General features: G+C 51.0%; 5 protein-coding genes and 3 long non-coding RNA genes across 13 annotated transcripts; 6 read left to right on the top strand and 2 right to left on the bottom strand.

The window, feature by feature from the left end:
• The first annotated feature begins 725 nt into the window (after positions 1-725).
• Positions 726-121726, top strand: ACAP2 (ArfGAP with coiled-coil, ankyrin repeat and PH domains 2). 4 transcript variants are annotated; one of them, XM_077826192.1, is made up of 24 exons: positions 727-941; positions 30768-30825; positions 32675-32794; positions 35543-35596; positions 38324-38382; positions 39855-40038; positions 42293-42337; positions 43893-43988; positions 51513-51587; positions 72958-73070; positions 77301-77321; positions 81006-81057; positions 83050-83150; positions 84388-84493; positions 94662-94873; positions 95119-95188; positions 97200-97294; positions 99826-100007; positions 100799-100891; positions 106151-106338; positions 106649-106758; positions 111522-111632; positions 111901-111962; positions 116944-121726. In XM_077826192.1, the coding sequence occupies exons 1-24, from the start codon at positions 889-891 to the stop codon at positions 117045-117047; spliced, it is 2364 nt and encodes a 787-aa protein (XP_077682318.1). In that variant the 5' UTR covers positions 727-888; the 3' UTR covers positions 117048-121726. The 4 variants fall into 4 exon arrangements, with proteins under 4 accessions (XP_077682321.1, XP_077682318.1, XP_077682320.1 ...); XM_077826194.1 differs by lacking the exon at positions 100799-100891; XM_077826193.1 differs by lacking the exon at positions 77301-77321.
• A 2756-nt stretch (positions 121727-124482) lies between these two features.
• Positions 124483-228377, top strand: XXYLT1 (xyloside xylosyltransferase 1). Of its 3 annotated transcripts, none has more exons than XM_077826198.1 (4): positions 124483-124593; positions 154189-154336; positions 189051-189183; positions 226912-228377. In XM_077826198.1, exons 2-4 carry the CDS (start codon positions 154246-154248, stop codon positions 227306-227308), a joined length of 621 nt encoding a protein of 206 aa, XP_077682324.1. In that variant the 5' UTR covers positions 124483-124593; positions 154189-154245; the 3' UTR covers positions 227309-228377. The 3 variants fall into 3 exon arrangements, with proteins under 3 accessions (XP_077682324.1, XP_077682322.1, XP_077682323.1); XM_077826196.1 differs by lacking the exon at positions 124483-124593 and adding an exon at positions 125275-125661; XM_077826197.1 differs by lacking the exon at positions 124483-124593 and adding an exon at positions 147186-147212.
• Positions 228378-437270: 208893 nt separating this feature from the next.
• Positions 437271-439942, bottom strand: FAM43A (family with sequence similarity 43 member A). Its single transcript, XM_077826249.1, has one exon. It carries the CDS (start codon positions 439874-439876, stop codon positions 438776-438778), a length of 1101 nt encoding a protein of 366 aa, XP_077682375.1. The 5' UTR covers positions 439877-439942; the 3' UTR covers positions 437271-438775.
• A 28842-nt stretch (positions 439943-468784) lies between these two features.
• Positions 468785-472055, top strand: LOC144270691 (uncharacterized). Its single transcript, XR_013347199.1, has 3 exons — positions 468785-468918; positions 469324-469593; positions 471840-472055. It is a non-coding gene; the product is annotated as an uncharacterized LOC144270691 (long non-coding RNA).
• Positions 472056-478262: 6207 nt separating this feature from the next.
• LSG1 (large 60S subunit nuclear export GTPase 1) lies at positions 478263-501170 on the top strand. Its single transcript, XM_077826411.1, has 14 exons — positions 478263-478532; positions 479447-479573; positions 482478-482598; positions 484798-484884; positions 485837-485923; positions 489782-489842; positions 490422-490598; positions 491639-492049; positions 492341-492442; positions 493218-493361; positions 493732-493855; positions 497030-497109; positions 497761-497931; positions 500480-501170. Exons 1-14 carry the CDS (start codon positions 478329-478331, stop codon positions 500657-500659), a joined length of 2076 nt encoding a protein of 691 aa, XP_077682537.1. The 5' UTR covers positions 478263-478328; the 3' UTR covers positions 500660-501170.
• Positions 501171-507272: 6102 nt separating this feature from the next.
• On the top strand, positions 507273-508246 carry LOC144270153 (uncharacterized). Its single transcript, XR_013347114.1, has 2 exons — positions 507273-507433; positions 507673-508246. It is a non-coding gene; the product is annotated as an uncharacterized LOC144270153 (long non-coding RNA).
• A 4561-nt stretch (positions 508247-512807) lies between these two features.
• Positions 512808-541203, top strand: TMEM44 (transmembrane protein 44). The gene is made up of 10 exons (XM_077826879.1): positions 512808-512926; positions 516124-516250; positions 527397-527490; positions 528239-528408; positions 528630-528716; positions 529861-530031; positions 530342-530485; positions 531094-531198; positions 531564-531722; positions 540245-541203. The coding sequence occupies exons 1-10, from the start codon at positions 512808-512810 to the stop codon at positions 540422-540424; spliced, it is 1356 nt and encodes a 451-aa protein (XP_077683005.1). The 3' UTR covers positions 540425-541203.
• A 24368-nt stretch (positions 541204-565571) lies between these two features.
• LOC144270689 (uncharacterized) lies at positions 565572-569479 on the bottom strand. The gene is made up of 2 exons (XR_013347198.1): positions 569268-569479; positions 565572-566882 (listed from the first exon to the last, which is right to left on the bottom strand). It is a non-coding gene; the product is annotated as an uncharacterized LOC144270689 (long non-coding RNA).
• Between the last annotated feature and the right edge of the window lie 3643 nt (positions 569480-573122).

Here is a 573122-nt window from a genome sequence, read left to right on the forward strand (position 1 = left end):
CCGCGCTGCCCCCGGGCGGGTCCCTGCGGGGCAGGGGCAGGGGCAGGCCTAGGCCGGCACAGCAGCGGCCCCGCAGCGGGGTCCTGGCCGCCTGCGGACCTACGCCGGCAGGGCCTGCCCCGGGCTTCCCACCTCTCGCCGGGCGGGCTCCGGGGCCTTGCGGCGGGGAGTTCCGCAGGCCCCGTGGCCGGCGCAGGCGCCCTACCGCTCAAGCGGGGAGGCGGAGCCACGGGCCGGGCGGGCGCGTCACCTCCGCCCCGTCCACGTCGACGCAATCGGCGCAGAGTCGCCGCCCCCTGACGAGCAGTCCCGCTCCAGCCCCTCGTCCTTCCTCGGTGGCTGCAAAGCCCCGCCTACTGCTTTTCCCCTCTGAGGTTGATCGACCTAACTGTCAGTCAGCAGTAGAAGACGTTACTTTTTCTATCTCCATTGGCTTGCGTGGTTGTCATTCACTGAGAAAGGGCGGTATAAGGAAGTAGCTCTCTGTCGCGTTCCGTGATTGGCTCTCTCTTCCTGCGTGCCACTGCTGTAGGCGGGGCGTAGAAACATCGCCCCATGCTGGGTTTGGTGATTGGCCAGGCCTGGCTCAGCTTCTGATCTGGTTGGATAATCTGGTTGTCACTCACGCTAGTAGGCAGCGCAGCAGGAAGCCCGCCTCTATCCCCCCAGAATTGGCCAAGCCTGTGTAGTTCGCTTTCCGATTGGCTGGCTGGGTTGTCAGTCCCTTCAGCAGGACAGGAGGAGCGCGAGCGGGGACGTCTCTCGGTCCCGTGTAGGCGTAGTAGCAACGGCTACGGCCGCCCCGCGCCGCCATGAGCCCCGCCCCGCGCGCCTAGCCCCGCCCCGCCCCGCTCTGGCCGGCCCGGGGTCGCTGCCCGTCGCCCCGCGATGAAGGTGGCCGTGGACTTCGAGGAGTGTCTGAAGGACTCGCCGCGCTTCAGGTGGGGGCTGGGTCCCGGGGGGTTCCCCTGAGCCCGCGCAGCGCCGAGCCCGCGGGAGGAACCGCGTTGCGCTGGGCTCGGGGGCGGCGGCGGAGTCCCACCGCGCCCCCGCGGCCGCGGTCCTCCCTCCAGCCGTGCCTCCATGGCCTCGCGGGGGCGTCCCGTGGCTTGCGGCAGCGACGCGGGGGGCCCGCGGCAGCGACGCAGGGGGCCCCCGCCTGCGCCCCTTCCCCCCCCCCCGGAACCCCGCGCTGCGACGGCCGCGGGCGCGTTGCGAGCGGACTTTCTCGCCCTTCTTTTCTGCGGCTGGCCCGGCCTGGCCCCCCGCGAGGAGCCCCGCACGGCCCGGGGCGGCGGCGGGGTTCGCACGGCCCGGGGCGGCGGCGGCGCCTCTCTGGCCTCTCAGCGCCGCTGCGAAGCGCCCGGGGAGCGGGTGCGTCTGTCCGCGCTGAGCGCGAGCTCCCGGCGGGCTTGAGGGGGATCGTGGAGCTGTTCTGCGGCGGGGAGTTGCGAGGCGTGGTGCGGGATCGTTAGGGCTTGCCAAGCGCTCTGCGAGCCTACACACGAGGAGGTGCGGTAGAGTTGGAAAGTTTTACTTTTTATATTCGTTTCTGGAGACCCCAAGAGCTGTTGGGAGATGGGGGTCTCGTGAGACCTTTCTGCGCCCCCTCTTAAAACGCAAAGCTAACAAGGAAATGGGGACACAGCTCTCTTGATACGTTTAAATACCTTGCACCCAATGAAGAAGCTGCCCTGCGGAGGGACCCTGGGGCAGGGCGTGTCTTGTGAGAACTGAATTGGGACAAGGAGCTTTATAGGGGGTAGCAAAGACTAATTGGATAAAAGTCTTGATTTATTTTTTAAGTGCAAGTATTATTAAGATCCTGTGTGTGTACTCTGCAAAAATTAAAAACACAAACCGTATTTAAACAGTGACAAATAAGTCAGACGTTGGTTGAACAGATTCTGTTGATGTGACTCATTTTCTCTGTTTATAACTGGGGGATAACTTCCTTTCTAATATGTGAAACAAATACAGGGCAACAGAACCAAAGTCTTAGTTTGAGTTTTAAAAAGAAGCAGCAAATTTAAAATACATGGAAATATATCTGCTGTGGGTGACAGTTGCCAATCTTAGTAAATAGTCAAATGAAAAATGTACTCTGCTGATCCAGTTTTATGTAACTGAAGCAGCCTTTCAGAAAATTTGGTTAAAATACCGGACTGAAACAATGTACAAATGAGCCCATGAAAAGCAGGTAACGGGTCCTTATATATACTGCAGAATTGCTAGCCCAATAGGATATTTTAGCTAATATCACATGGATGAACATTTCTCACATTAGTCACTTCGGGAAAGGAATATGTTCTAGCCCTGCAGACTCGGGGACTAAAAGTTATTTTATCTTTAGCTAAGAATGTTAACCAGCAAACATTTTAATTGTACAATTTTTCTTACCCCTAACATCTGTACTGTAGTTCAGTAAACTAGAAAAACTAGACAGTACCCATGGTATTCTATTCAAAACTGCCAGAGACTAGAACTGACAACAGCAGTTTCAGTCAAGCACTAAACCTGACCTGTGATGAATGAGTATAGCTCAAAGACATCTAAGTGATTTGCATATTTATAATGTATTAGGTAAGACTTGTAAAACAAAAATACCACCCACGCCCTAGTTGGCTGATGGAGAAAGTGGCTTGCATGAAGGATTGTCAATTTGAATTTACCACTTTTTAGAAGGAAAAGCCTCTATAGTCATTGGAATAATTAATGCACTGTAATGTGAGCTCACAAAAAACACTTTATTATTTTTATAGATTGAATTCACCTAGAATATTACATAACTATTGTTCAAGAAAGAAAAGGAGTACTTGTGGCACCTTAAGAAACTAACCAATTTATTTGAGCATAAGCTTTCGTGAGTTACAGCTCACTTCATGGGATGCATACTGTGGAAAGTGTAGAAGATCTTTTTATACACACAAAGCATGAAAAAATACCTCCTCCCCACCCCACTCTCCTGCTGGTAATAGCTTATCTAAAGTGATCACTCTCCAGTGATCACTTTAGATAAGCTAGTACCAGCAGGAGAGTGGGGTGGGGGGAGAGAAAACCTTTTGTAGTGGTAAACACCCATTTTTTTCATGCTTTGTGTGTATAAAAAGATCTTGTGTACTTTCCACAGTATATATCCGATGAAGTGAGCTGTAGCTCACGAAAGCTTATGCTCAAATAAATTGGTTAGTCTCTAAGGTGCCACAAGTACTCCTTTTCTTTTTGCGAATACAGATTAACACGGCTGTTACTCTGAAACCTGTTCAAGAGCTTTTGTAAATGTGTCATGTATTACAAATTTTACAAATTCAGACTCAAGGAAGGAAAGTGGGACTGGAAAAATCTTCAAATACTGTGAGCAATCATGAAACTGACAAAAACAATGAAGTTTCACCCTGCTGCTTAGGAAACTGATAAATTGCTGCAGAAGAGCCTAAAAGAGCAAAATCAACCAAGGAGTGCTTGTGGCACTTTAGAGACTAATTGTTAGTACTCCTCGGTTTTTTTGCTGATACAGGCTAGCATGGCTACCACTCTAAAATAGAGCAGTGGGTTAGATTAGAAGAAACTCCCTCCAGCTTCCTCAAAGCAGACCATAGACACTGGGACTGGGAAGTGGGGCAAACAATGAAAGCTTTCTCTCCTCTTTTAAAGCCTGAGAAGGTAGTAGGTTTTTAATTAATCTGATATCTGCTAGTCAGAGTCTGATAAAAAGGTGGAGCAACTTGTCAGGGTCTGAGGACAGCAGGCTGGTAAGAATCCCAGCTGTCTGTGGGTAGGTACTTGAGTGTTTTAGGAGGGTAGTGCTCATGGATCTTGCTGCTGCTGGTAATTGTCTGAAGTGGTGTTAGTAACACAGGTAATTTATTTTAGCTCTTCTCTTTAAACACAAAGATGAGCAGCTATATGAATTGGTAATTGTCATATGCAGAACATCTTTTCTAACTAGGAGCAAGTTGGAATGTGCAATTGACTAATTTACCTTTAGAGTTAGGAAATCTTTTAAAAATATCTAATGGTAACAAAAATCAGTTCTGCTAAAATCCATTGCATTTATTTTCTAGGAAGTTATCCCTCCCTCTCTCCTTTTTTAAAAAAATACAAACAAACAAAACGCTTGTTTTGGCTTATTGTTGCTATCTAGTAACCCACAGTTTTCCTAATTTTTTTCTTGAGCCTTTATAGAGGCAACACTAAATATTTGAAAATATTATTATAATGTAAAAGAGTAACCAATATTCCTTTACAGATAACTTTAAAAGAAAATAAAAACCAAATCTGAGTCCTTATGAGTATTCTTATCCTTTGTATCATTTTTTTCCAGCAGCGTGCTTACATACTGCTATTATCATAACAAAAATCCATACCATTCAAGCTCAGTTGTATACTAGTTTTTCTCTCCCATATTGAGTTTTATCAAATGTATTTTATTTCTGGATTTATAAAATGTGCCTATCACACACACAGTGTGCTCTTAATAAATTGTGAATTTTTTAAACTACTGTCAAAGTAAACATATGCCAACCCCAAAATAGATCCCTGTTTCCTGAAAACACCTGACTAAATGATGATGGTGATTTGCAATTCTAAGCATGAAATGTGAGATTTCCAAAGCACTTAGAAAAGGTGAGTAAATATCACTTATTCCCATTTTACAGGTGAGATGACTGGGGTGCAGAGAGAAAATATAATTTGACCAGAATCACATGATGATCATTGGCAGTTAGGAACAGAACCCAGACTGTCTCATTCCCAGCAGTGCTAACTGCACTAGACCTTGCAAGTTCACGGACTCTGTCTACCAGCATAATGGAGCGAGGAAATTCCAGAGTTGAGGGCCCTCCATTGATGATGCCTGGCTTCCAGTTCCCTAGTGTTCAGATTCAGGGACTGTGACCTAAAGTGTGACCCACTTCATCTGTCATGATATCACATAGATTGTGAGGCAGTGTTTCCAGTAGTGAAGAACAAACCACACTGAGCTTTATGCATCAAAATAAACTGCTTGAATGGCCACAAGCAGCAAGGAAGGAGCCAGTGCAGTCTTGGAGAACTGGTCTCATGCTATTTGTGGTTCTCCATAGAATACTGGCCCAAGTTCAAGATCCTAATTCTAATCTTCACACCTCTCCATGGGCTGGGATCAAGCTGTCTGAAGCACCACCCAGCTGTCTATAACCAAACCTTCCATGACAACCGCATTTCTCAGGAACAGCGTAGTGGTCTAGAACAAGAATAAGACTGAGAGCTGGAGACAAAGCTTGTTTAGTGGTTGGTCCCACAATTGTAGAACTCCCTTGGTCACATCAGGATGTTTACGTATCTCTGTCTTCAGACTCATTTTATAACATCCTTACTTTCCCTGAGAAATTAAATAAACCCCAATAACACCAGTTATTCCTCACTATCATGGAACAAGAAGAGAGAAAGACTGCTGCTCCATTTTATTGGAACCATTAAGGTTTGTGCATGCTTCGTTGAGTAAGTGTTACCTTTTCTCATACCTTCTCTTTTTGTCTTTTAATGACACTTGATGTGTCATGTTAAATATAGACTGTAAGCTCTTTGGGGCAAAGATGTCCCTTTACTCTTTTTCTGTGAGGATCTGAAAAACAATACCCTATATAAAGCATGAACATAGGCCAGAGCCTTCCTTCAGTAGCATTTGCAGTAATTTACTGCGTCGTAATGGTTAGGTGCTCACACATTTTTCATTCTGCTTGGTTCATAGGCAATGTCTAATTTAATCAGTTGCAGAATGCTGTTTGAACTTTGCAATTAAACAGTGCAACAACTTACTGGCTTTCAGGTTCCAAGCTCTGTGCTCCATCAGGAACTATGAATTTTCTCAAATCCTCTCCCGAAAAGATGGGAATAATATTTACAGCTTTTTTTGTTGCGGCATAATATTTTGTTGATGGTGACTTGATTAGTCCTGCCACCATATTAAAAACCAGTAGTTGTGTTAATTGTAATGTTGTTGTTTGAGAAATATGAATGCATGATTAGATATCTTTTTCTGTCCCCTAAATTTATTTTTGTCTTAATTAGAGCATGAAATAGTCATTTACCCTTTTGCCATTGCAGGACTAGATTACTGCACTTCTTTTTTTAACAGGCTTGCTTGAAAACACCTTGCATAAATGGGATAGTCTTGCCTGTTACTCTAGAACTTCTTTTGGCAAATATTCTGGGGACTTCAGAATTTTTTCTCAGTGCTCTGAAACCAAAGTTTAGTTGATAACTCCTCTGACCAAAATAACTGTCAATTTGAAATCCAGGTAATTGTAAGAAAGCAAGCTGAACTGTGCTGAACTGGGGTTTTTTATGTTGTTGCCTTGATTGATTACATGAGTTGTACAGGTGCCATTAAAGTGGACAGTTCAATCCCTTGCATATGTTCTAAGTGTGTAATATAAAATTCTTGATTCAGAAAGTGTGTTTATGAAGAGAAAATGAGAATGTCAGAAGAATCCTCTGATTGGAATACAATGCTGTTAACATTAAATGACAAAATACAGTACAGAAATGAACAAGTATTTCTTAAAATTCTCTTGCATTTTTATGTCAGTTGTGTGAGAAGCAGATGTTTGGATATGGATTACTGTGGTAGTAATACAAGAGGAAACTGATGTGTTATACATCCTTGTGCTCAGCTTACTCAAATAACTGGTTTGCATAAGTGAATATTTAAATGTTGGTCTTAATCTACCAATGACAAATATAAGCAACTTACATGGACAATATTAAACTTAAAGAATTGTATCTTTTAACAGCATACCTGGGAGTAAATAGGAAAAATTCTATGAGCTGAACTTACTTTTCTGAAACTGTTCTGTCATGTAATGGGTGGGGTTGGGTATTTTTGGTTACTCATTCAGAGTAAAACTGAGCTGGAGTGCCCCTCCTCCTCTTCTTCCCCAGGCATTCAGGCCAGGCTGTTGGTCCTGGGGCGGTGGGGCTTCAGCTGTGAACCTCGCGTGGGAATGACAGCCAGCGGGTATTGTAAGTAACGCAGTGTTTACACGGACACTGCATTGCCCTAATTACATCGACCTAAGCATGACATCTCTCACAGACATGGAGTTCATAGGTCGGTGTAGTGGGTGACTTACATCAGCAGAAGCAACATTGCAATGTAGACACAGAATTAGGTCGATGTAAACTGCCTTATGTCAGTCTAACTAGTGTAGACCGGGTTATAGTAATTCTTAACTTTGGTTCTTCTTCGAGTGCTTGCTCATGTCTATTCCATTCTAGGTGTTGGAGACTTTTGCCTAAGCGGTATCTGTAGGGTGGGATTCAGCATCCCTTTGAGTGCCGCGCTAATGTGTCGGTATATTAGGTGCCGCGGACTCAACACCCTCTCTGTTCCTTCTTCCTGTCTGTTGATGGTTGGTTGGAGTACCTTGTCTTGCAGATGGTAAGAGCATTAGTGATTTTTACAGCTTTTCTTATCTTCTTTGTATATAGTTTATCTTCTTTTGTATATTTTAGTTAGCTGTTAAGTGTTAGATTAGTTGGCAGTTAGAGTCCCAGCTGGGATTTCATCCCGGAGCAGGGCATGCTCCACTCTCCTAACTTCAAACCGTGCTGGTTGTGCAGCAGGCCAATGCATATCGGTGTCCCCCACAACAGCTGTTTGAAGAGTTTGGGGGAAACTCATAGAAAGGAAAAGTGTCAAATCTGTAAAAACATTTGACCTTGAACCCAAAAGGAATGGGATATCCACTTGAAGGCCCTCCTCATAGAGGCTGCATTTTGTACTGCATCAGAGCCCTCCCACTCGGCCCCATGCTGAGTACTTTGGCTTCGGTGTGGAGTGCTCCGCCCGGCACCGATCCCCCTCACCAGTGCCTAAGTGGCAAAAGAAGAGCCTCCTGACACTGGAAGGGAAGGGGGCTTTGAGCAAAGGACCGATGTCAGGCCACGTGACTGCCTTGGGGCTTCGCTGGTGTACTGTAGAGGTCGGACCTCCCCAGCCCAACCAGGGATCCGCCTCCGGGGAGTGGCAGGAGACCCTGGTCTCTCCCAGGACCCTCATAGTCTGAAGTGGCCCTGGCGGCTAAAGAATAAGTAGGTTGACTGGCACCACAGGCACTGCATCAGGCGGAAGACTTGGCTAAGACCCTGACATCTAAGGGCCAGCTGATCATGGGACTGCTTCATAGGGCAGTGGAGCACCTTGGTCACCGGGCTGCAGGCGCAGATCTCCATCTCTGCGGCCGTGGACCCCAGCACCGTATCCTAGGTCTCCGACCAGAAGGCCGAGGTCTTTGACGCACTCCCCACCTACAAGACGTGGGACGCCAGACTCTCGGTGCCGGTCCCCATACCACTGGTATCAGCAAGCTTCCCATCAGATCGCTGTGGTCCAGGTCACCTTTGCCTAGATAGTTTCCCAGTCATTGGTCCCCGCCCAGGCAGGGCTGCTCCTGGTCACGGCACCAGTCCCCTTTCCCTGGTACCGTTTGAGCAGGAGTTGTCCCCGGACGAAGCGGTGGTAGATCCCTCCCAAACAGGCAGTCCTCTGACGGCTTCAGTGTGCACCAGACCCTCTTCAAAAGGGTGGTTGCTAACTTGAACCTACAGTCTGAGGAGGTTGCGGAGGAGTCTAATTACCTATTTAACCTTATAACCTCATCTACCCCAGCCCGGGTCACGTTGTCTGTTCACCCAGGCGTCCTTAAAATTGTCAAATCACTGTGACAAACCCCCTCTTCCGTTCTGTCAACTTCTAAGAAGGTGGCAAAGAAATATTACGTCCCTACGAAAGGGTTCAAATACCTCTACATGCACCCTCCGGCAACGTCACTGGTCGTGTACGCTGTGAACAAATAGGACAGGTAGGGCCACATTAGTGACACACCCAAGAACAAAGATGCCAAGAGACCTGATTTATTTGGCAGGAAGATTTATTCAACAGTCAGCCTACAAATCCGGGTGTCTAATCACCAGGCACTGATAGTCAGGTACAGTTTTAACCTATGGGATTCCCTTAACAAATTCAAAGAGGCCATCCCACAGGATTGAGCCCAGGAGTTTGTCACTTTGGTGGACGAGGGTACTGCAGTGGCAAATGGCCTTGGACGCTGCTGACTCAGAGGCCAGGATGGTTGCCTCTGCGGTGGCCATGAGGTGCAGCTCCTGGTTGCAGTCCTCCAGGTTGTCCCAGGAGATGCAGACCACTATTCAGGACCTCCCGTTTGAGAGGGTGGTGCTCTTTTCCAAGCTCAGGGCCTTAAAGACTGCCGCTCCACCCTCTGCTCCTTGGGCATTCACACTCCTCAGCAGGCCAGGAAGCCATTCTGTCCTCTGCCCCCGCAGTCTAGGTCCTGGGGAACTCCCCGATCGGGTTCCTACAGGAGAAAGGACAGAGACAAGGGTCTAAATGGCAATACCATCATCTTCCCACCTGTCTGCTCAGCCTGACCCTCCCAGAAACCAGGGACGCCAGAAGCAGTCATTTTGAGGGTGTGCTCAAGGATTACACCCCAGTCACTTCACTTGATCTACCCTCCCTCTCTTTCCTTGATCGCCTCCGCCCCTTCCAGTTGGCCTGGTCTTGGCTAACCTCAGACCGTTGGGTGCTGGAAGTAATATCCTCAGGTTACACCCTACAGTTCATAGACAACCCTCTCTTCTACCCCCCTTCCCCATCCCTTTCAGGGACTCTTCTTACAAGCAGATGCTTGTCTAGGAGGTCGAAAATCTCCTGCGCCTGGGGGCAGTGGAGGAAGTACCTCAGAACATGAAGGGAAAGGGATTATATTCCCACTACTTACTAATCATAGAATATCCTAGAATATCAGGGTTGGAAGGGACCTCAGGAGGTCATCTAGTCCGACCCCCTGCTCAAAGCAGGACCGATCCCCAATTAAATCATCCCAGCCAGGGCTTTGTCAAGCCTGACCTTAAAAACTTCTAAGGAAGGAGATTCCACCACCTCCCGAGGTAACCCATGCTAGTGTTTCACCACCCTCGTAGTGAAAAAGTTTTTCCTAATATCCAACCTAAATCTCCCCCACTGCAACTTGAGACCATTATTCCTTGTCCAGTCATCTGCTACCACGGAGAACAGTCTAGAGCCATCCTCTTTGGAACCCCCTTTCAGGTAGTTGAAAGCAGCTATCAAATCCCCCCTCGTTCTTCTCTTCCATAGACTAAACATCCCTGGTTCCCTTAGCCTCTCCTCATAAGTCATGTGTTCCAGTCCCCTAATCATTTTTGTTGCCCTCCGCTGGACTCTTTCCAATTTTTCCACATCCGTCTTGTAGTGTGGGGCCCAAAAGTGGACACAGTACTCCAGATGAGGCCTCACCAGTGTCGAATGGAGGGGAACGATCACGTCCCTCGATCTGCTGGCAATGCCCCTACTTATACACCCCAAAATGCCATTGGCCTCCTTAGAAACAAGGGCACACTGCTGACTCATATCCAGCTTCTCATCCACTGTCACCCCTAGGTTCTTTTCTGCAGAACTGCTGCCGAGCCATTCGGTCCCTAGTCTGTAGCAGTGCACTGGATTCTTCCGTCCTAAGTGCAGGACTCTGCACTTGTCCTTGTTGAACCTCATCAGATTTCTTTTGGCCCAATCCTCCAGTTTGTCTAGGTCCCTCTGTATCCTATCCCTACCCTCCAGCGTATCTACCTCTCCTCCCAGTTTAGTGTCCTCTGCAAACTTGCTGAGGGTGCAATCCACACCATCCTCCAGATCGTTAATGAAGATATTGAACAAAACCGGCCCCAGGACCGACCCTTGGGGCACTCCGCTTGATACTGGCTGCCAACTAGACATGGAGCCATTGATCACTACCCGTTGAGCCCGACAATCTAGCCAGCTTTCTGTCCACCTTATAGTCCATTCATCCAGCCCATACTTCTTTAACTTGCTGGCAAGAATGCTGTGGGAGACCGTGTCAAAAGCTTCGCTAAAGTCAAGGAACAACACGTCCACTGGTTTCCTTTCATCCACAGAACCAGTTATCTCCTCATAGAAGGCAATTAGATTAGTCAGGCATGACTTGTCCTTGGTGAATCCATGCTGACTGTTCCTGATCACTTTCCTCTCCTCTAAGTGCTTCAGAATTGATTCCTTGAGGACCTGCTCCATGATTTTTCCAGGGACTGAGGTGAGGCTGACTGGCCTGTAGTTCCCAGGATCCTCCTTCTTCCCTTTTTTAAAGATGGGCACTACATTAGCCTTTTTCCAGTTGTCCAGGACTTCCCCCGATCTCCATGAGTTTTCAAAGATAATGGCCAATGGCTCTGCAATCACATCCGCCAAGTCCTTTAGCACTCTCGGGTGCAACGCATCCGGCCCCATGGACTTGTGCACGTCCAGCTTTTCTAAATAGTCCCGAATCACTTCTTTCTCCACAGAGGGCTGGTCACCTCCTCCCCATGCTGTGCTGCCCAGTGCAGTAGTCTGGGAGTTGACCTTGTTTGTGAAGACAGAGGCAAAAAAAGCATTGAGTACATCCTCTGTCACTAGGTTGCCTCCCTCATTCAGTAAGGGGCCCACACTTTCCTTGACTTCCTTCTTGTTGCTAACATAGCTGAAGAAACCCTTCTTGTTAGTCTTGCTAGCTGCAGCTCCAAGTGCGATTTGGCCCTCCTGATTTCATTCCTACATGCCCGAGCAATATTTTTGTACTCTTCCCTGGTCATTTGTCCAATCTTCCACTTCTTCTTGTAAGCTTCTCTTTTGTGTTTAAGATCAGCAAGGATTTCACTGTGAAGCCAAGCTGGTCGCCTGCCATATTTACTGTTTTTTCTACACATCGGGATGGTTTGTCTCTGTAACCTCAATAAGGATTCTTTAAAATACAGCCAGCTCTCCTGGACTCCTTTCCCCCTCATGTTCTTCTCCCAGGGGATCTTGCCCATCAATTCCCTGCGGGAGTCAGTCTGCTTTTCTGAAGTCCAGGATCCGTATTCTGCTGCTTTCCCTTCTTGCTTGTGTCAGGATCCTGAACTCGACCATCTCATGGTCACTGCGTCCCAGGTTCCCATCCACTTTTGCTTCCCTACTGATTCTTCCCGGTTTGTGAGCAGCAAGTCAAGAAGAGCTCTGCCCCTAGTTGGTTCCTCCAGCACTTGCACCAGGAAATTGTCCCCTACGTTTTCCAGAAACTTCCTGGATTGCCTGTGCACCGCTGTATTGCTCTCCCAGCAGATATCAGGGTGATTGAAGTCTCCCATGAGAACCAGGGCGTGCGATCTAGTAACTTCTGTGAGTTGCCGGAAGAAAGCCTCATCCACCTCATTCCCCTGGTCCAGTGGTCTATAGTAGACTCCCACCACGACATCACCCTTGTTGCTCACACTTCTAAACTTAATCCAGAGACACTCAGGTTTTTCTGCAGTTTCATACTTGAGCTCTGAGCCGTCATACTGCTCCCTTACATACAGTGCAACTCCCCCACCTTTTCTGCCCTGCCTGTCCTTTCTGAACAGCTTATATCCATCCATGACAGTACTCCAGTCATGTGAGTTATCTCACCAAGTCTGTTGTTCCAATCGCATCATAATTCCTTGACTGTGCCAGGACTTCCAGTTCTCCCTGCTTGTTCCCCAGGCTTCGTGTAAATCCTGAAAGCAAAAGGGGGCCTCAGACCCATCTTGGACCTGTCTCGTCTCAGCAGGTCTCTCAAGAAGTTGAAATTTCTCATGGTCTCCCTGGTTTCCGTTATCCCCTCCCTGGATCCAGGAGACTGGTATGCCGCCCTTGACTAAAACATGTATTTCCATTTTCCCGGGGCACAGGCACTTCCTTAATTTTATGCTGGGCCAGCGCCATTTCCAATTCACAGCAATGCCCTTTGTCTCTCATCATCCCTGAGAGTGTGCACAGAGTGCATAGCGCCAGTGGCTACTTACCTCCGGCATTGGGGTGTTCAAAGTTATCTGTACCTTGATGACTGGTTGATAAAGGGCCGGTCCCAGGATCAGGTGCAGTGGCGGCATCTCAGTCTGGTTTGTTCCACCTGCTGTGACCTGGGGCTGTTAATAAATGAGAGAGTCAATCGTATCCCCAGTGCAGTGCATAGAATTAATTGGAGCAGTCCTCGACTCCACTCAGACCGGAGCCTTCCGCCCTGAGGCTTGGTTCCAAGCCATGGGAGACCTCATCTTGTGCATGCAAGCCCACCCTCTCACCTCTGCTCACACATGCGTGCTATTGTTGGGACACATGGCGGCCTGCACCTACATGGTTCGGCACATGCGGCTCTGCCTTAGGCCCCTGCATGCATAGTTGGTGTCAGTCTACATCCCCAAGAGGCACAGAATGGGCTGGGTGGTCAGGGTTCCGGACCATGTACTGTTGTCATTCACCTGGTGGCAGAATTCTACATCGGTAATTGAAGGAGTCCCCTTTGTGGCTCCATCCTGTCAGTGACCCCCGTCTCCGATGCATCGGACCTGAGGTGGGGAGTCCACCTAGGCAATCTTAGCATGTGAAGTCATTGGTCCAGTCATGATTGCTCTCTACATGTCAATGTCAGAGAGCTCAGAGGTTTGCCTGGCCTGCCAAGCCTTTCTACCTCATAAAGAAAGCAAGGTGGTCCAGGTCCTAACAGACAATATAGTGACTATGTTCTATATCAACAAGCAAGGCGGAGCTAGATCGTCTGCCCTTTGTCAGGAAACCCTCGGGCTCTGGGACTCCTGTCTGTAGCATAACATCCATCTCGTAGCAGCTCACTTCTCCAGGGCCAAGAACCTTGGGGAATGTTACGTCCACTCTTCTAAGAATTCTGAGGTGCCTCCTCGCTGGCCCTGACACTGTCAGTTTTCTCTCTTGAGTTGCTGCCCAGGTGTGACCCTGATGTTCTTTTTTTCACTTATTCTTTCCCCTAAAAGTTTATTTCTGTTTGCAGAATATCCACCCTCCTTTTGTCAATGAGGAATTCAGGGAGCTACTGCTGCTAATGTCCTTTTAATAATAATTTACAGTTGCCAGCTCTTGAAAACTAAATGACTACTTAAGATAACTACTCTTTTTTGTGTGTCCTTGTTTCTCATCTTGAGCACCAGGAATAATTTACTCCTACTGACTTCTGGTTACCTATCATATTTTGTATATGCCAATTATTTTGATTTCACTTTCTGAATATATATTTTTTCATAATTTTCTTTTTCTGACACAGGAATCTTAACTTTCCTGGGACAACCATTATTTCTTTTAGTGTGTTAAGTAGTCTTTCCCAAGCATTTTTCATAGCCCAAGATAGGAAGATAATGTTTGTTTCACTGTTTGCTTCCTCTCCATGCAACCATCTGATTATTTATACAGCTTCTTTCTTTATCTATACTTAATATTCTCTCCTGTGTCTCTCCTTTTCTGCTTACTAGTTTATATTCATCCCAGCAGATGTATCTACCCAGTCAGCCGATTTGTTGTTGCACCTTTTTGTGTGCATGTAATCATCACGCTTCTGTCTGCCCATTTGCCTTTTTTTATTGTTTATATATTGCCATTGGGGTGGTGTGTGTGTGTGTGTGTGTGTGTGTGTAGTGCTTCAGATGAACACAAGTTCTTGGTCCAAGGACCTTACTATGTAAACAACCCAAACTTATGAAAGATAACATCAAGCCATATGGGGAGAGGAGAGGGACATTACATAAAACAAAACAAAGGGAAAAGAGGCACAAACTTGAAAACAGACTATATTTGCAGCTATATTCTTAGTACACTTGGTTCCTCATGTACCTGGGCATAGATATGTCCAAGAAAATGATCATTTAGGGGGGTGCTGTTCTCTAGTTTACTTGTTATAATTCCTGACACCTAGTTTTCGTGACCTTTTGTCTACAGTTGTTTGTCACTGATGAGAATATGGACCAAAACTGTTTTCTCTTCAGTTTCAGCCTGATTCTAGTCCACTTGTCCTATGATATCTCCTACACTGCCAAAAATCATGAGACTTGGTCATCACTCAGGCGATCTGTTTCGGAACCTGGCTCAACCATAGACTCTGTGTGTGTCCATGAGCAAGTCACTTAGTCTCTGTTCCTCAGTTTGCCATTTATAAAATTCAGATAGTAATATTTCCCTATCTCACAGGGTTGTTTTGAGGACAAATTAATGTTTGTGATATATAATTTAGCTGAAGGGATCCATATAAGCCCTTAGATTGACACATACAGATGATAATGAGTGTGATAGATTAATATGCAAAGAAGAGTTGTGGAATACATTTAATATGTTCTTTTAATGTACTTTTTTAACAACCATTTTAAGCTGAGTATTCTGAATATAGTAAGGACTTATTGGTCAGGTGATTCTGAAAGAAAAGTACAAGAGGCAAGCTAAGTTAAGTGTATGAGATCATTGCAATTTGGCAAATTAATTCTGAAATTTTACAGAAAACTAACATAATTCCTCAGAAAACAAAATCCCAATGTTTAGTAAGATACTGCAAACATTGTACAGCATTTTTGAGTTGTTAGCAGTATTAGCTCACTGTTGCCCTAACTTTCAAAGATGCCCACAGTTGTCTCAAGATTTGAAACATGATAAATGTAAGCAAATGCTCAAAAATTACTCATCTACCTTTAGTAATCCCAAATTTTGGGAGCCATCCCTCACCTACTTGAAACTTGGATTTCTTGCTAGGATCTACCAAATAGGAATGTGAGGAACAAGGGCTAAATTACAGCTGGAATATCCAGGGAAGAGATGGTCTTCTATAGTGGTTGACGACCACTATAGGTTAAATATAAATTTAAATTGCGTAAATAAATTTAGTCTCGATAAATATAGTTTGGAGACAAAGATTTTTTCAGTTGCTAGGTTTGCCATTACTTTGTTTAGTAGTGATGCCTTTAAAAAAGTTAGTATGAATACTCAATTTGTACAGAAATGTGTTAGAATTTGAGGAATCGCCTGCTTTGCAAGTTTGTATTTGCAATTTAAGAATGCGTGTGGAGAATCTTTGACTCTGTCCTTTCTTGTCTTGAGGTAAATTTTCAGATTGGTGTGACATAGTATTTAGTGCAGAGGAATGGGAAGTAGGATGAGGAAGCAGTTGGGGTCATGCTGTTTTGCAGTGTAAATTTAGCTCTGGACTTGTTGGTTTGGACACATAATTGAGGACAGGATTTTGTCAAGTAACCTTAAATGATGGGCATTTTGTCCACAGTAACACATACACTGGCTCTGGATTTGAAGCTACTAACTAAAATGGTAAATCCCTCTTACCTAGGCCACCTAAAACCCAAATCTACTTGACCGAGTTAGAGAGCTCTGTTAGCTTGTATTGCTCAGATTTCCTAATCTCCTTAAATGTTAAAGTGAGGAAGTAAGAACAGTGGGAAAAGGACAAAAGGGCGTTCACCACAAAACCGTTCACTTGTTAGCTGTCCCTCATTAAATGGAGCATGGCAATGGTGCTTTATTTACTTTTGTTACTCTAGAGCCAGCCTTTGAAGTTGAATGCAGCTACACTGTAGTAAATGAAAAAGTGATTGCGGTAACTTCACCATAAAATTAGACATCTGAAGAAAACTGGAATTCACTAGAAAATCTATAGCTAATTTTGCTTATTCATTTTATGCTATTGAATTGGTGTGGATATTCGTCTGAAGGAGACAGCTGCTAGTCCAAGTCATGCATCGGGGGTACATGCAGGAAACTTGACTCTTCCCAGATTTTGAAAATGTCACTTAACTAACATTGTGTTTTTACAGTACAACTTAGCATTGATAAAACTTCAAACAATGAAAACCTATTGTCCCCATCTCAGAAATAGAAAATGTACAGGCTGGTGGCTAGGGGTATCTCCACAGATAGCACTTAATTTTGTACTCTTGTATACTGGCCAGCTGCCAGTAAAAGTATAGTCTTCTGAGCCTTTCACTTAATTGAAATAAATCTGAAGAAATTATGGTAGCATTTGGCTAGCTCTGCTTTCCTTGTGTACCGAGGTTCTATCTCTTCTTTCTAAGGAAATTATCTCCTAAATTTGAGATGCGTTATTCCTGTAAAATTATGACTCAACGTTATATGTTGAGTATCACCTTGAGGCCTCAGACAGGTGGCACCCATTGTGTTAGGCGCTGTACAAACATGCAGTGACTGACAGCTCCCGCCTCCCAAACCCTATAGTCTAAAACAAGACATAACACCTGAGTGAGGCAAGGAGATTGGAGTAACAAATTGGCCAGCCTTCCTGCATCAACTAGAGGGTGAGGTAACTATCGTCACTTTCATTTTGTTCTTTCAAAAAAAAAAAGACAATTAAGCCAGACCTTAAGTTTTTTTTCCCATCATCTCCCCTACTGCTCCTGCCATCCGTCTGAGGCCATTCAGGGAGATTGACTCTAACCACACTGCACCACACTCGGTGGGTGGCTGCAGAGGAGAGAGTGATGTTCTTGAGTCTGCATTACAGAGTGAACATAAGATTGGCCAGACTGGGTCAGACCAAAGGTCCATCCAGCACAGTGTCCTGTCTACCAACAGTGGCCAATGCCAGGTGCACCAGAGGGAGTGAACAGAACAGGTAATGATCAGGTGATCTCTCTCTCTCGCCATCCATCTCCACCCTCTGACAAACAGAGGCTAGGGACACCATTCCTTACCCATCTTGGCCAATAGCCATTAATGGACTTAACCTCCATGAATTTATCCAGTTCTCTTTTAAACCCTGTTATAGTCTTAGCCCTCACAACGTCCTCAGGCAAGGAGTTCCACAGGTTGACTGTGTGCTGAGTGAAGAAGAGCTTCCTTTTATTTGTTTTAAACCTGCTACCCATTAATTTCATTTGGTGGCTCCTAGTTCTTATATTATGGGAACAAGTAAATAACTTTTCCTTTTTCACTTTCTCCACACCATTCATGATTTTACATACCTGTATCATATCCCCCCTTAGTCTCCTCTTTTCCAAACTGAAAAGTCCTCGTCTCTCTAATCTCTCCTCATATGGGGGCTGTTCCAAACCCCTAATCATTTTAGTTGCCCTTCTCTGAACCTTTCCTAATGCCAGTATATCTCTTTTGAGATGAGGGGACCACATCTGTATGCAGTATTCAAGATGTGGGCGTACCATGGATTTATATAAGGGAAATAAGATATTCTCCATTGTCAAAGTCAGTTTCATTACTCTCAAAATTAGTCAGACCACTCTGCTTATTAGCAAAGCGCTTTGCAATGCACTCAGATATGTGAGCCTCCTGCAAAAGCTCAAGCTAACTTATTTAAACCGATAAGGGAAAGCCAATTTAACATAAGAGACAAGAGGAAGCAGAAACTGACAAATATACATACATATCTTATTTGCATACTAACGTTTACCAATCTCCTAGCTCAGTAGGAGCTCTAAGTTAATTAGTTTGAAGACCCATTGTCTCACACTCCTTAATGTTTCTCTTCCTGACAACTATATTTCAACAAACCCTTCAAGGAGCATTTCTTTAATAAATTATAATTTCAATATAATTCTTTCTATTTTCACAGTCCCTTCTTTTGGTCAAGCTACACAATGGCCAACAATTACTGGGTTCCACATATCAATCGTTCTTTCTCTTTGTTCATCTGTGATACTTAAAATCATCACATTAGCACTCTGGTTTGGGGCAGCTATCAGAATCATAGAATATCAGAGTTGGAAGGGACCTCTAGAGGTCATCTAGTCCAACCTCCTGCCCAGAGCAGGACCAATCCCCAACTAAATCATCCCAGCCAGGGCTTTGTCAAGCCTGACCTTAAAAACTTCTAAGGAAGGAGATTCCACCACTTCCCTAGGTAACACATTCCAGTGTTTCATCACCCTCGTAGTGAAAAACTTTTTCCTAATATCCAACCTAAATCTCCCCCACTGCAACTTGAGACCATTACTCCTTGTCCTGTCATCTGCTATCGCTGAGAATAGTCTAGATCCATCCTCTTTGGATCCACCTTTCAGGTAGTTAAAAGCAGCTATCAAATCCCCCCTCGTTCTTCTTTTCCGTAGACTAAACAATCCCAGTTCCCTCAGCCTCTCCTCATAAGTCATGTGTTCCAGACCCCTAATAATTTTTGTTGCCCTTCGCTGGACTCTCTCCAATTTCTCCACATCCTTCTTGTAGTGTGGGGCTCAAAAGTGGACACAGTACTCCAGATGAGGCCTCACCAATGTCGAATAGAGGGGAGCGATCACGTCCCTCGACCTGCTGGCAATGCCCCTACTTATACACCCCAAAATGCCATTGGCCTTCTTGGCAACAAGGGCACACTGTGTAGCATACCTGACACAATTTTGGATACAAAAGGAAAGTAACTGAAAACATACAAAAATTATTAGGATTCCAAACAGGAGAGTTAGGGCTCCCTGAAACAACCAGTTTCCTATGTCAGAGAAATTGAAAAGGTTACTTAGCCACTTCCATAAAGAACTTGGCTCTTCGTGGGGAAGATATGCGATTTGTTCTAAGTGGCTAGCATGAGCTATTACCTCATTGGTGTTGTCTGGTATATACACACAGCAGTCTTTTCCAATGAGAGCACAAGTTCCTCCTTTTGCCGCCAGCACTATGTCCAATGCCTGACGGTTTTGGAGGGCCATTTTGCCCCTGTTTCTTTGGCCAGGGCTCTTAAACTTTCTCTGGTTTCATTTGCCATTATTTCAACTACTGCTTGTAACCTTAAGAGCCTTTTTGCATGGTGTATTACTCCCCCTAATGGTATGAAGGAACCGCCAATGGCCTCTTCCCAGGTTAAGGGGCTTATGTTATTTACACACCACTGGGCATCTGTTAAGTCCCTTTTTCGCCTGAAATTGCAGAGGTGTTCTCAAGGGAAGGTTCCTAGTACTCGGAATTGTGGGAAGAGACGGGTGGGATAACAGATTCCTGACCAATTAGCTGGTAGTGCGGTATAAGCTCTGGTCCCACACACCCAGTGATAGCCTATTAAGGCTGAGAAGGGTTGGTTGCACCCATTTGTCATATAGATGTTTGCAAAGGAGGAGTAATATCCCCCAAAGGGTACAGGGTAATTCTCCTTACGAGGAGTGGTGTTATTTGCATGACATTGAAAGATTGTATTGTTTTCACTAAGGTTACTGTAGGGGGAATATGAGATTGATTTCTCTGTTTGATTCCAGGTTGAGAAAAAATTCATATCTCCGTACTCGGCCCGCCACTTTTTAGTTTTGTTTGAATAATCCCATACACCATTGGCCACAATATGCTGAAGGCAATGACTTTTCCCCAGATCCAGCCCTGTCCTATTACACACCCGACACCACACCCGACACCAATGACCTTTTCCCTCCACCACACTTATCCATTTAGATGCATTTATTCCCACCGCTTCCCAAGTGTTATTGCTGTTCCATATTTTGTTAAATGGACGAGGCCCTCCAGTGAGGTCTGGGGACTTGAGTGGGATAGCCAGGACAGGAACACCAGTTTGAGAGTGGACTGGGATGTGGCTGCACAGACCCAGCAATTAGAAATATTAAGGGTCTGAGTTATCCACACCTGCTGCTGGATAAAAGAATTGTCATCATGGTCTCCCCAGACCGTAAGGCACCAGCAGCCAAGGAACAGGCAGAGGCGCACGTTGGAGGCAAGGCTCTTCTGGTTCTGACAATCTCAACTGAGGAAACCGCAGTCATGGTTTTACGCCCACCAGGCAGTAGGCGCTAGGCTCGCAACTGCTTTTTTTTGTTCATCGTCTGCTTCTGGCAACCCTTACGAGAGCGTAGATTGTAAGGTATTGCAGACTGTTTCTCTGCGTCGTCTTCTGGAGTCAAAATTGACTCTGCGTTGTCCTGAGGTGATGAGTGGTTCTCTGGGGATGGTGCCTTCTTACAGTGTGAAGCATGTATCCACGCTGCGATGCCAGATAGTTTGACTGCTGTCTGTGTAGTAAGCAGTACCTGATGAGGACCCTTCCACCGGGGCTCCAAGGCGTGCTTTTGATGATGGCGCCGTACGTAGACCCAATCGCCTGGCTCGAGGTTGTGGCAAGCGTTGGAGGTGGGTTATGTGGGCCAGGCGGCTCGAACCTGTGAATGGAAGTGACTTACAGCTTGCATTAGTCCATTGCAATACTGAAGGAGCGCACTGTGAGTCAAGTTAAAATCTGGAACAGGAGTAATGGTAGTCATAGCTCACATAGGGCGTCCCATAATAATTTCAAAGGGACTTAATTTATGCCTTTGGGATGGAGTGGATCTCATGTCCATAGGGGCTAATTGTAAGGCTACCGGCCAGCTTAATCCTGTAGTCAGAAATTTTAGCAAGCTTATTCTTAAGTACACTAGTTCGTCTTTCAACTGCACCTGCACTCTGTGGGTGGTAGGGACAGTGCCACAGGTGTTTGATATGCAGTATACAGTCCAGGTGTTGAACAAGTTGTCCAGTAAAATGTGTACCCCAATCACTGGACAGAGTAGCAGGAATTCCCTTGGCAGGCATACTATGATTTAACAAACATTTGGCAACAGACAGTGAGTCAGCTTGGCGACGAGGAAAGGCTTCAATCCAGCTAGAGAATAAACATACCATAACCAATATAAATTCATATTGTTGACACTTAGGCATTTGTACAAAATCAAGTTGCCAATGCAAGAATGGTGCTTGAGGCAGGCCCCGGAACCCATGGGCCACTTTTACAGGTTTACCAATATTATGGCTTTGGCAAATGGTACAGGCTGCACAGTGGCGGGCTGCAAAAGAGCTAAAATGGGGGGCCCACCATCCTGTCTTAGTTACAGCAGAGACCATCCCCTCCTTTCCGACATACAAAACACCGTGTAGCAGGGTGGCGAGAGACAGGTAGAATGAAAAGGGGGCTACAAAGGCACCAGTAGGCAAGTGCCAAAGAGAATCGAGATGTAGAGAGCAACCTTGGGCAACCCAGGATTCTTTGTCGGTTTCTGGGGCACAGTCTTGGAGCACGATGAGGTCAGTGAGGGACGGCGGCAGTATAGAAACAGAAAGGGAACCTAGAAATGCATCTGGGGACGGTTCTGTGGCAGCAGCATGTTTAGCAGAGGTGTCAGCAAATGCGTTACCCTTAGCAACATCAGTATCCGCCATTGAGTGGCCAGGGCACTTAACAATAGCTAGGGCAGACGGAAGAAAAACTACATACAGAAGGGCAGCGATGTAGGGCTCATTTTTAATAGGGGTACTGGCAGAGGTAAGGAAACCCTGAGTTTGCCAGAGGGTACCAAAGTCATGTACAACCCCAAAAGCGTAGCGGGAGTCAGTGTAAATGGTGGCGGAGCATCCCTCCGCCGAAAAGCAGGCACGGTTAAGAGCAACTAATTCAGCGACTTGTGCTGAGGTTACAGAAGGTAAAGGCTCAGCTTCCTGGGTTTCAGAGAATGAAACTACAGCGTATCCTGCAAGGAGACAACCTTGGCCTTCTCGAAAACAGGAACCATCAGTAAATAAAACAAGGTCAGAGTTAGGGAGAGGGACATCAGAAAGGTCAGAGTGCGGGATGGTAACAGCAGAGACAGTTGCAAGGCAATCATGGGGATCACCGTCATTAGACAAAGGAAGGAGAGTGGCAGAGTTTAACTGAGAACAACGCTTTATGGTGATATATGAAGCTGATAGTAGTAAAAGTTCGTACCTGGTTAGGCGGGCAGAGGAGAGGTGGCCTGTGTTATGTTGTAGCAGGAGAGTTTCTACAGAGTGAGGGACCAGGAGGGTAAGAGGAGAGCGGAGAACAAGGGAATCAGACATTTCAACTAGGCGCGCTGCGGCAGCCACAGCACGCAGGCGGGGGGGGGTAAGCCTTGGGCAACAGGGTCTCAAGTGTCAGAGAAATAAGCCACTGGGCGGTTCTTTTCCCCGTGCGTCTGAGTGAGAACTCCAAGTGCACACCCAGATTGTTCGTGGCAGAAAAGGGTAAAAGGCTTAGAATAGTCAGGCAGCCCTAAGGCGGGGGCAGAAACCAAACCCTGTTTGAGGGAAACAAAGGCAGAATTGGCTTCAGGGGGCCACGGCATGGGGTCAGGCACAGAGAATCGAGTGAGTTCCTGGAGAGGTTTTGCAAGGGAGGCATATTGGAATCCACTGTCTGCAAAATCCAGCCATGCCTAAAAACTTCTGGACCTGGCGTGCGGAGCGGGGTCGGGGAAAGCTAAGGATAGCTTGGATGCGGGTGGGAGAAAGTTCATGGGAACCCTGGGAGAGGAGAAAACCAAGGTATGTGACAGAAGCTTGACAGAGTTGTAGTTTAGAGCGAGAAGCTTTGTGACTCTTATTTGCTAGGGCAGTAAGGAGCACTAAATAGTCAGTTTCAGAGGCAGACAGTGAAGGGGAACAGAGGAGTAGATCATCTACATATTGGACTAGTGTGGACCTGGATGGGAAAACAAGGTCAGCAAGGTCTCGGGCTAATGCTTGGGAAAAATATGACGGGCTTTCAGTATACCCCTGGGGCAGTGTGGTCCACGTGTACTGTTGCTCCTTGTAAGAAAAGGCAAACAGGAACTGGGAGTCGGTGAACCGGGACAGAAAAGAAAGCAGAGCACAAATCAACAACAGTAAAATGAGTTGCATCTGGTGGGATAGAAGCCAGAATCGTCGCTGGGTTAGGGACAATGGGAAAGGCAGGTATGACAATGCGGTTAATGGCCCGAAGATCCTGAACAAACCGCACGATTTACCATCAGCTTTTCAAACTGGGAGGATAGGGGCTAGAGCAGGGGATGATAATGCCTTGTTCCCGCAGGGCGGTCAAGACTGGAGCAATTCCAGCCTATGCTTCGGGGTTTAAAGGGTATTGAGACAGGCGAGGCAGAGGTTTGGAGGAATCAACAATAATGCAGACGGGGTCAGTATGTAAACGGCCCACTTCAGATGGGTGGGTTGGCCACAGAGGATGGGACCTGTGAAATTAGGTGTTCAAGGGATGGGACCAATGGGTAGCAGGGGACCGCAGTGGAAAGGGGAGTTTCAGACAATAGGGAGACTACAGAATCACTCAGAGAGGACTGGGGGATTTGTAAGTAGACACCATCCGGGGAACAGTAGATGGTACAGCCAAGTTTACATAACAGGTCCCGACCCGAAAGGTTCACCGGAGTGGAATCCGAGAGGAGGAATGCATGGTCCGCGGAAAGGGGACCAACCTGGACTGGTAGAGGTTTTGAAAGGGGATAAGGGGTTGGGACTCCCATAATGCCCACAGCGGATATGGTTTTTTCGGAGCGGGGAACCTCGGGCAAGTCGACAGTACGAACTGCAGAGAGCGAAACTCCCGTATCAACAAGGAAAGGGAGAGAAAGATCATTAATAGTCAAAACACATTCACCCGTGGGAGTGAGAGGTAGTAAAGGAGCTAAAATTTCCTGAGGTTCCCTGGTGTTCTGTCATTGCTGTGGGACACAGTAAGTCTGGGGACTGTCGGGCTGTGCCGACGGGGGGTCTAGCTGGTTGTTTACAGAGCTATTAGGCCGGCACGGACACTCGTTTTTCCAATGTCCGGGTTGTTTACAGTAATTACAAACACCCCCAAAACCCGAAAATCCAGTTCCGCGGCCCCTCCCGTGACCATGTCCACCCCCCCCCCGGTACTGTTTACCTTGCCCTGAATAATGCTGTATTTGCAGGGCCATTAACTTTTGGGCAGATTGTTCCTCCTTTCCCTTTAGAGTGCGATGGCAGTGTTCTGCCACTGATTGCAATCTATCCATGGTTTCAGTTTCCTACCCAACACTTACTTGCTTCAGCATACTGCCAGTAGCAGGTAGGAGGCCATTAACAAACGCATGAGCCAGGGCGCACTTCCCATTTTCACTCGGTTGCTGTATACCAGAATGTTGCAGAAAAACATCAGTCCGTTGGGTGCGACAGTCACCCGGACTTTCTCCCTGTCGCTGTTTACAGTAATGTATGGCTGTCCAGTTTGTTTTTGGAGTCCATACTCGAGGGATGGCCTCATGTAGGTTTTTAGCTCGGTCTTTACACTTTTTCCGGTGTTCAGCGTCAGGACCGGTGTCTGGTAAAGTTGAATGGCGCTCACTGATGGGCCAGTTGGCTGCTGTGAGCCATTTTTCGTGCTCGCTAGGGGTTACAAGTAGCTTGCACAGCTGCAGGAGGTCTGCCTCAGATGGTTCATAGGTGTCGCACGCTAATAAAAATTCCTCTGCAAATGTGGTAGGATTTTCCAGGGGCTTTGGAAAGCCTTTTATAATTGAAAGGAGCTCTGTACGAGTCCAGGGTTCATAGCTCCAAGTGGAACCCTCTTGTTGGCCCCCAGTATGCAGGATTCGGAGGGGAGCCTGGATAGGTTTAGAGCCAGAGCATAAGCGTTGGGCCCAATCAGTGTCCAAGCTGTCTTCGTATGTATGGGGGAAAAATAGAGGAGTCAGGCAGACTGGAGGATTTCAGGGGAACGGGGGGTTTTTCTTTACGGGTCTGAGTGGTACCGGAGGAATGGGCCTGAACAGTATTGGACGATCTGGACTGGTCTGAACTGGAGACCCCTGGGAGTTGTTGTGACCGCCTATTGATCCGATGCAAGGATGCCAGGCCAATTAATGCATCTTCCTCATCGTCATCCCCAGAATTTAACAAGGGGTTTTCTTCGTCCTTTCCCACAATGAGATGGGAGTATGAAGGGGGATGGGATCGATCCTGGTTTTCTCAGAGAACTGGATAAAGGGGAGCACTCGGTCTGGCAGCGAGAGGGGAGGCTTCTAATAAAGCTTTTAACTTATCATTTGAATCTTTGAGAGAGGCAAGTTTTGATTCTGTCCACCTATAATTTGCCTTTTCCCACCACTGCATGAAAATCAACCTCTCCTTTTGCCAATTTAGTTTGGCCGAGTTTGTTGTTTAAGATGTCTACTCGGTCTTTGTCCCAAGATCCTAACAGTGGCCACTGAATTTTGGGATTCTCCTGAGTTAGCCTAGACCATTTTTCCAGTAATTTACAGGAGTCCGGACCCTTCCTAAAATACATAAAATGAGCCGGTGTTCCTTTAGGGAACTGTCCCGACTTAGACGTCTGGTAACCCATACAGGAGGACTTTACACACCAATCACACAAGAAGGAAAGTCGGGTTCGTCAGAGCGATGCCTGGTGCAACGCACAAAAGGAGCCCACAGGCTACTGCCTCAGTCGCCCTTGCTTTCACACCGAGGGTTTTACCCAAGGTGTGGTGCGGCTGCGATTGTGCAGATTTCACTCACTCAGACCGTGGGGACAGAAACCCTTTGGTCAGCCGATCACCAGATGGAGATGGTGCCCAGACTCAAACACACCACAGGGAGGACAGATAGACACAGAGACAAGACAGTCCTCAGTCCGGACAAAACACAGAAATAATTACCTGACCAGATTCCTGATGTCAGATCCCAGGATCCCTACCAGAACAGAGTGGGAACCAACAGGTTCGATGGTGTAGACTTCACTGTGGTCATGCACCCTTTCGTTCTGGTGGAGGACCGCTTGGGCCAGGTGCCGGCTTGCCACGGCCGTCCTAAGAATGGTCAGGAGTCACACGGCCCCAGTGAAGATGGTTGCCATCTCGGTGGAACCTCCAAATTGTCAAAGTCAGATTCAAGACTCTCAAAATTAGTCAGACCACTTTGTTTATTAGCAAAGCGCTTTGCCAATGCACCTAGATATGTGAGCCTCCTGCAAAAGCTCAAGCTAACTTATTTAAACAGATAAGGGAAAGCCAATTTAACATAAGAGACAAGAGGAAGCAGAAACTGACAAATATACATACATATCTTATTTGCATACTAACGTTTACCAATCTCCTAGCTCAGTAGGAGCTCTAAGTTAATTAGTTTGAAGACCCATTGTCTCACACTCCTTAATGTTTCTCTTCCTGACAACTATATTTCAACTTTCACACCATCTTATTCTCTATCCCTTTTTTTAATGATTCCTAACATCCCGTTTGCTTTTTTGACTGCTGCTGCATGCTGCTTGGACGTCTTCAGAGAACTATCCACGATGACTCCAAGATCTCTTTCCTGATTAGTTGTAGCTAAATAAGCCCCCATCATGTTGTATGTACAATTGGGGTTATTTTTTCCAATGTACATTACTTTACGTTTATCCACATTAAATTTCATTTGCCATTTTGTTGCCCCAATCACTTAGTTTTGTGAGATCTTTTTGAAGTTCTTCACAGTCTGCTTTGGTCTTAACTATCTTGAGCAGTGCAAGAGAAGAGGTAACTCATTTGCACCAGACATCATGCTCTCTTCAACTGCTGCTCTGGTTTTGTTTTGCCTGCTTGGGTTTGACTAGCTCAGGAGGGTATAAAAGTTTCATGTTGCATGAGTGAGAATCAAGGCAGTAGAGTTGTTCCCTTAGTCCTCGTGGCAAACCAGTCTGTTAGAGACTACAGTGGCTCAAAGCCCTAACCCCACATCCTGCTTCTTCCTGGAAATTCACTCACTAATGGACAAGCATTCCTGGTACTCAACTTTTGGTCTTGTTTTATGACTACTTCCCGTGTTAGAGTTTTGACTAAGTATGGGGTTTAGGTCTGAATTAGTTTTTATGAGGTTTAAATGATCCCTGCCCCAGATGCCTTATAGTGTAGAAAATGTGCGTGCTTTAGTTTGCATCGCCTCCCTTCTGGCAACTAAAAAGAGAAAACAAATTTTTTTGTTAGTATAACAGTCTGAGATGAGCTGTTCTCAGTGTGTTCTCCGATATGGCAATAATTCATTCTTTTCAAGTAGCTTGAAAATTCATTGATACACTGCTACTACTACATTCCTTGTGCAGGAAGGACAGCCCATTCATTGTCTGTCCTAATATTAACGCGTTGTGGGTCTGATCTTGCAAAACACACATGCATGAATGTAATTTCACTCAGATAAGTAATGTTAGGAGTGTGTTTTCAGGATGGCACCCTCACCTGGCAAATGTACTGAAGAATTAATTCATTCTTTTTTTTTTTTTTAATTTGCTATCTAAACATCTAAGTACCTATTCAGTTCTTCCTTTCTGTTTGACCCTAATCCCAGCTCTCCTTTGAAAAACAAGTACCTACTGTAGAGACCAGATGAAAATGAATCCCTTATGAGCAGGAGGTGGAAGGGAGTGATCAATGACTCTGTCATACCTGAAATCCTGCATGTTCTGGTGCTGGAGAACACATTTTTTAGATTTAGAGAGAGTAGTGCTATAGATGTACCACATCCTGTGATGTGTTGAGAGCCTCCCATTGAAGCCACTGAGGGTAATCAGCAACACCTTACAGAACTGGACTCTAATAAACTTGCCAGGGTTTAGGATTTCTAGCTCTGTATTTCTTGGTCTCTGTGAACAAATGTGAATTGGAGGAAGAGCTACCAAAATTTGTAAGGAAAATGGAAAATTCCAGTCTACTAAAACGGAGCAAAAGGCTGGATCTTTAGGTGTTAAGTGAAATCATAGAACGCTGTGTAAATGTAGGTGAAGAGGGGGTGAGACCAGGATGGTAGATTGTTGTGTAGCTTGAGAGCTATATTGCCATAAGACAAGCACTGGTGCCTGACTTTGTCATAGATGAATAACTGAACAAAAACATTTGACTTTATCTTGCTGAGGATTACAGCAGAAAATGGTGCAGTGTAGGCTTATCGTTCTGAGAAGAGCAAGATTGAGAGAAGGAAGATGCTGGGTTTATACCAGAGAAAGTAAATGAGCAGATTTTCATGATGCAGCATTTATTGCTAGAAGTGGAAGGATTCAAAGTCCCAAGCATTAGACTGAGCAATTCTAATATGGTAATAAACTTTTTGCAAACCTCCCTTAATCTATAAAGCAGTTCTCAGTGCTGCATGTTTCAAGTACCAGTGATCTTTTTCTAAATTAAATTTTAAACCTCTCAAAGGGGAGGTGGGACCACCACATAAGCCACTCTGGTCATAAAGTAGGTTTTAGAAATGCCTTCTCCAAGCAGCTTGTGTTAGCTCACATAAATATGAAAGAAAAACAGAATCTGACTAGACTTGACACAAGACCTAAAAGTGTGTCATCTGGTATTTTACTACAAAGACAGATACATTATTGTGTACATTGGAGGAGATGGTATGATGGGATATCATGGTTTTGGTAATTAAATATTCATGGTAAATAGGCCCAATGGCCTGTGATGGGATATTAGATGGGGTGGGATCTGAGTTACCCAGGAAAGAATTTTCTGTAATATCTGGCTGGTGAATCTTGCCCATATGCTCAGGGTTTAGTTGATCGCCATATTTGGGGTCGGGAAGGAATTTTCCTCCAGGGCAGATTAGAAGAGGCCCTGGAGGTTTTTCACCTTCCTCTGTAGCACGGGGTACGGGTCACTTGCTGGAGGATCCTCTACTCCTTGAAGTCTTTAAACCACGATTTGAGGACTTCAGTAGCTCAGACATAGGTGAGAGGTTTTTTGTAGGAGTGGTGGGTGAAATTCTGTGGCCTGCGTTGTGCAGGAGGTCCGACTAGGTGGTCATATTGGTCCCTTCTGACCTAAATATCTATGAATCTATGAATTATGTGTGATTTTTTTCTGATTTTTCAGTCTAAATTTCACCTTTTTAAAAGCTCATCCTCTAATTGTTTGTTGAATGATGATACAGGGTGATTGGCACTGTCTGAGATGCATAATATAGACAGTCCCTGCCCCCCCAAAGAATTTAAGCTTCAATGTGTCACATGATTCCTCTCATCCTTTGGTGCTATCATCTTCAAATGTTTGTAGGCAGTTGTCATGTGTTCCCTTAGTCTAGTGGTTCCCACACTTTAACAACCTGTGAACCCCTTTCACTAAAATGTCGTCTCGTGAACCCCCTCCTGAAAATGAATATTTCCAGGGATTTTCTCCTTTACCTGAGTATAAATTATAAAAGCAGTGATTTTGGAAATATAAAATGTTGCTTTTATGACATGCTTATTACACACTACTATGATTACAGTATTTTTATTACATTATGAAAATAGCAGCACTCTTCCAAGATCTCACTTTCGTAGCTTGTATCACTTTAAATAAGCCTGTTATAAGACAAGGCTCCTATGTTTCATCAGTGGGTATCAGATGTGGAACAGCATGAAGGTATTTAAGAAGCCAACTCAGAGTTCCTCCTACACAAGCATTCAGGTCTTGAGCAGTCCAGGCAAACAATGCATGTTACACCCAAAGCTTAAACTTGTTCTTCATAATAATTTTAAAAACAATACCAGCTGCCTATTTATTTAATTTTAAAAACATCAAAAAAATATCCACCTCCCTTTCCATTTCTTATAAGTAGTCTTGAAGTTTAAATCTCCTCAGTGTGATAGATATGCTTGCTTTGATCTGCTTAGCTCTTGGAAGTCCAGGGGCTCCGGGCTGCTGGCCCCGTGCTACCTGGGGTTCCTAGGGACAGCTCTGTCCGCCATTAGAGAATTTTTTCCTGGGAAACCCCTGTAACATTTCGCAAACCTCCCAGGGGTTCATGAACCCCAATCTGGGAACCACTGCCTTAGTCATTGCTTAGCCAAGCTTATACATATGTAATATTTCTCATAAATCAATTCCACCAGCCCTTCTTCCCCAAACCAGCCAACTTGTCACTATTTTTCTGGTAATGTGGTGCACATTCAATTAGCAAGGGATTAAGCATGTCGCCTCCTTTGTGCTCCATTATAACCCATGCTAGTCTAAACTGTGTTCTTAAGCATTCAAGTCTGCATGAAACTGTGGACTCATGAAAGCTGTTAATATGAGCAACTGAGACCTCATGCTAAATCAAGAGAATTTTTAAAATAAAAGATGAAGTGTATTTTCTGTGTAAAGTCTTACTTTCCAATATATTGTTTTTAACTTTGCAGGGCTGCGTTAGAGGAAGTGGAAGGAGATGTGGCAGAATTAGAACTGAAACTTGAAAAGGTAAGATGCTTAAGTTGATTGTGTACACTTTGAAAACTTAAAAAAATTCAGATGAACAGGATCAAATAAACCTATTATTCTGCTTCTGATTCTCTGTGGCAACTGTTGCAGTGCTGATGTTCTGTTGCAATTAATGTTACGTTAGGATGTACCTGATACATTCAGCAGCACAGTCCTTCATTTTCTATGACCTGCTTTTTGTGTTAGGCACAGTCAAGGGGTTAAGTACTAAACCAGATTTGGGATAGTAGTCACAGCTATAGATAAGCAAAATTGTAAATTTTGCATATAATAAATGATTTCAGAAGCAATAGAACTAAGGTTAAAAGTATCAGATTGTTGCTAAATCTATTTAATAGACAAAAGGTGGGTTGTTGCTGGAAACAAGAGGAACTTTCTACAAGGTCACTCAGCACTACTGTATCTCTGCTGTTGTCTTGAAGTGCAAGTTACCCATTTGAATTCCGGTGCTCGTCGTCACTAAGCATTTTGCAATTACATGTATTTTAAAAATAAATTGACTCCTCTTGGCCATCATGTCACCTTTAACTGATTCTACTTTTACTGAGTTTTTGTGCTATTTTAATGTGAACCTTGCAAACAAGTACATTTTTCTTTGCATTATTTTACTCTGTAACTTTTTTTTAAAATGCTCCCAGTACTTCCCCTTTCCACCTGACCAGGATGTTTCCATTCACTGCTTCTCTTGATCTTCCAGTTCTTTCATACAGTAATAGGATAGTGTTTATAAAAGTATAATAGGAGAAATTCTTTCCTCTTGCATGCATGGTGGGTAATATGCTCCTCTTTAAATCAGTTTCATATTGCTTCCTTCTGGTTTGTTACAAGTCTGAGATTCACACATAGTTGTAGATTAAACACAACTGGCTCTAATAATGATACTGCAAAAGTAAACTTTCTCTTTTTTTTAACCTTTATTGGAACTGTAGAAGTTCCAGCTGCAGTCAAATCAGAGAGAGCAAAAATCAATCAAGGTGATCTGAAAGCAACAACTAGGCATGAGGTGTAGAACTTTTGAGTTAATGGGACAGGAGAAAAATAATACTGTGTCCTTTTCATAGTTAAGAAACAGTCAAGGTGCATTACACAGTAATGAGTAAGTTACTGATATTTCACTGACTCTGTAAGTAAATGGAGCAGCCATTTTCCACAAAGCACAAGCTTACGTTCCACCTTGAAAATCAGAATGTTTCATTTAGAGTGCATACATGAATTAAGATGCTGGAGTTTTCACTATCAGAAACAGCATGATAGTGCAGTACTTCGATAAGACAATATTGGTAATAACCCAGCAATAAAATAGAATGACTAAATCCAAACTCCTTTGAGGAAGTGAAAGTGCTACCGCTGAACCATACTGATGGTGATGACTTGGAGTTGCCTTCTGTTTTTGAAGAAAGTGTGTGTGATCTCTGTTAACTGTAAGGGAATTTGTGCTTACTGATGGTGAGAAGAATAAACCTCTTAATGTCACAAGCACTCTAAACAGTCTCTTGGAATGCTGGTGAGATCAGTCTATAACAGCTTGCGGTTAAATATTTTCATACAGCTTAGGACAAAATTAAGCAACAATTTCTGAAATACTGAAGTCAAATCATTGGTTTCTAAAGTATTTGTTTTAGTTCAGGCTCTCTCCTATGCCTGGACTAAATCTGCTACAACAACTTGGCTTATCTAATGGGTCAAAATAACTACTGCACCTGTGTGTGATCGCTTGCTATGTACCTATAAAGGTTGTCTTTCACAGGAAATAACTTTGAAATTCTGTGTAACAAAGTAACTGAAATTTTTTTTATTTACTATGATCATTTTCCCCTCCTCCCTTTAGCTAGTAAAGCTTTGCATTGCGATGATCGATACTGGTAAAGCTTTTTGTGCTGCCAACAAGCACTTCATGAATGGAATTCGAGACCTTGCACAGTATTCCAATAAGGACGTAATAGTTGAGGTAAGTGTTTGAGGGTTAAATATTTAAAAGGTGGAAACATATAATAATTTAAGTGGGAGCAAGTGTTGGAGAAATCTTTCATTTACAGTATTACTCATTCTTGCTACTTCTATACAAACTTACTTAACCATCACTAGCACACCTGTCTTGATGAAGAGGCTTCATTCCAGGCCATGGCACAATCTCCTATTCAGTTTTGGGTTCTGACCTGCACTGGAGATTGGGTTGTGCCACACCCCTACAAAAAATATTCTGGGACAGGGTTCTCAAGTTGGGGGGTGCTGAACAGGCATGACGGTCACAATCACTGTGCCCCTTCCTATGTAGGGGGTTGGGTACTGGTATGGAAAAGCTAGAGAACCACTGGTCTAGGTTTGACTACAATAAACCACAAAATAGGTAGCATCAGTTTAGATCATGGGTCTGAGATAAAGCACTTTTTGTAAATAAAATACTCTCCTGGCCTACCTTTGCACTGCACTGGGCCCATTTCAGCAGAGGCATAACTTCAAATTCAAATGTTGTCTGGTACAGCTAAGTTCTTTAGTCTGGTAAACTGGTATAACTTGTCCTAGAAAATATACAAATTTTGTTCTATGGAATTCTGCATAAAATTCCTTTTAAGTGTGATTTTTCTCCCTTCGCCCCCTGAAATTTTGACTTGCTATTTCAACGAAGAGCTTGTCTACACATACAGCACGGCAGCGACACCATTGCAGCTCTGCTGCCGTAGCACTGCAGCGAAGGTGCTACTCTACCGATGGGAGAGCTTCTCTGGTTGGTCTGGTTAATCCACCTCCCCGAGAGGCAGTAGCTATGTTGGCCGGAGAAACTCTCCCTTCAACGTAGCATAAGAACATAAGAATGGCCATGCTGGGTCAGACCAAAGGCCCATCCAGCCCAGTACCCCATCTGCCGACAGTGGCCAATGACAGGTGCACCAGAGGGAGTGAACAGAACAGGTAATGATCAGGTGATCTCTCTCTCGCCATCCATCTCCACCCTCTGACAAACAGAGGCTAGGGACACCATTCCTTACCCATCCTGGCTAATAGCCATTGATGGACTTAACCTCCATGAATTTATCCAGTTCTCTTTTAAACCCTGTTATAGTCATAGCCTTTACAACCTCCTCAGGCAAGGAGTTCCACAGGTTGACTGTGCGCTGAGTGAAGAAGAGCTTCCTTTTATTTGTTTTAAACCTGCTACCCATTAATTTCATTTGGTGGCTCCTAGTTCTTATATTATGGGAACAAGTAAATAACTTTTCCTTATTCACTTTCTCCACACCACTCATGATTTTACATACCTGTATCATATCCCCCCTTAGTCTCCTCTTTTCCAAACTGAAAAGTCCTCGTCTCTCTAATCTCTCCTCATATGGGGGCTGTTCCAAACCCCTAATCATTTTAGTTGCCCTTCTCTGAACCTTTTCTAATGCCAGTATATCTTTTTTGAGATGAGACCACATCTGTATGCAGTATTCAAGATGTGGGTGTACCATGGATTTATATAAGGGCAGTAAGATATTCTCCGTCTTATTCTCTCTCCCTTTTTTAATGATTCCTAACATCCCGTTTGCTTTTTTTGACTGCCGCTGCACACTGCATGGACGTCTTCAGAGAACTATCCACGATGACTCCAAGAGATCTTTCTCCTGATTAGTTGTAGCTAAATTAGCCCCCATGTTGTGTGTATAGTTGGGGATTTTTTTTCCAATGTGCATTACTTTACATTTATCCACATTAAATTTCATTTGCCATTTTGTTGCCCAGTCACTTAGTTTTGTGAGATCTCTTTGAAGTTCTTCACAGTCTGCTTTGGTCTTAACTATCTTGAGCCGTTCAGTGTCGTCTTTGCCACCTCGCTGTTTACCGCTTTCTCCAGATCATTTATGAATAAGTTGAATAGGACTGGTCTAGGACTGACCCCTGGGGACACCACCAGTAGCGCTGTCTACACTGCAGGTTAGGACGGTATAACTCAGGAGTGTGGATTTTTTCACAGTCCTGAGCAACACAGTTATACTGACGTAAGTTTGTAGTGTAGACCTGGCCTACGTATTTTTCATTGAAAACTTGTGAAGATGTCGTGTGTGTGTATGTTTTCAATATGAAGTTTACATCTAACTGAAAAATTCTCATTTTTTGTTTGAAAATGATTTTACTGAAAAATGCACATAAAACAGCAAAGTTTTTTCCATGGAAAATCTGGATCATTTGTAATTAATGAAATTTGAAAATGTCTGAATTCCAAGTAGCTTTTTGTTTGCTAACCTCTGGATACAGTTGCTTGAAAAGGCCAAGGACCACTGCTTTATAACACTTTTCATGGAGACATTGTAAAGGATACAGAAGTTCACTTGAGATGTTGCTCTGTTGAACTATGCTGATTTGCAGCAGCTGGGGAATCATTCTTTTTTTGTTTGACAATAGTTGACCCCTTTCACACAGCAAGCCTCTGAGTGTGGACCTCCCCCCACTTATAAATTAAAAACACTTTTTATATATTTAACACCATTATAAATGTTGGAGGCAAAGCGGGGTTTGGGGTGGAGGTTGACAGCTCGTGACCCCTCACGTAATAACCTTGCGACCCCCGAGGGGTCCCGACCCCCAGTTTGAGAACCCTTGCTATACACTTTATGTTCTCAGTATAATGGAAAATCTATAGCCTTTTGAAGGTTTACTTTTTGTGTTCCATATCTGATGGGATTTACCTTTACCTATTTGTTTTCTTTCTTTACAGACGAGCTTGACAAAGTTTTCTGACAGCCTACAGGAAATGATCAATTATCACACAGTAAGTGTGGGTAATTGGAGGATGATTGTGACCACTTCACCTAAACAAACAGATTTTGCTAGCTAATGGTATATTATAATATTTATGGCCCTTAATTCTTAATGGATTTGAAATGTGTATGCCTTGATTGTGCTGATATTGCTGGAACTCAACTTTGCACCCTTTGATGCAGATCTGGAAACTGTGGGTTACTCCTCCCTTCTTAGCAGACTAATGGCAACAGAACCAATTTGTAGCCAGAGTTCTTTGCCAGACTGAGTCTTGCTTTCCCTCTCCATTGTTTGCTCAATGTTTCTGGCACAACAGAGATGATACAGCAGATGCAGTGTCTCTGTTCTTTGTGCAGCTTCCTTCTTTGGAGCTGTGACAGATCAGTCCAGAACAGAAAACAGAGAAAATGCCAAGTTTGAACACAGCAGTAGTTTGTACCATTGTGGACTCCATCTGGAAGCTCAAGTACAAGTAGAGAGGTTATTTTTTTCTATATTTGGCATGGTTACAACTGCTGCTGGAATATAGTGTCCAGTTCTTGTGTTCACAATTCATGAAGGATGTTAATAAATTAGAGAGAGCTCAGAGAAGAGCCACAAGAACGCTTGAAGGATTAGAAAATATGCTTTATAGTGATCTATTCAAGAGCTCAATCTGTTTAGTTTAACAAAGAGAAAGTTAAAGGGTGACCTGAACTCTATAAAAAACCCTACATGGGGAACAAATATTTAATGGGCATGTCAGTCTAGCACAGACAGGTATAATAGAATCTAGTGGCCGCAAGTTGAAGGTAGACAAATTCAGATTGGAAATAAGGCATACATTTTAACTATGAGGGTAATTAACCATTGGAACAACTTGCCAAGGGTTGTGGAGAATTCTCCATCATTAGTAGTTTCAAAATCAAGATTGGATCTTTTTTCTAAAAGATCTACCCTAAGAATTATTTTGGGGAAGTTCTATGGCCTGTGTTTGACAGGAGGTCAGACTAGATTACAGCATTTCTCAAATGCGGCCACTGTGCCCTCTTGTGGCCACAGCCTCCTGGGCTGTGACTGGAGGGTGAGGGGGGAAGCAGTGGCTCCTCCCTGGTGCTCCTGGATACACTGCCTTGGTGTTGATTGCTGGGGCCACTTGAGCCCTGTCCCCATCTGGAGACGCTTGGGGCACAATGGTGGAGGAGCAGGCAGCCATGGGTTCCCCACCTTCCCAGGGGCTGTGGGACTCAGGCTTTGGGGTTCAGCCCTGGGGTGGCGGGGCGGCAGGATCTGGCTCCGGCTTTGGGCTCTGTCCTCTGGCCACGAGGCTTTGGACCCAGCCCCCTGCTGTCTCACTGGCCCCAGCTGCCTCCCCTGATCACCCATCCAGGGCTTAATTTGTCCCCAGACTTGCCAGGGCTGAGTAAGTCTGCTGTGAATGTTAGTTAATATCACTTTTCACAACAGACTTACTAGCTAGCAATAAATAAATTTCGAGTTGGACATGTATGTGTGCATGTTTGTTTGTTCCTAATGCTAATTAAGTATTTTAGGAAAAGTGTGAGAGCAGCCACCAGCGAGGGTTGGTGGCTGCACTTTGTGGCCACCAAATTAGTTGTTCTGAGAGCCTTAGGACTAGATAGCACCCACCTCCTATCATACAGATTACTACTTCTCAGTCACCAAGAGAGGAGTGTACTTGGACAAGCACTCAAAGAAGAAATGGTTACCTTAGGGAAACTGTGGTTCTTAGAGATGTTGTCCATACATATTCTGCGACCTTTCCCCGCTGCTGCAGAGATTACTATCTGAATTGTGTACTGGCAAAGGAACTGAGATATTTGTGGTCACCCCACCTTTTATGCTTTTGGGTGAGGTGCCCCAACAACACTGTGCTGGCCAAATGGATTCAATCTTGAGTGCATGGGGCGCATGTGCACCAAGAATGAAATACATAGGGACAAGATGTCAAAGAGTCACAGTTGAGCTAAGTAATGGTTTGTCTAATTCACTATTTTTCGTTAACCTCTTGGAATGAGGTGTAATCATGCGGGCACATGAATGTTAGGTAGAATACTCCACTGAATGTGTGTTCTTATAGGTGCTCCACTACCTGCCCTCTTTTCCTCCCTGCTTCAAAGTTCCCTTGGTGGACTTCGTGGTAGAGAAGGAACTGAGGAAGGTTCGCCTGCTAAATCCTGTATAGTCTTGGTGCAGGGCATGAGGATGAATAGGGTGCATGCATGGGCCGAGCGGAGATTGATAGTGAAAATCTCCGATCAAAGGCACTTGGGGCATATGTGCACCTGAAATGGAGCTCCCATGGGGGACACATCTCAAAGAACTACAGTAACTTCACAAGGTGGGTAACTTCCTTCCCCAGCTTTATGCTTTAAACTTTCTCATATGCACATCATTGGGAACAAGTACAAGAGCAGCAGCCAGAGTTCGTCACTAGAGTAGCTTTAGCTTTTCTTTTATCTTGCTGCATAGTGGTATGCTGCGAAGACTTTTCAGGTGAAAGATGTTTTTAATTTTGAAATATGTCTAATTTTTTAAAAACAATTAGAATAATGAGAAATGCAGTTTAAATGCAAAATCTACTGTTAGACCTGGAGACTTCAGAGAGATGGCCTAAAGAGATCCAGGTCTTCGGCAGAATTAAAGGCTTTAGATGTTTTTTGGCCTAAAATTAAAGGACTCCAATATTTCCAAATCCTTTATTGAACGAAGTTTTTATGTTTTTTTCCTCTTTCAGACCCTATTTGACCAAACCCAAAGATCAATTAAAACACAGCTTCAGATGTTCGTTAAAGAGTAAGTTAATTTTCATTTCAAATAAATTCACCTTAATAAACTGCAAGGAAAAATATCTCCACTAAGACCAACTAGGAAGTGAAATCAGCTTCTAAGAGAGGTTGAAGATATTTGGAAATCGTCAAGCCATAGCTTGCATAGCACCTCTTAAACTTGCCAAAAATAACCCAACAGCCCAATAGGGGTTGGACTGGCATGGAGACATTTTCAGTCATTGTATTTTTTTAAATCATTGCTTTAAGTCATGCATTGAGTGTTTGTCAAACTAATCTGAAAATCTGTACTATTGCAACTTTAAAATACCATTTATAATGAATTCAATTATGGATGTTTTTTTAATGTCACTACTGGGATGGTATCTTATTTTAATTTTACGAAACTATAATGGGCAAAAAACAAAAGATTGAAAATAATGGCCCTGATCATGCAAACACTGAAACAGATATGTAACTTTACTCACCTGAGTAGTCCCATTGACTTCAGTGGAACTATCAATATGTTTAAAGTTAAGCATGAGCTGAAGTGTTTTCCATATGAGGAGCTTTTGTATTAAAATTTTCTCTTGTAGGCCCTCATCCTGCAAACAGTTAAGCAGCTCCTTAACTCTGCCCTGGAAGTAGTCTCAGTGACTTTGGTGGGACTGTGCTCACAGTGCATAAAATTAGTATGTGCATACGTTTTTGAAGGATTGGGGCCTTAGTGTCATAAAATCTTTCACTTTAAAACAGTACTTCAGAACTAACAGCAAAGATTCATATTTAAGCACCTAAGGTTGGGATGTCAAAAGCACCTAAGCCACTTAGAAGCACAAGTCCCGTTAACTTCAGACTGCAAACTGTAAAGGAATAGTATGACCTGGTTGAAGCATTTCAGCTTTCTTGACATTTTGAAGTTCAATACATCAGAAGGTAGTGCTGGTTTCAAACGTAGCATGGCCTGTTTCCTTACCAATTTTGTGTTTGAGTTTGTGGTGGTATCACAGTAGAGATGTTGAATGAGATCATGGATTGTCTTTTTCAGGGTAGATGAACATTTAATGTGAATCTCAGCAGAAAAAAACTGTTAAATCTGAAATTCTAGTAACAATTAGGAAACTATTTAAAGAAAATACAAAGCAACCCACCTTTTTTGTTTTAAATCAGATTTTTTTTAATCATGGTTATCATCTGCCCTGGGTTGGACTAGAGGAATATACCAGTGTCTACAAGATGTATTCTTTCAAATTATACTCCCTCACTTGTTCAGAAGAACAGAGCAGCCAGGACAGTCACACTTCCATCATTCTTGTGCTGTAACTTGCACCTGATCCAGATATTTAAGGTTGAAAAGGGAAATAATAAAAAGATCAAATATGATACCTGTAAATGGAACCATGTTAGAAAAGGTTTAAAATTTGGTATATTTTTAAATATTTCATGATCAACAAAATGAGCCTTCCAAGGATATTGCAATTCATCTCCCCTTTTGTTTAGAGATATTAGAAAATTTAAAGATGCAAAGAAGCAGTTTGAAAAAGTCAGTGAAGAAAAAGAAAATGCACTAGCAAAAAATGCTCAAGTTCAAAGAAATAAACAACATGAAGTAGAGGAGGCCACCAACATTCTCACTGCAACACGAAAATGCTTTCGGCACATAGCTCTGGATTATGTTCTTCAGGTAAGTGTAGTTTTTCAAGAACAATGTGTTACTCCTGGGGGTGTTCTGCACCAAAAACTAAAAATTCTGCACACAATATTTTAAAATCTACAAATTTTATTGTCAAAATAACACTGCATAATCACACCAGTTTAAATTATTTTGGTAATTTATGTCAAAATACCTGTCAGCAAGTGTGTGTGTGTAACAATACAGACACACACACACACAATCTCCCCCCCCCCTTCCCCCCCCCACCCCGGGAGTAGGGAGTTAAAGAAACCCCTATGACAACTCAGTTCCTGTTTCTCTCTAATGCCGTGACAGGTCTGTATCGATCCATGGATGGATACAGACCCTGTGGTCATCAGCAGGGATTGAATCTGAAACCTTCAGCACCAAGGATTAAATTAATTCCTGTCCAGAGGCCCTGCACAAGATCTATGATCTCTGGACCACTTTACAATTAGAACTGAGGCTGCACCTGCAGGCTAGACACTGTACAGGTGCAATAAAAACATTCCCTGTCCCGAAGAACTAGTATAAGAGAAAAAATAAAGGTTTATTCGGTAAATGAGAAGTGTAACATAACAAAGAACAGCACAAGCCGTACTCACAGCATTCCAGCTGCCTAATCATTATCAAGGCTTTTTTTGTTGGCATTATGTCAGAGGAGAGGTTTCAGAAGATGCTTAAGTGAACATAAGTGGTTCATAAGGGTCAATATAGGGGTGAATTTAGTTCCTACCATGTGAGATAAAGGAGTACAGTAGAGTTACAAACACCAGGGTTATGAACTGACCAGTCAACCACATACCTCATTTGGAACCTGGAAGGATGCAGTCAGGCATCAAAGACCCACCCCTGTCCCCCCACCAAAATAAAGCAAGGCAAGGAAACTGTGCTTGTTTCCTTTAAGATGGTTAAAAGCAGAATTTTTCTTCATAGTAAAGTTTCAAAGCTGTATTAAGTAAATGTCCAGTTGTAAACTTTGAAAGAACAACCATAACATTTTGTTTAGAATTACCAACATTTGAGTTATGAACACGTCCATTCCTGAGGTGTTCGTAACTGTGAGGTTCTACTGTAACTTAGCTGTCCGTAGCAGGCTCTTACTATTTTGGTACAGGCTTAGGAGAAATGATCACATGCATTCAGCCATTTTTGCACATTCTATATTGGAATTCATGTGCCTTTTGGAGTTCGTCTATTCTTGTGTACACTACAGTCCACTTAATAAAACTGCATTTATGGTGAAGGAAACTCCCAAATTTTCCATGTAATCCGCCATGCAAACAATTCAAGTTATAGATGGACCTTTCTGCTTACAATGAAGCTTTCTTCTTGAGGAAAAAATGACTTCACTATGAAAGGACTCTACTGGAGTGTCTCTGTGGTCATATTTACTTGGATTTAATTTGTATTTCAATATTTCTCTGAGTTCCCTTTTATTTTTTTATCCAGGAAAGTCTTTTCTGAGTGTGTGTGTGTGTGTGTGTTGCAGAATGCTTTCCAAAGCATTGGATGTGTAGCTTTAAAATACCATGTTTTTGTTTACAAGTTCTGTAAAAATATTGTACTTATTAGCATTAAACAGACATACTAAGGAAGTGAATTCCACAATAATGTATGTGTCCGTTAAGTGAGGGTTTTTTGAGAAAATCTTATATTGTGGCAGGTAATTAAAGCCACTGACGAGAAAGCAAGAAGAGGACTAGATACATGTGAAAAATCAGATATTGCACATAAAATAAGACAAGGGGCATGAATGTTACTTTCTTGGATAACCAATGAACACAAGTGGTTAGTGATGTCAACTAACTTAATAGCATGATTGAGGTGGCAAAGATAAAATGTAATTAGCTTAATAGAATTCTTGCGAAGACTTTTAGACTCCGCTCCCAGAGGTGGGGACCCAGTCATCTTAAGTGACTTTAAAGTGTCTGACATGTTTTGGCATTACATGAATAGATTTTAAGAACATAACCCATGAGGTTTGTAAAATACTTTTTTCAACTAATATTGAAACTTTGTGAGCATCTTTTGGGAATTCTAGCATTGCAAGTTTTTTCTCTTAACTGTAAATGGCGATGGTAAATACAATTAGTTGCAGTCTTCTCTGTAATATTAAAAAAATTTCTATGAAGTCAGATTTTTGAATTCTGTTTTCCCCATATTTTAAGGTTACTTTATTTATTAACAGTTACACATAACCTGGATTATTGCAGTTTGCGTGGGGACTGGTGAATAAAGCAAGATGTTTATTTTTTCCTAGATTAATGTTCTTCAATCTAAGAGAAGATCAGAGATCTTAAAATCGGTAAGATCTTTACATTTTATGTGTAAAATGTCTGATTAAATCTGAAATATAAAAAATAAACATTTGAGACTACAAGTTGCTACCCTCTGATCAGCGACCTATGTAACATGAATTTGTCTGTTTGTCTCCATGTCGCACAGCCACCATCACAACTGGCACGCTGGCTGGTGGTAGCAAGAGAGGCTAAGACTGGGTGGGCATGTGAACTACACTCTATCACTGTGCCTGCACTGCAGTCGGAGGTGGGATTGCAGCTCATGTAGGCGCACCCATGCTAACTTTAATTTAGCAAGTGCAGCTAAAAATAGCAGTGAAGAGACGATGGCTTGGGCTTCAGCGCAGACTGTACAAATCTTCCCAGAAACCTGGATGTGTGTGTGTTGTGCTAGCTGCCCCAAGATCCACGCCACCACATCGTCACTGCTATTTCTAGCTGTGGTAGCTAGCTTAAAGTTTGTCCCGGTGTGCCCACCTGAGCTGCACTTGCAGCTCTGACTGCAGCGTAGACATACACCTAATGGTGATCCTTTCACATCAGGGTGGAGGAAATCACTAAGGTTTTATGGCTATTGTGTATGCTGTACATGTTTTGTAGCGAAACTTGAATAGTTTGGCCTCCAAGGCTTTCAATAAGGCACCCTTTGGGAAAGCTGCATTCACTTAAAATTAGTACTTCTCCAAATCTGTTTTCAAGGTTGTCTCTCGTTTCCTTAAAATGGCACATTTTTACATGAAGAAAATAGATTGGGACCATTTGAGGCTAATGTACATTTTTGCTTCCAATCTCATCTCTTTTGAGTGCCAGATACATAACTGGAGACCGTGTCCTTGACTTTGTCCCTTTCAAATTCCACTTTCCATTCCTTCACATGTTTTTTTCATGAGATTAAATGAATTATACAAACTGTGACAGGTTGGGTCATTATTACAAACCAATCTTTTTCTCTGTGCCTTTGGAATCCTGGATATCTTCCCTTCTTTTTTTCTCACAATGTATGCAGACTGCTTGATGGTTTCGTCTCTTGTTTTTGGTGAGTCGTCTTGGAAATCCCAGGGAAGCAGATTGTGAGCTATTTCAGCTGTAACTGTAGAAGTTATGGATCTTTAACAAGCAGATTCTGTGCCTTCCAGCTGGTTTCTTAGGTGTTTGAGTGGCATATTTTTTTAACAAGTTTTAAATAATCGGACTAAAACATGATCTCACCTGTCAATCAGGTTTTATAGGATAATTTTATTAGCCCGTTTATGAAAGATTTAACTTGGTGGGATGATTCATTTCTGTCTTGACCCTCGTATAGTCATTTAGACCTGTGCAAAGTGACCACAGAGTGGGTGTAGAGCACTACCAAGGCAGAATGGTAGTATTTTGCATGCACCTTGCACTCACTTTGTACTCATGTGTATCTCCACGAAGTGCAGAGCAGTGGAGAATTAAGCCCTGCACTTCAAGCTTGTTTGTGAGAGTTCATTCAGTGTGAGTTATGTATGCAAGATCTGATAACGCTCTATTTAAAACTCCTTTCTAACATATACTTGTATTCTTTCTTCCTTCTAGATGTTATCCTTTATGTATGCTCATCTGACCTTCTTTCATCAAGGCTATGATCTATTTAGCGAGCTTAGGCCATACATGAATGATCTTGGAGCACAGGTAATGTTACAATACAACTCCTGAATTAAAATGCACATACTAATTTGTGCTTGGGAAAACCGTTGGGGAGAACTATGTATGTACCAGAGCCACTGTACGTTTATGCAATAAAAGTGGAAACTTTGGGAGATAGCCAAGATGAAGGCATAGTGTCACCATAAAAATTATACATTTAAAAATGTGTTACTAATTAAATGCAAAAAAAAAAGTTAATACAACATTAAGGCTGCACATAAAAATAAATTTTATTTCCTTGCATTTTTCAGATTTCCCACAGCAAAATTTCCTTTTCCTTAATTTTCTTAATTAAGTTCCACATATATAGTAAAATCTGTCCCTGTTTTGTTAAGTATGTTCATGTTGTTCAGTATATACTGTAAAATGTACAAGTTTATTCAATGCGTCAGTTAATTTTTCCCCCCTCTGTACTTTCTTCTTTCTATTACCTTATATACTTGTTCATAAGCCGAATATTTTTGGTAAAAAAGTGATGCATCAAAGAGCAGGGGTCGGCTTATAAACGGGTCAGCACCAAAATTTGATTTTAAACTCTATGAAATCATTGAATTGAATATCTAATACATTGTCGTTTTGTTTACCTGGAGCGTTGGCAGGAACGGAGCCCCTCAGCTCCCTGTGACTGCGGTTCGCTGTTCACAGCCATTGGGAGCTGTGGGAAGTGGCTTACCCTGATGGGCTGGGAGGCAAAGTTTGCCAACCCCGGAAATATAGGGTTGGCTTACGAAAGGGTCATACAGTTTTTACTATTTTTACCTATCCATCTTGGAGGGGTCAGCTTATAAACGAACAGGCTAATGAACAAGTGTATACGGTATGTTAAGATCATGTCTATTTTTTGTTGTGAAGAATTGTGCTTGTTGAGTTTAATAGAATATCAGGGTTGGAAGGGACCTCAGGAGGTCATCTAGTCCCACCCCCTGCTCAAAGCAGGACCAACCCCAACTAAATCATCCCAGCCAGGGCTTTGTCAAGCCTGACCTTTTAAAAACCTCTAAGGAAGGAGATTCTACCACCTCTCTAGGTAACGCATTCCAGTGCTTCACCACCCTCGTAGTGAAAAAGTTTTTCCTAATATCCAACCTAAACCTCCCCCACTGCAACTTGAGACCATTACTCCTCGTTCTGTCATCTGCCACCACTGAGAACAGTCTAGATCCATCCTCTTTGGAACCCCCTTTCAGGTAGTTGAAAGCAGCTATCAAATACCCCCTCATTCTTCACTTCGGCAGACTAAACAATCCCAGTTCCCTCAGCCTCTCCTCATAAGTCATGTGTTCCAGTCCCCTAATCATTTTTGTTGCCTTCCACTGGACGTTTTCCAATTTTTCCACATCCTTCTTGTAGTGTGGGGTCCAAAAGTGGACACAGTACTCCAGATGAGGCCTCACCAATGTTGAATAGAGGGGAACGATCACATCCGTCGATCTGCTGGCAGTGCCCCTACTTATACATCCCAAAATGCCATTGACCTTCTTGGCAACAACAGCACACTGTTGACTCATATCCAGCTCTCGTTCACTGTAACCCCTAGGTCCTTTTCTGCAGAACTGCTGCCGAGCCATTCGGTCCCTAGTCTGTAGCAGTGCACTGGATTCTTCCGTCCTAAGTGCAGGACTCTGCACTTGTCCTTAGAATCATAGAATCATAGAATATCAGGGTTGGAAGGGACCCCTGAAGGTCATCTAGTCCAACCCCCTGCTCGAAGCAGGACCAATTCCCAGTTAAATCATCCCAGCCAGGGCTTTGTCAAGCCTGACCTTAAAAACTTCCAAGGAAGGAGATTCCACCACCTCCCTAGGCAACGCATTCCAGTGTTTCACCACCCTCTTAGTGAAAAAGTTTTTCCTAATATCCAATCTAAACCTCCCCCACTGCAACTTGAAGCCATTACTCCTCGTTCTGTCATCTGCTACCATTGAGAACAGTCTAGAGCCATCCTCTTTGGAACCCCCTTTCAGGTAGTTGAAAGCAGCTATCAAATCCCCCCTCATTCTTCTCTTCTGCAGGCTAAACAATCCCAGCTCCCTCAGCCTCTCCTCAGAAGTCATGTGTTCTAGACCCCTAATCATTTTTGTTGCCCTTCGCTGGACTCTCTCCAATTTATCCACATCCTTCTTGTAGTGTGGGGCCCAAAACTGGACACAGTACTCCAGATGAGGCCTCACCAATGTCGAATAGAGGGGGACGATCACGTCCCTCGATCTGCTCGCTATGCCCCTACGTATACATCCCAAAATGCCATTGGCCTTCTTGGCAACAAGGGCACACTGCTGACTCATATCCAGCTTCTCGTCCACTGTCACCCCTAGGTCCTTTTCCGCAGAACTGCTGCCTAGCCATTCGGTCCCTAGTCTGTAGCGGTGCATTGGATTCTTCCGTCCTAAGTGCAGGACCCTGCACTTATCCTTATTGAACCTCATCAGATTTCTTTTGGCCCAATCCTCCAATTTGTCTAGGTCCTTCTGTATCCTATCCCTCCCCTCCAGCGTATCTACCACTCCTCCCAGTTTAGTATCGTCCGCAAATTTGCTGAGAGTGCAATCCACACCATCCTCCAGATCATTTATGAAGATATTGAACAAAACCGGCCCCAGGACCGACCCCTGGGGCACTCCACTTGACACCGGCTGCCAACTAGACATGGAGCCATTGATCACTACCCGTTGAGCCCGACAATCTAGCCAGCTTTCTACCCACCCTATAGTGCATTCATCCAGCCCATACTTCCTTAACTTGCTGACAAGAATACTGTGGGAGACCGTGTCAAAAGCTTTGCTAAAGTCAAGAAACAATACATCCACTGCTTTCCCTTCATCCACAGAACCAGTAATCTCATGATAAAAGGCGATTAGATTAGTCAGGCATGACCTTCCCTTGGTGAATCCATGCTGGCTGTTCCTGATCACTTTCCTTTCATGCAAGTACTTCAAGATTGATTCTTTGAGGACCTGCTCCATGATTTTTCCAGGGACTGAGGTGAGGCTGACTGGCCTGTAGTTCCCAGGATCCTCCTTCTTCCCTTTTTTAAAGATTGGCACTACATTAGCCTTTTTCCAGTCATCCGGGACTTCCCGGGTTCGCCACGAGTTTTCAAAGATAATGGCCAATGGCTCTGCAATCACAGCCGCCAATTCCTTCAGCACTCTCGGATGCAACTCGTCCGGCCCCATGGACTTGTGCACGTCCAGCTTTTCTAAATAGTCCCTAACCACCTCTATCTCCACAGAGGGCTGGCCATCTCTTCCCCATTTTGTGATGCCCAGCGTAGCAGTCTGGGAGCGCTGTCCTTGTTAGTGAAAACAGAGGCAAAAAAAGCATTGTTGAACCTCATCAGATTTCTTTTGGCCCAATCCTCTAATTTGTCTAGGGCCCTCTGTATCCTATCCTCCAGCGTATCTAGCTCTCCTCCCAGTTTAGTGTCATCTGCAAACTTGCTGAGGGTGCAGTTTCCATGAGAGAGTTACAATTGTTATATAATTTGTACTGGTAGCAGCCCCTATATTTGACAGGTTAGAAAGAAGGTATATTGTGTCATCCCAGAATGGGAGGGGATTCATTAGACTCTACAGAAAACTTTAGCAGATACCTACTGATCATGCTCATAAGTGAATTTTCAGTTGCTTGTAACCAGTCTGGTTGTGGATGTATTTTAAAATGGCTACTATTTACACGTTGACTTTTGAAGTTCAGTTGATTTTAGCTCTCTCTACAGAAGAAGCATGGCATTAATTTTTTTCAATGAGAGAACCATATTCCTTTCATAATTCAAATGTATGACATGATTTTTCTTAAGCTTTCAGCAATAGCATCACCCTTCAGTTGAAAGCAGGGATGGGAAATGTCAGTCCAGAGAGCGTAGTTCAGAGTTTTAGTGGGAGACCTTAACCAGTGTGTGCTGCCTGGGGCTCTGTGTGTACCTCCATTCCCTCTTCTGCCACATGCCAGGGTCCCCCAGTTTCCCTCTGCCAGGGAATCTGTGTGCACTCCATTTGCCTCTAGCTCCCATATCAGGGTTCCCCATTCTTCTCCCATACTACTGGCTTTGTGTGTGCCCCTTCCCTCCTCCCCCATGTCATGGTCCCCTAATACCCAGAACTCCTGGTGAGGGGGAATCCCCTATTCCTCTTTCACTGTTCCAGAGTGCCTCACCAAGGCAGGGGCTGTGTGCGCAGACCATTGCTCCTTTCCCTTGCATGCCAGGGACTCTGTCTGCTTCCCATTTCCTCTGCATCTCACAGCAGGTTTTCCCATTATCATGTCAGGAGCTCAGTGTCTCTTCTTTTCCTTCCCCAAAGTACACCCCACCTCCCAGGGGAGTAGGCAGGGGGCTAGGAGGAGGGAAAGAATGAAGCCGCCTCCTCTCTCCTATCCCTCTGGCTGCCTCTGCTGACTGACATCTGTCCCATGGCTCCCAGCAGGGAGAGCAGCTGTTTCTTCTCTCTCTCTCGGGATGTAAGTCATTCAGGGTGTCAACATGTTCCATTCTGCTGGGAGGATGAGCAGGGATAGTGTTATGCTGGAAGATGTGAATAGGTGTCATCATCTAGTTGGATATATAGACTATTTCAGAGGTGCTTAGAGCTGTGGCTTTGCTAATCAGGTGGCAGGGGCTCCTTGTGCCCCCCCCCCCTTTTCCCTTTTGGTTTTTGGAATTCCCCCCAAATCAATAGGGTTTTACCCTTTGAGGCCTGAACACTCCCTGAAATTTTGAAATTGATCAGAAATGGTGTTCAGATGTCATCGTGTTATAGACCAACAGAAATGCTGTCAAGTTGAGCATAAGGCCTTTGCAAAATCAGCCAGTGATGTGAAAGGATTCAGCTGAAAAAAATCAGCTTAGAAAATTATTTTGTGCCTTTTTTGAACAAATGCATGTGATTGATTCCCCCCGGGGTGCCATCTGGAGCTGGGGTACCACTGAGCACTCTGACCCACCAGCCTGGGCTCCCTTTCACACTGTGCTGCTGTGACTAGTTGCAAAGGCCTCCAAGCTTGCACTTTCACCAGCATTCACACAGGTAGGGACACGCCCAGCTGCAGTCACATGCATGCTTTCTAACCATCAGCTTCCTAGCCTAGGACCCCGGAGCGGTACTGTCCTGTCACGGTCAAATCTGGCCAGTATATGGGTTTAACACCTTGTACGCCTCTCCCTCAATGTGAAGAGGACCATACATGCTTGTGGTGACCAAGCTGAGATTTTCCCCAGAGACCTTAGTTAAACGCACACTGATTTGGATTAAAACATAAAATAAGTTTAACTACAAAAGGATAGATTTTTAAGTGATAAGTGGTAGCAAACAGATCAAAGCAGATTACCTAGTAAATAAACAAAACCGCAAACTGAGCTTAACATACTAGATAGGTAGGATATGAATTAGTAAATTCTCACCCTGAGTGGTAAAGAGGCTGGCAGATTCTTAAGGCACAAGCTACCTTGGCTTTGCAGCTTGGGTTTCCCAGGTTTTCATACACAGGCTAGAAATCCCTTTAGCCTGGGACCATCACTTCCCCCCATTCAGTCTTTGTTCCTCAGGTGTTTCCAGGTGTTGTAGGGAGAGTGAGGTACCATCATGATGTCATTTCCTCCATTTTATATCTTCTCACTTTCTGGAAAGCTCTTTTGCTATGCCCTGGGTCAAACAGTTCCCACTGTGTAGTGCTATCTCTACACAGAGAGAGGTTTCTATTGTACACAGTTGCTGGGGTAATCCTGGTGCTTTTGTGCATTTCCTCAATAAGCTATTAACATTGTCTGGCCTTTTTACTGTTGGACCTGAAAGACTGCTTGTGGGTGTGTTCAACGTCAGAACATGTTTCAGTAATACATACCTAGCCAAACTTCATAACTTCACATACAACGATAGCACATACAATCCAATGACATATTAATGTCGAGCAGAGCAAGACTTCTAGAATGATGCGGGGATTTAGTACTGCAGTCATCTTCCACCCTGTGCAGCGGGGTGGGGGGAGTGCTGGCAAGAAGCCAAGTACGGCTTCCAGATTCTGAGGTCAGTTTTGTGCCAGGCCTGGCCCTATGAAGTTTAGAGCAGTCGAAGGCCTGTTCTAAACATGGCCAGATAGTAATGGAACCCCAAGGATAGCTGGAGTAAAGCATGCTCTGGACACCCGCTGTACTAGAGGGTAGAGGGGCGATAGCAGAGGAACCAGCTACAGAGCATCTATTCCTCCTGAGGAAATGGCAAACAGAGATGCGGCCAGTCTCCATCCCTTTTGCATTGCCGTAATGGTAGAAATGAGAAGGGCTGGGCAGACTTCCTCACCCATAGTTAGTTTTACACGATGAGTTTCTCTACTAGGGATTCTGTTGGTCAGATACTGTGCCCTTCTCCACGACTGACTTGTGGTGGTGAAGTGCAGTTGCTCTCTGATACATACAACTTTGCTACCCCAGTGCTGAGGTAGGGCAAAGGCTGCACAAAATCACATATGCAAAATTGCTGGTCATCACTCTGTTTAGTGCCAACTCTTAGTCCTCCAGCCGTAACTTCTTTATCTGCATTAATGTTCAGTGATCTTGTAACACTGATTGGGGCTGAGGGAAGTATAATATTCTGGTTTGGGGTAAAAGGACCAAATTACCGTACTTAATTTTTATAGGATGTTGAAAGACTAAAGTCTACAAGAGTATACAAAATATTATACCACGCTGTATCGTACCAAAGGATCTGTCAACGAGCTTCTATCTCCACCACATCAGAATACCTTTTAACCAGTCATATATTCATAGATCTCTCTCAAGTAATTCTGGGCAAAAGCACTGACATCAGTAACGGTATTATCATAGTTCTACTGATATTTTATTACAAGACAGGTTTTAAATAGTGATATTTTTTATCTTAAGACATTTAAATGTGGTTTTTTTTTAGAAATATCTCCTGTATGCCATGTTTTCTGCAATAATCACTATTTTTACAACATCTGGGAAGCCGCAAACCACCTGAATAGCTATAGAACCTTGCCCCATTTAATGCTGTCTCAGGGAGCACATGGGAGCTGTCAATTTTAAAAAAGCTCAGCTGGGGACATCACCACCTTCTCTTTGGAGGGGAAAGTCCCCAACCTCCCCTTCTGTCTGGCTTTCTCTGCTAATGCCACTGCTGCTGAACGGACCAGTCAGCCAGCAAGAGCAGCTAAAGCATGAGTCATTCCTTTCTTCAGAGGCTGAACATGTCATCAATGCAGTGTACCAGTCGCATATCCCTGGCACCATACTATTCTTGGAAACGTTTTCCTTAGAGCCTAAAGGAAATGTACACCTATCAAAGAGGTTTTGTGTCAGGAAAATTTGTCCTGTTAATTCAGAATGGTAGTAAAATGCTTTAAACAGGACTTTAGTTGATATTAAAGGTAAATGTCTGTGATCAAGGAAGTGACCTTCCTGTGTATAAGGCAAGTCATGCAATGTCTAGACATAATATATTTTTTCTAACATGCATTATAAAGTCTAAAGAGCCAAATTTCTTTTTCTCTTTACAGCTGGATCAGTTGGGTGTAGATGCTGCAAAGGAGAAGAGAGATATGGAGCAAAAGCACTCCACTATTCAACAAAAGGTACTTGAAGGAATGTAAAATAGAAACTGTACACACATTTTGTACATCTGTTTGGTATGTCTCAGCAACAGAGCATAACTGCATTAGAACTGCTAGAAATAGTGTCCTTGCAGTGCAGTGAAATAGAATTACAGGTAATTAAACGGAGAGATGGTTTGCAGACGTTCGGATTGTGTTACCAAACAAGGTCACAATATTTCTGTGCGCTAGCTAAAATATCAATTTCACTGTTCTACTGAATGACTATATTCAAATGCTGAGAAATATAACCCATTTATTAGAAACCTGACTCTGAATATGGTATCTTGGAGTCTTCTTTGCCATAAAGTTAACTTTTTGCTTGCTGTAATTGTTATAGAAAGGGCATCCTCCATGTGGCCTTGTAGATGTACGTTCTTTTTACTTTCTTCCTGAATTGGGGCGAAATATAGTGTTTTGAAGTTGAGAGTATCTGCCACTCTTGTAGACAAACAGTTAAAGAAAACCCAAGGGGAAGCTTGGCTTGTATTTCTTATTTAAATGTATATGAATGTGAAAGCTAAACACTAACTGAAAGTTAATTATTGGCAAATTTGGATATGTACTAACTGGTGCTATTGCATGTTGGGAAAATTGCAGCCAGTTAAAGTGGAACAAAGCATCTTCAGTCGCATGAATAGTTATAAAGATCTGGGTCAATATTCATTTTCTTATTGTAATGCTAGAATTTAATAAGAAAATTCAGTAGCAAAATGAAGTTGGGAATAGGATGGAAGTTCTTTTTTGGGGAAAAGCTATAGCTGGAAAGTAATAGCTTCTGTTAGAGAGCAGCAGCACCTGGCACAGGATTAAGACCTCTCTTGGTACATACTATCAATTGACCATTGAAGGAATAAGTTACGTGATTAGTTACCATGAGCTATAATAATTGCTGTAGGCCCATTATCCTTACTTGTTTTGTTTTTTTCCTTAAATGCTGCATAAGGCTGCATTACAGGTAAACTATTTCTAATAAGCTGAGTGGTTACTATGGAGCTTTGATAAAGAAATCCAGTACTTATGGAAACCTGATCAGTTAGAACTTCAAAAACACGAATTGGATCTTACTTCTTGTTGCCGTTCAACTACTGCACTTGAGTTAGGTTAGCAAACTATATGAAAATAATTCATCAAGTCATCTGTAATTATTTTAGTTTCTTAATAATGTTACACCGTTTACAAAGACTCCCAGTGCGTTTACAGATGCTATTCATGCTGGTTTTGCTCTAAAAAGCCCTAGGGTTTAGGCCTTGTTTCTGTTGGACATATGCTCCTCATCTCATAAGTCAGGATCACCTCATTTGCTGTGATGATAGTCCCTAAATTCATCATTCTGGGGCTTGAAGGAAGACAGAGTTTTTGGTGGAAAGCGCTTAACTTGAACAGCAGCTTCTTAAATTGCTTTCCTTGTCTCTCTATCCTCTTCAGATCCTTCCACTTGCCTATGTACCAGGTTTAAGCTTCTTGCCTCGCAGGGCCTTCACAGCTCTCAGCTGGCCTAAAGCCTAGCTCTGGTTTCTTGTGTCATCTCATTTCCCTGTCACTCGATCTAGAGTGCCAGCCCTTGCTGTCCCATTTCTTTCCTTCTCCCCCTCCCATTCCCATCATTGTACCTTCTTCCATACTGCCCATAGGCATGAACCCTCACAATGTTGGCAAGCCAAGCACTTCCCTCCTCCTACCAGTATTCACATCCCTCCTAAAGGTTCACTTATTCCCACAAACATTAACCTTCAATAAAAAGTGCGTGTGTGTGTATGTGTGTATATATAATTCATAGTTTTAACTTGACACCTTATCTAGGTTTTACGGTGTGTGTATTCTTCTTTGAGTACTTGCTCATGTCCATTCCATGTTGTGCGCATGCCATGTGCACTGTTGCCGGAGATTTTTCCCTCAGTGGTATCCGTTGGGCCGGCTCCAGCACCCTCTGGTGCTGCGCGCTTATGCATCGGTATAAGGGGCCCCACGGACCCCACTCCCTCTGAGTTCCTTCTTACCACCTGTGATGGCTACTGGAACAACTCCTCTTGCTTTGGCAAGGTGTCTTTCAGTGGTTTCGTCTGTTTCCTAGTTTTTTAATCTTAGTATAATTGTAGCATAAATATTATAAATAAGACTAGCGTAGATAGTTAGAACCCCTCCTGTGGCATGACCCACATTCCAGTTGTCTGAAGTGTCTGGGAGTGGCTCACGTATGAGAGCGCTGTCAAATTTGTTGAGAATTTAAGCCTCGTATGAAGAAAGACAGAGGCTAGATCGAGGTCTATCCTAATAGAAGCCGCTCTTAGACTGGCTTTGGAGCCAAGCTGCTTGCATTTGGCACAGAGCACTTGGGCCTCAGTGCAAAACACTCCTCCAGGACTGCATGTATCCCGATACCATTCTCTATCTCTGGTGCTGAGGAAGAAACATAAAAAGCAATAATCAGAGAGGGCGCTTGCTGGTGCCAAAGAGAGAAAGGCAAGCAAGGGGAAGGTAGTAGAGTGCAACCCATGTTGGACCACTCCGCCCCCTTCCTTCCCTTCTGCACCGTTGACTCCGCCCAGAATGTTGATTCTGTTGCGGGACCCTCTGCTGATGCCGAGAAGTCATTGTGGCACCAGTGGAATCATGGTGCCTTCAACCCCAGAGGCCTTTGCAGCAGCCAAGGACTTATTACTCCTGGTACCACCGACTCCAATGGTACAACCACCAGCTCCGATGAGCATGAGCAGGAGAGAACATGGTGTTCCGAGCTCCTTCCCAGCACCGTGACCTTTGATACCTTCCAGGGGCAAACTGACCCTACTTTCTTCTATGAGGTCAACCCCAGTCCAGCACTTGTTGCCAGACTCTCAACACTGATTCGTGGAAGTGAGGGTTACCGCTCCCCTGTGGTCACCTCAGGACTCCTCCTACACCCAGTCCAAGAACTGCTACCGGTACCCATCTTATGTGCTGCCGGACCCTGGTGAGGTTCTCTTTGCTGGTACCTGCCAGGTGGTCAGGGCTTATGCAGTGGCCATTCTGGAACCCATGAGGGTTTTCCCTGGTATCGGGTCCATCTCCTCACCGGTTCTACTCGGTTGCTTCTGAGAGGAGAGCTCCTGCACCACTCCATTCGGCACTGAACCCAGTACTGACACAGGACATGGACCCCATTGAGGTAGTTGAGACTGAAGAAGAGGAAGTAGTCCCCCCCGGTACAGGCCTCTTCCTCCCATCTCTGGACCAAGCGGCTCACTGCTGCAAGATGACTTTATATCCTATCAAGCAGAAGGACACACAGAAACCCAATCTGTTTGGGAGAAACATTTATTCGCCAGGCAGACTACAGCCATGAATCTCGAACCAAGAAGCCCTGCTTGGGAGATGCAAAATTACAACTTGTGGGACTCCTCAAATGTAAAGACTCTGTGCCTCAGGACTCAAGGCAGGAATCCTCTGCCCTCTTAGAGGAGGGAAAGAACGTTGCCAGAACCTCTCTCCAGGCAGACCTGGACGCAGCCAACACGGTGGCCAGGCCAGTGGCCTTTGCAGTGGCTATGAGGCAGTGTTCTTGGCTGGAGTCTTCAGGGCTACCTCAGGAGGTCCAATAATTGATTCAGGACCTCCCTTTCAAAGGCTTATTGTTGTTTTTTGAAGCAAACGGACATAAAGCTCCAAGGCCTGAAGAACTCAAAGCCTACCCTCGGGTCCCTGGGCTTCTATGCTCCAGCCCCTTCAAGGAAACACTTGGAGCCTCAGTAGCCAACCCGTTTTTTCGGCTCTGCCACCAAGACAGGACTTGTTCAAAAGAAGAAGCGGAGGTTACAAGCGCATTCACTGCTTCCATCTGCCTCCGCCTCAATGCAGGGGTCGTATAGGTACTTTGGGCGGGCCCAAGCAGGCCTTTTGAAGGTGCACCTGAGGGCACTATGCCAGTTCCTGCTTTGGATCCTTTCCCGCCTTTGTTTTTGGACCAACTTTCCCACTTCAGCCTGGCGTGGTCCCACAACATGTCAGACCACTGGGTGCTAAATACAGTGGTGGGCAGTTATATCCTTCAGTTTTTGTCCACCCTTGCCTGCCACCACCCATCCCCGTTCCTCTTCAGGGACCCTTATCATGAACAACTCTTAGCCCTACAGGTGATGACTGTGGAAGAGGTACCTCAAAAATTGAGAGGGAAAGGGTTTTACTCCCAAAATTTCTTAATCCCAAAGGCCAAGTGGGCCCTTGGTCCCATTCTGGACCTGTGTCACCACAACAATTATCTCAAGAAACTGACGTTCCACATTGTCTCCCTAGCCTCCATCATCCCATCCTTGGATCCAGGGGACTGGTACACTGCCCTCGACTTGAAGGTTGCTTACTTTTACATTTCCATCTTCTGTGGCCACAGAAGATTCCTCAGATTTATGGTAAACCAGACTCATTATTAATTCACTGCTCTTCCTTTTGGCCTGTCCATGGCCCCCGGGTTCTTACAAAATGCATGGTGATGGTAGTGGCTTTCCTCAGAAGGCGAGGCATTCTAGTCTACCCGTACCTTGATGGCTGGCTGATCAAAGTCCAAGCAAAGAACAGCATCAGCATGGGCGAAGCCACCTTCTGAGTACTGAGCCTGTTGATAAAGGAACAGAAGCTGACTCTCATTCCAGTACAGAGAATAGAGTTTACTGGGGCAGTGTTCGACTTGACCAGGACAGAACCTTTCTTCCAGAGGCTCAATTCCAGACAATGTTGGACCTGATACCCAAGGTCATGGCCCATCCAATCACAGCAGTCCGATTTTGCCTCAAGCTCCTGGGACACATGACCACGTGCACTACGTGGTACGGCACATAAGGCTGTGCCTCAGGGCCTGCACGTGTGGTTAGGTTCAGTGTACTCGCCAAACAGACACCACCTGGACTCGGTGCTCACTGTTCCAGCCCTGGTCCCTGCCTCCCTCGACTGGTGTAAGAGCCCCCCTTCTGTGATGGCGGGTGTCCCCGTTGTCGCCCCTCAGCCGTCACTGTCTGGAGCGTCAGATGCTTTAGACCTGGGTTGGAGAGCACACCTCGATCCGCCGCATAGCCGGGGGGAGGGAATGGGGGAGCGATCCGAAAAAACCAACGCCACCCGCTGTGGCGCTTTGACTCACCCAGCGGCGCTCTGGCGGTCGCCCTCGCTCGCTCCGGGTGTCTGCCACCGAAGCCCCGGCGTGCGTGACGGTCCTGCCGCGGTGCCGCCAAAGCCCCGGGGCGCTGCCGGGTGAGTAAAAGCCCTGCAGCGGGTGGCGCCTTTTTTTTTTTTTTTTTTTGGATCACTCCCCCCGTTCCCTCAACAGGGGAAAATTTAAAAGGCACCAAGACATTGAGAAGGTGCCACTTGCGCTCAGTGGGGGAGCGGGCGCTGCCCCGCTCCCCCCTAGCTACGCTACTGACCTTGATCACCTCAGGACACAGGCCCTGCGGTCCCAGGACGGACTCTCCCAGCATGTAAATGTTAGGGAGCTCCAAGCGGTCTACTTAGTTTGCCAAGTGTTTCTTCCCCAAATCACAGGCAGACACCTCAGTCATCTTCTACAAGCAGAGAGGAGCACGTTCCTCCGCCCTGAGTCAAGAGGCCACACCTCTATGGGACTTCTGTGTAAAGCACTCAATTCACCTCGAGGCATCCAATCTTTCAAGAGGCAAGAGTGCCCTGGAAGATAATCTCAGCAGATCTTTTTCCCCTCACCACGAGTGGTCCCTTCACCCAGAGGTCATGAAGTGCATGCCCCAAAGGTGGGGATCTCCCCAGGTAGACCTGTTCGTGACCAAGCAGAACAGGAAAGCCCATCAGTTTTGTTCGCTGAACAGGAACAGCCCTGGCTCCCTTTCAGACGCTTCCTGTTTCCAGGAACAGAGCTTCTGTTCTATGCATTTCCTCAGTTTCTCTGGTACACAAGGTCCTTCTAAAAATCAAGTGGGGCAAGGCAAGAGCTATTCTTATAGCCCTAGTGCAGTCATGCCAACACTGGTTCGGCATGCTGTTAGACTTATCCATAGCGCTACTGCTTCCACTCCGCCTAGACGGATGGCCAGGATCCCCTGGGGGACTAACTTGAAGGGGAAAGGAGTCCAGGAGAGCTGGCTGTATTTCAAGGAATCCCTGTTGAGGTTACAGGGACAAACCATCCCAATGAGTCGAAAGAATAGTAAATATGGCAGGCGACCAGCTTGGCTTAACGGTGAAATCCTAGCGGATCTTAAACATAAAAAAGAAGCTTACCAGAAGTGGAAGGTTGGACATATGACCAGGGAAGAGTATAAAAATATTGCTCGGGCATGTAGGAATGAAATCAGGAGGGCCAAATCGCACTTGGAGCTGCAGCTAGCAAGAGATGTCGAGAGTAACAAGAAGGGTTTCTTCAGGTATGTTGGCAACAAGAAGAAAGCCAAAGAAAGTGTGGGCCCCTTAATGAATGAGGGAGGCAACCTAGTGACAGAGGATGTGGAAAAAGCTAATGTACTCAATGCTTTTTTTGCCTCTGTCTTCACTAACAAGGTCAGCTCCCAGATTGCTGCGCTGGGCATCACAACATGGGGAATAGATGGCCAGCCCTCTGTGGAGAAAGAGGTGGTTAGGGACTATTTAGAAAAGCTGGACGTGCACAAGTCCACGGGGCCGGACGAGTTGAATCCGAGAGTGCTAAAGGAATTGGCGGCTGTGATTGCAGAGCCATTGGCCATTATCTTTGAAAACTCGTGGCGAACGGGGGAAGTCCCAGATGACTGGAAAAAGGCTAATGTAGTGCCAATCTTTAAAAAAGGGAAGGAGGAGGATCCTGGGAACTACAGGCCAGTCAGCCTCACCTCAGTCCCTGGAAAAATCATGGAGCAGGTCCTCAAAGAATCAATCCTGAAGCACTTACATGAGAGGAAAGTGATCCAGGAACAGTCAGCATGGATTCACCAAGGGAAGGTCATGCCTGACTAATCTAATTGCCTTCTATGATGAGGTTACTGGTTCTGTGGATGAAGGGAAAGCAGTGGATGTATTGTTTCTTGACTTTAGCAAAGCTTTTGACACGGTCTCCCACAGTGTTCTTGTCAGCAAGTTAAAGTAGTATGGGCTGGATGAATGCACTATAAGGTGGGTAGAAAGTTGGCTAGATTGTCGGGCTCAACGGGTAGTGATCAATGGCTCCATGTCTAGTTGGCAGCCGGTGTCAAGTGGAGTGCCCCAGGGGTCGGTCCTGGGGCCGGTTTTGTTCAATATCTTCATAAATGATCTGGAGGATGGTGTAGATTGCACTCTCAGCAAATTTGCGGATGATACTAAACTGGGAGGAGTGGTAGATACGCTGGAGGGGAGGGATAGGATACAGAGGGACCTAGACAAATTTGGAGGATTGGGCCAAAAGAAATCTGATGAGGTTCAATAAGGATAAGTGCAGGGTCCTGCACTTAGGATGGAAGAATCCAATGCACAGCTACAGACTAGGGACCGAATGGCTAGGCAGCAGTTCTGCGGAAAAGGACCTAGGGGTGACAGTGGATGAGAAGCTGGATATGAGTCAGCAGTGTGCCCTTGTTGCCAAGAAGGCCAATGGCATTTTGGAATGTATAAGTAGGGGCATAGCGAGCAGATGGAGGGACGTGATCGTTCCCCTCTATTCAACATTGGTGAGGCCTCATCTGGAGTACTGTGTCCAGTTTTGGGCCCCACACTACAAGAAGGATGTGGATAAATTGGAGAGAGTCCAGCGAAGGGCAACAAAAATGATTAGGGGTCTAGAACACATGACTTATGAGGAGAGGCTGAGGGAGCTGGGATTGTTTAGCCTGCAGAAGAGAAGAATGAGGGGGGATTTGATAGCTGCTTTCAACTACCTGAAAGGGGGTTCCAAAGAGGATGGCTCTAGACTGTTCTCAATGGTAGCGGATGACAGAACGAGGAGTAATGGTCTCAAGTTGCAGTGGGGGAGGTTTAGATTGGATATTAGGAAAAACTTTTTCACTAAGAGGGTGGTGAAACACTGGAATGCATTACCTAGGGAGATGGTAGAATCTCCTTCCTTAGAGGTTTTTAAGGTCAGGCTTGAGAAAGCCCTGGCTGGGATGATTTAACTGGGAATTGGTCCTGCTTCGAGCAGGGGGTTGGACTAGATGACCTTCAGGGGTCCCTTCCAACCCTGATATTCTATGATTCTATGATTAGACCTGACCCTGGCTACGCGGCTGTAAGACAATGGCTGTTTACTCCACCTGAACCTCGTGTCCCTTTACCTGACTGCATGGAAGCTCCATGACTGAACCTGGAGGAGCAAACCTGTTTGGAACAAGTTTGACAGGTCTTGCTGGGTAGTAGGAAGCTGTCCACTAGAGCAACCTACCTCGCTAAGTGGAAGCATTTTTTTGATATGGTTGTCCCGACGAGGCCTTTCTGACTCAGTCTTCTCTTCAATCCATTTTGGACTGCTTGCTCCACCTTAAACAAGGAGGTCTGGCATTCACATCTGTCACACCTAGCAGCAGTCTCAGCCTTCCATCTGTCAGTGGGGGGAAGGTCATTTTTCTTTCACGGGATGACAATCCACTTTAAGGGGTTAGAGAGACTTTACTGTCAGGTTTGTGAACTGATTCCCATGTGGGATTTGAACTTGGTCCTTTTGAGCGGCTAGTATCATGTCCTCTGCTGTTTCTCTCCTGGAAGGTCGCCTTCCTGATAGCGATGACCTCAGCCAGAAAGGTCTCTGAAATCAGGGCCCTTATGTCAGAACCACTGTACGTGGTGTTCTTGAAGGGCAAGGTTCAACTGGGCCCCCCCCATATGGCCCTCCTGCCAAAGGTGGTCTCGCAGTTCCAAGGCAACCAAGCCATTTTCCCGCCAGTCGTCTTCCCAAAGCTGCACAAGAATTCAGAAGAGCGACAACTTCACTCATGGAATGTTAGTCGTGCCCTTGCTTTCTACATCGAGAGGGCTAAATTGTTTCGCAGATCCATACAACTCTTTGTGGCAACAGCAGAGAGGATGAAAGGACAACCAGTTTCAGTCAAGAGAATCTCATCCTGGATAATCTCCTGCATTTGGGTATGCTATGAGCAGGCGAATGTTCCGCCGCCTGCCATCTTGACCATTCATTCCATAAGAGCTCAGGCTTCTTCAGCAGCGTTTCTGGCCCATGTTCCAATCCAAGACGTCTGCAGTGCTGCAATCTGGTCATCGGTGCATACTTTCTCATCCCCCTACGCCATCACCCAGCAGGCTTGAGATGACGCCAGGTTCGGGAGAGCAGTGTTGAAGTACGCATGTCCATGAACTCAGAGCCCACCTTCTTGGGTACTGCTTGTGAGTCACCTAATGTGGAATGGACATGAGAAAGCACTCGAAGAAAAAATGACAGGTTTCAGAGTAACAGCCGTGTTAGTCTGTATTTGCAAAAAGAAATGGAGTACTTGTGGCACCTTAGAGACTAACCAATTTATTTGAGCATGAGCTTTCGTGAGCTACAGCTCACTTCATCAGATGCATACTGTGGAAACTGCAGCAGACTTTATATATACACAGAGAATATGAAACAATACCTCCTCCCACCCCACTGTCCTGCTGGTAAAAATAAAAGAAAAAATGGTTACTGACCTTTTGTTCTTAGATATGCATTGCTCATGTCCATTCCCCAACCCACGCTTTTACCCCTCTGGTCACTGAGGGAAAAATCTCCAGCAGTGGTGCACATAACGTGCACACACCTAACGTGGAATGGACAAGAGCATCATATCTCAAAGAACAGCAGTTATGGAAGGTCAATAACCGGATTTTGTGTAGATGGCAAGCTTTTCAGGGACAGGACTTGTGTATATAGTAATCCTAATTAATAACTCATTTCTCAAGTTGATGTTCAGTGTGCTGAAAAGTGTATTTTTTAATTTTCTCTTTTCCTGAGAGGTTGGTGTAAAAGTGGTGGGGCTGGTTTAGATGTGCTGGGTAGTCTGGTTTTTCTGTAGGTAAGATGGCCTCCATTTGTTATGGTTTAATTTATGTCTGTCAGGTTCATGCACATACTGCAAGGATGCTAGAAGCAATCCATATGTATAAAAATAGAATAAACTTTTATCTCATATTTGCTCAGGTACATGGTGGTTGGTGGAATAAGATGGCAACACCAGGTGAATTCTAGGACCCTTTTTGCTATAAATTTACAGACGGAAAAACAAGTATTTTAGCTGCCAAAAGAGGATAGGCAGCCTTCAGCGAATAGTATTGTCAGTCTAATGTGAGACTGCCAGATTTCTTGTTTTCTTAGTCTGATGCAGCCGTGTGTTGCAGGAACAACTGTTGTGTAATTAAATAACTTTGGACTCACTACATTAATCCCTTTCTCTCAAGGCTATAATGACTTTTTGTTTTGTAACATAGCTTATATGATGCTGTGAACACAGCAATAATACGGTAAAATATGTTTTTACTGTATTCAAAGTATGTTTTTCATTGTATTCAAACACTATTCTTTCATGTAAAAAGCAACTTAGAGTAATGGTTAGGAGGGAGCTGGAGTTAGGGGAGGTGGATGAGCAAAGTATCATAGCACAGGCTGTGTCTACGCTACAAAATTAGGTCGAATTTATAGAGGTTGTTTTTTTAGAAATTGATTTTATACAGTCGATTGTGTGTCCCCACTTAAGACCGTTTAAGTCGGCGGAGTGCTTCCACAGTACCGAGGCTAGCGTCGACTTCTGGAGCATTGCACTGTGGGTAGCTATCCCACAGTTCCTGCAGTCTCCGCTGCCCATTGGAATTCTGTGTTGAGGTCCCAATGCCTGATGGGGCAAAAAAACATTGTCATGGGTGGTTCTGGGTACATGTTGTCAGCCCCCCCCACCCCCCCTCCCCAGTTAAAGCAATGGCAGACAATTGTTTTGTGCCTTCTTTCCTGGGTTACCCATGCAGATGCCATGCTACGGCGAGCATGGAGCCTGCTCAGCTCACCGTCACCGTACATCTCCTGGGTGTTGGTAGACCCAGGACTGCATTGCTACACAGCAGCAGCAGCAGCTCATTGCCTTGTGGCAGTGGATGGTGCATTACGACTGGTAGCCATCCTTGTCGTCTCCTGGGTGCTCTTGGCCGGCCTCGGTGAGGGCGGTTGGGGTGCTTGGGCAGACATGGGTGCTCCTGGCAGACCTCAGTGAGATCTGTCAGGGGCGCCTGGACATAAATGGGAGTGACTCAGGTCATTCTCCAAGTTTTGTCTAATGGAGATTCAGTCCTGCCTGGAATATTGGCAGAGGGATAGCTCAGTGGTTTGAGCATTGGCCTTCTAAACTCAGGGTTGTGAGTTCAATCCCTGAGTGGGCCATTCTGCCTCAGGCTGCTCTCCCGGCCAGCAGCACTGCGAGTACCCAGGAGACGATGACAGCTAGCAGTTGTACTGCACTGTCTGCTGGCAAGCACCCAGGAGACGACGATGGTGGTAATGGGGCAGGTTCATGCCGTGGAACGCCAATTCTCGGCCCGGGAAAGAAGCACAGACTGGTGGGACCGCATAGTGTTGCAGGTGTGGGACAATTCCCAATGGCTGCGAAACTTTCGCATCCATAAGGGAACTTTCAGGGAACTGACTTGCTTTCCCCTGCCCTGAAGTGCCAGAATACCAAGATGAGAGCAGCCCTCACAGTTCACAAATGAGTGGTGATAGCCCTGTGGAAGCTTGCAATGCCAGACAGCTACCCGTTAGTTGGGAATCAATTTGGAGTGGGCAAACCTTCTGTGGGGGCTGCTGTGATTCAAGTAGCCAACACAATCACTGAGCTGCTGCTGCCAAGGGTAGTGACTCTGGGAAATGTGCAGGTCATAGTGGATGGCTTTGCTGCAATGGGATTCCCTAACTGTGGTGGGGCGATAGATGGAACCCGTATCCCTATCTTGGCACCGGAGCACCAAGGCAGCGAGTACGTAAACCGCAAGGGGTACTTTTCAATGGTGCTTCAAGCACTGGTGGATCACAAGGGACGTTTCACCAACGTCAATGTGGGATGGCCGGGAAAGGTACATGACGCTCACATCTTCAGGAATCTGGTCTGTTTCAACAGCTGCAGCAAGGACTTTCTTCCCAGACCAGAAAATAACTGTTGGGGATGTTGAAATGCCTGAAGTGAGCTGTAGCTCACGAAAACTTATGCTCAAACAAATTTGTTAGTCTCTAAGGTGCCACAGGTACTCCTTTCCTTACCACAGTGTAACTCTCCCCCCAGAAATAAGTAACAAATGCATTCTTAGTGCTTAGTTATCCTTGGGGACCCACCCTACCCTTTAATGCCATGGCTCATGAAGCCGTACACAGGCAGCCTGGACAGCAGTCAGGAGCTGTTCAACTACAGGCTGAGCAAGTGCAGAATGGTGGTAGAATGTGCATTTGGACGTTTAAAAGCACGCTGGCGCAGTTTACTGACTAGGTTAGACCTCAGCGAAACCAGTATTCCCACTGTTATTACTGCTTGCTGTGTGCTCCACAATATCTGTGAGAGTAAGGGGGAGACGTTTATGGTGGGGTGGGAGGTTGAGGCAAATCGCCTGGCTGCTGATTACGCGCAGCCAGACACCAGGGCGGTTAGAAGAGTACAGGAGGGTGCGGTGCGCATCAGAGAAGCTTTGAAAACCAGTTTCATGACTGGCCAGGCTACGGTGTGAAAGTTCTTTGTTTCTCCTTGATGAAAACCTTCTTCCCTGTAAGCTAACCACCCTCTCCTTCCCCCTTGAATCACCACTTGCAGAGGCAGTAAAGTCATTGTTGCTTCAAATTCATGCATTCTTTATTTATTTATTCACACAAATAGGGGGATAACTGCTAAGGTAGCCCAGGAGGGATGGGGCAGGAGGGAAGGACAAGGCCAAGCTGCACTTCAAAACTTACTGAATGCCAGCTTTCTGTTGCTTGGGCAGTCCTCTGGGGTGTAGTGGTTGGGTGACCGGAGGGCCCCCCCCACGGCATTCTTGGGTGTCTGGGTGAGGAGGCTATGGAACTTGGGGAGAAGGCGGTTGGTTACAAAGGAGCTGTAGCGGCGCTCTGTGCTGATGCTGCCTTTCCTGCACCTCAACCATACGCCGGAGCATATCAGTTTGATCCTCCAGTAACCTCAGCATTGGCTCCTGCCTTCTGTCAGCAAGCTGACGCCACCTATCATCTTCAACCTGCCACCTGTCCTTGTGTTCATATTGTGCTCTCCTGGACTCTAATATTGTCTGCCTCCATGCATTCTGCTGGGCTCTTTTAGTGCAGGAGGACTGCATGAGCTCAGAGAACATTTCATCACAAGTGCGTTTTTTTTCGCCTTCTAATCTTCGCTAGTCTCTGGGAAGGAGATGATGTTGTGAGTGTTGAAACATTTGCAGCTGCAGAAGGAAAAAAGGGAGAGTAGTAGTTAGACACATTTTAGAGAATAATGGGTAGACTCTTTCAGGGTGAACTTTGCTGTTAATATTATATAGCACATGTGCATTTGCTACAAGATCGCATTTTGCCTCTTATATTGAGGGTCTGCCGGTTTGGTGTGAGAGATCACACACGCAGGGCTGGTGGGCAACAGAATTGGGCTTGCAGGCAGCCATGGTAAGCCACGGTCTTTTGGCTTCTTTAACCTTCATAACGTGGCAATGGTTTCAAACAGCAGCGCCCGCATTTCCCATACCAAACAGCCATTGGGTTGGCTATTTAAAATGAGTTGGCAATTTAAAACGAGGGGCCAACTAATGGTTTCTCTGCTTGCTTGCTGTGCACTATCTTCAGCCGCCGCCTCCTCCTCATCTTCCTCGTCCCCAAAATGCGCATCCCTGTTGCGTGATAATCCATTGACGGAGTGAAAGCACGGGTTGGGTAGTGGTGGCTGCACTCCCTAGAATGGCATGCAAGCTCATCACAGAAGTGGCATGTCTGGGGCTCTGACCCTGAGTGGCTGTTTGCCTCTCTTTTTTGGTAGGCTTGCCTGAGCTCAAGTTTCACATGGCACTGCTGCGGGTCCCTGTTATAGCCTCTGTCCTTCATGTTCTTGGAGATTTTTTTCAAATGCTTGGGCATTTCGTCTTTTGGAACGGAGTTCTGATAGCACAAATTCGTCTCCCCATACAGCGATCAGATCCAGTACCTCCCATTCGGTCCATGCTGGAGCTCTTTTGCGATTCTGAGACTGCGTGGTCACCTGTGCTGATGAGATCTGCACTCACCCGCAGCTCACTATGCTGGCCAAACAGGAAATAAGATTCAAAAGTTCGCAGGCCTTTTCCTGTCTACCTGGCCAGTGCATCTGAGTTGAGAGCGCTGTCCAGAGCGGTCACAATCAACACTCTGGGATAGCTTCCGGAGGCCAATAACGTCGAATTGTGACCACACTACCCCAATTTCAACCCGGCAAGGTCGATTTCAGCGCTAATCCCCTCGTCGGGAGAGGAGTACAGAAATCTGTTTTAAGAGCCCTTTAAGTTGACGTAAATGCTTCGTTATGTGGACGGGTGCAGGGTTAAATCGATTGAACGCTGCTAAATTCGACTTAAACTCATAGTGTAGACCAGGGCAGTCTCCTTCAGCCAAGATGAGGAGCCAGATGCTGCCATGTCTATAAATCAGGAGTGGATTCCTTCACTGCTGTTGCTGAAGCACGTGCACATTTTGGCCCTTTGCTCCTGAAGGGAGAATGATCCCTCTCGTCCACCTAAAACAGAACTGCTGTTGGAAAAATAAGAGTTACTTCCTGGCCCTAAAATAGGGATGAAACAACCTTGTGTTTTCCCAGCTTCTGCTAACTACTCAAACTATTTCAGGTTTTGCTAAAATATCTCAAGTTTGTTGGCTTTTTTTTTTTTTCTCGTGGTGATTCAGTTTCAAAACCAAAGATACCTTTCTGTGATGCTGGCACTGTGTGAGGGGAATAGATGATTCCCCTCTCAAAAGCTGGATTTGCACAGTGGATATCCTAAATACTGGGTATGCTGTACTTATTTTTCATTAAGATTTCCTCTCCAGTCATCTCTGTGTTTGTCGCGCTGTTTGTATTTGATGTTCATTCAACCTGCCCCATTTTCCACCCTATTTTTCATTGAATTTTTTTCTCTGCTCCTTTTTTGACAGTATCACTTAAGCAAAATACAAACCCAACATTTGAACATTGAGTGCCTTCAGAGTCTGGCAAAATGAGTTTAACCATCTTTTCTATAGACTTTAATGAAGAACTTATAACCAATCACTAATTTTGGCTATTGCAAGGCTCTAGAACTGCAGTTGCTAAAGAATAGGATTATATGCAATAGCCGCAAGAAAATTATCTTATGATAAAAGTGGAAAAAATACATGTCGCATAGCAAGTTTTAAAATCCAATATGTCCAGAATATTGGTGGTGTTTTTCAAGCATTTCTGAGACATTATGGCTCTTATGTAACACTGTCAGATTTAGTAAGACGTACTGCGATGTTGCATAGGCGCTGACTTTTTAAAATTTTTTCCTGGGGGTGCTCTGCTCCACCCCTTCCCCTGAGGCCCTGCCCTTGCACAGCCTCTTCCCACCCCTGCTCCGCCATCACTCCGCCTCTTCTTGCCTCTGCTCCAAACCCTCCCCCGAGACCCCCACTGCTCGTTTTTCTCTGCATGCCCTCAAGCACTGCCTCCAGCCACCCAACAGCTGATCGGCTGCCCCCAGCCGTCCAACAGCCGATGCTGGTGGTGCTGAGCACCCACATTTTTTTTCTGTGGGTGCTTGAGCCCAGAGCACCCACAAAGTCAGCAATTAGGCGTGTGACTTACTAAATTAGTGTTGGTTGCACATGTTAAAGTTGCCTTGGGGTAGCTTTACTAAAGGGGGATCCCTGCTTTCAAAGATATGAAAAAGTAGAAGACCATACTATACATTTCAATTGTTTGTCTGGCTCATTTCCTCTACGTGACCCTCCCCCAGTAAATGGCAAATCTTGAGAAATGAATGAATACCAAAATAGAAAATATAGTTTGAATTAGAAATCTAATGTTGTAGCACTTCAGTTTTGTCTATGCTGGCTAGTGGAAACATAATTTCTGTTTTTAAATGTAAATAAATTTGCAAATTCAGTCTTTAGCAAATATTTTTATGCTTAAGGAATATAAAATTCTAAATCATGTGAAATGAGTGGGTTTATTTCCTATAGAGCTCTCTGGAAAGAGCTGGAAGTATTTTTTTTTTTTTTTTTTTCCCCCTCTGATTATTTTTGTGATTCATTAAACTTTTTTCCATTTGCCAGGATAAAAATACATTACAATAATATGACTGCTTTGCCCCTCTTGTTTATATTATGAAATACAAAGACGCTAAAGATGATACTCTGTTTGCCAGTTTCTTTTTCAACAACTACTCTGTTGCTGTTATAGAAAATCCCCCCCCCCCAAAAAAAAAAAAAAAAAAGAAAAAGAAAACCTCCACCAGTAAACTACCATGGATAGAGCATTGGAGGCCTTTAATTGGTTTTGGCTTTCTCTTGCAGTTTGATCTTTGACTCATATGTAAATGACCTGCTGTGAAGTACAAATATTAAAAATACTTAGTCAGTTGTAAAAAGGTGCCACAAGTACTCCTTTTTTTTTTTGAAATTAGTCAGTTGTGTACTGCATGTAGTTAGGAAAGTATGAAACTACTGTCTGCACCTACTCTCAAGTCTTAATGTACCATGTAAGGTTGCAAGTCAGTTGAGCTAACATCAGCAGTATTGTCCAGGCCTTAAGAGAAAGTCATGGTTTCAGTCAATGTGAATTGAAGCAGGAGCTGCATAATGAGAGAGCACTTGGATCATTCACGCAAGGCTACAAAGAAAGCAACTAATGGATCACGTTTCTTTTTACAAAACAATTGCAATGTCAAACAACTTTGCGAACCTAGAGGAGAATGTGATGACTGCATGGCACTCTTGGTTGGGCAGAAAGAATCCAGGAAATCTACCTTTTTTCCTCAGACGACAAATCACAGAAATCATTAAGGACAGTAAGATGCAAATCTTTAGCAGGTTCCATTATGTTTGGGAGTTGGTAAGTTTGAGCGAAATTAAAACATTTATTAACTTAATTACATTTTGTAAGAAGAACGTTAACTCAGCAAATTTTAGCCCTTTTGAAAAGGTTACAGTATGGAAAAAGAAACCCTGAAAATACTTTGTAAAACACTTATATTTTAAAATGTTTGTATGTTATACATGAATTCTTACATTATACTAAAATGGTACTATAATATTTATACTGAGTGTGCATTTTTATATGAAATCTTTTTAATATTTAGCATCTTCTGAATTGGGGACCAGGTATCAGAGTATTAAGGTTTATGAAGTGTTGAGGACTAAAGAAAAGTATGCATGTCTGAATTCTGGGTTTTATGAGCATCGGGTTATAACTGCTTTGTTTGTGTTGTTTTTAACATATATGCCCATACAATAGCTCGTTACTGCTAAAATTCAAAGAGTAGTTTTCACTTTTATAGGGAGTGCCTACTATCAGATTCTGAATTATTAGCCAATATTCTGATCATGATATAGTTACCTATTAAAATAAATCGGGAATAGCTGAGAATATTCTGTGTGTAAGCTCTTCGGCCATTTTATTGAATAATATACTGTCCTGGGCCCAGGCACCTGCTGTCTTTATTGCCTGCATCCATTCATAAAAGGCCTAAATTAACAGTTGTAACCGTGCCCTTCTGGGTTACCACTTTCTTCCAATCACAGGGGCAGAGCAGTGTTCCCTTTGGGATCTTTTTAGAATCCTATTAGTAGGGTATGAGGCTCATCAGTGGGAGCAGATTATGCTGTCTTTGCTGCTGCCTCCTTTTCCTTCTACCCTAGGTCTGTTCATGACACAGTTTTTGTGTCCATTCAACTATTTCAGTTAAGGGCAAGAACCCACCCCACCCCTGTGCATGTGTGCGCGCACCCCCCCCCCCCCCAAAATAGCTAAATCAGTACAACCCGTAGTGAGGACACAGGTATACCAGTATAAAGATGCCTTATGGAAGTAAAGCTTCTTCCTCCACATTTCCATGAATAAGCTATGCTTCAACAAGCATCTTTATACCGATATGACTGTCTCCATACTAGGAGGTTGTACTGCTCTAACGACACTCATATCTGATATAGTTATAAGCAATACAGAAAGTGTTGGTAGATGAGCCCCTATGGAGCAAAGCTCAAATCAGAGAATTAAATGGACGTCCCTCATTAACTTAGCTACTGCTAAAAATTAGTATAGTCTGGCCACCTTGCTCTTTGTGAAAAGTCTCTGTGCAAGTTTGTCATTCTCACCCTCAGCAATGAACTGCCCCCAATGTGATGAAGGACTGGTTAAACTTAGGGTTTGTCTACATAGCCCTGCTCTATAGGGTAGATTCAAATCCCAGCTTGCCATGAGCTAAATGTTATAGTAGAAAAGCCCTCAGTTTATTTCAATTCGTTTACAACGTGAATTAAGATAATACTGAATTCAGGTCACTTTAAATCTGAATAAGCATGACCACGCAGTGGTTTCATGCAGTTTAAACTACTCTGAAAGTGAATTCAGTTTGTTTCCTGAGTTTGCCCAAGTGTAACCAAGTTCTAAATGTATTTCTTGTCCTTTGGGCCATGGCGTAAGGTTTCACAGTGTATATATGTATATAATGTCACTCTGTGTGCATGTAAATCCATGGCAGACTTCAGCCTGTTACATGCAATGAAGATCTAGAATTTCTTAGGAAGATTTGAACTCTCCACCCAAGAACAGGTCTGTGCACCTCCAGGAATATGAAAACCAGCAACAATGACGATGTATTCTACTTATAGATCAGCACCTCCTTCATAGAAGTAAATCTGTCAGCCTCCCTGAAGAATGTACTAGCTGACCCAGTCCTGAAAAAAGCCAATATAAGATGGAGACAATCTTTCTATCGTCCTGTCTCTAGCATCATTCTGCAGTAAAATCATTGAGAAAATAGTGACAGCCAAGCTCCAGCCTTGTATGATCTCTGCAGCCATGCTGGATGCTTTGCAATCAGGCCCCAGACAAGGACACAGCATAAAGCAAGGGTGGCCAGACTTATTGTTCCTCTGAGCCACATACAGTAATCTTCAGAAATTTGAGAGCCCCAAGATATATGCAACCTGCCCTGTGGGGCGGAGCCTATTGGGACTTCATCCCGGTGGGGCGGCGCATGCCGTAGCTTTGGGCTTCCACCCCGTTGTGTGGTGCCTGCTGGGGGGCACACCTGGCTAAAGACCTGACCCACACCATTTCCCTCCCGTCCCTGCAGGGCAGAAGTCCCTAGCCTCACCACCTTGATGCAGGGCAGAGGCCCCAAGCTCCCTCCCCTAGACTGGTAGCTGGAGAATGGTGGGGGAGTGCAGAGGGCTCTGCGAGCCATGCTTTAACTGTAAAAGAGCTGTATGTGGCTCATGAGCTGCGGTTTGGCCACACCTGGCATACAGCCAGCACTAATGGCGTTAAGAGAGCCTTCTTATGGCAATGGATGGAGACTACATCTCAGTGTTTCCACACTTAACCTCTCCTCTGACTTTTGACACAGCTGCCCTGTTTAGATGTGTCAGGAGACGGTGGTGTAGATATACAATGGCTTCAATCGTTTCTCTCCAACCAGATGCAGAGAGAATGGACAACTGCTTCTCTTCCTTTCCCACATCCCCTAACCCTCACCTAAGGACCTATCCTAGTCTCCCTCTTTAGTAACCATGCAAGACCATTTAGAGAGTGGTGAGGCCAATAAAAGGTTGATGAAACTCAGCTATCTTTCCTTTTCCAAAAAGTCAACTAACGTCTGCATAAGGTTGCTGCAGGTCTACAGGTGACTAACTCCTGGAAGAAGAGCAGCTACCTCATATCAAAGCAAGCAAGACTCAAGGGAGGCTGGTCAGAAGAGGGGGAAAATCTTTGAAGGGGTGGTTGGGTATTGTGTTCCCTTTCAAATGAAGGTGCATTTTGTCATTGCAGAAATTGTTTTGGGATCGTGCTTATTATTCCAAAATCCATTGGCTGTATCTTTATTGACAGCAGTGCCCATGTTTTTTTCGGTGGACCCTGTGATGTATTTATTTTATGCTCTGGATGTTCAACTTCCATTAGGTTTGTGTTTGTCGGCAAGGTTGAGGAGAAGTCCTATCAGACTTTTAGCCAGATATGGTCTTCCTTTGCTCACTGTTTTCTCCACCTCATACATTTATTGAATAATGTCTGTTGATACATAGTTGTGAGTTCAGTCATGATTCCAAAGGGCAGTTTAGGATATGAATTTCACAGCCATCTACTGTATTTGGATGCCTATTTACTATTCATTTGATTGGGAATAGTGTTCATATCCCTTAGACATCTTTGAAAATCTCACCCTATTAATAAAATATCAGATGTAAAATTCAGATGTAATCAAAGCAGAGAGATAATAAAAGAAATAGGATCATGGGATGGGGGACTCTGTACAAAACACAAATATACAGTGTTGAGCGTAGGGTGACCAGACGTCCCGATAAAATCGGGACTGTCCCGATTTTTAGTTCTTTGTCCCGCCTCCCGACTGATGCATGGTCGGGACACCATTTGTCCCGATATTGCGGCTTTGGCCGTTCTGGTGGTTGGTTTGGGGTTCTTTTTTTTTTTTTGCTTCGGCAACTCCGGCCGCTTTTTTAACGTTACTTTTGTTTTTTTGTTTCCCCCGTGTGTCCCAATATTTTGTCCGTTTCATCTGGTCACCCTAGTTGAGTGTGTTGCTGTGAAATATAATGTTCCAGTAAAGACATGGTGATTACCACAATTTCTGCTTAATTGCAACTTTCTGAAAATATACTCTTAGTTCAGGTATTGTTACTCAGTCACTCTTTTGTATCTAGACAGTTGGATGCTCTGCTTTTAATGAAATTACAGAAGTTTTCATATTTCCTTTCAGTTTGATTTCAGTTTCTTGGCTTTTCTGCCGCTTGCCCACTGCTGATGTGCAGTTTACTGAGCTGTAGAATGCTGCTCTTTTTCGCAAGTATCTGTAAATATGGCTGGTAAAACTCCCCATGTCTTGTTATGTAATGCAATTATGACAGGTATAGATTTTGTGAAATAAAATTGACTCTAGTGCCTTAATCTTCCCTGAAAATTCACCTTCTTAATGTTCGCAAAAAGAAAAGGAGTACTTGTGGCACCTTAGAGACTAACCAATTTATTTGAGCATTATTAGTCTCTAAGGTGCCACAAGTACTCCTTTTCTTTTTGCGAATACAGACTAACACGGATGCTACTCTGAAACCTTCTTAATGTTGTGTGTGGGCCTAATAGCTGCAGAGTAATCACTAGGTATTGCAGGCATGATGCTATTGCCAAATATCTGCACAGTTTAAAATTAATGTTTTTGAGCTGCATTTGAAATTTTTTTTTTTTTTAAATACCAGGATTTCTCCAGTGATGATACTAAGCTAGAATACAATGTAGATGCAGCCAATGGCATTGTTATGGAAGGGTATCTCTTTAAGCGAGCCAGCAATGCCTTCAAGACTTGGAACAGGTAAGACTTCAAAAACTCTCCTTGTTATGGTTTGTAACCATGCTGATTATTAGGCTAAATTCTGGGCTGATTTATAACCCTGGAAAACCCATTAATTCCACAAAGTTGCCTGAGGCATAAATTGGTGCACCATTTGGCCAGTTATATTTACTGCAGTGACTGTACAGAATTCAAGGAAATTTCTTCTTTTGTTTTGTTTTCTTGCTTGTTTGAAAGCACAAGGCCAGATCTTTGCAAGTTCTCTTCTCAGAGCTTCTGTTGAAATCCACTGATGCCACAGGTGCTGGCTTCTAATTTTCCCCGGAGGTGCTCAAACCCTGCTCCACCCCTGGCCCCACTTCCACTCCACCCCTCCCCCACTGCCCCATCCCTGCTCCTCCCCCTCCCTGCTAACACCTCCTGCACACTGTTCCCTGGCCTGCAGGAGGTGCTGGGAGGGAGGGGGAGGAGTTGATTGGTAGGGCTGCCGGTGGGCAGGACTGGGGGGAGAAGGAGGGGAGCTTGGCTGCCAGTGGGTGCTAAGCACCTGCTAATTTTTCTCCATTGGTGCGCCCGCTGGCTTGCTGGATTGGGCCCATGGGTTGTGACTTCACACAAACTTTGCCTTGCTCTTTGGGTGGAGCATGAAACTCGTGATTGTGTGCACAATGTCATTTGGTCACAGCGTTGCACTAGAACAAATGTTCAGTTGATTATCAGAGTCACTGTTTCACAAGCTAGAATGCCCCATCCTGTAAGTATGGCCTACATTCCTTGTTCCTAGATGCATATATTTACAATTAGTCATATTAAAATGCATATTGTTTGCTTGCTCCCAGCTTACCAAATTATCCAGATAGCTGTGTATCAGTGACCTGTCCTCTGCATTATTTACCACTCCCCTAATTTTTGTCATCTACAAACTTTAGCAGTGCTGGTTTGGTCTTCCAAGTCATTAATAAAAATGTTAAATAGCATTCAACCAATAACAAATCTCTGCGGATCCCACTGGAAACACACCTGTTCAATGATGATTCTGTGTTTATAACTACATTTTAAGACTTGTCAGTTATTAAATGGATTTAAAATTGGCTGTGGGCCATGTTAATTTTATATCTTCTAGTTTTTTAATCAAAATGTTGTGGAGTACTAAGTCAAATGCCTCCCACAAGTCTAAGTATATTACGTCAACGCTATTACCTTTAACAACCAAACTTGTAATGCCATCTTTAAAAACATCAGGTTAGTGTGACAGGATCTATTTTCCAAAAAGTCATGCTGGCTGGCATTAATTCTATTGCCCTACTTTAATTCTTGATTAATCATGTCCTATATCAGCCATGCTGTCATTTTGCCTGCTATCAATTGTCAGACAGGCAGGCTTATAATTTCTTGGGTCATTCTGTTAACTCTTTAAATATTGGCACCACATTAGCTTTCTTCTGGAACTTTCCCAGTGCTCCAAGACTTATTGATGGTCCAGCAAGCACCTCAGCGAGCTCCTTTAAAATGATTGGATGCAGGTTATCCAGTCTTCCTGATTTTAAAAATGTCTAACTTTAGCTGCTATTTAACATGTTCCTGAGCTGCTAGTGGAATGGAAAGTGTTTTATCATATGATATGATTACATCAAATGTTTTTCCCCAAATACAGAACAGAAATATTTATAGAATGCTTCTGCATTTTGTGCATTATTATTGATAATTGTACCATTGGCACCTAGAAATGGACCAGTACGCTTATTCGGATTCTTTGTTCCTAATATATACTTTAACATCTCCTTTACTGTCCTTAGCACCACTGACTGGATTTTTTCTTGTGTCCCTCAGCTTTCCTTATCAGTTTTCTGTAATTCCTAACTTTGGATTTGTATTCATTATTATCAACTTCCCCTTTCTTCCATTTGTTGTAAATATATTTTTCTTTATTTTTATTTACAAGTACATTTCTAACTTTAGTTTGTTGCATTCTTAGGCATAAATGCAGTAACTTCCTATCTGTTTCTGAAGCCTAAAATAAGAGGTGATCAAATGCATTGTTTACATATAGAAACTGGACATCTCACTGAAATGTAATTAGAAATATGAAAGGTAAAGGTGACATAAGAACCAGTTTTACACACTTATTACAGTGACATCACACTTTATCACAATGAGATGCATTCTGTCAAGAAAAAAAGATAACATTTTTCTCTTGCTCTCCTATTTTCTGGTGTGTGGTTACTTCAATTCCCAAACTGGCCAGCTTCTCTCCATGTATTGTGCAATCCTCTGGGCAAAAGATTTGCTTTTGGTTTGTGTTCATATTCCTGAGATTCCAGAAATAGCCAGGAATCAGATGCTATAGTCCAGAGCACTCTCTTATTGGCTATACAATTAACATTATTGCCAGGAGTTCAGACTGGTTTTCAGTGTGGCGCTTTTTTTTAAGATTAGTATTGATGCTGCAGTGCAATTCTTTATTTATTTTTCTCTTTTTAAAAAAAAAAATAATTTTTTTTACTACAGAAGCAGAGACTTTAGTGTTAATTTAATTAAAAAGGTCTGTCTGGTGTTATGACAGTAATGCCAGTAAGTGGTGAAGATGTTAGAAACTTCTGTGGATTCTGATGGCTGAGGCTCATAGTTAAGATTTAAAGTTTACAGTGTATTAAAGGAAAACTGCATTAGAATGTCTCCAGTCACTTGACCGCATATAACACGACTATAGTGCTGTTTATTTCTTTAAAATGTCCTGTATATAAAAATGTAAAATGAAGCAGAAAGCATTTAGGAATTCTGATGCCTTTATACATCTGAAAAAGTTGAGAGCTGCAAGACCCAGGGAAGCGCAGGAAACTTCCACAGTGGTTTTTTTTTAAAAAAAGATATTTCTGCACACGTGAAATGGGGGGAAAAACAACAAAAAGCCTTAGGAAAAAATATAGAATTTGCCTAGAAAGTGCTGTTGAAATGTACTTTCCTGAGTCTCCTTCTACAGTGCTGATCTTCTTTCTTGCTAAGTGCAGGCTGCATTTCCAGTTGTAATTATTTTAAAAAGGGTAACTGCCAGTTCCACCCAGTTTCTGTCAATTAGCACTTTGACATCTCTTCAGTATTTTAAAATAGTTCTTTGTAACTCATTTTCTAAAAATACATTGTAGTAAAAATCATGGCACGTTTTACAAAAACATTTTGCTCTTAACTTTCCAAGATGTTTTACGTTAGACTGCCTTTTTAAAACTGCCATTGTGTTTCCTTAACTATCAAATGTATGCTGCCCTAATTAAATAAGTTTATATTACCTTTGATGAAGACATCATATGGAAATGTAAGAAAAAGGAAGTTGACAGCTTTTGGGATTCTTTGGGGGAAATTATCTGTTTACAGGCAACCCCGCCCCTTTTCCCAATAAAAATACTATTGTAAGTTTTCATTGGGTGTGGAACAGATCAGTGCAGTGCTAGCTGACAAATACTGTTGATGGTGCATGTCTTGGTATATAAGATTCATAAATAAACTTGTGGACGGATTACTAGGCAAATATGGAAACTCTACACAGTGTGACATTGTTGTGATGTAACTTATCAGTCAAGACAAAACAATTGGGTGATATTCTCTGAACATTATTTGTGATATTGAGTGTTCTTCCCTTTATTTTCATTTTGTGTAATTGTATGCTCTGCAAGTGTGTGTGTGTTTGAGGGGGATGAGGGTGGTACCCAGTGCTCCTTCTTTTTAAAGTATTAGGAGCTAAACATTTTGAAATCTTGTATACTACTTACTGTGAGTATTCATATACGTGATGATGGACATCAGTGGCGATGGGAGCTGAAATGTAGTAATTGGACAATGGAAAGCTTGCAAAGAGGGGTATGCAGATTTCTGCTGGAGTTATCGATATATGTACTAAAAGATACACACATATGTCACCTCAGTGGTTCAGGAAGTGAAACCACACTCTGTTCTTAGTGTGATGCACTCTATGGAAAATTACTTGGGTTCCTGGAAATTCAGTATTTTACAAAAATTCCTTCACTCTATCAGTGGTGTGAATGTGGTGGGTGGAAACAAACCCCTTAGGAAATACAGTAGTACTCTCTGTGTATTCTGTGCAGTTTGTCAGGTTGTGGGCACTGTAAGCCTTACCTTTGATTTGTGCTGGGTTTTCATATCATGCTAATTCTTCATTTATTTTGCTCATTTTGCATTTTCATTCCTTTCCCTCCTTTCCCTTATGTTTTAATCCTACCCAATTTTTTCACATGACAGGAAAAAGCCAGATCACATCAGGTACCAACCAGCTTTTTATACTTTCCCAATGTTCTTTGGCACGTAAAAGCTCATCATTAACCCTGCATTTCATTTTGATTACTTGCAATGGATATAAAGTGTCTGTTTATGAAAACAGAAGGATTTTGCATGGATTGACAGCACATATGCTGTTCAACACCTTTTAAGTTGATAAGAAGGTTTGATGCATTTATAGTCAGAGGAGCTTAAAACACCCCTGCTTCCCCAACTTAGTCTCCACTGTCAGACTTTTCCAGAATATATGTTAAAAGTGCTGTCTTGCTCCCATTTAAAAGTCAATAGGCATTTTGCTACTGACTTCAGTGGGAGCAGGATTGGGTCTTCAAGTGTTTCTCTTTTGATCATTCTATTTAATTCTCTGAGCCTAGATGATTCGGTCAGCTGCATGCCTGTCAAACAATAAACAAAATGACTCCCTCTTGAAAGTTGTTAAAGCTGATTTAAGTTTTATGTAAAGACACAAATGTCATTTTTAAAATTTTCTTTTCTCATTGCTCTTTTTTCTCTCTTGTATTTTCAGACATCTTAAGAACTACTCTCCACTGATTTTTGTTCTTTTCTAACTGACAAGTGTTGATTTTATTTTTCCTTTCTTTTGGATAAAGAAGTGAAATTAGCCATTTTATTTAACGGCAACTTTGAATGATATAGAAGAATTTAATGTCAAAATATCTGCCTTGTGGAGCAGCATCGTTTTAGTTATGTGCTACTAGCGAGCCAGCAGGAACAAAACTAATTTTTTTTAGGCCCCCACAAACTGTCTCTTCCCCCCGTGTTTTGAGGTAATAGAGTGATGTATTTAAAACACATGGTTGATAAAGCTCAGCACTTACAACACAGCTAGTCTCCAAATCATTTACAATCAATCCCAGGAACGCACTAAGGACGTTGCATCCAAATAATGTAGGAACAGAGGCACAAGGTGCGAGTCTGATTTGTCTTTGGACCATGCCCTTCTGTGTGGATTAGAAACCAGAGAACTTCCCTCATCGGATCTAACCCTTTTAAGATAGACTAAAATTTGGGCCTAAAAAAATCTCGATTATCTTTAATAATGAAATCACTGTGGTGCTACTAGTGACCTTAATGCACTGTATTTTGTAGTTGTCACTTTTCAGAAAATGCTATAATGCTAATGCGCAGTCACTCACCCATTTGGCATAGACCTGTGGCTAAAGTAAAGCCAGAAACTAACGAGTATTCATTATGGCATATACTGTACCAAATAAAGGGTTACATTTTCAGTGAAATTTTTTCCCCATCTCTAAAAATTTAAATCATTGGGCTTCTTTACCTTGACTTTTTGTAAAAGGTAGATAGAGCAGTGTGAAAACCTCCAAGAGAAGATCTCAGAAGTGTTGTCATACTGTACATTTATACTGTCAGATATACCATGGTTGCCAGATTGGAGTTTATTCACTGTGGAGATTCACTAAATGTTAACTGTACAAGTGGAGTGTGTTGCATTCATAAAACTCACCACACTTAACAGTATTATTAGAGATTTGCTCCATTGCATGTTATCTCTTGTGGCAGGGCTGCACTTTTCTTTGCTTTGTAGGGGTTGCTTTTCATGTATCTAACTGGTTGTCTGTACAAAAGCAAAGAATAAGTGGGAGTTTATCTTCCTTTTTCAGCCTGCTTTGTAGCTGAATTATCCATTTCTTTACTTAAAAATCTACATAATGATTGGGTTACATCCTCGATTAATACATTCCTTTTAGATGGTAAAGGTGATACCTTTTAAATTTCAGTGACTGAAATATACTGTAGTTAATAACTTGAAAAAATCCTTTCCATATTTCATCTAAGTATTTCAGTCATTTAGAATTAACCTTTATAATTTTCTAAATGGAGATCTTGCTTTTTGAAACTAAATATATTCCTACAACATTTGGAAATATAATTGTTAAAAGGTAGAAATCTCAGCTTTCTACAGGCTAAGTACTAACTGTTTTACAATAACAAATTCCTGGCATGAGTCTAATTCTTTTTATACCTTATTTCCTGCTTTGTTCTTCCTTAAGTATTTTTTGTGCTTGTGGTGGTTGAATGAATAGGGGTGTTTTGTTACTATTTGTAGTGAAGTAGAGTTCAGTATTAAACAATTTCATGGATATGTGACTAAATGTTTTGATGGGTACTTTACATAACATTGTTCTTCGTCTTAACAGGCAGCCAAAAATAAGTGACATACTGTATGAGTGTGTTTGTGATAGCCACTTTGATAAAGGTTTATTTTAATACAAGCCTGTGTTTTATATCTTATATTAAACAAATATGCCCAACTTTGACTGTAGTGCTGAATTGCTTTTGTTTTGTTTTTTAGTTTTTTCTGTACTCTTTAGCCAGTTACAGTGATTCCAATTTTGTGATTGCATCCCAAGGAAATAGAGTGGCAGTTAATCAGTTATATTTGTCATGTTTCGTGTATGGTAGCCTGATCTGATGATGAATCAGATGTTCTGGACCAGGGTCCTATATGCAGTGTCTTTTCCAGAGTAGTAGCAGTATTTCCAACCCCAAGCATTCAAAAACCATGAGTCAGGGCCCCAAAAATAAGATTGGCAGTTTTGGGAGTCTTTTTATTTGCCTTCTGGTATTTGAGCCTGCAGGGTGAATTTGCTTCATGTTTTCAAGCTTCTCTCTCCAAAAGCAGGGGCTAGGAACTAGCTTAAAAAAAAAAAAAAAAGGTTGATTCTCATGCAGTCTCTTAGAATCATAGAATATCAGGGTTGGAAGGGACCTCAGGAGGTCATCTAGTCCCACCCCCTGCTCAAAGCAGGACCAATCCCCAGTTTTTGCCCCAGATCCCTAAATGGCCCCCTCAAGGATTGAACTCACAACCCTGGGTTTAGCAGGCCAAAGCTCAAACTATTGAGCTATCCCTCCGCCTTGATTCTAGCATCTAGGGCTTTAAGAAACACCAAATACTAGAAAACTTGCAATAAATCGCAAGAGGTGGCAACACTGCAATAGTTTCAGCAACTTCATAAGTTATTTCTAAAACCTCTCTCTCTCAAAAAATATTTGAGTGAGGAATTCATATATTCTAAGGCTGGAAGTGACTGCGGTGATCACCTAGTCCAACCTCCTGCATAACAGTTCATGGAACTTCCCCGAAATAATTCCCTGTTTGAACTAAAGCAGTTATTAAAATCACATCAAATCTTGATTTTAAATTTGCCAATAATGGAAAGTCCATCACAACCCTTGGTATATTGTTCAGTGCTTAATTACCTCACTGCCTTGATTTCAGTCTGAATGTCTAACCTCTCAGCTTCCAGCCACTCCATAGTTTAAGTGTTATTGGTAAACAAGCTAAAATAGATTGATAAATAACAATTTAAAACATTTCGCTTGTCATAAAAATATAGATGTGACCATACATTGGAATATGTAACTTTTGGAATGAATAGCTTCACTAACATAGTGATAATGTGCATGCACTTGTGTATGATTTAACTAACGTGAATCTTGCTTAATTTCTTTTCTTTTGTCTTGATGAAAAAGCCCATCCTTGTGCAAATTTGTCAACACTTACTGAGACATAACTTTTGTGAACTATTTTATTCAGTGTGATTCCATAGATATGTTTGTCTGTTACAACCAGTAAGCACTGTGAAATCAGTTAAATGTTTGGATGTCTTCTTATTTATATAGACGCTGGTTTTCGATACAGAATAATCAGCTTGTTTACCAGAAAAAATTTAAGGTAGGTACTGTACTTCCAATACCCAAGAATGTTGTTAATGGGAATTAGGGTGGTCTGTTGATTAGAGCAGAGGGATGAAAGTTGAGAGATGCTGCCACTCATTTGCAACATGACCTTGAGCAACCCACTTAATTTCTCTGTCTCAATTTTCTCGCCTATAAAATGGGGCAATATCAACTTTGTAAATCTCTGAGATCCCTGAATGATAGGTGATTTGTAAGTGCTCATTGTTACATTGGGGTTCCTGATAATGATTCCACAGGTTGGGCTGCATTCCAAAATGAGCATAAACTCCTGTTTTTCTCTCAAAGTAGGCTGCTGGTTGCTGTTAAATTTCATATAGTATTAGTTTTTATGCCCTTTGAATTTTCTGTGCAGTTTTTGTCTCGCTTTCATTCAGAAATTTGTAATAGGAAGACTTTTAATTTGGGCTTTAGTTAAAACTGCCAGTGACAAATTTAGCTTTTCATTGTTGGCTGATGCCACTTTTAAAAACATTGTCTGTTTTCATAGAACTTGGGAGAGCTGTGGTACATGGGCAAATCTGGTGCAATAGGTAGCTTGTTTTTTAAGTAATATTCTTCCTATAATTGAAAATTTTTGTGTGCACACACAAACCTGATTGGGGCCAGGAACGTGCAGTCCTGTTTGATTGATTGGGAGGTGCAGGTGGGCAGATCCACATAAAAATTTCTCTGTTAAGAGTTACACTTTTGTCAGATTTTATCCTACAAGAGAAGGTATGTGGAGCTGCTGCTGGACACAGTATTCTATGATGCTTCAACACCAGCTATATTTCTACCCCTACTGGTCTGCTCCCTGCCTACTTATCCACCTCCCACCCCTAATTAAAAAACTTATAGGAAATGAATACATGGAAAGCTTTGTTGTGAAGCACTTGGGGGTTGCTACACACAAGATGCCTGACCCAACCCACAAAAGCAAGGCTATGAAAAATTAAGCTACTTTATATACATATTCTCTTTTCTTCTACCCACAAGCGCACACCTTACATTATCACAGCTACCAAATACCACAGATCGCTCAGAGCATCCCTAACTCTGCCCCACCTGCAGCCCAGGGAGGCCAACCTTCTTCATTCCCTTCAGCAAATATGCCTGTACCAAATTATCCGTTTCCCCATACAACTAACTTCTGCACCAAACGCCCACAGTTACTAGTGTTGGGGGAGAAGAGTCTAATAAAGGATTGTGTGCAGAAGGGCAGAAGTGGGGTGGGGGTGGCAGAGTTAGTTAGAAATTGCCATAGTGGATCAAAACTGAGGTCCATATAGTCCAGTGTCTTGTGGCCAGCAGCTGGGTGTGGTGTGTGGTCTGTTGTGTAAGGTGGCTCTGGTAATGGTTGGATTACCTGTGGGTGGACTGGAAGAATGAATGTACTGATTAGGTGGTTTAACTTTTTTTTTTCTTTTTTCCATTTGGGGGTTTGTCAGGTCTGGGAGTGTGTGGCAATCCTAACAGCTTCGTGGTAATGTTTTGTGAGCAGTATTATTATTATTCTACCATGATCACACTGTAGACACCATAACAAATATTATACTTCAACAAAATCCTTAAACTAGCATCAGTTTTTGTTTTTTTTTATGGACCCAATTTTTAAAGCACCTTCAACTTAGCGTCTGATTTTGCACTTGCAGTGAAATGTGGGCACATTTAATTGTGACCCCTCTGTCTGATTTGCAAGCTAATTATTTTCTTCTCAGAAAGAACAGTGGTACTCAGTTGAGCCACTGTGCTGTTTAAATATCAGCTGTCAATCACACCGTCAATTTTTATAGGAAAGGGGGGGGGTTCTCCCAAGTCTGTATTACATTTTCATACACATTAATGTTTAACTTCTACTATGGATATTACATGCAGTCTGTTTTGATGAAATGGAAAAATTGGAAAGCAGTTGGGACTAGCAGTGGCTTCAGTAAGTTTCTCCCCTCACCATAAACTTGACTTGTTTTGTTCATTTTACCTTTTCTAGGATAATCCCACAGTAGTCGTTGAAGACTTGCGGCTTTGCACAGTTAAGCATTGCGAAGACATAGAAAGACGTTTCTGCTTCGAGGTGGTCTCTCCAACAAAGTAAGGGGTAATTTTTTTTAAAGTTCATATATAACACAAGTTTTACATACCCATTTCAGACTTGGAATTTAAGAAGGCCATGTAGGGTTCTGGACTAGAGGACCTCTTGAAGTCTCTTCCAATCCTATGATTCTGTGTTTTGGGAGTGGTCACAATGGGAAAAGAATCTCAACCACTTTGTTTTCTAAATTCTGGGACCTGGAGCATGTGATATTCTGGGCAGCCGTAGTGACTATTCAGTCTGCTTTTTGCACTTGTAATAAATATGCATTCTGGTGCTCGTTATACAGTAGTACAGTTGGTAGGCAGATTGCTGCTATATGGATCAGTTGCAGGCAGTACTGTCAGGCTGCTTCTTAATAGTACAAAAAATGGCTTCCAATCACGTCTGATAATTTCTAAATTCAGTAATAAAGCACAACATAATAAAAGGAAAATATTGAATTTTTAAAAAGTAAATATTAGCCCAAGCAGCACCAGATAGTATAAAATACTGCCTAGTGTGTTTAGAGAGAAAAGGCAGCTCTGCATGTGCAAAAACTGGACATTCATGTCACGTTAGTGTCCTGTGGTATAAGGCCAGCTGCTCTTGCAGGGCTCTGTGTGTGCGTGTGTGTTCTCTTCATCTTATTATTTGTCTGTTTCCTGCTCTTTCTCCCTCTACCCTGTAGCCGAAGTCTACCTCTATTTGGCTTTTGCCTATCTACGCTTTCTCAACCCTTCAGTTTGACACTTGATTACTTGTTTTCTCTGAATGTTAGTGGGGGCAGCGGTTTTTCCTCTTTAAATCCCTGAAGTCTCCTGCCTTTGAATTCAGTCCCATATGTTAGACATCAGAACTTTGTGCCTTCTCTAGGACTGATGTCCATGTCCTATTTAGTCAGTCATGCAGGTGAATGGGAGTTGAGGATGCAAAGCAGAAACTTCAGGATAACCACATGGAAATTTAAACAGCAAATTAAACCATCCTTTGGATTTCTTAGTGTCCTACCAAGGTATCCATCATTTAGATTTGAGTATTTTGAGGCAGGGAACGTCTTCATTCTGTGTTTATGAAGGCTCAAGCACATGCCAGCTGTTAACAATAATAGTAACTGTGTGGTATAGTATGTATACAAGGATGTGCTGAAGTTTCTAACATAAAACTTGCTTAAGAGTCTGGGTTTTAATGAGTGAGTCTCTTCTTTGAGCCAATTGGTCGGTTTGCTTGAATCTCAGTCTGTCTTATTTCTCATAGAAGCTGCATGCTCCAAGCTGATTCTGAAAAGCTGCGGCAGGCATGGATTAAGGCTGTTCAAACCAGTATAGCTACGGCATACAGAGAGAAGGGGGATGAATCCGAGGCAAGTACATTTACCTTTCAGGATCCAGTAATACAGTAAACCATTTCTGATCCTTTTTTCTTCAAGTGAGAATTGTAGACGAAATTTAATTATTTTTGTGAGGTCTCTGATCTGTCTCTACTCAGCTTTTCATCTGGTAAGGTTATTTTGACCGTTATGTTTTGAATCAATAACTTCTTTGAGTGATTATCTACACAGATTTCACTGTTGGAGTGCGTGCACCCCAGGTGCACAGATTGGGTTATTTTGAATGACAGTGTCTGTTGAGGGCTCCAGGGGCACAGGTGTGGTTCTGCTCCCACTGTAGATGAGAGAATAAGCGGCAAGGTGGCCTCAACCACCTTGCAGAGCACCAGCATGTGTCCCAGCGCCCAGGGTAAACCATACCAAAAACTACAGAGATCTTGGTCCTCCTTCAGATACCAGTCCTAGCAACAATTCCAACAGCGTCTCTCAGAACTACTGAGGAAATGTCAGTGGTTCCACTCGCAGTGCTCATCAGTCTCACCCTCCATAGCCCTCCGGCAGGGACAAACACCAAGGAAGCAGTTTGCAAGGGACACTTGAGAACTCAGCTAAATCATCTGTGGATCCACCCCCTTGGTTTTTGTTTGGCCTCTATTGTTTCAAAGAAGTCTGAGTTAGGATGACCTTGGACTGGTGGGTCCCAGAGGTTGTGAAGAAAGGTTCTCACCCAGTTTCAAACTATTCACCTCGCCCATACCCACCCTCCACCTCTTGTCCCTCTTCAGGAACTCTTCTAATGAGGCACTTCTACAACTAGAAGTCAGCTCCCTACTACAACTGGGAGCTGTAGAGGAAGTTCCTCAAGCATTGAGAGGAAAATGCTTCTACTCCCACTACTTCTTGATCCCAAAGAGGAATGGTGGGTGGAGACCCATCCTAGTTCTGTGATGTCTGAATTCCTTCATTGATGTTTCAAGTTCTGGATGGTCACCTTAACCTCCATCAACCCCCATTGGATCCTATGGACTGGTTTGCAGCTCGTGACCTATAGGATACTTATTTCCACATCTAAATAGTCCTGGAACATAAACAATTCCTGCTGTTCATGGTATGAACATCCTGCTCTCAGTACAGAGCCCTACCCTTTGGTCTGGACAGCCTGAGCCACATTAAAAAAGTCATTCCCCAATAATATTTGGATTGGGTTATGGGGAACAGCAGCAACTGTTAATTCAGCTTGCAAATTCTCAATTTCCATGTGCACTTTAGCCAAAGGCTCAAGGATTTTGTGACACCCCCCCCCCCCCACTAACAAAATCTCTGCCATCTGTCCTGGCAGTATGTCTTCCTCCTGAACAAGATCTCTCCTGACCACAGAAATTTCTGTGCCAGTATCCTTCCACCCAAGAAGTTCTTTGCCATTTACTCTGACAGCCTTTGTGCTTCCCGCCAGGTTGTGCAGTTGCTATTTTTACAAACCCTGTGTGATAAGTGGCAATTGCCTGAGGTGCCTCTGTGCTCTGGGTAGCAGCATTTCCATGAGCTGCTTGCTGCCTGTTCCCACTCAGCACTGGTCATTTATTCCTCAGGTGCTCAGTGGAATTACAATGATAGCACCTTCTGGGCTCTTCTGTTTTTCAGGAGAGTTGGGACGAGGACTGGAGGAATTACTTGGGGAGCTGAGAGCCTACCCTCCCATTCACCCTCCTTCTTCCCAGGGGTAAAATGGGGAGCCTGCTTCCCACCAAACTTAAACCCCTCTGCCTGTGATTTATTTCTAATAGATGCTTGGGATTCAAATTCCTCCGCAAAAGTAGCAAGCTCTTCAACAGTTTTTTCACCTTTTTTATCCCATAGACACTGTTTCACCTCATCATTAGACATATTCAGGAACTGTTCCTAGGCAACCAGATCACACATTTCAAGCTTCGAAGAAATACCTTTTCCCCTTACACACTTATCCAGTAAATGTCTCATTTGGTTACATATGCCACATTACTCATTCCAGCCCCTCTCTTAAGGTTTCTAAATTTTACTGTAAGTTTCAGGTGTAATCTGAAACTTAGTTTTTAAAACCAATTCCTTAAATTTACCATAATTTGAAGCATTACTAATTGGCATCTTACTGAATATATCCAGAGCTCTCCCAGACAACTTTGGAACTAAAGTGGTCATCTTTTGATCATCAGCAATCTCATGGAGCACTCAGCCTTTCAAAGGTGATGAAATATTCAGCAATGTCCCCAGTCTCGCTATATGCAGAACACAACCACTCCCATTTGTGGATTTTTGGAGAGGTGGGGCCCCCTGGTATGGGGTTCTGATTCCACTTCTCTAGCAAGGCCAGTTCATGCTGTCTCACTTTTTCTCTCTCCTCCATGTCTTTGGCTTGCAGTTCCAGTGCAGCTTTTTGCCTAGCTGCTTCTGCCTCCATCTGCAGACTCTGTAATTCCATACGTTTTCTGTGTTCTTTTTCGTTTTCTGCTGCCTGCGATCTGCAGAGCTCCAATTTTGCAACTGTTTCACTATCACTCATTTTCCTGCTTTTTCTGCCCCTACTTCCCTTGCCCGAAATAAGCAAACAGAAAATAACAAACTGGTAACCACTTTCTGTTCTCTAGCCAACACGCTTAAAACTCCCTTAAAATCACCACCAGTGTGTCAGAGCAATAAGCTGTGCACATTACCCTGCTCTCTGCGCCACTGTGACGGGTTGACCCCGATTTTCCGGGGTGCCACCTCATGTGCTGGGATATCACTGAGCCCCCCTGTTCCACCAGCCTGTACTCCTTCACCCTGTCCTGCTGTGCCAGGCCCTCAAGCCTCTTCTAGCACACACAGACAGGTAGGGACACACCCGGTTGCAGAAGGACATAGACACTGGAAATCAGCTCTGCGTGGAAAGACTCAGCTTGAGAATTGCCCTTTCTGGAGTGTAAACCCAAAAAGTTTATTAACTACGAAGGATAGATTTTTAAGTGATTATAAGGGTTAACAAACAGATCAAAGCGCAGATTACTGAGCAAATAAAGCAAATGCAAACTAAGCTCAATACACTAAAGAAACTGGCACCTAAATATTGTTTTAGGCATTTCTTTCACAGGCCAGACGACTTTTTCTGGCCCAGGCTCAACTCTTCTTCTCTCTTCCCTGCCCTCCCCCCAAGTCCTTGTTTCTGAGATCTTCTCAGCAGTCATCCTGTGGGAGGATTCAGTGAAGAAGAAGCCCTGATTAACTTTCTTCCCTGCCTTAAATAGGATTTACATATGGCGGGAATCCTTTATTTCCCAGTTTGGTCTTTACCCCTTCTGTGGAAAAATACTAGCAGGCCAAGATGGAGTCCAGTACCAGGTGACAGGATCACATGACCCTACAATGTCAAAGCAGCATCCCAGGAAGCTTCTCAGGAAGGTGGGAGATTAGCATCTTCAAAGTCCTATTGCCCTCCCTAGTGGCTCATTGACTAACCAGCCAGTCTTGTGGGCATTCCCCAGGTGCAAACACTTTTGTAGTTGATACATAATCTGTATTCCTAACTTCAGATACAGAAATGACACATGCCTACAAATAGGATAATCATATTCAGTAAATCATAACCTTTCCAATCGCTTACATGACTCATCTTGCATAAAACCTGTCCTAGTTATGCCATATTCATATCATAAGCATATGGGGCATAGTGTCACAACATCCACACCGACTTTGATGTAATATACAGAATTCATAGGAACAGTGATAGATTCCTAGTTGGCAAAAGGATACCTTCCACAGCACCCAGACATCAGTGACAGACATACGACAATTTTATGTGCACCCAGTAACGCAAGTGAAAATCTGCCTGAAGCTACTGGGGCTCATGTCGTGTATGACCTGCAGCTTGCTAAACCTCAAAGGGTGGTTAAGATCTGTGTATTAACCCAAGAGAGACTGTAAGGACATGTGGATACCTCTCCACAGAGAGCCTTTCTTCATTAGACTAGTGGATACACCCAGACCAGGAGTGCACAGGAGCTCCGTTGTCTGCCTCCCTCCCTTAGAATAATCTGATCACGAGTACCTCCACCTATAGGTGGGGAGCACACTTGGACCAACTCTAGATTCAGGGGAAGTGGTTGGCTCTCATGTCATTCCTTCATATCAGTGTGTTGGAACTCCAAATAATTCGATTGGCATGCAGAGTATTCTTACCTCTCCTTTAGGGTCTCCCTGTGCAAGTGCTTATATACAATACCATAGTGATGCACTACATCAACAGGCAAGGAAGGGCCCTATCCTCCCCCTGGTGCCAAGAAGCTATGAGTCTGTGGATATGGAGTATTCGGCACCAGGTCACCCAGTAGCTTTCCATCTCCCAGGCCTTAGGAACATCTTGGTGGGCCAGCTCAGCAGAGATTCTCCAAGAGCCACAAGTGGCCCCTCAAGCCCTTGGCCCTCCAGACAGTCTTTTGCAGATGCGGCTACCCAACAATAGGCTTGTTTGTGTTATGCCACAGCGACAAATGCTAGAGGCTCTGCTCCAGAGGAGGCGGAGTCTGGGATTCCTCACAGGTGCTTTCCTCATCCCTTGGTCTCCAGACCTCATATATGCTTTTCTCCAGGGTCCTGTGAAAGTTCAAGCAGGATTCAGGGACAGTCATCCTGATAGCATCCGCTTGGGCCAGACAGTTCTGGTACCATACCTGATGAGACTGTCAGTTCAGAGGCCAGTCACCTCACTGAGTCTGCCTCGCCTGCTCTCTCAGAATAACAGTCAAGTCCTGCACCTGAACCCAGAGTAACTGAACATGACTGCCTGAACATGACTGAACTAGATGCTGGCTGGCTGATGTTCCCCAGGAGGAGTTGTTTGCTGGTAGTCCTTGACATCTTGCTGCAGAGCAGGAAACTGTCCACAAGACAAACTTACCAATGTAAATGAAGCAAGATGGATTGATTAAGTCACTTATTTAAATCACTGATTTTTAATAATTTAGATCAGCAAGCAGGAGACTTTGTCATCAATTTTAATTTTGTTTTGCATTTGTATTTTTCTACAGAAAGATTGATTCTCATTGATTTGATAACTATTAAAATATGTTGATTTGTAACTACATATAGTCTTTACCCAGTTTTTCTGACTAGGAGGATACACTATCATCTACACACATTTATTTAAGCCGTTATATAGCTTAACTTACATTTATTCAGAATATTAATTTTTACATTTTTATGTTAGAAAGTGGTGAATGATGCATTTCTTATTTAGTAAAATTATTAGTTTTTTAACTTGTGATTTGTGTCAAGCTGTATTTGGATGGAAATTCAAACAAATTAAAATGCACAAGCATTTCAAATTGTTTATTAGTTAAATAAAATGACCTTAAATGAGCTGTATGCATAAGGGAAAAATGGTTATAAAAACATGTCTTGCATTTAAAACTAACTGATTTATTAAACAAAAGTATTATCTGTTAGTGAATTGAACTAATTTTTTCTGGTCACCATGTCCTTCAAGATTTTAGAACTAGTAGCTTTCATCCTCGAACACCCAATTGTTGTTCTGTAGAGTGGGAGAGGATAACAACAAGCTTTCCTGCTGTTTCAGCTTTCAGATGTTTTCTTACTTTGAATGAACTAGTTTTTTAACTGAACTAGTTTAATAAACTGAAATTAAGAAATTATTCTCTCTGTACCTGTAAAAAAGACTACTGCTATCAAAGCTGATTTAGCACTTCAGCAAACTCTGGGTGCAGATACTTAGCCAGTGACTTCCACAAGTTCAGTGATTTGACTTTCTTTGAAACTTGGCGACAAGCATGTACTGCTTACTATTGTTTAATGTATCTGATTTTAATAGATTATACTAAGGTTAGTCCTTAACATAGGTTGTCAAAGTTTCAAATTTAAATGATTTAGTTTTTTAAAAATCAACCCATATTTAAATAAAAAATCCTATTTTTAAAAATAAAATTTCAAATACTGATTTTTTTTTCCTCCGCCTTACTGTAGGGGGATTAACCATGTTTGTCCCTATGTATATTCCACATGTGACATGCACGTGCATCAAGTGCTTGAGACTCAAAAACCTTTCAAGTAGTGTCTGTTGGTCCATGCCTGTGCCCTGGTCCATGCCTGTGTCCAGGGTATAAGGGGAGGTACGAACCAACTGCCTCTGCAGTTCCTGCTTACCATCATGTGGCCAGATTTGGAATCTCTTGTGTCTGAAGATAACTTTGCACTCTTTCTTATCTATAAATATAATTGCATCCAGGTCTTAGTCTAGTGTATTTGGTAGTCTCTTTATAGTTAGTGTAGATCAGCTTTTCCCTGCACCAGGGACCCTCTCCATTTCCCCTCTTGGGAGGAGAACTATGCCCAGGGTTCAAGAACTCTCTTGTCCTTGCTGCTACTTGGTCAGCAACGACCACCAGTGCTATCTTTACTGCCTTAGAGAGGCATGTTTCTCTGCCCTTTCCTCCCTGGACCCGAGGGATGAGAGCTTCGACTGAGGAAATACCTCATGGATAAAGTGGTGAGACCTCAGTTGGATCCAGGCTGGGGTGAGTTCCCCGTTCGTTGGCCTCAGCACTCGAGTAACACCCCTCCGAGCATAAGCTCTGGAGCGGAGGCCAGATCTGATAAAGCTAAAAACTTTGTGTCAGGCTTCTCATGAGAGTTGAGGACACCAGTCACAGAAACAAGAAAAAATGCCCTTCCGGGTCTGTTCCCAAGAGAGAGGATCCCTCTTCGACTCCTTCCAAATCGGGTGAGCTCTCGCGTTCAGGTCCTAAAGACTTAGTCCCACTTAAGCCTCCCAACCATGAGGGTAAGGTGCACAGGAGCAAGTGTGACATTTTGGAGATCACCAAGATCAGTAAGTGTTTCTCTCACCATCTGCCCTATAACCTCAGGTGCCTTCATGCTCTTCTGCTGTAGCTCGCATCCCTGATGCTGGACCAGCTGCTGGTCTCCTCCCTGAGTAGCTTCGCTGCTAGGCAACCAGTGAGCCCAGCTGCAGTGCCTTTGAACTGACAGAGTAACCACAGCCCCTGATTGGCTGCTGATATACCAGCCATGCTTATAAGCCTGGCCTGATAGTAGATGAGCGGATGCTCAGTGCGTACCAGTCCTGCAGCTATGCTTGCCCTTGTTCCAGCCCTGCTCCAGCCTGCGTCCAAGGCTTGCCCCTGCTCTGCACCAGCCCTGTTCCCTTCTGGCTCCACTGCTCCACTTCTGCTCCACTTCTTCCCTACGACTCTGGTTGACCCTCTGGCTCTGGCATTCAGCTTCTGTCCCTCCAGTACTGACCCTTGGCCCGTTCCTGAACTCTGTCTACCCTGGACCTAGCTCTAATCTCTCATTTCACTAGGCTCGACTGTCCACAGCTCAGTGGCAACACCTACCTACAAGTCCAGGGTCTCACCCTGGCTTCCACTAGCCCAGTTACTACTTGTAGGGTAACCCCAATAGCGCTTCTAGTCCTAAGTCTGCCCAAGTCCATCCTTTCCGAGTTCTTAGGTACCTTATGCTCAGACTGTTCCCCTCCATCAGCCCCTTGGCCATCCACTCACTTTGGCATCCACATGCCACACAGTTTGCAAATAGAGGGCTGCTTGGGGTGGAAAAGTAAACAAAAGATTTACTTAATAGAAAAACCGATTCAAAGCTGAAATAGCGAGGGAAAGCAAACAGGTTACACATAAAATAAACATGAATGCAACATCAGGCTTTGTTCTTCTGTATTAGATAAAATCCCTTTTCTAATGAGTTACCTATTGCCTTTGGACAGTTTCCCATGTATCCCCCTAGCTTGGGGATCAAGGGTTCACAGACAGCTTCCGACTTAAAGACTGCTCCTCAGTTTCTGGAGGCCAACCCTAAGACACATGCCTGCTTTTACAAAGCTTCTCACCCCTCCCTCCCCCCCCAATACATGGTGACTCATGGTCATACAGACTGTGGAGATCCCCTCTTGATTCGAGAGCCGGGATGTCTTTCCATTACGTTCAGTGGTCCACCATTGTCCTTTCCTGGGCTGGAAAATGGATGTGTACTTGAAGTTGTTCTAGTGTCAATGACTGGCTGGGAGGTGCCTTTCCCTGTCTGATTGCTCACTGTACTACTGTAAGGTGGAGCTGAAGTTTTATAGACTGAGGCTTATAATTCCCTGGAGGACATCTTCGCCCTCCCATACCCATAATCGCCTGGGCTTCAGGCTCAGTCCTTCTGAGGGAAGTATCCACACCAGAAAAGGAATCAACTTCAAGGAGAAAGAGCTACTCCACTGACCCTGAGTGGGAGATACACAATTCAGTGCTAAACAAAATCTTCATTCAGTGGGGAACTCCATCGTGGGACCTATTCATCTCTGATATACAAGGAGTTCAACATATACTGCACTAGAGCAGCACTGGGTTGGGACTCCAAGGCGATGCCTTTCTACAATCCTGGAAAGACCACTTGAGCTTTTCCCCCTGTTTTGCTGCTGCTGTAGGTTCTGTGGGAGGTTCATCATGACAAAGTGCAAGTCATTGTTATTGCATTCAACTGGCCCAGGCTATTCTGATTTCCAGACCTCCTGTGAATGTCTACCCATCCACCATCCAACCCTTCCTGCATCTATCACTAGAGAATGGCAGGACTAGACATCCCAGCCCATACGGTTTCCACCTCACGGCCTGGTGTCTGGAAGGGGATCATACCTAGAGCGTTCATGTTCGGAGGCTGTTCATCAAACTATTCTTAATCACTGCAGACAAGACTCCACCAGAAATGCTATCTTGCTAAATGAAGGCACTTCTCTACCTGGGCACAACAAAATCATTTATCTCCAGAGACAGCAGGTATTCCTGTTTGTTCTAGAATACCTCCTCACTCTTGAGAAGTTGGGCCTTCCTATTCACTTGCTGTCGGTCCACCTAGCAGCAATCAGTGCCTTGCATCTTTGAGTAGAGGTCTAGTCTATTTTGACTCACCCCATAACACTCAGATTCCTGAAGGGTCTCACTAGGGCCTTCCCACCAGAATTGAAGCCAACAGCTAACTGGGACCTCTGTCTTGTACTCTCAATACTTACTAAGCTGCCCTTTCAACCGCTGGCCATGTGCTTGATGTCCCACCTATTCGCAAAGGTTGCCTTCCTTGTCACCATCACATCAGCCAGGATGGTGAGTGAGCATGATTGAATGCAATCATGGCCAACCTACCACAGGGAACTTGTCAAAAAGAAAAGGTATCCCTTTGCCTCAACCCAAAATTCATCCCTAAGGTAAGTTCTGGGTTCCACATAAATCAAGTCCGTTAACTTACCGGTATTCTTTTCAAAGGTTTATAACTCCAGTAAGGAGAGGAGGCCTGACTCTCAGATGAGCTTTGGCATTCTGCCTACAAAGAATGAAACCAATTAGAAAAATGCCTTGACTATTTGTTGCTATAGCAGAGTGAGCACAGGGACAAGTAATATCTGTTCAGAGACTGTTTACATGGATTTCTATCCTCCTTTACTGTCAGTGCATCTCCCTCTCCAGGACGGTGTAAGGGCCCATTCTACTGGAGCACAAGCAACCTCAGAAGCATCTCTTTGATACTCATCTATGGTGGACCTTTGTAAGGTGGCAGCCTGGGGTTCCAGCCACACTTTCGTGAAGCATTACACTTTAGTCTAAGCCTCTTCTGCAGATGCAGGTTTGGAACATGTTATGGGCATCTGTACCACCTGCATCCTTGTGGCCCCCCCCCCCCCGCCCCTGCTATTTGACTCTTGCTTACCAGTCACCCATGTGTGGAATACAGAAGGATCAGCACTCAAAGAAGAAATGGAGGTTGGTTAGTTTTAACTGGTGGTTTTTTGAGATACGTGATCCCTATCTGTATTCTACCACCTGCCCACTTTCCCTTCTGCTTTGGATTGGATTCACGGTAGTGAAGGAACTGGAGAGGCAGGTGGTCCACAGCTCCCTTTATAATGCTTGCTGCTGAGCACAAGGAGCTCCAGGGCACAGGTGCAGACCAGTAGATGCTGCTTGCAAGATTTTCTGATCTCAGGTTCCTGGTGCGTGTGCATATTGGATGTTTTTGTAGTTACATATCTTTCCTTTCAGTTGTTGTTTAGCAATTAAAGAGTTATAGATAAGTGTGGAAGCTTCCTCCAGGGCCATAGCAATGTTAACTGCTGTGTCTCTAGTTCTTCTTCTTTTTTTTTTTTTTGGTTGTCTCTTTGTAGAAACTAGAGAAGAAATCGTCATCCCCTTCTACAGGAAGCCTAGAATCTGGCAGTGAGTCAAAAGAGAAGTTGTTAAAAGGAGAAAGTGCACTACAGCGGGTTCAATGTATTGGTGGTAACATCACCTGTTGTGATTGTGGCCTGGCAGATCCTCGTTGGGCCAGTATCAACCTAGGAATCACATTGTGTATTGAGTGTTCTGGGATACACAGGTAGGTAAACCCTTCACACATGCCTCATTTCATGCAGCATGGCCAAAGCATTACTTCATTATGAGGTGTTTTTTCCATATTGTAACGTGTTTGGAGGCAAGATTAGAGACCCCTGCATGCAGATAGAATTAAGATAACAGCTTGATCTGCAAGAGGGACTAGTAAGCCTGCTTAACATAAGACAGTATGTTAGCATACAGTAGTTATGTATTAATGTGAGGTGTTTTTTTTTCTCCCCTGTTTAGGAGTCTAGGAGTTCACTTTTCAAAAGTTAGATCCTTAACACTAGATACATGGGAGCCTGAACTTCTAAAGGTATGGTAATCCTTTATGAGAAGAGAGTTTCTAAAAATGATAGTAATAGTTCGTAGCAGGAATTGAATTTTTTTGTCTAATTGTTGGTCTAGAGCTTGTGCTTGGAAATGTCTGTTGGCACGGAACAATTAGTAGTGGGCCAAGTAGCCTTGGAAAGTGAGAGAGGATTATCATATTTTTTATTCACAGCATTTTCAACCTGATTTAAGCACAATAGCTAATGAAATCTGAGTTACAAATCAAAGCCCAACACCATTTGAAAAAAGGGATTCCAAGGCTTCGCTTGGTATAGAATATTGATGTTCAAGACATTACTACAGTTGCTTCAGATTTCTTGTGTGTGCGCATTGTGAGGGGAGGAGAGAGTTATGTGTATGTACTGTGACGGGGCAAGGGCAGATGGCTTTAGTAATGTAGTGGGAGATGGATATATTAGCCGCAGGCTAGCCAAATCCCTGTTACCAGGATAAGCAAATGGCAGCTGCTCCAGGTCAATTAAAACACCTAGGGCCAATTAAGATCCTTCCAGAAAGCAGGGAAGACAGCTAGGTTGATTGGAATACCTGAAGCCAATCAAGGTCTGGCTGAAACTAGTTAAAAGCCTCCCAGTTAAAAGCCTCCCAGTTAGTCAGGTGGGCATGTGTGTCAGGAGCTGTAGGAGGAAGCCGTGCTGCTGGAGATACTAAACAGTACAAATCATATCAGGCATAAGGAAGGAGGCCCTGAGCTAAGGGTGAAGTAGATATTGAGGAAGTGAGGGCTGCTGTGGGGACGTGGCCCAGGGAATTGTACGTGTCCTGTTTCCAAAAAGTCCGCTACCATAGCTGATACTATAAGGGTCCCTGGGCTGGAGCCTAGAGTAGAGGGTGGGCCTGGCCTCCCCCCTCCATTCCCCGATGAATCACTGAGACTAGGAGACGACAGAGACTGTGCAAGGGAGGGTAGCTTCTCCTCGCCTCCCTTGCTGTCTTATGTTGAAAATGACACAGTAGACTGTGACCCGTGCCTCTAGAGAGAGAAGGGCTGTGGGGAGGGTCACAGTGAGCCTCTGAGGCTAGCATAATCCGCCAGGAAGCGCGGGACCCACTGAGACAAGATCGGAGCTTTGTCACAGTACGTATTTATCAGAATGGTGTGATTATTAAGATCCAGTGTCACCTGATGAATAGAAAAAATGCTTTATACATTTGTGCAGTTGGATAGCTGGTCCAAAGCATTTGTTTCTAGCTAGGATGGTTCACAAGTTATTGGGCCTTACTGCTTTTCTAATCCTAAAGAATAACCCTGTAAAAATGGCAGCAGGGATAAGGGTGCGGATTTCATCTTACTTGTGTTGTGGATTTCCACCTCAAATGTGTTAATTTTACAATTAAGCACTCCCCGCCCCTTTAAAAGTCAGGTTAGCAATCTCTATCTGGGTCTGAGAGTCAAGCTGCATTCTTTCCTTCTGACACACCACTCCTAATAACAGTTCTGCAAGGGAAATTCTGCTTGCAGTGACACCTGTGCAGCCCCTGTACCGTTGAGGGTTTTGTACAGATGTAAGTGATTGGAGCTGATTCTGTTGATGCATGAGATGGACTAGAACTCAGTGTATTGCCTCTTATGTGTGCAGGCTCTGCAGGACTAAGAGGAGTATATTCAGTAAAAGGGGCAGGTATGGCTGAGTGAATAAAAGAACTGTTGAGCACGAGGGTGGTGCAATTTTTACATAATCACTTTTCAGACTAGAATCACACTTTAACCTGCTGCTAGTCCCTTGACAGAGTAGTTCTTTTTTGGTACTTGCCATTTACCAGCCCAAACTGTTTTTTCATCACCTCATTTGGAAGTCTGTTTTCTTTTATTCACCACTCTTGTTTCATTACCCCTACTCTGACAAGGTTTGTTAAACTATTGTAAATGAAAGAGATCTCAAGAGGCCCAAACACTGTGGTGATGGGCGAGGTATGAATATCACTCGGAGAGATAATGCCTTTTATAGTTGTGCTGATATTTTCTTGTCTTGTAGCTGATGTGTGAATTGGGGAATGATGTCATCAATAGAATATATGAAGCAAAAGTTGAAAGAATGGGAGTTAAGAAGCCACAACCTGGAAGCCAAAGGTAGTGATTTAGTTTGGTTTTACTGATCTTCTTGTAACTAGTGCTATAAATGTTCTCCCTTTAAACTCTCTGCATTGTCACTTAGCACAAATATCTTAATTTTGTCTTTGTGTTGCTAATTTGTGCCCATTTTGCACCATTGCTCCTTCGGGTCAAATGCCTAATGGTTACAGGTTCTCTTTCATCACTATTGCTTTAATCCTCTGTGGAACAGTGTATTTCTCTCTGCTTCCATTCAGCAGCCCAGCATTTACTGGGGCGAGGAAGTAAAGTCTGCTTTTCTCTGACATGCTTTTGCCAGGAAATTCTCAAAACTAATTTGGTTCATAGACGCTGCTTATGGTGGAGACTAAAGCTTTTGTGTTCTCCTCAGCACTGCACCATATTCTCCCTCTTGGCCTTCTGCTTAGCTCCCTTCACCCTTTCCCCAGTCTCTTCCTCCCACAATCCTGTAATTTTCTGTCTCTTCCAGCCTTAGGCTATATCTACACTACAGACCTTACAGTGACACAGCTGTACCACTCAACTGTGCTGCTGTAAGGTCTCTCGTGCAGCTGCTCTCTGCTGGTGAGAAAGCTCTTCCACTTGCATAATTAACGAGTGGCGGTAGCTATTTGAGGGGGAGAATGTGTCCCACTACCATAGCACTGTCCACACCGGTGCTTTTGTCAGTGAAACTTATGTCAGTCAGGGGTGCGTTTTTTTTCACACCCCTTACCGACAAAAGTTTTGCCGATGAAAGTACTAGTGTAGCCAGAGCCTTACTTTAGCCTTCTCTGCGTGTGTAAAGTCTTCCTCTACCTGTTCAGCTGCTTCTGTTCCACCTTATTTTCATCTCCCACCAGTTCTCGTGTACATTAATTTCTCCCTCAGCTCCTTCTCTGCCACCATCTCTTTGCTGCTGGCAGCGTTTGTTATGACCCTAGCTCTCCTGGCATCCCTGTTATCTCCCACCAGCCTTATTCCACCTGCTGCTCCCTCCCAGCATTCCTTCCCTTGTTCTCTTCCTTCTGAAGCTGTCACTCAATCTCCAGCAAAGCTACCCTATCTCATACCGTCTCCTCCTGCCCTTGTGAACATGTGACTGGTCCCTGGGACGCAGTTTGCACAGATCCCTCTGAGTGCCCTTTCTTTCCCCTTCCCCCCCGGACACTGTTGCCTTCTGTTGGCCCTTTCAGCTTTTCTTTAGCTCTCTGCCCTGTCCAAATCCTCGCCTTTCTCCTCCAGGAGGCCATCATTGGCCATCCTTATCCTGTGCTGATGCTGATTCCCTAGTTTTTCCCTTTTCTCAGTCCCCATCCCTTAACCTGAGTGACTTCAACTTTTATGCTGATGACAGTCTGACTCCAGGGCTACTCAATTCCTCGCAGTCAGCCTGCAGCAATGAAATACACCTCTACCAACTATCTCTGCCACTCCATGACTAACCTCTTCACAAAACAGTGCTCTTTTGAGTCCTTCGCATCAGGGTTCCCTCTCTCATCGCCACCTTATTGCATTTAATTCTTATATTATGTTCTCAACAACCTTCAAGTAGGTATTTCTGATCTTGCCACTCTGTCTCCTCTCATTCCTTCCTATGCTTCATGGTCAAGCTGTGCCCAATCATGCATAACAATAGGTCTCTAAACTTTCATTCTGTGGGTCACTTTATAAGAGAGCTCTTTGTAGAACACTTCCATACCCAAATTCCCAGATCCCTCCTGTATGTTCTTACACAGCTTCATGCTCTGGACTACCACGCTTTGCAGATCACTCATGGTGCATGGACACTAGAAAACCACTGTTGCAGGATGCTTGATGACATTCCCACGAGTGTCTTAGCTATTCTTCAGTAACTCCAGTGATGGTGGTTTCATCAACCCTTTCGTTAATTTATTCCTGTACTTGATTGCTCTTTCTTAGCTTGCACCTGAAAGGTGGCTGAAAAATAAAATCACCTGTTTGTCTCTGCCACACATTTTGTGTGTACCTGGTGATGGCACCCTGAGGTGAGGAAGAAAGCGCATTTCAGTGCAGATTATGCTGCAGCTGCCTACTTTGCACCTAGCATCATTCATCACTCATGTGTCCAGCCCTTATAATCTTAACTTTCCCAGGCATAACATTAATATTTACATAAAAATCTAAATGGACAATATTTTATTAGGTTGCTGTTACATATATAAAGATACGGTATACAGATGTTTCTAAAGTATGACACACTATCATGGGAGTGTAAGCTATTCTAAATATGGAGTTTGGTTTTCTTATAAACTTGTGTTCATTCACTTAGCATTCTCAAAAACTCTTCTCTTGGGCTGAAACAGATGCAGGCTTACTTCCAAAGTGAACTTTAAGTCTGTTCAAGAATTTTGCATTTTAGAGAGCTGGAAAATACTGTTTTCAGCTTTCTTAAAAAAAAGATTTTACATGCAAATAACTCAGAGGCTGAACTGCATTACTTTAATAATGGCTTTCATATGAATGTGTGCACTACTTACTGTGTTCAGTAAAGTTAATATAACTTCATTGATGTTTGTCTATGCCAGGCAGGAGAAAGAGGATTATATCAGAGCAAAATACGTGGAAAAAAAATTTGTGGAGAGACAGCCTGCATCAGTGTCTCCTGAGCATGGAACAAAAGTTCTGCCTCAAAGTCAGGAGGAAAAGAGGCACAACATCCCTGAAAAATCCCCTTTGGCTGGTGAACAAGTCACAGCTTCTCCAACAGGTATTTACACCCCCCTATCTTTGTATCTATTAGCATGTTCTTTTAAAACGTGTCACTGATATTTTATTTACTGAATTGCTATCTCAGTAAAGAGAAGGCAGAGCTGGGTCTCAGTTGTTCAAAGTCTGTTTCAGAGGCTCAGGGGAAATATAATACTTGCCCTGGAGTGTGTTTGATTTTAAGGGGGAGGAGCATCTTAAATTCAGACATGTACTAATCACAGTCTTTCCTCCCTATTTTTATCATCCTAAACTTTCCCAATAACTTCTTCCTGCCCTTTCCCCTCCTTGCTGCCTGCTTTGTGCTTTGCTAACTTGCATGTCCCCAGCGGTTGCTGTAAGTAGCGACGAGGTGAGGCGGGAGTCTCTGTTCTGTCCTGATGAGCTAGATTCACTCTTCTCCTACTTTGATACCTCTTCAAAACTGCGTAGTAGTAAGTACTACTCTCATGACGGGTTCAGCATCTGCATTGTGGTCCATTGTGTGGCGTGGTCATCTCTCTACCTATAGTCCATTGTCTCCAAGCTATTGCATTGCTTCGTGTTTCCGTGAAATGATTTTAAGCTTTTGACTTATCCTGACCTCTTTCCTTTTTATAAAATGGTTGCAGCTTGAACCACTGTAAGTGTCTGGATCAAAAGTGCAGTTTCAGATTATTTCTTTGAATACATTAGAAATATTGAATCGTTACCACTGTTCCCTTAAAAATAACTGGTAATGAATTCAGGACTAAGTGTAAGAGATGGGCACCTTAGTAGCGTGAACTCTAATACGTTTTTTCCTAAAACCAGTAAGAAGCAGTGACAGTGGGACCCAGCACAGTGCCAATGACCGTAGAGAACACCTCGCTTCCACCATCTCCACAAACAGTTTGTATGAGCCAGGTCCGTTTGATCTTGCACTTAAAGATGGGACTTAAGTGATTTCTTTTTCTGATTAAAAACATGCTAGCAAAAAGCAGACTGCGACTTGCTGGTCCCAGTAAATACTGGTGGTATTACTAAGATTTCCCCTTTTCCCCCTCCTGTTCCGAGTGTCGTTTTAATATAGCTGCTAATTCCTGCGAGCGAGCAGCAGTATTGTCTTTCACCCGTTCTCCCTCTCATGTGTGGTAGCAGGAAGGTAGCTGAATCCTTCTACATCCCACTGGAAGATGTTTTTCTGCCTCAGATAATACCAAACTGGAATTTATTTTTACATCTTTTAGAGCAGTGCTGTTTTGACTGTCCTCTGAAGGAAGGCTTCTGGCATTAAAGACTTACATCCCTAGTTAGCCACCATTCATAAAAATTGCAAATAGGTGTCCAGAGGAACATATATAAATGGTTGAATATATATTGCATCCTGGTAGCTGGAATTCTGACTCACTCAGAAAGAGTGGGAACTTAATGAATGTACAATTCTTGTTGGAGTCTGAAAGCAGAGCAATGAAACAGTCAGAGTTGGGAGTTCCTTTAAAAGTTGCTCTTATTTCCCCAAGATACCTTCATTAGCCCAGCTAGTAAAAACTGAAGTGTTTTCGGTCTTGTCATAGGGTGGTCTGGGCCTGAAGAGCTCTCCTGCCGCGTGCTGCAGCATGACTGGCACACCTGCCTGATTTCCCCCCTGCAGACTCTGTAGAAATAGTCAAAAGTCTTTCTGAGGACAAATAGCCCTTCTGAGGTTCATTTATTGCAGAAGTCCCATGCACATAAATCATAACAATTCATGTCCCATGCTATAGAATTTCCCCAGCATCATCCAAATGGTACATGCAACACACAGCTCTGGTGCCCCCACAAGGCCTCAGCCCTCCAGCGCAGCCCCGGCACTCTTCACCATGCCCCAGCCCACACTTCCATACGGAGTGCAACTCTGTTCTTCCCAGCGGGTACCTGGCAGCATCAGTCACTCCCTATAGCCCTCTCACTGTTCCCCTGGGTCCAGCTCTCCAGCATGGAGACATTAGCCAGTAAGCCTCTCCCCTGCTCTCAAGCTCTGGCTCTCCGGCTTGGGACATAGACTAGCAAACCTCTCTTGCTGCTCTCTTTGCCTTCAGCCTTCCCCCAGGAACGACCTTCTGCTTCCTTCTGGGACCATCCAACAGCCCTGATCCTTGGCAGCTCTCACCTGTCCCTGATTCCCACTCAGGCAGTTCTGATTCACCAGGTCTCTCTCTTTGTGTATCTCCCTAGTCTGTTTTAGCTCCAGGTGCTGCCCTAGCCTCTTAATTGGCTAAATGGGAGTGTTGCCCTTAGGGAAGAATGCCTTCCTAATACCAGAAAGTGGTGATCTGGTCAGAGGTGCTTCAGTTTCGAAACACAATTCACAATATACCTGTAGGGCAGAGAGAGCAGGGCAGCAGCTGCAGCAGGAAGGCTGCTGCATGGTTGTGGGGGAGGGAGAAGAGCCATTCAGCTCCACCCCCACCCCCACAACAGCCTGCTAAATAGATGGCACCAGGAGGCAGAGAAGCCTTTTCCTCTTCCTCTGTCCCCTCAGCTCCCCCATACAGTTTCCACATCTGCTCTGGGCTGTGTGTGTGTGTGTTTGGGAGTGCGCCAGGGGATGGTGCTATTACAGAGTATCCAAGTTACCTCTTCCTGCCACTGTTCACCTGGAGCCCAGAGGATACTTGCTCTTGCCAGTCTGGTCTGATCAAATGTTCCCCTGCTGAAATGGGCAGCGGGGGCAATCCCAGGTTCCAGGCCATCTTTTTTAGCACAGTTCTATAGCTTTTTGCAGCAGTTCTGACTGGGATCTTTTTCTCCGCTAGAGCTGTGTCAGTAAACCCTTTGCACCAGAAGGGAGCAGACTCAGGCTATGTCTACACTGCACTTCCATTGGTAAAACTTTTGTCTGTCAGAGGTGTGAGGAAAAACTCATCCCTGACCAACAAAAGTTTTACCGATGAAAAGTGCCGGTGTGGACAGTGCTTTGTGGGCGGGAATGCATCTCCCACCTGTCGTTGGGAGTGGTTTTATTTTGTTGGCAGGAGAGCTCTCTCCTGCCAACAAAAGGCAGCTTACGCTGCATGCCTTTCAGTGCAAGGCTTTAGCAGCACAGCTATGCCACTATAAGGTGTGCAGTGTAGACATAGCCTTAGAAATCTTCCCGTGTTGCCAGCATTGCTGAAACATATCAGGCATCTTTTTGGCAACATGCATGCTTCTCTTACTTTTGTTTACTTGATCACCAAAGCTACAAGTCGTAATTGCTCCCTGCCTGATGGATCTGTGTGTCTGACATTCAGACAGCTCAGATTTCTGAATGTCCTATGTGTCTGAAGACAGGCTGCCCCTTGCTGCGACTGTGAATGATACAGCAACCAGCCACTGCTTCGCCACGGCCTCCCCTTCTCAGCCCTTGGATGGAATTGGAAGTTCCCTTCAATGCTTGATGCTGACTTGCCCTTTGCTTGCAGATCTCAGATGACTTGTTTCCTGTTTCTCTGTAATTCTTTTGTCAGTTAATCGCTGACTTGGGGCATGTCTACACTTGCCATTTAAAGTGGAAAAAGTCCCTTTTTTGCACAAAAACCCATGGGAGCGTCTACCCTTGCCCAATGGCTTTTTGCGGTGAAACTCTGAAGTTTTACTGCAAAAAGAAAACCACCTCCACAAGAGCCATACAGCTCTTACTGGTGATGCTTTTGCGGTGATGTGCAAGTGAAGACACGCTCTTCCTGTTTACAGAGCTTTTAGCCTCCGTAGGATCTCCCACAGAGCCTAAAGTGACCACTCTAGCCAGCAGTTCTGCAGCTCTGATGCCAGGTAAACAGACATCCACCCCTCCCCTGTAGAGCCCCGGGAACTTTGAAACGCCCCTTCCTGTTTTCTTGGCAAGTGCTCGCCTATCATCTGGCCAGCTGACAATGGCTGCTCCGCGGAGCAAAGGATCTCCTGCTTGGAGCAATGCTGAGCTACTGGAGCTGATCAGTGTTTGTGGAGAGGAGGCTGTGCAGGGACCCAGGATGCCCCACGATATCCCCCCTCCTCCCCCAAAAATGGAGAGAGCTGCACTGTGGGATAGCTGCCCTCAGTGTGCTGCTCTCATCGGGGATGGAAGTGCTGCTCATGTAAACACTCTGAAGCCTGAGGAATGAAGTGAGGAGACAAACCAGCGCTGTTCTTTCCCCGGTTCCCTATCACCGGTGAAACTTACAGCGCAAGAACTCTGCAAGTGTAGACGTACCCTTAGTTTTCTTTTATTTACAAGCCTGACTGCTAGAGTGAGGCCAGGCTTAGCCAGTGTGGTGAGACTTTGATGTGCTGTGTGTCTGTGATGCATCTTTTTTGCTGATTTGTTGGGGCTTTTTTAGATTAAGTTTCAGTTCTGATGGTTGGTTTGTTACGCTTGGGGAATGACCCCAGCAGTTGAGCGGTGTCACCCAGGTACAGTCATAGCCTTCAGTGCCTGTATTGGATTGGCATGTAGGATCACCTCTTGCAGTCAGATCCTGGAGTGAATGCCGTTTTGTGACAAGTCGCCCCAATGCATCCCATAAGTTAACACCATCATGGTACACAGCCTTAGGGAAGGAGCCCTTAAGCCGTGTTTAGCTCTCACTGGTACCGAGAGTCTGGGTTGAAAAGTGGTGCTTCAGAGCAGAGCTGTCCTGATAGGCCCAGAAGCACTTTTCAACATTTTTGTAGCTATTTGTTGTTCCATAGGTCAGAGCTGAAGGGCTGTGTCCAGGTATTAGCTCTGAGTTTTGACGTTTCATGCCCTGAAGCCTGCCTCAAGATGTACATCAAGGCTGCTTCTTCCCATCATGTACCTCTCTTGTCTTTGCTGGAAATACAACTGAACTTCCCAGACAGGCCTTTTATTCACTCTAGTCTGCTTGGGGAATTGTGCCTGAGGTTCTCTGGCCTGTGCTATGCAGGAGGTCAGACTGGATGATCGCAGTGTTCCCATCTGGCCCTGGAATCGGTGCATCTCGGTGCAGTTCCGAGGGGTCAGGCTGGTGGATCCGTGGCAGCATAGCCACATCACTAGTATAATTGCACCAAGGTATCTGGAATCTCTTGCATCCAGTCTTTCCTTTTCTTTAATTGGTCACAAATATCCTTATTCATGCCATGCCGAAGAGCTGTCTGACATCATTTTTCACTGTTATTCCCAATTAGGCTTCAGCTTGAAAGCTGTGTTAAGGCACATTCGGACAGAGGGCAAGTCTGCAACAGTTGCTAGATTAGCTCCTGTGCAATGGAGTTGCAGGGCAGCCACATGCAGTTCTCATGTGTGTACAAAGCATTATTGCATAGACTCACTATCATGGCACCAATCCTGGTTTGTGCCATCTGCTCAGCAACCATTTTCTGGGTTGAGTACCCAAACTCTGCTTCCATATACTTTTTTTTTTTCATATTCAGAGCAATCTTGCCTCTCTATTTAAAACTTTGCATTACTGTTTGTTTATGCATTGTATTGACACTAGGTGGTTCCTTTGACCCCTATTTCTACTAGGTTAGCTTAATAGCAAGTTTCTATACATTGCTAAAAGAAAAGGAGGACTTGTGGCACCTTAGAAACTAACCAATTTATTTGAGCATAAGCTTTCGTGAGCTACAGCTACATACTGTGGAAACTGCAGAAGACAGTATGCATCCGATGAAGTGAGCTGTAGCTCACGAAAGCTCATGCTCAGATAAATTGGTTAGTCTCTAAGGTGCCACAAGTCCTCCTTTTCTTTTTGCGAATACAGACTAACACGGATGCTACTCTGAAACATATAGGTTGCTAGTTAAGGTGCTTTTTATGGATGCATCCCTGGAGCTCTCTAGTTTCCTTTACAAGCTGTACCTTGGGAGAAAAGAAAATTTCTTGGCTGTAATTCTTGTTCTCTGAAGTCAGATACAACAGCTAGATTAATGAGTGACCTTCCACAATTACTAATAACTTGGTGGTTATTAATAGTTTTGAATGGAACCACAAAGTGACTTTTATTGGCTAGTGACTTTTATTGAACTTAGCCATGGCCATCTATGTCCCCCAATGGCAAGATGGTTCAGTGGCTCAGAACACTGTTCTGCAAAGTCTGACCTGCCATGTGCCAGAGGCATGGATTTGCAGTGTGGAGTGATCTATTTCTATACTCTAAGTGTATTCAGCACCTTCTGAGAGCAAGAATTACAAGTAATTAATCTTCTTTCTTTCAGAAGGAGAAAAGCGAGATTCTTGTTTGTTTCATGATTCAAAACAGCTTCATCCAGGACTGCAGCTTTATCGAGCTGCCTATGAGAAGAACCTTCCTGATATGGCAGAGGCATTGGCCCATGGAGCTGACGTAAACTGGGTCAATACAGAAGAAAACAAAGCAACACCACTGATTCAGGCAGTCTTAGGGGTATGTGACTTACTGCATCTTGATTCATGGGGGGAACTAGTAGAAATATCACTGGATAGGTGATAACAGCTAATTATTTGCCTTGCTATCTAATGATGGCATTTGATTTGTGGTACCAAAGTTGACTATCAATTTACCTTCCTTTCTCATAAAGTGATCTCTGAACATTTCTCTGTTACTGACCTGGTTGAGACCATATACACTGCCAATACTGAAATGTGATATCTGAGGCCAAATCCACTGAAGGCAGGATTTGGTCTTGGTTCTAAAGGGTTAAGCATTGAATTGGTCTTTTGTCTTCATTCCTTAGGGCTCATTGGTTACATGTGAGTTTTTGCTGCAGAATGGTGCCAATGTCAACCATAGGGATGTGAAAGGAAGAGGACCACTACACCATGGCACAGTCTTGGGGCACACTGGGTAACACGCTGCTGCAGGACTTGTTGAACACCCATTCTTCCCTGTATTCATTGATTTGCAAATATACTTCTTACGTTTTCAGCATTTCCTGGCATTTTAATATATGTTGAAAAACTGAAGTTATTCTTAAGGACATTCTGACTTTTTATGCACAGCCCCTTTTCAAACTAGCATTTTCATTCATTAACAAGCAGAGTATTGGACTGTAAAGGGCTAGACTGAAAAGTCCAGTGTCCTTTTGATAATAATATGTATTAAATGATAGTTAGAAGAACTTGGGACGTATTTCAATTACCAATTGCTGCTAACTCCTGAGGGGCACTGCACTTCTTACGAAAGTGACAAACAGATAGAACTGGTGTAGAGGGGGCCAGAACAGTCCCTGATTTCTTCCTGTCAACACACACTGCTCTGCCAGTGCGCCTCACGTGTGTTCAAACATCGCCAAGCGCAGTGGGGCACAGATCTATGACTGAGGCCCCTACATGCTACTGCAATAAAAATAAGTAGTAGAAAATAATAGTCTGACCTGCAGTGTCCCTGCTATACACCTGCTTGAACTTCTCTTGACGAGATACTGCCAGGCTTGCCAGAATTTCACTTCGTCCTGGGGGAGTTTTGAGGAAGGGAGGAAAAGCTTAGTGCCTTCCCTGGTGTGGGTGAAGGGCCCCCAGTGCCGGGCAACTGAACAGGGTTTCAGACAGTCTCTCTCCACTGCTACAAGCAGGTGCCTGAATCTGAAGACTCTTCAGCATGTACATTCTATCTTGTTTGTGCTGCTCAGTGGTGGTTCTCTTGCAACACACTGGAGGTGGGCGGCCAGATTTCTGGCATGTCACATTAAAAAGATTGTAAAGGAGATTTTAAACTAAGGGCTGGGGGAAACAGACAGGTGCGGAGGGAGCACCTTCTTCCAACAGAGACATCCCTTAGGGGAGGATTTATTAAAGAGGATCTTCTATATCCTAGTAAAGAGGAGAGGATAGAAGTTGATAAAATACAGGCAGAAAATGAAAAGAAACAGACAAAAAGTGGCCCATTCAATTACATCAGGTGAAGGCAGACAACCAAATACTGACCAGTTTTGCAAGTGTTTGTATACAAAAGCAATAAGTCTAAATACTAAGATGGGTGAATTTGAGTGTCTGGGATTAAATGAGGTTGTTGATATAATCAGCATCACAGAAGCTTAGTGGAATAATGATGATATAAAATATACAGTAGAACCTGAGCTATGAACACCTCTGGAATGGAGGTGGTTCATAATTCTGAACAAAAGTTTACAACTGAACACTGATTTTATACAGCTTTGAAACTTTAATGTGCAGAAGAAAAAGGCTGCTTTTAACCGTCTTAATTTAAATGAAACAAGCACAGAAACAGTTTCCTTTCCGTGTCAAATCTTTTTTTAAATTTTCCTTTTATTTTTTAGTAGTTTACGTTTAACACAGCACTGTACTGTTTGCTTTTTTTCGTCTCTGCTGCTGCCTGATTGTGTACTTTTGGTTCCAAATGAAGGGTGTGGTGGACCGGTCACTTTGTAACTCTGGGTTTTGTAAATCTGAGGTTCTACTGTATAGGAATGATGGAGTAGGTTGCATTGATGGGGAGTGGCACTATATGTGAAAGAAAGCTGAATCAAATATAGTAAAAAATCTTAAATGAATCAAACTGTACCATAGAATCTCTTGGAATTTCTATCCATAGCTTGAATAATAAGAGTATAGCAGTAGGAATATACCACGGACCACCTGACCAGTGATTGTGAAATGCTCAGGGAGATTAGAGAGAATACAAAAAACCCAAAACACCCCAATAATAATGGGGGATTTCAACTATCCCCATATTGTCAAGGAGCATGTCCCCTCAGGGCAGCATGCAGAGATAAAATGTCTAGACACCATTAATGACAGCTTCTTGGAGCAGCTAGTCCTGGAACCCACCAGAGGAGAGGCCATTCTTGATTTAGTCCTAAGTGGTGCACAGGATCTGGTCCAGGAGGGGAATACAGCTGAACCGCTCAGTAATAGCAACCATCATGTAATTAAATGTAACATCGTTGTAGGGGAGAAAATGCCAAAGAAACCCACCACCATAGCATTTACCATCAAAAAAGGGAACAACACAAAAAAGAGGAGGCTAGATAAACGGAAGTTAGGGGGTCACAGGAGCGAAATGCCTGCAAGCTGCATGGAGTTTTTTTTTTAAAAAAACCTCAGAGTAGAGGTGCAAACTGTACCTGGAAAAACAACAAAAAAACCCAAGAGGATCCCCTCCAAAAAGCCACCATGGCTAAACAGAGTAAAAGAGGCAGTTAGAGACAAAGAGGTATCCTTTAAAATTGAAAGTAAAATCCTACTGAGGAAAGTAAAGGAACATAAACGCTAATGATTCAAGCGTAAACATATAATCAGGCAGGCTAAAAAAGGATTTGAAGAGCAACTAGCAAAAGACAAAAATTATCGGCAAAAGTTTGTTTTAAGTAGATTAGGAGTAGGAAGCCCGTCAAACAATCGGTAGGACTTCTGGATGATTAAGATGGTAAAGGAGCACTCAAGGAAGACAAGGCCATTGCGGAGAAGCTAAAAAAATTCTTTGCATTGGTCTTCACTGAAGAGAATGTGAGGGAGATTCCCACACCTGAGACCTTTTTTTAGGTAACTGATCTGGAGAGCTGTCCCAGATTGAGGTGTCAGTAGAGGACATTTTGGAATAAATTGATAAATTAAACAATAGTAAGTCACCAGGAATAGATGCTGTTCACCCAAGAGTTCTGAAGGAACTCAAACCTGAAATTACAGAACTACTAACTCTGGTGTGTAACCTATCACTTAAATCAACCTCTGTACCAGATGACTGGCAGACAGCTAATGTAACATCAATTTTTTTAAAAGGCTCCAGAGTTGATCCTGGTAATTTCAGGCCATTGAGTCTAACTTTAGTACCAGGAAAATTTCTTGAAAGTATAGTAAATAAAATAATTATCAGAGATACAGATGAACATGATATGATGGAAGTCAATGCCACTTCAGTAAAGGAAAATTATTTCTCATCGATCTCTTAAAATTCTCTGAGCGGGTCAGCAAATGTGGCCAAGGGTGATCCAGTGGCTATAGAGTACTTGGACTTTCAGAAAGCCTTTGACAAGGTTCCTTCCTCAACAAATGCTCATTAAGCAAACTAGGCAGTCATGGGATAAGGGGGAAGGTTCTCTGTTGGATCACTAACTGGTTAAAAGATAGGAAACAAAGGGTAGGAACAAATGGCCAGTTTTCACAGTGGGGAGAGGTAAAAAATGGGGGTCCCCCAAGGATCTGTACTGGTACCAGTGCTCTTCAACATATTCATAAATGACTGGGAAAAGGTGGTGAATAATGAAGTGGCAAAGTTTGCATTTGATACTAAATTACTCAAGATAGTTAAATCCAAAGCTGACTGCAGAGATGGGATCCCATTAAACTGGGTGATAGGGCAACAAAATGTCAGATGAAATTCAATGCTGATAAATGCATCGTAATGCAAATTGGAAAATAGAATCCCAGGTTTGCATACAAAATGTTGGGGTCTAAATTAGTTCTTACCACTGAAGAAAGAGATCTTGTAGTCATTGTGGAGAGTTCTCTGAAAACATTTGCTCAATGTGCAGCAGCAGTCAAAAAGCTACCAGAATGTTAGGAAAGGGATAGATAATAAGACAGAAGATGCCACTATATAAATCCATGGTACTCCTATATCTTGAATATTGCATGCAGTTCTGGTTGCCCCATCTCAAAAAAGATATATTAGAATTGGAAAAGGTACAGGGAAGGGCAGCACATGATTAGGGGTATGGAAGAGCTTCCCTATGAAGAAAGATTAAAAAGACTGGGACTCTTCAGTTTAGAAGAGTGAGGATGGCAGATTTGATAGAGGTCTATAAAATCATGAGTGGTATGAAGAGTGAATAAAGAAGTGTTGTTTACCCTTTCTCATAACGGAAGAACCAGGGTCACCCAATTAAATTAACAGGCAGAAGGTTTAAAACAAAAGGAGGTACTACTTCACACAATGCACAGTCAACCTGTGGAACTCATTGCCAGGGGATGTTGTGAAGGCCAAATCTACAAGAGGGTTCAAAAAAACTAGATAACTTCATGGAGGATAGGTCCATCAATGGCTATTAGCCAGGTTGGGCAGGGATGTAGCCCCAGGCCCCTAAGCCTCTGACTGCTAGGAACTGGAAGTGGATGACAGGGGATGGATCACTTGATGGTTGCCTGTTCTGTTCATTCCCTCTGAAGCGTCTGGCAGTAGCCACTGTCAGAAGACCGGATTCCTTGGCTAGATGGACCATTGTCCTAGTATTGCCCATATGATCATTCTTACGTTCTTATGAGGTCTTAAAGCCTTTGGTCCTACTGAGTGTGATCTCCAAAGGGAGGAGGGGCCCATTGTAACAGTCTCCATTCCCTTAACCTGATCTGCAAGGTGCACCTGTGATATTTATCAAAAACTATTCCACAGCTCCAGCTTAGTTTTGATTAAATTAAGAAATGACTTTCTGCACTATTGAAATCTTGGCATCATTTCAGATTAATTGAGCTGATGGATTGAAGCTGTGTTGCTAGGGTTTGTGTAAAATGTACTTGGACGAGATTTGAGATGTTCAGATTATTTTAGTTGGTTTAAACTAAACTGGATTGAATCCTGCTTGTTCGTCTGTAAAAATGTTTTCTTTTGTTTTTTCTAGTGGAAATTATGCAATAATGCAATTTCTTTAATAGGCAAGTGTGTTTATTCCTAAAACGAGGAGCAAATCAGCATGCCACTGATGAAGAAGGGAAAGACCCTTTGAGTATAGCTGTAGAAGCTGCAAATGCAGATATCGTAACTCTGTAAGTGTGTTCGATTAGGCTGAATTTCAGATTTTTTCCTGTATTGCTATACTCTGAGTCCTGTAAGCATATAAGAAATACTTGATTGGATTTATACCAGAATGGACAAACTCAAGACAATCCAGAGAGGGGGGGCACAGTGTTCACTGGATGAACTGAAAGAAGCCCTGTGTATCTTTCACTGATGAAACTCAGAAATGCATTATAGTTTGTACTATGTTGTTTTCAATGTAGTCAAAATGACGTTCTTGTCTTTTCCAAACCATAGGTTACGTTTGGCAAGAATGAATGAAGAAATGAGGGAATCAGAAGGACTTTATGGACAGCCAGGTCAATACTCTACTAATAACCATACTGAGATGCAGTATAAGAAATGCATTCAGGAATTTATTAGTTTACAGCTAGATTCATAGTTTTTGAGCAAAAGAAAATTAAAGTAGCTTCATACCACAGTGTGTTCATAAGCAACATATACATGTATGATGTTAGATTGAAGTGGACAGTTGTATACTCTAAACGGTCATGTGTTCACAAGTGGAGGAGGGAGGGTGTTTGAAATTCACAATTGTAGTGGTACATGTTAGCACTGTTGTATGCAACTCTTTTTGCTGCTGGCCCTCCACACCATCCGCTGTGCAGCTTTCTAGTAATGTGCTGCTGAGACCCAGGCAATGGTCAGCTGCTGCCTTCTATCTGGATGGTTCAGCGGCAGTCAAGCGTTAATCTTACTACGGGATGTCTGTCTTCTCCGTTATAACCCCGTTGTGTCTGTCGTCTTCATTATAACCCCATCTCCATTATAACCCTACACCAAACTTTCCTACAGAATCACTGTGGGCAGAAACATAAAAAGAAGGGCTTTTTTTGCACTAATTTTTTAAAATGTTTTAGACCAAACATTCATTTTTAAAGACCCGTTTTTGTACTATACAACTAAACCAGTACATCAGAAAAAATTGGCAGGCATTTGGTCCAATTGGTATTAAAAAGCAAAAAAATCTCACTTAGCATATATGTACAAATAACTCACAGGCAAACAATACCATTTACACTTAAATGTCTAAACTTGTATTTATACAAACCACTTTTATTATAGAGGACTTATTTAAACTAATGCTAAAGGAAACCAATAATAGAAATGAAGCTGGTTGACAAGTTCTAGTACTAGGTATTGTTAAATCTGACTTAAATGGGCACCAGCCAGGCAATTTAGTTAAAGCAAAACCATCCTGCTTAAAGGGCTCGTTCCTGCAACGTGCTAATCACTGTGGTGTTGATCCAACAAAGCACTTAAGCTTGTGCCATTCACTTCAAAGTAAAAAGAAAAGGAGTACTTGTGGCACCTTAGAGACTAACCAATTTATTTGAGCATGAGCTTTCGTGAGCTACAGCTCACTTCATCGGATGCATACCGTGGAAACTTGGCAACCGTGGCAGTTTCCATGGTATGCATCCGATGAAGTGAGCTGTAGCTCACGAAAGCTCATGCTCAAATAAATTGGTTAGTCTCTAAGGTGCCACAAGTACTCCTTTTTCTTTTTGCGAATACAGACTAACACAGCTGTTACTCTGAAACCTGTCACTTCAAAGTGACACTGCAAAAGTGCTTTACCAGCAGATCAAACCATATACCAATAGCCCATAAATATGCACATAAATCCTGCAGCATAATCCAGTATTCAGCAACCTAGGATTATGCATTTCATAACAGACCTTAAGGACGGATTTTCAACCATAACTCTGAATTTTCTTGGAGTTGTTAATATTAAAGGTTTTTGACATTAAACTTGGAAGAAACCACCAGTCAAAAATGATGCAGGCTCTTCTGCTGAGTAAAGGAAAGTCCATCGCCTTTTTGACTGTCCAACATTTAGCCAGTGACATTAACAGCTAACAAGATGTGTGCTGTTTGATTGACAGGCTACAGGTAACAGGGAACCTCCTAACTATTTAGTTCTCAATTTCATTTTAAAGTTAAAAAAAGAAATGACCATCTAATTTCAAGGGTGGAATGCATTTGCTTTGCAGCAAAATGCTTGAATTTGGTAGCTCCAAAGTAAAATCTTTTATATAAATTTTGGGTAAATTAACTGGTGTGCCACAGATGTGAAAGTGTTAGAAATCAAAATTTGTATTTGTATAGTGTATAGAAAAGGTTTTTGTTACTGAACATTCCAGGGCTTGCGCTGGCTTTCATTCATAACGAATACAGGCAAATTTTATTTACATAAAGTGCATCGAATGTCTAACCTTTAACTTGAGGTGACTGAAAATGTCTTCCCTAGCGTTGTGTTCAAAGGATTTTTAGACAAAATTTTTTCAACCATCTGGAGAACTCGGAAAACGTAGAGAATTTGTTTCATCAAAGACAATTTGAGGATTATCTATTATCTGTGTTACAGCAGTATCTCCAAGCCCCAGCTGAAATTGGAGACCCCATTGTGCTGGGCATGGTACAGTGAGAATCAGTCCCTGCCCAATCTAAATCAGCAAGACTGACAAAGGGAAAATAGAAGTGCAGAGGGGGGAAGTGACTTGCGTCAAGTTATGCAGGAGGCGATTGGCAGAGCCAGTGGTAGAACATGGGTCTCCTGACTCGTGGTCCAGCACCTCAATCACCGGATCATGCCACCTCCCTGGGCACTTTGTGACCAGCAGTATTTGATTGACTCAGAACATTTACAAATTATAACAAATGATCTGAATGTTTTCAATGTTAGTATATGTTAGCCTGGCAAATTGTCCTGTGAACTTACCAGCCTGAGAGCAAAATATGTTCACCCTGCCTTTACGGTGACAATAAAGGCAACAGCTTTGCAAGAGAGATGTATCTTAAAGTGTCCTTACCACCCTTACTCTAATACTGCTCTTCAGAGGTGGTTCTGAAAAAGATGATGGTATAATTACAGATTCTTTGATAATTTTCCTGGGATTGGGAGTTGGATGAGGGTAAGTGTGGTGTAAGAGAGTCCTGATATAAGCATGGAGTGATGCGAAGTAGATACTTCTCTACTTTAAGGTATGTCTACACTGCAGTCAGAGCTCAGGTAGGCATACCTGTGGAAGCTTTAATGAGACTGTGTGGCTAAAAATAACAGTGAAGGTGTGGTAACACTGGCTTTAACATAGATTGTACAAACCCACCTGGAACCTGGGTTACATACTTGTGTTGCTGGACTGCAGCAAAGATCTGTGTTGCCAGGTTTTCACTGCTATTTTTAGCTGCATTAGCTAGATTAAGTTAGTGCAGGTATGCCTACCTGAGCTGCAGTCACCCCTCCGATTGCAGTATCCACTTACCCATGCTATGAAGTAAGTGAAACCAATGATTAGTTTAGCTAGGTAGCATCAGCATTTCTGGTGTAAAAACATGTGATTGGTTTGACCCGTTGATGGAACATATACATGATTTTGCATGGTACAGTGGGTCTTCCAAAATATACTTTATGTAATGGGTATTAGCTGATTTAAACAGCTCATTCTACAAAATAGGCATTGCTGCTGGTAGAAGCCATATACTCCATGGGTACCGTTCCTTGCATAATACTCGAGAATGCTTACCTTTTGGTGCTGCAGAACATCTGTTACTATGTGTCTGCTACCCCTTTTCCTGTCTTTTCTTAAATGTTCAATGTGTGCCTTTGAAGTTATTTTGCTGTTGAATGGTTAATCAGTGATATAGTATTTTTGTATTAAAAATCTGCACTTTAGCTACATTTTGCTTGGAAAGGGGCTTTCCAGAATTCAATTTTAAACACTTAAAAATAATATTTACAAGGTTTACAGTATTAAGTATGTTCATGCAGTGTGCAAACTTAAGGGATATTTTATTTTACTCGTCTATTTTTGTACGTGATACTTTTTTGTTATTAGCCAAAAATAGAGCCAAAAATATATCTTGCAAAAACAAAAAAGCATACATCTAATGAAGTGAGCTGTAGCTCACAAAAGCTTATGCTCAGATAAATTGGTTAGTCTCTAAGGTGCCACAAGTACTCCTTTTCTTTTTGCGAATACAGACTAACACGACTGTTACTCTGAAACCTTACATTTTTATGTAAGCCCTGCCACTATTCTAATTTTGTTCTGGCCAACTGTCATTTCTGAGAATCTGTTTTCAAATGAACACAATGCTAACCACAAATACACAGGAATGAGACAGGTTTGGCACTGGAAATGCACATATAAAATGGCGGAAAGACATAATGGCAATGTAACCTTCTACTCCCTGTCCCTTAAAGACTCTGTAAAGTCATTTAAAACCACGTGGAAATGGATGAAGGGGGACTGTCTGCTTCCCTTCGCCAACCGGACAAAGGGAAGGGAGGTGTGTGTTGCACACCACTGTAGTTGGTGAGAGAGGTAAACTTTTGGTTCCCCTCTTCTCTTATGATGTGCAACATATAATGGAGTTGTCAGACAGGGAACAGCAGTGTTTGGCCCCCGCATACTCCTTTCCCGACTTGGAAGGGGCAGGTTTTGGATGGCAGCATATTACCTGCTTCTGCAAGGCGTTCAGCACATGAATAAATTCCATGGAAATCAATGGCTGAAAATTGCTTAGCTGCTAGTGTAGACAAGACAGGAAGAGAGACCTGGAACAAATCTCCTTTCCATGCTCCACTGTCTATCAGCAAAATCATTTTCAGTACCCATTGAAGGGGGCTGGGTGACACTGCTGAAGAAACATTGTCAGCAATGGGTCATTGTCTTAGTGTAGAGAGACTCCCATTGCATTTAAAAATAAAACAAAATGCCGTTTTACCTATTAAAATACTAAAGCACCAGCACTTGCAAACTTTAATTTCCTCAGTAATGTGGGAATGTGCTCTGCTCTTATACTGTTGCTTGCTAATAATTGTTATAGTATGGACTAGCTGGTTATGACATTTTTTCTTCATCCCTTATTTCTGCCATAGATCTACTTTCAAGAGAGCCTCTGACTTTTTCGTTTTTAAAATAATGATTTTATTCTGTATATATTAAACATGTTTTTCTTTTACATTGTTGTAAAATACTTGCATCTCTCCTTTCTAACTCTGAACTTTCCTCTGTGTGGCTGCCTTTGAGGTGCTATTTTCAGGTATAATTTGGCTTTGTTTAATTTGCTTTTACAGAGTCTGCATGTAGTTAACCAGTCTGTCACCTTTCATGTCACCCATTTGATACCATATATGAAAAATCTGTTATACAAACATATAAATGTTATGCAGTAAGGACTAAGAGATTTGTGAGATGATGCATGGTGTTAGCCATCATGGTAAATATTTTAGAAATATTTTCCTAATTTTTTTTTTTTTCTTCTACCCAGGAGATGAAACTTACCAGGACATTTTTCGTGATTTTTCTCAAATGGCGTCCAATAATCCAGAGAAGCTAAACCGTTTTCAGCAATCAGATTCACAGAAGTCTTGAGTGTCTAAGAAGAAAAAGAACTAAACCTGGTTCTTTTCTAATGCTTCTAGAGCAGCAGTCTTTATTTTTTTAAACTGCTTTCATTATGTGTTTTTTGTGATATATTTGGTAGTCTGGATTGAGTGAGCACTCTAGTGTAGCCTTAGGCTGGGTGGGAGGTGTAATTTGCTGCATGTGATTCAGGGTGAATACTGCAGCAGCTGGAGATGAGCTGTTTTAGCAAGGGATACTGCCTCTGATTGGAGAGTTTTTTGTTTTGCCATGTGGAGGCAGGATTAGGTTGAGTCACACTCAAGGCTGGCGGAAGCTGGGAGCGTTGCAGAACTCCTCCTCTGTCAGTGGTGTGGGATGACCAGATCCTCACTGCTCATGGGCAGTTGCTAGCAGCACAATTTCCCCATGCCTCCCGTTCTGCCTAGCTGTAACCCTACAGCTCCTATCTCTTCAGGCAAGGACCAGCTTGCCTTTTCCCTCTCCAGTCTGTTTGGATGGGAAAGCTGGTGATCACCTGCCTGAACTCCCCTTCTGTACATCTGCCCATGACACACACACACACGATCGTCCATCTCCTCTGCCCGGTGTGCTACTAACACAGGAAATGATGATGACGTTGCAGGCTCTTCCACAGCTGACTCCTTCTAACCAGTGCAGGCCATGAGGCCAGTGACTGCTGTCCTGTCGCTGTACGTATGTATTCTGGAGGACCACATGTCAGAAAAGCAGCAACTTCCCTATTTTACTATAAGACTTGTTGTGAACAAAGTTGCTTGTTTGATTGATTCTCTGTGGAACTTTCCCTTTGGAGTAAATTTGATCCCCTAATGCCATCAAGTTTTGTTTTTAATGCGTTTGACTGACATCAAAATGCATCTCAAAAGCTGGAATTAGGGAGTAGAAAATAAATAGTGAGCCAAGCAGAACATTAACATAGGACAGGCATACAAATGAAAGGTTGCCTCTCCTGCCAAGCTGTTGTCAGGATTGTTCCCAATAAAGAAATATTAAAACACTCACAAGTTATGCAGCCGTCCTACACGCGGAGCAATCAATCCTTTTTGCCAGAGCCTGCCATAATATAATCTGTGTACTGGCTCTCTAAAATAGGGCATGTAGTAGAAAACCTGGAAGTCTTACTGTACGGCTGCTCTAAAAAAAGAATATAATCAGAAGTGGTATTCTGTTGGCAGCAACCAGAACTTTTCAGTGGGCTCCACCCTGTGTTCTGCTGATGTGCGCATGCACATGATGTATAAAAGTAAAGATTTATCTGTGTATTTATAGTAGATAGCACATAGATAGATAATATACATCTGAGCCCCAGAAGCATCACAGACTTTTAGTTATTGGTCCTCCATTTGCTGGCACTTTCAACAGTGTAAGAAGGATTTCTAGGTAGGCCTTCCAAACTACTGCAGGTTTCCTGTAATCTTCGTCAACTATTCAGAACAATATACTATACTGCTGCTAAAATTTACTTTGGAAATAAGTGAGATTTAAAAACATTAGCTTGTTACAATGCAGATACAGAAGGGGCTTTCTAAATTTATGTAAATGTGTGATAAAATTAAGCTTTTCCAGGCATGTTACATTTCAGAGAGTTTTTATTTATCCTTGTGCATTCAATAGCTAATCAAAAATAAAATATATGAAAAATTTTTGATACCAGAATAAGATCTTCATGCTATAGAAAGTGTCCAATAGGTTATTGTGGTAAATGGGTGAATTTTACAGTCTCATCATTGCTTTATTTGTAGCCTAATTACTTGAAGCAAAGTAAATTGTGCCCATTTTAACTGCATTGATTTTTGGAGAGTAATACATTTGCAGTTACTGCTTACAAATGAGTTTCATAAGCTTTTTTAATAGGAATTGGTTCCTGGAGAACGATTGGGTGCTCTCTGATCTGTCTCCTTAAATAGCATTCTATCTTGAGTAAGTTAGAGCTTAGAGAGTAGAAGCTTCCACACGTAGAGTTGGGACGCTGTGTAAAATACGCCCATTATAGAATACTCATTTCAGATACACAGTTTTGTCTAGATGCCTTGTCCTCTTACGTTACAAATAATGCTTGGTGTACAGTGAGAGTGACTGTACAGAAAAGCTGCCTGAAGCTTCAGGGCACAATCACTGTCTTTATTCCGTAGTGCTGAAAGATATTGGAAGTCTCTCCTCTGAGATGCCCCATGCCATATCTCCACCTTTGTGACCATTGCAGCATTTCCTTCCCAGTCACTCAGGTCTGCTGCTTAAACTTGCAAAAGGGTTCCCTATAAAGCACAGCTCTTTCTCTGTAGCTGTGTGGAGCCCCTGCTGCGTTCCCAGCTCTCGCCAGTCAGGGGAGTGAGTGACCCAGCTTTTGATACTGTGTTTATGCTAAATTGTAGAATCTGCTTGGATTGTTTGTCAGTGCGTGATTGTATCCGAGTGCTCTGACAGAAGACCTAGAGTTTGTAAAAACTTGAACTCGTTTTGGCAGCCCAGGCTAGGAGGGGTAGTTCCTTGGCCTGGTATGTGCGCTGAGATGTGCAGTGTAATGTGCGTTCACCAGAAGAGCATTGTTGTGATCATCGACACACTGACAAAAATGGACATGCCGTGAAGCTATCTGGTGTGTAGCAAGATCAAGTGTTCAGTTTGCAGGATGAAGTATAGTTGACCCCCCTGGCTTTAGAGATGGTGCTTGATGGGCAAATCTGTAACTCATGTGTTGCTGTTTTGCTTAGTAGTATTAGGAAATTCCCACTCCTGCTGTGAGGTAAATCTGAATATAACTTGAATAGTGTGCATGAAGTAAGACTCCGTTGGGCTTTAGTATCTGCTGAGCCATGTGCCAAGTACTGGGAAAGTTTAGTTCCAGTTCATATTTTCACCTATGTGTAGAATACAACTGGCCTTAACTTGTGGAGAAGGCAGCAGTATTTTCTTAACACAGTTTAAAATAAATTGATCATTTATTTTAGGCTTTTATTATCTTTATCCTAGCCAGGGCCAGATGTGCAGAAAGACTTTTGGAATGAGTAAATATGGAAAAGCACATAATACATTTTAGCATACTTTTGGACATGATTTATGTAGGTTACCTGCTGGTTAAAATTTTGGCTATAATGTTTCATTACAATCTGTACTTGTTTTTAAGGCTTCCTGTTTTCTGTTACTTTGGGTACAATGCTTATATATTCAGATATTTCTGTACTCTGCTGAATTTTATACTATTTGACATATTGAAATTGTTATCCTTTTCCTTAAGTTTGAGGGAATCCAGTAGGTGGTAGAAGTCTTGCTTTGCTTTCACTCATGTTGCAGTTGGAACACGCACATCAGTTCATTAATACAGGGTAGAATTTAGTTTCCTCACCTGCGCAATTGGGACCTAATCTCAACCTCATCGAAATCAGCGGGAGCCTTCCCATTGACTTCACTGAACTCAGATTATGCTCTTAATGATTTATAATGTTCATGGTATGTTGGAAGATAACTGTCTGTCTGTATCTTTCACTTGTAGGGATTCATTTTCACTTGCTTTACATGTAGACAGGGCTGACATGTAAACAAACCCCCTCCAAGTGCTGTTGATTTATCAGTAAATTCTCCATGTAAAACGGAGTGTCTTTCTCTCATTCTGAATCATGACTTGTACCCACAGCATGTTGTTTGATGTATAGCAATTATATGTAAGCACTGGTGCAAGGGATACATGAGAACTAGAAGAAGTGTAACATTTGCTATAATGTTTTCAGTGTGTAGACTGCTGGTGGGAAGCAGGGAAATCCTGTTTTTTTAACAAACGTGCATGTGACGTATGCATTTTAATAATCTCTGAATGGCACAGAGAACATAAAAGGACCATTTCATGGAATTCCAAATGTACAAATGCCTTGAGTCCAAGGCACGAGTATTTGTATATCAGAAGGATTAGAACTGATGATTAAGATACTGAAAGCATTTTAAAAGCCAATTCTGAAAATATCCACTATCCATCCACTTACAGATAGGTAAAGAATGTTTTCCCCAGTTTAATACAATGCCATGGTTGATGCTCCTTTGCACAGAGTTCTGCCTGACACACACGTGTCTCGGTATAGGTATCTGTTTGTACAAATGGGCACTTTTTTAAAACAGTCAGCCAACTATGTACAGACACGATGGGGGGAGGAGATGAATGTACTTTTTTATTTGCATTTTCCCCCTTCACCATTCTTTCTTTACCTTTCTGCGTACTGTATTTCTTCTCTCTTTTCCCATGGAAGGAGATGGTAAAGAAGGAAAATTCCCACTTGATTTTTATCCTCAGATCAGAATTTTTCCCATGTTATGATAGTAATTACTGAGGAATCAAACCATGTTTCCTCAAACTGGAAGGTTATTCTGTTTGGAGTGATAAATGACTTTCTGTACCTATCCCTAAGTACATCTTTACTAGACAGTGGTTTTGAACCAGTCCAGTAGTAAATTGTTATTTTTTTTTTTTGGTTTTCCTAAATGCATAATTGGAAAGAATGTATAACCAGTCCTACTTCGCATTTAATAAGTCTATAGACTTTGTATCAGAAACTTGAATGTAGTTTTATTGTAGTTTCATTGTAAATGAAGAAAAATACATTATCTTAATAGTTACTCTATGTACATTATGTAAGAATTGTAAATACTATACTTGAATAAAGACTTTGTATGCTGCAAAATCCTGGTGAAATGTGTACAGCTGTCAAGGCTTTGCCACACTCTTAGAACTAAAAGTTAATACAGCTTAAAGCAAGTAGCCTTCAACTGCTAGTTTGGTTGTGAGCTACACCTACCCTTGGCATACTGCATTTGTGAGTAAAAGTTCAGCAATGGCAGGTGCCTTGGCAGAGTAACGCTTCCAATCACTGCGTTGGGAAGGAGCCTCTCCTGCAGAGCTTTGGAATTTTGCAGAAGGAAAATTCAAATTCTTAACTGCTCAAATCATCCCAGTTTGCAGTTTTTCTAAAGTTTCAATTTAAAGAGCAGATTATTTCTGATGGATTTTGAAAGAAGTAGCCCAGACTGATGCAGAGGTGGAACAAGTGTTGCAGCCAATCTGAAACAAAACTGGGAAGAATCCTCCCAGGCACACTATAGGTGGGGCTGGTAGCGCTGCCTATTATTCAAGTTGCCTAACACTTCCCATTATAAGACCCTCTTCTCTGTTTAAAATTTTACCAAAATGTAACTTGGCTGAAATTTTCCATGCCAGGTGTGACACGTTCGGTCACAGAGACCCCCTTGGGACTGTCACCTGATGTGCTGAGAATACCTCTGAGCCCGTTTTCCCTGGCAGCTTGGGACTCCAGAACCCTGTCTTGTTGAGCCAGACACACAAGCCTGATGCAACACAGACCCAGGGTCTGAACCACATGCCCCAAAGCTGTAGACTTAACTGCAAACAGCTTAGCAACTGCTGCTGTCTCTAGCACCCAGCTCCCAATGGGATCCAAACCCCAAATAAATCTGTTTTACTCTGTATAAAGCTTATACAAGGTAAACTCATAAATTGTCCACCCTCTATAATGCTGATAGAGATGCACAGCTGTTTGCTCCCCCAGGTATTAATTACTTATTCTGGGTGAATTAATAAATAAAAGTGATTTTATTAAGTATAAAAAGTAGGATTTAAGTGGTTTCAAGAAATAACAGACAGAACAAAGTAAGTTACCAAGCAAAGTAAAACAAAACACACAAGTCTAAGCCTAATACAGTAGGAAACTGAATACAGGTAAATCTCACCCTCAGATGTTTCAGTAAGCTTCTTTCACAGACTAGACTCCTTCCTAGTCTGGGCCCAGTCCTTTTCAGTCCAACGTCGCTTATGGCCTGGGTCCAGGAATCTCTTACTCCCGTAGTTACAGACCTTTGTTCCAGTTTCTTTCAGGCATCTCTTTGGGGTGTGGAGAGGCCATCTCTTGAGCCAGCTGAAGACAAAATGCAGAGGCTTCCAGGGCCTTATATTCTCTCTTGTGGGCGGAAACCCCTTTGTTCGTCTGTGGAAAATAACTGCAACAAGATGGAGTTTGTAGCCACCTGGGCAAGTCATGTCCATGAATGATTCAGCTTTTTGCAGGCCAATGCCATTATTTACATGTTAGTTTGAACGTTCCCAGGAAAGCTCAGGTGTGGATTGGCATCTCCCAAAGTCCATTGTCAGTTAAGTGTTTCTTGACTGGGCACTTACTGAGAATAGTCCTTTCTCAAGAAGCTGACCAAATGCTTCACTGAGGCTACTTAGAATCAAACACATTGCGATACAAGTACATAGTCAATATTCATAACTTCAAATACAAAAATGATACAGCATAATCATAACCAGCAAATTACCTTAGTCTACCTCCTTTGTACAAGATTTGGGGCAACTATAGGACCTCGGTTGCACCAATGATCTATACGGTCACAGTTCATGTCAATAACGTCACACCAGGTATCTGCCTCAGGATGATTTCTTTTTTTAAATTCAGTCCATACAGTTGGGTTGTTTCTGAGAAAAAAGCTAGAGGAAAACATTGTTTTGCCAATATTACAAAATTCTTGATCTTTTCTTTGAAATGCTCCCGCACCCTGATGCTTTGGATTAGGGAGCTGAAATTTGACAGTGGAGGGGGTCTTTGTGTGAGGGATGTGCCTTTTGTCTTCCCCACGAAAATCTGCCCAAATTGGGCCAAGTTATAAGGCTCTGAAAAATGGCAGGTGTCACGTACTCAGCAGACTTCTTTGATCTTTTGATAGCAGAAACCTCTGAAGATTGTGCCCTTGCTGAGCCTGCTGGAGTATCTCACAGCTCCTAGTGCTGACCAGTGTGCATGCTCCACGGTCAGAGAGGCCCTGAATATGCTCCTGTAGGGTAGATTTGATTTAAATCCTGATTTAAATCACTAGTCAGGAAGACTATTTAATTATGGATTTCTACATAAAAGCACATTCTTGTTGGTTGTTTTAACCTTAATGCATATTCTTCACAACTCAGATGTAGGTTTCATTTTCAGAAGGCACATGCTATACAATTTTAAAGTGATTTATTCTGAGAACTTTTCAGATGAGTTTTACAGCTATATCACAAAACGTATGATTGTTTGGTTAGTTCATTTACCAAAGGTATTTGAAGCAGATATTTATGAAGTCACTGGGAGGTGAACTATCTCCACTTCAACAGGTTAATCATTAATATTTGGAGGATTTTCTTTCCAGGCTGTATTAGGAGGAGAACCTCACCAGACAAACATTTCAATTGTTGTTTTTTAACTACAGCAACATTATGTATTCTGGATTTTTTTCTTCAAGAGCAAACGCTATTTTAACAGAACAAGCCTATGAATTTTTGAATTTAGTTAAACATTCGGGTTTTTTAAAACCCGTTTGTATGGGGAAGTGGGGCGGCCGCGGATGGCCACTAGGACTGGGCGTTCAAAGGGGCAAGGCTGGGCCTGGCTGGGGCAGGAGACCGGCGCCGCGGGTCCAGGCCGGCAGGTTGGGTCTGGCTCAGCAAGGCAGGGCGCGTTTCCCGTCTTGACTCTCCCAGCCCTCGCCCGCCCAGGGCCAGGTGGGTTCACCCTTCCCCTGGTCGCTCCTGAGCTGATTGCGCGGGGGCTGCAGGCTCCTTGGGTCCGTTTAAAAGGCCCCTTCCCTCGCAACGAGCTCCTCTCGCAACCCTGCGCTTTCCGGCCCCAGCTGCGCCAGGGGGAGATCGGGCTCGGCAGAACTGGAGGCTGCCGGATTCCTCGCGCTTTGCTTTAGCCCCCGGGAGCCGGAGGCCGGGCGCTGCAGCCCGGGGCTGGCTGACGGAGGACGGGGCGTTTCCGACCCGCGCCCTGCCGGGCGCCGCCCTGGGGCGAGGGGATGGTGCCCGCCGCGGGCCCGGGGCAGGTCGGTTCCTGCAGCCGGGGCGGAGCCGGGGGGCGGCTGCTTTCCGAGGGACAGCCCCGAGCCTGGGGCTTTTTCCCTAGAGGCTCCTGTTGCCCCCACCCCGCCCGGTCCCGGTCCCGGTCCCGAGCCGCCCCGGCCGCGACCGGGCAGAGCCCGCCGGGGCCCCAGGCTCGCCCCGCGCCCTGCCCCGTGTCTGGCGAGCTCCGGCCGGGCTCTCCCGCCACCCGCCCCGCGGGCCGGGACCCCCCGAGCTCCGCCCGGCCCCACGTGGCTCGGAGGCGGGGCCGCTCCCCGCGCAGCCCGGCGGCCTCTGGAGCGCCCGGCCCGGCCCGGCCCGACCCGGCCCGTGCGCGCCGCCATGGCCCGGCTGGGCGCCCTGCGCCCCCCGCCCTGCGCGCTGCCGCCGCTGCTGCTGCTGGGCGCCGCGCTGGGCGTCTGCGCCTTCTTCGGCCTGGGCGCGGGGCGCGGGCCCTTCTCCGGCGCCCCCCCGGGCCCGCGCCGGGCCCCGGCCCCCGCCCCGGCCCCGGCCGCCGCCCGCCTCCACCTGCTGCTGATGTTCACCAAGGCGGCGCGCGGCTCGGCGCTGCAGGCCCGCGCCCAGGCTGCGCTGCGCTCCCTGCTGCGCCGCGCGCGCCTCCCGCCGGGCCAGGCGCTGCACCTGCACTTCGTCAGCGAGCCGCGCAGCCGGCAGGTCGCCCGCGGCCTGCTGCGCCCGCTGCTGCCCGGCCTCCGCTTCCGCTGCCAGGTAGCGCGGGGCGCCGCGGGGGGACGGGGGGGACTGGGGGCTCCGGGCACTGAGGCTCTGCCGGGCGGGGGGCGCTGCGGGGGGGGGATGGGATGGCACCGGGCACGGGGCACTGGGGCGGGGGGGGGGATGGTACCGGGCGGGGGGCGCTGCGGGGAGGATGGGATGGCACCGGGCACGGGGCACTGGGGTGTGACGTCTGTGCCGGGCACAGGGCACTGGGGTGGCACCGGGCACCGAGGCGGGATGGCTGTGCCGGGCACAGGGCGCTGGGGTGGCACCGGGCACTGGGGTGTGACGTCTGTGCCGGGCACAGGGCGCTGGGGTGGCACTGGGCACTGAGGCGGGATGGCTGTGCCAGGCACAGGGCGCTGGGGTGGCACCGGGCGCTGGGGTTTGACGTCTGTGCCGGGCACAGGGCGCTGGGGTGGCACCGGGCACTGGGGTGTGACGTCTGTGCCGGGCATCGGGCGCTGGGGTGGCACTGGGCACCGAGGCGGGATGGCTGTGCCGGGCACGGGGCACTGGGGCAGGGGGGCAGCAGCACTGGGCGCTGGGGGCACCGGGCACTGAGGCGGGATGGCTGTGCTGAGTGCAGGGCGCTGGGGTGGCACCGGGCACTGGGGTGTGACGTCTGTGCCGGGCACAGGGCGCTGGGGTGGCACTGGGCACCGAGGCGGGATGGCTGTGCCGGGCACGGGGCACTGGGGCAGGGGGGCAGCAGCACTGGGCGCTGGGGGCACCGGGCACTGAGGCGGGATGGCTGTGCTGAGTGCAGGGCGCTGGGGTGGCACCGGGCACTGGGGTGTGACGTCTGTGCCGGGCACAGGGCGCTGGGGTGTGACGTCTGTGCCGGGCACCGGGCGCTGGGGTGGCACCGGGCGCTGGGGTTTGACGTCTGTGCCGGGCACAGGGCGCTGGGGTGGCTCTGGGCACTGAGGCGGGATGGCTGTGCCGGGCACAGGGCACTGGGGTGGCACCGGGCGCTGGGGTGTGACGTCTGTGCCGGGCACAGGGCGCTGGGGTGGCACTGGGCACTGAGGCGGGATGGCTGTGCCGGGCACAGGGCACTGGGGTGGCACCGGGCGCTGGGGTGTGACGTCTGTGCCGGGCACAGGGCGCTGGGGTGGCACTGGGCACTGAGGCAGGATGGCTGTGCCGGGCACAGGGCGCTGGGGTGGCACCGGGCGCTGGGGTGTGACGTCTGTGCCGGGCACCGGGCGCTGGGGTGGCACCGGGCGCTGGGGTTTTACGTCTGTGCCGGGCACAGGGTGCTGGGGTGGCACCGGGCACCGAGGCGGGATGGCTGTGCCGGGCACAGGGCGCTGGGGTGGCCTGGGCCAGCCCTGCCCGGGCACCCGAGGGCTGGTACCCGCAGTTCCGTTCCATGGGACTGTGCACCCCTCTTGGCAGATCCCCAGGAGCCAGTGCCCTGCCACTCTCCCACCCCAGGGCTTAGTCCCAGGTTCTTTGTCAGAGGGGCTGTCCGAAAGGGACAGGTGCCAGCTGCACGAGGGGATGGTGCTGCACACCCAATAACGAGCGACTATGCAGAGACCTTGTCTATAGAGAAGTCTTCTCCCGAGTCCCAGCCAGGGAGTGGGTGGGTCAGGCAGAGCAGGAGGGCTACTATCCCTTGGCTTTTTATTCATAGGTTTCAGAGTAACAGCCGTGTTAGTCTGTATTCGCAAAAAGAAAAGGAGTACTTGTGGCACCTTAGAGACTAACCAATTTATTTGAGCATGAGCTTTCGTGAGCTACAGCTCACTTCATCAGATGTATACCGTGGAAACTGCAGCAGACTTTATATATACACAGAGAATATGAAACAATACCTCCTCCCACCCCACTGTCCTGCTGGTAATAGCTTATCTAAAGTAATCGTCAGGTTAGGCCATTTCCAGCACAAATCCAGGTTTTCTCACCCTCCACCCCCCCACACAAATTCACTCTCCTGCTGGTGATAGCCCATCCAAAGTGACAACTCTTTACACAATGTGCATGATAATGAAGTTAGGCCATTTCCTGCACAAATCCAGGTTCTCTCACTCCCTCACCCCCCTCCAAAAACCACCCCCATACACACACAGACTCACTCTCCTGCTGGTAATAGCTCATCCAAACTGACCACTCTCCAAGTTTAAATCCAAGTTAAACCAGAACATCTGGGGGGAGGAGGGGGTAGGAAAAAACAAGAGGAAATAGGCTACCTTGCATAATGACTTAGCCACTCCCAGTCTCTATTTAAGCCTAAATTAATAGTATCCAATTTGCAAATGAATTCCAATTCAGCAGTTTCTTGCTGGAGTCTGGATTTGAAGTTTTTTTGTTTTAAGATAGCGACCTTCATGTCTGTGATTGCGTGACCAGAGAGATTGAAGTGTTCTCCGACTGGTTTATGAATGTTATAATTCTTGACATCTGATTTGTGTCCATTTATTCTTTTACGTAGAGACTGTCCAGTTTGACCAATGTACATGGCAGAGGGGCATTGCTGGCACATGATGGCATAAATCACATTGGTGGATGTGCAGGTGAACGAGCCTCTGATAGTGTGGCTGATGTTATTAGGCCCTGTGATGGTGTCCCCTGAATAGATATGTGGGCACAATTGGCAACGGGCTTTGTTGCAAGGATAAGTTCCTGGGTTAGTGGTTCTGTTGTGTGGTATGTGGTTGTTGGTGAGTATTTGCTTCAGGTTGCGGGGCTGTCTGTAGGCAAGGACTGGCCTGTCTCCCAAGATTTGTGAGAGTGTTGGGTCATCCTTTAGGATAGGTTGTAGATCCTTAATAATGCGTTGGAGGGGTTTTAGTTGGGGGCTGAAGGTGATGGCTAGTGGCGTTCTGTTATTTTCTTTGTTAGGCCTGTCCTGTAGTAGGTAACTTCTGGGAACTCTTCTGGCCCTATCAATCTGTTTCTTTACTTCCGCAGGTGGGTATTGTAGTTGTAAGAAAGCTTGACAGAGATCTTGTAGGTGTTTGTCTCTGTCTGAGGGGTTGGAGCAAATGCGGTTGTATCGCAGAGCTTGGCTGTAGACGATGGATCGTGTGGTGTGGTCAGGGTGAAAGCTGGAGGCATGCAGGTAGGAATAGCGGTCAGTAGGTTTCCGGTATAGGGTGGTGTTTATGTGACCATTGTTTATTAGCACTGTAGTGTCCAGGAAGTGGATCTCTTGTGTGGACTGGACCAGGCTGAGGTTGATGGTGGGATGGAAATTGTTGAAATCATGGTGGAATTCCTCAAGGGCTTCTTTTCCATGGGTCCAGATGATGAAGATGTCATCAATATAGCGCAAGTAGAGTAGGGGCTTTAGGGGATGAGAGCTGAGGAAGCGTTGTTCTAAATCAGCCATAAAAATGTTGGCATATTGTGGGGCCATGCGGGTACCCATAGCAGTGCCGCTGATCTGAAGGTATACATTGTCCCCAAATGTGAAATAGTTATGGGTAAGGACAAAGTCACAAAGTTCAGCCACCAGGTTAGCCGTGACATTATCGGGGATAGTGTTCCTGACGGCTTGTAGTCCATCTTTGTGTGGAATGTTGGTGTAGAGGGCTTCTACATCCATAGTGGCCAGGATGGTGTTATCAGGAAGATCACCGATGGATTGAAGTTTCCTCAGGAAGTCAGTGGTGTCTCGAAGGTAGCTGGGAGTGCTGGTAGCGTAGGGCCTGAGGAGGGAGTCTACATAGCCAGACAATCCTGCTATCAGGGTGCCAATGCCTGAAATGATGGGGCGCCCAGGAGTTCCAGGTTTATGGATCTTGGGTAGCAGATAGAATACCCCAGGTCGGGGTTCCAGGGGTGTGTCTGTGTGGATTTGATCTTGTGCTTTTTCAGGAAGTTTCTTGAGCAAATGCTGTAGTTGCTTTTGGTAACTCTCAGTGGGATCATAGGGTAATGGCTTGTAGAAACTCGTGTTGGAGAGCTGCCGAGCAGCCTCTTGTTCATATTCCGACCTATTCATGATGACAACAGCACCTCCTTTGTCAGCCTTTTTGATTATGATGTCAGAGTTGTTTCTGAGGCTGTGGATGGCATTGCGTTCCGCATGGCTGAGGTTATGGGGCAAGTGATGCTGCTTTTCCACAATCATCACAGGGCCTAATAACATCAGCCACACTATCAGAGGCTCGTTCACCTGCACATCCACCAATGTGATTTATGCCATCATGTGCCAGCAATGCCCCTCTGCCATGTACATTGGTCAAACTGGACAGTCTCTACGTAAAAGAATAAATGGACACAAATCAGATGTCAAGAATTATAACATTCATAAACCAGTCGGAGAACACTTCAATCTCTCTGGTCACGCAATCACAGACATGAAGGTCGCTATCTTAAAACAAAAAAACTTCAAATCCAGACTCCAGCGAGAAACTGCTGAATTGGAATTCATTTGCAAATTGGATACTATTAATTTAGGCTTAAATAGAGACTGGGAGTGGCTAAGTCATTATGCAAGGTAGCCTATTTCCTCTTGTTTTTTCCTACCCCCTCCTCCCCCCAGATGTTCTGGTTTAACTTGGATTTAAACTTGGAGAGTGGTCAGTTTGGATGAGCTATTACCAGCAGGAGAGTGAGTCTGTGTGTGTATGGGGGTGGTTTTTGGAGGGGGGTGAGGGAGTGAGAGAACCTGGATTTGTGCAGGAAATGGCCTAACTTCATTATCATGCACATTGTGTAAAGAGTTGTCACTTTGGATGGGCTATCACCAGCAGGAGAGTGAATTTGTGTGGGGGGGTGGAGGGTGAGAAAACCTGGATTTGTGCTGGAAATGGCCTAACCTGACGATTACTTTAGATAAGCTATTACCAGCAGGACAGTGGGGTGGGAGGAGGTATTGTTTCATATTCTCTGTGTATATATAAAGTCTGCTGCAGTTTCCACGGTATACATCTGATGAAGTGAGCTGTAGCTCACGAAAGCTCATGCTCAAATAAATTGGTTAGTCTCTAAGGTGCCACAAGTACTCCTTTTCTTTTTATTCATGTAACTCTGGAGTTTTATGTTATCCTTCTAAATGTTGAATCCCCCTTTTAAATCTTTTAGCGCTCTGGTCTCATGTGGCAGTGAGTCCCACAAGTTAATTCTGTGCCACAGAAAACATTGGATTTGAGTTTTAAATATGTTGTCTTTTAGTTTCTTTGGGTGGCCTGTGAGGGGCTGTTCCCCTTATTGAAATGCTGGCAACTGGGGAACCTCTCTGCCAGTTTCAGGCCCCTCCTGGATTGCTTCTAATGCCTGGCCCTCTCCTGCAGTGATCGGAAGGACTCCTGGGGCTGCTAGAACTGCCTGGCTGCCTAGCCTGAGGCTTCCTCACGCTGTGGTTGCTGGGCCCTGTCTGATGGCGACGCACCTTGTGTCCACGCTCAAATGTGCTCCCCGCAGCACATGGGATCGCCCCAGCATGTAGGCCGGACTCTCTCTGAGCAGGCCTAGCCACTGGGCAGGCTCCTTTCTGCCTGATACAGTGCCAGTGAGCCTGGCTGCGGGGGACACATCCCCAGCCGTGCAAACGTTCCTCTTCCTGCCATCTCACATGCCCCAGCACCTGGGCTCTGCTTCCCGTGCCTGGACGCACAGGCCTCACGCTGACCGGAAGCCCCTGAGAGAGGACTCATCTCTTCTGAGACCTGTCTGATTCCTCCGCTGGGGGGCTGCTGCCTGCTCTCCCATCGTTTGGGTTCGTTGGAGCTGTGACCGGCAGCGCTGGGGCCGGCTCTGGCCTGCCTAAGGAGGGTGCCGTGCCTACAGCAGGACACGGAAGAGGCAAGCTAGGAGGACTCGACATAGGAATGCACACGTGTGGATGGGGACTCGGGTCTCCCCCTCGTGTTCCGTCACTGCTGCTCCTAGCCCAGGTCTCTGGCAGCTTGGCCTCTCCAGCGGCGGCCTGGACCCACAGCAGAGTGTGGCCCCCTGAAAATCACTGCGACGGGGGCACGAAGACCCCATGGCAAGAAGACCCCTGTGCCCTGCTGCTTGGGGTTCTGTCCCTGACCATCTTGGCTAATAGCCATTGATGGCCCTGTCCTCCATGAACTCAGCTAATTGTTTTATTAACCCACTGATAGTCTTGGCCTTCACAACATCCCCTGGCAACGAGTTTCACAGACTGACCATGTACTGTGTGCAGAAATACTTCTTTTTCTTTGTTTTAAACCAGCTGCCTGTTAATTTCATTGGGTGGCCCCTGGTTCTTGTGTTGTTAGAGGGGGTAAGTAACATTTTCCTATTCGCTTTCTCTACAGCAGTCATGGTTTTTTGACCTCAGTCACATCCCCCGTAGTCGTCCCTTTTATAAGATGATCAGTCCCAGTCTTTTTAATCTCTCCGCCCAGGGAAGCTGTTCCACATCCCCTCATCGTTTGTGTTGCCCTTCTCTGTATCTTTACCAGTTTTAATATATGTTTTATGAGATGGGGCAACAAGAACTACATGCAGTATTCAAGGTGTGGAAATGTCATGGGTTTCTATCGTGGCATTATGATATTTTCTGTCTTATTGTCTATCCCATTCCTGATGGTTCTTAAATTTCTGTTCCCTTTTTTGACTGCCGCTGCCCATTGCATGGATGTTTTCAGAGAACTATCCACAATGACTCCAAGATCTCTTTCTTGAGTGGTAATAGCTAATTTAGACCCCGTCATTTGATATGTGTAATTGGGATTATTTTTTTCCAACTTGCATTATTTTGCATTTATCAATGTTGAATTTCATCTGCCGTTTTGTTGCCCAGTCACTCCGTTTTATGAGATCCCTTTGTAACTCCTCATAGTCTATTTAGGATAGGTAAGTCTAAAGGAATTTAGTATCTTCAAACTTTACAGCTTTACTGTTCACCCCCTTTTCCAGATCATTTATGAATATGGTGAACAGCACTGGTCCCAGTACAGATCCTTGAGGGACCCCACTATTTACTTCTCTCCATTGTGAAAATTAACCATTTATTCCTACCCGTTGTTTCCTATCTTTTAACCAGTTACTGATCCATGAGACTTCTTGTCCCATGACTGCTTACATTGCTTAAGAGCCTTTGTTGAGGGACCTTGTCAAAGGCTTTTTGAAAGTCCAGGTATCCTATATCCACTGGATCATCCTTGTTCACGTTTGTTGACCCCCTCAGAGAATTCTAATAGATTGGTCAGCACGATTTCCCTTTACAAAAGCCATGTTGACTCTTTCACAACATATTGTGTTTATCTATGTGTCTGATAATTCTGTTCTTTACTGTAGTTTCAACCAATTTGCCTGGTACTGAAGTTAGGCTGACCGGCCTCTAATTGGAGTCTTTTTTAAAAAGCAGTCACATTAGTTACCCTCCAGTCATCTGGCACAGAGGCCGATTTAAGCGATAGGTTACATACCAGTTAGTAGTTCTTCAATTTTATATTTGAGTTCCTTTAGAACTCTTGGGTGAATACCATCTCGTCCTACTTGTTGCTGTTTAATTTGTCATTTTGTTCCGAAACCTCCTCTATTGATACCTCAATCTGGGACAGTTTTTCAGACTTGTCTCCTAAAGTGAAAGGCTCAGGTGTGGGAATCTCCCTCTCATCCTCTGCAGCGAATACAGATGTAAAGAATTCATTTAGCTTTTCTGCAATGGCCTCAAGAGACTTGTGCTCTGTCAAGATGCCAAGTGCTCCTCATAATGCAATCACAGCTCTGACAAGCTGGTCCAACTAATTCCTCCACCGGTCAGTACAGCTACCCAGCCCAGGGCATGCAGCTGGAGAGCATGCAGTTTATTCGCAGTGAGTGCTGCCCGCTCCCGGGGCAGAGTCAGTGCCCTGGCATGTTCTGTAACTCTGTACTTCCTGGGTTTCAGAAGTGTGAGTTAATGCAGCGTTAAGGGTGCCCCATGGCCTTTTGTGCTCTTCCACAACGTCGACAAGTGCGGTTGACTGTCAGAGAATGGGCGCTCAGCGCTTCCTAGGAATCGGGCCCCTTCTGGTGCCTCCGGCTGATGGGTGAATACGCGGCTCGAGGGGAGAGGGGCAAAGCACAGCCTCGTCAAATGTAAATGAGAACCGGCCTGAGTTTCCTGTTTCATTCACTGGAGGATGAATGTGCTGGCTGACTTTGGGACACGATCAGTGCGTCAGTGCGTAAGGATCTTCCGGGGAGAAAACACCTGCTACTGAAGGGCTCTTTGATCTGGCGGAGAAAGGCAGAACTAGAACCAAGGGCTGGAAGCTGAAGCCAGACCAATGGAAATGAGTAATCCGGCACAGTGAGGGTGATTAGCCATTGGAACAAACTCCCCTGGGAAGTGGTGGATTCTCCAACTGTCTGTGACTTCAGACCCAGACTGGAGCCTTTCTGGAAGATGTTTTAGCCAAACCCAAGTTACTGGGCTCAGAGCAGGGGTGGCTGGGGGACATGCAGGGGCCTGTGCTCCACAGGAGGTCAGACTAAGGTCCGTTCTGGCCGCACGCTCTGAGTCGGAACGTGGCTAGCTGTGGAATGGGCACAGAGCAGAAGCATGAACGTAAGTGCTCAGAGGTTCCAGGAAGCTGCTGTCGCAGTAGAGAGACTTTCTCTCTGTCCGTCACTTTAAATGGAATGTTTCAAATGTATTTGAACAGTGTGGAATGCGCCTTCTTCTAATGAAATTAGAACAGAGCTGGTGAGATGTCATTCGCTCCTCTGATATTCCGAAAGCAAGATCCTCTTCTTTACAGACGCTTTTGGCTGAATAATTAATCATTGAGTAACCTGTGATCAAAGAATGCTGTTAGGAAATGACTACAGTTTGTTAAATCATTTTCCGTCTTGTTGGCTGGGGGCCCTGGGAACTGTAGATAGCTTTCAGCCCGCTCTGGCTGCTGAAAACACTGTGAAGAGGATAGTGGGGGATGCTGCATGCAGAGCCACCCGTCTGGACTCTGCTGACCTGGCTGGGTTCATGGGTATGGAAAACATAGAGCAAGAGAGAGAGACTGCCGGGGAGTTTGACTTGCTCCTTGCGTGCGTCCAGCACATGTTCCAGCTCCTTGACTGACATCTTAGCTAGGGCAGGGCCTTCCCTAAAGGATGAGTTGGGGGATGGTCATGCTGAGACTGAATCCCTGGGCTTTTGCACCTGATACTTGGGAATCCTGCATTCCTCAGCTACAGACGCACTTGCTTCTCAAAGCGCTGTAGTGCAAAAGGCAGCCGACTCCCCTGTGGCTGTGGGCAAGCTGCCTGCACAGAGCTGCAGCCCCTGCTCCTTTGACATAGGGGTGAGTTCCCCTCCTCCCAGGCCTGGGTGCTGAGGTCCTTATCGGTTCACAGATGGCAAGGCCAGCAGGGACCATTGTCATCATCTGACCTCCTGTACAGCACAGGTCAGAGAACTGCCCCACAAGAATGCCTAGAGCAGAGCATTCAGAAAAAAAATCCAGTCATCATTTCATAAAAATCATAGACTTGTAGGATTGGAAGAGACCTCGAGAGGACATCTAGTCCAGTCCCCTGCACTCAAGGCAGAACTGAATATTATCTTTTAGACCACCCTTGACAGGTTTTTGTCTAACCTGCTCTTAAAAATCTCCAATGATGGAGACTCCACAACCTCCCTAGGCAATTTATTCCCGTGCTTAACCACCCTGACAGTTAGGAAGTTTTTCCTAATGTCCAGCCTAAACCGCCCTTGCTGCAAGTTAAGCCCACTGCTTCTTGTCCTATCCTCAGAGGTTAAGAAAAACAATTTTTCTTCCTCCTCTTTGTAACAACTTTTTATGTACTTGAAAACTGTTATCCTGTCCCCCCTCAGGCTTCTCTTTTCCAGACTAAACAAACCCAGTTTTTTCAATCTTCCCTCATTGGTCATGTTTTCTAGACCTTTAATCATTTTTGTTGCTCTTCTCTGGACTTTCTCCAACTTGTCCACATCTTTCCTGAAATGTGGCACCCAGAACTGGACACAGTACTCCAGTTGAGGCCTAATCAGTGCGGAGTACAGCGGAAGAATTACTTCTCGTGTCTTGCTTACAACACTCTAGCTCTCAGAATGATGGGGGGGGGTGTTGTTTTTTTTTTGCAGCAGTGTTACACTGTTGACTCATATTTAGCTTGTGATTCACTATGACCCCCAGATCCCTTTCTGCAGTACTCCTACCTAGGCAGTCATTTCCCATTTTGTGTGTGTGCAACTGATTGTTCCTGCCTAAGTGGAGTACTTTGCATTTGTCCCTATTGAATTTCATCCTATTTACTTCAGACCATTTCTCCAGTTTATCCAGATCATTTTGAATTTTAATCCTATCCTCCAAAACACTTGCAACCCCTCCCAGCTTGGTATCGTCCACTAACTTTATAAGTGTACTCTCTATGCCATTATCTAAATCATTGCTGAAGATATTGAACAGAACCGGACCCAGAACTGATCCCTGCGGGACCTCACTCATTATGCCCTTCCCGCATGACTGTGAACCACTGATAACTACTCTCTGGGAACCGTTTTCCAACCAGTGTTGCACCCACCTTATAGTAGCTCCATCTAGGTTACATTCCCTAGTTTGGTTGTGAGACGGTCATGCGAGACAGTATGAGGTACTAAAATCAAGATACACCACGTCTACCGCTTCCCCCCATCCACAAGGCTTGTTACCCTGTCAAAGAAAGCACTCAGGTTGGTTTGACAGGATTTGTTCTTGACAAATCCATGCTGACTGTTACTTATTACCTTATTATCTTCTAGATGTTTGTAAATTGATTGCTTAATTATTTCCTCCATTATCTTTCCAAGCAGTAAAGTTAAGTTGACTGGTCTATAATTCCCCAGGTTGTCTTTGATTTCCCTTTTTGTAGATTGGCACTATATTTGCCCTTTTCTAGTCTTCTGGAATCTCTCCCACCTTCCATGACTTTTCAAAGATAATTGCTTATGGTTCAGATATCTCCTCAGTCAACTCCTTGAGTATTCTAGGACGCATTTCATCAGGCCCTGGTGACTTGAAGACATCTAACTTGTCTAAGTAATTTTTAACTTGTCCTTTCCCTATTTTAGCTTCTGATCCTACCTCATTTCCACTGCCGTTTGCTATGTTAGACGTCCAGTCACCACCAACCTTCTTGGTGAAAACTGAAACAAAAAGAGCATTTAGGACTTCCATCATTTCCACATTTTTTGTTATTGTCGTCCCCACCTCCTTGAGTAAACATCATCAGTGATGGAGGATCCACCATGACCGCTGGTAAATTGTTCCAGTGGTTAATTACCGTCACTTTTAGAAATTTACTTTATATTTCCAATCTGAATTTGTCTAGCTTCAACTTCCAGCCGTTGGAACGTGTTAGACCTTTCTCTGCTAGATTGAAGAGCCTGTCATCAAATATTAGTTCCCCATGTAGATACTTTAAGTCACCCCTTCATCTTCTCTTTGTTAAGCTAAATAGATTGAGCTCCTTGAGTCTGTCACTGGCAGTATGTGTTCTAATCCTCTGATCTCTGTTATGGCTCTTCTGTGAGCATAAACGCTGGCAAATGAAGTGTAAAAATATAATTAGGAAGGCCAAAAAAGAATTTGAAAAACAGCTAGACAAAGACTCAAAAATTAATAGAAACATTTTTTGTAAGTACATCAGAAGCAGGAAGCCTGCTAAACAACCAGTGGGGCCACTGGATGATTGAGATGCTAAAGGAGCACTCTGGAGAAACTAAATGAATTCTTTGCATCAGTCTTAATGGCTGAGGACCTGAGGGAGATTCCCAAACCTGAGCCATTCTTTTTAGCTGACAAATCTGAGGAACTGTCCCAGATTGAGGTATCATTAGAGGAGGTTTTGGAACAAATTGATAAACTAAACAGTAATAAGTCACCGGGACCAGATGGTCTTCCCCCCAAGAGTTCTGAAGGAACTCAAATGTGAAATTGCGGACTACTAACTGTAGTCTGTAACCCATCATTTAAATCAGCTTCTGTACCAAATGACTGGAGGATAGCTAATGTGATGCCAATTTTTAAAAAGGGCTCCAGAGGTGATCCCGGCAATTAGAGGCTGGTAAACCCGACTTCAGCATCAGGCAGACTGGTTGAAGCTACAGTAAAGAACAAAATTGTCAGACACATAGATGAACATAATTTGTTGGGGAAGAGTCAACATGGTTTTTGTAGAGGGAAATCATGCCTCACCAATCTCCTAGAATTCTTTGAGGGGATCAACAAGCATGTGGACAAGGGGGATCCAGTGGATATAGTGTACTTAGATTTTCAGAAAGCCTTTGACAAGGTCCATCACCAAAGGCTCTTAAGCAAAGTAAGCTGTCATGGGATAAGAGGGAAGGTTCTCTCATGGACTGGTGACTGGTTAAAAAATTGGAAACGAAGGGTAGGAATAAATGGTCAGTTTTCAGAATGGAGAGCAGTAAATAGTGGTGTCTCCCAGGGGTCTGTACTGGGCCCAGTCCTATTTAATAGAGTCATAAAAAGGGGTAAATAGTGAGGTGGCAACATTTGCAGATGATACAAAACAACTCAAGATAGTTAAGTCCCAGGCAGACTGCGAAGAGCTACAAAAGGATCTCTCAAAACTGGGTGACTGAGCAACAAAATGGCAGATGAAATTCGATGTTGATAAATGCAAAGGAATGCACACTGGAAAACATAATCCCAACTATACATATAAAATGATGGGGTCTAGATTAGCTGTTACCACTCAAGAAAGAGATCTTGACGTCATTGTGAATAGTTCTCTGAAAACATCCACTCAATGTGCAGCGGCAGTCAAAAAAGTGAACAGAACGTTGGGAATCATTAAGAAAGGGATAGAAAATAAGACAGAAAATATCATGTTGCCTCTGTAGAAATCCATGGTACGCCCACATCTTGAATACAGATGTGGTCGCCCCATCTCAAAAAAGATATATTGGAATTGGAAAAGGTTCAGAAAAGGGCAACAGAAATGATTAGGGGTGTGGAGTGGCTGCCATATGAGGAGAGATTAATAAGACTGGGACTTTTCAGCTTGGAAAAGAGACGACTAAGGGGGATATGATAGAGGTCTATAAAATCATGACTGGTGTGGAGAAAGTAAATAAGGAAGTGTTATTTACTCCTTCTCAAAACACATGAACTAGGGGTTGCCAAATGAAATTAACAGGCAGCAGGTTTGAAACAAACAAAAGGAAGTATTTTTTCCACACAACGCACAGTCAACCTGTGGAACTCTTTGCCAGAGGATGATGTGAAGGTCAAGACAAAACAGGGTTCAAAAAAGAACTAGATAAATTCACAGAGGATGGCTATTAGCCAGGATGGGCAGGGGTGGTGTCCCTAGCCTCTGTTTGCCAGAAGCTGGGAATGGGAAACAGGGGATGAATCACTTGGTAATTACCTGCTCTGTTCCTTCCCACTGAGGCACCTGGCATTGGCCACTGTCGGAAGACAGGATACTGGGCGAGATGGACCTTTGGTCTGACCCCAGTATGGCCATTCTTATGTTCTTAATCCTCTTTAGTTTATGAACATCCTTCCTGAATTGTGGACACCAGAACTGGACATAATATTCTAGCAAGGTTCACACCAGTACCAAATACAGAGGTAAAGTAACTTCTCTACTCCTACTCCAGATTCCCTTGTTTACGCATCCAAGGATCTCATTAGCTCTTTTGGTCACACTGGGAATTCATGTTCAGCCGATTTAAAACTCCCCTTCCCCCCAAGTCTTTGTAAGAGTCAGCTTCCCAGGATAGAGCACCCCATCCAGTAAGCATGGTCTACATTCATTATTCCTAGATGTGTACATTTAGAGTAGCCATATTAAAGACCATATTGTTTGCTTGTGTCCGGCTTACCAAGCAATGCCGATCGCTCTGACTCAGTGACCCGTCCTCTGCATTATTTACCACTCCCCTGATCTTTGTGTCATCTGCAAACTTTATCAGTGACGATTTTATGTTTTCTTCTAGGTCATTGATCAAAATTTTAAATCATTTAAATCATTTCAAATCAGGCAGTGATCCCTGGGGGACCCTGCTAGAAACACGCCCACACCCCAGAGCTTTGATAGGCACCCACGTTGCAGGCTGTTGAACAGCACGGGCCCTGGGGTCACTCACGTTGCACTGGATGTTCTTATTGCTTCCACGCTTAATTCAGCTGATCCAGCTCATGTGCTGTGCTCGCCGCCTATGAGGCTGGCTCCAGGTAGCATCATCTGTCACTTGGTCCAGCCTTAGGGAGTGAAAATGTGGCAGTTGCATGAGAAATGCCAGTGCAAAGGCAGCTGAACCTGAAAGAAGCTGAGCTCAGTGGAGAGGAATTTGAAACGCAGCTAGAGAAACCTTAAGAAAGCCAGGTTAATCTAAAGGCATAGCAAACCAGGAAGGATCACAGAGAACTCGGAGGGGAACCAGGCAGGGACAGTAGTTACTCCTGGGGGCATTCTGTGCCAAAAAAATAAAAATTCTGCGCACAATATTTTAAAATTCTGCAAATTTTATTTGTAAAAATAAATCACACCAGGTCCAATTATTTTGGTAATTTATTTCAAAATACCTGTCAGCAAATATGTCTGGCAATACAGACACACACAAAAATTTCCCCAGGAGTAGAGAGTTAAAGAAACCCCTATGACAACCCAGTTCCTGTTTGTCTTCCCTTCCCCACCAGCCCAGACACTCACACCCCTGCCCCTCCAGAGCCCAGCTGCTGCCCCCCCAGCCCAGACACTCTCACACTCTACCCTCCAGAGGCAAGATGCGGCGGGCCCCCCCTTCCACCCAATCCTCCTAGAGCCTAGGGATCCAGAGGGAATCATAGAATATCAGGATTGGAAGGGACCTCAGGAGGTCATCTAGTCCAACCCCCTGCTCAAAAGCAGGACCCATACCCAATTAAATCATCCCAGCCAGGGCTTTGTCAAGCCTGACCTTAAAAACTTCTAAGGAAGGAGATTCCACCACCTCCCTAGGCAACGCATTCCAGTGTTTCACCACCTTCCTAGTGAAAAAGTTTTTCTAATATCCAACCTAAACCTCCCCCCCTGCAACTTGAGACCATTACTCCTTGTCCTGTCCTCTTCCACCACTGAGAATAGTCTAGAACCATCCTCTCTGGAACCACCTCTCAGGTAGTTGAAAGCAGCTATCAAATCCCCCCTCATTCTTCTCTTCCGCAGACTAAACAATCCCAGTTCCCTCAGCCTCTCCTCATAAGTCATGTGTTCCAGACCCCTAATCATTTTTGTTGCCCTTCGCTGGACTCTCTCCAGTTTATCCACATCCTTCTTGTAGTGTGGGGCCCAAAACTGGACACAGTACTCCAGATGAGGCCTCACCAATGTCGAATAGAGGGGGACGGTCACGTCCCTCGATCTGCTCGCTATGCCCCTACTTATACATCCCAAAATGCCATTGGCCTTCTTGGCAACCAAGGGCACACTGCTGACTCATATCCAGCTTCTCGTCCACTGTCACCCCTAGGTCCTTTTCCGCAGAACTGCTGCCTAGCCATTCGGTCCCTAGTCTGTAGCTGTGCATTGGGTTCGTCCGTCCTAAGTGCAGGACCCTGCACTTATCCTTATTGAACCTCATCAGATTTCTTTTGGCCCAATCCTCCAATTTGTCTAGGTCCCTCTGTATCCTATCCCTGCCCTCCAGCATATCTACCACTCCTCCCAGTTTAGTATCATCCGCAAATTTGCTGTGAGTGCAATCCACACCATCCTCCAGATCATTTATGAAGATATTGAACAAAACCAGCCCCAGGACCGACCCCTGGGGCACTCCATTTGACACCGGCTGCCAACTAGACATGGAGCCATTGATCACTACCCGTTGAGCCCGACAATCTAGCCAACTTTCTACCCACCTTATAGTGCATTCATCCAGCCCGTACTTCTTTAACTTGCTGACAAGAATACTGTGGGAGACCGTGTCAAAAGCTTTGCTAAAGTCAAGATACAATACATCCACTGCTTTCCCTTCATCCACAGAACCAGTAATCTCATCATAGAAGGCGATTAGATTAGTCAGGCATGACCTTCCCTTGGTGAATCCATGCTGACTGTTCCTGATCACTTTCCTCTCATGTAAGTGCTTCAGGATTGATTCTTTGAGGACCTGCTCCATGATTTTTCCGGGGACTGAAGTGAGGCTTACTGGCCTGTAGTTCCCAGGATCCTCCTTCTTCCCTTTTTTAAAGATTGGCACTACATTAGCCTTTTTCCAGTCATCCGGGACTTCCCCCGTTCGCCACGAGTTTTCAAAGATAATGGCCAATGGCTCTGCAATCACAGCCGCCAATTCCTTTAGCACTCTCAGATGCAACTCATCCGGCCCCATGGACTTGTGCACGTCCAGTTTTTCTAAATAGTCCCTAACCACCTCTTTCTCCACAGAGGGCTGGCCATCTATTCCCTGTGTTGTGATGCCCAGCACAGCAGTCTGGGAGCTGACCTTGTTCGTGAAGACAGAGGCAAAAAAAGCATTGAGTACATTAGCTTTTTCCACATCCTCCGTCACTAGGTTGCCTCCCTCATTCATGGGTCCTGGGCTTGCAGGGAGTTTCCTTCGCGCTGCCGCCTTCTTCCTTCAGGGCGTGCTGGGATCTGCAAGTGCTGGGAACCTTCCGGTTTCCTCCCGCTCCCCTCGGCCTTGTCTTACGTTTGCGATCTGGGCTCTGCCCCTAGTGGTGGCCAACGTCTCTGCAGCCCATGGCTGTGGGGGAAAAGGGAAATTCTGCGCATAGAACATTAATTTCTGTGAAATTCTGCATTGCGCAGTGTTGCAGAATTCCCCCAGGAGTAAATAGCGTCGGGCAGTAGGGACTGCACCTAATTAGTCGTGGATATAAAGGCACAGGGGAGAAAAATGAAACTAGCAGAAAAGGTTTAAAGATGAGCCGACATCCGTGCAGGAAGCGGGTTCACAGGAGCAAGGCATGGCCCTGCCCTCACGCTGGCACGACTGGGTCACTCAGCGTCAGTTAGGCTGGGAAGCTCTTCGGGGTAGGGCCTGCAGTCGCAGAGGCTGGGAGCACACCGCAGGGCCCAGGGCACGGACCCCATGATCCCAGGGCCAGATCAGCAGCCTGCACTGGAGCGGGTGTCAAACGCCCAGAAGGTGGGAGAAGGTCCCCTGGAGGCCAGGCTGCTGGGAAGGAGCCATCCTTGCCGCCCGGCAGCAGGGGGCACTGGTGCACCGTGAGGCTGCACGGCAAAGCTGCCAGGCAGCCAGAGAGGAACCAGAGGAGTTTGTTGCAAGTGTCTCGGTGGCTGGGTAGAAGGACCCTGCGAGTGCCAGGCCCCTCCTTCCCCAGCTGCTTCCTCCAGCGCCCTGGCTCTGCTCTATTTTTGGAGGTTTTGCTGGATTTTTATTGTTTGTTTCTGTTGAAAGTTCTTGAGGGCGAGCGTTTCCGGCCTGCCGGGCTCCGACGCCCCCGGGCTGCCAGCCCTGCCTTGCCCCCAGGATACGGCTGACGGCGCTGCGTTCTCCACAGCGCCGCGCTCCCATTCTGGAACTGCAGGGCTGGTGCGCCATCCCCGTGGCCGTGCGGCTCCCTTGGCTGCAGTCAGGCTGGCCTCCTCCAGGGAGCGCTGCCCGCGGCTGGGTTAGCACAGATTTATTTGTAAAGAAAAGCTGATGTGAAAGCTGCAGAGCCGTGCTTGTCTTTGCCTCCTCCCGGCAGTGCGGTGCAGAGGGGCAGACGTGCGCATGTCTTGGACTTAACAATAACCCAGTGAACCATTCCCATGTCTTGTCATCAGAGTTACCCATTTTCTAATTGCCAGAGCTATTTTTGCTTTAAAACAGAGCTTGTTCTCCCAGCCTATCACAGGGAAGCATCACTGTGATCTGACGTTTGTTACCAGCTGTGCTGCTTGCTGGCTTTGCAGCCCTGGGCAGGTAGCTTCCACTCTCTGTGCTTTGCTTTCCCCATCTGTAACCTGTGGATAATAACGCCCTTACTGCCGAGTTCGGCACTGGACCAGAGAGGAGTATTCCCTGTCTCCTCCTGTGAGTTGATCCTGCAGTGAAGCGCTGCTGATCTGTCTGTAATGCTGTGCTTATGCCATCACTGTGAAGCTAATTGGCAGAGGGGGCGGGGGGAAAGCAGGGATAAAGTAGAAATGGAACCTGGGTGTTAGTGAGGGTGCATGGAAGGGGTCTCTTCTCCGTGTGGGTGGTGTGTGTATTAAAAGCTGTTTGCACAGGAAACCCACAGCCACACTTTCCTCAAGTCCTAAACGAACTCAGCCAGATTTTGCACCAGGGATTTTACTTGAATGCTGCAACACAACTAAAGAATGAAATACAAAACTACAGCAGATGAACTCGCTGTGTCCAAATCTGTGCTGGGGAGAGGAAAAAAGGCCCTTGAAATATCAGAGCACAGCTCCTCTGGAGGAGAAAGCCCCCCCCCCCCCCCCCCCCCCCCCCCGGCTGCGGTGCAGAACTGCCTGTGGTTATTGAAAGCACATGCTGAATGCAGTTATTTTCCCATCTGTTTTCGGCAATGCTCCTTCTGACGGCTGCAGCTTCAGAGTCTGTTTTCCAGTAGTTTTGCCTTTGCTGTTGGGCTTTGTGTGCATTTCCAAGGCAGCAGGCTCCACTCTGTCCCAGCTCGGTGCTGATTAGCCCGGGAAGGGAGCCACCGGAGGTGCTGCAGGGCTCCAGGAGGGGGGCTCTTCCCTCTGAGTCAGCATTGAACTGACGCCCTGGCTTGCGGCTGAGAAGCATGGTGCTGCTGATGCTGCCATTTGCACGGTCAGAGGAGACAGACCCAGGCCCTAGCTATGGTCTGCGGCAGATGTAACCTGGGCAGAGCGGGGGTTTGTGTTGTGTTAGCCTCTGGGATCAGCCAGAGAGCCGGGGCGGGGCTCAGGCAAGGCAGCTGGAGCAGGTGAGGCGAAGTGCCCAGGCCAGTCATCACAGAGGAGAGTGTGCCTGGAGGGAGCACAGGGACACCAGCTGCGTAACATCACCCATGGCCAAAGGTCCCTGCTGGTCCTTGTCGTCCCCCCCCCCCCCCCCCGCTCTTCCTTCCAGCCTGCTCCTGCCAGTCTCAGTTCTTCTGGGCCCTGGAGCTTCGCTTTGCTGAGCCCCGGGAGAGGGGGCGCTGTGACCCCAGCCTCTTCTCCACACCCCATTGCAGCTTGCATTTAGGACAGCAAAAAACGGGGGGTGGGGGGTGTTCGCCAGATGTCCCGCGGCTCCTGGTGCTGGTGCCGTTAGCTCTAGAACGAGAGCGAACGAGTCACTTTGTTCCAGGTTGTCTGGGGTGAGATGCTGATGCGCTGCCTCTTCCCTGGCTATCATCTAACCCCTGGGCACACGGCCCCGTGCACAGAGGTCAGGCAGCCACAAAACCGGGCTCCAAACAGACCCCTCTCTCGGCCGTGAGAGCCCACCTGGGGCAGTACCTGGTTCCCCACCTGCCCTGAGGAAGGGGAACGTAGATAAAGGATTTCTTTGTTGCTTGTGCAGCATCTCTGAGTTAGCGATGTTATGCAGAGGAGTCTGGTGAGATGACGGCAGAAGGTCGTGGAGCTGATGTGACCTCCCTTGCAGTGCGAACCGGACTTTACCTTCCCCGTCGCTCCCCATGCATGGAGGCCGCTCTCGGCACTGGGGAGCCCTTCAGCTGACGTCCCTGCTTTGCTAAGGCTGGCTCAGCGCCCCGCTGTGGGAGCCCTGGCGGCTGGCCGTGCAGTGTCGAGCACCACGCCCTCAAAGCCTGCTCAGAGAGGCCTAGTTGCTGCGGTTCTCCAGGGCACCAGCCGTGGCTGGATCTGTTGCGAAGAGTTTGTGTTTCTGTGGCGGTCGTCGCCCCACACCTGGTCATCCTGGCCCATCCCGTCTCCGTGGGCGGGAGAGGGTCCGTGGAGGGATCCTCCCATGGGTGAAGGGTTCTTTGACACAGCCCGTCTGAGTGTGGGGGTGTTGCAGATGCCGGTAGGAGGCTGCTCTGTCGGCACCAGCCTGAAGTGGTCTTTGCATTGGTCCTGTGCCAAAGGCCACTTGGACCCAGTTTTATTCCTCTTGCTCCATTTCTGGCCAAGCTCTGCCACTTGTTTCCACGTCTCTGGATGCAGCAGCTTCCACCCCGGCGCGTGGGGCTGGGTGGGCTTGGCTTTGGCTTGTTTTGACAGCGCGCGAGCCCTGAGGGGAGCAGAATTCCCCTTTCCGCCCAGGCCCTGTGCACCTGGCCCCGGCCCGGCACGCAGAGCCATTTATCAGGAACTGCTCGGAGGGTGATTTGTTCGCGTGGCGGCGGGGCGGAAGCGCTGCTGATGGCTTTTATTAGTGACGAGGAAGTGGCAGTAAAGGAGCAGAGGTAACGTGGGGCACCGTGACTCAGACAGCAGCAGCTTCCCTTTCTGTGGCAGGGAGGGGAGCCCTGCACCTCGGGGCACAGTGAGGCAGCACCAGGGCCGGGCAGCGGCTCCCAGGCAGGCTGGGGCAGCCCGGGGCTGATGGCGATCTCTGGGGGAGATGGGTTGGTGGGACTGCCTGAGGCAGAGCCGAGTTGCGATCGCTGCCCCATGGGCTGAGCCTCACGCTCGCCCAGTTATCACATCTCCCCTCCCCCAGCCCGACCCGCTCACTGGTGGTTCTGTCTCGGCACATAGACCATGCACTCTTGGGAGCTGGTGTTCGCTGGGGGCCTGCATGGGAGGCTGGGGCTCTGATCGGGGTGGGGGGGGCGATTCTCGAGCTGCTGCTGCTGCAGCATGAGCGTTTAAGGCTAGGGCTCTTGCAACCCATGGATGTCCGCTTGATAGTGCCCCTTTGCCAGCATGCAGCAGCGCCCCCCGCTGGCCTGGGCTGTAGCTGCATGCAGCCCAGCCCCCTGCGGGCTCAGAGCCAGGCTGGGATTACCGTAGGCGCTCCTGGTTCCAAGCTGGTGCACAGACCAGGAGAGCTCTCCTTGCCCCAGCCCACCCGCCATAGCACGGCCTGGGAAGTTTACTGTGCATGGTTCTATTGGCGGCCTTCTCCAGCCTGGCGCTGCTGGGGATCTGCACTCTGACGCCCAGCCCACGGCTGCATCTCAGGCCTCTGCTGTGCTGGGCGCTAAGCTGTGACACTGGCTCCCCCCAGCCGTCTGGCTGGAGCCTTTCCTTCTCTCTCCTCTGTGCAGCACCACTTCGTTCCTGTAGCTCTTCGCTGCCCTCCCCAGGTCCGTGCCAGCTCAACGCCCACTGCACCCCCCCGTTTTTCTTCCACTCGCATTTGATTTCCCAGCCCCTCCCATGTGTCTGCTTCATCCATTTCAGCAGCAGCAGCTTTTAAACGCAATGGTCAGTGTCTTGGCCTATGGCACTAGCTGAACCAATTCTTCCTTCCCCTTCTCAGACGCTCCTCCGACCCAACGGACAGCCGATAACAGCTCTTGGTTGCTGACCTGGTCTGTATGGGAACTGGTGGCCTGGAGAGGGGTTGTGTCCCATTCCTGGGCCGTGACCCTTGCAGAGCCCATGTGACAGGCGCGTGGCTGCGTTCCAGCTCCCGGGAGACAGCGTCACAATCAGGCTGCCCTTCGCTGGTTTTTTGCAGTCCCAAACACAAGCAAAAGAAGAAGCTTAATCATGTTGCACAGATGATTGTGCCGGTGAGAAAGGGAGAGAAACCGTGTGGCTTAGGGGGATGGATCACTTGATGATTAGCTGTTCTGTTCATTCCTTCTGGGGCACCTGGCCACTGTCGGAGGAGAGGATACTGGGCTAGATGGACCATTGGTCTGACCCAGTAGGGCCGTCCTTATGTTCTTATGGGGGAAATCCAGCAATGCAATAGGGCTTCCCCTCCCAGATCCCAGAACACTGCCCAGGAACCAGCATTTGCACCGAGTTTGTGCACCCGAAATGTCTTGCACTCATGTGATAGGGCCATTGTGCAGTGGTGACGGTGTTAGCAACACACGCTGTGCTCACGCCGTCCCCCGGCTGCAGAGCTGGTACCAGGGATGACGATACCCTGGGAGAAAGTTGGCTTCTGGCAGGGAGGGACCCTGCAGGAATTAGGGTCTGAAAACAGCTCAGGAGGCTCCCGGTCTGGTGGCGCCCTTGGCAGACTCCTGGTTTAATGACACCCATGCCCTGAGAGAGAAGAACAGAAAAGAAAGCCAGTCGCTCTGTTTTCCCACTAAGTGCCATCTGAAAAATTCATGTAGCGCTGGGAGGTTCTCCGAGTGCATGGAAACGTCCCAGCCTGCGACAAACCTGCTTATTGCCCACACGTGTGCGCAGCCCAGCAGCATGCCTGATGAGCCTCTCCAGATACTGCTGCCCTACCTGCAGTGTCCTGGGAGAGAGACGCTCACTGGAGCTGAGGTGCAGGTGCTGCCTTTTGGCTGTGTGCGCACAGGAGCAATCTGCTCTGATGCCTGGCTGCACGGCTCACAGGTCTCCTGCCCCTTGTGTTTCTGGAGGCAGAGTCGATTCATTCCTTGTCTTTATTGCTCAAGAATGTACTGCATGAAAAGAGAATTCTTGGAGTGGAAGGTCTGCTCCTTTCTCTGCAACAGACAGGGAAAAGCTGGGGCTACTTCCCATATGCCAGAGGGTTGGGGAAATCCCATGGCCTGATTCTCCTCGCACATTCACTGATGTAACTCCACAGCATTGCAGGAGACTCGGCCCTCATGTTCCTAATAGCGCAGTCCTGCTCACTCCAGTCTGGTGGCTGGGTGCTGTGACCAGCTGGCATGTGTGGGAGTTCCTTCCCGGGGCTCTCTGAAGTACAGGTCAGCCCACTTCCCAGCTGCAGCCCTGGAAATGGTGCCGTGTGTGGGGTGCTGGGGTGCTGGGCTCCCACTGATAGCAGCAGCCCTTGTCCTGTCGCCAGTGCAGAGGGGAAGAGCTCCTTGCTGGGGATGTTCCCTGCTCCCGTGCTTGCCTGATAGCAAGACAGCATTGGCCTCACCGCAGCACAACGCCCCTGCTCCAGCCTGTGTGGGAAACCGAGCCCTGCAGAGCAGGTGTCTTGGGTGCTCTGCGATGAACGTGGTTGAAATGCCAGAGTCCTCTGTGCATCTCGATGTTACCGGGGTCAAGAGAGAGCTCCGTTTCACATTGGCCTTGCCATTATCCACTCACGGAGATGGTCGGTCTCCTGACAGCATGATTATTGCTCAAACGCTGTAACCGGTGTTACGTGCTCTCTGCAGCGGTGCCTCAGAAGGGCTTTTATGCTGGTCATGTCACCCAAAACACAAAACCTGTGGCTAATAATAGACTCTCCTCCCAGACTTACTGCTACGCTCCCCTTGGTGCATCTCTCCTGCTTTCCATCCTCACCGTTGGGTCCGAGAGGGAAATCACTGACTGCTAGATGCACCGGCCTCTCCACTGGCACAGACAGGTTGCCCTGATACCAGGATGATGGGCACTTTATCAGGGCTGACTATAGTACGTGATCTTGGACATGCCTTCCGTGACTGAGGAGCGCTCACTGGGGGGAAGTCTGTGTTCCTTTGGCTCTTCCCCCGGTTACAGGGCCTGCTGGAGCCGTTTCTTTCCTTCCCACGTGTCCGTGTCATGTTGCTCCCGTGTTTACTCTGCTGACAACACTGTTGGCTCTGAGAGGGAGTGGCTGGCTCAGGGATTGGCAGTGATGCGAGGAGCCGCCTAAGTCACCAGTTCCATCCAGCACAGTGACGTGACTAGTCATGTCCTGGTGCCAGGCCGAGGTGCGATGGGGTCAGGGCCCTGCTGTGCTGGGTGGGCTCTGGGGCGGCGTACGTAGGCCGTGCGCTGGAGACGTTATGGTCTAGGAAGGCGAGGAACGTGTCACGGATGGAGAGAAATGCATCCATTGGGTGCTGAGGAGAGAAGGGGCGAGGGTGAGCTGCCAGCAGGCATGGCATGGCGCGGAAGGGCGCTCCTGAGAGGAGTGTCAGCAATATGACGTCGTTGGAGAAACCCCAGCCTGCGAGCAATTTGACCATAGCAGTTCCCTCTCCTCTCCCCCATCTCTGAGAATGGCTGGGGCCAGCTGCCTCTGATGACGGTGCAGACAGTCCTGTAGTGGGCGACTTGCCAGGGAGCTGCCCACAGGGAAGTTTCTTCCTGGCCCCTGTCAGCTACAGGCTGACTCATGCCCTGAAGCAGGAGGATTTTTTTTGCCCTTTGTAAATTTTTATCCTGTGTGACTGTGACATTCCCCAGAGTACAATCTGGAGCACTGAACAGCTGTGTCCCATCAGTTCACCAACCTGGGGTGACTCTTATGTTGCTTGCGGTAAGAACCTCCACTCCTGGTCTGTTCACACACCACCTCAAACATGTAAAATCACTCCCCGTGGCACCGCATTGAGCGCTCCTTGTTAGCCACTCAAGAATTAAACTGCAGAGCAACACCAGCAAATTCTTAGTCCCAGACTTTCCTCAGAACTGTGCCTCTTGTACTGTCTAGCACACTACTGAACAGTAAAGCTCACAGAAAGTCTGTCATTTCATCAAAGGAAAACGATTTATTAAAGCTCAATTTCTTGGGCGAGAAACATCGTTGCTGAGTCGTGGTGACACATAGTCCATTGTGGACCTGTGGTTTGAAACATTCCTGTGATGCAACGTAAATTTCTTGTTCACACCTTCCAGTTGCTGGAGAAGGGATGCTTAAGTCAGCCCATTGACTTTGTTGATACCTATCTGGGAGGGCCAGTGTGTCTTTGTCTCTGAAAAACTGGTTTGTGCCTGCTTGTCTTAATCTTGGAGCATGTGATAACAATGATACATACTAGAATCTAACAATTTAACATACAGTGTTGATACACACTGTTTATCAGGATGACAATATTCAGCAGATTATGAGTTTTCAAATGATATCTCACAAGGCATACTTTGTACTAAATTTATCAGAGTCTTGTAAAAGTGATGACCATAATAGAATAGACCATCACAGTGATGTAATGCTGGACATTCTTCTTGTCCAGATAAATGTCTCATCCTTTTTCGAATCCTGCTGAGCACTTGGCTTCAATATCGTCTTGTGGCAGTGAGTTCCATGGGTTAATATGCATTGTGGTAAAAAGAAATCCTTGTGGGAGTTGTAAATGTGTTGCCTTTCAGTTCGTGGGCTGCCCCTTGCTCCCTCATGTCAGGAAAGGGGTAATTTGGAGTCCCAGCTCTCCGCGCCAGCCATTTTTCTGTGCACTCTCTCACACCCCTACAGGCCAGACCAAACTGTTGTTTGTTGATCTCTTAGCAAATGCTTTTTAGCTACATCTGGGCTCCCGCATGGCCTGTGGAACCGCGCTGCATAAAGAGACAAAATCCTCACGTACACCCTGTGTATCGCTGTGTTGGCATCAGCCTGTGTCTCCATCAGCCACAGGCAGATCCCCAATACAACTTGAGCTGCGGCCTGCCCCTCCCGAGGGGGGAGCGCAGCATGGCACGGGGTTGGCCTTCCCCCCACCCCGGGGCGGGAGCGCAGCACGGAAGCAAACGTGGATACGTGAAAGGCAGCCAGTCCCATCCAGACAAAGTGGCGTGTTTGGCCTTCCTCAGCAGGTAGCTCAGGTCCCCACAGACAGCTCGCTGTGCAGAGGAGTCGCTTCTCCTCTTGGTGCGAGCCGTTATCATTCAGGGCTGGGGGAGCAGGATGTGTGTGTGCAAGATGCCCCCCGCAAGGCTGGAGGAACTGGGAGGGGGTGAGATGCCCCCCTGGGGATAGGGGAGCAGGTGGGGTCCGAGATGACTTCCCTTTATGGCAGGAGGAGCGGGGGGCAAGATGCCCACCCCCAGGGCTGGGGGGAGCAGAGCGGGGCAGTACCTCTGAGGCTAAGGGCCGTCTGGCTGGCATCTCTCTTGGAAGCTGCGTGGAAGGCCAAGGGCCCAGCAGTGATCAGTGATGGCCTGTCCTGGGTTTCTGCTTCCCACTGCCCCCGTTTCGGTGCCCAGGACATTCGTTAAATAGCACTGCACTTCTCTTCCACTCGCCAGCTGAAGCTTTCCAACCACTTTACATGGTCCAATGAGTTCGGCCTCGTCAGGCCCTGCACTAACTGCTCCATTTGGCCGGGGCGCTCATGCCCAGGGCGCTAACGTGGCTTGCAGAGCTCATTCCGGGAGCCTGGCAGAGTTCGAGACTAGAGCACTCTCTGCACAAGGAACGTGACCTGTGGCTGGCAGCTATTGTCCACCATGAGCCATTTTCCTCATGCAGCCAGTGTCTGAGAAGTCTTGGCATGCGTCTGACAAGGCTTGGAGAGGGGAATGCTGCTGAGATCCCTGCCCTGGAGGGGACTCGAGGAGAAATCGGTACCCTATTAACGGACCCTCTTCTGTATTTAGTCAGCAATGCTGCCAGCCTGTGATTTGACTTCTCTATTCCCTGTTCATCGGGAATATCACAGTCAAGGTAAAACTTCAACTTCAAGATCAAACCAGACGACAGGGAGGGAAGGTCCGTACGCAGAGGTAACCCTTGCTGCACTTTCCTGAGGTCACTGTTACATAATGTGTCTTGCAGAAGAATGGAAGATGGTGTTGTCAGTTAGTGCGTTTCCCAGGTATCAGAGACTTCTCCCTCGTGTGGATGAATTACCTCTTGGTTTGATGGATTGAAGTAAAACCCATCACAGTCTGTTTGAGGGTTGGTCTCTGAGTCTAGTTTAGAATCAATTTGCAGCTCGTCTAGTGATGATGTTTTAGTGAGACAGTACTGCCTGGGAAATGTCTGGGAAGGGAGAGCCATGGAGTACAGCCCCTTTGTCCTCTCTGGATTCGGCTGCGTTTAACGTTACTGAAGAGCCAGTGTCTGGTTGAACTTTTCCAGTTTTCCTTTACATGCAGAATACAACGTGACCTTGACTCTCCAGGTCTCAGAGATCCCAAACTCTCTTATCAGCAACAGGGTCAGGTTCTTGATGTCTGTTAATTACCCTGAATGTTCGGTTGGTTATCTGGCATGACTCAGTAACCTGTAGTATGGTGTTTGGATAATAAACATTGGACTGCATAGTAGTTACTGTGTGTCAACTTAGTCGCATCTCAAAATCAATTAGGGGCTTGTAAAATGTCAGTAGCTAATGGCTGACGAAGTACATCTGGGAACACGTGCTCCTCTTGGCAAAGCCCCTTTGTTAGCCTCCTTTGTGTAGTCTCCAGTCTCTCAGAGGGCAGTACAGCATGTGGGTGCGTTGTTGTTTTGCTTTCCTATAGCTCATGAAAATAACCAGATTTTCATTTGTGCATCTATTTAATTATGTCGTGTGTCACCAGCAAGAGGGGTTATAAACAGCATGCATTCGGAAGAGATCTCTATGCAGCAGGGTGTCACAGAGCATCATGGGAGTCCAAGTGTTCCGGGCCATAATGTTCTCCACCGTATTTACAGTGGCAGGCCACAGTGATGTCTGTGCAGGGCTCACAATCTCCCTGCATGTCCAGCCACAGAAACCAGCCCCGGGAAGGGAAGGGGAGAGTGCTCTGCTTGTGATGTGATGTGTTCAATCCCGTATTAAACCAGCCTCTGATCTGACAGCCTGTAGTGCACCGTAGCAGCAGATACACCGGGCGGGTTTGTGGCACTGATGTCCAGGGACCCTGTGAAGCACTAGCAGAGAGCAGTTATTTTTCTTTCTTTCAATGCACCGTGCAGCGACTGCAGTCCTTGGCCTCGTGAGTGCCCAAGCCCTGGCAGCAAACTAGTGCCACAGGAGAGTCTGTTATACCCCCTCATTCAGCACAGGGTTCATGGAGATATAAAGTGTACTGAGAGATCCGCATGGGAAAAGTGAGATGTTACCTTTGATCTGGGTGGGAATTGTTCTCGTGGATGATGGTGGTGGTTGTTTTATTAGCATTTATGGTGTGTGCCCTCCTTGTGCGAGATACTGTGCAGACCTAGATGGAGGCAGAGTCCCTGCTGCAAAGAACTTGCAGGCAAGGGTGTGCAGTCACACCTGGTGGGATCAGGCCCCTGCTGACCACCTGTGGCTACAGTGAGATCTCCCGGGGTGAGAGTTTCTGGTCCCTGACCACTGACATTGAAGGGAGTTTTGCCACTGGCTTAAATGAGAGCAGGTCCGGGCCATTGGCCCATAGCACATTCTCACTGCATCAACAGCAGTGTAAGAAACCCCAGGAAGCCACCTGTGCCACAGGCTCTGACCTCCTACTGGTGCAGTTATTGGACCCTCTTTTATTTGCTCGTTCGCATGCTGTGGCCCATCCTTCCCTGCACCTAGTCTTGTGCTGAAATGTTAGAGAAGGAGGCTGGGCTTGTGGTCAAAGCACTGGGCTGGGGCTCCGGGTTCAGCTCCTGGCCCTGCCCCAGATTCCCTCTGTGGCCTTTGGCAAATCACGTAATTGCTGTGTGCCTCAGTTTCCCCATCTGAACAATGGAGATAAACAGTTCCCTTGCCCTATCTCATCTATTTAAATTGTAAACTCCTTGGGTCAGGGGCCCTTAACTGTGTGTGTGCAGTGCCCAGCCCAGGGAGGCCTCTTGGCAAAACTGAAGTCCCTCTAAATAATCTACGTGGTTCAGTATTAAGCACCAGCGAATGTGCCCAGCACGTGGCGGGGATTGTCTGCGGTGCACAGTGAGCCCAGTGGTGGTTTGTGTGTCTCCCCCAGGTAATATTCCATGACGTGGACGTACTGACAGAACAGCTGTTCCCAGTGGTTGAGGCCATGCAGAAACACTTCAGTGCTGGGTCCGGGGCCTACTACAGCGACTCCATCTTCTTCCTGTCCGTGGCCATGCACCGCATCATGCCCACAGGTGAGCCTTCCGGGCGCGGCAGCAGCCAGGGGCAGCACAGCGGGTTTCTCCCAGCACGTAAATGTACCCAGTGGTCCATGCAATGCAGAGAGGCTGCTGTCACGGGAACAGCAAGCTTGTCCATGTGCCGACAGGCAGGTTTGACCTCGATGAGCTATGAGCCACTGCCCTAGTGTGGCGCACAAGGGCATTCTGTGTAGCCTGGTGCCCAATACTGCATCACTGACACACACAGGGCTGTGTTGGCTGGTGATTTCCAGCTGTGCCCTGGGGCTCCCTGGCCCGTTACAAAGGTGGTGCTGGAAGGTGCAATGCTGCAGCTGTTGTTTCCAGGTGGTGGCTTGGGAGTGCCCAGGGCTGACCTGCAGTGGGGCTGAGCCCTGCAGTCAGATGTTCTTTCCAGCTGCTGACACTGCATAAGGCCTCTCCTCCCGAGGCTCCGAAGTATGCTCACACGTTCCCCCGAGGAGGTAATTCCCTGTGATGGGGTCAGAACCTGATTTCTGCTCCCTGTTCTTAAGGAGCCTGGTGATGGCCCAAGTTGTCATGGACTCACAGGTCGTGCTCTCCTGGCTCCGTGCGGTCCCTGGGGGAAACTCCCTACAGTGCGACAGCCCTTCTCAGGGGTCCACTCTCTCTTGGGGGTTAAGCCCCTCCGCCTCCTGAAGCCGCACCTCTCTGAGCCTCCAGCATGCCTGACTCACTGTGGGCCCCCTCAGGGAGTCCCCTCGCTCTGGACCCCCGGGGCCTCCATTCCCGGGGGAATAATGCCACCCTGATCTCTGGATCAGAGCAACTCTCAGTCAGCGGAACACAGGAGGGTGTATTGAGCATCTGAACCCAGCACAGGAAACTCTCTGGGCCTCAGGCCTGGCCTCCCTCAGCCCAGCACATCTAGTCTCTCCAGCATCCAGGTTGGGCTGAGCTGTCCCCAAAGCCCCGGGTGGGAGAGCTGGTGGGTCGGGGAGCCTGCATTTAAAAGGCCAGTCCTCAGACACAGATCTTTCCTTCACCTACGGTGGTTTCAAACCAGCCCTGTTGTGGACCAGGCCAGAGGAAGCTCTCTGCGCCATGCGGGCCTGAAGCTGTGACTGCCCCAGAAGCTCAGGTTGAAAGGGGTGTTGCTGGCGAAAGGTGCTCGGCGCTTGTGAATGGGACGGCGGCTGGGATACGGGTGTGTGTTCGGAGCGCCAGTGATTTTGCGGGTTGAGTCAGCGTGTCAGGACGCTGCTGTGTTACGTCTGAGTCTCCTTCATGCCCCTGGAGCCCACTGAAAGGAACTGAAGTCGAGGATCCAAACAGCCCTGAGCTGTAAAGTAGTATGGAGCAGGAGGTTGCCCTGGCCCTGTCTCTGCTTCCGACAATATCTGAAATTCTCCAGCTATGTTAACTTCCTGCTTTTCCATCCCCGCCCATGCCTGGCGAGCAGATGGGGACACAGCAGGTTTGTGGTAGCTGATGGCCTCTGGCTGGCTGGCTCCGTGTGAGCAGACACTGGGAGCAGAGCAGGGTATTGATTAGTGCATTCCTTTCCCATCGGAAAGCTCTGTTGATGGATGGTCATTGATTTTGTCTTTATCTGTTCTTATCTTGCCTTGCTCTCTGCATTATTGTGGAACCAAGGGACAGCAATAAATCTACAGGAAAACAAAGCAGCCCTGGAAAAGGGGCTTGGCTCAGTTAGCTGCAGCCTTTTCCTTCCTCTGCAGCCTGTGGGTAGTTCTCCTGGGACACATCTTCTCTGTAAGCTCGGCCTGTAACTCGCTGTGTCCCTGCTCTGTCCTCCCTTCCTGCTAAGACTCCTGTTTCTCACAGCAGGGGCCAGACCTGGGAGAGTGGCTGAGTTGCTGGCGCACTAATGAATGTTTGGGTCAGAATTTGATGGTCACAGACCATATGGGTGTTGTGGAGCCTTCATAGCGTTTTGCATCCCTGATTCAGCAAGGTACCTGCGTTTGAGGAGCCCTCTGGCTTCAGGGGGGCAGCCCGGCTCTTGCAGCTCAGCACACATGTCAGTGTCTTGCTGAGCTGGGCCACTGAGCAGTGTTTGGCTATGGCGGGGAATGCGTTGCAGTGGTTAGAACAGGGGGCAGGGAATCAGCATTTGCATCGGTGACGGGAAAGGCCTGTTAGGTCATCTAGCCCAACTGCCTGCCAGTGCGGGGTGGCTGGCTCTGGAGCTATGTTCTGGCCAGCCAGTGTTCCCAGTGACAGCACTCCCAGGGCTTATCATAGAATCATAGAATATCAGGGTTGGAAGGGACCTCAGGAGGTCATCTAGTCCCACCCCCTGCTCAAAAGCAGGACCAATCCCCAATTAAATCATCCCTGCCAGGGCTTTGTCAAGCCTGACCTTAAAAACTTCTAAGGAAGGAGATTCCACCACCTCCTTAGGCAACGCATTCCAGTGTTTCACCACCCTCCTAGTGAAAAAGTTTTTCCTAATATCCAACCTAAACCTCCCCCCCTGCAACTTGAGACCATTACTCCTTGTCCTGTCCTCTTCTACCACTGAGAATAGTCTAGAACCATCCTCTCTGGAACCACCTCTCAGGTAGTTGAAAGCAGCTATCAAATCCCCCCTCATTCTTCTCTTCTGCAGACTAAACAATCCCAGTTCCCTCAGCCTCTCCTCATAAGTCATATGTTCCAGACCCCTAATCATTTTTGTTGCCCTTCGCTGGACTCTTTCCAATTTATCCACATCCTTCTTATAGTGTGGGGCCCAAAACTGGACACAGTACTCCAGATGAGGCCTCACCAATGTCGAATAGAGGGGGACGATCACGTCCCTCGATCTGCTCGCTATGCCCCTACTTATACATCCCAAAATGCCATTGGCCTTCTTGGCAACAAGGGCACACTGCTGACTCATATCCAGCTTCTCGTCTTCTTCTCATGTGAAGCTTCTTCTCATGGGGAAGCTTCATTCTACTAGGGCAGAGTTGAGCTCTCCAAAGCTGTCTAAGGGATTTGGACACCCAATTCTCATGGAATCCAAGTCACCTGGCAGCAGCTGCTTGTGTGCATGTCCTGGGTCGAGGTGTCACCAAGTCCCCTGGCTTCCCTGCTCTTGTTACTTGCGCTGCCTAGATCAAAGCTGGCTCGGGTATGTCTGCTTGTGCTACCGTCACGCCTCTGATGGCAGTGTGGACGTAGGTGTCATTAATGATTGGCTGTAAGCCAGGGGCACTGAAATGTGCTCAGGGAAGTTTCTGTTGGGCCATAAAGCCCATTATAGCTGAGTGAACATGAGGGGGTGGCTTGCCTGAGCCCATAGTGTATCGTGCAGCGCCGGCAGTTATATGAGCAGTTGTTATTTTCCAGACAAGGAGGAAATGGAGCAGACTCTGGCATCCTTCCTTTGTTCTTGGGCCGTCCTTTCAAACGCAGCCTTCTGGAGGAGGGTCATAGCGTCAGGCAGCAGGGAAGGCAGGAGGGTGACCCAAGACCTTCCTGGTGGAGGTCTGGACCAACTGGCACCATGAGGCATGCAGAATGGTTTGTGGGGGAGGGGGGAATCTCTGGAAGAAAGAGGCTGTCTTGGGTTATTTTGTGATGGGCTTTCTATTCTCTGAACAGTCACCCAGATAAAGTGAATCTGTCTAATGCCCAGTGTTGTTAGATATCTGGATTGGCCTGGCCAGGCACCCGGTGTGGGGCAGAACAGGACAGTGGGTGGGGGCTGAGTCCAGGAATCTGTCCTTGATGCTCGTTAATTTCCAAAACATCAAAGACCTGCTTTTCTACAGCCCAGCAGGCTGCTCTCTTGTGTTTCTTCCCATCCTGATTTGTCCTCCTCCATCTGAGAAGCAGGTACATCCCACCTGCCCTCCGGGAAGTCTCAGTTTGGCTTGGAATGCTGCAATCCCAAACCCCAGAGATGGGTCTCACAGCAGCCTTTGCGTATTTGTTGAAATTCATGGATCAGGACAGCAGTAGGGGCATTCTGTTACATGGTGGCTGATTTTGTACCTACCGCAGCTGAAATGACTGCAGCCCCCTCTGCCCCCTCCTCCCAGGCCTGGAGCTGTGCCAGGACCCTGACTGAAAGGTTTCCCTGCTGCGGTGACCGAGTGCCAGGCAGTGAGCTTGGCTCTCCTGACGTGACTCCTGTCGGAAGGGTAAGGTGCTCTCGCTGTGGATCATTGGCTGCATGGGATTGTGGGCCCTTTGGAATGGATTTTGAACGACTGCCTCTAGTTGCTTCCCGTGCAGCAGGGCTCTGTGGTGATGGTTCCCATTTGTGAATTCTTGTCGCTCTGAAATTGGCTCCTTTCTTTGGCTTGTATCACTGGCTTCCTGTGAAGCTGGCGCTTACCTTCCAAGGATAAGGCAGAGCCACTTGAGCCTGCTGGCCTCCACCCAGCGTAAATCCCGCCTGCGTGCTTTGTGCAGCTTGGCAAACTGCGAGCACTGTCTCCCTCTGCAGAGGCAGGTGTGAAATGCAAAGGGCAATGTCTTGGTGGCCAGACATGTCAGTCACTTGTCACGTTCCTGAAGCCGGAGTCTCCTTCCTGTGGGCATCTGGGACAGCTAGCGATGACTGGTCACTTGCCATTAACAAAAGAGACGGAAAAGCGCAGACTGGAGAAAGTCACATCCTTGGAAACCTTGTCAGAGAGGCTCTGAAACACGCAGGTTCCGTCGTCGCTCTGAGCATAACGCGTCTGCCGTGGTTTGAGCTGCTGGAGGAGGAGTGGTCAGGTGATGCTGGGGCGGGCAGAGGCATGCAGGGAACAAGGAAAGGTGAGGAACAGACTGCATGTCGTGCGCAGAATGGACCAACATGCCAGCCAGCCAGCCAGGGTAGGAATAAATAGTTTTCTGAATGGAGAGAGGTAAATAGTGGTTTCTCCTAGGGCTCTGTACTGGGCCCAGTCCTTTTTAACATATTCATAAATGATCTGGAAAAAGGGGTAAACAGTGAGGTGGCAACATTTGCAGATGATACAAAATTACTCAAGATAGTTAAGTCCAAAGCTGATTGAGAGGAGCTACAAAGGGATCTCACAAACCTGGGTGACTGGGCAACAAAATGGCAGATAAAATTCAATATTGATAAATGCAAAGTAATACACATTGGAAAACATAATCCCAACTATACATATACAATGATGGAGTCTAAATTAGCTGTTACCACTCAAGAAAGATCTTGGAGTCATTTGTGGATAGTTCCCTGACTGCATTTGCTGAGCTGTATAGTGTCAGTCAGAAAAGCTACTAGAAAGTTAGGAACCATTAGGAAAGGGATAGATAATAAATCAGAAACTGTCATAATGCATGTATATAAATTTATGGTACCCCCACACCTTGCACACTGTGTGCATATCTGGTTGCTGCATCTCAGAAAAGATATATTGGAATTGGAAAAGGTACAGAGAAGGGCAACAAAAATTATTAGGGGCATGGAACAGCTTCCGTTTAAGGAGAGATTAATAAAACTAGGACTTTTCAGCTTGGAAAAGAGATGACTAAGGGGAGAAAATGACTGGTGGAGAAAATGAATAAGGAAGTGTTATTTACCCCTTACTTAGCACAAGAATCAGGGGTCACCCAATGAAATTAACAGGTAGCAGGTTTAAAACAGACATAAAGAAGTACTTCTTCACACAATGCACAGTCAACCTGAGGAACTTGTTGCCATGGTTGTTGTGAAGGCCAAAAGTATAACTGGGTTCAAGAAAGAATTAGATAAGTTCATGGAGGATAGGCCCTTCAATGGCTAATAGCCAGGATGGTCAGGAATGCAGCCCCATGCTCTGGGTGTCCCTTGCCTCAGTTTGCCAGAAGCTGGGAATGGGCAATGGGGTGGATTATTTGATGATTCCCTGTTCTGTTCGTTCCCTCTGGGGCACCTGGCATTGGCTGCTGTCGGAAGGCAGGACACTGGGCTGGATGGACCGTTGGTCTGGCCCAGTCTGGCCATTCTTATGTTCCAGTGGAGACTGAACCTCTTTCCTGTTGACGCTGTTGTAATGAACTGGCTATCAGGCATGCGCCACTACCCTGCCCTGGGCCGAATCAGAACTGCCAGCTGTGTGTCACAGGCCGTATACTGCAGAGTGCTAAGGGAGAGTCCGCTTTAGTTCCACTGCTGGGGTGCTTTGGCAGCAGGGGGCTCTGGGGCCTGCTGTTGCTGCCGTGAGGAGAAGCGTGGAAGCTGCAGGTGGCAGATGAGTTTATGACACTGCTCTCGTTGCCTGCTCCGGCTGGAGAACGGTGCCGCAGCCCGTGCTGATCTTCAGAAGCAGGAACCTGCTCCCTGCTTTAATGCAGGGAGCGGCGCCATTTGCAGCTCCTCAGCTCCGCTGGGTCTGAGCGCAAGAGTGAGCAGAGACCAGGGGTTGGGGCAGGCTCTCACCGGAGAGGGGCCAGGCTGATGTAAACAGTGCCCCGCCACCCCTCCCAGGCAAAGGAGCAGAGCAGGTGCTGGCCGCTCTCTGCAGACCAGCACCAGGCTGTCTTTCTGTGCTAGGGAGTCACGTGCCCTGTGTCCGGTCCAGAGGGATACGCGAGGGCTATGTGACCCTTAAAATGCAGTTGGCTCCTGGCTCGGAGGCTCACCGTGGTGATGGCTTTGAGAGCAGAGGGGTCAGTGGGGCGCTGGGGACCAAGGGTGCCTCCGAAGACCCGGGGCCAGTTGCCAGTGCAGTCTCTTTGCCTGCGCATGTGCAGTGCCCGGGTGTCGGGAGCAAATGCAGAACGTGGCTTGTTCCGCCGGCCCTGCGTGCCCATGTGGCAGGTGGATAACCTGTTTCCATGTCGAGTAAATGCACTTCTGTCCGGGGAGCCCCAATAGGTTGCTTTGCCTGTGAGAATTATTGGGAGGCCTCTGGGGATGAGGCTCCTAAATAGTGCCGCTAGCCCAAGGAGATCCCAGGGCAGGAACAAGTCCATGACCGTTCAGCCTAAGCAGGAGCCGAGTTGTCATGGGCTGAAAGCTGCCCCCGCTGGGTGGTGGGGATCCCAGGTCATAGGCCCCGAAGCAGCCGGGCTGCAGCTCCAGCTCTGCAGATTTCCCGCTTGGGCCTGAAGCAGGCAGCATGGGCCAGTCACTCAGGCCCAGGGCCCTGGGTTGTTTACGAATTTGAATAATAAAAAACGAGAGCCACGCAGTGCAGGTTGTGGAGCAGGGAGCGGGTCCTGGGGCACCCAGCCAGGCCGGACCTGGCTTAACACCCAGTGCTCTTCTGTCGCGCTGCTGGGGGTGCGAGGCCTGCCCCTCCCTCTTGTGTCGGCGCTGGGGATGCGATGCCCCGGGCCTGAGGGTGCACGTCTCTCTGCCCGCCAAGGCCCAAGTGTGGGATGCACACCCAGAATGAGCAGCGGACACATGAATTGCTGAGGGTTCATTTGCGCTGTGTGAATAACTCTGCCCCACCATGGCAGCTCTGCAATTTGGTCCTCCTGCTCTCCAACCCTCTTAGCTAGCATAGCAAGCGGGGGCCGGGAGGAGGGGCCATTCTGATCCGCGTGCAGGCCGGAGAACCCAGCCAGGGATTCCCGTGGCTAAGCTCCAGCCCAGCTGTTAGAAAGGCGCCCACTGTTGATTGAAAGAGCTCACGTGGTGGCGAATCCACCGCAGCCCTTGGGAGTTGTTCCGGGGCTAAACCCTCTTGTTTCTAGTCAGACGTTGTCTGGCCCCAGCTTCCCACTGCTGGGTCTCGTTCTGCCTTCGGCTTCTGGCGGAAGCAGCCCTCTGCCAGCAGGAATCCCCTCCCCGTGGACACTCCTCACTGGGATCAAGTCACCCCTTAGTCTGCCTTGTGGCCAAGGGGTGGGGGAGACACCTAGCGTGCTAGGGAACACTGGGACTAAAGTGGCGGACCGCCCTCATGTTGCCGGGCACTGGAGAGGCCTGAGAATGTGACTCTCTGAGTGGGAAAGACCACGGGCCTGTTGCCCGCCCCCCGGATGCAGGCTGAGCTGCCCGGTCCTGTCAGCACTGGGCAGCGCTGGTACGGCTGTCGTGGAGGCCGAGACCCTGTCAGCAGCCTCAGGTTTGCGCCTCCGAGAGATGCCCAATGAACTGGGGTATCGCTTCTTTCAGGTGTTCAGCCCTGATCAGCCTGGCCCAGCTACGCCCAAGCCGGGTGCGTCTCATCCCATGCGACTGCTGATGTAACCGTGGTGCGGGTGTGCGTGTGCACCCTCAGTGCCCTGCGGGTGGAAGGGAGCTCTCTTTTCACACCTGGTGGGGCGTGACTCAGGTGGGGTCTGGGCTGAGTAGCAGCAGGCCAGGAAAGACGTTTGCTGGAGCCACTTTTCCATTAAGCTCTTGTTACGGTTTTGGAGGTGTAGGACGTATCCTGAATGCAAATAGCAGTATTATTATGGTCTGCGTCACTTAGACACTGTCCTGGTTTCTTTATTCTATGACTTGAAATGCTCAGGATCTCCATGCTGCCCTGTCGCAGAGGAGTCTGAAGCTACTTAATGTGAAATGCTTGTTCTCAGCTGACAAGTGTAACTTGGGGGTTGCAGTCCTGGCTCTAGGGTCTCATAGAGACCTTTCTGTGTCTCTGTCTGTCTGTCTGTCTCTGTCTGTCTGCCTGCCTGCCTGCCCATCTGTCCGAGCCTCGCAGGGGCTGGCTTGGTGCCCAGTATTTTTAAAAAGACGTGTGACAGTTTAACGAGTTTAACTTGTTTCAGAAGCTGCTAGTGAAGCTGATTGATGCTTCCTTCTCAGCGTGGTCAGATTTACTGCCCCAGGTGTCTGCATTATGTTTGCAGTGCCTGTGGTGATTGACAGGGTGGGCCAGGCCTCCAGGCTCACTCCCTGTGTTGTAATTGAAATCAATATATTTGAAAACGTAGAAAACATCCAAAAATATTTAAATAAATGGAATTCCGTTATTGTGTAACAGTGCGATTTATCGCAATTAATTTTTTCAATCGCTTGAGAGCACTAGTTTTAAGTGTAGACAAGCCCTTACATTTCTAACTTCAGTGGAGTTAATCTGATTTGAATGGGTGGAGGATCTGGGCCACTGTATGCAGTAGTGTGACTTGCATAACTCTTAGACTCTGGTTTGGGCTCATGTACCGTTTTTCAATACAATGGTCGATTTTGTGCTGGGGAGACTTGCCCGGTCAGAGAATGTGGGAAGTTCTGAGCTTTGAGGATATTGCCAAGTTAAGGATGGTGTCAAGGTGAAATAATGCCTCTCCAGAGGTGTGCAAAGCTTCCTGCTTGCAAAGGGCTCTTTGAGCAGGGGATTGGACTAGATGACCTCCTGAGGTCTCTTCCAACCCTAATCTTCTATGATTCTATGTCCTTATCCCACCTGGAGTGAGAAGGGGTGGGTTCCCTGAAGGTGGATGCAGTAGAGGTACCATCCCAGTCACTCCTTTGCTGTCTGACTGACTCTGCCAGCAGGTGACAATTAGTGCTGATTATGGTGCTGGTTTGATGTTGCGGATGCTTGTCCAGGAGAACCTGACTTGAGGCACCAAATTCAGTTCTTCACAAGCTAACACCTTTTGGTCACATTTGATCTGACCCAGATTCAAAATGGCTGATGTAAAGCTGAAGGGCTCTGTCACCCATTTCTCATCCCCTGGGCCACGCGGTCACCCCCAGAGTCTCTTTGCATTGGTGGCCAAGGATTGGTGACAAAGGAGGCACCGAAGCCTACTGTGAGCTCAGATCCGTTACCCAGGAGAGAGAAGGAATGCTTCTGTGCGGGGCCGGTGATGTGAGTAGAATTCAAGGGCCTAAGGAGCCAGAGCTTCACTTTTAACGAGCCTGAATAAAAATCATAGTCTGTGAGGTTCAACTGAGGTGTGATTAGCAAAAAGAAAAGGAGTACTTGTGGCACCTTAGAGACTAACCAATTTATTTGAGCATAAGCTTTCGTGAGCTACAGCATCTGATGAAGTGAGCTGTAGCTCACGAAAGCTTATGCTCAAATAAATTGGTTAGTCTCTAAGGTGCCACAAGTACTCCTTTTCTTTTTGCGAATACAGACTAACACGGCTGTTACTCTGAAACCTGAGGTGTGATTATTGCTAATTGAAAATTTTTACCAGCGTGTGGTGAGCTGATGTCAGCGAGTGTCGTGAGCAGCTGGTTTGTCACTCAGGAGAAGACTCCAGTGGGGTAGGCCCAGCTTTGAAACTTCGCCCTGTTCGTTTGATTGTTATTTATCTGTTCCATTCAGAGTATGCTGAGTCAGGAGAGTTGGATGGGATGATGGGAAAAGGAATCAAGGGGGTGCTCCTCGGGAATATGATGGACTGTAAACATCTGATCCAAATACATGGGACCTGAAGGTTATAAATGTGTATCTGGCTGTTGTGTTTTGCGTCAGACAGCTCTCTAGTTTATAGCCTCTGATTACACTGGAGGATTGGCATCTTTCAGCTTTGAGGGAATCTCTGAAAGGTCACGGGCAGGCAGACGTGCCCTGTGGAGTCAGAGAGGTTTCGTAGAATTTGGGTGAAGGTGGCGTTCGGTAACCGGGAGGCAGCAGGTTCTTGCTTGGCCAATAAGAACAGCTGGCAGGCTTAGGAAGAGGCGTGGGGTGCGTTTGCACCGCGGCTGGGCGCGTGCTTCCCAGCGCAGCCAGACAGATGCGCTAGCCGAGAGCGAGCTCACGTGCTAAAAGCAGCAGTGTGGCAGCCCAGGCGGCCGGCTTGGGCTACCTGGACGGGCGGCTGGCATTCTGCAGTGCAGACGTGCCCCGTACAGGCCCCATTCGAGCGGCATGAGAGGCAGGCCTTGCAGACGTTCTGTACCTGCTAAACAAACTGACAGGAAGAAAGACGCCCTGGCAATAGAGGAAGAAACCAGCCCAGACTGCAAAGTGCCCTCAGGCCTTAAGGTTCCCAAGATGAGAGGGAGGTTGCCTCTGGCACAGGGCTTTGCATCTTTTTACCAAGGAGATTCACCCACCGCATTGTGTCTTTTCCCCAGCACTGCAATCCTAATCCCAGCCTGATGCAGCGGGGAGGCCCCAGGGAGCGGGGCTGGACAGCGAGCGCTCCTGGGCCACGGGGCTGGCCAGACATTACAGCCTGGCACACAGGGTCCTGGTGCCATCGGGGTTGGGCCAGCCGCCCCTCTGTCCGAGTGGCACTGCGAACCTGTGCGCTAGGTCAGGGCGGCGTTAGATTCGTTGGGGCCCAGGGCAGAAACTAACGCATCGAAGCCCAAGCCCCTCCACCCAGGGCTGAAGCCGAAGCCCGATCATGTAATTTAGCTTCACAGAGGCCCCTGTGGCGTGGGGCCCTGGGTAACTGCCCTGCTTGCGGCCCCCTAATGCCGGCCCTGCGCTAGGTCACAGCACCCAGAGCAGAGAGCTGGCCCCAGCCGCTGCCACGCTGCTGCTTTTAGCACGTGAGCTCGCTCTGGGCTAGCGCGTCTGGCTGGCTGCGCTGGGAAGCACGCGCCCAGCTGCGGTGCAAACTCGCCCTACGCCTCTGGTGTAGTCATTGGGGCACAAGCTGGAGCCCAAGCTCAAGCCCCAGGACCCTGTGAGGTGGGAGGGTCCCAGAGCTCGTGCTGCAGCCCAGACCTCAGCGTCTACACCACCATTACACAGCCCCTTAGCCCGAGCCCCAGGAGTGCGAGTCAGCTCTCACTGGCCAGCCACAGGTGTTTAACTGCTGTGTAGACGTACCCTGAGAGAAACTGAGGCCAGTGGGAGAGCTGGGAGTAAAACCCAGGTATCCAGACTTCATACTTTGTTGCAGCAGCTACCGCACAGGCCGATCGGGCCAGATCGTCTGAACGCCGCTGCCCTGACAAAGCCACATGCATTGTGAGGTGAGCGAGCGCCATTTTCAATGGCAAGGTAACAATGGATTGTTACACAAAACAGTAACGGGTGGGTTGGGGTGACGGACTTTAAGAAATGTCATTGCAGCATCTGTGGAGGAGAAGGGCAGCTGGAAGCACCCGAAGTGAACTCCCATGAGGCAGTGCAACAGCATGTCAGAACTGCAGTATTTTGTTGTTGATTTTTGGCTGAAAACACAACATTTTCCACAGGGGAAACTTTTCTGTCTGGTTCTAATCACAGCAGCATGGCGTTGTGATCAGGCGTTTCAAGGGCAACAAACCGAGGTGCTTTAAGATTTCTAAACAAGCTGGAGCTGTTAACAAAACTGGAGGAAAATAACTGCTAATAATAATCTTCGCCTAGACTCACACCAGCCCTTTAACAAGAATCTAGGACAAGGAAAGTGAAGACAGTTCCCTTCCAGTGCCAGCAGCCCAGTGGGACACAGACTGATTGCTTCTTCCCAGGAACCCTCCTTTCCCCGAAACAGTGACATTGGCATCTGGAAGGAAGGCTGGAGTTTCTAAATGACACTCTGGGTAGGGAAATCCGATCATTCGTATCAGGGCTGTGGATTGCCAGGCTTGCTCCCTGCCGTGAATTTCTAGGATGTACAGTGCACACACAGTGAGTGTATGACAGGCCATGGACTGCACATCTTGCTTTGCCCACATATCTGCCAGCTTACATGTGTGCCTGGGGGAATCCCTCAGGTGCCTTGACTGGGCTGTAATATGGCACTTTCAGAGGCACCCAGACTGAACCAACACCAACTGAAGCAGTAACCTTAAAACTAAGCAGGAATGTGTAAAATAGCCATCTCCTCCCCAGAGTGACCTTCCATTTTGTCCAGTGCTTGGCGGCTCCACTGAGCAAGTGCAAACCTCCTGCAAACCAGTCCTGGCTCAAGAGCGAGCTTCAGGAAATCCTGCTGCTGTTGTTGGTTAGAGCCTGGCTTGAAGCAAGAGCCACCCTGCAGAGCTTGGAATCTAAATCAGCTGGCGCTCAGGCCCACCTACACGACAGCTGCCGTCTGGCCATAGCGTCCAGGTCTGGTTGAAAAATCTCCATTAACACTGTTTTTCGAGAGAAAATTGGGTTTTTGACAAAACAACTTTTCATGCACGGTGTGTGCTTTCCACAGAAACGTTTTAGGCCAAAATGTTTTAGGCTGAAAACCTAAAGTGCCGTCCATGGTTCCTCACGGAAGTTGTGGTTTGGGTATCTCATGCCCCCCTCTCCTCTATGGACTGGGCTCCCCCTCCCATGATGCATTGTAGCCATGCGCCCTCGCCCAAGGCGGGCTGGGTTGTGGCACATCATGGGAGGCGTCATTTGGGTAGGGCCCTGACTCTTAAAGGCAGAGGGGCTGGAACAGTTTTTATAGTGGGGGTGCTGGGAGCCATTGAACCAAACTGTAAACCCACGTCAAGCCAGGGGATGTGGCAGCAACCCGAGTTCCAGCACATATGCTTAGAGGAGAATGGGCCCTGGGGCACCTGATCTATGGCTGCCGTGAGGCACTGAAGCAGCATTTCAGAATCAAAATATTTCACTTTTCGGCCAAGGGATTTTGGTTTCCGTGGGGTAAACCCCACATTTTCCTACCAACTGGTCTGTACTTAAATTGTGCTGAAGTCTTGCCCTTCTTTAGCAAATAAAATAGTACACTAATGACCAAAACCACCAGGGAGACCCTGCAGAGAGGGCGAGCGTGAGAGTGTGTATGTCTGTGTGCACACATGCACCTGGGTGTAACACAGGCAGGCTAAGAGCTGTGGAGACCAGAAGTGGGGAAAGCTGCTGCCCTGGTCTGTGTTGAACCTGCTGCTCCAGGGGTGAGCAGAGGCCTTCGGTGCCCGGGGCTGTCCATCTGGCACCTCTCATGAGCACTCTCACTCTGTCGCTCAGACTCTGGTGAACAAGCAGACTCAGTGCGTGCCGCTCACATTCAGCAGGGCCGCTGTGACAGGGATGATATTGTTGCTGTTTGAGCGTAATGGGAGAGGCGTGTTCAGGACAGTCCCATGGACGGTGCTTAGCCTAAAACGCCTGTTTCCCCTGTAGAACCATCGTCTCAGTCAGTCGTGACCCATAGCCCCCCCCGGGGGTAGTGTCAGTTTGTGTTATTTCCGTGAGCTGCCCCTTGCTGTAGCTGATTATTTTCGGCGTCCTAGATCTGTCAAAGCAAGGCAGGCATGTGGTGTTATTTCACCTGCTGCGGAGCGACAGGGTCTTGGCATCTGCCCTGCCAGTGCTGTTATGCAGATACACGTCCTGGGGGAGGCTTTCTTCTAGCATTTGTAGCAGTGACTATTGATTGTGATCATGGGAAGTGGGAGGGTTGGAGAGAAGTTAAACAGCAACCGGTGCCAGCCAATGGCTTTGGGGCGGCACTGATTCTCTCTGTGCCTTCGGCCACTCTTTCTGTGTTTAAAGGAGCATCGCAGCATAAAGACGACTTGGGAGTGCATTGTACGGTGCCTGCCCTGGTATTTACACACCAGGTCGACAGTGAGGTGTGACATGGATGGCTGTGCAGGGCCAGCTGCACTGTGGAGTCTTGCCAGCCATCTTCTAAGGATTTGCGAGTTTAGAAGAAGATGAAACGAGGATGGTATTTGTCTGTGGTACCATTGTCCCTCCCTAACTGCTCTCGGTAGCTAGTTAAGGCATGAGCTCGTTTACCTTTGGTGGATGCATGAAAGAGGAGACAAACCCCAATGAACTTTGGAATCAAACAAAAACGATTATGCTTAAAACCACCCGAGCACTCATTGCATAAAGTCAGTGTCAAGCCACACCATGGTTAACTGAGAAGGTGTTTGAGCTGCAGAAAAAGGAGACAGAGTGAAAGAGCCTGGCATGGAAATGGACGAATGTAGGAGAGAATATAAGGAACCAAGTAGACAGATTCAAAGGTAGATTAGTTGAGAAAAGGGTGAATATATATAAGGGCAAAATGTATGGAATGTGAGAATTATAAAACAAGTAATAATAGAAACGGTATGGTCACAGTGGTCAAACTTCTTATCGAAAGGTTCCCCTGCGATCAGACATAATCAAAGATGATGGCAGAGTCCTCACTGAGGGTGATGATACTAAATGTAGGTGGATCAGGAGCCACCAGTCCTGAGAGGGGAAGTGATGCATGCTATTGTCAGATGAAACCCGGGAAAGCATCTAGACAATGTGCCTGCAGGATTGTTGAAAGGGATTGGCCAATGTGGTACTGATCTTGTGTTAAAAATTTGTAACGATGTGTGGATGACTATAAATTGGCTGGCGGATTGGACGCAGGGAATTTTTCAGCCCTTTCCAAAGAAGAGAAACCAAACATAGGAGAGTAGTAACTGTTGAACCATCTCCCTGATATTGTTCACAAGCAAAGTTCTGCGCCCCATAATCCAGGATTGCAGGAAATGAAGAAGAGAAGCAAAACTAACACGACAGGAAGCTGGTTTCAGAAAAGGCTGAGGCATGTGTCACCAAAGCACGAGTCTCTGTCCCACCCTTGATGACTTGCTCCTTAGGGTGGAGTTCAAGATGTGGGAAGTCCCCATGTGGCTTCATCACCTTCATATGGGAGCACATCACAAAATTCATGTGGTCGGGGTGGAGCTGAGGGGTTTGGCATGCGTGAGGGGGCTCAGGGCTGGGCAGAGGGTTGGGGTGCGGAGGGTGAGAGCTATGCCTGGGGTGAAGGGTCTAGGGTGGGGCTGGGATGCAGGAGGTGGCTCAGGGCTGGGGCAGAGGGTTGGGGTGTTGGGGGGTGGGGCCCGGCATGAGGGGTTTGGGGATGCAGGTTGTCCCGGGACTGCAGCAGGGAGAGAGGCCCCCCCACAGCCCTCTCACCGCAGCAGCTCAGGGCTGGGGCAGAGGTGCCTCTCCCCGTCGGCAAGGCCGATGGGGTTGAGCTAGGCCGAGGGAGGGGCTCCTCTCCCCACTGCAGCAGGTCCGTGCTGCAGGAGAGGCATCTCTCCCCGCCACAGGCCTGAGCCCCTGCACAGGGCTTAACAGGCAGCTGCATGGCCGCGCGGCGTAGAGCGAACTCATCTGGGGGCCCGAGGAGGGACAAGTTGGTGAGCGCTGGGTAGGGCAGATTGGCCAGCTGGTGCCTGTGGCATCACCCCTGCACCGTCCCTGGCTGCAGGGGAGCTGGAAGCAGCCTGCTGCTCGGGTTCCAGGGACGCCCACAGGCCTGGGCACAGGAGTGGTGGGTGAGGGTCGGAGGGCGTGGGCCCTTCTCTCGCCTTTGTCCTGCCATCTGGTGGCAGTAACGGGCAGGTCTGGGTGTCTCAGTGATCGCTCTGGCTGGTGGAACCGGACACGTGTGTGCACAGACGTACACACACACACACATCCAGCCGAGTGCCGGAGGAGGCTGTAGAGAGGGGTGGACCAGGGAGAGTCGTTGCTCCCAATCCCTGTGGGAGATGTGGCTGGCATCAGGGGCCCTGATGTGCTAGGACATCCAGTAAGCATCACCCCAGCTCTGAATGGGGTTAAAATAACTGTGTGTTTGCCCTTGGGGAGCCACAGCCCCTCTCAGCCAGGGCTAAAATGCTGGGAGAAACCACGACTTGGAACGAGGGACTTGGGTGGGAGACGCTTATAATTAAGGCTTGAAAAATGTACCAGTCACCGGTGAGCCCAGGCTTAACCCTGCTAGCCAGGGGGACGAGCACGTGGGCACCCCCCTGGGTCTGTCACGTGGAGTCCTGACTGAGACGGGGCCCCATTGTACAGGGTCCTGCACAGCCCTGGGCCGGCCAAACAGGCCTTGCTGCAGGGCCAGGGGAGGGGAAGCGTGGCTTTGCACTGCCCCGGAAAAGCCCAGGAAACTTGTCTGACACAGAGGGCAGCTTGCCTCCCGCTTCCCTCTTGCTCTGGGAGGAGGGGAGGCGCCTGCTGCCCGAGGACTGGCCTAGCCAGGGAGGGTGCCCTGCATTGCCTGGCCAGTGCCTAGGCACAAGCAAAGGGGAGGGTGCAGCATTGTCCCACGGTGGCTGGGTCCTGGGTATGAAGCAGATCTGGCCCTGGGCCAGGGCATGTGCTCCCATTTGACCAGGTAAGAGGCTGGGGCAGCACCTGTGGGCTATGAAGGACCAGGTGGATTCTGATTGCGAACGAGCTGGTGACTCAGAGCAGCCTGAGAGTCAGGGAAAGAGGCAGGGGAGAGCCGCCAGCATCAGAAGGCAGGTCCTGGAGGCAAGTGAGCAGTAAGGGGGGTTTGCCGGGTGACTTCTCCAAGCCAGAGAGCCAGGGCTGGGGGGCTGAGGACAGGAGGAGCAGCCGAGCTGCTCTCTATTTAAGCCAGAGCCAAAACCCAAGGGCTCTGTGTCTCATATGCCAGCATCCGAGATCAGTGCCCAGGTGCTGTAACCAGCGGTTGGCCACTATCGAGGGGGGCTGGATGTTGTAAACTGCCCTCCGGATGTCGAGTTGGACACTTGCAGCATGAGTTACCCCTGCAGCGCTGTCCCACGGTCACAGCTGGGGCAGGAAACCAGGCCCAGGCGGTGCCTAGCTGGGGCAGCTGCGGAGGACTCAGAGCAGCTTGTTGAGGCTGGTCCAGGATCTACAGTCAGGGAGGCGGGGAGGCAGCCATGGACTCCTGAATTTACGTAGTGTGTCAGACGCGCTCTCCCACCGACGCGTCCCCTCGGTAAGGCTGTCGTCGGCTGCTCCCTGGGGGCCGTGCATGGTAGAGGGTCCGTAGTACAGCTCCCCCGGGCGTGTGGGCTGCCACAGCAAAGGGGTGTTGAGAGCTCAGCCGCGGTGTCTCATCCCAGCCGGCAGCAGGGGGATTCCTGCCCTGAGTACCAGCAAAACTCTGAGTTGTGCCGTGTTTTGTTTCCTGCCTGAAAACGGGGCGTCAGTCAGGCAGAGCTGAAATTGGGGTCATCTGTCCCCGCTCTCCCAGCAGGTTTGCCAGTAGCGGTGTCTCATCGGAGGCCTGGCGGAGCCGTGTGCACGGGTATGCACAGACTGGAAATGGACGTACAGTTCCAGCAGCCACTAGCAATGCAAGTGACCAGGTTCTGCTCCCTGTCAACAAATTGAGGGTGTCGCTACGCGCCCGGCCCACAGAGCACCGTTCAGGCGGAGCGAACACCAGGGCCGATACGGACGTAGTTCAAGTGTTCGTCGTACGTGGAGAGGCTGAAGGGAAGGGGGCAACGGAGGAGTTTGCCTGATGGAGTTTCCACCCCAGAGGAACTGTGAGAGGACCGGGGGAGCAAGGGCCCGGGGGAGTGGCAGGGGTGGTCTCCTGGCAGACAGGCTGCGGTGGTTCCCACTGGGAAGAGCCTGGTTGTGCTCCCGCTGGATGGGCTGGGTGACTGCCTGGCAGAGGGACAGAAGAGGACCTCCAAGGAGCCTAGGTGTGGCAAAAGGCGTCTGTGTGGGGTATGTCGGGCGCCGAGGGATGGGATTTTAATGACTACTTGCAGTAGGGTGATAAATGGGCTACGTGTTGGGACTTAGGTTTTGGACAGTTTGCTCAGTGGTTTTGAAAGGAGATGTACGATCGTATCAAAAGCGCCTGGTGGAGAGTCCTTGGGTTTTCTGAGGGGGAAACTGAGGCAGGCACCCATGTCATGCTGTGGCCTTCCACAAGAGGGTCGGGTTTTCAGGCAATGCTGAGCACTCAGGCTCCTCTCAAGTGAGGCACCCAAGTCACTCATCAGCTCCGTCGTGCCGTCTGTCTGTGCCAGGTGTGCCCTGCGTGCCCGACCGGTGGAGCCTTGGCCAGCTGGTGCCTCACTGGTCGGAGCAGGATGTCTGTTTGGAGAGCAGACCCTCTCAGTATGACCTCACGCACCGTACACACGAGGGCACACCGCATGGAGGCTGCCATTTTGGATGGCTTAAGGCATGCGAGTGCAGAATTGCATGCCTTGCTAACCCTGTCACACCAGGCCACTGCTCCTCCGGGCTGTTGCTCCCAGCCTCGCCCTGTGACAGACCCGTGGCCTGCTCTGAGCTGCTCGCTGCCTGTCGCTGGGAAATAACAAAACCATGTGGAAGCTGCGGTGCAAGTGCAGAAGCAGCCAGGTGCAGGGGCTGTTGATGGTTTGTCACCAGTGGCTGGCACACATCCTAACTGGTTAATTAGCTGATGGGCTGGAATCGCTTTGCAGGAGCTGCTGTTCTGCTGTGTCAGAGGCATGATGGGGTTGTGGCCTCTGCTTACTGACATCATTAATCAGGAGAGTGAGTTTTGCCTCTGGGGAACATCCTTCCACTCCTCTGGCCATCTCTTCTGCGGCAGGTATTTCCCGGGCAGTCTGACAGATGCCTCTGGCTGGGTCAAGAGCATGCTGGGGCTTCTGCTCATTGGACAGCTGGTGTGAACTGCCTGCTCTGGACTGTCTCCAGAAGAGGCGGACGGGGGGGCTGGTGTGAACTGACTGCTCTGGACTGTCTCCAGAACAGGCGGACGGGGGCGGGGGGGCTGGTTTTCTTCAGTTGACTTTAAAACTTCCTGTGGGTAAAGAGAGGAAACCAGCATCTCCCGCCTGGGTGCAGGGTTGCGGGTGGGGAGCCGCCTTAGCTGCAGCCCCTAGCAATGAGAGGGAGATTGGGAGCACTGTTCAGGGAGCGCCCACGGTGCAGCTTCTGGGATCCGGTCACTCTGGAATTGCCTGGGCAAGCCCATGTCTCGCCCCCTGGCGCACGCTGCAAGTCCTGTCCCTTCCAGGGGTGAGGGTGCAGTGACACATGCCCAGCAGTGTACCCCTGGCTAATCCAAGTCTGGGGTGGAGCTCAGGTCCCATCGCAGACGTCCTTCCCCGCCAGTCTCGTGTGGCCAGCGCCTGTTCTGAGCGTGGGACGGAGGGACAGGTGGATGGGCAAACACCGTTCGTGTCTGAGTGTCACTGTAGCAGAACAAGAGAGCTGAGCGGTGTATGGATCAGGGCGCTGTGGGAGTGGGCACCAGTGAGAGAAGATGGATGTTGTGCCGTCGTGCGCGGCTGGATGAGTAGCTGAAAGGGCGGGTTGCAAGAAACCCCCAAGGGCCAAATTGTGAGAGGCTGAGAGCAAGCCGGGCCTTGGCCCCGTGCACAACTCGCACGAGAGTCTGTAGCAGTGGGGAGTGTGGGTGCATCTCCTTCAGTGTGCCCCAGAGACCTGCTGGTCCGTGTGGGGAGGGGGCATTGCATCCCCTGCCCCACCTGACAGCCGAAAGGAGGGACAACTTCCCTGCATGCCCGGCTGCTTGGGAAGACTTGTAGCTCACCATGTATCATCCCCAGGGGTCTGCATAGCCCCCTGCTCTGGCCAGTGGCAGAGGGCCCCAACGTGACCCTAAGGATGGAGCTGGCCTGCTTGGCGTAGCCCAAGATGGTGTCAGTGTGGGGCTGCCGGGGGCATGCTGGGGGGAGCTGCGTTTCACACCAGGCCCGGGAGTGGAGCGTCTCAGGACCGTAATGGGCTTTTCCAGGGGTCTCCTCCTCCAGGCGAGTGCAGCTCAGCTGTGCCACCTGGGCTTTAGCAGGGCTCAGGTGGCCACAGGACGCAGCCACTGGGGCTGGAGCGGGACATTTCCATGCGTGTTTGGAGCTTGCAGCTGCCTTGCGAAAGGATCGTTTTCAAAAGGCACATGTGTGGGGGGGGATGCCAGGAGTGTGCAGTTCCCTGACCATGGCGCAGTGTTCTGAGTTCTCAGGCCAGCTGTCCCATGGTGTGCCCTTCACGCTGGCTGCAGAGCTTGTGAACTGTGTCACGTTTGCTCTTGCTCACACTGCAGCTTCTGACAGCAGCCTCCCGGCTTCCTCTTGGCGTGGCTCTGACGTAGTCAGGGCTCTGCTCCGTGGGAGGCAGGATTTGTCCTGGGGGCAGAGGGAGAGACTTTATCTGTCAAGAAAACAGGACCCTAACAGGGGAACACACAACAAAACAGGAAACTGCTCACAGCCCTCAGAGAAGCCCAGGGGAAAACTGCCAGGAACAGCCCAGAACACGGGGGTTCGAAAAACAAAGGAAGCCATGAACAAAGGAGCGGAGCGTGTTTGTATAAATAACCTGCATATCCATGTGAGGTTTACCATAGGTCTGGGCATCTGAGGAGCTTCTCTGCTGACTTGTGTCACCTTGTGCCTGTGCCCTGCTGCCCGTTGCCATTGGCATCCCCTGTGCCCGGCAAACTGTGCTGGGCCCTTTAAGAGTCACCTGGCACAGTACAGATGGCTTCTCTCCCCCATCCACTGCCTGCCCAGGCCCCTTCCCACATCTCCCTTTGGGCATCGGAGTGCTAATTTGGTCGCTTAGGTGATGCTTTTACCTGGGTATCCGTGGGCGTTGCTGGAGCCGGGCTTCACACCCTGCTGGCTGACCCAGTTGCCCGAGCCAGTGAAATACACTTTATGCATGTCTGTGCGCGTGCACGCGTGTGTGTGCTTATGCACAAGTGTGCACGTGGTGTGTGTACGCACAGCATGTGTTCAATACACATTCAAGTCCCAGAGCAGCCGTAGTGCACTGTGGAGCACAGGGTGGTCGGAGGCTGGGGCACGATCTGGGAGGTGGTGCTGAGCTGACTTCCCTGGGGGATGGGAGTGCTCAGCACCTCTTGAGATCATGCCCTGACCTGGAAGGAGTGACTGTTGCGGGTGCACAGCCGGGTGCCAGCCGGATCTCCCAGGCAGTGCAAAAGGGGGCTCTAGGCCGGCCCATGCCCACAGAGACAGGCCACAGCTGGGGTGGGGCTTAGCCAAAGCATGTGCCCGTTCAGTTCTGGGGTGTGGTGGAGATAAGGGGCCGTTCTCCAAGTTCAAATCCAGGTGGGAGATGGTGCAAGGCTGAGAGGGTGGGCTGTGGCATGTGGAGCTGCCCGGGGCCCGTCTAGTGAACAGCGCTGGCTCTGGGCTGGAGGTTCACACTCAGCACGTGGGAACTTGCTGCTCTCCCCGTCATGAGAGTCATTTCCAAGTAGCAAAAATCATCAAAGGAGTCAAGATTCACACGTGAAACAATGGAGCAGTGAGCGTGCAGCCCGGTGCGCGTCTCTGCCGCACCTGCTGGCTGCCTGGCCTTCAGGCCGGCCCGCGCGCTCGGCTTGGCTCAGGGGCGGGGCCACGTCACCTCATCGCTCGCTTGGCTGGCTGCACGCACTCCCCCGCGCGCTGGCAAGGAGGCAGCTCCCAGCCCAAGTTAAAGGGCTTTGTTTCATCGGGTTGCTCGACACCAGTTCCTAAAACACACACGTGCACGCACGCGAGGGAGGCTTGCTGGCAGCCTGCATGCGGCCCGTAGGTGGTGCTCTCTTGCCTCCCGTGTGTGACTTGGCGGCTCCCCCCCACCCCCCTGAGCTTTACACCCTGTCCGTACAGATGCCAGGCAGTCAGCTCAGACAAGAAGCCACCCGCTGTCAGTCCCGTGGCTGTAGTCCTCACGCATCTCCGCGGGAGGTTGCTGCCTCTCCCTCGCAGTCCCCAGGAATGCAGGGCATGCCGCTGCGAAGCTGGACACAGCTGTTCACGGCATTGCTCAGTGCGGGTTATAACGCCCACCCGCCTGGTCAATACGTGGCTTTGGCTGCTTGCCCCGGGACCAGCGCTTTCCACGCTCTCCGGAGGCAGGAAACGGGCTGGTGCTAGAGCCGCGGGGAGGAAAGGGAAGGAAATGAAATCTGGGACTTCTAGGCATTTTTCTCCTTGTCTTAAATTCTCCTCTGAGAGTTTTCCAGCCTGAGCCCACACAGGCCTCAGCGCAGCAGAGAGCAAGTTCCCGTGGGTCAGGCAGACACCTCCGCACCCTGCACTAGAGATCCAACCTGGGTGGAGCTGAGCTTGCAGGGAGCTTGTCCCCTCTGTACAGAGGGGCAGACACGGAGAGGCCAAAGGACGTGCTCAGGGTCTCACAGCCACTCCGGGTTGAGCCGGGAAGCAAAGCCAGGAGTCTGATGGGTAGCCCCCTGCCCCTGCCTGGAGACAGCTGCCCCCAGGGACGGCGAACAGCTAAGGGCTCTCGTGCTGTGGGGAAGGAGCAGCTGTGTCAGGCTGCCATCCTGCTAAAGAGCTGCTGACACCTGGCTCCCGTGGAGATGTCTGGTTTCCGTGGCGAGCACTTCCCGGGCCGTGGGAAATGAGCGTGTGAGCGAGGGGGTACGTGCCCCCTCCCCCGTGGTTTCCCTTGCGCAGGCGGAGTGGGATCTAACACAGGGGAGGCTCTCGTTCCTTTGGCTGCAGGACGGCTGCAGCTCGGCGTAGAGCGCGCCCTTCACGAGGCAAAACCCTGCGGGCTGCGCGTGACGGGCCGGTCCCAGGAGCCTGTACCGCTGGCTCTGCGCCTTCACGTCGCCCGCGTGGGCTGGAGGCCGCGCTGCATTTACTCGTCCCGCCAGCCCCTGGCCAGCTGGCGGCCCGATGGTCAGGTCGCTGGAGGCCAGTGGCAGCAAGGTCCCCGTTATGCCAGGGATTCATTTGGCCCGTGAAGGGAACATCGGTAAGAAACCACCTGAGCACAGGCTGCTTCTTCTGCAGGGGCGGGCGTGTCTGCCCCAGCACGTCTGCAAGTTGCCTGGTGGGGCCGGTACGGGGAACAGTCATGTTTGCTGATGTGATTGAAAGCTAAACGTAAAGCTAAAGGTAAGTGCGAGGGCGGCCGGCTCCTCCCAGGCCCGGCATGCGCTGCGGGACCCTGGGCTTCGCACCCTCCCGCAGCGTGAGTATTGCGGGGTGCGCTTTTCCCCGTGCATCTGCTGCACGGCCACAGCTCAGCTGCAGCAAACCGGCGGGCGCCTCGTGGCATGTGTGACAGCCGTGCATTGCAGTGCAGAGCTCTGCACCCCAGCCATGTGCTGTAGCTGGCCCGGGGTTGACTTTCGGGCCAGGCCTGCTCCGATCACAGCCAGTGGGCATTGTGCCTTGACTGCCAGGTCCCAGCCCTGCTCCCACTGGCCCGCTGAGCTGCATGGCTGCTGGACAGGGCCGGGGCTCCATTTCTGCTCTCTGCGCTACAGGCCCTGCTCTCCATTCCCCTGCAGCGAGTCCCGTGTGTCCCGCTTGCTCTCTCTGGGGAGGTTTGGCGTTGATCAGTCTGAAGTGGAGCTGGGGAATCTCGGAGTCTTTCAATGCTCCATCTCAGGCCAAAGGCCCTGACGCCAGCCCTGCTCACAGCGGGGGCTGCTGGGCTTGAGGAGTTCAGCCAGCCAGCGAGGACAGACTCCTGCTCTCCAGTGCCATTGCTCATTCCCGACGTGCCAAAGGCACCCACTGCACTGCGGGACCCTGCCGAGGAGCCGCAAGGCGGGGCGGTCGCAGGGGTGGCACAGCTGGGCCCGGTAATGCACCATCTGCGCAGGCTCCCTCATGCAACCAATGGAGGTGGGGGGAGGTGCCGAAGACTCTCCTCGCCTCGGGTGCCATTTGGTTTGGGGCAGCCCTGCACCCCACAGAGCCACAGTGTGCGTCTACACTGCAGTTAAACACCCGCGGCTGGCCTGTGTCAGCTGACTTGGGCTGGAGCCCGGACGCTGCAGTTCGATCGCCCTGCAGCCTGTCAGTGTGTAATTGCAGTGTGGACGTACCCTGAGAGAGCGCTGGCAGTGGGCCTGGCCCACGCTTGCTGCTTAAGCCTCACAGCACCCCCATGAGGAGCGGGGGAATCCAGGGCAGGAGAAGGAAGGCCCTGATCCAGCCACAGGTGTGGATCCGTTTGCCGGCCCAGGGCCTGGTGACATGCCCATTGCCAGGCAGAGCCCGTGTCAGAGCGGGGACTAGAGCTCAGTAACGCCCGGCCCCTATCCGGAGTTTAGATCACAGATTAATTTGCGCTCTCATGGAAACTCAGCTCTGGCAAAGAAACGAATCGTGCCTTTGCCACTTCCTCCTCTGCTGTCTGCGTCCCTCGCCGCACATGGTAAAGCCAGGCTCCTGGCCACGGCAGGGTGAGAGCTCTGGGCGGGGAGTGTCTGGGGAGCTCAGTGTAACGCAGCTGGAGCGAGAGGGAAAATGTCATTTTCAAGCCCACGGTACCCCTTGAGTGCACTGAAGAGGGGCCCTGGCCCCCAGGGCCATTCCTGTGCATTACCCGGAGCGCCTGAACCATGCTGGCTGCTGCAGCAATTGCAGTGCTGACAGGCTGTCACTGGGCCAGGCTCTGCTGGGAGTGGTTTAAAGCCCTTGTTTGCACAGCGGCTGAAAGCCCCAGGATCGAAGGGAACGGATGGCAAAATATAGTTACCGGTTCAGTGGCAAAGTTAAAAAAAACCTTGTCTTCCGAGACACATCCTCACGGTTCCACGCACGAACTGGTACCCTGCGCGGGGGGTGAGATTGGGCCTCGGAGCTGGAACCACCTGGTTCCTCCACCCGCCCTTGGGAGAAAGGGGAAACTATCTGTAAAGGGACCAAGTGCCCCAGTAGATCATAACGATTCCAGCCCAGCACACTGCCGTTACCAGGGAGCGCACAAGCCGTGCTCGGAGCCGTTAATCCAGCTGGGCAGACGGCAGCTGGCAGAGCAGTGGTTATTTTCTCCCGTGCTCATTTTCTGCCTAAGTGCGAGATGCTTTTGTAATGTTTTTACTCTCTCCATGTCTCACTTGAGGGTGGCTGTTCTCTGGAGGTGTGTCAGCCAGCGCGGCCTACAGACCAGTGCAGAGAGGCGAGAGGAAATTGGAGTTCCTCTCTGAGCTCAGCTTCCTTCTGGGGCACAATTAATTGCAGTTTGTTTTCTAGAATTACAGAGAGCTGTCAGGTGGCATGGCTGGTGGCTGGTTTAATTGAAACCCGATGAGCTGTCTCAAGGCTGCTGTGCGCTAGAGTAGAGAGCTTTGGAAACCTCGCCTGCTGCGGCTGGGAGCTCTTCCCAGAGCCGTCCCTTCTGGGGGTACCAGATCCCTTCCCCCATTCCTGCTCCTTGGAAGCACATGGCAGATGGAAGTTTCAGTCCCCTCCTCCTGGCTCCCCCGTTCTGAAGCCAGGCTGCTCCTTGGGGTGCTTCTCCCCGGCAGAGGTTACAGCCGCCTGCTCCCATGGAGATCGCTCTGCCTCCTTGGCTGCGGGTTTGCAGGGGCCAAAGTTGGGCCTGGTGCAAACTGTGCGCTTTCCACAGAAACAGGTCAAAATTTCCCATCTTCGCCCGGGTGCTGCAGGAGCTCAGGGGCCCAATTCCTCCTGGAGACAGTTTGGCGATTTTGGTTAAATGTCTTGTAGTTAAAGCAGGGAATTGGGGCTCAGGAGCTCTGGGTTCAGTTCCCAGCTCTGCCGGACTCCCTGGATGACCTTGGGGAAAGCACTTCGTATCCCCGCCTGTAACAGGGCTAATGACGCCTCCGTCCCCTGGCACTTGTGAGGCAAGTTCACGAACAGTTAAAGTTCTCGGAGCATCTCAGATGGATGTTGCCATAGGAGGAAGCAGTAGCTGCATTAGAGCATGGCAGCATATGTCTGTCACTGTCCTCCGCTGTGTGGAATTACCCACTCATCTATGTGTCATAGTGCCTATATAGCAAACCGCTAGTGGAGATTCCCTTTTAGCACAAGTTGTTGAGCACTGACCTGTGACGGGCCCTCCTTGCAGTTGCCTGGCTGCAGCTGAGCCGAAGTCGGATTCTTAAAAAACGTTCTGGTAAATGAAAGAAAGATTCTGCATGTGACTGACAGCTGGAGGCACCTCCCTGCACAGCATGAGAGCTTCCAGAAACAGCCTGTTGTCCCAGCCACGGTCCACGGAGCCTGCGCTGCCATGGAAAGCAGCGATGCGGGCGAGTTTGCACCCTGCGAGCCTGCTGGCTGGTAACGCTATCGATTTCACAGCACGCCCTTTCCCGCCAAATGGTTCCCTTCGCCTGGGGTTGGACTATCCCATTTATGTGGTTTGCCCTAAATCCCAAATGGGGCACACCTCTCTAATCCCCGCTCCCTTATTCCTGTGTGTAGCCCAGGGGCTGTTCTGGTTCGGTCAGTGAATGCACGGTGCTGGTCTGCACAAGTGACTTCCAGGATCCGTCTTCAGGTCCCTGTGAGTGATGGGGCTAGCCAGCCCAGTTTTATCTATATCCACGTCTGCGTTCATGGGACATGTGGGTACAGGGATTTGGTTTGGCCCTCTGTAGCGATACTGAGCAGCTGTGAAATCCTGGTTTAGCTTTAAGGTTCGAGAAGGCACCCTGGAAAGACCCAGGGGTGTTCAGGCCTGTGTCTCATGTTCCCAGTTCAGAGAGCCTACTCCTATGTCACTCTGCTTGCATCGTGCTAACGCTTCCTAAAGTTAGCCGGAAAGTGAGGGGATCTGCTTTAGCACACACATTACTGCACACTGGTTTGAAATCTTTGCAAACAGAGGATTAGGATGGTGGTAAATACTAGCCAGGCCGTGGGATTGTTTGCTGCAGTCTGAAGTGAGTACATCTCTCCCCTTTAGATAGTGTTGGATGAGCACATCTCCAGCTAACAAAACAAAATACTGAGCAGGTTGGCGCTCAGACAGTATTTCACCTTGATTTACAGTTTAGCTTCGATACTTCAGCGACTAGACTGCAAGTCTCTTGTCTGATGTCATGGTTTATTCTTTTTTTCTTTTTCTTTTCCACTGAGGATAGTGGATAGGCCAGGTGCTGAGTGCCCTGGATTAGTGCAGGGTTTTGCAAAGAATTCAGTGCTGCTGTAAAGCCATGTGTTCCGGAGACATATAAATAGAAAGTGCTGGATGCATTTGAAATGGAAAAGCCACATACTTGATCTATATGTTCCTAGCCCCTCCAGTCTGCGTCGTCTCTCCTATTCCCTGCAGTATGCTTTTAGATCTGAAAACGGAGGGCTTTCCACCCATCCTCAGCACAATGGTAACTGCGGATGGTGTGACCCGTGTGCAGAGCGGCCAGAGAGCGCGTAGCAATGTAAGATGTTTGGCCGTGGGCAGGGGAAAGGGAAATGCTGTCTTTCTGCCCTTGCTGCATTGCTCTTCAGCCCGCTGAAATGTAAATGGAGTGAATGAAATCCACATGGAACAAGCGCTCTGGAAAAGGGTTTGTCCCCATCGGCCCTGAATGATGCCAGCCCTGTTGTACAGTGAACTGTTCTATAAACGTAGGGTAGGGTAATGTGGCAGTCTCCCCTCCCGTCCCCTCTTGTCAGAGTCCACCTTACCTGGCTGGGCTGCCAGTGCCCTTCCGCCTCGGTGGTGTGTGAAGGAGCTAGGTGTCTCAGGATCGGGAATGGGCCAGGGAGCCTTTCACCTCCCTCTTGGCAGCTTGGAATGAGCCCGGCGTGATCCTCTGGCTGCTTGGTGCGCAGGGGCTGACATGTTGGATCTCAGACCTGTTCCAAGTGAACAGGGCCCCACGATGGTCACTGACTGGCTGTGTCAGCAGAGGGTGAGGGCAAGGCCCGGGCAGACCATGGAGACTGAGCTGTGTCTGGCACGCCAGGGCAGGGGCAGGCATGTGGCTGAACTAGGTGAAGATGCTTGTCCCTGCACCTTCTCTGTAGTTAAGTGGAGGCCTCTGGCACTCAGCACTGTCAGCCCATCACTTTTACCCTGGTAAAGTCACTGCGCAGATCGGCCTCGGTGTGTTGTCAGGTGTGAGCGGCTTGGTGCGTGGTGCTTAGAACAGTATTGGAGTGTTTCTTCTGGAGAAGCAAATCATGCAGTGAGCCTTGAGCTGGGCACTCGGCGCAGGTCTGCTCTGCAAGTGACCCTCATTTCTCGCTGCGTCTCTGATTTCTAGAGCACGTTGCCTCATCCTGCAGCCAAAGAGCACTCTCCAGCTGCCAGCCCTGCGAAATCGGGCAGCTCCCATGCAGCCGAGTCAGTGCTGTGACCTGGGAGCTCGCTACCCACACTCACGGAAAGCTAGTGGGTTGCACCGGGGATGCTGAGGATGTAATTTGACCCATAGAACCTGACTTGCGTAATGATCCAGCCTAAGGTGGAACAGCCCCACGGTAGCACTCCGAGTCTGCGGGGCTGGCAGCTGGAGCACTCTGTGCTTGGGGGATGAGCTGATGTGCTCTAGGACTCAGTGAGGCTGTGTACCCATTACTGCTTAGGTTGGCATAGGTTATGTCGCTCGGGGGGGGTGTGAATACCCCACCCCCCCAGCGACCTGAGTTACACCGACCTGAGTGCTGGTGTGGACGGCGCAGTGTTGGCAGGAGAGCGTCCGCCGCTGGTTGGGGGTGGATGAATTACATCGACGGAGAGCTCTGTCTGCTCTAGCGGCTCTGCAGTGGACAGCGGCGCTGCCGTAAGCGCTGTCCTGTAGCCGTAGCCTGAGACACAGTGAATGCGCAGGTGATGCTCTTTCTACAGACTCACTTCCCAAGACAGCTCCGTGCTTAAAGGTATCCATGGAGACTCAATAAATCTACAGCTCGGAATTGCCTTTACTTCTCCTGGTGGCTAACAACAGACCAAACTAGAGCAGGGAGAGGTTTAGACAGCAGCGAGAGCTAAATGATGATTAGAAATCAGTTTACACAAGTGGAAGAGAAATTAGAATCTGGCCCAGAGAATCTAGAATTGTAACTAGCCTAAACGGTGGCTCTGTTAGTGGTCTATCAGAGGGGTCCACTGGCACATTAGAATGCCTGTCCAAAGCATGAGGGCCGAGACCTGGAAGGTCTTTAAACTTCTAACTTCCATTGCCCAGATACCTTTGAAGAATCGGCCCTAAGTTATTAGTATTTAAGTTTCCTGAATTTGATGGAGCTGTTCTCAGGTTACACCAAAGTAAGTGAGATCAGAATCTGGCCCACTGAGCTGTGTGGCCCAGATCCTAGATTCATAGATTCCAAGGCTGGACGGGACTGTCATGATCATCTCGTCTGACTTCCTGTACAGCACAGGCCATTTAACTGCTCCACAATAATTCCCAGAGCAGAGCTTTTAGAAAAACATCCCATCTTGATTTAAAAATTGTCAGTCATGGAGAATCCACCACGACCCTTGGTAAATTGTTCAGGTGGTTAATTAATCTCACTGTTAAAAATATTCGCCTTATTTCCAGTCTGAATTTGTCTAGCTTCACCTTCCAGCCACTGGATCCTGTTAGACCTGTCTCTGCTAGACTGAAGAGTCCATTATTAAATCTTTGGTCCCCAGGCAGGTACTTACAGACTGTGATCAAGTCGCCCCTTAACCTTCTCTTTGTTAAACTAAATAGATGGAGGTCCTTGAGTCTGTCACTACAAGGCTGGTTTTCTAATCTTTTGATCATTCTCGTGGCTCCTCTCTCCAGTTTATCAACATCCCTCTTGAATTGTGGGACCCCGAACTGGACACGGGATTCAAGTACCAGTAACACCAGTGCAAATATAGAGGTAAAATAAGCTGTCAGCTCCTACTCGAGAGTCCCCTGTTTATCCATCCCAGAGCATGTTGTTGTTGTTGATCACATTAGCTTGTTGTTCATCACGCCGGGCGCTCATGTTCATCTGATTGGCCATCATGCCTCCCAAATCTTTTTCAGAGTCCCTGCTTCCCACGTGGGGACCCCCCAATCCTGTAAGAAAGCAGTTCTTTGTTCCTAGATGGATACATTTACACTTAGCTGTATTACAACACACGCTATTTGCTTGCGCCCAGCTTACCAAATGATCCAGATTGCTCTGAATCAGTGACATGTCCTCTTCGCTGTTTAGCACTCCCCCAGTTGTTGTGTCGTCTGCAAATGTTATCAGTTATGATTTTCTATTTTCTTCCAGGTCATTGATAAAAATGTTAAATAGCATAGGACTAAAAACCAATCCCAGGGTAAAACAGTCCCACTCAATGACAATTCCCCATTTTACAGTTATATTTTGAGACCTATCAATTAGCCAGTTTTTAAACCATTTAATCTGTACAATGTTGATTTTATATATTGTTCTAGCTTTTTAATCAAATAATTGTGTGGTGCCAGTCCAGTGCCTTACAGAAGTCTGTAAGTATATTATGTATTTATATTAAATATATCATTTTTAGATGACAAATCTGAGGAACTGTCCCAGACTGAGGTGTCATTAGAGGAGGTTTTGGAACAAATTGATAAACTAAACAGTAATAAGTCACCAGGACCAGATGGTATTCACCCAAGAGTTCTGAAGGAACTCAAATGTGAAATTGCAGGACTACTAACTGTCGTCTGTAACCTACCATTCAAATCAGCTTCTGTACCAAATGACTGGAGGATAGCTAATGTGACGCCAATTTTAAAAATGGGATCCAGAGGTGATCCCGGCAATTAGAGGCCAGTAAGCCTGACTTCAGTACCAGGCAAACTGGTTAAAACTATCGTAAAGAGCAGAATTGTCAGACACATAGATGAACATAATTTGTTGGGAAAGAGTCAATGTGCTTTTTGAAATCATGCCTCACCAATCTACTAGAATTCTTTGAAGGGGTCAACAAGCATGTGGACAAGGGGGATCCAGTGACTATAGTGTACTTAGATTTTCAGAAAGCCTTTGACAAGGTCCCTCACCAAAGGCTCTAAAGCAAAATAAGCTGTCATGGGATAAGAGGGAAGGTTCTCTCATGGATTGGTAACTGGTTAAAAGATAGGAAACGAAGGGTAGGAATAAATGGTCAGTTTTCAGAATAGAGAGCAGTAAATAGTGGTGTCCCCCAGGGGTCTGTACTGGGCCCAGTCCTATTTAATATATTCATAAACAGGGGTAAACAGTGAGGTACCAAAATTTGCAGACTGCAAAGAGCTACAAAAGGATCTCTCAAAACTGGGTGACTGGGCAACAAAATGGCAGATGAAATTCAGTGTTGATAAATGCAAAGAAATGCACACTGGAAAACATAATCCCAACTATAAATATAAAATGATGGGGTCTAAATTAGCTGTTACCACTCAAGAAAGAGATCTGGAGTCGTTGTGGATAGTTCTCTGAAAACATCCACTCAATGGGCAGTGGCAGTCAAAAAAGCAAACAAAATTATTGGGAATCATTAAGAAAGGGATAGAAAATAAGATAGAAAATATCATGTTGCCTCTAGATAAATCCATGGTATGCCCACAACTTGAATACTGCATGCAGATGTGGTTGCCCCATCTCAAAAAGATATATTGGAATTGGAAAAGATTCAGAAAAGGACAACAGAAATGATTAGGGGTATGGAATGGCTTCCATATGAGGAGAGATTAATTAGGCTGGGATTTTTAAGCTTGGAAAAGAGATGATTAATGGGGGATATGATAGAGGTCTATAAAATCATGACTGGCATGGAGAAAGTAAATAGGGAAGTGGTGTTTACTCCTTCTCATAACACATGAACTAGGGGTTGCCAAATGAAATTAATAGGCAGCAGGTTTGAAACAAACAGAAGGAAGTATTTCTTCACACAACGCACAGTCAACCTGTGGAACTCTTTGCTAGAGGATGTTGTGAAAGCCAAGACCATAAAAAGGTTTAATACAGAACTAGATAAATTCGTGGAGGTTAGGTCCATCAATGGCTTTTAATCAGAATGGATAGGGATGGTGTCCCTAGCCTCTGTTTGTCAGAAGCTGGGAATGGGTGACAGGGCATGGATCACTTGATGATTCCCTGTTCTATTCATTCCCTCTGGGGCACCTGGCATTGGCCACTGTTGGAAGACAGGATACTGGGCTAGATGGACCTTTGGTCTGACCCAGTAGGGTCATTCTTAATTTCTTATGTAAACACTATTACTTTTATCAACCAAACTTGTAATCTCATCAAAAATATATAAACTTAATTTGACAGGATCTGTTTTTCATAAACCCATGTTGATTTGCATTACTTACATTACCTTATTTTAATTATTAATCGAATCCCACAGCAGCCACTCCATTATCTTACCTGGGATTGATATCATGCTGACAGAGTTATAATTACACAGGTCATCCTGATTACACTTTTAAAATGTTAGCACAACATTAGCTTTCTTCCAGTCTTCTGGAAATTCCCCAGTGCTCCAAGACTTATTGAAAATCAACATTAACAGTCCAGCGAGCTTCTCAGCCAGCTCTTTTAAAGCTTTTGGATGCAAATTATCGTGACTTGCTGATTTTAAAATGTCTGACTTTAATAGCTTCTATTTAATATCCAGATACATTGGTGGAATGGAAAGAGTGTTATCACCATACACTGAGATTGCCTAAATCTGTTTTTTTCCCTAAATACAGAATAGAAATATATATGGAATGCTCCTGCCTTTTCTACATTACTGTTGATAATTCTTCTATTTCCATCTAGTAACGGACCAGTACTGTTGTCAGGATTCTTTTTGTTCCTGGTATGTTTTTTAAAACACTTCGTTATTGTCCTTAACTCTGCTGGCCATAGACTTCTTATGTTCCTTTGCTTCCCTTATCAATTTTCTACAGTTCCTAAATTCTGATATATATTCATGACTATCAACTTCCCCATTCTTCAATTTGTTGTGGTGTATGTGTGTAAACACATTATTTTTTATAGGTGCCTTCACTTATCCTCTAACCCAGGTGGTTTTTTTAAACCGGTACACCTTCTTCCTCGATTGTGGTTTTTTGGGCAGCTAGTAAGGTGTTCTTAAACAATTCCCAGTTATCATTCAGATTTTTCTGATTAAATTGTTCCTCCCAGCTGATTTGTCTCATATTCGTTTTCAGCTTTGTGAAATTGGTCCCATTAAAACACCAAGTATATATAACTGGTCTGGAATTCATTGTTCTTGGACATTATAAATGTGATCCAATCATGGTGTCTTATACCTAAGTTACCATTAACTTTTAGTTCTGTGATCTGTTAGGATAAAGCCTAATAAAGAATTCCCCTGTGTTGAGTTAGGAAATTGTCATCTATAATGTTTAGAAATTCCAAGGATGTTTTAATACTGGCAACATGAGACCTGCAATGTATGTCGCTCAAATTGAAGTTCCCCTTGATCACTCAGCTTTTCTTCCTAAACATTACAGATAGGTGCATAAGGAGCCTGTCATCCTGTTCTCTAGTGTGATTTGGGGTCTGTAGCAGACACCAGCTAATACCCCCCCCCATCTTGTGCTTGATCCATTGGACATTGATCCATAAGCATTCAAGAGCATTGTCTTCTGAGTTATCAGTGACCCAGACACAGCTGATACCATTTTTGACACAGAGTGCCCCTCCCCTCTCCCTCCCCTTTTGCTTACTCAGTCCTTCCTCAGTAGGTGATAACCACTGATTTTAACAGTGCAGTCATTGGCATCACCCCACCCGGTGTCAGCAATGCCAACTAGGTGGCATTTACGGTCACAATGAGTGAGGCTAAGATTTTGTCATGGATAATAATAACTAATAACTGTAGCAGTGTCCAAGGAGCTGCCAGGGTCGTCCTCCTTCCCAGAGGCAGTGGAGAGCCGCTGGGGTCCCTCTGCGCCATGGCCGGGGAGCCGCTGGGGTCCCCCTGCTCCACAGCAGCTGGCAGGGAGGTGTGGGTGTCCCCCTGCTGCCACGGCTGGCAGGGAGCTGCGTGGATCATCCTGTCCCCCGCAGAGGCTGGGAAGGGGGTACCTCACAGCTCCCTGCTGCTGCAGGAGGCAGCGGGACCATGCAGATCCCAGCTGCCGAGGCTGAAGTCACAGAGGTCTTTGGAAGTCACGGATTCCGTGACTTCGGCTACTTCTGTGTCAAAATTGTAGCATTAACGATGAGCAATTCCGATTCCTCTTGGCAGTTACCCAGGCTCCTCGCACTGATGTGTTGGCAATTTAAAAATTTCTTCTTTTCACAGCCTTTGGTTCCATCATTAATTTTGTCGTCTTCATCTCAATTTTGTGTTGACTGAAGGCTCGTGTTTTCCCTGTTTTTACCCTCCTCTGCTGCTGTTAGTTTAACCCCCTCCTTACTGCTGTGGCTAGCCAGTCCCCAAGGAGATTGGTCCCCCATCTATTGAGGTGGAGTAAATCGGCGTAGCCCCCTTGACGTCCCCATGGATTTACAGCTGCGTGAGTTTGTCACCTTGTGTTGCTGATCTTTCTTCTCTCTCTCTTCTAGAGATAGAACGGATAATCCAGCTGGACTTGGACCTGCAGTACAAGACCAACATCCGAGAGCTGTTTGAGGAGTTTGACCATTTCCTGCAAGGAGCCGTCATTGGGATAGCCAGAGAGATGCAGCCTGTCTACAGGTATCCCAGTGTGTGTGGTACTCAGCAGAGGTGGCGAGACAGCGGCTGGCGTTCCTGTGCTTTGCTCACATGGAGACTTACCCTGCAGAGCAAAGTACAGAGATCCCATGAGTCCTGCTTACTGGGGCTGTGTATTGGGGGTATTCAGAGTCTGGTGTCTGTGTGAAGGGAAACATACAGGATGCTGTTCTTTGCCTAAGTCATTAACTCCATGTGTCACTTTGGACAGAGAGGCCGAAACTTGCAAAGCTGAGTTCCTGAAGTCTGTACGTGGGCTCCCTGGACGTGGCCTGGCTCCCGGCCGTGCTGCTCCCAGAGGAGTCGCTGTGACTTGTGGGTGCTAAGGCCGCTTCTCTCTAGGTGCCTACAGCTGGATTTAGGAGCCTAACTCTGGGCGTCTCCATCTAAAACCTTGGCCACAAAGATTCAGTTCTGTCAGTCAGAGCAGCAACGGTTTCCCAGGCCAAGGTGGGTGCCAAGTGACAGCTGCATGTGTGTTTTGCTAGTCTGACCACTGAGCCGAACCAAGTTCTAATCACAGGCTCTGTGCAGTGCGGCCATCCTCCTGGCCTCTCTGCTCACCTCGGGGGGCTGCGTGCACGGCATCGTGGTGATGCTAGGTGTAAATGGGTCTCACCCTCCACTTCCTGCACCGATTTCAGACCACATTCAGTGCTAAAAAGTGACCCCGGCCAGGGAAGAGAAACCGTTTTCCCTTCTCTCTATCCCTGACACAGCATCTGGGATCACTAGAGCTAGAGACATTCACATGGCTTCAGACCACAGTATGATCTTTTTAAATATGTGTAACCGCTTCTGAGAGTGCTGGGATTTCTTTAAGGAAACGTGACTGCTTCCAGTGAGAGTCACTGGCCTGGGACTTGGCCTGGTTGCTAAAACACGATAATCCTTCTGAAATGTTTTTCTGTGAGATTAGGGTCCATCTCCAAGCTGTGCCTTGGTTTCACATTGGGAGTCCTCTTGCAACATGAGCTCAGTGGGATCATGGATCTGGATTCACACGCTAATGAACTCCTCACAAAGTAATTGTCCGATCTGGGTGTCTCTTGGCACCATTGAGTCGCTTGTGCTCAGCAGGAAGTCCAGACTGAGCCAGTGCAGAGTGAGGTCCCGTTTCCTTTTCAGAGACAGAAATGTGGGTCAGGTTTCAGGCCATCAGCAAGGTGTAGGAAATGGATGTTTTCACTTCCTTGACTGGGCCAGGCTTGTGGATAACGAGGAGCCAGGGTTTTCCAGGGCTGTCGCCCTTCACCACTGCAAATCCCAGCAGCTGGGAAGTGGAGTTAACAGAGCTCTGGCGTCCCCCGTCACAGCCAGAGCTGAGTGTGCACCCAGTAGGCCCAGAGATTCACGGAGCTCCCCCTTGGCACCTCAGTAAGTAGCCTCGTTTTCAGCAGAGCCCGGTGTGTTGGGAGCTGAGCCATTCCATCAGCTTGGTCTTGTGTGATCAGGGTGACGTGGCCCCGGAGCCTCAAGCGAGCTCCAAGCTGCACAGCATCCATGGTGATGCACAACCATCCAGTGCAATGGGAACCTGATCCATTGTTTTAAAGGAGTTGAAGGTATGTCAGGGTCTTTCCCTGTCCCTGCTGCCGCACCCACCCACCACTTCCCCTCCTGCCAGGTTCATGGGGGTTACAAACTCTTATATAAAACCAAACCCCGCCCATGCTGCTGTGCGAAAGAGCCACAGAGACTGGGAGCCTGGCTGGCTGGCTGCTCAGGGACACAGCGGCACCACTGTGCACAAGGGCCTCTCCTGGGCACAGAGTAACCGAACTGCCAGCCCAAGGGATGTGTCTCTGCCTCTCTCACCTCTAGTGACCATACGCGAGGCCTGTAACGGTGGCAGGGAAGAAATGCTTCAGACAGTGGCTTTGAGTTTGACGATGCCCCACAACTTCACCCCAGCTTTGGGGACAGACGAGCCTAAAACACAAACCATAAAGACGGTGGTGTGAGGGCAATGCCAGGCTCCTTCATGTGCAGAGAGAAAGTTGTTATTGAAGAGAGGTGCAGGGGAGTGATCTGAGCGCAGACCAGGGAGCTGGAGCGAGCTGGCAGACCAGGTGCCAGCTCATGCGAAGGTCCCCAGGTCCCAACTGAGCACGGACACGCCCACAGCTCGAACCGAACTGGCTCATCTGGGTGCTACGGGTTTATGTTTAGACTGTATTGAATGCTTGTGAGTTGCTGTTTACGTTAATCTCACTTATTACTATGTAACATGGGATGCAGATATTCTATGTAAGCATTGATACAGTAAGCCCCTGTGACTGCGTAATCACCAAACAGGGGAGGGACATTAACTAGTGTAAAGTGCTGGTCTCCAACAGAAGGAGACCATCCTGGCCAACAAGGAAGGCCCATCGACACCAGACGGGCTAGTGTGGGACATTAAAGAGGATAAAAGACTTTGTTGCTCTGCTCTTCCCCCACCCCAATGAAGATGAGTCTTGCAAGTGGCTTCCTCCCATCCGCTGAGGTCACAGTTCAGGGCACATGGGCGGATGGGAATCAAACGCCCTAAGAAGGAGGACTGGACTCTGGGGGCAAGGTTTTTAGGCACAAGCAAGAGAACCCCAGTGCTTAGCTTGGGTTAGCCCTAAAGGACATATAGAGCTTGCTTTTTATAGAAGCTTCTAGTACCTTTTGAAACTTAAGATGGTAGCTTATTTGTGTATGTAAATTTACCTGCTTTAACCTTGTTCTTTAAGCTCTTGTTTCCTTTTCCTATTTAATACATCTTTAGTTGGTTTATTATAAGATTGGCTACAAGCATTGTCTTTTGTGATAGGATCTAAGGTGCCTTGGGAAAGTGACTGGTCCTTTGGAGTGGGAGTAACCTGAATATTGTTGTGATCCTTGGTGTCAGGGACCATCTGTCACACTTAGGTGGAGAGACAGATTGGAGTACCCAAGGAGACTGTCTGTCTGTGACTCCATGTGAAGACGGTTATAGTGGCCGGGGAGTTTACACTTGCTAATTGGTCGGTGAAATCTAAGTGTAGAACTCGCAGCCAATCTGGGGTTTGTGCCCTGGTTCCTAACAGTCTTCCCGGAGCTTGGTAGTCATGACCTGGAGCTGCTGCAGGACAGCTTGACACCAGGAGCCCCCAAGTTCTAATCCCAGCACGGATCTAGGTGAACTCGGGCAGGTGGCTGGAGCAAAGTTCCCTTGGTGGCCCGTAGACAGAATTCGAACTCTGTCCTCGGGCGCCTGTCTCGAGGTGCCTGATTTACAAGTGTGCTGAGCACCTGCCGCTCCCATGGACCTTCCATGAGACCTGGGCAAGGGCTTTGCTGAATTACAGCCTAGAAGGGACTTCAGGGTTTGTTCTGCTGTGTCTGACTCCTCGGGGGGCCGGGGGACACTGCTACCCCGTGGGCACCGTTCCTCATCTCTGAATGCAGCAGGAGTGCGCACGCCTGCTGTCAAATTCAGCCGTAACTTCCTGCCTGTAACAATAGTAATTCCTAACTCTGACACAGCATTTTTCATTAGAGACTAGTAAGGTGCTGTGCAACGTGAGTCAGCAGCATCACTCCCTTTGTGCCTGTGACGCGTGTGGCCGGCTTTCCGCACAGTGCAGTCAGACTAAAGGAGCAAAGCAGGTTCTTGCGGTGTCATTTCCAGATCCCCTTTGAGGATGTCTCCTCTAAACTGAAATTCACAATGTTCTGATTAGTACGCAAGGAAATTGATTTAGTTTGGCCTTGTCTGTTCAAAAGACGAATCTCAAATTTCGTTGTAATCGAGGCTGAGCCAGATCCTCACCGTGAGATGCCTTGATGAGTTGGTTGTACCAGATTGGCTTGCACGAGGGTTCTCAGGTGGAGCGGCTCAGCTCCCCAGACTGGAATTGCTGGTTGTAATAAGTGTGTGCTCAGGGAAAGATCAGAAATTACCAGCTCTTCATGTCTCTTCTTTTCCCATTTCAACTGTTAGTAATGGGCATTAATAATTAAATCTTCTTCCGAGGGGAGCCCAGCCATACTATGTGCGCTGCTGGCTGGCTGGAGCCAGGATAAATTCAGTGCTGGGTGCACAGACATGGCGTGGATTCTGCTCCCATGCCCAGTCTGTATAACGGACAGGCAGCGGCAGGCTTGTGCCCAAAGGAAATGTGCCAATGTTTAAGATTTGTTATTTATCAGTCTAAATGGATTTTTCTTAATATTGGAAATTAAAGGCCCAGATTCTCTCCTGCTATGAGACTCTGTGCAGCAGGCGGGAGGCTTGGGGCTTCCTGGTTTTCAGCACGTAGCCCTGCCCCCCCAGCCCTGAGGCTGCTCTCACCTATGCCACCTGGCAACCGTCCCCACGGGATCAAAGGCCATCAGGAGCTAGCTGAAGTGCAGCAGTCTCTGGCCACACAGCCTCCCTTCACCCTCCTCCAGGGGTGGTATGGAAGCTGGGTACACTAGCATTGCTGGGTGGGTCGAACAGTGGCTGGCACCGGGGGGTATTTTTACTGTGCAGAGGCTTACGTGACACCAGTGTGCCGCTTGCACCCTCGTGACGAGAGCCATGGGAGAATGAGCTGCATGCAGCCTGCCTGACAAATCGCCAACCAGCTGTCCCCTGTGCTCCTGCTGTAGATCTGTGTTCCCAGGGAGAACGCACAGGCCAGGAATAACCAGTCTTGACTTTCAGGACCCTGACTGAGTTTGCTGGGCTGGTAGAAAATATCTTATTTGTAATTAGAGCAAATTTGCTCGGTTTGAGAGAGACTGTATATGGAGCCACAGTACCATTTGTTCTCTGACTTTGGCTCCCACCCTGCAGTCGAATCCCGGCACCCATCCAGAGTCATGACTGCGGGACCAGGGCTCGTCTTTGCACACAACCCTTCTCGCTCTCCGGGGTTGGCGAAGCCAGTGGGACCATGTGGGGGACGTGTTCTGGCTAAATGGATCCCTTTCCATTTAACACTGTTTATTTTTTTAACAGTTTTGTGAGCGGAGCTGAAATGAAAGCGGCTGTTTGCTGCGCCCCTGTGATGCTGGTGCATAGCTCAGGGAGAGGAATGGCAATGGGCTGTGGTGCTTGTTGTCACCTCTAGGTCTCTCGTCCGAAGCCGGCTCAGTGGCCACATTTAATACACCACAGGGACTAGCTACGGTGTTGCAGAGTCAGATTTCAAGGTTAACGTCAGACTGAGATCATTGTACAGTGTTCGCAGTGTAGACTCCAGGAGTCTGTGTGCATGGAACAAAATGTGTCTTTGTTTTCCAGGAATGCCTCAGAGGTAGAATGGCTCTGTGTGTGGTGGCTGAGGCCGGAGCAGCCTTATGGGTAGCTCTGGAGGATGTAGCCTGCTAACCCCTCTCTGCAAGTGATCTTGTAAAGGCAAGTTGTGGTTCTCGGGCCAAGTCCATGAACAATTGGCCATCCTGGGAGGGCTGAATAAGGGTGTAGTGCTTTACTTTTTGCTGTCAAAGGAAAGCACCTGCATGGTAGCAGACTGGGGTGTGGTGTCCAGCGAATATTCATGGCAGTGACAGGCTGGGTGAGTGGTTATTTATATCCCTATTTCATGTTTTCAGACCAGTTTTTGCTTCTGACTGATCCTCTCGTGTTTGGTTTGGATTATCCGTATTGTTGTTTTTATCCATATTAAAAACCCAAGACTCCCTGTCCTCCAGCCATCCAGGGCATGGAGAGCTATGGGGTAGCCAGGGCACCCACTCCTGCAGAACTCCTCTTGCTCGTTAGCACTGAAACCCCCCTTGGTGGAAGACTTGGCAAACAGAAACCAAACAAACAACACAAGAACAGGAGCTAGGACCCTGATGAAAATGGTGCGTTATTTATACAGAAAAACAGGGCATCAGAACTGCAGCCAGGTCCTTTCTCGTGTGCCCTGTGACCCAGGGATGGATTGAAGGCGCTGCTTGCGGTGCCTGAGGCCGTGCTGGCTACAGGTCTGGGGGGACCCTGCTTTTCCCTTGTGACTTCCTCCCTGCTCCCTTGCAGCTTTGACAGGTCCCCTCTGTGGGTGCGATGGTGCTGCAGCCCCAGAGTGAAGCTGGCAGAGTGGTGTTTCAAGGATTGGCCCCCGGTTGGTTGCCCAGGGTTCTGCGATCCATGTCCAGCAACAAGGTGCACGTTCGCCTGGGGTCAGATCGCGTTTGTGCGAGCAGTGGCCGTGCCCAGGGCCATGTGCTGCGGCTCTGACTGTGCTAGGAAGTGCAGTGCCTCTTGTGCTACCCACGGTGTCGGCACAATGACAGGCAGGGCTCAGGCATCTTGAGTAGCGGGTCATGAAAGCCTGCCCGGGGCAAGGCTAAATAGCACAGCAGTAAAAACGCCCGCATGCTCACAGCTGTGCAGAAAAACACACAGAGAATCCCATAGTGCAGACAAGGCCCGGAGATGCCTGAGTTCATGCCATCAGTGGGCCTGGGGTTTCCCTTACCCATGTATTCGTCAGATTTCCTTTGACCCCATTCTCCCTGTCCATCCGGAGTCAAATCACCTCTGCCCTGTTGCCTGTGATCACATGTTCACTGTCTCTTATGGGCCATCATTGTGTTACTTGTAACCTGTTAAAAGTTAATGGTAGCTTAGGTACAAGTGATCATGACTTGATCACATTTATAATGTGCAAATAGAATTAAGTCAAGACCAGTCATATATACACTTGGTGCTTTAATAGGGCCAATTTCACAAAGCTGAAAACAGTTATGAGCTAAATCAACTGAGAGGAAGAATTTCATCAGAAAAATCTGAATGATAATTGGGAATCATTTAAGAACACCAAACTAGATGCCCCAAAAGGCATAATCCCACAACTGAGGAAGAAGGCCATGCTGGTTAAAAAACTGACCTGGTTTAGAGGGGAAGTGAAGGGAGCTATAAAAATAATAATATATGACAAATGGAAAAACGGGGAAGTTGATAGTAATGAAGATAAATCAGAAGTTAGGAATTGTAGAAAATTGATAAGGAAAGCAGAGGGACACAAGGAGAAGTCTATGCCAAGCAGAGTTAATCACAGTAAGAAGGAGTTTTTAAAATATATTAGAAACAAAAAGAATCCTGATAATATTTGTGTATTAGTAGATGGAAATGGTAGAATTTTCAATAACAAGGCAGAAGTGTTCAATAAATATTTCTATGCTATATTAAGGGAAACAAGAGATGATGCAGTCTCATCATATGGTGATGATAACACTCTTTCCATTCCACCAATATCTCTGGAGGATGTTAAACAGAAGCTACTAAAGTTGGACATTTTACAATCAGCAGGTAACTTGCCTCCAAGAGTTTTAAAAGAGCTGGCTTAGGAGCTTGCTAGACCATTAGTGTTGCTTTTCAGTAAGTCTTGGAGCACGAGGCAAGTTCCAGAAGACTGGAATATTTAAAAACTGTAAACGGCATGACCTGGATAATTCTAGATCTGTCAGCCTGACATGGATCATGGGCAAGATAATGGAATGGCTAATATGGGACTCAATTAATACAGAATTAAAGCAGGGTAATGTAACTAATGCAAATCAACATGGATTTCTAGAAAGTCTGATAGATTTAGATTATAGTGTTGATGTAATATACCTAGACTTCTGTAAGGTCTTTGACTGGGTACCACACAATTTTGATTAAACAACAATTAATTAACATGGCACACATTAAATGGATTAAAAACTGGCCAGCTGATAAGTCTCAAACTGTGACTATAAATGGGGAATCATCACTGAGTGGGTGTGTTTCCAGTGGGGTCCCACAGGGATCGATTCTTGGCCCTGAGCTGATTAACATTTTTTTCAATGATCTGGAATTAAAATGACACCACAATTGGAGGAGTGATAAATAATGAAGAGGACAGGTCACTGATACAGAGCGATCTGGATCGCTTGGTAAACTGGGCACAAGCAAATAATACGGGTTTCAGTACTGCTAAATGCAGATGGAAACCTCTAAGAACAAGGAATGTCAGCCAGACATACGGGATGGGGGGCTCTCTCCTGGGAAGCAGTGACTCTGAAAAAGGTTTGATGGTCATGGTGGATAATCAGGTGAACATGAGCTCCTAGTGTGATGCTGGGGCCGAAAGAGCTCATGTGATCAACAATAACAACATGGGCTAGGACTTGCGTGACCAGATGTCCCATTTTTATAGGGACAGTCCCGTTTTTTGGGACTTTTTCTTATATAGGCGCCTGTTACCCCCCACCCCCTGTCCCGTTTTTTCACAGTTGCTATCTGGTCACCTAGCTAGGACACGCAGACTGGGGACTCTCGAGTAGGAGCAGAGAGGTTCTTTTACCTTTTATATTTGTCATTGGTGTGACTGCGGCTGGAATACTGTGTCCAGTTCTGGGGTTCACTGTTCAAGAAGGCTGTTGATAAACTGGAGAGGGGTCAGAGAAAAAAGAATTAGAGACAATGCCTTATAGTGAGAGACTCAAAGAGCTCGGTCTATTTAGCTTAACAAAGAGAAGATTCGGGGTGACTTGATGCCAGTCTGTAAGTATCTACATGGGGAACAAAGATTTAATAATGGACTCTTCAGTCTAGCAGAGACAGGTCTAACAGGATCCACTGGCTGGAATTTGAAGCTAGACAAATTCAGACTGGAAATAAGATGTAAATTTTTAACAGTGACAGTAATTAACCACTGGAGCAAGTTACCAAGGGTTGTGGTGGATCCACCGTCGCTGACATCTTTAAAATCTAGACTGGATGTTTTTCTAACAGATCTTCTCTATGTTGGGGCAGTTCTCTGGCCTGTGTTATACAGGAGGTCGGTCTAGCCGAGCACAAAGTTCCCTCTGGCCTCGGGATCTATGAATCTACACACACAGCCCCTGTCAGAGTAGATGGGGAGTGTTTAATCAGAATCTTTTTTTCAACGCCAAGGTGAAATGCTGCTGTTCCCCTGCATGCCTCCCAGGGTCTAGGACGCAGCTTCCCGCTCACGCCATCCATTTGCATTTCTGTTTTCTGTTTTTAGGCTTTGTAACCATAAAATGCTGTCGGTGCAGAAACCCGGAGCACTGAGCTGCTGGGCAGTATCAGTACAAATGCTTGCAGGAAATGTAACAGTAAGAGAGAAGCAGATAGGAAACGGCCCCGAGCCTGCGCTCATATCCTGCAGAGTTAGGGGAAACCTCCACATAGCAGAACAGGGTGGTGCTGGAGTGTTTCCAGTCACTGACTCATGCTGAAACAATGCCTGGGTGATGTTTGTGTTGGACAAGTGCATTTCCAGAGCATGACAGTCTCTCAGCCTGTCCGAGAGCAAGTTGCTGAGGTTTCTGTTGCGTTGGCTGGGGATGGCACCTCTCCTGAGCAGTGATGGCTCAGATCGTTGCACTGCGGCTTGTTACTTGCAGGTGATGCTCTGCATGTTTCGCTCTCCCCTGGGATCCCAGCATTGTGGCCCAGCCGTGCCCTGGCAGGTTTGCTTTGGCGGTCGAGTGGACAACACAATATTGACGTACTCAGTGGGGTGCAGATGCTGCTTTCTGTGGCATGGATGCACCATGGGTGGGAGAGGGTGTGGGGAGCCTGCATGGGTCCCTCCTCTGGCATGTTATTAAATACCATTGAAATGTAAAGCTGGATGTGTCCCGTACCCTTTCCTGAGCTGGGCTCGCCCTTTTCTGCCAGCTGCTGTGTTTTGACCCAGGTTCTTTTCATGGCTCAGACATGCTGTACTTCCTGCTCCACTTGCATCAGACACACGGTACAGGGGATTACAAATGTCTCTGCAAGACCGGCCACAGGAAGGGGCTGATCCAGCCAGGTGCTGAGCACGCTCAGCTGCCCTTGACTCCAGTGGGAGTTGAGGGCACTCAGCATCTGCGCAGGACTGTGCCTTAAGCTAGAACGTGCCGGTAGGTTCGTAGTGGCAGCACTGGGCTCTGATGCCGCCAGCCCTTGGTCCCCAGCAGGATGTGGGTTATACAGGGACTGTGTGTGAGGTTTGCAGGTGGGGCCCCTTGAGGACAGTCCGGTGCCTGGTCACATGTTCTCTGCACGTAAGGGGACTAACGCCTGGGCTGGTGCATCTGTGTTAGCGTAGGGGATTGTGGCCATGGCATCAGCTCAGCCCCAAGGTTTATATTAGCAGACGGGGTTCTGCGCAAGGAAGCACTTATGCAAAGTCATAATCTTTACAAAGCTTATTGCGCCTGCTTAGCGTTCCAGCTAATCGGGTGTGCTGCTTAGTAACGTGTGCACCGGCTGGCAGAGGGCTGGGGACGATGCCCTTCGTCCAGCAGCTGGGCTTCCGTGCCAGCTCCTGAGCTCACTGAGAGTGATTATCATTTATTATTAGCATTGCCGTGGTGCCCAAGAGCCCCGGCCATGGACCAGGCCCCAGCGCTGCACAAACATGGGACAGAAAGACAGTTCCTGCCCCCAGAGGCTACAATCGAAGTACGACACAAGAGACAGCCCACCAGGGGAGCACTAGGAAACAATGGGGCATTGGTCAGCCAGAGAGGCAGTGGTCCCCGCACGCCAGTGGCCAGACGATTCCAAACCTCCTACCCTCTGGCCACATGGCTGCATCAACAGCCCTCTTGGATGTGCAGGCAAACTCCGCAGGCTGCAGGCGTAGAGCCAGGAGTGACAGGACGAGGGTCTGACAGGAGACGCTGCTTGGCTCACAGCTAGACCCTAACCCCCTGCACAAAGCTGGACTTCCTGAACAAGGTGTTCAACTGAGCTGGGGGGCAGATCCCCGCTCCAGGCCATGCTGCAGGGCCTCAGGCCTCAGTCCTGGCCCCTTTGCACCCCCTCCACACAGGGTTGTGGACATGGAGCCGTTGGGATGGAGAGCTGCCGTGGAGTCCTCCATCCGGCAGTCTCTGCATGGCCTGCCCCCAGGCAGTGGGATCGCATTGCTGCTGTCACCGTGTGTGGGGCCCTTCCCGTCAGTGCACAGGGCAGAGCCTCGTCTTCACGGGTGAGCGGAAAGATGCACAGGGTGGGAAATGTCCAGTCCTGAGTGCTATGACCCCACCCCCGAGGAAGAGCCGGGGCTGCCGGTCTCGCCCATTGTGCCAGATCACTGCTGTCTTGGGCTATGCTTTGCACTTCCCTTCGGAGTGCTTCCTTGGCACGTACCAGCCCTGCTGGTCTGTGGGGAACACCCCGCCTGCGGAGGCAGCCCTCGGGGATTGGAACCTGTGAACTGTCCCTGGGGAAGGAACAGCCAAAGCCCAGAGCGTGACTTCCCGTGTCAGCACGTGTGCTTCAAACGTAGGAGGCCCTGGGTTCAATCGCCAGCATCTCCAGGTTCTCTTTCGGGGGGAGGAGAGCTCAGTGGTTTGAGCATTGGCCTGCTAAACCCAGGGTTGTGAGTTCAATGCTTGCGGGGGCCATTTAGGGATCTGGGCCAAAAACTGGGGATTGGTCCTGCTTTGAGCAGGGGGTCGGACGAGATGACCTCCTGAGGTCCCTTCCATCCCTGATAGAGTATGATTCTGTGTGCCAATTGCCATGTGGAGCCCTGTGCTGGGATGTGCTACTTTGCAGCCAGCAGTCGACAGAGCGCAGCTGGCTCTGTACTGTGCGCCGTGTTTGCACTATAAGGTGGATAGAAAGCTGGCTAGATTGTCGGGCTCAACAGGTAGTGATCAATGGCTCCATGTCTAGTTGGCAGCCGGTATCAAGTGGAGTGCCCCAAGGGTCGGTCCTGGGGCCGGTTTTGTTCAATATCTTCATAAATGATCTGGAGGATGGTGTGGATTGCACTCTCAGCAAATTTGCGGATGATACTAAACTGGGAGGAGTGGTAGATACGCTGGAGGGCAGGGATAGGATACAGAGGGACCTAGACAAATTGGAGGATTGGGCCAAAAGAAATCTGATAAGGTTCAATAAGGATAAGTGCAGGGTCCTGCACTTAGGATGGAAGAATCCAATGCACCGCTACAGACTAGGGACCGAATGGCTAGGCAGCAGTTCTGCGGAAAAGGACCTAGGGGTGACAGTGGACGAGAAGCTGGATATGAGTCAGCAGTGTGCCCTTGTTGCCAAGAAGGCCAATGGCATTTTGGGATGTATAAGTAGGGGCATAGCGAGCAGATCGAGGGACGTGATCGTTCCCCTCTATTCGACATTGGTGAGGCCTCATCTGGAGTACTGTGTCCAGTTTTGGGCCCCACACTACAAGAAGGATGTGGATAAATTGGAGAGAGTCCAGCGAAGGGCAACAAAAATGATTAGGGGTCTAGAACACATGACTTATGAGGAGAGGCTGAGGGAGCTGGGATTGTTTAGCCTGCAGAAGAGAAGAATGAGGGGGGATTTGATAGCTGCTTTCAACTACCTGAAAGGGGGTTCCAAAGAGGATGGCTCTAGACTGTTCTCAATGGTAGCAGATGACAGAACGAGGAGTAATGGTCTCAAGTTGCAGTGGGGGAGGTCTAGGTTGGATATTAGGAAAAACTTTTTCACTATGAGGGTGGTGAAACACTGGAATGCGTTACCTAGGGAGGTGGTGGAATCTCCTTCCTTAGAGGTTTTTAAGGTCAGGCTTGACAAAGCCCTGGCTGGGATGATTTAACTGGGAATTGGTCCTGCTTCGAGCAGGGGGTTGGACTAGATGACCTTCAGGGGTCCCTTCCAACCCTGATATTCTATGATTCTATGAACGCCGGGGGTCAGGGGGCAACGGATCAGTGGGCTGCGATGCTGGACGCTTTGTGCACAGCTGTGGGAAGTGCTGTCCCCGTGTCGGCAATGGGGAGGCTGAGGCAGAGATCGGGGCGGAAGTGTCTGCCCTGGGCTGCACTGTGCTCGCCCTACCGGCAGTCACGGCAGAGGTGCCGGCTGCAGATTTCCTTGCCTGCTGGAGGGCGGCAGCTCACCACTATCTGAACCCCAAGTGTGGACAAGAGCTGGGTGATTTTCAGAGCCACACTGTGGGTCTGCTAATGGCAAGTCTTCTCCCTGGGTCCCTGCGCAGAACACTGTACTGCCTCTCGCATTGTGGGGCTGGTTCGCCAGCAGGACGGCACGGGGAAACTGCTGCATTTCCCGGGGCTCTCTCAGGGTCCGGATGGCACGAAGTCTCCAGCAGCAGAACGTGGCCAGAGCTCTGTGGCCTGAGCCACCAACCGGGGCAGCGACAGAATGGATCCCAGTGGGCGATTGCCAAGGGGTCTCTGCAGGGTGTTGGTTGCAGGCGCATGCTGGCTGGCGTGGTTCATGGCTCAGATGTAATCCCCTGATTTCATAGATCACCAAATCCTGCTGATCCTAGCGCTGTCCCCGCTTGGAGAGTCTCTGCCAGTCAGGTGGGTCTGGACAGGGTGGACAGAAAACGACTGCAGAAACGGGGCCCAGCAGCTGCACTGCCAGCCCGTGGCGGATTCATACCTAGACAGGCTTGGACTAGCGAGCCTGAAACGTTATCTGAGGGCGTAGGCAGGGCTGCAGGCAACCAGCGCAGGCCATCCCATCACAGCCGTAGCAGGGTTCTTGCAGCTCCCTGTGGCACTGGCCGCTGTTGGAGGGGGGACACCAGGCCAGATGGATCCTGGGTCCGATCCAGGCTGGTAATGCCTGTGGTGTTTGTTAACCCTCTCACTGCCAGCGCTCCTGCCAACCTGCTGTGATCTACGGGTGTCCTGGTGGAGGCAGGGGTTGGGGGGGCACGCACCTGGCCCTTGGAGCAGCTCAGTAGGTAATGGTTGACTTGGATGCATCTGGAATGGTCAGTTGCAGTCAAGGGGGTTAAAAGTTCTCCATGGAGCCCTTTGCATGGACATTAGGTACCCTACAAAAGGCAGAGGGGACGCCTGCGGGGGATAAGAACAGCCATAGTGGGTCAGACCAATGGTCCATCTAGCCCAGTGTCCTGTCTTCTGACAGTGGCCAATGCCAGCTGCTTCAGAGGGAATGAACAGAACAGGACAATTACCGAGTGATCCATCCCCTGCCAGCCAGTCCCAGCTTCTGGCAGTCAGAGGTTTAGGGACACCCAGAGCATGGGGTTGTGTCCCTGCCCATCTTGCCTAATAGCCATTGATGGACCTATCCTCCATGAGCTTATCTGATTATTTTTTTTTAACCCAGTTATAGTTTTGGCCTTCACAACGTCCCCTGGCAACGAGTTCCACAGGTCAACTGTGCGTTGTGTGGAGAAATACTTCCTTTAGTTTGTTTTCAACCTGTTGCCTGTTAATGTCATTGGATGACCCCAAGTTCTTGCATTGTGAAGGAGTAAATAACACGTCCTGATTCTCTGTCTCCACACCTGTCATGACTTTATAGACCTCGATCATCTCCCCCTTAGCCGTCTCTTTCCGAGGCTGAATGGTCCCAGTCTTTCTAATCTCTCCTCATACAGAAGCTGTTCCATACCCCTCATCATTTTTGTTCCCCTTCTCTGCACCTTTTCCATGACTAATTTGTCTTTTCTGAGATGGGGTGACCAGAACTTCACCTAGTTTTCAAGGTGTGGCATTAGAGGCATTATGATATTTTCTGTCTTATTATCTATCCCTTTCCTAATAGTTCCTAACGCTCTGTTTGTTTTTTTGACTGCTGCTGCCCATTGAGTGGGTGTTTTCAGAGAACTGTCCAGTGACTCCAAGATCTCTTTCTTGAGTGGTTACAGCTAATGTAGACCCCATCATTGTATATGTATAGTTGTGATTATGGTTTCCAATGTGCATTACTTTGCATTTATCAACATTGAATTTCATCTGCCAGTTTGTTGCCCAGTCACCCAGTTTTGAGAGATCCTTTTGTAGCTCTTCGCAGTCTGCCTGGGACTTGGCACAAAACTGTTCAAGACAGTTATCTGCAAATGTTGCCACCTCACTGTTTACCCCTTTTTCCAGATCATTTATGAATATGTTAAATAGGATTGGGCTCAGAACAGTCCCCTGGGGGACACCACTATTTACCTCTCTACAGTCTGAAAACTGACCATTTATTCCTACCCTTTGTTTCCCGTCTGTTAATACTGCTCAGTTCTATTCTGATTTGACTTGCTCCTTTCACAGGCAAATTCCCCCCGAGTGTCGGGTGTAAAACTGAGCGCCATCAGCTCAGGACTCAGTCTAGAGCTGGAGCTTGCCTGTGGTTGCCGTGCCTGCCACGGGCAGGCTCCATCTTCATGGCCCTTGTGCCACCCTGGGCTCTCCGGCTGGGCAGGGGAACGACTGGGGGACCCAAGGTGTTGTGGATCCTCCGGCATTACCTCGGAGCCAGTTGCAGTGTGCAGGGGCTGGGTCTTGGGGCTGCGAAACGCCCCAGGGGCTCGGGCAGATTCGGTTTGGCCATGATAGTACCACTGTTTGTTTCCTCCCTGGGGGAAAGTCCATGGCTATATTCAGTGCTGTGCCTTCCCGTTGGGAGCATGGAACCTCCTTCAGGGCAGGCCCTGGCCACAGGCCCTCTGCACGTGTGGTCCCTGTGGCCTGTCCGAGTCCAGCCAGCCCATTCTTCCCAGCCGTTCCTCCTCCTGGCAGCGTTGGCTGCTGTCGAGCACTGCCAGCAACACCTGATGGTTCCTGACAGGCTTGCACAAGCTCCCAGCACACATGAGCTAGGCATGCAGAGCAGCCTTCTGCCCGTCAGGAGATCAGCCACTGCAAGGCTGCACATCAAGTTGCAGTCAGTGCTGCTGTTCTATGTGTGGGGAAGAACGGAGCCTAGGAATTGTTGGGCAGTCGCTCCCTAGAAGAAGCAGCCAGAATTACAGAACAGCCAGTGCCTTTAGAAACTGGCAGGAGACACCCTGATTTGCAGAGAGCAGCAGGAGCTGCACTGTAAGCTTTTGATCAAATAAACACCCCCTGTTTTGTAACCCACAGTGTGCACACACGTTCTCACGTACACTCTGTCTGGGGCGGGGGAGGGTGGTATGATGTGTGTGCATCATGGGGCAGCACTGACTGAGCGTTGCTGAGCAGCTGGCCCGGGATGTTCTTTTTTCTGAGTCCAAAACTGACTTTATTTTTTCTGTAGCTTTGGCAAAATTGTATTCGCCCATTTTGGAGAATCCCAAGTGCTACAGAGACGATACTTCTCAGCAGCTGAGAAAGCTTAAGATAACGTGTGGGTGTGCACAAGTGCTTGGATAAGTCAAAGCGTTTTTTTAGTAAAAGCCCCGAACTTGCCAGGGATGGACTAGGGCTGTGAGCCTGCACGTAGACCCTTGCCAGAGTTGGGATCTGAGTGTGCGAGGCCTTGCTGTCATCAGGGCTTTGCTTAGTGCTTGCCCCTGGCTGGATTGCACAAGTTTCCAGCAGCCAGTCGTAGCCAAGAATCAAAAGCCATGGTTCAAAATACAGGCATGAAGGTCTCTGCTTTTCTCATCATTCAGGGCAGCTGCATCTCCTCTCTCTCCGCTGCCTTCTCCCATTCCTGAGATGGTGCTTATCTGGGTGATTATTGACATCTTCTGGATTTAATATGTTCTGTGCATTTTACTCTCCGGGTAATTAGCGGCAGCGATGAGATGCTCTCCTGTTGCTTTGCCATGTTGCTGTCTGAGCTAAAGCTCTGTGTGTCTAGGTGTTTATACCACACTTGTGACTGGGGCGCTTGCATATAGGGGGCAGGACTCTCTGGGTGGCAAAGCGCGCAGAGATCACCATTTCATGCTGCTCCGGCCTGGCTGGCCAGCTCTCAGCTGGACCCGCTGGGCACGTTTCAGACTTGGACCAGGACCCAGTGGAACCAGCAACGGCTCTTGCCTGGGAAGACGCTTTGTGCGTAGCCAGCTCTTGATGGCGCTGTGGCTTGCAGCGCACACGGCTGAGGCAACTGTGATGTGATCTTGCTGAGGGGAAAGGATGTGGATTGTGCAGGCCTGGCAGCACCCGGAGGGCAGGGTGTTGTCACTAACCAAACAGACAGTCCCTGTCTGAAGTTGGAAGTCTATGCCCACCCCCTGCACTTCTCTATGGGAGCTCAGCCTGCTCTTGACAGAGCTGGTGAAGGCCAGAGCCTTCATCTTTGTGCACACAAGACCTGATGAGGGCTAACCCCCGCACAAAGGAAATACCAAGCCTTGAAGACCTGCAATGGAATCAGTGTCGGTCAAAGTGCCCTTTGCAATCACATTGAAAGAGTCTTTGATCTGACAAGGCCCTGGAGCCACTCGGAAATCATAGCCCCTTGGTAAAAGCTGCCCAGAATTATTCACATTTGCCTTGGGAAAACGGGGCGTGTTGCTCCCTCTTCTGCATGAACCTGGACCTGTCCATCCCTCCGCGTCTCCCCTGGCTCTGGCCTGGAGGCAGAGGTGGTCAGGGTAGACTTCGTTGTGTTGGGGCCTCACCCAAAGCCCACCGAAGTCAGCGGGAGTATTTCCATTGACCACAGTGGGCTCTGAGTCCAGCTGTGCGTGTGCACTCTGGCAGGAATGCACCATGTCCCTGTGCGGCCTGCCCCCGCTGCAGCCCCATGCCTGCTCTGTCAGCCCGGGCGGGAACATGCAGCCCGTGCTTCCCGGGGCGCAGCTGCAGGGACCACTGAGCACGCTCAGAAACAATAGTTCTGTGGTGGTCCCTTCACCGTGGACCAGCCGCAGGGGCCTCACCTGCAGGGGTCAGCCGAGCGCTCCGGCGTGGTCCTGAGCAAAGGGAGTGGCTGTGTGTGGACGGCATTAGTGACACAGGCGGCCGTGCGGGGCAGATTGGCCCGAGTGGACAGTTACAGCCTCAGAGGAGCTTTTCCCTCCCCCCAGAAGCTACGAGGGAACGAAGTGGGGCTACAGTGAAACGAACACTGCATGGGACCTTCCCTGCAGCACTGGCTGCCCCAGCTCATCCATCTCCACGCACGTGCCGTGGGAGGGGGACGTATCCTGGAGCTGTGGTGAGCCGCAAGGTGTCTACCCCCCTGAGCGGTGGAATAGGGATGGGGCAAACCAATTTACTCTGCTCCTCCCCACCTCCAGTGCCTGGCTATGCTGGGCCGTGGATCCAGATGGTGCTCGTCCTGGCCGTGCAGACAGCACCTGTTGCATGCCAGAGGAGGCAGGACAGGTGGGAGCGCTGCTGGAGGACCGTGGGCGGGCAGGGGTCCAAGTGGGCTGTCTGTCGCTGTGCACTGGGCGTGGCCCTGCTCACCGCTTATATGCAGATGGGGAGCGGTTTCATAGAATCATAGAATATCAGGATTGGAAGGGACCCCTGAAGGTCATCTAGTCCAACCCCCTGCTCGAAGCAGGACCAATTCCCAGTTAAATCATCCCAGCCAGGGCTTTGTCAAGCCTGACCTTAAAAAGTTCCAAGGAAGGAGATTCCACCACCTCCCTAGGCAACGCATTCCAGTGTTTCACCACCCTCTTAGTGAAAAAGTTTTTCCTAATATCCAATCTAAACCTCCCCCACTGCAACTTGAGACCATTACTCCTCGTTCTGTCATCTGCTACCATTGAGAACAGTCTAGAGCCATCCTCTTTGGAACCCCCTTTCAGGTAGTTGAAAGCAGTTATCAAATCCCCCCTCAATCTTCTCTTCTGCAGGCTAAACAATCCCAGCTCCCTCAGCCTCTCCTCATAAGTCATGTGTTCTAGACCCCTAATCATTTTTTGTTGCCCTTCTATATCTGTTTATATCTGTGTCGTCCGGATGCGGCACTTTTGATCGAAATGAGCTGGTGCTGGTGGTTCTGTGCTCGATATCCGTGCTCTCAGGTTGTGCCGGGTGTGTGTGGGGGCGTCCCATGGGACTGCCGGGGTGCAGCGCATGGCGAGGGCATGCATCGCTTCTCGGCTCGCCATCGGCACTGGGTGCGAAGCAGATGTACTTCGCAGGGCTCAGAGCTTCGTGTGTTCTGCTTGGGGGGTCCTCGCGTGTCTGCTTTTGGGGGCGGGGGGTGAGTGCTGTGATGGTTGGCACCCTGGCTAGTGTGTCTGGGTGGGGGAATAAGAGGATGTTATTTTGTTTGAACCAGTTGGGAATGTTTACAAGCCAGGCCTTGCTCATCCCATGCTCAGAGCTGGTGGGGACTGCCCAGTTAGTAGTAAATATCCAACAATAGACACCAACAAGTCTGTGACCAAGGGACGAAGGTATTTGGGGATGTGAGGGGGTTACTTAGGGCTGGCGCACACTCCAAAATCTCCAGAGGAGAGGTGCCGGAGCAGCATGAGAGAGCTCGGCTCAGCACCAGGCTGTTGGAGGTGTGTCTCCCTCGTGGCACCAGGGAACCTGAAAGAACGTTCTTAGCCCTGGGGCCTGACATTCTGCAGCTCAGTTCTGTTTGGTTCTGAATTAATGCAAATGGGAAGAGGGTCCGGGTGGGTCTGTTACACCGTCTCATGCAGCTAGATATGAAATAACTGTGGGGGCCTATACAGTGGGCTGTGCTCCATGTGGCTCTCTGGGAGAGCTGGATGATCAGGTAGCGATGCTGTAAGACTGTCCCCAGAGTCATGCCAGGTGCTCGGTACAGCCCCCGGGACCCGGCAGGCTGCACTGCGGAGAAGAGCTGTGGCATGGTACTTGGAGCATGGCGCTGGGCTTTAGACCTTTAGGGCCCTTGGGCCAAAGCCACGCCTGGTGAATCCCACGGGTTTCAGGAGACTCGCCCCAGGGATGCATTTGGCCCATGGTCAGGACCCATTGATAGCCGGTAACAGACAGTGTCTGCTGCCAGCCACCACCTGAGGTTCCTGCCCCTCCACCCTTGCCTCTCCCGGCCTCAGCTCTCAGAGCACGGGCTGGCAGCTCAGACGAGGTGACATTGCTTTCAGGGAGCAGGAGAGGGTTTTCATCCTCTCTGGGCTCTGGGATTTCTCCTCTAAGGTGCCCGGCGTCGTCACAAGGAGCGTGCGGGCCTGCCTCAACCCGTGTGCCCCTGCCCTCGCGGACGCTGCTAACGACAGCGAGGCACTGTCTCGGGAATGGCATCCTGCCAGCTTGGCAGTAGGCACCCTCCGTGGCACGCGCGGCGGCGGTGGGCCAGGGCAGCAGGATTCTCGACAGGATGGATTAATGTACCGCGCTTGCGGCATAGTGCTGGAGCAGGGAGAGAGTGGAGGACGGGGACTGAAGAGCAGCAGCCCAAGGAGGTGAGGAAAAGGATGCGGCCCTGGGGGAGGCCTTAGCTGAAATGGGGGGGCTGTGGGTGCTACTGCACGGGGCTGTCCGGGTGTGCGCAGTAGATGGGTCTCATGTTCCTTGCACTGATCCTAAGGGAAGAGAGGAGACTGCCTTAACCGCCTCAAGGACCAGAGTGCAGGGGACAGAGCCCCGCACTAAGGCTTCCTGCAGCCTAAAACATTGGTTGTTGCTGTGTTCCCTTGGCTCACCGCCCGGAGCAGTCAGCCAGGGACTCTGGAGAGCTTTGGCGGTGCGGTGACTGGCTCCGAGCTGAAATGCCAAACCCCCCTAATCTCCAATTGTCAATTGACAGAGTTTGCTTTTGAACAAGCTTGGGAATGTAAACAGGGAAATGGATCCCAGCTGGTGGGGTGGGGTGGACTGGTGCTAGTGCTCCCCCCAGGAGGAGGCATGTCGAAAAGCTTCCTTGTTTCGCTGAGAGTTGGTAGTGGAGAAGCAAGCTGGGCTGCCCAACCCTGGAGAGGCAAGCTGGCTGGAGCCCCAGCCTAAAGGACGCGCAGTTGGTGTTTGTCTCCAACCTCTCCTGGCCTCTGGTTCTTTTCTTTTACCGTCTGGAGTGCAGGGAGCAGGGAAACCCTTCCTTCCAGACGCAGCTGTCCGTTCAGCCCGGATGCCTTGTGTGCTTTGTGAGGAATAAAGCAGAAGTCCAGGGCCTCCAAGACTCTGGAAGAGCATGTGCCCGTTCCTCTAACCACGCACCCCGGGCTATGTTATTGAACCCGTAAATAATCCCATCAGATCTGGGTCTTGTCTCAGCCCGTAGACATGGGGCCCTGGGGCCCCCTTACCGCTAATGGCCCCAGCGGCCAGCCCCTCAGTCTGACACTGCATCCCAAAGCTGTCCTGTCCAGCAGTCCAGCACCGCTACCATGAGGCTAAGAGCTGGCTCGGCGTTGACGCTGAGTGCCCCTCACTGAGTCACCAGCTGCAGGAGCTTCCATCCACGCACAGACCCAGCCCTGCACTGCGCAGTGTTACCAAGCTGCCGCTGGAGGCCAGACACGTGGCCAAAGGGGGCTCTGCAGGAGGGAGCTGCCTATATCTTCTCTCCCATTGTGCAGGCACGGGGCTTACGGCAAGCCAGATACCCAGGTTTGGGTGGTGTCTGGGCCAGATTGCAGGAATGCAAGTTTCTAGCACTCAGATTCCCTGGAAGTTTTGGGTAGTAAAATAATTTCTTGACGGTTTGACGAGAACTTTACAAGACATCCAAGCAGCCAGCCAGGTTTTGTTGTGAACCTGTTATGCTGTAGCTGAATCTCAGGCAACTGCAGGCAACAAACTCCTAATAAGCTGTCTTCCTCTAGGGCCATGTGTTTTTCACAGCTGTCCAGAATGTCTCTTCAGCTCCAGGGAGTCCTGTCAGCTTCCCAGCCCCTTTCCTCATCTGGTAGGGCCACGGTCATCATTCAGCAAAGTCCCACTTTCCCCAGCTGCTGTTCACTCCCCATCAACGGTTCCTGGTGTTCTTTCTCAGCCCTTTGGGCTGCCCTAGCCCTTCGCCCGTGAGTCCGAACCTCTTTGCTCATGTCATTAGTCCTGGAGAAGGTGGAGTCATGGCAGATCCTCAGTCAGCAACGGATTCACTGACTGCAGACATCAGCTCGAATCCAGCCAACAGTGACCAGAATTGTTGCCTTTCCTGGTGCCTTTGTAAAACGTGGATGTCTGGGCAAGTGTCCACATCCCACAGACCAGCCCTCAGTGGTCCCCTGGGGCACAGAGACTGATGCCCTGCTCTCTGCTGCGGGCGGTGGCTCCGGGGTGCAGGAAGGGAGGAGAGAAGTGATGGGTCCCTGAGCCAGTGACACTTGTAGGCACATTCACGCACCTGGACCCAAGGGGAGACGCGTTTTGATCCAAGTTTGAAACCATGCCTACCCCATGGAGCTGCAGACGTCCTAACGAGAGGAGAGAGAAAGCACATCTGGCCTGCTCGCCCAGCCTGGCTCCCCAACGCCTCAGTGCGCCCCAGGGCCAGAAGTGTAGCATGACACCAGTGTTTGGTCAGGGCTTGGGCTACTGGGCTGGCACTGGTGGAGTGGAAGGCCAGATCTTTCTCCCGCTGTCAGGGGAAAGGCCCACACACTGACTGCAGGAGCGTTAGTCCAGGAACTCTGCTCTCTGTTCCTGTGAAAGTCTTCACACATGTCCTGCTCACCAGGCACCAGCCACTCCTTGTAAAACGCTATCACCCCGAGCGATCGAGTGGCACTGCCAGGCGATACTTGCCCTCACAGCCCAGATCCCCAGAGCTGGGGGCTGCTCCTTTTGCCCTGCGTGCCCATCATCTTGCCTGACATGGATCCCAGAGAAGATAGTCGAGTGGCTGACACAGGACTCCATTAATAAAGGATTAAAGGAGAGTAATAGAATTAATGCCAATCAACACGGCTTTTTAGAAAAATAGATCTTGTCACACTAACTTGATATCATTTTTGTTGAGATTATAAATGTGGTTAATAAAGGTAATAGGACTGATGTAATATATTTAGGTGTTTGTGAGGCATTTGACTTGGTACTGAATAAAATTGCATTTAAAAAAACTAGAATGATATAAAATTAACCTGGCAGACAATAAATGGATTGAAAACTGGCTAACTGATTGTCTCCAAATGTAACAGTAAACGGGGAATTGACATTGAGTGGGTGTGTTTCCAGTAGGGCCCTGCTGGGATCAGTTCTTGGCCCTACAGTATAGAACATCTTTATCAATGACCTGGAGGAAAACAAAATCATCCCTGATAAAGTTTGCAGGTGATACAAAAATTGGGTGAATGTTAAATAATACAGAGGACAATTCTGATACAGAACAATCTGGATCGCTTGGTTAACTAGGCGAAAACTAATACTATGTGTTTTGCTATGGCTAATTGTAAATGTATATGTCTGGGAACAAAGAATGCAGGTCATGTTTACAGGCTGGAGGACTCTTTCCTGGGAAGCAGGGACTCTGAAAAAGATTTGGCGGTGGTGGTAGATAATCAGCTGAACACGGACTCCCCGTGTGACACTGTGGCCAAAAGAGTGAATATGGTCCTGGGATGGATAAATGGGAGTAGGGAGGTTATTTTCCCTCTGTATTTAGCATTGGTGTGATGACGGCTGGAATCCTGTGTCCAGTTCAGTGTCCACAGTTCAAGGAGGATGTTGATAAATTGGAGACAGTTCAGAGAAGAGCCATGAGAATGATTACAGGATTAGAAAACCTGCCTTAGAGTGACAGAGTCAAAGAGTTCAATCTATTTAGCTTAACAAAGAGAAGGTTAAGGGGTGACTTGGTCACAATCTGTCAGTACCTACATGGGGAACAGCTGTTTGATAATGGGCTCTTCAGGCTAGCAGAGGTAGGCCTAGCATGATCTAGTGGCTGGAAATTGAAGGTAGACAAGTTTAGAATGGAAATAAGGTATACATTTTTGAGAAAGAGAGTTACTGACCATGGGAACAACTGACCAAGGGTCGTGGTAGATTCTCCGTCACTGGCAATTGGGTGGTTTTCGGAAAGCTCTGTTCTAGGGATTCTTGTGGGGCAGTTCTCTGCCTGCGCTGTACAGGAGGTCAGACAAGATCAGTGGTCAGACAAGATCAGGTCAGACGAGATCAGTTCTCAAACTGTAGGTTGCGACCCCAAAGTGGGTTGCGACCCCATTTTAATGGGGTCGCCAGGGCTGGTGTTAGACTTGCTGGGGCCTGGGGCCCAAGCCTGGAGTCCAAGCCTGAGGGCTTCAGCTCTGGGCAGCAGGGCTGAAGACCTTGGGCTTCGTCTTTGGCCCCCCCTTCTCCTCCTCCCAAAGCAGTGGGGCTCAGATGTCTCAGGCTTTGATCCCCCCTCTGGCAGTCGTGTAGTAATTTTTGTTGTCAGAAGGGGGTCATGGTGCAATGAAGTTTGCGAACCTCTGGACTATATGATTACAATCGTCCCTTCTGGCCTTGGGATCTATTAAAGGCACAGCACTTCCTCATTTGTAGCACGTAGCAAATCTCTTGTTGACTTGAATGGGAGCAGGTCCTAAGCAATTATTGTACCATGGCTCTTGTCATCTCGTCATGGCAAACCCGTGAAAGTAGGAGGGATTCTGGGTGCATAGGAGATGCAGATCTGGGGCGGGGGGGGGGGGGGTGGGTGAGAGAGAGAGACAGATAGACATATACAAACATATACAATACATGGAAATATCTATTTTCACCTTTGAGAATATTCTTGGTGATTTAACAAGAAGCTATTTTAGAACATATTATTACAGCCCTGCCTTGAAGCCCTGCTGTATGCCAGGATCGTCGGTCTGCCAAGCACTGGTAGGTTGTTTATTTCTAAGGCAGATAGCTCTGAGGTAGGACAGTCATCTGAGCTGGCCAGGCAGCAGCACTGAGCGTTAAAGGAAACATCAGAGGAAGCCAGGCCAGCAACTGTGTGCCCAGTGCTCAGCCGGCAGGGGAAGTCCTTGTGGAATTTTTTATCTAGCTTTCCTGGGCTGTGTGCTTTGAATGCTGGGAAGTGCTATTCTCCAGATGTTTCCTAGCACATGGACGCTCTGTTTATAAACAGTTGCTCACAGCAGAGCCCCTCTGCAAGGGGTAGCCCTCAGCCAAGGGGGCGCAAGGCTGCAGAGTCATTAACAACACAAGTGAAAAACTTGACCATGTTTTGTTTTGGGGTCAAGGCCCCTGGGCTGCTCTCTTGCCCTGGCTTTGTCTGGAGCCTTTTTCCCCTTTTGAAAGGGACCGTGGAGGCTAATGAAGCTACGCCATGATCAGGCTTGAAGTTTAATGAAAGGCTGAAAGTTTCTCTTCTCCACAGAGCAACTTCCTGCTGCTTGTCAGCCTGGGGAGAGAGCAGGGCTAGTGAGGTCTGTCGTCCTGCCTTTGCCGGGGGCTCCTGGGTGGCCGAGAGAGCTGGAGCGGTCACAGGGCAGGGTGTCACTCCGCGACGGGAGGGTGTGTCACGCCGTTAACGCCAGAGGCCAGACCCTGGGCTGACGTAACGCAGCCTAGCGTGGGGGAGACCACTGGATGCAGCAGACGGCGCAGACGGCAGAGTTTCACACAGGCCGGGAGAAGGGCCGTTCATGGCTCAGCTTTTGCCCTCCTCTCACTACCGATGTACCATGGCCAGAGTCTGTCCCCGGGGGCCTTGCCAGCAGGGGGAGTTTGGAGCAACAATTTCCGGCTGCTGCTGGTCCCCATAGCGCCCGCCCCGTCCCAGTAACAATGGGATGTGCTGGTGTTGCAGGGTAGTGCAGGCCGGGGCTCTGTGGCCCCTGCAGGCACCCGAGGGGTGGAGACACCGAGGCCTGGCCCAGCTCTAGGGGGGTGGGGGGGGTGAGGGGTTTGTGTCTCCCTTTGATTTCAGTGCTGTTGGCTCACGGCCGGTGGGCAGAGAGGGCCTGTCTGCACCAGGAAGTTAATTCGGTTTAAGGTTGGGGGTGACTTTAAAGCGGACGTACCCCTGGTGTGACAAGCCTTTGGTGCGATGGCATCTGGCTGCAAAAGTGTGGCTCCATCCTCTGTCCGCAGAGGGGTTTGTGAACAGACGCCCCCACTATCAAGTTCCAGAGTAGCAGCCGTGTTAGTCTGTATTCGCAAAAAGGAAAGGAGGACTTGTGGCTCCTTAGAGACTAACCAGTTTATTTGAGCATAAGCTTTCGTGAGCGACAGCTCACTTCATCGGATGCATTCAGCGGAAATATGCTCAAATAAACTGGTTAGTCTCTAAGGTGCCACAAGTACTCCTTTCCTCCCCACTATCAAAGCATCCCCATTCAGGCCGTGCCCCGGAGCCCCATGTGAGATTCTCCTCTGGCCCCTTCCCTGGCTCCTGGCACAGCCGATGTCACAAAGCCGTGAGCTGCAGATAGCACGTTTGTTGGATTACAGCGTACCGGGGAGACTGGGGCTTTCCCTGCATTCCCAAGTGCACACTAAAGGCAGCTTCTGCCTGGCCAGGACACAGCTCCTGTCTGCCCTATCTGTAACCATGCGGGAGGACTCTGGGGTCCCCAGGGCCCCCGGTAAGTTCTCACTGTTAGCTTTGGTTCCCCTTTGCTTATCCCATGAATACCAGAGTCTCCCGAGCAGGTGGTGAGGAGATTTGGTCTGGCCTGAGGGGAAGGGCTAACACTGCAGTGGCCAGGGTAAGCGGTAAGCCTGGCAGCAGCCCCCCCAGTGGGAGCACTGCAGTGTTACCGACCGGAGAGTGAGCGGAGCGGGGACCCAGCTGGGGCCGTCCCGTCCAGCAGGCATGAACTCACAGGACCGAATGGCCAGCGAGCGTCCGTCCCTTGAAGTAGTCACCTCTCAATGAGATGCCCTGGGACCATGCCACTTGCTTGCTGGGTACATCAGGGCCATGTGCTTGTGGGGAGGTTTCCTGGCGCCTGGACACGGGGTGGGAATGGCTGGCCATGCATATCCTGCTGCTCGTGTGAGCGTCTGGGTTCCCCTCCCTAACCCGTGCTGCCAGGCGACCGTGTTGCCGTCGTGGCAGCAGGAGCCTGCGGGTCTCTGAGGCCTGCAATAGCAGCTGCACAAACCCTAACCCGCACCGCCAAGAAGGCCGTCTCCCACAATGGTATAGGGCTCTCCGTAGCCCCTCGCGGGGGCTCTCAGGCCCTGGCGTGTCCCATCTATGTGGGCTCTCTGCTTTAGGGCCTGATCCTGTGCTCATCTCTGTCTGTCCCAAGCAGAGGAACGGGGCATCCGGGAGTCAGATCTTCCCCCGGCGAGTGCAGGCTCGCAGCCTCCCTCAGGCAAGACCTGGGCTCTCCGGCCTGCCCAGCCTCCAGCTTCCCCCAGTGCCGCTTGCCGGGCAGTGTGAAGATCTCACGACGCTGAGAGCTGAACATGGAGGAGAGCATAAGCTAAGCTGACTTCAACATCAGACTCTGGCCCAGGAGCCACAGCTCGAATCCTCTGCTTCTCCTCGTATTTAATTCCAGAGCAATGCAGAATCCAGCGTCTCGTGCTGGGACGTGGGGGTCCAGTTTGCCGCAGAGCGCAGGGGCTGTGAATACAGCTTGTCACAGCGCTCCATGAGCACAATGCTGATGGCGTTTTCACAGGTGTCACATGCCCAACCCCATCTACCTCAGTCCCACTGAGCAGAAGGAAACCACCTCGGGCCTACCCAGCACTCCTGCGAGCGATCCTGAGAGCCTCCGAAAGCACTGCTGGGCCTTGAGCTAAAGTCCTGTGCGGCCACAGGGGCGCACTCCTGCAGGGCGCAGAGCAGGCTGCAGAGACCTTGGCTCGCCCGGGGCTGTGCGCAGAGGGTGCGATGCTGAGGAGCCGCAGAGCTGCATGGGACCCAGACGGGCCACACGGGTGGATTCTCATGGCTGTTTCCTTTGTTCCTTTCCATGTCCTTCTTCTTCCCCCTGAAGTGCCTGGCTCAGGCACCTGGTCCCCTTCGCCTGGCCTCTCGGCTCCACATTTCATTTCTTCCTGATTTGCCTGTGATCTGTGTATTCTACACCCCTGGTGTGTTCCATTGTTTTGGCGCTCCTGCTTATTCCGTCGCCTCTCGAAACATAAAACTTTTCCATTTGTTCCCCCACCACCACCACCCCCGCCATCAGAAAGCACCTGTTGCTTTTAAAGCAAAACCAAAGCACGTTGGAATGAGCGTGCTGGAAAAATCACAGCTGGCCCTGGGGTTAGTGGAGAAAAATACCAGGCCGTGCACAGCCTGGCTGGAGTCTGGGGAGGGTGAGGAGCTGGGACTTTGGCCTGGTCTTCCCATGGAAAGCTGATGTGCATGGTTATCAGGTATGGAAAGTTGCAGCCCAGAGAAACAGAACTCTGCCCAACCCGCAGGCCTGGGGGACAGCTGGGCTTTCGCTGTAGTGCGAACTCTGCTGTTCAGGGTCATTTGCCCACGTGGATTTCAGTGCAGTGGTCGGTTTAGGTGGCATGCCGTTTGTGTTTTGTTTTACTTTGCTGTCGTATTGAGGAGTATGAAGCACCCACCTGGATTTCCTTCCCAAATGCTGAAGTTTCTGTTTGCAGGAAGAGCAGGAAAAGGTTCCAAGGAGTTTAGGGATGAAAAGCCACAGCCGGAGCATCTGCCAGGCAGCTGTGTTTAGTAGCTCCTGCTGATCAGAGAAATCAGCAGCCCTCGGGCGCCAAGGGGAACACTAGTTGTGACAGTGTATCCTCCCGGAGCAGTCCCAGGCTCTTTTAGTTAGTAACCACACAACAGACACATGGACTCCAGCCTGCCTCTGTGCTCTGGGAATCACCAGGACGAATTAACGGTTTAATTCCAGCCTGCCGGTAGCTATGCCAGGAGCATAGCAAACATGCTCCCAGAGCATTAGCAACTGTGCGTCCACGCTAGACCCATGCCATGGGGGAACTGCACCGCCTGCCCTGCAGGGCCTGTGTGTATCTGGGTATGTCAGTGCCTCTCCGGAGCTCTGGGAGCTTGAGCCTGATTCTGCAAAGAGTTACCCCACACAGGGAACTGGCTGCCCTGAACCACCCAAAATAGGGATCCGGATCAGACGCTGAATGCACGATGGAACTGCCTGTGGGGTGCACTTTACTTTCCGGACAGCAGCCTGGCTAGGCCGCCTCTTGAACCCCTGGGAATCGGTGGGGAATTTTACCAAATCCTGTAGAATTTTCCTCCCAGACTCTGCACAAATTTGGGTGCAGGAGGGAGGGGAATTTCTCCTGCAGATTCTCTCCGACACTCAAACACTGGGTAATGTTTGTCCTCACTGAGTGTAAACTCGGGTAGCTGACTTTACCCACTTCTCGTTTGGGGAATATGGAGTTTAGTTTGGGTTAGTTTAACCACTTATATTTTTTTGTCAGTACACGACCATTAGATCACATAGATTTGGCGCTTGGTTGTTTCGCCCACTCTGGTTTCCTTTAAAGAAAATCGACCTCTTCCATCTCTCTTGATCTCATCCTCCCCCCCCCCCCCAACCTCCATGGGGCGCTCCCTTTGGCTGGGCTCCCTCTTCCCATACTCCTAGCTAGAGAGAACCAAAATGCCACAATTAAAGGAGCGATTTGGCAGAATGGTCAGTGACGGTGAGATCTGCACGAGAGACCACGCCAGTGGGACGCCAGACCACTCCAAAGCAGCTGTTGTTGGTTGGATTTGAACCTGCACCTGAAAGGTTAAAAGCTGTCCATGCTGTTACTCGCTCCTGGAGCTGTCCGCTCCCTTGCCACTGAACTGTTCTCACCCTCATGGACTCTGTGCCTTTGGCAGCTGACACCGGGTCCCTGTGTCTCTGAAGAGCTGCGCTGGGATTTATTCCCTTGTGAACAGTGCAGTTACACGTGCGCGCACACGCACTGTGATTCGACCTAGTACATACAGGACAAGGGAAAGTAACACTTCCTCCTCCAGGCTTTGGCTCGGGACTAAACAATTGCTGTTTGTTTGTCCACCAAAAAGCAGGGTATTGTTCTCTTCCCCTTACTGCGTCTGCATTTACTTGGATTAGCGGCTGCACGCTAATCCCCTGGGGAACGATGCTGCTCTAAAACTGATTTAGTCATTTAAAGTAAATCTGCTTTTCTGCCTGGTCGAGCTGGGGCTGGAGCCCAGCCTACGCTGGTGGATGGCGCAGTCGAGGGATGAGTGGCGCTCTGGGTTGCGGCTGTGTCAATGTTCCTGTTACAGCGACAGGGGTTATAATCCTGTTTTCAGGGGTTATAATCCAGCTCTTCGACAGTCGCTCTGGGCTACCCCTCGGCTATCGAGGGTGCAGCACGCTTCTTTAAAATAAAAATGTGAAACAAAGGATCAGTCCCATCGCTTCCGAGGTGCCGCCGTCCCTTTCCCCTCTTGGCGTCTGGCTCTGTCCCTTCCTCTGCTCTACGTTATTTTCTCTCATTTCCGTGGGTGGAAGCTGATTATTTTCATTATAATGCTTGAGCGCTCAGAAGAGAAGCTGGATCAGGTAATATATAGAGATGGGCTGGAGCCCCAGCCCTGATCCAGAGGCCCTGAACATTGAGGAAGTGTCGCTCCGGAGCCAAGCTTTGGGGTGCAGGTCTGTATCTACCAAGGGCTGAATCAAACCCTGCACGCTGGGGAAGCTTGGTTCTGGATCCAGTCTTTGCATCTTGGGCTATCTCTAACTCTGTGTAGTTTTGTTATTTTCTTTCTCCTGTAAGTGCAACGTAGATGATGCGATGCTGTCTCACACCTGGTATTTGCTTGGTTCATTGGCACTCACAGACAGACTGACATCAGTCTGGGGGGAGGGATAGCTCCGTGGTTTGAGCATTGGCCTGCTAAACCCAGGGTTGTGAGTTCAATCCTTGAGGGGGCCATTTAGGGATCTGGGGCAAAAATTGGGGATTGGTCCTGCTTTGAGCAGGGGGTTGGACTAGATGACCTCCTGAGATTCTATGATTCTGTGATCACTGTGGCCTGCGTGGTCCTGTCTGAGAGATTTCTGTGCTAGCCACAGAGCCTGATGGAGAAAGGTCTGATTCTTTTCTCTCTTCCCAGCACTTTGGATTGCACTGATCATCAGACCGTACCGACTGCCCCATGCGCCTTCGCTGAGCAGACCATGCACTGCCCCCCGCCCCGACACACACATCATCACTTCCATTCTTCTGCCTCCGAAATCCCAGACAAGGGTTTGGGTAGAACTGTCAGAAAATGGAGTTTTCCTTCCATGGGTAATGGCCACATTTCAAAATGGCTTTCACTTCCACATTGGAAGGAAAGGCCAAAGTATCAGAAATATTCACAAAACAAAAATTCCCAAGTTTCACATTAGAAACGCCTAGATGGAAAATTTTGCCTTTCCACTTGCAAAGAAATGGGCTCAATGTTTGGAACTGACATTCTCGGTTTGATTCAGCTGATCAGAAAGCTGAAGAGTATTGTCCCAGTCGACATGGTTTTGACAAAGCCATGTTTTCTGCCAGGAGAACGTTTCCTACCGAGAATGCCTGGTCACTCTGGCCTTGGGCTTTGGCTCCCGTTCGACGCCACCGCTCTCCGTGGTTCTACACGGACACCCCTCCTGCCAGTGGGCGTGGGAGGGCTCTGGGAGGGTGCAAAACTTGGGCTGTGGAACCACCAGGCAGGTGGTGGATGGCTGTCTCATTTCTTCCGTCCCAGGAGACGCAGGACTTTTGCTTTCCCAATGCCTGGTTGAACGAGGGACTCGGATGAGACCCCGGCCCGGTTAGGGCTTTGCCGTGCATGAGGGAGGCAGCGCTGGTGAGTTGTGGTGCAGAGTGTTCCCGCTGCACTCGTGTTCATCTGCGAGCCGGAAGGTGGATGCAGTGTAAAGCCCTGGTCCGGGTGCTGGCCACACCCAGGCAGGGGAGAGGGAAGGAGATTTCAGCTTGGGAAAGAGACGACTAAGGGGGGATATGATTGAGGTCTATAAAATCATGACTGGTGTGGAGAAAGTGAATCAGGAAGTGTTATTTACTCCTTCAGATAACACATGACCTAGGGGTCACCCAATGAAATGAACAGGCAGCAGGTTTAAAACACACAAAAGGAAGTATTTCTTCACACAACGCACAGTCCACCTGTGGAACTCCTCGCCAGAGGATGTTGTGAAGGCCAAAAGTATAACTGAGCTCGAAAGAGAATTAGATAAGTTAATGGAGGATAGGTCCATCAATGGTTATTAACAAGATGGTCAGGGATGCCTCATGCTCTGGGCGTCCCTCGTCTCTGTTGGCCAGAAGCTGGGAATGGGTGACAGGGGATGGATCGCTCGATGATTCCCTGTTCTGTTCATTCCCTCTGGGGCAGCTGGCCCACTGTTGGAAGACGGGATACTGGGCTGGATGGAGCTGTGGTCTGACCCAGCCTGGCCGTCCTTGTGTGCGACGCAGCCCTGAGTCAGCCCCACTGTTATGAGCACCAGCGTGTTGGGAGAGTGGCAGGTCGAGCTGCGCTGGTGTGGACCCTGGCGGCTGCCCTCCCCTCAGACTCCTGAGGCCACTGCAGTGTCTCCCCTGGAGCTGCAAGAACCGTTAACTGGGGTTTCTGCAGTGCCGGCCCCGTGTCTTGGGCGCATGTGTGCAGAGCGCAGGTTAACGCAGCCCGGCTTCCGTTGCTTTCCTACCAAGGGCACGTCCAGAGGTGCTGCAGGGCCGTTGATGTGTCCTGTGGAAAGTGCCTCACTGCTGGGACCTGGCAGAAAATCAGCAGGACTTCTCCAGGGCTCCACCTCCTCTGCCATCCCTTCTGGCTAGGGTGGCATTTGGAGCTGAGAGCCTTCCCGCCCCACCGCACAAATGGAGCCAGAGCTCAGGGCACGGGACAGCTTTTCAGAGCCATGAGCTGGTTTGTGTGTGTCTTGTGGCTTCCCTGCTGCTCTGGTTTGCCTGGTGACGGTTCTCCCAACTGCTGAGGGACAGCTTCCAGCCACCCAGCAAACTCACCTTCGGGGGGTCTGCTGAGCCCCCTAGAACCCTGAGCCGTGAATGTGATGTGCTTGGAGCAATGAATCCTAAAGCAATGAAAAACAGCTTCCCCCCAACCCTTCCTCTGGATCTAAGCAAGGCCTGTCCCCACGCACCATAGTTGTGTGCTCCGGCTGTCAGCACCACCTTCTGCTGGGCTGCCAGGTGCCGGGGGAACCAGCCACCAAGCACAGGGCTGGTGGCAGTGCCGTGTGGATTAGTGTCTCTCACCCTTCGCTTTTACTCAGCGTGGTGGCTGGAAAACGAACTTGTCAGTGCGACTGCTGTCAGTTTCGCTGTCTGTCCACCAGGCTTGGGCTGCAAACGCTGCAGGGGTGTTCATCTGGTTTAATAAATCTGTTTCTGTGGGAGTTGTTTTGAGCTTCGCAGAACATTTCTGCTGCTCTTAGGGATTTTGTCAGCTGTTTTAAAAAGCCTGTTTTTACAGACCCTAAGTGTTATGTCCAAATTGGATTGGAGAGCGTGTCTCTACTGTCTAGCAACCTTCAGCCACAAGACGCCTTCTAATCAGCCTGTGCCACAGTTCCCCTGTGAGATGGACATTACACTTGCAGCTGGGGAAACCGAGGCACAGAGCCATTCACTCTGCTGTGTCCAAAAGCACCTACTGGATTCAGTTGTCTCATCTTTGGAGGCTCAAGTTGTGCACCCAGACATTGTGAGACCCGAGTGTTGGGAAAGGTCTGGCTGCATGTGAGTGTCCTGGGGTCACAGAGGGCCAGGTACAGAGCTGGGAACCCACTGGGTCCTGGCTCCCAGTCCTGTGCTCTGACCAGCTCTCTCTCTCTACATTGCTAACAATGGGCCTGATTCTCCGCTGCCTTGCTGCTTGCACAGTCATGACACCCGTGCACAATGGGCTGTAAATGCTGCCGTTCAGCCCGGTTCACTGGCTGCACAAGGGTCGTGGAGGATTATTGGAGCGGTCCGGGCATGGATGCGTAGATTCAGAGCAGTGCATAGGAACTTGGAACATTTAAACACACCACCACACCGCTGCTGGTGTGCACATTTGAACATATCCTGCCACACTCTGAGCCGGAGGCCTCTCTTGGCTCGGACACGCCTGCCCGATGTTGCAAACAGCCTTCATCAGCAAGTTTGGGTTGTGTGTGACCCGCTGTGTCTGAGTGAGTTCCTGTGCTTGCTGCAGCTGCCTGGAGCCTGCTTCCGGTGCGGGAGAGGAGCAGATCTAGACGAGCGGGGGGCTGCCACGCCTGCCAGCACTCTTGGTTACTGTGGCTCTGAGGTGGTGGTCATGTTTTGAAGAGGGGGAGCTGGGCCTGTTCCCATTGCGGCTGTTCTGCGGGGGAGCTGCAAAACCTGCCCTGAACGGCAGTGACCACCTCTCTCATTCAGAGGGACTAGCACGGGGCGGGGGGACTTTTTGGCCTGAGGGCCACATCGGGGAATAGAAATTGTATGGCGGGCCATGAATGCTCACAAAACGGGGGTTGGGGGGTTGGCTTTGGGCTGGTGCTGGAGATGAGGAGTTTGGGGTGTAGGAGGGTGCTCTGGGCTGGGACCAAGGCGTTTGGAGGGTGGGAGGGGGATCAGGGCTGGGACAGGTACAGGAAGGGGTGCAGATTCTGGTTGGGGGTACGGGCTTTGGGTGGGGCTGGGGATGAGAGGTTTGGGATGCAGGAGGGTGCTCCGGTCTGGCTTTGGAGAGCAGGAGTGGGATCAGAGCTGGGTCAAGGGGGTTGGGGCATGGGGAGAGGCTCAGGGGGTGCAGGCTCTGAGCGGCACTTACCTCAAGGGTGGTGCGGCCCCCGACCCAGCACCCCGGCCGGAGCGGGGCTGAGCTATGTGGTGTGGCTTGCGGGCCGGATCCGGCCCATGGGCTGTAGTTTGCCCACCCCTGGACTAGCAGATTGGTGAGTGGGGTCTTAGCGTCTAGCCTGCACTGCACCACGGGCTGAAAGAGCAACGAGGCGGTGACTAGGCACCAGCAGACAGCATCCAGTCCCTCAGGGGTCTGCGTCTGGGCTCGCTGATCCGAGGGTCAGTCAGGAGGCAGTGCAGTTAGATCAGAACCAAGCCCGCTAAGCCTCAGCAGGATGGTTATGCACTGCTGCCATTCCCCCCTCGTGCAGGGCTGTGGGTGGACCCCAGTCCACGCAAGGGGGGTGCAGTATCCTCCCAAGGACAGGATGCTGGGACCCTGCCCCCATGAAACCAGTGTTTGTGGGCACCCAGAGAGAGGACAGAGACTGACTGGAGGAACAGAAGGGCTGCTTTGTGCTGTGATGCTCACCAGTCCTGTGAGCTAAGCAGGGCCAGACCAAAGCCTGGTTTTAACCACTTACACCATCTGGATCAATGGTGTGATGTTCACTGCAATAGTTCTGCCTGGTGTGGATGCAGGGCTCCTGCCAGCCCAGCTTATTCCCCTCCCACGTGGGTATACAAAGCTTTTATCTGCAGGCGAGCTCTGATTTTCTGCCTGCGTGAAAGGCCCCCAGAGATCACAATGGTACTTCAGGCCGTGGGCGTGGTGTTTCAGTGCTCTGCTGAGTCAGCCCTCAGTGCTGTTCCAGGGAGCCCCAGGCTCCTGGAGGCACTGTCTTTCCGCCAAGATGTAAAGCCGAGGACCTGCCTGATGGTGATCATTAAAACCCCCCAGTGAGCGCAGTGGCTTTAGTCATGGTGTCTTGGTCAGATTCCAGCAGCTTTCCTGAAATCCCCATGCAGCTGCCATTGGACATGGTGTAATGCTTTGAAATGGGTGAGTGCTCTTACGGAGCTACCACATTCCACCCCAGAGGTGGCTGCATGTCAGTGGTGAAAAGTTTGCAAAGTGCATCAGGATGCCCTGGAATGAAGGAAGGTGGCCTGAACTGGGGCAGCCGCACTGACTGCAGCAAACTCAACCCACTGTGCAAGTACAGTGTGACTCCAGGGGGAGTTTCGGTGCCCAAAGAACGCAGGGTGTGTCCAAAGTGACCAGTGCTGTGTATGGACCGCACAGTCCCACCCTTGTATTTGTCTCATGCCTGTCCAAAATGAGAGGAAGAAGCCGGACTGCTGGCTCACCTAGTCCTGCCACAGTCCTGGCATCGCAGGGCCCCTGCAGACAGGACACAAGAGCAACTTGATCTGCGTTTCCTCTGCGAGTCAGGAGCCTGTTCCTGCTGCACGCACAGCTGAACCACGGCTATTGTTCGCAGCTGCTCGGGGTTGTGTGGGGTTCCCGTGCAGGTCTCTGCACTCGGACGCGAGCGCCAGGAGCCAACACATCAGAGAGCTCTCCCGCGAGCGCTCTGTTGTACCGGAGAAGTCAGGGGGTTCGCAGGGCAGAGGGACTGACGGCGTCACTGCTGGGGAAGGAGCTGCGTGGGGCTTCTTCTGTAGCCACTCAGACTCCTGTGTGCGTCTTTCACAGGAGCGTTGTGTCTGGGTAACCCTGCGGCCCTGCCCAAAGCCCCGTTGTGACTCTTCCTGCCGTCACCCCTGCCGCGGGGAGGCTTTGTCTGGGATGGAGCTTTGACGGGCTCCGTGTGAACAGTGTTCACGGGACCTTGAGAAATGGTGGCAGGGCTGAGAAGGGTTTGAGTGTTGCTCTGCAGGGAGCTCGTCTGGCCTCTTTTCCATCCTTTCTTGGGAGGCACCGGGGGTTGGCTTTAATTCCCAGCCCCTTCCTGTAGTGGGAGAGCTTGTGACCCCAGTGATACGGGCGGGAATGGAGTCACTGCAGACTGACGCCAGAGGGCCTACAAGCAGAATCTGGCCCACTTTGTTTCACTGTTTTTATTCCGCTTGTCTTCTAGAATTTGCCTTTGCAGGGGAGCTGAACCCTGTGTCCCTGAGTGCCCCATCGGCAGCACACATTGCACAGCGGCTCGGGGGCTGGGTTAGCCAGTAGCTGTCAAGGCCTTTGACCTCTCAGTCGGCAGCACCCCTGCAATGCAGCCCATTAATCTTCCAAGCCTTTTTCTGCACCAGCAGATCCTTCCCAGGGGACCAAGCAGGGTGACCCAGGAAACTGGGGAGCCTGATGCTGATCCCCGCAAACCCCTGGGAAGGCTGATGGGGGATGCCGGCAATACAGCATGAAAAGATGGTAACAGAATGAATGCCCATCAGCATGGGGGGCTCTGTGGGAAGCAGGACTTGTCACACCACCCCGTCGTCCTGTTTGTGAGGAGATCACAAGTGTAGCTGATAGAGGTCACTGTGTTGACTGAGGCCTGCATAACTTCCTGATAAAAACAGCACACTACAGAAATCGGTGCAGCCCATGTTAAGGGATTAAAGACCAGTTTACCCAACAGAAGGGCGAGCTCTACCTGGGTAGGAGTTTCTGATAGCAGAGGGCTCTGTAACTGATCAGAAAAAGGCTTAATATGATTCCATGGTTGGAAGTTGAGACTAGATAAATTCAAACCACAAATAAGAGGCACATTTTTAAACGGTGGGAGGGTAATTAATGGTTGGCATCATTTACCAAGAGTTGGGGTGGATTCTCCAGCACTTGCCATTTTTAAATGAAGACTGCATGTCTTCCCAAAAGCCCTGCTCTATCTTAGCCAAACATTAGGGGCTTGACCCAGGAATTACTGGGTGAGGTTTTCTGGCTTGTGTTATGCAGGAGGTCAGACAAAATGACCACAATGGCCACTCTTTAAATCTATTAAGGGCTGTTATAAAGAGGTCAGGGATCAATTGCTCTCCATGTCCACTGAAGGTAGGACAAGCAGTAATGGGATTAATCTGCAGCCAGGCTGATTTAGAAAGATTTTTCTAATATCTAACCTAACTCTCAGGGTGGTTAAGCTCTGGAACAGGCTTCCGAAGCAGGTTGTGGAATCCCCGTCACTGGGATGGTCCAGATTTACTTGGCCCTGCTCACTGCAGGGGGCTGGACTTGATGACTTCTTGAGGTCCTTTCCAGTCCCATAATCCCTTCTGGTCTTAAATCTAGGAGTCCCTGAGGCAGGTGTGAGCTCAGGCTTGCATTCCTTGTCCACCCGGAACACCTGGAGCCTGGAGAAGTGTGGGCTTGCAAGGAATGGGTCCCGGGGTGGACTTTTATCTCAGTCCTGCAGGGGCAATGCTGAGGGTGAGCGAGTTTCCCTGGGGTACAGAGAGCATTTTTGTAGCTGGTGGAGTTAGTGCTTCTTGCGAGGCTTGTGCTCAGCCCAAACCTGGTTGCTGTTGGAGCCATCTGCCCGTGGCCTGTAACGCCCCCATGTTGTGCTTTTCTCCCTTCTCCAGGCACACGTTCTGGCAGTTCCGCCGTGAGAACCCCCAGACCAAGGTGGGTGAACCCCCTCCTGACGGACTGCCTGGCTTTAACAGCGGGGTCATGCTGCTGGACCTGGAAGCCATGCGCCAGTCTCAACTCTACAACCAGTTGCTGGAGCCAGACATGGTGCGGCAGCTCACGGAGAAGTACCACTTCAAGGGCCACCTGGGGGACCAGGACTTCTTCACCATGATTGGCATGGAGCACCCCGAGCTGTTCCATGTGCTGAACTGCACCTGGAACCGGCAGCTCTGCTCCTGGTGGAGGGAGCATGGGTACAGCGACGTGTTTGATCAGTACTTCAGGTGCGAGGGCCAAGTCAGAATCTACCATGGGAACTGCAACACGCCGATCCCCGAGGACTAGGCCGCTCGTCTCTGTCTGCTGGGGGCAGCACTGCCTTTTCAGTGGTGGGAGAAGCAGCTAGTGAAGTGTGTGTACCAATGCCCCGTGCAAAGGTGTGTCCACCCCATTGTGCGCTAGGCTTCCGCACCACACTCCAGCTGTTCCAGGAACATTCCAACGCACCTCACCTCAGGGAGGAAGTGCAGTCTAGTGGTTAAACCAGGGCACCAGGGTTCTGCTCCCAACTCAGACACTGACATGGCTACATGAGTTGGGCAAGGCATGTCGCTCCTCCATGCCACAGTCTCCCTACCTGTAAAATGGGGCTAATAATATTTACCCTCCTCCCACTGTGAGGCTGAATGAGTTCGAGCAGCGAAAGCCCCTATGTACATGCAATGTATGCCGATTCAGTGCAACGGCACATAACACTGCCTGCCCTCACGTCCTGGGTGCGTCGCCCTGTGGGATAGGGACAGCGCCTCATTTGATACTGACCGTGTCAATGTTTGCACAGTGTTCATGAGCATTGCATTGTTATTTGCTGTACCTACAAAAGGGACCATCACTCGGTGACCTATTTCTGTGTCTAATGCAGGGCGAGGAGACGCCATCTCCAGCCTGGCCTCATTTAGAATAAAAGCCAAACGAGACTTTGTAAAGACTGATTTGTGCTGATGAAATTACAAAGCTGCATTAACACTGGGTTACTCCTGGACCAAAATTGAATCCAGATGAGCTTTAAAGCCTTCTCTTGGTTCTTCCCAGTGCTAAAAGCTTTTCTGCTGTTCTCATCTTAGAACCACACAGAGTGTGGACTAGTGTGTTCTTTTTTACTAGCTCTTCAGTTAACCTTTTGTGCTAGAATAAAGGTGCAAATGTAAAATACTCTGTGTCCATTTTCCACAGCACAGCTGATGGCCTGGGTGAAAAGGTTTGATAAGGGTTTGGTTCTTTCTTACTGTGATTAAAAAGTAGCTGATATGCGGCTGTTGGGTAAATGAAAAAATGGTGTCCTACGTACCATCGCCACTCTGTTTAACCGCCTGAGAGTCCTGAGTCAGGTCTATAATAAAATATATTCATGGCAGTTGTTATTGCCCCTGTGTGTGTGGCTGATTATAAATGGCAGAGATAATGAGCCTCATTAGACCATTGTCCTTCCTTAGCAGCGGTGAGCTGCTTTTCACCAGGTAAAGCCTGCAGCTTTCCAGCCCATGCTGGCAGAGTGCTCTCTGACGGCCGTGCACAGCACCCCCAAGCGCTCCGGGTCCTGTCCGGTCTCTCCCAGATTCCTCCGTCGCGGAGGAATCACTAGGGGTGGATCTAGCCCAGTGTCCTGGCTCTGCCGACAGCCTGCAGCAGCAGCAGACGAAGGTGGGATATCCTGCACGCTGGGGAAGCTTCTTCCTACCGCCAGGCATTTAGTGATTGGCTTGTGTGGTGCGGCCTAACGGGTTAATCAGGAGGGCAGGAAGTGAGGGTCTTGCAGGCCCTAGCTGGGGTGTGAATGGTGTGCTCCAGCTCTTTAGCTGAGGACATGTGTTTGGTCCTGACCCAGCAATTCCAGAGGGGGGCACAAAGCGCTGCAGAGAACTGGTTGTTTCAGTCTCTAGGACAGCTGCTGTGTACTGAACGCCTTGCCGTATGCGAGAGAGAGGACAGGGGTATTAGTACATGGGCTTTAATCCTGTGGCGCCGTTAGCCACTGCCCAAACCCACCTCCTGCCTTGCCAGCGAATCCCCATCGGTCCCCCACAAGAGGCAGGCCTTGTGGAACAGAGCCTGCAGGAAGGGGTGCAGATTTCCCGGGGATCTCGACACAGCCTAAGCTCCATGTCCAGCAGAATTGCGACAGTTGCACTTAGCCTAGGGCCTTCAGCGGCGCTAAGACCAGTCTGTACTTTCTAGTGTAACGTGTCCGTCGTTCAGTGAGCAGCACAGAATAAAATCCAAGTTACACAAGGTATTGCTGCATCACAGGCTGACAACATACATGTAAATATCAGCCCTGGGCTCAGCTATTCACAGCCTTCCTCCTGCAACGTCTGGCTTCCTGAATATTGAGAAACTCCTGGACAGTGAAAACGCACCTACTCTGCAAACACAGACAGCTTGGCAAAATCACCAGAGGAGTTTACCCACCCAAGCACACGCTCTTCTAGCCAGCTTGATTAGGGTGAATATGAGTTACCAGGCACAGCAGTTAGAAGTGCATGATGTGAGAGCAGCTGTGGCTTGTCTGCCTTACTAACCCTGCATGTGTCTGAATATGCTTCAGGTCTGGTCATGTTATTGCTTACCGCGGGTCTGCGGCTCAGAACAAGAGTGCTGGGTCTCTTCTCTAGCACATGCTACCTCTTGGAGGGGTCACACAATAGAGTACAACGCTATCGGTCATATGAAGTGCCATTTATGGGGCCAAAGCTGTAAAGTGCCACTCCCCGCCTGCTCCTCTTCAGAGTCACAGCCCTTGCTCTCAGGCAGTGCAAAGCCTGTCTCTGCACCTGTGTTTGCTTGCTCAAGGGAGGGTGGGGCGAGGCTGGCCCCCATGTAGGAAGATCACTAACCCTGTAATGAATTTGCGCTGGACACTGTACCCATTTAACTATGAGTTTCCAACCTGGGTTGGTAGAATCAACACCCCTTGTGTGTGTAGACAGGGGCTTAGTTAATCGTCAGTTACCCTACAACCTAGCGCTAATGACCACATGGTAAATAGCATGGCACATGACAACCCTGTGATTAACACAGCAGCCTCGGTGCTTTTGCTTCTATACATACTATTCTTCATCCTTCTGTAATGACACCAGACTCCCAGTCGTCGGCAGGTGGGATCAAACCTGGGGCCTCTGGCCCTTAGTGCATGCGCGAAACACCACATGGCCCTTAGGCTGTAGGGCAGACTCATTAATCTCTCTCTAAGTGGTCTTGGTGCCACTTGATGGGCCAGAACCCCACACCCAGGAGATGTGGGGGTTCCACTTCCACTCTGCTAAGTGGGAATGGGGGAGGGGGGGCAATGCAGTGAGAACTTTTAACTCCGTTGCTGCCTGTTAATAAAGGAATAGCTTTTAATTTTTTTAAAGGCAAAAAAAAGCTGGCAACAAATGTAACCAGCTTGGCAGTGGTGGGTCTGAGCATCGCTCACCTTCGCCTCATTTTGAACCCCAGACAAGCAGCAGCTCTTCACGCTGTTGGATGGCCCCAGCACTAAGCCTGCTCCTTCTTTGAGTCGCAGAACCAATCTGTTTCCAAATCACAGCACAAGTGCTCGGCTCCAAATTTCCTCCCAGGTCCTCAGGGAAGGAATTACTAAAGGGTGACTGAGAACAAGGGAGAAGCAATGTCTCTTTTCATTACTCCACCATTTTAACAAAGGGGAGGAGATGAACAATCATTGTGACCCCCCTGAGAGCAGCGTCAGCTGTGGCCCAGCTGTGCCCGGCCTGCCAGTGCTGGAGGATGCAGTGCACCAGTGCCCGGGCTAAAGCAGAGCTGGTGATTTAGTGCCCCCAGTAAAGCCAAAGTCAGAGGTGACTTTTTCCAGCTGCGCCCTTCAGTACAAACTGGCTTTGCCCAGAAGCCTGCGTGCTCGGAGCGAGGCAGCCACAATGGGCCTGAAGCGACCTTCTGTGTGGGGGTCCCAGGCTCAGCTTGGGCCCGCTACTATGTGTAAAAGGCCTTTGCCTGGCTGCAGCTCTTCTCGACTGAGCCTTGCCGTTCTCCTTGCAGTGAAACAAGCCTCACACCCTCGCACTGGCCCCCACGCCATAGCTGGGGCCCCAAGGCACAGCGCGGTAAAGTGATCTGCTCACGGTGACGCAGCAAATCCGTGGCCGAGGCGAACAGACCCCAGGAGGCTGGACGCCCCCGTCCCCTCCTCCAGCCGGCGGCTGGCAAGGCCGCTCGCTGCTCATGCTGAGCTGCCATGCCCACCCCAGCGATGGCCAGGGCTGACGTGGGTAACGGTCTTGTTACGCAGTCACACAGACCTGGTAGCGGGACGCTTACAGTGCTGCCCCCAGCAAGGAACCGCACGTCAGCCCCCAGCGCACAGAGCGTGGTTTCCTCGCCCTACGCGGCACGCCCTGGCCGGCACCTCGTTGTACCGGTCGCTCTTTTAACCACGTTACCGACACGGGTGGCAGGAGCTGTGTTCGAAGGGGCTGAGCCGGCTGGGAAGGTGCGTCCTGGGCTCTGAGCGTTGACTCCGGCCCTGAACAGCTTTGTGACGCTGGGCCCCAGTCACCCCGCACAGAGACGGGGTCTGGGCCGGGAGGCTCAGGGCCGGGCCGAGGACACGGGTGTTCACAGCACGGCCCCGTTGGCTACTCAGCGGCCTCCTGGCTGCCCACATCATCGGCGAGGGCTGGGCCGCACTGGGCCGGGGCCAGGCAGGAGGCGCACACCCTGATGCTGGACCCCCGATGCTGCTGTGGGGAAGCAGGCGAGCAGCTGAGCTGGGCTGGGGCTTTCCAGAGTCCAGCCCTCGCTAGCCCTCAGGCCTTCACCACCAGTGGCCCGGCCACTTAGACCCAGGCACTAATGGGCGCAAAACTTCAGCCAGGGCTAATCGCCCTGACGACGAGCAGATGCCACGGCGATTACGTTTGGCCGGTAAAAGGGTGGCTTATAAACTAGCATTTGGCTTTGCCCCAGGTGCCTGCTCGACGCACTCGGGTCCCTCACACAGCCGGGGCCACACGGCGTAATGGTGCCAGGCAGTAGGGGCTCAAGGCGCCATGCCCAGGGCCAGACGAAGGAGCATCCTGACTAGGGCCTCTCAGCTAGTGCGTTTCCAGGCCTTATGGATGTGAAACAAAGCATGGAGCTGTGACCCAGGTACAGCCGATGGAGCCACAGCTGTCTGAGTCTGCAGAGAGCCTGAACCGCCAGCCTGGAGACAGGAAACTGCCCCAGTCGCCACACTGGAGTGTAAGCCAGACCCTGGTACTCAGATGGGTGCGTCTGCTGACACCCTCATTCCTGCCTGGGCCCCGAGTGTGTGTGTGTTGGAGGGTCGCCCCGTGGGCACCACATCATAGTGCTGCTGGGGTTGTGGCTGGCGGGCCCCAGGCCTAACTGACGACAGGGCACCTTGATGTGAGGAGAGGAGGAGCCCCAGGCGTGCAGGTCTTGCAGCCTGTGAGCAGGACCAAGGCAAACCAGGCAGGCCCCTGGCATAGGCCAGGGTGGAGGGCAGTGGTCAGGTTGCTCAGTTCAGCCAAAGATGCTGGAACACATGTGAGGGAGCAGAGGTGAAGTGTGGAGGGGCATATGTGTGGGGGGGGGACTGTCACATGTCCCCCCCGATTATTCATCACATGGTGTGGCCGGGGGCCACCTCCCAGCGAAGCAGCTGTGCCGGGCAGGGAGAGGACCAGATGGGACCTGCAGGGGAGGGGGCTGCTGCTTTCTGGGGATGGGGATGGTGGGGTATGACTTGAGCGGTTCTGGGGTTGTTGCCCCCCCACACACACGCAGCATGTATGGGTCGTCTATGGGGGGGGGGTCTGTTTAGGGTGAGTGTGCGTGGGGTGATGATGAGAACACACAATGGCATTAGGGGGTACACTTAGAAGGCACATGGGGGGGGGCGCAGCAGAAACCTGGGGAACTGACAACCCCCCCGCCCCGGCTCCTCCAGCTACGCTTGCCAGGCACTATGGCCCCCATGTGTCCCAGAACCCAGGGGCAGGCACCAGCCAACCCAGCCCATCACTAGTGATTGCAGCATTACTGGGGCCAGAGGGTGGTGGGGGGGGGGCCCCATCCTGGTGTGTACTCAGCCCCACTCGTACTCCCTGGGGTGTGAGTACCCAGCGCCAGGCTCCTCCCCCCCACCCCCCCCCGGTGGGCCATTGTTCACTGCACAATGCCACTGTGTCAATGTGTCCTGGGGGGGGGGCAAATTGGGGAGCAGCCGCGAAGCCTGGAGCTGCGGCCTTGCCATGCCACGGCACCTGGCCCCGTCCCTCATCAGTCCCATGCGGCCCCCTCTCCCCGGCTTGGGGGGGGGGGGGGTGTCCCACGCCCTCGTGTGTCGCACGGAGCAGTGTGGGGTGGGCAGGCGACCGTCCTGGAGCTGGCCTGTGCCCATTCACCACTCGATGGTGGCAGTGAGTGCTTTCCCTGGGGCACTTCTAGCCACGCGTCACCCCACGCCCGAGCGTCAGAGGGCTCAGAGGACTCAGAGGGGCAGGGCCTAGGGTGTGCGCAAGGGGGTGGTTTACCCAGAGAGCACTGGGGGAGGGGGGTCACCTTGGGATGAGCATGAGGGGACCCTTTAGGTTGGCCCTGGGGCGGGGGGGGAGATTGCATTCAAAGGGAGCAGGGCTTTATGCCGCTTGACCAGGAAGAGGTTTAGGGTGCCTGCCCAGACAAGGGTTTAGGTAGCGCACCCTTGGAGCGTGTGGGGGGCAGCACAGGCGGCGGGGGTGGGGGTGGGGTCAGGCGTCTGCAAAGTGCCATGAGGTGGAACGAGCCGCTCCAGCATCAGGCACCACCCCCGGCTCTAGGACAGAGTGACCGTTCATTGCTGCCTGGCGCAGCGCTGACGGACAGGAGGCCTGCTCGGAGAGCAGCTTGCATGATGGATTATTCTGGGGCGATGGAGAGGGAGGGCAAGTTCAGTGTACAGAATTGGGAGCACGAGCAAATACACATGTAGAAAACCTCTTAGGGCTCATCTACACTGCAGCATAAGCCAGGGTTCGTAGAACTCATCGTATCAGACCCTGGGTTTGTGAACCTCGGGCTTGAGCATCTACACGCATTTGTAACCCGTAGTCAAATAGTGTAGCAAAGCTGCGCAGCAGTGTCACGCAGTGGCGTCCCTTGCTGGAGTACAGTAACAATTAATACATTTATGTAATGGGAAAGTGTGAGGAAGACTGGCCCAGAACAGCCCCCCCCCAGATTTGGCCTGACCAGTAGAAAGAAATAGGCCTCTCAGCCTGTGGAGTCTGTGCTAATTGAAATATGCCTGTCAGTTTACAAGATCTGTGTGAATTGTAAAAGCACATCCTGAGCCAAAAAGTCTGTTCCAAAGTGACAAGATTACCATTAAGGACAGCTGCTGTTACAACTTGTTTTCCTGAACTCAGGGATAAGAGCTCTTAATCCCCACACTTGCATTTTTATTTTGCTTGTTTTCTTTTCATATGTAATAAGTGGTATAAACAGGGTTATTGGACTCTGTCAAGCCACAGTGATTTTAGCGTGGTTATGGTAAAGAATGAGTAGGTAATCAAATGTGGCTGTGAAAGGGAAAAATGCTCAGTGAACGAGAGTGTGATTGCGGGTGTGTGTTTGGATGAGGAGTAAAAGGTTGAGGCACCAGCCTTAAAATCATAATAAACAACACCACGTCTCGTGGAAGAAAAACAGCTACCCTCCGACAGGACCGTTTGGCCGAAGAATACGCTGGGTGAGATAACGCTGAGGGCACACCGGAATCCACCCCCCAATCGCCCCAAGGACAGGGGGACCAAAGAACCGAAGAGCAAGATAACAACAAGCCGTCACTGCTGTGCCGTCTGCGGGATTGACTAAATGTGAGAACAGCATGATGAGGCAAACCCCATAGACTTGTGTGAGGCTGGAGCCCTATAAAGATAGACCCTAAAGACTGAGGACTTTGGGTCTGGTTCTGCAACCAACTTCCAGGAGCATCGGCTGCGCATCTGACAAGGCCCGGCTCCATCCTCGTGTCCAGGCCACCTGGCCAGCGGCTTGGCACAAGCAACTCCTAGGCTGGTAACTATGACAACAACCTTGCAGAACTTGTGTGTGTGAGTGAATGGAATGTTATAGCTATAACTGACTGCTTACTCTGATTTTGTCTGTATTCACAATAAACGCGGCATATTGCCTTACCCCCTGAATAAGATCCTGCTGGTTTTTATTTTCTAAGTATAACACCCTCTGCTCCGCCAGGCGGATGTGGGGCTTTGGTGACAGCTCCCAGACTGGGGCTTGCTCATTAGGACAAAGGACAGCCAGAGAGACCCCAGAGCTCAGCAACTGTGTGGTCATGTGGGGAGGGTTTTAAAACCTCCACAGCTGCACTCAGCGCCCTCCTGACTGGCTAGGAAGAGGTGGAACCTGCAGGCTGAGGGCCCAGCCCTACAAGTGCGTAGGAACCCCTGTAGTGTTCGTAGGCTTAGGCCCGGCAGCTAAGGTGCGACAAGAGCTAGTGGCAGACAGCAGGGAGAGACAGGTGGGGGAGGAGGGACACAGCAATGTGTGTCCACATCTAACCCACATTGCTAGTCCAGCAAGTGTTCTCATTGGTCCACATTGGGCAGGACAGCCAGCCTGACCCACAATACACTGCAAATGTTTCCGAGGGCTGCACAGTGCCGAGCACCAGGGCATTTGCCCCCGGAAATCCTAGTGCCCAGCCTGGATCGAGCAGCACCAGTGGGACCGGGAGTCTGACCGAAGTGTGGATGCTCACAGCCAGGTTTGACTCACCTGGATGCCTAGCCCTCGGTAAGCACTGCGAGGAGCTGGACCCAGGGGTTGTTTCTTGTGCTCAGCATGTCAGAGCCCCTCTCTGAAGGAAGGCAGAGCCTTGTCAGCGAGGCAAGGATGCACAGCTGTCTGTCTCAAGCCATGGACCATGGACGTTGTTGCTCTAGGTTGGAGGCTCCTTGGGTGACATGGCCGCTGCCGGTCTGGTGCAGGGCTTACCTGGCAGATGGTCCGTTCATTACAAGTACAGAATGAACACGTGGTGCTGCTGAACCAGGCTGAATGATCCTGTCAGAATAAAATCATAGAATCATAGGAGATTAGGGTTGGAAGATACCTCAGGAGGTCATCTAGTCCAACCCCCTGCTCAAAGCAGGACCAAAAGCTCAGACACCTGCTGCTGGAGGGGAGGGGTGACCTGGAGAGTCACCCTGTGACATCACCTCCAGAAGATGGGTCTCAAAGGAGGAACGCCCAGCAAGGGTGCTGTGTCAGCCGATCCGTGCTCAGGAAACTGCAGGCCCACTCTTTACAGGGGCTCTATTCAGGAGCCAGCTTCTGGGCCCAATGCCCCAAACATGACAGCAACAGCAGGGTTTGGAGGAGCCGGATGCTGGTGCTGGAGTGTGGGCTCCACAGTGTAGTGAGGCTGGGCTGGACCCACAAGCCAACATCCCAGAAATGGCCTTTTGAAAAATGAGTGTTCATGAGCCGTTGGTTCTGTTACTCCAAGCTCAGCGGGCTGCAGAACGACGGTGTGACACCAGAACGTTTCACTCTTTTCATTGAAAACGGTAAGGAAATGGTATCAGCATGGCTATCATAAACTCTCCTTTCCTGACAGCTACGCCGCTCGCCAGTGTCGATGGTTTGCCTGAGTCTGCTCCATTGCCAGCCTGTGCCCCCCATGAGGGCCACCCCTTGTCGCCCTGTCTCGCTGCCACCTACAGAGCAATCCTGGGGCACTTGGCTCCCACACCTGCTCCCTGCACACCTGGGCTGCCTCTCAACCTGGTGCTGAATACAAGGGTCCTTCTCTCTCTTGGGCTACTGCCGGTTTGTGCCTGACCTGCTGCAGGGCAGGGCCATCGCACCAGTCCCCTGGAATGGCTGCCAGCTGCTCTGTGCCGCACATGGAGAGGCCAGGGCTGTTGGCTGGGTTCCCATGGACTATCACTCATGCTGAGGAAGTGACTGCAGAGGCTTCACCAGGCTGCCAGCTCCCCAGCACCACCCCACAGTGCAAATACCCCGAACTTCAGGTGTCAATAAATGACAAACTAGCAGTTCCCAGGGGTCCCGGGGACAAGTGTCTCTTCAGGACCCCTTTGCGCCCACCCAGCTGCTCAGCGCCCAGCTTCTCCTCTGCAGCCAACTCCTCCGGCTTCGTCCGCAGACAGCCCATGGCTGTCCCGTGCCTGGGGATTGGGGAGCCCTCTGCCAGCTGAGAAACACAATCCCCTCCACTGGCTGGATCCATCCCACCAGCTCAGCAGGGAGCAGAAGGTTTGTTACAGCAATAGCTGAAAGCCATCGTTCTCGGGGGTGCAGCTCCAAAGCCAAAGCCACCTGGGAAGGCTGGAGGGTGGGGGTCTCTGTCCTGGCCCTGCGCCTGCTACATGCAGCTGCAACCCAGACTCCAGTGCACAGCGTCCTACCTACCGAACGGTCCTGGGCTGGAAGGGACACTCAAGAGCAGTATTCTTGCTCCGGTTCCCTGTGCATCTCTAGCTATATAGAGGGGCTGTGGGGCAGGTTGGATCCCCCTGTGATGGGGCGCAGCCGGCTGGCCCATGGTTCCCTGAGCCGCCAGCCTCTGTTACATTCCCACTGGTTGTGTTTGCTCCCTCCAAGGCCCATGACCGAGCTGGAAGGTGTAGTCGGGGCTAGCTCTGTGCCCGAAGGAGCCTGAGCTGAATGCTTCTCATTAATTTCAGCATCACACAGCAGGATTCATTTTCCGTTTCCTTAAGAAACCAAAATATATTTATCAAATCAGGCAGGTCTCATAAAACAGCCTTGCTGGCTGGAGCCGAAAATACCAAGTGCCTGCAGGGTAAAAATAGCCGGCTTTGCTCCATAATGACAAGGTGGCTCGTTACCCTGCACTTAGCACAGTCTCACTGTGCTGGGCGAGCCAGCCAGTTATGCCAGGCAGCAGCCTCGGAAGGCAGAACGGGAGCTTGGCCCGCGCGCCCGAGCGTCAGCTCCACCATGCATTAGCCTCCTCATTGGCCTATGGCTCTGCCTGCCACGGAGCCGCGAGCACCTTGGTGAAAACATCCCATGGGGGCACCTCTGTCCTGGTAACCTCCATGGGGCAGCCCCACGGAGTCCCCACAGGACAGGGGAAAACACACAGTCCTGGCTGAATGGGCGGCAGCTGGCCAGCACTGGCCCAGGCCCATCAGAGCTTCCCCATGACGCTCGCCTAGCGCTGCTTCCGAGCTCCAGGCGGCTGCGAGGCCAAACGGGGTGAGGCCAGCTGGTATGTGCTGTCGTTGGTCAGCACCTCGGCGTTGGGGCGCTGCTGTGGAATTAAATAAAACTCTTCTGAGTCAGTGCTGATGCCATGACCCAGTACGGTGCCAGCAGCCGGGTGTGACTGGAGGTGGGCATGGGCTCTGGGGCCACACAGGGGCCCTGTAGCGCTTACTGCAGTGGTGAGATGGAGGGTAGCCCCAGAGTCCTGGCCACCGCTGGGTGTAGGGACCTGCACTCTGCCTACCTAAAAATCCTTCCTCGCTTCCTGTCCTAAACCATGTTGCTGTGTACTATCACATTGCTGGTCCGCTCAACCGAGAGGCAGCCTTATTTCAGGGCTGGCTTACTGGGTAAATAGCTTGGTTGATTTGGGGCTCTTTGGTGAAAGGGGCTATTTGAATTGTTTGATATTGTTACAGAAGGGAAATGTCATAGCAAAAGCCATCATTATAGAAGAGACCAGGCCACCCCAGGCCCTGCACAGACCCCCAGGAAGGCACAGTCCCTGCCCCAAGTAGCTCATGATCTAAACAGAGACGCCAGGAGATGAGATCCAGCTCTCAGCAGAGGCGTCAGGGTGGGGCTGGCACGGGGCTGGCTGGTTCCCTTTCCAGTCTAGCTCAGCCCATCTCCGCAGCTGCCTCTCCACCCAGGCTCCAGCAGCCGGCTGCTCCTTTGCAGGTGTCAGAGCAGCGGGGTGGAGGGGAGCGGCCCAGCAGGGTGTCTGACAGGCCGGGCGCGGGGACGAAGGAATTGCAGAGGCAGTTGCAGGAGACGCAGAGGAAGGAGGTGGCCAGGCTGTTGTGGGTGGGGTGATGCGATCCTGGCAGATGTGTCGGTGGGGCAGAGCCGTGCACGCTGTGACAGCAAGGCCGAGGAGCTTGCAGCTGATGTGGCGAAGGAGCCGGAGATGGGGCGATGAGAAAGGGAGACGGGTTCAGAGGCTGCATTCTGCGTGGACAGTAGCGGGGGCTGGGGGGCCAGGGAAGGGCTGCAGCCATTGAGGTGGGAGATGATGAGGGGCCCGGCAGCAGGGAAGGCCGGCGAGGCCGGGGTGGGGGTCCAAGCACTGGAGCCGCAGTGGGGAAGGCAGGGGCAGGGGGGGTGTTTCTCCAGCAGAAAACCTCTGTCTGAAATTATGGCCCCTTGAGCACAGAGCTCGTCCCATACCAGACAGGAAAGCTCCCCCTCGACCCGCTCACAGTGCTGCTACCTCGGCTTCGGCAAAGGGCCTTGCTAGCAGGCTGGGGCCACCCCAGCCCAGCCGTTGTTTTCTGGTACCCGAGCACAGCCAGGCCCATTTGTGCCCTGCTAAGAGTGGAGAATGGTTCTACCAGCAAGTGCTATTTATAGCTCGCAGCAGCTTATCACAAGATGTTCCCAATTACTCAGCATGCAGCCTTTGGTGAGGCTGGCCAGGGGATGTTTAACATGACAGATGTTATTGCTGAACACAAAGGGGGTGTTTTCTGTTCCTGCAGCAAAGTGAATTAATCAAGGCGCTCAGTGGCTGTGGCTAGGCTTGGCTTTGGAGCCCAGCCAGGCCCCGGAGTCACAGGATTCCTCTTGCAGGGCAATTAGTGCTGGAAACCAGAAATCTGGTGAACAAGCCCAGGTCGTTCCCCTCTCAGGAGCAGCTAGAAGCCCTCCGGGGGCTTTCCCTGGGCTTTGGGCACTGGCGGAGGAAGGAGGCTGATTTTGGTGACTGGGGGGAGAAGTTTGCTCACAAAGCAAGAAGCTGAGAGAAGCATGAGAGAACAAGGCAGCAATGGACACAGGACTGTTCCCTCCCTGGCCACCGTGAGCCACTCCACGCAGCGTGTCCTCTACGGCTCTGGCTGGTTCCCTGTTAATGGCCATGGCTCTTCCCGAGGGAGACTAAGCAGGCTCACCCCCGCCACTGGCCCCAGAGCCCGATACTCATGTTATATAGCACGAGTCTCATGAGTTTGGGTGTTTTCCTTAAAGCTCCAGCTCCTGCAGTCCTGGGCTAAGCGAGGATCTTGGCTTTCTTAAACAAGCCCATTCCCAGCCCTTGTGGTTGAGGAAAAAAGCTGGGAAACGTGACCCCAAAAGGCCCCAAACGTGACCCTGGAAGGGCCAGACCATTTGGCAAATCCATAAAACCCAGTGCTGATTGTTTTTAAAGATCTCATGAGTTGGGGGCCTGACTCATGATTCCTGAGTGCTCCGGGGCTGTGATGCACTCCCACTCCTTCCCCTTTGCTGTGCCCCTCAGACACCCACGGCAGCAGTGGGGCCTGTGGGGGGACAGGGGCCTGTGCTCGCAGTGACCCCAGTGTGAATCAGGAGCAGCTCAGTGTAAACCTGTGGGAGGGTTTTGCAAGGACTGGGGCTAGAAGCCTAGCTCCCCCCACCCCGGTGAGCCTGCCTGTGGGAAGTGGAGAGACGTCTATAACGTGGCCCAGTGCCGATAATGCTAAACGCTGACAGGGAAAGGTAACAAAATTCCAGCTCAGCCCCTTGTGTAAAACTGTTTAGAAACATCGGTACAAGTGAAAGCGGAAGGGCTGGCCTAGCCAAACAACAAGGCTCCGGCCACACGTTAATGGCTGTGCTGAGACTGTGCCTGGGAAACGAGAGTGAGAGAGCCACGACTGGTGTTTTGGAAATTAGGCCTAATTAGTAGGCAAAATAACGAGAGGATGGGCTGTTCCCCTCCATCCCCCCCCTTTCCTTTCCCTCTGTCTTCCATGGAGTGACACTGAGTGACAAGGGCTGGGGGCTGGCCTGTAGGGTCTGTCCTCTGCGGGTCAGCCCCTAATGGGTGACACAGCTGCTCTCGCTGCTGTGGTGTTGCCTCCAGAGGTGGCTGAGTGGCCCAGGCAGGCTCAGCCAGACCTTGCACTGGGATGGCTAGCGAGTAAAGGGCATGTCAGACGGAAGGGCAAGTCCAGCTCCTGCTTAGTGACGCCCACCTTAGAGAGGAGTCAAGGACAGAGTCCGCCCCTTGCAGCACACACTCTGAGATATTTGCATTTGCCTTCGTTTTGAGAGGAAGCCGACAAGGCAAAGGGCTGGTGAGACTCACTGGTCCCGAGCTGATCAGCAATGGATGGGAGCCAGAGGCTGCACGTGGGTTCTCCTGGTTCCCGGCACGTTTGCTGTGCTGATTTGTCGTCACCAGGCGATAATCGCTCCTGGGCACGTGGGCATCCCCAGAACACTCCTAGGGCCAGGCTATCCTGTGCAGGGACTGATCCAGCGACATTATTACTGTAACACTAGTAGGAGCCGCCCTGGTACTGAGATTACTGCTTATCATGAAGATCTGCCTGTTACGAGCCTATTATTTCAAAATATTTGTAGTTTGCACACCTAATGCATCTGCACAAGACAGCACAGGCCAGGGGATTCCAGACTCTGCAACCAGAGCCTTGTACCTCCTTTTATACATGTGATAAATATAAAGGGAAGGCTAATCACCTTTAAATCCCTCCTGGCCAGAGGGAAAAACCCTTTCACCTGTAAAGGGCTAAGAAGCTAGGATAACCTCGCTGGCACCTGACCAAAATGACCAATGAGGAGACAAGATACTTTCAAAAGCTGGAAAGAGGGAGAACATCAAAGGGTCTGTGTCTGTCTGTGTGATGCTTTTGCTGTGGACAGAACAGGAATAGAGTCTTAGAACTTAGTAAGTAATCTAGCTAGGTATGCATTAGATGATGATTTCTTTAAATGGCTGAGAAAATAAGTTGTGCTGAACAGAATGAATATTCCTGTCTGTGTGTCTTTTTTGTAACCTATGGTTTTGCCTCGGGGGATTCTCTATGATTTGAATCTAATTACCCTGTAAGGTATTTACCATCCTGGTCTTACAGAGGTGATCCTTTTCTTTTTACTGTTTCTTCTATTAAAATATTTCTTTTCAAGAACTGAATGCTTTTTCATTGTTCTAAGATCCAAGGGCTTGGGTCTGTGGTCACATATGCAAATTGGTGAGGATTTTTACCAAACCTTCCCCAAGAAGCAGGGTGCAAGGGTTGGGAGGATTTTTGGGGGAAAGATGTTTCCAAACAACGCTTTCCCAAAAACCCAGAGAAAAGTTTGGTGGTGGCAGTGGAAAACCAAGGGCAAAGTGTAAAATAGTTTGTACCTTGGGGAAGTTTTAACCTAAGCTGGTAAAAGTAAGCTTAGGAGGTTTTCATGCAGGTCTCCACATTTGTACCCTACAGTTCAAAGGGGGGAAGGAACCTTGACAATACACATGTACATAAACATAGAAATGCATCATCACACCCATAGCATTGTCTGCTCACCAAAGGACAAGTCTGCTTGTCACCTAAGGTCGTCAGCAAAAAACCCACAGCTGTGTCCTCAGCCCGTGCTGAGTCACTGCTCAGCAATCTGACCTGCTGGGGATACACTTTAGGGCTTAGACAGCCCCTTTTAAATCTAGTCCTCGAGAGCAACTGACCTGTCTCAGACATAGAGGTCTCCGTACTGTGTGATCCCACGAACGCTGGCCCACTTTAACCTTGGGTCCGCAGGCTGCAGCCAGAACGTGGCCATGGCCAGGATAGCCTGGGTTCTGCCAGGCTCCACTGTTCTAGACCATCTGGACTGCCCTGGGAGCGGATATGACACGCAGTCCTGCGGCTCCACCTGGAATAGTTCTGGGTGCTCTGTGTTGGACTCCAGCCAACTGTTGGACTATTGTTCTGGGCTGGGGCGGCTGTCAGCCGCCTCACAGAGCCAGGCATGGCAGAGGCTAGTCCGATGTCCTTGCCTGGCTCCATAGCTCTGCTCAGCTGGGGATCAGACACAGACCTGCCCTCCGCTCTCCAGCCAAAGGCGTCTTTGCCAGGTGCTGCTTCTGGCAAAACCAGTGCCCCGCATGACCAATCCATGTGACACAGCTGAGGCCCAGGGGGCTTCCCTAAATCAGCAGCATGCGGGCTTTGCCCATCGCACCGTAGCTCCGGCCGTTACCCTTTGGCCTGACAGAACGTCGCGTTTTTGAGACCCGCCGATGCCAGGCGCTAGCGAGGCTCAAAGGGCTTTCATTTACATGACACAATAATAATGGCGGGTGTCAGAGATTCTTAGCTTGTCAGTTCTTTGGGACAGGGCCTTTTTGTTCTGTCTGAACAGCACCTGGCACCAGGGGCCCTGGGCCCTGCGATAATATGCATAATGCTGGCCCAGTCCTGTCACGCTCGGCACCTGCCGAGACAGCTGCAGGCCTGCAGTGCGACCAAAGCACACACAGAGAGAGTGCTCTTCACAGTAATACGAGCTGGAGCAGATGCCACACAAGTAGCTCTCAGGTCTATGATCCATAATGCAGCACTAACAAATGCTGCTCAGGTCTGTTTAAAAAATAACATTGCTTCCCCAGACTGTAAAACCTCTGACTGCTGGAAGTGGGGCTGGATCACTCCATAACTTGCCCTGGTCTGTTCATTCCCTCTGAAGCATCCGGCACCATCCACTGTCAGAAGGCAGGATACTGGGCTAGATGGACCTTTGGTCTGACCCAGCCCGGCTGTTCTTATGTTATGTTCTTATTTATCTAATTTGCCCATTATTCATTAGCCACACACCCGTCACTGCTACTTATCACCTGTGTCTCTGAGCCCTGCGCAGAAGAGAATCCAACACGGGAGAGAGCAGGGAAAACATTCACTGGGGATGCCCCTGGAAGCAGAACCAAGTATCTGATTTGTATTTGTCATTAAAAAATATTTTCTTTAATTTTAGTTTCCATGTTTCTTAGCTTCAGTTTATGCAAAACTAACGAACTGGCAGGTTGTGGGGAAAAGCCCTTCTGGAAAAACCCTTGAGTCATCGAAATGACCCGTTAGTAGACAGAGAACATGCAATCTCACTAACTCATCTTCACCTAGAAATGGAGGGGAGTCCAATTTTTCTCAAAATTACAGGATATTTTTCCTTTTGGTCTTTCTGTCTCCTTTTCACAGTCCCTTTGTCAGGGCTCCTTACTTCCCAGGGGCTGGGGGGGTTAGAAATATTTCCTTAATAGTAAATGCTGCAGAACGGAAATGGCTAGAATGGCTCTACACACTCTTGGAAGCTGGACTGTTTTTCACCATTACTGGAGTGCATTTAGATAAGGGCCGCACTGCATCCGAGCTCCCATTATTAGATACCCTGGAACTGCAGCCTCAGAAAATACAGCGCCCAGGCAAACTGCCCTGGCAGTACTGTGACTAAGCAGTAAGTGCAGGGCCTGGGCCAGTCTGACTTTTACGGAGCTCCGCTCCCATGCTCAGGTAGCAGGATGCTGTATATGTACTGAGCTCACCTGAACAAACAGAGGGCAGGAACCTAGCCGCAGCTGCCATGCCACTCTGGGCTCAGCGTCGCCGTCAGCCCTGCCTCCCTGCCCACACAAGCTGCTAATTCAGAAGGACTGCTCCTCTCACAGCCCTGGCTGCTTGGCAGAGCCATGTTTCTCTATAGTCCTGGCTGTCCTCAGAGCTGTGGGAGGATTCGGAGCCACCTGCATTTGGAGACCGTGGCTCACTCTGTCCCAAGCCATGAGCCCAGCCCCGTTCCCTTCGCCACACTCCGATACACGGCTCTGTACGGCTCCTACAGGGCATGGAGGGCCAGAGAGCCGTTACTGAGGGCCCATTAGGGACTGAGGTAATTACCACTCCACTGGCTCCCGTGCTGTCTGCCCTGCTCATGGCCAGCCCGTTCCCTGGCTCTGCAGAGGGCAGCCGCGGTGTGCAGGGGCAGGACTCTGTGGGTTTTCCATTGTCCTGCTTCTGCACAATGCTGTGACTCCGGATCCCTGCCTCTGGGGACGTCTGCACCCAGGGACATGGAGGAAGGGCTGGTCCCTAAAAGCAACCGCCCCCCCATGGCCACCCAGCACAGGGCCCTGCAGGCCCCCAGGGCCGTAAGCAGGCTCCCCTGACCCACAGTGAACCCCAGCTGGCAAAGGCCAAGGGATGAGCTCACTGCCCCACGACCAGCCTGTCGGGGCAGCAGCCCTGGCCAGGAGGGGAGCTGACGCAGTGCCTTTTCATCTGCACTTCTGGGCTGCGGGCTGCGGGGGGCATGGAGGCTGAGTGTGGGTGCCCAGGCTCTGGCATCAGGGCAGGCGGCCCCAGGCTCCTGCCGAGCTCAAGGTCTTTCCCTATTAATTCGCAATGGTCCAAGCTGAGCATTTGGGGGCCGCCTGGCTGCGGGCTATGGACTCCCTGGAAGATGGGGTGTGCTGGGAGTGGGAGGCTCTGGGTTCTGACATGTCCCTCCCCAGTGGCCCTGGGGCCAGCCCTGCAGACGGAGACCAAAGGAACCGAGACCTCACTTTACTATTTTTCAAAAATCGCTGCTTTTGGGGGTCTGATTCCCGAGTGTGAACACAGGAAGCTGGTGAGGCTGCAGTCCGGAGACACTGGGAGATCTGGGCTGCTCCAGTCTCAGTAGCACCTTTGAATCATTTGTTGCCTAGGGAGTGAGAAAGGCCGATCACAGCAGATCCAGCATAATCGCATCAGGAGCAGGAACTAGCCTGTGCAGAGCAACTTTGCCCAGCTGCTCAGGGTCTTGGGGCCTGATGCTGTGACTGAACTGACTGTACCCCTCTGGACTAGGCTACAGGTCTGGGATTCTATCACAGCCTAGGGGCCCTGGTAGAGTCTGTTTCACCGAGGCCGGTACCAGCGGGGTGAGGCTGGTCTTACTTATTGCTGGAGGAACTTCACTGGTGCCGATCCCCGGAGGACTCACGCTCCGGCTTCACACCCATGTGGGTGAGCGCAGAGGCTGGCCCCGGAGCTCCCCTCCCTTGTTACACGGCAGTAGCTGCAAGGCCATCAGAGCAGACAAAGCAGAGGAGGGTCCTGCTGTGGCTCCCAGGATGGGTGAGTCAAGACCTTCTGAGGTTTGGTTCGGTCCTTGGCCAGGCTGTGTATCAGGCGGTTTGGGTCAGAGACACCAGGCCACCGGGGGGACTGGACTGAGCCCACCAACTCATGGCGCTGACATCACTGGGCTGGCCTCAGATGGCAACACCTTGTGATCAAGTCCTGGGCTGCCTCTCATGGTGTTTGTCTAATACACTAGAAACACCTTGCTGGAAGCAGCTGCTTGTGTGCAGTGGCCACATCTAACTCGCAGAGATCACTGGGCTGTGTTGGTGTCCAGCCCCCTGGGCTTTACCCGCCTCCCCATCTGTGCCGTTTGGGCGGGTGAAGACACCCAGGCCCCTACACAGTGGGCACCGGGTCACTGGATGAATCAGCCTGGCTGCATTACAGCCAACAGAGCTGTCTGCCGGGCAGCCAAAGGGTACCCTGCAGATGCCACTCACTGGGTGTCGCAGGGACGGGGGAGGGAGCTCCCCTCACTTCCTGGACTTGCAAGTTTAACTCAGAGATTTCGTTATTTTAGATCTTGTTCTGATGGCACCGGGTAGAGGCACTTACTGCCTGCAGCAGATGGCTGGAGGGCCTGTTCTTTAGAGCCCAGGATGAATGCTAGTGCTCAGCATTGCCACCAAACCTTGAAGAGAAAGCCACTTCTTTGCACATGGATACAGAATACAGAGCCATTAAATATGAGCCAGCAGCCTCTCTGCAATAGAGTGAGGGGTGCTGGGGTTTAAGTGTAAACACCGTTAATGAAACCACCAGTACTGATGGAGTGATGAGTTAATTAGTCACATGGCTCTATTATTGGTATTACGATTGCACTCAAAGTGCCTTTTCACCATATGTCTAAGTAGGTCGACTGCAGTGGGCACAGAGTTAAGCCCACACCGACCTTTTCTGGAAATCCCTTCTGAGGGGTTGCAGTGGGAGCAGCTTGGGGGGTGAATGCTTTTGGAAACTGCTCCCCACATCTGTGAATTAGTGGGGGGGAGAGGCATAACTGCTTCCGGGAGCGTGCGCAGGAATTTAAATTTGACCACTTTTGGAGGGGCGTGTTCTGTGCCCCCGCCGTGGCTCTGGGGCCAGAGGCGCTGTCAACTCCTGCCAATTATTGGGTGGGCCTATGCCCCTGCTTGCCCCTCCCGCCCCCGTGCACACCCCTGCTGCTTCCTGTTTTCATTAGGCTGGCAAATTCTCAGAGATGCTGTGTTTCTACCACATTGCACACAAACACACGGAAACAAAAACAAATCCTTGGTTGCCAGCCAAATTGCTATGTCCCCACCCACCAGTGAATCGATTGACGTTTGCATCTTGTCACTTTCAGAACTGAAAATCCTGGTGACACACAAGTGCTGAAATTGAGGGGTTTACAATATTCACACCTTTGACTCAGTTCTCTCCTGGCGTGGGCGTGAAACATTGGACACAGTGTGAGAGCTGGGCTTGGCCTGAATCTCTGTCCTGTGCCTATGTCTTTAATACTAAGGCTCTAAAATGGTTTGCAACAGCAAGGCATGAATGAGCTGTAAGAAACACTTCACAGTATAATGGGGTGCACGGACAACAGCTGCCATGATCGATGCGGAGAGAGTGGATGCAGGAACGGTTCACATGGAAAAGGTTCCTGGTGTGGCCAAGCATCCTAGCACATTCATTGCTCTGAGCGGGAGGAGGCAGGTAGCATCTTTAGGGGAGAGGAATTGGTTTTAGAACATTATAACGGCCCAACTTTTCAGAGGTGGCCTGTAATTTGGGGTGCAGCCATTCTGGGGTTCCCAGTCTGAGGTTCCTGGGGTGTGATCTCCAGAGCTGCTGAGCACACACTACTCCCAAATCACAGAATCACAGTCTATCACGGTTGGAAGGGACCTCAGGAGGTCATCTAGTCCCACCCCCTGCTCAAAGCAGGACCGATCCCCAACTAAATGCAGAGCATTAGGCACACTAGGGCGGTGACAATCAGAGGGCACGGTTGGAGCCATGGCCTCTACTGCATTCATGCTGGCCTCGCGTCTGTGGGCTGGCAAGGCTGTGACGCGTACACAGCCTGCACCAAATTGCAGCCCCATCAGGCAATGACTGACTCCAGTGGGGTCAGGATTGCCCCCCACTGTACATTTAAATGGACCCACGGCTTGGTTTCTAGGCAGCCTCAGCACTGCCTGTTGCAAAAGCCATAGATGTTGTTTTCTGTCCCGGAGCCTGCTTCTGATCTCAGGCCCCGGGGCTCTGAAGGGGAAGGCGCCACTTCTCTCCGGCTGCGCGGCCGCCCCTGCTTCTGGCTGGGGCCCCGGCGCCCCTTAGCCCCGAGCCCTGCAGCCCCTAAAGCCGCTGCGTTCCGGGGGAGGGGGAGCTCCCAGACTCGTGGCTCCCAGAATCGTGGCCATGGGGGCAGTGCTACTCTGCGGGGAGCCACCTGCACCCCCCCACCAAACAGGAGCTGCCCCAGGTATGTGCTCTGCACCCCCTGCCTGCCCCAGCCCTGAGCCTCCTCCCGCACTCCCACCCTGAGCGCCCTCCCGCCCCCTAACTCCCTCCCGGACTCCGCACCCCCACTCTGAGCGCCCTCCCACCCCCTAACTCCCTCCCAGACCCCGCACTCCCACCCTGAGCGCCCTCCCGCCCCCTAACTCCCTCCCAGACCCCGCACTCCCACCCTGAGCGCCCTCCCGCCCCCTAACTCCCTCCCAGACCCCGCACCCCCACCCTGAGCGCCCTCCCGCCCCCTAACTCCCTCCCAGACCCCGCACTCCCACCCTGAACGCCCTCCGGCCCCCTAACTCCCTCCCAGACCCCGCACTCCCACCCTGAGCGCCCTCCCGCCCCCTAACTCCCTCCCGGACTCCGCACCCCCAATCTGAGCGCCCTCCCGCCCCCTAACTCCCTCCCGGACTCCGCACCCCCACCCTGAGCGCCCTCCCGCCCCCTAACTCTCTCCCAGACCCCGCACTCCCACCCTGAGCGCCCTCCCGCCCCCTAACTCCCTCCCGGACTCCGCACCCCCACTCTGAGCGCCCTCCCGCCCCCTAAATCCCTTCCAGACCCCGCACTCCCACCCTGAGCGCCCTCCCGCCCCCTAACTCCCTCCCAGACCCCGCACTCCCACCCTGAGCGCTCTCCGGCCCCCTAACTCCCTCCCAGACCCCACACTCCCACCCTGAGCGCCCTCCCGCCCCCTAACTCCCTCCCGGACTCCGCACCCCCACTCTGAGCGCCCTCCCGCCCCCTAACTCCCTCCCGGACTCCGCACCCCCACTCTGAGCGCCCTCCCGCCCTCTAACTCCCTCCCAGACCCCGCACCCCCACCCTGAGCGCCCTCCCGCCCCCTAACTCCCTCCCGGACTCTGCACCCCCACTCTGAGCGCCCTCCCGCCCCCTAACTCCCTCCCAGACCCCGCACTCCCACCCTGAGCGCCCTCCCGCCCCCTAACTCCCTCCCAGACCCCGCACCCCCACCCTGAGTGCCCTCCCACCCCCTAACTCCCTCCCAGACCCCGCACTCCCACCCTGAGTGCCCTCCCGCCCCCTAACTCCCTCCCGGACTCCGCACCCCCACTCTGAGCGCCCTCCCGCCCCCTAACTCCCTCCCAGACCCCGCACCCCCACCCTGAGCGCCCTCCCGCCCCCTAACTCCCTCCCAGACCCCGCACTCCCACCCTGAGCGCCCTCCCGCCCCCTAACTCCCTCCCGGACTCCGCACCCCCACTCTGAGCGCCCTCCCGCCCCCTAACTCCCTCCCAGACCCCGCACTCCCACCCTGAGCGCCCTCCCGCCCCCTAACTCCCTCCCAGACCCCGCACTCCCACCCTGAGCGCCCTCCCGCCCCCTAACTCCCTCCCGGACTCCGCACCCCCACTCTGAGCGCCCTCCCGCCCCCTAACTCCCTCCCAGACCCCGCACTCCCACCCTGAGCGCCCTCCCGCCCCCTAACTCCCTCCCGGACTCCGCACCCCCACTCTGAGCGCCCTCCCGCCCCCAACTCCCTCCCAGACCCCGCACTCCCACCCTGAGCGCTCTCCGGCCCCCTAACTCCCTCCCAGACCCCGCACCCCCACCCTGAGCGCCCTCCCGCCCCCTAACTCCCTCCCAGACCCCGCACTCCCACCCTGAGCACCCTCCCGCCCCCTAACTCCCTCCCAGACCCCGCACTCCCACCCTGAGCGCCCTCCCGCCCCCTAACTCCCTCCCGGACTCCGCACCCCCACTCTGAGCGCCCTCCCGCCCCCTAACTCCCTCCCGGACTCCGCACCCCCACCCTGAGCGCCCTCCCGCCCCCTAACTCTCTCCCAGACCCCGCACTCCCACCCTGAGCGCCCTCCCGCCCCCTAACTCCCTCCCGGACTCCGCACCCCCACTCTGAGCGCCCTCCCGCCCCCTAAATCCCTTCCAGACCCCGCACTCCCACCCTGAGCGCCCTCCCGCCCCCTAACTCCCTCCCAGACCCCGCACTCCCACCCTGAGCACTCTCCGGCCCCCTAACTCCCTCCCAGACCCCACACTCCCACCCTGAGCGCCCTCCCGCCCCCTAACTCCCTCCCGGACTCCGCACCCCCACTCTGAGCGCCCTCCCGCCCCCTAACTCCCTCCCGGACTCCGCACCCCCACTCTGAGCGCCCTCCCGCCCTCTAACTCCCTCCCAGACCCCGCACTCCCACCCTGAGCGCCCTCCCGCCCCCTAACTCCCTCCCAGACCCCGCACTCCCACCCTGAGCACTCTCCGGCCCCCTAACTCCCTCCCAGACCCCACACTCCCACCCTGAGCGCCCTCCCGCCCCCTAACTCCCTCCCGGACTCCGCACCCCCACTCTGAGCGCCCTCCCGCCCCCTAACTCCCTCCCGGACTCCGCACCCCCACTCTGAGCGCCCTCCCGCCCTCTAACTCCCTCCCAGACCCCGCACCCCCACCCTGAGCGCCCTCCCGCCCCCTAACTCCCTCCCGGACTCTGCACCCCCACTCTGAGCGCCCTCCCGCCCCCTAACTCCCTCCCAGACCCCGCACTCCCACCCTGAGCGCCCTCCCGCCCCCTAACTCCCTCCCGGACTCCGCACTCCCACCCTGAGCGCCCTTCCGCCCCCTAACTCCCTCCCGGACCCCGCACTCCCACCCTGAGCGCCCTCCCGCCCCCTAACTCCCTCCCAGACCCCGCACTCCCACCCTGAGCGCCGTCCTGCCCCCTAACTCCCTCCTGGACTCCGCACCCCCACTCTGAGCGCCCTCCCGCCCCCTAACTCCCTCCCGGACTCCGCACCCCCACTCTGAGCGCCCTCCCGCCCTCTAACTCCCTCCCAGACCCCGCACCCCCACCCTGAGCGCCCTCCCGCCCCCTAACTCCCTCCCGGACTCTGCACCCCCACTCTGAGCGCCCTCCCGCCCCCTAACTCCCTCCCAGACCCCGCACTCCCACCCTGAGCGCCCTCCCGCCCCCTAACTCCCTCCCGGACTCCGCACCCCCACCCTGAGCGCCCTTCCGCCCCCTAACTCCCTCCCGGACCCCGCACTCCCACCCTGAGCGCCCTCCCGCCCCCTAACTCCCTCCCAGACCCCGCACTCCCACCCTGAGCGCCGTCCTGCCCCCTAACTCCCTCCTGGACTCCGCACCCCCACTCTGAGCGCCCTCCCGCCCCCTAACTCCCTCCCGGACTCCGCACCCCCACTCTGAGCGCCCTCCCGCCCCCTAACTCCCTCCCGGACTCCGCACCCCCACTCTGAGTGCCCACGGTATCACAAAGTGTTAAACCAAGATTTTCAAAAATAACGAAGCGCGTTCCATCACATTGCTCTCACTCAAAATATTATTAATACTAATTTTTTTAGTGAGAGGAAAAAGGTTTTTTGTACCGTTAATAAATAAAATAAAATAAAAAATTATTTTATTATTGTTTATTTCATCTTTATCTCATCGGCTTTTAATTTCTATTTTTTGTGTATGTTTTATAATTTACATGATATCTTCGGACAGTAGCACATGGATATAATTTATACATACATAAATATACAGATATTGGGGGTGCGTGCTCCAAAATTTTTTACTGATAGGGGTGCGCGATCAAAAAAGTTTGGAGACCACTGCTCTAGGCCACAGCTGCCCCTCTGATGAAGCAATAAGGGCTGGCCTTTAGTACCGCTTCACTGATCAAGAAAGCTATTGACCATTTTAACTTTATTGCACAAGCAGCCTCATGCTCTGCTCATTGTTACACTGGTAATACCCGACACAATATTTTTTAATTTAAATTTTTATTCACAAAAATAACTAACACTTCAGCATCTATTAAACAATTAATTTAACTTATTTTTATTTTTTAAACATTATTACCAATTTCAACTAAATGGAGTTCTTTCCTTTTAAGAAAATTTGTCAATTAAGCCCTAATTTTAAAATAGGTATTCTGAACTCTGGAATAAGCTGCTCTACTAAATTCTGGTAATTAAGGGTAAAATCAATTATAGTTAACAATATATCAATTATCGTTAACAAATTGCTGTATGGCCAATCATGATGTATATTGTTAAACTAACGCAAACCCTGGGGTGTGTAACAGAGCACTTCATTCCAATATAATATTTTTTTCTATTAATCACTATAACAACATCCATCATTCCCACAGACCACGCTCTCCACTGGTGTCTTTCATTGTGTTAGTCGCACTCGGCATGTTCCTCTGATTGGTTGTGCTTTTGGTCCCACGCCGCTTAGCCACAGACAGGCATAAGCACTTCAAACACATTACAGCGAGAGACGTACAGAAGCCCCTTCCCAGAGCTACATGCGGTCTGCAGGGTGTTCCATGTCTGTGTCTCATAGGGATGTACCCTCAACCTTTCTTGGTAGATGTTTGCGTGGAGATGGTCTGTGGATTGAACGAGGGCAAGTCAGCAAACGCATCTGCGTTCAGGTTAAATATGAGTAGTGAGGCTGTAAAAAACCCACAAAAAGTGATACACAGTGCAGGTCTTAGGTAAATAACAGGAAGTATGTTTAGGATGAGGTGTCGCTGATCCCAAATTCCTCACTGCCCTAAAGGACAATTTCTCACACATTTGAAAGACATTCAGTCTTTCTTCCTGGATCATTGTGTATATAATTAAAGCAATACCGATTTAATAGTTATTTGTTCATAATCAAATCAGGCACTTTTCCCAATTCCAAACGTACTAATATTTGGATTACTGTGTCCAAAACATATTTTTCATAAACAAGACAAATTATTTTCCCCACACAATAATTTCTGGCTTGATCATTACAAAAAACAATTTACTCACTTTAATTTGGATTTCATTAAACATTGCAGCAATTTCATGCATAGAAAAACTGTAAATCTTTTTGGAGAGGGGTCATGGGGGGGCAGTTCTCCATGTGTTACAAAGTGGATTAGTTGCTTTCTTGGCTTATTATTTTAACACATAATTAACATATTTCCTAATTTTTACACAAGTTTACACAATTCCCAATTAACATTTCTGAACCAAACAACGCTGACATGGCTCCTACTACTCCCAAGGCATCTAATTCTCGTCTCTTCCCAGGAGAATAAAAATTATGAGTGTGACCAAATCCCAAATTAGCCACATCTTGAACTCCTTGTAGATAGGCTTGATAGGTTTGTATTGGCCCCGTGTATCCGGATAGGTCAGACTGCCCACAGAGGCAGCTGGGCCCTGTGCCTCCCTCGGCCAGATGGGCACACAGGCAGGGGAGCGCCCTGTGGTTAGGTGAGTTCTTTGTTTCGATTACAATCTGAGCCAGGGTGGCTGCCTGGGAATTCATTTCACACTGCAGCCACACCCTCTCTTCTGCCATGCGTGCAGACCCTGCTTAGTCGTGTGGGGAAGAATGTGCATAAGGATGAAGAAGCCGACCCAATGCACAATCCAACCTGCCTGTTGAAGCAGATGCTCCGATCCAGGTACCAGCTCCGATGCTTGTGGCCTGTATCGATGCGGTGCTGTGTTTTACAGCACTCCTGGGGCAACCCACTATGTTTGCTACCCACCATCTCCAGGCAGCCCTAGACGAGCAGGAACGTTGTCATTGCCCAGGTGCAGAAGTGAGCAGAGACGTCAGACCCAGCGCATGGCCCGTTAGCAGGATTCTTTCACAAGGGTTGTGTTAATGGAAGAGCCAGGGAGGGACAAGGGGCCAGTCATCCCCGGGATCATTGACCATAGGGATGACGGTGGCTCAGGAAGTCCAGGGGTGCACTTTCTGAGATCCATACAGCCGGTACAATCCGGTGTCACACTGAGAGCTGCCATCAAGCTCTGCTGCCTGTAGAACTGCCTTTAAATCTGGAGCAAGCCAGTGGACTGAGCCATTAGTCAGCTGCACGCTGTAATTAGCAATAGCAGGACGAGGGGTCCATTAACAAAGGAATGAGCAATTCTACCAGGGCAGTGACTCTGGCCTGACCCTGGGCAGCTCCAGGGCAGCTTTGCATCACGCCGCCAGCGCAGAGGGTGCTAGCCAGCATGGCCAGCCGCGGGATGATCGGTGCAGGACAGCCTCCCGTGCACAGAGCTGGAATGTGGCTCCTATTCTGCTCCCTCCATAGGGTCTGGGCAGTCGGGGCTCCCCTGCACCCCCATGGTGCCAGGCTGCTGTAATGGCGTTTCCTTCATGCCAGGGGCCAGCCCAGGGCACAGAGGGGCCAGGATCACGGGAGGCAAAGCAGGCATAAGCCCTGTGTCTGTCTGTCCCTGGACGGCATTGTGGGTGCTGGGGACAAGGACAGTGTGCGAGATGTCCCCGGTGCCCTCCGCTGAGAAATCCCTGCACCATGTGCAGTCTCCTCCTGCGAGGCCGGAAAGTTTGACACTTCCTGTGCAATGTGGCACCCCAGGTCCGGGAGCACTTAGCCAGCCGAGATCCAAACCACCACACACCGTTACCCCTTGCAAGGCTGCCATTCCGTGGGACGAATGGGCGCTGTTCAGCCATGAACCATCCCCACCTTCCTCTGTCACCGCAGGTCTGTCCAGGTCCTGGCTGTGCCTCTGCCCCAGACACCCCACAAGGAGGGTGGGAGCTTTCCATGTCAGGGCGCCCTGTGCTGCCCAGGAGTCGGGATGGAAGGCAGCTTTCCATGGGTCTGGGCCTGGGAATGACCCTGCCTGGGGAGAGGCCTCCCGTATGCCCTGGGGTGCACTGGCTCCCCTCCATCCCCTTCCTGTGCACCCCAGTCTGCTGCTGTCTGTGCACGGGGAGCCTCTCCTAGCGCTTGTGGGGAATGTGAGCTGCTAGAAATAGCATCACAATCGTATTTCACTGGGAAGGGCTTGAATCCCCTTGCCAGGGGAATTGGGCTCTGGTGGCCATCAGGTGCTGTTCTGGAACACCAAAATGAGCAAAGTGCACGTTAGTTTCTCGATAATGCTGCTGCGACATGTTGTGTCTTCCAAGTACATGAATTCTAGGTACCTGGAAAAGCAGTGAGCAGTGGTGAGAGAATGATGTTCTCTGAATTTGCAAAAATCTGAAGCTAGCCTCTTCCCAGGGCTCTCTCTAGAGGTGGTTGCATACAGTATGGCTCAGCATGGTCTCTTGAGGTTATTCGCACTGAATTTCCTTTCAGAAGTTCAATATATATCACCAAATTCTTCGTCAAGTTCGTTCACCTTTCTCACGAGGCCCAACATGGCTGCCACGCTGCGGCTGAGATGGCTGCTGGGCTTTGATCCTTTGATCACATACAGCAGCAACATGGGTGGAATTCAGATCCTCCTGCTCCTGTAGCACAAGCCCCTGCCTTGAGAGCTGAGGAGGAAAGGGGAGTCCCAGTGAGCCATTAGCACTATAGGGCACATGACACACCATGAAGCCGTTCTGATTCTATTCAGTAGGTCTCATTCATGGCGAACTATTCTCTCCCCTCTACAGTGCTCTGTATATATGTGTATAACCAGGACTGCTGGGCTGTTTGTGACGGGATCTACCCTGCCCGCTGCTCAGAACATGCCTTCTCCATCCACCTCTGCCCCCCTGCGATGCCCAAAGCAGTGATCCCCTTGGTAGTTTGGAAAGCCTGTGTATGACAGAAGTGACATGGAGGGCCAGCCCCACCCACGTGCACTTTTCACCAGTGGATCTGTGCCAAGTTTCCAGTAGGAATTGGTCCTGTTTCACACTGCCTGGCCCAGCTCTGTAGCCAGGTCCATTGCACCAAAAGGCCCCTCTGGTTACTTGTTACAGCTTCTAGCGAGTGTCCACGTCCCCATCACCTGTCACCATCCATCCCCCCAAATGAACAACTTAACAATCAGGGCTGTTCTTAGGCAGCCCCAGGGTGTTCTTCAGTCACTGCCCTGGGCTGGCTGAAGTACTCTGCTAAGGAGATGAACATGGCTGGCCTGATTGCACAGCCCTAGGCACAGCCCTGATCCCACTCCCGCGACTGGCACCAGCGACATTGCAGATTTCCAAAATGCTCAGTGCCCTCTGGGGAGGCAGAACCCAGGGTCAGGTGGGATCGGATTCATGACACTTCTTCTTTTTCTCCACTTGCTCTTTAGGGGTTTGCATGTGGCCTGACATGTCCCCCGGATTTCCCCTGAGAATTAGCCTGGTCTTCCCTCAATGGTGGTGAGCAGAACGGGACTGTGAGATGCCTGCCCAGCCCTGCAACAACAGGCAATGAGCTGCCAGGAGACATTGTGCCTGTGTCCAATACTGCGGCCACACCTGCTCGTGCTGCCCTGCCTCAGCAGGCAGCCTCCTGCCCCGTCTGTGGGCAGGGAAGGGTGCCAGGAGGCGATCCATGAGCCTCACTGGCTAGGATTTGCCTTGGAAAAGGAAAACATTTGCAGTTTCCTTTTGTTATTGCACCAGCTGCCTCTGCCACGTACTGAGGGACGTGGTGTGGGGGGAAGACGCCATGCAGAATAAGGGATGTGTCTCAAAGGGCAACCCACCTGCTGGGGAAGCTGAGTGCCCCTTCCACACTTCAGCCCTAGTCAGCAAAACACTTAAGCACATGTCTGCAGTTAAAAATGTGCATAAACAAGTTGATGAATCAGGGGCTCAGGTGCCATTGACTTTGGTGGAGGATGAGGGAGCTCAGCTCCTTCAAGAATTGGGCCCCCAAACAAAGCTGTAGTTGGGGCTTAATGAGAGAGTGAAAGTGTGAAAAGGCACGTGGCCAAAGGGCCAGGGCCCAGAGAACCGCTGGGTGGCACAATAACTGCAGTGTATATGGTATCAAGGAAAAGGAGAGTTCTGAGCTGCTCCCAATCCCTGGCAGAAACACTGGGCCAAAGTCATCTGCCGAAGCCAGGGGAGTGAATCTGACCCCATGCGTTTGACTCTCCTGTAATGGGAAACTTTCCACACGCGCTTCTGCACAGCCCTTGCCCCCGGAGATCAAGCCGGGGGGTGTGAGAGAGTCACACAAGTGTGCCGGGGGAGGTTATCCTGCACTCTGCGGCCCGGTGAAATTAGCTCTGTCCCTACGGCTAGCACCACCCCAGTGAAACTCCACGAGTGACTACTAGACTCCAGCACTCGGCGTGTGCCCCAGACCCTGCATGTAGAACGTCTGCAAACGCTGAGTTTCCTTCCATGGAAACACAAATTGCTGCAATATGGAGGTGGTGCAATTATTTTACAATGTCATTTTATAAGAGGCAGCTCTTTTGTGCTTTTCCCCCTGCAAAACACCAGCTAAATTTTGCTCACGTACACCTCTCAGATCTGATAGGCTGCAGGGTCTGGTTAACTCGGGGAGAGGACACTCCTGCATGCTCCTCGCTAACCCTCGGGGTGGGGGGGTGGCTTCAGTGGCTTTGCCCCAGCTGGCATGGAAAGTCCATGGTGCATTGGTGACTTGCAGGCTGCGCTAAGCAGGCTCTCACTGGATGATTTACTCTTCCTCTAAGTAGCTTTCAAATTCACTTGGAAGCACATTTAAGTGACTCGTAAAATCCAATTACTGCCATTTTACATAAATTGAAGTACTTTGCTCTTCACTTCATTGGGGGCAGATCTTGAGCCCCATGCACTGGGACTGGATTTGCACAGTGTCTCTGAGAACCTCCTAACCAGCCTCCTTTATGCCTTGCTGTGAATTCTTGGGCAGGAACTTGAAGAATCTGGACTTGGCTGTTTTATGCCCAGTTTCTTTGCTCCAAGCACCGCCCGGCTGATCCCTGCACTGCCTCACTTGGTGCCTCCAGCCTGGCTAGCAGGGACCCTGCCAGGGAACAACAGGACTTTGCCCTCTCTACCTCTTTCGGACCTCAGCCTGTCCACAGATAGTCTGCCAGTGGTGTGCTGGGGTCCAGAGAGGGGGCTGTGTGATACACCCTCCTGCCCATGAGCAATTGGGCTGAAACCAGCAGCTCTGCTTGCAGCCGGCAGCAGTGGTCCAGAGATTCCAACCAGCCAGGGCTGGATCCCAGCACGTAACTGATGTGAAAGGCTCTGTGGCCATTCCCAAAGCCCTGAGCCACCAGCTCTCTCTGCATCCCCCAGCTGCTGAGCCCTGTAGTGTGGGGTGTAGTGTGAAGCCTAGAAAGACTGATAGAAATGGATCCAGATGTAGTCCCAGAAGTGGGCGACGGGTGTGGGGGGTGGGGTAGAGACTCCACGGGGCTACACATTCTCTTCCTTCCAAAGGGCCGGGCCTGGATTGGAGGTGGGATCCCGGTGCCACCCGCATGCCACGGGATACACCTGGCCAGGCTCTCTTCTGAGCCGTCTCTGGGGAGTGCAGCCAATCGGAAATGCCCGGCTCCCATGTAAATGGAGAATTTCCCCCTTCCCAGCCATTGCTGGCACCTACGTCCCTCGCACGGAACTGCTCTGGGCTGGCCTGAGCCCAGTGCGCAGCGGGAAGGAGGGGGGAGTGCCCGTGTGGGAGCGGGACAGGGCTGCAGGCTCTGCTCCAGGAGGTGCATGAAGTCAGGGCAGCATCACCCATATGTAGGTTGCTGTAGGGTGCTCATCGCCAAGTGGGTGAAATCCCTAGCCAGATAAATTGGAGCAAGGTGGCCCTAAGGAAGTTTAATTCACGTTCACACTGGAAATAAGATGCAGGTTTTTTACGGTGCGGGTAGCGATTGTAAGAGCTCTCCAAGGGACATGGTGGATTCTCCATCCGGAGTCTTTCCACGCCATCTGTCTGACGAAAAGCCGTGCTCCAGCTACGCCAGAAGTTACTGGACTAGCTGCAGGCGTCGCTGGGTGAGGTCCTCTAGCCTGGGTGAGGCAGGTTTTCAGTCTAGTCTAGATGATCACAGGGGGCCTTCTGGCCTGGCCATCTGTAAACGAGTGTAACATACACACTCAGGGTGGCAGAGGGGGTGCGGCACGAACAGCAGCTCACAGTCCCCTTACTTTAACCCACACTTTCTTTGGCCACATGGGGCATGCTCCATTCCCAGGTACAGCTGAGTCAGACTAGTCACATCAGCTACTAGCAGTCATTTATCTTGACCTTTGTTTCCCAACGTACAGGAAATTCCCTTGGCTTCTAAAGCGTGATTCTCGTTTGTAACCGGTGTCAGTGACTGGAATTGGGCAGCTGGCCTATGAAAGTTACACTGATTTAGATTCCCCTCCTGCCACGGTTTTATGTGCAACTAACACATCACTTCTTGGGTTGGGCCGGGGGGAGAAGGGGGTTTTCCACCCACTGAGTTTAATGTGAACCACACCCCCACATCTGACAGCAAGATCCTTGCACTCAGCAGAGATGCTGGTTGTGTGTGAAAGCCTGTGGGAAGCCATTTTTAAAAGTCATCGCATGATGTGAGTGAAAGTCACGGGGCCTTGTGCTCCTACGTCACTGCTGTGCTCCTGAAGCTCTCACCCTTCGATGGTATGTTTCCTTCGTCAGCCAAAACCAGTCCACGGGATACTTAATAAATAAAATAACAATGACTGTACAGAGACGGCAATTCCTCAGCCAGCTGCAAAATGTATGGGTGACTCTGCATATGACTTATTTCCAGGTAGCATTCGGGGCCTTTCCGGATGTCTTTCTACCCATCCAGAATCACTGTTCAGAGCAGCAGCCACATGTGCCGGTTCCCCCGTAAGTGGCCTGCACTCTGCACCCACAGCTGTGATTTCCCAGCATTAAGATGTGATTTCTAGCCTCCAGAGACCAATGTCGCTGAGAGATGAGGCACCTGGGGACCTGGCCTCCTGTCTTAAGCCATCAAGCCCCAGTTCATTTTGCAACCCTAAAGCTCCCGGAGTTGACACGGTGCAGTAGGTGCATTTTAACTGTCCTCTGGTTTGTATCCTTTGTTAACGGCATGCTGGGAAAGTGTCCTGTAAGAACTCAGCTACACGAGCCACGCCAAACACAGGCACTGTGATTCCCATGAGGCTGCCTCCAAAGGCCCGGATAGCTGGGACCTCAGCTCTCTGTGACTATGATTTCCTCTGCCAGCCCGCCAGGGAAACCCCCTCTCCGTGGCAAACCAAGCGTGACTCTGCAGTGCCAGCTCTGAGCAGTTCCTCAGTGATTGGTGAATGGCTAATCCGAGTCTCTTGTCTCCCCAAACGAGCAACGCACTGGGACATGCTGCAGAACAGGAGTCAGTGACCTGGGGCCAGGCCGTGACGGGGATTTGCTGCTGGGGGGAGCAGCGTCTCAGTGTGGTGGGACCTGCTGGCTCAGGGCAGAGCTCCGGGCAGAGCTCCTTTGAAAGGATGGGAACTGGCTCCTCCCCATCACACGTGCTTGTGGGCCATGAGCTGCCGGTTGGGCACAGCAGCCACAAGCAGGCTGTGCCCCTGGTTTCTGGTTGTTGTCACTCTCTGGTTGTTGCCTGTGGGGAGCGCGTACAGAGGGGGCAGGAGGTGATTGCCCGGCATTCCTGAAGGAGCATCTTTGCTTGCCCAGTGCACAGAGACCTCCAGAAGGGCACGTGGAGAGAGAGGTCAGGTGGTTTCTACCTCAGAGGCTGCTTCCATCGCACAGACCAGGAGCATGTCCACACTATAGAATCAGGTCACAGCTCCCGCAGTAACGGAAGCGGTGGTTCACATCCCCACTAGCGCCTTCTGTCAGCGGTGCGTGTCCTCACCAGGAGCACGTCCACCCACTTAACTGCGGGGCACTGATAACTGGAGCCCCCCGCAGACACTTTACAGAGTTAAGGTGACGTAAGCTGCCTCGCATCGACCTGACTCTGTGGTGTAACCAGCCTGAGAGGTGTCTTGTAGGTTAGGGACAGGCACAGCCATCGTGGAGAACAAAGTAAGCAAGGGGCTCCAGCTAACGCAAGGCGATAACATGATGAATGCCAGCGTCCCGGGCTGTTTCACAGCTGTGCTCTTCGTGCCATGCTGGGACTCCGCCACAACCGTTTCCCTCCTAGTGCCAGTTTCGGGGAGTGCAGCTGGGGGATGGGAGTTAAGTCTTGGCTACAGAGCATTTTAAACATTTGTTTCAAAGAGGCTGATGATTTTGTCCCTGTCCCCATTGCAGGATGGGTGAAAAAAGGCAGATGACTTCAGCTTACTGCAGGAGTCAAGGTGCTCACTCCCCGAGCACAGAGCAGTTCCCAACCCTGCAAAAGAGGGAGGAGAGAGTTCTTTTCTTTAAAGGGCAGGAAATGAGCTAATTGATGAGGCTGGTATGTTTAATCACAGGGAATGAAGAAAGGAATCGCTCATCATTTACAGACTGCCACCTTTCCTGGTGCTGGTGCATCCGCAGCTGGGCAAAGGCTGCGTGGATCTCAGGACGCCTGGCTCCAGAGAGCCGGGGTGGTGCATGTCGCTCCAATGCTGGAGTGCAGACCGGCAGCGGGCGCAGTCTGACAGGGGGCAGGAGAATTCCCTGCACGCCAACGAGAGTCTGGTGCTAATGGGTAGAAGTCGCCAGTGTTACGTTATTTAGACCGCAAGGATTCCAGAGAGGCTGAGCACTGCAGTGACAGGCCCCGCAGACATGGGAAGAGCAGGACTGAGACAGTTTTTGCAGGATTACCGAAAGCCAGGCCATTGTGTTTGCCTTGAAAGGATACTTTGTTTTGCCATAAAGCAAGGTGCTCTAAAGCTGGCTGGATTAGATGTTTGTCATTCTATTGGATTAGTTGAAAAGCGGCTGTTAGTACAAGGAAGCAGCTCCCTCGTGGGTCACAGATTCCCTGTTCTTTCCAGGGGGTTCGATTCCACCTGAGGGAGGAAGAGGAGGCAGAGCAAGAAGCAGATGCAGGACTGACGGATGCAGGGTGGGGCTTACGTTGCATCGCTCGAGGGGCTTGAATTGGGGTCACTCAATCGGTGCAGCTGCCCCGGTGCTCGTTGCCTTACTTAGCAAGGCCTCGCTGTGCTCACACTGGAGAAGCCTTTCACTGATGAAAAATCGTAGCAACTGCCCTAGGCAAACCAAAGTCCCTGTGGAGCGAGCGAGTGTTGCTGGGGCAGGAGGGGCTGGTGCAGGAGTGGGCAACAGGAACTGACTTCACTCTCTATCCCAGCTCTCCCCAAGCCTGACCTGACGGCCTCGGGGGAGTCAGCCTCATGCCAGCACCTGCATTGCCTGCGCTGGCCTCACTAACAGGTTCTATATCGGAGTCAGCCTTGAGTTAAGGATTCTTTGATGGGCAAAGACAATTTTTGGTGATTACAACGAGCCACGTGATTAGAGAGAGGAGCTGGCAAGACACTGTAGTGACCTTCCCAAGCAGGGCTGTCTCTCTGGGGGAAGGCGACACTGATGCAGGCCTCACGGGCCTCTCATGGTTATTTTCTCAGGAGCGAAGCTTCGTTCTCAAGGCAGAAGTGGGAGGGGCAACAAGTCACAGCTGCTTCATGCCTCTGCACTTTGTAGGCCAGGCTTTCGTTTCCCTCAAGGATGGACTGGACTCCTGGGTTGGGTCTGCAGCTGAATGACCTGGGTGTTTGGAAGCACAGAACTGCCGGCTCCCATGCCAAGTGTGGGCCTGTGAACTGGAACTGGCCATTTTGCACTGGGCTTGGCCATTTTAGAGCTCTGCTGTCCTTTGTGTGGGTTGGATTCTGCACAGATGCATCCCTTCTTTCTGAGCACATGTTCCCCCAGTGTGCGTTCGGAGCGACGTGGGTCTCTTCTTGGCCACTGTTCGCTCAGCACTTTGATCCCGAGGTGCTGCCCCGACGGAAGCTCTATTGGAACACCCTCGGCCGGTTCTGGTAGGTACCTGTGGAAGAGCACAATGTTACACCGCCAGCCCGGCGGCCGAAGCCAGCTTTCATGTGGCTGGCCCGACCAGCTATGGGAGAGCAAGCCGGGTTCCTGTCCAGCTCACACATTCCATGCGGCAGGAGTTGGAAACACGTTTACGCTGGGGCTGATGCATGAGCCAGGAAGGCCCCAGCTTGACCCAGGTCGAGGATCCAAGGCACGCGTGGGGTGGATGTGGACGTTGTCCCAGCAGAGCTCTGGGAGATGCTGTACCTCAGCCTGTCAACCTGCCTTTGGAACTGCCAGGAGCACTGGGTGACCACTGCCCCAGGCCACCCCTCAGCGCCAGCTCTCCGGGCAGCGGGGCAACCCCAGCCGGAAAATGACAGACGTGACTGCCGGGTGAGAGGGCACCAGGCTGACAGCACTGCCCCTCAGTCCAGTGAGGGATCTTGTGAGATGAACGCCGGTCCATGGGGAACTGGGCTGTGATCGCTGCTCGCTGGGGAACGACAGCTCCGGCTCTCTCTGAGCCTCTTGGGTGCAGACTTGCCCTACAGCGCTGGGAAGGATGGGAGAGGGAGGGTCTGTGGCTGCGTTCACATGTCGGTGACCGCGATGCTCCTCTCCTGGCCGTGCTGCTGCAGGAGGGAGCTGAAGGGAGTCCTGAGCTTTCTGTCTGCAGCTGTGGTGTGGGGCAGAGCGGGGTGGCACTAACTCAGCTTGGCGAGCCGGGCAGTTACCCCAGCTCTGCTGTCGTGGGGGGGGGGCGTGCACTGCTAGCCAGGGGGCCGTGAGAGTTAGTGTTTCAGTTGGTAAAAGTCCTTCACAAATGCCCTAAAGCGCATCGTTATCACTGTCCGAAAGGATTCGGGATGGCCAAACGACACCGGCACGTTGGCATGTGCCACAGAGGCACCCTCCCCGGGAAACGCTCCAGGGGCTACACCGGCCTGGTATCACACCCAGGCTCCAGGGTCTCAGGCTCCCGAGGGGCATGAACTCCAAAGCTGAAGAATGTGCCCATTGAGAATGCCCTGCCCTTAGTGCCCAGATATTTAGCGCTCAGGACTGTTGGTGGGGGCAGCTCCTCTCTGATGGTAGCTAGGGAAAGAAGCAGCTTTCGAAGCTCAGTGACTATGTAGGGTGAGTCGCTGGACCCTTCTCTGCTATAATGTCTGCATTGGTAACAGTGGGGCTCTCGGTGCCAATCCAGCCCTGTCCCACTCTGCGAGGTCTCACGGCTTGTGTCTACATGAGCACGGCTGGTTTTTACGGCTATGGATGGATTTCAGACCTGGTCTATTCACAACCTTTAGGAAGATCAGAACATAAAGAACAGCTTGGCAGCCTGAAATTCACAAGAGCATTTTGATACCTCTCGTTGTTAAACTGCCGCAAAGCCCAGCACTCTCACATAATGCTTGTGGGATGTGTGGCCTCCCCTGGTCTCTCATCAGGTTTGTTTTCAAATCCACACTTTCAGCCTCCATGACAGTTATGATTTCCCTTGCCATATTTCACACCAGCATGTGCTGTAAATATTCACCCGCTGAACCCGTTTTGCAGTTCTTTCCGTGTTAAGATGATGAACTGTCAGTATAACCTCACCTAGGGAGCAATTAGAGCAAATGATCCCAGACAGGCATCAGGGAAGAGCTGCTCTGGGGACATAGCAGCCATCCCCATTTGGGAGCTATGCAAAGTCAGGCGGAAGCTCTGTTTCCTACCCCCAGAGGACACAGTATTTACTGCCCAGCCCTCCGCTATTTCTGCTCTGCTTGCTCCTGTCAGTGCACTGAGTGCCGCAGAGCAACACAACAGCGGCACTGATGTGCAGTCCCTGGCTTGCAACAAACAGAATTAAGTTATTCACAGGGCGGAATCCCGCACTCCCCCATAGAAAGCAGGGTGCCCGGGTCAGGCCTCACGTCCCCACCACTTCAGGGCTGTGAGCCGTGTGGTTTGACCTGCTCAGAAAACCAGCAGTAGAAAAGCGGGTGAACCAACGGTGCAGTGTGGTGCACTGCACAACGAGGTAAGGACCGTACACCGTTCGCCTAGCAAACCTGCAGGCCTGGCCCAGGGAAGGGTCCCATTGCCCAGCAGGTGTGGGGTTTTACACACATGGGTCATTCAGCATGAGCCCTGCAAACGAATTGTTGATGTTCTGTACCTGCATTCTGGTCACACGCTAGTGACGTCTGGAGCTGCACCATCGCACAGCGGAACAAAGCCACCTCGCAGAGAGCTGGGCGTGACTACTCCCCATGAACACGGCAATCGTCACAGCTTGGCATGCTGAAAAGTCACTTCAGATCAACTTGATTGGAAGGGAAGGGAGACCTGAGAGCAATCGTGTGCCCTGAGAGATTGCCAAAGGGACAGGCTGTGGGCACAGGCTTCACTAGAGGGACCTGAAGTTAGGCACTTGAAAATCAGGCCGCATATTCCAGGGTGCTGAGCATGCAGAGATCCTACTGATGTCAGCGTGGACGGGGGTCTGTCCTGCTGCAGCGCTGGAGACCCAGGTGTCTGTGGATTGCTAGACAGAGCCAGGCCTAAGGGTTGACTTCTTGGCACCCGGCTTTCCTACACCGGTTAAAGCGGATGTGGGTGGCCATTGGTTGGGGTGTTGGGTCAAGCCCATCCTTGCTGCTGAGACCCTGGAGGACTCAGCTCCGGAAATGAACTGAGTGACCAGTACCGGGAGCCCTGCTGGCTAGGGCAGGGGAAGTTTGTGCTCTGGCATCTGGAATCGCTCTCCATCGAGACACTACCATGAGGTAACTAGGTAGTCATTGATAGTTTGCACTGAGAGAGGTGCCCAGCTCCAAAAGCTCCAAAAGCCTTTCACTCCAAAAGGCACAGCCCACAGCAGGTGTGTCAGCTGAGATGATGTAATGGGGGTAAATGTCTCCAGCACTCAGAGACCTCACACCTTGAAGGGTCTCCAATCTCTTTATAACAGCATCTGTCAACTGACGGCAGATTTGCTGCGTGTTCCTGACTTTATGGAGCAGAATCTATTTCTGTTTCTAGCATCCCTGGTAGCCGGGAGTGAGTACGGCAGGGAGACAGGGTGCATCCTTTCCGGTAGATCCATCCCATGGAGAGGGCTGAGAAATGACAGCATCACCCCCGATTCGTGAGGCTGGCACTAGGCCTGGTGCATTCCAGCCTGTCTTTAAAAAGGCATTCTTTTAGGAGAGTGATTTCAGCTTTTGTTTCACTTTGTGAACTTTTCCCAAAGACTTTGCAGAGCTGCGGAACGGAGCAGAGCTGAGACATGTTCCGAAGCACCTGACTTCTAAAAATTTCACTTGGTTTTTAATAGCTTCACCTCTTATCCGACTAAGTGGCTTAATTACAGACAAAACTGGTGCCTGCCCCTGTTGCTACCCTTTTCTATGATCTCGCTACCAAGCCTGGGGAAGCCACGGCTGACTCTCACACAGGACTACCGAATTAACTAGCCACCAAGGAGGATGAGAGGCATTTGGAGCAAGTGACACTCATTATGTTATTCACAGGCAATTAGTTACATTGTATCCAAATTTCAGCATTAATTCAGGCAATTGATCATGCTAAAGCTGGAATACAGTTTGAAGCTAAAAGAATGATTCAAGGTCTGGAAAACCTGCCTGATAACGAGAGACTAAAGAAGCTCAATCTATGTAGCTTGTCAGCTCCTAACCTTTCCTTTGCTTTGATCAGGGTCTTTAAGTACCTACGTACATGGAGAAAAGATGTCTGGTAGGAGAAGGCTTGTCAATGGAACAGACAACGGCAGAACATGATCCAATGGTGGGGCACTGAAACCGGACAAATTCAGACTAGAGATAAAGTGCAATTCTTTTTCCAGGGAGGAGAGTTACCCCGGGAACAGCTTCCCCAGGGATTGTCCATCACTTGTACTCTTTCAATCGACACTGGGTGGTTCCTTCTGAATGACATGCTCTAGCTCTACCAGAAGACAGGATTAATTCATGACCCACTTGGTGAAATTGTTTGGTGTGTGTCATGGAGGGAGCTCATCTTAGACGATCATAATAACCCCACTGGGCCTTAGTCTGTGAGCTAGCAGCATCTGGCTACACAGCAGAGCCCCCGATCTCCCGACACTGAGCGCCTCTATGGAGCTTTTCACCCAGAGATCCCAGCCTGCGTTCCAACGAGAAGTCAGTACCATCACCCCCATTCGAGACCTGGGGAACAGGGACTTACACGGGGTGACACAGCAGGTTAAGGTCACAGTACCCTGTCCACTAGATTCAGCTGTTATCAGGCCCAAGGGAACCACAAAACTGAGAAATATGCCCTGGATCAAGGGCTGGATTGGCCCCTACATGGAAGAATTTAAAAGTGCTGCTGTCCCCGGGCTCCGCAAGAGCTGGGCTGTGCACTCCCGCACGGCGGTTCTCTCCCCTTGTTCCTCTTGTGATGAGCTGAATTAAAGTGTGTCTTCGTGGCAATGAGCATTTTCCTCCCGGTTTGCTCTTGGCCGATTTTATGTTACCTGCTCCACTTTCCAGAGTAGCCAGGAGGAGGCTGTTTAACCATTTCTTGCACCTGTTCTTGTGAGCACATTCTCATTGCTGAGCCCTCCTCTAACTTGGATTAAGCCAAAACACAGGGGCAACATTTATTTTATCCTGCTGGTGATGGGTCTTTAAGAGGTCTGAACCCCAAAGTGAACCCTGAGCTGTTTTGACTCAGCAGGTTTTAGTCTGACTTTAACACTCAGCCCAGCCTTTGCAGCTATTGCCTGGAATCAGAGCATTGAACCCGGGGACTGTTCACTTGTGTCCTCTCAGATGCTGCTGGAGTCAGCCACTGGGCAAGCCAGGAGGCAGTTTCAAATGGTGCAAAGGTTAACTGGGGAAAGAATGCTTAGCGGGACTCATTTTAAGGGGCCAATCCTGCAAGCCGCAGTGAGCTCACGCAGGGTCAGGCACTAAAGCATCCAGTGTACTTCTAACTGAGCCTCAAAATAGCACGGTGATGGACGACGGCTGCACAGCATTTCACAATCAAGCAAAAGGCTCAATCTGCTCAGCCCGCTGTGCACAGACGTTGAGTTTGCGGCCAGAATGTGAGTCCTGCTGGGCCAGTGCCCATCTGGAGAACACGGAAAAGACCTCGCAAGTAACCGCATTTGCTTTGCTTTAGTTTTTGCTCCAGTAGAGCTTAGGCTGGTTGACGGCTGTGGCCGGACATGTGGTTAACCTGGCTGGGATGTGCCAGGGAGCTGCAGCGTGGGACACTCAGATCAGGGTTAGCCGGGGTTGGGGTCAGAAAGTACAAAAGGTGTGGCTGCTAACTAGCAAAAAATGCACTTAGCTCTTCACTGGCCCACCACACTGAACGGCACACCCCAGGTTGTGAGATGCCACACACTGTGTTGCCATGGTAACAGGCACGAGTGTGCACAGTTCACGTCTAGAATCCAAGTGCAGAACAGCTGAGTGCAGCCCCAGAGGTGAGAGGGTATTGCCATGCAAATAGTTGTTAAAGAGAGTGATGCTCAATAAATACCTTCCATGGAAACAGGGTGAGAAGGTGTCTCAAATCCTCCTGCCTCCATCTGTACGCAAGCCGATCACTCACTTATCAGTGCGAATACAACCCGAGTGGGACGGAGTGAAAACTGTGCAAGGATTTCTGGATCCGCTCCAGTGTTTTATCCTAAAGGACCCCAAAAACACGTTATAAATCATAGGCCAAGTACTGTCCTCAATTACATCAGCCCCACTGACGTTAATGGAGTTATTCTGGATTTACACCACCGTAACTAAGATCAGAATGTTTCTCTCTCTGTTAGCTGAACCAAACCACACCTAACTGAGCTGTGTTCAGCATTTGTCTCTGCAAAGCTGGGCACCTCCTTTGGGAAGGCATGATTCCAGCATGAAGCTCTGAGCTAGTGGGAGACGGCCAGCTCCTCCTTGACGGTGCTAGTATTTGATTTTGCATCCCTCGGGTGGGTTGTGGTCACGACTAAAGGGGCCTCCTCTATTTTATCTACCTCTGTGTATTTACCGAGAGTATTTTTGTGCAGAGCAAGCTCCTGCTGCGAGGGTAGCCCAGTGCTCTGCGAGGCCAGCTCAGAGGGCAATGCACCACGCTGTTCAGAGAGCTGGCCCTGCCTCTCTCCTAAGCAGCCAGCAAGACAAACGAGAAGCATGTTTTTCTCCCTGCAGGTTGAAGCGAGTTAGGGCCCATGGGTCCCAGAACACCTATTCCACCAACCAGCAGCCTACTTAGGGCACCTCCCAAAGCTCAGACTTGCCAAAGCAGATTTTTAAATCTGCCATCTACTCTCTCACCCCATCCATGCCAGCCAGCTTTCCTGTCCCATTCCTGCTCTGGCATTCAGGGCTCCCCAGCAGAGCGCTGATCAAAACAAATTGCTAGTTATTTGTCCAAACTCTGCTGTGAAAATCGTGCACTCTCACTGGGAACCCTGGAGTTCTCCTTGGGCCAACAGTACGCTCAGCACGAACTCAGAGGGCAAAATGCTACTGAGTCATATCTCAGACTCAGGGTGCAGGTACCCAGTGAAGTACTGCAGAGTTAGGTTGACTGCCATTGGGATTTAAGCACCGTCCCCTAACAGGGATGGTTTCCTGAATCAGGCCTTGGAGAGACTGGAAATCTGTCTCAGGGCAACAAGGGGGAGATTTTAAAGTATATTAGGAACAAAAAAATCCTACCACAGATCTAGGCCCATTACTAGAAGGCGATGGTAGAATTGTTAATGATGCAGAAATAAATATTTGTGTTCTGTATTTGGAAAGAAGCAGGATGATGTGCTTGTATCATGTGAGGATGATGACACACTTTCCCATCTATGAGTAACTAAGGAGGATTTTAAACAGCATTTAATTCTTTTTTAAATCTGCAGGCCCAGATAACTTGCACCCAAGAGTCCTAGAAGAGTTGGATGAAGAGATCTCTGGCCTGCTGATGCCATTTTAAAATAAATCTTGGAATACTGGGGACATTTCAGAAGACTACAGGAGTGCTAATGTACCAATATTCAAAAAAGGGCAAGCAGGATGACCAGGGTAACTATAAATGGATCAGCCTGTCATCAGTTCTGGGCAAAATGATGGTAAAGCTGATGCGGGATTCATTTGATAAAAAATTAAAGGATGGGAACAAAATTAATGCTAGTCGACAGGGCTTTGTGGAAATAGGTCTTGATGAACAAACCTGATTTCATTCTTTGACGAGAATACAAGTTTGGTTGAGAATGGTAACTGCACAGATGTAATAGACTTCTGTAAGTCATTTTATTTAGTATCACACAACCTTCAGATTGAGAATTTAGCTATATAATATCAATAGTGCACATGTTGAATGGATTAAAAACTGGCTAGCTGACAGATCTCAAAGAGGCATGTCAGTGGGGAATCATCAATGAATTGGGGTGTTTATACTGGGGTTCCACCGGGGTCAGTGCTAGGCCTGACGCTCTTCAACATTTTCACCCCATGATCTGGATGTTCATAGAAAATCACCACAGATAAAATTTGCAGATGACACAGAGATTGGCAGATAATGAGGATGGGGCAATCATACAGAGTGATCTGGATCATTTGGTAAACTGAGCCCTTTCAAACAAAATGTGTTTTAATACAGCCCAATGCAAGCTCCTACATCTAGGGTCAAGGAGTGCAGGCCACACCCACAGACTGGGGCACTGTGTCCTGGCCAGCAGCAACTCTGAAAGGATTTCGTCGTCCTAGCAGACAGACGGCTCGGCTCAGGAGGAGCTCCCAATGCACGCTGGGGCAAAAAGAGCTAATGTGATGCTGGGAGGTATGAACAGTGGAGCAGCGAGCAGAAGGGGATTTTCACTTTTTATAAGGCATTAGTGAGACTGATTCTGGAACATGGCTTATGATCCTGGGGTCCACATTTTAAAAAGGTTATTGAAAAATGAGGGAGGGAACAGAAGACAAGCACAAAAATGATTCAAGAGCTGGAAAATGTCTTAAAGGGCTCTAGCTGTTTAGCTAATCAAAGAGAAGACAGAGAGTGGCTTGATTAGCATGTCTAAGGAACTTCATGGGGAGAAAATACCAGGTCCTATCCAGCATTTAATCCAACAGAGAACTAGCACTGGGAGCTGAGCATCTTGCACCAATTTTGAGGTCACATTTGCTCTTTTTTTTTTTTTAAACTTCCAGATCTGCAACATTATCCTGAGATCTGCTCATAAGTTGGGTTCTTGCCTAATCCTGTAACACCACCAGCAACCCTGGCCCAACTGATGTTGGTGCACGATAGGTGGAATTAAGGTGAAATAGAGAGTAGTGACACATTAATACAGACGGCCTGTGTCCACACTTTTGTGTTCCAGGCGCTGCAGGACAGTATGTATAAGTCAGACTGAAAGATCAATGGGCTACGGAATGGACTCACGCAAGAAGGTCATTCTCTGGCTGTGGGAGACGTCTGGTGGCACACAGGCCCCGGCCCCAGGAGATATGACGTGGGGCATGGACCTGTGCCCTGGAGGCAGGGAGATGCAGCATGTTTCATGGGCCCTGTGTCCCAGGACTGATTAAACAGGAAAAAGGGAGCCCCATAAAAGTCAGAGATGGGAAAGCTGTGGGATCATGCAGTCCCCTCTTTGTTTGCTTTGTCCAGCCTTGTTTTCAAGGGCTCAAGCAATGGGGCTTCCCCACTTCTGCTGGGTGTCTCGCCCATTTGCCTCTTTTGCCCAATATGGACCTAACAATGCGCATGTTTCTGGGAGGGTCTCAGAGAGCCTCCCACCTCCCGACAGCAATCGGCGTACCATTGTGACTGCTCTCAGCCCCAGTCCTGCAGGCTCATTGAAGTCAATTTGTAGTCAAGGAGAGTTTTTCCATTAACTTCAGTGGAAGCAGAACTGAGCACTTCACAGACTGACCGTGGTACAGAGAGGTTCAGTTTCTTACCCAAGTCAGCGGCAGAGCTGGCAACAGAGCCTGGATCCGGTCCCAGTCTCCCAGGCTCATCATTAGTCTGACCACCCCACTCTTGCATGGAAAAGCCAGCTCAGATCTATGGGACACAGGATATTTTTGCATTTTGTATTGAGGACAGCACTCTACCACTGCTGTTATTTTATATTGCCACTGAGGCTGAGAACTTAAAAGGAGTTGGACATTTACATAGATATAAAGCATATCCAGCATGAATGTAACAGCAATTTTCGGAAGAGATATTAAACCTCCTGCTTTAAGGCTTAATTCAATCTCGAACAATTAGACACCAGCATGAGAACTGTGGGGCGGGGGCAATTATCCCACATCTGCGGCTGTGCGGTCCCTTACACCTTCCTCTGAAGCATCTGGTTCTGGACACTGCCAGTGACAGGCAACTGGGGCTGATCCAGCTTGGAGGTTCCTGTGCTCCTAAATATTTTGTAAAAACATCACATGGATGAACAGCAGAACAAGGGTAAATTAGAAAGTCAGGAAAATCAGCACATAGATGTTGAATATGCCAAAAAACACTCATAAGCACAGAGCCGCATGGGAATCAGTGTTTCACATCTTCTGGACAGCAGCCATCACAAAATAGGGAAGTTCAAAAAGTTAGACCCAAAACACTGACACTAATAACAATGAAATATACCAGCATGAATCCTTTCCACCTAAATCTCAAAAATCTCTGAGCAGCTGCCACTGAATTCGTCCCTCCTCCTTCTGCTCCAGTGCAGGTTTTCAGGGAAGAACAAGAACGATTTAAAATGCACACAACATCTGCTCTCGCCCACCAGGAATAACTGGTAATAGGATGTATTATCAAATAATAATAGGGTGAAATATACATAATACAGGGTTGAGCTGGGAGCGCCAAATCACACGCTTGTCAGGAAAACCGAGTGGCAGATTTATTCATAAAACATGTTCGGTAAATTTGGATGGAAATGTCAGCAAGGGGGAGTGGGTTTCTGCAACATCCAGGACCTCTTCTGCTGCCGCATATAGGTGCTGGAAATTACTCCTTGGTGTGTAAACTCAAATAATTGTTGTACAGCTAATGGCTATTGGTCATGTGCAATTCTATAGCTCCTTCTAGTCAAGTAAACTTTGCAGGGGAGCATTACAGTCTGATTTGCGAGGGGAAATCGAGGCACACAAAAAGGACAAAGTGGCAGAGCCAGGAGTGGATTCCACGTCTCTGGACTCTACTTCAGCCACAAGACCTGAGCCTTTTGGAGCCGCAGCATGGTCCCGGGGATGGGATGCTGAATGGGGAGTCTGTTTATGACTCTGCTACTGACCCACTCTGTGATCTTGGGAAAGTTACATAACTTCTGTACGTTTCAGTTTCCCTATCTGCAAAACATCGATGCACCATTAGCAGGGTTCAGAGAAGGGCTGGACACAAAGGTCCTGGGCGGGAGATAAAACCTTCTGCTCAGGGCTTAAGCTGATCTCTAGCTAGTGGGACTTGGACCTTCCTGTGGAGAAGATTGTGAGAGGTTACCCCCGGGGTGCCACTTGGAACTGGGGTACCACTGAGCCTGCCTGACCCACTAGCCTGGGCTCCCTTTACACTGTACTGCTGAGGCAAGCCTGCCAAGCTCTTCCCCAGGCTTCAGACCACACGTTACCAGTACACACACAGGTAGGGACACACCCAGCCTCAGGGCCGGTGCAACCACTAGGCGAACTAGGTGGTGGCCTAGGGCGCCAACTGGTTGGGGGCGGCCAAAAGCGTGCTCCGGGGAGGTAGTGGAGCGGAGGTGAGCTGGGGCAGGGGGGTGCAGGGAGGGCCACCTGCAGCAAGTAACGGGGGAGGGACCACGCAGGGGAACTGCCCCCCGCCCCAGCTCACCTCTGCTCTGCCTCCTCCCCTGAGCACCACCCCACTCTGCTTCTCTCCCTCCCCAGATTGCGCGCCAAACAGCTGATTGGCGCCGCAAGCCTGGAGGTGGGAGAAGCAGCAGCGGTGGCGTGCTCGGGGAGGAGGCGGAGCAGAGGTGAGCTGGGGCGGGCAGCTGCCGTATGGCAGGGAGTTGCTGCACACGGCTCCCCGGGCCGAGGGGAGCTGCTGCAGGGGGGGCGCCGAGGGAAGGGAGGGAGGGGGCCGAAGGGAGCTGCTGCAGGGGGGGCACCTCAGGGTGGGGGAGGAGGGGTGCTGCTGCAGAGGGGGGCACCTCAGGGGAGGGTGGGGAGCTGCCACAGGGCTCCCGGGGGGGAGGGGTGGGCGCTAGGTGGAATTTCGCCTAGGGCGCAAAACAACCTTGCACCGACCCTGCACCCAGCTGCAGCTATACACACAGATGCTGAGATCAGCTCTGCATGGGAAGGCTCAGCTAAGGAACTGCCCTGTTACTCAAGTGCACACCCCCCTCCAGAGTGTAAATCCAGAATTATACCATCTTGCGCTGCACAGAGATCTGTACAGCATAAGCTCATGAAATTCACCGCCTCCCTCAATGTGGAGAGGAATATACAACAGCTTTTTGCCCCAAGTTATGATTTCTACACCCTGGTTTTGGACAAAACAAAACAAGTTTATTAACTACAAAAGATAGATTTTAAGTGATTATAAGGGATAGCAAACAGATCAAAGCAGATTATCTAGCAAATAAAACAAAAATGCAAACTAAGCTTTATATACTAAAGAAATTAAATATCTGTAGCAAATTTTCACCCTAAATGCTGTTTTAGGCAGATTGCAGAGATTCTTGAAGGCAAGCTGCACTTGCTTGCAGCTTAAAACTCCAGGTATTCCTTTCACAGGCCAGAAATTTCTCTAGCCTGGGTTCAGCCCTTCTCACCAGCTCAGTCCTTCTTTCCAGGTGTTTTCAAGCAGTCATCTTGGGTGGACAGTCAGTGGAGGACCAAAACGATGATGTCATTCCACTGCCTTAAATAGCTTTAGCATATGGTGGGAACCCTTTGTCTCCCAGTTTGATTCCCATACCTGGTCAGTGCAAAAACACCAGTACCATAGAATCATAGAATATCAGGGCTGGAAGGGACCTCAGGAGGTCACCTAGTCCATTCCAGTGCTTCACCACCCTGTTAGTGAAAATGTTTTTCCTAATATCCCACCTAAACCTCTCTGACTGCAACTTGAGACCATTACTCCTTGTTCTATCATCTGCCATCACTGAGATCTAGATCCATCATCTTTGGAACCCCTTTTCAGGTAGTTGAAAGCAGCTATCAAATCCCTCCTCATTCTTCTCTTCTGCAGACTAAATAATCCCAGTTCCCTCAGCCTCTCCTCCTAAGTCATGTGCTCCAGCCCTCTAATCATTTTTGTTGCCCTCCGCTGAATGCTTTCCAATTTTTCCACATCCTTCTTGTAGTGTGGGGCCCAAAACTGGACACAGTACTCCAGTTGAGGCCTCACGGACGCCAAATAGAGGGGAATGATCACGTCCCTTGATTTGCTGGCAATGCTCCTACTAATACAGCCCAAAAATGCCATTGGCCTTCTTGGCAACAAGGGCACACTGTTGACTCATATCCAGCTTCTCGTCCACTGTCACCCCTAGGTCCTTTTCTGCAGAACTGCTGCCGAGCCATTTGGTCCCTAGTCTGTAGCAGTCCATGGGATTCATCCGTCCTAAGTGCAGGACTCTGCCCTTGTCCTTGTTGAACCTCATCAGATTTCTTTTGGCCCAATCCTCCAATTTGTCTAGGTCCCTCTGTATCCTATCCCTACCCTCCAGCGTATCTACCACTCCTCCCAGTTAAGTGTCATCTGCAAACTTGCTGAGAGTGCAATCCACACCATCCTCCAGATCATTAATGAAGATATTGAACAAAACCGGCCCCAGGACCGACCCTTGGGGCACTCCACTTGATACTGGCTGCCAACTAGACATGGAGCCATTGATCGCTACCCGTTGAACCCGATGATCTAGCCAGCTTTCTATCCACCTTATAGTCCATTCATCCAGCCCATACTTCTTTAACTTGCCGGCAAGAATACTGTGGGAGACTGTGTCAAAAGCTTTGCTAAAGTCAAGGAATAACACGTCCACTGATTTCCCCTCATCCACAGAGCCAGTTATCTCATCATAGAAGACAATTAGATTAGTCAGGCATGACTTGCCCTTGGTGAATCCATGCTGACTGTTCCTGATCACTTTCCTCTCCTCTAAGTGCTTCAGAATTGATTCCTTGAGGACCTGCTCCATGATTTTTCCAGGGACTGAGGTGAGGCTGACTGGCCTGTAGTTCCCAGGATCCTCCTTCTTCTCTTTTTTAAAGATGGGCACTACATTCGCCTTTTTCCATGCACATGCTTGCAGAAGCCAAGGGAGTGACTTGGCTTTGCTGCTCAACCAGCTGCTCCTTGGCTTGCTGGCTCCCTCGATTGCTAAAAGAATGAATGTCTGTCTACTTTTAGCATACTTGCTGACACTGTCGCGCTCGCCCTGTCTCCATTATATCTGGGATTGTATTGGTGGGTCTTTCAAGTAATCATTTTGCTGTGCACTAGACTGCCTCCACCATGCCTTTTTTTGCTTGGTCAAGGGTTTCTCAGAAAGTGATTACAGGAGAATGCTGGATGCACCATGCATTGAATCCCAACTGCACTAAGCATTAAATGCCAGATGCACCATGCATTGAATCCTTGTGGCACCTTAGAGACTAACCAATTTATTTGAGCATGAGCTTTCGTGAGCTACAGCTCACTTCATGGGATGCATACTGTGGAAAGTGTAGAAGATCTTTTTATATACACACAAAGCATGAAAAAAATACCTCCTCCCACCCCACTCTCCTGCTGGTAATAGCTTATCTAAAGTGACCACTCTCCTTACAATGTGTATGATAATCAAGGTGGGCTGAGCCCTAGGAACAGGGTAAGGGTGGGTGCCCTAGAGTTTGTGAGTCACAGAGAATTTTGTGTAGAAATGGGGAAAGGAAATGGAAATGGGGAAAGGGCTCACCCTAGAAGGAGACGGCACAGAGCTGAAGCGAGCGACCGAGTGGTGATGTCTCGCACATGTGTGGTTAGTTCCCCTGTCTGTGGGCATCATCTGTTCTGCTAACACCGCTGGGCAGTGGACTGGGGCCTGCGAGAGGATGTGTTTTAAGCAGATGAGGGCTGAATCAGAGGGGAGAAGGTCAGTGAGGGGCACAGTGTTATAGGAGCTCAAAGGAGCTTAGGGTTAGTGTCACAGCTGTGCCGTGCGGCAGATCAGGTGCAGGGTGCAGTACCAGGGGCTACAATATCCTGGAGTCCCACTCCCAGGTCGAACACTCCGCCCCGCGTGCTCCATCGGCCCTGCTTTGCTGGGCGTTCAGCAGGGGCTGTGAGATGCCTGCTGCTGCCCCTCGGCATAGAGGCATCCAAAAGAGTGTCTGTTTGTTGTGATTAATTTCTGAGCTCCCAGGAGCTCCGTGCCCTGCTAGCGAGGGCAGAGTCTACATAACTCTGGGCACTGCAGCGCTGACCTGTCTGTGGCTGATGGCTCAGCAGCCTGCGTGGCCTGGCCCAGAGCTTTGCTATTTCATTCCTGGGCAGTCTGACGAGCTCTCACAGCCAGCCTGTCTGCAGGGTGCAGAGCAATGAGACGCTGAAGGATGGTTTAGTCTCCCAAAAGCCCAATGCAAACATCTAACTCTGACTTTGGGGCAACTCCGCTTCTGCATTACCTTCACCCATCTGAGCCTCATTTCCTGAGGTGCCTCTGTCAATTGACCCCTGCCTTCATCCCACTCAAAAGCTACTGTCAACACGTAGGAACACAGGCCTTCACAGACTGGATTAGATCTGGGGTCCAGCTAGCCCAGGATCCTGTCTCTGCCAGTGACCAGCATCAGCTGCCTCAGAGGAAGATACAAGAATCCCACAAAGTAGGTAATGTTGGGATAACCTGTTCATGGAGAAGTTTCCTCCTGACCCCCAAGCCCTGGAGCAAGAGGATTATTAGCCCTGAAAAGCTCTTGTTTATTTTAAAAAATATTTACTGATGTAACTCTGGATGCTCTTGTCCTCCCTAGAAATGTCTAATCCTTATTAAATCCTACTACATCCTTGGCCACAAAGTTATCCTGTGCCAGTGAGTTCCACTGGTTCATTGTGTGTTATGTGAAAAAGCTCCAGCCTTCTCAATCTCTCTTCCCATCTCCCGGGCCTCCGCATTCTTAGCACCCCTCTCAGACCCCCTGTCTTTCTGCTATGTCCTTGTTCAACTATAGTGACCAGGTTTGCGAAATCTCTCAGCATCAAGCGCAGGCAGAAGTTGCTGGTGGTGCGGTTAGCATCCCATTCCAGGGCGAAGGTTCTGGAAGACGCCCTGAGATTGCAGGGGACAGCACACGCTGCGTTTAGTGGAAGCTAGAGAGTCAAGGCTTGACCTCAGTGACCCCTCCCTCCTCTGCCAGAGTTCAGTGCCTCTGAGTCCAGCCCCTTCCCCACACATCCCCTCCTGGGCTACGTGCCCTTGTGAGGTCAAGCAGCTCAGCCAGGCTGGGCGTGGCTGCTGCTTGAACAGACCAGCAAGGCAAACTCAGGGGCCATAGGAAGTGGAGGTTCAGCAGGGGCACCCTGACTCAGCCCGCAGCCCGTGCTCTGGCTGTTTGTTAGCGGAGGAGCTGGTTTTTCAATGAGATGATCAACCGAGTTCCTGCCCAGCCTCATTCCTTCTAGAGTTTCAAGTGGCTGCAGGGATCTTTTCCCCGTCCTGACCTGAGCTGCAGGGTCGCATTATTGTGCTCTGTTAACGGAGTTGGATGCACTTCGTTTGTAGCTGGAGCACTTCCCGCTTCTGAAGTGTTTGGGGACCTGAAAGGCAGATTGCCTTTCCTAATAGTCCACGCGCCCGGGCGGCTTCCCATTCCTTTGGAATTCCTGCCAGGCCCCCGACGGTCGGGGCCAAGCTCAGACTGATTTAACTTCCGGAGGGGTGGACCTCGGGCCCGGCGGCTGGAAGATCTGCATTGTTGGGGATTCCGCTCCCTCTCCCGTGGCCGTTCGTATGACGGCGCTGATTAGTCCGATAGCTGTGCCGACTCTCCGCACTGCCACTTAATCCCATGGCTTCTCGTTCTGTCCTTGCTGGCCAATGAGATTAACTGATCTCTGCCCTCTAACATCCTTCTACGTGTCTGCAGACAGTTATGTCTCTGTTCAGCCTCTTCCCTCCTGCACCAGCGTGCCCTGTTCTGACCTTTCCTCGTAAATCAAGGCCCCGTCCCCTTCTGAGCTCTCCCTCCTTTGTCTCTGCAACTGCAGGGCCCCAGACGGAGTGCAGGAGTGAAGTCAGAGGAGACTGGAGACTTCGCCAGGGATGGGCCTGCGGCAAGAGACCTGATTCACACACCCCCGAATTCTGGGAAGCTCAGGTTGTAACTGCACTTGTCTTTGTAATGGGCCGAAGCAAGCACCCCTCTCAGGAGCCAAGGTATGTCTGCTGAGAGAAGGGTGCTTGGAGTGAGCCTGGCAAGCAGCGGAGAGGAGTCCAAGCAGAGCACTCAAGGTGGGATCCATTGGACGGAAGGCACCAGCCTGAGTGGAGTGGGACCCACCTGGAGGTGGCTGGCAGGGAAGCAGCCAGCGAGAGGAGAGAGGAGCAGACCATCTCCAGAGCCACTGATGCAGTGCGAGCCTGTCACTGCCAGGGATTAGCCCAGGACTCGTGGCCTACGTTGTCATGACTGGCACCATATAATGCAGGGCCAGGCGCTGGCCCTGTTGGGAGGGACCGATTGTGTCACAAGTGATACTAGCATGGCACCGTTACGCCGTGTGTTAATCTCACTGCTGCCCTGCAGCGGGGCTCCCCACAAGCTCCTGGAGCGGGACCTGCTGTATGAAATCTCCAGTAACAACCCTGACCCTTAAACGGCGCTCGGTGCTCGGCTCCTGCACAGATTGTTCCAATGGTTAAGAGGTCTCCTGGGTAGCAGGACGAGCCTGTCGCTGGAGCTCAGGGCATGGGCACAACCTTAAAAACCAAAACAGTGCAGCATTCTGTCTGAAATTCAGCAACAGGCATCCCTTCTCCCAGGGGCCAGCCATGGCATGTGGACTCTGCGCCTGGCCAAGGGCCGGCCATGCTGGGAGCTGGCGTACGGATGCAAACAATATACATTTTGATATGACTAAATGTCAATGTATACATCTGGGAACAAAGAATGCTCACTTACAGTATGGGGACTCTATCCTGGGAAGCAGTGATTCTCAAAGAGATTTTGGGGGTTGTGGTGGATAATCAGCTGAACACGAACTCCCAGTGTGGCACCGTGGCCAAAGAGGCTAATGCAATCCTGGGATGCATAAATGGGCATCTCAAGTCAGAGTAGAGAGGTTATTTTACCTCTGTATTTGGCACTGGTGTGACGACTGTTGGAATCCTGTGTGTCCAGTTCTGGTGCCCACAATTCAAGAAGGATGTTGATAAATTGGAGAGGAGTCAGAGAAGAGCCATGAGAATGATTAAAAAGATCAGAAAACCTGCCTTATAGTGATAAGCTAAATAGATGGAGCTCCTTGAGTCTAAGAAAGGGAAGGCTAAGGGGTGACTTGATTACATCTATAAGTACCTACATGGGGAACAAATATTTGATAATGGGCTCTTCAGTGTAGCAGAGACATGTCTAACCAGATCCAATGGCTGGAAGTTGAAGCTAGACAAATTCAGATTGGAAATAAGGCAACAAAAGTTTAACAGTGAGAGTGGAACAATTTACCAAGGATTGTTGTGGATTCTCCATCACTGAGAATTTAAAATCAAAATTGGATGTTTTTCTAAAAAAAACTGCTCTAGAAATTTTTGTGGGGCAGTTCTCTGGCCTGTGAATCTATGAATCATTTTTTCTGCATCTTTCCTCCCATTCAGTCACTTGGTTTCTTTGTCCTGTGCTTGGAACTGTGGTTCCAGTCTCCTATTTCTGTCCCCACATCAGGGAGGAAAAGGAAGTATCTTCTAGCTCAAGCAAACCCCTTAGCACATCTGTTGCCTTCAGTCTGGTGCACACCTGTGGCAGGTCCTGGCACTGATGGTGGATACACAGATCTACACAAAAATAATAAAATCGACACAGGGGCTTTCCAGGATACAGCAAATTCATAATAACTTCATAACATCAACCAGCATTCATAAGCTGCACAGACACTTACAAACATACCCTATATCACCCCTATACTGGGGCTGGAGATAAAATCATACTCAGATCACATCAATATAGAATCATAGAAGATCAGGATTGGAAGCGACCTCAGGTGGTCATCCAGTCCAACCCCCTGCTCAAAGCAGGACCAACCCCAACTACATCATCCCAGCCAGGGCTTCGTCAAGCCGGGCCTTAAAAACCTCTAAGGATGGAGATTCCACCACCTCCCTAGGTAACCCATTCCAGTGCTTCACCACCCTCCTAGTGAAAAAGTTTTTCCTAATATCCAACCTAGACCGCCCCCACTGCAACTTGAGACCATTCCTCCTTGTTCTGTCATCTGCCACCACTGAGAACAGCCGAGCTCCATCCTCTTTGGAACCCCCTTTCAGGTAGTTGAAGGCTGCTATCAAATCCCCCCTCACTCTTCTCTTCTACAGACTAAACAAGCCCAGTTCCCTCAGCCTCTCCTCATAAGTTATGTGCCCCAGCCCCCTAATAATTTTCGTTGTCCTCCGCTGGACTCTCTCCAATTTGTCCACATCCCTTCCGTAGTGGGGTGACCAAAACTGGGCACAATACTCCAGGTGTGGCCTCACCAGCGCTGAATATAGCAAAGAACGAACGAGACTTCGCTCTCTAAAGTAACACGTGCTGGAAGTTTTCTGAGTCATGCTGCAATTGTTACATGATACATTTCCTTTTGTGTGCAGAAAAGGAGCAATGTTATTCCTCATCCACTACCTATTCCAACATTGCTTCTATTACTTTCAGTTTGAACATCTGGTAACAGCACATTCTGTCTTACAAACTCTACTAAATCCAGTGTCTTTCTTTTATGGATCGAGCAATTATAATTCTCTGCCTAAGCAAAATTTGTATGCAGAGTAAGACCTTGAGCAATATGTAACCAATGGGGGGAAACGCATTCCGATGGTTGAAGTAGGATCTCCATTCACAGAGATTCAGTGAGGAGAGAAAAATTGCAGATAGAGCTGTATTAACAAAGACAAATACCATCCAATTAAAGGGTGTCTAGTCCCAGAGGTACAGGCTGTTATTCTTCCTCCTTCAAAACGGTGTTGAAGGTATATTCCACCTGATAACAATTTTGTTTCATTTCATGCTTGGTCGGCGAATGTGGGGGTCAAATACTTTGGTAGGTTTTTAATTTTAAAACAACAGCATTTTTCAATAACTCCTGAATCCTCTGTTGTGCCTTTCACCGAAATATCACCCAGCTGCAACAACTGAGCAAGGGCGATAGTGGGTTCTTCGTCACTTGGATGGAGTCTTTAAATCAAACCTGGCCGTCTCTTTCTAAAAGATCAGGTTGAAGTAGAGCAGCAGTTACCTTATGCTGTCGTGAGTGGGGTGCCCATGAACTGAGGCCCCAAAAGCACTGGTTATTTTGCAAATCTTGCCTGTTAGGTTTGTATATGACAGTGTGGTTCCTGCAGAGACTTTCACTGGCTCTGTCAGCTGTTAGGCGTGTTCTGTACTTACAGGTAAGCATGCTTTATATGGCATATCTTCATGCTGCCAAAATAAAAATTTAAAAAATAAGGGAGCAACTCTTTGAGAATGTCAGACACGTCTTTCTCTTTTACACGTTTTTTCTAAGATGAATCAATAAAGGGTCTGATTCTCATCTCACACCAGCACAGAACGGATGTAAATCTGTTGGCTTTACTGGAGTTACTTCAGTTCAACAGAGGTCAGAATCAGGTCTTTTTTCCCAGCAGTATGTCCACGTTTCTTTGAATCCTGCTAAACTCTTAACCTTAGTGATCTTTTGTGGCAATGAGTTCCAGAGGCTAACTCTTCATTGTGTAAAAAAAAAATTTCCTTTTATCAGTTTAAATGTATTGCCTTTTAATTTCATTGGTTGCCCCTTATTGTTGGGCAATGAGAGGGAAGGTAGGAGTCTCTGATTTACCTGCTTTGTGCTGTTCGTTACTCTGTATAGTTTTATCATGTTCCCCTTTACTCACCTCCTCCCAAAACTGAAAATCTCAAATCTTCTCAGTCTCTCCTCAGTTATTTTTCCTATGAATCTTCCAGGCAGTGACACAGTGCTTGAAAAGCCTCCTATGAGCCTCAGCCTGAATTACTCACCCCTCTTCTTTGTCCCCCCTGCCTTGACTCCTCCCGCAAATGAGGGCAGGAATACAGCATCCACATCAGCACACTTCCTCTTCTGAGTGTGGTTGGCATGTACTTGATGTGGAATTACAGCTCTGCTGATATAATTGCTCCTTAGACAGATGCTTCAATCTATCAAAAGCTGTATCATCATGTAACGGACCAAATCAGCATGATTTGTCCAAAAGTAAAGTTTGGAGCATTTAAATAGAGAGATAAAGTACATCTCTGGGTACAGAGATTCATAGATTAAGGTGAGAAGGGACCATTAGATCATCTAACCGAGCTCCTGTAAATCACAGGCCACTGAATTTTATCCTGTTGTTCCTGCATTGAGCTCAATGACTTGTGTTTTGGCTAAATCCTGTCTTCCCGAAAGTCTTGATTTAAAGACATAAAATGATGGAGAATCCACCACTTCCAACGGTCAGTCACCTCACTGTGCAACATGTGTGCCTTATTTCCAATTTGCATTTCTCTGGCTTCAGCTTCCAGCCACTGGTTCTTGTTCTGCCTTTCTCCGCTAGATAAAGAAGCCCTTCAGCTTCCCTTCAGCTTCCCTTCCCCGGGAAGCCGCTTCTCAGCCTTTCTGATAAGATGAGCAGTTTGAGTTCTTTGGTCTCTCACTACGAGGCATTGTCTCCAGCCCTTGCATCATTTTTGTGGCCCTCTTCTGCATCCTCTTTAATTTTTCAACAATCTTTTTAAAAACGTGGCCCCCAGAACAGGACAAGAGGCTCCAGTGTCAAGGAGTTCCCATTGGGTTGTTTGTCCACTGTGACCCCCTAAATCCTTTTCAGGACACAGGATCCTACACGTCTGACCTTGCATTTGGCTGTGTTAAAACACATCTCATTTGAATGGGCTTAATTTACCAACTCTTCCAGACTGCTCTGCAGGACGGCCCTGCCATCTCGATTTACTACTCTGTCGATCTTTGTGTCATCCACAGGTTTGATCGGCAGTGATTTATATTTACATCCAGATCACTGGTGAAAATGTTGGAAAGCCTCTGGTTCCATTTAATGATGAATCCATATTGACGACTACTTGTTGAAATCCTTCAGCTAGCCGGTCCTTAATCAGTTAAACGTGTGCTTCATTGATATTGTATAGTGCTAACTTTGTAATCAGAATGTCATGCAGTACTTAGCCAAACATCTTGCAAAAGTAAGTATGCTAAAGCAACACAATGACCTTTATCAACCCAACTCATCTGATCAAAAAATGAAATCAGGTTTGTCTGACAAGACATATTTTCCATAAACCCATGTTGACTGGCATTAATTATATTCCCATCCTTTACTTCTCTACCAGCTGACGCCTGTACCAGCTTTTCCATTGTCTTGCCTGTGACTGACTGCTCTATGGTTAACCAGGCCATTCTGCTGGCCCTTTTTGAACACGTGCACATTAGCACTCTGCCTGTCTTCTGAAATTTTCCCAGAATTCCAAGATATATTTAAAAATTAATATCAGCAGAGTAGAGGTCTCCTCAGCCAACTCTTCTAGGAGTCTTGGCTGCCTAGTGGAACTGATGGCAGCAGAGCTGGACCAATTTACACCGGGTGCGAATCGGACCTGGGTTTGCAAAGCACTTTGAGATCTTTAAATGGATGTTGCTATTGGTATTAGTACTGGGCCAAATTCCTCTCTGGTGTAACCCCCGGAGTAACACAATGGGTAAATGTGGCCTGTGGTGTTATTATCATTACCATGTCTTGTCTAAAGGGAGAGAGGCTCCCGAACCCGTTCCCCTCTGGCTCATCTCAGAACCGACGCTGAGATGGCAGAGAAGACCCTGATCAGTAGTTCTGGCTTCACTCCCCTGGGGCATCCCGGCGCGTAATCAAATGTGGTGCTCACACACCGCGCGGCACGCCTGCCCGGCTCTCTGCACACGCCAGCCAACCCCCCGCAGGGCGCTGCTGAGAGCCAGCTGGCTGAGGGATTTTCTCCTAACTGCAGCAAGGGGGAGTGACCCACCGGGTGGTTACGTGACTTCCCTGAGGCCACACATTAGCTGCCTGCTCAGCTCCCGCCTCCCTCTGCGGTCAAGCACAAGAGGTGGTCGGCATCGCTGTGTGCTGTGCAAGCCTGGGCCCAGCCTGCTCCTGCTGGGCCGCCAAAGCCCCTTGGACACGGGTGGGCATCTGGGGCATGTCTGAGCAGGCCTGTGACAGATCAGTGGCAGCACAAGCAGGCCAGTGGTCCAGGTGAAGGGCTCGGCCCTGCCTCTGACTAGTACCACCTTGCACGGATTGAGGGGGTGCGGGGGGCATTACTCTGCTTTAGACTAGAAAATGGCCCATAGAAAGGATATTCCCTGGCTCCTCTCTCTATCTGGGAGCTACGCCCTCATCTGAAGATGGCACGGAGCAGCCCCAATGGCACAGGGTTCTCCGGGAGACGAGGGTGGTACAGACACAACGCGAGAGGAGCTGGCTGGCTGGGTTTTGATGGTTTGATGAACAGTAACGGACTTCTGAAGGAAATAAAAAATGTAATTGGAACTTTGTTTCCTTTCAGATGTCCCTATTGTTTGAAACAAAACAAAACAAAAGACCCCAAACCTCCCAAAATGTCAGTTTTTCAAAAATCAAACACTGAGAATCTTTCCATTTTGGGTTTTCTAAAGCTGAACATTTTAACCAATATGCAACCGTTTTGCCCAAGGCTGCGGGTTTCCAGAAGAGGCAGGGGCAGGCCCCTCACCTGGGCATTCCAGGGACTTTTGCCACATGCTGGTTCCCACTGAATCCCATTGCGTTCCTGCGGGACGGTTGGCATGTAGAGCACTGGGGCAGGTTTCAAACCCTTTATATTCTGGGCTGGTTCAGCCAATCGGAGACGCGGACAGGTTCATCGGTCCCAAGCCAGCAGGGACCATTGTGACCATCTAGTCTGACCTGCTGCAGAGCACAGGCCAGAGAACTGCCCTGCAATAATTCCTAGAGCATTTTTTCCCCACAGTTGCCTGCGGCAGATTCTAGAGATATGGACCCACCCCCCGAAGCCAGTGGGTGGCAGGTGCGGGACAAGACAGGGTTGTTACAGAACGGAAAGAGCCCAGAGAGAGGAGCAGAGCTTTTCCTCACCAATGGCACCACAGCCCGTAGGCACTGGGGTGGCCACCCAGCTGGAGGTTAGACTAGCCGCAATGGCAAATACTCTCCTTGACTCTCCGTATGTGATGCATTGGCTGGATGCGATCCTGGGTCTTGCAAACTCTTCTCTCCCAGGACCTTGGGCTTGAGAGGTTGCATGCCAGCCCCATCTCCTCCCAGGAGCCAGGCGTCTAAGGCCCAGCTTACCCAGACCTCAGCAGGATTCGGTCATTCTGGGAGTTTCTGCAGAATAGAGACGCTGCACTCCACCGTAGCGTCATGGACCTGGGTAACGTGCAGCTGCCTCAGAAACCCACTGCAGAGGTTCGCAGCTTCTCACCAGAGGGAAATTAAAGAGAAAAATGGCAGTAGACATCCTTACTGGTGCTATGCACTATCCACTCCAGCAAGGGGGCTAGTGCTGAGGGCCAGGGACTGCGTGCCAGCACTCTGATTCCCCACTCTGCCACTGACTTGCTAGATAAATCACTTCCCTTCACGCTCCTCAGTTCACCCATCTGTATAATGGGCATAACACTGCTTGCCTAACTCTGGGGGGAAGGAGGGGGTATTGTGATGCTCAGCTAATGATTGGAAAATACTTTGAGAGCCTCTGATGCAATGTGCTCTGGAAGTGCAAAGTATTAATACAGTACAGGCTGCTCTAATCTGCCTTCACAGACAAGAGTTATATACATTTGCCTTCCCTTTGCTCAATGGCATGCCGGGGTCAGGGCTTCTAGTATGCCCAGTACTTTCTAGGTTAAGGGAACAGTAATTGTGCTTTATACGAGGGGTTAGAGATTTTTATCAGGAAATGCTGGTAAATACAGATTTCATCAGATACACACAGACTGAAGGAAAATATCTCCATCAATAATAACCAAAACTTCAGAAAAGGAGTCCTTGTGGCACCTTAGAGACTAACCAATTTATTTGAGCATGAGCTTTCGTGAGCTACAGCTCACTTCATCAGATGCATACCGTGGAAACTGCAGCAGACTTTATATATACACAGAGAATATGAAACAATACCTCCTCCCACCCCACTGTCCTGCTGGTAATAGCTTATCTAAAGTGAGCATCAGGTTAGGCCATTTCCAGCACAAATCCAGGTTTTCTCACCCTCCACCCCCCCCCCACAAATTAACTCTCCTGCTGGTGAAGAAGCCCTTGAAGAATTCCACCATGATTTCAACAATTTCCATCCCACCACCAACCTCAGCCTGGTCCAGTCCACACAAGAGATCCACTTCCTGGACACTACAGAGCTAATAAACAATGGTCACATAAACACCACCCTATACCGGAAACCTACTGACCGCTATTCCTACCTGCATGCCTCCAGCTTTCACCCTGACCACACCACACGATCCATCGTCTACAGCCAAGCTCTGCGATACAACCGCATTTGCTCCAACCCCTCAGACAGAGACAAACACCTACAAGATCTCTCTCAAGCTTTCTTACAACTACAATACCCACCTGCAGAAGTAAAGAAACAGATTGATAGAGCCAGAAGAGTTCCCAGAAGTTACCTACTACAGGACAGGCCTAACAAAGAAAATAACAGAACTCCACTAGCCGTCACCTTCAGCCCCCAACTAAAACCCCTCCAACGCATTATTAAGGATCTACAACCTATCCTAAAGGATGACCCAACACTCTCACAAATCTTGGGAGACAGGCCAGTCCTTGCCTACAGACAGCCCCGCAACCTGAAGCAAATACTCACCAACAACCACATACCACACAACAGAACCACTAACCCAGGAACTTATCCTTGCAACAAAGCCCGTTGCCAGTTGTGCCCACATATCTATTCAGGGGACACCATCACAGGGCCTAATAACATCAGCCACACTATCAGAGGCTCGTTCACCTGCACATCCACCAATGTGATTTATGCCATCATGTGCCAGCAATGCCCCTCTGCCATGTACATTGGTCAAACTGGACAGTCTCTACGTAAAAGAATAAATGGACACAAATCAGATGTCAAGAATTATAACATTCATAAACCAGTCGGAGAACACTTCAATCTCTCTGGTCACGCAATCACAGACATGAAGGTCGCTATCTTAAAACAAAGAAACTTCAAATCCAGACTCCAGCGAGAAACTGCTGAATTGGAATTCATTTGCAAATTGGATACTATTAATTTAGGCTTAAATAGAGACTGGGAGTGGCTAAGTCATTATGCAAGGTAGCCTATTTCCTCTTGTTTTTTCCTACCCGCCCCCCCCCAGATGTTCTGGTTTAACTTGGTTTTAAACTTGGAGAGTGGTCAGTTTGGATGAGCTATTACCAGCAGGAGAGTGAGTCTGTGTGTGTATGGGGGTGGGTTTTTGGAGGGGGGTGAGGGAGTGAGAGAACCTGGATTTGTGCAGGAAATGGCCTAACTTCATTATCATGCACATTGTGTAAAGAGTTGTCACTTTGGATGGGCTATCACCAGCAGGAGAGTTAATTTGTGTGGGGGCGGTGGAGGGTGAGAAAACCTGGATTTGTGCTGGAAATGGCCTAACCTGATGCTCACTTTAGATAAGCTATTACCAGCAGGACAGTGGGGTGGGAGGAGGTATTGTTTCATATTCTCTGTGTATATATAAAGTCTGCTGCAGTTTCCACGGTATGCATCTGATGAAGTGAGCTGTAGCTCACGAAAGCTCATGCTCAAATAAATTGGTTAGTCTCTAAGGTGCCACAAGGACTCCTTTTCTTTTTGCGAATACAGACTAACACGGCTGTTACTCTGAAACCTGTCAAAACTTCAGAGAGGCAAAGTAAGAAAAATGCTGCTTGAGAACATATTAGGGTTTGGTTTAAGGACATTTACTCTGTAGCTTTTGCCGTGATGGTGTCAATTTGTGTTTTAACGGTTATAAAGTTTTAGCTTTTTGAATCTCAACATCTAGTGTCATTAAATAATGATTGTCGGACACCCCCAATGATTTCCCACAATTGTGAACATTTACGTTGATAAAAATACAAAAAAGTTTAAAAATAAACATTGACATGATCCATCGGAATTACAAACAGAGAAAAATCAAATTCGGCCGTAGATAGATTTATGTTCACGCCTTCCAAACCTGCGGCTCCCAGGGCAAATGGTAGCATGAAAGGCAATACCACTAGCCCCATTCACGCCAGCCAGGAGGAGGGCTGCATTAATTACCTGCAGTAGTTATTGGTCTTGTTTATGATGCAGTGAGTTCTTTCGAGAACTGGTAGGATTTGGGCACGCAGTACATTAAATGTTAAAGGTAGCATCAGCTTCCATGGTAATTTAAGGCTGCCATTTGGTTCTGCTTTATTCCTACTTCCTATGTGCACTGAGGGGCCCGGTTCCTCTTTTCAAAGGGGCTATTGTTAAATACAATGAGCAAAAGCCTTTAAATCATCCCAGTATTTCTTGCTGACTGCGTTTCACTCTCTGCCTGGCTCAAAACCAGGTTTTTTGGTTCTTTGTTTTTTCCTTTTTGAAGTACTTTTTGCCAAATTTACACACACACATTTTGCATGCAACTCCTCTCTCTGCTTAAACATGCCAGTTGTGTATTACAGATACCATGTTTATGTATTTGTGTACATACATACACACACCTAGACACACACCCTTGCACTTCTAAACTCAAAGAAGGGTCACATGCAAATCAGGAGATGCAACGGAGGGAGGGGGATTCAACCGCTGGAAGCAAAACCAATGACTGGGGAAGGGAGGCACCATCTCTTGTCATAAAAAGGGTACGTAAAAGTTCATGGCTTGTAGTTCTTTCCCCGCCCATTTCAAAGGGGGCCTGCAGAGGAGTTTTTTAACCTGTGCCCTTATTTTTGGCTTCTTTATGCTGGAGAGGGAGAGAGCTTGACAAGCCTGGTTGTTTTTCAGTAGTTTGAAAAACATGAGCCAATCTCTGATGAGTGGGGAGGAAAGCTTCCCTTTGAGGCAGGTTATCCCACTAAGGGGTTTGAAGCAGCTGACTCTGGGCACTTCTGGAGTGGAGATACTGGGCTCCCTGGACCATGTCCTGACCTGATGTGGCAGTCTCCATGGCCCTATTTTGCTATGTGCTGTGTGCTGGCAGGGCTCAGTTCTGGGTCTGGAGTCCTGGGGCGGGGATGCTCAGAAAGGCTGAGAAGAGATGTTCTGGGGGTAAGGATTTAAAACTGATGCCAACAAAGCCTTGGGGAACAGAACACGGAGTGGCCTGCCCTGGGTCCCTGCAGCTCGGAGGCCCAACAGGAGCTTCCCTAGCATCTCCGATTCTGCGTTGCCTGGCTGCATGAGTCTAGCTGGAGCGATTGGCACCCCGCTTCCTGCAGACACCTCCTCTGCTCTGACGTCCTGACTCTGGCATCCTCAGTGGCCAAGCTCCTTCGGGAGCAGCCATGGAGAAGTAAAACCAGCAGCTGTAGCAGTGGGGGGAGCGGGGCTGTTACACACTCCAAATTGAAACAGTGGGGCTGGTGAGGTGGGATGGGGAAGATTTGCTCCCCCCCCGACGAGTCAATCCAAGATGGCTGCACCAGCATCCTGCTCCGAGCCGGCGCTCACCGATCAATGCCCTTTGTCCCGTGGGAACGTCACAGCTGTGAGCTGCTGGGAAATGCTCAGAGAGCCAGCAATGCCCTCTGTGCACAGTGCCTCCCCGGCACCCTAACCCCCGCCCTGCATGGCTGGGGATTGCTGGACCTGGCACCCTGGGAATTATATATTAGGTACCCATGGGGCATACGGCAAGGGCTCCCTCCGCCTCCCTAGGGCTGAGCGCAATGATCTATCGCGCTCCCAAGCTTGGCTTGCTGGGGATTGGGCCAACCCCCCCACGACGATGCCACCTGCCCCGCCCCCCCAGGAGTGATGCCCCCCTCCCCCCAGCGGTGGTTACTGCTGGGCCCAAGCCAGCCCTGAAGACTTTGTCTGGACTCTGTTCATCCCAGAGCCAGCCAGGCAGCCCCCTTCACCCAAGTGAGAGCAGACCGTGGGGACCCCGGGACGCTCACTGCCTGGTCCTGCACAGGCCAGGCGGTGCTGGCCCCGGGGTGAGAACCTCTCTGCTGCCCTGCAGCCCCCACAGAGAGCGTTAGAAGGGCCTGTCGTGCCAGAGCCCTGCCAGGACGAGCAGGGAGCGGGGCTGAGGGCTGCTCCCCGTGGCTAGGGGCTCAAGGAGAGAGACGCTGCACGTCTGAGCCTTTGGGCACATCTCTCATTGCAAGTTACTTTAACAGTCAGCCACAGTCTGGCCTGACCCAGCTGAAACGCCTGCCTCCTGCTCAGAGTCCCCCGAAGCCTTGAGCGGAGCGTGCCGGCACGTGTGTGTCCTTCTAGCACTCTGGGGCAGACCAGCATCCCGCGCGCTCGGCCCCGGGCAGACTTCTCCTGGGGGGAGGAGGGACGGGCGGGAGTCCCTGTTCGAGGAGCACTCGCTGACAGGGGAAGGCCCAGCGCACCTGCTGGACAGCAATCAGAGGGGCCTGGCCCTGGTCACATCGCTGTCTGGATGGGGCCGGCGTTCAGAGCTTAGGGCCCGACGTGGCTATGGCGTCACCTCCCTGAAGCCAGCATGTTACACCCCAGAGGGTCTGGGCCCTTGGAGCAGAGCCACCTGGAGCCCAGCTTGAACAGTCCCCGGAAATACGTGTTAACTCCTTATGCTAAACAAGCAGTCCCACCCTGTGCTTCGCTGTGACCCTCTCAGGACCCTCCCCAGCCCAGCGGGAGAGCTCTGTGTAGCTCAAAAGCTTTTCTCTCCCCCCGCAACAGTCGTTGGTCCAGTAAAAGGTATTACCCCTCCCCCACCTTGTCTCAGCAAGTGACCAAAGCAGATCATCCCAGCAGCATCTGTCTGTCTGATGTGTGTGTCCATCTATCTACCCTCATGGTCGTGGTGTGCAACCTGGGCCTCAGGACACAGCCCCTCTGTCTGCCTGGGCACCCACTCCTAGCAGGGCCCTGGAACGTGCCTGATTCAAACAGCTGCATTTTAGAGGATTTCTCTCCAGAACTGCGGAGGGTTTCTGCATTCTTAGCTGACAATAGAAGCAGTGACCTTGGCACAGGGCATTTCCTGGAATCAGAGACCAGCTGGGGCTAATCAGCTCCTGCCAGCATGTCGTTAATGCCCAGGAAATGGCCTGCACCACTGTCCTGAGTGCTGGGAACCAACCCCTGTTCTGGCCAAATCTGCTCTTGTAGAGGCATAAAACCAAAACACCCAGACAAATAGATTTCACGTAACAAGCAACTCCTCCCATGGGGCTTCCGGCATAGGACGTAGGACCAGTGATGCAGGAGGGAGGGCCAGGGATTTCCAGATCTACCCAGGAAGGGGGCAGGGAAGTAGTCCAGAGACAGAGCTGATCAGGAATTTTCCAGCACACCTTTCCATCAGGAAGTTTCAGTTCATGGAATGTGAAACCGTTCCTGGGAAAGGGTCATCTCGCCGAATCGCCAGAGTCCAAACAGGTTTGCAAATACTTTCAAGATTATTGAAACATCCCATTTGACTTTTTTTTTTTTACTTGAAACAACTTTTCATTTAGAAATTTTATACTAAAAAAGGTTTAAAGTTTTAAGGGTCCAAATCAGAGTGAAATGTTTTCAAATCATCATAACTCGATCGACGCAAGCCAGAGCTTTTTTGGATTATTATTACATTCCTGACCAGTCGGGGAGCCACATGTGAGCCTCTCGCAGGAGTTTACTCAGCAGAAGTCAGTGTCGGTTAAACTGGACTGACTCTCTTGCCTGCCCAAATTAGGCAGCTGAGTGTGTTTATAAAATGAGAAGAGTTAAGATCAGCAGATTCCTGGGTGTCAGAGAAAACAACCAGACAAGTGGGAGAGAGCTCCCACCCTGCTCCTCGGGGAGCTCCTGAATTGTCTGGGACCCGGGAACAAACAGTGCTCACCGCACGCCTCCATCCCTCCCCACCACTCACAGGGGCAGCCAACGAAAGGCAAATGCGGCTGCTGCTGCTCCTTCTGCAGGCCAGGTTCCCAGGGGTATGGCAATCGGTGAGAGCTACACCCCGGTCCGCGTGTGCAAGCAAATCCTGGAGAGTGGCTCAGCCTAAGGGAGCCTGGAAAGCTATTTAAAGTTGGTTCTGTGCCACAAGGCCCAATTCTGCCCTTGGTTACACCAGTGAAAACCAGCAGAGCTGCTCTGTGTGTGAGCAGAATCAGGCTCCGGGGAGAATGGAGGCTGGCTGATGGCGACAGTTATGCCGGGGGGGTGACCTGCTGTAACTTACACCTTCTGAGCCCTCTGCTCCCTGCTTTGTCTGCTTCCCCCTCCTACTCCATGGCTCCATGACGGCAGCCCAGACGGTGCCAGGGGTCAGAGGTGGAGTGTGAGGGGGGGCGTCATACATGTTGGTGAGTGGGTGTGAATCTGAGTCAGTCAGAATACGGGAGGGCACTTGGGTGGGTATAGAGGGGTATGTTATACCAGCTCCAATCCTCACGCTCTGAATCATAGAATCATAGAATATCAGGGTTGGAAGGGACCTCAGGAGGTCAACTAGTCCAACCCCCTGCTCAAAGCAGGACGAATTCCCAACTAAAACATCCTAGCCAGGGCTTTGTCAAGCCGGGCCTTAAAAATATCTAAGGAAGGGGATTCCACCACCGCCCTAGGTAACGCATTCCAGTGTTTCACCACCCTCCTAGTGAAAAAGTTTTTCCTAATATCCAACCTAAACCTCCCCCACTACAACTTGAGACCATTACTCCTTGTTCTGTCATGTGCCACCACTGAGAACAGTCTAGATCCATCCTCTCTGGAACCCCCTCTCAGGTAGTTGAAAGCAGCTCAAATCCCCCCTCATTCTTCTCTTCCACAGACTAAACAATCCCAGTTCCCTCAGCCTCTCCTCATAAGTCATATGTTCCAGACCCCTAATCATTTTTGTTGCCCTCCGCTGGACACTTTCCAATTTATCCACATCCTTCTTGTAATGTGGGGCCCAAAAGTGGACACAGTACTCCAGATGAGGCCTCACCAATGTCGAATAGAGGGGCACGATCACGTCCCTCAATCTGCTGGCAGAGCCCCTACTTATACATCCCAAAATGCCATTGGCCTTCTTGGTTCCTGCTGTGCAAGGGAAAAGCGCACAACTGAAGGCAATGCGCTAAAGGGCTGTGCCAGTGAGCCGGGCACAGGGCAGCAGGCAGCTTGCCAGGCACCCTGGGGGGTGGGAATGTCACAGTGTGCTGTGAGCGGTTTTATAGTCCAGTAATCCGCTAGTCTGAATAATTCATTGCTAGTAATTTAAGAGTCTGTATTAGATACACGGTTACCACTCACCCAGAGCACCTGAACTCAGTCGCTGGATCCGTCTAACCTAAAACCAACAGCTTCCATCAGCCAGCGGCTTCCACACCCTGACGATTCTGTCCGGTTTCTTAAAGCCACAGTAACACCATTGCCTTCTTTTCAGTCTTGTTGTTTAAACACAAATGTATTTGCACACGTGCACATGTGCGCACACAGACACACAGACGCACACACCCACACACCCACACACCCACCCACCAGAATTATCTTAACAGCTCTTTATCCGTCTTTTAACAGGTCTCCTTTGCCGCAATGACTGTCTAATGTCTCTATTTGCTGCATGATTGAAGTTGTTCTGACGACTTCGAGGAGTGATGCCATTTTCATTTTCTTGCTGCTCTTGATGCTGTGCTATGTGATTTCTTCTTTCCACTGAGTCTGCTCTTGCAGGAAACAATTTCAAATGTCTCCATTTTGGTCAAAACACTTGCCCATTGTTAGTCATGAGCTCCAAAGGTTGAGGTGCTACCTCTTTTGTTACAGTGGCTTTCTGAGCCCAATTCCTACCACTCCAGATACATCCTCTATCATTCAGTTTCAAATAAGGTAGTTTGTGAGATTCTGTCATAATCATTTTTTTGATACACACTCTACTGATATTTATATTTATTCCTTTCTTTATATTCTTCTTGAAGGAACATAAATAATCTGTTTCTAAGCTTTCTGTTAAACAACTGGGTGGGTGATAAACCTTGCTGTAATGGGGATGTTCTGTAACTTAATAATGCCAAATATAAATCTGAATTTGTTTCTTCAGCTTTCATTAGTTATCTTTACTATTTTAACGCCAGTTTCAAATAGCCCATTAGATTGTGGGTAACCTAGACTAGATGTAATATGTCTGAAATTATAGGCTATGGGAAAACTTTTAAACTTTTGACTGGGAAATTGAGGTATTGGGAATGTCATGCCTTAATAAATTAAATCAATCTTTGCAATGACTTCTTTTGCACATTGTTTTCTAGCATAGGTATTTCAGGAAAAGGCAAAAAATAATCAAGAGCTATAACACATGCATGTCCTTTATATTCAAAGGAATCTAAACAGACTTTACACCAAGGTCTGAAACGTTCTTAAATAAATGTCCGGGGTTGTTTAGATTCAGCGTTTCTATAGTTTTGACACATGCCACATTCTTTTACACAGGCCTCTGTTTTGGTTCATTTGTGACCAATATAGAACCTCTCTTGCTCTACGTTTACATTTTTCTAGGCCTACATGTGGCTCATGTATGTGTTTCAACATGTCTGCTGTTAACCCTAAAGGAATTACTACTCGTTACCTTTAAACAGAACTCCTTCAATTACTGATTAGTCTTGAATAAATTGATTATATGGTGTCAAGGTTCCTTCCCCACTCTGAACTCTGGGGTACAGATGTGGGGACCCGCATGAAAGACCCCCTAAGCTTATTTTTACCAGCTTAGGTTAAAAACTTCCCCAAGGCACAAACTTTGCCTTGTCCTTGAACAGTATGCTGCCACCACCAAGTGATTTAGACAAAGAACAGAGAAAAGACCACTTGGAGTTCCTATTTCCCCCAAATATCCCCCCCAAGCCCTTACGCCCCCTTTCCTGGGGAGGTTTGAGAATAAACAAGATGAGCACAAACCAGCCTTGGATTTTTAAGACCCAAAAAACCCAATCAGATTCTTAAAAATCAGAACTTTATTAGAAGAACAAAAAAAAAGATAAGGGAACAACTCTCTAAGATCAGAATGGAAGATAATCTTACAGGCAGTCAGATTCAAAACACAGAGAATCCCTCTAGGCAAAACCTTAAGTTACAAAAAGACACAAAACCAGGAATACATATTTCTTCCAACACTGCAAATTTACAAGCCAAAACAAAGAAAACCTCATGCATTTTCTAGCTAGATTACTTACTAATTTTACAGGAGTTGGAGGGCTTGCATCCTTGATCTGTTCCCGGCAAAGGTATCACACAGACAAACAAAAGCCTTTTTCCCCCCCTCCAGATTTGAAAGTACCTTGTCCCCTCATTGGTCATTTTGGGTCAGGTGCCAGTGAGGTTACCTTAACTTCTTAACCCTTTACAGGTGAAAGGATTTTGCCTCTGGCCAGGAGGGATTTTATAGCACTGTATACAGAAAGGTGGTTACCCTTCCCTTTATATTTATGACACGTGGTTTTGGGTTTTTTTATTATATCCTTTTGCAATAACTGTAATAACCCCTTTGTGAATTCTCCTCCTGTCTAGATGCTTGTACAATTTCTTCCCATACTCTTTCTTATATAGGAAACAAATGTTAACTACATCTACATGTACCTCATCATCACCATCTGCAATTACATTGGTCACATCATACGCTCTAGAAAGAGTATCCACAACAATTAACGATTTGCCTGGCTTGATATTCTAAATGTAAACCATATAAATACAACTGAAAAAAATCATCTTTGTAGTGGAGGCTGGATGTCTGTCATGTTTCTTTTTGAAATATTCACTAATGGTTTATGAACTGTTTCTGCCAGTGCAGATCTACAGTATAGAAATATGTTAAATTTTTTGCATGCAAAAACCAGGGTCAAAACCTCTTTCTATCTGAGCATACCGACATTCCATTTCTGACATGGCTGTATGCATAAGCATGGTTTCCATGGGCCACCACACTTTTGTACTAGAACTGCTACCAGATCTTGTTTGGATGCATCTGAAGAAAATTTTGTAAGTCTGTTGCTATCAAACAGTTTTGATACTTGAGCTGTTTTTATTAGTTGCTTAAACTGCTTGTATTCTTGTTGATGTTGACATTTCTGTTTCCATTGATTATTTTTACAGTGTAAAGCCCTTAAATTTGTTGTTTTTTTCTTCTATGTTAACTATATATTTTCCTACAAAATTGGGGTGACCATACTTCCCTATGCTGAATACAGGACACCTGGTAAAATTACTTGTATTCAAGCGAGTTCAATAGCAATCAATCAGAACTATGCACTACAAACGTTCAAATTAATATCAAGTTGACTGAGTCTTTATTTACCTTCTTATCTTTAAGGCTTTAGGATTCGCACAGGGAGGCCTGACACACACACTCCAGTACACCTCTCTCACACTGGGGGTAGTGGGGGTGCCCAACTGACCCTCCCCTCCCTGGCAGCCCCCCTGTTTTTGGAGTTGACGCTAATATGAACCAACCCAGATGTCAATTCCAGTAACATACCTTCTACCTGGTGCCTGATGACTTTCCTCGTTGGCTTCCACCCACTCGGAGAGTAGAACTGATGAAAACTGAGCCTATGCTAGGACTGTTTTCCTTTGTTGCTTCCTGGGTTTCGCAGAACGATATTAAGGAGATATTCGCGAACCACGCCCATGAGATGCGGGTGTGAACTTGTTCCCATGCAGAGTCCATATTTGCACTGTGTGACTTCCCTGGGGGAGGAATTTTTTGATGTCAGTCCAGGGCCCACCCACCACCACCGTTACCCCAAATTAGCACCACTGTTAGCCTCAGCAGAAAGCACAAGGACGGGGTGAACACGGAAGCTGGAAGTGCTGTCTCATTTCTACTGGCACAGCCTCACACTCAGGATTTAGGGTCATTAGCAGGAGCGGGAGAGGGAAAGCTTGTATTACAGCTGCTTTGGGGCACCTGCTCGGGGGGGAAGGAGAGAACACGAGTCTCTGGGACTATCAATCCAGCCTCTTCCATGAGCATTAAACTGGCACAGATCCAATCCAGAGCTCCAGAGCGGCCCATGAGTTTGGGGAAGCAGGCTAACCCACACGAGGGCATCACGCTCTTAGACTTTGAAGGTGCAGCTTAGGCAGCAAGTTCAGAAAATGCGGCTCAGCACAAGCCATGGAAAGTGAATAATATTTAGTGTGCAGCCGAGTCCTGGAGCTGGAGAGGGGAGTTCTGCAGCTGGGAAAGCGGGAATGGCTAGAATGTGCCACGAAGGAGCGGCTCCTGCCAAGCCTGCTGGACCTTTTTCATCTGTTTCAGTGCTTTGCTTATTGCCAGGCATTTCTGGCGCCTGCTTGTCACCGTGCAATTGAGCATCACCCACCAGGTGAGGGGTTCCCTTTGTCCGCAGCAGGTCCCTCTCAGCCTGGCACAGCACTCTGCGCTCTCACCAAAGCAGGGCAGAGGGCAGGTTATGGCCACTGCAGACAACAACCCAGAGGGTCTCTGGATCAGTCCATCACCCTGGGCCAAAATTCTGCCATGCCCCTGCCACCCACGCAGCACAAGCCCATTGACTGGAGTCCCTGTCTTCTCACAGCAAAGGCACAGTCTGGGCTCTGCCCCAGCCCACCCCAACTTCAGCCTGGCCCTTGACACGGGGAGGGGGCAGGGTGAGAGGAGACAAGGCATCTTGGCTTATTCCATCCTGCTCTGTTCTCATCTTGCACCCAGAGCCGTGGCATCTCGGCCTTGCGCTGCCCACGAGGCATCCGTAGTGCTGGACACGATGGCAGGTTTATAACATGGACACCTGTCAGCCAGGAACTGGTCTGAGAAACCCCAGCGCTTTGGACACAGACCCCCAACTTGCCCTCGGGGCAGAGGGCTTTCATTCACTACTCCCTGGACCAAAAGACGTCGAGTATCCCAGCTCCAACCCGTGAGCCACCTTGTCACCTGCACCAGGGTCCGCCTTTGTCACACAGCATGCCTCATCCTTGTGAGCACCACCATGCTCGCACGCGCACCACCCCAAGGACTGGCGGGCCTGTGCCTTTCAGGGCTGCGATCTGACCCCAGCCACCCCTGGCCACCCCAACTCGCCCAGACAGAGCTACCCCTGATTGACTCTAGTGCAGCTGAGCCCTGAGTCTCATCACTGGTGGGAAACTTGCCTTCATAGGGATCTATTTACCCTCCTGGTCACCAGTGACTATCGGCCTGGGGGTGCTGAGCAAACCTGCGTGAGTGTGTGAGAGAGGCGTGGTAACGGGATTCTGTCCTCCCTGAGGTTACGGTCTGAAATCTGCCTATAATGCACGTACATGAGCGGAAGAGAGAACGTTCGGATCATTATCCCCTCACTGAAATGAGCACGCATCCTCACGCTGAACAGTCTTCTCCATCTCAGCCAGCAGGCAGGCAGTGGTGCAGCCCTGGCAAGCCCAGCTACAGCTGCTGAGGAAAAGAGGGAACAATAATAAACGCCTTTAGACCAAGGAAACAATGAAGATGAAATGCAAAGAAATTACCACTAACTGCTACATTCTGATGTAAGGGGTTAAATCTGGCTATGACTATAGAACGCAGATTAACCGCCGCCCTGCACGCCTGCCTGCATTAGCAATGCCTTCATGCAGGGCTGAATTAAATGATTGCCAGATAATTACTTACATCCACTATCCTTGCTGCGAGTGGCATGCTGAGGGGAGGGAGTCACACTTGCTTTCACAGTACAGCTTGTGATGCTGCGAATACCGTTAAGAAAATAAAATACAGGACAGAACTCTCTTATACTGTCCTCACAGGAGCATGTAGGCAGAATGAGCTGTCGCGGGCCAATAACCACAGCCATAAGCTGGAGGAATCCTGGGGGAAACTCACCCTGGACAGAGCGTAAATGGGACTTGGGGGGGCATGGGCCTTGGGCAGGCCCTCTGCACAGGGGTGAACCTCACCAGTGAGGAGACCTCAATGGTTGTTATAGACTCCTATGAAGGCCATAGCTAGTGCCTTGCGAGCAGAAGAGCCAGTCTCTAAAGCTGTAGGTCCAGATTCTCCTCTGTCAATGGAGCTACACAAATGTAAACTGGTAGAACAGAGACCAGAATGCACCCCATAAAACCAGCTCATGCCCTGCTTGTGTTAATCGACCTGTCCACATGACTGCCAGCTCAGCAATTCACAAGCGCCACATCTGCAGGAAAAACTGCTGGTTTGACTGCTCCATTTGATGGCCATGTTAAGAAATTCTCCCCCACATAGTCAGTGCTTCATCTGCTATTTTTCTCATTTGTCCTGTGTGGCAGGTTTCTGTCTTGTTCTCTTTGTTTTGCCTCCTCTCCTTCGGCATGTCTCCTGTTCGTGAATGGCCAGTGTACTTCTGCAGCAGAACTGTGCAGTCATTTCTTCGGTGCAGCTTTCTGTCGAGCTCGGGACTCTCCTTGGATTCTAAGAGGTCCCTGAGACACTTCAGTGGCTGCCTGGGCTGGGTCTGAGACAGGAGGGCAGAAAGTGTTGTATTGGCTGACATTTTCTTTGTGCATTTTTATGCAAACTCAATAGAGAACGAATGACCAAATAAAGGAATAAAAGTTGCACTGGGCTGGCACCGCAGGGTCCTTAGCTTGGGTTGGGGCAGGTTGATAGAGCCGGGCTTGCCCAGATGTCCAGGGGAAGGGCCCATGGGAATGTGAGTGAGAGTGGCAGAGCAGGGAGCGCTGTGTCTACATGCCAACGAGGGGGCAGCATCTCCAGATGCTCTGGTGAGTTTGGGAGCCCAGGGTACCCTGATCTCCATGGGCTGTTTTTGGTTTTCAGGGCTTGCCATTTAAGCATTTCACCGCTCAGAGCTGTGCGTTCTCTTACTCCGTGTCTGCAAGCCATCAGAGGGAATTAAAGGCTTGTAAGATCCTAAAAGGAAAACAAGACAGCGGTTGTTGCAAGCTTTTCATTTTAGTGAGGTGGGTGGAGATTTTGTTTGATCATCCAGCAGCGAAGAGGAGGGAGGTCTGGTGAGAAGAGAGGAGGCATAAAGCAAAGACATTACAAAGCTGTCAACAGCGAGTTCCCGTGAACCTTAACCCCTAGGGCCGCTGCTGGAATAACCGGGGCCTAGCTGGCCTGGCCCTGGTTTGACTCTCTGGGCCCACTTACTGCACTGGAGTGAACACAGTGCCACTCTGCCGTCAGTGTCGGGTGGAAGCTTTACGGCTGGGACTGGTGACGGTGAAAGCGCCAGGCTTAGTCCTGGGTAGGGACAGGCTGGAATTCTGTTCACCCTGCAGTGCCTTTCATCGGGGATCCCAGAGCACAGCACAGCGGGAATGAGCTCTCGTCTGCAAACAGGGAATGTGGTGCAGAGAAGAGGTTACGTGCCCTGCACCGTGTAGATGGCAGAGGTAGGAATGAAACCCAGCCCTCTGCTCTTAACCGCTGGCACTCTCTGGGTGTGGTTCAACCGCTGCCATTAGCAGTACTATGGCACATCTACCCTTGAGAAACACGACACAGGGGTCACCAACTCCTGCCGCACTGAAACCTAAGTTCTTGGGTGAGGGCAGCAGTGCCGCTGGATGGGCGCTCTGGAGGAGATGAACCACCACGGACACTCAGGAGATGCCCACAGTTACACTGGAAAGATCACGTCTCCGTCCAAGCCTGGTGGAAAAGCAGCACTCGCATCTGCTCTTGGGACAGCTCCCCCTGCGAAAAAGGAGGTCCCGCCAAAATGGTCTACAAGAAAAGAGCAAGCTCAGCTGAACTTGGAACACACGCTGGCAGACGTACACAGGGGCACCACCCGTGTGCCATGGGGAGAGATGGCACTAATGTCTGTGCTGGCAGGAAACAAGCAGGAATGGAGACACGGGAGATGGACTCTGCACTGCCGGGGTGTTGTAGGCTCCTCAGTAGAACTGCGGAGGGGTCTCTGGGCTGGAATAGCAGGCGCTGCGGCTGGTCAGGAGCGAGGGTCTCTGGCACAGCGGGTATGGCCCAAGGTGGGACGGCAGCGGGCACTGCCATGACTGGCAGAACAGCGTGGCGAGCTGGAATCTGCACAGCACCTGCCTCCATCTCTGTCTCCAGCCAGTGCTAGGCCCATCCCACATTGTCACTAACTCTCTGTTCACTCCCAGTTTTACCATTAAAAATACAGCAGTGTGGGGAGGAGGGGAGGAAAGGAAAAGCCCCATGACCCAAAGCAGGGGCTTGACATCCACTCCTGTCATGAGGGCGCCAGCAGCAATCAGCCAGATGGCCAGGAGCATCATTGCCAAACCACAACTAGTGCGAAGGCCGTCCGCCCTGGGGCGTTGCAGGGAGCTCCCAGAACACGGACACCGCGACAGCGTGCTGGACACCCTGTGACCCTGCCCGCTAATCACCAGTTTGCTTCTCTTTATGTCCTGCAGGGGCCGTGGGCGGGGCTGGACTGAGAATGGGAGGAGCTCTGAACGTAAACACACCAACGTATTTAGCCAGCACGGTGCAGGGGAAGAGCATCTGGCACATCCCTGGAGACCAAAACCCCGTTATTCCTCCGCAGGCCAGGCAGCCACGGTGTGCCCGGCAGATGCGCCTCAGCCGGAGGGAGAGGGATGCCCGCTAACGGATGGGCGCGCCGTTCGGTCTCCAGTCTCATTCATTCATAGGCCTCGCTGCCAAGGCTGTCGGTGAGGGGCCAGTTGTGGGGCTGGTTTGGCCACTTTCACACTTGCCTGTGGAATGGACTGAGCCGCGAGGTGCCGCCCAGGTGCACACGGCTGTGGGACAGGCTGTCTTGCGTCGTGCGCGTTTACGCTTCTACAACCTGTGCCCGTCTGCGGAGACGCCGCCATTTTGTTCTCAGAGCCGCTGCAGCCTGTTGCAGAGGAGACGCACACGCTGGGCACTCTCCTGGAGGCTTCGCCTGTTTTCTTTCTTCTTGTTGTCCTTCATCCACAACAAACCATTCAGAATGGAGGAACAGGTTGGGTTACGTGGTTATGCCCTGAGCTGGGTTCCGGATGCTGAGCGGGAGGTGAAAGGGCCAGCAAGCCATCATGCAGGCTCTGCGCCACCCAGTCCTCCAACGACCATGTGCCGGGCACCCATAGCCCTAGAGGGACGGTGTCACCTTCACCCGCACAGTCTCACTGGGCCTAGGCCACCCTGGGTGTATCCCACTCCTGGCCCCTCAGGCTTTCTGAAAGCTTGTCCATCTGTGCAGAGCGGCTGCCGCTGGACTGTAAGGCGGATGTGGCTGTGCCCGCAGAGGCCAAAGGTCACCCCCCATTTGGGGGCGCCGCACGGCAGGGAGCTGCGCTCAGCCCGGGCTCTGCACGCTGCTGGGTAACGTGTAAATGGAAATTAATTCAGGCGCTACCCCAGTACAAACAGTGTTAAAGACCACGACTGCCAGCCTCGAGTGCTCCCTAACCATGAACCAGTCCCCCCACCTCACACAATTTTAAGAATTAATAAATCAGAGGTTCTTTTTAATTTGCCATCTTGTTTCTAAACCCGCAGGCATCCCGGTTTCAAGCTTTACTCTGCAAACACGAGGGTCAGAACTTACTGGATTTTAAAAATGAAACGGAGACATTCTCAGAACGGGACTCCACGAGCTGGGGGCTTTCACCCCCGGCCCAAATATCTTGTGACTCGCAATAAGACTCATTAGAGTTGGGACACTGAATGCCAGCTCTCCAGCGGGACTAGCGAGAACAGCCCCATTCCTGTGCGCTAGGCACCGGCCCCGCGGCAGCCCAGAGCCAGGCTCTCACCACTCCCTTCTGAAACCTCCCCAGGGAGCTTCGCGTTTCCTTTTCCAGCTTTCAGCTCCATCAAGCTGATTGCTTGCTGCTGAGTGTGGTGGGCAGCGGCAACTGCTGAAGGTACCAGGCACGGCCTAAAGACACCCCACGGAGTTGGTGGAGTGTTAATGGATCATATGCCTGCAGCACGGGCAGGACGGGGGAGCAGCAGGGAACGGGTCAGTCGCTTGCTTTACAAGAGGAAGGTTAATATTGGGCAGTGGCTGGAGTACGGCGCTTTCCTTTCTTCCTTCGTCCCGTTAGGAGAGAGGGGAGAAGTCTGTATAAAAAGCAGCCTGGTCTGGTGTGCCAGTACCATTTGCACCTGGAATGAGCCCCCGAGCTTGGCAGATGGTGGACCCGACTCTGCTCCCACTGAAATCGGCGGCAAAACTCCCCTTGACTCCACTGGGTGCAGGCCCTCAGCCTGCCGAGCTCAGCCCACCCATGAGCCGCCGCTGGGTGAAATGTGCAGGTGCTCAGCGATGCGCCGCAACATTGGCTGAGGGCGGGAAGCAAAGCGCAATGTCCCATGCAGCCAAACGGCAGCTGCAATCTGGTTAAGGGGAGTGATCATCCTCGCGGGAATGACAGCAGCACCCTGGGCCCACAATACCGGGCTCCAGAGGAGTATGGTGGACCCAGAGAGAAGGTGCTGCACTCATTCCAAATGTGCGACAGGTGTTTCTCCTGCAGACGCTGCCCAGGCCTGGCCCCGGTTAGCTAGTACCTTGGATCGCAGTCTGCCGTGGCCCGGGAACTACACTGCATGTGCGCAGGCTAGGTGCGTTTCGGTCGCTTTAACCTTCACCCCCAGACACGTCAGAGGAGATTTACGAGGAGTTCCTGTGTCCCGGCAGAGGGGGCGAGCTGAGGGGATACTCCAGGCATCTTGTTTGGGTTTTGTTTGATTAAATATTCTGAATAACTATTTCAGCGACATGCTGGACGGTGCATACACCAGCAGCCTCCTTTGCAGAGAACTAAATTAGGATAATTGTCTTTAATCCTCAGTTCTATTGTTACTTTCAGGTCTTCGCACAGCATTAGTTTTCCTTCATGGTTCTTTAATTAAGCATTACTATTGGGCCTATTAATTACACATTCTATTTCTAATACATCTGCCTGAGAAGACAATGAATCAGTCAACCAAGTATCCTTTTGTTGCTTCTTGTCAGAGGGCAAGTGGTCTTCGGAGGAACAGCTCAGGTGTACAGGCAGGCCCCTGTCAGATCATATTGAAAACCAGATCCCTCAGGAGCATGTTGTTTTCCCATGTAAATGGCAAGGCACTTGTATTGGCTAATGCGGGGAAGTCCAGTTGTAAAACAAGGTTCCTCAAAGGCTCTTCTTCCCTGCAGTTGTGTGGTTATGTTAGTATTTATAGGACACACCAATGCTTTCCCCACAAAGGGGGTGCAGGGGATGTATTTCTGCTACACGCTTTTCTCTGCATCCATTAACATTTTGTACTTCTAAGAAAAGCAAGAATCCAGATGGCCCTGAGCCACGCTGCAGCAAGAGACCAGCATGTTTAGAGTTAATGCCATCCCTTCGGAGGAAAGAGAATGAAAACCTATGCATACCACCCGGCACTTGGCTGAGCCCAGCACAGCAAAGCTAAGGGCCATGTAGTCAGCACAGAATTATCTGAGCACCAGCTGAAGTGAGTTGATTGACAGCTATAGTAACACTGACAGATCAGCTGGTTAGTGGCTTCTAACACTGCTACCCTCACTCCCAGCCACATTGCTTTGGGAGGGGAGAGAACACTGGTTGGTGTCTATTGGGTTCAAAGACAGCATGGTATTAGCCCAGATGTAGGATTACGGGATTGAAGGCCTTCGGTGGATCTTATGAATATGCCCAGATATCCACAAGTACCAGCACGAGAAAGAGAGATTTTAAGTAATTATAAGTAGCAAGCATAGAGAGCAAAGTTGGCTACCTAAGAAACAAAATAAATTCACAGTCTGAGTTCTATAAACTAAACAGGATTTGAGTCAAGCCGTGTCTCACCCTGCAAACAGTGTGATGCTACAAACAGGTCACAGATCTTCAATACACAGGCTGGGACTCTTCTAGCCTGGGACCACCCTCCCAGTTCAAAGTCTCTGTCCTCCAGACGTGTTTCTAGGGGTTGAGTTATGAGGGGTGTGAGGCCAGGTCATGAAGTTACTTCCCCTCTTTTATAGTTTCTTCCAGCTTGCTGGAAAGATCTTTTATTATGATGTGGGTCAAGAAGTCTCCATTGTGTACAGTTCCTCCGATAGTGGATTCTTTCCTTGATGGGTGTTGATGAGCCATTAATGCTGTTTGGCTACTCCATTGTTGTACCTGAGAGTCTGGTTGTAGGTGTTCCCAACCTCACAACATATTCCAGTAACACACACATAGCCAAACTTCATAATTTACCACGCAATGACAGCACATACAATCCAACAGGATATTAATGTTCAACAGATCAAGACTTTTGAAAGGACACCTCACAAGGCATACTTTGTACAAAACATATCATAATTATATGACAGTGGTGAATATGGAGGCTCCAGGGTGCTGCTTTGAGGTACAGAGTGCCACACCCCAGTCAGACAGGTTATCAGAAAAGCTTGAGAGACGCTCCTGCTAGCTGCAGTTGGTTTGACTTCATATTTCTCTTACAAGTCTGTCTATATAAATATAACTTTGCTACTATTAATACCATAATATACAGCACCTTTCATCTAAGAATATCAGGGCATTGAAACAATTGAATGAAACAATGAAACCTCCCAGCACCCCTTTGTAAAAATAGCAAATTATTATTGTACCCATTTTACAGGACAGAGGGATGGTTGGATGGATAGAGGACCACTGACTCGGTGTAGGTCACACCGTGAGTCCCAGGAGTCTTGCTCTCTCTCTACTCCAGATGCCAAAGCTGTGGCTCTCAGGCATGGGCCCTGGCTGATAACTGCAGAGTGCTCCTGCAGAAGGTCCTGAGAATGAAGTGCTTGGAGAGCCAAGCAATGGGAATTGCAGCGTGGGGGCTGGGGAAAGGAAGCGAAACAATACCCGCCAGTCTGCCCCTTCCAGCGCGATCTGCGGAGTGAGACACTGCAGGACACACTGCCCGTCCTACGTTCTTTTGAAAACCACAATTTTAAAGTCATACATATAAGAAATGGAGCAATCTGATGGCCTCATCAGAATTCCCAGCCATGCCTCATAGTTAGAGCTTCATAAACCCCAGGATATGCAGTGATTTGAATTCCAGTCATGGATTCCAACTTTATAGACCTCTACAGGCCCTTAGCCAGTTAAATATGCCTCTTTCAGCACAGTTTTATAATAACATTTCAGCGCTGCAGTGCAAAAACCTGGGGTAAAAAACTGAACTGCATGAATTCAGTCTTGGCCTCAATCTGCTCCCACCTGTGCTGGTGTCAATCAGCAGTAATGCCTTCGGGGACATGGCGCGACCCCGGTGTCATGAGCTCATGAGTCACACTGACTGTCCGTGACTGTCCATCCATGTCGGTGTCTCACTCCTGACACCACAGCTGGGTGGGATTCACAGTTCATTCCTTGTCAGATCTTGCTACTGAAATAACCTGAGCACTGTGACCTTCTCAGTCTGTCTGGATGATGGATGCAGGGGATGCGTCCCAGCAGGTAAACCTGCTTGTGGGAGAAACTTGTCCTCTGGCTGTTCACGTTACATAATCGTGAGTGTGAAGGGTCGTGTCCCTGTCATTAAGGGCTCAAGGGCTCAGAAGCGAAATGCCAGTTGTCACTAAGCTCGCTCCTGAGCCCCTGGCTTGGGTCTGGATTCTGAACATCTCGGAAGCTCTCTTTGGAGTCTGCGTTTTGGATCAGACTATTACTGAGGCAGGGGCTAGGTGCACAATTTAGATCCAGACCCAGATCAAGAATCTCCCAAGCGTTCAAGGGTGTCAGCTCTGTAGGTCTGGTTTGGGCCCATCTGAAACCAGGCCAGAGCCCCCTTCTCCCTCAGCCTTCGTTTGCCAGTGCAGTGCATGCGGGGGGTGGGAGGGGGGTGTTACTCACTCAGGCGGCTGACTCAAGACAACATGACCCGCCCCAAATAGGACAGAAAAAGCAAATTCCTATTGGCCTTTATCAGCACAGAAATGGCTGGGGAGGAGCCCATATGCTGCAGATTCTCCGAACCAGGAGTGTGGAGGGGAGCGACAGCTGAGGAAGGGGCAGTTCTGGGTTAATGCATACAGGGCAGGGCCTAGTCATTAGATGAGGAAACTTGGGTGCTGCCCGACTTGCTGGTGATTCACCGGGAGACACGCTTCCTTGTGCGTTTGCACTGAGCTAGCTGCGCAGAGCTGCTGGACGTGCGGCTTGTAAGACAAGGTACTGATCACTGTGGTCTCTAAGGAGCCCCTGGGACTTTATCCGGAGTGTTCTGGCTCTGGGTGGAAGTGGTGAGGCCTGCAGCTGGGTAACTGAGAACAGAGGTTGGTGCTGTTATGCTGGAGGTTGGGGGAAAGCTCACTGAAACTGGGGGATGACAGTCGTCCTTCACTCAGGATAAATGTGAGTAGCAGTTCAGCCCCTTTTTGGAGTCAGATAGCTGAGTCAACAGGAGCCACCGCCCGACACCCAGGCTGCAGGCAAGCCCAGTGAGCGGCTGAGTTATGAGGGCAGTGGGCATTCACTGGGGATGGGCTGCAAAAGCCGGGGGCCCAGGTATTGTTTGGTGAAGCCGTGTGTGTCTGCGGGCAGGAATAGCCAAGTCAGACAGTTGGAGAAGCACTGGTAACGTGGCCCCAAGCGAAAGCTAAGAGAGCCTTTGGGCAGAGTGCTTGCTGGGCAGAGGCATGAAACCATGAGCAAAGAAACCTGCCTCCTGTTCGATTCCTGCTATTTGCAGGTAACAGGATGTTGGTTCCTTGTAAATAAACAGGACTGCATCAAAGAAACACCTGCAACACCTGACTCCAGCATCATTTTCTCCTCCTAGCAGACACAACCTGCAACATCCTGAATGCTGGCGAATGCCTGCCTCAGAAAAGGTAACAGGACTGTGGTTTCCACATGGAGCAGGGGAGCTGGGAGGTAGCTGGCATTGTGCATTTCACTTCAGATGCAGAATGTCACAGCTGGAGTCACCATGTCCTCTCTCTCCTGGGGGTGTCTGTCCTGATTGGTTATTGCTTTATGCTGAAAGTTACGTTTTGCTCTTGGTGAACAGAGAGAACCACCAAGAAACCCAAGGATTCAGGTGGCGTTTATAAAAGCAACCAAGAGCTGAGAGTCCGTGGCAGAGCCGGGACCAGCATCAAGAGTTATGGCGCCCAGCATGCTCTACTCACTGAAACCCCCTTGCGCTCCCATTAGCACTGAACCACGGCAGTGTCTGGGCAGGGCTTCCATCTCGCTGTGCCTCACACTGCTGAGTACTGGCACGTAGATACCCAGGTGATGGATGCCGTAGAGATACTGAAGAACATAAGAACGGCCAGGCTGGGTCAGACCAAAGGTCCATCCAGCCCAGTATCCTGCCTTCCGACAGTGCCCAATGCCAGGTGCCCCAGAAGGAATGAACAGAACAGAGCAATTATCGAGTGATCCACCCCTGGTGTTCACTCCCAGCTTCAGGAAGTCAGAAGCTAGACAGACACTCAGACGACCAATGCCGTAGAGACATTGAAGGCAGACAGAACAAAGCCTGTCATTAAAATCTGCTGCGTGCTTTCTGCCACCTCTCTTGGTGTGGGACGTTCCTCCGAGCCCATTGGAGTGACTTTCCCATCGAGTCTAGAACTCAAGGAAACATGGAGCAGACTGAGGGGTCTGAATGGGCCTAGTTTGCCAACGTTTCTTTGTACGTGTTTACGGACGACTACTCAGCACATCCTCCTTGCGCGCACTGGACTGACATCATGCAGGAACTGCGCATTCCTTGCGTATCTTAAGAGTGCCTAGACACTGTGGTTGGTGCCATACAAATAATAAGACACTGTCTTTTGTCCCTCTAACCTGCACTGCACGTGTTTTATGCACAGCAAAATTCTAACTTGATTATGACAATTAAATTAAAACCCTTGCTCTATTGTATGCCTTTCGTTAATTAATGATCCTCTGCTCTGGAGACCCGTGAGACTAAACAGAGGCCAAGTGCTCTGCCTGGAACCAGCTCGCAGCCTAGGAGCGCGGACTGCTCTGTCACCGTAGCAGCCAGGCATTCACCAAGGGCTCCTCTGAGACCCTGCTGTGACGGGGCCCGGGCGGGCCATACCTTGGCAGGTGAGCTCTTCGCTGACCTGCAGACTGGGTTTGTGCAGGGTGATCAGCTCTGGTGTGAGTGGGATCTTGGGTCTCACCCTGGCAGATCCCAGAGCCCATCACCAACAGACTAGGACAATGGTAATAAAGCCCAATTAATAAATGTTGCTTAGCTTGTCTAGGGTGTCTCCTGTGTCTTCCAGTCCCAGCCCCTCTTGCCAGGCAGATTGCGATATCCCCATCTTATAGCTGGGGCAAGTCAGGGCCAAGGCCAGGCAGCCAGCCTTTGCCATCCTGGGGGGAGCTGGGCTAGTGGGGAGGTGGGGAAAATGCGTGACCCTGGATCTGCTCTGACTCTCCAGTGCAAGTGTCCTGCTGGGCATGAAGTGGGGAGCAGCCTCTTGAAACCCACCCCCTTTCCTTCCTCCTCCAGCAGACAGCCCCTGCTGCACCCTGGGAACCACTGGGCAAAGAGGGGCAGATTTCTACTCCTAGAGCACAGCCAAAGGCCAAATGAGATCCAATGACTGGAAGCCGAAGCTAGACAAATACAGGCAGAAATGAGGTGAGTAATTAACCACTGGAACAGCTTCCACAGGGCAGGGCGGATTCTTGCCCCAAGAAGACTGCAAATCAAGACTGAGTGTCTTTCTAAAAGACCTGCCCTAGCTCAAACAAAAGCCAGGAGCTGGAGGAAGCAGGAGTCCTGGGGTGGAATCCTCTGGCCTGTGCAATGCAGGGGGTCAGACAAGATGATCCCTTCTGGCCCCAGAGTATGTGAAGCATCGCACCCAAAGTTGTAAAGCAAGGCACTGACATAGCTGCCCCTCGAACCCCGTCTCCTTCACTCTCAGCATGATTGTCAGCCAAGTACACGCTTTTATCCACCAATTCAAGGCAGCCAGCTCTCGGGTGGAACACATCAGCTGTTTCACAGCAGACAGACACTGCAGAGCAGTTTGGGACAGGAAGAGGAGGTGGACAGCATGTCCAGGTGAGAGCCCAGCTGGGTGCAATTGCAAGAGTTGCACCTCTTCACATACAGAAAATGCACACAAGAGGTCAGGGCCCCAGACTTGCATCCCATTTAAATGTTTCAGAGTAGCAGCCGTGTAAGTCTGTATCCGCAAAAAGAACAAGAGAACTTGTGGCACCTTAGAGACTAACAAATTTATTTGAGCATGAGCTTTCGTGAGCTACAGCTCACTTCATCGGGTGCATTCAGTGGAAAATACAGTGGGGAGATTTATATACACAAAGAACATGAAACAATGGGTGTTACCATACACACTGTAAGGAGAGTGATCACTTAAGGTGAGCTATTACCAGCAGGAGAGCGGGGGTGGAGGGGAGAAAAACCTTTTGTAGTGATAATCAAGGTGGGCCATTTCCAGCAGTTGACAAGAAGTGGTAACATCCATTGTTTCATGTTTTCTATGTATATAAATCTCCCCACTGAATGCATCCGATGAAGGGAGCTGTAGCTCATGAAAGCTCATGCTCAAATAAATGGGTTAGTCTCTAAGGTGCCTCAAGTCCTCCTTTTCTTTATCCCATTTAAAGGTGAGCTGTTCTGCTTTGCTGCACCCGTCCCCCGTCAGCTTCGTCAGGGTCTCACTGCAGCGAAGAACGGGCATCGCTGGGATGGGGAGATAGCAACAATGTGTGCAAAGCAACTCTGCCCCTCCCTGAGACAGAGCAGGGCCGCGAATGCCACCTGGCACGTTCCGCAGGAGAGCGCGGCCTGCTTTCTGCTCGAGATGATCAGCCATTCACATGGGACGGGTTTTGTGTCACTCGGCCTGTCCTAACGTTCAGGGCAGGAGCTGCTGCCAATAAGCAATACAATTCCGCCAGCTCGAATGGCCGGGGAGCTCCCGCCTGCTCCGGGCCCGCCCCGCTCCCTCGCAGCACAGGAGCTGGTGCTGCTCTTTCAAACGGTGGATTGGACCTTCAGGGCGGCTCTCTGCAAACGGCCCAGCTCCTCAGCTGGCTGTTGTCTCTCCTCCCACCATTAATGCTTCAGAAAGTAGGTCGTTCTCATTACAGAGCCCTGCACAGCTAGCCGGTGTCCTCACGCTAAGCAGGAAATAATGCACCCAAATGCAAACGCTTCATTAAAAAGCCTGTGTGCCCGAGAGAGACCTTCTGGCGGAGACCCTCCCCCGTCATGGCCTCTGCCTCCACTGCCCTCCCCCAGCATTTCATACAGCCGTGAGCAGCATGGGCTTGTGCCGAATTTTCCTCTCTTGACCGAGGTTGCAAATGGCTGATTACAGAGCCCTGCCCTAAATCCCATCACGAGGCTGACCTGGAGGCTAGAAGGAAATTAGACTGAAAATACAGGCACTGAGGTGGGCTCTGCCCAGAATAGTGAGCGGTGGGTTCAGCGGGACATTGCTAGGCCAGGATGCTGAGATATCCCTACAGACAGCAAACGTTACTGACGTGAATGGGCTCTGTGTGAGTGTCAGGCTTGGCCCAGGTACTGGTACAGACATCCTCTCCCCGGTATAGCAATTGCATGGTAACTGATCAGCTTCTAACCCAGTCCAGGGCTGCCTGGCTGTTTGCCAGATGCCCGTCCTGGGGAAAGCTGGCAGGAGGTTACACGGTATCCGGTTCATTTCCAGAGGAGTGACACAAGCGCCATTCCTGCTCTTCGTCAAGCTCGGTTTGGTCTTCCGCCAGTTCCTAGCTTCCCCTGCATGAGCGCTCAGTCTCACCTGGCTCTGGCAGGAGGTGACAAGTGCTTATGTAACACCGACAGACCCCGGTCATCGGCAGGCAGGATTGAACCTGGGGCCTCTGAAGCTCAGTGCATGAGCCTCTACTGCAAGAGCTAAAAGCCAGATGCCTTTGGCTAAGGCTGTAAAGCAGACTCATGAATCTCTCTCTAACTGGTCTCGGTGCCACTAGATAGGACAGAACCCCACACCCAGGAGGCGTGTGGGTTACACTTACGGGTCCCACTTACCTCCATCCATTAACCCCCTCCTTCCCGCCCCCAGATTGGGGAAATACCCGAGACCAAAGGCAAAGCGACGCTGGCTGGCTTTGGCCTGAACAGGGCAACAGGCCCATGGCTGAGAAGTTCACCCCACTCCAGGGGTTATCCTGGCTTCAGTGAAAACAAGCCAGTCACAGGGGAGATTGCTTGTTCCAAGCAAAGAGGGCTGGCCCTTTGCCAGCTGGTAGTCAGACTAGGATGTTTTCAATGCAAGAGTCACCATTTCACTTGTTTTTTTCCTAACCGGGCTGCCCCAGAATCTGGGCCCAGGCCCCTGGTTCATGGCTCTGCCCATCACACTGCAGAGGCTGCAATGCTGTGAGATGCAGCGAGCGCCCCTGGGGTGTGTCCAGCCTCGCAGGAAGTACCAGAAACCCCATTTACAAACTCCCCATTCAGGGGAATTTCCAGCTCATCTGTACCGATCTGCCTTCAGATGCATATCCAGGCTACATGCTTGTGGCGGACCCATCCCCCACGCTACACAGAGATCACATTTGCTCCCTATATACAGTACATCCTATAGGCCCCAGCTAAAGGAACCGCAGACACTCCTTCAGGGCAGAGCTCAGCCCACCCACTGAGACCAGCAGCCCCAGTCAGAGGAGCAGCCAGCGAATTTTAAGGTTCCTTGTCATAGAATCATAGAAGATCAGGGTTGGAAGGGACCTCAGGAGGTCATCTCGTCCAACCCCCTGCTCAAAGCAGGACTAATCCCCAATTATTGCCCCTGATCCCTAAATGGCCCCCTCAAGGATTGAACTCACAACCCTGGATTTAGCAGGCCAATGCTCAAACCACTGAGCTATCCCTCCCGCCCAGGAGCTGCCGTCCGCAGGAAATTCCTGCCTGGGTTTGCGCTTTGGTAATTAAAACCAATGAGCAAAATACTTGTAGCCAACAATACATAAATGTCGCCCCCCTTTGTATGCAAACTGTCCACCAGCCAACTGATTTTGAAGAATTTGTTCTTTGAAATTATGCACGGACTGGTCCCTACAAACATCGTGCTGCCTAGGGCTCACTCGTGACCCACCTGACAATTGCCGCGACCGCTCTGAGAATTTGCTGTTCAGGATTTCTCTGGTGTCCCTGGACATGCGAAGTCACTCGACTGGCACAGGCCCTGCCAGAGGCGACACCTCCTTCTGCCAACATTTTTGCAGCACAATTGTGCTGAGGTTGAGCAGGAGGCAGCGTCAGCACCATCACCATGAATTCCCAGCCAGGCTTCTCCGAGAGCTGTGACTATTCCCGCACTGCTCACTCAGCTGCCGCAAGCAGAGAGCCCTCCCAGAGGGAAAGGCTGGTGCAATTCGCCCATGGCAGGGAGTGAATCCCACCTGCCCTTGGGGTTGGCGAGCCCACACCAGGCATTGGACATTTCCAGGTGTGCCTAGAAATCTAGTTAGTGGACACAAGCTTTACCCCTAACTAGCTGAGCTCCCCGCCAGTGCCCCCGGGACTGAATCAGCTGGTGCCGGCGTGTGGTCGTTTCACTTGCTTGCGTTCCCATGGCAGAGCATGTGCATGTAGCAGTACCCCTTTCTGTGGGAGGAAAGGAAAATAAAAACCTCTTGGGGGGAGGCTCTGAGAATCCCCTGGGATCTGTGGGTCACTGGCAGCCAAGGCCCTGAGACGCTGTTTTCAGTCATTGCCACCCACCCCCAAGTTTAGATGTTTACAAACCCCCCTGCTGTGTGGTGGGTGCAAGGGCTAACACACCTGTGGGGAGAGCTCCTGCCCGTCTACTCCTTAAAAAGCACCCCAAGGGTTTCTTTCCACTGCGTGCTCAATAGAACGTAAGATCATCCCACCGCATATCAGGGAAAACCCAGAGCCTAAGAGGGCTATGGGGTAACAGCCAAGAGAGCCCATCCCCACTCCCACAACAAGTCCCACACCTGCCCTCCTAGCTCACTGCTTTTATAGCCTCTTGATAGCTTCACTCACACCAGCTGCACCCGGCCCAGCAGGATTTATGGTGCCCTAGGCGGGATTATTAAACTGGTGCCCCTACGCCTGACTTGCTCTTAGCAACACAAGCATAAGCTTACAGCACTGGAAAACTTGCCACAGGCACTTTATTACAAACAGTTTAACTTAATTAAGCTCACCGTAATGCTGACGGACGAGCACTAAAGAAGTAGCGCTATAGAAAAAATTCTGATTTATTGAGAGAATGATGCAAACAATGTAATTGTTTTAATTTGTCGACATTTTTGGACATTTCTATGAAGAGGTATTGAAACAAGGATTTGTTTTTAATTAAAAGCGATCTTTCTGGCTTTTTTGGATGCAAAATCAGTAATAACGTCATCGTATGACAAAGACAAAGTGGTGTCTTGTTCGATTGCACGAATAGCAAGACCAGTCAACAGTTCCTGACTCATTGTAGAACACAGATAGTTTTTAATGAGCTTTAGTTCTGAGAAACTCCGTTCTCCTGATGCTACTGTTACAGGAATTGTCGGTAGAATACGAGTGGCAATGTACACATTAGGATATATGTCAACAAGTTTGCTGGTATGACTAGACTACAATGTCCATTACCGATATTGCATGTGGCAACACTGATGACAATGTACTCAATTCTTCGTACAGTTCAAGTCCATTTATATCAGAACAATCACCGTGCTTCAGGAGACTCTCTAGGTTCTTGCACTTTGTCATTTGCTGCTCTTGTTTTCCTATTTCGTGGAATTTAGTTATGTCATACAAAAATCCAGACTGTTCATGGTGTGCTCGTAAGATATTAAACCTTTCATTAACAGCAGATATTGATTTATCCATCACAACATTAAAAAATTCAACCTCAGATTTCTTTTCTGGATCATCTATGGTCATCTGCTCCTTCATATTCCACTTGCTGTTTTTTCCTTGAAACTCATGTCACGTTTGGACATGGACATTTTGGTTCTACACCGAATGCCTGTGCAAGCTCCCTTGCTGTAACCTGTGCTTCTTTGAATCCATTTTCTCTGTATTTCACTAAAAAGTGTCGTGTGTTGTTTCGTAAGGTAAGTGTTGAATCAAGCTGCATCACTGGACTCTGCATTATTTTGCTTACACTTGAGATTTTAACAAGAATGTTGTCATAAATATAAAGGGAAGGGTAAACCCCTTTGAAATCCCTCCTGGCCAGGGGAAAGCTCCTCTCACCTGTAAAGGGTTAAGAAGCTAAAGGTAACCTCGCTGGCACCTGACCAAAATGACCAATGAGGAGACAAGATACTTTCAAAAGCTGGGAGGAGGGAGAGAAACAAAGGGTCTGTGTGTCTGTCTATATTCTGTCTTTGCTGGGGATAGACCAGGAATGGAGTCTTAGAACTTTTAGTAAGTAATCTAGCTAGGTATGTGTTAGATTATGATTTCTTTAAATGGCTGAGAAAAGAACTGTGCTGAATAGAATAACTATTTCTGTCTGTGTATCTTTTTTGTAACTTAAGGTTTTGCCTAGAGGGGTTCTCTATGTTTTGAATCTAATTACCCTGTAAGGTATCTACCATCCAAATTTTACAGGGGGGATTTCTTTATTTCTATTTACTTCTATTTTTATTAAAAGTCTTCTTGTAAGAAAACTGAATGCTTTTTCATTGTTCTCAGATCCCAGGGTTTGGGTCTGTGGTCACCTATGCAAATTGGTGAGGCTTTTTATCCAACATTTCCCAGGAAAGGGGGGGTGCAAGTATTGGGAGGATTGTTCATTGTTCTTAAGATCCAAGGGTCTGGGTCTGTAGTCACCTAAGCAAATTGGTGAGGCTTTTTACCAAAACCTTGTCCAGGAAGTGGGGTGCAAGGTTTTGGGAAGTATTTTGGGGGGAAAGACGTGTCCAAACAGCTCTTCCCCAGTAACCAGTATTAGTTTGGTGGTGGTAGCGGCCAATCCAAGGACAAAGGGTGGAATATTTTGTACCTTGGGGAAGTTTTGACCTAAGCTGGTAAAGATAAGCTTAGGAGGTTTTTCATGCAGGTCCCCACATCTGTACCCTAGAGTTCAGAGTGGGGGAGGAACCTTGACAAATGTCATACCAGATTACGACAGATGTTAGAAACTTGAAGTTGGATATTTCAGAGGCCAATGACTATGCTTCACTTTTAGCTTTTGGATCTCTGTCTTCTTCCGAAATAGCAACCAGTGCTATGTACACGTCCTCAGATTGATAGCTCAACGTTTTTGCACTTTCTACTCTGCTTTCCCAGCGTGTCTCAGATAGAGGCTTAACAGTAATACCACTGATATGTGCTTTGAATATTTGCCATCGTTGAGTGGAAGCTGAAAAGAGCACATAAATGCGTTGCAGCAAACCAAAAAAAGAAATAGCTTCTACAGGAGACATATCACACAAAATCAAATTAAGGCAGTGGCATGCACACAGAACAAAAAAGGCTCGTGGATTTTCTGCCAGCAATCTATCTTGCACGCCAGAAATGCATCCTCTCATCTTGGCACCATTATCATAGCTCTGTCCTCTAATGTTCATTACGGACAATCCCATTCGTTTTAGTTCATCAAGGAGAGCTTGAAGAAGTCCAAAACCTGTAGTTTCCTCTACTTCTAAAAATGTGATAAATGATTCCTTACCTGTAATCTGTGCTGAATCACTAATGTCGACAAATCTCACTACTAATGACATCTGTTCTTGATGACTTATGTCCGGAGTGCAATCTAGAATTACGGCAAAATATTTTGCCAAAGTAACCAATGAAACAATTTTGTCTCTCACTTTATCACTCATTAGCATGATCAGTTCATTTTGAACTCTTGGACCCAAACAGTGGTTATATATTTCATTTTCAGTTACTCTTCGGAGATGTTCACTCATCACTGTGTTAAATTTTCCCAGCAGTTGTACAAGTCCCAAAAAATTGCCATTTTTGGGCTGGAATAATTTCTCAACGCTTCCTCTAAAAGCAAGATTGTTTGTTGATAGCTATTCAACAATAGATCATAGACGTTCAGGAACACGACGCCGATGCTGCTTCTCTGACTCCAGCAATCTTTGATTTTGGGCATCAAGAGTTGTCTGATTTTTTAACCTTACACTCAGCTCACACCATTTATGCATACTTTCAATGTGGTGTTGTGCCTTTTCATGTTGCGGTAATGTGTGACTAAGATTTTTCCAATCATTAATACCCATGGTTGCTATCTTAAAATTGCAACTATTGAAAAGCTTGCATGGGAAACAAAATACAGCATCCTTGCATTTAGAGTACACAAGCCACCGTCTGTTGACAATTTCACCATTAGAAAGTCTTTTGTAGTAATTGTTTTCTGTTCTCTAATGTATTTAGGATATTCAAGACCTTTTATTCTCACAGGGCCTTTCTCAAGTATAGTGGCACAGAATTCATTGTTTAAAGATTGCAGTCATGAGCCAATGTCATCTATGTCCCATGCTAGTACAGTTTCAGCTGTTGTAATTTCTTGTTTTGTGTCTGCATCTGTTTCAAATGATTGTTCTGTGTGTTGTTGCATTTCTTGAGCTTCGTCTGCATAAAAATTTTCTTCAGCAGTTACTTGATGGTCTTGATCAACTTCGTTGTTTTCATGACGTACAAACTTAAGTATAGAACCCTTCTGTGCTTGTACAGCTAATGCTATTTCATCTTTCCCTTTTCTTTTCTGTGACCCGGAAAGTTGTTTTCAATATGACATAACTTTTAAGGGTGTTTTTTAAAGAAATAACTGTTTAAATTATTGTCAGATCATCAGAAATATTATTTAAAATAACTAATATAGGATAGCCGTGAGTCTGTGACCTTGAGTGAGTCACAAGGCGCTCTGCCCCGACTGAGACACAGCAGAGTTGGAAACCCATGTCATTTTTACAAAGCCACTCTTTAGTTTTAAATGTATGGTGGGCATCAGTCTTAATACTAGTTCCAACTTTCTATCCACCTTACACTGTAACTAGATCAATGGCATTATCCAGTTTAACGAGCTGGGTTTCCAAACGGTGGGAAAATAGAACCCTAGTTTTACTCCTAGGTAAAGCACAAAGTGACCAGAATGAAGTCAGCTCAGAACCAGCTCCTCTAGATGAAGGCAGCCCAGAAATGCTACCGGAGTCCGATTGTGCCTTGTCTTTGTTTGGAAAGACGTTAGCCACAGCAGCACATTTGGGGCCCGGCCAGAAATACGTGATCCATCCCTGCCTTCGAAGTTCCATCAAAACCTGTCATTTTCACAGCTCTAGCATGACCTGCTGCACAGATTCCTCACAAGGATGTGTCCATGGCCTTTTTAACTCATGTTAACTGTGTATTTACTTTATGAAAGTTGGACAAAACATTGTGAAAACGTAAGCCGTTGGCTGCCCAACCTCTGGGCTGGCAGAAGCTGGCAGAAGCTGGGAAAAAAGCAAGAGAATCTTGGTACAACAAATGGTCACTCTGTACACGCGTCAGAAGATGAGCATATTCCAGTTGTTGGAGGAGGGCTCTATTTAGCAGTAACAGGGCTATAGGAAAGGCAGTCAACATTGCTTGTTTCTCTGATGAAAACTGGCCCACTCCCTGCCCCAAACCAAACTTGTCACACAAAATTGTCAACAACTTAATTTTCTGTTTTTGGCTAAGATATTGATTTTTTTAAAAAAAAGATTGAAATTGGATTCAGGATTGTTAGCAAGCATTTTTGGCAAACAAAGTTGTTAAATGACAATCTAAATGGCAACACAGTCCTGCTTCCATGCTTGGCTCACTCACCCCCAGCCTGCTGGTCCAACAGCTGCAGTAGAGGAGGAGATAGGTGGAAAACTTCAGGACCCCAAAATCCACCTCTTGGGGTGCAGAGTGGCAACAGCAGCAGCAATCCCTCAGGTCTGATCACACGCCACTGGACGCCACCGCCAGCCCCACGGGCCATGGTGAAGTTAGCACAGCAGCTGATCTCAGGAACAGGGCACCCATGGAGCCACAGCAGCTCATCCTGCCCCGCGCAGCTCCCCCCGATGAGATGGATCGCTGCCTGCCTGGGGGGGAGAGGCGCTCCCCTGCTAGGGTGACCAGATGTCCTGATTTTTCGAGCCAGTCCTGAAATTTGGGGCTTTGTCTTATATAGGCACCAATTACCCCCACCTAGGGTGACCAGACAGCAAGTGTGAGAAATCAGGACAGGGGGTGGGGGGTAATAGGAGCCTATATAAGAAAAAGACCTGAAAATTGGGACTGTCCCTATAAAAGTGGGTCATCTGGTCACCCTACCCCAACCCCCATCCTGACTGTTCACACATGCGATCTGGCCACCCTCTCCCCAGCCCAGCCAGCTGCGTGTGACCATTCCAGTCCAGCCAGCCCCTGTTGCGCGGGCTGGCTGCCAAGGAGGTGAGTTTCTTTCATTTCACTTCCTCAGCACGCAGCCAGCCAGCCCCCTCCCAGCCCCAGCACCTCACCCAACCCAGCCCTGCCGGAGGGGCGGGGACAGAGGGGGGTGCTCGGCGGGGGGGGAGCGGGAAAGGGGGGGGCGCTCCGTGGGTGGAGAGAAGAATGGACGTTATGGGGGTGACAAAAGATACTACCAGAATCGCCCAACCTGGCTCACCTCACGCCGGGGGAGAGGGTCATACTCACAGGTGTGGTCCTTCCCCACCCCTTCCCAGAGACCCCAGCAGCCAATCCCCTCCCTCAGACTCTGCTGCAGGCAGCGCATTCGGCTTTCTCTTGGGCCCAGCCCTGCTCTTACATGCCCCACGGCTTCCCGTCTGTCCCAGCTCCCGGCCGAGCGGTGCCCCAGACCTACTGGTGCCCTACGCGGCTACCTATGGCGAAGCACGGCCCTGCAGCCCAGCCTCCCGGGCCTGGCCCTCTTTCAGCAAGCCCAGGAACCTGCAGGAGAGTCTCTGCTGGGGCAGGGTGTTCACCGTCTCTTGGCCAGGCTCCAGCCCGTGTGCGCAGAGCCCCCCGCTCAATCAAGGGATGAATCCACTTTGTGGAAATGGAACGGAGAGGCTTGATCTGAAATATCCGGAGTAAATCTTGAGCCTGGCTGCCCACTGTTGGCATGGCCCATCAGCTGTGCAGGGGAATGCCTGGCCTTTGGGCTCGCCCTGGGCTAGCCCCCTGCCTGACCCAGGGAGCTCAGTCCAGGCGGCTCGTTCTAACTTCCGTCACGCTCTGCTTAGATCCCACCCTTTTCTCGCGCAGCACCCACCGACTGAGCTGCATTATCGCAGGCCGACCCTCGTGGGGCGCCCGGGCTGGGCTGGGGTGCACAGCGAGGCTGGCCTGGCGGGTGAGAGGTCATGGAGTCGGAGCAGCTGGCCCTGCTGAGTTAAATTGTGTGCTGAGGACAGGGAGGCAGGGCTGGGGGTGAGGTGGGACGCTCCTCTCCAGTCACCCAGGACAGAGCAGCATCAGATGGGCTGCTGGGCTCCACCGCAGCCTGTGCCCCCGGGGAGCGAAGGGCTCGCTGGGGCGCTGGGCAGGGGTGCAGCAGAGGCCAGCTACTCGCATCGAGAGCCTCTTTGTTCGCTGATATCATTGACAGTGTCCCCGATTACGCCTCGGCCCCTCTGTCCCGTCCCATCGCCCTGCGGGGGTGTCCCCAGCAGCTGGCCTAGGGCTGACCAGGCGAGCAGAGGGGAGCGGCTCAGGAAGGACAGGGTGAGGGTGCCGCAGGAATGGTAGGGACGGCCCTTGGGAGGAGTGGGCTGTAAGGGAGTGCTGGGCACCTGGACGGACGGACGGACAGAGGGAAGGAAAGCACACAGCCTGCTCAGACTCCCGGAGCTCTCACTGACTCTGGCGCATGGCCAGGAAAAGCAGGTGCCCAGGATTTAGGATTTAGAAATTACAGCCCTGCAAAGCGAGGCACCGAGCCGGACGGGCAGGCTGCAGCGCTGTGCCCCGGGGGGATGGGCCATGCACATCTGGCCCTGCCGGGGATGCTCCTTGGTCCTCTTGCTGAGGCCTTCGGCTCTGGGGTGGGGGAGCCTTTGGAAGAGGAGCCCCCCCCACCCCCCTGTAGCTTTTCGTCGCTGTAAATGCTGCGGGGCAGAGGGGTGGGGCCGGCACTGCTCTGCCGCCCTTTGCCTGCTTTAGCGGCTCCTCACTCAGTAACTGCAGCTCTTCTGCGGGGACGCTGTCTGGCTGATGTGTCTGGTGATTGTGTAGTTGTGTGTTTCTACCTCGAATAACCCATCCCCAGCTAATTCGCCTCAGCCCATCCATCCGCACGCTGATACGGTACCGGGCAGACCAGCGCAGGGAATACGCGACTGCTCAGAGCTGGTCACCCCCTTCCTCGCCTCCCCAGTCGGGTCCTGGTGGGTCATGGTAAGGGAGTTGGGAAACTCTCCAAACAGGCCCAAACGGCTGTTCGGCCACCGCTCCTCCGTGAGGGTGGGATCTCATTGTTAGGGCAGGGACAGGGAGGCAGGGCTCCTGGGCTCTAGTCTCATCTTTGCCACTGACCTGGGGCAAATCCTGAAACTCAGGGCCTACTTCAGAGCTGGGGTAAGAGGGGGCACCACGCCAGTGCCCACGGTTCATTACCCCGCTGTAAGAGCGGATAATGACATTGCAGGCTCAGTTGCTGAATGCTGGCGAGGCATGAAGGGAGGCCAGCTAGCCCCGTGGTTAGGGTGCACATTCATTCCCTTCTCTGCCACAGACTTCCTGTGGGACCTTGAGCAAGTCACTTAGTCTCTCTGTGTCCCAGTCCTGATCTGTACTGTGGGGAAAAGAGCCCTGCCCTCTCTCATGGCGTGTGGGTGTGGGTGGGTAAATACAGTAAAGACTGTGGTGTGCTCAGGCACTATGGTGGCGGGGGCGGGGGGGCATGTAAGTGCTTTCAATGAACAGAAACACTTTGCAGTTAGGAATCCGGCCCAGCAGTGAAGGGGTTAGAGAGTGTGACGCTCCGGGTGCTGTCTTCCCTTTAAGTCGAGGTGCAGTCACGGCATTGAGAAAGTAAAGGAACCCGCCCTCCTGTCCTGCTGCATCTTGGTTCCCTTTCAGAGCTTCTTGTCCCCAGGCTCCCTTTACCAGGCCCTGTTTGAAATGGGACGCTGGGCGGTGAAGCGTTATGTAAGAGGAGCCGAAAGCGCCTCCTCCATGCCAAGCCACGCAGCTCCCTCCCTCTGGGCATGCAGGGAACAATCCAGCTTTCATTGGCCTGGGTTCAGGTACAAGACATGATTATTTACAGAGCGTCCTTTGCCAGCACACGAGGAGACTGGCCCCAGCCCGGCCTAAGCCTGAAACGAGCCAGGCCTCCTCAGGGCGCTGAGCTCTGAGCTGGGAGATGTGTGCTCAGCAAACACGCAAAGGTGGGCCCCAGGCTGGGCGCAGGGAGGCTCGCTGGAGCACTTGGTCACTCTTCGCTGAGGACGCTGACTCTGGCGAGTTGTGTCTGTGCCATGGACGCCCGGAGCAAACACGTGCGCGCACTATTGTCCAAACTCGCCCTGCCACCCAAAGGGTTGTTGTTGATCAGCTGCCTGGCAGAACTTCGCCTGTAACTAAATGATAAACAAACAAAGCTGAACAGGAAACTCTGGGGAGACTAAAATGGTGGCTAAGGACGGTGAGTTGTCCAAGGAGATGGCCCTTATGGTCACTGCAGATGAAGTCTGTTGACATCAATGGAAAGATTCCCATTAACTTCAAGGGTTTGTCTGCACTGCAATTAGACACCCACGGCTGGCCTGTGCCAGCTGATTCGGACAGAGGGGCTCAGGCTGTGGGGCTGTTTAATGGCGGTGTAGACGTTCAGGCTTGGGCTGCAGTCCAAGTTCTGGGACCCTCCCACCTCACAGGGTCTTAGTGCTCAGGCTCCAGCCCAAGCCCTGACTTCTAGCCTGCAATTACACACCCCTTAGCCCGAGCCAGCTGGCACAGGCCAGCCAGGGGGGTCTAATTACAGTGTAGACGCACCCCAAAAGACCTGAGCCCGGGCCCTGTGTAAGAGTTGGAGCCAAGTGGCTAACACGCACACACACCCCAGGCTGAAACAACCTCGACTGCGGGATTCCACATTTCTGCTCACTGGGGGTGATTCTGCCCCAGAGCAGAGAGCCCAGCACAGGCCCAGGCACCCTGAGTCCCATCCTTAACCAGAATGGGCATGTTGCCGCTGTCACGAAGGAAGCATCACTTGAGGCCCTTGTGTGGGCTACTCAGGACATAAGAATGGCCAGACTGAGTCAGACCAAAGGTCCATCCAGCCCAGTATCCTGCCTTCCGATGGTGGCCAGTGCCAGGTGCCCCAGAGGGAATGAACAGAACAGGGAATCATCAAGTGATCCATCCCGTTGGCCAGTCCCAGCTTCTGGCAAGCAACAGTGCACAGCCCAGCCACCCACCATCTACGTGAACATAGTGCACAGTCAGGGCCCGATCCTGCCCCTCCGTTTCCCCACAGACGCTTGCCAGGCAGGAGGAGGTATCTGTCCGAGTGCCGGCAATGCAGCGTTAGCTGTCTGGTCTATCTCCCGTCCTCCCTGCCCATTGTATTTGTAGGGGGGCAGGCACGTTGGGCATGTAACCCAATAGTGATGCTGCGCTCCGCGTAGGAGCACAGGAGTCTCCCTCCCAGAGGGCTCGGGGCACAGCACTGCTGGCCAGTCTGAACACAGGAAATACCAAGCGGCTCTTCCAGCGTGATGTGCAGCCTGGTCTCCAGCCAGACGGGCTCCGGCAGGGCTATCAGGGGTTGGACAGAACGTCGCCTCCCTCCACGGGTCCAAGGAGCGAGGCTGGACCAGGGTAAGCTGAATGTGTAGAACTTTATCAGCCCCTGGGCACTGCTCTACCCATGTGGCTGAGCTGCCACCAGCCTAACTCCATGTTCCCTGTTCCCCGGTCCTGCCAGGGAACACGGGCCTCTGGCTCTGGTTCCATTGTGCATGACCCAGACACCACAAGCCCAGCCCTAATAGCATGCACCATCGGAGTCCAGGAGGGGTCTGAAAGTGTGTCCAGGGACAGCAGAGAACAGCAGGCGGCCGTGCCTCAGCTCCTGTGAAATGACAGAGCCACACTATTTTTGAGGGGGAAATGTCTGGGTATTTTTAGTGCTAAAATATACAGTGGGGAGTGCTGAGGGCTTCTTGTGTGAGCTAGTGAGGAGAGCAGTAGCCAGAAAGCCAGGTTCCACTCTGGCTCTGCCACTGCCTTCCTGAGGATGACCCTGTCAAGGCACTTCGTCTCTCTGGCTGTAACATGGAGGCAAATCACTTGGAAATGTCCAGGTGTGTTTACAAAGTGCACTGGGTCTCAGATGGTGCGGGGAGAGCAGGGCAGCGAATGGCTGGAGTTTGGGGTTCACTTGGTTGCCAGCAACCCTTGAGCAGAGAAATCGCCTCCCAAGCATTAGTTCTCCAGGACACTTGGTCTCTTCCTGCGAGTGGGGCTGACGAGTCACTGGAACACTGTGGCGGTTCAATGATGAGACAGAACACAGCTTTATGCAAGCAAGCAGGCTGGTCAGCTGAGATGGGCTGTTCTGCCCCTCCCGCCTTCCACCTTCTCCTTTTATTATATTTCTCCCCCCTAAGCATTACACACTGCTACCACAAAAAGATACACAAAGGAATGTATGACGTTGATTAATATACTTATTTACCATCCTTTATCTACTACAATCCTGGTTCTCAGGCCTTGAGCCCAGGCTAAGAAAGCTTCCCACAGTTGCTGTCCCAACAATCAAGTTCTCATGGTTCATATCTAGCCCTTGTCCTTGGATAGAGCAATGTGTGCATTGCTTCTACAAAACAGTCAGGGTGTGCCCTGCCTGCTTCCAGGTGGAATAGCTAAACATGAACCCTTCAGAACACACTGCACCAGGATGCGCCGATCGTGATGTAACATGATCAGTTATGTAACATCATGTGACAGTCACAAATGTATAAAGCAGAACTAGGGCAGCAAACTGCCGAGAGCGGAAATGCTTCCCTGATGAACAACGCCTCCAGGTTCACCGCTGAATGAACTGTAATCCCGCTGGCTGAACGAACTGCAGTCGCTCTGGGTTGCCTCTGTTTTCATCCTCGGAGTCAAACATCCCCAGAGACGTCCTGGCAGTGTTGGAGGACAGAGCTTTACATTCAGCTATGGTGGAAAAAACACAGTGAATCAAATAGGTAATTTTTGCATCCAGCATCAAACCGTTAGGGACATTAGGTCACGGGTGATTAAGATTAACATGAAGCCCTGGTCTTGCAAGCGTCTCAGCAGTTAAGCCTGATGCTGCCAAGGAGGGTGGCTGTGCTTTGGTTGATTCAGGTAAAGATCTGTGTCAGATCAGCTCCAGCAACACTTTTAGAAGAGGCCAGCAAATCTCTTTTAGGACAACAAACACAAAAGCCAACGTTGTGCTGACCTGAAGTGCACATGGAGGCTCCCGTGTGTTTGCAAACCTTGTGCTGTCTCCCTTAACCCTGGGGCTTTCAGATTTTGCATTTTTTCCTGGTGTCATGAAATTGTAGAAATCAGAGATGGGCAAGGCCCATCAGTTCCTCCAGCCTGCTCGGGGCCCTGTGTTCTCTGGTACAGCTGGGGTTCAAACCCTGACTGCTGGGATTTTCAGAGGAGCCAAGTGGACTTGGGGCTCAACCTCCAGTGAAATTCAGCAGCATTTGGGCTCTTACTCCCTGAGGCACACCCCTGAAAATGCCAGCAGGGGCTCCCATCACTTGCCTTGGTGACAGATATTTCCACAGTGCAACAGGTACCCAGCCAGTCTCCACAGCCTTCCCTAGAGGGGAAAGGACCCATATCCCATTCGTGCCACCACCCTGCTCAGCCAGTTCCCCCTCCCCCCAACCTGGGATTATTAGGGAGTTTCTCCTGATATACCCCTCACTTGTACCCCATTAGTTACACCCCTACGCAATCCTGCCCCTCGTATGCTACAGGGCAAAGTGAGTTCCTGGAGGAAGAGCAGCCGACGCTAGCTCCAGCCCCTGGGATGTGGAGGCAACGTGGAGGGGAAGAACTCAGGGGAACTGGCGGCATCCTCTACAGAGGGTGTCTGCCCCCAGGCTGAAAGGTGGTGCCAGGTCTCCGGGCCACATGGAGCTCACTGCTACTCCTGGGCCCGTAGCCACCAACACCTTCTGTGGACGGCTAGCCAGGACCCACAGCCCCTGCCCCGCAGGCTCCGAGCTAGCCACAATGCTGGACTATTGCAGCAGGTGCTGCCTGGGCCCAACCTGTAAGCAAGCAGGTCAACGGAGGCTCCTCACGCGGGGCTCTTCCCGCGGCACTGTCTCCCCACAGCTGGTTCAGAGCCCTCCTCAGATCAGGCGCAAGAGGGGCTGGATCTCTCGGGGCACAGCATGAGCCGTAGGGCCGAGGCAGCTGACCGGAGCGTGGGCGAAGGGCCAGCAGCACAGTTACCCTGGTGGAGGCCCCTCAGCTGGGTATTGCTCCGGTTCTGCTGCATGGGAGCAGGCGCCATGTCCCCTCCTTGGAACACCTCCAGCACGCCGCCCCGCTCAGCAAAGCATGTCTCAAGGGAGTCTCAGCACAGCCCCTGGGACCTGCCTGTACGCTGAAGCGTTGTGCAGAAACAGGGCCCTCCACAGCAAGGCCACTGCCCATCGCCCCCTCGGCTGCCTCCTCAACACCACGTCTGCCATGGCACTCACAGGGCATCAGTGGAAAAACGGTGGTTGGCCAGTGCTCGTGGGACAGCTGGGACAGCCGATATCTGCCCGGTTCAGCGCAGGGTGGGGTCCTCTCACCGACCCTGCATCCACTGGCCCACTCCTTCCCTTGCAAACACTTCAGTGGAGTCTGCCCAGCTATTTCACTGCACACCAAGAAACCGACAACCCGGGGCTTGCGTCTCCCCGGTGCGCCGACAATCCCGTTAACCTGCTGTGTGGAAATCATTTCCAAAGGGTCAAATGATAGATAATGGAACCCAGTTTGATCCTCCAGTCATGCTGCTTTATTTGATACATTTTTCTTTGTAATTTTTTAACAGTACGTTGAACAGTCATGTTTCATCTTTCTCAAAACGACAGCAGAACATTAAATACACCGGGATCTTTTTTTAGATCATCAGCAATGGGCAAATGAAACACGCAGCACAAACTAAATCGATTCGTTTGGGCGATTCAGAACCTCTACAGAGATTTTAGAGAAGCCAGTATTTCATCTCTACACTTTCTCCTCCCCAGCCCCAAAATTAAAAGCGGGGGCGGAGGGGGAATAGAGCGTGATCTCTAACACAATAATAACAGCGTCGTCTCTGGCACAGATAAACATTTTAGTGCAAAAGAAGTTTGCTTTGGAGGGTTGCAGCCCCGCAGAATGAAAACTGCTTGGACATGCTATGCTGACCCAGTTTAGAGATAATGGGCCGGAATCAATCACAATGCAAACTATTTATTTATTCCTGTTTTTTAAATGTACCAACTGAAGGCTTCAGCTGGTTGCAGCTGCCACGGTATCGTATGGGCAGAAGGCAGTCTCTTAGATCGTTGGGGTCCAAGCCATCTAGGCATTACAGGTAGGGCCCTACCAAATTCATGGCCAATAGCTGCAGTCATGAAATTTACTCTTTTTAAAGTCCTATGACCATGAAATTGAACAAACTTGACTGTGAATTGGGTAGGGCCCTAGTGATAGGTTAGAACCAGCTGCTTGTATCAACCTGGAAATATGCTGGATGTCCATACGGATCACAGGGCACAAGTGTAACGGGTTCCATTCCCCATGGGATGATGTTTCAGAAGATGTCAGGTGGAAACCCTCCCCCACCAGAGAGTGCAGAGCACAAATTTAGTTGCAAGGTGACGAAGACATGGAACAGCCCAAGCCTCAGCTGGGGCAAATCAGGTGTCTCCACTGATTTACACCAGCTGAGGCTCTGGCCCAGATAACTGAAGTGCAACCCTCAGCCAAAAGGACATATGTAATTGTCCAGAAAATGCCTTTGTCTGCTGCCAGTGCAGGAGAGGATCTGTCCAGCCTGCTCAGGGTCTCACTGCTTGCTGCATGGGGGGTGGGGAAGGGATTTCCCCAGGTCAGACTGGCAGTGACCTTGGGGGGGAAGGGGGGTTCGCCTGCCCCAGCAGCATGTGGGTGCGGGTCACTTGCCGGGATCACTGGGGTGTATCCCATGTCATTGGTTTCCAGCAAGGGGGGCGAGTGCAGAATCAGACCCCTCAGGAAACAAGCGTGAGTGGTGGCGTCGTGTGATAGCTTGGCAGCAGTGGGCGTACGGGGCAATGTTTGCTTGTGTCCACTGCTGCTCCTTTACCCTGCAGAAAGTCCGGAGTTCATTCCGAAAGCTTTTCTCTGCTTGTATTTCACACTCGGAAGCTCAGGCGCTGGCTGACCTCTCTGACGGGGGGCCCGTTTGACTGGTGGCGTAGCAGCTATGGGAATGAGTCCCCAGCCTGCACAGATGTGCCAGGAACTCTACTCAGCTTAGCAAGGCCACGTTCCATAAGACTCCACCTGCAAGTAATGTTACTCACATGCATAAATGGTTGAAGAGCTCTTGTTTGGGGCTGGGAGAGCCGTGGCTCGTTTTTCAACCTCGCTGCAACACCGCTTTCTGGCTCCTCCGAGGACTATCAGAGTCCCCTAGGTCAAACAAGGAATTCAGGACATGACAAGCCCAGCACAAAGAGATGGTTGCCTTGGAAAATAACATTTGCAAGGTCATTTGCAAGGTCATTTCTTCCACCCGAGGCAGCAGGAAAGGACAGAGACACAGTTCTGCAGCTCAGCCACAGAGGATGGAATTCTGGCCTCTCTCTTTATTCAAAGGACAGCGCAAGAGAACAGCCAAAGGCACAAGAGCTTCTCTTTCGAAAGCAAAAGCTTAGACTGTAGGAAAACAGGAGAGAGGTTCTCCTCCAGGCGAAACAACTCGACTCCATGGAGACGCTGCACTGCAATTCTGTGCCTCTCCCAGCATCCGAAACCTTCGCTCTTGGGCCTCAGTGCCACAAACATTACAGCAGCCACACAAAGCACTTCGGGCTGGCATTTCCTGTGCCTGGCAGCCAGCCTGCTCACGAGCAGCTTGGATTTACTTTAGCCTGTGGGCTGCAGAGAATACCCCAGGGTGTTTTGCGAAGCTTTGCTGTATGCCATAGCTCACAACATGGGGTTTTCAAGACCGTTTAGTTAAGGCTGGAGGAATAAACTTGTCAAGGATTATCAATTATACATGACAGTACTGAGTTCTAAGGACACTGGGAGCTTAAACTTGGCCCCAAATGTAGGTTTTAAAGCTCAGTGGATATGCCCTTCCCAATTATTTTTTCCTGTCGTTAGTACATGCTACGCCATGTGAGAATGATTCTGATCTTAGTTACACTGGTGTAATTTTGGAGTAACTCCAAAGAATTCAAAAGCATTACTCCAGTTTTTGCTCAGTCGAGGAGACTCGAGGTGTTGCAGTTCCCTCTCCAAGTTCCCATGAGCTATAACATAATCGTCAGGGGTGAAATCACTCCCATGCAGGAGGCCCAGACTGTATTTGTGGGGGCTTAGGTGGGACTCCAGGGCAGCCTAGGCCTCATGCTGGTCCTCCACACAGGCATGAATGCCACCCCACAGCAGGTTGCAAAAGCCCCTGCACAGCAAATCTACCTTTTCTTATAGGTTTCAGAGTAGCAGCCGTGTTAGTCTGTATCCGCAAAAAGAACAGGAGGACTTGTGGCACCTTAGAGACTAACACATTTATTTGAGCATAAGCTTTATGTCATCTATACAGACATGCACCACGGATTTCACGGGTGCCGCATCAGGAGGAGCTGGGTAGCTTGCTAAACGGAGTGTGACTCTGAACCAAATGGCTGCTATACAGGAGCCTTTTGCATAGTGGAAGATCCTGAACAGCGGATGAGACGACGACCTGGTTGAATTGTTCCTGCTCCTTTCTGTGTGGCCCTCTAGGGCACAAGTAGGGCTATATCTTCAAAGCTCCTTTGCATGGAGTGAGCTGTGCTTGCTTTGTGAGCTCACTCTGTGTGTGTGTGTGTAAGTGCAGGGGGGGGGGAGAGGCCTTTGAGCCCATCCATACAAATTGATGACATTTGTCATTGGGCAACAGCCCTGTGCTCACATCATCCCACTGCAATTGCACATTTTTGCCTGAAACCTGTCTTTGTAATTAGGGCTGTCAATTAATCGCAGTTAACTCACGTGATTAACTCAAAAAAATTAATTGTGATTAATCACAGTTTGAATCACACTGTTAAACAATAAACTCCCAATTGAAATTTATTAGATATTTTTGGATGTTTTTCTACATTTTCAAATATATTGATTTCTGTTACAATGCTTAATACAAAGTGTACAGTGCTCACTTTATATTATTATTTTTATTACAAATATTTGCACTGTAAAAAGGATAAACAAAAGAAATAGTGGTTTTCAATTCGCCTCATACAAGTACTGTAGTGCAATCTCTTTATCGTGAAAATGCAACTTACAGATGTAGAATTATTATTTGTTACATAACTGCATTCAAAAACAAAAAACGTAAAACTTTAGAGCCACTCAGTCCTACTTCTTGTTCAACCAAGCGCTAAGACAAACAAGTGTGTTTACATTTACGGGAGATAATGCTGCCCGCTTCTTATTTACAATGTCACCAGAAAGCGAGAACAGGCGTTCACATGGGACTTTTGTAGCCAGCGTTGCAAGGTATTTACATGCCAGATATGCTAAACATTCATATGCCCTTTCATGCTTCAACCACCATTCCAGAGGACATGCTTCCATGCTGATGATGCTCATTAAAAAAATAATGTGTTTATTAAATTTGTGACTGAACTCCTAGGGGGAGAATTGTATGTTTCTAGCTCTGTTTTACCCGCGTTCTGCCACATATTTCATGTTAGAGCAGCCTTAGATGATGACCCAGCACACGTTCGCTTTAAGAACACTGTCACGGCCGATTTGACAAAACGCAAAGAAGGCACCAGTGTGAGATTTCTAAAGATAGCCACAGCGCGCACCCCAAGGTTCAAGAATCTGAATTTAACTCGCATGGTCTTGATTCTGAGCTCTGTGACAATGGTGGAACAGTTCTCCTAAAGCCACTGGGGTTCTTCTGGGATTACACCAGTGTAACTGGGGCCAGAATCTGGCCCATCTGGCCCACCTTTCAGTATTCATGGGAGGCAGATCTCAGGCACAACGGGGTTAAGTGACTTGCCCAATGTTATGCAGCAAGTTAGTGTCAGGCTTGGGATTAGCCCGTGGAGCCCTTTCCTATGTTTCCAGATGATCACTGTGCTGCCCAGTCCTCTCTCTCCTGCCAGCTCTTCTCCACTTATGCTTTGAGGCCACTTCTCCAGGAAACTGTTCCCAAGTCTCTTTCCCTCCGTTCCATCATTCTCGGGCCTTTCTTCTCCAAACCCCAGTTCACCACATCCCTGCAGGAAGCAATCTCTCAGAGGCACTGAAAAATGCCACCTCTGTCCTTCCCTGCCACTTAGCCATGTTGCCTCTGCACCTTTTCAGGTGCTGTCACTTGCCACTACATCCTCCCACCACGCCGCTCCTTCCCTCCCGCACAACAGCTGCGTCAGGTGCTTCTAAATGGGTACGCACCCAGAGCTCACATGCTACGCCCTGCCTTCCAAGTGCATCACCACAAGCCACCCAGGCACCTCACAGAGCCTGGCGCTGGCTGGAAGTGAGGAACCCAGGAAACGTGAGTGTATGTGAAATCTCCCCTCCACACCTTCTCCCTGTCCGTTTCAGTGCATGGCTCCCTGCGCATCTTCCAGACCCATATGTCAGGACCATTCTTCAGAACTGAGCCAGGTGCTCTGGCCAGGAGTAATTCCACTTGCAGCACTAGACATACTTAAGGTAAATGATTCACGACAGGCAAGATGGGGAGACTGTTTTGTTAGAGCCAGCCATGGCCACCTTTGCATTTATCAATAGCGGGATGTGTTTTCTCTTCCCCTAATGTTGCATTGCTATGCAGGTGTTCTCTTCTGCCACCAGTGCAGTGTGGCTATGTGCTGACAGTGTTGATAATGTTGCCTAGCAGGAGGTGCCTAGAGCCTCTACATTCTAATGACCCTTAACCAAAGTGGTCTATCAGTGTTCTCCAGACTGCACTACCAGCCACCCCCCTGCGTTAGCGCCTTGGTTTCTCTCAATCAGATGATGTCATAGAATCATAGAAGATCAGGGTTGGAAGGGACCTCAGGAGGTCATCGGTCCAAGCCCCTGCTCAAAGCAGGACCGATCCCCAACTAAATCATCCCAGCCAGGGCTCTGTCAAGCCTGACCTTAAAAACTTCAAAGGAAGGAGATTCCACCACCTCCCTAGGTAACGCATTCCAGTGCTTCACCACCCTCCTAGTGAAAAAGTTTTTCCTAATATCCAACCTAGACCTCCCCCACTGCAACTTCAGACCATTACTCCTTGTCCTGTCCTCTTCCACCACTGAGAATAGTCTAGAACCATCCTCTCTGGAACTACCTCTCAGGTAGTTGAAAGCAGCTATCAAATCCCCCCTCATTCTTCTCTTCTGCAAACTAAACATCCCCAGTTCCCTCAGCCTCTCCTCATAAGTCATGTGTTCCAGATCCCTAATCATTTTTGTTGCCCTTCACTGGACTCTCTCCAATTTATCCACATCCTTCTTGTAGTGTGGGGCCCAAAACTGGACACAGTACTCCAGATGAGGCCTCACCAATGTCGAAAAGAGGGGGACGATCACGTCCCTCGATCTGCTCGCTATGCCCCTACTTATACATCCCAAAATGCCATTGGCCTTCTTGGCAACAAGGGCACACTGCTGACTCATATCCAGCTTCTCGTCCACTGTCACCCCTAGGTCCTTTTCCGCAGAACTGCTGCCTAGCCATTCGGTCCCTAGTCTGTAGCAGTGCATTGGGTTCTTCCGTCCTAAGTGCAGGACTCTGCACTTATCCTTATTGAACCTCATCAGATTTCTTTTGGCCCAATCCTCCAATTTGTCTAGGGCCCTCTGTATCCTATTCCTACCCTCCAGCGTATCTACCTCTCCTCCCAGTTTAGTGTCATCTGCAAACTTGCTGAGGGTGCAATCCACACCATCCTCCAGATCATTAATGAAGATATTGAACAAAACCAGCACCAGGACCGACCCTTGGGGCACTCCACTTGATACCGGCTGCCAACTAGACATGGAGCCATTGACCACTACCCGTTGAACCCAATGATCTAGCCAGCTTTCTATCCACCTTATAGTCCATTCATCCAGCCCATACTTCTTTAACTTACTGGCAAGAATACTGTGGGAGACCATGTCAAAAGCTTTGCTAAAGTCAAGGAACAACACGTCCACCGCTTTCCCCTCATCCACAGAGCCAGTTATCTCATCATAGAAGGCAATTAGATTAGTCAGGCATGACTTGCCCTTGGTGAATCCATGCTGACTGTTCCTGGATCACTTTCCTCTCCTCTAAGTGCTTCAGAATTGATTCCTTGAGGACCTGCTCCATGATTTTTCCAGGGACTGAGGTGAGGCTGACTGGCCTGTAATTCCCAGAATCCTCCTTCTTCCCTTTTTTTAAAGATGGGCACTACATTAGCCTTTTCCAGTAGTCCAGGAACTCCCCCGATCTCCATGAGTTTTCAAAGATAATGGCCAATGGCTCTGCAATCACATCCGCCAACTCCTTTAGCACCCTCGGATGCAGCGCATCCGGCCCCATGGACTTGTGCTCATCCAGCTTTTCTAAATAGTCCCGAACCACTTCTTTTTCCACAGAGGGCTGGTCACCTCCTCCCCATGCTGTGCTGCCCAGTGCAGCAGTCTGGGAGCTGACCTTATTCGTGAAGACAGAGGCAAAAAAAGCATTGAGTACATTAACTTTTTCCACATCCTCTGTCACTAGGTTGCCTCGCTCATTCAGTAAGGGGCCCACACTTTCCTTGACTTTCTTCTTGTTGCTAACATACCTGAAGAAACCCTTCTTGTTACTCTTAACATCTCTTGCTAGCTGCAACTCCAGGTGTGATTTGGCCATCCTGATTTCACTCCTGCATATCCGAGCAATATTTTTATACTCTTCCCTGGTCATTTGTCCAATCTTCCACTTCTTGTAAGCTTCTTTTTTGTGTTTAAGATCAGCAAGGATTTCACTGTGAAGCCAAGCTGGTCACCTGCCATATTTACTATTCTTTCTACACATCGGGATGGTTTGTCCCTGTAACCTCAATAAGGATTCTTTAAAATACAGCCAGCTCTCCTGGACTCCTTTCCCCCTCATGTTATTCTCCCAGGGGATCCTGCCAATTAGTTCCCTGAGGGAGTCAAAGTCTGCTTTTCTGAAGTCCAGGGTCCGTATTCTGCTGCTCTCCTTTCTTCCCTGTATCAGGATCCTGAACTCGACCATCTCACGGTCACTGCCTCCCAGGTTCCCATCCACTTTTGCTTCCCCTACTGATTCTTCCCGGTTTGTGAGCAGCAGGTCAAGAAGAGCTCTGCCCCTAGTTGGTTCCTCCAGCACTTGCACCGGGAAATTGTCCCCTACCCTTTCCAAAAACTTCCTGGATTGTCTGTGCACCGCTGTATTGCTCTCCCAGGAGATATCAGGGTGATTGAAATCCCCTATGAGAACCAGGGCCTGCGATCTAGTAACTTCCGTTAGTTGCCGGAAGAAAGCCTCGTCCACCTCATCCCCCTGATCCGGTGGTCTATAGCAGACTCCCACCATGACATCACCCTGTTGCTCACGCTTCTAAACTTAATGTCCAAAGTTGGTTTGCCAGGGCTCGGGGAAGTTTTTCCAGGATCTTGGAGAAAAGAAGCCTATGGATGGCGTAATGACCCCCCCAAGGGAACAAGAAGGGACACAAAGACTGACGCTCTTAGAGATGGGCCCACAGTGCAGGCCCAGGTCAGTGTTGTTCCACAGTTTGAGGGTCTTTGGATCTGCGGGTTTGATTCAGCCCACTGTGGGGCCTAGACCCAGCATTTTGACCCAGATTCCAAAGTGGCCCGAGTTCAGGTGTTCCGTTCCAGGATTTTGGTTCAGGCCCAGCAGTAGTTTGCAATATAGAGGTCTGACACTGCTCTCAGTTATGCCCAGGTAAATGCATCCAGGTTGGTGCAATTGCACTGAATACACCTGGTGTGAGAACAGTACTACGTCACTGCTTAGCTTCATAACAAGTAACTCTTGCTAATTACATACAATGATCCTTTAAACAAAGTCTATTCCTTTCCTTCACCAGGCACTACCCTCCCTTTCACAAGAATGCTCCCAGCACCCCACCAGTGACACCTGAGAGCCAGCTACACAAACCATTGTCCCACTAATGGTTAAGTGGTCTCTGCTCCTGGCTGTTACTTGTATCATGCCATGATTTCAGGAACATTGTTCTCTCACTCACTAGAGATCTAGGCTCCAGGGCCTAAGTTTGTGTGTTCTGGGCCAGTTCTCTACTGCCCTGCACCTGCACAGCCTGCAAAGTGAGTGAACATAAAAACGGCCCTACTGGGTCAGACCAAAAGTCCATCTAGCCCAGTATCCTGTCTTCCAACAGTGGCCAATGCCAGGTGCTTCAGAGGGAATGGACAGAACAGGGCAATTATTGGGTGATCCATCCCCTGTCGCCCATTTGCAGCTTCTGGTAAACAGAGGCTAGGGACACCATCCCTGCCCATTCTGGCTAACAGCCATTGATGGACCTATCCTCCATGAACTCCATGAACTTATGTAGTTCTTTTTTGAATGCAGTCTTGGCCTTCACAACATCCTCTGGCAAGGAGTTCCACTGGTTGACTGTGCATTGTGTGAAGAGCAGGTGTACGCTGCTGCCACCTGTGGGGGTGTGTGTCTGATCTGGCAGCCTGCTGCTCCCACTTTCCATAGGGGTAACTGACCACATAGGGGGCCTGAGCCTGGGTCTTGCGCAACAATCTGGAAAAGCAAAGAAATGGCTGCATTGTCCCTTTGTTGGTGCTGACTCAGATCCGATGCCTTAGAGCTGCTGGTTTCCCCCCAGCACAGAGGACACGGCGGCGTTAGCCTGTGTTCCCAGAAAGCAGCAGCAGTGAGCCTGGGCTGACACTGTACAGGGGAATAGAGCTGAGCTCCTGCTGCACAGCAAAGGGGAGGCTGAGCTGGGGAATAAAGGGACCTTAACGTGGGTGTAGGTGTAATTTGTGCCCTGTCAGTCCCCTTCCCTCTGGAGTGCAAAGTAGCCTTCGTGCAGCTCGGACTCAGGTCTCTGGCTAAAGATGGGAGAGAAGCAGATCCAACATTTGCAAGTTTGTCTCTGCTCTGATGCGTCCCCGGCTGCACAATGGGCTGGAGATGCTAAGCCAGCTCGCCTTACAGTTAAGTTCTGCAGCTCAGCCTCTCCATGGCCGGCTTTGCTGTGCAGGAAGAGATCAGCTCCATTCTCCCCGTACGTCCTCAGCCAAGGCTTACAGCTGCTGATTTCTGGGAACGCTCAAGGTACGTCCGCACTGCAGAGTTAACTCGGGTGGGCGGCACTTGGGTCTGAGCACCTGGGTTAATCTCACCCGGGGTGAGCAGCCCCACTGCAAGACCTACCCGAGTTACTGTGTCCTCACTGGGCTGCACTGCCCCATATGCACGGCTAGGACTTCTGGGAGCCCAGCCCCTGGGTCTCAGCGCAGCACTAAGCTCCGCAGTAGAGCTGGGCCACATTTTTTGACACATTTACTGGATAAACTTGGGCACATATTCAGTAGCATTCACTTGAAATGTTTCAGTGGTATCTAAATGAATGTTTCAATTCAACAAAAAATTTTGAAAAAAAAATCATTCTCACTTTGAATTGAACTGGAATTATTTGGGAATTTTTTGGTTCAGCCCCCATACCAAAAAAATCTGTTATTTGCTCGGCTTTCCTTGACTCAGACTTGGACACCCCCCCAGAGGGGTTCCTGAGACCCTGGGTCTGAGCCCTGGGTTAACGTGGTTTTTGTGTAGATGGAAGTGGGGTTTGGCTTGAGCCTGAATTCAAACCCTGGCTCACACTGCAGTGCAGACACACCCTTAGAAGCAGGCTGCCCCACCCGCTCCTCTGGGCTGGCTGGAAATCAGCAACCCGAAAACACCAGGATCTGTTTCTGCACCAACAAAGGCAAATCTCCCAATTCCTTTGCTTTCCAGACTGCTGATCACCTGAAAGTTGTGACTAGCCATGGGAAGGCTTAGCACCGCTCCACGGTCCCCATTTCAGGGCCCTCCGAGGAGCAAGGTGATTATCCTTGAGAGCAGCCATGCAAGGCAGGGTGTCTCAGTGCCCCGGGGGTGCTTCTCAGAGCAGACCCGGGAAAGGGAAGGAAAGCAGCTGTGAAAGGGACTGCAGGCAGCACCCACCCATTACCACTGCCAGCTAATATCCTGATCATGCAGCGCAGCTCAGGAGGGAAGATACAGATGGCTTAAAGCTGATCTTGGGCCGGCTGTATGTGAGGTCAGGCCTCAGGTGTCCATTAGAACATCCCAGCTGCTAATGGCTCCAAGGGCCCAATAAGGCAGCCGAGGAATGAATGGGGGAGTAGCAACATATTGGCCATGCCCTTTGCCCGGCCAGGCCCCCTGTGCCAGCAGCGGAGGAGGGAAAGGCTGGCATAGGAGCTGCCATGCTGGCTGAAGTGCTGGCCCTGTCGTGGCTGGCTATGGCAGCTGCAGGGCTAAACCAGCAGCAACTCTGTGCCCAGAGCTGGGCCGCTGTGTGTATCATAGTGCCATGGCAAGCTAGAAATGGGCCCCAGAAGAACGCTTTGTCAGCATGGGCAGAATGCTGATGGCCCCCAAAGGGGTACAAACCAGTGTGATCATACAGCTCAGGAGAGACGAGCTCCCTGCTCTCAGTTCCAGTGTCCGGCCTGCAGCAGCCCATGGTACCAGTCACATAAGAGCATAAGAGCGGCCATAGTGGGTCAGACCAAAGATCCCTCTAGCCCAGGGTGCTGTCTGCTGACAGTGGCCAGTGCCAGGTGCCCCAGACGGAATGAACAGAACAGGGAATTGTCAAGTGACCCATCCTGTCATCCAGGGAAAATCCTGTGTAGCGCCTGGAGCCGTGGGATGGAGCATGCTTACTGGCATTATAGGGACGGTGCATGCACAGACCAGAACTGTGAGGGGCTGGAGCATGCTCAGTGAGGACAGAATCTTTGGTGATTTTAGCTGCAAAGTTCTAACAAGTCTCTACTGAGTGTGTGTGAACTGAGATTTTTCAAAGACTTATACTTGGCCAAACGTGAACAGCTTTCCATGGGAACAGCAAAAGGCATGTTGCTGACCCAAAGGCCACAGCCTGCCAAATTTCAAGTCCCTGTTGTAAAGCTTGGGGGTACTAGAGCTTCAAAATAGTCACCCAAATTTTTTAGAATTGAAAAACGGCATTTTCCCTGACCTCATACTCAGAAACGTCTGCATTTTTTTGGCTGAAACGTTCAGAAACATTCAACCTGAGGCAGAGACCCAGCATGGAACATTTCAGCCCAAATGCTGAGAGTCTTGCAAAATTAAAAGCAACTGAAAACAGCATCTTAATAATAGGCGGCACTATCTGCTCAGTCCCTACTAGCATGTTTTGGTCTTGCTTGCTCACGCTACGTATTAAATAGATATTTTCCTCGGGCTGCCCACAGTGACCCAGGTCCCTCTTTGGAGTTAATTAGCTGTTAATTTACAATTCAGCACTGTGTATGAATAGTTCAGACTATTCCTTCCAAAGTGCATTACCATGTATGTGTCTAGAGTGATTCATTCTGTTATTCTTATTTCTATTGTGGGAGCTTCCAAAGGTCCCAGCTGGGCTCAGGATCTCATTGTGCTCGTGCTGTACAAATGTCTAGGAAGGCGTGGTCAAATACCTTCATCTGCCAGCAAGCTGCTCGTTTGCCCAGCTTTGTCCTAGTCAGAGGAGCAATGCTGGTGTAAGTGAGAGAGGATCAGGCTCATTAGATGTAGCCAGTGACCAAGATGGTAGGAAATTCTTAGTAAATATAACAGTGTAACATAAACGACATGAGATGAATGAAATGAAACCAGGTCGATAGTGAGCAATGGGCTGGAAGCGCAGACATACGGCTTCCCTGGTGACTCAGTCAATACTCCAACTTGAAAAAGAATTGGCAAAACACAGACTTGCGAAACATAAAGACGTATCCCATGTGTTTTGATCTCAGGCAACAAAACTTACCTGACAGCAAAACCAATCAGTCTTTCTGTCATTAAACCTCCATTCCACAGGACAGATCTCTAGTAAATGCTCTTGGCACCAGCTCAGTGTACATTGCACAAAATGGATCTGTGGAAAATATATGTCGCAAGAAAAAGGGCTAATCAACAAATACTGAGTGACTTGAATGAATTTATCATCCTGTTAGAGAGGCAGGAGTTAATGCAATAAAGGGCCCATTATGGAAAGCATGGAGTTTATTACATCAAGCTATCATCAACCTTAATTTAAAAATCTCCTTGCAAGAATGCCTGAGTGAACACTTGTGGTACATGGCAAGCTGACTAATCCTGGCTTTATTTTAACACTTGTGCTGTTCGCGTGGCTCTCACAGGGTAACTGCACGTTAGTATTTACACAGCTTGTAATCAGCTGCTCTTTTAGGTTTAGAAATCAGCATGATATTTAGCATCACCATAAAGAGTTTGGTTTTGCTGAACAGATTGCCTTAATATTGTTTTTGCAGCCAAAAGGAACCGAGTCGCACCTGCTGGACCCTAGTACACGTCAAGTGCCCAGCAGCCCTAGCGATCCATCCCACACACTCGTCACGCTGGGAGTTCCACTGACTCACTAGGACAGCAGGTGTGACTATGGCTAGGTGTACACCACGAGCGAGGGTGTGACTCCCTGGTTAGTGTACACATATTCCCTCTAGCCCGCACTGAGCCAGTGTGAGTGTAAAGAGCTGTGTACCTGTGGTAGCTAGGGTAGGTCAGTGGAGGCCTGGCTGAGCTGTGCCCAGTACATACCCAGCCGTTTACTCGGCATGGCTCAGCCTGACTACACAGCTCTTTACACTCTCGCTAGCTCAGTGAGGGCTGGCGTGAGTATGTGTACACGAGCCAGGTGTACACGTAACCTAGGGGTTTGTAGGTCTAGGTCAATGGCGTACAGGGGAACACACAACTCCCAGATGGGAGGCTGGGGCTATGGGGCCTGATCCTGAGCAGAGGGAGTTGTGGGTGCTCCACACTTTTCACGATCAGGCCTAGAGTCACGTTTCTATCGACGGGGACTGGTTCTCACTGGGACAGCAGACGTGCATTTCTGAGCACGTTCATGCTGCCTGATCAGTACTAGGACTGCACTGAGCCCCCCTCGCCATGCGTGCACACGTCTGGGGTTTGCAAGCACTCATCCTGTAGCATGTGTGCAAATAAGCATCCACGTACACGTTTGCACATGCAGCTTACAGGCAGGTTTGCAACGTCCGTGTCTGCGGCTGCTTTTCATCTTGGTGTCGTGCTGGGATCTCAGTGTTGTATTCCAAAGGGTTTTGCTCTCTCCTCCGACGGGAACCCTTCTGTGCCTCTAATATGATTGTTGTCCATCTTTGAACTCCTAGTTCTGCTCTTTCTTTTCCCCTTAGGATCAGGCCCTTAATGAGACGAGGAATGTGGCTCTTGGAGAGATCCTGGGCATGAACTGGTAAATTCAGATTTCTTAGTTCTCACTTCTGAGAATGCGCCTACAATAAAAACACAACTGGGCTCGAGACAGATAAAAAGGCCACTTTTCATATCCAGCTGAACTGCCACTTCCCAGCTCTGGCTTGGCTGCATAGCAAACCCAAAGCTGCTTCTGCCACTTGCAAACAACTGAATAACGTATGAAGCCCAGCTGCTGGAATTGGAATTCATCACGTCCGGAAGGGACAGGCCATTCCTGAGCCCCAGGAACCACTTGAGGAAAATTCATTTGGATTGCTCCTGTACTTTGAACAAGGTATTTTATGCCTTTGCTTCGCTTGAGGCTACACTCATGACAGTCTTATATTTAGAGTGTATTAAAGTGCAGTCGTAAACCTTCAGATTTATTTACAAAAACACTCTTGGGGCACCAAATGCACTCTGTGTAATTTCACTCAAGCTTTTCATCAGGCAGAACTTGAATTATGCTACTATCTGACCACAGATACCATTAGGGATTGGCTGGGTTTTAGGGATGATGAGATGATACAGATGCTGGGCTGGGACTCTGAGCAGTACACGTGGGTTCACTGGGATTTAGCTACTAGAACCTTTACATATGATATTAGGAGAGTTTGCTATGCTCTAAGTCAAACTCCCTTCTGAAAGCAAGGCTATTAACTCATCAGTCACCCAAGAGAAATACAGGAATCACAGAAATGTGGGGCTGGAAGGGACATCAAGAAGCCATCAGATCCAGCCCCCTGCGCTGTGGCAGGACCAAGTACACTGACAGGTGTTTGTCCAGCCTGCTCTTAAAAACTTCCAGTGATGGGGATTCCACGACCTCCCTTGCAAGCCTGTTCTAGAGGTTAACCACCCTGAGCCTTGGTCTATACTAGGAGTTGAGGTCAAATTTAGCAGCATTAAATTGATTTAACCCTGCACCCGTCCACATGACGAAGCCCTTTTTTTCGACTTAAAGGACTCTTAAAATTGATTTCCTTACTCCACCCCTGACAAGGAGATTAGAGCTGAAATCGGCCTTTCTGGGTCAAATTTGGGGTACTGTGGACACAATTAGACGGTATTGGCCTCCGGGAGCTATCCCAGAGTGCTCCATTGTGACTGCTCTGGACAGCACTCTCAACTCAGATGCACTGGCCAGGTAGACAGGAAAGGGCCCGCAAACTCTTGAATTTCAATTTCCTGTTTGGCCAGCGTGGCAAGCTGCAGGTGACCATGCAGAGCTCATCAGCAGAGGTGACCATGATGGAGTCCCAGAATCGCAAAAGAGCTCCAGCATGGACCGAACGGGAGGTACGGGATCTGATCGCTGTAGGGGGAGAGGAATCCGTGCTATCAGAACTCCGTTCCAGTTTTTGAAATGCCAAAACCTTTGTCAAAATCTCCCAGGGCATGAAGGACAGAGGCCATAACAGGGACCCGAAGCAGTGCCATGTGAAACTTAAGGAGCTGAGGCAAGCCTACCAGAAAACCAGAGAGGCGAACGGCGGCTCCAAGGTCAGAGCCCCAAACATGCTGCTTCTATGATGAGCTGCATGCCATTTTAGGGGGTTCAGCCACCACTACCCCAGCTGTGTTGTTTGACTCCTTCAATGGAGACGGAGGCAACACGGAAGCAGGTTTTGGGGACGAGGAAGATGATGATGATGAGGTTGTAGATAGCTCACAGCAAGCAAGCGGAGAAACTGGTTTTCCCGACAGCCAGGAACTGTTTCTCACCCTGGACCTGGAGCCAGTACCCCCCAAACCCACCCAAGGCTGCCTCCTGGACCCACCAGGCGGAGAAGGGACCTCTGGTGAGTGTACCTTTTAAAATACTATACATGGTTTAAAAGCAAGCATGTTTAATGATTAATTTGCCTTGGCATTCGCGGCTCTCCTGGATGTACTCCCAAAGCCTTTGCAAAAGGTTTCTGGGGAGGGCAGCCTTATTCCATCCACCATGGTAGGACACTTTACCACTCCAGGCCAGTAGCACGTACTCGGGAATCATTGTAGAACAAAGCATTGCGTGTATGTTTGCTGGCATTCAAACAACATCTGTTCTTTATCTCTCTGTGTTATCCTCAGGAGCGTGATATCATTCATGGTCACCTGGTTGAAATAGGGTGCTTTTCTTCAGGGGACACTCAGAGGTGCCCATTTCTGCTGGGTTGTTTGCCTGTAGCTGAACAGAAATGTTCCCTGCTGTTAGCCACGGGGAGGGTGGAGGGACTAGCAAAATGGGGGAGGCAAAATGCGACCTTGGAACGAAAGCACATGTGCTATGTATGTAACGTTAACAGCAAGGTTTACCATGAAAGAGTGTGCCCATCGTTCTATAAAATGTGTCTTTTTAAATACCACTGTCCCTTTTTTTTTCTCCACCAGCTGCCTGTGTTTCAAGGATCACAGGATCTTCTCCTTCCCAGAGGCTAGTGAAGATTAGAAGGCAAAAAAAATGCACTCACGATGAAATGTTCTCTGAGCTCATGCTGTCCTCCCCCACTGACAGAGCACAGATGAATACGTGAAGGCAGACAATGTCAGAGTGCAGAAAAGCATAAAATGACCGGGAGGAGAGGTGGCGGGCTGAAGAGAGTAAGTGGTGGGTTGAAGAGAGGGCTGAAGCTGAAAGGTGGCAGCAGCATGATGAGAGGAGGCAGGATTCAATGCTGAGGCTGCTGGAGGATCAAACTAATATGCTCCAGCGTACGGTTGAGCTGCAGGAAAGGCAGCAGGAGCACAGACTGCCACTACAGCCCCTGTGTAACCAACTGCTCTCCTCCCCAAGTTCCATAGCCTCCTCACCCAGATGCCCAAGAACAAGGTGGGGGGGCCTCCGGCCACCCAGCCACTCCACCCCAGAGGATTGCCCAAGCAACAGAAGGCTGGCATTCAATAAGTTTTAAAGTTGTAAACTTTTAAAGTGCTGTGTGGCCTTGTCCTTCCCTCCTCCACCACCCCTCCTGGTGCTTCTCTCCTCCCCCACCCCTCCTGGGCTACCTTGGTAGTTATCCCCCTATTTGTGTGATGAATGAATAAAGAATGCATGAATGTGAAGCAACAATGACTTTATTGCCTCTGCAAGTGGTGATCGAAGGGAGGAGGGGAGGGCGGTTGGCTTATAGGGAAGTAGAGTGAACCAAGGGGCAGGAGGTTTCATCAAGGAGAAACAAACAGAACTTTCACACTGTAGCCTGGCCAGTCATGAAACTGGTTTTCAAAGCTTCTCTCTTGCGCACCGCACCCTCCTGTGCTCTTCTAACCGCCCTGGTGTCTGGCTGCGCGTAACCAGCAGCCAGGCAATTTGCCTCAACCTCCCACCCCACCATAAACGTCTCCCCCTTACTCTCACAGATATTGTGGAGCACACAGCAAGCAGTAATAACAATGGGAATATTGGTTTCGCTGAGGTCTAACCTAGTCAGTAAACTGCGCCAGCGCGCTTTTAAATGTCCAAATGCACATTCTACCACCGTTCTGCACTTGCTCAGCCTGTAGTTTAACATCTCCTGACTGCTGTCCAGGCTGCCTGTGTACGGCTTCATGAGCCATGGCATTAAAGGGTAGGGTGGGTCCCCAAGGATAACTATAGGCATTTCAACATCCCCAACAGTTATTTTCTGGTCTGGGAATGAAGTCCCTTCCTGCAGCTGTTGAAGCAGACCAGAGTTCCTGAATATGCGAGCGTCATGTACCTTTCCCGGCCATCCCACGTTGATGTTGGTGAAATGTCCCTTGTGATCCACCAGAGCTTGCAGCACCATTGAAAAGTACCCCTTGCGGTTTATGTATTCGCCCGCTTGGTGCTCCGGTGCCAAGATAGGGATATGGGTTCCATCTATGGCCCCACCACAGTTAGGGAATCCCATTGCAGCAAAGCCATCCACTATGACCTGCACATTTCCTAGAGTCACCACCCTTGATATCAGCAGATCTTTGATTGCGTTGGCTACTTGCATCACAGCAGCCCCCACAGTAGATTTGCCCACTCCAAATTGATTCCCGACTGACCGGTAGCTATCTGGCATTGCAAGCTTCCACAGAGCTATCGCCACTCGCTTCTCAACTGTGAGGGCTGCTCTCATCTTGGTATTCTTGTGCCTCAGGGTAGGGGAAAGCAAGTCACAAAGTTCCATGAAAGTGCCCTTACGCATGCGAAATTTTCACAGCCACTGGGAATCGTCCCAGACCTGCAACACTATGCGGTCCCACCAGTCTGTGCTTGTTTCCCGAGCCCAGAATCGACGTTCCACACCATGAACTTGCCCCGTTAGCACCATGATGCCCACATTGCCAGGGCCTGTGCTTTGAGAGAAGTCTGTCTCCGTGTCCTCATCACTCTCATCACCGTGCTGACATCGCCTCCTCGCCCGGTTTCACTTTGCCAGGTTCTGGTGCTGCATATACTGCTGGATAATGCATGTGGTGTTTAATGTGCTCCTAATTGCCAAAGTGATCTGAGCGGGCTCCATGCTTGCCGTGATATGGAGTCTGCACAGAAAAAAGGCGCGGAACGATTGTCTGCCATTGCCCTGACAGAGGGAGGGGCGACTGATGACATGGCTTACAGGGTTGGCTTACAGGGAATTAAAATCAACAAAGGGGGTGGCTTTGCGAGAAACAGAATGGCCCCCTCAAGGATAGAACTCAAAACCTCAAGGATAGAACTCAAAACTGGGTTTAGCAGGCTGTTGATTTCACAGAGGGAGGGAGGAGAAAATGAATACAAAACAAATCTGGTCTATTTCTTGTTTTGATACACTTCATCTATCTTTATACATCTTTCTGGCAGCAGACTGTGCAGTACGACCTCTAGCCATCGTCATCTCCTGGGTGCTCGGCAGAAGACGGTGCAGTATGACAACTAGCCATCATCTTCTCCTGGCAGCTGATTAAAAGACGGTGCACTGCCGGTAGGACTGAATCTCCATGAGATGAAAATTAAAAGGGAAATGACCTGGCTGAGTCACTCCCATGTTTGCCCAGGCACCCTTGACCTCATCGAGGTCGGTTAAAAGAGCACCCAGGACTACGTCGATGACAGCTACCAGTCATACTGCACTGTCTGCTGCCAAAAGGCAATAAACTGCTGCTGTGTAGCAATGCAGTACCGCGTCTGCCAGCACCCAGGAGACGTACGGTGACGGTGAGCTGAGCGGGCTCCATGCTTGCCGTGGTATGGCGTCTGCACATAAAAAAAAGGCACGAAACGATTGTCTGCCCTTGCTTTCATGGAGGTAGGGAGGGAACGGGGGCCAGACGATATGTACCCAGAACCACCCGTGACAATGTTTTAGCCCCATCAGGCACTGGGATTTCTACCCAGAATTCAAATGGGTGGCAGAGGCTACGGGAACTGTGGGATAGCCACCCACAGTGCAACGCTCCGGAAGTCGACGGTTGCCTCGGTACTGTGGACACACTCCGCTGACTGCATGCACTTAGAGCATTTGTGTGGGGACACACACAATCGACTGTATAAAAACACTTTCTACAAAACTGACTTCTATAAATTCAACCTAATTTTGTAGTGTAGACACACTGAGAGTTAGAAAGTTTTTCCTACTATCTAACCTAAATCTCCCTTACTGCAGATTAAGCCAGTTACTACTTGTCCTACCTCCAGTGAACATGGAGAACAACTGAACAATTAATCACCATCCTCTTTATAACAGCCCTTAACATATTTGAGACTGTTCTCAGCTCTCCCCTCAGTCTGCTTTTCTTAAGAATAAACTTGCCCAGTTTTTTTAATGTTTGAACCATGTGGCTGGAGCGTGTCGGCAGCTCCCTGAAATCCCTTGCACACAACTTAGTTACCGGGGCTCTCTTCACAGGTGATACCCCACAAGCTCAGAACGTCTTCATAGAATCATAGAATATCAGGGTTGGAAGGGACCCCAGAAGGTCATCTAGTCCAACCCCCTGCTCGAAGCAGGACCAATTCCCAGTTAAATCATCCCAGCCAGGGCTTTGTCAAGCCTGACCTTAAAAACCTCTAAGGAAGGAGATTCTACCACCTCCCTAGGTAACGCATTCCAGTGTTTCACCACCCTCTTAGTGAAAAAGTTTTTCCTAATATCCAATCTAAACCTCCCCCACTGCAACTTGAGACCATTACTCCTCGTTCTGTCATCTGCTACCATTGAGAACAGTCTAGAGCCATCCTCTTTGGAACCCCCTTTCAGGTAGTTGAAAGCAGCTATCAAATCCCCCCTCATTCTTCTCTTCTGCAGGCTAAACAATCCCAGCTCCCTCAGCCTCTCCTCATAAGTCATGTGTTCTAGACCCCTAATCATTTTTGTTGCCCTTCGCTGGACTCTCTCCAATTTATCCACATCCTTCTTGTAGTGTGGGGCCCAAAACTGGACACAGTACTCCAGATGAGGCCTCACCAATGTCAAATAGAGGGGAACGATCACGTCCCTCGATCTGCTGGCTATGCCCCTACTTATACATCCCAAAATGCCATTGGCCTTCTTGGCAACAAGGGCACACTGCTGACTCATATCCAGCTTCCCGTCCACTGTCACCCCTAGGTCCTTTTCCGCAGAACTGCTGCCTAGCCATTCGGTCCCTAGTCTGTAGCGGTGCATTGGATTCTTCCATCCTAAGTGCAGGACCCTGCACTTATCCTTATTGAACCTCATCAGATTTCTTTTGGCCCAATCCTCCAATTTGTCTAGGTCCTTCTGTATCCTATCCCTACCCTCCACCGTATCTACCACTCCTCCCAGTTTAGTATCATCCGCAAATTTGCTGAGAGTGCAATCCACACCATCCTCCAGATCATTTATGAAGATATTGAACAAAACCGGTAAAGACAGGAGCAGTTTAAAGCGGGAATCTCACCGGGTGGGTCGTGGCCCCGAGGGATCATGCACTGACTGTTGGAGTCCTGCACTCCCTCCAATTTTCTCCCTTTCATTTAAAAAAAATGCGTCCAGCCCTTATGGTTGTGGAGAAAACCTCAAAAATGTGAGCCCAGCATAAACGGAAGCAGTGATCCCTGCCTGAATCTGCAGACAGCCTGAAACAATGGCTCGGAGAGGGTGAACGGCCTCATTCACTCAATCAAAGCCCAGTGGATGCTGAGATTCTGCAGCCACAGCAGCTCTCATTTCCCCCAAATGCCACAGAACGGAGCATTGTTATTATGGGCTATTTTGCTACGACCCTTTTTTCTCCCTGCCCTGCTAGGACCTGCTGAAGCTGCCTCTTGCTCTCTAGTATCTCCTCCGGGGAAAGTGGATTACAATGCATGCTCCCTGCACTGTTCCAAGAAGCCAGGCCAGAGGGAGACTGACAAGTGCCCTCCCTGTGTTACCTTCTCTTGTCTCTGGCTCTGTTGCTTGCAGTCTGACTTTCCTTTCTGGCGGCCTCACACCAAAACACACACCAGTGCTATTGTCAGCAGCCACGCTGCTTCCAACCAGCTGTTGCAGGAGCAAGCAAAGGCTTCTGGGTGTGCACACAGCCATGCCATGGAGGTCGGAACAAGCTATTTGGAGACCCAGCATCTACCCTTACAAAAGAAACCCATTACATTCTTCCAGCACAAGCTTAAGGGTTTACAGAATGAGGCAAGTATTTGATTAAATGGCAGTGCTGGATGAGAGCCAGCCAAAGCCTCTGAGCAGCAAACCTGACGTCACTGTGACCAGCTCGAGACCTGGGGAAATGGAAATAAATAAATAGCAAGATGAACGGGAGAGAATTGCTAGGAGCAGTGACAATCAGGCTCAGCCCTGCCTGTATCATTACTAGTCTCTCTCCAGGCTGGGTAGGGGAAACGCACAGACCACATGGTGGGGGCACAATGCGGTTGGGGGAGGGGGGCACAGCCCCTTAAGCAGCAACAGGGTGAGGCAGCAGCAACAAGTCCAGGCCCCTGCTATAGCTGCCATACAGCCCAGGGCTCCTTTCCCCACAGCTGGGGCCGCAGCCCACCCACCCCCACTTTGAGACACCCAGCAGCCCCTGCCTTTCCCCCCAGGAACCCCTACATCTACCCATCCCAGGAGCCTCAACCCCCGAGGGAGCCCCCCTACTGTTCCTCCCTGAGCCCGCAGAACCCTACTCTGCTCCTTACTCCTCCCTGCTGGCTCAGGTCCCTCCCCCATCTTGGTCCCTGGTGCCAGGAGCCACAACGGGCTCTGGCAGGTTGATAGCCCAGCATGCAGATTGGGACCTGCATGCCGGCCATGCTCCCAGCCACGTGACCTGCGCATATGCCCACTTTACAGGGAACACTGATGAAATTCACCCTAGGGTGTGAAGCAAGCTCACAACTGTTAGCAATTATCTTGAGAACCCATTGCAGGCCCAGGGACTGGAGAAGGGCAAACATAGCACCTAGATTTAAGAGGACATGGGAATTATAGACCAGTCAGCCTGACTTCGATACCTGGAAAGATACTGGAACAAATTATTACACCGTCGATTTGTCAGCACCTAGAGGATAACGGTGATTAGCAATAGCCAGCATGGATCTGTCAAGAACAAATCATGTCAGACCAACCTATCTTCCTTCTTTGACAGGCTTATTGCCGTACTTAGTCAGATTCCTTTGAAATGTGGCGTGCCTCAGGCGGGCATAGGATAGGGCTAGTGATCCAAGTTTGGAATCATTTGAGGGAGGAGCTGAAGAGAGATAAGCCCCCCACAATGCCCATTTAAAAATGTTTCTCGGGGGGGTGTTTCTGGCACATAGAGATCAAACTATTTGATGTGATGCAGGTCAAAATGGTCTCAATGGGTCACGTTTTACCTAGGCTAGTGCATGACACCCAATAAATCTTTGGGCAACCCAAACTGAGAAGGGGATTTAAGAAAACATTACATTTTTACAGCGTGCATCTGCCAATACAGAAAAATGGCTAGAAAGTTCCCATTCCCACCACTGCATATGCTTTAAAACTCAACTCTTGTAAGTGAGCCAAAATCTCATGTGGGTGTTTGGATTGCTTTGAAATTTGGTGTGCCATATGAGGTGTAGGGTAGTGTTAGCGATCCACATTTGGGGTCACTAGACCCAGGGGTTCCTGAGTTACAGCCTCACCTCCAAAAACCATTTCCTTCTGCTGCCTTGTACTATTAAACTGAGAAGTACTAATGGCTGGACGGTTTGCTGTCAAACTGGGAGGACGTCTTAAGTGGGGTCCTGCCTGGGGTCTGTCCTGGGCCTGGTGCTATTCGATATTTTCATAATGACTCAGATAATGGAGTGGAGAGTGTGCTTATAAAATCTGCGCATGACACCAAGCTGCGAGGGCGGGCACTTTGGAGGGCAGGATTACAATTCAAAACAGCCACGTCAAATTGGAGGATTGGTCTGAAATCAACAAGATGAAGTTCCATAAAGAGAAGTGCAATGTACATCACTTAGGGAGGGAAAACCAAATGCACAACTGCAAACTGGGGACTAGCTGGCTAGGCGGCAGCACTGCAGAAAAGGATCTGGGGGTTTTAGTGGATCACAAATTGAACTTGAGACAACAACATGAGGCAGATGCAAAAAAGGCTAATATCGTTCTGGGGTATTAATGGGAGTGTCTTATGTAAGACATGGGAGGTAAGTGTCCTGCTCTACTTGGCACTGGTGAGGCCTCAGCTGAAGTGCTGTGTCCAGTTCTAGGTGCCAAACTGGAAGATGTGGACAAACTGAAGTGTGTCCAGAGGAGAGCAACAAAAATGATCAAAGGTTTAGAAAACCTGACCTGTGAGGAAAGTTTCCAATACTGGGCATGTTTAGTCTTGAGAAAAGCAGACAGGGGGCAGGGATCTAATAACTCTCCTCAGACAGGTTAAGGGCTGTTATACAGAGGACAGTGATCAGTTGCTCTCCATGTCCACCGAAGGGAGGACAAGAAATACTCCCTTCCTGCCATGTGTGCTCCCCCCTCCAAGTTCCATGCAGGTTGCTACACGTCGTGTTGCATCTCACCCCAGTCCTGATCCTTCGGTGGTGCTCTGGGTCCACCTGCACAGATTCAGTTGGCCCCAAGACTGAAAATTCCCAATGCATCCTGTCTTCTCTCTGTCAGGCTGTTACACTGAAAGCTCTTTGGGGCAGGGACTGTCTTTATCTTTGTGTCCTGTACAGCACAGGGAACACGGTCAGTGATAGACAATTAATAAACACCACTAATACAGCCATCTCGTGGACTTCAGCCATCTTAAGCAGCTGAGCCTGCGGGTGACGCTTCTTTAGTGGCTACTACAGAATTGAAAAGGGCTTGTCTCTTGTCGGTCCTACTTAGCTCTCCTTCCCTTCCAAGTTATCTCATGGGCTAGAGGCAGAGTTGGCATCATTATTAGAGCTGGGGAAAATCAGAGATAAACACTGGAGGCAGCTGCATGGGTTAATTTAACTGTCTTGTGTCAGGTGGTTGCATAGCCCCAGAGTGGGGGTGTTTGAGGTGGGCTGGGGCGGTTCACACAGGAGCCTAGGGGGGAAAACATGAAAAGCCACTTTTGCCTGAAAATTCCTACTTGTGAACTGTGAGCCAAAGGCTGCTGGAGGAGCCTGTCTAGGCCTGGCCAGCCTGGAGGGCATGGGTGGCCAGGCAGCTCCATGCCCACAGGCACCACCTCCGGAGCTCCCATTGGCCCTGGTTCCCAGCCAATGGGAGCTGCAGAGCCAGCACCTGGGGCAGGGAAGCGTGTGGAGCTTCCCTGATCGCACCTGCGCCTAGGGGCCACAGGGACATGCCAGTCGCTTCCGGGAGCCACATGGAACCAGGGCAGCCTATCTTAGCCCTGCTGCACCACGGACTGGACTTTTAATGGCCTGGTCAGCATTGCTGACCAGAGCCGCCAGGGTCCCTTTTCCACTGGCCGTTCTGGTTGAAAACCGGACACCTGACAACCCTAGATGGGAACCCAGACATAGAGCCCTAAAACACAAACACACACACACACACAATAGGTGCCACTCCTGACCCTAACAGCATCTGCTCTGCCTGGTGCGAGCCCTCCTGCTGCTGCCTTAATCAACAGCTGGAACCTGGATAAAGCAAGATGCAGCTTTATCCAGTCTCAGCAGAGGCCTCAGTCGTAGTGTCCTAGCATGGCCCCTGCCTCTGCTTCCTCTGCAGGCGCACTTGGTGTGGAGATAGCTACAGAACTACCTCCCTTCCTCCAGCCTACCCCGGTGCCTCGGCCAGCCAGTTCAATGCCCGCAGGCTGCCCGGGACTCCGCATCGATTGTAACACATTTCAGGCCTCTGTCCGGTTTTGCTTCCTTCCAGCCAGTTGTGGCTGTCTCCTCAGGAACAGACAGCACCCCAGCATGGAGCTCTCACCGCCCTCTGACATGGCCCCACAGCGATGGGGCCGGTGGCGGGGCCTGTAACACAGCAGCAGGGAGTTGCTATTCCCGTGGAAGGGAGCTTCCGTCCCTTTGAATTTAAAAGGCCCCTGGCCACCTGGACTCCGCACCGCATAGAAAGGCTAGGAGGAGGCAACCCAGGGCTCCCGTGCTGTCTGGCTGTCGGCTTCTAAGCAGAGGCCTATCCTTGAAACTTCAAGGTGTCCTGCTTTTAAGTTTCCCCAGTTCCCGTTTCACCTGAAAGCTTCACATGGTTCTGGTAATAATCACTTGTGAGCACTGGATCCCAGCAGTGAGCGGGCTTCTGAGCCCAGGCTGAGCTCTCCAAACCAATCACAAAGTACTGGTAAAAACCAAAAAGCTCGGCAGGTGTTTTACTGACCAGCAGCTGAGCCCTGCGCTGGAGGCTTGATGCAGATTGCTCAACGGGCCTGCGTTGCGGCTCTGTGACTGGCCCTGAGTAGGCCGAATGCTCAGCTCAGCTCCCCCTTCATCTGCAGTCAATGGGGTGAGGCAGGTGAATGCTGCCAAACAAACCGACCCAATCTCCTCTTTGCACTCTGCTTATTGTAGGCATTTGCACTCGTGGGGTCCGTTGCACTGTCTGCGCCCAGCCCCTCTTAGCGCTCCGTGGCAGCCACCAGCACAAGGCTGTTGTGGTTACTAAATTAACACTAGTACTCGTGATAACACGCCTCACTCCCCACTTAGGTCACCGTACGAGGTGTCATCCCCATTTTCCCAGAGGGGACCACCGAGGCACAGAGAGGTCACGGTTGATGTTTTGAGGTGTTTACTTGCGTTCAGTGTCCCATGAAGACAACTGGGCCCTGCGGCTCAGAGATGCTGAGGGCACACAGCTCAAACCCAGACCCTCGACAGCTATAAACAAGTGCAGCTCCCTGACTGCAATGGAGTGATGCCAAGTTACACCGCTAAGAACGGGCCGCATGGAAGCTTATCAGCTCTGACAGTCAGACCTGAGGTACCTCAAGTTGGGCACCCAGAATCAGAGCACATTTGATTGGCCAAGGTCACATACTTCGGTGGCAAAGCAAGGAACTGAACCCAGGACTCCTGACAGCCAGTCTACTCCAGCATTTAAGGAGAATGTTTAAATCCTGCCCTCTCCACTGCCCCCTCCCCCTTCTCTCCCCTGCCCCTCAGCAGCCCTTTTCCTTAATTTATTTAGGTATTGGATTTTCCTGTTCAGACACATTTCACAAAACACACCTACTTTACAGCTATCAGACAGTGTCCCCTTCTGCTAACTGAATCCCTGTCCTCCCCCTGGCATGTTGAGTCCTGGTGCAACACAGCCCCTCTCTGGTCACGCACAAACAGCAAGAGCTGGGGAGGTTTGTGAAAACCTTGAACCTGGTACAGAAGAATGGCACAAACTGGTCAGTGTGGCAGGTCAGGGCTATGCAGTCTGGCACGATGCAGGCTCTGCAGTATCCAAAAACCTCTCTAGAAAGAGAATTGCCAGCAGGGTGCAGCCGGCAGCTCACCCCAAAGCATCAGAAGGGTTGAGAAGTTTCTGTTCTCATGGAGATTTCACAATCCTGAGCCTCTGCCCAGCAGGGAATTTCATACTTTCCTACAGCAGTTACTCAAAGGGCCTCACTGATTTCACCTCACTCTGGCCAAGTCCTGCAACCAGCTGTAGCTTGTAATGGCTTAAAGGGGAGAAATACTGGGCTGGTTTCTCAGAGTAGAAGGAAAACTGAGTTGATCCAACAGTTAAACTAAAGATTGCTTCCCCGTTCAGACACTCTGGGGGGAGGTGCAGCCCTACACTGTGGCTAATTAACCAGAGTAGTGGTCTCGGCTGGGATTTGCAGAGGAGCCCAAGGACAGAGAGCTACATCCCATAGCGATAGGCAGCAACGGCTGGTGCCCAAAATGAGCGTGGGGCTGGTAACCCACCACACACGAACACAACCATTTCCGATCAGTCAACCAGCCAACCAGTCTGGGTTCTTCCCCATGCCCCCACTAACTCACTACTGGGACCCCAGCACTGCAGCTGGAAGTGACCAGGTGGCCCCATCACACTGCTCCCTGCCTCCTCCTTCAACCGGTCACAGACCTGTCCTCATCTTCCCACCCACCTGCTGCCTCCTTGCAGTCACACGCTGCCATCTCCCTCCGCCGCAGCTTCCTGGCTTGGGCCCCTGGGGTGCTCCGGGGCTGGGGCTTTGAGCTGTGTCTTGGGTGTTACTGGGACTCTGCCCCAAAGAGCCCTGGAAAAGCAGCCTGTGAGCATGTGCAGCCCTCCCTACGGCTCTGTACTGTCAATGAAGGGACGTGCTCTCTTAGGGACTGGGAGCGCACCAGCCCCTCCCTTCCCAGGCCGCACTGGAGGGGCGAGAATCTGCCAGTCCCTGGGTGCGCCCCCAACGGCTGCTCTCTCCAGGGCATTATTGGACAGAAGGGAGGACAGTAGCCCCCTGAGCCCTCTGGGGGCCCAGCGTAGGGGTGCAAGGTGTTCATGGGGGAAGCATGTGGCTGCACTAAGGTTTTCTGTTGTCCTGCGAGGAAGATAAACATGCCGTGGGCTTCCTTGTCTGGTGGGCACGGCAGGAAGTTCCTTGTGAAGATGGGGAGCCCAGTGCTGCCAGGGCGGCTAAGAGGTGTCTCCTAATGGGCTGTTTCCTTGTCTGTGGAGGGATTATCACTATCACCTGGCTCTTACCCCTGGCCCAGTGTGTGGCATGTCACACAATCACATCTCTCTCCAGCACAGCGATGTACACCCTGGGCCCAGGGTTAAGTGCTGAGAAAGGTGCCAATAAGCATCCCAATCATCCACCTGAAATGAGCATTGAGATTTCTGCAGCACTTGGGGCCAGACTTCAGTGCCTCCGTGGAGGTGAGCTCTTTTGAACCTCTGGCCCCAAATGTTACCCAGTGCATGAAGGCAACTTTTGAATTAGCACACAGAGCAGCCTTCAACCCGAGGGGACCCATCGTGCTGGCCTGTGTGATGCAAACGGTTATCCGTGGGGCTGGTTACAATTCCAAACAATCTCTGAGTGCATTTATCTTCCAGCCACCACCTCTGGCTCTGCTGGAATTTCTTGAACCCTTTGTCGTGAATAGAGACACATCACCAAAAGCTTTTATCTCCTAAAGGTCAGAACAGAAAGTTTGTCATTTGATTTCTCACTACACAAACCCTGACTCCCAATTAGCAATTCCTTCCTCCCACCCTCGAGTTTGGTAGTTACTAATGTTACCAACCATGTAGTTAACCTTTCACTAACAGAAAATCCCCTTGTTCTGCAGAAAAGGACCAACGGGTTACAGTGGACAAGAAGCTGGATATGAGTCAGCAGTGTGCCCTTGTTGCCAAGAAGGCCAATGGCATTTTGGGATGTATAAGTAGGGGCATTGCCAACAGATCGAGGGACGTGATCGTTCCCCTCTATTCGACACTGGTGAGGCCTCATCTGGAGTACTGTGTCCAGTTTTGGGCCCCACACTACAAGAAGGATGTGGAAAAATTGGAAAACGTCCAGCGGAGGGCAACAAAAATGATTAGGGGACTGGAACACATGACTTATGAGGAGAGGCTGAGGGAACTGGGATTGTTTAGTCTGCAGAAGAGAAGAATGAGGGGGGATTTGATAGCTGCTTTCAACTACCTGAAAGGGTTTCCAAAGAGGATGGATCTAGACTGTTCTCAGTGGTGGCAGATGACAGAACAAGGAGCAATGGTCTCAAGTTGCAGTGGGGGAGGTTTAGGTTGCATATTAGGAAAAACTTTTTCACTAAGAGGGTGGTGAAACACGGGAATGCGTTACCTAGGGAGGTGGTGGAACCTCCTTCCTTTGAGGTTTTTAAGGTCAGGCTTGACAAAGCCATGGCTGGGATGATTTGGTCCTGATTTGAGGAGGGAGTTGGACTAGATGACCTTCTGAGGTCCCTTCCAACCCTGATATTCTATGATTCTATTGTGACAAAGCTCTGTCCTTGCCTCCGTGGGTCCTGCATTTCCTGGCAGATTTCACAAGCCTCAGAGGCTCACTGTGACCCTCCACGTAACCCTTCTCTCTCTAGAGACAAGGGTCACAGTCTACTGAGCCATTTTCATCATAAGCCAGTGAGGGAGGTGAGGAGAAGTTATCCTTCCTGCACGGTCTCTGTTGTCTCCCAATCTCAGTGATTAATCGGAGAGGGGAGGGGGAAGGGGGAAGCCCGGGCCCGCCCTCTATTCCGGGCTCCAGCCCAGGGACCCTAATAGTATCAGCTATGGTAGCTGACCTTTTAGAAACATGACATGTACAATTCCCTGGGCTACTTCCCCCACAGCAGCCCCCACTTCCTCAAGCTCCACTTCACCCTTACCTCAGGGCCTCCTTCCTTGTGCCTGACATGGTGTGTACTGCTCAGCCTCTCCAACAGCGCAACTTCCTCCCACAGCTCCTGACATGCACACCCACCTGACTGGCTGGGAGGCTTTTAACTAGTTTCAGCCAGCCCCTGATTGACTTCAGGTGTTCCAATCAACCTAGCCTTCTCCCTGCCTTCTGGAAAGTTCTTAATTGGACCCAGGTGTCTTAATTGACCTGGAGCAGCTTCCATTTCACTTATCCTGGTACCAGGGATTTGTTTAGCCTGGAGCTAATATATCTATCTCCCACTACTTTTCTATAGCCATCTGGCCTTGCCCCGTCACACTATGAATAGGAATATTGGGTTAACTCTGCCCAGAGAAGATCAGTGGCAGGGGACTGGTTCTTGGCACCTGAACAGCTCCTCCCAAAATAAGTCTAGAAACTGCTTTGCAGAGCCAGTCTTCTGACCATGTGCCCCTGGTACTAGCAATCAGTAGTAGCGTCACATCTTTCTGAGACGCCCACGTGACTGCGAGTTGTGGGATATATAGCGTTCACCTCCACGGTGTGTGGTGCAGTTGTCCCCACCCTGGGCACTAACCAGTTTCTGGGCATCGCTGCTCACCCTGCCTCAGGCGCAGGCCTATCTGGACAAGAGGGGATTGGTTCCAATACCGTCAGAAACTCCTGTTGTGTGGGCTCGTGGTGTTACTGTGCTGACTGTATGTCTCCGACTGTATCAAGCACAGAATCCGTAGACCAAGAACGAGTTGCTGAAGAACTTCATAAATAATTCAGAACAAGTACATATGAGAATTTCACAGTCTGTTCACGGACAAGTTATGCTCGGTTCCATTCCCAGAATACATTATTCACTGCTAATTATTTGTTCCCGTTATATGCCTCCTGCACAACACATGCTGTAGCTCATGGGCCAGCTAGCCCAGATGCCTTGGCCACATGTAGAACATCTCGAGCCCTACTCAGAGGGGTCTATTAGCTTGTTGTCTGGAATCTGGGAACCTTTTAGCTCCCAAATTTAGCTTAGTCAAACCTATCTGGCCACAGTGTCAAGGTGCGTGTCTTCTGAAATATGCAGGAAGACAGTGCTACAGCATCACAGATGGTACAAGAAAAACTCTTCTGGCAACTGCTGTCTTCCAAGTGGTCCTTAGTGTGTCCCCTGCTCGGATCCTGTCCCCATCACAATCCAGCCAGTGAGCAGAATATAAAAAGGGCAGAGGTGGCTGCGACTCCCTGACACTTGTTTGTGACTCCCATGTTGATTTATACCAAGGGTTCTCAAACTGGGGGTCGGGACCCCTCAGGGGGTCGCGAGGTTATTACATGGGGGGTCGCGAGCTGTCACCTCCACCCCAAATCCCGCTTTGCCTCCTGCATTTATAATGGTGTTAAACATATTTAAAAGTGCTTTTAATTTACAAGGGGGTGGAGTCGCACTCAGAGCTTGCTGTGTGAAAGGGGTCACCAGTACAACAGTTTGAGAACCTCTGGTTTATACCATCCAGTGGATTGACAGCGCCTGCACAGAACAGCTGCATCAGTGTTTCATTACCTACTAACGCAGATTGACTTCATTCTTCATGGAGCTGAAGAGGGGTCTGCACTGTTCCCCTGAGAAACCCTTAGCCATCCTGCAGACCTACACTTACTGACCTTTCTGTGCCACAGCCTTCCCATTTGTACCATCGGGTAACAGCACTTTCCTACTTCACGGGCTCCGTCCATTCATGCTCGCAGAACGGTCTGAGACCCTTAGATGGACAGTGCTACAGACATGATGCAACGCATTGCTCTGGCTACTTGGAGACCAAAGTTCATAGAATCAAGGAATCATAGAAGAGTAGGGGTTGGAAGAGACCTCCCACTTTGCTGTGAGACCCTGAGAAAGTCACTTAGGCCAAAATTTTCAAACCTGGGCATCCAAAGTTAGACTCACCTCCGTATTCAGGCTCCCCAATATAAGTGCCCTGATTTTCAGTGATCTGGAACACCCAAAACTTCCACTGACTGCAGACGTCTAGGTTTGAAAATGTAAACATCAAAATGTGGGCCTTCGTGATTTGCCCAAGCCCACCCAGTGTCCGGCAGAGTCAGAGAACAGCAGTCCTGGTTTCCTCTGACCACTCGACCCCTCTCATCTGGGCATCTGCCTCTGCCCATCCTTCCTCTGGTTTAATAAGGTTTAGAAGCACTGCTCTTTCTGAACAAGCTGTTAATCACCGCCAGCTCCTGCATCTGGCCCTTTCCCCCACCCGTTTCATCACTAGCCTGCAGGCTGGGTTTCTGGTTTGTGCTCCGCAGGTGTACCTAGTGCCTGGCCCCCCCAAGCAGGCGTATCTAGCGCCTGGCCCCCCCCAAGCAGGCGTATCTAGCGCCTGCCCCCCCCCCCCCCAGCAGGCGTATCTAGCGCCTGGCCCCCCCCAAGCAGGCTCGGGTGCTTTCTAAATAAAATGATTGTGCTGAAGCAGCACAAATGCCTCCTTTGAGCCATGCCCCACCGTGGCAGCCACCCGCCACGCAGTCTCTGTTATCCCCTGCAGCCAGTGCTCACCAAGGGGCTTCCTGCTGCCAGGCCCATGATGCTGCAGCAGCAGCTGCTGGGCTGCCAGGGGTGCAGAGGTGCACTGCAGAACACATCAAATCCCTTGCACTGCTTGACGGGGCCCCCACATGGCTCATGCACCGGTGTCTGACTGATGAGAGGCAGAAACTCCTCCAGTGTGGATGCCTTTTATCTGCCTCTCAGCGCCCGGAGGGTTTCATCCCACATCCCTGCCTGTGCACCATGCTGGACTATTTGTATGCAAAGGGGAACCACCAAAGACTCGTCACCCTGAAGAGCTGACGAGAGCCTGGCTTTCTAGCTACAGCGAAAAGGATCATCAGCTCAGTTTACCTGTTGCTAGTAATGCCATTTCCTTGTGGCTCCCACTGGGCCAGATGCCATCAGCTGACTCTGGGGTCACTCCAGATTGTCGTGCAAGGGAGATCACAATCTGTCCCGTCTACACAACAATCAGGAGGTGCGACTGCAGCACGTGCAGGCATACCCGAGGCAGCTCTGATCACGCTAGCCTGGGTGACAGCCCAGCCGAGCCGCCGGCCTACACTCCCACCAGCACCCTGGCTAGCCTCAGGGACGCCAGACACGCTAAATATCACAGCTCGCTCCGCTCTGCCCGTGTGCTGCAATAGCACCTGCCGCGCAGACGGAGACGAAGCCATGCCTCATTGGCCCAGCTAGCGACGCCCTTGGGCCTCTGGCTCCTGGGCCCCAGCACCCCACCACTCCCAGCTGACAGCTCCAGTCAGAGCGACTGACTGACTGCCTGTGCCTTTGTGCCACCCCGCTCCACAGCCAGTGTGTTTCCTGTTAGCTTCTCGCTCGGCTTCACTTAACAACCCAATCCTGCTCCACTGGAAAAGCTCCCTCTGACTTCAACACTGCCGGGATCACGTCCCAAGCGTGCTCCTTGCTCTTTGGCTCACTTGTCTATGCACCAGCAGTGTTTGCATTTGTAACTCACTGGTGCGGGCGAGCCCCCGACACACCGGGAACAGGAGTTTTCACAGCCCCCAGCTGCAGAGCCTCAACCTTCGTCCCACACGCCCTTGGCAGACAGGGAGCAGGGAGCGTGCAGAGGCCCAGTCGCAGGTGGGGTGGAAGCTGGATGAGACACTGTGTAACTGTCCTCACAGAAGGCCCCACAAACACTTGGACCGCAGCTCTGTACTTCCAGAACGCGTCTATTCCCTCCCCCTCTCCCTCATGCAGCCACCTCCGCCTTCCATTTCTATTTTCAGGCCCTCCGAGTGCCGGGCTGCGTTGATTTGTTTTTAAACTGTTAGCTTTAAAAGTGTTTAACATCCAATACCGCCCCCCCCATTACTTAAAGTGCCAATATCCACCTTTGTGAACAGCTCTGAGATGCACAGACAGAAGATGCTGTATGATGGAGCCGAGGGCGGCTGGTTTGGCTGAAAGATTATTAAATATCAGGAAAGGGGTTGGAGCGTCATTACACCAGGTTTACCCTGGCGTTTATATTGAATAATACTCAAGCGTGTGAGTAAAAGCACAGAGTGTTTCTGAGGATTTATACGTATAACTAGTAATACCTTTTAGAACCACTTCTCTCTCTCTCTCCTGCTCCCTCACATACACGGTATGTCTACACAGCAGCTGGGAGATGTGATTCGACAGGAAGCGGCTGGGTCATTACACATATTGAATCTATTTCCCCATGTTAAGTATCCTCACATCTTCTTGTCAACTGTCTAAATGGGCCATCTTGATTATCACTACAAAAGTTTTTTTCTCCTGCTGATAATAGCTCATCTTAATTCATTAGCCTCTTACAGTTTGTATGTACACCTTCTCTGTATGTATCTATTGTGACAAAGCTCTGTCCTTGCCTCTGTGGGTCCCGCATTTCCTGGCGGATTTTGCTAGCCTCAGAGGCTCACTGTGACCCTCCACGTAACGCTTCTCTCTCTAGAGACAAGGGTCACAGTCTACTGAGCCATTTTCATCATAAGCCAGCGAGGGAGGTGAGGAGAAGTTATCCTTCCTTGCACAGTCTCTGTTGTCTCCCAGTCTCAGTGATTAATCGGAGGGGGGAGGGGGAAGGGGGGAGCCCAGACCCACCCTCTACTCCGGGCTCCAGCCCAGGGACCCTAATAGTATCAGCTATGGTAGCTGACCTTTTAGAAACATGACATGTACAATTCCCTGGGCTACTTCCCCCACAGCAGCCCCCACTTCCTCAAGCTCCACTTCACCCTTACCTCAGGGCCTCCTTCCTTGTGCCTGACATGGTGTGTACTGCTCAGCCTCTCCAACACCACAACTTCCTCCCACAGCTCCTGACATGCACACCCACCTGACTGGCTGGGAGGCTTTTAACTAGTTTCAGCCAGCCCCTGATTGGCTTCAGGTGTCCCAATCAACCTAGCCTTCTCCCTGCCTTCTGGAAAGTTCTTAATTGGCCCCAGGTGTCTTAATTGACCTGGAGCAGCTTCCATTTCACTTATCCTGGTACCAGGGATTTGTTTAGCCTGGAGCTAATATGTCTATCTCCCACTACTTTTCTATAACCATCTGGCCTTGCCCCGTCACACTATATATCTTCTTACTATATGTTCCATTCTGTGCATCCAATGAGTGGGCTGTAGCCCACGAAAGCTTATGCTCTAATAAGTTTGTTAGTCTCTAAGGTGCCACAAGTCCTCCTGTTCTTTTTTCAGATCAGAGAGACACAGATGCTCTAGCTCTGCGTGAGCTAGCGTGTTAAAAATGGCAGTGTGATTGCAGCCGCTAGGTCTAGCACTGGGACACAGTCTCCCACAGTCTTGTTCCCGAAGGTCTGTGACCCTGCAAACCACAGCCTGGAAGGATGGTGGGACTGGCAGACGAGGGAAGATGAAGAGTAAAATCTGTGTCACTTTGTCTGTGTAAGGCTGGTGACCGGGAACACGATGATGCTGTAAGCACGGGCAGGGAGGACAAACCAGAAAGGAAATTATTCAGCATGGTAAAAGGGGCAGAACTAGGCTGAGGTGAAGGAAGGAAAAGTTTAAGCTGAATATCAGGGAAACCAGGCGGAGAGTGACATGCTCTGAGCTGTGGATACGGTGGAGAAACTCGCCATCGTTAGACCAGCTTTAGCCCCACAGCATGCTTGTAAAGGACTTTGAACATTTCACACACATTCTACAAGGCAATGGGAGGAGACCGGGCTAGGAGCAGGACTAAGAACTAGCTTGGGCTGAACCATTTTGTCTGACCCAGTTTAGTGCCCAGGGGGTGCAGACAAGTGGAAATGGGTTCAGCTAGTCCTGTCTCTATCATCCCACTGTGCACAGATGGACCTTCAAAATCTCCCAGAACCTGCTGCTGCTGGGAAGTGAGGGCACTGTCACTGAAACTGCCTAGGAGAGTGCTGGCATGGACGCACAGCCAGGCTGAACAGGGTGTTAAAGAGAACCAGAATGGGTGGCGAGTATGCACTGAACCAGTTGTTGCACTGGTTCCATCCAACTGCTCCCACTCCCCAGAGAAGACAGAGCATTAGACAGTGAAAGGGGTGGGAGCCCCATAGCATGGCACATTTCCAGCTTGCCTGGAGAAAACAGCAGGGGCCAATCCCACCTTGGCAGGAGAGGGACTAGATGATCTGTGAGGGCTTTGCCAGCTCCAGTAGGCTGTGCCAAATTCAGTACAGGCAAAAAAAGCAGCAGCTCCAATGGCCTGAATGGCCTCCACTCTCCTGCTCGCACCCGGAGAGAACTGGGCCCCATGTTTCTATAATATTCATGCAGCATCCTCCTGAGCCTGTTTAAGCCAATGCAACCTACTCGGAGCAAGGCTGAATGACCTGCCACCATTCCCTTCTTCACCTGAGCGGGTTCCAGATTTGAAACTGCCTATGCTTCAGCTGGACAGCTCCCAACCCCGGAGCGAGCCTTGGCCTGGAGCAAGTGCGGAGCACATGTGTGTACATCACAAACCCACCCACACCGTGCAAGGTGGAAACAGACTTGGAATGGGGCAGCCCTGTGTGACACATCTCCGTCAGATCACGCAGCGCTGCCAGCAGCCCGGCTCATCCGCTGGAAGGAGGTTCAGGGCTTGTGCAGCAGAAGTGAGCAAGCAGACGATGTTAGAGCTAGAGCTAAGCAAAGCATGAAGAGCTGAAAACCACCTGGTTCAATTCCAACTGACAGCAATTTCCTTGCAATTTTTTTCTCAAATAAAAAAAAACAAAATCAAAGTTGTTTTGAATTGACCAAAAACACCCACAATTTTTTTCTGAAGCTGGCCAAAACATTTTGGTTCGATTTGTCCATTTTGGGGTACATTTTGACTTTGAGTGTTTTTTTTATAGGCCAAATGTGAAAATGAAATGCCATTTCAAAATGGACAGTCAAAACAAAAGGTTTGGACTTTTTCAAAAATTTGTTTTCTTTCTTTCTTTCTTTCTTTCTTTCTTTCTTTTTTTTTTTTTGCCATAACTGTTGAATTCAACCCAAATTTGCAAATTGTTTAATTACTCTGAAAAATGCATTTTTTGGTAAAATTAGTATATTGGCAAAAATAATTTCACCACTTCTAATTATATCATTCCAGTGGCCTATACTCCTCACAGCTGCCAGCTGGTCACCAATTCTGCTCACAGTTGCACCAGTGAATTCAGTGGAGTCACTCCCAATTCACATCTGTGTCAGCAAGAGGGGAATCAGACCTCCTGCCTTTAAAAACACAGCTCTCTATTACATCTCTGCCAATTCAGAGTAACTCCAATGAGCTGATTTTGGGGGTGGATTTTATACGGGGAAACAGAGATCAGACTGGGGCCCAGAATCCATTCAATGAAGATAATGCATTAACTACATGCGTGAAGTACACCCTATGGTTTTCTTGTTTTCTCTTTCAAGTGATAACCAGAGTTCTAGGGAGTGTTGTGAATGTGATCCATCAGCACGTGGCTCTGCTTCTTGGAGCACCTAGACCTGGAACCCACAGGGGAGAAGCGATTCTTCATTTAGCCCTAAGTGGCACACAGCCCCTGGTCCAAAAGGTGAATAAAGCAGAACTGGAAAAAGTGCAGAGAAAGGCACAAAAATGATAAGGGGTATGGAACAGCTTCATATTAGGAAAGATTAAAAAGACCGGGACTGTCCAGCTTGGAAAAGAGACGACTAAGGGGGGATATGATAGAGGTCTGTAAAATCATGAATGGTGCGGAGAAAGAAGTGAATAGTGAACTGTTATTTATCTTTTCACCTAACACAAAAACTAGAGGTCACCCAATTAAATTAACACAGTTCAAGAAAGAACTAGATAAGTTCCTGGAGGATAGGTCCATCAATGGCTATTAGCCAAGATGGTGAGGGGTGCAACCCCCATGCGCTGGACGTCCCTAAGCCTCTGACAGCCTGAAGCTGGGCCTGGATGATGGGGATGAGTCACTCGATAATTGCCCTGTTCTGTTCACTCCCTCTGAAGGGCAGGCACTGGCCATGGCCAGAAGGCAGGATACTGGGCTAGATGGACCATTGCTCTGACCCTGTATCTCCATTCTAATGGTCAGTGATTTATTATTTGTGCAGTCCTTGGAGAAGGAGGGAGCTATGCAGAGGCTACAGGGAAAAGTATGAGTAAATTGTATCTATAAATTAATAACCCAGACCACCAAACAATAGAGAGAGGCCACAGAAGAGGCATTGGCTGGGCCAAATTCTGGTTTATAACACTAGGGTAAACCTGGAGTAACTCAGTTGCCTTCCATGGAGTTACCCCGATTTACACCACTGTCACTGGAAGTGGCATTTGGCCTCCTGAGAGGCTGAGAAATCATTAAGTCTCAGAGACTCTGAGGGTGGGGAAAGGGTCTGAAGAGACAGAGAGAGGCCAGATAGCGACAGCACCCCACACCCTGCGCCTGGTCACAGTTCAAGCTATCAAACTAACCTACTTCATTGTGGGCCCGAGGCCACAGAACCGCGCTGCCCCAAAGGCAGCCTCAGGAGAGTTGGTGGCTCTGGCGGCATTGCCCCTTCCCCAACTCCTTGGTGCCCGGGGGTATGCACATTACAGCATCCCTCTGGGTGGGGCAGCCTGTGCCCCTGTGCCCCTCCGACGGGAGAGCGGCGGTGACCCCACCTCCTCCCTGCCCTCAGGGGTGACTTGTGCCCACAGCAGCACTAGGCGAGAGCCGTCACTGGGTGCCCCAAGCACAGGGACTGCGCCTGTCGGCCCTGTGCACTGTGCCTGGCAGGGTTGGTGGGGCAGCTCCTTGCACCCCCGCTAGAATCGGGCCTTGATTTGCTGCTTGGCTGAACGGACCCCACACGACTCACGCAGGCCTGGAGGTTCCCAGGCTCATGCACAGCGGCTGCTGGTGACTATCGAGGCACAGGAAGGGCAGGTGCTATGTTCACACGCACTATTTAAGGAAATGTAGCCATGACATGGCCCCGCAGATGAAAACCTCTCAGGGAAGCTTTTCTCAGCAATCAGCACAATGCCTGGTACAGGCAGCCTCGCAGTAAGTGCCCACCAAAGGTGCCCAACACATAACCCCACCCCTGGCTAATGGGTCAGGCATCATCTGCCCAAACTACCCAGGCACCTGGCTGGCTAAGAGGCCTTTTAGCAGAGCCTCACAGGAGAGATTGAGTCTCCATGATGGAGGTCAAAAGCATTAATTAAACCTGTTGAGTCATCGACCCATATCGAGGTGGAAAGGAGGCTGGGGAAAAAAATAACCAAGGACCAAGGCCAGAGGGGCTCTGCCACAGAGACCACTCACTGCAGATGGCACCTCCTCCTAGCCGCTCTCAGGGTTTGCTCTCCAGGTCTCAGGCCCCCTTCTGCTGCTCGCTGCATGACCTGCTGCCTCCCTCCCTCCGGCCAGGCCACTCGCCGCGTTTCCCTCTGCCCGGGTACAAAGTCTCTCCTGACAAACAGACTCAGGGGTCTTCCCGCTTGCTGCCCAGCTGGTGCCACTCCTCTGTGGCTGGCAGGGGAGCCTGGCTGGCCCTCTAATTAGCAGCCAAAGTCTGCAGTTCTATTCCTTGCTGCTTTTCCCCTGAGCCTTTCCTACCCTTCTAGCTCCCCCCACCCTCCTGGTTTGCCAGCCCAAGCTCCCTTCTCCCAGGGAGTGACTATGAACTGCCTCTATAGTCCTGAACCCCAGGGAGCAACAGCACCCAAGGGCTGCAGGGAAGTAGGCTGCACTCAGCTCCCTGGCTTTAGAGAAGCCCTGCCTGTTCCCACACAGGTGAGCATCCCCTAATTAGGCCTTTCCTTTCAGCCTTAATTCTCCCAGCTTGTAGCTGAATAGGTTAATTGGCCCATCTGGTCTCCATTAACCACTTGGGGACGAGTGTGGGGTGGACCCCCCTTCAGGAACCTGGTTGAACTTTTAAGCTGTTTGCTGCCCCACAGCCCCACAACCAGCTGATGTCAATGGCTGGTCATTAGCCACAGGAGAGAGGTGAGGCTGGCGGGAGGTGATTACCTGAGCATGGCTACTTCCCAGCAGGGTAGGGGATTACTCCGAGCCAGTGTTACTTTCACCCTCTGCCCGCCCCACTGCAAAGCTGCAAGCGCTGGTGGTACTGGTGTGCACAGGGGTGGGGGCAACATCGAGAGTCAGCAGCTCATCTATTTCAATGTCATAGATCAATAGAGGGCAGAAGGGATCAATAGGACCGTCTAGTCTGACCCCCTGTGCAGCACAGGCCAGAGACCTGCCCCAACATAATCCCCAGAGCAGAGCTTTTAGAAAAACATCCCATCTTGATTTTAAAATTGCCAGTGATGGAGAATCCATCACCACCTTTGGTAAATTGTTCCCATGGTTAATGACCCTCACTGTTAAAAATTATTATTTCCAGTCTGAACTTCCAGCCTTGATCGGGTTAGACCTGCGAGAATAGCTTGTGCGTCTTTGGCACCCTTGAAACTGACCTTATCAGCCCTGAGTCAGCCTGGAACCTGATCTCCAGACCTGGGTGTAAACACCGCCACATACCACTGCCCGCAGTGTTTCCAGTATGGCTTTGCTTGGCCTTTAGTTACATACGTATCAGTCCTAGGTGACTGACTTCTACTTGTCCATCATGTGCTCCTTTAAGGTGAGATTCCTGGTGTACAGGGAAGAGTCATCTCAGCAGAGCAGAAATTGCTGCAGAACTGAAGGTGACTCCTTGAGCATACTGCTGCATTTAAAGTGTGGTTACGCCCTGGGAGCCATGTTGTGTGGCTCCGTGTTCATTGCCTCGTGGTCAGGGTTACTTCTGTCCCCTGCAAAGGGAAGGGTGGGGACCAGTTCACAAGTGCCACTGAAAACAGAACTCAGCTGGGTTTGCACAGCCTTCCTGGACGCTGTCATACGGTCACACCGAGCAGCAGAAGCTCTAGGGAAGGGCAGGGCCTTCCTTTACCCGAGGTATGTACCTTGGGATTGTAGTGACTGAAGACTAACCTGGTGTCTGTGATCTGACATACATTCAGGTCTACAGTTCCCAGGAACAGTGGCAGGAGTTACAGACAGACGTTTAGCTCCAAACTTCCCACATTTTCTGGGATTCTGGGATATCTTCATAAATGATCTGGAGGATGGTGTGGATTGCACTCTCAGCAAATTTGCGGACGATACTAAACTGGGAGGAGTGGTAGATACGCTGGAGGGGAGGGATAGGATACAGAAGGACCTAGACAAATTGGAGGATTGGGCCAAAAGAAATCTGATGAGGTTCAATAAGGATAAGTGCAGAGTCCTGCACTTAGGACGGAAGAATCCAATGCACCGCTACAGACTAGGGACCGAATGGCTAGGCAGCAGTTCTGCGGAAAAGGACCTAGGGGTGACAGTGGACGAGAAGCTGGATATGAGTCAGCAGTGTGCCCTTGTTGCCAAGAAGGCCAATGGCATTTTGGGATGTATAAGTAGGGGCATAGCGAGCAGATCGAGGGACGTGATCGTCCCCCTCTATTCGACATTGGTGAGGCCTCATCTGGAGTACTGTGTCCAGTTTTGGGCCCCACACTACAGGAAGGATGTGGATAAATTGGAGAGAGTCCAGCGAAGGGCAACAAAAATGATTAGGGGTCTAGAACACATGACTTATGAGGAGAGGCTGAGGGAGCTGGGATTGTTTAGCCTGCAGAAGAGAAGAATGAGGGGGGATTTGATAGCTGCTTTCAACTACCTGAAAGGGGGTTCCAAAGAGGATGGCTCTAGACTGTTCTCAATGGTAGCAGATGACAGAACGAGGAGTAATGGCCTCAAGTTGCAGTGGGGGAGGTTTAGATTGGATATTAGGAAAAACTTTTTCACTAAGAGGGTGGTGAAACACTGGAATGCATTGCCTAGGGAGGTGGTGGAATCTCCTTCCTTGGAAGTTTTTAAGGTCAGGCTTGACAAAGCCCTGGCTGGGATGATTTAACTGGGAATTGGTCCTGCTTCGAGCAGGGGGTTGGACTAGATGACCTTCAGGGGTCCCTTCCAACCCTGATATTCTATGATTCTATGATTGTCTGATTTACACTTATTTTAACACCGCCTTTAGCATGGCTTTCTGTTTGATTAAAGAACAAACCTATAGCTAGACTAGCTCTTGGCTTTCATAACATGTGTAATTCAATTGTAGATAAACTGAACCATTAGAACGATTTTTGAAATACTTAATTGGCCAAGCCTGTCAAGGCCTTACATTTGAGTTGATGGCAACGCTCTGTCTGTCTGTAATGTGATAACTTCTGAATGCTGCATCCAATCAATTCCAAAATTTCAGGAAATATTCAAGGCATCATTCCCAGGAACCCTGTTGGGTTTGGGGAAAACTAGAAAACCAGAAGAAGGAAAATGGGGGACACATGGAGCCCCTGCCATCTGATTAGCACAGCCACAGCTTCAAGCACCTCTGCAATTTATAGATCAAACAACTGGTTGATGGCACCGAACAGCTCCTTCCAGCATAACACCACCCCACATTTGCCCCTCCTCCCCATAGAGTTTAAGATGATGACACCCTGCATAAATTAATGCCCAGATGATTTAGACACAACAACTCCTGCACCTTTGCAGGTTTCATTGTCTCCACAAAGGCCATAAACATAATGGGATGTTTGAATTGGACAGGTAACCCCATGGTGCGGATTCTACTTTCATTTAACAAGGCAAAAGCAGGACAGCAGCAGATTCAGCAGGATCTGTGTGCACAGAGCTTTGGCCTGAAGCAACCGCTCCAGACAACTCCCTTTCATCCGGTTTCACTTTCGCTGTTAAAAAAATACCATTGTTAACAGGAGTTTGTTCTGTTTGCTGTGTTGGAATCGGTAGCTCTGGTAATAACAGCACTGAAGGGGAAAGCAGGTTATGCACCAAAACGTGTGTAAACCTTCTGCCCATCAGAGTTGGCAGCAACAAGGGCCAGGTTCAGTATCTAGGGGTTTCATTCCAATAACACAATGCAAAACCGACTCGAGGCCCCACCCAGTGACCTGGGACAAATATATACCACCCCCACTGGGCGCCTCCAAGAGGCAATACTTCCCCTCTTGCAAGCACAGAGTCTGAGTGTAGCAAAAGCCTTTTAATAACAGAGAGAAACAATGTGGCATTATGTTGGGGAAACACCACCAACAGGATTCCTAACACAACCCATGAGCAAAAAACCCACCCCAAGCAAATTGGGGCATGTCCTTTCCCTTTGGTTCTTGAGTCCAGCAACCCAAAATCACCCAAAGTCCCAAAAGTCCAACAACCCAAAGTCTCTGTCCCGGTCAGTGCAGCACCAGAGTTTGAAAGTTTATCTGCAGAGTTTTACCTCCCAACCTAGGTGGAGATGGGGGGGCGGGGTCAAGGGGCACCTTACATGGTCCAAAGCCGATTGCCCCAACCTCTCCATGAGGCTCCGCTCCGCTCCACCAGCCATCCCACAAATTGCTCCGCTCTGCCAGCCGCCACCATGAGCCACTCCAGCCGTCCCGCAAACCGCTCTGCTCTGCCAGCCACCCTGCAAACTGCTCCGCAATATAGCTTCAGGCTCCCCCACTACTTAACACAGCACTCAGCGATTTCAACTCTTAGTAAGTTTAGCTCTTTTGTGATTTCAGCTTGTAGGAGGGGAGCCTCAGTGCTGGTACACCATTGGCCCAAAGTGAGTTCAGCTCAGCAGCCTGCAATTAGATTCCTAATAGAATCAAAATTAGCTTTGACATTCCACAGTGGAGAAAGGAAGAAGTGCAATTAGCCTGTAAAGGCCCTCAGCAGGGGGCCCATACCACCAGGTATTAATACCTGTCCTCAGCCTCTCTCCATTCACAGAGTTTGGGAACCCATGTCCCTTGCCTAGCGAGTGCTACTTAGTTGATGGAGAGTCCCTCCATCATAACAAAAGGCCAAGTACAAGTACTGTCCTTGATTCCCATAATCAGGGTAATAATTTATTCTTCCTGCCCCAATAACAGAGACACTGGGGATCCCACAGCAGCCAAAGTGACCATTTGGGCAGCTATGGCCTCATTCTAGGGGGGGTGGGTGTGCCTATGCAAATGAGATCAGCCCCTGAAGTTCTTTTCCAAAACTTGCCACACCTCACCACCAGATGTCAGGGTGGAGCTCATCCTGACTCTGCTTACACATGTTAAAACAATAGCGCTCCAGCGATTTCCGCTCTGGAGCCTTCCCAATGTAATTGGCCCAAGAACAGCAGAAGTGCTGTGACATTTGTAGCAAAACAGTTTCTGCCAACTTGTCCTTTTCTCTCCTGTTTGTTTGCCATGAAAAGGCTCAGGCAGAAGGTCTGTACAACTCCCTGATTGCTTTGATTTCCTCCCAGGGATTCCTCAATTTCCATGACAATGAAACTATGTTTTGTTGTATAAACGAACCTGAAAAGATGTCATTTAAAGGACTTAACAACTCAACATAGAGCCATTCCACTGGTGAGAAGCAGAATTGCAATGTGTTAAACAAGGGCTCTTCTTGTCAGAAACTAAGCTCTGTGCTTTTCCAGAGATGCTGTGGTAACTCCCTCCCTCCCTCTGCGAGCTCAGAACTATCAGAGGCTAAGGCCTTGTCTGCTGGGAATGGGCCTGCATCCAGCCTTCATCCTGAGTCACCATCTCACTGCACTGCTGCAGGCCCAGGAGTAAATGAGGAACAGCTGCGATTGCCCCATTTTTAGGCAGCGTTATAACCACAGCTTCCCTGGTCTACATCTGGGGCATGCCCGAGGGCAGCCACATCGCTGGCTGCTCTCAAGGCCAATTCCCAAAAAAGACAAGGCCTGCTGCCAGCCTGAACTCCTTGCACCCTCCATTCAAGTTCGTTTGCAGGAGCCTTTAGGATTTGCTCATCATAGCCCTGAACCTGCAGCTGGATCCATCTGGGTGGACTGATGCCCACATGGACCTGATTGTAGGATTGGGGCCTATCTTTATGGATTCTGGAGCTGTGTGAAATATTGACAGCAAAATCTGAAAACCTCAAAGTCTGAGGTTTCGCTGTGTAATTGAACTCACAAAGACAGACAAAATTTATGCTAAATCTGGGACATCTCCGGGGAGTTTTCTTGAAGAGGCTAAATTTTGGCTCCCAGATTGGAAGACCTTGGCCTGAGACTTATCTTTCAACCAGCTGGAATGCATTTCCATGGCTCTCCAGTGCTGAGATGGGTTCTTAGACTGGGCTATCTATCAGAACGCAGCTTCAGCCCAGAAACCAATCTGTGGCGGGAGGTCAGACTGACAGCGGTGAAAAAGAGCATACCCTCTCTGGGGGCACCTTGGGACTCCAGGCGGAGAGATGACAGCCTGAGCAGAGACCTTCAGGGTAATCACACAGCCCATGGCGGTGAGCCTCCCTGCCCAGCTCGCCAGACTCGGGCTAGTGGGCTAACGCCTGAGCCGTGAAAGTAGGTGTGCAGAAGCTGAGGCTGGAGCTCGGGCTCTGAAGCCTGGGGAGGGAGCTCCCAGTGCGCTGCTGTTGGCCCCGCTAGCCCAAGGCTGGCAGCCCCATGAGGCTCACTGGTGTGGCTGTGTAGACATGGTGTGAAGGGCCGGGGTTTTCTTCTCCGGGGGTCTGAATTCAGGCTCCTGGCTAACACCTGTATTCCATCCAGCCCACCCGGGGCGTGGGGGGCAACGGGCGGATAAGAGGGAGGTAAAATGATGCAGACTCACAGCCCTGCCTGCAGTTCAGCCAAAGGAACATGTGAGGCCATTATGACCAAATGAAAAGCAGACCCTGGCAAATCTCACTCCTGTAGGCGAGACTCTGCTTTTGATTCATTTTAATGGCCATTTCCCCTCTTGCTGCACAGAGTTTCCAACCTCACTCAAGAGGGTTTAAATTTCCCAAATCCAATGTCGCCCTTTGACAGCCTGTTTGCCACCAGCCGCTGCAAGTATGGGGGGAAGCAGGAGGATCCGGGCGGCAGCACTGTGGGATGCAGATGCCCTGCGGCTCTGCGGCTCCTTTGCGGCGACTCCAGGAGGAATTGTGCAAACTGAACCTTCCCCCTGCCTTTGCTTTCTGTAGAAAACATTCTGGATTCAGTGTTGCAGTCCGTGCTAGAGGGGAGCATGCTGGCCCCCCCGACCTGGGCGGGTGCTGGCATGTTGTGGGAAACAGCGGCTGGGCCTTTCCCCCCTTGCCAGTGGCTTGGCTGAGGGTGGCTGTGGAAGCACAGACAGATACTCCAGTGACGGGCAGCATAGGAGTGTCAGTAAGTCAGTCAGGTCTAAGGCCATGGCTAAGCCCTGGTCCTTCCACATTCGCAGCGCTCCCTCTCATGGGGTACTATATTTCCTAGCACTAATTCCTCAGCTCAGAGCAGTGCTACATGATGTGTTGCTTACAGTCAATCTTCCAACTTCTCCAGATAATTACCTTTTTAACAACCACAGTCAACCTGTGGAACTCCTCGCCAGAGGATGTTTTGAGGGCCAAAAGTATAACAGGGTTCAAAAAAGAACTAGGTAAGTTCCTGGAGGACAGGTCTATCAATGGCTATTAGCCAAAATGGGCAGGAACACGACCACATGCTCTGGGTGTCCCAAATCTCTGACTGCCAGACGTTTGGACTAGATGGCAGGGAGTGGATCACTCGATAATTGCCTTGTTCTGTTCATTCCCTCTGAGGCACCTGGCATTAGCTGCTGTTGGAAGATTGGACACTGGGCTAGATGGACCTTTGGTCTGACCCAGTCTGGCCAGTCTTATGTTCTTATTTAGGATACATTGAGGATTTGGCCATCTAGTCCAAGTCCCTGGTTAGCAGCACCCCACTCCTGCCAGCCTGGATAGCATTTGGGTGAGACAGGTGTTCTGTAGCACAAGGCGCTTCACAGCCCACTGCTCATAGAATCATAGAATATCAGGGTTGGAAGGGACCTCAGGAGGTCATCTAGTCCAACCCCCTGCTCAAAAGCAGGACCCATCCCCAATTAAATCATCCCAGCCAGGGCTTTGTCAAGCCTGACCTTAAAAACTTCTAAGGAAGGAGATTCTACCACCTCCCTAGCAACGCATTCCAGTGTTTCACCACCCTCCTAGTGAAAAAGTTTTTCCTAATATCCAACCTAAACCTCCCCCACTGCAACTTGAGACCATTACTCCTTGTCCTGTCCTCTTCCACCACTGAGAACAGTCTAGAACCATCCTCTCTGGAACCACCTCTCAGGTAGTTGAAAGCAGCTATCAAATCCCCCCTCATTCTTCTCTTCTGCAGGCTAAACAATCCCAGTTCCCTCAGCCTCTCATCATAACTCATGTGTTCCAGACCCCTAATCATTTTTGTTGCCCTTCGCTGGACTCTCTCCAATTTATCCACATCCTTCTTGTAGTGTGGGGCCCAAAACTGGACACAGTACTCCAGATGAGGCCTCACCAATGTCGAATAGAGGGGGACGATCACGTCCCTCGATCTGCTCGCTATGCCCCTACATATACATCCCAAAATGCCATTGGCCTTCTTGGCAACAAGGGCACACTGCTGACTCATATCCAGCTTCTCGTCCACTGTCACCCCTAGGTCCTTTTCAGCAGAACTGCTGCCGAGCCATTCGGTCCCTAGTCTGTAGCTGTGCTGAGGCAGTTAGAGCAGGGCTCTGGCCATCCAGGTTCGGCAGCCACTAGCCCTCATGTGTCCCACCTTGCCCATAGCTGGGGAGATCCTGTACCTGCAGCACAAGCTTCCCTTGCTCCTGAATCTGCAGAAATCCCTCTGTGGGGGCTTTGGGCTCCACAGAGGCTGGCTCCTCCTGACTCTCCTTCTCCAAGAGCTGTAGGGAAAGCAGCACAACAAAGGAGTGTGTCTCCCTGACCTGCATCCCCCTCCATGCTTTGGAGAAGTCTGGGTGCACCAGAGCTCAGGGCAGGCCCAGAAGGCACGGTTGCTGCAAAGCCAATGAGCACTAGTGGGGCCAGGTGGCAGAGCAGAAGCTGAGGGCTTCTGTGCAGATGCTCCTTGCCTCTTGCAATTGTCCAAGATCTATGAGGATCCAGGGGGCCTATGTGGTAAAGGCCAGGGAACCTTGGCTTTTTCCTGGGGAAGCAAACACCAGCGTCCTGGCAGAAGGCTGAGCTGCGAACTACGCAGGTTGTGCCCTCACAGGTGAGAACGGGGGCCTAGGGCCAAACACAGCAGTGAGCAGAATCCAGACACCTCCTGGGGAGCCAGCGGGGGGAGGGTGTTTGCAGCCTTTCGCGTGAGAGATACACGTGGACTCAGAGGCCTTGTCTGCACTGGGTTGTTTTGTGCGGAGTCGCTGCTCCAGCGTGGACGGGCCGTGCTGGTGTCCGACTGGCTTGCACTGCGACACACCCAGTAAGCGACCAGAGCGATTCACTACACGGTGAGTCTTCGCGCTTTGCACCCGTGCTGTGTGGCTCGCCCCGAGGTAGCAACGCCGGCTACGTCTGCACCAGAGCTGGAGGTGGAATTGCCAGCCTGGGGAGACGCATCCAGCTTTGATTGAGCTAGTGCACTAAAGCTATCCGTGTGTCTGCCCAAGCTGGAAATGACGCCTCCAGGGTAGACGTAACCTTGGCATATGAATTCTTCGTGACAGTGAGCATCTCTTTATTCCGTGTTTGCACAGTAGTGAGCATTCTGGGGCCTTGGTCCATGGCAGGGGCCCTGCGATATTTCCATAACACATGCAATAAATATAATCACTGTGTGCTCACACCAGTGCTAGCTTCCTGGTCTAGACAAACCGCTAACGCACCAGCAAAATCTCTCCTGCCTCAGTTGTCACAGCCAAGAGAGCTCCTAACTAAATGGCTGAAAAGAAACAACTCTGTGATGTAAGCTGCCTGGACACTTCAGCAGCTCTTGTCAGTGGAAGCCTGGCTAATTGGGGTTTGTGGAGCCAAGCAGAGCCTTCTGGCTTTTAAGTTAATTTAGTTGTCATGAAAGTTGCTCAGTGGCAAGCCCTGGGGGGAGAAGTCCTTGCTTTGGCTACCAGAGAAGGCACGTGGCCAGGCAGTGTCAGTTCAATCACCCATGCGAGGCAAAGTGTGCGGGGGCAGCATGAGCACACCAATGCCACCGGAAAACAGCGCTCCCCAGGCATGTCCATCCATGGCTACAGCCAGTTACTGTCTTACAACAAAAATGCCTCCGGGGAATTCCTGCTGTAGATCAAGCCATTGCCGCATGGATCCTCCAGCTCATGCAGGTGAAAACAAATATTAAATTATGAAGAGAGGGAGTGACAGCCTGTGTACTTTCCCTCCGAATCCATTTCCTATTGCCTAGAGATTTAAAAAGAAATCTGGATATTCTTGAGGGCTGCTGCGACAACTGGGCAGCTGCAGCTTAACCAACAGATTTGAATAAAAGGGAAAATTCTCCATTTCTCATAAGAACATGAGAACGGCCAGGCTGGGTCAGACCAAAGGTCCATCCAGCCCAGTGTCCTGTCTGCCGACAGTGGCCAGTGCCAGGTGCCTCAGAAGGAATGAACAAAACAGGAAATCGTCAAGTGATCCATGCCCTGTGTGGACATGCTGTGCTGGTGTCAGACCGGAACCACCAGGGTCCCTTTTTGACCGGGCGTTTCAGTCAAAAACCGGACGCCTGGCAATCCTAGTGTTAAAAGGTGGTAACATTCAGACAAAGCCTGACCAGGTGGGGGCCTGGGCCAAGAGGGGAAGTGTCTGTGAGACCGTCTGTAACGTAGGGCCTGGGCCAGGCCATGAAATGCTGGAGGACAAGAATTTCCCAGTGCTCCCTTGAATATCCCTGAGACCGCTCTGTCTCACGCAGATTGTGTCACATCCCACATTTTTCACCTGTTCTTAGCAGACTGACAGGTTCAAAGCTCCCCCTGGCCCTGATCCTGGAGCCACTGCATGTGTGGAATGAGACCCGGGAGACAGTTTTCTTCTCTTTCTGAGTTTCCTGTCAGATTCTCCCCCCATTGCTGCAGCGCAGGGACAGCGTCACCAGTGCTAGGAACAGTGGGAGACCTGGACAGAGGGAGAGCCGGTACAAGGCTGGCTGGGTTGTAAATCTGCAGCGTGTTTGCCTGCCACACACTAACTCATCCTGTGGACCCCGCTACGAGCTCTACAAGTTCCACGGTGAGCGCTGATCTGCTTGGGTTTGAGACAGCGGCAGGTCAGAGCACACCACGGGACTTTTACTGCGCAGCAGCCGGGTCCACGTGGCCAGTTAGGACACGGCTGGCTGCAGATCCACACCCCAGCTTGCCACACGCTAACTCTCCATAGAGCAGAGGTTCTCAAACTGTGGTCCACGGACAGTTCCCTCTAAGGTGCACACCTGGGCGACCGCACACGAGGGAACGAAGGGCCACCCACCTAATTAGTGGAGCGGTGCAGGCAGGGCTCCACTAATTAGGTGCCTGGACCCTGGAGAAGATGCACATGTAAGGTGAGGTGGAGGCCTTGGAGGGAATAGGGAATAGGTGGGAGGGGGCAGTGGGGTGAAAAGAGGAGGTGGAGGGAATTTGACATGTGCAGGGCTACAGCGGCCAGAGAAAGAGGCGACTTTCCCCAGCTCCAGGGCTGCGGTCGCCGGGGACAGACGGCCTTCCTTCCCAGCCCAGCTCGGTGGCTGCCATGGAGGGGAAGAGAGGGAGAGACCCCCCTCCTTCCCAGCCCAGCTCAGTGGCTGCCGCGGCAGGGAAGAGAGGGAGAGACCCCCCCCTCCTAGCTCAGTGGCTGCCGTGGAGGGGGACAGAGGGAGAGACCCCCCCTCCTTCCCAGACCAGCTCGGTGGCTGCCGTGGAGGGGGAGAGAGGGAGAGACCCCCTGTCCTTCCCAGACCAGCTCGGTGGCTGCCGTGGAGGGGGAGAGAGGGAGAGACCCCCTGTCCTTCCCAGACCAGCTCGGTGGCTGCCGTGGAGGGGGAGAGTGGGCACATCCATCGCCTTAGAAAGGTAAGACTACTGATATTAAAATATGAGTTGTGTGTTTTTATTTGTAGAACAAAAAAACATTAATTATTAAGGTTTTTCTTATAAAGCACTTTTATCCAAAGCGCTTTACAATAGTTAACTTAACGGTACAAACAACTTTTGGAAAGATCATTAAGTGGTCCGCCGAGACCCTCAGCAATTTTCAAATGGGTCCGCCAAAAAGAAAAGTTTGAGAACCACTGCCCTAGAGACATGCTCGGACACACAGCTCAGCGAGACAAGGCTCCAAGGACTGACTGACGTGACCCAGTGAGCAGACTCTACTTCCACCAGCTGGCATGGTATCCTCAGCCCAGCAGAAGAACTGTGAGAGCAGGTTCCGTTCAGCTTGCACCCTATCCATACTGCAGACGAATCTGACACTGTGCTCCTTTGGGGTTCAGTTCAGCAGGCAGCATCTCTGCCAGGTGAGCCGGACAAAGAAAGCTGTCCCTTGCTGAGGCATGGTAGCTGTGGTAAGCACCAAGATGGAAGGCCCTCTAATTAGTGAGAGGATAAACTACTTGAAACAAGTTCTGTGATAAGCTGAAAAGACCAGCAGGTAACATAGGTGTGATGCTTTCTATCCAAGGGGTGGGGGGTGCATGGCTGTCCTCGTTACTAACATGCAAACTGAGCTGCAGACGCTATCGACAAGGGCTGGGAACTCACTGTTCTCACTGTTACATAGGTGCTGACCATCTGCGTGGAGCTGAACAAGGCACAAATCCCAGGGTGCCCTGCCCCAAAGAGCTTACAACCGAGAGGTCAGGCAGAGAAAGCCACGGTGCCTGAGCGGCCCAGAGGAAGGAAACAGCTCAGAGAATGGAGTTTATTTTTATTGCTGAGGCCCCCTGGCAGACACGGATCTGGAGTGTGGGAGGGGAGAACCTGCCGTGCCCCATGAGCAGCAGGGAAGAGGTGTGGGAGGAGGTAAAGGCAGCGCAGAAGGGCCTGGGGTGTACCCCAGAAGGTGAGAGCCCAGCCTAGGTCGTGCAAGGCCTTGAAACTGACGCTGGTGGAAGTTCGGACTGACAAGGCAGGTGAGACAAGTGCAGCCTCTTTGCAAGACACTGACCCTCCCCCTTGTCAAGGGCAGGCGTGAAGGTTTCTGACATCAAACCCTCTCGTCCCAGACACTTGTAAATATCATAACCTCCTCTGGAGCCCCGGATCATTACAATCACAGTCCACGGAAAAGCCATTTCATTAAAGCAAAGTAGCCTTGAGCCCCGAGAAGGCATGTAACATGGGGTCAGTAGAGATGGAAATATGTGAACTCAGGCCTTTGAATTAAGAGTCATTGTAAGAGACAAGCGAGGCAGCATTTTCCCAGCACAGGGGATAATCGTATAATCCGCTCCCTGATGTGCGGCGTAGGAACAAGGGGAACAAGCAGGGGGTCTGGAGGAGGCATTGCCACGCATGTGAAAATGCTCGTGTTAGGGCCTCACAGGACTGCAGGGGCAGCCTGCTCTCTGACACCAGCTTTTCACTGCTTTGAGCTCCCTTGACTTCAGAGCTGCTCTTGAAGGACACCAGTGTGAGCGAGAGGAGAATCAGGCCCATGGGATGTTAACGCCTCCAGCCATAAAATGCTCGTGAGAGTTCCCTCCCCTAATGCAGTGACGCCCTGTGGGTTGGGCAGTCTCATGTACAGCACCAGGCACGCTGGCAGAGAGAAACAAATCAGCCAGCGGGATCCTTTGAACAGATGCTTCTTCTTGCCTTTGTTTTGGCTCCTGGCTCTGTTCTCCAGCACTAGCCGATCCAGAACATGGGGGTGGCGCCACTCAAGGCATCGGGAGATCCCATCAGCCCAGTGAATGCTTCACTGACACACTGCGCGCAGCTGCTTTGGGGAGAGCCGGGGCCCCGATCCGTGTTAACGTGCATCTCACGTCTAGCTCTAGGCAGCTCCCCACCGCTCCCAAACTCCATGGCACAGGTTATCCCTGCTGAGAGCACACAGTAATGTGCACAGGGCGGCGTGCGGAAGGGCAGGGAGCGTCTCATGGCTTTGATTATTAATCATGTTTATCCTCGCAGCGTCTACGGCCCATCCGAGACTGGGGCCCCATGGTGGAAGGTACAAACCATTCCTGTCAGCAGCCCCTGCCCCAAGGAGCTTGCAATAGACAAGATGCAAGCAGCGTGGGGCAGGGGGATAACATACAAGCTGAGAGAACAATGAGATGGCAGCAAATATTGCGTAAGTTCCTGTCACAGGCCAGCTGAGCATGCCCTTTTGGCCACTCACCAGGCTGCCGTGAAGGGATCCAGCCCCTGAATTCCCAGATGTTTTAAGCCCCTAGAGTGTGAGCACAGTTCAGGCATCGCCCCTGGCTTGGCATCAATAGGCACATTCCCAGGGCACAGATCCTTGGTCTAGCACTCTGTCCTGAGAGCTTAGACCACATGGTCCACTGCCCAATGCCCTCAGGCGCCCGTTATAACTTACCACACCTTCTCCCAGAATCCCACGAATGCTGTGAGTCTTCCAGGGAAGAGTGAACTCTCTCAGGGAGCACACGGTAACTGTAAACGCATGAAACGCACAAACACTTTGCACAGGATTCTAACACACTAGTGCTCTTTACTTAAGCATGGGAAATACACAGAATACAGATCACACAGAACGCAACGAACACCCTGAATGCAATGCCTCTCATTCTAGTTCATTCATCCCTTGGGAGTCTTTGGGGCACCAAGTTTACACACAAAATTATGGGGTCTAAATTAGCTGTTATCACTCAAGAAAGAGATTGTAGAGTCATCACGGATAGTTCTCTGAAAGTGTCTGCTCAATGTGCAGCAGAAGTCAAAACAGCTAATGGAATGTTAGGAACAATTAGGAAATGGAGAGATAAGACGACAGAAAATATCATAATCACAGAATCATAGCATTGTAGGACTGGAAGGGACCTCGAGAGGTCATCTAGTCCAGTCCCCTGCACTCACGACAGGCCTAAGTATTATCTAGACCTGTGGTTCTCAAAGCCGGTCTGCCGCTTGTTCAGGGAAAGCCCCTGGCATGCCGGACCGGTTTGTTTACCTGCCATGTCCGCAGGTTCGGCCGATCGCGGCTCCCACTGGCCGTGGTTCGCTGCTCCAGGCCAATGGGGGCTGCAGGAAGGGCAGCCAGCACGTCCCTTGGCCCACGCCACTTCCCGCAGCCCCCATTGGCCTGGAGCAGTGAACCGCAGCCAGTGGGAGCTGCGATTGGCCTAACCTGTGGACGCGGCAGGTAAACAAACCAGTCCGGCGCACCAGGGGCTTTCCCTGAACAAGCGGCGGACTGGCTTTGAGAACCACTGATCTAGACCATCCCTGACAGGTGTCTGTCTAACCTGCTCTTAAAAATCTCCAATGATGGAGACTCCACAACCTCCCTAGGCAATTTATTCCCGTGCTTAACCACCCTGACAGTTAGGAAGTTTCTCCTAATGTCCAGCCTAAACCGCCCTCGCTGCAATTTAAGCCCATTGCTTCTTGTCCTGTCCTCAGAGGTTAAGAAAAACTTTTTTCTCTGGGTGTCCCTAAACCTCTGACTGCCAGAAGCCTGGGCTGGACAACAGGGGATGGATCACTCGATACTTGCCCTGTTCTGTTCATTCCCTCTGAAGCATCTGGCATTGGCCACTGTCGGAAGCCAGGATACTGGGCTGGATGGACCATTGGTCTGACCCAGCCTGGCACCTTATTTGACACATTTTAGATACAGATTATGACAACACTGAGTGTATCAGGTCTGATGTCAGTTATGGTATGGGGTGCCCTCTGCCATTTGGCATTGGGGGGCTCCCTGGGCCCACCAGACTGTACAACTCTAATTATATTAGGTTGGCAAAGTACTTATGGTAGGTCACGAAATCATAAGTCACTGACGCAAAAGCCCAGTTACTGGATCCAAATATGTCCATGTGTTACGTTTGTGATTATCAGGAAACAAGGCCAAATTGGCCAGGGAAGCTGAGAATAGCACTTTGTTTGTTCGCCTGAACATATTGCTAACCTTCCCTGACTGCCGAGGCGTGTCGCAGTTCTAGAACCACGCATTATGCGCAGACTCGTGCAGTGCCATCAGCAGCATGGAGTTTGTGACCTTCTCCACAAAGAGAAAGCTGAACAACCACCCCACTGAATTCTTCCTCTTCCCGCACTGATTACTGAGCCAGCAAGGTAAGTAACCTGGGCCCAGGATCCAGCCTTGTTTCTTGCCTTCCATTGTGCTGGCAAACCCAACTGCTTTGCCTCCGGTTTCTCAATGCAGCCAGCCTGTTCCATTGAAGTCAATGCAGACGGTCCCGGGCGCACCAATTCTGAATTTGGCAGTACAGTTTTAGGAGCCTAGGCCAGCAGAATGTTGTAAAGAAGCTTTGTTACCAAGACGAGAATGGGGTTTAACCCCTGGGGGACAGACATGGCTGCTGCCTCTACTGGCTGAAGGTTTTGTGCCTGGAGATCACCCCACATTTCTTCATCGTAGAGCAGGGAGGTGGCGTGGCCGGGCAGCGGGAGTCAGGACAAGAGCTGTGCCCGTCTGTCTGTCTGAGCTCAGACAAACCTCACCTAGCTTCATGTTTCCTTTAAAACTCAGAAGGCAGCCCAGGTTTGTGGCCATTCAAACCAAACTTCCAGCAAGCTCCGAGATGTGTCTGGCTAGGCCCAGACCAGAGTGGGGCCCTTTGGTACCCAGCCAGCCGTCTCCCCAAGCCCAGGCGCTGGGTCATTTGTCTTCTTCTGTGGGAGGAGGGGAAGGGGGAAGTCTGGTGGCCTAATGCCCTTCCGCCCCCTTTCAGAGACCAAGCCGCTATCCTCTCCCCTGTGCTGGTTTCTTCATGGGGTGACCAGCTGGCCTGCCCCACAGGTTCTTTCAAGGGGGCAGGACACTCATCTGCCAAAGGCCTCACGCAGTGGGAACGCTGATGTAAACAGGGGCACGGAAGGGGAAGGGCAGCACAGAATGGACCCGACCTGAACAGAGCCAGCTGCACTATTTCTTCCCCCTTTCCCCACACTCCCTCGTGACTCGCCCCTCTCACAATCCACAGCGGGCGATCCAGCCCCCTTGCCTGGACATGTGCCGTTGGCAGCACGGGTACAGCCTGGCGTCAGCAGGCCGAACAAGGAGGTGAAATGAGCTGCCTCAGGGACGACTGTGACCCTCAATGCCTGCCACGAATGCTCTTTCATAGGCATTTGAGAAAACGGATTAACCTTCAGTTCTACTCTGAAATTCACTGCCTGGCCACTCTCTAATCCCTTTGTTTAAAAAAGAAACAATTTGCCCCTCCCCCCAGTTCCCACAGTCGGCATTTCCCTGTTTCCCATGGTGCCAAGCCCGAGACAAGAGACCCCAGGGCTCAGACCGAATCCCTCGCCAGCGCTGACCGCCGCGGCAGAGCACAAGGCTCAGCTGTGCACAGAAGTCCGCCTGCCACCGCTGGGATGGCTAGCGCTGCACACACTTACCTGGAGCCGGCCATCCCCAGGGTCCCGGCAGGGATCGCCAGGCTGGAACGACGCTGCCCAGCAAGCGAAGAAGGGGAAGCCAACGTAGAGCGCGCTGCTCCGTCAGAGCTGCTGGGGGAACCTGGGAGGACAAAATTCAACTACTAGAATTAGTTTGAGCAGGGGGTGGGACGAGGTGACCTCCTGAGGTCCCTTCCAACCCTGACAGCCTGTGGCTCTGTGACTTTGCCCAGGATCCTCATCCAGACGGCGGCACCTCCCGCAGCAGAGCTCCCCCTGATCGGGGCCACGGCACCCCCCTCCTGCACCGGTGCTGCTGATGGCGCAGGTCAGCTCCCTCCCCGTTCCCTCCGCGTCAGCCAGCTGCCTGTGGCGTCATGCCAGGCGACTGGGTCCGTGCTGTAATTTGCTGACTGGCAGGATGTGCACCACTGCCCTCTACTGGATGGAATCAGAATTGCTGAGCTGTGTGTCATAGGCCCTATGCTGTTCTTAGGGTAGGTCTGGACTGCAATCACTAACTATGACTGCAGCTCAAGCTGACGTACTTGAGCTAACTTTAATCTAGCTAGCGCAGCTTCTAGCTTCGGTGCGAGCTAACCCCATAAGGAATTACCCAGTGTTCTGGACAGCCTTGTACAGATCACACTGCCAAGGATTCACTGCTCCAGGACCTGAGCTAGCTCGATTAAAACTAGCTGGGGTGTGTCAGCTTGAGCTGCAATCCTACCAGTGACTGCAGTCCAGACATGTCTTCAGCGTACAACACTGCCATGCTATGGCTAGGCTACATAGACAGGTGTCTGAGGAGGCTAGCGCATTCATACCATGCAAGCTGGCTCGTGTGATCAGGCAGTAGAATCTCATGCTTTTAGTTCCAGGAGCCCAGGGTTCAATCCCCCAGACAGCATCCCCTTCCGGGGCTCATGTCAGTGGAGCTCAAGCAGCAGGGGTCTATGCCTTGGGAGCCGAAGGAGCTGCGGTCTCTCCCTGATGCTTCTGTGAGCTTCCAAAGTGACCATGCTGGGCAGTTAGTGACACATCAGTTCTGTAGGTCAGCACCTCCTGGGTCAAGCCATATGGTCCTTTACACCTGCTGCTTTGCTGCCTTGAGCATGATGTGTCCTCTTGGGTTTTCCAGGGAGACGCCCCCACCCAGGTGCCAGCTGGGCTTAGCCCTGCTTAACTTGTGAGATGGGTGCTTCTATTCCCACAGCTGGCTGCCATTTCATGAGGTTTCCACCAATCCCCAGGCTGTCTCCCCAGACATGAGTGCAGTGTTACCAGATCAACCATCCAAGCATCGCTCTTTAGACCGGTTAGAGCTCTAAGATCCTTTAGACTGAAACCCATTGCTCTGTTGCGCTTCCCAAATGCCCACACGAATGAGAGGCTTTCAGCCATCTCAGTTATTCTCCGTCAGATACAGACAGTCCCTGGGCTAAGCTGAAGTGAAAGAATAAACAAAGAGCCTGATCCTGATTTCACACCACTTCTACTCTGGCGTAACTCTACTGACTTCAGCGCAGTGACTCCTACTTTAGGCTTTGTCTACACTGGGCTCTGGCGGCGCGAGCTCCCTGCTCACGTGCACGTACCCATGTCCGCACTTCTCGAGGGAACAGGAGTACAAAGAGCAGCGTCGTCCTGATAGCAGCAGAGGCTGAGCCATGCCAAGTACAAACCCACCTGAAACCAGGCTCAGCTGGGCCTCCGCTACTGCGACCCCGACCAGTGCTCCTGCGGCTTCCCACTGGCTCGCTGAGAGAGGGGAATCACCTCCCTGGCTCGCTGAGAGAGGGGAATCACCTCCCTGGCTCGGGCTAGCGCTGTAGCCTTAGGTGGGTGTAACTGAGAGCGGAACTGGGCCCACAGACACTAGAGCCTGGAGACAAGACAGCATGAAATGTAACTTGTGTAGGCCTGTGTTCCTGCTAGAATGAGAACCGGTGAGCCGGTACACTGACATAATGCCAGAGACACTCCACTGCCTCAGTGGCTTCACGCGGAATACACATCGGTGTAGCTGAAAGCAGAATCTGGCCCCGAGTGGGACTTCAGCTCCAGTGAGATTACCCTTGAGAAGCAGCCGCAGACTTCCCATCCTGGGCTCTTCCAACAGGAACAACAACCTGTTTTAATTACAAAACCGTAATAGGCTTTCAATTGCCACCCCTTCCTGAACACAGGGAATTAACGACACTTCACAAAGGAAAGTTCCCTCTGTTGGGTTTCTCTGCAGATCTGTGGAAGCTGAAAAGCTGTGTCTTATGCTGTAAAAGTCCAAGGCATAGAGACTGTGTGCAACTAGAATTGCTGCCAAGGGAATGGGGCAAGACGCTGGGGCTGTCCGTCGCTGGGCTGAGCATGCCAGGATAGGCCTGGTGCCCACCAGTGCTGCAATGAGACGTTTAAAGCAGCCGTCTGCTGAGTTAAATTAACACTTCCAAGCTGTGCCCAAGGCACATGCCGCTCTTTGGGTGCAAGTGAAGAATCATGTTTAGACCCAGCCAATAAAGCCTGTTCTGATGTTTTATCCATCAACAAGCCCCTGCACATACTCATGGGGAATGAAACATTTACCTAGAGGCATGCACCCAAAGGGGGATGCCAGTGTAGTTGTATTGTCATTTCCCTTGTGTCCCTTACAGGTTGCTAACGGAGCCCGATTTCCCAGGATTGCTGTCGACAGATTACCAGCGCGGCTACCGTTCCTGCTTGGCGTGCCATGGCTTAGGGCCGGCGAAACATCCCCATCCCCCAGAGACGAAGGATGGTCCAGTGGTTTGGGACTCAGAACGCTGCGCTTCCTTTGTGAGCTCAGCCAAGGGCCTCAGTCTCTGTGTGCCGCGGTTCTCCACCTGTGCACATGGGATCATGGCGTGGGCCTAGCTCACAGCGGATTGACGTGAGGACACTAAAGATTGGGAGGTGCTCAGACCTAAGTACTTGAGGTCACGTTAGTGCCATAGAAGGAAGCCAGGAGGCATTGCGGAGTGAGCACCTTCCAGCAGCGGGTGTTAGATCTGCAGATAACAGGGCACATTCTCCGCTTGCTTAACCCTTTGGCTGCAGCTGAGCTGCACCTGGTGCCTGACAGGCGAATCTGAGCCTTCATTACCATGAGCAATAGGAATTACACCCCGGGGCTGTCGGCGCTGGGCTGGGCTGATCCACAGAACCTCTGAGCACAGGACAATCTCCCTCCTTGCAACTGTGATGGGCAGTGCTAGGAAGAGCACACGCAGCCCTGGGGGAAGCAGCATCATGTACTGTCAGAGTGGGTCCCTCCCCTGTTTGACAGTCATCTGGGCTGCTGTTGATGGGATCCTAGAGTCTAGCCCAGCTTAGCTGGGCTTCCCCTGGTGGGGCGTGTAGGGGGAATGAAGAACCTACCCCCCAAAAGAATTCTTATTCTGTATGTAAAGTGCTCCTGCAACCGAGGCTCCCCAGGATCTCCTGGTGAGTAGCATTATCCCCCGCTGATAGCTGGAGCCTCACACACACACACTGGGGCACGGGCAGGGGCAGGGGCAGAGGCAGGGATGGGCCCCAGCAGTCCGGACCCCTCGAACATAGAATCATAGAAGAACAGAGTTGGAAGGGACCTCTGGAGGCCATCTAGTCCAACCCCCTGCCCAGAGCAGGACCAATCCCAACTAAATCATCCCAGCCAGGGCTTTCTCAAGCCTGACCTTAAAAACTTCTAAGTAAGGAGATTCCACCACCTCCCTAGGTAACGCATTCCAGTGTTTCACCACCCTCCTAGTGAAAAAGTTTTTCCTAATATCCAACCTAAACCTCCCCCACTGCAACTTGAGACCATTACTCCTCGTTCTGTCATCTGCTACCACTAAGAACAGTCTAGATCCATCCTCTTTGGAACCCCCTTTCAGGTAGTTGAAAGCAGCTATCAAATCCCCCCTTCTTCTCTTCTGCAGACTAAACAATCCCAGTTCCCTCAGCCTCTCCTCATAAGCCATGTGGTTCCAGTCCACTAGTAATTTTTGTTGCCCTCCGCTGGACATTTTCCAATTTTTCCGCATCCTTCTTGTAGTGTGGGGCCCAAAACTGGACACAGTACTCCAGATGAGGCCTCACCAATGTTGAATAGAGGGGAACGATCACGTCCATCGATCTGTTGGCAATGCCCCTACTTATACATCCCAAAATGCCATTGGCCTTCTTGGCAGCTGGGAAGCATCCTCTCCACCCCACACTAGTGATTCCAGTGCAGGATGACAAGCCTCCTCCGGCTCCAGAAAACGCAGACTCCGTCCTGCAAGACTCTGAGCAACTCTGAGTGCTAATGGCCCTCCTCGCTCCGTGACTTCAGCAGGCACTCTGTACCTCCGGGAAGTGCTCAGCACCTTGCAGGGTCAGGACCCTCATGTGGCCAGCACCTGCTGGGCGTGCCGGGGAGAGAGTGGTGCTGGGCCAAGCCGGCTGCTTCCTGAGTGTCTGATACTTCCAGGAAGACAGTGGTACCCAGTAGGAGCCTGTCCCACTGCATCTGGTCGCTCTGCTTCCAGTTCTGTCCAAACCTAGGCATGCAAAGGAGTGAGGGGATTTGATCCCCTAAATGCTCCGGCAGGAGAGGCTTTGGGTACAGACTGGACAGGGGGCAGCCAAGGGTGTCAGATGTCAGAGGAGGGCTCCTTGCCGGGGGAGACAGCTGGCTGGGGGACCCATCCACACGGACATGTGCTGTGGGGGGAGGCAGAGAAAGGAGGTTCAACAAGAGATGAGGGGTCCCAAAGAAAGAGCTGAGTGACCTGCTTTATTGACTCGAATGATGTAAGGCAGGGGGCCCTCCTCTCAATGCCAGTAGGCCCAGTGGCCTGGCTGACAGTGGGCAAAGGGTTGGATTGGCTCTAATGGCATCTATGCCTATTTCCTTACCTCTAATCACAAGGGAAGCCCTGCATCCTGGGGAGTGAGAGTCTATCGCCCCACACAGCCCTCTCAAAATGAGAGCTCAGCTGCCCAGTGATCAGTTTGCCAGGCCCAGGAGGGTCTAAATGCAACTGGGCCCAGAACTTTGTTGTCAAAGTTTTACGTTCTCTTCTGAAAAGAGGCAAAGTCATATGTAAGTGCCCTGGCATTGCTGGTGGGGAGGGAGTCACAATTCCTCCTCACCGGTCTCAATATTCAGGATTTTTGATAACTCATTATTTACAGCTCCTGGTTAAACATCTCACAAGCTTGATTCTTTTGAGCAGCATGAGTCACAGGCTGGAACTGATTGTTCCAAGCCTGAAAGAAATAGAAACCGCAGTAATAATGGGACATAATTGCAGCAGAGCTATTTGACAGGTGAATTATCTTCCCTTTGTTACCTGCCTGCCAGTGGAGCCATCCCTACCATCTCTGTGGGAAAATACAATGGACAAGGTAGCCAGGGCTCCCTTGCAGGGTGATTTTCACCATCTAGAATCACTTGATTAATGACTTCATCCCATGTACAAACAATAAATGATTCACTTCACACACTAACAAATTGTGGCCGCCTCTGGGGTGAAATGTGGCAGCTGTGAACACTGCACAGCAATCTTACCCGACAGCTGAGGACATGTATCCAGACGAGAGTAGGATAAATTAAGTAGGCAGAATGTAATTAACCCAACCTCATTTAGCCACACACCAAGTTAAGACTGAGCCTTGTGGAAAATGGCAAGGGATTTTTAGCAGCCACTGTGGTCTAGATTCCAAATCCTGATAATACTCCTTAGGGCTGGGAGAGCGATGTCCACCCACTGCACTGTACACAGGGAGGATTGGCTCCTCAGCCCCATTTTACAGATAAAAAGTAGAGGAGGATTTGTGGCCCCTTAGAGACTAACAAATTTATTTGAGCATGAGCTTTCGTGAGCTACAGCTCCCTTCATCGGATGCAACAAGTGAGCTGTAGCTCACGAAAGCTCATGCTCAAATAAATTTGTTAGTCTCTAAGGTGCCACAAGTCCTCCTTTTCTTTTTGCGAATACAGAATAACACGGCTGCTACTCTGAAACCTGTCATTGTACAGATAGCGAGTCTGAGGCCCGGTGAGGGGATGTGACTGGTCCAGTCAGCGCTGGGGCTTGCGGGTCCCAGGGCCTTTCATTCCCACCACCCAGAGCACTGTACCTGGGCTGCACCTGCAAGGACATGCAGCCCTGGCACCCCACAAGTGGGAGCTGGGGGTTACGGCCGCTGCCTGAGTCAGCATGTAGGGCAGCACACGGCAGGCTGGACAAGGTGGCTCTGAGAGGTCCCAGCAGGGCAGGGTGAATTTCACAAGCCTGCTTTGGCAGGGAGCTGAGTTAGGTGACCCCCGCTAAAGGGCTTTTCCATCTCTAATTCCTCTCGGTCGGTCTCTGTACCGAGTACCCCAGTGTGACGTAACCGCACAAAGCCAGAAGGGCGGAAATAAATAGCCACAAGACCCAGCTGATACATGGCCAGAGAGCAGAAAAGCTGCAGGCAAGCCCTGCAGCCCCTGAGAGGGGGGCTTTCTTCCATGCACGCCGTCTCACGAGTGCTGCTCTCACTCCGCGGTACTGGAAGTGTGAACACTGCCTGGGCAGTGCCAGTCCCTGCCCCCTCCCCAGGCACTCATCCTGCCTGGATCCTCCCACTCTCAGGGTTCCCTTCCTTCTAGTAAAACGGGCAGGGGGGAAACAAAGACCAAATTTCCTGCCACTGGGCTGGTGCAGCCGCTTGGGGCGCCCACCCCATGCTCCTGTGCTGTTTGCACAGCTTCTGGCCACAGGTGAATCTCACAGCCCATGTGGGACGAGAGGGGGCGGGAAGCCTCTACCAGTCCTCGCACGCAGAGGCCAGACACTCCAGTGCATTGTGTCTGCTTGGTGCTGAAGGAGCAATTCAGCCACCACAGGACTCCCTTCGGTAAGAGGATCCCTGGGTGGCCAAGAGGTGCCATAGCAGCTCCACATCACTCCCTTCCCAGCTACCGGCCCAGAGAGGGGGCATGGCGCTGGCTGCTGGATTGGCCCCGACAAGCCAGTACAAGTTAGAGCAGCCTTCAGGCTGGGGATTGGTCAGTGTGGACAAGGCCTGCGGGAGACACATGGATGCCTCCTGAGCGAAACGGAGCTCAGCTTCGCCCCAGCTCCGGATCTGGATCAGGGAGACATTTACATGGAAACATACTCCCTAAGCCGCTGAAATACAGATTCTACAGCTCAAGCCAGCCCAAATGATCCTGCTCACTGAAGAAATGCTGATGCCTTTGAGGTTAAAAAGGCGATAACCCCAGCTTGCGATGGGGACGGTCCTAGTGCTTAACTCCAGGCTGCAGAATTTGTAAGCACTGTGGCTGTCGTTAGATGGGTAGATATCAACATCTACCGCAGAGCTAATAGATCTCCCGGAATAACGGTGAATTGTCAGATATGCTCAGGACTTCTTTTCCCCCTCATCTCATGGTGCTGAGTGGCTTCCATTTGGACGCTGCCTGGGGGAGAATTTATTGTGTTCTTGATGATTCTATCTGAGTGAATTTACATGGTTAAAAAAAACCAGGAAACCCGCCAACGAAAGAAGCTCCATGTCCCTGTGTTGCGGACCCTGGCAGAATGCCCCAGGCAAGAGAAGGATAATCACATCCCCTGCTGCAGGGCACAGCCCAGCTCCTTGCAGGGACTGGGGCCAGAGGCAACTGGCCCGTTGCCTACGCTCCCCCAGAGATGAGTTGCACGGTCAGCGGGGCACGCTGTGAAGATTTTTGGGGTGCGGGGTGCCTTCCCTAAAGCAGCAGGTACTGACCACTGCCGGAGGCGAAACGCTTAAAGTTCACGGGAGCTGCAGCAACTCTGCACCTCTCAGGTCAGGCCATTAATGCCCCCGGGATCTCATGTGACGTGGAAACATCACCCTAAAGGACGAACAGAAGGTAGCATCTGATCCCCGGAGATCTGTACGCACAGAGTCCCCAGTGAAGTCAATGCACTGAGTGTGTGCAGGACTGGGTCTTTTATCTCCATTGCCAGTGACGTGCGGCTCGCATGACCAGTGAAGCTAAATTAAATACCGATCAGACGCTGACAATGCAGATGTTTTCACTAAATAAAGACAACCTGCTCCAGTGAGCTTTGGGGTGATCTTGCCAGGTGGAATCCAGCTTCCTGGCATCCCCCACCAGTTCAAAAACATCATCATCTTGCCAAGAGCAACAGGCAGGAACCAGTCATTTCAAGGCCTCATCCGTCAGTCGGAAAGCAGCGCACAAACGCAAAATACAACATTCTTCCAGCTGAACAGTGTAGTTATCAGCACGGGAGGCAGCACATCCAGGCAATTCTTTGGGGGATTATTGGCTTTTGATTTTGATGGCCTTGCTCTACTTCAAAGACAAGTCTCCTAGTTACCTGCCTTTTGGTAATGTTCACATACTTCGGGTTTCTAGGGCAAGCAGAAGTTTTGATTCTGAGCTGTACGTAATTCTGCACAGTTAGCCCTGGATTCAGCAAGGCAATCTACAGTGAGTGCTTCAATTTGCCAACAGTGGCTGGGCACAAAGTACACATTTTACAATTTAAAGCTGGAACAAAGCTGTAGTGTTGATATTTTTTATTCTATTTTTAAACGCCCAGTAGCCTATTTTGAAATGAATTAATCATAAAGTGAACTGTGGCTGTTTCACACAAGCCAAACGTGGCCCCCTCTCCCTCCAATGACACAGTCCAAACCTGGACCATGCTGACCCTGCACTGTTTGGGAAAAGTTGTATTAATTGAGATGGGATATGTGGGCCAAAGGTGTTAGCATTACCTTGTCACATAAAGCAGTGTTAAACAAGGCTCAGGGTTTGGCATATAGAGACCTCCGTCTACTCAGCACCATGGTGCAAACACTGTTAAAAATCCTTTTAACCTTTTATTAAAGATACAGAAAAGAAGGAAACAGTTAATACTATACATTTCAAATGCTTTAAGTAAAGCTTTCGTTTTAACATCGTCCCTTGTTCCCTTCAGCTGGCAAGAGTTTTCGAAGGAGAAATCCCTTGTGTGACCGGCTCTGAGGGGATAATAACTGTCAGTTTGGGGAACAGAGAAGAGATTAGCCGAGATTAGCTCGAGCGAATATTGCTGTTGATGCCTTTAAAATCGGATCCCATTGCCTGGCTGCCAGGTGGGGTCTGGAATTCAGCTGGAACTAGCAGAGGTGGCGATGTTGTGTGGGTCCCTCTCTCCGGCCCGGTATGGCCAGGGCATCCCTCAGGCTTAGGACAAAGAAGGTTCAGGGACCCAGGAGACAATGGGGTGCCAGCCATTGGTTAAGCTTGCTTCAGTAGCCCTTTTCCCCCTTTAAAGTCTCTTGCTTTAAGGACTCTACAAAGGCAGTGCTGAGTGGAACAGCCCATTCCCTTATTATTTTGTCCACCAATCTGGCCTAATATCCAACACATTAATTTTAGCCCATTAATTTCTGGCTGCATATCTTCTGTTTTTACCAAACATGATTGTAACATAGTCCTTAAACCAGACCAGCAGGCCTTTCGGTGTACTCTAATTCCGTTTTTCTGTCTCCTTTTCTTGCACTGTTTATAACATTCATTACAGAAAACAACATGACCTATATTCCACCAGCATGTGTTGTTATAGGTGTTTGTCACACCTTGTGAACGTTCAAATACTTCTTACAATTAAGCTTACAATGCAGATAAATGTTTAGGCCCAGTTATCACAACATAATCTGCCCAACGCTTCATTACCAGCAGCAGCAGTGGGAGAGTATTGTAGACAGGGCACTTGGTTTTTACCCCCACACTGGGAGCATGTCCACAGGAGACAGCAATAAGAACACCAGTGCCCTCTCAGGGGTCGGTCCTGGGGCTGGTTTTGTTCAACATCTTCATTAATGATCTGGATGATGGGATGGATTGCACCCTCAGCAAATTCGCAGAGGGCACTAAACTGGGGGGAGAGGTAGATAAGCTGGAGGGTCGGGCTAGGGTCCAGAGGAACCTAGACAAATTAGAGGATTGGGCCAAAAGAAATCTGATGAGGTTCAACAAGGACAAGTGCAGAGTCCTGCACTTAGGAAGGAAGAATCCCATGCACCGCTACAGGCTGGGGACTGACTGGCTAAGCAGCAGTTCTGCAGAAAAGGACCTGGAGATTACAGTGGATGAGAAACTGGATATGAGTCAGCAGTGTGCCCTTGTTGCCACAAGGCCAATGGCATTTTGAGATGTATAAGTAGGGGCATTGCCAGCAGATCGAGGGAAGTGATTATTCCCCTCTATTTGACACTGGTGAGACCACACCTGGAGTATTGTGTCCAGTTTTGGTTCCCCCACTACAGAAGGGATGTGGATAAATTGGAGAGAGTCCAGCGGAGGGCAATGAAAATGATTAGGGGGCTGGGGCACATGACTTACAAGGAGAGGCTGAGGGAACTGGGCTTATTTAATCTGCAGAAGAGAAGAATGAGGGGGGATTTGATAGCAGCCTTCAGCTACCTGAAGGGGGGTTCCAAAGAGGATGGAGCTCGGCTGGTCTCAGTGGTGGCAGATGACAGAACAAGGAGCAATGGTCTCAAGTTGCAATGGGGGAGGTCTAGGTTGGATATTAGGAAACACTATTTCACTAGGAGGGTGGTGAAGCACTGGAATGGGTTACCTAGGGAGGTGGTGCAATCTCCTTCCTGAGAGGTTTTTAAGGTCAGGCTTGACAGAGCCCTGGCTGGGATGATTTAGTTGGGGATTGGTCCTGCTTTGAGCAGGGGCTTGGACTAGATGACCTCCTGAGGTCCCTTCCAACCCTAATCTTCTATTATTTATTTCAGACAGCATCTACCATGTACTGGGCACTTTCCAAACAGGAAAGATGGCCTGGTCCCTGCCTTGTCCGGGGCTCTCAATCTGTTATTGGACTCAACATACTCTTGTTGGGCATTGTTCTGCCTCTCTCACTCATGCTAAGTAGCACTTCTCTCAGGGGGTCTGTTTGCAAGCGTAAGTGCAGCCCCACCCCGCCTGGGGGTGGGCTTCTGTCCCCTCTAGTGGCACCGAGGCCACTTAGAGAGAGACAAATGAGTCTGCTCTACAGCCTTAGCTAAGAGCCAGTTGGCTTTTCGCTCATGCAGTAGAGGCTCATGCCCTAAGCTCCAGAGGTCCCAGGTTCGATTCTGCCCGCCAACGACCGGGCTCTGTCGGTGTTACATAAGGAGAGGTAAGAAAGGCAGAATCAGGCCCATAACAAGTTAATTCGGAATATCTGGATACTCCACTTTTGCAGTCCTGTGCCGCAGACCCAGCACTACTCTCATGCCTAGACACCGCGGTGATAAGCACCTGTCGAATGGCCTGTAATTGACTCACTAAAGGCAGGCCCAGGATGTGCAGAAGCTGGCCTCATATCTGTGCCTCCCCTTCTGTGTCTCTTGTTGGTCAAGAACAAAGAAGAAAATGCATCCCAGTAAAACAGGAACCCATCCACCTTTCTTTCCTTAGCAGCTGCTCCAGCAGCTTGCAGCTCTAGGCTTTTGCTGCAGACATACATGTTGTAAATTGTGCTGTCCACACAGAAGCAGGTGAGCACTGGAACAGACATGTCACTGAGGGTAGTGGTGATCTCCCATCCATGGACAAGGGACCAACATCTGTACTCAGTTCCTTAGAGCTCCCCAGAGCCTCCAGCATGCTCAGGTCTGGCAGGTCCTATGTGATGAGCGGTGTGCCAGGGCTAAGGGATGATCCTTCACTGAAAACCACACTCAAAGGGCGCTGATGGGCAATTGCCCTGCCATGACGACCCTCCTCTCTTGAGCCCCACAGGTTCAACCATCTCTCCTGTCCTACTGCATTGACAAGCAGCTCCTGAGAGAAATCACACAACCTACAACATGCAGAGGACACTCACGGGATATGCAACCACCACTGTCCCCAGCCCCAGGCTGGGATCAGCACATGGGCAAGTGCTGGCTGAACTGAACTCTCAGCAAGATGGTCATTATGCCTACAGGGAACCCCCTTTTCTTTTCTGGTGTTCAGCCACAACCCTTAGTGCTGTAATTACAGCTGATGTCTCGCCTTGCTCTGAGTTAGTACAGAAACATTCCCAGAGAACTTGGGAGTCCAGAGCTTTGAGTGACTAAACAAACAAACAGCTAATATTTCAGCACCAGGGATGGAGTGCAGGAAGGTGTTAATCATGCTCAGTGGCTGTTCTGAAGCTGGTGTGGAAGGTTTCCATTAAGGGCAGACATTCCTGCTTGCACACATGTACCCCTTTGTTAGAAGCTGGAAGCTCCTGACCCATCAGTAGTGAGTTGTGTGAGGGGTACAAAACTGACAGCCATATGAGCCCCAGTCAGATCCATCCCAGCCCTGCAGGGAGAAGATAGAGCTGCCAGGGGTGAGCCAAACTGATCTGTGATTTTACAGAGATCAGTGGGATTGAGACTGGGACAACACCATAACGGAGCAATCGCAGACTGGATGTCAAATGCCTTCATGGGGTGTATTCATAGAATCATAGAATATCAGGGTTGGAAGAGACCTCTGGAGGTCATCTAGTCCAACCCCCTGCTCAAAGGAGGACCAATCCCCAATTAAATCATCCCAGCCAGGGCTTTGTCAAGCCTGACCTTAAAAACTTTTAAGGAAGGAGATTCTACCACCTCCCTAGGTAACACATTCCAGTGTTTCACCACCCTCTTGGTGAAAAAGTTTTTCCTAATATCCAACCTAAACCTCCCCCACTGCAACTTGAGACCATTACTCCCTGTCCTGTCATCTGCTATCACTGAGAATAGTCTAGAACCATCCTCTCTGGAACCACCTCTCAGGTAGTTGAAAGCAGCTATCAAATCCCCCCTCATTCTTCTCTTCTGCAGACTAAACAATCCCAGTTCCCTCAGCCTCTCCTCATAAGTCAAGACCCTTCTTGTCACTCTTGACATCTCTTGCTAGCTGCAGCTCCAGGTGCGATTTGGCCCTCCTGATTTCATTCCTACATGCCCGAGCAATATTTTTATACTCTTCCCTGGTCCCTGGCTTCCACTTCTTGTAAGCTTCTTTTTTATGTTTAAGATCCGCTAGGATTTCACCGTTAAGCCAAGCTGGTCGCCTGCGATATTTACTATTCTTTCGACTCATCGGGATGGTTTGTCCCTGTAACCTCTACAGGGATTCCTTGAAATACAGCCAGCTCTCCTGGACTCCTTTCCCCTTCATGTTAGTCCCCCAGGGGATCCTACCCATCCGTTCCCTGAGGGAGTCAAAGTCTGCTTTCCTGAAGTCCAGGGTCCATATCCTGCTGCTTACCTTTCTTCCCTGTGTCAGGATCCTGAACTCAACCAACTCATGGTCACTGCCTCCCAGATTCCCATCCACTTTTGCTTCCCCCACTAATTCTTCCTGGTTTGTGAGCAGCAGGTCAAGAAAAGCTCCCCCCTAGTTGGCTCCTCTAGCACTTGCACCAGGAAATTGTCCCCTACGCTTTCCAAAAACTTCCTGGATTGTCTGTGCACCGCTGTATTGCTCTCCCAGCAGATATCAGGAAAATTAAAGTCACCCATGAGAACCAGGGCGTGCGATCTAGTAGCTTCCGCGAGCTGCCGGAAGAAAGCCTCATCCACCTCATCCCCCTGGTCCGGTGGTCTATAGCAGACTCCCACCACTACATCACTCCTGTTGCTCACACTTCTAAACTTAATCCAGAGACACTCAGGTTTTTCTGCAGTTTCGTACCGGAGCTCTGAGCAGTCATACTGCTCCCTTACATACAGTGCTACTCCCCCACCTTTTCTGCCCTGCCTGTCCTTCCTGAACAGTTTATATCCATCCATGACAGTACTCCAGTCATGTGAGTTATCCCACCAAGTCTCTGTTATTCCAATCATGTCATAAGTCCTTGACATCACCAGGACCTCCAGTTCTCCCTGCTTGTTTCCAAGGCTTTATGCATTCGTATATAAGCACTTGAGATAGCCTGCTGATCGCCCCTCATTCTCAGTATGAGGCAGGAGCCCTCCCCTCACAGACATTCCTGCCTGTGCTTCCTCCCGGTATCCCGCTTTCCCACTTACCTCAGTATTACATCACTGAACCAGACACAGTGTGAACCTAACAGGTACAGCCAGTGTCAGTCGTTCTTATTAGAAGTTGTGTCCGTGCTCAACATCCCAGGTGCTGAAACAACTGGTTATTGTGTACACTCAGTGTTTTCCCTAGTTGTCAGTATAATACCCACGGCGAGTCTATGTGACAGCTGATTTCCAATTCGCAGCAGTCCCAGTCCCTGTGTGGATTTTGTAAGGCATTATAAGTATCGATATTTTGGGGTTTAGCCCTGTGTTTATATTCTTCATTTTAAAAGAAAATCACAAATCTCCAGCTGGCGAGGTCAGTCTAGCTTGGGTGCCTTGTAACTGCGGTGCCGTAAGGATTTACCTCTGGAGCGTTATTCAGTAAAAAGAATTCGAAGCTGCTGCGGGGGGTGGGGGGGCGGGTATGTGTGTGTGTCCCTCTCCCCTCTGCCCCTGGCTCTGCCCAGGGTCAGAGACTGCTTGCTTGCAGCCAGCCTGCCTGTCTCCTGCCCGCTAACTGGCTGCTGTCTCTTCTCCCATTATTTGAGGGAGAGGGTTGCCAGGGTGACTGGGGAGGCAGGGGTGTTGCCTCCCCACCAGTGCAGGGACGAGGGACCCCGAGGGGTGCACCAGGGCGTCTCTTCTCCTGGGCACTGCCCCTCACCAAGGGGGGTGGGGCTACAGTCCTCAGGCTGAAGCAGACAGCGATGGCGGTTCCTGCGGAGTGTGGTCGGGGGCTGATAAGCTCTGGGCTGCCCACGCAACAAGTGTTATTCTGACGCATTTGGGACAAATTGCGATCCCAGCGCTTGGCCCGGCGAGGCGCAGAGCCCTTCCCAAGAGAGGCTGAACACCTTCGTCGCCCAGTGATGTCACCGGCAGCAGGGGGCTCCCAGAACCGTGCAGGACCAGGCTCACACTCCTCTCGTTTTAGTTTAATCAGACAGGGTATAAAACACAACGTTTCTGAAATCTCAGCTCCACCCACAGCCCTTACTCACGCCATGCAGCACTTACCTCGGCGAGCAGCCCCACAACCGGTCTCTCGTTCTGGCTTGGTCTTGGTTTGTGAAACAAAGTAAAAACCCCACCGTTTTGTCTCTACACCGAGCCTGATGGAATTCCACTTGCCCCATTTTTTACTGGTGCATCTGATGGGTGCTGGCTACTTGTGACCACGTTTGCTCAGCCAAGCAGCTTGTATCTCCTAGTAAGGGACACAGATTAAGGAAATTGGCATGTGAAATTGAGGATATCAGACGGATTGTGCCTTCATGCTCCAAGGGCCGAGGCAGTCAATGCTCACGTGAATGCTCACCACTCCTCCTGATATCATCATCATCACCATTATTATTTACTATCACTAAGCAGGACTCACGTACATTCGCCGGGGTATTTCTTGCTGTTTTTAGGAGCACTCAGTAACTCCCGATCTTGTAGTACAGAGATGAAAAAGAAGAGACGTCCCTTGTAACAAAGGACTGCTGGCAACTCGACCCTACTTTCATGGGAGGTTTCACATTTCACATTCCAACAAAACCCTGTTGCATCAGAAATTTCCAAGCCACTCTATTAACTAGCCACATTTGAAGCACTTACCAGCTAAGAGTTCAAATAATTTTTTAGCAGGAATTGTTAGCTTCCTCCACTGCCCTTCTCACCAGAAAACCCCAGAAACGTCAGATGCTATAAGTCTGAAGAGCACCTGAAGACCAACATCTGCTGGGGACTTTTAAAATTCAGCACCCTTCCTCATTTTTGAAAAAAGAAGAAGGTGTCAATAACCTGACAGTCGGGAATCTGCTTGCAGATGGCAGACTCTGCTCAGAGCACGGAGTCTCTGGATTTGCACAGATGAGTCTGGGCCTAACAGGCTGGCCTGTGACTCAGCCAGTCCTGTCCCTGGCGGAGTGTAGGGTGTTGCCAATGGGACTGTTCGTATCATTATCAATTGTGCCAACTACAGGAAGGACATGGGACAGAATCAGAGCTTGCTTGCCGTAGTCTCTGCCAGAAAGAGCGACCGGTGTAGCTATACCTGCACACCTCCCGCGTGGAGAGAGCGCTTAGATCGGCAAAGCGCGCTTTTGCTGCTCTAGTGGATACCAATTACTGAAGCAACACAAGCTGTATCATAGAATCATAGATCAGGGATGGAAGGGACCTCAGGAGGTATCTAGTCCCACCCCCTGCTCAAAGCAGGACCGACACCAAATAAACCATCCCAGCCAGGGCTTTGTGAAGCTGGGCCTTAAAAACCTCTAAGGATGGAGATTCCACCACCTCCCTAGGTAACGCATTCCAGTGCTTCACCACCCTCCTAGCGAAATAGTGTTTCCTAATATCCAACCTAGACCTTCCGCACTGCGACTTGAGACCATTCCTCCTTGTTCTGTCATCTGCCACCACTGAGAACAGTCTAGAGCCATCCTCTTTGGAACCCCCCTTCAGGTAGCTGAAGGCTGCTATCAAATCCCCCCTCATTCTTCTCTTCCGTAGACTAAACAATCCCAGTTCCCTCAGCCTCTCCTCATAAGTCACGTGCCCCAGCCCACTAATCATTTTTGTTGCCCTCCGCTGGACTCTCTCCAATTTCTCCACATCCCTGCTGTAGTGGGGGGCCCAAAACTGGACACAATACTCCAGATGTGGCCTCACCAGTACCGAATAGAGGGGAATAATCACTTCCCTCGATTTGCTGGCAATGTTCCTACTAATGCAGCCCAATATGCCATTAGCCTTCTTGGCCTTGGCAACAAGGGCACACTGCTGACTCATATCCAGCTTCTCATCCACTGCAATCCCCAGGTCCTTTTCTGCAGAACTGCTGCCTAGCCATTCGGTCCCTAGTCTGTAGCGGTGCATGGGATTCTTCCGTCCTAAGTGCAGGATCAATGGCTCCATGTCTAGTTGGCAGCCGGTATCAAGCGGAGTGCCGCAAGGGTCAGTCCTGGGGCCGGTTTTGTTCAATAACTTCTTCATTAATGATCTGGATGATGGGATTGCACCTTCAGCAAGTTCGTGGATGACACTAAGATGGGGGTGGGGTGGGGGAAGGTAGATACTCTGGATCATCGCGCTCAATGGGTAGACCCATTGAGCGTGATGATCTAGCCAGCTTTCTATCCACCTTATAGTCCATTCATCCGGCCCATACTTCTTTAACTTGCTGGCAAGAATACTGTGGGAGACCATATCAAAAGCGTTGCTAAAGTCAAGGTATATCACATCCACCACTTTCCTCATATCCACTGAGTCACTTATCTCATCATAGAAGGCAATCTGGTTGGTCAGGCATGACTTGCTCTTGGTGAATCCATGTTGACTGTTCCTGATCACCTTCCTCCCCTCCAAGTTCTTCAAAATGGATTCATTGAGGACCTGCTCCATGATTTTTCTAGGGACTGAGGTGAGGCTCACCGGTCTGTAGTTCCCTGGATTCTCCTTCTTCCCTTTTTTAAAGATGAGGACTATATTTGCCTTTTTTCCAATCATCCAGGACCTCCCCCAATTGCCACGAGTTTTCAGAGATAATGGCCAATGGCTCTGCAATCACATTAGCCAATTCCCTCAGCACCCTCGCATGCATTAGATCTGGACCCATGGACTTGTGCATGTCCAGGTTTTCTAAATAGTCCTTAACCTGTTCTTTCACCACTGAGGGCTGCTCACCTCTTCCCCATGCTGTGCTGCCCACTGCAGCAGTCTGGGAGCTGCCCTGGTCTGTGAAGGCCTAGGCAAAAAAGACAGTGAGTACTTCAGCTTTTTCCACATCCTCTGTCACTAGGTTGCCTCCCTCATTCAGTAAGGGGCCCACACTGTCCCTGACCTTCTTAACATATCTGTAAAAACTCTTCTTGTTCCCCTTCACATCCCTTGCTAGCTGCAACTCCAATTGTGCTTTGGCCTTCCTGATTACACCCCTGCATGCTTGAGCAATATTTTCATACTCCTCCCTAGTCATCTGTCCAAGTTTCCACTTCTTGTAAGCTTCCTTTTTGAGTTGAAGCTCACCGAATATTTCTCTGTTAAGCCAAGCTGGTCACCTGCCATATTTGCTATTTTTTTGCACATCAGGATGGTTTGTTCCTGCACCCTCAATGAGACGTCTTTAAAATACAGCCAGCTCTCCTGGACTGCTTTCCCCCTCATATTAGCCTCTCAGGGGATTCTTCCCATCAGTTCCCTAAGGGAGTCAAAGTCTGCTTTTCTGAAGTCCAGGGTCTGTATTCTGCTGCTTTCCTTTCTTCCTTTTGTCAGGATCCTGAACTCGACCATCTCATGGTCACTGCTGCCCAGGCTGCCACCCACTTCTACTTCCCCTACCAATTCTTCTGTCTGTGAGCAGCAGCCCCTAGTTGGTTCCTCCAGAACTTGCACCAGGAAGTTGTCCCCAACACTCTCCAAAAACTTCCTGCATTTTGTAGTAGCCAAAGTATTTTGTAGCCAAAGTATTGTTATCTGTTATAACTGTCTCTACATGAGGACTTTTGCCAGTACAGAAACATCACCAGAAAAAAAAAATCACACCCGTAAACAAACATTGCTATCCCAGCAGAGGTTTCTAGGATAGGCCTGGCCCTAGGCTGTAGCTCTGTTCTGTATTTGTACAGTCCTAGCACAGTGAGGTCCTGCCCTATGACTGGGGCCGATAGCAGCTACCGCAATGCAAGAAAAAAAAATAAATAATAATAAAGTGGGTGTCATTACACCAGCTCTTGAATTTGGCCCAGGGAATTTCACTCCCCTCCATGTCCAGTTTTACCTGCAGAATAACTGCTCAAGTTGATTTTTAATTATCTGTATGTAAAGTGATTAGAAAGCAACACACCCAGCAAACTGAGCTTAGGGTTGCCACATGTCCAGTTTTCGACTGGAACACCCAGTCGAAAAGGGACCTTGGTGGCTCCAGTCAGCATCGCTGACCAGGCTGTTAAAAGTCTGGTTGGTAATGCAGCGGGGCTAAGGCAGGCTCCCTGCTTCCCTTGGCTCTGTGCAGCTCCCAGAAGCAGCCGGCAGGTCCGGCTCCTAGGTGTAGGGGCAGCCACGGGTGCTCCATGCACTGCCCCCACCCGGAGTGCCGACTCCACCACTCCCATTGGCCAGGAACAGTAGCCAGTGGGAGCTGCGGGGGCGGTGCCTGCAGGTGGAGGCAGCGTGCAAAGCCACCTGGCCCCTCCACCTAGGAGCCAGAGGAGGGACATGTCGCTGCTTCTGAGAGCTGCCTGAGGTAAGTGCCGCCTGGAGCCTGCACCCCGCGCCCCCTCCCACACCCCAACCCCCTGCCCCATCCTCGAGCCCCTCCCACACCCAGACACCCTCCCAGAACCCGAACCCCCTCTCGCATCCTAACCGCCTGCCGCAATCCTGAGCCCCCTCCACATCCAAACTCCCTCCTGAAGCCTGCACCCCCTCCTACACCCCAACCCCCTGCCCCAGCCGTGAGCCCTCTCCCACATCCTAACTCCCACCCAGAGCCTGCATCTCACACCCCAATCCCCTACGCTAGCCCAGAGCCTCCTCCTGCACCCCAATCCTCTCATCCCCGGCCCCAACCCAAAGCCTGCACCCCCAGCTGGAGCCCGCACCCCAACCCCCTGTCCTAGACTGGTGAAAATGAGGGAAGGAGGAGGAGAGCGAGTGACGGAGGGAGGGGGATGGAGTGAGTGGGGGCAGGGCCTCAGAGAAGGGGTGGGGTATGGGCAGGGCCTTGGGCCAGGGGGCAGAGCAGAAGCGTTCGGTTTTGTGCGATTAGAAAGCTGGCAACCCTAAGTGAGCTCTTAAAAGCATCTCTTGTTTATTGTGCCACTAGCATTTCCTTTATCACAGGAAATACACCACGAACCAAATTCTGCCTCCGATACGTGAGTGCAGCTCCCATTCTAGTTGCCCGTGCATATCAGGAAGGTGAATTTGGCCCTACACCGGCAAATAAATGCATGATCTCTCATCAAGCTCTGATTTATAACCCTGACGCAGTCTCAGGGCTGACGCAGCCGTGTGATCCCACACACGCTGATACTGTTATCCTTAAGAACGGGGACATACAAAGGGGCTTTGCGCTAGCTGAATGCCGTACTGCCCTGCTGAATGCCTTCCCCGTCCGGCGCAAGCCAAGCGACAGGTAAGGGCAATAGTGTCGGGACCGACGTGCAGAGCTGACAAAATCCACATGCAAGAGTGAAGGGACAGTAGAGCCATCTCCATTCCAGGAAGGCTGTGCCTTAGGGGGTCTCAGCCCCCTCCTAAATGTAGGGACCCAATGAAATGAAAACAATGGGGACAAGCAACAATAACCGCAGCATGTGACCATTCCCATTCTCTCCCCAGAGGCTTTTTCTAAGAATCCAGTTGCTTCTTCAGCCCTCAGAAGCTGGAAAAATTGGTAGGGACATTCACTAAAATCCCCCACGACACAGCACCGTTTACACCAGCCCAGACCTGGGCCAGCAAGCAGCTCTGTGATAACAGACAGTTGAAATGGGAGCTGCCACACAGGTCATTCCTCAGGAAACGAGGGGACTAGGGGCTGGCCTTGGTAGTGAACAACGGCGCTCTGGGTCCCCAGACCAGTACTAAAGAGAAGCCGTACCCTCAGATAGCTCGGGGGTGGCCTGGTGAAAAGAGTAGGCAGCCCCAGTCAAGGCCTCAGGAGATAAGTGTCTGCATTAAAAATCCACATTCCGGGATTTCCATCAAATCTTTCCAATACCGCGTAACAACTATTACTCTCCCGCGAACGCCACGGCAACATTACACTGAAATGTACCAGCAATTACTAGGAGCTCAACAGTGACCAGTGCACCTCAGGGTACGACCTCCTGCAGGGCGAACCCGGGCTCTTACTCAGGGCTTGTCCCTAGCCCGGTTCCCAGCCACACACAAACCTCTCTCACCTCCGGAGTGCGGGGCTTTACACCTGGGCCAGCTGGGCCCTCCCAGGCTGCAGGCTGAAGCCTGGGGGCTACTTCCGCTTGGGGTGGTCACTTGCCCACTTTGCAGTGAGGACACAGGCTAAACCACTCCAGGGCTGATAGGCTGGAGAGCCATCCAACAGTGGCCAGTGCCAGACGCTTCAGAGGGAATTAACAGAACAGGGCAAGTATCAAGTGATCCATCCCTTGTCATCCACTCCCAGCTTCTGGCAGTCAGAGGTTTAGGGACACCCAGAGTGTGGGGTTGCATCCCTGTCCATCTTGGCTAATAGTCATTGATGGGCCTGTCCTCCAGGAGCTTACCTGATTTTTTATTGAACCCAGTTATACTTTTGGCCCTCACAACGTCCCCTGGCAATGAGTTCCACAGGTTGATTGGATGTTGTGTGAAGTACTTCCTTATGTTTGTTTTACATCTGCTGCTTATTAATTTCATTGGGTGACCCCTGGTTTGTGTGTTATATGAAGGGGTAAATGACACTTCCTGATTCACTGTCTCCACCCCAGTCATGATTTTATAGACCTCGATCACATCCCCCCATTAGCTGTCTCTTCTCCAAGCTGAGAAGTCCCAGTCTGATTCGTCTCTCTGCAAACAGAAACTGTTCCATGACCCCTACTCATTTCTGTTGACCTTCTTTGTACTTTTTCCAGTTCTAATCTATCTTTTCTGAGATGGGGCGACCAGAACTGCACATCGTGTTCCAGGAGTGGGTGTGCCAGGCATTTATCGAGAGGCACCATGACATTTTCTGTCTTATTATCTGTCCCTTTCCTAACAGTTCCTCACAGTCCGTTCGACTTTCTGATTGCAGCGGCACACTCAGTGGATGTGTTCAGAGAACTCCCCACAATGACTCCAAGGTCTCTTGAGTGGGAACAGCTAGTTTAAAACCCGCAATTTTGGATGTCTAGTTGGGACTGCATTACTTTGCATGTATCAACACGGAATTTCATCTCCCATTTTGTTGCCCACTCGTCCAGTTTTGAGAGATCCCTTTGTAACTCTCCAAAGTCTGCTGTTGACTTAACTATCCTGTGTAATTTTGCATCATCTGCAAATGTTGCCACCTCACTGTTTTACCCCTTTCCCAGATCATTTATGAATATGTTGAATAGGACTGGGCCCAGTACAGACCCCGGGGGGACACCACTATTTACCTCTCTCCATTCTGAAAACTGACCATTTATTCCTACCCTTCATTTCCTGTCTTTTAACTAGTTACCGATCCATGAGAAGATCTTCGCTCTTGTCCCATGACAGCTTACTTTGCTTAAGAGCCTTTAGTGAGGGACCTTGTCAAAGGCTTTCTGACAGTCCAAGTGCATTATATCCACTGGATCACCCTTGTCCACATGTTTGCTGATCCCCTCAAAGAATTCTGAGAGATCAATGAGGCATGATTTCCCTTTATGACAATAGTGTTCATCTATGTCTCTGACGCAAAGTAAAGCACATTGGAAAACATGATCCCAACTATACATATCAAATGATGGGGTCTAAGTTAGCTGTTACCACTCAAGAAAGATCTGGAGTTGTTGTGGATAGTTCTCTGAAAACATCCACTCAATGTGCAGGGGCAGTCAAAAAAGCGAACAGAATGTTGGGACTCATTAAGAAAGGGATAGAAAATAAGACAGAAAATATCATGTTGCCTCTAGATAAATCCACAGTAGGCCCACACCTTGAATACTGCAGGCAGATGTGGTCGCCCCATCTCAAAAAAGATATACATATTGGAAAAGGTTCAGAAAAGAGCAACAAAAATGATTAGCAGTTTGGAACAGCTGCCCTTTGAGGAGAGATTAATAAGACTGGGACTTTTCAGCTTGGAGAAGATAGGACTAAGGGGGGATATGATCGAGGTCTATAAAATCATGACTGGTGTGGAGAAAGTCAATATGGAAGTGTTATTTACTCCTTATCATGACACAAGAACTAGGAGTCACCCAATGAAATTAATAGGCAGCAGGTTTAAAACAAACAAAAGGAAGTGTTTCTTCACACAACGCACAGTCAACCTGTGGAACTCTTTGCCAGAGGATGTTGTGAAGGCCAAGACTATAACAGGGTTCAAAAAAGAACTAGATAAATTTACAGAGGATAGGTTCATCAGTGGCTATTAGCCAGGATGGACAGGGATGGTGTCCCTAGCCTCTGTTTGTCAGAAGCTGGGAATGGTCGACAGGGGATGGATTACTAGATAATTACCTGTTCTGTTCATTCCCTCTGGGGCACCTGGCACTGGCCACTGTTGGAAGACAGGACACTGAGCTAGATGGACCTTTGGTCTGACACAGTACGGCCCTTCTTATGATAATTCTGTTCTTTACTATAGAATCATAGAATATCAGAGTTGGAAGGGACCTCTGGAGGCCATCTAGTCCAACCCCCTGCCCAGAGCAGGACCAATCCCAACTAAATCATCCCAGCCAGGGCTTTGTCAAGCCTGACCTTAAAAACTTTTAAGGAAGGCGATTCCACCACCTCCCTAGGTAACGCATTCCAGTGTTTCACCACCCTCCTAGTGAAAAAGTTTTTCCTAATATCCAACCTAAACCTCCCGCACTGGAACTTGAGACCATTACTCCCTGTCCTGTCATCTGCTATCACTGAGAATAGTCTAGATCCATCCTCTTTGGATCCACCTTTCAGGTAGTTAAAAGCAGCTATCAAATCCCCCCTCATTCTTCTCTTCCGTAGACTAAACAATCCCAGTTCCCTCAGCCTCTCCTCATAACTCATGTGTTCCAGACCCCTAATCATTTTTGTTGCCCTTTGCTGGACTCTCTCCAATTTCTCCACATCCTTCTTGTAGTGTGGGGCCCAAAACTGGACACAGTACTCCAGATGAGGCCTCACCAATGTCGAATAGAGGGGAACGATCACGTCCCTCGATCTGTTGGCAATGCCCCTACTTATACACCCCAAAATGCCATTGGCCTTCTTGGCAACAAGGGCACACTGTTGACTCATATCCAGCTTCTCGTCCACTGTAACCCCTAGGTCCTTCTCTGCAGAACTGCTGACGAGCCATTCGGTCCCTAGTCTGTAGCGGTGCATTGGGTTCTTCCGTCCTAAGTGCAGGACTCTGCACTTGTCCTTGTTGAACCTCATCAGATTTCTTTTGGCCCAATCCTCCAGTTTGTCTAGGTCCCTCTGTATCCTATCCCTACCCTCCAGCGTATCTACCACTCCTCCCAGTTTAGTGTCATCCGCAAAGTTGCTGAGGGTGCAATCCACACCATCTTCCAGATCATTTATGAAGATATTGAACAAAACCGGCCCCAGGACCGACCCTTGGGGCACTCCGCTTGATACCGGCTGCCAACTAGACCTGGAGCCATTGACCACTACCTGTTGAGCCCGACAATCTAGCCAACTTTCTACCCACCTTATAGTCCATTCATCCAGCCCATACTTCCTTAACTTGCTGACAAGAATACTGTGGGAGACCGTGTCAAAAGCTTTGCTAAAGTCGAGGAATAACACGTCCACTGCTTTCCCTTCATCCACAGAGCCAGTTATCTCATCATAGAAGGCAATTAGATTAGTCAGGCATGACTTTCCCTTGGTGAATCCATGCTGACTGTTCCTGATCACTTTCCTCTCCTCTAAGTGCTTCAGAATTGATTCCTTGAGGACATGCTCCATGATTTTTCTGGGGACTGAGGTGAGGCTGACTGGCCTGTAGTTCCCAGGATCCTCCTTCTTCCCTTTTTTAAAGGTGGGCACTACATTAGCCTTTTTCCAGTTGTCCGGGACTTCCCCCGATCGCCATGAGTTTTCAAAGATAAACAAAGATATTGTTTCAACCAGTTTGCCTGGTACTGAAATTAGGCTTACTGGTCTGTGATTACCAGTATCGCCTCTGGAGCCTTTTTTAAAAATTGGCGTTGTATTAGCTACTCTCCAGGCACACAATACAGAGGCTGGCTTAAATGATAGGTTACACACCACAGTTAGTCGTTCTGCAGTTTTATATTTCAGTTCCTTCAGAACTCTTGGGTGAAAACCATCTGGTCCTGGTGACTTATTACAGTTTAATTTATTCCAAACCTCTCTGTAATGGGGTGCATGCTGTGCCCCTCTGTGCCTTCTCAGAGACTCCGGGACACTTCAGGCTGGTGCAACACCTGTGCTCTTTATTTGTGATCAAGCCCCCACCACCAGTTCCCAACTATATACAGGCCTTTTACAACAGCTTGGCCTACCACAGGCCTGGCTAGCAACAAACTAGGAGACTCCCACCTCCCTATGAGCGGTCGGTCGGTCGGTCATCCCCCACCCCACACTCCTCCCAGCCTTATAGCTCCTGCTAAGAAGGCTGGCAGGTGTGGTCAGTTACCCGGCAAGCACCAGGCTATCTACCCAGCCCCAATCCATGTCTCCCTGATTGGGGCAGGAGCTGATTAAGGCCTCTCTAACAACACCCTGCTACACGCCGCTTTTGACACCACAATCTGGGGCAGTTCCTCAGATTTGTCACCTAAAAAGACTAGCTCAGGTTTGGGAATGTCCCTCACATCCTCTGCAGTAAAGACAGATGCAGAGAATTCAATTCACTTCTCTGCAACGGCCTAGTCTTCCTTGAGTGCTCCTTTAGCACCTTAATTGGCCAGTGGCCCCACTGACTGTCTAGAAGGCTTTCATTTGACTGTTTCTCTTCAGTTCCTACCTGTACACCAAGAAACATGCAAAGAACCAGGGGACGTGCCCCCAGAAGTCCTCGCAACTCACACCAGTGAGCGCAGCCCCAGTGGGGACACAGGAACATGGGCAGAACTTAGCAGTGGGGCTGCTCATCCCTGGCTTATGTAAGCGGGGGAATAGTCCCGCTGTTGTGGGGAACTTTCTTGGCTTCTGCACTACCCTGGTGAAGTGGGCTAGCGAAAGGATCCGAGTCCTCGCTCCCACTTCCTTTACCCAGTGGCCTCCCTGCCCTTGAGGACTCTCCTTCCACTCTTCTGTCTGGCAGAGTCCTCGTAACCCCTACAAGGCTGGGCCCAGGATTCATGGGGGCTCGACCCCCAACCCTACTGTGGTCACCTAGGACAGGGGCTAGGGTGTCCCCACTCTGGGGTACTCTCTCTGCCCTGAGCACGTCTCTGACCCACTGACCATTACATACAAGTTAAAGCAAATGCAAGAAATTTAATCAACAATTTATTTTAAAAAGAATAAGGGAAAATGGGAAAAGTGAAAGGAAACACATCACCCCGCTCTGTGGCAGGGAACATCACAAACAGTGTCTCTGGAACGTCAGGGCAGTTCACAGTCTGCTCCTTGTAAGTCCCAGGCCCCCTGCTCCGGCCCTGGCCGTGCTGCAGGGATGCTGCGGGTCGGACACTTGCTCTGGTGGTGGCCATACGCTCTCAGGCTCTAAGTGGCAGGACCCTTCTTCCCGGTGTCGCCCCCGCTCTGGCGGGGTTACGATCCAAGCCTGGCCTGCAGAGCCCTTTGGCTGAGGCGTCTCCCTGTGCCGGGCCCGCTGCCCAGGGTCCCCCTCGCTCTTCCCAGCTGCTCACCGCACCCAGCTCCGGACTGCTCCAGCCCCAGCTGCACCATTCGGTCTCTGCGGGCTGCTGCTGCTCTGCCCCCAGCTCCCGGGGCTGCTGCTCTGGCCCCTCTGGCTCTGGTTGCTGCAGCTCTGCTCCCAGGACAGGTCTGCTCTGCAGGCTGCTTCTGTTACTCTGCTCCCAGCACTGACCTGCTCCCTGGGCTGCTTCTCTGGCCGCTCTGACTCTGGTTGCTGCAGCTCTGCTCCCAGGACACGTCTGCTCTCTCTGGGCTGCGCCTCTGGCTTTGGGGCTGCAGCTCTGCTCCCAGGACAGGGTCTGGTCCCTCTGGATCTGGCACGGCACAGCTCAGCTCAGGCCCCTGCTTTCTCCTTAGCCCGGCCCCACTCTGTCTGACCCAGGCAAATCCAGCTCACACGGAGGACGGGACCTCCCTGGCCTCCTGACTCCCCGATTAGCCGGCCCGCCCTGTCATTCAGACTGACATGGAGCATTGGCCTCTCCCCATTGTTCCTGGGGGCTGTCAGTCTCAGGTCCTGATTCCCCATCAACCCTTCCCCCTTTTTAGTACTAGGAGCTAGCAACTAAAACACCCCCCCTGAATGTTAGTAAGGGGGCAACAGTCCCCTTACACTTAGGCTAACCCAGGCACTCAGACCCGGTGCCAAGTTAACTCTATAGCAAAGACATACCCAGACAGGCCCAGGTGTGGGTGGACTGTCTTTTCAGAACAGCAATGAGGCACACTGGCAGGCTGGGGGGAAGAAGCCGGCATTGCCAGTACCCATCTGTACACTTGCTGGGTATAAGCAGAGAATTTCAGTGCCCAGAGTTGCCAATCCAGCACCTTTCACCAGCACTACATTCCCAGGAAAAAATATTTTTTTAAATAAAGACACTGAAAAGCTGTGGGGTCCTTTAAGAGGGAAGAGGAGAAATTTACATCAAGAATTGGGTTTCCATGCAATATAAATAGGTTAAGAAATAAGATAGGAAGAGAGGACACACTGTACATGCCTGATTACTCTTGTAATGCTGATACGCTCCAGATCTTGGGTTATCTGCCACATATAGTAAGTGCCAGCTCAGTAAATTTGACCTTCCCAAGGGCAAATCTTATGCTATACTCATCTTTGCAGACAGATCATTTTCTCACATTCTTGAATCACTGCCATTCTTCAATCAGTCACTCCATTTCTACCTCTTCCCCCTATCTTCTCCCTTTCCAGGTACTAGAGCCGGTCTCCCTTTGGGCAGGGGAACCCTACGGAGTTACATGCTTCTATGTTCTAATCCACCCAGGGGAGCCAGGGGAGGCAATTCCTCTGTCAATTACACATACAGGTGAACATAGCTCATTAATGACTGGAGCCCTAAACCACACAATGGGAAATCACTGATGCAGTTGGAGTTTGTATCTTCTACTTCTGATCAGGTCACTATTGGTTAAAGGGACGCACTCGGAAATCCACCAGAAATCTCCACCATCTCAATCAGGAGATCATCAACTTCTTTACTGAAATCAGAAATATGTTTTCTGTGTCTTTTACAGGAGCCTTTTTTCAGTTGGCTAAGGTGCCGTACTCCAGACAAAGTGGATGGCAGAAAGTATCTGATATATACCAATTGCTAACCTTAGGCACTGTCACAGTGCCTAGCTGAAAGAAATATATATATATTTTCAATTAGTGGAATTGCTTTCTGATGAGCTGGAATTGTATTGACTCGAAACACTGGAGAGCTCAGTGGTTTGATGCATTAGTGTGTTATACTCACTGTAAGTCTGAACTACTGAGAGCCTAATAAAAAAAAATCCACCCAGAGCCCAGACACTTCTCTCTCTCTCTCTCAATAACATCTAATTAAAGCATGCTAGTCTCGCTTACAGGGAGTTATTCCCACATTAAAGGGATGCTGACAACATTTGAGAGTGTGTATTATTAAAAACTGGGCTACATTTGGGGGGGAAATGGTGCAGATTGTTGCACAAGATGCTGAGTGCTGGTGTGGACTCTTCCATCCGCCCTCATGAGAAGGGGGAACAGGACTCCATTACACCTGGGATTGCTTGTATGTGGTCCTGTTAGAGCTGCCTTCAGATTTTCAATAAACGTCTCTTTGGGGGACGGGGAGGGACACCAATAACTTAGGCAGTCACAGCTGCCGTATCAGATCTGCCCAGTGGCTCGTCAAGCCCAGCACCTTGCCTCTTGCAGAGGATAATCCTCAGTACCTCAGAGGAAGGGGGAAAGCCCCATAGTGCACCTGGCCCATTTAGAAGGGAAGAATTCCTTCTGGACCCCTGCAGTGCTCAGCCAGGGCCTGACGGGTGAGGGCGAATGTCTAGTCTGGCTGTAGGGTTACTGGGAGCAGTGCCGCTGTAGCACTGAAAGGACTTAGACGGGATCAGGCCTCATTGTGCTAGGTGCTGCACCAAATCAAATCTGCTCATCAGAAGATGACTGTTATTATTGGCATCAATCAGCCAGTTGCTTAGTGTGGGTCAGACTGGGCCTGATCCCTCTGATCCCACTGAAGTTAGCGTGTAGCCATTAACTGGGAGGGGAGTAGCTCCCTCCCCATGTGTTTATATGGCCCCCCATCATCACAGCAGCTGAGCACATCACAAGCATTAATTCATTTGTCTCCCCATTACATAGGTCTGTGTAATGGGGTTCACTGACTGCAGGAGCACCTCCTCATGGCCAGGCGTGGCATAGCAGCAGTCTTTCACTCCAGCACCCCTGCTGACAGTCACTCCAGTAGTCTCTCTCCTGTAACTCAGCCCTCCAGCCAGGTCAATATTTAGGTCTGCCCTTTTCAGGCTAGCAAAGTTCCACAAACAAAACCCCAACAAATCATTCCAAGACCTTGGGTCAGGTCTCTGGTCCCTGACTCTGGGCTCATGCCTCTTTGCCAGTGGCTGGTTGGGGAACCCAGGCCCACCCTCTACACTGGGTTCCACGCCCAGGACCTTATAATCAGCAGAAAGGGACTGCAGACTCCCTCCCTGTAGCTCCCTCTTCTTCTTGGGAAGGCCCCCATACCCAGACTTTGTGACCTGTCCAGGACTTAGAGCCTCGCTACTCTCCAGATAGTCCCAAAGAATTGCAGAAGCCCTTTTTTTTACTGGGCCCCATTTTCCTTGTATTCTTTATAGATGCTGCAAGGAAAATTGTTACTTTAAGGCCTCTGAGTTTTCTGTCTAAACAAACACCTCCTGTCACTGGTACAGTCTTTACCATCCCAGAGGAGATGATTTACCATTTCCTGGACTTCACAAGCTACGGGCAATCCATCTTTATGTTTGTTAATTAGAAATAAATTACTATTTAACCCACAATGCCTTGCTAGAATTCCAATTAGAGCCACTTCGCTCTTCCTCTCCAGGCCTTGGATTTCAGCAACATTTTCAACTCCTGGGAATATGTCTCGGAATTTTTTCCCCTCCATTTTGCTGGCCCACAGGTCTCACCATTCCTTCCTTAGCTCATTTTTTATTAGGTGTTTAATTTGCTATAGGGGATCCCTCGGTCAACCTGCTCGTGATTAATTGCACTTCTTGCCTATTTGTCTGCCAGTGCATCACCTGTTCATAGAATCATAGAATCATAGAATATCAGGGTTGGAAGGGACCCCTGAAGGTCATCTAGTCCAACCCCCTGCTCGAAGCAGGACCAATTCCCAGTTAAATCATCCCAGCCAGGGCTTTGTCAAGCCTGACCTTAAAAACTTCCAAGGAAGGAGATTCCACCACCTCCCTAGGCAACGCATTCCAGTGTTTCACCACCCTCTTAGTGAAAAAGTTTTTCCTAATATCCAATCTAAACCTCCCCCACTGCAACTTGAGGCCATTACTCCTCGTTCTGTCATCTGCTACCATTGAGAACAGTCTAGAGCCATCCTCTTTGGAACCCCCTTTCAGGTAGTTGAAAGCAGCTATCAAATCCCCCCTCATTCTTCTCTTCTGCAGGCTAAACAATCCCAGCTCCCTCAGCCTCTCCTCATAAGTCATGTGTTCTAGACCCCTAATCATTTTTGTTGCCCTTCGCTGGACTCTCTCCAATTTATCCACATCCTTCTTGTAGTGTGGGGCCCAAAACTGGACACAGTACTCCAGATGAGGCCTCACCAATGTTGAATAGAGGGGGACAATCACGTCCCTCGATCTGCTCGCTATGCCCCTACGTATACATCCCAAAATGCCATTGGCCTTCTTGGCAACAAGGGCACACTGCTGACTCATATCCAGCTTCTCATCCACTGTCACCCCTAGGTCCTTTTCCGCAGAACTGCTGCCTAGCCATTCGGTCCCTAGTCTGTAGCGGTGCATTGGATTCTTCCGTCCTAAGTGCAGGACCCTGCACTTATCCTTATTGAACCTCATCAGATTTCTTTTGGCCCAATCCTCCAATTTGTCTAGGTCCTTCTGTATCCTATCCCTCCCCTCCAGCGTATCTACCACTCCTCCCAGTTTAGTATCGTCCGCAAATTTGCTGAGAGTGCAATCCACACCATCCTCCAGATCATTTATGAAGATATTGAACAAAACCGGCCCCAGGACCGACCCTTGGGGCACTCCACTTGACACCGGCTGCCAACTAGACATGGAGCCATTGATCACTACCCGTTGAGCCCGACAATCTAGCCAGCTTTCTACCCACCCTATAGTGCATTCATCCAGCCCATACTTCTTTAACTTGCTGACAAGAATACTGTGGGAGACCGTGTCAAAAGCTTTGCTAAAGTCAAGAAACAATACATCCACTGCTTTCCCTTCATCCACAGAACCAGTAATCTCATGATAAAAGGCGATTAGATTAGTCAGGCATGACCTTCCCTTGGTGAATCCATGCTGGCTGTTCCTGATCACTTTCCTCTCATGCAAGTACTTCAAGATTGATTCTTTGAGGACCTGCTCCATGATTTTTCCAGGGACTGAGGTGAGGCTGACTGGCCTGTAGTTCCCAGGATCCTCCTTCTTCCCTTTTTTAAAGATTGGCACTACATTAGCCTTTTTCCAGTCATCCGGGACTTCCCCGGTTCGCCACGAGTTTTCAAAGATAATGGCCAATGGCTCTGCAATCACAGCCGCCAATTCCTTCAGCACTCTCGGATGCAACTCGTCCGGCCCCATGGACTTGTGCACGTCCAGCTTTTCTAAATAGTCCCTAACCACCTCTATCTCCACAGAGGGCTGGCCATCTCTTCCCCATTTTGTGATGCCCAGCGTAGCAGTCTGGGAGCTGACCTTGTTAGTGAAAACAGAGGCAAAAAAAGCATTGAGTACATTAGCTTTTTCCACATCCTCTGTCACTAGGTTGCCTCCCTCATTCAGTAAGGGGCCCACACTTTCCTTGGCTTTCTTCTTGTTGCCAACATACCTGAAGAAACCCTTCTTGTTACTCTTGACATCTCTCGCTAGCTGCAGCTCCAGGTGCGATTTGGCCCTCCTGATTTCATTCCTACATGCCCGAGCAATATTTTTATACTCTTCCCTGGTCATATGTCCAACCTTCCACTTCTTGTAAGCTTCTTTTTTATGTTTAAGATCCGCTAGGATTTCACCGTTAAGCCAAGCCGGTCGCCTGCCATATTTACTATTCTTTCGACTCATCGGGATGGTTTGTCCCTGTAACCTCAACAGGGATTCCTTGAAATACAGCCAGCTCTCCTGGACTCCTTTCCCCTTCAAGTTAGTCCCCCAGGGGATCCTGGCCATCCGTTCCCTGAGGGAGTCGAAGTCTGCTTTCCTGAAGTCCAGGGTCCGTATCCTGCTGCTTACCTTTCTTCCCTGCGTCAGGATCCTGAACTCAACCAACTCATGGTCACTGCCTCCCAGATTCCCATCCACTTTTGCTTCCCCCACTAATTCTACCCGGTTTGTGAGCAGCAGGTCAAGAAAAGCGCCCCCCCTAGTTGGCTCCTCTAGCACTTGCACCAGGAAATTGTCCCCTACGCTTTCCAAAAACTTCCTGGATTGTCTATGCACCGCAGTATTGCTCTCCCAGCAGATATCAGGAAAATTAAAGTCACCCATGAGAATCAGGGCATGCGATCTAGTAGCTTCCGTGAGCTGCCAGAAGAAAGCCTCATCTACCTCATCCCCCTGGTCCGGTGGTCTATAGCAGACTCCCACCACTACATCACTCTTGTTGCACACACTTCTAAACTTAATCCAGAGACACTCAGGTTTTTCTACAGTTTCGTACCGGAGCTCTGAGCAGTCATACTGCTCCCTTACATACAGTGCTACTCCCCCACCTTTTCTGCCCTGCCTGTCCTTCCTGAACAGTTTATAACCATCCATGACAGTAATCCAGTCATGTGAGTTATCCCACCAAGTCTCTGTGATTCCAATCACATCATAGTTCCTTGACATTACCAGGACCTCCAGTTCTCCCTGCTTGTTTCCAAGGCTTTGTGCATTTGTATATAAGCACTTGAGATAACCTGTTGATCGCCCCTCATTCCCAGTATGAGGCAGGAGCCCTCCCCTCACAGACATTTCTGCCTGTGCTTCCTCCCGGTATCCCTCTTTCCCACTTACCTCAGGGCTTTGGTCTCCTTCCCCCGGTGAACCTAGTTTAAAGCCCTCCTCACTAGGTTAGCCAGCCTGCTGGCAAAGATGCTCTTCCCTCTCTTCGTAAGATGGAGCCCGTCTCTGCCCAGCACTCCTCCTTCATGGAACACCATCCCATGGTCAAAGAATCCAAAGCCTTCTCTCCGACACCACCTGCGTAGCCATTCGTTGACTTCCACGATTCGACGGTCCCTACCCAGGCCTTTTCCTTCCACGGGGAGGATGGACGAGAACACCACTTGCGCCTCAAACTCCTTTATCCTTCTTCCCAGAGCCACGTAGTCCGCAGTGATCCGCTCAAGGTCATTCTTGGCAGTATCATTGGTGCCCACGTGGAGAAGAAGGAAGGGGTAGCGATCCGCGGGCCTGATGAGTCTCGGCAGTCTCTCCGTCACATCGCGAATCTTAGGCCCCGGCAAGCAGCAGACTTCTCGGTTTTCCCGGTCAGGGCGGCAGATAGATGACTCAGTCCCCCGGAGGAGAGAGTCCCCGACCACCACCACCCGCCTTCTCCTCTTGGGAGTGGTGGTCGTGGAACCCCCAACCTCAGGACATCGCATCTCATGCCTTCCAACCAGCGGAGTCTCCTTGTGCTTTCTCGCCCCAGACATATCATCTGGTCCACTCTCCGCAACGGTACCTGTGGAGAGAACATGAAAGCGGTTAGTTACCTGTGTCTGTGTTACTGGAACCCGGACATTCCGCTTACCTCTTCTGGAGGTCACATGTTGCCAAGCTTCTTCACTGGCCTCTGTTAATCCGGCATACGCCAGGGTCCCCGCTATTACTATGGTGACATCCAGTTGCACCCCTTGGGGTGTTAGCAGTAATATCACATTAAGAATATCATGTCTGTGGTCAGACTCACCACTGTCAATTGCCTGCAGCCCTGATAAGGAATCGGACAGGATGGCCCCAGCAGCTCGTGCACAACGAAAGCCTCGTTTAGTACTCGTCTCCCTTCTGCTACAAGTACCCTCTCCTCAGACTAAGCAGCCTGCTCTGCCAGGGGGGCTTCACCGTCAGTTGATCCTGGCTCTCCCCCCAGGTGCAGTCAGTTAAACATTACTGCCCTCAGACCCACGGTAACCTATTCAGGGCCTGAGTTATTATTAGCCCCATTTTACTGATAGGGAACAAAGGCTCAGGGTACTTGCTTCTGCACCACTCAAGTCAATGGGAGCTTTACCATTGACTTCAATGGGCACAGGATCAAGACCAGACATAAAGTGATTTGCCCAAGGTCACACAAGGCGTCTGTAGCAGAGCCAGGAGCTGGAAACAGGTCTCCTGAGTCCCAGCCCCATCTCTGAACCACAAGACCAGCCTTCCCTCCAGCTACAGCAGCTAACTCTCAGAGCGGCACAGCCCGACGCCCTGCTCCTGGAGGAAACATTCCTTAGTACTGGTTTTAATTCCCCATGACTCAATTCTTCTGAATCAGTATAAAAGGGAGATGTGAGAGGGCATACAAACCCCGCCCCAGGGTTGAGTGAACTGCTCTGGGCCCCGGCAGCCCCGTGCTGCCGCTCCTGCACAGCATCGTGCCCTACAGGAGGAGCTCCGAGGAGGAGCAACCAGCTCAGGCAGGCAAAAGCAGCGGAAGAGACGCGACCTGCACTTGGCGTGACGGCGAAGGAGCTCCAGCACCTGGCTGCAGCGATGTTGCCAGATTCAAAGGGAAGAGACTTGTGAGTCTGAGACTTTATCTGTGAGGCCAGTATCTGATGCCTGATGCCTTTACCCACTGGGAAAGAGGGGTCTGGTAGGAAGTGATATAGGGAGGCAGCAGTATAGCCCTTGAGTGGTGCAGGACTTAGCTACTTACACTGGGCCCTAGACTGTAGCCCAGCAGAGAGGGTGGGCCTGGGTTCCCCTACCAGCCCCTTGGAGGGGTCAAAGACAGAAGCCAAGCCCTGATCTAGAGAGTCTAAGGCAGAGAAGGCCCTGAGGACAGACGATCCTGAGACTCAACCCAGGTGCCGGACCTGGAGACTCCTTGTCTAACTCAGAGGGCTTCCTTGTTGCTAGACTTTTTATATACCCTGAAAGGGGCAGACCTACGGGCGAGTCATGGAAGGGGCAGATCACTACAGGAGCAGAGTGGCTACCAACAGGAGGTGCCGGAAACAAGAGAACCTGCCTGACCACTGAGTGGCACCTGCGGTGAGTGACCCCCTTCGCAAGGGGACAGCTCAGCTTTCACTACATGCGCCATAATTGTGACGACTTCCGTCCCCTCTGAGCAAAGGAGAATATTTTTCAGAACATGAGACACTGCAGCTGGAAATAAGACTCAGAAACAGTGAAATGGGATCTAAGCCACTGCCGCAACTCACACACGCACAACGGCGCTAGACACACCTGGTTCCACTCGCACGCAGACAGTCTGGCAAAAGTAACTGTACTGTCGGCCAAATCTTTACTCCAGCAAAACTCCCTTCAAACAAGATCATAAAGGCTTTGGCATTCAGTCCTGTGTGCACTAGTATGCAAACTGCCTCTGGTTTTTTTCTAATATAATTCTTGTATGCTGGGTTCCATGGTTTTCATGCTTGCTGTTCTGAGAATATCCATGGAAGTAATACGGGCACGGCACATCAGTGTGCAGCCAAGCTCTGATTTTGATTTTTATTGTTGTATGTTTCTTACAGATATTATCCCCCAACTGTCCATAAGTCTCAGAATTATTTTTCTTTTTACAGCCTGAATTTTAAGTTGCTCCAAAGCCTCCGCCTGAAACACTGCAGAGTAGAATATGCTGCAAGTCACATTACGCAATTTTGTGTTGCAATCTAAGGAAAACAAGTTCTTCTTTTTGACAATTACCAAACTACTTAATTGGGCAATTTCGCTGTATTTGCACTTTTTCAGATAATAACATTCCTTAGAGAGTGAAAGAATAACTCTATCTGCATGAGAATTATTGCTGTTTATGGCATTACAGAGGACTCTCCAAAGTTTCCTGGGTACTTTAGTTGTTGACAAGACAACTTTCTGTGATTGGTGTTCGTGCCAAAATCAAACCAGGTTCATAAAAATTAGAGATGGGCCTGAATCACACCACCCCTAAATTTGAACCTGGATTGAGACGTCAATTTGGCAGATAACCCCTAATGGGCTGAACAAAACCCTAGGACCCAAACACCCCAATTTGGGGGGATTCAAAATCCAAATTCAAGTTTTGCAACTTGGGTCCATCTCTGACCCAACAGTCTGCAATCCTCTTTGGGAGCTTTGAACAAACTCAGTTTCAAACCAACTCAAGACGGTTTTTGGTTTGGTATCAAAGTCATACAACACTCTCCATTTTGTGTGGGTTCAGCATGAAATCAGATGAAATCTGAACGTTGAATTAATTCTAACGAGAAACTCAAGTGAAGCTTGTGGGTGAGGAGTGAAGAAACCCAGTTGGTCAGAAACTAAAGAAAATAGTTAACAAACCTCTTCAAAGCAGCACCTTTCATGTGGCAATATTTGCTTGTGCCCTGCCACTCAGACTGGCAAGCAGAGTCCAAGGATAAGGGCAGAAAAGCTGGCTTGTTGCTGTGAGTATCCCGTCCTGAATTACATCCTTTAACAACTTAGGATGAACACCCCATCTTAGAACTCTTTAGTGGCCCCCTCCCTTTGTCGGCCAGCCACTGGTGTAACATTGAAACAGTCCGTGAGCTAGTTATTTATGGAGCATGGGGGCTTCCCCTGAGCAGTCATGCACATTGCAGCCAGTCTTAGACCTGTGCATGTGATAACACTTCTGATGGTAACAAGACAGGCACTGATTCAAATGCTCCAGCCTTGCCTTTCTATTAACCACAGAACAAGTTTGTTTCCTCTTTTCTATTTCAAGATCCTGCGAAAGGGCATTGGAACCCCCGTTGTTCAGTGAACTGACAGGGAACGGGTTGATAATCTAGGAGGACTATTAGAAATGAGACCTGCTGCTTTAAATGACAGTCCGCCCAGGCCGGTCACAACACAGGAGCAGGGCCTTAGATAGCAGGTTGCGTCCAAGGCCCACAGATCACTTTACACCCAGCAACAAATGAGACCTCGCAACACTCCCGTACTGTGCCTGTCTCCTCACCGCTTAGGCTTTGGTCCTAGCCTAAGTCTGGGACCATGGTCCCTGCGGGAAGGGGACTCTGCACACGGATCTCCACTTTTCTGGATGAAGGGGTGACAGTCAGCCACTTCCCGGGCAGTGCCTCCGCTTCTGGAACCCTGAATAAACTCCAGGAGAACATGGGGCAGGGGATGAGGATTGGGGAGGCCCTAAGTGGGAGGACAGAGGGACGTCCACCCTCCATCCCCCAATCTGGGGCATTAGTGACTTTTCCATTTTGCACTGAGGAGCTTCCCACCCCCGCACCCTTTACAGGGGACACAGAAGGCCTCCATGCAGGGAAGGGAGCCAGGCCTATGATTCACTCCCAGCCCTGCTCCAGATGGAACAAGGTGGCCCTCTCCATATCCCCCTCCCCAGGTTTAGCTCAGGCGGGAGCGACATGGCCTCAGGCTCACACTCTGACACAGCCACCACAGAATCCTTAAAGCCCACAAGCTGGCCAGATTCTCAGGTTTACATCTTCATCTGAAAACCAGCATCTGCCGACGGGGGGACCTCTACCACCAGGCTTGGCGGGATGGGTCTGCACTGACACAGGAAGAGCCGGACCTTGGCACCAGCCCCGTGTCCTCTGAGGTCCTCTGCGGTCCATTCACATACCAGCCCTGGCCTGCTCAACCTAAGAGGGGGTAAAGGACTGCAGCAGAAAGGGCTATGAAATGACAACGTACCTCATGGTGCTTTGCAGAAAGACAGCTGTGTGCTCACTCAGCCAGATGACACTTCAGGGACCACGGATTGGTAGGACAATAACCCTGGAACAGATGGAGAGAGATGTCAGGGTTATTTTTATCAGTGTGCCATCTCCATATATTATACTTTTTTGCTTGAGACATTTCTCCAAAGGGATGTAACAGAAGCAATGGATGCAACACCACAAGCATCAATAACACCTACCATTACTAGGCTCCGTGGCCACAGCCAACGATCAACCTTAAAGTCAGAGGGCCAGGCAAAGCTACTACTAAGCCACCCTGTGCGGTGGTGCGGCATTCTGTGTATGTGTCTGTGAATATTCCTGCCTTTCGCACGTCTCCTTCTCTTAGGTCAATGAAAGGGTTGCCAGTGGGAGAGAACTGGCCAGCCACTGCCTGGAGATGTAGAGTTGAATGCTCTTCCAGCAAAATCCGTAATTTCAGCTACAATAATCACGGTTTGCATTAAGGCCCCGCTCCTCCACCGCGATTCACTCGAGCGGACTTCGGCATCGCTTGGAGCCCTACTGCTTTCAATGACTGAGTCCGCCCAGACCGGTCACGACGCAGGAGCGGGGCCTTGGATAGAAGATCGTGTCCAAGGCCCTCAGACCACTTTACACCCAATAACAAATGAGACCTCCAGCTCCCTGCGCCGTCACTATCCAGTATAAAAATGGGGTAGGCAGAGTTCTCCTCCTCTTTCCTGCCAGGCCTGGTGCATTTCTAGGCAATTACAGCCATGTTTAGGTAGGGGAGCTGATGTAGGTATGAAATGAAATTGCCCAGTGTTTTTAAGGCACGCAACCCCCCTATCTGTTCTAGGGCTTGTCTGCTGTCCACCTTCCCCAGAGCAGGGGGTCGCCCCAGCCAGTCCAGGGGGGCGCCCCAGCCAGTCCAGGAGGGCGCCCCAGCCAGTCCAGGGGGGCGCCCCAGCCAGTCCAGGGGGTGCAAGGAAGGAAGGCAGTGCAGCAGGCAGAATGAAGGAGCTGCAGAGAGACGCCCATGAAATACTCCTCTTGCTAGCAACCCAGGGACTGTGCCGGGGCCCCTGACAGGGTACATGCGGCACCCCTCTTTAAGGAGCGGCAGACTCTGCACTTCCACAGAGCTTCCTTCATGGCCAAGGGAAATTATATGAGAAATTGCCTCAAAAATTACCTCTCCACCCCAACATGAAAAGAATGTTAAAAAGGCAAAAGTCAAGCACTCAAAAGTTGGGAAGTGCCTGAATTATGGTTCCTGTGGCCTGAGGACTCCAGAGAGCCGAGCCAAACACACATCATCGATCTGGCACATTAACTCTGACAGGAGGAGGGCTGAGTCTTGACTCTGCCACATTAGAGACCTGGTCCAGCCCGATATGACCTCGGGCAGCCTCTGTTAGCCCATCTGTAAAATGGGGGAATGATACTTGTCTGCCTCCCAAGGTGAGGGGACGAGGCTGTCACAGATCTGGTCAAGCTCCCCCTCCTAGACACTTGCCCGACTGCCGAGCGGGGATCCGACCCTTAGCTTGCTGGGGCTGAGCAGAGTTGTGCATTGCCCCAGGCACGGGGCCCCTCGCACGCACTCCAGGTGCAGACCTTGTGTCGCACCCCTCTTGACAGTGAGGACTCTGCAGCACAAATGCCTAGGCCCTGAAACTAGTGCTGCCCCCCTCAGCCTCCAAACGGCGCCCGCATGTTCTCCAGATTCCCACCAAAGGTGAGAGTCCTCCTGGTGTACAGGTCACCTCCTCTGGGGTCGCAATAGTGAAGCTAACAGATGCATGGACAGATTTTGCACAGGATTCTGAAACACCATTGCGCTTGTCTCTCCATGAGCGATGCATGTAGCGATACAAAATAAGCCGCGCACCTGTATGCATCTCGCTGCCTCAGGTTTCTCACCACCCTGGAGAGTTTTGGGGGCTTGGACAGAGTCAGAATCCTTCCCCGGAGCTCCTGGCTTCTCTTCAGAATCATGGAGCCTTTCGAGCTCAGCTAGCCGTGCCTTCTGTGACCTGGGCTGGTCCCCCCCACGGCTACAAAAGCATGCCCATCTCTTTCCTTTTCCTACCCCAGGCTTCCTAACGTCTAGGTTAATGACTCTCCGCTGTCCCTGTTCTGGGAGAGACGTGCTCCAGCCCCTGCCAGCGAATGGTGGAGCCCACATTGAGGCCTTCCATGTCATCAGCCAGAAGCCACACATCGTACGGAGTGACTTCCCGGATCGCCAGGTCGGCCGTGCTCAGTAACGGGGTGTGAGGGGCACAGGATTACTGATGCTGGCCAGTGGCAGCACTGGGGCGAGAACTCCTGGGCTCCTGCTGGCTCCCAGCCCAGTCCTGCTCAGCCTCTCCTTTGCCCAGCCTCCCCTCAGCCCGGGCACCTCTGCCAAGCCCTGGGCAGCTCCGGGTGAGGCCTCTTGCCAGTGGGCCAGGGAGGCTAAGTCCCCCTTGGGGCGCAATGGGATGGGGGTGGGGCAGAAGGTGGGATTCTGTCCCTCACACATGGTCTGTGGGCCCAGGGTGACAGGGGGGAAAGCCTGGAGAACCTAGAGGGACTTGCTGGCTCTTGGCAGCCTGTGGGGGAGAGCAGAGAGCTGGGGGCTTAGAGGTGGGGGGGCCTAAGACACCTGGGCTGGGAGTATGCTCAGTGCACTCTGTGGGGATGGAGCATGCTCATTGCAGACAAAATTTTCCAAGATTTTAGCTGCCTGTCTTGTTACAAGCTCTAACAGAGCATAGGCAAATGGGGGATTTTCCAGAGGCATATAACTCAGCCAAATCTGGGTGGATTTTCACAAGGGCAGCAAAAAGCACCCCCTGATGGCAGACACCCCTCTGCCAAATATACAGTCCCTACCCCAAAGCCTGGAGATGCTAAAACTATACAAATAAATAGTGATCCAAATTTTATAACAGGGGTAAAAGAAACTATTTTTTCCTAATTTTGTCTCAGAAACAGGTGAAATGTTTTAGCTAAAACCTTCTAAAAAATTCAGTCTGAAACAGACACCCTGCAAGGGAAATTGCAGCTCAGTTTAAAGTTTGGCAAAGTTATAAGCAACTGAAAACAGGTTCTTATAATAGAACACGTTAGGCAGCCTTCACTAGAGGTGGCACTGTCAGCTCTGCCTGCTTGTTAAAGCTCAGCTCGTTATATGCAGGCCCCCCTCACTCCATGGAGCCAGACTGCCAGAATTAGAGAATCCCACTGCTACGTTAGGCTGTTAGGCTGCCCCAGAGATGCTACAGGCCTGATTCTCTGCTGCCTTGCACTGTGGGTCATCAGGTTCTCCTGTGCACAGGGAGGGTAAAACACTGCCAAATCAAAATACGGCATTGCATCCACTTTGCACCTCTGTAAATGAAAACACATGGTACCAGGCTGCCGGAAGACCCACTCAGAGCCCTCTGGCTAAATAACTTTCCAGCCTTTTGCAGAGTGTGGAACTCGCAGCTGAATTGCATCGATGGACATGACGCTAACAGCATGTGGAAGGTTTCAGATATCAAGTCACGGTGCAGGGACCCAACAGCTGAAAGTGTGTCCCTCTGGTACCTCTTCTATATCCTTCACTATTACGACTGGGTTAGAGCACCATAAGTGCATTTGCCACGGTGCAAACCTCTCCAGAACATTCTCTGCCCCCCCTTCCACGAGGAGCTCACAAGACCCAGACCTGCTAATGCATGCTCATCCTCCCCCGCGTCAGCAATTTCAGGGGGACTATCTGCATGAGTGAGGACGACTCACACAAGTAAAGGTTGAAACACTGGCTCTTGATTCAGACTGAGGCTGGGCATTCAGGATCCACAGGAACCCAAATATCTCATTATGTATATTGGTGTGTAGGTTGTCACAGGCTTTTTTAATGCTATTTATGGAAATACTGGGAGGAGATTCCAGCAGCACCATAAAACCCTGAATCTGGCTTTATTTCAGCTTAATAGATGGCTCCATGAAACACTGGAAGGCCTGTGGAAAGCAGAAACAAACACAAATGAACCCTTCAAACCCTAGATTTAGATCCAGAACTCCACAAAGCTCCATTGTTGAGATCTAAGCTTTTGGTTAGATGCAGAGCCGACAGTTAACTTCAATTGTAAACCCACAACTTCAGACAAACCCTTCCTAGCTTCCTTTATTTGTTTCCCTTGGGCTATTTTGGGGCAGCAGAGAGTTTGTTACACCTTTGACTCAATGTATATTTAGCGAATGATCATTCCGGGGGAAGAGGGCAGGAGGGGACAAAGAACGTGTGACATGCCCAAAATGTTCTGTCTCTCACTGTTTTGACCAATTTGTTTTTTCCAATGTGTGTATCCTGGAAACCCCACTGGTGCCGAGAATTCATTGACCAGGGTGCACTGGGGGACATGGCCAGTCCCAGTCACTCCATGCAAGCAACATCAGATCGATAAAGAATGCTGTCACATAAGAGTTTAGCTGGCATTTTAAACAGAGAATGAAGCTAACAGATATCCCAGCCTGCCTCCTCCCTGCCCATTAGCCAATAGGCTGCTGTTGTGCAGCTCAGGATGAATGTTCAGGAGTGAAGGTGATGAATTTGGCCTTGTGTTTGTAGGACCAATTTATCCCTGGTGTGACTCCTCTGAAGTCAAACGAGCGCTGCTGGGTGAGGCTCTGGCCCACAGTATATTTAGACGCAGATGAAGAGGTCAGATTACAAAAGAGAAGTGACCCTACCTGCAGGAACAAGCCTCCTTAAGAGGCTCTCCCTTGGAGAACAATCATCTGCAGCGGATTGAAGCGATAGCCTCGTTACATCTTCCTAGGGCTATGTTTAGCGCTCAGAGTTTTCTCATGAAGCCAAGATGAGCAGCATGCTCTGCTGAATGTCATTGCTCTGCCAGAGCAGGTTTTAGTGAGGTGCGTTTTTTTCTTGTAAGAAATAACTAATTAGACCTGACATTTGAGAGTGTCAGTTTGGGTACCAGAATAGCTCTCTCTCTCTCTATTACATTACTTGCAAAGATCCTGCAAGGAACAACAGGCATAAATATCCATTGAACAGCCTTCTGTGGATGTGTTCTCCAAGACACACAAATGTTCTAGGACAAAGAACACACAAGAAGTAAATAATACCTACAGTTCCAATAGTCTGTAATGCTGAGCAGAAATGAATGACTGTTACACAAATCGGACAGGGCACTCCAGATCTTGACTAATCTAGTTGTCCGATAAGAAGATAAGAACTCTTAGAAAGGGCCCATTTGCCAATGGATGCTAATTCTTCGTAATACCCCTCTGTGCCTGGAATGACCCTCACATCTCTGCCTCTGGCTATTTCGCTGGCGATAGGGTTCTGTTTTTCTTCTTGCATTTTGCTCCTCAATAAAAATACTCACAACAAGGCACTAAGCTAAAGCCACATAGAGACAACGCTACTGGAAAGGATTCTGATTAATGTTTGAGCATGAAACTTAAAAAAGGAGATCAACCCTTCAAATGTCCTTCCTAAAATAATGGCCATGTACATACCTGGTTTCCCATCACCTAGGATAGACTCTGGAGAGCATTTATCAGCTCACCGTGCTGCCCCAGGGCAGCAGGCTTTGCTGGTAGAGCAATGCACTGCTATATCCAATGTCTCCCCAGACTTGGACATTCTGTATCATTGAAATACATCTTCTACAGCAAAGGAACATCTGCATGATCTGTTATAATCTGCCCCCCACCTTTTGCCGCACCCAGGCCCCCCCTCCTCCTGCCACACCCAGGGCTCCCCCCCTCCACCTCCCATCACACCCAGGGCTCCCCCGCTCTGCCTCCCGCCACACCCAGGGGCCTCCCCACCTCCCACTGCACCCAGGGCTCCCCCCTCCGCCTCCTGCCACACCGAGCCCCCCCCCACTCCTCCCGCCGCACCCAGGGCTCCCTGCCCCCTCCTTCGCCTCCCACTGCATCCAATTTACTGGGCTATTTGGAGGACCTGGTCCCAAGTGTGGGGCAGAAGCCAGTAGCAGTCCCCAGTGTGAACTCACAGGTACAGTGCCAGAAGGACCCACTGGCTAGAGTTAGGGGGCGACAGACTCAACACTCAGGGCATCTTGGCCCACCTGTGATGAAAGGGGCCGTAGCCCGGCACCACCTGGCTTGTGGATTAAACCCAGGCCTACCTGTGTCACGAACACTGGTCCTGTCCTGCTCCCTCCTGCCCACCCTGACATGAGCCACTGCCTTCGCACCACTCTCCCAAACCCAATTCTCCTCCCCCCCGCCACCCTCGAGCAGCCCCTGGCCGGGCGCCCGCTGTGCCCTGTGAGGGGCATGCCCAGTAGCCCCTATACACCAGTGCTGCTAAGATCCACTTCCTGGCTCGTTTCGGGGGGCCAAGGAGACAGGCGCCATTAGCTCCGTTCTGAGCCCACTGGGACACAGCCTCAGCGCTCTCTGAACACTAGGGACGAGTTTGGCCAGGAAATTCCCACCCAGACGAGAAACCCTGCCCTCTCCTCCAGGGTCAGGGTCGGCTGATCGGCCGGAGCCAAGGGCTGGGGTTTGGCCCATCTCTGAGTGAGGCCCCATTTTGGAAAATGAATTCCTGCAGACCGGCGGTGACGCTGCGTGCTGTGCTTCCCGGGCTGGGCTATTTTAGCCTGGGCTGATTCTGCAACACGCCATAATTACCTCCTCGCGACAGAGACGCTCATCTCGCTTCCAGCAGCGCGCTCTGTAATTAACGCAAACCAAACAGCACCAGCCCATTGTTCCTCGGGCCCGGGCTGTTTCCCTCAGCAACAATGATACACGGCTCAGCTCCTCCCTGCGGGCAGGTGCACACAGCACATCGCCTCCAGGGAGTGCAGGCGGCCTGCTGGAGACCAGAGGGGCCTTTGCTTTCTGTCTGCAGCCTGGGGAGATGGCAGCCCCCGGCCCCCAGGACATCTCCTGGAGAGAGGGAAATGGGAAGCGGCAGCATCCCAACAGCTGTCTCCCCCTCTTCCCTTCCCCACCCCCGGCAGTCACCCTCCTCCCAACTCTCTCCTGAGAAATACCAGGAGCCGGAGCACCTTGGAGCTCGCTGCCCCGGGCCTGATTCTGCACAACGCTGAGGCACCGTTCCGGGCAACCGCACCTGTATTCCCCTCCATGCTGCCTCCTCAAATGTCACCTCTCTTTGGCAGAGACCCGCATCGCTCTCCGGCTGGCCAGGGGTTTTCCAGGCTGCACAGTTCCCTCCCTGCCCTGTGATCTTCTCAGCAAGACAGCGGGCCCACAGCGGCCAGAGCTGCCACAGCCTTTCTAAGCAAGCCGCAGCCGGGCCCTCTGCCCCTGTACGGGCCTGGAGCAAGGAAGCAGCAAGCCCTGGCCTAAGGAGCAGACCAGCGGGGAGGTGTTGAGAATCGGCTGATCCAGCGAAGCAGCAGCAGCTAATGACTGGCTCCCTCTATGATTCCCAGCTGGAAGCTACAGTGAGACCCAGCTCTGTGTGTGTGTGTGTGTTGGGGGGGGTCAGGAGAGACAAACACTCCCCTGAGTGGCAGGCAGACCCTGCGCTGCCCCAAGGTGAAGGGAGGGCTGTGAACCTTGAGCTGAGGGGGTCCGTCCAGGGTAGGACTGTCCCTTTCACTTCTCCCTACGTCTTTCCTTTGTGTGGCAGGAGACTAAACGAGCCTGTGTAGAAGGCAAAGCAGATGGATGCGGTGATTGGTTTGTCCCCAGGGAGGTGGGTCTGCTACGCCAGCACATTTATTCAAGGGTGAAAACGTTATAGAGAAAACATTAAAAACCAGAGAAGAACCTACCCACCTGTGAATAAGTTACCCGAGATCAGCCCAGCTCCGGCAGCTTGCGGGAGTCAGTTCTTCAAGCCCCACAGGGCTCTGTCTGCGGGCATAAGGTCATCACAGCCTCCACTCAGAACAAGCGCCCCCATGAGTAGGTTATCCTCTCCTTTCTACAGCATGGGACTTCTCTTCAGAAACCAGGCACAAGTAATCAGCCGATGCTGGTCCCCTCCTCAGGGCATAGCTGGAAAAGGCTGGTTTTTCCATGCACCTCCCCTTAGAGAGTTCCCAGGAAATCCACTCTATGGACATTGTCCCAAAAGACTGTTGTGGTCTGCCACATTGATCAGTGGAGTTCTTTGATTTTCCAGCCCCACAATAATACAGCACGTTCCCATTCAGTACAATGGACCCCAGAGACACTTACATTTAATTCAGTGAAGGTTTCCCAGGGTGCTGCATGAAATCGTCATCTGTCATACTGAGGCCCTTCAGCTCCCCTTGACCTCAGTGGGACTTGTGTGTGCTCAGCACCTTATGGGGTCATGCTGGCTGGCTGGAGGCAGGATCGGGCCCATGTCAGCAATCTTATAGCAATTGCTCCTGTGGCCAGCATAGCCTGCAGCCTGTTTGACATGCAGGGTTTTCAAGGATTCAATCATTATCTATCCCCAACCAGTGGCCGGAGAAAACGCACCACCCCCACTGGCAAGGACATCACTCAGAGTTCTGCCACGGAATTCAGCAGGAGCAGGACCCAGCCTTCCAGAACCAGCCCCACAGCCCTTCTCCCACCCGCTGCTTTTAACCGCCCCCCTTTCTGAGCCAAGCTCTTCCCAGCCACGCCTCAGGCCTCAATGCCCGGCAAAGGCTGGGGAGGGCTGAGTCCAGGGAGGGACATGGCCGAGCTTGCTCTGGCCTCCCAGACAAATCAGCCAACACGTCACCGTGGATTGGGAGCTGCCTTTTTCTGTGTTGTCAGACGGCACTAGCAATGGCCTACTGAAGGAAAAGGTTTTATGATTTGCAGCCAACTCCCTGTTCTCCATGTGACCACTGGTGACTATTATCCCATGACTCCAATCACCCTGCCCCGGTCTGCCTGCTGACATGAGACCCAGGCATCCTGACTACCTTGTTCTTTGCTGAGGGCACATCCACGTTGGTTTTTTAATGCAGGGGGTTGATTTTGTTTATGTTCCTGGGCCTTTCACCCTGAAAGATCCCCGACACGTCACAGACTGGGGCCAATCCTGACGACGTTACTCACGTAAGCAGCCCCATTTCAGTCACCAACAACCAAACACTGTCAGTCCGCAGGGTCTGAGGTTTTGGCTTTTACGTAGGCTGACAGAGGATGCTAAATGAACTGCCGTCCAGTGAATAAACTGACCTTATTCTGCCCTTCCAACCTCATGCTGCCTAGTCATCTCACTCCTACTGGGCTCCTTGTAGCATTCCTGTGCGGCCAGCTCATCCGCCCCACTGCCAGTATACACAAACATCCACCCGCCGTGTGCCTCCTGCCCCGGAGGGCATATTGCCGTGCTGAAAGGGGAGCTGCACAGGGAGAAGGAACTGGGCTCATGCCCTCTTAGCTTCTGCGGGACGCACAAAGACAGGCAGGACGGCTTTTTCTTAAAGAGGAAAAAATGCAGGGGAGGTTGTGCTGCTTTTCACATGGCCAGGCTCCAGTTGCAGGAGGGGTCGCGGTCTCCTCCGGATGGCTGGCAGTGGCCCCTGCTGGGGAGCCAGGAAGGATTACAGGCTGGGTCAGGAGCTAAGAAGGGCACTCACACAGCGCTCTGCAGGGCAGGGGATTTCCAGCCCCAGGGTCTGCAGAAAATCTGGTTTTGGCTTGTGTTTGGCCTGTTTTCTCACTCCTGCAGAGTCAGGTGCCTGCGAATGCTGGGATCCCTGGCAGGACAGGCTCAGGAACAGGAGCCAATCACAGTTTGAAAACTCTCTAAGCCCGTTCTGAAATAGCGTCCCGTGTTGAAGTCTGGGGCCTTAGCAAACCCTGGCACAGGGCAGTGCTGTGCGGCCCGGGGTAGAGAGTTTTCTTTGGCCCCGCTGTGGTTTGGGATGGCCTGCATAACTCATGAGTGGCGGAGCCATGGCCACGTTATGCAGGTCACCCCAAGCGAGTGCCAATAAAAACTGGTCCCCACACCCCACCGTCATGTACGCTCTGTCTCCCCGGCCAGATACCCACGGGGTTTGCTATCCCCGCCGGGGGAGAGCGGTGGGGTGGCGCTTTCCAGTGAGCAGATTCTTCTGCTTAACTAGCACAATCTGTCTGCCCCAAAGGCACCCGGTCGCACGCACCGGCACCCTGGGAACCAGTTGGCTAAGGGGGCTTGTGAAATACTTGGTAGCACGTCAAGCTCATCTCTTCTCCCTACGTAGCCATCCGGCCTCCTCCCCTACATGAAAATTGCCTCCATTAAGACTGTTTGGGGGGTTGTTTTTTTAATAATGCTGGTTTTGGCTGATGCCCAAGGGCTGGAAAATGGGATGATTACATTGTATTACATATCGGAGACCAACCAGCAACAACAGGGAAAGGGCAGCCAGGAGACCGCCTGTTTTCCAGCACAAGCTAATGGAAGAGAATTAGACTGCCAGATAGGGAGTTTGACTCATCTTGACATATGTTTAAAGAACCGTAGCATTCGCTTTGCTGCCTTCCAATTGGGAGGTTGTGGCCTCACACTGTATTTAGTACAGAATACAACGTATTCGTCATTTCCATTCGGGGGTGGGGGCTGTCACAAAATACTTTAGCCACTTTTTAATACAGTTCTTATCAGCTTGCACTCATTCTACCCAATCAGATCCTCTCCCCTGCCTGGTGTGCTCTGTGACGGACAGTGTAATAACACTAAGCACTTAAACAGAACCTTGCATCTGAAGATCTTAAAGCTCCTTTTAATTTAAACATTAGTTTTTACAACCTCCCTGGCAGGCAGGCAAATATCGTTACACCCATTTTTCAGAGGGCTCCATCAACTTGAAATGGTCATTCTGAAGTCTAAATCCTGAAGCCAATTTCACAAAATGTTCAAAATCGTTGCAAGGCCCCACACCTGCCACTTCTCCCCTGCCACTTTTTGTGGGTTTACATTATGTTTTGTTCTCCCCTGTTGCCGTGTGAAGGACCCATACAAAGGACAGGGAAAGCTGACTGACTATGCCTGAATCCTGCCAACGTTGCTGCATGTGAGTAACTTTCCTCACACATATTAAGTGTGTGCAGTCAGGCCCTAACTTATTTGACAGGGGAAACAGAGGCTGGCAATGCCCAGTCAGCAAACAGGGAAAGAAATAGAAACAAGTATTTATTTTTGTCTCCTCTCTTTCAATTACAGGCATCGTAGGCACCATCTGGAAAATTATATGGGTAAAAATAATTCAGACAAATGTGTAATTTGTCAGTTGACTTGCCAAAGGCTGCACATGGAGTGAGTGGCAGAAACAGAAACAGCCTCCAGGCGGGCTGGTTCTTAGTCACAGGCTCTAGCCAGTAGATGAAAACCTATAAACCACATTGTTACATCATGCCCGTTGGACAGGATTGCTATCCTTTCTGTCACTATATCATTTGAGAGGGCTGTTTCCTGGCCAGTCGATTATGTGGTGTCTGCTACAGCCAAGCTCAGTTAGTGACAGATAGATGTCAGTTTTCTTGTCCAACCCAGACTCGCTGTCGAGAATGGCCGCACGTACTGAGGGCTGGCAAGAAGCTAGTCAGACCAAACCTGTCATTGACCCTATCCAGCCAGCCCGAGGTGGATGGCCGGAGAAGCTGTTTATGCCAGTGGCTAACAAGGATGCTTGACAGGTAAATTCACAAACATCTGCTCCCCATTTGGAGCACCAGTGACCCAGCCACCCAGGCTTCACTTTCCCTTTGCAGCGGGGCCCCTGGGAAGCCATGCCTGGGATGCTCACTGTATCTCCAAGGGAAATATAAGGGACCGGTGGGCTCCCTTTGCAGCCCACACACAGAAGCAGCATCAAGGCCCGAGTCACCAGCTGGGATTGTGGAGGTGTTTGCAAGTGCGGCGATCGTTACTTGAACCAGGCTCTGATTCCTGACAAACCTGCTACAGCCCAAGCAGAGGCTGCTCACACGCACCCCTGTCCCCCCCCAGCCTGTCCAAATGCCTCACCTCAGACCTGTAGGGACCAACAGAGTCCAGCCTCCGCGCCCCTTTCAGTCCTTGGCTTCTTGCCGAGGCTGAGAACAAGTGTGCAAATGAGCTGGTGGTGTGTGTGGCCGGGGGCACTTGTCCCATCAAAACTGCCCAGAGACCAGTTTGGTCACAGTGCTGGGCTGTATAAACCCTGCAGCAGCCTGGAAGGGGTTAAGAAGCTGCTCTGGGCTGGAGTAGCCCACCCCCGCCCCGCTGCACCTGCCAGTCACACCAGGGATGGAGCAATTTAAAAGGCGGAAACTCAGTAGTTCAATAGTGGGCAGCTCTGGGAGGGGAGCAGTGCCCGGCGTCCCAGCTCCCAGGAGGAGGCCTGTGCCCTGGCCTAAACAAAATTCCACCTCCCTTGACGCCACGGAAGACTGTAGCCTATAATTGTGCTGGACAGCCAGCAGACTTCATTGAACGAGGACCCACCCAGGGCCCCGCTGAGGGAAGAGAAGCCAGGGTCCTGGATGGAACTATCTGCGTGCGTCTTTCTCTTTTGTTTATTTTCTTGTGCTGCTCCTGAGTTGTTGGTTTTCCCCTCAGGACTCTGACCGGGGGCGAAGAGGGGGGAACCAGAAGGGCTCAGCACAGGGCTGAGAACTTGTCACTGCCAGAGGGCTACAGCGCACACCCACTGAAGCACCAGGGCTGGAGCGTCACAAACCAAAGGGCAGGCTGTGTAAGGCTCGGCTCCCTGGCAGTCACTAATGATCTAAGCCCGTGCAGAGTCCTGGCTGAGACAGGAATAGCCTCCTTGCCCTGTGACTATTTCCAGTACTTGGAGCCATCTGCTCGCCCCAGGCCATACAAGTGTCACCCAAGGGGCTAGGTACCTTCTTTTGATCTGCTTAGAGAGACTTGCACACTGGACTCCAACACTCCCCGGGATGTACGTGCACAGCAAAATAACGACCCAGGTCTAGAGAAAGGGGCCAGCTCTTCTTTTCCACCCCCCGCCCTTCTTCCCTCCCCTGTGTTCCAGGGATGCTCCTTCAAACCTGCTGTGTGGGAAACACACCCATCTCCTCCCAATGCCCTCTTCATTCCAACTCACTCCCACTCAGGCTGCCTCAGACCAGAGGAGGAGTACAGCAAATCCACACACAGAGAGTTTGTTTCTTTGCTCCAGTCACAAGTGAGGTTTTAATAAATCCGGTTAAAATGCTGTAACGAGCTGGTTTTCGCATAGGCAAAACAACAAACTGGGGCCTTCTGTCTAGTGCAAACGATTCCCATGCACACACGGGGCCTGTTCCTGCTCCCAGCGCAAGCAGATCAGTGGGTCAATGTGAACTGGGTGCTGCTAGCCTTGCAGGGAGGATTTTCTTCCCCAGCGGTAGCAGTGCCCAGGAGGGGATTAAACGGGTTCCCTATTGCTGCAGGTACACAAGCTGCTCTTCGGAGGGGAGAGGCATGGATGGCGCTGGTGGCCTGCAACGCACTGAAGCAAACACAGATGATGTAAAAGTAAACATGCCTTTATCATTTCCTGCAGTTGGTGTTTGGATGGAGGGTAAATCAGACTATTAACGAGCATTCCTCAGTACAGACCTAATAAGAAACAGATCCTCCTTATAACTTTAACAGGGCAAAACCCATCTTTTTTCTCTCCTCTTTCAGGCTGTGGAGGAGGGGTGGGGGGCTGGAGATGAATATATTTATGGGGTGTCCTTTGTTTATTTCCTGATTTGCCATTGACAGGACAGGTGCCCCCAGCAGAGGATGAGCGCCTACGGTTATGGTTAAGAAATTTGGAATAAATAAATACAAAATGATTCTCCCTGGTTTTTCACTTCATGCCCCAAGAATCTCTTCCAGCAGTGGTGTCCTTCCTGGGGGAACGAGATTGGAAGCGGAGCTTCCCATGTCAGATTTCAAAGAGACATTCTCGAAAGTACGCGGATGCCCTTGTAATTCAGAGCCTCCCTTGACAGCAGCAGTCAGGAGTGAAGGGCCCACAAATCCTCCCAGGATTCCCTAGTTTTTAAACAGTTTCACCCCAGATTTCTCTCTCTGGAAGTACGGTCCAAGCCCTGCAGTCCTCACTCAGGCAGCACTCTGAGGAAATTAAATGGGGAAGTTTTGCCTGACTAAGGGCTGCAGGATTGGGCCTTAAGGGGTATGTAGCTCCAAATAATCTTACCCAATTATGTTCAAATACCTTTAAAAATCATTTAAATTAGTTGCATATTGGACAATCCATCTAGGGTGACTAGACAGCAAAAGTGAATAATCGGGACGGGGGTGGAAATAAGCTCATATATAAGACAAAGCCCCAGATATCATGACTGTCCCTATGAAGTCGGGACATCTGGTCACCTTAAATCAATCAGAACGCACCATCCCTTAGCCAATGAAACTTGTTCAACTACCACATCTCATGCCTGGGGCCAGTCTCCTCCTCTCCCTCATTAAAAGTCATCTCTTCCTGTACAAATAAGGCTCACCAGATCTCCTTTGTAGGACGGGCTCATTTCAAGGCCCTTTTAAAAACCTCTCACTAGTGCGGCTAAGGATTTTGCACCGTGTTTTAACCAGGTATTAATAGTCTCACAGTCTGGTTCCTGGCACAAGGATTTCGGACTGTACCTAGCAGTTTACGGGCACAGACGCTGCCAGCCTGCTCCTCTAATCACTGGCTTTTCTGCATTTGCGTCAGTTAGGGCACATCTGAAGAAGGGGTTTTTTTACCCACGAAAGCTTATGCCCAAATAAATCTGTTAGTCTTTAAGGTGCCACCGAACTCCTCGTTAGTTAGGGCACAGTCACTGTGGAAAATATTTATACATAGGAAATGTCTTACTAATTAACCTCTTAATTGATACCTTCACTCTGGGACAAAGGACACCGGGAAGATCTCTCCTACCTTGGGATCCTGCTGCTTATAAACACATTTACAGCAAAAAATAACCCAGCAGTCCTGGAGGGATCTGGCTAATTGACTTCGCTGCTTATCTCCTGGTAGGTGACGAAATCTGCAAGGGTTGAGGGATCAGGGAGGGATCGCAGCAGCCTGCTGCTTTGGCAGTACTCACCACAGTTTGCAACTGGAGCCGAAACAAGGGACAGCTGTGTGGAATTTACAACAGAAAACCATTCTGCAAGCTCAGGGGAAGTTACCCAGGCCACCTGGACACTTGCCCAGGTTAGCCTTGCTGACCATTTAGAGCTCCACGTTGGTTCCTCTGATCTGTTAGACCCCTGTGGGTTGGAGCATCCTGCTAAGCTGCCCCTCCCATCCCCATCCTGGTGAGTTTAGCAGGGGACACAGCAGCAAACATGGATAAAGTGCCTCCCACATACAACAGATTGATGCCAGCCAGAGTGACAAGTCCTCAAACAAGCTAGAAACATCTCTTAGACCTTCTGCATTAAAGCCAACAGGAGAAGCCACCTTTGCAGATACCAGACCTTACACACATTCCCATTATTAGTGTCATAAAACACTGGGCATGGGTAGGTAAAATGCACCTCACGCAGCGCATTCTCGGACAGTGCAGCACTTTCACCTAGCTCCAAAGTTGCATTGCGTTAGCGGACACCTGCAAACGGCCTCTTCACACTCCAATTTACTAAAGCTATATTCAAAACGGATCTGATTTTGGAGTTTATTGTTTTCCCCTGCTCTTTACAAGAAGAGACCAAATTGCAGTACCTGGCCCAGTTCTCTTAAATTATTGTCATCTTTATTATCTCCACTGGTGTGCAAACGGAAACGGTGGTGTCCTTAAAAATAACAAAATGTATTCCATGTATTCCATGTACATTTTTTCCATATGTACAAGTGAACATCCACACTTACATTTTTCTTTTGCATAGCAAAAGATATCGAACACTGAGACAGGAGAACATGGGATCGGGTACAAAAAAAAGAGGCTAAAAAAATTTCACCACAGTGCAAAAATCTCTTACACAACAGCATGGAATGGACATTTTTTTTTAAAATATATAAAAAGGAAGAAAACTCCCTCTCAGATATTAAATGTTTCATTGTAAACAAAATGCAACATTTCTCCCTCAAGACAGCGATTTGGAGAATTTGGCCGATCTTTAGGGGTCTCTGGTCAACAACCCAAAGCTCATGCACCAAGACAGCCAAACTGCTCCTGTCCTACTTGAAAACGAAAAAATATTTTTTAACGAGAGGTGGAAACTGCCAATGAAACCGAGACGCTGCTCCTGTGACACGATCCCTGGGGAACTGGAACGGGGGGGCCAAGCGAGCCCGCCACCTGCCCAGCGACAGACACCCAGGGAATCTCATCTTGCGAGCGCACCGGACTGTGTAAAGCATTGCACGTATCTCCCCTGGGCTTTCCGTCCTGTGCAAAGTCTGCCCTTTGCGCCCCTCTTCTCCTGGGGCCCCGCAGCGTTCCGCGCAGCCCCACCGGCTCCGCCAGCCCCTCCGTCCCCCAGCCCGGCAGCACCGGTGCACGGGGAAGGGCCGGGAGCCCGGCGCGTCCGCTGGCGGCTTCCCGGGGAAAACAAACCTCAGCCAGAGCCCAGCTAGGCGCTGCCGAGCGCCGCGCGGAGACGGGCGCAGGCGGCGCCCTCCGGCCGGGGGGCTCAGCCGGTCTCGGGCTCCTGGCCGCCGCCGCCGCCCTCCTGGCCGCCGCCGCCCCCCTCCTGGCCGCCGCCGCCGCCCTCCTGGCCGCTGCTCTCGATGGAGGACTCGCTGCCCGTGCTCTCCCCGGACAGCAGCCGGGTGACGCGCAGGTCGGCCCGCAGCGCCCGCAGGTCGTTGCCGATGCTGAGCTCGCCCAGGTCGCTGATGAGCTGGCTCAGCTCCGGGCCCCCCGGGCGGCCGGGGCCGGCCCGCAGCAGCAGCGGGGCGCAGCCGGGCGCCTCCAGCACGTCCTCGCACTCGAAGTGCCCGGCGCGCTCCTCCTGCGCCTCGCCCAGCAGGTCCTCGGTGATGGAGCCCAGCTTGGGCGCGCTGCGGCCGCGCTCCGCCGGCGGCTTGTAGCAGCTCGGCCCGCGCGGCAGCTTGCGCGGGGGCACCGGCGGGAGGCTCCGCTCCCCGGCCAGCAGCTGCTGCTGGTGCCGCGCGTCGTCGCGCTTCTTCAGCCGGCGGAACTCGGCCAGCGCGGCCGCCGAGGTCTGGTAGAGCAGCAGCGCCATGGCCCGGGCCTTCTCGGGCCGGGAGACCAGCACGGCATGGCAGCGCAGCGTGACCGCCTTGTGCTTCAGCTCGTGCCGGTAGATCCAGGCGAAGACGCGGGGCAGGCGCGGGTCGGCCACGCAGTAGGTGACGCGGTGCAGCAGGTAGAGGTGGCCCGGCCGGCGCGGCGCCCGCTCCTCGGCGTGCGCCATGCGGATGCCCTGCGCGCCGATGGTCAGCTTCATCTTGGCGCCCTGCCGGCCGGCCTCGCTCTTGGCCCAGATCTTGCCCACGGCCAGGTCGGTGCAGCCCTCGCCCTTGGCCTGCAGCGTGGCCGCGTTGCCCAGGTACAGCACCGTGTACGTGGGGTCCTCGCTGCTCACGCGGAACTTGCGCCGCTTGGAGCGGAACATGCTGCCCACGCGGTGCAGCGCGCCCTCGGGGCAGGCGCGGGCCAGCGAGCCCAGCGCGGAGCAGCGCAGCCTCACCGCATAGCCCTTGGGCTTGCTGGGCTGCCGCGGCTCCTCCGCCCGCAGCTCGAACCGCTCCCGCCGCCAGGGCAGCATCTCCCCGCCAGCCCGCCCGCGGGCCCCGCGCAGCCCCGCGCAGCGCACGGCCCGGGCGCTCCCCGGGCAGAGCCGCGCCCAGTCACCGGCCGGCCGGGCTCGGGGCGTCCCCCGGCAAGGGCGCCGCCGCCGCCGCTCCGCGCCGCTGCCTGCCGCCGGGCATCCTGGCCGGGCGGGCCGGGGCCGCGGCGCGGCAGATATAGGCTGGCGCCAGGCAGGGGCGGCGCCGGAGAGGAGCGGGGGGAGGAGAGCAGCGCCGCGTCTGCAGCGGCCCGGCCTCCCCGCGGCTCCGTGCCCGGCCGCGGCAGGGGGAGGCCGGGCTGAGCGGCGGCCCCGGGGCGCGGGGTCTCCTGCGGGCGGCGGGCCCTTGGCCGGGGGCAGGGGCGACCGCAGCCGGCCGCTCCGCTGGAGCCGCGCCCCGGTCTGCCGGCGGGGCGTGTCCGCGCGGGGGGCGCCCCGAGCCCGGCCGGACCCCAAGGCGCCGGGCAGGGCAGCCCGGTTCACATCCCCGGGCGGCCGGCGCGGCCTGCGGGTGCTGAGCTCTGCAGAGGGGGCCGCGCCCCCTCGCTGCGGGGATAGGAACCTCGCTGTGCCCTGGGGCACGTCGCGGGGGGCTGCTGGGCATGGAGCCTGCGGCTGCTGGGGGGGCGGGGGTTACCTGCTGTCCTGTGCCAGGTGCAGGGGACACCCGAGTTAGGGTGACATTTTCCTTTGGCTGAGGGCTGGCAATCCTGGGGGGACTAAGGGATGGGTGTGAATGTGATTGACACATGATGTCAGGCCAGTTTGGGGTGAGGCCTCCTTGGTGTGTGCACCAAGATCTCTTTTTTCCAGTGGGCTGCCCCTGCCAGACCCAGCTCTGACAGTGGATGGGTCATTTGCAGCTTGATTCAACCCTAAGCCCATTCCACAGCCCTTGCCTGCAGCTGTGTGTGGGAGGGCGCCCCAGCTGGGCCCGCCAGTCCTGAGCCAGCAGCCTGTTTAAAGAACATGCCATGCAGCTGTGCACTCAGCCTTCTACCTACTGAGTTCCAGGAGGTGGGCAAGGCCTCTCCCCGCCCAGTCTAAGGGGTGGAACAACTCTGGGCTCAAATGATTTTGAGGGACAACTAATAAGAAAACAGGGACAGGCGTGAGGTCATAGGGGGATAAGTAGGAACCAGAGAGGGACACAGAGCAGAGAACCCCGGACAGCGCCCACTGCTCCTCGAAGGGGTCTAGGGAGTCAGCGGACGCAGCCCAGAGGAACTCTGCCCGGAAATGTGAACCAAGGGAGGATCAGAAATCGGCCCCACAGTCTCAGAATGCCTCCTCCTCTAGCTTCCTCCTCCTGGTTTTTTAGATGCCCACTTTGGGCAGCGCCAAAGGGGTTGATGAGGCGGTCTCATGACTTTGCGGGGCCACGGTGGGGTGTGCGTGGATCAGGAGTGCAGGGAAAGTGCAGCCAGAACCTACAAACAAGGTTCAGGGTGAGCCAGAAAAGGGGCTGCAACCTGGCGCACTCAAGGTAGATGTGCGCCAGGGTCTCCCGCATGCCACAAGCGGGCAGGTCTCGGGGAGGGCGGTGAGCTACGCCGAGTACACGCCCGTGCTCACGGCCCCGTGAGGGAGCCACCAGCTGATAGCAGCCAGCCTTCCATATGAGCCTGCCCCCCAGTTGCATTGATCTGTGAGGTCAGAAGAACTCCACTGAGCATGTTCAGGATGTCCGGCTGATGTGCCCGGGCTGAGAAGGGGATCTGCCCGGCTGTAGCAAGGACGGCTGCCTGGGGGCGCAGCCCCGCTAATGGGAGTGGAGCTCAGCTGGACAGGCTATATTTACTCCACAGCTGCCCACGCTCAGTTCATCTACGTTGGGGAAAAAGGTGATGCGACAGCAAAGTGAGCAGCCCATGGGCTACCCCTCCCAGGGCTCACCGCAGCTATGCTACTGATAAACAAGGGATGGATGTAGAATGTCCCTGCACCAAGAGAGGTCAGGCCCTTCTTTGGGTACTCCCAGAGGGACGGGGTTCCTCCCCATCTAACGTGGATACTTTGGAAGAGTGAGCGTTGGCTTTATGCCCACACTCAAGGAACTCCATTTCAAAACGGTTTGCTGGAAGAAGGTGCTGTCCTCCGAGTCTTATACCCCAGGCTTCCCCCCGGCAGTCTACTCAGTTCACATGCTGGGTGGCTGGAATGGTCCGTAAATGGGTCGGAAAAGCGGCTACAGAACTGAGCTGCTCCCAGCGCCGGGCTGGGAATTCAGGGCCGGGCTCATTCTATCTGGATGTGGGCACAGGGATGCACCTCTGCCGCTGGCTGCTCCACCGGATGTCTGCACACCACAGCAGGAAGGATGCCATGCATGGCTGACACCGACTGATGAAAAGGACTTCCCCACTCTTCCTTCTCCTCCTCGCCACCTTCCCCCAGCGGCTGGCTCTGCCCACAGGAGTGGAAAGATCTGTTTGAGAGAGCAGGCGACCTTACCACTGAGTCACTAACTACCTTCGGTCCACAGGCAAAGAGCAATGCAGCTGGGACAGAATAAGCCATGCTTGAACAGTGTTTCACAGTCCGTGGAAGGGAAGCTACCAGGCCACAAACAAACAGGCATCACTTGTAACTAGGGCTGTCAAGCAATTAAAAAAATTAATCGCAATTAATTGTGCGCTGTCAAACGATAATAGAATCCATTTACATGAATATTTTTGGGTGTTGTCCACATTTTCAAATATATTGGTTTCAATTACAACACAGAATACAGAGTGTACCGTGCTCACTTTATTTTTTTATTACAAATATTTGCATTGTAAAAAAGAAAGTATTTTAATTCACTTAATACAAGTACTGTAGGGCAATCTCTTTATCATGAAAGTTGAACTTACAAATGTAGAACTATGTACAACAAATAACTTCTCTCAAAAACAAAACAATGTAAAACTTTAGAGCCGACAAGTCCACGCTGTCCTACTTCCTGTGCAGCCGATCGCTCAGACAAACAAGTTAGTTTACATTTGCAGGAGATACTGCTGCCTGCTTCTTGTTTACAGTATCACCTGAAAGTGAGAACAGGAGTTCACGTGGCACTGTTTTAAATGGTGTTGCAAGATATTTATGTGCCAGATGCACTGAAGATTCACATGTCCTTCATGCTTCAACCACCATTCCAGGGGACACGCGTCCTTGCTGATGAGGGGTTCTCCTCAATAACGATCCAAAGCAGAGCGGTCCGATGCATCTTCATTCCCATCATCTGAGTCAGACACCACCAGCAGAAAGTTGATTTTCTTTTTTGGTGGTTCGGTTTCCGTATCGGAGTGTTGCTCTTTTAAGACTTCTGAAAGCATGCTCCGCACCTCGTCCCTCTCAGATTTTGGAAGACACTTCAGATTCTTAAACCTTGGGTCAAGTGCTGTAGTTATCTTTAGAAATCTCACGTTGGTACCTTCTCTGCGTTTTGTCAAATCCGCAGTGACAGTGTTCTTAAAACGAACAACATGCTGGGTCATCATCTGAGACTGCTCTAACATGAAATATACAGCAGAATGCAGGTAAAACAGAGTAGGGGACGTAAAATTCTCCCCCAAGGAGTTCAGTCACTAATTTAATTAACACATTGTTTTTTTAACAAGTGTCATCAGCATGGAAGCATGTCCTCTGGAATGGTGGCCGAAGCATGAAGGGGTATATGAATGTTTAGCGTATCTGGCACATAAATAACTTGCAATGCCGGCTGCAAAAGTGCCATGTGAATAGTCCTTAAATGGGTTAGGGTTAAATGCCTGTTCTCACTTTCAGGTGACATTGTAAACAAGAAGCGGGCAGCATTATCTCCTGTAAATGTAAACACACTGGTTTGTCTGAGCGATTGGCTGCACAGGAAGTAGGACAGCGTGGACTTGTCAGCTGTAAAGTTTTACATTGTTTTGTTTTTGAGAGAAGTTATGTAACAGAAAAATCTACATTTGTAAGTTGCACTTTCACCACAAAGATTGCACTACGGTACTTGTATGAGGTGAACTGAAAAATACCATTTCTTTTGTTTATCATTTTTACAGTACAAATATTTGTAATAAGAATAATATAAAGTGAGCACTGTACACTCTGTATTCTGTATTGTAATTGAAATCAATATAGTTGAAAATGTAGAAAAACATCCAAAATATTTAATAAATGTCAATTGGTATTCTATTGTTTAATAGTGCGATTAAAACTGCGATTAATCGTGATTAATTTTTTAAATTGTGATTCCATTTTTTGAGTTAATTGCCTGAGTTAACTGCGATTAATTGATGGCCCTACTTGTAACATTAGTGGGCTGATCATGTCCACAAACTGCTGGAGAGAAGATGCTCAAAGGAAACAGGCCAAAATATTTACCTAAGGGAATTTGCAACCAGCCCAGGTAGCCAAGGAAATATTTTCGGTGTGGTTTGGAAGTCTTTAGTCAAGTGTGTTGGAACTGACTGTCTTTTATTTACCCCCATTCAGCTTCTATTGAAGTCAACTGGGGTGTTTCCATAAACTTCAATGGGAGTTGAATTGGGCTTGAGCTGTCTCAGAGTGTGCCCAGTCCTGGTGCACGTGAGCAACTCCCATTGACTCAGTGGCTGTGAGAGCAGGTCCTGCATTGTGTTGTTAGAACAGTCATTAAATCTGCCCACGTAGTAATAATCATAATCACTAGCACTTACCTACAACCTTTCCTCCAAGGTTCTCTACGTTCTGAACAGGCATCGCCTAATTAATGCTCCGCACCAAGGAGACGAGGACACGGGGGTGCAGTGGCCTCATCCATGCGAGGATGTGGCTGGTATCTTAGATTCCCTCAATAGACTTTTTTCAAAATAAAAATAATACTAAACTTCTAAGGCAGCTCCGCAAACCCATCCTCAGGGGAAGCCGTCCAGTGCGGAGTGTGGTTCTGTGGGTCGCTGCACACTCCTGCAGTTTTCCCATAGGTCCCCAAGGGAGGGCAAACCCGGTGAGTTAAAGATGGCACATCGCAGTGGATTCTCTTGGTACTATGGCTTAACATCTCAGTCCTGTCATATTGTTTGAATAGATTTGGCTAATGCACCACTCAGACCAGAAATCCTGCAGCAAGGGAAAATGCTATTGTGATGAGTAATGCTTTGTTTCTTATTTCTGTGCAGCAGCATGATCAGAAGCTGTATTCTGACTTTTTGCTTGGGTTACACACAGGTATATACAGAGAGAGAGTTTTAGATGTTTGGTTCATCTCTGTAGATATCATAGAGCAGTTACCGGTTTTCATGTTATGCATCCAATCCGCAGAGAGAAAAACAGCCTTTGGCAGAAAATAGCCACTCACCGTTATTTAAATACACCACAAAAAGGGAAGCAATGGTAACTCATCAAAGAGAAAACATGTGCGTATGTTTAAATCACTTGCCAGACGATGGACAGAGTTTGCTTTAGGTTAAAACAAATCTAAAGTCAGCCTCTTTCTTTGTGGTGCTGCGCCATCTCCCCGGTTCGACTGGAACTGCAGTGCCCGCCCTGACTAATGTCAAAAGTATGAAACTAGAGCACACTGCCAATATATGTCTCTATTAGAACAAAAGAATGGAAAGTGTTCGGACTCCTGCATGCTTCTTGGCCTACAGAAAGGTGTTCTCAACTGGGCACAGGGCATGGGGAGGTCGTTGGGGGCTGGTAATAGCAGTACATTGCACTGGCTGTACATTGCCCCGCTCACCTGTCAGGATCCCAGAGCACCTTAAATGCATTCCGACAGGTTTGCAGGATCCCTGGCGGGTTTCCCAGGTAGGGAAACGGAAACACAGCCGTTCCAGGCCTGACTGTATGAGGTACTGCGCACGCTGCGGCCTGGGCCTGACCCAGCAATGCACGAAAGCATGTGCGTAGCTTCATTTAAGTCAATGGGGTTCTTCGTGTGGTTTGGGGTCAGAGTGCTCAGCACTGTGCAGAACTGAGTCCTAAATAAGTTGCTCAGGGTCACACCATGAGCCAGGGACAGAGCAGGCTAGGGAACCCAGGTGTCCTGACTCGTACCCCCATGTTCTAAAACGCAGCCCATCCTCCCTCTCCCTTAGTGGTAGTATTCCCTCTGGCTAGGTAGGTATTTGTCTCTCTGAGCTCCTGCCTGGCCCAATGGAGGCCGGATCAGGCTCCCTTGTGGGTTCCCACCTCGCACCGTTTGTCACCATAATGCCTCTCTCTGGCCATGAATGCCGAGCTTTTTGCTGCCCACCTATTGGCCAATAAGAGGTGCTTGTGTCACCCTGCAGCCCACCGACCCAAGGGCATTGTCACATGGGCACTGGCAGCATGTTTCGTACAAATCCAATCAATGTGGCTGGGACTGGCGGTAATTGGAAAAGAGATTGGTTTCTACCTGCAGCCCACTGTGTCCATTCATGCCCCCCCGAAGGGAACAGAATCACATTCCTACGCAGTCCAGAGGGGAGCACATAAAATCCAGCCAGGAGCTCTGATGGCGTCCGACAGCCCTGGCAGCAGCCTTTGCTCATGGTCTGACCCCAGCTTTCGCCTTGCTAGACAGGGGCATCCAGCAGGGCTGCTGCCTTCCCAGCCCTGTTCAGACTTGCTGCTGGCCCACCTGCTGTGAAACTCAGGCTCCACCCCAGCATCGGATTGTCCCCCCCGCCACCAGGAGCTCTCCTCCGGCTCCCACCACGAGATCCCGCCTGCCCGACCCTTGGCCCAGCACAGAGAACTGCCATTTCTTCGCTGGGAACCAGCCCTGGCTGGAGGTGAATGGCAAAAACCTAACCTGTGTCCACAGCACAGAATTACTGCCATGGTGGAGCTTTTTGGCAGTGGGGCAGAAAGGGCCAGGTGTGAGTGGAGGTGCGCAGCAGAGGGTCCCCCCCAGCACCAGCAGCCGGGGATGGGAACACACAGCGACACTGCTTTTGCCACCCCCTTGCTGTGGATGAAAGATCCTGCCTCCCGTGCACTCAGGTGATGCTTGTGCAGGGCGTCACGTTCAGATCCGGGTGTTTAAATGCCTTCCCAACGCCAGATGGACACGGCCCTGCTTCTCCCCCAGCTCTGAGCCCTCGGCACGGCTGGGATCCCCGAGTCACACCCCAGGGAGAGCAAGGCCTGGTGGGGGAAGAGTCGCGGCTGCTGCTGGCTAACAGGCAGCCATCTCCAGATCCCTGCGGCACCCAGGGCTTTGCCATCCCGCTGAGTGAAGATGTACAGACAAAGCACTGGGGCAACATACAATTAACTTCCTCCTCGTCTTCGCACCTTACCCAACCTACAGTGCTGAATTGCTGCGACAGGGCCCCCGCAGGGCGCAGCTCCACCGTGCTCAGACACTGCTGCGCGTCGGGACGGGTGGCGAGCCCAAACTGCACCAGTTCACCTCCTCCGGCCCTGCCACGAGGTGGCCAGACCTCTTACCCCAGGTCCCACGTTTCTGAAGCACCCAGCACTGTGGTACTCGATCTAGGCGCTTGCACCCGCAAAACTGGATTAGCAACTCTGAGCAGCTCATCCTCCCTGCCAGCCACATTACTGACACCCCTGCCATAGCTCTGGCTGTCAGCCCAGAACAGAGGGCTGTCTCCTGCCTTTCCCACAGCCCTGATCTCGGTTGAGGTCTGGGCGGCACCCGGCGCGATGGGGCCCTGATCTCGGTCGGGTTCTGTGTAGCGCCCAGCACAATGGGCCCCTGATCTCAGTTGGGTTCTGTGTAGCGCCCGGCACAAAGGAGCCCTGACCTCGGTCGGGTTCTGTGTAGTGCCCAGCACGACGGGGCCCTGATCTCGGTCTGGGTCTGGGCAGCGCCTGGCGCGACGGGGCCCTCATCTCGGTTGGGTTCTGTGTAGTGCCCAGCACGACGGGGCCCTGATCTTGGTTGGGGTCTGGGCAGCGCCCGGCGCGATGGGGCCCTGATCTTGGGTGGGGTCTGGGCAGGGCCCGGCACGACGGGGCCCTCATCTCGGTCGGGTTCTGTGTAGTGCCCAGCACGACAGGGCCCTGATCTCGGTCTGGGTCTGGGCAGCGCCTGGTGCGACGGGGCCCTCATCTCGGTCGGGTTCTGTGTAGTGCCCGGCACGACGGGGCCCTGATCTTGGTCTGGGTCTGGGCAGCGCCTGGCGCGACGGGGCCCTCATCTCGGTTGGGTTCTGTGTAGTGCCCGGCACGACGGGGCCCTGATCTCGGTCTGGGTCTGGGCAGCGCCCGGCGCGATGGGGCCCTGATCTCGGTCGGGTTCTGTGTAGTGCCCAGCATGACGGGGCCCTGATCTCGGTCTGGGTCTGGGAAGTGCCCGGCGCGATGGGGCCCTGATCTCGGTCGGGTTCTGTGTAGTGCCCAGCACGACGGGGCCCTGATCTCGGTCTGGGTCTGGGCAGCGCCTGGCGCGACGGGGCCCTCATCTCGGTCGGGTTCTGTGTAGTGCCCGGCACGACGGGGCCCTGATCTCGGTCTGGGTCTGGGCAGCGCCTGGCGCGACGGGGCCCTCATCTCGGTTGGGTTCTGTGTAGTGCCCGGCACGACGGGGCCCTGATCTCGGTCTGGGTCTGGGCAGTGCCTGGCGCGACGGGGCCCTCATCTCGGTTGGGTTCTGTGTAGTGCCCGGCACGACGGGGCCCTGATCTCGGTCTGGGTCTGGGCAGTGCCCGGCGCGATGGGGCCCTGATCTCGGTCGGGTTCTGTGTAGTGCCCAGCACGACGGGGCCTTGATCTCGGTCAGGGTCTGGGCAGCGCCCGGCGCGATGGGGCCCTGATCTTGGTTGGGGTCTGGGCAGTGCCCGGCACAAAGGAGCCCTGATCTCGGTCGGGGTCTGTGTAGCGCCCGGCACAACGGAGCCCTGACCTCGGTCGGGGTCTGGGCAGTGCCTGGCACGACGGGTTCCTGATCTCGGTCGGGTTCTGTGTAGCGCCCGGCATGATGGGGCCCTGATTTCCAGGTGCTGCTCAGTGATGATAATCAAAGCATTCTGCAAACGTTACTGGTTTATGCACCAGGATGCCCTGAGCTGTGGGTGGTGGTATTTCATCTACAGAGGGGGAGCTGAGGAGCTGTGAGGGTGCTGGCTTGCCCAGAGTCACGCAGCGAGGCTGGAGCAGGGTGCTGGACTCCCAGGCTTGTTCCTGCCTTGAAGGACAGCGTTCTGTAGGAAGCGCCTGCCAGCAGCATGAATGCTGTTTCTGCTGATTGACGAGACCCTGATAGCCCTTGAGACGCGACCCAGCCATGGAATAAACCCCCATTTACTGCAAATCACCTGCCTCTGCACAGGCCGCCTCAGAGCTTTCATGAGCTGTGGGACCCTGTGTCCCTAATGTGCCAACCCCTCGCTCTGCAGGCAGCACAGCTCAGCCTCATAGCCCCACGCGGCACGCACCCTGGTACCGCTCTGCTCCTCCCTCCTTCCCACTGCCTCTGATCCCTTCTTCTTCTGGCTGATTTCTGCCAGACCACAGTAGAAACGCTGCAGAGGCCCGCTGGAAAGCCAATGGACATGCTCTCAGTGACTTCAGTGGGAGCTGGGTGGGACTGGAGTAACTGCTGTGTTCAGGAAATGAGACGGTGAAAATAAGAACCAGGGAAAGCCAGGGCTGGTGCAGCTGGGCTGAAGCGAGGACTAACCCACACACGCTAGTCGTGGGGCCAGCTGCTTATTGCAGGGTGCGATGCCAGCCCAGACAAAGCAGGGAATAGCAGGTAACCAGGCTGGCTTCTAGTGTGCAGGACCACAGGAAACATCACCATCTGCTCAAGGGAAAAGGGCAAAACCGAGATGGAGAGAGGCTGCATTTCTCTTGTGGTATTTTCACAACCACCACTTGCAAATGAAGCTACTCAGGGGATTGCCCAGCTCCGGGGAGAGCTGGTCAGAAGAGTTCTTCCAGCTGAACGGTTTTCTGTGGAAAACGCCGATTTGACTAAACCGAAATGTCTCAGGGAACATATCGACTTCATCCCAGTGTGTAACAAAACACTCCTGCACATTTCAATAAGGTTGAAGCACTTTGTTTCAGTTTTATCATTTCACCATTTGAGATCATCCTCCAAATGCTAACGCTGAAACAAAGCACCTTGATAAAGTAATTCTGATATTTTGAAAATGAAAATGTTCTGGAGGTTTGGGGTCAGGTTAGAAATTTCGACTCTTTGTCCCAATTCAGGATGAAGGGAAATCTCCCACCGAATGGAAATCCGAGCTGCTACCAGCTGTCAGGTCAGGAATGGGCTAGGGCCCCTCTTAGCTCCAGGCCACTGGATCCACTGCAGCCCCAGTTTGTAGTGACTACCAGGTGTTTCCAACTGATGGCTGAGCAGTGCCTCGCGTGACATGGGTCATCTGGGCTTCTGGGTAAAATGAAACCATTTAATTCTCTGGGGAAAAGAGTGTCCTTGTGTGTTGGGATTTGTTAGTGCTGGATTTAACCCTCCCGTGGGAGCAGATTTTATTAAACACCGAGTACAACACAAGATGGAGGCTCCGGGCATGCGAGGTGCTGCGTCCTGCAGCTCCTGGGGACTGACAGGGAGCCGGAGCTGCGTAATGCTCTCCGGGTGAGGCCTGGCATTTGCAGACAGGAGCGCTGACTGGAGGAGGTGGCGGGGGGGGCGGGGCGGGGGTATGAGGGCATTCACTGGAGCAGGCCCCCCTGTGCAACGACTGCGCCTCTTGGGAGTGGATGGGTCTCAGGCCTGTTTAAAATCACATCCAGCAAATAGGACTGAGGAGTTACTGTCACTGTGAAACCACCGCTCGTGCCAGTGATGGCTCTGTGGGCTGAGGGCCAGACACCTTGGCTTCAACTCCCAGCTCCTCCACTGGCTTCAGTTCAGAAATGGAGTCTTTGTCCTGATTTCGGACAAAAGGAAGTTTCAAATTGTCGAATTTCCCCCAGAATGGAAATTCTGACTTGTGACCAGCTGTGCTCAGGGGGCTGTCCTGCTGTTGTGACATACAGTCTCTGGGGCACACACGGGGTGCGGTTGTGGTACGTACAGTTTCTGGGGCACACACGGGGTGCGGTTGTGGTACGTACAGCCTCTGGGGCACACACGGGGTGCTGCTGTGGTACGTACAGCCTCTGGGGCACACACGGGCTGTGGTTGTGGTACGTACAGTCTCTGGGGCACACACGGAGTGCTGCTGTGGTACGTACAGCCTCTGGGGCACACACGGAGTGCTGCTGTGGTACATACAGCCTCTGGGGCACAAACTGGGGTGCTGTTGTGGTACGTACATCCTCTGGGGCACACACTGGGGTGCTGTTGTGGTACGTACAGGCTCTGGGGCACACACTGGGGTGCTGCTGTGGTACGTACAGTCTCTGGGGCACACACGGGGTGCTGCTGTGGTACGTACAGTCTCTGGGGCACACACGGGGTGCTGTTGTGGTACGTACAGTCTCTGGGGCACACACGGGGTGCTGCTGTGGTACGTACAGCCTCTGGGGCACACACGGGGTGCTGCTGTGGTACGTACAGCCTCTGGGGCACACACTGAGGTGCTGCTGTGGTACGTACAGTCTCTGGGGCACACAGGGGTTGCTGCTGTGGTACGTACAGTCTCTGGGGCACACACGGGGTGCTGCTGTGGTACGTACAGTCTCTGGGGCACACACGGGGTGCGGTTGTGGTACGTACAGCCTCTGGGTCACAGATGGGGTGCTGCTGTGGTACGTACAGTCTCTGGGGCACACACTGGGTGCTGCTGTGGTACGTACAGTCTCTGGGGCACACAGGGGGTGCTGCTGTGGTACGTACAGTCTCTGGGGCACACAGGGGGTGTTGTTGTGGTACGTAGTCTCTGGGGCACACACAGGGTGCTGCTGTGGTACGTACAGTCTCTGGGGCACACAGGGGGTGCTGTTGTGGTACGTACAGTCTCTGGGGCACACACGGGGTGCTGCTGTGGTACGTACAGTCTCTGGGGCACACAGGGGGTGCTGCTGTGGTACGTACAGTCTCTGGGGCACACACGGGGTGCTGTTGTGGTACGTACAGTCTCTGGGGCACACACTGGGTGCTGCTGTGGTACGTACAGTCTCCGGGGCACACACGGGGTGCTGCTGTGGTACGTACAGTCTCTGGGGCACACACTGGGTGCTGCTGTGGTACGTACAGTCTCCGGGGCACACACGGGGTGCTGCTGTGGTACGTACAGTCTCTGGGGCACACACTGGGGTGCTGTTGTGGTACATACAGTCTCTGGGGCACACATGGGCTGTGGTTGTGGTACGTACAGTCTCTGGGGCACACACTGGGTGCTGCTGTGGTACGTACAGTCTCTGGGTCACAGATGGGGTGCTGCTGTGGTACGTACAGTCTCTGGGGCACACACTGGGTGCTGCTGTGGTACGTACAGCCTCTGGGGCACACACGGGGTGCTGCTGTGGTACGTACAGTCTCTGGGGCACACAGGGGGTGCTGCTGTGGAACGTACAGTCTCTGGAGCACACACGGGGTGCTGCTGTGGTACGTACAGTCTCTGGGGCACACACTGGGGTGCGTTTGTGGTACGTACAGTCTCTGGGGCACACCCAGAGAGCTGTTGTGGCATACAGCCTGGGGCACACACGGGGTGCTGCTGTGGTACGTACAGTCTCTGGGGCACACACGGGGTGCTGCTGTGATACGTACAGTCTCTGGGGCACACACGGGGTGCTGCTGTGGTACGTACAGTCTCTGGGGCACACACTGGGGTGCTGCTGTGGTACGTACAGTCTCTGGGGCACACACTGGGTGCTGCTGTGGTACGTACAGTCTCTGGGGCACACACTGGGTGCTGCTGTGGTACGTACAGTCTCTGGGTCACAGATGGGGTGCTGCTGTGGTACGTACAGTCTCTGGGGCACACACTGGGTGCTGCTGTGGTACGTACAGCCTCTGGGGCACACACGGGGTGCTGCTGTGGTACGTACAGTCTCTGGGGCACACAGGGGGTGCTGCTGTGGAACGTACAGTCTCTGGAGCACACACGGGGTGCTGCTGTGGTACGTACAGTCTCTGGGGCACACACTGGGGTGCGTTTGTGGTACGTACAGTCTCTGGGGCACACCCAGAGAGCTGTTGTGGCATACAGCCTGGGGCACACACGGGGTGCTGCTGTGGTACGTACAGTCTCTGGGGCACACACGGGGTGCTGCTGTGGTACGTACAGTCTCTGGGGCACACACGGGGTGCTGCTGTGATACGTACAGTCTCTGGGGCACACACGGGGTGCTGCTGTGGTACGTACAGTCTCTGGGGCACACACTGGGGTGCTGCTGTGGTACGTACAGTCTCTGGGGCACACACGGGCTGTGGTTGTGGTACGTACAGTCTCTGGGGCACACACTGGGTGCTGCTGGGGTACGTACAGTCTCTGGGTCACAGATGGGGTGCTGCTGTGGTACGTACAGTCTCTGGGGCACACACTGGGTGCTGCTGTGGTACGTACAGTCTCTGGGGCACACACGGGGTGCTGTTGTGGTACGTACAGCCTCTGGGGCACACACTGGGTGCTGCTGTGGTACGTACAGCCTCTGGGGCACACACGGGGTGCTGCTGTGGTACGTACAGTCTCTGGGGCACACACGGGGTGCTGTTGTGGTACGTACAGTCTCTGGGGCACACAGGGGGTGCTGCTGTGGTACGTACAGTCTCTGGGACACACACGGGGTGCTGCTGTGGTACGTACAGTCTCTGGGGCACACACGGGGTGCGGTTGTGGTACGTACAGTCTCTGGGGCACACAGGGGGTGCTGTTGTGGTACGTACAGTCTCTGGGGCACACACGGGGTGCTGCTGTGGTACGTACAGTCTCTGGGACACACACGGGGTGCTGCTGTGGTACGTACAGTCTCTGGGGCACACACGGGGTGCTGCTGTGGTACGTACAGTCTCTGGGGCACACACGGGGTGCGGTTGTGGTACGTACAGTCTCTGGGGCACACAGGGGGTGCTGCTGTGGTACGTACAGTCTCTGGGGCACACACGGGGTGCTGCTGTGGTACGTACAGTCTCTGGGGCACACAGGGGGTGCTGTTGTGGTACGTACAGTCTCTGGGGCACACACGGGGTGCTGCTGTGGTACGTACAGTCTCTGGGGCACACAGGGGGTGCTGCTGTGGTACGTACAGTCTCTGGAGCACACACGGGGTGCTGCTGTGGTACGTACAGTCTCTGGGGCACACACTGGGGTGCGTTTGTGGTACGTACAGTCTCTGGGGCACACCCAGAGAGCTGTTGTGGCATACAGCCTGGGGCACACACGGGGTGCTGCTGTGGTACGTACAGTCTCTGGGGCACACACGGGGTGCTGCTGTGGTACGTACAGTCTCTGGGGCACACACGGGGTGCTGCTGTGGTACGTACAGTCTCTGGGGCACACCCAGAGAGCTGTTGTGGCATACAGCCTGGGGCACACACGGGGTGCTGCTGTGGTACGTACAGTCTCTGGGGCACACACGGGGTGCTGCTGTGGTACGTACAGTCTCTGGGGCACACAGGGGGTGCTGCTGTGGTACGTACAGTCTCTGGGGCACACACAGGGTGCTGCTGTGGTACGTACAGTCTCTGGGGCACACACGGGGTGCTGCTGTGATACGTACAGTCTCTGGGGCACACACGGGGTGCTGCTGTGGTACGTACAGTCTCTGGGGCACACACTGGGGTGCTGCTGTGGTACGTACAGTCTCTGGGGCACACACGGGCTGTGGTTGTGGTACGTACAGTCTCTGGGGCACACACTGGGTGCTGCTGGGGTACGTACAGTCTCTGGGTCACAGATGGGGTGCTGCTGTGGTACGTACAGTCTCTGGGGCACACACTGGGTGCTGCTGTGGTACGTACAGTCTCTGGGGCACACACGGGGTGCTGTTGTGGTACGTACAGCCTCTGGGGCACACAGTGGGTGCTGCTGTGGTACGTACAGCCTCTGGGGCACACACGGGGTGCTGCTGTGGTACGTACAGTCTCTGGGGCACACACGGGGTGCTGTTGTGGTACGTACAGTCTCTGGGGCACACAGGGGGTGCTGCTGTGGTACGTACAGTCTCTGGGACACACACGGGGTGCTGCTGTGGTACGTACAGTCTCTGGGGCACACACGGGGTGCGGTTGTGGTACGTACAGTCTCTGGGGCACACAGGGGGTGCTGCTGTGGTACGTACAGTCTCTGGGGCACACACGGGGTGCTGCTGTGGTACGTACAGTCTCTGGGGCACACACGGGGTGCGGTTGTGGTACGTACAGTCTCTGGGGCACACAGGGGGTGCTGCTGTGGTACGTACAGTCTCTGGGGCACACACGGGGTGCTGCTGTGGTACGTACAGTCTCTGGGGCACACAGGGGGTGCTGCTGTGGTACGTACAGTCTCTGGGGCACACACGGGGTGCGGTTGTGGTACGTACAGTCTCTGGGGCACACAGGGGGTGCTGCTGTGGTACGTACAGTCTCTGGGGCACACACGGGGTGCTGCTGTGGTACGTACAGTCTCTGGGGCACACAGGGGGTGCTGTTGTGGTACGTACAGTCTCTGGGGCACACACGGGGTGCTGCTGTGGTACGTACAGTCTCTGGGGCACACAGGGGGTGCTGCTGTGGTACGTACAGTCTCTGGGGCACAAACGGGGTGCTGCTGTGGTACGTACAGTCTCTGGGGCACACACTGGGTGCTGCTGTGGTACGTACAGTCTCTGGGGCACACACGGGGTGCGGTTGTGGTACGTACAGTCTCTGGGGCACACAGGGGGTGCTGCTGTGGTACGTACAGTCTCTGGGGCACACACGGGGTGCTGCTGTGGTACGTACAGTCTCTGGGGCACACACGGGGTGCTGCTGTGGTACGTACAGTCTCTGGGGCACACAGGGGGTGCTGTTGTGGTACGTAGTCTCTGGGGCACACAGGGGGTGCTGCTGTGGTACGTACAGTCTCTGGGGCACACACGGGGTGCTGCTGTGGTACGTACAGTCTCTGGGGCACACAGGGGGTGCTGCTGTGGTACGTACAGTCTCTGGGGCACAAACGGGGTGCTGCTGTGGTACGTACAGTCTCTGGGGCACACACTGGGTGCTGCTGTGGTACGTACAGTCTCCGGGGCACACACGGGGTGTGGTTGTGGTACGTACAGTCTCTGGGGCACACACGGGGTGCTGCTGTGGTACGTAGAGTCTCTGGGTCACACAGGGGGTGCTGTTGTGGTACGTACAGTCTCTGGGACACACACGGGGTGCTGCTGTGGTACGTACAGTCTCTGGGGCACACACGGGGTGCTGCTGTGGTACGTACAGTCTCTGGGGCACACACGGGGTGCGGTTGTGGTACGTACAGTCTCTGGGGCACACAGGGGGTGCTGCTGTGGTACGTACAGTCTCTGGGGCACACACGGGGTGCTGCTGTGGTACGTACAGTCTCTGGGGCACACACGGGGTGCTGCTGTGGTACGTACAGTCTCTGGGGCACACAGGGGGTGCTGCTGTGGTACGTACAGTCTCTGGGGCACACACGGGGTGCTGCTGTGGTACGTACAGTCTCTGGGGCACACAGGGGGTGCTGCTGTGGTACGTACAGTCTCTGGGGCACAAACGGGGTGCTGCTGTGGTACGTACAGTCTCTGGGGCACACACTGGGTGCTGCTGTGGTACGTACAGTCTCTGGGGCACACACGGGGTGCGGTTGTGGTACGTACAGTCTCTGGGGCACACAGGGGGTGCTGCTGTGGTACGTACAGTCTCTGGGGCACACACGGGGTGCTGCTGTGGTACGTACAGTCTCTGGGGCACACACGGGGTGCTGCTGTGGTACGTACAGTCTCTGGGGCACACAGGGGGTGCTGTTGTGGTACGTACAGTCTCTGGGGCACACACGGGGTGCTGCTGTGGTACGTACAGTCTCTGGGGCACACACGGGGTGCTGCTGTGGTACGTACAGTCTCTGGGGCACACAGGGGGTGCTGCTGTGGTACGTACAGTCTCTGGGGCACAAACGGGGTGCTGCTGTGGTACGTACAGTCTCTGGGGCACACACTGGGTGCTGCTGTGGTACGTACAGTCTCCGGGGCACACACGGGGTGTGGTTGTGGTACGTACAGTCTCTGGGGCACACACGGGGTGCTGCTGTGGTACGTACAGTCTCTGGGTCACACAGGGGGTGCTGTTGTGGTACGTACAGTCTCTGGGACACACACGGGGTGCTGCTGTGGTACGTACAGTCTCTGGGGCACACACGGGGTGCTGCTGTGGTACGTACAGTCTCTGGGGCACACACGGGGTGCGGTTGTGGTACGTACAGTCTCTGGGGCACACACTGGGGTGCTGCTGTGGTACGTACAGTCTCTGGGGCACACACGGGGTGCTGCTGTGGTACGTACAATCTCTGGGGCACACACTGAGTGCTGCTGTGGTACGTACAGTCTCTGGGGCACACAGGGGGTGCTCTTGTGGTACGTACAGTCTCTGGGGCACACAGGGGGTGCTGCTGTGGTACGTAAAGTCTCTGGGGCACACAGGGGGTGCTGCTGTGGTACGTACAGTCTCTGGGGCACACACGGGGTGCTGCTGTGGTACGTACAGCCTCTGGGGCACACAGGGGGTGTTGTTGTGGTACGTACAGTCTCTGGGGCACACACGGGGTGCTGCTGTGGTACGTACAGTCTCTGGGGCACACAGGGGGTGCTGCTGTGGTACGTACAGTCTCTGGGGCACAGACGGGGTGCTGTTGTGGTACGTACAGTCTCTGGGGCACACACTGGGTGCTGCTGTGGTACGTACAGTCTCCGGGGCACACACGGGGTGCTGCTGTGGTACGTACAGTCTCTGGGGCACACACTGGGGTGCTGTTGTGGTACATACAGTCTCTGGGGCACACACGGGCTGTGGTTGTGGTACATACAGTCTTTGGGGCACACACTGGGTGCTGCTGTGGTACGTACAGTCTCTGGGTCACAGACGGGGTGCTGCTGTGGTACGTACAGTCTCTGGGGCACACACTGGGTGCTGCTGTGGTACGTACAGTCTCTGGGGCACACACGGGGTGCTGTTGTGGTACATACAGTCTCTGGGGCACACACTGGGTGCTGCTGTGGTACGTACAGCCTCTGGGGCACACACGGGGTGCTGCAGTGGTACGTACAGTCTCTGGGGCACACACGGGCTGTGGTTGTGGTACGTACAGTCTCTGGGGCACACACTGGGTGCTGCTGTGGTACGTACAGTCTCTGGGTCACAGATGGGGTGCTGCTGTGGTACGTACAGTCTCTGGGGCACACACTGGGTGCTGCTGTGGTACGTACAGTCTCTGGGGCACACAGGGGGTGCTGCTGTGGTACGTACAGCCTCTGGGGCACACAGGGGGTTCTGTTGTGGTACGTACAGGCTCTGGGGCACACAGGGGGTGCTGCTGTGGTACGTACAGGCTCTGGGGCACACAGGGGGTGCTGCTGTGGTACGTACAGTCTCTGGGGCACACACGGGGTGCTGTTGTGGTACGTACAGTCTCTGGGGCACACACTGGGTGCTGCTGTGGTACATACAGTCTCTGGGGCACACACTGGGGTGCTGCTGTGGTACGTACAGTCTCTGGGGCACACACGGGGTGCGGCTGTGGTACGTACAGCCTCTGGGGCACACATGGGGTGCGGCTGTGGTACGTACAGTCTCTGGGGCACACACTGGGGTGAGGTTGTGGTACGTACAGTCTCTGGGGCACACACGGGGTGCTGCTGTGGTATGTACAGTCTCTGGGGCACACACGGGGTGCTGTTGTGATACGTACAGTCTCTGGGGCACACACGGGGTGCTGCTGTGGTACGTACAGTCTCTGGGGCACACAGGGGGTGCTGTTGTGGTACGTACAGTCTCTGGGGCACACCCAGAGAGCTGTTGTGGCATACAGCCTGGGGCACACGGGGGTGCTGCTGTGGTACGTACAGTCTCTGGGGCACACGCTGGGGTGCGGTTGTGGTACGTACAGTCTCTGGGGCACACACGGGGTGCTGCTGTGGTACGTACAGTCTCTGGGGCACACAGGGGGTGCTGTTGTGGTACGTACAGTCTCTGGGGCACACACTGGGGTGCTGCTGTGGTACGTACAGTCTCTGGGGCACACAGGGGGTGCTGCTGTGGTACGTACAGTCTCTGGGGCACAGACGGGGTGCTGTTGTGGTACGTACAGTCTCTGGGGCACACACTGGGTGCTGCTGTGGTACGTACAGTCTCCGGGGCACACACGGGGTGCTGCTGTGGTACGTACAGTCTCTGGGGCACACACTGGGGTGCTGTTGTGGTACATACAGTCTCTGGGGCACACACGGGCTGTGGTTGTGGTACATACAGTCTTTGGGGCACACACTGGGTGCTGCTGTGGTACGTACAGTCTCTGGGTCACAGACGGGGTGCTGCTGTGGTACGTACAGTCTCTGGGGCACACACTGGGTGCTGCTGTGGTACGTACAGTCTCTGGGGCACACACGGGGTGCTGTTGTGGTACATACAGTCTCTGGGGCACACACTGGGTGCTGCTGTGGTACGTACAGTCTCTGGGGCACACACGGGGTGCGGTTGTGGTACGTACAGCCTCTGGGGCACACACGGGGTGCTGCAGTGGTACGTACAGTCTCTGGGGCACACAGGGGGTGCTGCTGTGGTACGTACAGCCTCTGGGGCACACAGGGGGTTCTGTTGTGGTACGTACAGGCTCTGGGGCACACAGGGGGTGCTGCTGTGGTACGTACAGGCTCTGGGGCACACAGGGGGTGCTGCTGTGGTACGTACAGTCTCTGGGGCACACACGGGGTGCTGTTGTGGTACGTACAGTCTCTGGGGCACACACTGGGTGCTGCTGTGGTACATACAGTCTCTGGGGCACACACTGGGGTGCTGCTGTGGTACGTACAGTCTCTGGGGCACACACGGGGTGCGGCTGTGGTACGTACAGCCTCTGGGGCACACATGGGGTGCGGCTGTGGTACGTACAGTCTCTGGGGCACACACTGGGGTGTGGTTGTGGTACGTACAGTCTCTGGGGCACACACGGGGTGCTGCTGTGGTATGTACAGTCTCTGGGGCACACACGGGGTGCTGTTGTGATACGTACAGTCTCTGGGGCACACACGGGGTGCTGCTGTGGTACGTACAGTCTCTGGGGCACACAGGGGGTGCTGTTGTGGTACGTACAGTCTCTGGGGCACACCCAGAGAGCTGTTGTGGCATACAGCCTGGGGCACACGGGGGTGCTGCTGTGGTACGTACAGTCTCTGGGGCACACGCTGGGGTGCGGTTGTGGTACGTACAGTCTCTGGGGCACACACGGGGTGCTGCTGTGGTACGTACAGTCTCTGGGGCACACAGGGGGTGCTGTTGTGGTACGTACAGTCTCTGGGGCACACACTGGGTGCTGCTTTGGTACGTACAGTCTCCGGGGCACACACGGGGTGCTGCTGTGGTATGTACAGTCTCTGGGGCACACACTGGGGTGCTGTTGTGGTACATACAGTCTCTGGGGCACACACGGGCTGTGGTTGTGGTACGTACAGTCTCTGGGGCACACACTGGGTGCTGCTGTGGTACGTACAGTCTCTGGGTCACAGATGGGGTGCTGCTGTGGTACGTACAGTCTCTGGGGCACACACTGGGTGCTGCTGTGGTACGTACAGTCTCTGGGGCACACACGGGGTGCTGCTGTGGTACGTACAGCCTCTGGGGCACACAGGGGGTGCTGCTGTGGTACGTACAGTCTCTGGGGCACACAGGGGGTGCTGCTGTGGTACGTACAGTCTCTGGGGCACACAGGGGGTGCTGTTGTGGTACGTACAGTCTCTGGGGCACACACGGGGTGCTGTTGTGGTACGTACAGTCTCTGGGGCACACAGGGGGTTCTGTTGTGGTACGTACAGTCTCTGGGACACACACGGGGTGCTGCTGTGGTACGTACAGTCTCTGGGGCACACACTGGGTGCTGTTGTGGTACGTACAGTCTCTGGGGCACACACTGGGTGCTGTTGTGGTACGTACAGGCTCTGGGGCACACACTGGGTGCTGCTGTGGTACGTACAGTCTCTGGGGCACACACGGGGTGCTGTTGTGGTACGTACAGTCTCTGGGGCACACACGGGGTGCTGTTGTGGTACGTACAGTCTCTGGGGCACACAGGGGTGCTGCTGTGGTACGTACAGTCTCTGGGGCACACACGGGGTGCTGTTGTGGTACGTACAGTCTCTGGGGCACACAGGGGGTGCTGCTGTGGTACGTACAGTCTCTGGGGCACACACTGGGTGCTGTTGTGGTACGTACAGGCTCTGGGGCACACACTGGGTGCTGCTGTGGTACGTACAGTCTCTGGGGCACACAGGGGGTTCTGTTGTGGTACGTACAGTCTCTGGGGCACACAGGGGTGCTGTTGTGGTACGTACAGTCTCTGGGGCACACACTGGGTGCTGCTGTGGTACGTACAGTCTCTGGGGCACACACGGGGTGCTGCTGTGGTACGTACAGTCTCTGGGGCACACACGGGGTGCTGCTGTGGTACGTACAGTCTCTGGGGCACACAGGGGGTGCTGTTGTGGTACGTACAGTCTCTGGGGCACACACTGGGTGCTGCTGTGGTACGTACAGTCTCTGGGGCACACACTGGGGTGCTGCTGTGGTACGTACAGTCTCTGGGGCACACACGGGGTGCTGCTGTGGTACGTACAGTCTCTGGGGCACACAGGGGTGCTGCTGTGGTACGTACAGTCTCTGGGGCACGCAGGGGGTGCTGCTGTGGTACGTACAGTCTCTGGGGCACACACTGGGTGCTGTTGTGGTACGTACAGGCTCTGGGGCACACACTGGGTGCTGCTGTGGTACGTACAGTCTCTGGGGCACACACGGGGTGCTGCTGTGGTACGTACAGTCTCTGGGGCACACACGGGGTGCTGCTGTGGTACGTACAGTCTCTGGGGCACACAGGGGTGCTGTTGTGGTACGTACAGTCTCTGGGGCACACACTGGGTGCTGCTGTGGTACGTACAGGCTCTGGGGCACACAGGGGTGCTGCTGTGGTACGTACAGTCTCTGGGGCACACACGGGGTGCTGCTGTGGTACGTACAGTCTCTGGGGCACACACGGGGTGCTGTTGTGGTACGTACAGGCTCTGGGGCACACAGGGGTGCTGCTGTGGTACGTACAGTCTCTGGGGCACACACGGGGTGCTGTTGTGGTACGTACAGTCTCTGGGGCACACACGGGGTGCTGTTGTGGTACGTACAGTCTCTGGGGCACACAGGGGTGCTGCTGTGGTACGTACAGTCTCTGGGGCACACAGGGGTGCTGTTGTGGTACGTACAGGCTCTGGGGCACACAGGGGTGCTGCTGTGGTACGTACAGTCTCTGGGGCACACCCAGAGAGCTGTTGTGGCATACAGCCTGGGGCACACACGGGGTGTGGTTGTGGTACGTACAGGCTCTGGGGCACACACTGGGTGCTGTTGTGGTACGTACAGGTTCTGGGGCACACACGGGGTGCTGCTGTGGTACGTACAGGCTCTGGGGCACACACTGGGTGCTGCTGTGGTACGTACAGGCTCTGGGGCACACACTGGGTGCTGCTGTGGTACGTACAGTCTCTGGGGCACACAGGGGTGCTGCTGTGGTACGTACAGTCTCTGGGGCACACAGGGGTGCTGTTGTGGTACGTACAGGCTCTGGGGCACACAGGGGTGCTGCTGTGGTACGTACAGTCTCTGGGGCACACACTGGGTGCTGCTGTGGTACGTACAGTCTCTGGGGCACACAGGGGGTGCTGCTGTGGTACGTACAGTCTCTGGGGCACACAGGGGTGCTGCTGTGGTACGTACAGTCTCTGGGGCACACACTGGGTGCTGCTGTGGTACGTACAGTCTCTGGGGCACACAGGGGGTGCTGCTGTGGTACGTACAGTCTCTGGGGCACACAGGGGGTGCTGCTGTGGTACGTACAGTCTCTGGGGCACACACGGGGTGCTGCTGTGGTACGTACAGTCTCTGGGGCACACACGGGGTGCTGTTGTGGTACGTACAGTCTCTGGGGCACACACTGGGGTGCTGCTGTGGTACGTACAGTCTCTGGGGCACACACGGGGTGCTGCTGTGGTACGTACAGTCTCTGGGGCACACACGGGGTGCTGCTGTGGTACGTACAGTCTCTGGGGCACACAGGGGGTGCTGCTGTGGTACGTACAGGCTCTGGGGCACACAGGGGTGCTGCTGTGGTATGTACAGTCTCTGGGGCACACACGGGGTGCTGCTGTGGTACGTACAGGCTCTGGGGCACACTGGGGTGCTGCTGTGGTACGTACAGTCTCTGGGGCACACACTGGGGTGCTGCTGTGGTACGTACAGTCTCTGGGGCACACACGGGGTGCTGCTGTGGTACGTACAGTCTCTGGGGCACACACGGGGTGCTGCTGTGGTACGTACAGTCTCTGGGGCACACAGGGGGTGCTGCTGTGGTACGTACAGGCTCTGGGGCACACAGGGGTGCTGCTGTGGTACGTACAGTCTCTGGGGCACACACGGGGTGCTGCTGTGGTACGTACAGGCTCTGGGGCACACTGGGGTGCTGCTGTGGTACGTACAGTCTCTGGGGCACACAGGGGGTGCTGCTGTGGTACGTACAGGCTCTGGGGCACACAGGGGTGCTGCTGTGGTACGTACAGTCTCTGGGGCACACAGGGGTGCTGCTGTGGTACGTACAGTCTCTGGGGCACACCCAGAGAGCTGTTGTGGCATACAGCCTGGGGCACACACGGGGTGTGGTTGTGGTGCATACAGCCTGTGGCAGATGCAGGGGTGCGGTTGTGGTACGTACAGTCTCTGGGGCACACAGGGGTGCTGCTGTGGTACGTACAGTCTCTGGGGCACACCCAGAGAGCTGTTGTGGCATACAGCCTGGGGCACACAGGGGGTGCTGTTGTGGTACGTACATTCTCTGGGGCACACAGGGGGTTCTGTTGTGGTACGTACAGTCTCTGGGGCACACACGGGGTGCTGCTGTGGTACGTACAGGCTCTGGGGCACACTGGGGTGCTGCTGTGGTACATACAGTCTCTGGGGCACACAGGGGGTGCTGCTGTGGTACGTACAGTCTCTGGGGCACACAGGGGTGCTGTTGTGGTACGTACAGGCTCTGGGGCACACAGGGGTGCTGCTGTGGTACGTACAGTCTCTGGGGCACACCCAGAGAGCTGTTGTGGCATACAGCCTGGGGCACACACGGGGTGTGGTTGTGGTGCATACAGCCTGTGGCAGATGCAGGGGTGCGGTTGTGGTGCGTCCTGTCTCCGGGGCACGTGACTGTGCTGTTCTGTCAGATCAGGTACAGGCCGTGAGGTTTGCTGCTCACATCCACCCGGGTTTGGTTTTCCTCCGCCAAGCACAGGCACACCCTGCTTCCTGTGCAGGACGGATTCTCTTGAGTCGTCCGAGCGGCGTTTCCTGTACCGACGGCTATAATTAGAACAGCCGCTAGACAACACTCAGAACCCTGCCGCCTTTACTCACGCTGGCTGGCACCTTACTCCTTGAGTAGCCCCTTTCATTGCAGCGGAGCTCCCTGCGGAGTCGGGCGCTGCTCAGCGTGAGTGATTCCCCTCCTCGGGTCAGATTGTCATTGAGACAATGGGCGGGGGGCAGGATGAATCTGACCCTGTGTATTTACGTTTGGGGAAAATGGCACCTTGCTCCCTAACACGTCCTCCCTGTGTTGCTGAGTCACACTCGCTCACTGCTCTGACCAACACTGGGAGCCCTGCCGAGGTTACGCTGCTCTGGACCGGGAGCTGGATTCTAATCTGGCTCCTGCATCAGCAGCAAATTGTCTGCCAGATTCCATTGCAGCCCCCGCCTTCCTGGTCCTGGTAACAATGCGGGAGGCGGAGGGAAGCGACACAGCTTGGCTCTCTGAGCCCAGGCAGAGCTGGCAGGTCTGGCGGGTAGAGAAAAACTTTGTTAATTTGCTGCTTGGCACTTTGCTTCTTCAAAACTCTGTACAAACATCTCTAGTCAGCCTTCACACCGCCCTGCCAACCAGGAAAGCGTCATCCCCTCCACGTTACTTAGAAGCAAACAGGGAGTTTAAGTAACTTGCCTGAGGGCACTCATTGAATCAGTGGCAGAGCCCTGTGCTTACTCCTTGGGACCTTGCTGCCGCTCTAGCTCGTGGGAGCCACTAAACAAATCACATGACCCTCCTGTACACCTCCCCACTGGCAGGGTTTGGAGGGTGGGAGGGGGATCAGGGCTGGGGAAAGAGGGTTGAGGTGCTGGAAGGGGTTAGGGGTGCAGGCTCTGGGTGGTGCTTACCTCAAGCAGTTCCCGGAAGCAGCAGCATGTCCCCCCTCTGGCTCCTATGTGGAGGCACCACCAGGTGGCTCTGCACGCTGCCCCTTCCACAGGCGCTGCCCCTGCAGCTCCCATTGGCCCCATTTGCGGGCCAGTGGGAGCTGCAGGGGCAGTGTGTGAAGCCCCCTGGCTGCCCCTACGTATAGGAGCTGCTGGGAGGACATGCCGCTACTTCCGGGAGCCACGTGTAGCAAGACCCCAACCCTGCTCCCTGGCAGGAGCTCAAGGGCCAGATCAAAATGTCTGAAGGGCTGGATGCAGCCCCGGGCTGTAGTTTGCCCACCCCTGCTCTAAGCAGTAGGATCCCCCTTCCCCCGACCTCAGAAATGTGGCAAATGCACATCAATCATGCCCTGTGCATGTCTGCGACTTCTGCTGTCTGAAGGGGTCACAGAGAGTAAGCAGGGACTGGCAGAGAGCGTCGGCCAGGCTGCCCGCCCTGACACACTGCCATCGCTGGTGAGAAGGACAGAGAGAGCTTCCGTGCAGCTGGCCAGTGTCCATGGGCTTGGGGGCTTGGTCACTCCCTGCCCCCACTTGAGTTTCTAGCCCCACCTCGGCTGCCCCACGCCTCAGCCAGTTCTGAGGAGCAGGAGCGAGCAGGCAGAGCTTCTGCACGTTTGGGGCCCTCCACGCTTGTTTGTCCAGGAGAGGATCATCTGGGGGAGTAGGATTCGGGGCTTCGGTCACCCCGAGATGCGTGTTAGTGACAGGCAGCTTTATAACAGTTCGCTCTCGCTTGTGGGATTTTTATTATTCCCTTTCCACGGAGCCACGTGAACAACCCCCCGCTGAGCAGCGATGTTCCACCACACTGGCTGCTCAGGGGTGCGTGTGAGCGCAGCGAGGTACTTGGGAGGAACAACTGGTGCCCACACGTACCATCAAAGCACATTCCTGTCTCTGATAAACTCTTTGAGCCAAAATCTAATCTCGGTTAGCCCCATGCTCTGGGGGTCAGTTTCCTGCCTTGATGCATTTAATAAAATGTAAAAATAGCCTTTGGCAGAACCCTCCCCTGCAATTATCCCCGAAAAGTTGGTGTGCTGGCTGGACTTTAAACAGCTGCAGTTTTGCCTAGAGCTAAATGATCTGTTGTGTTCTGGTTGTGGGGAGGTGGGGCGGGGATTCTTAATATACCGGTTTGTGACTAACCGGCCTGACTTGAGCACTGTGAAGCTGCACGATGACACAGCCGTCGTTACATGTGTACGGTAGAAGCCCAGAACTGAGGTCTCCCAGTGCTGCCCTGGAGCAGAATGGAAGGAAAATCCACTGCAGAGAACAATGGTTCCTGGAGGCAAAGTGCCCTGCTGTCCTTGGCTTTTGAAAAAGAGCTGCTGCTACAAAACAGTTCTCAGGGTTTGCATAAAACCTGGAACAGTGGTTTTGCTCCAAGGCAAAATAAGCTGGAAAGCGACCCAGTCGTTTGGACACAAGCAGAGAGGATAGATGATCCCGCTGCAGTACAAGAGATGCAGACTTACTCTTCATCGGCCGCTCAGCATAGCTTGTAAGTGCAAATGCTGTTTGCTACGGTTGCCTTCTGCAACCTAACAGGGGCGGCTCCTGATTTAGAGAAAGGAGTCCATAGAAAAATACAGGTAGGAAAAGGTGCTGTGGGAAGTGGGGCTTGTGATTCAGCAGGGGGCGGTTTTTCTTGTGGGTCAGCATCGAACCTAACCCAAGCCCAGCATCAGGGCTTGTCTACACTACTGTGCGAGGTCAAGCTCAGAGACACCACTTCAGCTACGTGAATAGCGTAGCTGAAATCAAAGTACTTAGATCTACTCACCGCGGTAAATCGACAGCCAACGCTCTCCCGTCCACTCCGCTTGCGCTTCTCGTTCTGGTGGAGTACTGGAGTCGACGGGAGAGCGCTCAGCTCAGAGCTGGACACGATAAATCGGATCCAGCAGGTAGTGTAGACAAGCCCTTAAAGGGGGCCGAGCCGCTGGAGAGGCCGTCTGTTCGAAGAGTTGTAAAAACGAGGTCCAACATTCAAATCCAGGTCACTTCTAGCACCATGTTAACGGCTGCTCAGCCTGGAAGCCCTTTGAATGTACCAGCTTTGTTGAACCTACCCACCTAGGAACACAGCTACGTGTCCTGTCAGCTCTTTAGCTGCCCTAGCTATCACCACACACCCATCCACACAGTCGCTGCTTTTCTATCCAGTTCTCAGGACAATGTCTGTTCTTCGCCAATCAGCACGTCTCACAGCCTCTGAGGGCCCACACATGAATTCACACACAGCCGGCGTCAGAAGAGGGGATTGCTGCTTTCTGGTGATGCTAAAAGAAAAACTTTTTGTTCAGGTGGGGTCTGTAAACAGCTAAGTGAGCCTGGGATTAGAAATGCTGCACTGAAAAACAGACAATGCCCTTAAGAATCTGCAGAAGACTCCAGTGTCTCTATTTGACGGGTCACCCACCAGCACCTGTGCTGGAAGGGTTCTGCCCAACACAGTGCACCCTGGTACATTTTGCTGCTGACATCCACAGATGCAAATCTTCCCTTGTTATTTATGGGGCCCCCAGGACAGTTTCTGCCTCAAGAACTGGGAGAATTCCAGGCACTTCCAGCAACCGTAATACACCGTGCAATAAATGTTGGCAACGCGCGGGTCTCTGGAAACGTTTCATTTCCCCCAAATTGATGATGCATGGGAAAGCTCCCAGTCAAAATCCACAAAGCCCTCACCTCATCCCCCTTCACATCATTCCTCAAACCTCTCGTATTCTGTGATGTGCACAGAATCCTGCAACCGGAGAATGGCTAGGCCGGTCAGCTGTGATCACTACTCCGCATTGGCCCAGGATCGTGCACACCCTATCATTTTTTTAACCTGTTTTCCCCCAAATCCATCGTGGTCTGCTTGTTTCATCCACTATCACCTTGTCTTTTAGGCTACACCTCCAGTGGAAGCTGGTGGTGTAACTTACAGCCGGAGGAGACCTACCCCCTTTAGCTCTGGTTGAGCTAACCCTAAAAACAGGAGTGTAATCGCAGCGGCGCGAGCAATGGGATGGGCTAGCTACCCGAGTACATACCCATGGGCTCAGATGGGTACGTATACAGGGCAGCTAGCCCCTCTTGCTGCTGTTTTGAGAACGCTTTCTTGATCGGAGCTATTGTGGGTATGTCTCCTCAAGCTGGGAATTACCCCTCAAGATCAAAGTGCTGATGTACGCTTCGACTGGAAAGGGCTTGGGGCAGGGAATGTATTTTACCATCTGTTTTCACAGACTTACCCCAACAGAGCCCTTGCCTGGTGGGGCTCTGGAAACTACCGCAAAGTTAAATGAAGCTAAATCCTCCTTTCAACAGTCACAGATACATATTTGTAATTCATGCATTCCATTCCATTTACTCTGCATGTCCTGCAACATGTATGAGCAATTGGTAAAGAACTGGTGTGTGTGAGACTGTGGGAGAAAGAGGGAGAACCACTGCCCTCTGCTGGGGGAATCTGATCTGCTGGACTAGTACAGCACCATGGGCCTTATGCTTCTCACAGCTGATATTCTCCTTCAGTTGATGTGGGAGGGACTTGTGCTTTTGGGGCAGGAGGAGCTGAGTTCTATCCTGGAGTGACCATGGTGTTCAGCATAACAGCAACCATGAAGTCCTAGGTGGCCTGGATCTTCTGTGTTTGGTCCTATATTGTTAAAGGAAGAACCCAAGAAGTGGAGGCTGCATTGCCTTTCTTCCATGGCAAGAGGTAAAGAGTTACACCTTTCCCTGCACAGCCTCAGAGCTGGCCTTCAGGAAGCAGGAAGATGGTTCTCTTCTGCTTCCTGGATTGCACATACCTTTGATGCTTGAGTTACAAGAGTTGCCAGATGCAACCAGTGAAGCAATCACTGGTGGATGTGCCAATATTATGGCTGCTGAATAAGATGTGAGGCGGGGGGTATTTTTTTAACCAAAGTATTAAAGAAATATAAAAATGAATACTTTGGCCTAATACAGCACCCTTCATTGGCACATGAAGACCTTAAATTGCTTATTCCAAAGATGAATAAATTAAGCCTCACCAGACAAAGCTACCTACAGACCACCACCATAATTCCTGAGCATAAAATGACAACAGTGATCTCTTTTTCCTTCCCTCTCTGCTGGGAAGAAGCAGCCTTTGCTTTTTCTAGGGGCCAGGAGAGATGGAAGAAAGATATTCGTGTGGTAGAGGAACCTGACACCCCAGCAGTGACAGCAGAGGCTCCTGCAAGTCACAGCCGTGCTCTGGGAAACCTGTATTACACCTGCCCACTTTTTACACAAAAAACAAAAGAAGAAATATATATTTATAACACGGGCGAACCAGGTGCGTCGAGCTGGGAGCACTCTGACCTGAAAGGAATATATCCTGACGAGCTTTATCACACGGGCATGCCAGGTACGTCGAGCACTGGGAGCACTCCGTCCTGACGGATATTTATCCCATGTTATGTAACACAGGTGTACCAGCTATGTCGAGCGTTGGGAGCACTCTGACCTGACAGAGATATATCCCAACGTGCTTTATAACAGGGGCGTACAAGGTATGTTGAGCGTTGGGAGCACTCTGACCTGACAGATACATATCCTGATATGCCTTTGATGATCAACATTCAATAGTAAGAAACAGCGTGGCCCCGAGCATGCCCAATGGCTGTGCATTCAAGGGGTAACCTGGCACGATCTCTAATTAAACCTAACGTACATGACTCTGGTGCCCGTAAGTAATGGTGGATTCAGTCCAGGAGACATAAAAAGAGAAATGGCTCATTAATCAATTCATAGCAAAAGAAGAGGTCAAATTGTTTAGTAATTTACCCTTTACTCTCATCTTAATCTGGATCTGTTGCTATGGCTGCTATTAAAGTCCATTAGAATAATCCTTTTTGGCTGGGCCAGCTGCCTGACCCTGTCCCGACCCGTGCCCAGAGCTTTCACTTTCATCCGATGTTGGCAGCCACCTCATCTGCACATCCCAGAATCCCTCTCATCTGCATATCCCAGAATCCCTCTCTGTTTGCTAGAGTCACTATTTCAGAGCCAGGAAGATTGGTTTATTCTGTTTCTAAATGGGATAAGGAGGGCCCGGATCTCTGCTTAGTGCCTTTCTTAGTTTGATTTTGTGGAGTGGAAATGAGAGAGAGAGGAAAATCTAAGCACTAACTCACCTAGTTTAGCCTCACAAAATCCTCACCATTATTCCTCATAGTTATTAGCTGTATTAGAGGCCCCAGTCAGGGATCAAGGCCCCACTGTGCTAGCTGCTATACACATATGTAATAAAAAGGCAATCCCTGCCCCAAGGATCTAGCAGTCTACGTCACGAACATTTACTCTCCCAGACACCAACTCTATTAGCCGCTACCCTGCTAATGATCCAAAGCCAATAAGGAACGATTGCTGTACTTGGCATTGATATGATTATATTTTACTGGCTCATCAAAAATATGACTCAGGCAAAGTGAACAGGTAAGTGAAAGTGATCCAGCTGTGCAAGATATGGTCTGTCCACTGGTGCTTTCCCCATCGAGTTGGACGAGTCTCAACGTAAGAGGGATTTCCCCAGATCTCTTGGCAGCGATTTTCAGTCTAGCAGACATCATGTTAAGACTTCTTCTTGCTGTGCTCCAAATGGAACTAAGAATGACGCTGTGTAGCTATGTATATGGTTGGGATGGTCCATGCCAAGGGAGAGCTGGCAGCCCCATTAGCTGGTTCTGATTGCAGATAAGTGGAGGAGGTAAAACATGAGCTTTAAAGTCTGACTGGATGTTGAGAGGGAGAATAGGAATCCTCCCTGTCTGGGCTCAATGTCCACCATCTCTTCTGCTCTGGGAAAGAAAGCATTTGTACAATTGTGATGCGGTGTTCACCCATACTAGCCTAAAAGGGGCATAGGTGCTGGAACTAGGGGTGCTGGGGGTGCTGCTCCACCCCCTGGCTTGAAGTGGTTTCCATTATATAAAGGGTCTACAGTTTGGTTCAATGGCTTTCAGCACCCCCCACTGTACAAACTGTTCCAGCCCCCCTGAGAAGGGGTGAATGAGGCTGAGAAGGGGCCAGTTAATCAGATAGGCCCCTGCAGATGGGAATGAGGCAGCCTAAGTAACCCCTGAATAATGATGGAGCCAAGCTGAGAAGGAACAGGTGAGGCTGGTATAAAGCCAGGAAGCTGGCAGCAGAAAGCGGCTGCAGTGAGGGAGTCTGTGGCTACTCTCTGGATGTTAGGGAGGCGAGCATGGAACAAACCAGTCACCCAAGGGCCCAGGGTGTAGGAAACGGCTCAGGGAAATGGCAGCAAGGTCGAAGGCGGTGCAGACCTTGGCTGCTGATTAGAGGGTCCCTGAGCTGGAACTCGGAGTTGGGGGCATGTTCGGGGTCCCCTGCCAGGCACTGGGGAAGGGACACAGTCTGGGCAGTACATGGGAAGACTGCCGGAGACCATTTGTCTTTGATAACCCCGGAAGGGGGAAAATACAGTGACTTGGCCACAGAGAAGGAGCAGCCAAGCCACAAAGAGAGAGCACCCTGTTACAGCTATATAAACAGGTGGAGTTTCCCATCCAGGGAATACATTTAATGTAAACAAAATATATGTTAAAATTAATGGGCTCCTCTTATATGTTGAATTTACTTTGTAAATAGATGGAGTCTGCAAAAGGGATGTAAACCGTCCTGCACACATATGGAGTGTATGAATACCCCAGGGATGAAGCCAAGTGCTTTGAGGGAGCTACATCTGGGCCAGAATGCAGCAGATCATCTGTTCACTAGAACACTTCACACTGATTCACCATTCCCTACACTGGCTCCCCACTGACCAGACTCCAGTGCACTGATTTACAAACCTCTGCATGGTATTGGCTGGACCAAGACTATGGAACTCCCTGACAGATAAAATAAAGTTCATACCAATAGAGCTGCTTCAGAGCTAAGTGCCAATCTGTTCAACTCAGCCTTGCCGCCATAACCCCCTCCACACACACCAGCACCTCCCCCGGGGATGTGTCTACATGAAAACATCCCACAATAAGTTCAAGCTTCTTCCTGCCAAGAGGGCTGGGAACGAGAGGGATTAGTGCTCACTTCTTGTAAGAGCAGCTCTGATACTGGAGGGGTTCAAATGGGAATAGATAGAGGGGTGCATGTCGGGATGGATGGACAGAGAGATGGATGGATGGATGGGTAGCTGAGGAGTGCACCTGGGGATGGACAGATAGCTGGATAGAGGAGGGGTGCATATGGGGATAGACTGATGGACAGAGAAGGAGTGCACCTGGTGACAGAGAAATGGATAGAGGAGGGGGCACCTGGGGATGGATGGAGGGAGGGATGGAGGTTGCACAGGGGTATGGAGGAGGGGGAGGGAGGGAGGAGGGGGTTGCACAGGGGGATGGAGGGATGGGGGCGGGAGGGAGGGGGGGTTGCACAGGGGGATGGAGGGATGGGGGCGGGAGAGGGGGGGTTGCAGAGGGGGATGGAGGGAGGGGGCGGGAGGGAGGAGGGGGTTGCACAGGGGGATGGAGGGATGGGGGCGGGAGGGAGGGGGGGTTGCACAGGCGGATGGAGGGATGGGGGCGGGAGGGAGGGGGGGTTGCAGAGGGGGATGGAGGGAGGGGGCGGGAGGGAGGAGGGGGTTGCACAGGTGGAAGGATGGAGGAGGGGGAGGGATGGAGGAGGGGTTGCACAGGGGGATGGAAGAGGGGGAGGGAGGGATGGAGGAGGGGTCGCAGAGGGGGATGGAGGGATGGGGGCGGGAGGGAGGGTTGCAGAGGGGGATGGAGGGAGGGGGGGTTGCACAGGGGGAGGGAGGGAGGAGGGGGATGGAGGAGGGGGTGGAACAGGGCGAGGGAGGAGGGGGAGGGATGGAGGGATGGGGGCGGGAGGGACGGGGGGTTCCACAGGGTGATGGAGGGAGGGGGGCGGGAGGGAGGAGGGGGTTGCACAGGGGGGAGGGAAGGAGGAGGGGGAGGGAAGGATGGAGGAGGGGTTGCACAGGGGGATGGAGGGATGGGGGCGGGAGGGAGGAGGGATTGCACAGGGGGGAGGGATGGAGGAGGGGGAGGGAGGGATGGAGGAGGGGTTGCACAGGGGGATGGAGGGACGGGGGCGGGAGGGAGGAGGGGGTTGTACAGGGGGGAGGGATGGACGAGGGGGAGGGAGGGATGGAGGAGGGGATGGAGGGGGGTTGCAGAGGGGGATGGAGGGATGGGGGCGGGAGGAAGGGGGCGTTGCACAGGCGGATGGAGGGAGGGGGGCGGGAGGGAGGAGGGGGTTGCACGGGGGGAGGGATGGAGGGATGGAGGGGGGGATGGAGGAGGGGTTGCAGAGGGGGATGGAGGGATGGGGGCGGGAGGGAGGAGGGGGTTGCACAGGAGGGAGGGATGGAGGAGGGGTTGCACAGGGGGATGGAGGGATGGGGGTGGGAGGAAGGGGGCGTTGCACAGGGGGATGGAGGGGGGGTTGCAGAGGGGGATGGAGGAGAGGGAGGGAGGGAGGAGGGGGTTGCACAGGGGGATGGAGGGATGGAGGAGGGGATGGAGGGGGGTTGCAGAGGGGGATGGAGGGATGGGGGCGGGATGGAGGAGGGGTTGCACAGGGGGATGGAGGGGGGGTTGCACAGGGGGATGGGGGGAGGGGGGTGGGAGGAAGGAGGGGGTTGCACAGTGGGGATGGAGGGAGGGATGGAGGGGGGTTGCAGAGGGGGATGGAGGGAGGGGGCGGGAGGGAGAGGGGGGTTGCATAGGGGGATGGAGAAGGGGGAGGGAGGGATGGAGGAGGGGTTGCATAGGGGGATGGCGGAGGGGGAGGGCGGGATGGAGGAGGGGTTGCACAGGGGGATGGCGGAGGGGGAGGGCGGGATGGAGGAGGGGTTGCACAGGGGGATGGAGGGATGGGGTTGTACAGGGGGGAGGGATGGAGGAGGGGGAGGGAGGGATGGAGGAGGGGTTGCAGAGGGGGATGGAGGGATGGGGCGGGATGGAGGAGGGGTTGCACAGGGGGATGGGGGGGCGGGAGGAAGGAGGGGGTTGCACAGTGGGGATGGAGGGAGGGATGGAGGGGGGTTGCAGAGGGGGATGGAGGGGGAGGTTGCACAGGGGGATGGGGGAGGGGGGCGGAAGGGAGAGGGGGGTTGCATAGGGGGATGGAGGAGGGGGAGGGAGGGATGGAGGAGGGGTTGCATAGGGGGATGGTGGAGGGGGAGGGCGGGATGGAGGAGGGGTTGCACAGGGGGATGGAGGGATGGGGTTGTACAGGGGGGAGGGATGGAGGAGGGGGAGGGAGGGATGGAGGAGGGGTTGCAGAGGGGGATGGAGGGATGGGGGCAGGATGGAGGAGGGGTTGCACAGGGGGGTGGGATGGAGGGGGGGTTGCACAGGGGGCTGGAGGGAGGGGCGGGAGGGAGGAGGGGGTTGCACAGGGGGGCGGGATGGAGGGGGGGTTGCACAGGGGGCTGGAGGGAGGGGGGCGGGAGGGAGGAGAGGGTTGCACAGGGGGGAGGGATGGAGGGATGGAGGGGGGGATGGAGGGGGGTTGCAGAGGAGGATGGAGGGAGGGGGAGGGAGGGAGGAGGGGGTTGCACAGGGGGGAGGGATGGAGGAGGGGGAGGGATGGAGGGATGGAGGGGGGATGGAGGGATGGGGCGGGATGGAGGAGGGGTTGCACAGGGGGATGGAGGAGGGGGCGGGAGGGAGGAGGGGTTGCACAGGGGGGTGGGATGGAGGGGGGGTTGCACAGGGGGCTGGAGGGAGGGGCGGGAGGGAGGAGGGGGTTGCACAGGGGGGCGGGATGGAGGGGGGGTTGCACAGGGGGCTGGAGGGAGGGGGGCGGGAGGGAGGAGAGGGTTGCACAGGGGGGAGGGATGGAGGGATGGAGGGGGGGATGGAGGGGGGTTGCAGAGGAGGATGGAGGGAGGGGGAGGGAGGGAGGAGGGGGTTGCACAGGGGGGAGGGATGGAGGAGGGGGAGGGATGGAGGGATGGAGGGGGGATGGAGGGATGGGGCGGGATGGAGGAGGGGTTGCACAGGGGGATGGAGGAGGGGGCGGGAGGGAGGAATGGAGGGGGGGATGGAGGGGAGGTTGCACAGGGGGATGGAGGAGGGGGCGGGAGGGAGGAGGGGGTGCACAGGGGGGCGGGATGGAGGGATGGGGGCGGGATGGAGGAGGGGTTGCACAGGGGGCGGGAGGGAGGAGGGGGTGCACAGGGGGGAGGGATGGAGGAATGGAGGGGGGGATGGAGGGGTGGTTGCACAGGGGGATGGAGGAGGGGGAGGGAGGGAGGAGGGGGTGCACAGGGGGGCGGGATGGAGGAATGGAGGGGAGGTTGCACAGGGGGTGCACAGGGGGGTGGGAGGGAGGAGGGGTTGCACAGGGGGATGGAGGGAAGAGGGGATTGCAGAGGGGGAGGGAGGGAGGGGGGGTTGCACAGGGGGATGGAGGGAGGAGGGGGTGCACAGGGGGATGGAGGGAGGAGGGGGTGCACAGGGGGGCGGGATGGAGGGATGGAGGAGGGGATGGAGGGGGGTTGCAGAGGGGGATGGAGGGATGGGGCGGGATGGAGGAGGGGTTGCACAGGGGGATGGAGGGGGGGGTTGCACAGGGGGGCGGGAGGGAGGAGGGGGTTGCAGAGAGGGATGGAGGGATGGGGGCGGGATGGAGGAGGGGTTGCACAGGGGGATGGAGGGAGGAGGGGTTGCACAGGGGGATGGAGGGAGGGGAGGTTGCACAGGTGGATGGAGGGAGGAAGGGGTGCACAGGGGGCGGGAGGGAGGAGGGGGTGCACAGGGGGATGGAGGGAGGAGGGGGTGCACAGGGGGGCAGGAGGGAGGAGGGGGTGCACAGGGGGATGGAGGGTGGGGGGGTTGCACAGGGGGATGGAGGGAGGAGGGGGTGCACAGGGGGGCGGGATGGAGGGATGGAGGAGGGGATGGAGGGGGGTTGCAGAGGGGGATGGAGGGATGGGGGCGGGATGGAGGAGGGGTTGCACAGGGGGGCGGGAGGGAGGAGGGGGTTGCAGAGGGGGCTGGAGGGAGGGGGGCAGGAGGGAGGAGGGGGTGCATGGGGGATGGAGGGAGGGGAGGTTGCACAGGGGGGCGGGAGGGAGGAGGGGGTGCACAGGGGGGCGGGAGGGAGGGATGGAGGAGGGGATGGAGGGGGGTTGCAGAGGGGGATGGAGGGATGGGGGCGGGATGGAGGAGGGGTTGCACAGGTGGATGGAGGGAGGAAGGGGTGCACAGGGGGCGGGAGGGAGGAGGGGGTGCACAGGGGGGCAGGAGGGAGGAGGGGGTGCACAGGGGGATGGAGGGTGGGGGGGTTGCACAGGGGGATGGAGGGAGGAGGGGGTGCACAGGGGGGCGGGATGGAGGGATGGAGGAGGGGATGGAGGGGGGTTGCAGAGGGGGATGGAGGGATGGGGGCGGGATGGAGGAGGGGTTGCACAGGGGGGCGGGAGGGAGGAGGGGGTTGCAGAGGGGGCGGGAGGGAGGAGGGGGTGCACAGGGGGATGGAGGGAGGGGAGGTTGCACAGGGGGGCAGGAGGGAGGAGGGGGTGCACAGGGGGGCAGGAGGGAGGAGGGGGTGCACAGGGGGATGGAGGGAGGAGGGGGTGCACAGGGGGGCGGGATGGAGGGATGGAGGAGGGGATGGAGGGGGGTTGCAGAGGGGGATGGAGGGATGGGGGCGGGATGGAGGAGGGGTTGCACAGGGGGGCGGGAGGGAGGAGGGGGTTGCAGAGGGGGCGGGAGGGAGGAGGGGGTGCACAGGGGGATGGAGGGAGGGGAGGTTGCACAGGGGGGCAGGAGGGAGGAGGGGGTGCACAGGGGGGCAGGAGGGAGGAGGGGGTGCACAGGGGGATGGAGGGAGGAGGGGGTGCACAGGGGGGCGGGATGGAGGGATGGAGGAGGGGATGGAGGGGGGTTGCAGAGGGGGATGGAGGGATGGGGGCGGGATGGAGGAGGGGTTGCACAGGGGGGCGGGAGGGAGGAGGGGGTTGCAGAGGGGGCGGGAGGGAGGAGGGGGTGCACAGGGGGATGGAGGGAGGGGAGGTTGCACAGGGGGGCAGGAGGGAGGAGGGGGTGCACAGGGGGGCAGGAGGGAGGAGGGGGTGCACAGGGGGATGGAGGGAGGAGGGGGTGCACAGGGGGGCGGGATGGAGGGATGGAGGGATGGAGGAGGGGATGGAGGGGGGTTGCAGAGGGGGATGGAGGGATGGGGGCGGGATGGAGGAGGGGTTGCACAGGGGGGCGGGAGGGAGGAGGGGGTTGCAGAGGGGGCGGGAGGGAGGAGGGGGTGCACAGGGGGATGGAGGGAGGGGAGGTTGCACAGGGGGGCAGGAGGGAGGAGGGGGTGCACAGGGGGGCAGGAGGGAGGAGGGGGTGCACAGGGGGATGGAGGGAGGAGGGGGTGCACAGGGGGGCGGGATGGAGGGATGGAGGAGGGGATGGAGGGGGGTTGCAGAGGGGGATGGAGGGATGGGGGCGGGAGGGAGGAGGGGTTGCACAGGGGGATGGAGGGAGGGGAGGTTGCACAGGGGGGCAGGAGGGAGGAGGGGGTGCACAGGGGGGCAGGAGGGAGGAGGGGGTGCACAGGGGGATGGATGGGGGGTTGCACAGGGGGGCGGGATGGAGGGATGGAGGAGGGGATGGAGGGGGGTTGCAGAGGGGGATGGAGGGATGGGGGCGGGATGGAGGAGGGGTTGCACAGGGGGGCGGGAGGGAGGAGGGGGTGCACAGGGGGATGGAGGGAGGGGAGGTTGCACAGGGGGGCAGGAGGGAGGAGGGGCCCCTGCGGGGCCGGGCAGACCAGGGCAGCGGCCCCGGCTCGGGGCGGGCGGCCGGACCGTGCTCTGCCCGGTCTCCTGGCGCAGGGCTCGGCCGCCCCGCGGTGCCCCCTGGCGGCCGGCGCGGAGGTGCAGACGGACCGGGCCCTGGCCCCGGCCCCGGAACGCTTGGCCTGGGGACGCGTTTCCACCGGACACCGTAACGCGGCGCACCCGGCCGGAACCGTTGCTCGGGGGCGCCCGGCCCGGCCCGGCCTCTCCGGCCCATGGCCGGGCCCAGCTGCGGCTCCTGGAGCCCGGTCTCGTGTCCGCGGGCCGGAGGAAGGGCACAGGGTCCCGTGGTGGCCCCCCCAGGCATGGGCTCCCCACCACTGGCTTCCGGGTCACGGGGCGAGCACTTCCGGGGCAGGGACGGGTGCCGGGGGAGACCAGCCCAGGAGAAAAGCGTTTGGGGCCGCGGAGGAGTCGGCATGGGGAAGAAGAGGAGCCCGGGGCTCGGCCGGGCCCTCATGAAGGAGAGGAGCCAGGCCGGGCGGGGCGGCAGGCAGCCCGAGTCCTGGGTAGGGGCCGCTCGCGGGGCGCTGGAGGTCCTGGCCCAGGCTCGGCTCCGTGGGCTCTCTCCTCCCCGGTGTGCCCATCCCCCCACCCCCGCTGGGGACCCCCCTCCTCCCCGGTGTGCCCTCCCCCCCTCGGGGAGCCCCCCCCGGTGTGTCCTCCCCCCCTCGGGGAGCCCCCCCCCGGTGTGCCCATCCCCCCACCCCCGCTAGGGAGCCTCCGCCCCCCCCGGTGTGCCCATCCCTCCACCCCCGCTGGGGACCCCCCTCCTCCCCGGTGTGCCCATCCCCCCCCTCGGAGAGCCCCCCCCGGTGTGTCCTCCCCCCCTCGGGGAGCCCCCCCCGGTGTGCCCATCCCCCCACCCCCGCTAGGGAGCCCCGCCCTCCCCGGTGTGCCCATCCCCCCACCCCCGCTGGGGACCCCCGCCCTCCCCGGTGTGCCCATCCCTCCCCCTCGGGGAGCCCCCACCTGGTGTGCCCATCCCCCCACCCCCGCTGGGGAGCCCCCTCCCGCCGCCCCGGCGTGCCCATCCCCCCACCCCCGCTGGGGAGCCCCCTCCCGCCGCCCCGGCGTGCCCATCCCCCCACCCCCGCTGGGGAGCCCCCTCCCGCCGCCCCGGCGTGCCCATCCCCCCACCCCCGCTGGGGAGCCCCCTCCCGCCGCCCCCCAGGGTGCCCAGACTAGCTCAGAGCGTTGGTCTCTCCTAGCGGGCACCGCAGCAGGTCAGTGCGGTGAACACCGGGATAATCACCGTGTGGGTCCCGCTGTGCTGTCTGTGTCCTTGGCAAGAACTGCCACCTGCCAGGCCAATGCCCTGAATCCTCCAGGCCCGGCCTGAACTGCCCCGGGGGCTGTGTTAAATGGCGTCTGACTTGGTGCTGACAGAGCAGCCTCGCAACACACCTGCTTTTCTTTGCAGTTACATACAAGTGAGTTAAATGACGGGTATGACTGGGGCCGCCTCAACCTTCAGTCGGTGACAGAACAAAGCTCGCTTGAGGAATTCCTTGCCACAGCAGAGCTTGCAGGAACCGAATTTGCGGCTGGTAAGTTTTTGACCATGCTAGAGACTCATCCTGATATGATGATCTGAAATGTAAAATATGTTGTTTATTAATAGGCATTAGGCATGTTAAAAGCTGGAGCATGTGGTTTTTGAGACTTTCCCTACGTTTTAGCATAAACTGCTGTAGGATTACATAAAAACATAAGAATGGCCAGACTGGGCCAGACCAAAGGTCCATCCAGCCCAGTATCCTCTCTTCTGACAGTGGCCCGTGCCAGGTGCCCCAGAGGGAATGAACAGAACAGGGAATCCTCAAGTGATCCATCCCCTGTTGCCCATTCCCAGCTTCTGGCAGACAGAGGCTAGGGACACCATCCCTGCCCATCCTGGCTAATAGCCATTGATGGACCTATCCTCCATGAACTTATCTAGTTCTTTCTTGAACCCTGTTATAGTCTTGGCCTTCACAACATCCTCTGGCAAGGAGTTCCACAGATTGACTGTGTGTTGTGTGAAGAAATACTTCCTTTTGTTTGTTTTAAACCTGTTGCCTGTTAATTTCATTGGGTGACCCCTAGTGGCAGCAGGGAAATAAACTGCTTCAGAGTGAGAGGCTGTGCTCCTTCCCATGGGGGAAACCACCACACCTGAGTGCCTGCTAGGGGAAAGACTGACACCCCCTGGCGAGCAACAGGACAACACCCTGCCCCAGCAAGGAGGCAGCAAAAGGTACCCCCTTGGTTTTGTGTTTTGAGACTGCTTTCTTTTAGTTTGGTGGAGGATCACGCCTTAGGCCGACCCTCAGGCCTACCCTAAAAAGACAACCAAAGGAGCACAGAAGGGGGAAGGCAAATCCTGCTCTTAGTGGGGCTGATTTACCCCAGGCCCACCATCTCCAGAGAGGGAAGCACTAAGTCTGGCGAGACCAGGTGGTGTCTTGTCACAGTAGAGAAAGGCAGAACAAGAAGCAGTGGCTGGAAGTTAAAGCCAGACAAATTCAAATTAGAAATAAGATTCAAATTTTAATCAGTGGGGATGATTGCCCATTGGAACAAACTACCAAAGGAAGTGGTGGATTCTCCATCTCTTGATAGCTTCAAATCAAGACTGGATGCCTTTCTGGAAGATATTCTTTAGCTAAACACAATTTATTGGGGACATTGGGAGTAACTTCATTAAATTCTCTGGCCTTTGCTAGGTTGGATGTCAGACTGGATGATCTAATCACAGAAATGTAGGACTGGACGGGATCTTGATAAGTCATCTAGTCAGTTCCCTGCACTGAAGCAGAACTGGGTAATAACTAGACCATCCATTATAGGGGTTTGTCTACATGTTCTTAAAAATTTCCAACAATGGAGATTCCACGTCCTCCCTAGGTAATTTGTTCCATTGTATAACTATCCTGATAGGAAGGTTTTTTTTTCTAATGTCTAACCTAAGTCTCCCTTGCTGCAATTTAAGCCCCTTGCTTCTTGTCCTGTGCTTAGTGGTTAAGGAGAACAATTTATTGCTCTCCTCTTTATAACAACATTTTACGTACTTGAAGACTGTTATCCTGTCCCCCTCAGTGGTCTTTTCTCCACACTAAACAAGCTCATTTTTTTTCAATCTTTCTGTTTAGGTCACGTTTTCTAGACCTTTAATCGTTTTTGTTGCTTTCTTCTGGACTTCTTCCAGTTTGTCTCCATCTTTCCCTAAGTGTGGTGCCCAGAGCTGGACACATTTCTCCAGCTGAGGCCTTACTAGCACTGAGTAGAGCGGAAGAATTATTTCTCATGTCTTGCTTGTAACACTCCTGCTAGTACATCCTGAATGATGTTTCCTTTTTTTTTTTTTTTTTGCATCAGTATTACACTGTTGACTCATTTAGTGTATGATCTGCTGTAACCCCCAGATCCTTTTCTGCACTGCTGCTTGCTTGTCAGTCATTTCCCATTTTGTATGTGTACAATTGATCCTTCCTAACTGTAGTACTTTGCATTTGTCCCATTGAATTTCAACCTAGTGGGGGCCTTCTGGCCTCAAAATCTATGAAGAGTAGTCACTGAAAGGTGTTGCCAACTTATATTTCAGGGCTGGTCGACATAGATTTGCTCTGAAATAGCAACACTGGTTTTATAATCCCACCTTTCATTATTTTGGTGCAAGTCTGGGGTTGGGCATGTGTATTTTGAAATATGTGTCCTATTTGATTTTAATATCAGTTGGAAAAAGCTTGAATTAAGCTAAATTAAAATAGGGCACTGTTATTCCATATTAAGCATGCCCACCAACTGACTTATACCAAAACAATGGAAAATGTGAATTTAAACCCAACTTGGCTATTTCAGTGCAAGTTTGTGTGTCGAGGAGGCCTTATGTGGAATGTGTCATGGTATCAGTCCATCTCCTAATGGAACCAGATGCACATCACACAAATACACACAACACATGGAACATTACTTTGCATTATCTGCAAAGAAGCCAAGGATTGAATGGGAACTAGTCCTTTTGTCCCTCTAGGTGAAGGTACTAGCAGAGGAGTGGGTGGAAAGCTTACAGAGCTGCTTTCTGCTCTATTGTTAGAGGACTTCAGTCTCCAGGTACTATTAATCTAATACCTTTCCCAAACATTGACAATCGTGTTAAAATCTTCCCAAAGGACTCAAACTGTGTTTATTGTAATGGTCAACAACTGATGCAACATCTGTAAACTGAAGCAGCATACACTGTGTTTGCACAAATTCACAGTCAGAATTTGCATATAATTATTGGTTTCAAGTGAGACCAGCAACAGTTGAATGGTATGAAGATCAATGGTTTTCGGTGGAAAGGTTTCCTGCCAGCTTGGCGTGTAATCCCACCACCTTCACATGGGTGTTCTTTTGTTGCAGCCCAGATCCTAACATCTGCACTTGCTGAGTGTGAATGTTAATGGCAGGGATTTTTCCTTTATAAACAGAGAAACTGAATATCAAGTTTGTTCCTGCTGAGGCGAGGACTGGCCTGCTGACAGCAGAAGAGACCAAAAATATCAAGAAACTCCATGAGGAAAACAGACAGTTTTTGTGTATACCAAGAAGGTAAGATCCAGCTCAGGGCAATACTGCAGTGTCTCCTCGGTTGAGTCTATTGGCATTTCAAGTGTACGTTTCCTTTTGTGGGGATTTACAGTTCAGCCATTATTATTCGCCACATTTATTCTAACATTTGCACTTGACTGAAATGTTGTCCTGGTGCTTGAATTTTTGATTTGAACGTACCAGTTACATCACAGAAACCTGCCACTGGTGCTGTGAGGGGTCCCGGCACCTCCTGATGGCCACTGGGCAGCAGTGCACTCTCAGTGAAACATACCAGGGTCAGTGTTGGAGTAAAGGGGCCCAGCAGCAGAGCAGTTAGTGTGCTTGTTTAAATAAGGTGGGGCACCAGACAACTCAAAATATCATATACTGCTTTGGGAGTGTCCACACTCGAGCTGGAAGGTGTAACTGGGTTGTTTTCACAGGGTACAGCTGCACTGGAGGTGTAACTGCCAGCTCAGGTGGATATTCCCGTGCTACCTTTGATTGAGCCAGCGTGCTAAAAAAAACGGGTGGTGGGATGGCCTCACTGCCCGAGTACAATCCCATTGGAAATCCTAGCTCTGGTTTTGGGGCAGCTAGCCATCCCGCCGTGGTGCAGCCAGACTTCAATGCTGGTTTTAGCATGCTAGCTCAACCAAAGAGAGCGTGGGTATGTCTCCCTGAGCTGGACATTACACTTCCAGTGTAGATGTACCTGGTGAAAACAAAGTGGTCCAGCAGCCAGCATGTTTTGCACATACTAGGGTATGCAATGTGCCCTAGTGGGTAGAGCACTGGACTAGGACTTAGGAGACCTGGGTTCTGTTCCCAACTCAGCCACTGGCCTACTGGGTGATCTCAGCCAAGTCACGTCACCACTCTGTGCCTCAGTTTCCCCATTTGTAAAATGGGGATATTGATACTGACCTCCTTTGTAAAGCGCTTTATGATCTACTGATGAAAATGGCTATATAAGAGCTAGGTGATGGTGGTGGTATTTGAAAGTGAGAACATTTCAAACTATTTTTGGTTGGTTGGTTTTTTGTATTTTTGCTGTTCATGACCATGTGAATCTGGGTAAAAGGGGGTTATTCCCTATTCAGAAAAACTGTTGACTTCAGAGCTACTATATTTATAGAGGAGTGATTTAGATTTCATTCACACAGTATTCTGTTGATGTGATTTTGGTAGGACGCGCGTCCTGTTCTGTCGTTTCATTACTACTTCAAATTTAAAAAAAAAGTTCAGCTACCAGGTTGACTTGCAAAACAGCCAAATAAATTCTTGGTTGTGTGTAATACTCTATTTTTGAGCCACTTCATGGTGCTCAAACATATATGCTATGTACTGAATTGTTAACTAACTTGTTAATTTAGTCTTTTTATTATAGTCGCATGATAAAATAGTTGGGTTTTGTAATTCAAGGGTAATAGCCCTCCACCTGAATGCTCTGGTCTAAGGCCATAGCGTGAAGTCACGAAGTGCATTGTTATGTGTGGAGACAAAGAAAGCTTTAAAAATGCAGTTTACTTGAAACACAAATAGGACTATTACAATATGGATAGATTCGTTTCTTGTATTCTTGTTGGTTTAAAATTGACTCTTTAGCTCATCTACAATGCTGCTGTACAAGACCTTCCCAAGAACAGGATCCCTATGCAACAGCTTCAGATTGTAACTCTTCCTTGCATGCGGCATTAGTTCATTGCCTTCAGAAGCTGAACCAGTTGCAGAATTGAGAATCATAGGAATTAACATTTAAGATAATTGAATGGAATATAAGAGTTTTAACACTGAGAAAGATGCAGGTACTGATTATTTTTAAAAGTCAGCTCTTTAAAGAGGACTGTTAGTCTCAGCCACACTATTTGAGATCAGCCAGATAGAAGAGACTCTTAAACTCAAAAAGATCTAGCAGGAGAGACGAATCCCACATTCTTAAATATCCTATGCAATACAGTTGAGGAAACTGGCCTTTTGAGTGAGAGATTATAATGGATCATGGAATGCATTTTTCTGTTTAATGCTCTCATCACTTTTTGAAATGATATTTAAAGAGAACAAAGAAATATGATACCTGTGCATAAGAACAACAATCAATAAAATGCCCCAGAACCATCCAGAGCAAGTGTTCTTTCTGATCTTATTGGACAAATATAACCGAGAAAACATTCTAAAACACTGTTATATGTTTCTTTCAATATATGATCATTCTAGACCATACTGGGATAGGAGAACCAGTGCTGAGAAGTTAAAGCAAGCAGAGAGAGAGAGCTTTCTGGAGTGGAGACGACAGCTTGTTCGGTGAGTGTCCTACTTGGGCTTAACGCAACTAATCAATGACATTAGGGGAGGGATGGGTTTTCTATATCTTTGTTAGCGCTCTAAGGACACAGGGATCATGTCGTTTGCTCCTGGTAAATACAGGAAAAAACCCTTGGTGGACTGTCACCACTGTGATCCTGGTCCATCCTTGTGGCAAGTTTCTGAAAAGTACCCTGGTTATTATGAGGTTAAGAGTTTGGACCATATGTTATAGAATCAAAGCAATGTGGGGCTTAATAGAACCTTGAAAAGTCATTGAGTCCGGCCCTCTGCACTGAAGCAGGAGCAAGTAAACCTGTAAATCACATTTACGTATTGCAGGTTTCTCCTTTTTTCCAAAACAATGGTGGTTAATTTAGAATCCCCTCAGACTCTGCTCTGAGCCAAAGTACAATGTCATACCCATGCCCCTTTAGAGGAGGTGGGATAAGCATGTGTCTCCAGCGAATGCCAATGCCACTTCCAGTTTCTACAGGATAATGCTGCTCAAGAGAAATGTGAGGTACCCACCCCACATGGGAGCCGAGCGCAGCTGGCCCAGAGCGTAAGCTGCCAGGAATGGGCCCGAGTGCATTTTTTCCACATGCCAACTAGCTTTGTAGATACTGGGTGGCACGGGGGTAATTTCTTTGATCTGTTCTGATACCCTAGCTCTGAATTTTCCCAATTTGTTTGCTGATGGAGTTGGCTTTTCTTTGCTGTGACCAGTTGCCATCACATCATCTGTGTACTAATGGCACTAAGCTTGGTTTTCTTCAGGAGCTGAGATCTATTTACAGACCTCGCAGGAGGGGCACCTTAATGTTTGGGTCCCTGCCTTTTGTAGATTGCTCCGTGAGAGGCGAGTGTGGTGTAATTCCAAGCAGAGTTGGTGCTGTGTTTGCTATCTAACATGATCTGCATGGGGAGTATCCTCTCCATTTCTCTCTAGGCTAGAGGAAGAACAGAAACTGATTTTGACCCCATTTGAACGGAATTTAGACTTTTGGCGCCAGCTCTGGAGAGTCATTGAAAGAAGGTAACATTTATCAGTTTCTGTGTCGCGGATGATAAAAATCATGACTTAGAGAGAGATTGTTGGCTTTTTTTTGTTTTTAATTTAAATCAGATGTTTTTTGTTCACACATTGCTAGTACTTTACTTTACTCCCACTTCATAGTCTTGAGTGGCTAATGTGGACATTTTGTAACTATGAAGCTTCAGACCTAAAATGCTCATCTATGCTGAAAACCTATCCAGGGTTTCGTTAGCATCCTCACTGTGAGAACAGCACAAACTGAAACATATGATTGATAAGCAGATAGCCCATGCTGTGTTTGGAACCAACTCCACCTTCCAATATATTGAACTTCACAAGTCAAGAAAACTGAAATACTCATAGTTTGCAGTCTGAAGTCAGTGACTTGTACTTCTAAGTCACTTAAATGCATTTGAAAACCCCACCCTTAAATGTCTAAATATGGACTTAGTAATATAACTTTAGGTTCCTATTTTTTAATATTTTGTTCTGTATGTATTTAAAAAAATTAACAAAGTGATTGTGAACATACTGAAGGACTAAGTAACTTTTCATTATGAACACTTCATTAATTTTGTTTTGAAGTGACAAACACTTTATGCCACTAAAAGCTATTTAAGCCCCTCCCCGCCCCCCCAATTCTGGGCCCTGATGCTGCAGACACGTGTGCACATGCTTCGCTTGCAGCACAAGTAATCCCACTGACATCAGCAACACCTGCAGCCCTCTTTTGTGGATTCCCTGGTGGACTTGCCTTCTAGGCTGTCCATTCAAAATCTTGTATCCGCTTTAGCCATCACCGCTACCCCACCCACATAGTCATTCCATGGCACTGGAGTGGTAGAGAAATTGTGTGTCCTGGAATAGTGGAGCATTTGAAAGCCAAGGCGATGTGGAGAGTGGGCTCCTGGTCTAGGGCCTCTTGCCATTCAGAAGAAGATTATTGGGGGCATTAACAACAACCTGGCATACCACAGAAATCTTTCTGTTTGCTCTGCTTAGCTGAAACAGAAAAGCAAAGCCATCTGCCAGTTTAATCTAGTTTAGGCATTTAATTTCATTAGTAATTAACTTTCAGATTGTATCTCTACTGATTTTTCTGAAATTGAAAAATACTTCAGCAGCAAGGTCACAGTGATCTGCCCGTTTCATAAAGAGCCTCTTTGTTACTGTCTCAATGTCACAGGGGGGCTTTGGTTGGTGAGCACCCATGCTGTCAGAAACATCCTCCTTTGTATGCGCCCTTATGTCTGGTATCCAGACACCTTATACGTGCTTAGACAGTGGTGCTGGTCTGCACCGATCTGTGTGTTCTCCTTGGAGCTCATGTTTGTGGTCTAATCATAGAACTCGAAAATGGAAGAGACCTATTACACCAGTGGCTCTCAAACTTTTTTACTGGTGACCCCTTTCACATAGCAAGTCTCTGAGTGCAACCTCCCCCCCCTTATAAATTAAAAACACTTTTTTAGATATTTAACACCATTATAAATGCTGGAGGCAAAGCGGGGTTTGGGGTGGAGGTTGACAGCTCGCGACCCCCTGAGGGGTCCCAACCCCCAGTTTGAGAACCTCTGTATTACACCATACAGTCCATCTCCCTGGCAATATAGGCTTGCTCACTACTGGGCATTTTCTATAAGTGTTTGGTTCTGTCTAGTTCGAAAAGTCTCAGGCAATTGGACATCTACCATTTCCTTCTCCTTACTATACACGGTCCTAATACATTGCTATCAGGATGATAGTCAGCTTTTATTATTTCTATCCCATCTGACGCATGATATGATTCCTCGTGTCTGGCTTTCACTCCCTTCAGACATAGCTGGTAATAGTTAGTTTTTCTCTGTGTGATGTTTAATGGACTCTCACTACATCATTTTGTAACTATGTCTCTAGTCATAAAATTCCCCACCAAGCAGTCTAATCTCAATGCCGAAACACATGTACGGGCTCTCCCTCCATCTCTGAGGTGATCCTGTTGTCACATATCTGGTCAGGCTCCCTCTTCTGCTGGCTCACCAGAGTGCTGTGATGGGCTCCAGATACCAAATCCTCTGTGTGCTTTAAGCTTCCCTCGGTCTCAGCAGGCTGAAGCACCAGTTGCTCTCTTGCCTCTGGCACGTTTCCTGGGCACTAATGGTTTGGGAGTCAGGTAGATAATCAGCTGAACATGAGCTCCCAGTGCGATGCTGTGGCCAAAAGAGCTCATGTGATCCTGGGATGCATCAACAGGGGAACCTTGAGTAGAAATGGAGAAGTTATTTTATCTCTATATTTGGCACTGGTGCGACTGTTGCTGGAATTCTGTGTCCAATTCTGGTGACCACAATTCAAGAAGAATGTTAATAAATTGGAGGGGGTTCAGAGAAGAACTATGAGAACAATGAAAAGGATTAGAAAACATACCTCATAGTGATAGTCTCTAAGAGCTCAATCTATGTAGTCTAACAAAGAGAAGGTGAAGTGGTGACTTGATTACAGTGTATAGGTATCTATACAGGGAACAAATATTTAATAATGGGCTCTTCAGTCTAGCAGAGAAAGGTACAATGTGATCCAGTGGCTGGACTTTGAAGCTAGACAAATTCAGACTATAAATAAGGTGTACATTTTTAACAGTGAAGGTAATTAACCACTGGAATGATTTACCGAGGGTCGTGCTGGATTCTTCATCACTGACCATTTTAAAATCAGGATTGGATGTTTTTCGAAAAGATCTGCTCTAGGAATTGTTTTGGAGAAGTTTTCTGCCCTGTGCTATACAGGAGCTCAGAGTAGATGAGCACAATGGTCCCTTCTGGCCTTGGAATATAGGAATTCCAGGATTCAGCAGTTTCATAGTAACAACTTCTTCATATCAACCAGAATTCATAAATTGCAGAGGCAGATCCCCCATATCATCACACTAGCAACCAATATTTGGAATTATCTGCTCCTAGAAGTTTTAGTTGAATCTACACTATTGGGTATCAAGTCGGGGGAGGAGAGGTGGACAGAGAATTGGACACCAGTGATATCTCTGACATAAATGATATTCACATTGAACAGTGATGAGTCTGACTCATATTCATTGTGGTAAACTGCTCGATTTGGGAAGGAGTTTTTCCCAAGGGCACACTGGCAAGGACTGTGTGTGTGAAGGAACTGTTTCAGTTGGAGTTCTGAGCAGGTTTGACTCTTGGGATCAGATGAGCTTATCCTGCATGATTTATCTCCTGGGGCTTTCCCTTCTCCTCATGCACTGCTTGGCAGTCATCAAGCTTTTTCCAGAGAACAGGCAGCAGTCTGTGCTAGCAGACCTGCAGTCTAAGGGGAATTATTAGGATATGGGCAAGAATTACATTAATGAGAGTCCCAGCTAAATCACGCTATGTCCCTCTGGAAGTGACTCCATATATCTTTCTCCAGTAACACCTCATGCAGTTTCTCTACTGAATACAAAGCTGATCCCAAACACTGTCCCTGGATGTCTAGATGTGTTGAAAATTCTCTTCACTTCCCTTTCCCCAGCAATTATATTGCAGTTAGAGGGTGTCAGCTGTGTGAAACGCACTTCAATTTGGTACAAATTAGGGAGGGTGACTTTCTGAGACATTATAAATTGGCTGTAAGGGAAAGTCTGGTATTTGACTGGAATATTCCCCAGTCAAATACCAGACTTTCCCTTACAGCCAATGAGTCGTCCTGTCATGGGCCAGTTAAGTGAGAGTGTTTAGTGGAACTAGTAAACACGATTGACAGGTGAAATTCCATCTCTTAAATTTCCCTGAAAAGAAATAATAACAATCGTGTGCTGTGCTCCATGGTTTCCTTTGTAATAATGCAGCAAAAGGTGCTTATTGGCCTTTTATTTTGCAGTGACATTGTGGTTCAGATAGTAGATGCCAGAAATCCTCTCCTGTTTAGATGCCAAGATCTGGTAAGTTAAGTGAAGCAAATGTCCTTCTAAACTACTGTCCTTGTCTCAGTGCTCACTTTGACTGTATATAATTTTATATACAGTATAATCATATAATCAAAAGCAGTGCAAAATCAAAAAAACAGTGGATTACTGTTATCCTAAACATTTAAAAGAAATATTGGAAATTACAGAAACAGCAGCCATTTAATGAAGCCTCTGAAATAAAATGTCCTGCAGTAACAAAATGGCAAACTTGATAAATACTGAGTCAGCTTTGGGACTCAGTACTCCAAGATCTGGAGCCTTTCTGTTCCACACCTGCATGAGAATCTAGGGTATATTGTGTATGTAAATGCCAGCTGTGTCTGGCCCTTTGTGCTGCAAATGTCCACTTTGTGCAAGCAGTCCCAGTAAATGCATTTGCAAATCAGACATGCAGCTGTGTGCGGAACCCTTTGTAAATCAGGCCCTAATGGTAGAATTGTTGGTGAGCCTACCGAAGGGTACACTGAAGCAGGCCTAATTTTACTTTACTTTGATGTTGGACTGCAGCAGTTTCCAAATCAGAATACTGTCTAATCCTTTTGTGTTCTCCAGGAATGTTACGTGAAGGAAATGAGCAGCGACAAAGAGAACATCATTCTGCTAAACAAGGCGGATTTGCTGAGCAAAGAGCAGCGCGGGTCTTGGGCGCAGTTCTTTGAGAAGGAAGGTGTTAAAGTTGTGTTCTGGTCAGCCTTGGCAGAAGGCATGCGGCTGAGTGCTAAACTTAAGGTAGCTTAAGTCACTTGTGTGTCTGGTGAATTGTGAAGACTGAGATGTATGTTTTTCTTGCAGTCATGCTTGCAGTAGTGTAACTGAACTCCAGAGAAAGAGGGGAAATACCCTCTTCCTTAGGGAAGGGTAACTGCTATGCTTCAAGGGTAACTGCTATGCTTCACTCTAGAGCAGGGGTTCCCAAACTGTGGAACACGAGACATCTCAGGGGGAATGCGGGAGAAATTGGGTAATGGTGGCTTTTATTTATGAATTATTTTATTTATTGCATTTTCATAGTAGGCTACTCAGATGAAGCTTTAAAACTCTGTGGGAATTTGTTATATAAAAATACGGTAGTTAATTTACTTCAAGATGTACAATGAGAACCCAGATGCACAGAGACGCTGATGTACAGAGTCCTCACCTCCAATCACCGTACAGTGCGGGTTCAGTTGCCCAGCAACTGTTCAGTCTAACTCAGCTCAGAACTTAGGGGTTTTTGGTTGTATGTCGCACTATACGTATGTCTGTACGTAACAGTGCAATATGGATAGATGGCTCAAGAAGGGTAGCTTTAAGAACACCCCACGTATCCGTGATGAGAAGGGGGGGTACGCGGGCAGCTGGTAGGTCTGGAAGGGGGTATGCAATAAGACAAGTTTGGGAAGATCTGCACCGTTACCAAATAGATTTCAGTGGCAGATAGAGACGTGCACTGAAAGCTGTTGTGAAATGGCAGACTATCCCCTTCAGTTCACATAGCGCAGCTGTTGCAGTCCTCTTTCAAGACACATGAAATAAGTACTGAGCAAAGATGTGAAGCCACTAGAGGAAGACATCTACTGACCTCCAAACCCTCAGACCGCTGCTGACACAGGAGTGTTGCATGGGTTATTGGCAGTCTGCAGTAATCCTGTAAAATAGATAAGGGGGGTGAGAATTAAATCTGTCTGAATAGATTTATACAGTATAATAATTATTTCCCCACAGCACTGCTGCTGGTTACGTTCCGCCCTCTCTCTATTCCATCCATGAAACTCTCATTCTTTACCCAGGGACTAGAACCTGAGGAGGCAAGTGACTCTGAAGATGGCGGGTCCAGTGAGGAGGAGCACAGTGCCCTGCAGAGCAGTGCAGAAAGCGCACTCAGGGGTAACGCTCTGCATCTTGAAAGCAGAGTCCTGGGCAGTGATGCTGACGACAGTGATGAATATGAGGACTGTGAAGAGGAGGAGGATGCCTGGCAGACCTGTTCTGAAGATGATGGTGAGGAAGAAGTAAATTCCAATAACCCAAGCTGTATGGAAAGCAGGACTGACAGGGCTTTCGGGCAAAGCCCAGGGCCACTGCAGAGCAGGCACATCAGTAACTTCAGCCACCTGGCACAGAAAAACGAACTGCTGGAGATATTCAGAACGATACATACTGGGAAGAAGGTGAAGGAGGGAGAGGTCACGGTAGGGCTGGTAAGTTGGAGCTTGTACTTAAAATAGACTAACGTGGTCCAAGAGCCTTGCAGTGTGAAACGTACGCTTGTCCAGAAGGCCCGCTTCCCATGCGGACAAAATCCTGGCAAGTGAAATCAGTAAGGATTCAAAGTGTGGATTCATTTTAAGCACTGCAGCCTTGCAGCTTTCTACAGTACAACTTTCAAATGGTGCTTAGATTGACGGTTAGTCCCTGTGCCAAACCTATTAATAGCTTAATAATGCCTTGCCTGGTATGACTGTCTTATCAATCCACTTTCTGCCTTCCAGGTGGGTTACCCTAACGTTGGTAAGAGCTCAACAATCAACACGATCCTTGGAAACAAGAAAGTGTCCGTGTCTGCCACGCCAGGTCACACAAAGCACTTTCAGGTATCATTGGGGTGCTGGCATTTCAGTCACCTCCAGCTGAAGGAAACCTGATTGCAAGGTGGCTTTCCCCCCATGGCAGAAGCTGGGAGTTCTCAAATCTCTGATCTGGATGCCATGTACTATTTTGACTGTGCCAGTGCGGTTTAGGAATGTCTGATCATGCTCGCTGGCAGGGGTTCTCAAGGGTTTTCATCGTGTTGGCTACAGCTTGGAGAGAGTAACACATGAGAGCTTCTGTTCTGATGGAAATATTTTCCATATTCCATTGTAACTGTGGTACTTGGCCATCCTCTGTCCATCAGCACATGGCAAGAAGGAGTCCTCAGGCGGAAGTAGGTGCTACTTTAGATTCCTAGAGGTCAGGAAGCACCTTCCGTAGCATAGAGAGCAGGAAGAGTATCGTCCTTGACTGTTCTGCTTTGCCCCCACTTGGGGACAATAGAATCTTTTCAGACTGCAAGGAAAAGCCTTCAGAGCTGTCACACTTCTTTGTCCCTGGGAGACACTGGTACAAAACTGGGTTCTTGTGACTTTCTGTTCTTCCTTTAGCTGCCACCTTCATGCTGAGCAAAGTGTAGGCTCCGGCTGGCCATCTCCATGCCACACTGTCGTGTTGTGGAGTTTCTGCTTGGTGAATCTTCCCCTGCACTAAGGTTTTTTTTCTCTCACCCCACCCACACCCAACTTTACTGTGATTTTTCTGCCTCTCGTTCCCTTTCCTCGCTTGGAACATACATCGGATGCTCGGTGACCTCTGCTTTTCTTTTCCTTGTAGACTCTGTATGTGGAGCCTGGCCTGTGTCTCTGCGATTGTCCCGGTCTGGTGATGCCATCCTTCGTCTCTACAAAGGCAGAGATGATCTGCTGTGGAATTTTGCCTATAGACCAGATGAGGGACCATGTTCCACCTATCTCTCTAATATCCTTTGCTCGGGGTTTGGAAATGTTTGGCATGTGGTAACACTTAGATGTGAAATATACTGTATGCTAGCTGGGACTAAGGCTGTCTGGCCATATTTATTGAAGTCAGTGGAGTTGCCCGAGGGATGAAATAGACCTCTGTTTCTGTCGTCTTCTGCTTTTGTTCTTTTGAGTTGTGTTATTTTAAGATAATCCTCATTGTGGAGGCTCATGTGTCTTTCCTTTTTCAACCTATATAATCAAATCTCAAAGTCATTCTTTACTCTTAAAAGCAAAGTAGTCTTCCTGAGTAACCTACAATACCTTTTGCCTGTGCAACTAGTGCATGCAGAACAGAACTCAGCCTGTGGCTTCCTTCACTAGCTCACATTTGCCAGCATATCCCACGACATGTTTTAGAAGCAACCTATGGAATAAATATCATAAGACCCAGAGAAGATGAGGAGCCAGATCGCCAACCAACATCTGAAGAGCTGCTAACAGCATATGGATGTGAGTGATGATACCCTAACACCCACCCCCGCAATACACTTAGCCACTGAAGCATAGGGTTAAATTCAGTTTCACACTTGGGTGTCTCAGGTACTAAAACCTTCCTTCTTGGACTATGAGGCCTTTGCTGGAGGCCATGTGTAGATGGCTAATCCTCTGTATGTGTTATACTCCAGGGCGAATTCTGTGCTAAAAAATTATGTGCCCAGTATTTTAAAATTCTGCAAAGTTTTGCATATTTTATTTGTCAGAATAACAATATACTCAAAATACCTGTTAGCAAGTATGTCTGTAACAATACAGACAACAAAAAAATTCCCCTAGGAGTAGAGAGTTAAAGAAACCCCTACGACAACCCAGTTCCTGTTTCTCTGTTATGCTTTCGTTGGGCGCCTCAGTCTGGGTGTGTGACACGTGCCAGCTGGGCTCATTTTGGGGGAGAACTCTGCCCCTCTGGTCTCAGACACCCGCACCCTCTTACTCCCCAGAGCCCAGCTGCAGGATCCCCCCCACCCCCGCCAGCCCAAACACTCCCTCCCTCCCCGCCAGATCCCTGGGATCCAGAGGGAGAAACAGCCTGATGCTGGGTCCTGGACTTGTACAGAATTTCCTGCACTGAGAACCATAGCTGCCCGGAACCTCTCAGCACCCCTTTCCCCCGGCAGCGTCCTGTATTTGTGAGCTGGAGAGCTGAGCTCTGCTGGGCCAGCAGCCCCTACAGGCAGCCGGCAGTTTGGCAGCACAAATTCTGCATTGGGCAGTGGTGCAGAATTCCCCCAGGAGCATATCGTTATGCTTTGCAAATTTGCTTCCTGCAGATGAAATAACCCTAATCAGAAGGCATTTACATAAAACATACATATCTGAATGGTACCTGGCAATGATCTTGAACATGGAAGTTGGTTTGTGATACTCATCTTGTTCGTTGCCGGATGCCAACACTCTCGAATCAGTCAGCAGAGTCAATCTGAGCTAAATGCAACAGGTGTTTAGCTCCCTCTTCTGAGGACTGAGTGTACTCTCTGGTGTGTTTAATCTTAGAGTCATAGAATATCAGGGTTGGAAGGGACCTCAGGAGGTCATCTAGTCCAATCCTCTGCTCAAAGCAGGACCAATCCCCAATTAAATCATCCCAGCCAGGGCTTTGTCAAGCCTGACCTTAAAAACTTCAAAGGAAGGAGATTCTACCACCTCACTAGGTAACGCATTCCAGTGTTTCACCACCCTCCTAGTGAAAAAGTTTTTCCTAATATCCAACCTAAACCTCCCCCACTGCAACTTGAGACCATTACTCCTTGTCCTGTCATCTTCTACCACTGAGAATAGTCTAGAACCATCCTCTTTGGAACCACCTCTCAGGTAGTTGAAAGCAGCTTTCAAATCCCCCCTCATTCTTCTCTTCTGCAGACTAAACAATCCCAGTTCTCTCAGCCTCTCCTCATAACTCACGTGTTCCAGACCCCTAATCATTTTTGTTGCCCTTCGCTGGACTCTCTCCAATTTTTCCACATCCTTCTTGTAGTGTGGGGCCCAAAACTGGACACAGTACTCCAGATGAGGCCTCACCAATGTCGAATAGAAGGGAACGATCACGTCCCTCGATCTGCTGGCTCTTCCCCTACTTATACATCCCAAAATGCCATTGGCCTTCTTGGCAACAAGGGCACACTGTTGACTCATATCCAGCTTCTCGTCCACTGTCACCCCTAGGTGCTTTTCCGCAGAACTGCTGCCTAGCCATTCGGTCCCTGGTCTGTAGTGGTGCATGGGATTCTTCCGTCCTAAGTGCAGGATTCTGCACTTGTCCTTGTTGAACCTCATCAGATTTCTTTTGGCCCAATCTTCCAATTTGTCTAGGTCCCTCTGTATCCTATCCCTACCTGCCACCGTATCTACCACTCCTCCTAGTTTAGTATCATCCGCAAATTTGCTGAGAGTGCAATCCACACCATCCTCCAGATCATTTATGAAGATTTTGAACAAAACCGGCCCCAGGACTGACCCTTGGGGCACTCCACTTGATACCGGCTGCCATCTAGACATGGAGCCATTGATCACTACCCGTTGAGCCTGACAATCTAGCCAGCTTTCTACCCACCTTATAGTGCATTCATCCAGCCCATACTTCTTTAACTTGCTGACAAGAATACTGTGGGAGACCGTGTCAAAAGCTTTGCTAAAGTCAAGAAACAATACATCCACTGCTTTCCCTTCATCCACAGAACCAGTAATCTCATCATAGAAGGCGATTAGATTAGTCAGGCATGACTTTCCCTTGGTGAATCCATGCTGACTGTTCCTGATCACTTTCCTCTCGTGTAAGTGCTTCAGGATTGATTGATTCCTTGAGGACCTGCTCCATGATTTTTCCGGGGACTGAAGTGAGGCTGACTTGTCTGTAGTTCCCAGGATCCTCCTTCTTCCCTTTTTAAAGATGGGTGCTACATTAGCCTTTTTCCAGTCGTCCGGGACTTCCCCCGTTCGCCATGAGTTTTCAAAGATAATGGCCAATGGCTCTGCAATCACAGCCGCCAACTCCTTTAGCACTCTCAGATGCAGCGCATCCGGCCCCATAGACTTGTGCACGTCCAGCTTTTCTAAATGGTCCCTAACCACCTCTTTCTCCACAGAGGGCTGGTCACCTCCTCCCCATGCTGTGTTGCCCAGCGCAGCAGTCTGGGAGCTGACCTTGTTCTTGAAGACAGAGGCAAAAAAAGCATTGAGTACATTAGCTTTTTCCACATCCTCTGTCACTAGGTTGCCTCCCTCATTCAGTAAGGGGCCCACACTTTCCTTGGCTTTCTTCTTGTTGCCAACATACCTGAAGAAACCCTTCTTGTTACTCTTAACATCTTTCTCTAGCCTAACAGTGATTGTGTTTTGGGGGGTTGTCAAATCTCTTCATTCCTTTCTGACTAGAATGCTTCTAGATGCCCCTTGCAGTCAACAGCGTTCCCCATACCTGGTGACAGCTTTCATCTCCCATCCCCCGCTCTTCCCAACAAGCCGAGCATTAGACTGGGATTTGGAGAGGGCATGGGCTTTTTCTCAAAAGAAAGGACTGCACTAGCAACAGCAGTACCTATGGCATAGCTGTGGGGGTCTCTCTTCCCTTGATAGAGAGTCTGCTATAACGTGCCTCTGAATCTTAACCTTCTGCTGCCTTTCTCCCAGATATGAGAGGATTTATGACAGCTCATGGGCAGCCAGACCAGCCAAGATCAGCGCGTTATGTGTTGAAAGATTACGTCAGTGTAAGTTCTCACTACCACTGTTATCTATTCTGCTCAAGCAGCTCTGCCTTTGGGGGATGAAGGAGTGCGATACGCTGAAGTGTTTCTTTAGCCAAAAATCTATAATCTGGGGTTTTAATCAAAAAGAGACTAAAACGAATGGGCTCTCTCTGCTGATGAACGTTAGAAAGGTGGTTTTGTGTATGATGGCAGAAAGAGACATGCTAGACAGCTCATGCATGCTAGAGAGGAAGGAGTATCTATAAAATGTACAGCACATAGTTAGAAAGAGAACTCATTTTGGTTAGTGGGCCATGCACTGGCCTTATTATGACCGCAGTGCCCATAACCGTTACAATAATAATCCTTTGCACTTCCATAGTCCCTCTCATGGATGAGCCTTATTAGACCTCATGGCACCATTGGGAGGTCTGTATTTTACCCATTTGGCAGCCAGGCAAAATGAAACATTGTGCATAAGGGACTTGCCAAGAGTTAGAGCGAGTCCGTGGAATAGAGCCCAGGAGTCCTGACATTCGGTCTGCAGCTCCTAGCCACTAGACATAGTTTTGCTCTCTGAACTTGTGGAGTCCACCCTTGCCCTTTCAGGGTCTGGCTGTGAGATTCTTGCCACGAGGATGAAAGCCATTGATTGACTGATTAATTTTACAGGGTAAGCTGTTGTATTGCCATCCTCCTCCTGGCATTGACCCAAATGACTTCCAACACCAGCACGAAAGATATACACAGCACAGAGCTGTGCACGGCAATGCAGAAAAGTCCGAAAGGAATCAGAACGCAAAACAAATTGAAAATGTGGTGGACAAAACATTTTTCCACCAGGTAAGTTCTGGAGTAGTTGCCTTAGAGACATCTATGCTAGTACCAATTTGTCAGCATCTTCAGAGTGTAACCAAAAAAAGTAACCATGGAGGATGTTAAACAGCAGCTCCTAAAGTTAGACATTTACGAATCAGCAGGGTTTGGATAACTAGCATCCAAGAATTTTAAAAGCCTTGCCAAAGGAGCACTTTGGACTGTTAATGTTGACTTTTAATATCTTGGACCTCTGGAAGTTCTTCTTTAAGTGGATTCCCTAAGGGCGCTCCACTGTAGATGCGGTAGCACCCTGCGCCGGGGATCAGAGATCGGTAGCTGTGCCTGTTGGGGTGCACATACACTCTTCCCCATCTCGTGCCGTGAGCGGCGTCTGTATAGCACTGTATAGTCCAACTGCCCTCAACAGCGGCTGTTGGTCTGGTGTGGAATCCTCAGCAGAGCCCTTCAGACATCCATAGCCTTAGTAGCAGAAGTGGTTCCATTATAACGTTCTATATCTTAGCCGTTTCCTTGAATTTTTTTTTTCTTTCCCCGATTTAAAAAATAAAAAAAAATCTGTTGCTCTTTCCTCCCTGTTATTCTTTAGCCTAGCGTAGGTTTCTTTTTCTATGCCCTTCCCAATTGGGAAGCTCTCCCTTCTTGGGGTTTTGCCCAGATCCCCCGGGTTCAAGAGGTGCCTCTCTTGTCGTGAGACCATTCCTTTCAGTGACGGTCACTTCCAGTACATATGCTGTCTCAGGGAGGGACATGTCTCTCAGTAGTACTCACTGCCTCAAATGAAAGGCTCAGTCCAGAAAGGACCGGGAACTGAGGCCAAACCTTTCACTAATGGAGAGCTCTCATTGAGGCCAGGGTCTGAGGCTGGTCATAACCTCTCCTACGCGGCGGTCACCATCGGCAGATGATCATCAGCCGACCCTCATTCGCCACGCACCACCAAGAGAAAATCAACTCTCTCCCGCCCAGATGAAAAGAAGCAGGCCACTGGCTCACCCTTTAAGGAGCCGCCTCAGAGAAAGGCATCCCCTGTCAGGTCAGTAGCCTCAGCATCTTCAGGGGTGAGACTTAGCTCCCGCGATCATCCGGGCACCTCCGGTACTGGTGTTGAGGAGAGGTCCAAGGACCCTAAATGGGCAGGACCACAGACGGAAACCCTGTCCTTCAGCACTGAGAAGGACTCTACAGGAATTTCAAAATCGGTACCACTTGCCTCAGCCAAAACAACTTTGAATGCTTCTGCACTGAGCAAGCCCTCGATACTGACATGACCCTCGGCTCCATCTACACTGGCTGCTCAAGAGAATGCACTCCACCCTTAGCACCGACAATGTCCCCATCTCTACACACCCACGGGTGCCATTGATGCTGCTCCTGGTACCACAGGAGTTTAGATAGCCAAAGGACCTGATAGTGTCTAACATCCCAGAGTTGTCACTTCTCCGTAGCCAGCTGTCTGCACTTCATGTCTCTTCGCCGGAGACACAGCACCACTCTCCTTCACCACCCTTCTCTAGAGAGGAAGAGAAGGAGGAAGACGAGGAGTATTCCATTGCCTCACACAGTCCTCCATCATATCAGGCCCAACCGCACAGAGAATCATCTTCTTGTCCGTGATACCTGGAGACCAGAAGTGAACCAGGTCTCTGGTATGGGCTCCCCAAGGATGCAAACCCATAACAATTCCCCATATTAGCCCTTTTGGGACCCAGGGGCTGCATATAGGGTGTACTTCACAAACCACCTGCAGAGCAGAGACAGACACAAATGAGATCTCCATCTTCATCAGTCTCTAGACTGCCTGAGACAGAACAGGAAGTGCTAGAGGAACAAGAGGAAGAGGTTACACCACCAACTCACTTCTCATCTTTCCCCCAGGAACTGTACCACAGGTTGTGGACTCTCTCAGGGTCCCTCTGGAGGAAGTCAGAGCAACAGCACAGGTTGCTTGACATCGTGCAAGCTCTATATTGGCAAATATAGCATTTCTGATCAACGGAATGATCTGGCAGACCCCGGAGTCCATAGCACCCACCTGCAAGCAAGCGGACAAAAAATACTGTGTCCCCACTAAAGAAATGGAATTTCTTTTTTTCCCACCCCATTCCAAAACTCCCTTGTTGTCAATGCAGTACAGGAGACGTTCACAGTTAGGCCCAAACTGAGATGCCCATGTGCTGGGTATTTCACAGGTGGGCAGAAGCACGAACGAATCCCAGCAGAGTGGCCGCAGTGTTGCTCTGCAAAGGCCATTACAGCCCAATGACGACTGAAGTAGACCACTGCAATCCCAATGTGCCCCTAGGCAGCAGTCTGACCTATGGCCCTCTGGGGCTCTGCCTCTTACACTGCTAGGCAGGAATCCCTGGCAGACTTTGGCTCTGCTGTGCTGCACGACACCACTCCCACTTTGCCAGAGGAACCTCTGCAGCTCTGGATGTGCCTCCTAGCATGTGGATTGGCTTATGCCTGATGTTAAAATTAATATGTTGTAATTTAATCTACAGTTAAATGCCTCAGTGCTTACACGTTTGCAAATATTTATTGTTTTTAGGAGAATGTCCGTGCTCTGACGAAAGGTGTTCAGACTGTGATGGGATATAAACCTGGCTGTGGGCCTGTGCCTTTGGCTGCATCCAGCTCCGAGAACGTCAGAGGAAAGCCCTGGAAAAAACATGGGAATAAAAACAAAAAGGAGAAGGTTCGCAGAATCACCAAGCACCTAGATGCATAGCTGAGGCATTAGCCAAATGTGCTTGCTGCCAGGCTGGAGACCGCAATATGTCCTACATATTATGCGCGCACACTGAAACAGAAAGGATAAACCAGCATCAGTGTTTCACACTGAAAATCTGACTGTGTGACAAACTGCCTGGGGCAGGTGTGTGAGGTCAGACTCTGCCACACGGTGTTTCTTCCTTCGGAGAAAGAAACAAAGCTCCCTGCTAACCATCAAAGAACTTGCCATTGGTCTCTCCTGGAAGCAGGTCAGTTTAGGCTTTTAACTGCTCCTGAAAAGTCGGCCCTTTTGCCGAGAGTGGTTGGAGTCATTTTACGAGTATGTTTAGCTTTCAAACCTATTTTATAGCTCTGGAGGGTTAAACAAAAACCTGTACAACTGACTAAGAAGTTAAATAATTGAATCTTATTGGATAAAGTTTGTTACATTTGAGACACTTTCACCTGTTTCCTTTTTTTAATCTGTTCTGGTGAATTCTGGCAGAACATAAATTAATGTTCAACAAGTTAGTCGTGAATTTTTTTTGATATTTAGTTCTGGCAACAGGCATGGTGTATCTGTATTGAAGCCACTGCCTTCTCGCTGCTTGGCCAGTGCAGCATTCAGTAGAGTTTGTCTCTGGAAACTTTTCTGTCGGTTTACTGGCAAAGTAAAGAGCTGCAGATGTAGCTGGGCCTGAACATGCTGTGGGGAAGGAAATGTGGCTCCATGTTTTATTGGTTTTGGAGTTAACGCTTATATACGTTTTTCCATTTATCTCTTAAAACAGTCTCCATCTGACTGAGTACTAGTCTCTTTGCTGCCTAATTTGTCCCAAATCAATTTGATTTGATGTCCTGTATGTAGCCATGTCTTACTATGTCTCATCAAAGGTCTGGTACTGGGCAGATGTAGATATAAAATAGCCAGTAACAGAAGCATCATATGTAAAACCAGAATTGAGCCCCAAAATAATTCAAACTAATGAGCCTATATTAGTTACAGAAATATTCAATCTTCAAGAATTCAGTGTGACTTCAGTGGCAGGACAAGCTCAACAAATACTGCCAAAGTTGAGAAAAATCCAAACTCCACAGGTATGTGTCAAAGGCCAGAGCAACCCATCCAGGCTAGGGTTGCACACTCAGTCCTCTGCATCCATCTGTCGTTACTCTCCATTCCTGATCCAGTGGCAGGGAATAATAGGACTGGAAAACATTATGAGGTTAGTTAACTAGTGCTTTGTTTTTCCAGGTTATAAAGTAGAATAACTGCCCTTGATGTTCTCTAGTAATCATTCTGTGCCAAAAAGTTAAATTCTGCGCACAATATTTTAAAATTCTGCATATTTTATTTGTCAAAATAACACAATATAATCACACCAGTTTCAGTTATTTTTAGTCATTTATTTCAAAATACCTGTCAGCAAGTATGTCTCTAACAATACAGACAACAAAAAAGATTCAGGAAATGTTTTTTGAGAAATAGATTCCTTACTAGGCATATTGATACAGAACTCTTGAGTAATAATTCATTTAAACTACAATACAGAACCATATTTCCCGCACCCCTCAGAAGCAGTGTAAAGACTTGGGGGAGTCAGGGATAATGGAGGAGCTGAGGGAGAGGGAAGTAAATTGCTTGGAAGGAGCCTGGGTGTGAACTTGGAGGGTTGTTGGGTATGGGTGGAAAAAGTATGGAACAGGTTTTTGGAGGGGGCAGGAAGGGATTGTTAGGGAGCTTCCCCCATGCAGACCCTGGCTGACCCCTAGCCTTTCCCATTCAGTCAGGCACATGTGTCTGTGTCCTCACCCATCCACTCCCCTGTCCCTACGTCTCCCTGTTCCCCCTCCCCCTGTCCCCATGTGTCTCTGTGCCCCCACCCAGCCATTCCTTGTCCCTAGGTAGCTCTGCACTCCCTTCCCCTGTCCCCATGTGTCTCTGCCCCTTCGCTCCCATTCAGCCCCTGCCCCAGTCTGTCCTTCCCCTTATGAGCTAGCCCTTATGAGCTCCTATCTCACTCCCCCACCCCCAGCACCCCACGCTGTCTCCCCGAAGCTCCTGACCTGGCCTGACAAGCTCTACGAAGAAGGCAGGTTCTCTCTTTCCTTGCTGGCTGTGAGCTGCAGCTTTGTTCTATCACTGCAGAGCCCTCTGTTGGGCAAAAGGCGGAACTGCAGACGTTATTTTCTGCTGGGAGCTGCTGCTGATCTTGCGCCCTGTGATGGGCAATAGGCAGAACTGCAGCAACATTTTGGCAGAAGCTTTTTTTCTGCGCCAAAAAAATAGAAGCCTGCAGGGCTTATTAATTATGCGCACGCGCATTAGCACAGAATTCCCTCAGGAGTAGGTACTGGACTTTGTTTGATGGCACTTTACACCTGAGGATCTTGCACCCCTTCACAAACTTTGATGGTATTAGTGTGGGGAATTGCCCTCTTACGTAGGGAAGTATCACTCCCCCTTGTACCTCTGTGGAAATGGAGGCACAGACAGGTGACGTGAATTTAATAGTGCAGTAACAGAACGTAGCTCTCCTGATCCCTAGTCTGTACCTTACTGGCACAAGTACACATTCACTAGGGAGTATCAGAGGAATGGAGCCCTCATCCTAGAAAGGACCTGAGCTCCATTCCTTGTCAGCATTTCTTTGTCTCTTCTGTTATGTGTTACAGAATAGCATGTGGTCCCGTCTGCCCCCAGTCACTCTATGATGGTCAGAAACAAAAAAGAATCTACTCCCCTCTCTCCATGACCCAAGTTTCTACACTTTGGCTTCCTTTTGTCCGTGTTTGGTTGGATGCGAGCTGAAAGGCAGCACCTAAGCTACCTTCCTGTCCTGGAAATGGACAGCATGTAAAAGGCTGCAGTGTCCATACTGTAGCAGAGCTGTGCAAATTTACAAAGGCTGGATGATGGTGATTTGCTCTCTTGAAACTCCCCTGGGTGGAGCTTCCAAGCATTGCTTATGGCTTGCCATTAGCACTTTGCCTCGGGAAGTGTTGGCGCCAGGGATGATTTCACCCAGGCACACTGTGCTAATGGTGTCCTACTTGCTGCAGAATTACCTATCACCTTTTCCCTGCTGGTGTTTCCATTGCAGCTGCAGTGCTCGCCTCAGTTCCCTTTCTCCATTGAGCTCTGTTGAGCAGCAGGTTGTCCCTTCAGTATCCCACGGCAAGGCAGGTGTTTTCCAGCTCCCCTAACCTGGGCTGTTCTGCAACAGTCAAGTTCTTAATTAAATCTCTTTCCATTGTTAAGTCTTATATTATTTCTGTCATCGCCCCCCTCCAGTGACACTCATCTATAGCAAAGATGATCCTCAACTCCCTAGTTCAAGGAGGCCGAAGAACAAACTGCTCAGGGCCCTGTATGTTCAGCCTCTCTCAAATATAAAACCCACAGTGTAATTGGTATTCTAAGATAGCATCCCCTAGAGAAAGATGGGCACACGGCAGAGCCTTCTGTGGCTTGGGTCCCTGAGGGAAGTTGACAGCAGCTAAAAAGAGGTTTTTACCTTGAAGGTTTCATTGCCGAAAACCTAAGCTCCAGGATGAAGCGGCCCTTTTGAAGTGCAGGGGAGAACTCCACGTCAGAGGAGCAGGAAGAGGCGATACTGGAGGTGCAGATGTGAGGGCAGCAGCACCGAGTAGCTGTGCTCCGCAGGTGGCCGTCTCTGCCCTGTTATTGCAAATGTGTTCGTGAGCGTGGGAAGGAATGAGAGGGCTCTTGATGTGGGGTGGCCATGCTGAGGCTTCGCCGGTAGGAAGCAGCAGAGGTGCTGAACTTTCTATCCTCCAGTGTGAACTGAATCTGGGAATCAGACGTAGTGAAAGGGGTTAATGGTTCTATTCTCAAGTGATTGCTTCAAGGTCTACTAAGTGCAGAAGCCCGTGACACTGTGCTGATGCTACAGTGATGTTCCAATGGACGAGACACCGGTTGTGAGTCAGGAGAGCTATGTTATGTATCTAGCTCTGCCACAGACTCTGTGGGCTTGTCTGCACACAGTCCTGTCCTGGTTTAATTTAAACCAGTGTAAACCCCCATGTGCATCTACCTTGGCTTAAAACTTCTAAGCTCTGTTTAGCTTGCCCTATAAAGTGTCCACACACATACAACTACATTGATTGATTTAACCCTTGATACAAAGGCTATCCTGTTATGGAACCTGGACATTGAACTCTGATCTCTGCATATGAGAAGAGGCATTTTAAATCACACCTTTAGTTAAACTGGTGCAACTGTGTGGGTAGAGCAGGCCTCAGTTGGCCTTTGGCTAAATCATGTAACTTACCTGTGCCTTAGTTCCCCTCTCTGTAGAACAGGGGTGTCAAGGTTCCTTCCCCACTCTGAACTCTAGGGTACAGATGTGGGGACCTGCATGAAAACCTCCTGAGCTTACTTTTACCAGCTTAGGTTAAAACTTCCCCAAGGTTCAAATTAATGTTACCCTTTGCTCTTGGATTTCCACTGCCACCACCAAACTTTATCTGGGTTTACTGGGAAACTTAGTTTGGACACGTCTTTCCCCCCAAAATCCTCCCAACCCTTGCACCCCACTTCCTGGGGAAGGTTTGGTAAAAATCCTCACCAATTTGCATAGGTGATCACAGACCCAAACCCTTGCATCTTAGAACAATGAAAAAGCATTCAGTTTTCTTACAAGAAGACTTTTAATAGAAGTAAAGGAATCACCTCTGTAAAATCAGGATGGTAGATACTTTACAGGGTAATTAGATTCAAAACATAGAGAATCCCTCTAGGCAAAACCTTAAGTTACAAAAAAGACACACAGACAGGAATAGTCATTCTATTCAGCACAACCCTTTTCTCAGCCATTTAAAGAAATCATAATCTAACACATACCTAGCTAGCTTACTTACTAAAAGTTCTAAGACTCCATTCCTATTCTGTCCCCGGCAAAAGCAGCATACAGACAGACCCAGACCCTTTGTTTTTCTCCCTCCTCCCAGCTTTTGAAAGTATCTTGTCTCCTCATTGGTCATTTTGGTCAGGTGCCAGTGAGGTTACCTTTAGCTTCTTAACCCTTTACAGGTAAGAGGATTTTTCCTCTGGCCAGGAGGGATTTTAAAGGGGTTTACCCTTCTCTTTATATTTATGACAAGGGGTGATACTTCTCCTCTCCATAAAGTGTTTTGAGATCTATGGATAAACGGTGCCATAAAAGTCATGGAGAATCTAGAAATATCTTAGTGGATTTCTCAAAGTCAGGTTGTGGCATGTGAAGACAATTAGAGGATTGGGCCAAAAGAAATCTGATGAGGTTCAATAAGAACAAGTTAAGAGTCCTGCACTTAGGACGGAAGAATCCCATGCACCGCTACAGATTAGGGACCGAATGGCTCGGCAGCAGTTCTGCAGAAAAGGGGTTACAGTGGACGAGAAGCTGGATATGAGTCAGCAGTGTGCCCTTGTTGCCAAGCAGGCCAATGGCATTTTGGGATGTATAAGTAGGGGCATAGCGAGCAGATCGTGGGACGTGATCGTTCCCCTCTATTCGACATTGGTGAGGCCTCATATGGAGTACTGAATCCAGTTTTGGGCCCCCACGACAAGAAGGATGTGGAAAAATTGGAAAGAGTCCAGCGGAGGGCAACAAAAATAATTAAGGGACTGGAACACATGAGTTATGAGAAGAGGCTGAGGGAACTGGGGATGTTTAGTCTGCAGAAGAGAAGAATTGGGTGGGATTTGATAGCTGCTTTCAACTACCTGAAAGGGGGTTCCAAAGAGGATGGATCTAGACTGTTCTCAGTGGTGGCAGATGACAGAACGAGGAGTAATGGTCTCAAGTTGCAGTGGAGGAGGTTTAGGTTGGATATTAGGAAAAACTTTTTCACTAGAAGGGTGGTGAAACACTGAAATGGGTTACCTAGGGAGGTGGTGGAATCTCCTTCCTTAGAAGTTTTTAAGGTCAGGCTTGAGAAAGCCCTGGCTGGGATGATTTAATTGGGGATTGGTCCTGCTTTGAGCAGGGGGTTGGACTAGATGACCTCCTGAGGTCCCTTCCAACCCTGATATTCTATGATTCTATGAAGGGCACAGTCAAATCACGGCTCAGGACAATGGAACATCCTGCTCTTGCCAGTGCTGGCAACTTGAACCCAAAAAGTGCTTAGTAGTATTAAACTGCATGTGTAACAGGGTGACCTCCTCCTAAGGGCCAGGAAGCCTGGAGCTAGCCATCCCTGTTCAATAGGCCCATCTTTGCCATAATTAGCTGCCTCCCAGCCCTACGAGTGCTGGACTAAGTGGTGTCAGATGACAGCCCGAAGCTTGGGCCTCATAAAAGGGAATAAAAGACAGTTTAGTGGAGGAACCACAAGGAGCAAGCAGCGCTCCTGTGGAAGGCCCTGAAGTAGGGACTGCAAGGACTCAGGGAAGTAGGCTGGAAGTCAGCACCCTATTGCAGAGCATAGAAGACAGACAGGTAGCCCTGAGGGCTGAGACTGTGAGAGGGATTCCATGGAGGCCACCTGAGTCTCCAGGCTCCATCCCAGAGTAGAAAGACTTAAAGGGAGCCCAGAAGGTAGGTGGAGGAGGAATCCCTGGCCACAAGGGGGTGTGTGGGAGTTACAGTGTGTTTGTGTCACATTACAAATAGCTTTAGGTATGCCAACGACTGCGCCATGGGATGCTCAGTGACAGATGATCCCACTCAGGCAGACGGGAGGGAGCTGAAGGGAATCTACAAAGAAGACAAACATCTTGGTTGAAGTGCTCTGGGTCACGGTGTTACAAAGCTATTTTTGACTATTGTAGAAGGTAAGAGAAATGTGGTTTTCATGCGACACGTCAATCTAGGGGCTAATCACATGCTCTGAAGAGGGGAAAAGAGCAGACAGTGATTTGCCTGCTAATGAGTACAAATCCAGTCCCCATTGTAAACAAACGGTCACGAAAATGTCACAGGCCCTTGACAGTGGAATGCTGTTTTGGCTTCAGCCCACCTCCTTCCCTGTAAGTGACTTCTTTCTTTTTGTTATTGGGAAACTACCTTACAGTGCTGGCAACTTGAACCCAAGTGAAAGTGCTACTGGATGCACTACAAGATGCCCAGTGAATTTCAGACCGACAGACCAGCAGGGAGGACTGTGTTGTGTGTGTCTTTTTTAGCTAAGGATGCAGGGTTAAAGTAACACTGCGCTGATGTGCTGGCTCCGCGGCTGCTGAGAGCTGCAAAGATTTGAGTGTCTGACAGGTGCACTCCTGCAGCTGCTGCCTACCTTTGATCCTAAGCAGGACCATTCTTCTGCTGAACACAAGAGAAGCTGTAAGATGCTACAACTCATTTCACAGCCACTGTGTGGCAATTGCACCAGGACGTGCCTTCATGCTTGGCTTTTGTGGGAGAACACGCTGCTTATTTTAAGATGCTCCTTACTAACGAAGAGATGAAAGCTGAACAAAGGGCACATTCTCTGCAGTGATTTGCCTGTGTCAGGCCACAGGAGGAGAGGCACTCCTGCTTTTTTGGAACAAAATAATAACTTCACTGTGTGAGTGTTTCATTCATTCGCCAAGGTTATTTGCTGAATAATTTCTACAAATAAACTTTGCTTTGTAGACTCTTCATGAGCAGTTCTGCACCTGTATTCAATACATGAAATTCAGGCTGTGCCAACTAGACATACAGGTCACGTGCTTTTGTTCCAGCTCCTTGATTTGAAGAGTGTAACTCCTGGAAACGGATTTCTGCAGCAGCTACTCACTTTGACACATTCTAGCTTTACTTCCACAAACGTACATGTGGGTAGTTCACAGCGCTCCGGGAGTTCTACACCACTCCCCTCAGATTGTCACCAAGAGGGAGGGGTTGATTCTGAAGCCTGTTGTGTCAGACATCTCCAGTTATTCTGGGACTGTGGGTGGAGTAGGGGAGGGTTAAATCTGGCATTTCTCTGACAGGAACACTTGTTTTTGTCTCAAATTGTGACCAAGTGCACATTGCAAAGAGTCTGGTGGAAAAGAAGTGTCAAAATTTGACTTGAAACATTTTGTTTCAACATTTCTGGGCAAAACATTTAGACATTCCCCAGCTCCAAGTGTTTTGGTTTTGTGAACTGACTCGCAATGCAGTGTTTTGAGTCAGTTCAATAATAAACCCCACTTTTCCCAACAGTGGTGCATTGCGTCATGAGAGTTATAGGTTAGGAACCTGATGGTACCGTTTTCCCTTGGGGCCAGGCTACGTGGTTAAATTACATCTCCCATAATGTACCCCAAGACACGTAACTCCCATGTGCAGCTCAGTCAGAAGGAAATCCACATTGCTGTGTGGGAGTTGTAGTCCTCCAGCCAATAGAAGAGACTGGAAGTCTGAATTACAATCCCAGGAGGCAAGATGTTGGTAGGGAAACTCAGATTTATTTATTTAAACTGATCCAAAACTAAATGTTTCAAGTCAGTAAAAAAATAAAATATTCTGATTTGGGTTGAACTGACCTGAAATAAAATGTCTTGATTTTCCTGATAGAAAACTGAAAACTTTTAGGAAAATCAAAATTCTCCTACAGAAAAATTTGATTTTGTGGAAATTGCATTTTCTGTCAGAAAATCATTGTAACAGAACATTCCAGGATGACTCTGGAGCAGAGTCTGAACTGAGTTCTGCATCCCCCAGTCCGGACCCCTGCCTGTATGTGTGGTTTGAAAGCTCCAGTTGCAATTGCAGATGGCTTCTGAGGGAGAAGGGCCTGAACTGTCAGTTAAGGAGGTGGAAAAGCAGGAAGTGAGGGCATTAATGGTGCCAGGGATTGGGTATTGGCAGCTGTCAGGACAAGCTCCGGTTCCTGTGTATAAAAGCACCAGGTGTGAGAGGCTCGTCTGTGTGTTGCTAGGTGGAAATCACACAAACCAGCAAAACAAAGCCTGGCAGGAATCCGTAATAAGCAGCAGTATTTCTTTGCTCAAGGCACAATGTCCACCTAGCAGTGGGACCCACCCTGTCCTCACCTTTTCCTTCCATATGCTAGATACGGCTACAAGCTTTTATGGCTCTTTCGTTCTAGTGCTGGAAAACCCTGGTAAATAGCAATACAATAATATTGCACACTGCTCCAGTGCCTTCTAGGCTGAAGGATCTTAAAGCATTTTACAAATCCTGCGGTACTTGTTCCCATTGAAGTAAAGGAGTGAGGACTTTAAAATTTGGTCCTGTATGTGCCCAGCTACTTGCCTGGGGGAGGCTATCAGCCAGCATGCCCCCTGCACAACTGTAGGGTAGAGAGCAAACTGGCCACCCATCTAAATGGACTGGTCTACCCCAAAATAGCTGGAAGTGACAGGTGTTTGTACTGTGCTCATCTGTCCTCTGAGTGGCTCTGGCCTATCTGTAATCAAAGGGGGAAGGATAGGATTTCTGGCCAACATGGCTCCATGGTACAGTGAACGGGGCACAGGAGTGAGAGGCAGGAGACCTGGCCTCTATTCCTGGCTCTGCCACTGACTCAGTGTGTGACACCGGCCAAGTCCCTTCATACCTCTGTGCCTCTGTTTCTCCACCTGGAAAACAGGGATAAGGCGGCTTGCTAACTTCTCTCTAGTGCACTGAGATCTGCACACGAAAGTATTATTTCTGTGTGCTGGCCATTCACCGATGGCTTGGCTTCAGTGCTGTGCCCTGTTCCTCTGCCCTTTGTCTCAGAAGCTCTTCAGAGTGGGCACTTCATGTTTTCTTGTGATCGGACAGCACCTGACACAAGGTGCTGCTTCTACAAACTAAATAAATTCAACCCTGTACTGTTACTAAGCAGTGGGTGCCGTTTCTTACCATGCTGCAACTAAACGCTTATCACCGCTCCAGAACGCAGTGTGACCGTGCTTCTGGGCATTAAGTCTGCCTGGGAAACCTCAAGGGTTTGCTGAGCCCCTGAATAGGTCACAGATCTGTGACAAAGCAGGACTTCTGTTATTGTGCTGCATGCCAAGGTCACTGTGATCTCCAGAGCAGCAGGGGGGCTAGAACTCAGATCCTCCTGCTCCAAAACCACAGGACTCTTCTGCAGGAGCCAAGGAGAATTTCCTAAAGATGCTGTTAATCGTGGGCCTGTGACACAAGGGTAAGCAGTTCTGTTTTCGTGCCACAGTGGGATGTGATGACACATACACAGTTTGTTTTGCACTAGTGCAGTCGATGTGTCCTATACGCTAAGGCATGCCTAGTGCCCAGGGAGCGAACAGTTCTGTTTCCATGCTGCAGTGGGAGGTGGAGTTGGTTTGTTTTGCACTGGTCCAATCAACGTGTCCCGTATACTAAAGCACCCTACGGCCGAGGGGAGCTGGAGATGCATTATCCCCCTTTTAGAAATGGGAAAACTAGATTCATGTGACTTGCCGAAGGTCACAGAGTGAATCAGTGGCAGAGCAAAGGCCTAGGAGCTAGAACCTCCTGGATTCTGTTCCTGACCTAATCCCTTGACCACACTGACAAAAGCCTTCCCTGCTGCAACGGCCTTCCGTGTTCCAGGGCAAGCAGTAAGCATGGGGGCAGTTCCTGTTTCCTGCGAGGGGGATGGCTGGAGTGTAAACCTTTGGGGGCCCAGATGGTCCCCTATTGAAGCACTGGATGTGCTTTTAAGTGTCATAAACTAATACATATTTCTCTCATCAAGTGGGGCAAGGTGCAATAGGTGCCGTAGCTTCCTCTCAGATGTTTCCCTAAGGGCATGAAAGTTTCTGGCGCATGCAGAAGCCGGATTGCTCCTACAAAAGGCTGAGATGAAGGAGCAGCCATGCTTCAAAGGAGCCATCGCCAGTGGAGTGAATGCTCAGCCTCTGTCAGCTGGGGAGTGACTTGCCCTCTTCCTGGTTCCCAGATGTTGAAATCCTCTTGCTGCTCTGGCTAATGCTTTAGAGCCGGCTCCTGCCAGGGGTTGAGCGCCTTCCCTTCCCATGGACTTGAAGAAAAAGAGAGTCCAGGCAGCAGGATGGGGGAGGTGCCATCACAGGCTTTGTGCAGCTTTCTATGGCTCGGTCGGTTACTTCGGTGACAGATGTGATATAGAAACCCAGACAGACAGAGAAACAAGGCCCTCAGCCCGCGGGCCGGAGCAGACCTGGCCTGAGGAAGCAAAGCAACCCGAGCACAGCAGCAGCGCCCAAGGGAGGACACCCGCCAATAACAGACAGCGGCACCCGTCATGCTGTCAACTCCATGTACCTCTGCTTAGAGCCACCCCTTGGCTGTGCAGCAGGAGTCGCGTCCTCTAGCTGGCCAGTGGGTCGATTCCGCCCGTGCCTGGTTCACGCTCACCCTGCTGCTTGTTTGTGAGTCACAGACGTGTGTGCAAGCCAAGGACCTGGCCCTGCAGCACCTATGTATGGGACTGGGCTTCTGGCGTGAGGGCTGGGCTTTAGTACCCACGGATCACAGCCATTGCTTGACTGCTTCAGGCCAGGCCAGGACCTGGGCAAGCCAGTGCTCAGGGTGCCAGCCATGGAGCCAGGGAACGTACGCATGGGTACCTCCCTGCCCCTGAATGAAGGGCTAGTCCCCGGTGTTCACTGCCCCACGCAGTTGCCCATCCTCTGCCATCACCAGGGACAGGGCGTGTCCCCCCTGGGCCTGCAGCAGGGTGAAGTCCTGCTGGCCCCTCTGCTGCCACAGAGCCGCCAGGATGGGATGGGATGGGCCTGGCTGTAATGGGGCCGGTGAGGGGAAGATCTGCCCCAGGCGCTACACACGCGGGAGTTGAGTTCCCCGAAGGGAGGCTGGGGGCTCCCGGGGGTCTCTGATGAGCTCACTCCGGGGTGGCCTGTGGCCATGCAGGGTAGCAGCCAAGAGCCCCAGCTGGAGCGGGGCGCTGGTGCTCGGCGCTGTACAGCCAGGCCCTGCCCACAAGCCGAGCCCAGGACACGGGCCCTGGCACGGCCGGGTCCGCGCGGAGCCCCACGCCGGGGAGCCCCAGCGGTTAGCGGGCCTGGCCCAGCCCCGGGGGCGCGTGTCTGTCCCGGGCCGGGCCGGGCCGGGCTGCCAGGGACGCGGCGCCTCTCGCGGCTCCCCGCTAGGGGCGTGTGGCCCGGCAGGGAGCGGAGCGGAGCGGAGCCGGCTGCGCCCTGCCCGCCCGGGACCGGCCCCTCTGCCCCGGCCAAGCCCCGGGCGGCTGCTCGGCGGGCTCCGGCCGGCGACGGGGCTGCGATGGGAGCCGCCGCCGGGAGCTGGGGGCACCTCGCCGCCTGCCTGGCCCGGGACAGAGCCTGCGGCGCCGCCGCGCTGGGGAGCCTGGCCGCGCTGCTCTGGATGGCCGCCCACGGGCTGTGAGTCCGCCCGGCCCCGCGCCCCGGTCCCTGCGGCCGGAGCCCCGGCGGGGGGTGTCCCGCCCAGGCTGGGGGGGGAGTAACTGAGCCCCCCCCGGTCGTTCTAGCTGGGTCGGAACCGGGGAGGCGGGCAGAGCTGGGCCCACGTGTACTGAGGCCGCCCGGCCGCTCCCCCCAGCCTGCCGGAGCCGGGTCACAAGGCGGGGGAGCCGGAGAAGGGGGCGTGGGAACCCGGCTGGGCCGGATCCTGCTCGGCGCCTGGGTTTGCCGCGGCTGCAGGAGACACCCCGTTATCCCCTGGGTGCCCCGACGCGGGGCTGCAGATCCTGGAAGAAGAACTCCCGCTCCGGCCCTGGCTGCTCTGGGTGGCGTTAGGGGGGCCTGGGGGTGGTTCGGTGGCCGAACACCTGCCCCCCCGGTGGTGACTCACCGGGAGACAGGCGCTTCCTGCAGCCCGGACTCAGGCTCCCAACTCGGGGAGAGGAGCAGGACTGGGCTCCCCGCCTGGCACCTGCCGTTGTGGGTCTTCGCATCCTTGGGCTCCCCGCTCGCCCTAGGCACCGCAGGGAGTCGAGGTCCCGAACTCAGGCTTTGTGGCTCAAGGGGTTTCCTGTCATTTTCTAGAGCCTACAAGTTAGGCGCTGTGACCGTCTGCATTGCAACGCCCGAGTCCCTGGGAGGATTCGGGCCCCGGTGACCGGATAGCGCCACCGCTGCCAACCACACAGGCCGCTTGACAACCACCTCCTTGGGCTGGGCATTTCACCGCAGAAAAGCAAGCTCCGTGTTGGGCTAGGGGGCCTGAGGAGCCTGCTGAGAAGGAGCAGAGCCATAGGAAAGAAGTGTATAAATAACCAGTGGTTGACTTGACCTGCTAACTCCTTGTGGGAGGGGCTCTCTAGTGTAAAAATACAATTCAGAAGGCCAAAAAAGAATGTGAGGAACAGCTAGCCAAAGACTCAAAAAGTAATAGCAAAATTTTTTTAAGTACATCAGAAGCAGAAAGCCTGCTAAGCAACCAGTGGGGCCACTGGAAGATCGAGATGCTAAAGGAGCACTCGAGGACCATAAGGCCATTGCAGAGAAACTAAATTAATTCTTTGCATTGGTCTTCACGGCTGAGGACGTGAGGGAGATTCTCACACCTGAGCCATTCTTTTTAAGTGAAAAATCTGAGGAACTGTCCCAGATGGAGGTGTCATTAGAGGAGGTTTTGGAACAAATTGATTAACAGTAATAAGTCACCAGGACTGGATGGCATCACGCAAGAGTTCTGAAGGAACTCAGGTATAAGGTGGACTATAAGATGGATAGAAAGCTGGCTAGATTGTCGGGCTCAACGGGCAGTGATCAATGGCTCCATGTCTAGTTGGCAGCCGGTATCAAGCGGAGTGCCCCAAGGGTAGGTCCTCAGGCTGGTTTTGTTCAATATCTTCATTAATGATCTGGAGGATGGTGTGGATTGCACTCTCAGCAAGTTTGCAGATGACACTAAACTGGGAGGAGTGGTAGATACGCTGGAGGGTAGGGATAGGATACAGAGGGACCTAGACAAATTGGAGGATTGGGCCAAAAGATTCTATGATTCAGATGTGACATTGAACTTCTCTACCTATGGTCATGGCTGGCCCGGTAGACTTAGTCTTCTTGTCTTCCTGCAGGGTATCATCGAATCTGCAGGCCTTGTACTCTGCTTTATTCCTGCTGATTTTCATGCCATTTCTTTCTCGCATGCACCTCTGTCTTGTTAAATCTTCTTCCACTTGCTCTTTGCTCTCCCCTGAGATCACTAAGTCATCTGCAAAAACCATGCACCAAGGGGCACTCTGGATGTTTTGTGTAAGTGCATCAAGCACCAACGGGAACCAAAAGGGGCTTAGTGCTGAGCCCTGATGTGCTCTGATTCTTACTAAACACTGTTCGGTTTCTCCACATGGATTTCGGACTGTGGTAACAGTACGTACCAACAGTTCGTGTCCCAGACAAGTCTGATATAGTCTTCAGGCATCGGTTTCGTTGTCATACACCACCAAATGACTTCTCTTGGAATGTGTTCATAAGCCTTCCCAACATGGATGAGTACTGTCTGCAGGGTTTTCTACTTTTCTCTGTATTTTTTCCACAAGCAATCTTAATGCAAAGAGAACATCCATTTGTTCTGTTCCAGTAGAACAGTTCCTAATTTGTTGGGTACATTTGTGAAATGGCTAGAATGAGTGGGACAAGGGGGGTGAGATAATCTTTGTTTATTGGACCAACTTCCGTTTGAAAGAGACGAGCTTTCGAGCCAAACAGAGCTCTTGCTGAGTGGTGCATTTGGGGGATGTAATTTTAGGCTACACAATGATGATTTAAAGGGAAACTGCTGAGCCGTGTCTTGTACAGCTTTTATGTTCTTATTTATTTGCTTTTTACTCTGTTGTTCATAACCTTAGACCCAGCTCCTTCCGCCCTTTATGTGAGCCAATGTATGAAAATTAATGGGAAAATTAACCATTGGCAGGCGTGTGCTTTACCAGGTTTCCCCTCCTCTGTCTACGTTTATATAGCTTTATTTATTTGGATAAGGGATGTAATTAGCCTGGCTGCGTTGCTTAAAACCACCTTGTCCAACATGCTGCGTTCTCATGCCAAAGCATCCGTATTACTGCACGAGCATCATCCACTGATCTCAGTCCAGCTCAGCACCATCTGGAGTTCACCCCTCCCCGAGGTGTGTTGAGTTTGTCCTGCAGCTGCTCATCACTGCTGAGTCTTGGCCCCCATGTGGGGAGCTGTGGCCCAGGGAGGGGAAGTGAGCTGCCCTGGCCACCCCTGACGCAGACCTAGTGCTAGGGCTGCTGGAGAGTGCGATGCTGGCTGGTGCTCAGCGGGCTGTGTGGTTACAGGAGCAGCCCTGGGGCAAGCCAGAGAGCACCCTGGCCTTGGGGCCTGGCGTGAAACAGGAGCCTGCCGTTGCTAGTTAGTAGCACGTCCCACGATCCCACTGAAGGGGCATGCTCTGATTGACTCTCCCACGTACTGGGCTGCAGGACCTGGCCTCATGGGCACTGGGGTGTCCTGGGGGACCCTGGGCACTGTTAAATAGCTCAGCCTGTTCCTCATCCTAGCCGATAAAGCTGGACTGAGAACCCCAGCCCCTGGGTGAAAGGGCAGTGCGCCCCTGCTCTGATGCCTCTCCCTCTGTGTCCCCCCAGGCTGTTCCGTGCCCGCTGCAGGAGGAAGGGCTGGCAGGAGGCGTCGGTGCTCTGCATCATTTACAGCTTTGTGGGCAGCATGTGCAACACGATCGGGGCGCTCCTCGCCAAGCAGCTTACCATCCAGGTACGCGGGAGACGTCCGGCCTGCCCCCGCAGAGGCCTGCAGATCCTGGAGGTCGGGCATGGGACAGGTTGGAGCCCCCAGCCCAACCCCTGCGGCCAGTGCAGGATGTTGGCTAGGGCTTTGGCCATGGGCACAGATGATGGTGCTCCCTGTGTGTCCCTAGGCCCAACACGTGTCAGAGAGTACTGCCCCGAACCCCTCAGCCCTGGCCAGGCACAGCTGGCCCTGCAGTCCCTGGGCGCCTTGCCTCAGGGCTGGAGGGTGCAGGTTCCCCTGGCTGAGTTCTGCCCCTTTGCTCCATGGTGGTCCCCCCACCACGAGACCCCGTCCCAAGTCCCCTGAGGTAACAGCAATCCCAGGAGGCCAGCACAGATCCAAATGGCCGCTGTGATACCGGGGAGCCCCCACACCATGCGGGCAGTCAACTCTGACATAAGGCGCCTCCCTTCACCCCAGCCATGGCTGCTCAGGGTCCCCCTGCTGAGGAGGGGACTCTGGGAGGGTGAGGATAACGCAGGCTCGCCCCAGCTGCCTTTCCCTTGTAAACTGCGCTGGGGGCCATGTGCGTTTCCCTGCCCTGCCCAGCCAGGCCTGGCCCCACCGACGAGGGGACGGTGGCAGGGAGTGGGGCAGTTCATGGGCAGGGGTCCCTGCTGCACGCAGAGGGGGGCCTCAGTCCCCCACTGATGACATGGCTCTTTAAGCCTTGGTGCCACCCTTTGCTGCACCTTCTTCCCCTTGACCCGGAGCAGTCGTTCCGGGCGGGCGTCTCCCTGGCTGAGTCACTGGGGGCAGGGGGAGGGTGAGGCTCACGCTCCCCACCCTGTTTGTCTTGTTCCTCAGGGCTGACGGAGTAACAGCTGCTTCCCTGAGGTGGAGTCATGAACAGCCGACTCTGCCAGTCTGGGAGGGCCCTGGGCCCAGCCTCGCTCACGGCCGGTGTCTCCCCAGCACAGGGCGGTTGGTCGCTCCCGGCATTCACGGCTGGCGCTCAGGGTATGCCCGCACTGCGGGCAGACACCCGCGGCTGGCCCGGGCCAGCCGACTCCGGCTCTGGCTAAGGGGTTGTCGAATTGCGGGGTCGATGTTCGGGCTCTGGGATCGTCCCCCCTTGCAGGGTCTGAGGGCTTGGGCTGGAGCCCGAACATCGACCCCGCAATTAAACAGCCCCTTAGCCCGAGTCTACTAGCCGCGGGCGTGTAATTTCTGTGTAGACGTACCCGCAGAGGCCACGATAGCTGCATTAGAAAGAGATACAAGGAGACACCAAGTCCTTGTCCCTCCCAGACAGACCAGCCCAGGGCACCTGGCATGGGGAGCTGCCGTTCGGTTCTGCCCCTCAGGCTCAGCCAGCAGTCCCTCCCCCGAGCTCATGGGGCAGGCGGGACGGAGGGGACCCAGAGTGCTGGTGCCTTTAGTTACCCTGGGCTGTGCGGGACGTTGCTCTGGTTTAACGGGGGGGGGTGGGATTTTTAAGCCCAGTAGTGAAAACTTGCACGATGTCTCTTCTCCCACATGGGGGCGACGCAGGCCCCGACTTGTGCGCACAGTTCCCAGGGTTGGGCGTGCAGACGGGCTGGGTGTGTGAACACACGGACCCCCACGGCTGTTTGCAGCTGCGCACCCAGGGGTGCGACCAGGGAAGGAGGCACGTCAGAGGTGCAGCGGCTGTGCTCGGAAAGGGGGCTGCACGCCGCGTGCTTCCTGAGCTGAGCGTGAAAGTGAGAAACGGGCGAGCACGGCAGGCCAGCGCCGTGGCTATGGGGAGGGAACAGCCTAATGGCGCTGCCCTGCCCGGCACTTGTGCCCCCTCTCCCAGCTCACTCCCAGTCCCAGGGCTGTTGCTCAGAATGGGATGGTCCCTGCAGGTTTTTCACAGCAGGGCTCACTGGGGCAGGCGAGCTCTGTGCAACACACCCGGCCCTGTCCGCACCTTAGCACGGGGCAGGCGAGCTCTGTGTGACACACTCATCGCTGTCCGCACCTTAGCACGGGGCACCTGGGGCAGGCGGGCTCTGTGTTACACACCCATCGCTGTCCGCACCTTAGCACGGGGCAGCTGGGGCAGGCGGGCTCTGTGTTACACACTCATCGCTGTCCGCACCTTAGCACGGGGCAGCTGGGGCAGGCGGGCTCTGTGTGACACGCCCGGCGCTGTCCGCACCTTAGCACGGGGCAGCTGGGGCAGGCGGGCTCTGTGTCACACACCCGGCCCTGTCCGCACCTTAGCACGGGGCAGCTGGGGCAGGCGGGCTCTGTGTTACACACCCGGCACTGTCTGCACCTTAGCACGGGGCAGCTGGGGCAGGCTGGCTCTGTGCGACACACTCATCGCTGTCCGCACCTTAGCACGGGGCAGCTGGGGCAGGCTGGCTCTGTGCGACACACCCGGCCCTGTCCGCACCTTAGCACGGGGCAGCTGGGGCAGGCGGGCTCTGTGTTACACACTCATCGCTGTCCGCACCTTAGCACGGGGCAGCTCGGGCAGGCGGGCTCTGTGTGACACACCCGGCCCTGTCCGCACCTTAGCACGGGGCAGCTGGGGCAGGCGGGCTCTGTGTCACACACCCGGCACTGTCTGCACCTTAGCACGGGGCAGCTGGGGCAGGCGGGCTCTGTGCGACACACCCGGCACTGTCTGCACGTTAGCACGGGGCAGCTGGGGCAGGCGGGCTCTGTGTTACACACCCGGCACTGTCCGCACCTTAGCACGGGGCAGCTGGGGCAGGCGGGCTCTGTGTTACACACTCATCGCTGTCCGCACCTTAGCACGGGGCACCTGGGGCAGGCGGGCTCTGTGTTACACACCCGGCACTGTCCGCACCTTAGCACGGGGCAGCTGGGGCAGGCGGGCTCTGTGTTACACACTCATCGCTGTCCGCACCTTAGCACGGGGCAGCTGGGGCAGGCGGGCTCTGTGTCACACACCCGGCACTGTCTGCACCTTAGCACGGGGCAGCTGGGGCAGGCTGGCTCTGTGCGACACACCCGGCCCTGTCCGCACCTTAGCACGGGGCAGCTGGGGCAGGCGGGCTCTGTGTTACACACTCATCGCTGTCCGCACCTTAGCACGGGGCAGCTGGGGCAGGCGGGCTCTGTGTCACACACCCGGCACTGTCTGCACCTTAGCACGGGGCAGCTGGGGCAGGCTGGCTCTGTGCGACACACCCGGCCCTGTCCGCACCTTAGCACGGGGCAGCTGGGGCAGGCGGGCTCTGTGTTACACACTCATCGCTGTCCGCACCTTAGCACGGGGCACCTGGGGCAGGCGGGCTCTGTGTTACACACCCGGCGCTGTCCGCACCTTAGCACGGGGCAGCTGGGGCAGGCGGGCTCTGTGTTACACACTCATCGCTGTCCGCACCTTAGCATGGGGCAGCTGGGGCAGGCGGGCTCTGTGTGACACACCCGGCCCTGTCCGCACCTTAGCACGGGGCAGCTGGGGCAGGCGGGCTCTGTGTTACACACTCATCGCTGTCCGCACCTTAGCACGGGGCACCTGGGGCAGGCGGGCTCTGTGTTACACACCCGGCACTGTCCGCACCTTAGCAAAGGGCACCTGGGGCAGGCGGGCTCTGTGTTACACACCCGGCACTGTCCGCACCTTAGCACGGGGCAGCTGGGGCAGGCGGGCTCTGTGTTACACACTCATCGCTGTCCGCACCTTAGCATGGGGCAGCTGGGGCAGGCGGGCTCTGTGTGACACACCCGGCCCTGTCCGCACCTTAGCACGGGGCAGCTGGGGCAGGCGGGCTCTGTTACACACTCATCGCTGTCCGCACCTTAGCATGGGGCAGCTGGGGCAGGTGGGCTCTGTGTGACACACCCGGCCCTGTCCGCACCTTAGCACGGGGCAGCTGGGGCAGGCGGGCTCTGTTACACACTCATCGCTGTCCGCACCTTAGCACGGGGCAGCTGGGGCAGGCGGGCTCTGTGTTACACGCCCGGCGCTGTCCGCACCTTAGCACGGGGCAGCTGGGGCAGGCGGGCTCTGTGCAACACACCCGGCCCTGTCCGCACCTTAGCACGGGGCAGCTGGGGCAGGCGGGCTCTGTGTGACACACCCGGCCCTGTCCGCACCTTAGCACGGGGCAGCTGGGGCAGGCGGGCTCTGTGTCACACACCCGGCACTGTCTGCACCTTAGCACGGGGCAGCTGGGGCAGGCGGGCTCTGTGCGACACACCCGGCACTGTCTGCACGTTAGCACGGGGCAGCTGGGGCAGGCGGGCTCTGTGCGACACACCCGGCCCTGTCCGCACCTTAGCACGGGGCAGCTGGGGCAGGCGGGCTCTGTGTTACACACTCATCGCTGTCCACACCTTAGCACGGGGCACCTGGGGCAGGCGGGCTCTGTGTTACACACCCGGCACCGTCCGCACCTTAGCACGGGGCAGCTGGGGCAGGCGGGCTCTGTGTTACACACTCATCGCTGTCCGCACCTTAGCACGGGGCAGCTGGGGCAGGCGGGCTCTGTGTCACACACCCGGCACTGTCTGCACCTTAGCACGGGGCAGCTGGGGCAGGCTGGCTCTGTGCGACACACTCATCGCTGTCCGCACCTTAGCACGGGGCAGCTGGGGCAGGCGGGCTCTGTGTCACACACCCGGCACTGTCTGCACCTTAGCACGGGGCAGCTGGGGCAGGCGGGCTCTGTGCGACACACCCGGCACTGTCTGCACGTTAGCACGGGGCAGCTGGGGCAGGCGGGCTCTGTGCGACACACCCGGCCCTGTCCGCACCTTAGCACGGGGCAGCTGGGGCAGGCGGGCTCTGTGTTACACACTCATCGCTGTCCACACCTTAGCACGGGGCACCTGGGGCAGGCGGGCTCTGTGTTACACACCCGGCACTGTCCGCACCTTAGCACGGGGCAGCTGGGGCAGGCGGGCTCTGTGTTACACACTCATCGCTGTCCGCACCTTAGCACGGGGCAGCTGGGGCAGGCGGGCTCTGTGTCACACACCCGGCACTGTCTGCACCTTAGCACGGGGCAGCTGGGGCAGGCTGGCTCCGTGCGACACACTCATCGCTGTCCGCACCTTAGCACGGGGCAGCTGGGGCAGGCTGGCTCTGTGCGACACACCCGGCCCTGTCCGCACCTTAGCACGGGGCAGCTGGGGCAGGCGGGCTCTGTGTTACACACTCATCGCTGTCCGCACCTTAGCACGGGGCAGCTCGGGCAGGCGGGCTCTGTGTGACACACCCGGCCCTGTCCGCACCTTAGCACGGGGCAGCTGGGGCAGGCGGGCTCTGTGTCACACACCCGGCACTGTCTGCACCTTAGCACGGGGCAGCTGGGGCAGGCGGGCTCTGTGCGACACACCCGGCACTGTCTGCACGTTAGCACGGGGCAGCTGGGGCAGGCGGGCTCTGTGCGACACACCCGGCCCTGTCCGCACCTTAGCACGGGGCAGCTGGGGCAGGCGGGCTCTGTGTTACACACTCATCGCTGTCCGCACCTTAGCACGGGGCACCTGGGGCAGGCGGGCTCTGTGTGACACACCCGGCGCTGTCCGCACCTTAGCACGGGGCAGCTGGGGCAGGCGGGCTCTGTGTTACACACTCATCGCTGTCCGCACCTTAGCACGGGGCAGCTGGGGCAGGCGGGCTCTGTGTCACACACCCGGCACTGTCTGCACCTTAGCACGGGGCAGCTGGGGCAGGCTGGCTCTGTGCGACACACCCGGCCCTGTCCGCACCTTAGCACGGGGCAGCTGGGGCAGGCGGGCTCTGTGTTACACACTCATCGCTGTCCGCACCTTAGCACGGGGCACCTGGGGCAGGCGGGCTCTGTGTTACACACCCGGCACTGTCCGCACCTGAGCAAAGGGCACCTGGGGCAGGCGGGCTCTGTGTTACACACCCGGCGCTGTCCGCACCTTAGCACGGGGCAGCTGGGGCAGGCGGGCTCTGTGTTACACACTCATCGCTGTCCGCACCTTAGCATGGGGCAGCTGGGGCAGGCGGGCTCTGTGTGACACACCCGGCCCTGTCCGCACCTTAGCACGGGGCAGCTGGGGCAGGCGGGCTCTGTGTTACACACTCATCGCTGTCCGCACCTTAGCACGGGGCACCTGGGGCAGGCGGGCTCTGTGTTACACACCCGGCACTGTCCGCACCTTAGCACGGGGCAGCTGGGGCAGCCGGGCTCTGTGTGACACACTCATCGCTGTCCGCACCTTAGCACGGGGCAGCTGGGGCAGCCGGGCTCTGTGTGACACACCCGGCACTGTCCGGACCTTAGCACGGGGCAGGCGGGCTCTGTGTGACACACTCATCACTGTCCGCACCTTAGCACGGGGCAGCTGGGGCAGGCGGGCTCTGTGTTACACACTCATCGCTGTCCGCACCTTAGCACGGGGCAGCTGGGGCAGGCGGGCTCTGTGTTACACACTCATCGCTGTCCGCACCTTAGCACGGGGCAGCTGGGGCAGGCGGACTCTGTGTTACACGCCCGGCGCTGTCCGCACCTTAGCACGGGGCAGCTGGGGCAGGCGGGCTCTGTGTGACACACCCGGCCCTGTCCGCACCTTAGCACGGGGCAGCTGGGGCAGGCGGGCTCTGTGTCACACACCCGGCACTGTCTGCACCTTAGCACGGGGCAGCTGGGGCAGGCGGGCTCTGTGCGACACACCCGGCCCTGTCCGCACCTTAGCACGGGGCAGCTGGGGCAGGCGGGCTCTGTGTTACACACTCATCGCTGTCCGCACCTTAGCACGGGGCACCTGGAGCAGGCGGGCTCTGTGTTACACACCCGGCACTGTCCGCACCTTAGCACGGGGCAGCTGGGGAAGGCGGGCTCTGTGTTACACGCCCGGTGCCGTCCGCACCTTAGCACGAGGCAGCTGGGGCAGCCGGGCTCTGTGTGACACACTCATCGCTGTCCGCACACTAGCAAAGGGCAGCTGGGGCAGGCGGGCTCTGTGTGACACACCCGGCACTGTCCGCACCTTAGTACGGGGCAGCCGGGGCAGGCGGGCTCTGTGCGACACACCCGGCCCTGTCCGCACCTTAGCACGGGGCAGCTGGGGCAGGCGGGCTCTGTGTTACACACTCATCGCTGTCCACACCTTAGCACGGGGCACCTGGGGCAGGCGGGCTCTGTGTTACACACCCGGCACTGTCCGCACCTTAGCACGGGGCAGCTGGGGCAGGCGGGCTCTGTGTTACACACTCATCGCTGTCCGCACCTTAGCACGGGGCAGCTGGGGCAGGCTGGCTCTGTGCGACACACTCATCGCTGTCCGCACCTTAGCACGGGGCAGCTGGGGCAGGCTGGCTCTGTGCGACACACCCGGCCCTGTCCGCACCTTAGCACGGGGCAGCTGGGGCAGGCGGGCTCTGTGTTACACACTCATCGCTGTCCGCACCTTAGCACGGGGCAGCTCGGGCAGGCGGGCTCTGTGTGACACACCCGGCCCTGTCCGCACCTTAGCACGGGGCAGCTGGGGCAGGCGGGCTCTGTGTCACACACCCGGCACTGTCTGCACCTTAGCACGGGGCAGCTGGGGCAGGCGGGCTCTGTGCGACACACCCGGCCCTGTCCGCACCTTAGCACGGGGCAGCTGGGGCAGGCGGGCTCTGTGTTACACACTCATCGCTGTCCGCACCTTAGCACGGGGCACCTGGGGCAGGCGGGCTCTGTGTGACACACCCGGCGCTGTCCGCACCTTAGCACGGGGCAGCTGGGGCAGGCGGGCTCTGTGTTACACACTCATCGCTGTCCGCACCTTAGCACGGGGCAGCTGGGGCAGGCGGGCTCTGTGTCACACACCCGGCACTGTCTGCACCTTAGCACGGGGCAGCTGGGGCAGGCTGGCTCTGTGCGACACACCCGGCCCTGTCCGCACCTTAGCACGGGGCAGCTGGGGCAGGCGGGCTCTGTGTTACACACTCATCGCTGTCCGCACCTTAGCACGGGGCACCTGGGGCAGGCGGGCTCTGTGTTACACACCCGGCACTGTCCGCACCTGAGCAAAGGGCACCTGGGGCAGGCGGGCTCTGTGTTACACACCCGGCGCTGTCCGCACCTTAGCACGGGGCAGCTGGGGCAGGCGGGCTCTGTGTTACACACTCATCGCTGTCCGCACCTTAGCATGGGGCAGCTGGGGCAGGCGGGCTCTGTGTGACACACCCGGCCCTGTCCGCACCTTAGCACGGGGCAGCTGGGGCAGGCGGGCTCTGTGTTACACACTCATCGCTGTCCGCACCTTAGCACGGGGCACCTGGGGCAGGCGGGCTCTGTGTTACACACCCGGCACTGTCCGCACCTTAGCATGGGGCAGCTGGGGCAGCCGGGCTCTGTGTGACACACTCATCGCTGTCCGCACCTTAGCACGGGGCAGCTGGGGCAGCCGGGCTCTGTGTGACACACCCGGCACTGTCCGGACCTTAGCACGGGGCAGGCGGGCTCTGTGTTACACACTCATCACTGTCCGCACCTTAGCACGGGGCAGCTGGGGCAGGCGGGCTCTGTGTTACACACTCATCGCTGTCCGCACCTTAGCACGGGGCAGCTGGGGCAGGCGGACTCTGTGTTACACGCCCGGCGCTGTCCGCACCTTAGCACGGGGCAGCTGGGGCAGGCGGGCTCTGTGTCACACACCCGGCACTGTCTGCACCTTAGCACGGGGCAGCTGGGGCAGGCGGGCTCTGTGCGACACACCCGGCCCTGTCCGCACCTTAGCACGGGGCAGCTGGGGCAGGCGGGCTCTGTGTTACACACTCATCGCTGTCCGCACCTTAGCACGGGGCACCTGGAGCAGGCGGGCTCTGTGTTACACACCCGGCACTGTCCGCACCTTAGCACGGGGCAGCTGGGGCAGGCGGGCTCTGTGTTACACGCCCGGTGCCGTCCGCACCTTAGCACGAGGCAGCTGGGGCAGCCGGGCTCTGTGTGACACACTCATCGCTGTCCGCACACTAGCAAAGGGCAGCTGGGGCAGGCGGGCTCTGTGTGACACACCCGGCACTGTCCGCACCTTAGTACGGGGCAGCCGGGGCAGGCGGGCTCTGTGTGACACACTCATCGCTGTCCGCACCTTAGCACGGGGCACCTGGGGCAGGCGGGCTCTGTGTGACACACCCGGCGCTGTCCGCACCTTAGCACGGGGCAGCCGGACTCTGTGTTACACACTCATCGCTGTCCGCACCTTAGCACGGGGCAGCTGGGGCAGGCGGGCTCTGTGTTACACGCCCAGTGCTGTCCGCACCTTAGCACGGGGCAGCCGGGCTCTGTGTTACACACTCATCGCTGTCCGCACCTTAGCATGGGGCAGCCGGGGCAGCCGGGCTCTGTGTTACACACTCATCGCTGTCCGCACCTTAGCACGGGGCAGCTGGGGCAGGCGGGCTCTGTGTTACACACTCATCGCTGTCCGCACCTTAGCACGGGGCAGCTGGGGCAGGCGGGCTCTGTGTCACACGCCCGGTGCTGTCTGCACCTTAGCACGGGGCAGCCGGGCTCTGTGTTACACACTCATCGCTGTCCGCACCTTAGCATGGGGCAGCCGGGGCAGCCGGGCTCTGTGTTACACACTCATCGCTGTCCGCACCTTAGCACGGGGCAGCTGGGGCAGGCGGGCTCTGTGTTACACACTCATCGCTGTCCGCACCTTAGCACGGGGCAGCTGGGGCAGGCGGGCTCTGTGTTACACGCCCAGTGCTGTCCGCACCTTAGCACGGGGCAGCCGGGCTCTGTGTTACACACTCATCGCTGTCCGCACCTTAGCATGGGGCAGCCGGGGCAGCCGGGCTCTGTGTTACACACTCATCGCTGTCCGCACCTTAGCACGGGGCAGCTGGGGCAGGCGGGCTCTGTGTTACACACTCATCGCTGTCCGCACCTTAGCACGGGGCAGCTGGGGCAGGCGGGCTCTGTGTCACACGCCCGGTGCTGTCCGCACCTTAGCAAAGGGCACCTGGGGCAGGCGGGCTCTGTGTGACACGCCCGGCCCTGTCCGCACCTTAGCACGGGGCAGCTGGGGCAGGCGGGCTCTGTGTGACACACCCGGCCCTGTCCGCACCTTAGCACGGGGCAGCTGGGGCAGGCGGGCTCTGTGTGACACGCCCGGCCCTGTCCGCACCTTAGCACGGGGCAGCTGGGGCAGGCGGGCTCTGTGTGACACACCCGGCCCTGTCCGCACCTTAGCACGGGGCAGCTGGGGCAGGCGGGCTCTGTGTGACACACTCATCGCTGTCCGCACCTTAGCACGGGGCAGCCGGGGCAGCACTGCGAGCAGCCACTAGGGCAGAGGGTTCGGAATCTGTTTGAGAAAATTCCTTTTGTGCATAAATTCTCCAGGCTGGTTCCTGGGGCTGGGATGAGTCCGTCTGACTTCGCTGCAGAAGTTCATCTCGCTGGGGGTTCTTGGGGTGGTGCAGGGCGTTCTTGGGGGCGTTGGACCAGACTCTGGTGTGCTGTGGCCTGGAGGCTGTCTGCAGTGGGGGCTGAGAAGGCGGATACTGGGTTATCTGGAGTAAAATCTGAACTCTGTCATACTCCAGGGTCTGCTCCCTGTCTGGCCTGGGAGCTTCGGAGCCCCCTGGGTTGACATTTGGCACCATGGGCTGTCGGCCAGTGACAGAGCTCCAAGCACCATAGCTCAGGAGAGATCTGCACGGAGTGTCCAAACGGCCACCCCAGCCGTGAGCAGGGCACCACACCGGGCCTTCCCCCGCCCCCCCCCCCCCCGTCAGCTGCTGGCTCTCCCAGGGACGCCGGGTCTCGGCTAGACGGGTAGAGTTTAGTTCAGCTCCAGAGCCTGCTGCGGGAGCTGTCTGCCCCATTGCTCTGGCCTAGGCTCTCCGCAGCAGGCCCTGTCTCTGCCATGGCCCATGAGGAGGCTACGGACGCTGTTGGTCTGGGGGAGGCCCAGGGAGAGCTGGGGTCACCCGAAGGCTGCCACAGAGATCTGTGCTGAGAGCTGGGGACTGGAAGTCGGAACCCATCCGCTCTTTCCCAGCTCTGACACCTGCTGGCTATGTGACCTTGGCCAAGGCTGTTCAGCTCTCCGTGCCAGGGCCATGCACAGAAGGAGGCTATCACATCACCCTCTCAGGGCTGTTGGGAGACTGGTCTGCACCCTCCATAAAGCGTTTCCCCATCCTGTGATCGTGGCTCTGATCCGACTGGTCTCTCCGCAGGTCTTCACAGGGGCGTACATGGTTGCTGTCGACATCATTCACTTCCTGCTGACTCTCTTTCCTGTCTGCGCGTCCGACCCCAGACCCGCACCAGGTACGTGCCCGGCGGGTCTCCCTGTCCTGCATGGTGGGGGCAGATCAGAGGGGGGAACCCCAGGTGATAACCTGGCCCCTCCCCGGATTGGATGCATACAGTGCTGGGGGGCCCAGCATGCTACAGGGGCTGAATCCGTTCCAGGCCACACAGAAGGGACAGGTAGGTAGGACGCTGGTAGAGCAGGGCTGGGGAGATGAGTGGTGAGGAGCATGCAGCTGGGAGGGGGATTTGGGGAGAGGCCTGGCTGGGGAGGTGTGGCTTGGAAGGCTGGATGCTGAGGGGTGGGGGCTGGGCGGGGGCTTGGAGGCTGGGATCAGAGGGAGCTGGGCGATGGGGAGTCGAGGGAGAAGCTGTGTTCAAAGCAGGAGGGGCTGAGTGCTCTCTGGGTGCTGGGGGAGTGCACTGGGCGTGGAGGGGGTGGGGTGGATGCTGGGGGGTGGAGGGAGAGGGCTGGGTGCTGCCTAGGATGGGGGGTTGGCAGGGATAATAGAGGGCTGGGAGACAGGTAGGATGGGAGGGAGGTAAGGACGGTGCCCCCCCTCCCAGCGCAGCCAGTGACTGGGGGCAGGCGAGCTCTTGGGGGACGAGGATCCTGTTTTGGGGGAGATGTTCTCCAGCAGCAGAAGCTGGAGCTGCTGAGGACCCGCTCCCTACGCTGTGCTCTTGGCTGGCACTTTCAGTGCGGGGCCAGTTCCCCGACAGGCTTTCGCTGTGTCTCCCGACTGAGACTCTGTGTCCTGCGCAGATCTGCCCGGCAGGAGGAAGAGGAGGAGGAGACAGGTGAGGAGCAGCCTCCTTGCCCTCGCTCTCCCCCTGTGCATGGGCGCCGGCTGGTACGGCCTGGCCATGGCTGCCTCATCCTGCCCCGAGGAGTTCCACGGTGCACAGAGGAGACTGCTTGGGACGGTGCTTCAGGTAACGCAGCTCCCGCTGCCCGTGTCCCTCTGGGCGGGCGGGGATCCCGTGATGGGTCCAACAGTCGCGGGAAGACAGGCGCTGTGCGGGATGTGACAGTGTGTCCGGGCAGATGAGCACGTGGGGGTGACACGCAGTGGCTGGCGGGGCCCCTACCATGCAGTGGGGGGTGCCCCGGTGGCTCCCAGTGGCTCAGGATTTCTTATCCTCCCGTCCCGCAGGAGAACACGGAAGTGCTGGGCTTTGCTCTGGGGATGCTCGCTGCGCTCATCGCCTTCACGGCCAGGATCCCCGCACTCTCTGGAGCGGTAAGTGGGCTGGCGGGAGCTTGGTAACGCCGAGCGCTGCCGTGCCGGGAGCCCTGCACAGGGCGGGGGCCTGGCCGTGCAGTGCACGTGGCTCTGTGGCCTTGGGACAGTGGGGGTGCACAGCAGGAGGGGCACAGCCTGCGAGCTAGCTCCGAACTGGAGTGTGTCCGCCTCGGCCAGGGCCCAGGGCTGCAGCCACAGCCCCGCTGGGCCTCTTGCCCTGGTGCAACAGGGCCCTGGGTCAGTGTAGATGTGGGTCTTGTGGCCCCTCCCGGCACGCTGGGGCATGGCACTGTCTCCTGGACAGCCCCTCCCCGAGTGCCCATGTGCCAGGGTGAATCCCACCCTCTGTCTTCCCCCTGCCCGGGCCTCCCTTCCCAGCCGGCCACCGTCTCCTCAGCGCTCATGCCTGCCCTGGTGCTGTTGCCCGACGCTCCGTGAGGCCCAGGGATTCTTCTCCCACGTCCTGTCCCTGTCCCCCCGGCTCCTCCAGTCTGTCTGTCTGTCTGCTCAGACTGCACTGCCCGGCAGCGAGTCTCCTGAGGGCACACTTGACAGCGCAGCCTGCCCCTGACAGAGCCGAGGGCCTGAGCCTGCCCGTGGCAGCAACCCTGCCGTCTCCATGGGTGCGAGCGTTTGCAGGCTCAGGGCTGGGCTGCGGTCCCTGCTGCTGCCTGGCGGGTCTCGCTCTCCCTAACCCAGGGCTTGTTCTGCCCCTGCTGTAACAGCAGCGAGATCCGGGACTGCCCGGGCTGCTGCCTCGGGGAACCAGACCGAGGGGTTTACCCGTGCCCTTTGCCTTGGGCTCAGATCCCAGGTCGACAGGGCCCGTGGGGGCGCGGAGCATGGCCGCGCTCACGTTGCCCTCGCAGGGCGGTGGCGTAGAAGGAGGCAGGGCGCCAGTCCCCGGTGCCCGCGTGTGTGCCCAGCGAAGGGTATTCGGCTGTTCCCGTGTCGCCGCAGAGGCAGATACCGGCGGTCCGGGGCCTGGACCGGGCGGCAGGGAAGGCTCCCGGCCTGCGGACAGCTACGTGGACTGCGCTATGTCTGCGGCAGGGCTCTGCTGCCATGGGCGCCCCACGGGGCGGGGGGATGGCTCCTGCTGCGTCAGGGAGCCATTCTGACCTTCCCCTGCTGTCTGCAGTGCAGAGGGAGGCTGTCTCCAGCGACCCAGCTCTGGGCCAGCGTCCCCTCGGCCCTGGCCAGCGTCCTGTATGCCGCGGCCATTGTGACTTACGACCAGCGGCCCGCGTACTTTGTGCGAGCCATGCCCTGGCTCCTGCTCGCCCTGGGCTCTGCTGCGCTCGACGTGGCTGTATCCTTTCCCCGCCGGCTCCACGGGCTGGCACGGTGGGTTTGGCACCGAGGCCGCGGGCTGGGTGGGCCGTGGGGACTGAGCACCCCTCAGCTCCAGGGCACGACGCAGGCTGCAGAGGTTAGGCCCCGGGGTCTGATGGGCCCCGAGGGCTGCAGATCCTGCCCAAACCACGCCACGCTGGCCAGCTAGGTAGTGTGGGCTGGGCATTGTCCCTGAGCCAGTGCTGGGTAGCTGCCCTCCAGGCAGCCATGTTGCGGGGCTCGTGTTACCCTGAGACACCGTCACTTCCTGAACCCGGGGAGCTCAGATCGCCTGTCTGTCCTGCTTGGTGAAAAGCCAGATGAGCTGGCTGGACCTTGGGGCTGAGGCAACCGAGACCCCGGACATGTGGGCGCTGCTGGCCCAGGCGGAGGAGGAGGAGGAAGAGCCGAAGGGAGCCGAAGAGGAAAAGGTTTCTCCTCCTGTCTCTGGATTCTCTCCTGCCCTGCACCGTGTGCTGCCACTCGCCCTGCCAGGGGAGACGGCCGGGGGCCCACCCTGCTGTGACGCGCCCCGCGGTGCCTTGCCGAGGTGGTAGGGCGGGCGTGAGGCCGTTGTAGGGGCGGCTGGGCCCGCTGCAGAGCTCGCTCCTGTGCTGGCCGCAGGCGGTTGAGAGCCTGCCGAGGTTTTTGTGCCTCTTGGGTTTGACATGGGCCCTTTTACCCCAGCATCCCGCTACGTCACTGCACGGGATGCAGCCTGATCCGGGGGCCCGGCTCTCCTCTGCGTGCAGAGCTGCTCCCAGCTCCTTCCTCCCACCCCCTTTGGGGGGCTGCACAGCCCACCCTGCCAGCCCCTTGGGGTATCCCCCGCGCCTGCTCCCCACCTGCCCCACCGCCCTTCCTCTCCCTCTGCCCAAGAGCACCCCCCGGCTGCTCTGCTTCTTCGTGGAGCCCGCTGCGTCGCGCCGCAGTGGGAGGGAGGGACGGGTCGTTGCTATGGCCTCCATTGACGAGCTCAGCCCTGCAGTTCCCAGTGCGTGCTGGGATTTGCACACTCACTGCCCCCCCTCTCTCTAAGGCCCCCAACTGGCTGCAGCTGAGCACGTTCCCGGCCCCCCCGGCGCTCCGTGAGGGGGCTGCCGTCGGTCGCCGCCTGGATCTCACCATCGAGCAGGTGCAGCCGGTGAGGCGGGAGAACAGCTGGGGCGCTGGGCGGCCGGCAGCAGCATGGAGCTGAGCTGTGGGGGGAAGGCGAGAGGCTGGCCGGGGTCGCAGCGGGCTGCGGGGGGCAGCCAGCCAGCGAGAGAAGCCGAGCCGAGCCGTGCTCTGTGTGCACACACGCCCGCCCTGCTGCCGCCTGTTCTGGGGGTGACCGGGGGCTCCTCGGTCTGCAGCTTTTGGGAGCCCTGCCCCGTAAGCACGGGGGTCTGCGACCCAACCCTCCACCCCCGTGCTCTCCCCACACAGGCCTCTCCTCTGCGGGTTTCTGATCCTCCTGCTGTGCCCTGTGATTGTACCTTGGTAAATCCTGCTCCCTGCTACGTCCAGGCTGGCCGCGGTGCAGTGAGGCTGCCGGGAGATGGACAGACGAGTGCTGCAGACCCCGCCCTGCCGAAGCCCCCTGCCTACCCTCCAGTCCAGGTCATCCACGCCAAGCTCTCCCCCTCCAGCTCCTCAGTCGTCTCCTCCATTAGCTCCGAGCTCGAGGTAGGTGGTTGATGCTGGTCATCTGCACTGGATCCTGCGCGAACCCCAGCCTCTTGCCTTGAACTCGGCCCGCCCTGCCTTAAGTAGTGCACGGAGCACAGAGCCCGCTAGCCCCAGGCCAGGGACCGTCCCACCCAGGTGTGTGTGTGGCAGTGAGAGAACCCCCCGTGCAGGCCGAGTCCCCAGAGCATCCTGGCTAATTGCCACATGGTAGGGTCCGGTCACAAGAAGCCAGCTCCCCTGATAACCAGATATCCCCCCCACACACACACACACAAACAAACACACACGTGCGCACACACACAGGGGCTGCGGTAGGGCCCCTCTTCATCTCTGCCTCGCTGACTGCCGTGGGGCGGGCCGGAGGGCCGGGGCAGTTCCCACTCGGGCAAAGCGCCGCTTGCCGTTAGCAGGAGCTGGCAGGGCTGATTGTAAACTAAAGACTGAAACGGAGCTCAGCACATATCCCATGCTTACTGCGTCGTAGCCAGGGCTGGGCACATCGCCCCATATTAAACCTGACCTCATCTCCCAGGAGAAGACCCTGGTTTTGGTTGCTTCAACCTTTTCCAAACTGCCACTGTTTGAGCCGAAAGTCCCAGGCTCGGGGCTGCCTCCGGCTGAATTGTATTTTGAAGATTTCAGCCAAGATGGTTTGGCTGGGTCCAAGAATGAGGCTGGGAAAATACGTCGTTTGGGCCAGGTTAAAAACTCGGGAGACCTTTTCTTTCAAAAGTTCTCGCTGACGCTCCCCACCCCTAGTCTCCATCACCCCCCGGCTCGCAGCAGGGATTTACCATTTGGCAGACATGAGCTGGGGGCAGGGATGTGCTTTTTGCCATCTCTGTGAAAATCCGTCCAAGTCTGGCCAGTTTATAAGCTGTGGAGACTGGCTGGGCAAAGGGACTGGAACAAGGGGCCGGGGCGGGAGGACACTGGGATTGGATGAGGAGCCCAAGGAGGGGGTTTGAAACTGGGAACCACTCGGGGATGGAAGCGCAGCGGGAGAGAGACGTTTGATGAGGACCAGGATGGGAGGGATCTGGGTTGAGAGGGCTGAGACTGACTAGGTGAGGAGGGAAGAACTGGGATGAGGAGCCGGGGTGGGGAAGAGACAGGACAGGGACAGGTTGGCGGGATGGGGCAGAAAAGGTCACACTTGGGGGGAAATGGGCAGAAGAGTCTGTGCCCACTAGAGCACACTCCCCTCCGGAGCCTGGAATGGGAACCCAAGATGTCTGAGTGTCCTCATTCCTCTGCTGTTAGCAAATAGCTGTGAGACCCACTGGCAAAGTGGCCCATCCCCCTCTAGAGCTGGCTCACATAGCGGATGACAGCCTACTACTGCTGCCAGTCACACTGTTAGCTCAAGTGGCAGAGGTGCGTGCAGTGGATCTAAAGGTTCCAACCCTGCGGCTGACCTTTGTGGGTGTCAGCGTAATGCCACATGACAGAATTTCTGTTTATTCCGTTTGCGGTTTAACAAAGCCTAGGAGACGTACACATGCACAACTGTGTTAAGGGCACATTATTACGGTTACAAAGTCAAGCCCACAAAAGTAGGGAAATGCTGGAATTACATTTGCCCGGGCAACCTTAATTCGCCCCGTTGTGCTGGTGCATCAGGATACAGTCTTTAATTACGTGATCACGTACAATTTTGTTCATAGGCCCCCTTCTCTGGGGCTGAACAGCGTTGGGTAGTGAGGAGGCTGTGTCTACAGGACCCCCAGCGTTACTTGTTGCAGAAGTTGGAAGGTGTGTACCGATAGTGGGGCTGGGAGACTTCAAGCCTAAGCCAGCCAGTTTGGAAAGACTGAGAAAGTGATTGGGGCAGGGGATTGCAGGAAGAGAAGGGATGGTCTCATGGTCAAGGCAATTGAATGCTGTGCTGGGGAAATGGATTCTCTCCCTGCCTCTGCTACAGAGTTCCTGTGTGGTGCTGGGCAACTCACTTAAACCAAACTTTTCCCAGGTGGTCCTAATTGTGTGGTTGTCATTTTCTGGGTGCCTGACGTGAGTTCCTGGGGTTTGATTTGCAGCAGTTCTGAGCACTCACAGCTGCAACTGACGTCAATAGGAGTGTGCTGTGAACATTTAAAGCGCTGTACAGTGCTGAGTACGCTGAAAAACCAGGTCCTAGGTGTCTCAAACTGGGAACCCCTGTAAAATAGGGATAATACCCATTCATCTCACAGGGGTATTGTGAAGATTGCTTGATGTTTGTGAAGCACTCAGGTGATGAGAACCATAGAAAAGCCCATGAGGACATGAATAATTCTGGTGTCAGAGCAGGTCTTGAATAGCGCGCAGGAAATAAAACCTGGGGCTAGACCCTACAACCCAGCTGGAACCCCCCGGGACCCGAGTATAAGCATCGGCTTAGGTGTAATCTGTATAGTGTGTGTTCGGCCTCGGTTCAGGTCGGGTGGTCTGTTAGCACCGCTGGTGCCGACGACACTGTTCAGGCCCTACTTGGGCCTGCTCCTGCCCCCTGTGTGTACCTCAGCCCCCCCCATTCAGAGTTAGCTTCTGCCGCCTCTGCTAACACCGCCCCCCATCACCCCAACTCCTACTCCCTGGCCCTATTGTGGGCGCTGCGGCAGCCCCTCTGGGTCCCGCTCTCACCTCCATCCCCCGGCACGAGATGCATGGGGGTGGAAACATACGTCCACCCCACAGCATTTCCACGGTGGGGTGCTAGCCCCCAGTGTTCCCCCGGTTCTGCCCCGCCCCCTGATGTTCTTGTTCACAGGTTTAAGCCAGCAAGTCCTTCCTTGCGCTTTCTTTTCTTTTCTCAGGTTGGGTGTGAAAACAATGCAACCCTCATGGGCATGGGTCAGGTTGGGACTGGCTGTGTCTAGTCGGGTTCGGGTGGAGCTATCCAGTTAGTCTGGAGCAGAGCTCTGCGTGGGACCTCCCGCACCTCACTGAACAATGAGGAGAAAACAAAACACCAAGCAGCTGCTCTTGAGTGGTCACTGTCCTGCCCGCCCGCTGAATGAGGCAGGGATCCTGTGGCAAAGCAGTACGTGAGCATGTAACTACAGACACTATCATGATGCATACATACCGGGGTGAATTAAGGGGGCCTGGGCAGCCTTAATTCTGGAGCATCCGAACTTTGGAGTGCTTGCCTTTGCAGCCTTAATAATGTTCTTTTCACGCTACTTCAGTGTAGTCAGAGCGAGCGTACGTGGCCCCAGCCGTGTGAACCCTTATGCAGAGTTGTTGTTTCTGGTTTAAATGCCTGCAGATGGCACCGGGTCAGAACCTGGACTGGCCAATCCTTGAGCGGCCCCTTCCCTGGGCTGGCTCAGTGTGGTGGTTGGCACCTTCTCTGCTTGCTGGAGGCTGCCTGCGGGGCTGAGCGTTGCAGGGCCCGAGAGCTCTATTTAGGCATATTCCGTAAGGGGTCAGACTGGCCTCACATTGTCTCAAAGCCAGCAAGGAGCATGAGGACAAACCCTACCCTGGTTGCCCCTCAACACCCTCATTTTCACTCTGAGAAGAAGAGGGAACGCAGAGCTGGATCTCCAGTGGGCTCCGAAATGCAGGTTCTGAACTCGGGGCTGCCAGGAGTGTTGTCTCGGGAAGAGGGCTGATGGGTTTTGCAGGGCTTTTGTTTGTTATCTTTGCATGTTCCCTCCTGCTTTGCCACCTTGCAGGCTGATATGGCACATATGCGACTATCGGCAAAGGAAACGGTTTCTTTCGTAGTTCTGGGGAAATGCCAGCTCCCCTCAGGCCTGCTTTGCTCCTCCCCAGTAGGAGATTTCTGCATCGACTCATAGCTGCTGCTGTCAAACTGCGAGATGTTTCATAGAAACTCTGCAAAGCCCGTCACAGTAGCTGGGGCGATTTCTGTCCTGAGCTCCGTGCACGCAGCTCGCCCTGGAGCAGGACCGTCCCTCGGAAGGTAGAATTCGGCCCACAGTGGTGCGATCCCAAGAGCTGGACAATCCACGTGCTCGAGGGAGGGCAGGGGAGCAAATACTGGACTATTTTATATAGTTCTAAAAATGGGACCATTCCGTTCCAGAACGTACATGGGAACGCTCCGCATCCCTGTGCCATTGTTCCAACCCGCCAGCACCCTGGGCTCCGGGGCTCTCCGCTCCTGTGGGGACAGGGCAGCCTACGCTCCTTGGGAGATGGGCAGATGGATGGCCCACTGCCCTTACTGCCCCTTGGTCTGACAGAACAGAGAGCGCAGAAAACCTCTGCCAGCCCTACCACCCGTGCTCCGTGCTGGCCTGGGTTCCCCGGCCTGGTGTTCTCAGAGATTCCTGTCTGATGCTGGCATTTCTTACCATGTCCCTGGCGTGTCAGCAGGCGTCTCTGTGGGAACAAATGGGTTTATGGCAGGAGATTACAGCAGGTCAAAGCCCCTTCCATCTGAGCTAGCACTTGCCTTGCACCAGGACCAGCACAGTTACCATATGGAGGGGGACAAACAAAAACACATTTTGATTCTGTAAAGTTTGTTTTGTTTCGCTTCTGTTTTTTAAAAACACCTGCAGCTGGTAACTGGTTCCCGTAGGAGCCACGCTGCACATGAGAGAGAATCTCTTCAGATGATTGGGGCAAGGTGGCTGGTCAGTGCCATGGGTTTGCACTCCATGTCCATAGGCCGTACGCTGTTTGACAGTCACTGTATCTTTGAATAATGACAGGTTTCTGAGTAACAGCCGTGTTAGTCTGTCTTCGCAAAAAGAAAAGGAGTACTTGTGGCACCTTAGAGACTAACCAATTTATTTGAAAAAAGAAATGGAGTATTGAGCATAAGCTTTCGTGAGCTACAGTATGCATCCGATGAAGTGAGCTGTAGCTCACGAAAGCTTATGCTCAAATAAATTGGTTAGTCTCTAAGGTGCCACAAGTCCTCCTTTTCTTTTTGTATCTTTGAAAATACACGAGATGATGGAGCTCTTGGTGGCTGAAATGCTCGTGGCAGCTAGGGGTCAGTATTTCCAAGTTACAGCGCGGAGCAGCCCTGGGATAGCTGACAGACCCACGCAGCCTGTCCTTTGCTATGGCTGGTGTTCTGGGCCCTTGCAGACCCCACACTGAAATGGCTCCTGCGTTTGTTTGGACAGACTGACATTCTCAAATGGATTGTGTTTCTGTGACAGTGTCTCACACACCTGGTGAAATCATGTTTTCCTTGCAGTGGTTCTTACCCCCAGCTCCCTTTGCACACTCGCTCGCCCACTCTCTTCAGGTTTATTTTGCAAATAAGAAGTCCCTGTGTTTCTCTGCCCGCTGCGGCTTTCCTGCTCTCAAAAGCTGCTTGTGAATCCTCCCATGTGGCTCTCCCCACCTTGGCTAGGTACCAGAGCGAGGTGTAACGAGAAGGGATCTGGGCTGGGCTGTTTGGTGGTGGCTGCTCTAGATCAACTCTTTTCTTGATCTTTGTTTTTCTTCTGCAGCAAAAGTACAGGGGACTTAAACTCAGAACAGGTATGGAGAACTGTCACTTTGCTTCGCGCGGGCGTGCGAGGGGGAGGCCGGGACCAGGGGACACCCGTGTCTGCCAAGCTTCTTTCACTTTAAATCCATGGATCATTACCACTGCAGTCTCTCTTGGCATCAGGGGTGGGCAAACTTTTTGTCCCAAGGGCCACATTGGGGTTGCAAAACTGTATGGCGGGCCGGGTAGGAAAGGCTGTGTCTCCCCAAACAGCCTGGCCCCTGTCCCCTATCTGCCCTGTCCCACTCCCCCCCCGCCCCCGACTGCCCCCCTCAGAATCCCCAACCCATCCAACCCCCTCTGCTCCTTGTCCCCTGACCGCCCCCCTTCCGGGACCCCCTGCCCCTAACTGCCCCCCCTGGAACCCCACCCCCATCCAACCGCCCCTTCTCCCTGTTCCCTGACCGCCCCATCCCAGGACCCCCCACCCCTATCCACACCTCCACCCCCTGACAGGCCCCCCAGGACTCCCACACCTATCCAAACCGCCCCCCGTTCCCCATCCGCTGACTGCATCCCCCCCAGAACCTCTGTCTCGTCCAACTGCCCCGACAGGACTCCCACACTATCCAACTGCCCCCTGTCCTCTGACTGCCTCCTGGGACCCGCCGGCCCTGGCCCCCTTACCATGGCTGCAGGGAAGGGGGAACAGCAGGGGAGGGGCCAGGGGCTAGCTCAAGGGCCGGGCAGGGCGTGGCCCGTGGGCCATAGTTGCCCACCTCTGGTTTAGATGCATGAGACATCACAAGACCCAGAAAGAGGCCAGATTGCAGGGCAGGAAATAATCACTCATAAATTAAAGAAACATAATGTGTGTGCTTTGTCTTTCGGGCCATCCCGGGGAGAGGTTCTGTTCTCAGGCCTGCTGGTGTAAATCTGAAGTGACTCCACGGACCCTTAGTGGAGCTACTCTGGATTTACACTGTTGCACAAGAGTAGAGTCTCCCCCATGATCTCCAGCCCAGTGTCGTTTTTAGGTCACAGAACTAGTTGAGGTCAAAGAGGAGAGAAGGCGTCTAATCTCCCCTAAAGGAAGTTACCCCACCTCCAACTGGCTTCCACTGACTGCAGATAAAGGAACAATGATGATAAACTCCAAACAGCCCCGGACTCCAGAAAGCCGTATCCCCTGGGCTGGCACACGTCAGCCATGAGGCGTCGCAGCCAGCGCCGGGTTCATCTTGTGGCTTCGAAGTTTTATAGCAACAGAGATGTCTCCTGTGGGACAGAGGGCAGAAATTCTGCCGACCCGTTCCTGGGAAGGAGATGGCTCAGGGGCTGGGGAGCAGAGGGACGTCCAGCTCTGTAGTGCTAGGAGCAGCTTGTGTGAATCGTGTGATCTCAGTCCCGTCCATCCATTCTCACAGCTGGTGGAGAGGTCAAGCAGGGCTTGCACTGTCTGTCCCCCCGAGAGATGCCCCTCCAGGACAGATCTGGGGGCGCAGGCTGTGTGGCGCGAGCTTGCGCCCCCGGCTGGTATGCAGCGTGGGCAGGCAGGTGCCCCCTCACGAGCGCTAAATGAACAGGGGCAGAAAGGGAGTTCACGCTGACCTGTGGGATCCCAGGTACAGTATGTGCCACATGGACCCATAGGAGTTGTGGGTGGAGCTTGGGGACTGAATATCACCACTTTTCTCCCTCTTCTGCCCTCTGAGGGTGATCCTGGCTGCATTGTGGGAAGTCACGTGGGTCCGCAGTGCGGTGACTGACCTGGGTGTGTGGGATGTGAGTGTGTTTTATCATGGCTACCCAGTGTCTCCCCGCCCCCCCCGGTGCGGACCTGCCTGGTGTGACACGGGAGGTGAATTGAGTTGCTCTGCCTGAGGGCTGGAGGAGTTTGTATGTGTCACTAAAGCCCCAGGAGGGCTCGGTACATCTGGGCCATTGTTCCATGAGCCCAGGACGGGGGCTGCAAGTCAGGGCGGGCATGAACTGGCATCTAGTGCTGTCACACAGCATGGCCTCAAGCCCTTTCTGAAGCAATGGTTTTAAATGATGGACTTCAGTCCATCAGCTGTGTGATCCCGTAGAGCCACTGGCTAGTTTTATGAGGGTCTGAAGAGGTGAATACTGCCTGGAATCCCATGGGCCTCATTCTGCACGGATGTGGGTACAATGCAGAAAACGTTCCTGACTCCAGAACGGCTGAAAGCCCTTCTGTTGATGTCTGCAGATATTTCTGAGGTCAGTAAGACTGAGCTGGAACTATGTTTACCAGTCAGGTGGCCTGAGTGGCACATGAGTGTATCCTGATTACCTGCAGTGAGTGCCAGGAGAACTCCCAGGTGATGAACAGCTGGTTCTGGAGCACTCGCTATCGTTTTCTCGTGACAATCCGTTGGGTTCAAAGGGACGGACTGTTACTGCTCGGGGCTGAGTGCTGCACTGGAGAGAGCGCCAGCCAGGTATTTTCGGCAAAGATGTAGACGGTACAGTGAGCCTCATACTGACCTCTTCTCAACAGCAAGATCCATTGTCCCTTGAAGTAGAAGTTGGCTGAGGCTTCTCAGTTAGCAGCCCTCGATAGTCACCTTAATGGAGACCAGTCTCTGCTCATTAGCTGAACAGTAATGGCCGGAGCTGGTTAGAAAACCACCGAGAGCTGCTAGAGAGTTTTCACTCTGCCAGGATCCGACGGGGCGGCTTTTCCTTTCCTTCCACATTTTTTCATGAACATTTTTATCGAAAATGTTTGATTTCAAAAATGTTTTTTCTCAGTTTGGTTCCCCCTTTTCCCTCTGTTTTTTTTCCATTTTCCATCTTACTGCTCGCAGTGGGAGGGGGAGAAGGAAAGGAGAAAATGAAAAGCCTATCCCAAAAAGGGTTCCATGGGAAATTTTGTTGAACATTTTTTTAAAATGAGAATTTTGTGACAATTTCTATTTTCAGATAAAGTTTGAATTCAGGTGGTTTCCGCCCTGTAAAACCGGCCTGAGCGGCTCCCGTGTGGCCAATCTGCATCCCGTGGAGAGCAGACCCCACTTCTGTAGGAGCTCCGGCGCTACAGACCTGCCTTGTCCCTGTAACCCGAAATCCTTTCTCTTCACAGTGGGACTTCGAAGACATGAATCTTCAGTGGAACAGAAACAGCACCGAGGCGCCAACCATCCAGCCCAGCCGCAGCTCGCTGCTGAATGCAGGCTTCGGATTTGATGTGAACGCCCTCAAACAAACCACAGCTGCTCCCAGACTGTGTGATAATGATGGCCCCTGGGCAGAGAAATCATAGCAGGTAACTCAAGCAACCAGCAGAAGAAAAATGCTGTGTAGAAGATCCCTGGAGGTCCAGGTTACAGCAGTACTGTGGGCCAGATCCGGGGGTGCAGCTGGTTTACTGAGGGCAGGGAGTGGGTGCAAATGTAGCTCAAATCTCACCTGTGTACTTCCCTGATCCTGCTGCAGCTTTGTGCAGGGCGGCTTCTTCTGCACTGGGCTGGAGCAACCTGAAGGCCACTCAAACAGACCCTGTCTGCAAACAGCCCCAAGGAGCTGCAAACATAGCTGGGATTCAGAATGGCCTGGAGTGTCCTGGCCACGGCCCTGTTCCTCTTTTCCCTGCTGCACTTGCAGTGGGGGTGGGGAATGGCAGAAGAGCCCCATAGTCAGCGTTCTTCTGCCAGAGACTCACTGTGACGCTGGGGCAACCCACCCCTGGCCCTTTTAAAATGGGGGGGCTTACACTGACTGCACCTCACTGGGAATGCTGCTGTGTCTGCACTAATCAGGGCTGAAACGCTCCCATTGCCTTGTGAGTATAACTGACCCTTGTGGGGAGGGGAGGGCATGGGGGCAGTTTCCCCACCCTGGCACCATTTTAAGTCACGCAGCCCCGTAGCAAAGGTCGGGTTGGCCTAGCCCATCGATCAGGGTTTCCAGCCCTGCTCCCCGAGCTTCAGGGATGTACTTCTCACCGCGTCCCTGCTGGTGCCAGAGGGGGGAATGTGCCCTGACAGGTCAGTAACAGGAGCGCGTCCATCTCCCTGGCTGGAGTCGGGACTTCAGAGCTGCCAGTCCCAGGACAAATTCAGAGGAGAAATAACGTGCCGATGTTTGACCATGGGGGTAACTGACCGGCGTTGCAGCGCTTCTCCATTACATCCAGAGAGGGTTTCTGGCCGATCTGCTCTGGTTCAGCCCCACCACTTGGACTGAGAGCAGGGAGTAGCTCAGGGGAGTCCTCGGGCCTGTGCTGGGCAGGTCACAACAGGCCCTTCTGGCCTGGGCATCCGTGTGTGGCTCCTCTCAAACAGCAGATTCAGACTCACCATCCAGCGCCCTGGCTGGCGTGAGCAGGGGAAGCACAGACTGCCGGCGCTGCATCACTTCCGCTAACAGTGCATGTGGCCCCCAGGCCTCCCTTTATCTGCCTGTAACTGGCCGGATTCCGGCCGGGCCTTGCCTACACGAGACAGGGTTAGCTGGTGTGGCGGGACAGGCAGAGCGATGCTGGCCCCACCAGCTCCTGGCCCGGAAGAAGCTCTGCTGTTTCTGGGTTGCCTGCGCCCACGCGAGGGTGGTTGCTGCCCCGGCTGTGTCAGCTGTGTGTGTGCGGGGGGGTTGTCACAGTCCCACTGCCACAGCTGGGCTGGCCTTCGGCCTGGGAAAGAGCTGCAGGGGGACGCAGGTTTGGAATCCCTGTTTCCTTGGCCAGTTGGGGTGCCCTGTCGCCCCGGGGGCCCCCCTCGTGCTCCGTAGCCTTGGTGCTGTGGGCTCTTGGTATCACAGGGCCCCCGCACGCAGATCACTGGTGTCTGAAATACGGCTTGGTCGAGCCCCAAGCCCCCCTTTGTCTGCACCTTTTCGCGCCGCTCCTCCTAGCGCAGAGAGGCTGCTAGGAGTGGGATCGTAGCCGGCCGGCGGGCTGCGCCCCAGGGATAGCTGTGAGGGCTGAACGCTGGGGCGGGGCGCTGTTGTGACCCGAGAGGATGGTGCGAGAAGCCGGCAGAACGCCTGTGTGCGCTGAGTGCGGCAAGGCGGGGGTGCAGCTGGGCGGTTTCAGGTCCCGCACTGCAGCGAACAGCAGGAGGGTGCGTCCCGCCCTGCCATCTCCACTGTGTGAACGTGGAGCCAGCTCTGCGGCCGGGCAGGTGCTCAGGAAGAGGCGCTGGGGCAGAGGGGTAATGCCCGGCTCGCTTCGGCTGGGAGGAGCCGGCCCAGGCAGGTGTGGGTGGGAAAGGCTCTCCTTCTCTGTTATGCTATTGGGTCTTAGAGGATCACCTATAGACCCCTATAGACCGTTCCAGGCGGAGGGGTCACAGGCTCCCTTCGTCACATTGCGGTGGGAGATTGCCATCCCATGACCGTGTGCCCTGGCTGTTCTGCTCCTTCTGCTCCCCAGAGTCCCTCGCGGCTCTGCTCCATTCCCACGGCAAAGCTGGAACCCCTCCGCTCTGCACCGCCACCCACAGGCAGCTGTGCCCAGGGCCCTGAGCCCAGGCTTGGGGCTTGTTGAGCACCAGGCCCGAGGAGCTGCTCCTGTGTACCAAAGGCACAGCAAACAGGAGGGCGGCCTTGCTGTGCATTCCTAGGACACTGAGCTGCCCTCACCCTGGGGCTCCACTCTCCTCACCCCTGACTTCTGGGAATGCAGCACGTGCGAGAAGACAACATCTGACTAGAGCGCCTGGCCTTCTGTCGCTCACGATCTGATCTCGCAGCCCCAGCCTGCCTGGCGCTGCTCCTCTCCAGGTAGATGACCCATCTGGCAGCTGCCTTGGGCGGCGAACATACACAGTTGTTCAGGGAGCGAGTGGCTGTGACCTGCGCTGGGTCAGACGCTCCTTTTGCTCAGAACAGCAAAACATTCCCGAGCCAGTGCTGATAAGAAACCTCCACATTAATATTTCTAACGGCTGGAGATTAATTGCCTGGTAGTAAAGCTCAGAAATCCAGACAATGCAAAGACTGGAAACCCAGGGAAAGGAAATTCTTCTGCTGTATTGCCTTTTCCTATTCAGATAATGCACAATAAAATATGAGCGTGCAAGTCAGCGCCTGGGGAGGCTGCCTCAGTCGTGTCCAGAGCAGTACCACTTGCAGATATGCCAGGAGAAACCCTGGAGCAAGTGATCTCACGTGTTGTGCAAGGGGGCAGACGGGCTCTGCTGCCTTCGGAGGGGTAGGTAGTGAGCAGTCGTATTCATGATGCTTTACACATACCTGGTATCTTCTCACCGAGAATCTCAAAGCCCCAGGCACACATGAACTGCTTGCCCGGCCGACACTGCGAGGATGTAGGCAGGTCTTTGGCCCATGGGGAGGTGGGCAAAGAGAGGTGGCTTGGAAGACTCAGGTAGCCCGTCTGGCAGAGCTCAGATCCCGTGTCTCGCAGGTGCGTATCCCGTTACCGCGCGGCCTCCAGCTCATACACGGTGGGGACAGGGAAGGGAGATAGTGAACGGATGTTTGGACAACAGCAAGCGGGTCACAACGCCCTGTGGGGCAAATCCTGCTCCCTGCGCCCACGAGTAATCCTGCTGGCCTCCGGGGGATCCTGGCCTAGCAGTGCTGTGCCCTGGGGCAGAGGCAGTGAAGTGTGTTCATGTGCCCTGCTGGCCTCCAGTGATTGTGAGTGTGATGAGTCTGGCGTTCTCTAGGCCGCAGAGGACACCTCCCCGGCCCCAGCCGCTCTGCCGCATGGAACAATTGGAGCATTGGCATTGCTGGGCCCCGGATGGGAATAGCTGGGCTTAGGCGGGCCTGGGATGGAGCTGGATTTGCAGGGTGGGGAGGGGGTTTGCACGTCTGCTCACATTTTACCGTTTCACCGATTCATGGAGTTTAAGGCCAGAACGGACCATTAGATCACCCAGTCTGGCCTCCTGCATCACACACGTCGCCTGTTACCCTGTGTTGGTCCCAGCAACTTGGGTTTGGATCCTGCATCTCGGAGCCAGTGCGTTCAGGTTCCTCAGGATCTGCCTGCATCCTGCAATGCAAGGAGAGCTGGTTCTCCTCTGCCGGCTCCCCTGCAATCTGCTGACTCCAGAGTACAAACCAGGGTGGCACTTGGTTGAAAATCTGCAAGCAGAGTATGTGTATGAGAACAAGGGGTCAAAAAGTGTTTGCCCTTCCAAGACATTTACTAGAAAACTGAGTAAAGACTGGCGGTGATATCGGGGGGAGGGGAGACTGAGAGGTTAGGGGCAATAGGGGACCTTGAAGGGTCAGGCTGGGCAGGGAGTGGGGCCACAAGATTTTCTTTGCTTTCGAGTAATAAAATGTTCAGTGCCTGGTAGCCTCCAGACTTGTCTTTTGTGAGCGCGGGGGCCACGACCCACGGGCTGAAGGGGGTGAGGGGCTTTACAATATTCACCATCCGTTGGGGTGTCCCTGTCTGTCAGCATCTGGCATAGCAGGAATGTATGCCCCTGTCTGCCCTGGCCTGCGGCCACAACCGCTCCCATGCCTGCCCCAACGGCCGTATGCGGTGACTCGAAGCCGTGGCCCCCGGTGCTGGTGGAGGCTAAGGGACGAGTTCCCTGTGCGGTGTTTTTCAAGGGGAAAATACCTAGTCCGGCTTGGTGCAGGTGCTGTTCTGTAGCCAGGCTCTGAATTGGGCAAGCCTCAGCCCGTGACAGGCCCGCTGCTGCTGCGAGATCTGGATCCGCCAGCTTCCCTGCCACAGGCCGGCGTTATGTAAGTGGTGACACAAAGAGGTTCTGTATGTCGGCTGTGCCCCGGCCCCCGGCCTCGTAGCCCTGGCTGGTAGGCCTCCTGCCCCCGCCTGCCCTTGGCCTAGTTACTCTACATCACAAACGGGGTCGGGCTTTGTGGAAGTGACATAACTTATGCCCGGGGTGCGGCGACCCCCCACCCCCGGCCGCTGGGGAATGCAGCCCCATGTGGCTCGGCCCCGGATGGATTCCAGCCCTGAGAGCTGGCGTGAGTTCATGTCACCGTTGGGTGCCTATCCCGGGCCACCAAAGGGGTGGCTCGACCCTCTCCACAGCCTGTTGTGCTTCCATGTGGGTAGCTGGCAGGCGAGCTCTGTGCTCTGGGACGTCCCGTGCTCATTACGCTCCTGTCCTGGGAGCTAGCCAAGGACAAAGTCTCTTGGGGCTAGCGCTGGGGCTGGGACCTGCCGGGGGCGTGGTGAGGCTCCCCAGAGAGCGCAGTGTTAGGGGAGCATCCCGCTGGTCCTCAAGAGGTGCCCCCCACACTCAGACAGGCACTGCTTGTCCCGGGAAGTGGCGAGAGGAGGTGATGGACGTCACTGGATGGACTGGGGCTGGAACCCCGGTTTCACATCCCGCACGTCCTCGCCCATTTTGAGACCCCACTGCCTCGCACGGGGATGGGCCTGGAGCTCATCGGCAGTTCTCCTGGGGCCTGGCTGGAGGGGTGAGGTGGAATTCCTGGCTCCCATTCACCCAGGCCTGGGCCCTGTCAGGTGTGTGCATGCCCCAGAGTGGTCATGGGACGCTCCCGCCGACGCTCGGCCTGTCTCTTAGCACCCAATGCCCAGGTACTGCGGTGCCCAAGGAAAAGCCTGGCACCCTTCGTTCTCTCTGAGCCTGTAACTCTTGCACTCAGCCTCCCTTTGCCCCGCCAGAGTGGCTGCAGCATTGTCAGAGGTTGTGCGCAGCCCCGGGGCGAGGCAGAACCGCCCCATGGCTATTGTGTCAGGAGCGCCGGGTGGCTCTGGTTCCAGCAGCCGAGGCCAGAGGAATGTGGCTCGGTGCCAGAAGCTGCTGATAAAATCTCTTCTTGCAAAGGAGTTCGAGTCCCCGCTCTCCTGCCGGCGATGTAATCTGCTCAGCGCTTGCCGGGCAGTGATAACGGGCTCGGCCTCATGCGGCCCGGGCTCAGCGCGCTCCGGCTGTGAACACAATGAGGAGCGAGCAAGCCCTGCCCGGGCTCAGGGTGCACTTTAACCTCGGGCGGGTCCAGGCTCCCCCAGCCCCTCCACCGCTTGGAACAATAGCCTCTGTGGGTGATTACGGAAAATCACATGCTTATTCCAGCTGCAACCAAACCAATTTGTCAATGTCCCATTTTCATTTCCCCCGATAAGACAGGGCCGGGGAGTACAATAATCCCTTCCTGAGGGACAGCTGCGGCTCCCCTCCCCAAAACACACACAGCAGGGAGGCTAATTTTGGCCTCTCTGGGCTTAGTGGGAGCAAGTCGCAGTTTTTCATTCCAGCTGGGGCTGGGATTCCAGGGGACGGGCAGGGAGCCTCTGTCCCAGCAGCTATCTGCAAATCAGAAGAAAATTCTAGGAGTAACAGAGCATGGAAAGGTGGTTTCCATCTCCTGGGCTGCGCTGTGTGGGAATAGCCAGCAAAGATGAGGGATCGGTTTAGCCCAGTGGCTAGAGCGCTGGGCTAGGTGACAAACTCCCATCTCTGCCACTCATTCACTGCGGGTTGGACAAGTCATTTGACCACTCCGTGCCTTAGTTTCCTCATCTCTAAAATGGTGGGAGAGCTATTTACCCTCCTGTGTAAAATGCTTTGAGAGTCTCCAGTGTGATGTGCCAAGCAACATGATTAAAACACTGCACGTTTTAAAGCCCCTATGCCCACATCAGAACAGTCCCCCAAACACGACACAGCCTGCTTCAGAAGCAACCTGCAGGGGAAAGAACCCACATAGCAGAAGATGGGTGCAAAGAGGAGTGAGGAGCCAGCCCCAAAGGATGCTGGGAATGCACCCAGAATGCCTTGGGCCCAAAGAGTCCCAATGGAACTCCCATTCCATTCTCCGCACCCCCTGCTGGTTAAGTGAACGTTCGTTGCTCAGCCATGAGCTTCTGTTCTGTGGTGGTGCCGTTTTTGTCTCCTCACTTTTTTGGAACTAAAGATCAGAGCAGCTGCTTAAAGCTCCGCTCCGCCTGCTCCCTCCAGGAGCGTGCAGCTTGCCCTGACGCACACCTCCAGGAGAGCAGGCATGCGGCTCTCTTTGCCATGCCCTCGCTCAGTGTGGGCACTCCTGTCACTATTTAGTCTCTTGCCCCCTGAATTGTTTTGCTGCCTCAATGAGTTTTTGTTTGTTGTAGTTATGGAAAATCCCCCGGTTATGTTATTTACAAAGCTGCAGCTCAGGCTTCACCGCTGTGTGCGATCTGGGCAAGACCAGTGCAAATGTCTGTCCCTGAATGACCAGGAGGTCTAAGCCTTCCCACCCTGCTCCCCCAGGGCAGGCCTGCTGCATCAGAAGGGGCTGGTTTCACAAAGCCCCGTTTTAGAGCAGAACACTGTTTCAAAGAGGGATTTAAAAGAGGACAGAGAAAAGCGGAACAGATTCAAGACTCCAGACTAATCTCCAGGGCATGAAGCTCAGGGAACCAAACTTATTATGGACATTAGAGTGGAGAGCATGCTTATAAAATTCTCAGATGACACTACACTGGGAGGGGTTGCAAGCACTTTGGAGAGCAGGATTAGAATTCAAAACAACTGTAACAAAGTGGAGAATTGGTCTGAAATCAACAAGATAAAATTCCATAAAGACAAGTGCAAAGTACTGCACTGAGGCAACTCCATAACTACACAACGGGGACTAACTGGCCAGGGCCAGCACAGCTGGACAGGATCTGGGTGTTCTAATGGATCAGAACTTGAATATGAGGCAACAAAGTGATGCCGCTGTGAACAAGGCTAATATCATCCCAGGGTGTATTAACAGAAGTGTCATATACAAGACTGTGACCAAATGCACCCCTGTATTCACACCCTACGCACTACTGGAATACTCTTTGTACAAAATATGCCTTGTGAGGTATCATCTGAATACTACTAACTCACTGGTCAATAACAATACCATGATGAAAGGTGTAGTAACATTCTATGTAGAGTTATAAACTTAAGCCGAAATTGGGTCTGCAATGTGGTTACCAGACAAGCCTGGGGAAACCAGTTTCTCAAAGACAAAGGACAAGCTGTTGCCTCTAGCCAGGTGTCATCAAAGCTGATGGGCCACCACCTGTCAAGTGGCCATTCTTTGGCAAGGAAGGGGGGCGAGAACAGACACATCTGCATCTTAGCAAACAGCATGGAACCTCTTTCACGGTGAGACTCCATAACTCCAGCCTCACAGCAGGAATGAACTTTATCTCGGAAAATGCATTTCAAAAGGGGGACTGGACTATAAAGTGGGGGGCAAAACCATCTCAAGGGTCTCTCTCCCCATCCTTTTCTCTCTCAGCTAAGAAGACAGAAGAAAGAGCCTTTGGGAGCTGGCCTGAGACTTTGGGCATCAGCCCTGTTACTGGGAACACGTGGTAAGAATTTTACCTCGACCCAAGTCTAGCTTGTTAAGTTTGAGCACTAGAAAGTGTTTTATCATTATGTCTCTTTAGCCATTTCTGACTTCAATGCCTTGTGCTTGTGTTCACTTAAAATCTGTCTCTTTGTAATTAAACAAACATGTTTTATTCTTTAATCAAACCTAATCCATTGTTGTTTGTGTGCATTGTATGGGTCACTCCCTTTCAAGTAGCAAACTCTTGGATATTTATCCCCTTAGAGGGACAGCAGACCTGAAATGTGTGACCTGTCCAGGAGAGGGCTGGACAGCGCAAAACGCACATTTGGGGGAGGGGAATTGGAGACTGGGAGTGTGTTGGGGTCACCCCACAAATAGTAACCAAGGCTGCTGGGAGCCAGGGTCTGGCTGGTGTTTGCTGACAAGCTCCTGGGGTCAGAGTTGCTGGACCAGGGCTGTGGCTATCCACAGTCAGGGGGTGACCTGCATGGTGGCGGGCTGGTTATGAGCAGCCCAGGTGGGAGTGACAGCAGTAAAGCATCGTGAGCAATGTTCCCTCTACTTTTTTCCATCCATGTGCGGAATGAATTTTGTTATGTACACCAATATCGAGGTGATGTGCGGATGTGCACCACCAGGAGAAACAAAAAAACCTAGATAAAATATAAATTTTTAAAAAGTTACCATAGGGATAATTACTCCAGCCAGAACAGGTTAGGCATTTTAGAACTCACTACTCAAATAATTAAATTTAAGTGTAAGAGAGAAACAAAAATTATGAAATGCATAGACCAGTCAAAAAACTCAAATAACACCACTTTGAAAGAATAAAATTACAGAGAATATATGTGCATTGCAGGAAGTACCAAGAAGTAACAACAATAATGTGTTGGGAGGTCAGTGTGAAAGACAGAGAGTGTGCGTGTGAGAGAGAGAGAGACAGAGAGACACTGTGTGTGTGAATGTGTGAGAGACACGTGCTGCTCCTTTAAGTAGATTGGCACTCACCAGTCTGAAGCCTGCTTGTTCAGACACAGCAGCAGCTGCCAGCAAGCTCCATCCCACGTCCCACTCCTGAGCCCTGTCATGCCCCCGCCCCAGCTCTCCAGAGATGGGGTACAGGGGCGGGGACACCCTGACATCAGTGCCCCCCTTCCCTCCCACCTCCACTCTGCACAGCGAGCAGGAGGCTCCCTGGAGCAGCTGGCCAGGGGCTCCAAGGCAGAGGGCAGGAGGAGTGCGGCGCAGGGGGGAGAGGCACCTGAAATGTGCAGCACTTGATAGACTGCTAGGCGGCCGCACAGCCGTGCAGCTTAGAGGGAACTTAGATTGTGAGGTCCCCCAGGTTGCAGGGCAGGGATGACACAGCCCATCTCTCGTCTGGTTTGTACCCCAGAATGTCATAAAGACACGGGAGGTGATTGTCCTGCTCTGCTCAGCACTGGTAAGGCCTCAGCGGGAGGACTGTGTCCAGTTCTGGGCCCCCCTCTTCAGGAAAGTTGTGGAGAGAGTCCAGAGGAGAGCAACAAAAATGATGACGGTTTAGAAAGCCTGAGCCTGCGGAAAGGGTACGCATACTGGGCTTGGCTAGCTCTCAGAAAAGCACCCTGCGAGGGGACCTGAGGAGACTCTTCAGATATCAGAGGGGCTGTTATGGAGAGGACAGTGATCAATTGTAGGACAAGAAGAATGGGCTTTATCTGCAGCCAGGCAGATTTAGGTTAGACATTAGGAAACAACTTTCTAACTCTCAGGGGAGTTCAGCTTTGGGACAGGCTTCCAAGGGAGGTCGTGGAATCCCCGTCCTGGGAGCTGTCTAAGAACCGGCTGGACAAACCCCTGTCAGGGATGGTCCAGGTTTACTTGGTCCTGCCACAGCGCAGGGGGCTGGACTCGATGACCTCTTGAGGTCCCTTCCAGCCCATCACTTCTGTTCAGTGATTGATCAGTCATCCCCTTCAGCAGGTCACACGCATTGCCTGTTCCATTCATTGGCTGTAGTTAATCCCATGCGGTGTGTTAGTGCTTTGCACATATGGAGCATCTTCCATCAGAGGAGCTCACAACGCCTCTGAAAGTGGATAAACATTGTCCTATTTACAGCATGGAAACACGGTGTACTCCCAACATTTCATGCCCCTGGGACAAGTGATTCTTAGGGCCAAGGAAGGTTTCTTATCATCAGCCACCCGCACACTTTTATCTCGCTCTTCAGGCACAGACCTGCCAGCAGGACACACCTGTGTGTACCCAGCCAAAGCTGCTGCAAGTCCCTCGACAGACAATCCCACTTCGCCGCTGCTGTGCACGAGCCGTCCTGAGAGCCCAGCTGCGCTCTGCTAGCGATGGGGCACTAGGACCCTCACATGCAGGAGAGCAAATGGCCTTGTCGTCAGAATCCAATTTCTGACCCTGAATGTCTGCCAAGGACGTTGGCTTGTAATAACACAATGGGTGGTGACAAGCCGTTCTGTGTCCTAGCACAAGCCTTTGGGATTTGCAGTTATCTGCAGTTGGTTTTCTCAGGGGGATAATGCCCAGCCCTGCTGCTGAAGGCATGGCCATCTGGCGCGACTGTGGCCTACTGTGGCCTCATTTTCCGTGGGTTGAATGCTGGCGTATCATTATCTTCGTGAGCCACGGTAACTAAACTGTTGACGTGGCCCTACACACGCTCCATGGCAAAGTCAATCTAGCAGCATTTGCTGGCTAAGTTTAAAAGATCTAGTTTTCCTTTTTCCTGCCTTCTCACCCCCACTCGGTGCCCTGATGATATTTTCCTGTCCTTTCTCCAAACAACGGCCTGGGATGGGAATGTGCTAGGCCATCTTCATTTTGAAGAACTCTTTGCAAAGGGAACGCCGCTCTCCTACGGCCTCTGCCTCTGAGCGGTGTGTGCAGCAATGCACTGAGCATGGATGTGCATTTCACGCTGGGAGCCAGGCGTGGGCTGACAGCGGGATTGGGAGCCAGGAACTCCCACCGGTACTTGCTGGGGCTCTGACGCAGACTTTGGTGAGTTACCTGGGTGCACTCACAGGAAAGCTGCTCCACGGGCTGACGGATTACAGCTGCTGTGCTTACATAGCTCTGGGATCCTCTGGTCCTAAATGGCTTTGAGCACTGGGGGCAGACCTTTGGGCTGCACCATTGACATTCACTCCTGTTCATTGCCTCCAGGCCCCACTCCTGCACAAGGCTTTCCCTGAGCCAGGCGAGACTGACTTTGGATGTCAGTGTCCTGGCCAGCTGCCGCCTGCTCGAAGCTCCCCGTTCTGCGGATGATTGTGAGGAAGCTGGTGGCTGGCCAGCTCCAAACATCCTCAGGGCCCTTGTGCCCGGGCAGTCAGCTGCAGCGCAGGCTGTGGGACAGGAATGGAGCCAGCACCACAGCTGGCCACCTCCGCAGACAATGGACAGAGGCTAGACGTCCTTGAAGATATTGCCCACGATCCCAGCAGCTCTTGGCACTGACGACAGCCTGGTGCCATGACCTCAGGCCCTCGCTGTGGAGGGGCAGGCCCCGTGCTTTCGGGGGGCACTGATCCCGCCCAGTGCTGAGCCTTCTCCCCCCCAGGGGCCCGCTTCCATCAGCTCCTTGTTCAGCAACTGCTGGGCAACATGGTGAGACGATACAGGCTGCAACGCCCGCGGTGCAGGTACTGAGCTGCGACCCTCTCGCTCAGACAGCGCAGGGCTGCACCGCAGGACCCTCGTTCTAGCCCACTGGGGAGGTGGCAGGCTCAGCATGCAGGTGCCGATTTGAGTCCTTGGGATGAGCTTCACCTGACAGCGACCTTGAGCATGTCAAGTGTCCCCCTCTTGCACCTGCTCCACATAGTGGGTAAGGGCCTACTACTGCTGCCAGCTAATCTGGGCACTGCTTCAGTGGAGGGAGGCCTGTGGTTTTGGTGCTGAGGGTCACAGTCTCAGGCACAGCTGATGAGTCATGGTGGTGGAAGTGCTCTGCTGATTGAGGCATCTACCCAACCACTGGCCTGCAGGCTCAGGCTTATCCTCGGCTGCTCCCTGCACTGCACTCCCAGGTTGTTTGGTCACCAGGAAAGGATTGTTTTTACTTATGGGCTGCAGGCGCCTTTCCTGTGTGGATCTGGCCTGACCAGGGCCTTTGTTACCCCTTGGTTTAGACTCTTGCCTGGGACAAAGCCGCCTCGTTCAGAATGCGGCTGCCCACCTTCTGGGGGCCGGGGTGCTGAAACCCCTCCCCAGTGTGCTGGCTGGCAGGCGACTGCCCGGGATCTCAACAGACTGCTGCATACAGGTGCCAGGTTCTCCTAAGGACTGCCCCCATCTCCAACTCCTTGGGTGGCTGGAGCACCACATCTCCAGGGGGAGCTGGTGGGAAGTGGGGCTTAGGAGCTCTCACCAGCAGGTCTGCCCCTCGTGGATTCCCTTCCTGGTCGCAGGCAGGACGAGCTCTAAGTCACAGTGTTTCTAGTCTCTTCCCGCTGACTGAACGATGGACTCCAGGGTTCCTAGCTGGCTGGTTGGTTAAAAGTTGTGGGCAGCAGTGTGTTTTGTTCATGGTCTTTGAAACGTTCGTTGATCCAATTTAAGGGTTTCACATGCACCCCGATAGTGTGGTGATGGGCACCCACTTAGGGCCGGTCTGTGCTGAAGACATACATTGGCACAGCTATATCTCTCAGAGGTGTGAAAAATCCACAGCCCCGGAGCTGTAGCTCCGCTGACCTCACCCCAGCGTAGACGGCCCGAGGCTGACGGAAGAATTCTCTCAGGAGGTAGATTAACGGCAGCGATGGGAGACGCCCTCCCATCGGCGCGGGCAGCATCTACACTGAAGCTGCAGCTCTGTAACCGGGCCGCTCCGGTGCTTCAAGTGTGGACACGGTCCCCTAAGCATCAAGGGCCACTAAGAGGACTGAAAAAGGCGTGTCACCTGGGAAGGGTCCTGGGGCCATGCTAGGTTGTATTATATCAAGATCTCACTGATGTATATTCATGCTTCTTCTCCATCTACATGAGAACGACTCTCTTTGTTTCTTTCTGGCTCGCGAAGTGAAAAGCTACTTCGTCCGAACCCTCCTGGACTGATCAGTGGCCGTGTGACAAGCGGCTTTTTCCCTGATTTCTCAGGGAAGCTGAGCACCTTTCTTTATAATCACTCAGTCGCCTTTTTGATCTGTCTTGATTTTTGAGCCTCTGCCCCCCTTCCTCTCTGTGTGCGTGCGAGAGAGACAATTAGCGTCGCCCCCTCACCCAGATTTATTAAGGAACTCTCCTTCCCACATCTGCCCATCACTGATCCTCCTCCTGCATTCCAGGGGCTCTTCTCCCCTCTCTGCCCTGGCCCAGGGTGGGTGCTGCAGGGCTGGAGTGGGGAACAGAGGGTCTCTCCCCACTGCTTACTGGAGGGGGCCCCTTGAGCAGCTGAGCTGTTTCTGCAACATCCAGAAGTGATGGTCTACTCACAGTTGCCTACAGAGCTCCAAGGTCTTTGGTGCATCATCTGCAGCGGCAAGGCCCGTGGCCAAGGTGCTGGCCACCTCCCTTCAGCACACAGGGCCCCAGGGCACCTCACATGGAAGCACAGAAAGGGATTCCTACTGGGGGCCCACAAAGGTGTCCCATAAAAATACACCTGGACTTTCCTCCACCCCTGCTCAGGCCCTTGGGAGCGCACCCCGCCAGGCAGCACCACACACATGCAGCTAGATGGGCGGAACAGCTGCCTTGGCCCATCGCTCAGTTAGAACGCACCTGGGCCTATGCAGGGCTTATCTGGAGTAATCCTCCCAGCAGCTGCAAGCCTGGAAACTACTTAAGGAGGCAGAAGAGTTTGCTTCTGGCAGGTGTAATTGCAAAAGGAATTAGTCATTTCTTGTGCTCATAAGGGCGGGGCAGGAGGGCTGCAGAGGACCCCCGGGCCTCCCTATGCAGAGCCCTGGTTTCACCCTACAAATGGGGACTTTGCCAGTGTGGGGAAAATATCAAAGCAGCCTGATCTGCTGAGCGGTCCTGCTTTGTCACAGCTGTGTCTGGGGGGGGAGGGGCCATTTGTTGGTGGGGGCCTGGGAAGAGAGCAAGAGACTCAAACAAAGCTCACCATGACTGGCCATGATCCTGCCAGCTCCTGGGATTTTAGAGCAAGTCTGGTGATTTGCTGAAAGCCCCAGCGCCTGGCACCAAGCGAGCAGGTGAGAGTCTTAGCCTTTCTGGAGGAAAATGACATTTCCAGCGTTTGTGGGGAAAGGTGACCCCTGTGTGGCCGAAAGGCTCAGACCACAGGACAAGAGCCAGGATTTTCACTTATTTAGTTCATGGTTTTGAAGCCAATGCCTTGACTGCGGGTAGCCTGACTCCTGATATTTGAGCAGGGGGAGGCCAGGCTGCCCTCTGCACCAGGCATCTCCAGGAGGCGTGCGCTGGCTGCGGGCGAGCTGTCTCCTAGCTGGCTGGTTGAGAGGCGAGCTCCCAGCAGTATGGTGAGGCGGTGCTGGTGAAGGGCTGCCTCGCTCCGGAGATGAAAGGTGCCATCAACATGCAGAAAGCATTGGTGGTTCCCAGTGGGGTGAAGAGCACCTCCCTGAGGCGGCAGATAAGGCCTGGAGGGAAGGCAGTTCCTGAAAGTCTCCTTAGCAAACTCCTGCCAAAGTGCTTCAGAGGTGTTAACTAATTAACCCTCACGGCTTGCCTGGGGGCTTGAGGCACAAGGAGGACAGGTGACTTGCTCAAGGTCACAGAGTGAATGGATGTCAAAGCTCGACAGAGAACCCAAGCATCCAGACTTCTATGTCCTTGCTGTAACCCCTCGATCGCAGAGCGTCTGTAAACCAGCCACCAGAACATCTTTGGATGCTTGTGTCGCCAGGCTCTGTAGCACGTCCTTGTGAGCAGCTCGCTGGCCCTGCTGTGGAGTTGCCTACAGCCCAGAGGCACCGAGATACAGGGTGGGATAAATACTCCTGCATCGTGCCGGCACAGGGGGCCATTAGCTCCAAACAGGGCATACGGGGGTTGGGAGCCTCGCCGTGGGGCAGAGGCGCGTTAGCACAGAGGTAGCCCTGGAGGAGGAGCTCAGGGAAGCCAGGCTTGGGGAATAAGGTCAGAGCTCCTAGTAAAGCCAAACCCGTGTGTGTGTGTGGTGGGGGGGAGTTTAGATGCTCTGGGCCTGGATCCAAGAAGGGGCTCAGGTGTTCCAAAGCCCAGCATCGTGGCGCCGAGTTTTTAGGGGCCTAGATAACCACAGGAGCAGACTGTAATCCACCCAGGTGAGCGGGGCTCCCCAGCGGGGCAGAGACAGAGCCCTTTAGAATGGGATCCACAAAAGTCAACAGGCTTGGCTGGTGGAAGCCCCTTAAGCTGGCCAATGGGAGTTGCTGACCGACTTGGGGGTGCTAAGCCCTGCCCCTTTTGCAGAGGTCGGCACCCACATCTGGGGAGGAGCCTGGCTCTGAGCCATGAATGGAAACCTGCCCCTGGAGCCAGGCAGCTCGGGTGTTTCTTGTGGGCATGAGGCAGGCGCTTGCCTGGCTCCACGCAGAATGGCTGGAGGAGAGGGAAGAGGCGCTGGTTCTGGTGCCCATGGGACAGCTTTTAGCCCAGTGGTTGGGATGTGGGAGACCCCTGTTCAAATCCCGTCTTCCCCTCAAGCAGAGCAGGGAATGAGACCTGGGGCTCTCCCGAACCAGGCAAGTGCTCTAACCCTGGGGCTAAGCTGAGCACCAGCAGCAAGCACCTCCTCCTGCTTGGGCAGCAGCCTGATTTACACGGGGCCCTGGTCCAACAGCAGCCTCTGAGCACACCAACTGGCTCAGGCCCCGCACGCGAGACAGGCTAGTGACCACCCACTTCCCCAGTGGGTGAATTAGGCAGGCCCCGGGCCTCCAGGTGCTAATGGGAGCAGCAGCGCATGACCAGGACACAGGTGCCGGGGGAGCTTGGACCGTGGTCACTTGGGGCTGAGCGAGTGTAGGGGCCGGCGGTGTCTGACGGGAGTTCTGTGGATCGCAGCAAAGCCTGAAGCTGGGACTTAAGTGCCTCGCGCCCAGACTGAGCACTAAGGTTCAGGGGGAGAGAGAAGGGCTTGGACACAATCAGCTACAGATGCTGCAGCTACTGCATCATAGTCTGCATCGTATTCAGAGGGGGATCTCAGCCCTGCTGCGCTGGTGGTTTTCTCACAGTGAGTCCACTGGACTGTGGAGAGGTCTCCCAGGATTGGGAGGGGACTTAGTCACTGAAATCCAGACTGGACCAAGCACTGGAGAGAACCTGGGGAAAGGGGATAGATGTAGGCAAGACCGGTGAAGGACTACAATGATCCTGCATTTACCACCCCCCTCCCCTTCTTTTACCTGGGGTTTGATTCAAAGCTGACAGAATTTCAGCCCAGAGGAAGCTGTAACTGCAGTTAGCTGTAGGATGGGCCTTCATGTCGCTCTGCAATAGCAGTTTAATTATTACTGCGCAGGGAAGACTGGTCTCTTTTTGCCCAACGCATTCTGTCCTCCTTTCTAGGAACACCACAGTCGCTGACTGGCAACACGCTGAAAATGCCACCAGAGTTCATGAGACTGCTGTGCTTTGAAAGCCTTCTTCCTTTTTACTCCCGTCCAAATCCCTGAGGAGTTTTTTCTCGCCCTGCCCAATCCCCTTTCAAGCACCCAGGAGGGGCTTCTCTCAGTGAGCCGTAGAGGAAAAATCTCTTTCTGTGAAATTGCTGGTAGAGATGAACCTGCCTATATGGGTCTCACGGAGAACTCATTTCTGTCACAACCCTTCCAGCCTCAGTTTCTATATCTATCTATGCTCAATTTTGGGGGCAGCCAAGCTGAAACCCTGTCCTCCTGATACCTCCTCAAGTGGTCTTTAGGGGTAATTTCAATTTAGTCCTGGGACCCAACTATATCCTGTACCCCACTTCATTTATTTGGGCCGGGATGGGATAGACCAGCGGCTCAGTCTCAACTTTTCCAGACAACTGTACCCCTTTCTGGAGTCTGATTTGTCATGCGTACCCTCAAATTTCACCTCACTTAAAAACTACTTCCTTACAAAATCAGACATGAAAACACAAAAGTGTCCCAGCCCCTCTATTACGGAAACATGGCTGACTTTCCCATTTTTACCATATAATTATAAAATAAATCAATTGGAATATAAACATTGTACTTACATGTCCGTGTATCGTACAGAGAGCAGTAGAAACAAGTCATTGTCTGTATGAAAGGTTAGTTTGTCCTGACTTCGCTAGTGCTTTGTGTGGAGTAAGTTGTAAAACTAGGCAAATCTCTAGCTGAGTTGATGTAAGCCTGGAAGAGCCCTGCCTACCCCCAGGGGTACCCGTACCCTGGTTGAGAACCACTGGGATAGAGTCTGTCCCAATGTTTCTCCAGCTTAGGGCTCCAATCCTTTCTCCTTGGATTGTTGAACCAGACCAGGGTGCTGTCTTCCATCACAGAGTCTGATCATTTTACCAGATGCTAGCCTCCGTTTTCTCTAGCTAAATGGTGAGATTTTTCAGTTTGGGATTGTAGCGTATCTGTCGTTCAAATGATCTAGCCCAGGGGTGGCCAACCCGTGGCTCCGGAGCCCCATGCGGCTCTTCAGACGTTAATCTGCGGCTCCTTGTCTAGGCACCGACTCCGGGGCTGGAGCTACAGGTGCCAACTTTCCAATGTGCCGGGGGGTGCTCACTGCTCAACCCCTGGCTCTGCCCCAGGCTCTGCTCCCATTCCACCCCTTCCCGTGCCCTCCCCTGAGCCTGCTGTGCCCTCTCTCCTCCCCCCTCCCCCCCAGCCTCCTGCATGCCATGAAACAGCTGATCGGGAGAAGGGGGGAGGCCCTGATCAGCAGGGCTGGGAGGGGTGGGAGGCTTTGGGAGCAGAGTGGGGGTGCTGACAGTGGGCGGGAGGTGCTGGGAGTGGGGAAGTGGGGAGCTGATGTGGGACTGCTGACGTATTACTGTGGCTCTTTGGCAATATATATTGGTAAATTCTGGCTGCTTCGCAGGCTCAGGCTGGCCACCCCGGTCTATATTCTTATGTGCCTCTTCCAGAATACCGTACAAGAGATGTGTTGGGGTCCTTCGCTCAGAGCCCAACATGAGGAGTGCTGGGGTACACATTGTCCTCTCATTGACTGCTGTGTATGCTGAAAATAGGCTTCAAATCTTTCTTGTTTCATGCTTTCAAACCTCCTTCAGTCACTTTTGGATAGCAGCAGGGTGTGGTGAACTGACCCATGACATGTGGCTTGGTGGCTGTGCACTATTCTCACTAGATACACAGCAGCAACATCCTGTGGCGAATGAAATCCGTGGCCCTGATTTCGATACATGGGTGTAGTTGTGCTCTCTTGAATTAAAATTCTAGAAGATGAATAGTGCCATGTCAAGGGAAAATGAGCCCTGCTCTTCTACTTTCTCCATTAGCAGCTATGGATGGAAACCAGCTTGAGAGCATTGCTTGCAGTCTCCTGCCAGGACAGAATCGAGTTACTTCCTCTGTCAAGGATCATCTGTTAAAATGATACCTCTCTGGATCTTGGCCAGCAGGCTAAACATGTCAGCAGTAGACATTAAACTGGGAAGTGGGCGATGGTAGAGGGTAGCAATTTTCTTCCTGGCTGCACAATTCCCCTGCCAGACTATTTATCGCCTTTACTGGTAGCAAGAGATGGAGCTGGATGACTTTATTTTCAGACTGGCAAATGGCACAATGTTTGTAAAGTTCACTGTGTTACACCTCTGAGGCCAGTGCAAAGGATCTCTCTGGCATTAGATACCGCAGTTATTCAGCACATATTTCTTTCAGCAAGCACATGAAGATATTTATCTCCTTCTGTTATAAGGGGTGTGTGTGTGAGAGTAAGTTACTGCAAGAAACACTTCCTAGGAGCAGTGTCTGAACTAGGAAAGGTTTCAGAGTAGCAGCCGTGTTAGTCTGTATTCGCATCCGATGAAGTGAGCTGTAGCTCACGAAAGCTTATGCTCAAATAAATTTGTTAGTCTCTAAGGTGCCACAAGTACTCCTTTTCTTTTTGTGAACTAGGAAAGTTTCAGAAAGGGGAATTTTATCCCTGTAGCATGGGGAATGTGGTCTGAGGAAAATTCCATCCAGGAAAAAATTTAGGAAATGCATGCCACTTGGTATAGTCTAGTGCAGCGGTCCTCAAACTGTGGGTCGGGACCCCAAAGTGGGTTGCGACACCTTTTTAATGGGGTCACCAGGGCTGGCCTAGACGTGCTTGGGCCCCAGCCCCACCATCCAGGGCCAAAGCTGAAACCTGAGGGCTTCAGCCCTGGGTGTCAGGCTCAGGTTACAGGACCCCTGCCTGGGACTTTGGATTGGTCCCTGCTGCCTGGGGCGGTGGGGCTTGGGCTTTGCCCCCCCCCCGCCCACACACACCTCGGGGGCAGGGCTCGAGCGGTCTCAGGCTTTGCCCCTCCTCTTCCCTCCCCCCTGGGTCATGTAATAATTTTTGTCAGAAGGGGGTCATGGTGCAATGAAGTTTGAGAACCCTGGTCTAGTGTATTCCAAAGGCAAAACCATGCTCTCCAAAAGCACTGTTATAAAGTCATCCTTGGTGGGAATGGGGATGGTTTGACACTAGCTATGGAGAGGAATGATCTCTGTTAGAGACAGCTAAGCCCACTTCCCCACCCTACTGTCCCCTTTCAGCTTGAATACTGCATGGGAAAAATGCAGACAACGGTTTCCTCAGGCTCAGCCACAGTGAGTGCGTGTCTTCAGGAGGTTGCTTCAGCAACAAAGGCAGTTTAATGCCATTCAATAAAATGAAACCACCACCCTGCATTGTGTGGGTCCTGCATGTCCTGGTCACGTAAGGTTGGTGGTGAGCATGGTGTGCGTGCAAAGTACAACAGGTCAAACTCTGTGCTTACAATGGGATTGCGTGGGCTGTATGTCAGCACGGGAGCTGGCTCAGTGGGTTTGTGTAGCTTGAAGTCCAAAAGAAAAATGAATCCCCTTAGCGAAGAGATGACTGGGTACTCCCTCTCTGGTGGAGGTGACCTTCGTACACCACCACCTGCTTCCTGGATAATTACTAATCTGGGCGATTGCCACAGCCATGGTGTCTCGCAGATAGTAACTAGGAAACACAACAGCCCGGTCAGGTAGCTAAGGGTACGTCTATACTGCAGCTGGGAGTGAGCCTCCTAGCCCAGGGCCACAGGTTTGTGTGAGTCGGGCTTGTGCTAGGGTGCTAAAAGTAGGGGGGTCGCTTGGGCTGGAGCGTGTGCTCTTGGCCTGAGGAGAGGGGGTGAGCTTGAGCCTGAGCAATGTCTAGGCAGCATTTCAGTGTGCTGACCCAAGCCCTACTCGTGTGCGTGGCCTGGGCTGGAGGCGCTGTCCCATGCAGCGTAGGCATGCCCTAAGTTCTTACAGATGGGGCACTGAGAAGAGAGGTGACCCTGGGTAACTTAACCCCAAAGGAGACACCGGCAGAGCCGGAGCTGGAACTCAGGAAGTCATGAATCTCAGGCCCCTGCTTAATCCACCGATCAGCCCTTTCTACGATACCAAGACAATTCGGTTTTCTAGTGAAGTGGTGCCTGAGGCTGATGGAGACTGCATTAGAGTGTGTTTCAGGGCCCGGGGTGGGGGCAGGAAGACTGGAAGGGGAGGCTTAGGAATAAGAGTCCAGCTACGTGGGGACTGTCCATGCAATCAGTAAGTGAAAGGTCCTGGATCTAGAAGGCTGCGTGGGTGACACCAGTCCTAAAGGCTACTTTATTTAACTACGGTACAAAAATGAAGATGTAGAGTATATATACAAGGAAACAGTGTCCAAGAGCCGCGCGTGTGGGATTATTGGAATGGATGGAAATAAAGAAAGGCACAATGGCATTACAGTAGCAGGCTGAGTGGGTAGGTAGATGCTTAATAATCGACTGTCCTGTTTGTATAAAAACTAGTCAGGATTACACAACCAACCTCAGTCAGCTGACAAAACCTGTTAGCTGTAGTAACTATAATCCTTCTTGCTTTGTTCCTTCCCTACTGTTAAAACCACAGCATGTATTTACCACGGGGGGGTGCAAGAATCGTTTCCATGACCAGTGTAGGTAGGGATGGCTTTTGATCTAAGAACTCTGTGAAACTTTGGGGATCCAGCATTTTTCCATTGAAAGCAAATTTGCTTTGCTTGAGCAAATTTCCTCTGCAGGAGTTAAACCACTTCTCGACAGCTGGCACTGCATTACGTTTTTAAAATGTGCAAAACTGGGGCATAAGCAAGGCTCACTTAGGATGTTTGATGCCTGAGCTGTCTCTAGACCCACTTTTTTTTAATCATCTGGAAATGTCTAGGATAAATGGGTCCCAAGCCCTTTTAAGCTAATCAATAATGTTGCAGGACTGCTGCAAAAGTAAGGGTCAGGTTCCATCCCCATTACTCATGTGGTACCCATTGGTACTGCCCATTGTGAGTAAGGTGTGAGAATGTAGCCCATAATAAGGTGCTTCGTTGCTTGAGTGTGGGTGGCTGCATCAGTCCCCAAAAGCAAGGGGACTCCCAGACATCAGGGAATGGGGCAATGTTATGCCTGACAGGCCTAATGCTCAGCAGTCTGCCTGTGCTGCCCTCTCACTTGCTCTTGCCTCATGAATATTCAGTTATTTCTATAAAGCAGAATAGCTTCAACAGGCAAGAGTGAGAGACCTGTCGTCCCAGTTTCAGGGTAACTGCCCATGTCTCTCTCCCCGGCCCCCACACACTTTGTGGTGCACTCCAGGTGTGTCCACTCAGGTCTCCAGATGTCACTTGTCTCTGGGCAGGGACCCTGTGCCTGCCCCACTCCCTTAAGACCAGGGCTTAAAGGGTGCACAGCCCCCTGCCTTACCCTAAAGGCTATCTTACATTAGCCAGTCTGCCTGTGCGCTCTCTCTCCAAGGATAATCATAGAATATCAGGGTTGGAAGGGACCTCAGGAGGTCATCTAGTCCAACCCCCTGTTCAAAGCAGGACTGATCCCCAATTAAATCATCCCAGCCAGGGCTTTGTCAAGCCTGACCTTAAAAACTTCAAAGGAAGGAGATTCCACCAACTCCCTAGGTAACCCATTCCAGTGCTTCACTACCCTCCTAGTGAAAAAGTTTTTCCTAATATCCAACCTAAATCTCCCACACTGCAACTTGAGACCATTACTCCTTGTTCTGTCATCTGCTACCACTGAGAACAGTCTAGAGCCATCCTCTTTTTCATAATGACCAGGGTGTGCCAGCAACTGCAAGTTACCACACAGCTCTTCCAAAGCAAAATACATTTATTCATAGGACAAAAGCATCATAACAGAAACATATATATAAAATCCCTACACAGTTACTTAACATACCAGAAATCAGCCATTTTCCACAACTCACCTTAATTAACCTCCCCACCCCCCCACCCCCATGGATTTTAGTTCCTGGAGGAGCTGTGGTATCCCTCCCCATGGGATAAAACACAATCATACATCGTTGGGATTATTAGAACCAAAACCCAACCCCATCCTTCTCCAGAGAATCTGCTACTTCTCCAAGCCAACAGCATGCACTTTGGGCATTACCATGGTACGAATAGCCGAAGACCTCAGGTGGTGGCCTGTTGTTTGTGCCAGATATTGTGCAGACAGGAAGTTGCAGTACAGTCCCTGCTCTACAGAATGTACAGTGTGACCTAAGACCTGACACTACAAGTCAGTGTAACAAATACCAGCAGGGAAGGGGAAAGTGGGTAATGCTAAGATCACACTCTTCCATAGGCTGGCTACAGCATGGGCATACTTTGATAGGCCCAAGTAGTTTAAAAGCTTTTTTAAAAAAATGAGTAAATATGAGCAAACCCCATTGGACCTCTCCCCAGCCGCTAGCAATTTCCAATAGGCATCATGGTAGAAACAAGTCTTGTGGACTGGCTTGAGTGGGGAGAAGGTGGTGGCTTTAGAGGAGGGTATTCCATGTGCAAAGGACACCGAGAAAGAAAGCGTGAAGACACAGGCCTGATCTTGTTTATTGTCTATTCTCAGCAGCTCCTAAGAATGGGGAAATCACTTTTTTTTTTTAAGTTATTACGAAGCGTAGCTATTTAAAACTTTGTTCTAGTTAATGGAGTAGTGAATTCCCCCTCCCACTATGACTGCTTATAAAGACATGTGACCTATTAGATATGCCTGTGTTCTAACAGCAATAACTATCAAGACTATTTTAACCTAAGAAGAATTGGGTGTCAGGATAAGGGCGCGGGAGTCAGGGTGATATGAAAGGGCAATGTCTGGCATCTCTGGGTATTCTGTACAATTTACTTTGTTGCTGTGATTATAAGCTGTTCTGGCAAAAAAGCAGTAATAAATCATTTAACAATTCAAGATTTTCCAATGTGGCTTAAGGAGCATTATAATGAGATTTTAAAGACTTGTGTTTTTCAGTTGTACATGACCTCTTTTTTTAAACAATAAAACTGTGATTGTAAATTATTCATTTGCATTTTCACATGGGATATGCCATATTCCTTCATGAATGCAAGTGGCCTGATTACATCTTGACCATCAAATTCCACATTTTCCTAGGCATTTTTCATCTGCACTCACTCCCAGGAGGATGTATGAATTTCCAGTATGTTTCACCCAGCGCCTGATATCATAGAACATTGCTGTTGCCAACCATGGAGCCTGAAAGACACAGCTGGTAGAAGGTTCCATTGTTATGGTTATGTGCAAGGGGCTTAGCTCAGGAAAAACAATTGGGGTATTGTGGCCCCACATCTGACCCTCCCCCCTTTTTAGTTATGGAAAAAAGTAGAGTCAGTCATCTCAACAGAACCACTTTTCTCCCCTCCCCCTTTTCACTGGATCCTGCCAGGACTTCTCTGCTGGTCTCAGGAAGTACGCAGGGATTGGGCAGGTTGTGGAGCAAAAGGGGACAGGAATACACATTGTTGCCTTGCCCCCTGGAGCTTGTATAGAAAAGGCAATACTGCCTTGCAGTATGGGGCCTTTTAAGGAGGGTCCCGTAGGCAGCTGCAGCCAGGGGAGAACCTGGTAGTGCAGTTCCAACAGAGCCACGTTTCCACCGACTGAGACGAGACCATGGCCTCTGGTGCATCCGCAGGCCTGTCTGATTTGGAGGGGGGGTCACATGGCCTATTCTACGCAAAGGAGTAAACCCCACCCCAAGATGGACTGATCAGGCAGAAGCCTAGTCCACTTTTGGATGCCACCAACTAGACTGCAGGGGGCAGACCCCAGAATCTACCCAGAGCCCCGGGATATGCTCAAGCTCATCCGTACAGGATCTGATCCTGGAACAGCAGCTTTCAGTCAGACTCCAGCACCCCTGCTCAGGACAGGAGACACTAACAGGTGTCTGAAACAACTGAATTTTTTTCATATAATTCTATCAGAAGAGGCATGGCAGAATGTGCTCACCTACAGCCTGAAAAAAGTTTGAAAAAGTAACACGTGTATTTTGCTTTACTCTAATTTATGAGTATTTGAGTGTTTACTTGGTATAAAACTTGACAACTTGTTACTGATCTCCTTGGGTGCCGATATAAGTTATGATCTGAGGTGTAATAGGGTCCAGGCCTTACAAATATTCTTAAGGCCAAATGATTTTTCATATTGCAGTACCACCTAGAGGCCCTGAACACATATACAAAAGAGGTGGTCTCTGCCCTCAGAGTTTACAATCTAAGTATGAGACTGTGACATACCAGGGTACAATCCAGACCAGTGGGGTGGGGGTGGAGGTGGTTTGGTAGCCCCTGCCCTTACAATGCCTTGCTGAATTAACTCCCACCTGGGCCGCTCACAAACAGCCTTTCAGCATGCGTGCCACACCTTGAGTGTCTGTGTGTAACTGCAGCTTGCCAGCCACTCCTGAGTTACATTCTGACTCTCACCAGTCTCGGTTATACTGCAGCGTGACCCCAACACACCCCAAGTATTAGATTTCCCCCCAGAAATGTATGTCCTGTACTGCCCAGTCCTCTCCTGGAAAATACAAGTTACATTAAATCTGTTATTCCCTTTAATAGAATAATATGCACAAAACTTGCCATTCCAAATGGAGTTTCCCAGACACTTCAATTTAAACACACTGGATTAGATAAAACAAGTTTATTAACTTCAAAGAGATTTTACGAGAGTGCATGTAATGAGGCATAAAAGTCAGAAATGGTTAGAAGAAAAATAAAGATAAGACGTTTATTAACACATAACTTAAACTATATCACATTCAAGCAAAATTTCTCACCAGATGCTTTCTGCAGTCTGACTCACCCAACCCCATAGGTGAGGGGTCCTTCTCCAGAGTCCAAGGCTCTCTTCCTTGGTCACTTCAGGCGCAGTGAATGCGATGGGCAGGGAGAGAGAGAGGGGGGGCCTTGGGGTGTTTGTCCCTCCATTTTATAGTTTCAGTCCCTCTCCTGAAAAACATTCCCAGCTGGACACCAGGAGACAAAGAATCTATATGGAAGAATGTTCCCTGCTGCTTTTCCCCCTCACCGGTTTGCACTTTGTTTCCCTTTCTGCTTGATGACTCTGTTTACTGCTTAAATGCAAATTAAGCAGAGTGCACTTTTTTTTGTTTAGGGCAGACCTGTTTGCCAACCTCAGGTTGGACAGGGCTCTGGGATTTAGAACATGCATTGTTAACACCATACAGTGGAATCTTATAACTCACATACAGTGTTGCCACAAACATATTTTACCAAGACAATAATGATCAGAAAATTATGAGTTTTCAAACAATACCTTACAAGGCATACTCTGTACAAAAATTATTACAATAATGTGTGAATACAGGGGTACATTCTGTCAGAGACAAGAGACAACAGGTGGATAAAGGCAGATGGGGAACCACAATAACAATGAAACATCATTTGTCAGCATAAGCAGTGTGTGCAGTGTGCACAGCCCACTGGCAGCCTGACCATTGTCTTACGGCATGCTAGTGCGTTCACCAGGTAAAAGACAATGTTGTGTGTGGGAAAGCTGGAGTTGATATATAGTCTATGAATTACCTTAGGAGAGAGAAAGTACATATCCGGGAGGAAGAATTTTTATTGTTCTGTAAGACGGACTGGCCAAGATAATTCACAAGTAAGAGAATGCTACATTTAAAGGAACTTGTGAAGGGTATGGTGACAGACAGTGACAAGATTAGGACTGGTCTGTGTAGGGAAAGAGCCAAAAAGAACTTCCTGCATGGAAAGCATATTTAGGAATAATACTAAATTTAAGTAGAGAGACTTGAATCAATTCAGATTATTTACAGACCAGATCCAGATGGGAAGGTGTGTGAATCTACGATCATAATATCCAAACCCCGAGCAAAGGATATTAGAGAGATAGGTGGAACATGGTCCCACATCTGGTCTATAGGCAAAATTCCACAGCAGATCATCTCTGCCTTTGTAGAGATGAAGGATGGCATCACCAGACCGGGACAATCGCAGAGACACAGGCCAGGCTCCACATACAGAGTCTACAAGGAAAAGAAAAGCAGAGGTCACCGAGCATCCGATGTATGTTCCAAGCGAGGAAAGGAAACGAGAGGCAGAAAAATCACAGTAAAGTTGGGTGTGGGTGGGGTGAGAGAAAAAAAACCTTAGTGCAGGGGAAGATTCACCAAGCAGAAACTCCACAACACTACAGTGTGGCATGGAGATGGCCAGCCGGAGCCTACACTTTGCTCAGCATGAAGGTGGCAGCTGAAGGAAGAACAGAAAGTCACAAGAACCCAGTTTTGCACCAGTGTCTCCCAGGGACAAAGAAGTGTGACAGCTCTGAAGGCTTTTCCTTGCAGTCTGAAAAGATTCCATCGTCCCCAAGTGGGGGCAAAGCAGAGCAGTCAAGGACGATACTCTTCCTGCTCTTTATGCTACGGAAGGTGCTTCCTGACCTCTAGGAATCTAAAGTAGTACCTACTTCCGCCTGAGGACCCCCCCGCGCCACCCCAACGCCCCCTCCCCGATCCCAGACCCCCCCGTGCCGCCCCAATGCCCCCTCCCCGATCCCAGACCCCCCCGTGCCGCCCCCCAACGCCCCCTCCCCCATCCCAGACCCCTCCGTGCCGCCCCCCAACGCCCCCTCCCCCATCCCGGACCCCTCCGTGCCGCCCCCCAACGCCCCCTCCCCCATCCCGGACCCCTCCGTGCCGCCCCCCAACGCCCCCTCCCCCATCCCGGACCCCTCCGTGCCGCCCCCCAACGCCCCCTCCCCCACCCCAGACCCCCCGTGCCGCCTCCCAAAGCCCCCTCCCCATCCCAGACCACCCCGTGTCGCCCCCCAACGCCCCCTCCCCCATCCCAGACCCCCCCGTGTCGCCCCCCAACGCCCCCTCCCCCACCCCAGACCCCCCGTGCCGCCCCCCAACGCCCCCTCCCCCACCCCAGACCCCCCGTGCCGCCCCCCCAACGCCCCCTCCCCGATCCCAGACCCCCCGTGCCGCCCCAGTGCCCCTCCCCCACCCCAGACCCCCCGTGCCGCCCCCCCAACGCGCCCTCCCCGATCCCAGACCCCCCCGTGCCGCCCCAACGCCCCCTCCCCCATCCCAGACCCCCCCGTGCCGCCTCCCAACGCCCCCTCCCCCATCCCAGACCCCCCCGTGCCGCCTCCCAACGCCCCCTCCCCCATCCCAGACCCCCCCGTGCCGCCCCAACGCCCCCCCATCCCAGACCCCCCCCGTGCCGCCCCCCAACGCCCCCTCCCCCACCCCAGACCCCCCCGTGTCGCCCCCCCATCCCAGACCCCCCCGTGTCGCCCCCTCCCCCACCCCAGACCCCCCCGTGCCGCCCCCCAACGCCCCCCCATCCCAGACCCCCCCGTGCCGCCCCCCAACGCCCCCTCCCCCACCCCAGACCCCCCCGTGCCGCCCCCCAACGCCCCCCCATCCCAGACCCCCCCCGTGCCGCCCCCCAACGCCCCCTCCCCCATCCCAGACCCCCCCCGTGCCGCCCCCCAACGCCCCCTCGGAGCCCCGCGCGGGGGGCGGGGGGTGTTTCCGGCACCTCCCCCCGCGGGTAACGGGCTGACGTCACGTCCTGCCCCCCCCGCCCGCTCCGGTGCGCGGAGCCGGTTGGAAGCGGTTCCCCGCCCGCGCGCTGCACAGGAGCCGGCCCGCGCGCGCCGCCGCGGCCATGGGGCTGAGCTAGGGGCCGCCGCGCCGCCGGGTGAGTCTGCGGGGGCGCGCGCGGGGAGCACGTGCGGGGCGGGTGGAGCCTCGCGCCCGCCCCCGGCCCCGGCCCGGCCCCGGCCCCGCGCGGCTGGGTGGCTTCGCGGGCCGCCTCGGGCTCGGGCTCGCAGCCCCCGGGGCCGGGCCTGTCCTCTCCTGTCCGCGGGCTCCCGTCCCCAGGCGGGGCCGGCCCCGCGCGGCCTGTCAGCGCCCCGGCGCGGGAAGACCGAGGCTCGGGCTCCGCTGGGGAGGGGTCCGCGGGGGCCCTGCGCTGACGGGAGCGTCCCTGTTTCCGCGGCCGCCCCTCGTCTCTTCCCCGCCGGGGTCCGGCCCCCTCGCCCCGCGGCCGCCCCTCGTCTCTTCCCCGCCGGGGTCCGGCCCCCTCGCCCCGCGGCCGCCCCTCGTCTCTTCCCCGCCGGGGTCCGGCCCCCTCGCCCCGCGGCCGCCCCTCGTCTCTTCCCCGCCGGGGTCCGGCCCCCTCGCCCCGCGGCCGCCCCTCGTCTCTTCCCCGCCGGGGTCCGGCCCCCTCGCCCCGCGGCCGCCCCTCGTCTCTTCCCCGCCGGGGTCCGGCCCCCTCGCCCCGCGGCCGCCCCTCGTCTCTTCCCCGCCGGGGTCCGGCCCCCTCGCCCCGCGGGGCCGCCGCCAGACGCGGGGAGAAGCTCGTTGACTCGAGCCTGAGCTCTCCCGGCCCCTCACCTCGGGGGTTTCTTGCTCCCTGCCGGCCCCGCCCCGACTCTGAATTTCGGGATCCTCTGTCCCGCCCTCGGCGTGTCCACACGGCCCGTGGGCCGGGGCTGCGGCGGCGCTGCGTCCTGCCCGAGCAGACCAGCCCTGCGGCCGGGGCGAGCTCTCCCGGCGGTGAAAACTAACCAGCCCTTGTCGGGCTCCCGGGCCAGGGCCGCGGCTCCCTCCCGGCCCTCCAGCGCTCTGCCTGCTGGCGCCTCTCAGCACGAAAACTTCTGTCACTCGCGGGGTTTTCCACACCCCTGAAAGACTGCAGTTTCAGCTTCAGTCACGGATGTAAAGCAGTCCTAGGCTATGTGGATAGGAAGTGTTCTGATATCAATTTAAGAGGGTCCACTTGCAGGCTACACTGATTTAATTAAAACAGGTTTTTTATTCAAACTGAGTACCGTTTTTGTGGGTAGTCAAGACCTGAAGTGCTTACATAGTCTCCCTCATCCTGAAGGATCACAAACCAATTTATAACTGCTGCATTCGATACGTTCCACTTCTGGGGTGAAACATGTCTTTGATAACCGTACACAGTAACACCTCACCACAATTTAGGACGGGCAGTGAAGTGAAGAAAACGATGTCCATTTGAAACTTCCTGGGAATTTCAGGTAGGCAGAATGTCATTAGCTAAAGTGAGATTTAGCCAGGGCTTTAGTGGCTTATGGTCTTTTGCATAGTGTCACTGTTGTTTTAGTGACCACAGGGTTCAAGACTTTGCTTTTACGTCTCATTTCAAAAGCATCTCGCTGCAAATCTGGCACTTCTAACCACACAGTATTCCTAACATCAAGCACAGACACTAATTCAGAGGGAAGAACACCACTTCCTGCAGCCCCTTCCATTTTCCCCATCCAAGGACTGCTGAAGAAGCTTGACCATGCGTTTTGAGGGCTGATAAAATCAGAACTGGAGGTGGTATTCAGCAGCAAAACCCTGAGGAAAACTGCTCTGATAGTTTGTGCTCCTGTGAAGTGCTTTTCAGGAATCAACAAATTCAATCAAAAGTACGAAATAGCTACATGAGAAACACAAATTTGAAGAATGCAGGCTTCAGTAACACCTTGGTCTTTCAGCAGCTTGACACAGCTGTTAATAAATGTAAAATGTTTTCAGTTTCGCCAGTGTCATGAGTTCAACTACATCTATTAATTATTAAATGACTGCACTCTTAACTAGGGTGGCCAGATGCCCTGATTTTATAGGGACAGTCCTGATATTCGGGGCTTTTTCTTATATAGGTGCCTATTACCCCACACCCCCTGTTCTGATTTTTCACACTTGCTATCTGATCACCCTATTTGTAACCCCAGATATAACCTGCATTAGTGTCTGGCTCACTCCTTGTAGGATAACTAGTATTCTCATGAACAAATCCCTTGAATTTTCCTCCTTGATAAAACCTCCCCTTTACGTATAACTGCAGCAGTACTGCCGCTTTTCTATGACATCGGGGACATTCTTACAGCTCAGTAAACCTGCAGTTTATTCCTAGGCAACCCTGAGCTGATAACTTTTGCAAGAAATGTATTCCATGTAAGGAACCTTCACATGTGTGTCAGTTCTGATAGGGTATGGTTCAGCTGAGTTTAAGAACTTAAAAATTCACCTGATGTTCAGGTTTTCCAGTTGTATTTAGACCTTTCATTATTTTCTTGTATGTTTTCAAATTTATTTAAAAGCATCTGTCCCAACTGGCTCCTAGTAGTTATGTAATTGAAGTAGATAATCATGGATGATAATTCCAAACTATAACGACTTAAATTTAACAGACTAAATCCCGTTAGCAACAACACAGCAAAATAATCTCTCTCAAACATCCACCCTCTATCCCTCAACCCATCTCTTTGGCGTAGGCCTGGGAATGAGCTTGATGTGAGTGTTGCAGCATCTTCTGAAGGTCAATAAATCAACGTTTTGTCAGACCGTGGAGGAGATCATGTTCAAGCATTGAGGACCCTCCAAGGGAAATGCCCAGCCACCAGCACTTCAAACAACCTCTGCTATTTGGAGTTGTTGCAGTATATCACAGGGCAGAGAGAGGCATTAGCTAGGTTCCAAACTATTTAGGGTTTTATGTATCTAAACTAACAATCTAAACTCCATCAGAAAACTAATTGGAAGCTAGTGGACTCATGGAGCACTCAGTGTGCTCTCACTGTGGATGGCCACTGGGCAGGCATGCCACTGCATTCTGCACTAAAGTGTGCCAAACATCCATACAGCAGAAGCTTAAGATGTTTGTATCTGAATAGTTCTCTCATCTTTTCCATTTTATTTTTCAGAACAAATGGCAAATCTTACTCTGAATTCTTGGATAGTATCTTCAGCAACTGAGACAAAATAGTCTTCTATTTTAACTCCTTCAATCCACTCATTTGCTTCTTTCCCTTCCTTCTCTGTAGTGATGTTTGGTAATCACCAGTCAATCACATATCTGGATTATGGATCAACAACTTTCACATTTACTACCTTTATAGTCTGAAACAACCACCAAGTGAATTCAGCATTGTGAAAACTGAAAAACAAGATGAGCTAGGTAGCTTTGCACAGAACCATATTATCAGATACCCTGTTCAACTTCCAGAAGTTCCCAAATTCTAGAAAGCCAAGGCCCCTCACAAGTTACAGCTTTACCTACTGCATCCCCCCCCTCCACATGAACATTCAGTGATAGTTGGTTAACCCACTAGGCATGCCTTTGTCATCAGTAATGACTCCATCCATTTCCTCTTCTCTTCTGGGCTTCTATCTACACAGTTTTAAATCTTTTGTTTCCTCATAAGCAAAAACAGGATCTTGATGTTTTATCACTTCCCTTTTAAGTTCTTAGACTAGTTAGTTTTTATTAATAAATTAGGTTCTAATTTTTGTTTCTATTAAAAATAAAAAGATTTCCAGTATATAGTCATGTAATTACTTCAGAATGTCACAGAAGTACTAACAATGAAAAAAGCAATAACATCCCCTGAAAAAATCCACTGTGCTGGGTTTTTAACAACATTGCTACACCTAATAATAAGTTCTATGCTTAGTGATTGTAGGATCAGATCATCTGATCATAGTTATCCAAGTCTAATGTTTTAATTGTTTTTCCTTGTGGTTTGTTAAAATATTATATCTTGAACACTGAGAAGTCTGGTCCAGTTGTTGCGTAGTTCTAGCAAAAACAGCTGCTAAGACATCGATCACTTTGTATTGTCAGAGTCGCGTAGTGTTTAGCCTCATAACTTTCTTAGCCCTGGTCTACACTGGGGTAGGGGGGGATCGATCTAAGTTATGCAACTTCAGCTATGTGAATAACTTAGCTGAAGTCGATGTACTTAGATCGACTTACCGTGGTGTCCTCACCACAGTGAGTCGACTGCTGCTGCTCTCCTGTCGACTCCGCCTCTTGTGGCGATGGAGTCGATGAGAGAGTGCTCGGGGGTTGATTGATCACGTCTAGACCAGACACGATAAATCGATCCCCCCCGGATCAGTTGGTGCCTGCCAATCCGGCAGGTAGTGAAGACATACCCTTGGTTTGCCAGTGCAACTGAAACGGTACATTTCAACTATTATTGTAATCCCCCTGTTTTTATTGCAGGGGACTCAGCTGCTGGATCTAGTCTGCACTGAATTTTGAGACAGGTTAGCCATGCTTTTCTGTGAACAGCTGCATCTGAAAGCATTGCTGCTTTTCTTCAATTACCTTTTAGAATAAAGTTGACTTTTATAAAACATTGTCCTCTCTAGGGTAGATGATGAAATTACTTTTTAACTTGTGAAGAACAGCTGGCCACATCTGTGTTACTCTTTTTTTAGCTTCTTGAA

The sequence above is a fragment of the Eretmochelys imbricata genome, chromosome 9 (assembly GCF_965152235.1).
Source record: "Eretmochelys imbricata isolate rEreImb1 chromosome 9, rEreImb1.hap1, whole genome shotgun sequence".
Classification (NCBI taxonomy): Eukaryota; Metazoa; Chordata; order Testudines; family Cheloniidae; genus Eretmochelys; species Eretmochelys imbricata.

Excerpts from the sequence above, each read along its gene's own strand:
- ACAP2 (XM_077826192.1), top strand. The coding sequence starts at position 889 with ATGAAGGTGGCCGTGGACTTCGAGGAGTGTCTGAAGGACTCGCCGCGC. Across the intron at positions 94,874-95,118 it reads GAGTGTTCTGGGATACACAG|GAGTCTAGGAGTTCACTTTT; the intron begins GTAGGTAAACCC and ends TCCCCTGTTTAG. Across the intron at positions 95,189-97,199 it reads GGGAGCCTGAACTTCTAAAG|CTGATGTGTGAATTGGGGAA; the intron begins GTATGGTAATCC and ends CTTGTCTTGTAG.
- XXYLT1 (XM_077826196.1), top strand. The coding sequence starts at position 125,275 with ATGGCCCGGCTGGGCGCCCTGCGCCCCCCGCCCTGCGCGCTGCCGCCG. Across the intron at positions 125,662-154,188 it reads GCCTCCGCTTCCGCTGCCAG|GTAATATTCCATGACGTGGA; the intron begins GTAGCGCGGGGC and ends TGTCTCCCCCAG. Across the intron at positions 189,184-226,911 it reads GAGATGCAGCCTGTCTACAG|GCACACGTTCTGGCAGTTCC; the intron begins GTATCCCAGTGT and ends TCCCTTCTCCAG.
- FAM43A (XM_077826249.1), bottom strand. The coding sequence starts at position 439,876 with ATGCTGCCCTGGCGGCGGGAGCGGTTCGAGCTGCGGGCGGAGGAGCCG.
- LSG1 (XM_077826411.1), top strand. The coding sequence starts at position 478,329 with ATGGGCTCCCCACCACTGGCTTCCGGGTCACGGGGCGAGCACTTCCGG. Across the intron at positions 492,443-493,217 it reads GTCACACAAAGCACTTTCAG|ACTCTGTATGTGGAGCCTGG; the intron begins GTATCATTGGGG and ends TTTTCCTTGTAG. Across the intron at positions 493,362-493,731 it reads ATGTTCCACCTATCTCTCTA|ATTTGCCAGCATATCCCACG; the intron begins ATATCCTTTGCT and ends TCACTAGCTCAC.
- TMEM44 (XM_077826879.1), top strand. The coding sequence starts at position 512,808 with ATGGGAGCCGCCGCCGGGAGCTGGGGGCACCTCGCCGCCTGCCTGGCC. Across the intron at positions 528,409-528,629 it reads TGCTTGGGACGGTGCTTCAG|GAGAACACGGAAGTGCTGGG; the intron begins GTAACGCAGCTC and ends CCCGTCCCGCAG. Across the intron at positions 530,486-531,093 it reads AGGGAGCCGAAGAGGAAAAG|GCCCCCAACTGGCTGCAGCT; the intron begins GTTTCTCCTCCT and ends CCTCTCTCTAAG.